Source organism: Saccopteryx leptura, chromosome 6 (assembly GCF_036850995.1).
Source record: "Saccopteryx leptura isolate mSacLep1 chromosome 6, mSacLep1_pri_phased_curated, whole genome shotgun sequence".
NCBI lineage: Eukaryota > Metazoa > Chordata > Mammalia > Chiroptera > Emballonuridae > Saccopteryx > Saccopteryx leptura.
The window spans coordinates 80,924,229-81,392,563 of record NC_089508.1 but is presented as its reverse complement, the minus strand read 5'-3'; the positions used below and the strand labels follow the sequence as shown (position 1 = coordinate 81,392,563).

At 40.8% G+C, this 468,335-nt stretch overlaps 2 protein-coding genes and 1 non-coding gene across 5 annotated transcripts; 2 read left to right on the top strand and 1 right to left on the bottom strand.

Moving 5' to 3' along the window:
- The first annotated feature begins 114,977 nt into the window (after positions 1-114,977).
- TRNAS-GGA (transfer RNA serine (anticodon GGA)) lies at positions 114,978-115,053 on the top strand. The gene has a single exon. It is a non-coding gene; the product is annotated as a tRNA-Ser (tRNA).
- Positions 115,054-156,444: 41,391 nt separating this feature from the next.
- THBS1 (thrombospondin 1) lies at positions 156,445-172,622 on the top strand. Its single transcript, XM_066388515.1, has 22 exons — positions 156,445-156,600; positions 157,140-157,235; positions 157,500-158,059; positions 158,943-159,018; positions 159,306-159,505; positions 159,607-159,729; positions 160,753-160,846; positions 162,283-162,456; positions 162,755-162,931; positions 163,238-163,411; positions 163,660-163,787; positions 163,901-164,053; positions 164,485-164,703; positions 165,175-165,282; positions 165,837-165,996; positions 166,153-166,271; positions 167,874-168,108; positions 168,273-168,500; positions 168,668-168,939; positions 169,370-169,467; positions 169,572-169,711; positions 170,573-172,622. Exons 2-22 carry the CDS (start codon positions 157,169-157,171, stop codon positions 170,578-170,580), a joined length of 3,513 nt encoding a protein of 1,170 aa, XP_066244612.1. The 5' UTR covers positions 156,445-156,600; positions 157,140-157,168; the 3' UTR covers positions 170,581-172,622.
- On the bottom strand, positions 163,425-450,559 carry FSIP1 (fibrous sheath interacting protein 1). 3 transcript variants are annotated; one of them, XM_066388521.1, is made up of 13 exons: positions 450,516-450,559; positions 442,490-442,622; positions 432,494-432,677; positions 420,295-420,449; positions 417,904-417,997; positions 403,425-403,523; positions 401,037-401,161; positions 398,925-399,035; positions 395,216-395,374; positions 385,498-385,642; positions 202,548-203,051; positions 194,343-194,422; positions 163,425-163,520 (listed from the first exon to the last, which is right to left on the bottom strand). In XM_066388521.1, the coding sequence occupies exons 2-12, from the start codon at positions 442,619-442,621 to the stop codon at positions 194,376-194,378; spliced, it is 1,755 nt and encodes a 584-aa protein (XP_066244618.1). In that variant the 5' UTR covers position 442,622; positions 450,516-450,559; the 3' UTR covers positions 163,425-163,520; positions 194,343-194,375. The 3 variants fall into 3 exon arrangements, with proteins under 3 accessions (XP_066244618.1, XP_066244617.1, XP_066244621.1); XM_066388520.1 differs by lacking the exon at positions 163,425-163,520 and having other exon boundaries at positions 194,243-194,422; XM_066388524.1 differs by lacking the exons at positions 163,425-163,520; positions 385,498-385,642 and having other exon boundaries at positions 194,243-194,422; positions 202,548-203,055.
- Positions 450,560-468,335: the final 17,776 nt, after the last annotated feature.

Here is a 468,335-nt window from a genome sequence, read left to right as displayed (position 1 = left end):
CACCACAAGGTCCCATGGAATTTCTAAATGATGGCACATAGTGCCTAAAGTATGTCATATATGCATTAGACAATAACCACTGACATATAAAATGGAACATGACCACCTCTCATAGCAAAATAACCCTCAAAAATTCTTAAGTTGGACAGGTGAAAAAGAGGATAAGGAAGTTTAGCCTGAAGAAATCTGGAGATTCCTCTCAGCCGAATCCTCATACCTACTTAGTGGGATGCACAAAATAAGATTCCTCAAAGTAGTATGAGTGTATAGGCAAGATGGATAAGAATCTCTGAATCGGCTTTTTTTCCCTCTCCCAAGAGGCCTGGGTCATTACACACGCTAGTAAAAATATGTGTGTGTGCATGTGCGTGTGTGCGCGCGCACATTCTGTGCACCTATGAGACTCCTGATGTGATTGGAGAAGTGCTTCAGGTGCCCAACAGACTGGCTTTCCAACCTATACCCGTAAATGATAGAGGAGTCGGGATGACTAAAATCGATTGTACTGGGTATTCAGTTTCGTACTAGATATGCAGGACTTAAGGGGAGATTTTACAATATTGAGAAAATAGCATCTTTTCACTGAACTTTAAATTTCTGTCACATGATTCAGGAATATTTCCCCAAAATTATTTTATTTCTGGTAAACTTGGCATCCACTCCTTGCTAACCCCAAGATATGAATGAAACTACAGGGAAATAATAGTGAAAATTATTGTTTCAGAAGGGCAGAGAAAAAGAGGGGCGGGGAGTGAAAGAAAAATGGAGAGAGGCGAAACGGGTTGCTTCTTCTAACATCTCCCTTTTACTGTTCATTTCTTAAAGTGATGTTGATGCCAACAAATTAACAAGGTCAGAGAAGACACAGGACAGTGATTCTAAGGTGATCCTAGACCTATGCTCAAATCCAATCTTCCACACTCAGACTTTTATCTTGGTGTGGTGATTAATTATCGTACTATAAGGATGTGTGGTTAGTGTCAAGATGGGTATAGAAAAACCTTGAATCATCCGACATGCCTTGAATCACCATGGTTGGGAGTCTGGACCTAAAATATCATGACAGCAGTATTCATAAGAACTTAAAGCTCAAAAACATAGGGCCCAAGAGGTCCTGAGTTTGTAGAGATCATAGTCAATAATTTCAGCAACACAGGGAAATATAAACTCAAACACAACTAAGGCTCTCTTTACCCCCATTTTACCTGATGGGGGTCCTCAGCCCCCCCCCCTTTTCCTCAGTGCTCTCCAAGGCCAGAATTGCCAGTTATTTTTTTGCACGTAGACAACCGGTCATGTGATGTAACAAGGATGATTTTAGTGCAATCAATCCATTTACGTAAAACTGACTAAATATCGTCCTTTTTTTATAGCCAAGCAAGAACACATGTCACACCTGTGCACCTATTTCACTTTCCTCCTCAGAGACTCCAAATTTGGATCTACCTTGTCTCTCCCCAATTGCTTCTGTTCTTCAATGTGTCTTCTCTTTTTTAAAACTTTATTTATTGATTTTAGAAAGAGAGAACAAGAAGGGAGAGAGAGGAAGGCAAGAGAGAAACATCAACTCATAGTTACTTCACTTTAGTTGTGCATTGATTGTTTCTCATACATGCTTTGAAGGGGTTGGGGTGCTCAAACCAACTCAGTGACCCCTTGCTCAAGCCTGTAGCCTTGGGCTCAAGCCAGCAACCTTAGGATCATGTCCATGATCCTGCAGCCAAGCCAGTGACCTCAGAGTTTTAAACTGAGGACCTCAGTATTCTGGGTTCATGTACCACCACCAGTCAGGCAGCATGTCTTCTAGATGATGCAATGTTATATAAATGGGCAGAAACATCTCGGTTCAAATTTTGCCTTCTCCACTTATAAGTCTGTATTCTAGAAAAAGTTACTTAAACTTTTTATGATTCAATTTCCTCCATTATAAAATGAGAATACCTACTGAATATTTTTTTAGGGACCAGGTGAGATATTACATATGAAACACTTCCATGCCTGGCATCTGGTAAGTGCTCACCTGTGAGTGTTATGAATATGCATAAATGGTTTTCAAATTCTAATGGATATGAGAATCACCTAGAGCTCGTCAAAATGCAGGTTTCTAGGTGCCAATCCCAAATACTCTGATTCATCAGGTACAAGAGAGGTCCAGGATTCTTCCTTTCAAGAAACTAGATTATATGGTATAGAAAGTCTACAATTTTATTCTAAAAAATCCTTCTACAAGGGTTACTTGCTATACAAATACTTCTTCATTTGCCCAAAGGGACAACAGGTGGGCAAGTGGCTCTCAGAAAAATCAGCAGACCCCTAAAGTATTCTTAAGTATCCCTATTAAGAAAAACAGATTGGGCTTTGGCTGGTTAGCTCAGTGGTAGAGCGTCAGCCTGGCGTGCAGGAGTCCTGGGTTCGATTCCCAGCCAGAGCACACAGGAGAGGTGCCCATCTGCTTCTCCACTCCGCCCCCTCTCCTTCCTCTCTGTCTCTCTCTTCCCCTCCCACAGTTGAGGCTCCATTGGAGCAGGGTTGGCCCGGGCGCTGAGGATGGCTCTATGGCCTCTGCCTCAGGCACTAGAATGGCTCTGGTTGCAGCAGAGCGACGCCCTGGATGGGCAGAGCATCGCCCCCTGGTGGGCGTGCTGGGTGGATCCCGGTCAGGCGCATGCGGGAGTCTGTCTGACTGCCTCCAACTTCAGAGAAATACAAAAAAAAAAAAAGACAGATTCCAAATTCAAGAAAATAGCTGAAGAAATAACAAAGTAATTTTTGAGATCTTTTCTCCAAAGACATCAGTGAGATCTGGGAAAAGGGCAGCAATTTCCTCCTATCTCTTTTAAGTAGGAAAGTTATTTTGTTCTGTTGCTACCAATGGCCAGGAGCCCAGCTTAAACCCGATCCACCCATTATGTTGACATCTCAGGTCTCAATAAAGAGGACATTTACTGCTTTCCTAGTGGACAGTGTGCCAAGAGCATAGTGCTGATGTCCAGCTTTGGATGTGCACATTTCACCTGGAGCATCAAACTCCATTAAGACAGATCCTACTGCTGAGGCTTTGCAGGAACTGGGACACATGTGTGTTTCATCATTTAGATTTGCTTTCTCTCACATTCCCTCCCAAGAACTAGAGAACTAGCTGCACAGAGAGCTTTGTGCTCGGAATAGCACCTTTCCAGAGCCAGAACCAAAAGGGGACAACAAACATATCTAATAAAGAACCCAGGCACAAACATTCCTAATGGTGATGCAGGAGGGCATCCAGCAAGCGGGAAGGCTGGGGTAAAGTAGCACTGCCTGGAAGGGGAGAGCCTTGTAAATAGCTCCCTCTGGACTGAAAAGTGCCTACGTTGTGGACCCTTACACTTTTCAGAGAAAATTGGAAAAATGCCATCTCCCCAGGGACCTTTGAGGGATGTGAGTGATTTGGAGTCACGCTGCCTTCTGCTCTTTGCTGTGGTAGAAATGGTCCTAATTCAGCTTCCTGGTGGAATTTTATCTGTCCTATCCAATTTCCTCAGCAGCTGAACCACCAAAAGACCCTGTGCACTGACCCTGTCCCTGCCTCACCTCCAAGGGTGACTATACTTGTATCCCTTCATGTCCTCACTGTGCTTGGTTAAACCAACTATAAACCAAAGTGAATCAAGAAATATTTTACCAAAGCAGATTTGAACACAGACACTCTCACACATATGCACAGAGAGAGAAAGAGAGAGCGAGAGACAGAGGAATTTTTAAAATGTTATCCTTTTTTGTTTGTCTATATTTTTGTATTCATATAGACTTCCTCATGCTTTTATTTAAATTTTTTTAATTTAAGAAATTCACAATTATAGAATGACCTGAAATAGGACAGTGATTAAGAACAGGGCTTTAGAATTATGGATTTAAATATGCCCCTGCCATTTACTAGCTGAGCATTTGGGGGCAAATTATTTAACCTATTTAAGCCACCATTTTCTCATCTGCATAATGAAGACAATATTAGTACCCATCTAATAGGACTATTATAAAAAGTAAATAATACAATCTCTGTAAAGTAGTACTTACATGATAAGTGCTCAATAAATTGCACTGGTCTTATTCATGGTAGCATGCTCCTTTTCTATATAGAGATATACCTACCTGTCAAGTGGACACTCACAGACTTGCAGATTCAGAATTAGGATAATTAGTCTGGTGTACCCATTCCCCACATACAGATCTACACCTATCCCTTGATGAGTCCCCTTCAAATGAAAGTACCCATGTATAAGAGGGTAAAAGAGGCCAAGTATGAGATCTATTGAGAAAGTTGCATCTCGTGAGCTAGTACAGGGATTGGCCCCATGACCTTGGCCTCCTTTAGCACCTCAAGCCATCAAGCAGCTGGCAAGAAGACACTATGAGCAGTAGTTACCCAGGATCTCTGGCTCTGGAGATGGGTTCTATAACTCAACAGCCCTGGAAATCATCTGGCAATACAAAGGATCCCAAGTACTTTTAGTTATTAGTGACCATATTAATGAAAGATCACACACACACACACACACACACACACACACACACACACACACAGTCTGTGTTTCACTGGCCAGCATCTTTGATGTCTTCCTTCTCAAAAAGGAGACCAGGCTCCGGGAGCCATTTTGCTCTCATAATCAATCAGGTCTCCCACCATGTGGCATCTCCTATTTTTCTTCCACTTTTCTATCCTAACCTTGATCTCTGGGGTTCTTCTCTGTCCAGTTGGCTCCTCTGTGGTGTCCACTGAGCACTGAAGCATCCTCCCTGGAGGACCACCTTCTCCCTCTGAGCACTGTTAGGACCAATATGTTGATGTCCTAAAGTCTCCAAAGCGTGTCCTCTGGGGTCCTTGAAGCCACACTACATTCCGGAAGTGTGGGACCTATACTTCTTTGTCAATTATTCTTGCCCAGCTAGATAGCAACATAATATTGTTGTGAAAGGATGTCTTATAAAGAGTTTCATGAAGGAGCCAGGTTTCAACCTGTAGCCCATTCTCCTAGGACTCAGATAATACTCCATGAGAGGTGGGGCCAGAAAAAAGCCATATGACAGTGTAAGTTATTCAAGAGCCTCCTTCTCCCCTCTGATGACCAATAAAGTAAATCTTTTACCAGATCAAGTTCATCAACCTACTCTCTTTTTTAGGTTAGGTTTTCTCCTAAGAGTCTCATCAAACATTCACGCAAATACATGTCTACCAGTTTTGCCCCATCGGGAGTCCTGACATATCTCAAGAAATAAATTTAGCTTAAGATCAAGGTGGACCCTCCCCACATACTAACACAGACATGAGCTTTTCCAGCTCCCCTGTTTCTCACCTGATTTCTAAAGCTCTGAGTCTGAACTCCATAAAGTGAGAAAAGTAAAGAGATCACTGATGTTCATTATCCCTAAAACCCATTGTTTTGAAAAGTTTTTCAAATGTAGTATTTTTTTATCATGATAAAATATACACCACATAAGCCCTGGCTGGTTGGTTCATCGGTAGAGCATCAATCCAGCATGTGAAAGTCCTGGGTTCAATTCCCGGTCAGGGCACACAAGAGAGATGACCATCTGCTTCTCCCCACCCTTCTCTCTCTCTCCTCCTCCTCCTCCTCCTTCTCCCACAACATGGCTCAATTGATTCGAACATGTTGGCCCTGGGTGCCGAGGATGGCTCTGTAGATCCTCCACTTCAGGCACTAAAAATAGCTCAGTTTCAGTGGCCCCAGATGGGCAGAGAGCATCAGCCCCAGATGGGGGTTGCCAGGTGGATCCTATCAGGGTGCATGCAGGGAGTCTGTCTCTCTATCTCCCTTACTCTCATTAAATATATACATATACATATATATGTACACACACACACATACACTAAATATATATATATATAAATATATATACACACTAAATATATATATATACATACACACATCATATAAAATTAACCGTCTTTAAGTGTACAGTTCAAAGGCATTGAGCACATTCACATTGTTATACAACCATCATCACTATTTATACCCCAGACTTGTTCCTCATCTTTAACAGAAATTCTGTCCTCATAAACACTAACTCTCCATTTCTCAATTCTCCCAGCCTCAGCAGCCACCATTCTACTACCTATTTCTATGGGTTTGATGACTCTGTTACCTCATATAAGAGGATCATACAGTATGTTTCCTTTTGTAACTGGCTCATTTCACTTAGCATAATGTCTTCAGAGTTCATCCACGTTGAAGCACATGTCAGAATTTCCTTCCCTTTTCAGGCTGAATGATATTTCGTTAGATGCATTTATCATATTTTCTATATCCACTAATATGTTAATGAATACTTAGGTTGTTTCCATATTTAGCTATTGTGAATTTATTACTTTTCAAATCAAGCATTTACTCATTACTCTGACTGAAATATCTTGCTGAGGAGGGGAAAGATTTCAGGTGCACAATCATGTATTCTTATTATCTCATTCATCCTGTGGGCCCACTGAGGTTCTGAGTACTTACATATAGTATTTCATTTACTCCTCCCAACAACCTGATGAAGCAGGGTGTTCCCCATTGTATGATTAGGAAACTGAAATTTAGAGAGCTAAGAGCTTGTTCAGGATCACAAACCAGACATTCTGGGAGGCAAGGAGAAAGGAGGGGAGATTCAACCAAGCCGTCTGACACCTGAATTTTTAACTTGTGACCCTCCAGTATTTCAGAGGTCACCCACTAATATTATATTGACTTTCCCTTATTTGTTACTTTTATTGTCTATTTTCTATTTCCCATGCATTGGTTAACAACAGAATCCTCAAAATAAAAAAACTGCTCGCTGCTTGCAGGCAGCAAAGAAAGAAGTAGCGGTTCCGGGAACAAGCAATGCCAGGTGGTCAGGAGAAGTAGCCGTGGGTTTGAGCTGGGTAGAGATAGGCGTGCATTTTCCTGTTACCTACAAGACCCAGTAAGAGGAATTCTAACATAATCTGTCATTGGTGTGTCCTCAAAGTTTCTCTAGAAAGTAGATATATCTGCTCCTGTGTATAATTGTTAAAAAAATAAAAAGTAAATTTTAGTACACATCATGCCTAGTAGAATTGACCAGAGGAGGTTGAGAAAGGCTAAAGGTATAAAGCAACAACAGCAAAAACTACCAAAAGAAAAAAAAAAACATAAAAATTTAAGAATCAGATGTGCCCAGGAAGATGAGGGAACTTCCCCTGCAGGGAAAAGCCAGCTACAGGGCTGCTCTGTGCATAGGTGCTGGGCATCTGATCATGTGATTATCGCATCTCTTGTGTGTTTGCCCAAAGCCCACTCTTTTAAAGGTATAGATAAGGGTCCCCAAACTATGGCCCGCGGGCCGCATGCGACCCCCTGAGGCCATTTGTCCGGCTCCCGCGGCACTTCCGGAAGGGACACTTCTTTCATTAGTGGTCAGTGAGAGGAGCACATTGACCATCTCATTAGCCAAAAGCAGACCCATAGTTCCCATTGAAATACTGGTCAGTTTGTTGATTTAAATTTACTTGTTCTTTATTTTAAATATTGTATTTGTCCCCGTTTTGTTTTTTTACTTTAAAATAAGATATGTGCAGTGTACATAGGGATTTGTTCATAGTTTTTTTTTATAGTCCGGTCCTCCAATGGTCTGAGGAACAGTGAACCAGCCCCCTGTGTAAAAAGTTTGGCGACCCCTGGTATAGATGAATGAATGAAATGCTGAGGTTTTGAAAATATGCTTTCTCAATGAAGTGTTGAATATAAAGCTGATTTGATACAAAACTACATTGCCTTTAACCTTCCCATCTCACCTTTGTGTGCCTTACAATCACCCTGCCCTTGGCTCTCTGACAGTTGAATGGGCACTGCCCTCACTTTCTTGTGTCCTAACCCAGAAGTATCTCCCACGTGTCTCCAAATTTCCTGCCCCAGTAAACACCTTTCAAAATGTACCTGTCTTGGGTTCAACTCCCATGGACCCTGAACTTCTAAACTAACCAATTAGTCTGCCACTGTGAGGGCAGACTGATAAACTAACTCTCTCAGGCTTCACAGTTACCCTCAAACAGAGTGTTTTAGTGGCAATAACTTTACCTAAAGGCCCTGGGGAATGGGACCGGAGCAGGAGAGGGCATGACGGGGAAGCTCCATCAGGAACTGTGGACCTTGCTCTCTTGCCCACCACTCTCAACATAGTGATTGCAGAGCCTGTCCTATTTTAATTACGATTTCTTCCTTCTTATCCCCAGTAATATTTCAATAGATTGAAGATGAGTGAAATAACCACCAAAACAAGTATTACAATATTTGGTTTTACTTTTGGTGGTTTTTTTCAATTGGTACTCATTTTGTCCAATTTCCTCACCTTTGTCATTGCTCTAATACCAGCCACAACTTGAATGACTCTTATCCTTAACCAGACTCTCCAGAGAGCTCAGAGTGGGGAGCTTTGCCCTTATTTCTCTCCTGTCTCAAATACTTTTACTCTGATGGTCATTATGAGAACAGATATTTAGCTCTGATTTCCTGGAATCATATGTGTAACCAGATCAGCAGGTATATGGAAGAACAAGGCCCTCACACAAGTCCATATAAACATATGCCCCAAAGAAGAGATATAAACTTCCCATTTTTAAACTCCAGAGCCAGATTCTCTTCCCTTCCAAGTCCATTGTGTCTATCAGTTTCCCAAAACCTTTCAGAAAAAGGCTTACACCAGCATATGCTGACTCATTAGTGAGTCAAGATCATAGCTAGAAGAATGTTCATTTTTGAGATGGCAACATATAAAGATTAAAAAAAAGAATCCTGACTTTATAATAAGAAAATAATTCTCATTAATGTCCTTTCTTTCCATTTTTAATAACCAAAGTTGCATGTCCTTCAACAACAGAGGTATGTATGTAAAGCACTTCTCAACCAATCCCATCCAGCAGAACATTTTGGAACATTTTAATCATATAACCAGAAAATTTATTATTATTTTTCACTCCCCTTTGTCAAGAAACCATCTAAAAAAAACCCCAATAATAACGTTTGACTTCTGTGAAACATTAAGATAATTCAGTATGGAGTAGTAGTGAGAATCTCTAACCTTCTAGGGTGTGAGATGACCCTTTCAAATGATTTTTCCAAAGTCTATAATGGTCATATTAGACCACAGCTAAAGGTTTTGTTAAGGTGCCTAAAGTTCTCAATAGAATTAGAAGAAACTTAGTACACACCATGCCTAGTTAGCAGTTCTGGCCAACACCCTTCTCTAACCTGCAATCTTCATCTCATTTTCTCACATGTGAGCTCAGATTCAGTTTGTCTATGCATGGTAGAAAACCCTAAGAAAGAGTGTATTAAACAATATAAAAATTAATTTATGTCTTAATGTAAGAGGTCCAGGGTTGGTCTGGTTCCCCACAAAGCCAGAGAGACTCAAGTCCCTCCTACCTTACTGCTCCTCAGTGGATGGACTCAACCCCATGATCCACGATGGTGGCTGGTACATTCCAGGCTCCAGGATGCAGAAAAGGATAATAAAGAGGTAGAGGCAAGGGGTGTCCACATTGTTTCTTAAAATTTTTATCAAAAGATTCCACATGACATTTCTACTTATACCCCAGTGAACATAACTTAATAACATGGCTAAACCTATTCTCAAGGACTTCTAGGAAATAGGAACTGTCATTCTGAAGGCTGAAGTTCTATCACTGTGATGTAGGAGATCATCAGCAGTCTCTCATAATACCCAACTCACAGGGAACTTTTGGGTTAGGAGGTGAAGATGGCTGAAGTGTCAGCAGTAGGTTAGAGGACTCGGGGACAGAGTCCATGCTGAGACAGAGAGTGAGACTGAAACAGAAAAACAAAATCAAAGCAGCAGTAAAAACACAGCATGAGGGAAGGAAAGAAGCTGATGATGAATTTAGAATTTGTTAGAACCTACCAGGTCTCAAACCCTAAATCTATAGAAATTAAAATTTTGATAGCTGTGTAGAGAAGATAAATAAACCTCAATGGAACATGTGAGGGAAAATGGATTATTCAGTAAATAGTTTGAAGACAAAGGGTTATCCATTTGGGAAGAAATGGATCACTTCCTGTCAAAATTTGGATGTTCTAAAAATAATACCAGAAGCAAGGCTTAAATGCTAATAATGCTTTTGTGTTTTTTGTGTGTGTTTCTTTTGTTTTGTTTGTTTTTTAGAGAGAAAGAGACAGGAAAGGTGAAGTGAAGAGAAAGAGGAGAAGCATCAAATCATAGTTACTTCACTTTAGTTGTTCATTGATGTCTTCTCATATGTGCCTTGACTGGGGATTGGACCTTGGGCTGAAGCAGAGCCAGTGACCCCTTTCTCAAGCCAGTGACCTTGGGTTTCAAGCCAGAGACCTTGGACTCATGTCAATAATCCTGTGCTAAGCCAGCCATCCCACCCTCAAGCCAGCAAGCCCACACTCAAGCTGGCAACCCCACACTCAGGCTGATGAACCTACACTCAAGCTAGTGAGCCTGTGCTCTAGCCAGTGACCTCAGGATTTTGAAATGAAGCCTCAGCATCCCAGCTCAATGCTCAATCCACTGTACCACCACAGTTCAGGCAAACGCTAATGTTTTAGGGGGAAGATACAATTCCAGGAGAGTAAGGGTAGGGCAAGAGAGAAACATGGTAAAGAAGGGTAGGAAGACAATGCAAGGTGATGGGATACTGAACTGGCTACAGCTTCACAAAAAAACAGCCAATCACACATCCTTGCAGGATGTCCACAGACATACTACATTAAAAAAGAAAGTACCTCTACACTGTCTATTGGAAGAACAAATAGAGTGTCCACTGGCCACTTTCCTTCTGTCTCCTATTTCCTACTGGCTACAGTGTACACTGACTTTCAATCTTATGCCTTGTGCATTAGATGTCACAATAGAATTTCTACTGAACAGTTCCCAAATAACATGATTCTATAAGCAGGGCAATGAATTGTTTTCAAAATATATTTCTTTAAGGATTCATAGTGAGTATGGTTGGCACCTTCAGAAAAATAAAGTTTTCTGCATTTAGTTTTCTCTTAAATAGGAACGCCTAAGTGGCCAGATGTGGTTAGATGTTAGCATTCACATTACAGGCCAAAACACCCATCCCTTTGCCTTTTACATCACAAAACTGATCCAGTAAATGCTTTCTGGGTATTCATTTCCATAGTAATGTCCCCTTCATCCTAGAAGTTGGGGAAGGAAGAGAAAGGAGTTTTCCTGTCCGAGTATGATCATTCCCATTTTCTATTGAGAAATAGGTTTCAGATCAGAAATATCCATTATCCAATGCCTATTGAGCAACAAGAATGCAGAGAGTCATTTGCCAAATTCCAGGCACCAGACACTGTTGAATCTCCTGGTGACATTCTAACCTCACCCAGACTAGACATGCTTGTCTTCCAATTTTGGCCATAACTGACAAAAAATAAAATAACTGCAAAGCCAGATATAGGAAAATAATTGAACACTTACAAAAGCTATTGGTTTAGAGTTGATTTCTATTTGAGGCAAAAAGGAAAAATCTCAAGGAAATTTTTATTTTGTATACACATTATACCTAATAGATCGAAATAATAATGACCAAAAGGAGATCCTTTTAAGTCTCCACCCACTAGAATAGAAGCTCAAACAGAAAGGAGATTTTTATCCATCTTGTTGACTAATTTATCCTAAGTGCCTAGACCAGTGCCTGTTAAATAGTAAGTGCTCCACAAATAACTTAATAAATAAATTAGATCTGTGGCAGGATGTTCCTTTCTCCCCTCACTTGGGCCTTGCTCAACCAAAACAATGAATCTCTAATATACTACCGTTTTTTAGATCTAGTGACTTTTTTGTGCATTTGAGGCCACTTCCCCCCAGCAAAATTCTTCTTTTGGAGAAAGAAGAAGAAATCCATTGAATTGAGAGAAGTATCTCTAATATTTCTCAGTCTTTGATTGGTTAAGATTTGGGAGCACATGCCATGATTAGTCTTCTACATAAGGTTTTAAAGTTTGTCTTTACTTTTTTTTTTTTCTGAACCTTTCTGAAGCTGGAAACTGGGAGGCAGTCAGACAGACCCCCGCATGCGCCCGACCGGATCCATTGTCTTTACTTTTTAAGTAGGCCTAGTTTAAGAACAAAACAGTTTACATTTCTTCTTTAAGATTTTATTTATTGATTTTTAGAGAGGAGGATAGAGGTGGTGGGGGGAAAGAGAGAGAGAGAGAGAGAGGGAAAGGAGGAAGACGTGGTAAGCATCAACTCGTAGTAGTTGCTTCCTGTATGTGTCTTGACCAGGCAAGGGTTTCAAACCAGCAACCTCAGTGTTCCAGATCAACGCTTTGTCCACTGTGCCACCACAGGTCAGGCCAGTTTACATTTCTTAAACAAGCAAGAAAACTAATTCCAGCTAATTTGATCAAAAAAATGGAAATCTATTGGAAGAATACAGGTAGTCTACAAAATTAAAGGAAAAATTAAACAAAGAGACTCAGAAAGAATGGGAATTAAGGCAGCTCTGGATATATAATATAAGGAGTAGAATCAATGGACAGCATTGCAGGGCACATTTCCTTAGGGTTAATCAGATATATGGTAAACTAATCAATACTTGAACTTCAAGCAGAAAAGCTAAGAAAGTGTGAGGTCCCTTAAGAGACTTTCCATCAATTTAGTAAACAAAGGGAAATGTATATTCCAAAGCAGAGGACTATTACCAGGCAAAACCAATGCTTCTTACAACAGCCTTCATTGATAAGGTAACCCCACCAGTGAACTTTTCTCTATTCAGAGGAAACAACACAACTTCCCTCTGTGAAGGCAAACTGATTATAGGTCCAAATAGCAATTGAGAAAGTCATTAGGAGGCCAAATAGATGAAAACAGTTTATTCCACTATATTTATATACAACTTTCTAAGACCAGTATTACCTCTGGGACATGCCCCTGCTCTGTGAAATGGAAGGGCTCTGAAATTTAAAAGCAAAGCACCTTATTTACACAGCTAAATAAGCACTTCTTTTAAAAATGTAATTGACAACAAAAGCAGATTCACATATTTATTTCCCTGTTCTGGGCTTTTCCTGGCACTTAGTGTCTGTGCTCCTTTTAAAATAGATGAAGTTCTTGCTTCACATGGCAGCATGGAACCATAAAAATGATTGCAAGCTGAAACCGTGCAGTGTGATCTGAATAATCAATAGGGAAAATTATAATTATTCCATGGCTTTGAAAATTTTTTGACAAAACTTAAAATTCTATTACTGTTGGTTATAAATGTATAAGAAAATAAAAAATAGTAAAACTGATATTTACTTAGTACACCATAATTTAAAAATTAGAAACACTAAGAACTAAAATATTTTATTTCTTTATAAAAAAAGAAACAAACCCTATAAACAAGAGTTAGAACTTGACTTGCTTTTTTTTTTCTCATAGCATAACTATGGTCTGAGCATCTTTCCTCTGCATTGGCAAACTGCCAACTCTTTTCTAAAGTGAATCAGCTTCCAACATTTTATCCTTTATGCATTCAATATTGTGAAATATCTCCAAAAGTTCCTTTAACATGAAGATTTTTGCTAGCGTCACTTCCTAGGATTTCTTAATTCTTTTCGTCTCAAAAACTTTCCTCCTTTATTTTCATAAGTTCATCTTCACTAAGTTCTTCTGTGTTTTTAGGGTGTCTTAGAGGCAGGGTCAACAATTTAATAGTCAACTATTATTTTTCTATAATTTCATTTATATTTGATTCACATTTATTATCCAGCATTATAAAATTTTGTTCTGTGCTGTATTTTTATCTTTGTTGACCAATTCCTTCTTTCAATTATACATTTTTGTGAAATGTCACTTTATGACTAAGTGACAGGAGGCAACATGCTTAGTCACTTATCAAAGTGCATCTGTTATTTACATAGTAAATGGTAGACTAGAGAAGCTGCAGCAAAGTTTGTACAATACATTATATATCTATTCAGTTAATACACCATGGTAACTGAAATTTGAACTGTGTTGTTGGGGGAATAGTATAATTAAACCATGTAACTGAAATTCATACATATCAAAACCATGCAAAGTAATGGCTGCCTGAACTGCAAAATATTCTACTAGAACTCTTTTAGTGGGTTCTGAAATCTCATATGATCTTCTCTTTTTTACCATTTTACTCTTTTTAATTTTATTCTCTTGACATTCATATGATATCTCTGTCACCATATTTTGTGTGAATTCTTGGATGTGAAACCAACTATCATGTCCTATCAGTATCTGTTTATAATTGTAATAAAAAGTAGCTTATATTTGACAACTGAACTAGAATTATCTAATCAATCTTATTTTTGACCCTCTGCCAAATAAATTTGATTTGGGCATGTCAATTTATTTTGTCTGCAATAAAACAAGATAATATTTTGCTTAGATCTATAAGGTTGAAACTGATGAAATATTAATCATCCTTCAAGACTCAATTCAAATGCCACCTTCTCTATGAACCTTTCTGAGCCTACCTGTCTGAGTTGGTCATACATCCCTCAAGGTACTAGTGACACTCCATCCAGACTGTGTTATGGCTTTCCCCACACTGTATCTTTTCTCTCGAGGGCAGACAGCTCTTCAAGGACAAAAATTATTCTTGTTGATCTTTATATCCCTGTACCCAGCAAAGTACCCAGACCACATTAAGTACACAAATGTTGTTTGAATAAAGAAATATCCTCAAACTTTTTAAAAGTTTTTTTCTTTTTCTAGTAAATGAAAGGATGTCTCCCAGTATGGGATTCTAATAACTAATATTAAGGCTCTAGAGGAATAACCAGAAGTTCCAGTTTGAAGTCCTAGCCTTTACATCTAGGAGTGCCAGAAACCAGTTCTGAATTCTGGAGGGCACATGGTGTGCAGTGATCAGGATGAGCTGAAGGCAGCCCCAAAGAGGGGATAACTCAAAACGACCTATTATCTTCATAAGGCTCTGCTGACTCACAATGGCTCTGGTGTTTGCAGCCTTCTAAATCTATAATGGATAACACATGGGGTGAAAGAGTTATCAAAAAAAAAACCCAACTATTGGTCATATGGTTCCATGTATAAATCTGAGGGAAATGCCTTTTTAATGAAATTGAGACAAAAATCTGTCATGCTCCTCTTGAAAAGTACGGGATGTTCCATATGGACTAATCAAAATTTATAGCCCTACTGTGTAACTTTGTACATTTCCTAACAACTTGTCCCTCCCAGAGCTGGTGCTTGTCGGAAGCTTGTCACTGATTGAAAAGTCAATGTTTTCCATACTGTGCAGAATAACATGTAAATACCACAGGGTACATTCGACTGAGCTCATGGGAAAGCATGAAACAACCTACATAAACTCCTTTCTCTTAAAAAAAACATGCACACAAACATTATAAATCAGAATCAAATGCAGGAAAGGACTTGGCACAAAGAATTAGTTGAATTATACAAAATGCATTTCATTGAATTGATTCTTTTATCTATTTCCACAAATTTTTTAAAAACTTCATTTGATAATGGGATTATTGTCATCTTATTTTAAAAAAGGAGGTGAAGGTCTTGATCCAGTTTCACAATGGAACTCAGAGCAAAATCAGCTTCCCTAAACTGAAAAATTTATGATGGGGCAAAAACTATAAGAGAAGATCACAGAGGGCTGCACTAGAATGTGCTAGAGTTCACCAAGTAGTCAAGGTGACTATGTACATGTGTACATGCAGACACAGGCACAGGAATGGAGATGGGGAGGAGGCAGACACTCTCACACTGATATTACAGGCTCAGCAAAGTCATAGAGATGGCAGTGCATTATGTGTGTGAGGGAGAAACACAGTCATCTGATCCAAAGTGTGAGATAATGAGGGAGTGGAGGATTATAGCTGGTCAATGTCAATAGAACTGTGAAGATCTTCAAATGTCTCATCTCAAGAATAGAGTCAAAACTTGAATATCTAAAATAATAGGACCTATGTCTCCAGGTTTTGATGGGGAAGTTATATTATGGCCTTACTTCTTATTTGAAAGACCATAATTCTGCAGCAAAAGAACGTACACTTTAGGGTTGGTTGTTTTTGTTGGTGGTCTTTTGGTTTGTTTTTTTGTCTGTTTATTTTTTCTGGCCGAGATTGTGGTTCTGATTTGCCCTGCACTCATAGACCTAGACACTCAATTCACAAATGCAAGCCCAGAGGGACAAACTGGAGGAAACACAGGAATGTGTTTATGAAAATAAGTTTATACTGAATCCTTAGCACCATGTTCTATCCAGTGGTTCTTATAGATGAAGCAAAAAGGACTGAGTGTCTCATCTACCCCACTAATTTCCACTTACCAATGGAAAGGTCTCAATGATTAAAAAAAAGAGAAAGGAAAAAATGAAAATGGTGACAATATAATCATTACACTAAGGCAAGATAATTATACCCTTAAATCTTTAAATATAGTCATTAATATAGAAGAGCAACAATTGAAAATATCAATGACCAACCAAATCAAAACATCATTGATAATATACTGATAAGAAGCTGCCCTTTCCAAAAATGTTAAAAACTTTAATTCTTTGTGGATAAATCCAATGAGAGCTTTGCAAAATGTCAAATGTTCTGTGACAGCAAGAATTTGTATATAATAGAGTCTTGAGTAGTAAATACTAGTAGTTCCTGATAACTTGATTAAAGTATTATTAGTAAAACAGCCTTGAAACTAAAACAAAAGAATCCTTGGTATACAATTATCCCTCACCATATCACAGTTCACTTTTTACGATCTCACTGTATTGTGGATTTTTTAAAATTTATTTTATTTTATTTTATTTTTTTACAGGGACAGAGAGAGAGGGATAGACAGGGACAGATAGACAGGAATGGAGAGAGATGAGAAGCATCAATCATCAGGTTTTTGTTGCAAGACCTTAGTTGTTCATTGATTGCTTTCTCATATGTGCCTTGACCATGGGCCTTCAGCAGATGGAGTAACCCCTTGCTCGAGCTAGTGACCTTGGGTCCAAGCTGGTGAGCTTTTGCTCAAACCAGATGAGCCCACGCTCAAGCTGGCGACCTTGGAGTCTCGAACCTGGGTCCTCTGCATCCCAGTCTGATGCTCTATCCACTGCGCCACCTCCTGGTCTGGCTGTATTGTGAATTTTTAAATTGTGTATATCTATTTTTCTATCGCAGATTTTTCTCTATATCGCAGCATTTTGTAGTATATAGGTATTTTTAAATGTTTATAATTTTAATTATTTTTGTGGTAAAATGAGCATTTTATAGCCTAAAAATAGGAAAACAAAATAAAAAATATTAATTAAAACATATTAAAAGAATATTACATCATCATCATCTTCATCATTCAAGTTGTAGTATATTCACTGGTGAGTAGCCATATAGAATTTTATATGTTGTTAAATTACATAGGTTTAAGAGTGTTGAAAGTGTTTGAAAGCATAGGAAGTATTTATAAAAGTGTGGGAAAGGTTAATAACAGTGTGAGAAAGGTTTATAAGAGTGTGGGGAGGGTTTATAAAGCCTTGAAATATATATAAATAATAAAATAAATATAAGGTTGCTACTTCATGGATTTTCGCCTATTGCGGGGGTTTCTGGAACCTAACCCCCATGACAGACCAGGGACTACTATATCACACTTCAAATAAAAAGACTTGCATTTTCATAATAATCTATCAAGAAGACTGGCCCAAACCTGAATACTGCACTTCAACCAACTTTGCTTTTCAAGCAAAGTTTTCACAACAGCCTCCCAAAGACCATTCAACAAGACTTCTGTCCTCACTGATCTTAAAATTCCAGGGAAGTAATGACTAGCTCTCAACCTGGGGATTTCCAGCCAACCTGGGAAGGGAGGGCCTTGAATAATAGACCCTTGGGTATTCAATTTCAGTCCTATCCTGCTTTTGCCTTGTATCCATGCTGAACTTTTTTCTAGTATTTTCCTGAAGAGATGAGTCAGGCCCCAGAAGCCCAGATCTCTGCTAACACCAAGCACAAACTGAATGTGTGCACAGAAGGTAGAAAGTTACCAAGAATTATTTTCTTTATAAGGCATTTGACACTTAAATGGCCTTAAACAAACATTGCCTTTCTTTCTATAGAAGGAGGGCCTAGAGCAGGTGTGGCCAACAGTTTTTGCCCCCGGGCCAGATTAGAAAGAAAACTTTTGTCACGGGCTGGACAAAATATTAAAATAAAAAATGTTAAATACAAAAACAATTCACTTAAGTAAACAAAATTGTGTTATGTAATTTGTTTATGAATAAATGTAAGTAATTTAGTACAACAAATAAAATAACTAATGTGACGTGTTGAGGCACTTTATTTTTTACGTATTATTTTTTTAATATCTGGCTCTATACTTGTAGTAGCTATTCTTAACTCAGCCTCCAAATGTAAATCATTCAATCTTGATCTTGTTGTACTTTTATTTAGATTCATTAAAGAAAAAGTTTGTTCACAAATATAAATTGAGCTGAAAATTACTAAATATTCCTTGGCAAGTTTTTTTAAATTTCCATATTTTCCATTATTCAATTGCTTATAAAAATTGCACAGACAAGTACAAAAGTTGTAAATCTTTATAATGGAATTTTTTTAAAAAATAAAGAAGTATCACGAATCCATTCGACCAAGTATTGGAAGTTAACCCTAGATTAGTCACATGTGGAATTCTTTTCCATGTTTCACTATCTTCTTAAATATTTCGATTTCCAATAATCAAAGATGCTTCTGCTTCTGAGTAGCTGAGATGTTAACTTTCATTATTGTACAATGGTTAGATATCGTAGTTTATGTATAAAGATTTAAAAGTACCACTTATTTCATTTCCACAGTGTGTCATGCAGAGAATATTAAAAATTTAATCGCAGGCCACATAAACTCATTACGTGGGCCGGATCTGGCCCGCAGGTCATATGTTGGCCATGCCTGGCCTAGAGGCTTCTCAAATATTTTTCAGGCTTCCTATATCATTGGTGACCATTTTAGTTGAGTGTGTTATTTGTTATAATATTCAGTCTTCAATACCAAGCAAGATCTCATTTTTTTTCTATGTGTTGTTTCCAAAGCAACTCCTTGTAATGAAAAGTTCATCTGGATAATCAGAAACTAACCAAAGTATCACTTATTACACTGAATCTCTAGAGAGAACACAAAACTAGCACTCAGAGAGACAACCACACCACCTTCCCCAGGAGACAGAGCTAATTGTAACAATAGCAGCACTGGTCATTGTAACACTGATAATGTGTAGGAGCCCTTCCAAGCCATTAATTATTGCTAAGCCCATCCTAATGTTCTCAAAGTCAAATAGGGTTCCTTAATAACCCAGAGCTTCTGTCTGAGAATTTATTCTTCTCACGTGGAGGGTAGAAGAAGCTGGGGGGCTCTGTGTATAGAAAGGTGATTAAGAGCATGATCACTAGATCCAAATGGCCTAGGCTTAAATTCTCCTCTAGTTATGTGATAAAGGTCATGGTATTTAACCCATTTGTGCCTCACATTCTTCATCTGTAAAGTAAAAGTACATTCCTGGGGTTAATATGAGGGTTAAATATATGTTGAGGCCCTGGCCGGTTGGCTCAGCGGTAGAGCGTCAGCCTGGCGTGCGGGGGACCCGGGTTCAATTCCCGGCCAGGGCACATAAGAGAAGCGCCCATTTGCTTCTCCACCCCCACCCCCTCCTTCCTCTCTGTCTCTCTCCTCCCCTCCCACAACCAAGGCTCCATTGGAGCAAAGATGGCCCGGGAGCTGGGGATGGCTCCTTGGCCTCTGCCCCAGGCGCTAGTGTGGCTCTGGTCATGGCAGAGCGACGCCACAAAGGGGCAGAGCATCACCCCCTAGTGGGCAGAGCGTTGCCCCTGGTGGGCGTGTCGGGTGGATCCCAGTCCGGCGCATGCGGGAGTCTGTCTGTCTCTCCCCGTTTCCAGCTTCAGAAAAATACAAAAATAAATAAATAAATAAATAAATAAATAAATAAATAAATAAATAAATAAATGTTGAAATTATTAAAATGCTTGAAACAGGGTTTGACATGTAGTAAGCATTTACTTACATGTTAATTATAGTGATGATAATAATGAACACATGACAGTTAAGTTCCTTGTCACCAAGTACCTCTATCTACCTAATTATTCTCTCCAAACCTAACACACAGAACCATGATGAAAGGATGAAAATGAAGACGAAGGATCACTCACACCATGAGTGTGAGTGAACTTTTATACTGAACTGAGCAGTTCAAAGGAACGAAGGTTATCATTTTTTTTAATTTGTTTGTTGCCTTTTACCACAGAAAGGAAAGGAGGCTTACACACAAATGTGGGGGTCAAAAAGCCCTATTCCCTACAATGGTTCTCTATCTCTCTTTTCCCTCTCTTAATCCTCTCACTCAACACCCTTCCATTCTTATATCTCCACTCTGGGGAGTTATCAGTCTCTAGACCTCAAGATTCACTAAGAGGCAACTGAAGGCTTCCCTCTGCCCATGTTTCATCAGTTCCAAAGGCAAAAAGGAGTAGATGCTGGTCCCAGGATGAGCAGAATAGCAGGTACTCTTATTCCTGTCCAGCCTGCCGCTGAAAAGAGATACAATAAACTTCTCACTAGATACCTAAGAAGCATGCCCTAAGAAGCACTAAAGTGGGCATCTTATTTTTCTAGAGATAACCCTCACCACTTCCACTTGTCCCATATCAGGAAGGGATATCCTTCCCGTGAACATGACTTTGACCCTGATCTGTTCCTGATGAACTCTGGCTGCAGATGGCTCATCCTACCCTCTCGGACATGCAGATGTGCCTCATCTCCAATATCCACAACAACTTTATATCCCAGAGGAGGAAATGGAGGCTCAGAGAAGGTAACTTGCACAAGGTCACAAAGCTAATTGTAACCCAAGTAAGCCTGAAGCCAACCATCTGGTCTCTCCATGATAACATGTTTCTTTTCTTGCCTGCTGTTTGAAAGTAAAAGCAAAACCTGTCAACTCTGACAAAAATGCTTAAAATCTGCTTCTGTAAAGCATGATTACCCCTAAAAGTTGGTTTCCCTTTACGGACACAGCCTTTCCTCACTTAATTGGCAGAAGAAAAGAAAGACATGGAGAAGGGTCCAAGCTTTGGAAGCCTTCCATAAACTTTTCAGATCTTTCAGCCAAACACCCTGAGCCCTGGTCTGCAATGTTCTTTTCCAACGTGGTAACACAAAAATATTTGTTCCCAACTTCATTTTGAGAAGCCCAATTTGTCCACTTCAGTACAACTGCCCTTTCCCAAGATTAATCTGTACTTCTAGCTTTATGAGTCAAACTTGAGGGCTCCTGCACCCTAAAAATGTCCATGTTCTTCCAACAGCCTGTCCACACCAAGGGTTTGGCTAAAGCCAGAAGAACATGCAGTAGCAAGAGGAATGTCTACTTATAACCTCAAGCTCCCTTCTTGGCCCTGAAATAAACTCTTATCCAGCCAGGAGCTACTTTCTTTCCTTTTTCTTTGCTTTTATAAATTTAGTTTTATTTTTTTCTTATTTTTATTAATTTTAATGCAGTGACATTGATAAATCAGGGTACATATGTTCCGAGAAAACATCTCCAGATTATTTTGACCTTTGATTTTGCTGCATATGCCTCACCCAAAGTCAAATTGTCTTCTGTCACCTACTATCTGGTTGATTTTGTGCCCCTCCCCTCCCCCTACCCCATCCCTCTCCTTCCTCGCCTCTCCCCACCCCTCCACCCCACTCCCTGTTACCATCACATTCTTGTCCATGTCTCTGAGTCTCATTTTTATGTCCCATCTATGCATAGGTTCATATAGTTCTTAGTTTTTTCTGATTTACTTATTTCACTCCATATAACGTTATCAAGGTCCATCCATGTTATTGTAAATGATCTGATGTCATCATTTCTTATGGCTGAGTAGTATTCCATAGTATATATGTACCACAGCTTTTAAATCCACTCATCCTCTGATAGACACTTGGGCTGTTTCCAGATCTTGGCTATTGTGAACAATGCTGCCACAAACATGGGGCTGCATTTCTCCTTTTGGAGCAGTTCTATGGTGTTCTTGGGGTATATTCCTAAAAGTGGGATAGCTGGGTCAAAAGGCAGTTCGATTTTCAATTTTTTGAGGAATGTCCATAATGTTTTCCACAGAGGCTGCACCAGTCTGCATTCCCACCAGCAGTGTAGGAGGGTTCCCTTTTCTCCACATCCTCGCCAGCACATATTCTGTGTTGTTTTGTTGATGAGCGCCATTCTGACCTGTGTGAGGTGATATCTCATTGTGGTTTTAATTTGCATTTCTCTAATCATTAGTGATGTGATGTTGAGCATATTTTCATATGCCTATTGGTCATCTGTATATCCTCTTTGGAAAAGTGTCTATTCATTACTTTTGCCCATTTTTTGATTGGACTGTTTGTCTTCCTGGTATTAAGTTTTACAAGTTCTTTATAAATTTTGGTTATTAACCCCTTATCAGACGTACTGTCAAATATGTTCTCCCATTCTGTAGTTTGTCTTTTTATTCTGTTCTCATTGCCTTTGGCTGTGCAAAAGTTTTTAGTTTGATATAGTACCATTTGTTTATCCTGTCTTTTATTTCATTTCCCCGTGGAGATAAATCAGCAAATATATTGTTGTGAGAGATGTCGGAGAGCTTACTGCCTATGTTTTCTTCTAAGATGCTTATGGTTTCACGACTTACATTTAAGTCTTTTATCCATTTTGAGTTTATTTTTGTGAATGGTGTAAGTTGGTGGTCTAGTTTCATTTTTTTTTTGCAAGTAGCTGTCCAATTTTCCCAACACCATTTATTAAAGAGGCTGTCTTTACTCCATTGTATTTCCTTACCTCCTTTGTCAAATATCAGTTGTCCATAGAGCTGTGGGTTTATTTCTGGGTTCTCCGTTCTGTTGCATTGATCTATGTGCATGCTCTTATGCCAGTACCAGGCTATTTTGAGTACAATGGCCTTGTAGTATAGCTTGAAATCAGGAAGTGTGATACCTCCCCCTTTATTCTTCTTTTTTAAGATTGCTGAGGCTATTCATGTTCTCTTTTGGTTCCATATAAATTTTTGAAATATGTGATCTATATCTTTAAAGTATGTCATTGGTATTTTAATTGGTATTGCATTGAATTTATAAATTACTTTGGGTAATATAGACATTTTAATGATGTTTATTCTTCCTAACCATGAGCACGGTATATGCTTCCACTTGTTTGTATCTTCCTTGATTTCTTTTATCAATGCTTTGTAATTTTCTGAGTACAAATCTTTAGTCTCCTTGGTTAAATGTACTCCAAGGTACTTTATTTTTTTAGTTGTAATAGTGAAGGGGATTGTTTTCTTCATTTCTCTTTCTGACTGTTCATTGTTGGTGTATAAAAATGCCTCTGATTTCTGACTATTAATTTTATATCCTGCCACCTTGCTGAATTCATTTATCAGGTCCAGTAGTTTTTTGACTGAGACTTTAGGGTTTTCTATATACAATATCATATCATCTGCAAATGATGATAGTTTTACTTCTTCTTTTCCAAGTTGAATGCCTTTTATTTCTTCTTCTTGTCTGATTGCTGTGGCTAGGACTTCCAGGACTATGTTGAATAAGAGTGATGAAAGGGGGCACCTCTGCCTTGTTCCTGATCTTAAGGTGATTGCTTTTCATTTTTTCCCATTGAGTATGATGTTGGCTGTGGGTTTCTCATAGATGGCTTTTATCATGTTGAGGTATGTTCCCTGTATTCCCACTTTGTTGACAGTTTTGATCATGAATGGGTGCTGGATTTTATCAAATGCTTTTTCTGCATCTATTGAAATTATCATGTGGTTTTTCTCCTTCCTTTTGTTTATGTGATGAATCACATTGATTGATTTACAAATATTGTACCAGCTTTGCCTCCCCAGAATAAATCCCACTTGATCATGGTGTATGATTTTTTTCCATATATTGTTGGATCCTGTTTGCTAATATTGTTGAGGATTTTAGCATCTTTATTCATCAGGGATATTGACCTATAATTTTCTTTCTTTGTATTGTCTTTGCCTGGTTTTGGAATCAGAATTATGCTTGCCTCATAAGAGGAGCATGAAAGTCTTCCTTCCTCTTGAATTTTTTGAAATAGCTTGAGAAGGATAGCAGTTAGTTCTTCTTTGAATAGTTGGTAGAATTCACTTGTGAAGCCATCTGGCCCAGGACTTTTCTTTGTTGGGAGTTTTTTGATAACTGTTTCTATCTCATTTGGTGTAATTAGTCTGTTTAGGTTTTCTGATTCTTCCAGATTGATTTTTGGAAGATTGTATGTTTCAAGGAATTTGTCCATTTCATCTAGGTTGTCTAGTTTTTTGGCAAACAGTTCTTCATAGTATTTTCTTACAATCTTTTGTATTTCTGTTGTGTCAGTTGTTATTTCTCCCCTCTCATTTATAATTTTATTTATTTGAGTCCTTTCTCTCTTTTTCTTGGTGAATCTAGTTAAAGGTTCATCAATCTTGTTTACATTTTCAAAAAACCAGCTCCTAGTGTCATTGATCCTCTGTATTGTTTCTTTAGTCTCTATGTCATTTATTTCTGCTCTGATCTTTATTATTTCCATCCTTCTACTAAATTTAGGCTTTACTTGCTGTTCTTTTTCTAGTTCTTTTAGATGCAGGGTTAAGTTGTTTATTTGAGCTTTTTCTAGCTTCTTAAAGTGTGCCTGTAGGGCTATGAACTTCCCTCTCAGCACTGCTTTTGCTGTGTCCCATAAATTTTGAGTTGTTGTATGCTCATTATCATTCGTTTCTAGGAATTTTTTTATTTCTTCTTTGATCTCATTCTTAATCCATTCGTTATTTAACAACCTGCTATTTAGTTTCCATGTGTTTGAGAATTTTTGAGCTTTTCTGTTGTGGTTCATTTCTAGTTTCATGCCATTGTGATCAGAGAAAGTGCTTGGTATGATTTCAATCTTCTTAAATTTGTTGAGACCACTTTTGTGCCCTAACATGTGGTCTATCCTACAGAATGTACCATAAGCACTTGAAAACAATGTATATTCTGCTGCTTTAGGGTGAAAGGTTCTGAAGATATCTATAAAATTGAGTTGATCTAGTGTGTCCTTTAAGTCTGCTGTTTCTTTGTTAATTTTCTTTCTTGAGGATCTATCTCGTGATGTTAGTGGGGTATTAAAATCCCCTACTATTATAGTGTTGCTGTTGATCTCACCCTTTAAGTCCATCAAAGTCTGCTTTATATATTTAGGTGCTCCTATATTAGGTACGTAGATATTTATAATAGTTATATCTTCCTGTTGGATTGCTCCCTTTATCATTATGTAGCGGCCTTCTTTATCTCTTACTGTATTATTTGTTTTAAAGTCCATTTTGTCTGATATATGTATAGCTAACCCAGATTTTTTTTCATTTCCATTTGCATGAAATGTTTTTTCCATCCTTTTACCTTCAGTCTATGTGCATCTTTTGTTTTAAGGTGTGTCTCTTGTAGACAGCATATGTACGGGTCCTGTTTTCTTATCCATGCAGCTACCCTATGTCTTTTGATTGGATCATTTAATCCATTTACATTTAAGGTTATTATTGATATGTAGTTGTTTAGTGCCATTTTATTCTTTAAAGCTGTATTCCTCTTTTGCTATATTCTTTTCCCACTTCGATCTGTTTACACCATGCTCCTTAACATTTCCTGCAGCATTGGTTTGGTTGTAATGAATTCCTTGAGGTTTTTTTTGTCTGGGAAACTTTTTATTTCTCCTTCAATTTTAAATGATAGCCTTGCTGGATAAAGTAGTCTTGGTTGTAGGTTCTTGTTCTGCATTACTTTGAATATTTCTTGCCATTCCCTTCTGGCGTCAAGTGTTTCTGTTGAGAAGTCTGATGTCATCCTTATGGGGGCTACTTTGTAGGTGATAGCCTTTTTTTCTCTAGCAGCTTTTAATATTTTCTCTTTATCACTTAGTTTTGGTATTTTAATTATGATGTGTCTTGGTGTAGGTTTCTTTGGGTTTCTTTTTAGTGGAGTTCTCTGTGCTTCTTGAATTTGTGAGAGTTTCTCCTGCATAATTTAGGTAAGTTTTCAGCTATGATATGATTGAACAAAGCCTCTATCCCTTGTTCTTTCTCTTCTTCAGGAACCCCTATGATGCAGATGTTATTTCTCTTTATGTTGTCACAGAGCTCTCTAAGAGTTTCCTCAGACTTTTTGAGTCTCTTTTCTTTTTTCTTCTCTGCTTTCATGCCTTCATTCCAGTTGTCCTCCAACTCGTTGATTCGATCCTTAGCTCTATCCATCCTGTTTTTAATTCCTTTCATTGTGGTCTTCATTTCTGATATTGTATTTGTCATCTCCGACTGATTCTTTTTTAATATTTCAATATCCTTTTTTATACTTGCTATTTCTTTATTTAGGTGTTCGTGATGACCATCCATTGTTGTTCTAAGATCCCTAAGCATCCTTACAATCATTATTTTAAACTCTGCATCTGGAAGTTTGATTATTTCCATATCATTCAGTTCATCTCCTGAAGGTTTCTCTTGTGGTTTCATTTGGATTGCACTTCTTTGTCTTCTCATTGTGTCTGTGTGTTTGGGTGTTTTCTTTGTAGAACTGGTTGAGTCTAGGCTTGGTATGGTCTGCCTCCAGTTTTCACTTGTGTTGTTTCTAGGTCTTCTTAGGTTGGCATCAGCTATTATTTGTAATCCACTTTTGGATTTGGGCCGCTTTGAGGTCTTGATTCATTTGTTTTCTTAACAGGTGATTGTCTTGTTTGCTGATCTCAGCAGGGGGTTTATTTGAAACTGTATCCAGGAATGCGGTGGGTGTGACCTGAGGCTCTGAAGTCCTCTTCTGCCAGTTAATCTCTCTGGGGGAAGGTTGTTTTCTCAGCTTCAGTAGGGGGAAGTGTATCTCAGATCTCCATGGAGACCTGAGTTACTGCCCCTCCTCCCTACTTCTTGTTTTCAGCTGTGTCTTGTTGCGCTGATTGGAGCTGGAGAGATGTCTGTATCTCTGTGACCTGGAAGTACTTTTGTATTTTGCTTTGTGGAAGGATCAGCCCCTCCCCCAGTTATGGCTGCCTCCAGCACTGAATGAGTCAGCTTTTCATGTCATCACTTGTATTTCTCTCCCCCTCACCATCCATCTCTCTCTCTCTCTCCTTTCTTTTTGGAAGACAAGTGAGCCCTTTCAACATACCTCATTCCCTGGTCACCAGGCAAGTGGCTGTGAGCGGTATTTCTTTTTCTTGGAGTGAGAGCCCAGCCTTACCCCCCCCCCTCTGTTCCTGTAAGCAGGGGAGATTCAGGTGCTCCCTACCAGGTTTGTTGTGGCTTCTTCTTTGCTCCTTGGTTTTTGAAAGCTGTTCTTGTAGTCCAGATTTGGTTTTTCATGCTGATTGTTCATAAATTAGTTTATAATCCAGTTTGGTGGTGTGAGCTGGGAGTCTGTGTGTCTGCTTACTCCACTTCTATCTTCAGGTCTTATAAATTTAGTTTTAAATAACACTTTTTGGTATACAGTTTGACAAATGCCTAGAGTCATATAATCACCACCAAAATCTAGATACAAAACAGTCCTTTTGCACCTAAAAAACTCCCTGGTGATACCCATTTGTGGTCAAACCATCCCTCACTTTTAACTCCTGGCACCTACCAACTGTTCTCTGTCCTTATTATTTTACCTGTTCCAGATGTCACATAAATGGGGTCATACCATATGAGTCTTTGAGTTTGGATTCTTTAACTTAAGAGAAAGCAGTAGAGATTCAGCCAAGCCTTTTGTATATGATTAGTTAGGTCATCTTTTTATTGCTGAGTATTACTCCATTGCATGGATGCCCCACAGTTCATTTATCCATTCATAAGTTGAAAAACATTAGGATGGTTTGTGTTTTCATGCTATTATAAATAAAGCTTCTATAAATATTTACATACAGGTTTAATCTAAACTTGTTTTTCTTTCTCTTTTACAGACATCTAGGAGTGTGGTTGATGTCACATGGCACATAAATGTTCAATTTTATGACAAACTGCCAAACTTTTTCTAGAGTGGCTGCAACATTTTGCATTTCTCTCAGTAATGAATTACAGTTGTTCCACATCCTCATCTATACTTGATATTTTCAGTCGTGGTTGTTTCTTTCTCTCTCTCTCTTCTCCTCCCCTCTCCTCTCCTCTCTCAGCTCTCTCCTGAGAGCAGACTCAATTATGAAGCTACTTATACAAAAATACTCTTGGGGAAAAGGATGGTGCTCTATGTACCCACTTGGAGGCCATAGGCTTCACAAGCTCATGACAGTTCACAGGGTAAGAAATAGCAGAGTTACCTGCCTGGCCTCAGTCAAAGAGCCACCACGGGTCACAAAACTCAAAATATTTAGGTTTGAAGGTCTCTCAACATATGAGGTTAGCAATATTCCCCTATGCATCTTTGTATGCCTCTACACCTAATACCATGGCTTATACGTAATGCACACTTAAATAAATGCCTTCACTTTGTTCTCTGGACTTTCATATATTTCTCAGAGCATGTAAGCACCTCCACTTATAAGAGCTGCAGATATGGACAATTCCAGCTGCAGGATGATCAGTAGTCCTTATGTGTACTCTGTGTCCTGCTGCAGCCAAGGTGGAGCATTCCAGAATATGTGACAAGTTCTAAAATGGTAGTTGTAAACTTTTGGAAAGTTATAAATATTTGAGGCTTTTATGGAAGTTCTGGATCATATTGCTAGAAAAACAAAGAAATAATGTAAAAAGAAAGAAACCTTGCAGCCCACACATAGACCCTAGGTGAGATCCACTGCCCCCCAAAAGATTCATGGTTCCAATAGACAGGTGGCCATTTATACCAGTATCCTGCTCTTCTGGACTGAGGAAAAGGACATAGGGTGTATGTACTAGTTAAAATATGGAGAAAAAAACACATAAATGATTTTATCAGTTGTATCAGTTTGGCTAGGACTGTCAATAGAAGGCCACTCAAGGCTTCTCTGCTAAAGGGTCACAGCATAAAAAAGGTTAACTCTTCAATTACCACAATATATGGATTTATTTAGCACTGGCCCACTATATGCCACTTAATCCCACTGGTAGGGTCAAACCTATCCCCCACTCTCAGTTCAAACATATTCTACAGGGAAAACAAGAAGTTCAAGAGTTCATCGGTTCAGCACAAGTTGATCTTGTCACAAGTTCCGTTTTTGCCTAGAATCATGGATTTCTTATAACTACATCGCTACCAGGTTCCGCAGTGCCTCTTTGCACCCCAATCATTGAACCCCTGCCTTAAAAATGTAAAAAGCCTTCTGTAAATTCTAATCACCAATTTTTCTAGCTTATGAATTGAGAGAATTGTGTTTTGATCATCTTTTCAGAATTCTATGGAACACTCTACTGCTGAATGGCTTCCAGGAGATAGTTTATGAAGCATTATAGGTTAAATCATAAAATGATAGCCAATGCTTTCTATGCAAAATCCCAATGTTGTTTTTTTTTAACTCAGGGAGTCTCCTACAGTAAAAAAGAACACTGGCCCTTAGCACATTCAGCTCAGGGCTCCTGAAGGAGCTGAGGCTGTCTGCAGGAGAGGTTCTAATAAACCACCATCTCTTTCTTCTCAAAGAGTTTGTGAATGAAAGATCAATGTCATTCCTGGAAAGCAAGACTGAGAAGAGCTGTAAATTTACCTCATAACTTTTTTAAAATGCTCATGTGGCTCTAAATAATCAGAGCTAAGAATATTACAAAATCAGTAATAAACATGCCAAAGAAGAAAAGAAAATAAATAAGTCAGGTACTAGATAAACAGCCTGGAACTTAGAGTCATAGAAAAAGTTGTCCGTCAAGAAAAAGTCTTTGCTTTTCATGTTGAAGACTTCCTTCTGAAGAACCAACAGTATGGAAGTTCTTATTTATGAAAAAACTAAGACTCAAGAGCATTTTAGTAAGGCTTGAAATGATACTGAAGAGCCCTTGCTGAGTAGCTCAGTTGGTTGGAGGGTCATCCTATTATGTAAGGTTGCAGGTTTGATCCCTGGTCAGGGCACATACAAGAAATAACCAATGAATGCATGAATAAGTAAAACAACAAATCAATGTTTTTCTCTAAAAAAAATCAATAAAAAAGTACTGAGGAAACACAGGGGCAGGATGAAGTCAAAGAGAGAGAATTTAAGTATCAGGCTTATGACAAGATGTGTTCAAGTCAAAAAGAAGGCTTCTCAGATCTTAAATCCTCTCTGACACTCTCTTCAGGAACCACATTATCACTAGCTTAACCTCCTGGAGTACTGATAATTAAGTAAGAGCATATGTTTCAGTTTTATTTATTTCACTTAAAAATATTTCATATCTGACTCCAATAGAAATGACTAGTATGCTCTTTCCTTTAGAGTTCATACAGATTTTAAGACTAAAGTAACACTAACAGTCTCTGGCCAGTTAGCTCAGTCAGTTAAAAATATTGTTTCTTGCTAGCTTAAGCAAGGGGTCACTGGCTTGGCTGGAGACCCCCAGTCAAGACACATATGAGAAACAATCAATGAACAACTAAGGTGCTGCAACTATGAGTTGATGTTCCTCATCTCTCTCCCTTCTTGTCTGTCTGTCTGTCTTTCACTTAAAAAAAAACTGTCCCAAAACAACAAGATTGAGGGTTCAATTTCTAGTCAGGGAACACACGGGAAGCAACCAAAAATATGCATGCTGAACATAAAAACAAATGCTTCCTTCCCCCTTCCCTCTCACTGTCTTTCTAAAAATCAATAAAAAATTAAGTCCTGGCAAGATAGTTTGGTTGGCTGGAACATCATCCCAGAATGCAAAGGTTGCTGGTTTGATTCTCCGGTCAGGGCACATACAGGAGCATCTCAATGTTCCTGTCCTTCTCCTCTCTCCCTGCCTCTCTCTCTCTCTAAAAGAATAAAATAAAATAAAAATACACTAACAAATAAAATCTGGGCTATCATAGAATGACTTGGCTCATTTCCATAGGCAGCTAGAATTGCACAGTATGGAATTCAAATATACAGCTATGCATACTTTCAATTTACAAGGGGTCTTCTTTTACTCTCAGTCCATAGGAACTCTGATCCTGCAAAGAAACCATTTCTAAATTCACTTTTAAACAACGCTATTAAGTACAACTGAAATGATGCTTGGACTTCTTGTAGTAGTACATTTCCTTAGTTTCTATCTTCTCCACAGAGGCTACTTACATGGAAACCAAATTTTGTCTTCCCAAGAGATAGTCCCTTTTTTTTTTCCCAAGTGCCACATCAATGACTATGTCTACAGGATGAGACACTAAATGTAGTAAGCCATAATAATGAATAAGCCATTCATCTCAAAGGTTTTCAGGAAGTCAACATGAATGCAGCCCTGAAAAACCAATGTAGAAGAGTCTATTCTATTGCAATGACTTGAAGATAATAAAATATATTTTTAAGAACTCATCACTCATCTGTGTTTCCCTGCACATTGTTATCTGCAGCCCACCCAATCTCTCAAAAGTCCTAGTGATTTAGAGCACTGATACTTAAACTTAGCTGCACATAAAAATCATCTAGAGAGGTTTTGTTTTTATCTCAGTGCCCTGAACATACTCTAGACCCCTGGTCAGCAAACTGCGGCTCGCAAGGCCCATGCGGCTCTTTGGCCCCTTGAGTGTGGCTCTTCCACAAAATACCACATGCAGGTGCTACCTCGATAAGGAATGTACCTACCTATAGTTTAAGTTTTAAAAATTTGGCTCTCAAAAGAAATTTCAATCATTGTACTGTTGATATTGGCGCTGTTGACTAATGAGTTTGCCGACCACTGCACCAATTAAATCAAAATATGTAGGACCTGGGCATTAGTACTTTTCTTTACTTCTTAGGTGATTTTAATGTGAAGTTAAGCTTAAGAACAAGATCTAGAAGCCAGTAAGATTTCAGAAGGTTCCTCAGTCACACGGAGAGTAGCCCCAAGGCCTGGCTGCCCTCTGAGAGACAACACCAGAAATATTCTCTCCCCAGCTACAGATTCTCAGGGGCTGAACAGCCCATGATGTGGACAATCTATCTGCTCTCAGCCACAGTTTGGGTGAAGCTCAACCACACAAAAGAAGAATGAAGATAAGTAAACCTGCTAGCTAATGAGGCAAACACCTAGAGGGATTTGGTATTCATCTCCCACAACAGCTCCAGAACATGACCAGTGGCCACCCTCTGGTGTCTTTTCTCCCATTTAAAGCTGCCTTTACAATATTTAAGTAGGGTATAGGGCTGCTGTCCTTGGGAGAGTCCTACCCTAAGACATAAATCTACTCAGAGCCAAGTCAGTCAAATAATTAAAGGAAATTTTTCCTCAGAAGACAAGTCTTATATTTGTTATGCTTTCAAACTGCTTGAGCAATGAAAAAGTAAGCAAAACTAACCTAGAATCCCTTTCCTTAGTGAAAACAGCTCTTAAAGTATTTCTTACAAATGAACAATGAAGTACTAACCTGTGTGAAGTACTGATGAGGGTCTGTGGCTGACCTGAAGCTCTAGATGAGTGAATGCCAGACCCTAATCTCTTGTTGTTCTGTTTCAAGACCACAGTTTGTGTCCTAAACCCAGGCTACCCATGCAGCAAAGGTAAAACACTTCATGGCAATACAGAGTGAACACACAGATGTTCATCCCTCCAGAACTTACAGTTAAGTAATTAAACATACCAGCTGATAACCTAAAATACAAGGGCAAATGCCCAGGTAAATAAATTCTTGTGTTTTAAAATAATACACAGGGGAAGAGAAAATGGCAACGAGTAGGTGGACATTACAACTCCCACCGCCCAGGACCAAAGTGGATTACAACTTAACTTAGGAACAACCATCTTGAAAAACCAACTTTAGACTAAACTAAAAGGAATCTATAACAAAGCATCACCAAAGGAACCACACAGAGCTGGTAGGAACCACACTGAGCTGGTAGGAAGGGCAGAGATGCAGAAAGGGCTTCCCCACTCCCAGAAGTGAGAGGTGTCCTGGAGGGTCTCTCACAGTGGGGTGAGTTACCCAAAGAGTTGTGAGTCCCCAGCCCCAGGACCAGAACCCCAACCTGGAGTCCCAGCGACTAGAGGAGCCGTATGGACAGTATGAAAGAAGAGCTGGATTACTGTCTGTGAGACTGAGACAGAACTCTCAGAACCAGGCTCTGCCTTAAAGAAAACATGCAGAAAACCTTGTTCACAGCCACATACCCAGGGCTCCAAGAGCAGGGAGCGCCAAGAGGACTGGAGTTGTGAGAGGAGAATGTAGTCTCAGGGGCAAGAGAGAGACTTTGGGGTACAGCCACCCTGACCACTGTACTGGATCACTCCCCAAACCTAAACTGGCCATTTTTCCTGGGAGAAGCTATGCCAGCAAAGGGAAGCAATTACCCCACCCACCAGAGGCTCTCCTGCTCCAGTCAGTGCAAAGAGATGCTTAAAAGCAGGAGACGCATCATGAACACAGGTTTTGAGTGCTGAGGTCTGAGCTATGCCACACTCCCAAACTTCTGAGTACCCTCCAAAGGGCAGGAGGGCCCGGCTGCAGCACTGGCCACAGCACTCAACCCAAACAGTGGCGAGGGGGCAGAGCCTGGCGAGTCAGCCTGTGCAGCTGCAGCAGAGAGCAGAGCTCAGGGACCCAGGTGGTGGCAGCGAGGGGCAGAGCCTGGCAAGGAGTTTCACACATCTGCAAGGGGTGGAGCCCAGTGAGGCAAGGAGTCCCTCTTACCCATAGGGGGCAGAGCCTGGCAGAGCAAATGTGCACCCACGAGGGGGTGAAGCCTGGAAAGGTTTTGCACACACCACAGAGCAGCCCGAGCTACAGACCGTGAGCCTGAAAACCCGGTAGTGTGGGTGCCTGAGTGCCTGAGGAGGTGGAAGGGGGCCGGTAGAAAGATCATACCTCAGGAATAGAGAGGACACACACACTGGCCAAGAGTAAATAAAAGCCAGCCTAGGGGTGCTGTTGATATTTACAATGGCATCAGGGCCCAGCAGGGCAGCCACAAATTCTGGATCAAATGTAACTCCAAGAAGGTTGCTAAGGGCCAGTCATAAGCAGTGACTCGCACTGGTCAGTGCCAGGTTCCAGCCAGGGAGGTCCAAGGCTGGTAAATCCAGTGGCCAGATACAGAGATCATCATCTCAGGACCTAACAACCCTAGTTAGAGTGGTCTTTTAAGGAAGGGGTCCTCATACCTGACCCAGGTAAGGCATAGAAAACGCTGACACAAATAGCAAAAAGAGCAGTAGCAGCAGAGAAGTAGCCCAAAGTGGATTACAAAAAATAGCTGAGGCCAACCCAAAAAGATCTAAAAACAACACAACTGAAAGCTGGAGGCAGACACCACCAACCCTATACTCAGCTAGCTACACAAACAGCACATCCAAAGGAGCAGTCTATACAGAGACAAAATGGGAAGACAGAGAAATGCAATTTAAATGAATCAACAAGAGAAATTCCCAGTAAAAAAAATGAATGAGATGGAAATAACCAAGATACCGGTGCACAGTTTAGAATAATGATTATTAGGATGCTCAAGGATCTAAGAGCAACAATAGGTGGACATAATGAGCACATAAACAAAGAGATAGCAAGCATTAAAAAGGACGTTAAAATAAAAAAAATCAGACAGAAATGACAAACACAGTATCAGATGTGAAGACTACATTAGAAGAAATTAAAAGCAGAGGATGAAGCAGAGGATAGAATCAGTGATTCAGAGGACAAGATAAGTGAAAGCATGGAAGCAGAATAGCAAAAAGAAAAGAGGATTAAAAGTCTGAGGAAACTCTAAAAGAGCTCTGTGACAACATGAAGAGAAACAACATCCGCATAATAGGGGTTCCTGAAGGAGAAGAAAAAGAACCAGGGATAGAGAACCTGATTGAAGAAATCATAGCTGAAATTTCTCTAAATTGATAAAGGAAAAAATCACAGAAGTTCAAGAAGCAAAGAGAATCCCATTAAAGATGAACCCAAAGAGACCTACACCAAGACACATCATAACAAAAGTACCAAAACTAAGAGATTAAGAAAGAATACTAAAAGCAGCAAGAGAAAAGCAGTCAATCACCTACAAAGAAGCCCCCATAAGAATGACATCTGACTTTTCAACAGAAACACTTGAAGCCAGAAGGGAATAGCAAGAAATATTCAAAGTAATGCAAAACTAGAGCCTACAACCAAGACTTCTCTATCCAGCAAGGCTATCATTTAGAATTAAAAAAGAAATAAAAAAGCTTCCTAGACAGAAAAAAAAACCTCAAGGATTTATTACTACCAAATCAATGCTGCAAGAAATCTTAAGGAGCCTATTGTAAACAGAACAAAGAAAAAAAAATCAAGTAAAAGAGAAATGTAGATTTTAAAAATAAAATGGCAATAAACAATTATATATCAATAATAATCTTAAATGTAAATGGATTAAATGCTCCAATCAAAAGACACGGGGAAACTGTGTAGATAAGAAATCAAGACTCATACATATGCTGTTACAAGAGACCTACCTCAAAACAAACGATATACATAGATGGAAAGTAAAGGGATGAAAACAAATATTTCATGCAAATGGAAATGAAAAAAAAAGCTGGGGTTGCAATACTTATATCAGACAAAATAGACTTTAAAACAAAGGCTATAGTAAAGGATAAAGAAGGTTACTACACAATGATAAAGGGAGCAATACAAAAGGAAGATATAACCATTACAAATATATATGCATCTAATATAAAAGCACCTAAATATATAAAGCAGAGTTTTATGGACATAAAGGGCAAGATCAATAGCAATACTATAATAGTAGAGGATTTCAATACTCCACAAACATCAATAGATAGACCTCCAGAAAGAAAATTAACAAAGAAATAGCAGTCTTAAAGGACCCACTAAATCAACTGAATTTAATAAATATCTTCAGAATATTTCATCCTAAAGCAATAGATTATACATTCTTTTCAAGTGCTCATGGTACATTCTCTAGGATAGACCATATGTTAGGACACAAAATGAGTCTCAATAAATTAAAGAAGATTGAAGTCATATCAAGCATCTTCTCAGATCACAAGGGCATAAAACTGGAAATCAACTACAATAGAAAAAATGAAAAATACTCAAATACTTGGAAACTAAATAGCATGTTTTAAATAATGAATGGCTTACCAATGAGATCAAGAAAAAAATTAAAAATTTTCTTGAAAAATTAAAAATGAACATACAACAACTCAAAATTTATAAAACACAGCTAAAGCAGTCCTTAGAAGGAAGTTCATAGAATTACAGGCATACCGTAAGAAGCTATAAAAAGCTCAGATAAACAAATTAACCCTGCATCTAAAGGAACTAGAAAAAAGAACAGAAAGTAAAGCCCTGAGGAAGTAGAAGGAAGGAAATAATAAAGATCAGAGCAGAAATAAATAACATAGAGGCTAAAAAAAATACAGAAGATCAATGAAACCAAGAGCTGGTTCTTTGAAAAGGTAAACAAGATTGATGAACCTTTAACCAGACTCTACAAGAAAAAAAGAGAGAGGACTCAATTAAATAAATTTGAAAATGAGAATGGAGAAGTAACAACTGACACAATAGAAATATAAATGATTGTAAGTAAATACTATGAAGAACTGTATCCCAAAAAATTAGACAACCTAGGTAAAATGAACAAATTCCTTGAAACATATAATCTTTCAAAAATCAATCTGGAAGAAAAAGAAAACATAAACAGTCCAATTACAACAAATGAGATAGAAACAGTTATCAAAAAACTACCAACAAACAAAAGTCCTGAGTCATATGGCTTCACAGGCAAATTTTACCAAATGTTCAAAGAAGAACTAATGCCCATTCTTTTCAAGCTACTTCACAAAATTCAAGAGGAGGAAAGACTTCCAAGCTCCTTTTATGAGGCAAGCATAATCCTCATTCAAAACAAGGCAAAGACAATACAAAGAAAGAAAACTATAGGCCAATATCCCTGATGAACTTAGATGCTAAAATTTTCAACAAAATATTAGCTAACTGGATCCAGCAATATATGAAAAAAATGATATATCATGACCAAGTGGGATTTATTCTGGAGAGGCAAGGCTGGTACAATATTTGCAAATCAATCAATGTGAGTCATTGCATAAACAAAAGGAAGGAGAAAACCCACATGATAATTTCAGTAGATGCAGAAAAAGCATTTGATAAAATCTAGCACCCATTTATGATCAAAACTCTCAGCAAAGTGGAAAAACAGAGAACATATCTCACATGATAAAGGCCATCTATGACAAACCCATAGCCAACATCATAATCAATGGGCAAAATTAAAAGCAATCCCCTTAAGATCAGGAACAAATCAGGGGTGCCCCCTTTCACCACTCTTATTCAAAATATTTCTGGAAATCCTAGCCACAGCAATCTGACAAGAAGAAAAAATTAAAGGCATCCAAATTGGAAAAGAAGAAGTAAAACTATCATTATTTGCTTATGACATGATATTGTACATAGAAAACCCTAAAGTCTCAGTCAAAACACTACAGGACCTGATAAATGAATTCACCAAAATGGCAGGATATAAAATGAATATTCAGATATCAGAGATATTTTTATACACCAACAATGAACTGTCAGAAAGAGAAAGTAAGAAAAACAATCCCTTTCACTATTGCAACAACAAAAAAGTATCTCGGAGTAAATTTAACCAAGTAGATTAAAGACTTGTACTTGAAAAATTATAAAACATTGATAAAAGAAATCAAGGAAGATACAAACAAGTGGAAGCATATACCGTGTTCGTGGATAGGAAGAATAAACATCATTAAATGTCTATATTACCCAAAGCAATTTATAAATTTAATGCAATTCCTATTAAAATACCAATGATATACTTTAAAGATATAGAACAAGTATTCCAAAAATTTATATGGAACCAAAAAAGAACACGAATAGCCTCAGCAATCCTGAAAAAGAAGAATAAAGTGGGTGGTATCATACTTTCTGATATCAAGTCATACTACAAGGCCATTGTATTCAAAACAGCTTTGTACTGGCATAAGAATAGGCTTATAGATCAATGGAACAGAACAGAGAACCCAGAAATAAACCCACACTTTTATGGACAATTGATATTAGACAAAGGAGGTAAGAGTATACAATGGAGTAAAGACAGTCTCTTTAACAAATTGTGTTGGGAAAATTGGACAGCTACCTGCAAGAAAATGAAACTAGACCACCAACTAACATCATTCACAAAAATAAACTCAAAATGGATAAAAGACATAAATGTAAGTCATGAAATTATAAGCATCTTAGAAGGAAACAGGAAGTAAACTCTCCTATATATTTTGTAGCAATATATTTGCTGATTTATCTCCAAAGGCAAGTGAAATAAAAGCCAGGATGAACAAATGAGACCATGTCAAATGAAAAAGCTTTTGCACAACTAAAGACAATATGAACAAAATAAAAAGACAAACCACACAATGGGAGAACATATTCGACAATATGTCTGATAAGGGGTTAATAACCAAAATTTATAAAGAACTTTTAAAACTCAACACCAGGAAGGCAAACAATCCAATCAAAAAATAGGCAAAAGAAATGAATAGACATTTCTCCAAAGAGGACTTACAGATGGCCAATAAGCAGATGAAAAAATGTTCAACATCACTAATCATTAGAGAAATGCAAATTAAAACCACAATGAGATACCACCTCACACCAGTCAGAATGCACTCATCAACAAAACAACACAGAATAAGTGCTGGCGAGGATGTGGAGAAAAGGGAACCCTCCTGCACTTCTGGTGGGAATGCAGACTGGTACAGCCACTGTGGAAAACAGTATGGAGATTCCTCAAAAAATTAAAAATAAAACTGCCTTTTTACCCAGCCATCCCACTTTTAGGAATATACCCTAAGAACACCAAATCACTGATTCAAAAGAAGAAATGCACCCTCATGTTATTGCAGCATTGTTTACAATAGCCAAGATCTAGAAACAGCCCAAGTGTCCATCAGTGGACGAGTAGATTAAAAAGTGGTAATATATATACACAATGAATACCATGTGGCCATGAAAAAGAAGGAAATCTTACCTTTTGTGATAACATGGATGGACCTGGAAACTATTATGCTAAGTGAAATAAGCCAGGCAGAGAAAGAAAAATATCATATGACCTCACTCATTTGAGGAATCTAATGAACAATGTGAACTAAGGAGCAGAATAGAGGCAGAGGCGGGATCAAAGGGCCCAGAGGAAAAGCAGACAGAGGGAAAGGAGATGAGAGAATTGGATCAGAGAAGGGAATGAGATTGGTGAAATTATATATACATAACACAGCATTATAGAGAGTAAGAAAGCAAATTATATATATACATAACACAGCATTATAGAGAGTAAGAAAGCAAATCTGGAGGGAAGGGGGAGGGTATTGGGAGGAGCGGGGCAAGGCAGATGTTGAGGTGGACATGGGGGGATGTATTCAGTGGGACATTTGAATCTATGTAAACACAATAAATTAAAATCAATAAATAAAATAAAATAATACACAAACTACAAGGAGACTGCTGAGAATAAGGGGCCATGATTTGGAGGAGGAGATGGGGACAGGAAAAATTACATTTTTAGCCACCAAAACCACTAGATTGTATACAAGCTTCCTTCTCATTTTATCCCTTTGTGGGGCTAGTTCCTTCACAGGTGATCTGGAGCTCCCCCTCGGTCTCCCAGGGGACTTCCTCTGTCAATCATCCTCTCATAGCTTAACTCCTCCCTAACATCTCCTCAGTAGCAGTGAAACACTCTCAAGATTATCCTGACTTAACAAAATAAATAAATATTTAACAAAAGAAAAGAATAAAAGAACTCCAAATCTGCGCCTTCCCCTGCGCCCTCCTGACTGCGCTCTGTCTTACTGCCCTCATAGATTCATCACCTGTTCCCCTCCCGCTCACCCATCAGCCCACTGAAACCAGGTGCCCTTTACTACTACTTCACTTGAACTGTTATTGCAAGATAACACCCCTTTTTGTAAAATCCAAAGGAAACTCAATCTCTATCTCCCTTGACATCTACCGTGCACTGGACACATTGGAACACTAACGCCCTGAAACCCTCTCCTCCCCAGTTTCCTGCAATCCACTTCCCCTTCTCCTACTTCTCTGATTGTTTCTTCTTATCACCTTTGTCTGTTTCTCTTCTTTTGCCCATCTTTCATGTGTTAAATTCCTCAGAGACCTGCCTGTGGTCCAAATCTCACTCCATACCCTCTTTTTTTTTTTTCTTTTTTTTTCTTTTTTTTTTTTTCATTTTTCTGAAGCTGGAAACAGGGAGAGACAGTCAGACAGACTCCCGCATGCGCCCGACCGGGATCCACCCGGCACGCCCACCATGGGGCGACGCTCTGCCCACCAGGGGGCGATGCCTCTGCCCATCCTGGGCGTCGCCATATTGCGACCAGAGCCACTCTAGCGCCTGAGGCAGAGGCCACAGAGCCATCCCCAGCGCCCGGGCCATCTTTGCTCCAATGGAGCCTTGGCTGCAGGAGGGGAAGAGAGAGACAGAGAGGAAGGCGCGGAGGAGGGGTGGAGAAGCAAATGGGCGCTTCTCCTATGTGCCCTGGCCGGGAATGGAACCCGGGTCCTCCGCACGCTAGGCCGACGCTCTACCGCTGAGCCAACCGGCCAGGGCCTCACTCCATACCCTCTTAATGAGTAAATCCTCATAGCTTAAATTATCACCTGTATATTCATAACTTCCAAATCTGCAATTATAGTCTTCATGTTTTTGCAAAATTTTAGTCTGGATAATCCCACTGTAGGCTCAATCACTTGACCATAGATATCTCAAGTTCAACAAGTTTAAAATGGAATCCACTCTTTCCCCTAACCTTTCTAACCCTCTTATGCTCCCTGTCTGAGTAAATGGCACCACCGTATAATAGGTTGTTTCACTTAGAAAAGTGGCATCATCCTTATCTTCTTTCTTTTCTTCAGTCTGTCTATCTAACAAATTACCAAGTCCTAATGATTATATCTGCTAAATAATGACCTCAATTCATTACTTCTTCCTGTTTCCACTGCCAAAGTTGAGCCCACCATCATCTCTTGCAATGACCACAGCAACAAATCCCAAAATTCTCCTAGCTTCCAGATTTAAGCCCCTCTGAAATTAAGCTGGAGGTACACACTACCTGACTTCAGATTATACTACAGAGCCACAATAATCAAAACAGCATGATATTGACAGAAAAAATATACATACAGACCAATGGAACAACATAGAGAGCCCAGAAATAAAACCATTTACATATGGACAAATACTCTTTGACAAAGGAGTGAAAAACACACAATGGAGAAAAGAAAGCCTCTTCAATAAATGGTGCGGGAAAAATTCAAAGCCAAATGCAAAAGAATAAAACTTGACTACAGGTTTTTTCCCCTGCACAAAAATTAATTCAAAATGGATCAAAGACCTAAGTATAAGATCAGAAACAATAAATTAAATAGATGAAAATATAGGTACTAAACTCATGGACCTTAGCCATAAAGAACAATTTATGAATTTGACCCCAAAGGTGAGGGAAGTAAAGGCAATAATAAATGAATGGAACTATTTTGAACTAAAGAGCTTCTACATAGCAAAAGAAACTGACAACAAAATAAATAGGTAGCCAACCAAAGAGGATATGATTTTCACAAACAGCAGCTCTGATAAGGGGTTAATATCCAAAATATATAAAGAACTCACAAAGCTCAGCAACAAATAAGCAAACAATTCTATTAAAATGTGGGGAGAGGACCTGAACAGATACTCTCCCCAGAGGACATACAAATGGCGAACAGATATATGAAAAGATGTCCATCTTCACTAGCTATTCAAGAAATACAAATCAAAACCACAATGAAAAACCACCTCACACATGTTAGATCGTCTATTATCAACAGGACAGGCAATAAATAGCAAGTGTTGGAGAGACTGTGGAAAAAAGGAACCCTCATTTATTGCTGGTGTGAATGTAAACTATAGTAGAACAACCATTATGGAAGAAAAGATGGTGGTTCCTCAAAAACTAAGAATAAAACTACCGTATGACTCAGAAATCCCTCTACTGGGTATCTACCAAAAAAAAAAAAAAAAGAAAAACATCAGAACACAAAGACCCATGCACCCCCATGTTCATCACAGCATTATTCACAGTGGCCAAGACATGGAAACAACCAAAGTGTCCTTTGATAGAGGATTGGATGAAGAAGATGTGATACATATATACAATGGGATACTACTCAGGTATAGAAATGATGACATAGTGTCATTTATGATGACATGGATGGACCTTGAGAACATTATACTGAGTGAAATAAGTAAATCAGGAAAAGCTAAAAACTGTATGACTTCACAAATAGGTGGGATATAAAACTAAGACTCATGAACATAGCTAAAAGTGTAGTGATTACCAGGGGGAGGAGGATTTGAGGGAGGGGTAGGGGAAAGGAAGTAAAGAGGGACAAATATACAGTGACAAAAAATTATTTTACTTTGAGTGATGGGTACCCAACAGTTCAAATACTATAGAAATGTTTACCTGAAATCTATGTGCTCTTATTGATCAGTCATCCTTTTATTTTATTTTTTATTTATTTATTTATTTATTATTATTTTTTTTTTTTGCATTTTTCTGAAGCTGGAAACAGGGAGAGACAGTCAGACAGACTCCCGCATGCGCCCGACCGGGATCCACCCGGCACGCCCACCATGGGGCGACGCTCTGCCCACCAGGGGGCGATGCTCTGCCCATCCTGGGCGTCGCCATGTTGCGACCAGAGCCACTCCAGCGCCTGAGGCAGAGGCCACAGAGCCATCCCCAGCGCCCGGGCCATCTTTGCTCCAATGGAGCCTTGGCTGCGGGAGGGGAAGAGAGAGACAGAGAGGAAAGCGCGGCGGAAGGTGGAGAAGCAAATGGGCGCTTCTCCTGTGTGCCCTAGCCGGGAATCGAACCCGGGTCCTCCGCACGCTAGGCCGACGCTCTACCGCTGAGCCAACCGGCCAGGGCCAGATCAGTCATCCTTTTAAATGTACTTTTCTAAACAAAAATTTTTAAGAAACTCCCCTTATCCATACTCTACATTGTCACCAGTTCATTCTAAGATGAAATGCTAACTTTCTTCCCATATTATACACACTTAAAATCTTTTATAGGTTCCTTAGTGCCTCAGAATATAATCCAAACTCTTCACAATGGCTTTTTTTTTTTTTTTTTTTTTTTTTTTCTGAAGCTGGAAACAGGGAGACAGAGAGGGAAAGCGCGGCAGAGGGGTGGAGAAGCAAATGGGCGCTTCTCCTGTGTGCCCTGGCCGGGAATCGAACCCGGGTCCTCCGCACGCTAGGCCGACGCTCTACCGCTGAGCCAACCGGCCAGGGCCACAATGGCTTTTTTAAAGGAGGAGGGGGATAAAGGAAGGGAAAGAGAGATGGAGGAGAGAGGTGAGAAGCATCAACTCATGGTTGTCTCACTTTAGTTGTTCACTGATTGCGTCTCATACATGCCTTGACCAAGCAGCTCAAACTGAGCCAGTGACCCTTTGCTCAAGCCAGTTACTTTGGGCTTCAAGCCAGCAACTTTGGGATCGTGTCAATAATCCTGCATTCAAGCCTGCAACCTCATGCTCAAGCTGGCGACCCTGCACTAAAGCCAATGTGCTCATACTCAAGCTAGTGACCTCAGAAATTCGAAGCAAGGACATCAGCATTTCCAGTTGATGCTCCATGCATTACCCGACCTCCAGTCAGGCCACAGTGGCTTTTAGAGCCTGTGAGATTGGATGATCTGGCCCTGCCTCCCCTCCACAGCCTCACTCATGGCTACTTTTTCTTGCATTCGGGCCCCGCTCCAGTAAATCCCTCTGCAAGCCTGAGTTATGTTTTTCCTTCTCTCTACAAGTCTACACACAGCGTTCTCCCCCTGAGCTCTCACAGTGCCCTATTGTTCTTTCCCCCAACATTTGCACCTATTTCTTAACTCATGGACTATAGTCTCCATAAAGAACAATAATTTTCTTTGTCTTATTCATCTTTGTAATCCCAGCACTTCAACAGCGCCTGGAATGTAGTGTGTTATTAATAAATATTTTTTGCTTAATCAATTGGCTGAGTAATTAAATAATGAAAACAAAGCTCAACATAGCAATAGCTAAAAGAAAAGACAAGTCAAATTTGCAAACTTTGTTCTAGGCAAGAGTGTTTTTTTTCCAACACATTGCTTGAGGCTCCATTTCATAATTATGAGATACCAAGACTTTTACTAAAGGTTCTAAGAAGCAGGTGACCAATATTTTGGCACAGGGACTGCATAAGGGAAGAGACTGTATCTTTTCTTACTGTGCCAAAGAGGGTCTGCCATAAATTCTATTTGGAAACAACATAAATGCTTCAATAACAAAAAAGTATTCCAAGAGTGAGAGAAAAATAGTTCTCTCTTTCCCAGATGTTTCAAACTAGGATTCAGAATAATTTCTGCCTCCAGTTCTCAGCTATTAGTGAGAGAATTAGAAGCCGTTGGCCAGCTTTTGACTGTACTGCTACCAGCTGATGGCTGCAAAGGACTGCCTCTGTGGGCAGCAGCACAGAACCCAGTTCTGACATTCCCAGAGTCTGGAGGTTTGATGGCTAACTCACAGACACATAGCCTTGGACTAGCCTCTGAAATAAATTATTTATCAAAAGCCAAAAGTTGAGGTTTACAGGAATGTGTGAGTTCATACATGCATGCACCCAGTGTGTGTATGTGTGCGTGTGAGATGTGTGTAGGTACATGAGTAAATGCATGTGATTTATGGAGGCCTAAAAAGTGAGATGAGGTTCCCTATATATACAATCAGTTTATAACAACTGACGTCTCTACACTAGGACCACCACTTCCATACATACACACACTACATACATATTTATACAAAACTTAATGAGCCCATTTTTTACTTAACTTTTAGCTTATGTTATCTCTAATGCTCACAACAGCCCTGCAAAGCTGATACTATTCTCCATGTTACAGAAGATTAATCTGAGCCCTGAGGGTCTAATTCCTTCAACTAGTAAAAAAAAAAAGAAGTCAAGACTGAAATTTGGTCTTTCCAATTCTAAAGCCAGCCCTCTTTCTAGTACTGTACCTTTCTGCCTCCCGAGTCATCACTCCTCTAGTACTGGTTACAAGAAATGTCAGGGGAGCGGTTCTGCTTGACGATAAACCACCCTGATAAAAATGCTTCAGTGATTATTTTAGAGCTGTCAGAGCAGAAAATGTACAGATTTCACAGGATGAAGAACCTGCCAACTTGTGATTGCATAATCACAGCTCTGCTAGGAACCAAGGAGGCCAAATGTGTGTTGGAAAAACTACAGATGTCATGTGGGAATGCTCAGAGCTTTGGGTTTTCAAGCTCAGTCTCGCTTCCACCGGAACTACAGCCTTATATGGCTAAAGCAAGGCCAGGACTTCCTCGGCTGAATCAACCTGCCACGCACTGCCTGCTCCCTGAGCTCACGGGATTCCACTGGCCACACGTCAGCCCCGTCATGGAAAGAACATCACCTCCGGGAGGACTGGGTTAGTCCCCATCCTGAACTGGATCACAAACACCCACCTTGTCATAAAGCTGCTATGAGTCTTACAGTGGGATGATAGGGGGGACAACACACTAGTCAGGAGTGGAGCTACTTGGGCTCCCCAGAGAAATTAGTCACACATTTTATCCCTTCATCTCCATTTACAGCCATTTATTTGGGAGCAACGAGCTCTAAGAGTGAAAAACAAAGTCCTCCCACCCCCAGCATGTGCTCTGAAGTTCACAGGAAGTCTTCTCGTTTGCTCTGGGGCACAGAGGCTGCCTGCGAGCAGCTGTGTCTTCCCACGGACAAATCAGACTGTAAACGTTCCACACAAGGAGAGAGGAATCAGGGAACGAAGTCAGCTAATTATTATTTGACTCATTCCATTAGACCTTGTTCCATAATACCAAAACTCTGTAGCAGAAATCAGTTACACAAATCTGCACAAGGAGGACCTCTTAGTTCTGAGAAGTCACATTAACCAGGGGTTGACGAAGAATGAAAAGGTCTGAGACCACAAAGTCCAGCATGCAAGAATGCCTCAGAAAATGGAATGTTGGCACTGTCGCCAACAACTTGGGAAGTAAGTCTCTTCCCAAGTATTGATTACTCTTTACAGATTATGGAAAATATTTGTCTGAGATATTATTTCAACTGTTCTTAATTCTCAGCTAGCAAGTATAGTAGAGCTACAGTGAAACATGTGTTCAGAATTTCCCCCCAGAAGTAAATTATTGATATAGGAATGTTAAGGTGCTAGGGAGAAGATAAGGAAACTTTCATAAGGAGCCCAAACAGCCTCATGAAAGGAAAGAGATGATAAACCCCAACTCCTTGAGATTCTCCTTAGTGGGGACTCATCAGTGTGGACTTGGGTGACGCTAACTAAGGACTAAGACAAGAAAGGAGCTGCCATCCCCTTTAAGAGAAAATATCATGATAGAAAGGGACTGGGCCAGTGGGCAGGCCTGTACACCAACACGGGCCTCTAACAGTGAGTAGTGGTTCTGGTTCTTAAAGGCTATAATGCTCAGAACCGGTACCCAGCCCTACTGACTGTAAGCTTGTGTCCTAGGGAAGAAGGATGTAGGGGAATCTAAGAGGACACAGACCAACTTTTAAGTGGTACATTCCTGAGTCAGGAAACATCAGAGAAGTATTGTGGCTGGAGTAGCTGCTGAAAGCAAGGACTCCACCCTCCATTGCATTGTCTGTGTGGACTCTTCATTTGCATTTTCCTGAGTGAAATGTTTGACACTAGCTCTCCCAGTTGGCATCCTGATACCTCATGGCATAATAACTAGCTGTAGATGGTTACAGCATTATCTAGTTTCATGAAGTGTGGAAGCCATGAGATTGTGCCTCACACACTTCCTTCTGCAGGGGATGGAAGTAACCTAGTATCCCAGCTGCTGCACTTTAAATCTATGGATGTGTTTGCACCAGGACCCTGCTTTCCAAGGGCTACTCCCTGCCAGTTATAGGGTATAGTGGGAGCACTTCATCCTGGAGACACAGAAACCCTTAGTTGGCTGATCCAGGGAAAGGACTTCTCAGAGGGCTTTGCAGAAGCCTCCTGGTCTGCCTGGCAGTCTAGCCTGCTTCTACCCAGCCTTCTCTCCTGCTCCTCTCCACTCAGTTAGGCTCACAACATGACCTGACTACTAAATCACCTTCTCCAGTTCCCTCCACATGTCCTTTCACACAGGTACCTCTCCCAAGAAAATCCTTACAACATTTACCACTATTTCAGTGTCTGCTTCTGGGAGGACCTCAACTAATACATAGATGGACATTTGAATTGTATCTTCAAGAATAAAGCAGAAGAGGCTAGGATTGCTGCCTAGATATAAGTTAGCACTCTGGAGATTTTTTAAAATTCCCATAAATATAAAAGCCAAGAAACATAATACATAATATAGAAGCTCAGGTTGATTAATTGTACCTGTGATTTTACTTTGTGTGGAACACTTTTTAAAAATACTGTATAACCATTATGTCAGTTGAGGTCAGGAGAAGCATCCAGCAAAAGGCCATTCCTTAGTCCCATAACAAAAAGGAAAGCGAGGGCAGGCCGATTGTAGCCTTGGCCAGGGTGACCTTCCAAGTGAGACTTGATAGTATCTTGTTGTGACCTATAAGCACTGCCTGGTTTCCATATATGGAGAGAGTTAAGGAACTTCTTCCAGAGCTCATGGATTGGACCCTACGTCACCAAAGTCCTGATAAAGTTAGATGATGACATAGCAGTCACCAGCCTTTTAGCCTTCCACATTCCGTTTGGCTTGACCAAGAGAAGAATGGTATGGTACAGCACTCCCCAGAGAAGAGCTTTTCCCCTAGTGCCATTCATGCGTAACTGACAGCTGGAACTTCAAAGTGCTCAGTATTCATTATGTGTCAGCTACTGTGCAAAGTATTCTACGTTCAAACATTGCATCCATCCATTTATTTATTCCACACATTTATTGAGTACCTCCTATGTGCCACCACTCCCTAAGGAGATAAGGACATAGCAGAAAACAAAGCTAAAACATTCCAGCACTCATAAAACTTATGCTCTAGTAAGGGAGAGACAAACGGTTAATGGAAAAGAAAACTACAGCAGAGTAAGGTGCTAGAAGGTAATGGGCAGAGGAGTAGAGTGTATTTTAAACGGAGTATCACTTTAAGTCCTTCTGTGAGAGCAGAAAATAACTGAGACCTAGAAGAATGGAGAGTTAGCTGAGTAAATCACAGCTGAGCAATCAGTAGTCCATTTAATCGTCTTTAACCTGCACCACAAACCTATGAAGCAGAAGGCATTGGCCTCTATTACAAAAGGAAAACCTGAGAGAGGTTATATATCAACTGAATCTTCCTCCAAAGCCAGTGTTTTTTGTTAACTGTTATGCCTTTGCTACCAAGGTGGATTGCAGAATCTCCCCACTTAAATTCTAAGATCAGAGAGTAAGTCCGGGCTTTCCATCCAGCCTGTTCTCACTGACATCCTCCGTGACCTTTCCAGTCTAATTGTTGGGGAACAGCAGAGCCACCTAAGAGACTTCTGAAGAGCTGGTTGTCCTTGGGCAATCCCTGCCACAGTGTGCTCTGTGCACAGTGCACACAACACACACAGACACACACACACAGAGGCTAGCTCTCCAGCAAGACCTGGGGGCAAACGTTGAAGCAATGTGCCCTCTCTCCGCCTCTTCCCAGCAGGAGGCTGGCACTGACTGGGGGCCTTAACACCCAAGCAGTGTAGCCTGAGGCCAAAATCTTGAGGAAACTGGCCATGCCTATCTTTTCTGAGAAGTGTTCCCTTCATGAACGGGGAAGAAAATGTTCAGGCTGAGTAAATATTAAAGCTTTGCTTGGGCTTAATTAAACATGAAAACATGAAGTCGTCAGCATTGTGTGTAAAAATAATCTGATTAAAACTCCTAATAGAGAGATGAGCCGCCAATAGCTGTGTAGCCATAAGATATGCACACAGAATTAGCTGCTATGCGCTCTTATTTTTACAGGTTACCTTTTTCTTAACAGCCCTTGACACATAATAAGCCCTCAAAATGGAAGCTGTTGTGATTTTCATCAGCATCATCAATCATTATCACTGTTGTCATCGTTACCATCAATATAAATCCTTTTTCTGTTCCAAAGCCCTGGTAGCTATGGAAAGGGGCAGTAACAGGGACTTCATGAAGTTGCATTTCCCCACAATGGCTAACCAGCCTGGGCAGAGGTCCCCGTTGGGAGGTTCTAAAACAAGTCTTTATCGAAAAAAATTATGACTCACTAAACCCATAGATATTTATGTTGCTCCTGCTGCAAATAACATTTTTCCCTCCCGGGTAATAACTGAACCCATAAATAGATTCTAAACTTTTACCCATTACCAAAAATAAACTGTTAGTACTTTCACGATATCATAACAAGATACACCAATAGCTTTACTGGGTCATTTTATTTTTGCCTTCTTTCCATCTCCTGCTTTATTTGATTCTCAGTCTAATCCAGAGGCCCATCTGATAATAAAAGATCCACACCTATGTATCCATGGTTTCCTAAGTCCTGAGTAACCAGGATCCTCTCACTCTGAGTAAACTTTGGAAGTTGTTTTTTTTTTGCTTTCATTTTTTTCATGAGCAGACAATTTGATCCACCGCCTTCATTTCTTGCGCTGATATAAAAATCTGTTTAGCGAACTTTGTGATAACAAGATGGCTGTCCACCGGGTGTTGTCTACAGGGTATGGACATTTTTGCTTAACAGTCTTCTAAGTAGAGAGCTGAGGGCATAACCCCCTAAAGGCAGAAATAGTCTTGATCAACTCGGTCCATATAAAATTCCACATGGCATTATATTTAATTCAAGCTTTATTATGACAGTCTGAAATTACCATCTTACTATAGTTTGGAAATAATATTTCTGTCCATTTTTTAAATCAACCAATGGGGTAATTTTTGATATACAAGTTGAAATTCACATCTCATGAAGAGTTTTTATACCTTGGAAGCTTCATTCTGCCCAATCCTCTGGTGCCGATAGTAAACTAAGTGATCAAGTTCAATGCCTGATAAACATTGAGTATTATCACACATGACTGTGGGTACTTTATCTAATTCAATAATAGAAAACTCATTCAATACTAGAAAGTCCCAATCCTCCCAGCTCTGAGAGGAGTCTGAGGAAGCTGCAACACCATTGCCTACAAATAAAATAGATCTATCCCTTCTACGTGTGGATTTTGATTGACCGAGTCTTCCTAGGTCTGACCTCATTGTGTGGCCCTCACAGAGTGGCCACGCACTGATCAGAAAGCCTCCTAGAGTTTAAAAGATGGAATACATTCAATAAGTAAACACAAATATAAGTAATATAGAATAATTATTTTAACAATTATCTGTATATTAATAATAATTAAACATTATTATAGAAATAAGAAAAATATTTAATATGGTAAAATAGTAATTATTAGGCCAGATACAATAAGCTATTTTCAAAATGTGCTTTGTTGTGTTTTATTGCACTTTTTCTTATTTTTATGGAAAATAATAGATAAGCTGTACATGCAGGAATTAACTTGTGAACCAGGGAACGAAGGAGAAATCCACATAGAGTAACCAGCTGACTAAAACCTTAAGATCTTTCCTCTCATTTGCAACAACAGGGATGACCATGAGGGCATTATGCTAAGTGAAATAAGTCAAACAGGGAAAGACATATATCATATGATTGATCTCATTTATATGTGGAATTGGCAAAAAAAATGAGTTTATAGATAGAGAACAGATTACTGGTGGTGGGGGATAGAATGGATGAAATGAGTCAAAAGGTACAATCTTCCAGTTATAAAATAAACAAGTCATGTACAGCATAGTGACTATAGTTAAAAATATTATTTTGCATATTTGAGAATTGATGAGAGAGTAGAGTAGATATTAAAAGTTCTCATTACATGGAAAAAACCTTTGTAACTATATATGTTAATCATTGTGGTGATCATTTTACAATATATACAAATATTGACTTGTTATGTTGTTTACCTGTTCTAAACTGATTATTGCACACTTTCCTAGCCTTATGGGCCTTGGCAGGTTTGCACATTACACATTACAGTCATAATTTATTCCACACATTTATTGGGTACCTCCGGTGTGCCATCACTCCCTAAGGAGATAAGGACATAGCGAAAACATTCCAGCACTCATAAAACTTATGCTCTAGTAAGGGAGAGATAGTAATGTCCCAATTTAAGGATACCACAACCACAACTATGTATCATGTAGTTATCTAGGTTCCTCAAAAAAAGTTCAGGATGCTTGTTTGGCCAGTGAGATGGGAGAGAAGAAAAAGAGAGTAATACGTAATGTCCAGGGAGAAGCCTGGCCCAAAACTAGTCAAGTCATAGATGCCCAATGTTAGAATCAAAAGGAGCTGTACCTTAGCAATCACCAGGTTCAATCCCTCTTTTTTTTTTGCACAGCTAAAATTGTGGTTTAGAGGGGTAAGGAATTGAACTGAGGATATACATTTAGTAGATGAAAGTGACAGACTAGAATGTGGATCACATCCAAGCATAGCCAAGATTTCCCCTATACTTCTTATGTAAGTAGAACCTTAAACTTTTATCTGTTTTCATTTTAATCTAAATGTCACATAAAGTAAAAAGTCATAAATTAATAGGGGACCATATTTACTTTGTTCCCTTTCCCATCTAGTTACTTACCACAATAGAACCTTTCATTTATCTTGGTGACACCATTTACTCTCAGTCAGACCCTGCAACAAATACCCACTTCATCACTATATCACAATGGCTAGACCAAGGCTCCTCTCCTTTACTTTACATAGAATCATATTATTTCTATCAATTAGCTCTGACTAGCATCACAGTCATCACGACTGTTACTTTCTGGGCTCAATAGAGCACCAGCTGCATCCAACAAACTCAACTACAATGGCTTCCAGCCAAGTGCACAACTAAAATTTTTGCCAAGAATCCCCACAGAGTCAAATGACAAAAGTACATAAAAGAGAACTAACATTCTGGCCGTGGCCAAAGGAAAATCCTCTTGACTTCAAAGAGGCTCAAAGGATCACACGAGGAAACTGTTCTGTCCTGCTATCTGGGTCAAGGAACTACCCCAAGGAGCTAGCATGCTTCCTTTGGAAAAGTGGCAGCCCTCACCCCTCAGGCCTTTGAAACTGGCACCACAGAACCTCAGGGCATCTCCAGCCTGCTCCTCTGAGACTTCTTAGTCTCCACGGTAAATCAGATAACCAGCCAGTTGTCTCTAACTGTCTAGGACGTTCTTCCACTACTCATCCACACCCGGTTTTCCTTTCACAGGACTTGCCATGTTGCGGAGAAATCCAAGTACTTTATTGAAATAAACATGAAAAACAATGATATCTTAGCTCTCACCTGAACTAGGAAAAATTCACCTGTCTTCCTCCCTCCCCTCAGAGTCCAATCCCTCCAATTCACCTCAGTGCTGCTGCTAGAAGCATAGGAAATATGGCCCTGGCTGGTTGACTCAGTGGTAGAGCATCGGCCTGGCGTGTGGAAGTCCAAGGTTTGATTCCCAGTCAGGGCACACAGGAGAAGCGACCACTTGCTTCACCACACCTCCCACTCTCCCTTCTCTCTCTATCTTTCTCTCTTCCCCTCCTGCAGCCATGGTTCATTTGAAAGAAGTTGGCCCAGGTGCTGAGGATGCATCCATAGCCTCACTTCAGGTGCTAAAATAGCTCAGTTGCCAGACAACAGAGCAATAGCCCCAGATGGGCAGAGCATTGCCTGGTAGGGGGCTTGCCAGTTAGATCCCAGTCAGGGCACATGCAGGAGTCTGTCTCTCTGCCTTCCCACTCTCATTTAAGAAAAAAAGAAAAAAGAAATGCAAATATTGCCATTTGCCCCATCTGATAAAAAACTGAGGTTAGAGTAGCCCTGGCAGCAGACTGAGTCCAAGGTATTCAACAAGGGGCTTTATAATGTACCTTTACAGCAATATCTTTACTGTTCCCGTAAGATAGTGTACATTTTCATTATATATTATTTTCCTTTCACTATTCAATTTACCTGGACTCCATCCCCACCACACCTTGCCCACCTGACAAACTCCTCATAATTCTTTGAGAAACACCTCAAACGTAACTCACCCCTCTGATGCTTTTCTCAACTATCTGAGGACAAACTGACCAGCCCTTCCTCTGTGCCCTGTATGTTGCACTCATGCTGACTTTCCCAAGTCAGGTGGCAGAGTCAGATCTTCTGACTCAAAATTGTGTGTGGGGGGGGGTCTTTCTGCTATGCCATACTACTAATGGAAACATGGTTGAGTCTGAATCCCTAGTGCCTGCCAGTAAATGTTTACTGAATGAATGAATGAATGAATGAATGAATTACAACATGTAAGTACCTTCTACTTTCCTCCCCACACTCCCACAAACTACAATTTACAGGGACTGCTATGTATCATGCAATAATGTCCCAATTTAAGGATACAACAACCACAACCATGTATCATGTAATAATCTAGGTTCCTCAAAAAAAGTTCAGGATGCTTCTTTGGCCAGTGAGACAAGAGAGAAGAAAAAGAGAGTAACATGTAATGTCCAGGGAGAAGCCTGGCCCCAAACTATTTTCCTTTCAACTTTCTAACACACCCCTTTATATAGCCTCAGATCATTTCAGCCCTCCAGGGGCCCGCGGTCAAGTTTGAGCTGAAAGCATCACATGCTATTTGAGAAAGAGAAGTCAGAGTGTCCAAAGCAATGTAACTACGGAGATAGACAGGACAAGCACACCCTAAGGAGAAATCCCAAGCCCAAGAAAGTCAAAGGTTTTGAGTCTAGTCTTTGTCAAAGAAAAAAAAGTAGAAGATAAAAGTAAATAAACTTTTTGATTTTGCCTTTTCACAAAATAATTCTCCAAACTAACTGACGCTGAGTAAAATGTTGAGACACCAGCCCTTAAAGGAAGAGTGAAAGGAATTCAACATAGGCTTTCCTGTCCCAGGCTGAGAGTCTGAGATCGTCCAGTTTGCCAGCTGCATTCCGTCTGCCAACCTACCTGCAAAGAAAGACACCATTTAAAACTTCACGTCTGCCTAAGATGACTGTCATATAAAACCCACACTCACAGGCTCCCCTCAAAGCCTGGGAAGGAAGAAGGAAAGAGCAAAAAGCAAAGGAAATATTCTGGCAGGTCTTCTGGACTTTAGGAATTCCACAAGCTAAGACATTGCCAAGATCTACTTGACAAGATGTATTGAGTTAATAAAGTGAGTGTTTGCAGAAATTCTATTTTGTTAAAAACCAACACATGGTTCTCAAAAATCCATTTAATCTGAATATAGGGATAATCATGGTCTATTAGAGGATGTTATAGAGCCCAGATCTATTCTCACATCTGTGCATTTGGAATAGCCAATCCTAAGGACCCTGAATTAGAAATCTGTTTGTTTTTTTTTAAAGCAATATTCTTGCTCCATGATGGAAGCAAGGAGCCAGCCAATGAGGACATAGAATGATGCAGCCTGAGGAACAGGGTCAGAGCTGGCTTTCATAGACCTTATTGCCACTTTGAGTATAAACTGCCTAGGACATGGCTGAGTTACTTTAGAAACCACACAACATCAAGTACATTGTAAATCCTTAAGTTTGCTGTTGAGTTTGTATTTTTTCATTGCTTGAGAAAAAAGAGTGGTAGCGCTTACCTTGTTCTTTCATACCCAAAACCTACTACAAATTAGAGGTACACTGACATCTCAGTTATTCTTTTTCACTTAACAATAAGAAGTGCCATCCAGGGAAGGAAAAATCAAGTGGGTCTTCAATGCTGTTAAAAGGAAAACTGGGTCCCCTGCTCTAATATCATCATATCCCCAGCAAGCGCTTCAGATGTTTGCCTTCCCATGTTCTCGGATCGCCATGGATTAACACAGCAGGCAGGAATTGCACTTTTTTTTCATCAAATAGTTATTGAGGACTCCCACTGTGAAGTAGTCAAGGTACTTTAGGTTTGGGATCCAGGATGAATAGAAAATACCTCCTACTCTCAAAGGAGTCATTACGTGAATTTCATCCAGGTTGACCAGCTCTTACCCTTGTTCTGGCCCCTAAGATACCCTCCTTCTGCTCATCTCTCTCTACCCTTGCATGGCTTGATCTATCACCACCATGTTAATACTTTCTGGGTCTATAAATCTGGCCCTGACTTTCAATATCTCTCAGCTTGTACCAACCCAATCACCTGCAGATGGGTGCCCTCCCTTGTTTCAAGCATGAACTGATCCAGGCACCTCTCTTCGCAAATTGCTCACCCACCCAATTAATTGCCCCTTTCTAATTGCCCCCTTCCCTTCAATACTAGCTCCAATCATTTAGTCTTCCAGACTTTACTCCCTACTTCTTCAGCCCCTAATTTTTATCCTGTCACACGGTCCTAGCATCTGCCCTTTACAATGGCTTTTAGGTCTGTTTCAGCTTTTGTCACCTAACAAAGTAACTGGCCTCTCTGTTCCTCTAATTCATTTCTTGTATAAACTTTGTAAGAAATTTTCTCTAAAAGCATTCATCATTGCTTTCCTTTTCCTGAAACTCAGTGGCTCTCTTGCCTGTCTTGTCAGACATACACACTTTGCAAACTTTCTACAGCCTGATCTTTCCCCAGCTATCCCATGTCATTTCCAACCACCCTTCTCCTCAACCTCTCTTCTAATCAGGCGGGTTCCCATTCTGATGCCTTCATTCAAACTGTCCTCCATCTCACCAAATCACAGCTGTCACTCACGAACATCATTCATTTAAACAAGTATTTGCCAAGCACTACTGTGTACTACACACTATGCTCAACATTAAGAAACGGCAGAGAACAAACAGGCACATTACTTGTCCTTGCGGATCTTACATTGACAGTTGCCACAATTAGCTAATGTCTTGGGGGGAAGTTTGATCCTTTTCCCATACTTTAAACCTTAAAAATCCTCGGTAGGGAAAAGGTATTCTTTACTATTTTTTAAAACAATGAAAATATTGTAAATTTAATGTGTATGTTTTAAAATCTGATTGGAAGTGGTAATATAAAAGAAATGATAGAATATAAAACTTCTTATCACCCTCTCCATGAAGCCTTAAGAAACAAATCTATTTAAAAGATTCATTCATTACAGAATTTTTATCCTTTAAATATCTATGGCCCATATTATTAGGAAGCATGGTTCTTGGTTATGTTCCTTTGTGTGTAATAGTTTTTGAACTCTGGACACTATACTCCAAATAGACATGCAGCTTTGCATTATGTTTCTTTCACAGCCCTCACAATAAGTAATCCTCCTAAACACACCAGGGTAAATGAAACAACATCCAGATGCAAATATTCACATTTAAAAACAAATCTATATCATTTAAAACCTCAGCCTCAATAATCCAAAAACTTACTAGTGCAAGCTTTAACCTCAACATCCATCAAACATTTTCAAGTAGAAGAAAATCTGACTCCTTTGAGCTTGGCCTCCTCTTCAAGCCTCTCGTGCTAAAGCCATGAGGACAGGCAGAAAGAAAAAGACAGGAAAGCTAAGGGCAATCAGTATGTGGCCTAGATGATACAGAGTTATTTCTCCTAATGTCTATATCACTTGGGCCTTGAATGAACTTGTCACCAGATATCATATGGGTGTTTAGCGCCAAACCTCCAGAAGTGTGGACATAATTCTAGTTTCTGACATAACTACATTTGGTGAAATAATATTGCATTTGCTTTTTTGACATTTGCCAGAACAACAGTAAATCTAAGATCAGACAGAAGGGAATTTTATTTTACTTTGATTTAAACTTTGGCTAAATGAGAGTCAGCAGGCAGCCATATTACGTATGTGCAAGTCCCCAGAAAAAAGCTGTGGCAATTCAAAAGGAATCAGGTCATGCTATGTTCTTCCCTGGGATGGCAGCTCACCTGGACAGGAAAATTGGGACTACGAGATAAAATGGCTTACATTTTCATTTTAACTTGGTCTCTAAGAATTGGCAAGCCCACTGACCCACTCTAAATGAAACAGAACATTAGGAAAAGCAGGTCTCACCTTAACCGTGGCCTCTATGTTTTGGAGTCTTGCTTATAGCTACCAAGTCCAATGTGAAACCGTCTTTTAAACCCCCCACAGCTAAAGCCAACATGGAGTGAAAACTCTGGCAACTCTGATTATACAAAATCTTGCTGCTATTGAAGTCTGTCTCATATTTTTTATCACTTGCTGCTGTTTTGTAATTGCAGACCCCTCATTCCACAACTCTAAAAAGTGTTTGTCTATGAATATATGAGCCATAGTGTGCGCTTGTCTTAAACATCTCCCCAAAAGTCCAAAATGAGAACCATGAGGCATTTCAACAAGTGGTATCTATAACCTAGAGATATATTTTTAATATCATGATAACAAATAATAAAATTACTGTACTTTGCCCTTCCCTAACCATATCTGAAGTGCTATTTATAAATGTACCCATGGGTTGCCTGTAATGATATCTCTGATAACCTAGCTCAAAACTATGAGCTAGATCTATAAATAATGTCTCAGAGATATTAAAACAGGAAAGTGAAACGCTGAATGAGTGGTCTCTAGGGAAGATCAGAGAGTACAGTGACCAGAGTCCAGGGCTATTCTGGACCATGGACAAACTGAAGTCACGGGAACCTGGCCAGTGTAAAGAAGAAAATAAACTTGACACATGGAGAAAAGCAAAGATGTCAGAAATGAAAGATTGCCGAGCCTCTGTTCCATGAGGTCCGACTATATTTCATTGCCTACTTTGGATTCCCAGAAGAATGTTCATCACCCTTATAATAAATCTTCCTTCCCATGGATTAAAATGAGTGAGTGAGTCTCTGTTTCTGAAAACCAAAGGGCTGAAACCCGAAATCACTGGTGCAACTATAGAAAGACTTGCACACCCTTTGTGATAATGGAGATCAGTTTCCCAAACCTATATGATGATAAAAATCACTTGACGTGTTAAAAATACAGATACCTGGCACCTTCCCTGCAAAGTCTGACTCCTAAGTTCTGACTCAGGCCCAAGAGTAGACAGATAATTCTTATGATCAGGCAAGTTTGGATCACACTAGACTAGATGAATTCTGAAATCCTGCTTGTTACAAGATCAACAAATATGAACTAACCACTCCTCAATACCTAGCCATAGTTTAAGTGCAAGATGTAGAATCAAATACATATTCCTTGTCCTGAAGGAGGGGAAAACCACCTTTTCTGAACACACTAGACTAGGATAATCAATAAAGGAAGGCTTTAGAGACCAAGGAACAAAGCCAAACTATGTGAGTGCATGCATTTGTCTGTTTGAGTGCTTTGATATAATTTTAGAGATTAGAAAAAATCCTCTCAAAACATTGGAACTATGTCTGCATTACATAATTAAATCCATATAGCATGATAAATATATGAGTTCTCTCTCCCCAGTACACAAAGCTGAACACTACATAGTAATCTGTTGCAGGGAGGAGTATAGTTTATTTGAAGAGGACCAAGAAGAAAATAGTGCAAATAAGGTCAGTTAGAGGATTTAAAAGTTGAAATTCTAAAGAAGTGGAACTGACATTAATTAATTAATTAATTAGAAATTTATAAAGTTGCTGTGAAAACACTGAATCCAAACTCCAGAGACCCTGTGATCCTTATCCACAAAGAATGCCTGGAGGAGCTTTGGAAGAAGAAGACAAAAGCTTCAGGTTGATTTGGGTCTTTGCTTTGCTCAACATAAACCTCTAACAGGAGCTGCAAATAATTTCTGTGACTCTTGCTTAAAGAGATATCTCTCTTCTGAAAGTAATCTAATCTTCTGCTTAGAAGATAAGCCTTCAACCCCCAGAGGCCCTGAGATAGGCAGTACTCCAACATGGTTAAGAGCTTAATACTTGAGCCAGCTGGTTAGAGATGAACTAAATCGTATTAGTTGGGTGACGTTGGTGGGCAAGATCTGTTTTCTCTGGATATCTGTTTTCAAATCTACAAAACGGGACTAAAACCAGATACCTTTCAGAAGTGCTGGAAGAATTAGATCAGCTACTACATGGACAGCACTGAACACAGTATCTGACATACAATCAGACCTCAATAAATGTAGTTAGAAGTATTTAGGCAATTGTGCCAGGGGGTTCAACGGTGCTCAACCGAGCCCTCTCATTGTGCAAATGAAGAAACTGAAAAGGATGGGACAATAACTTGCCAACTACAGACTGGCAGAATTTGGGAGAAATAATCCAGTGTTAAGCTATGTCACGAACAAGTGCTGCTAGTATTTTCAGGTCTCGAGCAAGAATGGTGCAGAATTACGAAAATAAACTTAAAGAATTAAAGAATTAAAAGATGGGGTTTGGAAGGGTTCTGCAATTACTGCTGGCAGAAGCAGACCATGCCTAAAAAAAACGCATCTTTCTTTATTTATAGGGCTAAGGGGACATTAGCAAATCAATAAGATCTTTGATTATGTTTCCAAGGCAACCCAAGAATTTTACCGAGTGCAGAAAACCCCCACCATACATTACCATCCTAACTTCACACAAAGAAGCCAGTCTTTCCAGGGAACACAGAGGGGTACGACGCGCATCACAGCTACCATGGAGGTGTGGGGAAGGGCTTAGCCTTCTGCAACTTAATCAGGCAAGTGAGGTGGGGGGTGGGCAGACTGGTAGCGTACAGTCAGTTCCCCACACCTCTGTCCCGCAGAAATCCAAACTGCAAAAACCCTGTTGGTTTTTTGGTCCCCAACAAAGCTATCCAGGTAGTGTTCTAAAAAAACCCATTCAATTGTATTTGTTTGATAACATTGTAATTCCAAGAGGAATTAAATCAGAATTACATTCTTTTAAGATATGCCCAAAGAAATTGATTGGAGTTTGTCATACTTTGCAGAATACTTTTTAAAGGATAGTTTCAGCTTTATGTGTTAGGGATAGCAAACTACAGATAGGTCCCCCTTTGAAAACCTTTGCTTTTTGTAAATAAAATCTATTTTTTAAGAACAAACTAAACACAGGTATGTATAGTTCAGCTTAGGGAATATAGTCAATAATATTGTGATAACTATGCACGGTGCCAGGTGGGTACTTGAATTATCAGGGGGATCACTTTGTAAATTATATAATTGCCTAAACATTATGTTGTCCCCCTGAAATACTATAAAATAATATTGAATGCCATTTAAATACAGGCGACAAGATAGAGAATAGCTCACTGTGGGAGTGGCAGTTACCTGACTTGATGTGGTTACAGAAGAGATCACTGGAAAAGTGACGGTGGGCTGAGGTCTGCATGGTGTGAAGGAGACAGCAGTGCAGACACATGGACAGCTGGAACAGCAAGTGCAAAGGCCCTGAGAGCAGAAGTGATGAATTTCAACACTTTGGAAATATTTCACTGTGGTCATACATGCTATAAAATGGAGGAAAGAGGTTAGGCAGCAATATCACTAGAATATATGAAAATGGTTTCACACAGTGTCTGTACATATAAGTGTTTAATAAATAATAATGTCATAAATATGCTTTTAGAAGTCAAAGCCAATATGTATGAAGCATCAGATATCCCTCCCAGCAGACAATAGACCCTCCATAAATGATGGTGGTCACTGTATAATAAAAGTAATCTATCTAAAATTGTTTATGTAGGCCCTGGCCGGTTGGCTCAGTGGTAGAGCGTCGGCCTGGCATGCAGGGGACCCAGGTTCGATTCCCGGCCAGGGCACATAGGAGAAGTGCCCATCTGCTTCTCCACCCCCCCCCCTCCTTCCTCTCTGTCTCTCTCTTCCCCTCCCACAGCCAAGGCTCCATTGGAGCAAAGATGGCCCGGGCGCTGGGGATGGCTCCTTGGCCTCTGCCCCAGGCGCTAGATTGGCTCTGGTCACGGCAGAGCGACGCCCCAGAGGGACAGAGCATCGCCCCCTGGTGGGCAGAGCGTCGCCTCTGGTGGGCGTGCCGGGTGGATCCCGGTGGGGCACATGCGGGAGTCTGTCTGACTGTCTCTCCCTGTTTCCAGCTTCAGAAAAATACAAAAAAATAAAGTAAAATAAATAAATAAATAAATAAAATTGTTCATGTAGTGCTTGACATAGTAAACATTTAAAACTACCTTTAAAAAAATACCATTACTAAAATTTTTATGTAAAATATTAATGTAGTTGATATTTAAATGACATCTGTACATTTGTTAAATGAATGAACAAACAGCAACATAGTCTAGAAGTCAGTAGGCTGAGTGGTAGAAAACCTAGGGACTATTTTAATCTATTCCTTACATTTAATTACTGAGTGTTTCTCCTGTGGCAAAGGGATTTTCAGAGAAAAAATAGTTACTCTTTATCAAGGAACTATGAGTAATAGTCCCAGAATGTGACTATATATATAGCTGTATGACTGAAGTCTATGCACTTTGCCTCATGCGTGATGGCTAAATCCAGCATTTCTTCTCTGATGATATACACTCGCCTACACTTCATACTTCCTTCATTAAGAAATGTAGCCCACAGGGCCCTACACTGACCCCATTTTCAAGTCAAAGTCCAGATCAGTTCACACAAAGACAGAGCCCAGGGATGGGAACTACTGCTTGTTGACAGCCACGCATTACCTACCCCATGGTTTCCAGCTTCTCACTTATCGCCCACAACCCTTTTTGAAGGCAGGTATGATCGTTACTTGTACTTGAGGAAGCCAGCAACCAAAGATGTGGACTGATGCATGTGAAATTATGTAGTCAGAAGGTGACAAGGCAGGAATTTGAGGCCAGGCCTCCTGTCTGCTCCACGGCAGTGCCCTGAAAGCCACGCGCTGGTCACAGCAAGATCAGAGGCTCCTAAGCCGTAAGCCCCATGCTTGTGGGTTGCACACAGACAGGATTTTCACCCAGGGCCGGGCTGCCGGAGATCACACAGTGAGAGGGAAAAGCCTGCTCCTCGAGCTGAGATTCCAAGACGAACCCAGCACATTTTCAAATTTCACATTACGTGGTCAAAGTAGTTTAATGATGTTAGCCCTGCAATATTTCAAGTTCCCCCTTCTTGTTCAGAAAACAGACACAGTGCTTCCAAATGTCTCCCTAGAGCGAAAATATACCTCTTGCTTTATTTCTTCCTAGAGAAACTCAATTTTTTAAAAATAAAATCAATCTCTTTCATCAAAAGGTTGGATTTAACCAACATCCTTTGCCTTTTCCAGGTTTCCTTTTAGCGAGGCTCCCTCCCAAGCAAAGGCTGGGGAAAAGGGCCTCCCCCAAACCCCTGTCAGTGGGACCCAAAGACTACCCTTCCTCCAAACAGGGTCTTTGCAGCCCCATCCAGCAGGCCCGCCAGGGATCTGTCACGAATCGAAAGGACAAACCAGTGACTCTTACAATCTCACTTGGAGCCAGATGAAGAGGGCAGGAGACACAAGGACTCCAAAACTTTAGCTTAAGAATTTTATTCAAAGTCCCTCACAGAGGCTTAGCTGGCCATGTGGCTAGAGGTCATGGCCACCACAGGACACCCAGAAGGCTCAGACCTGTTAGGAGTAGGAAAAGCAGAGGAAGACACAAGCTAGGCAAGGCCTGGCATCTCAACCTGGACGGCTGTATTCTCTCTCAAGCTCATGACAGTTATAAATACCCTTTGTAACTTTTTTCTCAAAGGGGACAAATATCATACCAATTTTATAAATAAACTGAGGCAGACAAAGTGACAGACTCAATACTTCTTGGGAATTTTCTCAGGAAATTAGATAAAGAACTTACGTTGAGCCAAATCATTTGCTATGGAGTCAGGAACTCAGATTGGAAGCTGAGGACTATCACTTAGACCTCAGTTTACTCCCCTGTAAAATAGGACTAATAAGAACAACTATCTCATATAGATATTGTTAGGATCAAATGAGATGATTTGATAAGAGGTTATAGCAGTCAGGGTATCATCAGGAGACAGAAACCAGACAATATGGTTATATGAACAAAGATTATGAACAATGGTTTAATATAAAGAATTATAATTTACAGAGGATTAGCTACTAAAGAGAATAAAAGAGAACTCCAAGTCTGAATGAAAGAACCTAAGGGGCCCTCAGACCCGATTGCAATGTGGTTGGGTGGGATGGATCTTCTGTACCAACAACCAATTCATTCTTAGACACCAACTGAGTGTTCTACAATTCAACTGAATTCTGACACTATCTACCTGGAGATAGCATGAGATTCCATTAGGCTCAGGGCTCAATTCTACATCAGTCCTCCCCTCTGCTCCACCAGCTCAGATGCCAGTTACAAGTCCAGATTGCCATCTGTGCTTCTGATTGACCAATGATAAATCAAAGGTTCCCACAATTTCCTCCTTGAGTTTGATTAATTTGCTAAAGCAGTTCCCAGAACTCAGAGAAACAATTTGCTTACTAGATCACTGGTTTATTATAAAACGCTATAACTCAGCAACAGCCAGATGGAAGAGATACAAGAACAAAGTATGGGAAGTGGTCTGGCCATTCCAACAGCCCTCTCCCTGAATTTCCACATGTTCATCAAGCCAGAAGTTCTCTGGACCCTGTCCTTCGGGTTTTTATGGAGGCTTCATTACAGGTATGGATGATTAAATCATTGGCCATTGGCGATCAATTCAACTTCCAGTCCTTCTCCCCTCATTAGAAATCAAGTGGTAGGACTGAATGTTCCATGCTTCTATTTAACGTTAGATCCCTTGACAACCAGCCCTTATCCTTAGGGGCTTTTTAAAAGTCCCCTCATTAACACAAACCAACCTGGGATGGGAAGGAGCTTGTTATGAATAATGACACCCATTTTACCTTTAAGGCTCTAAAGCAGTTTTAGAAACTGATGAGGCCCTGACCAGTTGGCTCAGCAGTACAGCATCAGCCTGGCATGTGGAAGTCCTGGGTTTAATTCCCAGTCAGGGCACACAGGAAAAGCACCCATCTGCTTCTTCACCCTTTCCCCTCTCCTTTCGCTCTATCTCTCTCTTCCCCTCCCACAGCCAAGGCTCCATTGGAGCAAAGTTGGCCCTGAGTGCTGAGAATGGCTCCATGGCCTCCGCCTCAGGTGCTAGAATGGCTCCGGCAGCAACAGAGCAATGCCTCAGATGGGCAGACCATCGCCCCCTGGTGGGCATGCCAGGTGGATCTTGGTTGGGTGCATGCTGGTGTCTGTCTTCTGACTGCCTCCCCACTTCTAACTTCAGAAAAATACAATAGAAAAAAGAAACTGATGAAAAAAGGCCAAATATTATGACAAAAGATGGTTCCATTGCCCTTAATGCTCAGAAAATTCCAAGGGTTTGGGAAGCTGTTAGCCAGGACTGTAGGCCAAGACCAAACATAAGTGAGTAATACATTCTGGTCACCTGAATGACCAAGTATATATTTCTTATAAATCACAATAGCGCAGAACCCAAGGAAGGAACAATCTCAGAGGATAATCCCCAAGGCTGGCATTCAGACCACATGTGAGGGAATGGCTGCAGCCCACAGATGGCAGGGAAGCCTTTGGCAGCAGGTCAGCAAACCATAGAAGAAAACCTCCCTCCTGCAGAGACGCTGTCAGTCAGGGGCCCACAGCTGGAAGATAAGCACCGGTGGGTGTTCAGGTGCTACTGTTTACTGTGTTGTTTAAGAGCAAGCCAAAAACAGCCCACCAGGGTGAGGGGGGAAAGCCTTTGGGGTCTCTCCCATGTTCTTCGGCAGCAGGAAATGAAGAAATGTACCAATATCACAAGCAGGACCATAAAGAATGTATTTGGAACTGAGTGATGATAAATTGGTAACTCACCGAGGCCTAGCTATCATCATCATTAGCATCATCATTACCATTGTTACATTATCACTTCTCCTACAGAGTCATTTGTTAGAATAAGTGGAAGGTGGAGGAGGACCAATGAGTGCAACAACCGGTATCCACCAAAAACTCATCACGAACGGGGCTCGTCACCTAAACCTGGAGCAGGTGCAGATGCTTTGGGAAGTAGCACCAAGTGCTACTGGAAGCCTGGAACTTTCTACTGTGTACAGCAGGGTCTATGAGACTCTCTCTCCCTGCTAAACTCACACACACTCCAGGAAAGCTTTTGATTAACCAGCTGTTCTTTCATAGCATTTGCTCAAACCCAGAGCTGTGTAAGCAACATCGATTTTCATCCTAGACCCAGAAGTGTATTGGGAAAAAATAAAGGGTCAGTAAAAATGAAATCTACTCTCTGACTCCCACCTTCCCACCAGCGGGTTCTTTATAGCTATTTTAGATAACACAGGAAGATAAGTAAAGGCAGCTTTAACCCATCAATCCCAAACACGAAGTAATAGGACATTGTCACCTTGCAACTAGTGAATTTGAATTACACCTAAAGGAAAAAAAATGTTCACAATTGCAATCTTTTAAAACAAGATGCATTCTGATAGCTCAGCGTCACCCAGTTTATAGCCCCTCAAGGTACTTTTCTGTACCAGCTCCTACAGGGAGGTGACAGTGTATGCCATAGTTTGCATAAAACTGAAGAGGAATTGTGTCTGAAAGGCCCTGAGGGTTTTATATTCCCATTCCCAGCATGTGCCAAGGACAGGCCTGGGAGGCAGCAACACTGGGGTCCCCAAGCAGGAAGCCCCATTTCAGGCGAAGCAGGAAGTAGCAGGAACCCACCGCCATTGGACAAGCATTCCAAGGGCCATAATAACTGGGAAATGATGACATTCTCAAGTAAAGCCAAGGGTCCTGTGTCCAGAAATTTTCCTTGAGGTAGAGAACAAGGGGCCTCCTATTTGGCCGTGTGATTGGCAGGAAGAGACGAGCACGTTTAGCTCAGTGTGGAAGGAGAGCTGTGCTCCAGGCTGGGCTGGGCTGGGCTGGGCTGGGCCCCAGCAGTTTTCCATCTTCATTTTTGAAATACTTCCAATTTCTTCCAAATGAACATTTCCCAAATATCCTGTCTAAAAACTGTCCCTCGCCACTCAGATCATGCTCTCCTTTCTCAAGGTGCTGCCTGCCACCAGAGAGCTGCCAAGACCCATGACCCCCAGCAAACCTGGGGGAGCCTGTCTTGGCACTTTCTCGGAGACTTTCAGAATCACAAGGCTTTAGAGCGAAGTAGGCTGAGCCTTCCGGAGCCCGTGCTTTGTACTTACCAATGAACTTATCTCATCCACCCAGCTTCCTTCCCAGATGAGGCACCCAAGGCTCGGTGTGCTGATAAAATTTGTCTGAGAACACGTGCTGAGTTAACAGAGAGAAGTGGGCCTGGCATGTCCCTCTCCCTCACCTCGGGCCCAGGCTTTCCCCAACCCCACCTGTTTGCAGATACCTAACAAACCATCCAGAGATTAGTGCCTGGATAACCTTATTTTTTTGCATGTCTGCTCTGAGTCCAACCAGCCATAAGAAATCACTTCGATTGGATAGGGCATAGGAGGGTAGTGTTAGGGTAATGGCCAGGGTTAGGGCAAGAGCTAGGGTAAAAAAAAAAATAGATGAACATCTCCCAATGTACTTCAATTTCCATTTTCACCTGGCCTGCCCTAGGACCATTATTCCCTGCATATTAATATATAATATGAACAAAATTAGCAGATTGGAACATAAAGTGACAAGTTCATATCTTAGTCACCTGCAGTCTCATAGTACCAAAAACAAGGTGTATCTGTTATTGATGGCTGTGTCACAAATGATCTCAACATGCTTAAAATAAGGACCATTGGTTTGCATGCACTTGCACATAGGTCAGGCATTTGGGCAAGGTGCAGCAGGTGCAGCTCATCTGTGCCCCACGTGTTGTTGGCTGAAGCAGCTCAGCTGGGGCTGGAGAAACTAAGATGGCTTCACTCATATGTCTGGGGCCTTGGTACTGGCTGTTACCTGGGACATTCAAGTCTCTTCTACGCAGCCCCTCTCTCCAGGAGGATAGACAAGACTTCTTTAGGTGGTGGCTGGATTCCAAGAGGAAAAGTAGAAGCTGCAAAGCCTCTTTAAAGCACCAGAACATCAATCACTTCATATTCTGTTGGTGAAAGCAAGTCCCAAGGCCAGGGATTCAATCAGAGCTCCGCCTCTTGGTGGGGGATCCGCAAAGTCATGTGGCAAATGGTACAGACCTAAGATGTGGGGTCCCTTGGGGTCAGTTTTTACAGTTTGCGCCATAGTGTGTGTCACAGGGAAGGACAGCCTGAGGCAGTGAAAAGAAAGTGAAACCCCAGGCAGTGAAAAGAGAGTGAAACTGAGAGCTGACAGGGAGATCTGAGTCTGTTCTCTGCCTCTGGCTGTGAGCATGGCCTCCGGCAAGTCACCTCCTGAGCTTCCTTTAATAAGGTACTTTCTTCTATAATATAGAGATATAGTGACTTAGTTGGAGCAAATAAATGAAATAAAGACACATTGAGACTATGGGATGTAATGAAATTCTAACAATTTGAATCCAAATATTAATACTGTATTATTTTCTTTATACCCTTCCTCATTCTGAAAAGCATTTGAGGCCAACAGTGTGTAGCTGACTGCAGGGCACTTTTTAAGGGTCCTGAAAAGAGCCGTCTCATTTAACAGGCTTAGCTTCATACCCGGCTGCGCCGTGCTCTAGCATGGGAATCCCTGACCTTCCCTCACTCAGTAATTTCTCTTCATCAGTAATGTTCCACTTTTGTCAGGATTATGGGCTTTTTCCCTTGACTTTTGTGAGGACTATCATAAAATACTTAGCACAATCAGCACTAAAATTCTTTTCATCATCATTATTATTCAAACATTTAAATCATGACAACAAATCTTAACTCATAACTTGAGCAGTCTGAACTTCTAGAAAAACAACATCTTCATTTGTACTCAGAGGCAGATTTAATGGAGGGCGCACCAGGCACGCGCCCTGGGCCCCGACTTCGGAAGGGTCCCGCAAAACCCCAACTTGACACATTTTCCTAATGACACCAGGTTGGTCTCATATGTGTAATTTTAACATTAATAGTACATAGTATTTTTTACTTATTTAAAAATATGGTTAACATGTGCTTTTATTTTCCCTATCCTTCTCTTTTTTTAAGGGGTCCAATATTTTCTTCTGCACCTCGTGCCTCATCCGACCTTAATCCGCCTCTGTCTGTACCTGAGCTCCTTTTTACACTTAACATTTATCCCCATTGATTTCTTTTTATTAATTTATTTTAATTTATTGTGTTTACATAGATTCAAGTGTCCCACTGAGTACATCGCCCCCCATGTTCCCCTCAACCTCCCCCTTGCCGCCTCCCCCAATGCCCTCCTCCCTTCCCTCCAGATTTGCTTTCCTGCTCACTATAACGTTGTGCTATGTGTATATAATTTCATCAATCCCTTCACCTTCTCTGATCACATCCTCTCATCCCATTTCCCTCGTCCGCTTTCCCTCTGGTCCCTTTGATCCGCCTCTGTGTCTATTATGCTCCTCAGTTCACATTGTTCATTGGATTCCTCAAATGAGTGAGGTCATATGATATTTTTCATTATCTGCCTTGCTTATTTCACTTAACATAATAGTTTCCAGGTCCATCCATGTTGTCATAAAGGTAAGATTTCCTTCTTTGTCACGGCTGCATAGTATAGTATTCCATTATGTATATGTACCACCGCTTTTTAATCCACTCGTCCACTGACGGACACTTGGGCTGTTCCCAGATCTTGGCTATTGTAAACAATGCTGCCATAAACATGGAGGCACATTTCTTCTTTGGAATCAGTGATTTGGTGTTCTTAGGATATATTCCTAAATGTGAAATGGCTGGGTCAAAGGCAGTTCCATTTTTAATTTTTTCAGGAATCTTCATACTGTTTTCCACAGTGGCTGTACCAGTCTGCATTCCCACCAGCAGTGCAGGAGGGTTCCCTTTTCTCCACATCTTCGCCAGCACTTGTTATGTGTTGTGTTGTTAATGAGCGCCATTCTGACTGGTATGATGTGGTATCTCATTGTGGTTTTAATTTGCATTTCTCTAATGATTAGTGATGTTGAAATTTTTTTCATCTGCCTATTGGCCATCTGTATGTCCTGTCTAGAGAAGTATCTATTCATTTCTTCTGCATATTTTTTGATTGGATTGTTTATCTTCCTGGTGTTGAGTTTTACAAGTTCCATATAAATTTTGGTTATTAACCCCTAATCAGACATATTGTCGAATATGTTCTCCCATTGTGTGGTTTGTCTTTTCATTTAGTTCATATTGTATTTCACTCTGCAAAAGCTTTTTAGTTTGATATAGTCTGATTTGTTCATCCTATCTTTTATTTCACTTGCCCATGGAGATAAGTCGGCAAATATATTGCTGCAAGAGATATCAGAAAGCTAACTGCCTATGGTTTCTTCTAAGATGCTTATGGTTTCAAGACTTACATTTAAGTCTTTTATCCATTTTGAGTTTATTTTTGTGAATGGTGTAAGTTGGTGGTCTAGTTTCATTTTCTTGCAGGCAGCTGTCCAATTTTCCCAACACCATTTGTTAAAGAGACTGTCTTTACTCCATTGTATGCATTTACCTCCTTTGTCAAATATCAATTGTCCATATAGGTATGAGTTTATTTCTGGGTTCTCTGTTCTTTTCCATTGATGCCTGTTTTTATACCAGTTCCAAGCTGTTTTGAGTACAATGGCCTTGTAGTATAACTTGATATCAGGAAGTGTGATACCACCCACTTTCTTCTTCTTTTTTAGGATTGCTGAGGCTATTTGTGTTCTTCTTTGGTTCCATATAAATTTTTGAAATATTTGTTATATATCTTTGAAGTATGTCATTGGTATATTAATAGAATTGCATTAAATTAATAGGTTGCTTTGTGTAATATTGATATTTTAATGATGTTTATTCTTCCTATCCATGAACACAGTATATGCTTTCACTTGTTTGTATCTTCCTCAATTTTCTTTATCAATGTTTTATAATTTTCCGAGTACAAATCATTAACCTCTTTGGTTAAATTTACTCCTAGGTGCCCTGGTCAGTTGGCTCAGTGGTAGAGCATCGGCCTGGCGTGCGGGGGACCCGGGTTCGATTCCCGGCCAGGGCACACAGGAGAAGCGCCCATTTGCTTCTCCACCCCCAACCCCTCCTTCCTCTCTGTCTCTCTCTTCCCCTCCCGCAGCCAAGGCTCCATTGGAGCAAAGATGGCCCGGGCACTGGGGATGGCTCCTTGGCCTCTGCCCCAGGCGCTAGAGTGGCTCTGGTCGCGGCAGAGCGACGCCCCAGAGGGGCAGAGCATCGCCCACTGGTGGGCAGAGCATAGCCCCTGGTGGGCGTGCCGGGTGGATCCCGGTCGGGCGCATGCGGGAGTTTGTCTGACTGTCTCTCCCCGTTTCCAGCTTCAGAAAAATACAAAAAAAAAAAAAATTTTACTCCTAGGTACTTTATTTTTTTGTTGTTGTTGTAATAGTGAAGGAAATTGTTTTCTTAATTTCTCTTTCAGACAGTTTATTGTTGGTGTATAAAAATGCCTCTGATTTCTGAATATTGACTTTATATCTTACCATGTTGCTGAATTCATTTTTTATCAGGTCTAGTAGTGTTTTGGGTTTCTATGTACAGTAGGGTTTCCTATGTACAGTATCATGTCATCAGCAAATAATGATAGTTTTACTTCTTTTTTAATTTGGATGTCTTTTACTTCTTCTTCTTGTAAGATTGCTGTGGCTAGGACTTCAAGAATTACTTTGAATAAGAGTGGTGAAAGAGGGCACCACTGCCTTTGCTCCTGATCTTAAAGGGATTGCTTTTAATTTTTGCCCATTGATTATGATGTTGGCAGTGGGTTTGTCATAGATAGCCTTTATCATGTTGAAGTATGTTCCCTGTATTCCCACTTTGCTGAGACTTTGATCATAAATGAATTCTGTATTTTATCAAGTGCTTTTTCTGTATCTATTGATAAAATCATGTGAGATTTCTTCTTCCTTTTGTATATGTGATGAATCACATTGATTGATTTGCAAATATTGTACCAGCCTTGCCACACCAGAATAAATGTCACTTGATCTTTTTTTTTTTTTTTTTTTTTTTTAATTAATTTTAATGGGGTGACATTGATAAATCAGGGTACATATGTTCAGAGAAAACATCTCTAGGTTATTTTGACATTTGATTATGCTGCATTCCCATCACTCAAAGTTCAATTGTCTTCTGTCACCTTCTAACTGGTTTTCTTTGTGCCCTTCCCCTCCCCCAACCCCCACCCTCTCCTCCCCCCCACCCCATAACCCCCACACTCTTGTCCATGTCTCTGAGTCTCATTTTTATGTCCCACCTATGTATGAAATCATATAGTTCTTAGTTTTTTCTGATTTACTTATTTCGCTCAGTATAATGTTATCACAGTCCATCCATGTTGTTGTAAATGATCCAATGTCATCATTTCTTTTGGCTGAGTAGTATTCCATAGTATATATGTACCAAAGCTTTTTTTTTTTTTTTTTTTTTTTTAAATAAATTTTTATTAATGGTAATGGGATGACATTAATAAATCAGGGTACATATATTCAAAGAAAACATGTCTAGGTTATTTTGTCATTAAATTATGTTGCATACCCCTCGCCCAAAGTCAGATTGTCCTTCGCCACCCTCTATCTAGTTCTCTGTGCCCCTCCCCCTCCCCCTAACTCTCCCCCTGTCCTCCCTCCCCCCACCCCTGGTAACCACCACACTCTTGTCCATGTCTCTTAGTCTCATTTTTATGTTCCACCAATGTCACTTGATCTTGAAGTCAGATTTTTTTCATGTGTTGCTGGATTTGGTTTGATAAAATTATGTTGAGAATTGTAAAATCTAAGTTTATCAGGGATATTGGCCTATAGTTTCCTTTCTTTGTATTGTCTTTGCCTGTTTTTGGAAAAGGATTATGTTCACTTCATAAAAGGAGCTTGGAAGTCTTCCTTCTTCTTGAATTTTTTGAAATATCTAGAGAAGGATAGGAGTTAGTTCTTCTTAAATATTTCGTAAAATTCACCTGTGAAGCCATCTGGCCGAGGGCTTTTGTTTGTTGAGAATGCTTTGATAACTGTTTCTATTTCATTTTTTGTAATCGGTCTGTTTAGGTTTTCTGTTTCTTCCAGATTGATTTTTGAATGATTATATGTTTCAAGGAATTTGTCCATTTCACATAGGTTGTCTAATTTTTTGGCATACAGTTCTTCATAGTGTTTTCTTATAATACTTTGTATTTTTGCTGTTTCAGTTGTTACTTCTCCACTCTCATTTCTAATTTTATTTATTTGAATCCTCTCTCTCTTTTTTTTTGGTGAGTCTAGTTAAAGGTTCATCAATCTTGTTTACCTTTTCAAAAAACCATCTCTTGGTTTCATTGATCTTCTGTATTGTTGTTTTAGCCTCTATGTTATTTATTTCTGCTCTGACCTTTATTATTTCCTTCCTTCTACTTCCTCTGGGCTTTACTTGCTGTTCTTTTTCTAGTTCTTTTAGATGCAGGATCAAGTTGTTTATTTGAGCTTTTTCTTGCTTTTTTCCTAAGGTATACCTGTAATGCTATGAACTTCCCTCTCAGGACTGCTTTAGCTGTGTCCCATAAATTTTGAGTTATTGTATATTCATTTTCATTTGTTTCAAGGAAATTTTTGATTTCTTCTTTGACCTCATTGTTGATGCATTTGATATTTAATAACATGCTATTTAGTTTCCAAGTGTTTGAATATTTTTTGGTTTTTCTATTGTAGTTGATTTCTAGTTTCATATCATTGTGATCAGAGAATATGCTTGATATGATTTCAATCTTTTTTAATTTATTGAGACTCGTTTTGTGTCCTAACATGTGGTCTATCCTAGAGAATGTACCATGAGCACTTGAAAAGAATGTATATTCTGCTGCTTTAGGATGAAAGGTTCTAAAAATATCTATTAAATCCAGTTGAAGTAGTGTGTCGTTTAAGGCTGCTGTTTCTTTGTTAATTTCCTTTCTTGAGGATCTATCTATTGATGTTCATGGGCTATTCAAATCCCCTATTATTATAGTATTGCTGTTGATCTTGCCCTTTATGTCCATCAAAATCTGCTTTATATATTTAGGTGCTCCTATATTAGGTGCATAGATATTTATAATGGTTATATCTTCCTGTTGGATAATTATCATTATGTAGTGACCTTCTTTATCCCTTACTATAGCTTTGTTTTAAAGTCTATTTTGTCAGATATAAGTATTGCTACTCCAGCTTTTATTTCATTTCCATTTGTATGAAATATTCTTTTCCATCTCTTTACTTTCAGTCTATGTGTACTTTTGTTTTGAGGTGGGTCTCTTGTTGACAGCATATATATGGGTTCTATTTTATTATCTATACAGCTACACTATATCTTTTGATTGGAGCATTTACTCCATTTACATTTAAGGTTATTATTGATATGTAGTTGTTTATTGCCATTTTATTCTTTATTTTTACATCCCTGTTTTACTTGATTTTTTTCTCCCTTTGTTCTGTTTACGACAGGCCCCTTAACATTTCTTGCAGCATTTGTTTGGTTGTAATAAATTCCTTGAGTTTTTTTATGTCTGGGAAGATTTTTATTTCTCCTTCAATTCTAAATGATAGCCTTCCTAGATAAAGAAGTCTTGGTTATAGGTTCTTGTTTTGCATTACTTTGAATATTTCTTGCTATTCCTTTCTGGCCTCAAGAATTTCTGTTGAAAAGTCAGATGTCATCCTTATGGAGGCTCCTTTGTAGGTGATTGACTGCTTTTTCTTGCAGCTTTTAGTATTCCTTCTTTATCTCTTAGCTTTTTTAAGTATGATGTGTCTTGTTGTAGGTCTCTTATGGTTCCTCTTTAATGGGATTCGCTGTGCTTTTTGAACTTCTGTGACTTTTTTCTTTATCAATTTAGGGAAGTTTTCAGCTATGATTTCTTCAGTCAAGTTATCTATCCCTTGTTCTTTCTCTTCTCCTTCAGGAACCCCTATTATGTGGATTTTGTTTTTCTTTATGTTGACATAGAGCTCTCTTAGAGTTTCCTCAGACTTTTTGATCCTCTTTTCATTTTGCTGTTCTGTTTCCATGCTTTCATTTATCTTGTCCTGTAAATTGCTGATTTGATCCTGTGCTTCATCTAGCCTGCTTTTAATTCCTTCTAGTGTAGTCTTCATTTCTGATATTGTATTTTTAATTTTGTCCTTTCTTTTTTATTATTTCAATGTCCTTTTTGATGCTTACTATCTCTTTGTTTAGGAGCTCATTGTGTCCATCTATCATTGCTCTAAGATCCTTGAACATCCTAACAATAATTGTTTTAAACTCTGCATTCATTATCTTGGCTATTTAGATCTCATTCAGTTCTTTTTCTGGGGATTTCTCTTGTTTATTCGTTTGAATTGCATTTCTCTGTCTTCCCATTTTATTTCTGTACAGACTGCTCCTTTGGATGTGCTGTTTGTGTAGCTAGCTGATTATAAGGTTGGTGTTGTCTGCCTCCAGCTTCCAGTTGTGGTGTTTCTAGATCTTTTGGGGTTGGCCTCAGCTGTTACTTTTAATCTTCTGTGGGCTACTTGTCTGCAGCTACTGCTCTTTTTGCAATTTGTATCAGCATTTTCTATGTCTTAGCTGGCTTAGGTGTGAGGAGCCTTTCTTTAAAATACCACTCTAACTATGGTTGTTAGGTCCTGAGCTGATGCTCTTGTATCTGGCTGCTGGATATACCAGCCCTAAACTTCCCTGGCCAATGCCTGGCCCAGACTAGTGGGGGTCACTGCTTATGACTGGCCCTTAGCAACCTTCTTGGAGGTACATGAGATCCTGTATTTGTGGCTGCCTCTGCTGGGCCCTGATGCTGTCATAAATATCAGCTGCACTCCTAGGCTGGTTTTATTTACTCTTGGCCAGTGTGTGTGGCCTCTCTATTCCCAAAATGTGTTCTTTCCAATGGAGGCCCACTGCTGCAGTCTCCCCAGGCACTATGGCACCCACACAACTGGGCATGCTGGCTTTCAGGCTCACAGGCTCATGGGCCTCAGCTCAAGCTGCCCCGCAGGGCTGCCCAACTGGCTCAGGGGACTCCTTGCCTCACCTAGATCCATACCCTGTGGGCATGTGGGCTGCTGTTTCTGGCTCTGCCCTGCCAGCCCACCTGGAACATCTCTCCAGGCTCCTTTTCTCACCATCGCCGTGCAGGCCACCAGGTTCTGCCATGCTCGAGCATGCAAGACCCCTCCCCAGGCTTTGCCCCCCACTGGGTACACGGGATTCTTCACCCCACTGTGTTCCACCCCCAGTGGGTGTAGGTAAGCTGGAGGCCTCTCTGGATTCCACCTCCTGCCGCTGCCAAAGGGGCAGCCATGCTAGTCTCCATCCCCCGCTGCCATGCTCTTCAAGCTCCATGGCCGCTGCTGCAGCCAGGCCCTCCCACCCTTCAGAGGGTACTCAGTAGTGTGTGGGGGGAGGTGTATGCCAGACCTAAGCACTCAGAACCTGTGTCCCTGATGTGCCCCCTGCTTCTAAGCATCTCTTTGCACTGACTAGAGCAGGAGAGTCTCTGGTGGGCGGGGTAATTGCTTCCCTTTGCCAGCTTGGTTCTCACAGGAAAAATGGCCACTTTAGGTTTGGGGAGTGACCCAGCACAGAAATGAAAACCACATTAGAAGGAATTAAAAGCAGGATGAATGAAGCTGAGGATTGAATATCCCACAAACATCAATAGATAGATCCTCAAGAAAGCAAATTAACAAAGAAACAGCAGCCTTATAGGGCACACTAGATCAACAGGATTTAATAGATATTTTCAGAACCTTTCACCCTAAAGGAACAGAATATACATTCTTTTCAAGTGCTCATGGAACATTCTCTAGGATAGACCACATGTTAGGGCACAAAACAAGTCACAATAAACTTAAGAAGATTGAAATCATATCAAGCATCTTCTATAATCATAAGGGCATGAAACTAGATATCAACTACAATAGAAAAACCAAAAAATATTCAAACACTTGGAAACTAAATAGCATGTTATTAAATATCAAATGCATCAACAATGAGGTCAAAGAAGAAATCAAAAATTTCCTTGAAACAAATGAAAATGAATATACAATAACTCAAAATTTATGGGACACAGCTAAAGCAGTCCTGAGAGGGAAGTTCATAGCATTACAGGTATACCTTAGGAAAAAAGCAAGAAAAAGCTCAAATAAATAACATAACCCTGCATCTAAAAGAACTAGAAAAAGAACAGCAACTAAAACCCAGAGGATGTTGAAGGAAGGAAATAATAAAGATAAGAGTGGAAATAAATGACATAGAGGCTAAAACAACAATACAGAAGATCAATGAAACCAAGAGCTGGTTTTTTGAAAAGGTAAACAAGATTGATGAACCTTTAGCCAGACTCACCAAGAAAAAAAGAGAGAGGACTCAAATAAATAAAATTAGAAATAAGAGATGAGAAGTAATAACTGACACAGCAGAAATACAAAGAATTGTAAAAAAAAAAATACTATGAAAAACTGTATACTACAAAATTAAACAACCTAGGCAAAATGGACAAATTTCTCAAAACATATAATCATTCAAAAATCAATATAGAAGAATCAGAAAACCTAAACAGACCGATTTCATCAAATGAGATTGAAACAGTTATCAAAAAAAACTCCCAACAAACTAAAGTCCTGGGCCAGATGGCTTCACAGGCAAATCTTACCAAATATTCAAAGAAGAACTAACTTCTATCCTTCTCAAGATATTTCAAAAAATTCAAGAGGAGGAAAGACTTCCAAACTCCTTTTATGAGGCAAGCATCATACTGATTCCAAAACCAGGCAAAGACCCCTGATGAACTTAGATGCTAAAATTCTCAACAAAATATTAGCAAACCAGATCCACCAATACATGAAAAAAATCATACAACATGATCAGGTGGAATTTATTCAGGGGAGACAAGGGTGATACATTATTTGCACTTCAATCAATGTGATTCATCACATAAACAAAAGGAAGGATAATAATCACATGGTAATATCAATAGATGCAGAAAAAGCATTTGATAAAATCCAGCACCCACTTAAGATTGAAACTCTCAGCAAAGTGGGGATACAGGGATCATACCTCAACATAATAAAGGCCATCTATGACAGACCCACAGCCAACAGCATAATCAATGGGCAAAAATTAAAAGCAATCCTCTTAAGATCAGGAACAAGGCAGGGGTGCCCCCTTTCACCACTCTCATTCAATACAGTTTTGGAAGTCCTAGCCACAAAAATAAGATGAGAAAAAGAAATAAAAGGCATCCAAATTGGAAAAAAAGAAGTAAAACTATCATTATTTTCTGATGATATAATACTGTACATAGAAAACCCTATAAGTCTCAGTCAAAAAACTACTAGTCCTGATAAATGAATTCAGCAAGGTGGCAGGATATATAATTAATATTCAGAAATCAGAGGCATTTTTATACACCAACAATGAACTGTCTGAAAGAGAAATGAATAAAACAATCCCCTTCACTATTGCAACAAAAAATATAAAGTACTTAGGAGTAAATTTAACCAAGAGGTTAATGACTTATACTCAGAAAATTATAAAACATTGATAAAGGAAATCAAGAAAGATACAAACAAGTGAAAGCATATGCTGTGTTCATGGATAGGAAGAATAAACATCATTAAAATGTCAATATTACACAAAGCAATATATAAATTCAATGCAATTCCTATTAATATACCATACTTCAAAGATATATAACAAATATTTCAAAAATTTATATGGAACCAAAGAAGAACACGAATAGCCTCAGCAATCCTGAAAAAGTATAAAGTGGGTGGTATCACACTTTCTGATACCAAGTTATAGTACAAGGTCATCATTCTCAAAACAGCTTGGAACTGGCATAAAAACAGGCATACAGATCAATGTAACAGAACAAAGAACCCAAAAATAAACCCACACCTTTATGGACAATTGATATTTGACAAAGGAGGTAAATGCATACAATGGAGTAAAGACAGTCTCTTTAACAAATGGTATTGGGAAAATTGGACAGCTACCTTCGAAAATATGAAACTGGATCACCAACTTACACCATTCACAAAAATAAACTCAAAATGGATAAAAGACAAATATAAGTCGTGAAACTATAAACATCTTGGAAGAAAATATAGGCAGTAAACTCTCCAATATTTCTTGTAGCAATATTTTTTCTGATTTATCTCCACGGGCAAGTGAAATAAAGGACAGGATGAACAAATGAGACTATATCAAACTAAAAGCTTTTGCACAGCAAAAGACACCATATACAAAATAAAAGGACAAACCACACAATGGCAGAATATATTTTCCAATACGTCTGATAAAGGGTTAATAACCAAAATTTATAAAGAACTTGTAAAACTCAACACCAGGAAGGTAAACAATCCAATCAAAAATGGCAAAAGAAATGAATAGACACTTCTCCAAAGAGGACATACAGATGGCCAATAGGCAGATGAAAAAATGCTCAACATCACTAATCATTAGAGAAATGCAAATTAAAACCACAATGAGATACTACCTCACACCAGTCAGAATGACACTCATTAACAACACAACACATAACAAGTGCTGGAGAGGATGTGGAGAAAAGGGAACCCTCCTGCACTGCTGGTGGGAATGCAGACTGGTGCAGCCTCTGTGGAAAACAGTATGGAGATTTTTTTTCTTTTCTTTTTTTTTTTTTTTACTTTTTTTTAGGTATTTTTTTTTTTCATTTTTTCATTTTTCTGAAGCTGGAAACAGGGAGAGACAGTCAGACAGACTCCCGCATGCGCCCGACCGGGATCCACCCGGCATGCCCACCATGGGGCGACGCTCTGCCCACCAGGGGGCAATGCTCTGCCCATCCTGGGCGTCGCCATGTTGCGACCAGAGCCACTCCAGCGCCTGAGGCAGAGGCCACAGAGCCATCCCCAGCGCCCGGGCCATCTTTGCTCCAATGGAGCCTTGGCTGCGGGAGGGGAAGAGAGAGACAGAGAGGAAAGCGCGGCGGAGGGGTGGAGAAGCAAATGGGCGCTTCTCCTGTGTGCCCTGGCCGGGAATCGAACCCGGGTCCTCCGCACACTAGGCCGATGCTCTACCGCTGAGCCAACCGGCCAGGGCCAGTATGGAGATTTTTCAAAAAATTAAAAATGAAACTGCCCTTGACCCAGCTATCCCACTTTTAGAAATATATCCTAAAATACCAAATCACTGATTCAAAAGAAGAAATGCACCCCATATTTATTGCAGCATTGTTTACAATAGCCAAGATCTGGGGACAGCCCAATTGTCCGTCAGTGGATGAGTGGATTAAAAAGTGATGATACATATACACAATGGAATACTATGCTGCCCAGAGAAAGAAGGAAATCTTACCTTTTGCAACAACATGGATGGACCTGGAAACTATCATGCTAAGTGAAATAAGCAAGGCAGAGAAAGAAAAATATCATATTACCTCACTCATTTGAAGAATCCAATGAACAATGTGAATTGAGGAACCGAATGGAGGCAGAGGCGGGAATGAAGGGACAAGAGGGAAAGCGGTCAGAGGGAAAGTGGAAGAGAAGATGAGATCAGGGAAGGGAAAGATATTAGTGAAATTATATATACATAACACAGCATTATAGAGAACAGGACAGCAAATCGTGGAGGGAAGGGCAGAAGGCATTAGGGGGAATGGGCAAAGAGGGGAAGCCTAGGGGAACATGGGTGTGGAGGGAGATATATTCGGTGGAACACTTGAGTCTATGTAAACACAATAAATTAAAATCATAAAAAAAAGAAAAGCCCTATTACCTAAGACAGTCTGTGTGCCTGGAAACCCTGACGGGAAAGGTAAGAAATTCCATCCAAGGACCAGAGCAACAGAATTCCTTACCTCAGATTGCAGATGGCCTGGGACTGTCCCCTGGGGGCCCATGGGGCTGAACAGGGACCCAGATATAATACTTGACATCAAGTTTATTCAACCCCAAGAACTGACCTTTCTGGCCTCCAAACTCTAGCCAGTTGCCTAACACCACTCACAGGTGCCAGAGTGTCATAGCTGGGTGTGCGGCAGCTGTGTTAGGCTTGCTCACGGGGTTACCAGCTGCAAGCACTTTACCTGATTGGTATGTGGGTGCGTAGCTGCGCCACATGTGTGTGGCTATATAAAAAGGCTATGAGTGCTTGCGTTCCAGAGAGATGGGGGCTTGTGGATGGCGGGTTGCCTGTCCCCCACTGTGAGGGGCCATTCTTGCTGTTTGTGTGCCAGAGAAGATGTTTTCCCCTGCCTGTGTGCTTGTCTGCCATTGTGAGACTTTATTAAATGGAATGATCCTAATGTTTTCTAGCTCTGCAGTTTCTCTACTGTCTGTCTGAATCCGATGTGGACCTGCCTGGCCTCGACCACCGGCATTGCGCTGGGTATGAGGCCCAGGTCTCCAGCGACACTATCTGGCAGCTCCGGCGGCAAAGATGTGGTGGGGAGCGCTGCCAATCCCATCATTTGACCTGGGTGCAGCTGCTCTGTTGTCTTTAGCACTGGTGTTTGGACGGGCTGAAGCAGTCTTCCCAGTTCACACTGTGTTCAAATCCCCATGCTTCCTCCAGCTAAGTTCTCATTTCCCTCTGCACGTAGCAGGCTTGGCCTCGTGACCAGCACCAAAGTCAGCTGGATGCAGCAGCTCACCAAAATCACTGTGGACAGCCCTGAGGGCCAGGGTCCTGAGAAAGGGAGAGAGGTCAAGGAGATGACTAATGAAAAGGGAGGAATCATGACAGATTCCTCCAGCCAAAAAGCACCTAATCCTAAATGGAACTGAGTGGGTAGACGGCTGAATAAAACATGTGCCAGATGTAAGTGGTTTTTGTCTAATCTCTATATTTCCATGTCCTTCAGAGAAATTAGTGGTACTGGAGCCACATGAAAGTGGAGAGGATGCTAGCTTCCCAGGGCTTTCCCTGGTCGAAAGGACCTAAGAGCTATAGGAGTTGGATTCGAATTCTTGCTCTGACACTTGTTGACAATGCAGCTTTGAATAAGTCTGTTCCCTTTAGCTTCTTTTTCTGTAAAGTGGGCATCTAACAGATCAGAGTTCTTAATCTAGTGCATGTAGACTAACCATGAGCCACTTAAATGGGGTTCCAAAGTCCTCCTGATTAGCATTTGCAATATAAATAAAGGCAGTCTAAGTGAACGCAATCTATAATAACTTGGAAACTTTTGCCAGCTCATTCTAAAAACACATCCTAGGTTTGTCCAAATCTGGGTGGGGCCTTTTCTGCTGACAAACTTTCCTCCTCTATTACTCGGTCAGCTTGAGCTTCTCTCGTTCAACATCTAAGCTCCAAGGAGAAACTACAGGAAAACAACCCTGAAAAAAACATAAGGTCAGTGTTGGGAAAACACTGACTTGCTCACTGTTTTCCCGGCCACAAGCACTTTGCACAATTTGTGCATGAGCACATGGCAGAAAGCCACATGTGTGTCTCTGTGAAAAGCTATGGTGTTTTTTTTCAGTGGCAATTCTCCCAAATTGCTCTCCTGTCACTATGAGGTGTGTTTCCCTGATTTACTCAGTTGCCACAGTGAGGGTGGTTTTGCTGCTCCCTTGCCCTCCATAGCAAAGAGCAGTTTTCCTTTGCTTATTCACTCACCCATCTCTACAAATCTCCAAAAAACGGGAATGGCCAAATGCTTCCTGGCTCCGCAGTTCTTCTACCATCTGCCTGAATTCAATGTGACCCTGCCTGGCCTTGACCAACAGCAGTACATCTGGCACTGTGAGCAGGATTCCAATCAGATCAGTATGGAGACACCAATGCCTTTGAAGAGTGGGAGAGAGGAGTGGCCATTATTCTCCAGCATATGGTTCCCTGTGGCTATCCTGTTGGGGGCTGTGGGCTGGGTGTATTTTACAGCCCTGTGAGAAGAAACTGAAGCTCTGTGCAAGAGGCTGTGCGAGGTCAAAAGCTCCAAGATGAGCTACAGATGAGTGACAACAGCATGAGCTGGAATGGTCACTGGAGAAAGAGTTGTGAACTCAAGAACTCCAGTTCAGGCTACAGGCTGAGAACCAACAATGGCTTGAACTGGAACAATCGCTGGAGAAAGAAGCCAACCTCTTTTGAGAGCTTCAGTTTGAAATACAGGCTGAACACCAACGGTGCCTGGAATTGGAATGGTTGCTTGAGAAGGAATTGAAGGTTCAAGAGATCCAGTTCACCCTAGAAGCAAAATGCTGGTAGTGGCAGTTAGAAACAACTGCAGGTTCAGAAGCTCGAGTTTCAGCTTCAGGCCAAGAGCCTGCAGCCACAAGAGCCGAGGCATTTGCTGAAAAGGAGCTGCATTTGTGCCGGTGGATGACTCTGAGTTGGCAGTAGCAGGCATTTCCAACTCCTCCTCTGAGGTGGAGGAAGAGGAGATTCAAGCTGAAAATGCCATCCACAGACTCAAAGCTGGTGGTCACCTAGAAGGTAAATACCCAGCAGTCAAGAGTACCTTAGGGACAGGCAAAAACTCCTCCACAATTAGTTGAGCACTCTGTGGTTTGGCCCTACACCCAGGTAGAGCTGATGGAGGTGGGGCTGAAATTCAGGCAGAAACCCACCGAGTCCCTAGCAGCTTGGTTGCTGCCTTTGTGAGACATAGGAATGGATGGCATCACGCTATCCAGAACAGAGATAAAGAAATTAGCCACCATTACCACCCACTCCTCCTTGAGGCAGCGTCTTCAGAACTCCCATGACAACCCAGGAAACCATACCCTATTAGAACTGATGATGGCTGCCTTTGGTAGTCTGGCAGAATGCTGGAGACTTGCCAGGGCCAGTGAGTGAATGGCAGTTGTACACTGAGCTGCAGTAAGTCCTCTGGGAACTGAGTATGAGGAATGCTGCTTTCAACCTGAGGACCCATAGGCCAGATGAGGAAGTGTTTATGGCAGGGAAGATGAATCTTATTCTGTATAGGGCCCTGTCAGCCCTTTTTGAGTTACCAGTGGCTATCTTCAGCCCCTAAGTGAGGCAGCCCATCAATACAGTTACACAGATGGTGGCAGATTTGGAGGAAGTGGAGGCAGCACAGAACCATGAAGCTGTGTGGGCTGCTGCCTAGGCTGTCCCCACCACCACCACACACACACCAACTAAAAAGAGAAACAGGCTTGTAAAGGTCACCTGAACACAAATGTAAATAGATTTGATTGCAGCCAGGGCAGATAGGGAGAAATTAGATGGCAAATCTAATAAAGTTCTTTTGGAGCTTTGGCAGCATCTTAAACCAGAAGAGAGGTCCTAACCACTGAAATAAATGGCCCCAGCAGCTACCAACAAAATAGTTGGTGCACAGGTAGCATGGTCAAAAGATTATATGATGGAGGCAGCTGAGGAAAAGGAGGATCCCCAAGATTCGTTGCTCCAATTTGAATAGGAGGAAGACCAAGGAACCTGTCTAACAGGAACAGGTGAAGACCAGAGGCCCCATGTGGAATTGGCAATCCCCTGGTCCCCTTCTAATATACAGTTGGTGTTGGCGTTGGTGAATACAGGTGCAGAATGTTCCCGCTTCTATGAGAATCCACATGCTGCCTCTGGGATCTCAGTCACCATTGGTGGTTATGGGGGCCAAACTGTTCAAGTGAGGCCAATAACCATTCCATTGGGGATAGGAAGGCTGCCTCCTAAGCCATACAAGGTATATGTATCACTTATCCCTGAATATATTTTGGGGGTAGATGTCTTTCAAGGACTGTGGTTGAAAACCACAGCCAGGTAGTTTTTCCTGTGAGTCCAGATTGTGAAGGCAGTGTTGCAGGGACTCACAGCATATGCCCCCTTACAATTACCCATTCCCCGGCATGTGACTAGCACAAAGAAGTACCACCTGCCAGGCAGTTATGAAGAAATCACAGGGAGAATCCTCAAACTAGAAAAGGTGGGGATCATCCACCAGGCGCACAGCCCTTATAAACACCCTGGTATGGCCTCTGTGCAAACCAGGCAGAGCCTGGCAAATGACAGTAGATTACAGAGAACTTAATAAAGTTGTTCCCCCCTTTGCATGCTGCTGTTCCTTCAATAACTAATATGATGGATTAGCTAAACCATGAGTTGGGGGCATACCATTTTGTGGCAGATCTTGCTAATGCCTTTTTCTCTATTGATATAGCTGCAGAGTCAAGACCAATTTGCCTTCACTTGGGAAAGGTAGAAATGGACCTTTAGAGTATTACCACAGGGCTATTTACATAGCCCCACCTTGTGTCATGGGCTGGTGGCTGCTGACTTATCTAAACGGAAACAGCCAGAAGTGGTTCATATATACCATTGTACTGATGATATTATGCTAACCAGTGACTGTTTTCCAGAATTGAAGCAAGCAGTCCCAGCCCTGCTGTTCCATTTGAAAGCATGTGGCTAGGTGGCCAACAAGGGCAAATGACAAGGACCTGGATTATCTGTTGAATTCTTATCTTCTGTTACTTGGTCAAGTAAGACAAAAGTTATGCCTGACTTGGTTATAGATAAGATCCAGGCATTCTCTGTGCCCACTACAGTAAAACAGTTACAGGAATTCCTAGGTCTGTTGGGGTATTGGCAAGCATTCATACCCCATTTGGCTCAGTTACTGCACCCCTTATATAACCTTATTAGGAAAGGGGTTCACTGAGATTAGACTGAACAAACACAAGGTATTTTTGCAACAGCTAAAAGAGCTTAATGTTCGTGTAACCTCTAAGGGGTTTGGATGGGGCTTGTGGCAACAGACAGAACACTTACAGCAACCTATTGGATTTTGGTCCCAATTGTGGAAAGCTGCTAAGGTTTGTTATTCATTAGTGGTGAAACAGTTGGCTGCTGCTGCTCTAGCCACTGAGAGTATTATGACCACAACTCTAGTTACGGTCAAGACAATGTACCCATTGCAGGATGGGTGAGAGATTAGACAACCAAACCACATAATGGTATGGCCCAAACCTCCACCCTGGCAAAGTGGGGTGCATACTTGTAATAATGTGTATTCTTAAAAACAGACCATTACAGGCTGAACAGCAGGAACTCTTGGGTCCAGTCACCTGTGCAACCATGGAGTCAGGTGCAGCTGGGGATCAAGAGGCAGAACCTGAAGTCAGTCCCTACCAGGAGGAGCAGATGCCCATCCCCAAGGATGCCTGGTATACTGATGGTTCTAGCAGGGGCCAACCTGCCAAGTGGATGGCCATAGCCTTCTATCTGGCCATTGTGATTCTTTGGATAGACACCACTATGGGCCAAAGAAGCCAATGAGCAGAATTAAGAGCCATATGGCTAGTTTTCCATAGTGAACCCTCACATCTGGTGATTTGCACTGACAGATGGACTGTCTATTGTAGACTGACCCTTTGGATAGCTACTTGGCACACTAACCAGTGGATGCACCATCAGCTATGGGATCAAGCCATGTGGCAGGACTTATGGGAAACAGAACACCAGAAGCAGGTGAGGTGATAATACATCATGTCACTGGGCATGCCCCTCTAGTCCATCCTGGGAATGATGGAAAAACCTTGGCGAGGGTACGATGGTTAGAGACTGTACCCACAGGTGATGTGGCACAGTGGCTCTACCAGCATCTGTTCCATGTGGGACAGAAAACTGTGGGCTACGATTAAGGTGTGGAACCTGCCTGTGTCCTATGCAGAGGTACTTGCAGCTTGTGATCAATGTGCAGTGTGTTCCAAGGAGCATCCTTGGTGACAACTGACAGTACCTGAACAGATCCAGAGAGGTCGTGTTCCATTGACATGGTAGTAGATAGACGTCATTGGGCCTTTACTAAAATCAGATGGGTACCAGTATGATCAGTATGCAGTCACATGTGTAGATACTGCCATCGGTCTGCTTGCTGCTTACCCTGCCAGAAGCCCAGACCAGAGGGCAACCATACAGCTCTGGACTGAGTGCTGCGTACAGGTGGCCACTGGTCCTTGAAAGTGACAATGGTACCCATTACTGCTTCTTTGGTGAAGCAATGGGCTCAAGACCTGGGGGTGGACTGGAAGTACCATGTTCCCTACCACCCACAGGCTGTTGGTATCATTGAGCGGTATAATGGACTCTTAAAGCAGGGACTGCGACAAGAGGGAGATACCAGCTCCCTTACTGGATGGACACACCACTTGTAGATGGTCCTTTATATTTTGAACAAGAGACCTCAACGGGGGACCCAGCTCTGGTGGAGACCCTCCTGCGCTGGGCAGCTGCTCCCATCCAGTTGTAGATACACACCAAGGACACTTTACTCAAGCCGGGCTTTGGATGGCAGGACAACATGCTCTTGCCTGCCCCAACATCCCTCTTTAAAGGCCAACGGCTTCAGTGGGCTTGGCCCTGGAGTGTACATGCCCCCCACCTATAGTGGGTGGCCTTATTGGCACTGTGAAGTAGGGGGCTAAAGGTGGACCTCCAGTTAACTCCCTGATCAACCAGCACCTGGCCACCTACAATAGAAGTGTATTATCCTTTGAGTGCTCAAAGGAGAATCATTATGAAGGGCACCTTTGTAATTTCCCTATGGCCTATACTGAGTTCTCCCATTTTGTTGCACATGGAACCAGCAGATCCCGGTGTACAGGCCACTAAGATTTGGTATGCCCACCTGAGGAGGCCTGTGGTACCTGCTACTGTGCTGTCTGCTGACAAAACTCTGGCCTGTATTCTACCAAAAAGGAAAGATTTACCTCTCTTGGTAACACTGACCACTATGTCTTTAGCCCACAGCTTACTGGACACTGTAGCCAGGCCTTGCATGCCCTAGTGGAGGAGACCCAGAAGGTGGGAAGACAAACCAGGGGCCCCTCCAAGAATTTAGCATCTTTAGAGGCAGGCTGGTGCACCATCTTTATTGTCATTTTCAGTATAGCTTGTGCTGTTGCTGTAGTCTCTGTTTATGTTGTGTACCTCACTCCTCGCACAGGGACCAGTGTAGAAGATATTTGTGACACAGGTTGTGAAATAAGCAACCCTAAAGGGGTGGATTGTTGGGAAAATATCTGTGTTAGTCTTGCTCGCTGGTTTCCTGGCTGCAAGCACTTTGCATGATTAGTGCATGAGCACATGGCAGAAAGCCACGTGAGTGTCTCTATGAAAAGCTATGGGTGCTTTCCCTTGGTGGTGATTCTCCTAGCTCACACTCCCACCACTGTGAGGGGTGTTTTCCTGATCCTTTGCCCTCCACTGTGAAAAGTGGTTTTCCTTTGTTCATTTCCTCACCCATCTCTCAGAGCCTCCAATAAACAGGAATGGCCAAATGCTTCCTGGCTCCACAGTTCTTCTCTCGTCTGCCCAAATTCAATGTGACCCTGCCTGGCCTCAACCACTGGCATTACAGTCAGCATTAAGTTACTGCAGGAATTATGAAAAATTTCAATAAAATTACATAGTACGAGAATTTGGCTCATGTGATCTATAGGGAAAACAGCTGTGTTGGCTTGCTCCCTTGAACTTTGCCTGAGTAGTGCGTGAGCACGTGGCAGAGCCATGTGTGTATACTCTGTGCAAGGCTACAGGTGCTTGCCCTCAGCACAGATTGCCGATCTCTTGCCTGCCCGCCACTGTGAGGGGCCGTTTTGATGTTCCTTCGCCCACTGCCATGAGAAGTGGTTGTCCCCGCCTCTGTGCTCATCAGCTGTTGCAAGACTCTATTAAACAGGAATGGCCCAATGCTTTCCTGCTCCGTAGTTTCTCTACCTTCTGCCCGAATCCAGTGTGTACCTGCCTGACCTTGGCCACCGACATTACATTGTCACAAATATGATTCTTGCTGAGATAATATGTGACTGAAGAATTCCTATTCAGGAAACAAAATGTTCCTTTCAGACAATTTAGCCATTCCAAGAAAGCCTAACTCCAAGAAAGCCTAAACTAAATAACCCCCCATGAGAAGGTATCATAAATAAAATAGTAACATTATGAGCTCAATCCAGGAACTGGCCCTTCTAAACCCAAGCCAGTTAGCACTTGTTTAAGACAAGAAACATTTTTGAAGTAAAGAATGAGTCATACTGATATGTAACATATGAATGTAATGTATCCAGCACCAAACCGCGTGGGGAAAAGAGGTGAGGGGAGCGTTTTCCCCGCACTGACCCTCGAGCTTCTTTCCTAACTTCCTAGCAATGAGCTGAGGAAGCGGTGAGACCAAGTTATTGATGCTCTGTCATTGTCAATACTCCTGCTTTTGGTGAGGAAGCCAAGTGCTAAGCCAGAACCAGGCTCCACTCTCGCCCAGAGCAGCTCATGCCCCTCAGGAAAAGCAAGTTGGGGGTGCCCTGACTGTGGGTTCACTCATTCATTCATTGATTCCACAAACATTTCTTGATTGCCCACTACTGCCCGCTCTGTCCAGGTAGCAGTGTTAGAGACAAACTAACACTGTTCCTGTCCTCAGGGACTTAGAGTCCAGGGACCAGAAGAGATGACTGCTCTGTAGCCCTGGAATAAACATAGATTATCTATGTTAGAGGCTGAAAAGTAGCCAATGGTATTTTAAAAATTAATTTTTTAAATTTATTGAATTTATTGGGGTGACATTGCTCAATAAAATTACATAGATTTCAGGTTATTTAAAAAATAAAGAAAAGGCTGGACTTCCCTCTGCCCACAAGTCTCCAGCCCCTATCATCAGCTGGCAAGAATAAAGAAAAGCAAGCTAATTTTGTTTTTATTTTTTTAATTGCCAAAATGAAACACAAATGGGGGGGGATTTACCAAAGAAGAATTCAGAAATCCTGCATTCAAGAAACAAAAGGTGTATGATTAACTGAGCCACAGTTCCCTTAAAAGCTGATTGTACTAAAGAACAAAATGTTTCTGTCATGTTCTCACCTGGAAACACAGACCTGCTGCAGGAGAGTAGAAGAAGCTCAGAGAAAGCAGGCAAAGAACTTCAGGTAATAAATAACTAATATTTACCAGGAGCTTATGTGCCTAGTTCTTTTCTAAGCAGTTATATATGTTAACTCATTCATTCCTCACAATCACCCTCTTAAGTGTGTGCTGCTATTAGCCTCGTTTTGCAGCAAAGAAAACAGACACAAAAAGGGTAGGTAACATGCCCAATATCACACAGCTAGTCAAAGGCAGAGCCTTTAACTAAGTTGAACCTGTGCAGTGGGCCCTCGTTGCCTGACTTCCCCTGAAGCTTTGAATGGGGGGTATCTGTACTTCTTGGCAGCAAACCTGATGCCATAGCAGACGCTTTGGATCAGACAGCCCAAACTTGAATCTTGATTCTTCCCTTCAATAATGTGTGATTTTTGGTAAGTTATTGTGTGGAAGCTGGTCTCCTCAGAATTGGTAAACAGCCTACACAAGATGGAGTCAGTGTGGACAGGTCTGCTATGTCATATCCAGCCACACATGACTAAGGGAAACAGGTCGGGGACGGTGCGCATTTGTGCCCACCTTATATAACTGATAATACGGTATTATCCCCACTTTTTGTAATCGTGGTTTGGTACCAGTTTTTGTGATTTTACTGTAAAACACCTGTGCACTGTGTCAGGCTGCTGGTGTTGCCACTGCCAATAAAGCATGTCCTCTCTGCCAAAAGCTCCATCCATCTTTTCAGCTCCCAGTCCCTCACAGCCTTCCATCCCTTGTCTCCAAGCTTGGACCTGACATTTGGCATAGCCAGCAGATTGGGGTAAGTGTCCCTACCACCCCAACAAAGGACATGTGGCCTCAGACTGGGTTGTGGTACCCCGTGGCTGAGGTCCTAACGTCTTGGACCCCTTCTGAGGATTGGGGGGAGGTAGATGGGAGCCCGCAGGGTTTGGAGAAGGCCTTGTGTGTCCTTGAAGATGTGATACCTGAGAAGTCTCGGGTTGCAGCTGGTGGAGTTGGCTGGCTGTTCCGCATGGCCTTGAAGCAGCAGCATGAAAGCACTCTGGCCTGTGAAGCCCAAGTCGGGGATTTACAGCTTGAGGCGGAACAGCTAGAAGCCTGTGTATGAGATCTCAAGTGAGAGCTCACTTATACAGGGGAGGACCCAAACTCTGTGGACACTGGTGAGCCTGGGAACAGGGGAGAGGAAGTTCCACCCCTGGCCCAGAACGGCATGCATGCCTGGTGGTGAAGCAGAGGCTGGGGCTTGACCAACCTCTAGCCCAGGGGAGGGGTGGTGGTGGTCCGGAGGCCCCCCTGGAGGTGACAGAATTTACCACGTACACTACTTACACTCCCACCGAGCCGCAGGAGCTCAGGAAGCAGAGCCGGCAGCATCTGGGGGAGCCCATCCCAGCTTGGCTCCTCCACTTATGGGAAGAAGGAGCAGACAGTCTGCATTACCGCCTGCTGAGATGGAGAGGCTGGCCTCCATCACCACACATCCGTCCTTGAGACAGTGACCGCAGAGCAGCTGGCGCTTGGGAGGCGCCCAGCGTGACCACTCGCTGATGGACTGGCTGATGGCTGTGGCCCATATTGGTTGGTATGAAGTTGGAGAATTCCCCGAGGGGGTGACTAAGTGGACCACCTACGCTGACCTGGTGCAGATAATCCGGGAGATGGGTATGCGCCAGGCAATGTTTAATATGACCAACCGCGGGCTGGATGATGAGCACTTTACCACCCAAATGAAGGACTTGATCCTGGCTTACGCACCACCTGCGCCATTTGGGTCTCTGGCAGCCATCCTCACATCACACGTGGATTGACATATACATAAGGTAACAATGGCCAAGGTGGGCTGAGTGATGTGAAGATCAAACGACAGGGTTGTAGAATGGCACATCCCATACGGCAAAGGTAGCACAGTGAGCCCTAATAGGAAGGACCCCAGAAAGTCTCCCACCTGTAAATGTGGGTTGATTTATTAGCAGCCAAGGTAGACAAAGACAAAATAGATCAACAGCTAATGATGTTCTGTTGACCTTGTGGCGACAGTTGCCAAAGGAGCAGAGGTTCCAGGAGGCCACCAGGTGTGGCGCTGGAAAGGCTTCTGCATGCCCTGTAAGGCTCCAAGGCTTTCTGAGCACCCCTGAGGAAGGCTATTCCGTCCTCAACTAGGGGTCAGGCCAAGGCACCTGGCCAGGAGGGGCCTGGAGGACCAGAGGCCACATGTTAAATTATTTACTGATCGGCCCAGAATATTCAGCATGTCCTGGCTTTGGAAGACACTGGTGCAGGCTCTAGTCTGTTGCATGAGAACCCAGAGAGGTTTTCAGGGCCCACAGATGGTTATGGTGGCTGGACAGTTTGAATGCGACAGGCCACATTCACATTGGGCACTGGGCGTTAGCCACCGTGAGCACACACTGCGTATGTTGCCCCTGTACTGGTGTATTTTAGGGAATGGACGTTTTGAAAGGGCTAACTGTTGCCACCACACAAGGAGCATTCTGCTTGTGGGTGTGAGCCTTCAAGCCAGTCCTAAGAAGCTGCCCACATCACAAGGCTGTGGTGCTCCCCACCACCAGGCAAACAGTAAAGGTGCTTCAATATCATCTGCCTGGGGGACATGAGGAGATAGGAGACTATCCTACAACTAGAGAAAGCTGGGACAGTGCGACCCATGCATAGCCCCTTTAATTCCCCAGTGTGGCCAGAGAAGAAACCTGAAGGGACCTGGTGCATGACAGCTGGCTCCTGGGAACTGAACAAGGGGACTCCCCACTTCATACAGCCGCTCCATAGGTACTAGATTCAATAGCTCTGACTTTGGGACGCTACCACTATGTAGTGGATTTGCCCAATGCTTTCTTTTCTATTGACATTGCCCTGGAGAGCCAGGAATAGTTTGCTTTCACCTGTTGTCTTGCCGCAGAACTATTTGCACAGCCTGACCATTTGCCATGGTTTGATGGCCAAAGACCTTGCCTCATGGGCCAAGCCACCCGCGGTGGCCTTCTTTCATTTATACTGATGATATAATACTAACCTCTTATTCTCTTACAGATCTACAGACAGTAGCAGAGAGTTTGAAAGATGCCCTAAAAGCATGAGCCTGGATCATCAATGCCAGCAAAGTCCAAAGACCTGGTTTATCTGTCCAGTTCTTGGGAGTTGTCTAGTCGGGTATAACCAAAGTAATCCCTGAAGCAGTGATAAAGTCTAAGCATATCCCTGATCGCAAATGGCCAAACAGTTATAGACCTTTGTTGGTCTCTTAGCGTATTGGCATGTATTCATTCCCCATCTAGCCCAGACCATTCACCCTCTGTACCAGCTGTGTTTGAAGGGGGCAGTCTGGGATTGGACTTCAGAGACAGGGCGGATCTTTAAGGATGCCAAGAGGGCAGTGGCCCAGGCACAGGCCCTACAAGTGGTTGATCCCACTAAGCCTTTTCCACTTAGATGTTACTGTAACCCCTAATGGGTTTAGATGAGGCCAATGGCAGAAGACTTTTGGCAATGACACACCCCAATAGGCTTCTGGTCCCAATTATAGAAAGGTATTGAGACTTGCTAGTCCTTGGTGGAGAAACAGCTAGCAGCTGTTTATACAGCCTTGCAGGCCTGTGAATCCATTACCTTACAGGGACAGGTACAAGTCCACATTGCCTTCATATCCAGATAGGTGCACTCATAGATGTCCATACCCAAGTCAGTCATAGCGCAAACCCCTCCTCTGGTGAAGCAGGGTGCCCGTCTGGAACAAAGAGCTGTACTGAGTACTAGTCCTCTGATTCAGGAGCTGCAGCAAGTGTTGGGCCCCATTGCCTTTGCAGAGTTGCTGGATGCTGTACAGGGGGTTGATGTCACCCCCAGTCCCTATCATGAAGGGATGCCTCTCTTACTACCAGATGCCTGGTATACAGATGGACCTAGCCATGGGAACCCTAGCAGCTAGACCACAATGGCCATCCGCTTGGACATGGATGAAATGTAACTCAGATCAGGGACAGAGCAAAGCAGTCAGTGGGCTGAGCTACGGGCAGTGTGGATAGTTATTACTAAGGAAAATAAGCCCCTACATATTGGTACAGACAGCTGGGCTGTGTACCGGGGTCTTACGTTGTGGCTTCCACAGGGGGAGCAAAAGAAGTGGCTTGTGGGGCACCGTCCAGTCTGGGGACAGGCTATGTGGCAGGAGTTATGGACTCTGGGCCCCAGGAAACAGGTGTTTATTTACCACTTGAGTGGGCATCGTCCCCTCCTAAGCCCAGAAAATGATGAAGCCAATGCCCTGGCACAGGTACATAGCCTCCCCTTCCTCACAACGGACTCTACCATGTGATTGCATCAGTGCCTGGGGCATGTTACTACTGGATTCGAGGTGGCCCCTGTGGACATGCTACAAGTGGCATGACAGTGCCCAGCCTGTGCACAGACACACCACAAGAGGTTTGGGTGGTGGCCCAAGAGTGGGCAGGTAGCCCATAGGGTAGCACCTTTGCAACATTGGCAGGTAAATTTTATAGGACCCCTGCCCACAGATGAAGACTGTGCTTATGCCCTGATAGCTGTGAACATGGCCACTGGCCTCCTGTTTGCGTACCCCGCCAAGAAGCCCACACAGGAGACAACTATACGGGCTTTGAAACATCAGTGTGCCCTGTATGGGTGTCCTTTGAGTATTACTAGTGACTGAGGAACCCACTTTGATGGGCGCTTGGTACAAGCCTGGGCTGAGGAAATAGATGTGACCTGGCAGCTCCATGTCCCCTATAAGCCCCAAGCAGCAGTAATGATTGAACAGTATAATGGATTGTTGAAGGAAAAGTTACAATTGGGGCGTGATCTCCCTAGCTTGAAGGGGTGGGCACAGCACTTAGATCCACTGTGCACCTCCTCAACGAGCAGCCCAGATGTAGGGGTTGTTCCCAATAGACAGGATGCTACAGGGGTGACCTCAAGCTCTGCATTTGAAGGTAAGTACAGAGGATAACTTGTTAAAGACAAGAAACAACCTTATGGATGCCCTGCTCCTGCCAGTGCCCCCACCTCTGGAAGAGGGAGGGGAGGCCCTATGGTCATGGCCATAGATGCACATTGAGTCTGATGCTCCCTGGATTGCCTAGTAACTCCCTAGGGGACAGGACTAGAGTGTCATTTACAAGTTTCCCCCACTCTTGTCACTTAGCCTTGGATACTGACAGTTTCTACCCCACAGCATGGGAAGGGTACCTGATTGAAGGGCACCCTCACCATGGCTATATGTCCCATCTCCCATATATAGGTTTTGTTCTCTGCTCTCACAATAGGAATCCTTAAGGGGGAATTGGTGTGGCATCACTGACCAGGTCATCTCCACTGCCTGCTACCGTCTTATCTCATGATAAGAAGGTAGCTTGCATCCTGCCTGAGGGGTGTGACCTGCCTAAGATGGTGTCTGTTTCCTTATTGTCTTTCCCTCCAGGATGATTTCAGCTACAGCATCATGTCTTGGGCGCACACCTATGCTCAAGTGTACAATGTGTCTCATTGCTAAGTGGGCACTGAACTGCCTACTGGTGCTGCTGTTGGATTCCCCAGTGCATCTAACTGGTGACTGCGGACAACTGGTCCTGACTAGCTACTCAAGACCCATTCAACAGGTGGCCTGAGACATGGCGCACCGTTAAAACACTATTACAGTATGATTACCACAATCCAAAGGACGTACAATCTAAAATAATAGGGTTGGCTTCTAGAAAAGCAAGTAGAACTCCATACAAAAGCTCCCCATTGCACAGAGCAGCAATAGAAGACTGCATGGCTGGGTGGATCCCCAAAGGGCTGTGTGCTAATATCACCCTTGTAACAAAGCCTGGCCACTAGTGAAAGTCAAAAGCACACCAGCACCAAACCAGTAGACATGGTACCCACAAGTTACACATAGGTTTGTGAGGGATAGGGGTTGCTATATCTCCCTACCAATTAGACTGGGAGGCATACTTAGGGAAGAGCGTATGTTGCAAGGCATGTCCTGAACACCCTGCCAGAAATCCCACACAGTTGGGACATGGTGTACCACCGCTGGCACAGAGAGGAACGTACTGCTTAGTGGTTTTATCCTTTAGCTGTCATTTTCCCCAGAGTGGGGTGCTATTAAAGTAGAGTTAGAGGTGACGGCCTTAGCTGAACACACAGCCCAGGCTTCGAATCAAACCCAGCAGGCCCTAACTCTGATGATGGATGAAACTATCAGATATGTCAGGCAGTGTTACAAATAGGATGACCTTGGATCTGCTGACAGCTGCCCAAGGAGGTACATGTACTATCCTCCATGCAGAGTGCTGTATGTATATACCAGATAATCAAAGAAATGTAACCCAAGCTCTGCAAGAAATAGATACTGAAGTACAAGATATGCAGGCTCTCTCCTACGACCTTGTTCAGTTGTGGTAGAATAACCTAATGTCCGTCTGGAGGTGGACTATAGTTTCCTTGACTCTTGTGGCCAGCATCCTAGTAGTAGGCTGCTGCTCCCTATACTTCTTAGTCTAGTTACAGCCTATGGGCTCAAGGAGCAGCGCTCTAGGCCTGTGTATCCTCCCAAGTACAGACTGTTTAAGGGGGTACAGTATGGGGAAGCTCGTCTCCCCAGAATTGGTAAATAGCCTACACAAGATGGAGTCAGTGTGGACAGGTCTGCTGCGTTAGATCCGGCCATGCATGACTAAGGGAGACAGGCTGGGACGGTACGCATGCACGCCCACCTTATAAAACTGATAATGTTACCCCCACTTTTTGTATCATGCCTGGGTGCCACTTTTGTGTGATTTACTATAAAATGCCTGTGCACTGCATCAGGCTGCTGCTGCCAGTAAAGCACGTCCTATCTGCCTAAAGCTCTGCACATCTTTTTCCAGCTCCCAGCTCCTCAGAGCCTCCCATCCCTTGCCTCTAAACTCAGACTCAACAGTTATTTAACTTCTTAAGCCACAGAGTCCTCATTTGTCCAGAGACACTAGCAATTTCTTAATATTGTTTGGAGTATATGAGGATTAAGTGAGATAAAAATAAAATCCCTGTTTAACAGAGCTGTTTTGCCTGACTGTGCTATATGTATCATCCCCATGAGTTTCAATAGTTTGTCCAGGATGTTGCATGCTGTCAAAATATGTATCAAAGCCGTGAAGATTTACACATTAGCAGGTCTGATTCATCCATACTCTGCAGTAAAAACAAAGCAGCTTCTTAATTTTCCAGAGCTCTTGCTTTCATAAAAACTTATTTTAAAATACTAGAAAGTGCCATCATTAATTTTAACCAAGGAAACTAGCAACCAGTGTCATAACAACTATAAAAAAATTTGAGGAACGTGGACTATGTAGTATGAGCACTCTTATTCAGAATAGAAGTCCCATCCTAGTTCAGACAACGGCTAACCTCTATGGAGGTGAATAACGGGTCTCACTGGACTGACAGAGTATTCAGATGTGCATACAGCAGAAAATGTTATCCCTTTGCATTTTCACAAAATGTTAGAATGGAGAACAACTCTATAGAAGTCCTAAAGATCACGTAATCTAATATCCACCTAATGCTTGAAATGGTTAGATCAGGGGAAGTCAACCTTTTTATACCTACCGCCCACTTCTGTATCTCTGTTAGTAGTAAAATTTTCTAACCACCCACCAGTTCCACAGTAATGGTGATATAAAGTAGGGAAGTAACTTTACTTTATAAAATTTATAAAGCAGAGTTACAGCAAATTAAAGCATATAATAATAATTACTTACCAAGTACTTTATGTCAGATTTTCGCTAAGTTTGGCAGAATAAATCTTTATAAAACAACTTACTATAGTTAAATCTATCTTTTTATTTATACTTTGGTTGCTCTGCTACTGCCCACCATAAAAGTTGAAATGCCCACTAGTGGGCTGTAGGGACCATGTTGACTACCACTGGGTTAGATGAAATGAGAGTTGAGGATCCTTTCACTTCTCTATTTCTTGATTGTTATTATTATTATTATTATTATTATTATTATTATTATTATTGAGAGAGAGAGAGAGAGAGCCTGGGAGAGAGACAGAAACATCGAAACATCGAGCCCCTCCTGTATGTGTCCTGACCAGGGAATCCTACCGGCAACCTCTGCGCTTTAGGATGATGCTCCAACCGAGCTTAATTTTTTATTTTTTAGAAAGACACAGAGAGGAAGGGAGAGAAGGGGTGAAGAGAAGCATTTGTTGTTCCACTCAGTCATGCGTTTTTTGGTTGCTTCCCTAACCAGTGTGTGCCCTGCCCTAACCTATGATCAAACTCTCAACCTTGTTGTTTCGGGACAACGCCCTTAACTGACTGAGCTACCAGCCAGGGCCTATTCCATGATTCTTTGATAATTCTTTACACACACTTCCAGTGCTCAGTCATTCATCCTGCTTGATGTTCAGTCGATATCAAAGCAAGGTTTTCAGAGACTTTCCAGACTAAGGGCACTTAACTTGGGTTCTACACAATTCAGAGTATTGAAACTCTGAAATAATACACAAAATAAGCATATGCTTTTTACTGGAGAACAGGAAGACAATTTTAACTCTTCAAGGTGTCTGTATGTAGAACAAAAAAATCCACATTTAAGAACCATGTTACTATAGGTACAATGGGCAGAACACACTGGGGTAGGTCCCCTTGTTGAAATCAGCATATGACATTTATGTGGAAAATAAAATAAACTCCAAGAGATAGGCAAACAATAAATTTCACCAGCCTAGTGCAGAAAAATTTGGAGTTGGTTGCTCGAACAGAGATGTGCAACATACAGGCACCAACAGGAAAAAGCAGTGTTCTCCAGGATATTTCCTGGTTTCTGTGTTTCCAACATGAGTACCAATAGCTCACTCTGCATGACTGCTCTTCAGCCCATTTTGAGCATATTACTACACACCTAACTATAGAGAGATTAAATACCAGAAGTACAGTAATAAAACATACATTTGGCGCCAGACATACATGGATCAAATTCAAATTCATAATTATTGCACACAGGCCTTTAACAAGTAACTAACCTCTCTGAGCCTTAGCTCCCTCACCTGAAAAGTACAGGTATTAATGGCAACCACATAGAGTGCTCTGAGGGCTAACAAAATAATAAGGTTTAGAACATCCCTAAAACACTGCCAAGGATGTCGTAGGCACTCAGCAAATGCTGAAACAAAGCTAGGAAATAAATGTTCTTATCTTGTTGAAAACCACTGAGAACTGATTAAGACTTAAAAATATTCTGCAACAACTAAGATGTCTTGAAGTCTGAGGGGAAGAATTTCAACAGATACCACAGTCTCATGGGTGATATAGACATCTATTCATTCAATAAGTATTTGTTGGGCTCCACTGTTTGCTGGAGACATAGAGATGAATAGGCAAACATTAATCTAGTAACCTTATAAATACATGTAAGAATGAAATTGTAATGAGTGTACAAAGGAAAGATTACTGACCCCTGACAATAACAGTGAGGCGTCACGAAGGTGTAGAGGGAAAGGAGGGATGCTTGGCTGGAGATCTGAAGGCTGAGTGAGTGGGCTTCAATTAGGACAGGGTGAAAGGAGAGAGTTCCAGACCAATGATTTCAGTGGTGAAGAAGACAAGGGACATAAGGGAAGATATAAGGCTGTAGCAAGGGAGGAGCAGTCAAATTAGGGTGTGGGTACTAGTCCACAGGCATGGGTACTAAAAGGCAGGGAGTAGGGGGATAGGCTAAAATGGTGAAGGGAAATAGAGTCAAAAATATTGTGTAGCCCGACCAGGCGGTGGCACAGTGGATGGAGCATCAGACTCGAATGCAGAGGATCCAGGTTCAAAACCCCAAGGTTTCCAGCTTGAGCGTGGGCTCATCCGGCTTGAGCATGGGCTCATCAGCTTGAGCGCGGGGTTGCTGACTTGAGCATGGGATCATAGACATGGCTTGAGGCCAAAGGTCACTGGCTTGAAGCCCAGGGTCACTGGCTTGAGCCCAAGGTCGCTGGCTTAAGCAAGGAGTCACTCGCTCTGCTGCAGTCCCCCCAGTCAAGGCACATATAAGAAAGCAATCACTGAACAACTAAGGAGCTGCAGCAAAAAATTGATGCTTCTCATCTCTCTCCCTTCCTGTCTGTCTGTCCCTCTCTCTGACTCTCTCTCTCTCTGTCTCTGTCAAAAAATAAAAATATTGTGTAAGTGACAGATGAGTACTGGAATTATGAGATGATTGTAAGGTATAAAATGCCAAACCACCATATTGCATGCCTAAAGCTAATATCACTAATATATCATAATAGTGTATACCAACTATATTTAAATAAAAATTTTTTTTAAAGATCCAGAAAAGCAGAGCCCAGAAGCCCACAGCAACCCAAGGCTTCAGTATTAAACTACCTGGCTTCAAGAGGAAGATGAAGGTACCACTAACCCCTTCTAAGTGTAGGATCCTTACTAGCCAATCTAGTCTCAGGGGACCATCCCATTCTCCCAGTCCCAATAGCACTTCTCACAAGAACCAGAAAAATACAGAAAAGGTAGCGTTTCATTAATACAATCTAAAGCCATCTTGCATAGTCCCTGCTATCTGAAAATTCACAAGGTTAAAATTGCGGCAAAGCAGACAGTCACCATGGGCAATGAGATATGGCCATGATGGTGCAGAGATATTTGAGATATTTTCAGTTTGGGGTGGTTTGTTTGTTTTTTGGTAATACTGTTATAGTTTCTTGTTTGTTTTTAAAACAGCTGTCAGGGAAGGAGTCTTGTTAACACAGTTCATTTCTACACAGTGACAAAGTCAAAGGGAATGACAATGGCAGGACATGGGGAACACAACACTGCAGGGAAGATTCAAAAGTTACTTTTACTTTTGTAAAAACATCCTGTTTGAAGCTGCTTGCCACCTATGCCCCTGGGAAAACATATGTACCTCTCAAGAATAGATGATGTATGACCTCTTTAATGTTATTATTATGATATAGCATTAATGTAGTATTTACCATGTGCCAAGTTTTGTTAAATTCTGGGGTATGCTTTAAAAACAGTTTTTGTTAGGAAAGGAAAGATGACCCTTCTATCTCCTGCCTTCTCACCCAGACCATTTTTGTTTTATGTCACACTGTGACATTTTGGTGCTCGTGGGGGTCCTGCCTTCAAAGACAAACTCTCCTGGCAGCTCTACAGAGCAGGCCATTGTCACCTGGGACTCACCCCTAAAGACCAAGAGCTCCCTGTGTCCATAGTCCAGACCCAGCTCTATAGCCACTCTTGGCTACAAAGCTTGTTGGTAGGCAGCTTCACTGTGTTCTGGTACAGATTAAATATATATTTTGATGCACATATGTTCTCAAAAGGTCAAATTTGGTGCCAGGTTTTATATACAGGTTGCCATAACTTGAATTACATCCTTGATGCAATGGAGGTTCTCTTTCAACTTGTTAATTTTTTTAAAAAAGAAATAAAGTATTTTTAAAAATTGTTCTGTATCAGAGCCAGGATTCAAACCCAGACAATGCTCTTAAACGCCAGACCATACAGTTTTTATGGTCATATTCCCAAACAATTTTCCCATCTGCTTATAATCTGTGAGAAAAAATTTTCTCACACCCATAGAAATACAACTATGTATAATATATACCACCAATCATCCTCCTTCTCCCCGCCCAGGGAAATAATTCATTGCCTCATCATGTCGCTCGGAGTTCAGCCTTGCTCTAATGGTGAGGAAGCTTCCTTCAGCCATCTGTTTTCTGTCTCTTTTATGGACTCTTCTCCCTTTATTCAGTCTTTCAGTGTGTTGGGTTCCTGGCATTCCATCGTTGACCCAATCTTCTTCCCACTTTCCATGCGTTCCTCCTTTCTCTGAGCTTCCACTCCCATCTCTTTGCTGATACCTTCCAGACCCAGGGCTCTAGGCAACAACTCTCTCTTGAGCTTCAGATTATCTCCAGTGGTTGCCTCAGTTTATTCATGAGATTGTGAGCTCCTCACAGCTGAGGCCCATGCCTTATTTGTCATCAAGACTTGCACTGTAGAAAGCATTTCATACATTTTCTAATAATATAATATATGAATAAGTGAGTGAATAAATAAATAGATTCAGTTCATGTCTGTTGAATGAATAACAAATTAAGGTGAGAAGAAAAAAGATCTTCAAAAGGAGTAGTCATTGACAAGGTAGGTTCTGTCTTCTCATCTAGAATAGAATGTGCTGGTGAACAGCCCAAGGACACTGTATTCCATAAGATAAAACAGATGTGCTAGAAATTGGCAAACACTAGATTTTAAAAAACATAGGCAGAATTCTTGATCCTCTAGTTAATGTACAAAAAAAATCCACTTTTTAGCATTTGCTAAGGGTATTTGAGTACATTTCTATTTGGGTTTGTTCATTTAATGCAAGGGTAGGCAACCTTTTTATACCTACCACCCACTTCTGTATCTCTGTTAGTAGTAAAATTTTCTAACCACCCACCGGTTCCACAGTAATGGTGATTTATAAAGTAGGGAAGTAACTTTACTTTATAGAATTTATAAAGCAGAGTTTTAGCAAGTTAAAGCATATAATAATTACTTACCAATTACTTTATATTGGATTTTCGCTAAGTTTGGCAGAATAAATCTTTATAAAACAATTAGTATAGTTAAATCTATCTTTTTATTTCTACTTTGGTTGCTCTACTACCACCCACCATAAAATCTGGAATGCCCACTAGTGGGCTGTAGGGACCAGGTTGACTACCACTGGTTTAATGCATACCAGTCGTTCTGCGATTGAGATGCTATGGATCAGTCGGGGGAAATGATGCTCTAGAACATCAGGGTTTCTTTTCTTTTTCTTCTTCTTATTATTATTAAGTGAGAGGAGGGGAGGCAGAGAGATCTCCACATAAGCCCCAACTGGGATCTACCCAGCAAGCCCCCTATGGGCTGATGCTTTGCCCATCTAGGGTGTTGCTCAGCAATTGAACTCTTCTTAGTGCCTGAGATGGAGGCCAGGGAGCCATCCTCAGTGCCTGAGGGCAACTTGCTCCAATTGAGCCATGGCCGCAGGAGGGGGCGGGGTCAGGGAGGGGAAGAGAGAGAGAGAGAGAGAGAGAGAGAGAGAAGTGAGAGAGGGAGGGTTAGAGAAGTAGATGGGCACTTCTCCTGTGTGCCCTGACTGAAAATCAAACCTGGGACATCCACACACTGGGCTGACACTCTACCACTGAGCCAACCAGCCAGGGCCCTAGAAGATCATTTTTGACCAGCCACAACTTACTAGAAAATAAGTTCAACAACTTCAAACCTAATTCAGTGGTAGTATTCAGGAACTCCTTTTTTTTTTTTTTTTTTTTTTGTATTTTTCGAAAGTGAGAAGTGGGGAGGCAGACAGACAGACTCCTGCATGTGCCTGACTGGGATCCACTGGGCAGGCCCACAAGGGGGCAATGCTCTGCCCATCTGGGTAGCTGTTCTGTTGTGACCAGAGCCATTCTAGCTCCTGAGGTGGAGACCAGAGAACTATCCTCAGCGCCTGGGCCAACTTTTGCTCCATTGGAGCCTTGGCTGCGGGAGGGGAAGAGAGAGATCGAAAGGAGAGGGGGAAGGGTGGAGAAGCAGATAGGTACTTCTCCTGTGTGCCCTGACCGGGAATCGAACCCAGGACTTCCACACACCAAGTCAACACTCTACCGCTGAGCCAACCAGCCAGCGCCTTCAGGAACTTTTAACCTTTTCTAAGAACAACTCAGTAGATTGAAGTAGACCACTTGGAGACAAAATCGACTTTGTGCTTGGCCTGGAGTGGACCACACCCTGGAGGGTGGGGAGAAGACATGACTATGTTTCAGGGTTACATGGGTTCTCTATCAATCAGGCCACCACTATTAGTCCATTTGCTATGTTGAATATCACTTTTTCCTGCCTCCCTATACAGAGTAACATATCAGTCATGAAGCCCACACACACTGGCTCTCAACTGAAACTTCTCTCTGGGGCCCTGGGGTGGGGGCGGCTTCTCATGCTACAGCAGCTGCAGGAAATGTGGAGTGACATCACCTCCCCGTAAGCCAAGAAGCCTCCACAAGGTCAGGGCCGGAGCAGCCATCTTGAGACAGAAAACACACAAATAATCCACTTCTTTCCGCCCTGGGGAGTGAGCTCACAACTCAGGGGATGCTCTATGTGTATGCCAGGTAATATGAAAATTATTGTCCTGGCACTTTGACACTGCAAGTGCTTCGTGCAAAGGACACCACCCAGCCCATACCAGATGGTGGTGTGAAAGATGGACGTCCACCTCTAGACCTTCCCTTGCTTGAAGTTATAAGGCCTTTGGGGGAGAGACTCGCCAGTTTTCTTGGACTGAGTTGCAGGAATGTTGGGCCAATCACAATGGGATAGTTGCTGGTGTAGGGTGGGGATGGAGAAGAGCTTCTCTAGAGATTTCCCTACAAATAAAATTCTTGGCAATTGCCTCTCACTTCTATCATCAGCCATTATTCCCTGGGTCATGGAGAATTCTGCATTGTCAGTCATACATGGGGACACAGGGAGGAGTTAGAGGAAAGCTGACTGGCTCTCTGAAAGATAAGCAGAGCCATATAGAAGGGGAGAGAAGAGCCCAATACGATTTGGACAACCTGACACCTAACCTGAGCTCCCCCATTCCCTACTCAGCTTTGTCCAGAGCCAAGAAGTAAAGTTCAAAATCAGACTATATTTTAGTTCCATGAAAAATGAGCTTTTCTCTTGTTGTTGGTCAACTGCTGGTACCGTTGGCCTGACAGTACCTTACTTTCTCATCACAGATCGGACATGGGCATGAAAAGAACCAGTGTGTTTATTATTCCTCAGAAGAAAAGGTTCTAGTCTAATGCCAATGTTCTAATTAGCTGTCATTTCCTTATACGAATACTTTGAGGCTAAGCCTTTTTTATGTCAGAAAGTGTGTGTTTATCTGCCTGATGAGACAAAGTCTCAGAGACCCCCACATGAGTACCACAGAAATAGGAACACTTCAAAGGAAGAAGTCCCTTCAAAAAAATATTTTGTACTATTAATGTTAAAATTGCACATATGAAACCAAACGTGGTGTCATTAGGAAAAAGTGTAAAGTTGGGGTTTTGCAGAGTCCTTCAGGAGTTGGGGCCCAGGGCGCATCCCTGGTACACCAGCCATTAAATCTGCCTCTGGGCCCAAGGTTTAAATCCTGACTCCAAATACCACATGCCATAAATTTACTTTTCCTCTTGGGGCTTAGCATGCCCTTCAGGAAACTGCGGAGGAAAGTGACCACCTACTGAGGGTTCCTGCACAGTGTGGGACCCAGTCCTTTCATGGCACACTAATATCTGCCAAAGTAGAGGTTAATGCCTGAACCTGGACACAAAAGCTAACAGAACTGGGAGGGGCCTCATCCTTAGCCTAAATGGGGCCAGCACTGCCTCACCTGCCCCAATGCCTTCATCTGTACCCATCACACTCCGCCCTCCACCAGCTCATCCATGATGTAGTCATCCCTAGACATTCAGTCTACCGCCTCGCCTTGTGAAGACTCCAGGTTTCCCCTACACTTTTCACAACCCAAACAGAAAAAACAACAGCTCCATTCCCAGGAGTTCATTCTGCTCCTGACTTGAAAGGGAATATGAGCAACCATGGTTTCAATGGAGCAAGGAGGGCATATGCCTTGGAGCTGAGCGTCAGGGTCTGCACTTACTTCCTGTTGACTTTGGGAAAGGAACTCAACCTCTCTGAGACTCAGCCTCCCCATGTGCGAAGTAGTGATTACAATAACAATGTTGCTATAAAGATTAAACTGTATCATCCCTCTAAGAGTAGAATCTATTTTATCCAACAATGTTTAGCCTGCAGCAAGCGAGCGCTGTAGTTATCAAATACATTCAAAAGGCTCAGCACAGTGTATCGCACGTGGAAGGCTGCAGTCAGTGGGTAGTATTATCTTTCTTATCATTACTTTCTGCCTCTCCTCACACGGAGGAGCTTATTTTGGCGGTTGTATCAGTCAGGGGCCTGGCAGGAAACAGATGGAGCATTCCAAGGAACGTTCAGAGCGGAGCAGCAGCGTAGGGGCGGGGTTAAGGGAACCAGCAGGGAATAGTTCAACACTTCCAACCCAACAACAGAAAGATGTCACTTTTCTTCCACCTGAAGGGTCACAAGGGGGAGCTGCTACCAGAACTCTGAAAGAGAACAATAGCTGAGAGGGCAGCTCCAGAGAAGCTAAGACCTTCAGTAGAGAAGTGGAGCTTGGAAGAAAAGCGGAGACTGAGGGCCCCACCCATTTTATCCTTCCACCCTCTGATCTCCTGCTGATGCCTCCAATGGCCAAAGACAGTGCTCCCTGACAAGGTCAGTGCGCAGGTCCGCTTCCACAGAGCCAAGGGGACAGGGTGGGGCTGTATCTGCTGGTATAAATGGAGAGCATCCGGGACAACCATGAAATAGCCAAAGGGTTTATGCTCATATCCATCTTTTCTAGTCTGCATAGGCGCAGCCACAGATTTACACCACAAAGGAGAAGATCCTATCCAAAAACACTAGGCCAACAGGACAGTTGGAAATTTCACCTTGTATTTCTGTCTTGTATTTGAGGAGTCTAAATAGCTGGGCCCACCTGCCCTCGGGGATGGCTTCCACAGCCATCCCACACCTTTGCTGTCCTTCCTCAGACTATCAATTTCCACATACAAAGTCCAGCAATGGTTACATACACTTACAGTGCTTTGAAAAAAAGAAAAAGTGAATCGTGAATCCAGACTTGTATAAACTATAGGTAAATTTGTTTAATGTTTGCAATACTTATGTAATTTTTAATAAAAATTACTCCACTACTACTATATGTAATGTTTCAAATCTACCCACATTTGTAATACTATCTTTGTACAGCATATTGTATTTGTAACAAGTCTGAAACATACCCATGAACTGAAGAACTACATTAGTTCACTCCTGAACTGCTGGCGTGACTGCGGTGGGGAGAAGCTGCGTGAGGCTGGCTGCGCTTTCCCAGCGCTGGTGGCGAGGCGGGCGGACGTCCTGGCCCCTGGCAACCAGCCCACCACCCAGCAGCTGCCAGCAGGCCCAAGGCCTCCTCTGGACATGAAACACAGTGCTGAGAGCTGAACACGCAGCCCTTTTCAAAGTCAGCATTATCTGTTAAGTATATTCAGAGATGCCTACAGTAAAATGATAACTCTGTTAAAATGAAAGCACACCCATAGTGAGACTCGGTCAGGTCTGCACAGACCCAGCTGCGTTGGTTACCTGGCCCTAAGAAAACGGCAGTGCTTAGAAATGAAGGGTGGCAACAAAGGTGATAAGGAGAACCAAGAAGTATGCAGCATTGAGACATTAAGTGCTTCACAGAAGTTATCTCAGCCCCACCTCCTCCAAGTCAGCATGTGTTGTCCATTTTATTTTATAGATTGGGAAACAAATCCAAGTGATATCATTACTTGCCCAAGATAACAAAACTGGTCAGTGGGATAGCTGGGATTGGAATCTAAGTGATCTCACTCCAGACTGTACTTTAACCATTGGGCAATTCTGCTTTTGGTTATAGTCCTTAAATACTCACAAAGGCGAAAAAAAATAGAACATGCACTTTTCAGGTTAAATGGCTTTCTTCAGAGAGTGAGATAAAGAGTGAGTTTTCCCCTTTATTTGTTTTGTTCTTTTCCTGATTTTATTTAGGAATCAATAGTATAATAATTTCATAAAGAAAAATATAAATTTTATGTCAAAAAAGTATTAGGGGACTGGTTCTATACTGGAAGGATGAGTACCCTGCACCCATTCCTCCCTCAGGTTACTACTACAAACCCCGTGCAGACCAGAGGCCAAAAAAAGACCCACATATACATGACCAACTGATTTTCAACAAATGCACCAAGGCAATTCAATGGCTTCTCCAACAAATGGTACTGAATTGACTGGATTTCCATATGGGGGACGAAAATAAGGATTAACCCCTAGCTCTCACCATACACAAAATATAACTTTAAATAAAACATAGACTTCCATGAGAAATCTAAAAGTATAAAACTTTTAAAAGATAAAGGAGAAAAGCTTGGTGAACTAGGAGTAGGCAAAGTTTTCTCAGATAGAAATTGATCAGAGACAATCTGAAAAATGTTTTCAGATCAGTGCCACTTCATCAAAATTTGAAACTTTTACTCTTTGAAAAATATCAAGAAAACATACATGCAAACCATTATCTGGGAGATAATACTCAAAGTACTCATATCCAGAATGTATAAAGGACTCATACAACTCAATAAGACCAAGACAAACAACCTATTTTCCTTAATGGGCAAAAATATGAACAGATAACGTCAAACAAGAGGAAATGAGTAGGATCAAAAAGACATATAAAGCCCTGGCCAGTTGGCTCAGTGGTAGAGCATCGGCCTGGAGTGCAGAAGTCCCGGGTTCAATTCCCAGCCAGGGCACACAGGAGAAGCGCCCATCTGCTTCTCCACCCCTCCCCCTCTCCTTCCTCTCTGTCTCTCTCTTCCCCTCCCACAGCCAAGGCTCCATTGGAGCAAAGTTGGCCCAGGCGCTGGGGGTGGCTCCATGGCCTCAGCCTCAGGTACTAGAATGGCTCTGGTTGCAACAGAGCAATGCCCCGGATGGGCAGAGCATCGCCCCCTGGTGGGCATGCCAGGTGGATCCCGCGGTCGGGTGCATTCAGAGTCTGTCTGACTGCCTCCCCTTTTCCAACTTCAGAAAAATACAAAAAAAAAAAAAAAAAGACATGTAAAAATGCTCAATATGCCTGACCAGGCAGTGACGCAGTGGATAGAGCATCGGACTGGGACACAAAGGACTCAGGTTTGAAACTCCGAGGTCGCTTGAGAGTGGGCTCATCCAGCTTGAGCTTAGGCTCATCCGACTTAGGCACAGGCTCACCAGCTTGAGTACAGGGTCACTGGCTTGAGAATGGGATCACAGACATGACCCCAAGGTCTCTGGCTTGAGCCCAAGGTCTCTGGCTTAAGCAAGGGGTCACTCGCTCCACTGTAGCCCCGCCCCACCCTTCAAGGCATATATGAGAAAGCAATCATTGAACAACTAAGGTGTTGCAACAAAGACTTAATGCTTCTCATCTCTCTCCCTTCCTGTCTATCTGTGTCTATCTGTCCTTCTGTCTTGTAAAAAAAATAATAATAATGCTCAATATCACTTATTAATCATCAGGGAATTGTGAATTAAAACCACAACAAAATATCGCTATGCATATACTAAAATGGTTTAAATTAATAAGTCTGACCATACCAAGTATTGGTGACCATGCAGAATAACTAGGATTCTCATAAACCAGTGGTAGAGAGAGAAAATAATGCATTTTTTTAAAGTTTGGCAGTTTTTAAAAGAGTAAGCATAAACCTGCCAAACAATGCAGCTATTCCACACCTAGGTATATATCCAAGATAAGTGAAAGTATGTCCCCATGAATACTTATATATGAAAGTCTGTAGCAGCTTTATGTGTAGTAGCCAAAAATTAGAAAGAACCCAAATGTCCACCAACAGGTAAGAATAAACAAGTTGTGGTGCATCAATCCAATGAAACATTACACGGCAATGAAACGGATCAAAATACCGATACATGCAACATTAAGGATGAATCTCAAAATCACTATGCTGTGTAAAGGAAGACAAACTTTCCTCAAAAAAGTTTACATACATATACAGTACTTCATTTATATAAAATTCTAGAAAACGCAAACTAACATGAAGTGACAAAAACAGGTCAGTGCATGCCTAGAAATGGGTGTGAGGGAGGGAGGGGTGACCAAGGGGCACGAGGGAGCTTTTGTGCGGGACAGAAACGTGTGTCATCTGACTGCAGTGATAGCTGCATGCACACAGGTGACCCTTGGGCAACACAGGTTTGAACTGCGTGGGTCCGCTTATATGTGAATTTTTTTCCAATGAATACTATAAGTGCATTTTCTTTTCCATATGATTTTCTTAATAACATTTTATCTAGCTTACTTTATTATAGGAATACATATATGTAAGAATTTTTTATAAGAATACATATATAACATATAAAATGGGTTAATCAAATGTTCTTGTTATTGATAAGGTTTTCAATCAACACTGGTTCTTATCAGTTATGTTTTGGGGGAGTTCAAAGTTATCATGGATTTTCAACTGCACAAGGGGTCAGGACCCCTAACCCCTGCGTTGTGTTTGAGGGTCAATTGTATGTACATGCCAAAGTTCATCAAACTGCACATTAAATATTTACACTTTGTTATACTTCAGCAAAGTTGCTTGAAAAAAAACAACAAATAAAAAACACCTCTCTTGGCCCTGGCCGGTTGGCTCAGTGGTAAGAGTGTCAGCCCAGCATGTGGAAGTCCCAGGTTTGATTCCCGGTCAGGGCACACAGGAGAAGCACTCATCTGCTTCTCCACCCTTCCCCCTCTACTTCCTCTCTCTCTCTCTCTCTCTCTCTCTCTTCCCCTTCTGCAGCCAAGGCTCCATTGGAGCAAGGTTGGCCCAGGCACTGAGGATGGCTCCATGGCCTCTGCCTCAGGCACTAGAACAACTCCGGCCACAGCAGAGCAATGCCCCAGGTGGGCAGAGCATCGCCCCCTGGTGGGCATGCCAGGTGGATCCCGGTCGGGCGCATGTGGGAGTCTGTTTGCTGCCCCACTTCTAACTTTGGAAAAATACAAAAAAAAGAAACCACCTCTATTGCTGGTATCCTGGTCTTGGGAACCAGACATCAAGGGTAGCAACAGCACAAGCCCACTGGTTTGCTCTTCCTCCTCCTACAGCAGCCTCTGGGCTTGCTATGGCTGTTCTGACTCACCATTCCATGCAGACCCTTTTATCTTGCTGTTTGCCTTACAACTTAGTCTTTCATTTGGATAGCCCTTTGATTTTTTTCTAAAGGTTTTACTGCAGTTTGGTCATTTGCATGCATTTGACTTAAGAGTTTAACTATAGACTGGAGGCAATAAAGACAAGCAATTACAGTATTTACAAGAAAGAAACAATGTACATGGTGCAGGTGATTACGGCAGCCTGAGTCTGAGATGGGGGAAGTGGCTGTTTTCTTCCTCCAGGTTGTCCACACATCTCTCATTTTAGGAGAACAGCACCATTTAAAGTAGAATTCTAGGGGGAAGGGGGATGCATTCGAGGTGACACTAGAATCTACGTAAACACAATAAATTAAAATTAATTTTAAAAAAGCTGATTGAGACCCTCAGAAGCCCACCCCAAAAAATAAAGTGGAATTCTAGTGTTTAAAACACAGTTTTTTCAACACAGCCTCTCAAACAAACCATCTGATTCATCTCACACTCAACAAAAGACACAATGACCTTTCCCAGAACTGGAGAAAATACTAATTGTGTAAGAATCTCCCTAGTCATAAGGATATTTTGCCGTACTTGGTTTTCATCATGGGCTGACTCTAGGACCCTTGTGTAATAGGAAATTTTACTGTATCTTTTTTGATTTTCAGAACAACGCCATGAAGTGGCTGGAGCAATATTATTACCCACATCTGACAGGAGAGGAAGCCAGCCTGAGTGCGATTGTGACTTGCTAGTTCCAGAGCCAATCAGAGACAGCCTCACTCCGTGTCTTCAGACAGCATGCCTAGGTCTCCTTAAACCATATCACCACCTTCACATGCTGCCATTTTGCTTATCAGACAAAAGCATTACTTATGGCCTGGATTTGCCCTGAGTCTGAAGGAGAATTCTCATAGCAATTCTAAATTATTTTCACAATGTGAGCAGAAGTTCCCATGAATAACTCCTGGCTCTTCATTTTATCTTCCCTCTTAAATAAGATGGAAATTACATTAAGCCAAACAGGGTAGCTTTGTGACTCTTACCTGCCAATCATAATCAATATTTACTTTAATTCACAATCAAGCTGTCAGTTATCTGAGCTTTGTGAAGATGGGACACAGATGAGGCCAAATTAGAATGATATAATTCCACAAATTCAGAGGAACCAACATCCTGGGCAAGTCTCTAATTTCCTCAGATTTACTCAGACCCTACCCTTTGGAAGGGTCTGGTGTATATTTAAACCCACCATGTGCCAGGCATGCCCCAGACAGCAATATATACTTTGTTTCCTATAAGAAAACACAGGAGTTTAGCATGGTCAGTTCACACATGCAGCTTCACAAATTGGGTAGGAATCTCCATTACCCTGAGCTGAGACTGAAGAGTTTCCCTGAGCTCCTGTGTACACTTACTCACTCATGCACTCACTAAACTCAGCCGCAGCTAGAGAGCGGCTCTGAGAATCAGGGGAAATCAGAGCGCTCTCCTGGGAAATCTAACAGAAACAGGAGATGTGATGATTGAAAGATATACACAGCACAGAATGCTAATGTCCCTTGTCAGCTCTAGCAGGCATCTCAGGGGGAGAAGGGAACCTCTGTAACCCGATGAGGGCAATTTGTTTACAAAGTCTTGTCCAATAGGCACCAGGCCCAAGACTTGGTTTGTGGATTTTGTTTGGTCGCATCATTGTCTTTTTAAATCTGCCCATGCTTCCAATCTCCTTTTATCTGACCCAGTAGCAAACCAGGCCTATAACAAACAGGCCACTAATGCTCTGGGATAAAGGAATATCAGGAAAGGAAACAAGTTTGCTCTCTCCTATCGCGTTCCTTTCCTTAAGGAAAAAAAAGTATGAGAGGAAGACTAAAAACTAGACACCAAAAATTTCCAACAACATTTCTCCGGCCAGCTCCTGCCAAGGATCACTGGCTTTAAAACGCTCTCCAGGACAGCTCAGGACAGCTGTACACAACCCGGATCTGGGCAAAGCTAGCACTGCATTTTTTCAGCTGTTTTCCAGCTGCCTGAAAAGGGCATGGAGTGAAATGCAAAACACTCAGTGGCCTTGGCCAGGTGGGAAGAGCAGAGGGAAAGATAGAGCAGTATTGTTTTTTTCTCAAGTGTGTTTTAAAAAGGAAAGGAGATTTAAAAAAAAAAAAGTCTTTCTCTCGGGTATAGACTGCTGGTTTCCTCACAGAGCCTTGGAGGCAGAATTTTTGGAGATGGTGTTGAATGGGGGCAATTGGCACCAGGTTTGAATGACTAAAGGCCATGCATCACAAGACCTCCAGTCACTTGTAAAAGTAGTTCAAGGTCAGCTTCATTCTATGGAATGCACTGCACTCACCAGGGTCTTGGCGTTCAATATGTAAATAGAGAAACTAAGGCACAAATACAGCTCAGCGTTTCTCTGGTGTCGATCCCAGAGCCAAGACAAGACTCCGAGCCTTCCAGGCTGCCCAGATGGCTGACTTGTAAGCATCCTGCCCCAGAAACAAACTGAGGGAGAGAAATACAGTGTGTCTGTAAAGTCATGGTGCACTTTTGACCGGTCACAGGAAAGCAACAAAAGACGATAGAAATGTTCAATCTGCACCAAATAAAAGGAAAACCCTCCCAGTTTCTGTAGGATGATGTGGCAGCATGTGCGCATGTGCAGATGATGACGTAACAACGTGTATACAGCAGAGTAGCCCACGGCCATGCCAGTCGAGATGTGGACGGTACAGAGGAAAGTTCAGTGTGTTCTGTGGCTCGCTAAATTCGAATCTGTGACCAAAGTGCAACGTGAATATCGGTGCATTTATAACAAAGCACCACCACATAGGAATAACATTAATCGGTGGGATAAGCAGTTGAAGGAAACCGGCAGTTTGGTGGAGAAACCCCATTCTGGTAGGCCATTAGTCAGTGACGAGTCTGTAGAGGCTATATGGGATAGCTACCTAAGGAGCCCTAAAAAATCTGTGCGTGAGCCTACATCGAACTGCACTGAATAGGTATGACACTGGGAGAGTGTTTTCCTTTTATTTGGTGCAGATTTCACATTTCTATCGTCTTTTGTTGCTTTCCTGTGACCGGTCAAAAGTGCACCATGACTTTACAGACACACTGTAGCCTATACAGGACTATTTGGTATTTGAGAAGTAAACTATTCCTGATCTATTCCCATAGTAACCCATTTTTAGTCGTTTTGTTATTTGTTAAGCAAGAATTTTTAATCCCACTCCCTGCTCAGGTGTATATCAACATGGGGCTCTAGGTAGTGAGTGAGACTGTCTCACCAAGAGCAGCCTCACCGCTGAGCAGCTTTACTAGGCTCCACCCCCTCACCCGATAATCAGCTTATAAATGTGGCAGTCAGGGATTCCTGAGTGTTGAAGAGCCACTGGGTGAAACACTTTCACTAGGTTTCATTATAGTTCAGTAAGGAGTTCACTTCTTCCTCATGTCTGGGTCTGGGCTGGACTGTTTTGCCACTTACTGTAGAAGATAGGAGAGGCAGCTGGTACCTCTCTGCAGAACCTCCTACCAGCTCCCAGCCACCAGCCCGTGGGCAGCAGTCAGAGCTCCTGGCCAGGTGTCCTCCCACCACCAGTGGGCAGGAGTGAGGAGCAGGTGCCTGTTTCATGGCAGCATTGTCCATTGTCTGAATTTCATCTGCCTGCTGTCTCACAGAACTCATTTATAATATATAAGGTCTAGTGGCAGCATTACCAAATAAGGCTGGCAAGTGAACTCAAGAATTGTGCATGTGTGTGTGTGTGTGTGTGTGTGTGTGTGTGTGTTCCTTCTATTTAATTGAGATCTCTAATGTCTTGAGAAGAAAAGATAACTTTTGTAATACAGGTTGCATTGGATTATGGAAGGTCTATTTATAAATTTATGCATTAATACATTTTCCTCTGAGTCCCCAAACCCCAAATACCTGGGAAACTTAGCCACCCTTGGAAAGTTCATCATAGCATAGCCTCAGAGCTTGGATTTTGTCTTATAATAATATTCTTCCATTTGATGAACTTATTTAAATGTGACTATGGTAACAAAGGGGGGGGGGAGAGCCATTTACAAATTCTCTTTGTGAGAGATACAAGTTTACTGCCTTTAACTGAATAATTTCTCTTGCTGATTTAAGAAACAAAGGGTTTTCCAGCAAAATATCTACTGTTCTGAATTCTTTTAAATGTATTCCAATGACTAAATAAAAAGACATTTTTGGTTCTTGGGCCAGTGAATGTGACAGCTGAATGCTAAATCAGGAAGAAAGATATATTATTATTAGAGAGGTACAGTGTCCAATTCCTCAGGTTTTAAATGAATGTTTACACATGTTTGGAGGCAAGCAATGGGCTTGCAGTCTGATTCCAGAGACCACACACATAACCATTCCACCTAGCACATGCTTTTCACAAATCATGTTGCTCTTTAAGTTAGTACCCCTCCCTGTTTACTCTTTCTCATCAAAGACTACTATTTCTGAATCTTTATCAACAACAATAAATAATGACTGTGCTCCCATGTTTGCAGGACCTGTGCTAGACTCTGGGGTGCAGAAATAAGAAGACAGGCCTCAGACCCAGCGACAGTACAGAATAGCTGTCCAAATAGACAACCTGCAGTGCAGGGCAGCCTAGGCCAAGGGCACAGGTGAGGCGCAGGCAGAGATCCAACAGGGAGGGCTGAGGCCTTCCAAGAGGCTTGTGAGAGGAATTCTGCGCCCTGAAAAGAGAGAGAAGTGCTGACAAAGGACAGAAAAGCAGAAGAGACACGTGTTTGGGGAGCTGGTCTCACGATTTGAACAAAGGCAACAGTTGGAATGCAGAGTGGATGAGGAAATGAAGCAGACCAGTAAGCAGGATGAAGGAATTTGCAAAGGACAGACCTGGGAGGTAAAGGCAAAAAGGCAATGAAGACACAACCTGCAGAAGTCTTGAAAGCTGGGTTTGTGTGCCACAAGTATAAACCAGATGCCACTTTATTAAACTTTCATCAGCCTTCTATCAGCATTAAAGAGGAAATCTTAGTGGACTGTTTCATTTCTTTGGGGTTTTTTGTTTCTGGTGCCTTTACTGCTCACAGGCTTTACATTTAGGCCTCTAAAATTTGAGCTCGATATGGTCAGCATTAAGGAAAAAAAAAAACAGAAGAAATTACAGGTTGTGTAGCTGAGATAAAGAATAGAATAGAAGCCCTGGCCGGTTGGCTCAGTGGTAGAGCATCGGCCTGGAGTGCAGAAGTCCCGGGTTCAATTCCCGGCCAGGGCACACAGGAGAAGCGCCCATCTGCTTCTCCACCCCTCCCCCTCTCCTTCCTCTCTGTCTCTCTCTTCCCCTTCCACAGCCGAGGCTCCATTGGAGCAAAGATGGCCCGGGCGCTGGAGATGGCTCCTTGGCCTCTGCCCCAGGCGCTAGAGTGGCTCTGGTTGTGACAGAGCAACGCCCCGGAGGGTCATAGCATCGCCCCCTGGTGGGCAGAGCGTCACCCCCTGGTGGGCGTGCCGGGTGGATCCCAGTCGGGCGCATGCGGGAGTCTGTCTGTCTCTCCTCGTTTCCAGCTTCAGAAAAATACAAAAAAAATATATAGAATAGAAATTCCAAATCCTTAGTCACATTATTAAGCAGCAACACAACTCCCAGAAACAGGTCAATAAAAAAAACAGTAATTGAATACTTTCCTTGACCACATGGAGGACCTGATCCAATTCTGGCTCTGTATTTGGTTGGTGTTTTTCCTGACAGTCTGTTTTTAACTGGTCACTTTATTCTGATCTTGAAAGAAATATCTGGTGGATTAAGCACCTCCGTGTGTGTGTGTGTGTGTGTGTGTGTGTGTGTGTGTGTGTGTGTGAGAGAGAGAGAGAGAGAGAGAGATGGAGAGAGAGAGAAAATAGCTCACCTATATTCCCAGAGAATTCAATAATTCACAAAGTGCGTAGGTGTGTCCCATTGGCTCAGCACTATGGTCCCAAGGGTAGGTGACCTGTCAAGTGTAGGTCTCAACTCCCCAGATCAGTGGGGACTGTGCAAGGTCTTGATCAAAATCCCACCTTTTTCTCTACACAGCTTATTCCTAATATTGCCATTCACTTCTTTAAACTTTGAGAACTTTGGGGTTTTTCCAGACCACTTTTTATACCATACCTACCCCACAGAAGAAAATGTTATGCCTTGTTTTCTGTGACCACCAGCTGGTCAGAGCTAATGTTTACTACCCTAAATCTTCTTTTTAATCCTCCACAGCTGCCCTAGAATATAGGAACTGCTATCTGATTTGACAAATGGGAAATCAGGTTTAAAGGGATCAAGCATTTTGACCAAGCTCAAATCAACCAGTCATTGACGAAGTAGAAGTTCCGAAGCCTGTGATTATGCTATCAGAAACCGCCCGGGCGATAGGGAAGGGGGGGCGATAGGGAAGGGGGGCGATAGGGAAGCCGTGATTGTCAAGGCCTGGTTGCCGGCTCCCAGAGGATTCCTGAGAACTCCAGCTTCCCGATCCAGAGCATCAGGAGCTGAAACACAGGCCGGGGTATCTCCATTTTTACAGCCTCTTCAGAAGATCTGTGCCAGTTACTAAGATCAGGAAAGGCTGGCAGGAGGCAAGGTCAGGGAATGGTATAACTTGACCTGAGAGACCTGGGGCAAATCTATGCAAGTAGTGGGGAAAACTGTAGGTTAGGGCCGGGTGCTGGGAAACTCTGAATGGGGACTCGAGGGACTCAGCCTGGAGGTTTCCATGTGTGTTAGGGAAAAAGATCACTACAGTAGAAGGTGATTGACCTGGCAATCAACAAACCCAGCTGCCTCGTTTTACCTCCTCTACAGAGAAAGGAGACCAGACTCTCAAGGCAGATCCAAGTCCTGTTCCAAGTTCTGCCTCTAACTTACTCTATGGCCCTGGGACGTCATTTGAGCATCATCAAATCAAGCAGTGGGGCCACATGATTGCTAACGTGTCAGCTGATGTTTCTCTGAGTTTCCCAGCTCTTCTTCTTTTAGCTTGAAATCCTCTATCAATGGTTTTAGCTTTTACTTTCTCCTCCAGCAAAATGCAGCAGGAACATTTTCGAAAGGCTCAGAAGCCACAGAAATACTGTGAAGAAAAGTAGCATAAACCCAGATCCTGTAGGTTGCTGGGCACCCCCGAAGGTGTGCCCCGCGCCCACCCCGTAAGGCTGGATATGGCTGCATAGTCATCACACCTGAGGGCACCCCACGTCTGGCACCATCCCTAGGGAGAGAATTTACAAAGTCCACATTTCAATAATGCCCTGACCTTGATAAAGCCCTTGTATAATATGTAGTTAGGCTGCTCTACGTCATGCTGCCACTTAGCACCCCTCTGGGTGGCTGCAGAAAGCTGAGGAAGCTCCGCTTGGGACACGTGGGCAAGCAGAGGACTGGGGCCTGTGGTCCCACCAGCTCGGTTTAGAAATGGGAGAGGCCTGATTCGATTGAGGCAGAACCTAGATTAAGTGGAAATTCATTGCAAGCCAAAATAATGATAAATAATTTTCATTTCGTGGATAGGCCTGGAACCATATATCCTCCTTGAAATGGAAGGAGAAATTTCCTTCCTAGTCCCTCCTAGATTACTTTGTCCAACACACAGGAAAGGCATTGATCTCTAGCCAATTCCAACCCTCAGAATGGCCATGGAGGTTTTACAGTTCAGTACAGGAGGACCTGGTACTGACGGGAGAGCTGACTACTGGAATTCAGGGACTTACTTTACTCACTCGGGGTAAAAAGTCAATTCCTCCTATATTTGTTTGCCAAGATTTCAAACAGAGAGTCACAAACTGGGCAGCTTAAAAAAGCAGAAATTTATCACCTCACCTCCCGAAAGCCAGAAGTCCCAGATCAAAGTGTCGGCAGGGCTGGTTCCTCCTGAGGCTGTGAGGGAAGGAGCTGTCCTAGGACCTTCTCTTTGTCTTCACAGCTACTTCCCCTATATGTGTTTCTGTGTCCAAATTTCCCACTTTTGTTACTCCTTCTTTTTTTTTTAAGGACATCAGTTATATTGGTTTAGGGCCCATGTTAGTGGCTTCATTTTAACCTGATTACGTCTGCAAAAACCCAGTCTCCAAATTAGATCATGTTCCAAGGTACTGGGGGTTAGGACTCCCACATACCATTATTTTTGGCGGGGGGGTGGGGGAGGGAGGACACAACTGAACCCATAACACCTGTCTTTTTTAGAAATAGCTTCATGGTTTCAAAAGATTTTAATGTAGCACAGAGGTGGCAGTGGGGGACTGAGGGAAGGGATTCAATCAGAGAGAGTAGACGAGGCTCCAGAAAAGCCCAGCTGGGGAGAAGATCCTGTGTGACCAAACCGCTGAGGGGGTGCGAGGGCGCTGGCTCCCAACAGAGTGGGCTTCAGCAAGTGGCTAGACCAATGGGCTTCATCAGTGAGTGGAAGGGCGCCATCAGTGAGTGGAAGGGCCAGCTGGGGTGCGCAGGCTCTGCACAGGGCCCCAGGAATCAGACATCCGGCACCACAGATGCACCCGAGCCCCCCAACCCCACCCCTGTGAGGCCCCACCAGCACCTTCTTGGAGAAAAGAAAAGATAGGGATATAAATCTGAAAGATTGTGAATTTACCTGAAACAACTGTTTACCCAGAGGTAACTGCTTTAAATTGAAAGAGACTTTTCAACCAGGAGGGTCTCAGATGCTTTCATTGGCAAGCTGAATTGCTAGGAAAGTGTTGTCTTTTCTACCCACCTGGGTGAGGGTGTGGGAGCAAGAGGGAATCCATTACAGAAAGTTAAAACTCACCTCTTCTTTGCATCAACAACTAGTAAGATAAAATTGTCAACCCCCATTCTTACTACAGAAAGAAAAGGAGTTAGAGAAACCAAGCAAGGAAATGTTCTGGGTGAGCAGTGAAAATCTAACCCATGAAGAGAGGAGGGGATGAAATAAAAAATGAATGAACATCCTTCATTGTTGAATGAGTGTTTGGGGACTGATAGCATCTGCACAGATGTTAGACTGGATTTTGATGTACATAAGAAGATACTTGCACTGTTGCCAAAACCTACCCCACCTAACATCTCAATTACATGGCCATGGCAATCCTGGCTGGCCCCCTTCACCCCACCCCTTCACAGCACTGGCCTGCGAAGCCCAAGGTCACAGTGGGTTTCCATGTTAACCTCTCCTCCTGCCTCTGGAGTTCAGCCGTCCTTTAATCAGTGCATTCGCTCATCTAGGAGCACAATTTTAGCACTCAAAAGCAAACGCATGTTAAAAGCTCTCTCCAAATGACAGTCCTTTGTTCTGGAAGGGAGCTTTCTATCAGCAAGAAAGCAAAGCCGGCAACACTTTTTGGTGAAGTGATAACATCAGGATTTGACAGTGAAGCCCATGCCAAATTTCAGCAGAGAACCCCAGGGGCCTGACGTGACTATGTGTTTGCCTTGGCAGTAGTGTCCTCAAGCTACAGAGCACCATTTATGGAAAAGCAAATGGAAGCCAGTGACAAGGGAGCCAGGAAGGCAAGCTGGCAGCTGTGGGGCTCTGAGCTAGGCACTAAAGACAGTGCCCAAGGACACTCACCAAGGACAGTGCCCAGTGTCCACTCACATGGACACCCACTTCCAAGGTCACTTATCACCATGGACACTCATCTCCATGGACGCACACCTCCAAGGCACTCACCTCCAGGGGCACTCGCCTCCTTGTGCACTGCCCCCCCAATGTACTCACTTCCAGGGGCACTTGCCTCCTTGTGCACTGCCCCCCATGTACTCACCTCCTTGTGCACTGCCCCCACATGTACTCGCCTCCTTGTGCACTGCCCCCCATGTACTCACCTCCTTGTGCACTGCCTCCCATGTACTCACCTCCAGGGGCACTCGCCTCCTTGTGCACTGCCCCCCATGTACTCACCTCCTTGTGCACTGCCCCCACATGTACTCGCCTCCTTGTGCACTGCCCCCCATGTACTCACCTCCAGGGGCACTTCCACCCCATGTACTCGCCTCCTTGTGCACTGCCCCCCATGTACTCGCCTCCAGGGGCACTCGCCTCCTTGTGCACTGCCCCCCCATGTACTCGCCTCCTTGTGCACTGCCCCCCATGTACTCGCCTCCTTGTGCACTGCCCCCCATGTACTCGCCTCCTTGTGCACTGACCCCCATGTACTCGCCTCCTTGTGCACTGACCCCCATGTACTCGCCTCCTTGTGCACTGCCCCCCCATGTACTCGCCTCCGGGGGCACTGCCCCCCATGTACTCACCTCCGGGGGCACTCGTCTTCAAAGGCCTGATATTTTTCCTCCCATTCTAACTGAAAGCTGAAAATAAGCTTTAACTAGTTCTATGTCTGGGTTGTTGCTTACAGTTGTGTGTTTGCACCTTCCCTGTTTACAGATGTGGAACTTGTGACTGCAGATCTGTATTCCCCGCCTGTCATTCCCGCCTCCTTCTGAATATACACCCCTTTTCCCTGAAGACAAGGTCCTGCTGCTTGACACAGGGTCAGGCTGGCAGGACTCCTTGTGGCAATGACTGTTAGGGTCAGGGTCTGCAGCTTTGGAATCTTCTTCCCACCTGGGCTCTTTGGTGAACAGAGCTGAGGCCCAAGGGGCAAGGGGATGCCTCTGTGAAGTCCTCACATCTGCTTCTGAGTGGATGCCTAATATGCACCACTAACCCAGACAGCAGATGGAGAAGGGAGGGAGGAGTGGGGAGGAACCGGGAACAGCAGGAGCTGGAGGCCAGAGGAGAGGAATCCACGAAGAAGGGCCTGAGGACAGTGTGCAGACTCCACACTGTGCCCAGGGACACTTTCCCACACCGAATCTCCATGTACATGCTGCTGTGTTCATCCCTCTCCCCTCTGGCCCAGAGGAGCAACTCACAGGAGGAGAGTGGGGTTTATTCCTCACTAGGTCTCCAAGGCCTAGCACTGTGGTCAATATGTGTTCCCTGCCACGCCGGGCAACAGCTACATCACAGGCCCTTCATATGACAAACGTGCTCTCAGGGTCCAACCAGCCGGCTCAGGTGCTTCTGCCGCTACATGGCAGGCATGACCCGTCCCAACTCTCCACCCCCACCGCCCGTCAGGAACTTTACCTGGATGGAAGTCCAGGCAGTCCTGCAATGAGAGACAGGTCTCCCCAGAGCTTTGCTTGTGCCCAGGGCTCTCTCTGAGCCACTACCTCAGACCTCTTTTCAAAGAGGAGTATGGAGACAAAGCCTCTTCTTGTTTTCCAGGACGATCTTCTGCAGCTTGCATCCTGGTAATGAGATGAGCAGGGGGACTATTGGGTCCTACAAATGTTAAAGGTTGGGCAGGCTGCTTCAGGATTATAGAGAATAAATAAAACTTGTTCAGAAGGAGCAGGCTCGGGCCATGGCAGGGAGCAGGTTCCTACAGAAATGTGACTCCTGCCTCCCTGTGAGACAATCCTGGGCCCCCATCCCCAAGAGGGCCTCATAGCTCTTGGGGCCACTCTCTACTCGGGGCTGAGCTGCACTGTGGACACCAGACCCCAGGCATGCAGGTGCAGTCATGCAGGGAGCCCGCTGGCTCTCGGCAGTCCTGGGCCCCTGGCTGGTAGGCTCTGTGACTGAAACCACACAGGCTGGGGGACCCTAGTATTCTCATCTGCAATGAAAGAACTGAGTTGAACCCATCCTTCCAGGGCCTTCCAATACTGAAGTCCTAAGATGGTAACGCAGAAGGACAGATTTGTCATCGTCAATCAGCTTTCTTCAAGGTTTCTCCTGAGTAGGCCACTCTGTTTTATGTTCTAGGTCCCCAAAGACCCTCTCCTCTCCTCTCTTCCCTTCCCTTCCCTCTCCTCTCCTCCCTTCCCCTCTCCTCTCCCCTCCCCTCCCCTATTTTCCCTTCTCTTCCCCTCTCCTCTCCTCTCCTCCCCTCTCCTCCCCTCTCCTCCCCTACCTCTCCTCTCCTCTCCTCTCCTCTTTCCTCCTCTCCTCCCCTCTCCTCTCCCCTCCCCTCCCCTCTTTTCCCCTCTCCTCCCCTCCCTCTCCTCTCCTCTTTCCTCCCCTCCACTCTTCTCCCTTCCCCTCCTCTCCCCTCCCCTCTCCTCTCCTCTCCTCCCCTCTCCTCCCCTCCCCTCCCCTCCCTCTCTTCTCCTCTCCTCTGCCCCCTCCTCTCATTGGGTTCTTCCCTCCGGTCAGGGCCCAGCAAAGGGACTGAGTTCTCCCTGAAACTCCACCTCTTTCCACCTCTGCCTCTCCTTTGTCACTTAGCAGCAAGTCCCTCAGCTACGGTTGACCCTTTGCTGCTTAATGAAATAGAACAAGACCAGAACCACAAAAACCTCTGGCCAGGGCTGACAGAACCCCACTCTGCCTATATCTTCTCCTTTTGCAGTGTCTCGGGAACTCATTCATCTTACTGAATGACCTTTATCTCCTTGCTACTCAAATTATGGTCCCCAAGCCCAGCATAACCTGGAATTTTGTTAGAAATACAGGCTCTTTCTCAGACCTACTGACTCAGAATCTGCACTTCAACAAGATCCCCGGGTGACTGCTGCATACAGTCAAGTTTGAGAAGTGCTGATTTGTTAGACTTGTTGTCAAACTGGGTATAAATGGAACTACCTGGGGAGTTTTAACAACTAATGACACCCAGGTCCCCCCTCTAAAAATTTAATCAGTGTGGGGCATGATGCAGGCACTGAGGATTTTAAAAGCTCCTCAGATGATTCTAACGGAAAGCACATCCTGAAAGGCACTGCTTTAGAATATCTTCAACTAGATGTTCATTCATTCAGAATCCAGTTATTGAGTAAAACAATAACTCTCTTTAAGTTATCAATAGATTTTAAATCAATGTTCAGTGCAGACAATTCTAATGAGCCCCAAGTTTATATCGTATCTCTCCCATGGAGCTGGCAGGTGTAGGGAAGGAGGCAGTAACTCGGGCCCGGGTCAGGAACCGGCAGCCTCTCCCGCACAGCCTGCTATCCCTGAGAGGGCCGAGCAAGGACCTGTCCTTTCATATCCGAACAAGGACAGGTGGATTTCAGGGATAAGTCAGGCAGGTCACTGGCTTAAAGGCCCATTGTTGTTCTTGGTGAAGGATCTATAACTCCTCACAAGAGGCTCTGAGCTCTTTTCCTCTCTTTGGACCAAGGCCCAGTGGGTGAAGCCTTCGGATGAACACCCTAATACCAGCACGCTCGAATCACATGTGCACAGTCCCACCTGGGCCCTGGCCAATAATGACAGCACCAACTGGCGAGAGGCAGAGAGAGCCAGCTGCCATCTATGGGAGAGCAAGCCCAGGGAAGTTAGCCAAAGGGACTCTGCTTACGGCACAGAAGAGTCTAAACGCACAGGAAGGGCCAGCTTGGGGCTTTCTGAATGTAGACATTACTGGGCCAAAGGATTCCTCGCATTTCTCAAGGACTGGGCAGCCTGACTATGTCTTCTCAGATTGTTGGACCTCAGTAGGCTTAATTCTTTATATGGAAAACTGGTTTACACTGCAATCTGAATTGTTTCATTAGTCCTAAAGAGAATTTGACAGCCCCAAAATGGATATTCAAAGGAAATGGTAGAGTGTGTTCATGGTAATCGTTTATAAAACTGCAGATATTCACCTGCCAGGTACCCATGGGTAAAAGAAGAGAGGCAATGTCTCAACACAGCGGTCTGACCTTAGATAAGCCAGCTCCCTAATCTGGGCCTCAGTTTCCCCACATGTAAACTAAAAAGATTCGATAGATGATTTCTAACTTGCTATCTATACATCCTCTCTCCTATCTAAAGGCTGAGGCTTCCCTTTCAACGTCTTGCGATAACTGCTACCATCCTAAAGTCTGATGCTACGGTTCCTCGTTGTTGGAGCTTGGTCCATATTCCCATCAAGTAGGAATGTGTAGAAAGTACCAGAGACACTGAAAAAGGCAGAATGGGGTTCTGTCAGCCCTGAGCAGAGGTGTTTGTGGTTCTGATCTTGTTCCATTTCATTAAGCAGCAAAGATGCCTGAACACTTTGAGCCTACTCCGTTAGCCTGTTACCTCCACCTCACCACCAAAAGCTGCCCTTTCCAAGGTCACTGATAACTTCATTTTGTTCAAGCCAATAGCACAGCTTATCTTCATCTGACTACACCTGTCAACATCCTTCCTTCCTCAGCCTTGCAACTGTTTCTCCTCTGGCTTCCAGGACACCCCCTCAACACACACACTCCTGCCGGGTTTTCCTCCTGCGGGTTTTCCTCCTGCTGGGTTCTTCGCTGGTTGCTCCCTCCCTGGCATCTTCATACTACAGCACCCCAGTCTTCCCAGCTCTTCTCTTTGCTGTCTATACCCACCCCCTGGTGATCTCACTAGTCTTGTGACTTTAACACCACGAATGACTCCCAACGATACATTTCCAGCCTGACCACTCCCTGCTACAGGATGCCAAGGAAGCCTCAATGCTTGGAAATACTCTAGATCAGGGGTCCCCAAACTTTTTACACAGGGGGCCAGTTCACTGTCCCTCAGACCATTGGAGGGCCGAACTATAAAAAAACTATGAACAAATCCCTATGCACACTGCACATATCTTATTTTAAAGTAAAAAAACAAAACGGGAACAAATACAATATTTAAAATAAAGAACAAGTAAATTTAAATCAACAAACTGACCAGTATTTCAATGGGAACTATGCTCCTCTCACTGACCACCAATGAAAGAAGTGCTCCTTCTGGAAGTGCGGTGGGGGCCAGATAAATGGCCTCAGGGGGCCGCATGCGGCCGTAGTTTGGGGACCCCTGCTCTAGATGAAAGGATTTATTTCCCTAACTTAGTAGGGTTAGAAACCATCTTGAGGCTAACTGTTTTTTTAAGGCTTTCTTTACAGAAGAAGATGGATACTTGCTGCTTACTAAATAGGCAGCATATTTTGCAAAAGTCATAGCAACTTGGTTCTGGCCAGTTGGCTCAGTGGTAGAGCATCAGCCTGGCACGTGGAAGTCTCGGGTTAGATTTCCAGTCGAGGCACACAGGAGAAATAACCATCTGCTTCTCCTCCCAACCCCACTCCCGCCTTCTCTCTCTCTCTCTCTCTCTCATTCTCTTTCCCCTCCTGCAGCCATGGTTCAATTCATACAAGCATGTTGGCCCCTGGTGCTGTGGATGGCTCCATGGAGCCTCTGCCTCAGGCACTAACTATAGTTCTGTTGTGAGCATGGGCCCCAGACGGGGGTCATGGGGTGGATTCCAGTAGAAGTGTGGAAGTCTGTCTCTCTATCTCCCCTCATAAGTCATAGCAACTTAAGAGGAACAAAGCTGGTCATATCTCAGGCACATTGTTTCATCAATTCATTCTGGGTATAGGAAGAATATGGCCATGAATGTGAGGGAGCAATTTTTCCAGGAGGAGACCTTGGTCCCTGAGGTACCTCTGACTCAGCATTACGGAGAGTAGGATGCAGACCAACTATGTTTGCCAAATGAGTGAATGAATGAAACAAAGAAGGCATAGTTTTGTGCTGGTAAATTAACCAAAAAGCTCATTAAGAGGCAAAGATAGGTATTTAGCAATTAAATTTTGAATGCCAACTGTATGTCAGAATCATGGTAGGTTCTATAGGGGATACAAAGCTAATGTCACATCCCTCCTCAGCTGATTTATCACTGAGGCTCTAAATTCCTTGCCCACAGGCCTAAGTGTCCCAGGGTAAATGGGCCAGGGTAAATGAGAAACCAAAACGAACCCCTGTCCTGAGCCACCTTCTCACTCCTCTGAGCTCCTTCACCACCTCACAGGCCTGTTTGCCCCTACCTGTCTGAGCACGTACTTTTCTTCTTTTTCATTCTCAGCCTTTGAAAAACAAATGTGTGTGTGAGCACAAAGCAAAGAATTTAGTCTGGGAACTGTTTCTCAGAGGCCACTATTGAGAAAGAGTTTCTAGCTCTTCCCTGTTTTCACAGGACTAAAGAAAGCTAAGAACAGATCTGCAGGAGGGGCCACACTCTCACAAACACTATCCTTAGATTTGATGACACCCCAATGCAGCCCCAAAGGATGGGTCTCTGAAACATGGAATTCAATCAACAGGGTTTTCATCAAAGCGTCCTCATGTTCTCTTGCCTGACAAGCCACACGGTACACACAAGTGAAGATCCACCGTGCACTAAGGCATGCCTTTCCTCCAGCCAGTGGATGAGCAACGTCTGCCCACACCGTCTGCAGTGTTATCAGCAGGAACAGAGGGGTCTGCTGTCGCTCCTCCAGGCAGGCAGCAGCAGGGAGCTTCCACCTCCAACCCAGAGGCTGAGCCAGGACTCGGCAGGAGTCCCGGGAGAGGCCAGGCCTCTCTCACTTCAATTCTTCCTGTGTTAAGATCTCATCGGAATGAAAACTTGTGAAGGTCCTTTCATAATGGGACTGGCTAAGCTGTCTTTTTTTATAATCAACCTCTTCATTTTTTTATAATCTCTACATTTCATCGTCCTTTTAGAATCGCAGAACTGGGTAGGGAAAAGGTCAGGCCCTCTTTGTTGAGCGGCTGTCCTACTCAGCCGCCGGGCTGCCGCAGTCCCAGTTTCCCCCCTCCTCTATTTGGAAGTGGACATGAGAAACGTTCCCCACGTAGGACTGAAGCTGCAGAAACCTCAGCCTGTTTTTAATTACCCTGTTGTATGTTGCATGGTTATGTCCTTTTTGAGTGAAAGGAAAACAATAGCTAATGCATTCCAACTCTAGCGTGGCTCTTGGTCCCTCTGAAAGCAGCTGACTTACATTCCAGCACGAGGTGGGTCCCTCTGAAGAGTAACTGAGGACAGTGTGGGGCCAGAGACAGGGAGCACAGAGAAGAGGCATCCCATAGGGTTAGGACCCCTGCTCACAGGTGGGGAGCAGGGCTGTCTGATGGACCATCATGAGGGCCTTCCAAAGCCAGGCCCTGGATAACTGGTAAACCAGAGGAGCAAAGACTTAGTGCCATACCAAAGTGGCAGGGCTAAAAGGTGGTTATTCAAACACTTCGTATATATATTAAAAAAAACCACCATTGAAGGCTTGCTACAATGCAGATTCTTGGGCTCAACAGATTCTTATTTGGCAGGCTTGGGGTAGGGATCAAGCATTTGTACAATTTCTCAGTTGCTTCTAATATAGATGGTCCCAGGCTTACCATTTGAGAAATGAAAAATAAGTTCGATCCGATTAAACACATTAGCCAAAGTAAATTGTATAGAGGCTATGTGCTTACTCAAAGTCCTGAAGACAAATCAAAGGCTGAAGTCTAGAGAAATAGATACTAACACATTCAGAGCTTGAGGATTAGGTCTGGAAACCCAAAGGAAGCACAGATCCAAAGGCCCAAAGCAATAATTAGGGTGAACACTCCTCAGCGAAGCATCTGGAAGTCAGTGGTAGAGCAAGCAGAAGGCACACACAGTTTAACTCACATATAAGAAAACAACGTGAGTATCTAAGCAAGTGGCCTGGCCCTTCCAAAGCTAGAATTAATGAGTAGGATTCATGATATTAAAATAAGTGATACTATTGATAATCTGACTCCTGAGAGAGTGCATGCAGATGCCAAGTACAAATATATCCAGACTACCTTTCTCCCTTTCATAAGAGTATAGTCCCACAGAGGTCCATCTGCCCTTTAACTCACAGGCTCAGCTTAATCAAGAAAAGAGGCTAAAAAAGATTTGTCAAGCCTGAATCTCCCTAATCACACCTTTGCTAAGTTCTCACAAAAGTGAGCATCTATAGCCAGTCAGTAGTCACTGGCCACAATCCAATCCTTAGAGGTTTAGGGATTTGTAGCCTAACCTATTGGTTGATTAAAGACGGTGCACTAGTTAAGCAAGTTAGGCGAGAATGATCTACTTCATCCATTCTCTAAACTGTAGACAATCCATTCTTCACTGCACCAAGGATCCCTCACTGATAACAATTTGCAGAGAGTGTTGGTTTGGGGTCCCCTGCTGTTTCCTTCACTTTTCATGAGTCAGCCATAGCGGTTCCCTCCTCACTGCATATCAGTGAACACTTTGGGAGAAAGCTCGTAGGTCTATGGGTCTGCTTCCTTTACATGAGGATGAGAGGTCTTCAGAGACATTTTTCCTCAGGGCTTGTCCAGAGTTTGGCCTATCCCACTGCATTCCAGATTCCTACGGCTCAGAGAAAAACCTTATGGGAACCGAAAGCCCTCTAAGCAGAAGAGAAACAACATTTTCACTCCAGAATGCTATTGTCTTTCCTGGTAAGTTATTCTCTGATAGTGTGTCCTTTGTGAATAGGGCAACACATTACTTGTCCCTGAAAAATATTGACTCAAAGTGTGCTGGGGTAAGAAGAGTCTTAAAGCCAGTCTTCTGATTCCCCAAACTTTGTGTCCCACAAACACAAAACCAAGTATGGCCTTTTCCCAGAGAGAAAAGTGTCTGCCATTTAGGCAAACCAGATGTGACGTGATCTCAGAGAGAGGAGACGGTTGCCTTGTCTTTAGTTAAACGCCACAAGGGCAAGCATGAAGTAAAAGAAACAAAGGCTCTGCAGTGTTGAGCAGAATGAATGGCCACCCAAATATCCCAGAGAACGAATTTTAACTTCCTCATCAGAAAGGCAACCGCAAGAAGTTTGGCAGCGCACGGAAAAAGTTTCCTCATGAAGCTGTGACCTTTGCAGCATTTCAGCCTCATAGAGAATTAACACAGGGCCTGAAGGACGGTGTCCTTTCCTGTTTTGTTTTATTAGCAGATTCAGAACATAGGGTACAGTTTTGCGTTTGTCTTTAGAGCTGTCCTTGCCTTGCCCTCCAAGGCCTGAAGCCAGCTGAGCATTTTTGGTCAGACAGAAACATTCCCCAATCCCAAGAATGCCCAGGAACCAACAGACCTAGGTGGTTCCTAAGCTTATTTCCTGTGTTCAGACTCTGGAGTGGAATCCCAGTTTGGCCTTGCCACAGAGACTGGGAGGTAGGAAAGGTGAGGCTTCCAAGTTTTCTATTTACTGGAGAGACAACAAACCAACAACTGTTTGGAGGACCGAGCCTGCTGGCAGGGGGTTTCCAAGAATTTCCAAATAAATATGCATGGCCTACAAGAGGGAGGTACCCGGAATGGAGTAAGATGGGAGCAAAGTAAAAAGTGATTTATTGGAGCTGCTGGGAATTTGAGGTTGGATTGGACAGCACAGCTAAAATGTATCTTGCTGCTGCAGTAGAGAAATTAGTTGAAAATGGTCTCAAAATTAGAAGATGGCAATTTCACTGGAGAAGCCAACTCTAGGCAAAGAATATTCGTGGTGCAACAGACATTGCCGCAGCCACCTTCCAGGTTATGTCCTATGTTTGTCTTCACCAGAACTGTGTCTGTATGTGTGCATGTAATAGAGAGAGAGAATTAGGTCATCCTGCTGGAGAAGAAGCTAAGGGCTAAGGAAGGTCTTTGTTCTCTTAGACTTATTTTAGAGGCAGAAGTCACTATCTACAATACGTGATAAAATACATCAGAAAAATAGGAAGTCAAACTTTTGAGAAAGCGGAGATAGGACACTAATGAATGAAAGAATCTGTCATGGAAGTGAAGAACAAAGAGAAAACCTTTGCTTTCTAAGAGTTACACAATTGACCTGAGCCTCGTTCCTGTTGAAGGTTGTTAAGATCCTGTCCAGATGGCTCAGTGGATAGAGCATCGTCCCAGCATGCCACAGGCTCAATCCCCAGTCAGAGCACATACAAGACCTAACGAGAAGCAATCAGTGAGCACACAGATAAAGTGAACAACTAAGTGGAACAACGAGTTGCTGTTTATCTATCTATCTCTATCTCTATCTCTATCTTTATCTCTATCTCACTCAAATCAATGGAAAAACTAAAAAACAAAGAAAAAATAGCAAGTTTACAAGTTTCAGCTGTTAAAATACAATAGGGACAGAGAAGATTAAATGTGGTACTCAGAAGCCCCTCTGGCATCCCTTGGTTATCTCCTAACTGAAACGGCAAGTGGATAAGAATAGTAGTCATGGATTGAGACCAGGATGGTAGCCAAGAGCTCAGACCCTTCAGTGATGAGAATCTGGGTCACCCAGGTAAGCCCCCTGGCCAGAACTGCTAGCCAAGGAGGAGAGGAATCTATAATGGATGTAGAGGAAAGAATTGATGTGTCAGGTATCCTTGAGAACAGCTGCATTGATGAGAGTTATAGTTCATTACATTAAACTTCCTCTTGTATATTTTCCTAGGAGAAGAGGCTGACCAGGATTCTAAAGGATCTCCTCCCAGAGAGGATAAATTTTTATAAGAAATAAGTCAGTCCTTGAGGTACAAAGGGTGGCATCAGAGGATGCTGTGATGCACCACCAAATTACTCCCTTAAACTCGAGAGCTCACTCCCCCAGTTTCCAGGACTGTCCTGCTGACAGCTAGCAGTTGAGTCCTCCAGGAATGACCTTTGGCTAGGGAAGATGCCTCCCCTAAGGTCATGCCTGCTGGCTGAAAACAGTCTGCAACCAGTGAGTGGTCAGTGTAAGGGCTCAAAGGCTCAGCTCCTTTGCCTCAGTTTGGAGCGCATCTAAAGAGACCTCCAAACTGCAGAGCTCCGCAGGATCAACCGAGGCCCCTGTTGCAATGCATCATAGTTCAATCTCTTACTCCACCCAGCCTTTTTCCTCACTCTCATGGGGGAGGAGGGGAAGGAAGACACTCCCTAGCAAGCTTTCTACACACAAATCTGTCTCAGAATCTGTTTCTTTGGATCGTGATCTGAAACATGATACAGTGGTATCTTGAGATACGAATTTAATTCGTTCTGTAACCGAGCTCGTAAGTCAGTCAACTCGTATATCAAACAAATTTCTCCCATTTAAAATAACTGAAATAGATTTAATCCATTCCAGCCCTGTAAAACATTCCCAAACCATCCTAAATTATGAAAAAATAAATGTTTTTAATTAAGAAACACACATGTATACTTTACCAATGCATAACAAAATATATAAAATAAAAGAAAAAAGTGTTATTTAGTATTGTATTCTTACCTTGGAGACAGACGAGTGCGGCTAACGGAGGTGAATGGCAGAGGAGGAGGGAGGGAGGGAGGAAGGGATGCAGGCACTGTAGACACGTAAACTAAAACTGCACTTTCTTAACACTAAATGTAAACTAAAACTGCATTTTCTTTACTTTAAACAAAACTAAAACTGCACTTTATTTACTTAAAATGAAACCACAAAAACTTAATTGTAAAAAAATGCACTTAACCTAAGCTTAACAGTACATATTTTTCATTTAATCATCACCTGTTTTTGCCTTTTTGGCTGCACTTTCGGCACTTTCACTTGCAGGACTTTGGAATAAAAATATATCCAAAGAGGTTTGCTTTAGCCTGCCTTTTAAAATGTTACAGAAATGTGACAAACAAATGTCATTAAAAAGTGCTGAAGCATACCAGTTGAAACTTTTTCTGGTGTTTCTTTTCAATGAAACTTGAAAGCTTCTCCCACATTGCCAGCATGTCTTTAATTTCACTTGTAGAAATCACTTCCTCTGATTCTACCTCCTCCTCACTACTAGTCTCTTGCAGAAGCTCTGTATGTTGCATCATCTGTAGCTCCTTTAATTCCTCGGTTGAGAGTTCCTCCTCATGTTCCTCGACGAGCTTGTTTACATCACTCTCATATACCTCCAGACCCATCGAGTTTCCAAGGGACACAATCTCCTCCAATGCTTCTACCCGGTCTCGGTCTCTGGTTCTAATCCTTCGAACTCCCTGTCTGCAACAACTATTTCCCTGCCAAGTTCAAGGTTCTTCTTGTAACCTCTTGCCATGCAAAGTCAATAATGCATAAACATATCACAATGTTGTAGTGATCTTTCCAAAACTCTCGAAGAATTAGATTTGTATTCTCAGTCACCTCAAAGCAGCAGTGGAACAAGTGCTTTGTGTAAAGCTTTTTAATGTTGGATATGACTTGCTGATCCATAGGTTGCAAGATTGAAGTTGTATTGAGTGGGAGGTAGAGGACTTTCATGAATTTGAACTCATCGAGAATGTCATCTTCAAGACCAGGTGGGTGGGCTGGAGCATTTTCAAGGATTAGTAATGCTTTCATCAGGAGTTTATTTTCTTGAAGATATTTCTTCACAGCAGAACCAAAGACAAGATTTACCCATTCAATAAAAAACTGCCACGTAACCCATGCCCTAGCATTGGCGTGCCACATAACCTGCAGTTTTTCTTTAAGAATCTTGTGAGTCTTAAAGGCTCGAGGATTTTCGGAATGATACACCAGCCGTGGCTTTAATTTACAGTCACCACTAGCATTTGCACACAATGCAAGGGTCAGACAGTCCTTCACGGGTTTATGGCCTGGCAGCTTCTTCTCCTCTGCGGTGATGAAAGTCCTCCGGGGCACTTTTTTCCAAAACAATCCTGTTCATCACAGTTGAACACTTGTTGGGGGATGTAGCCTTCCTTTGCAATAAGCGCAGCAAAACGTGTGATGTACTTCTCAGCTGCCTTAACGTCAGCACTCGCAGCTTCACCATGCCTCACCACCGAGTGGATGCCAGATCTCTTCCTGAAATTTTCAAACCAGCCGTGACTTGCCTTAAACGTATCTTCTGCTGCCTCTTTTGAGGTTGATGGTTCTTTCTTCTTCAAGTCGCCATAAACGATACGTGCCTTTTTGCATATTACAGTCTCCATTGCTGTATCTCCTGCCAGCTCTTTCTCTTTCACCCACACCAGCAGAAGCTTCTCCATTTCTTCATGGATATTTGTCCTTATTTGGGACAGAACTGTAGTTCTGTTTGCTGGATTTGCGCTTTTGATGGCATTCTTTTGTTTAAGGATGGCACAAATTATAGATGTATTGCGGTCGTACAGCCTTGCCAGTTCAATCACTCGTACACCACACTAATGTTTTTCTATTATTTCTAGCTTTACTTCTATTGACATCATTCTCTTCTTCTCTCACCACTGTATTTTACACTCACTTTCTTCAGCCCCATGATAGCACACAAAAAAAGTTAGTAAAAAATTCAAAAATGATGCAAGAACAAGTACAGCACACGAGTTTCAACTTGATTCTGCAGGTAACACGTGAGAAAGAACGAGATGCTGGTGTTGTGCTGCTGATACTGGACCTGTGCACCAATGCGCCAACTAGCGGCAGCTTCCCAAATCACGACTCGTATCTCAGAATTTCTCTCAGACCTCGAACAAAAATACAGACTGAGTTGCAGCTTGTATCTTAAAAAAAAAAAAATTTGTATGTTGGTACTTCATATCTCAAGGTACCACTGTACACATAAAAATCCAGAAAACATTCAGACACATTGGCCCAGTCATCACATCTAAGATAGTCTAAGAAAATGAGAGATGAAATCAGATTTTTGAGCTATACTCAAAAAAATATAAACTGTTGTGACACTATAATTTTAAAATATAAATAACATAAATGTTCAACAGTAGAGAGATAAGTAAAATAATAGTTTAGAATTATTTCCAGCCATTACAATTCAGTTTTTGATGAATACATAGAAATACAGAAAAATATTTACAATATAATATAAGTGAAAATAGCAGGATACAAAATGATATAACTACAAATAGTTTACAAACATATAAGTTAAAGATCTGTTCTGTCATGTGTAAGAGAATTTAAATGGCCTAATGGTAAATATATGAGGAAAATTCAAGAAAATAGTCAAATTACTATTTGAGTAAGATTTTATCTCAGAGCCAGACCAATTTTTTTATAAACTAAAAGAGAGTTCCTCAGCACTGGCTACTTCAAGAATAGCATAAATGACCACTCAGCCAGCTTGATGTAGAGTGGAATTAGCATTAATTTAAAACTTTAAGGTGCCTTTGGGCCTCTGGAACTCAGTCCACAGCAGATGAATCTTAGAGGGGCATGGGTTAGTCTGCTTTCTTCTGCTTTCCCTTGGTTTGCTTTACTTCAGTTGGTTTTTCTTAGTGAACAATGCAACTCTTGAAGACTTTTTTTACCTCTCTCTCTCTCTCGTCCTCTTTTGCTCAACCCCCCCTTACCCAGCCCCAATCCCCCACCACAGACAGCTGTCAGCCTGCTCTCTATCTATGAATCTGACTCGATTTTGCTTGTTAGTTCATTCTGTTCATTAGATTCCACAGATGAGTACAATTGTATGGCATTGTCTTTCTCTGCCTGCCTTGTTTCACTTAGCACCATGCTCTCCTGATTTCTTTGGTTTACTTGAACAATTAACTGAGAAGGAAATTGCTTGATCATTCTCACCTCAAAACTCTACAATTCTCGGACCTTTATCACAAGCATGAAATGAAAAGATTCACATGTTTTTTTTAAAAAAAAACAACAACAAAACACTCACTCAAGGTGGTACCACCAAGAGTAGGAATAGGCAATGAAAAGGAGTAACCCAGCTCCGATATTGAGGGAGGGGGAGTGCTTTTTTAAAATAAGATTTATACTTGGACAACTGAATTGTGACGCTCAGTCCTGTTTCCTGTCTAACTAGTCCCCTGTGTGCACTCCCCCACCGTCAGCAGAGCCCAGCCACGTCAAAGCAGTCCGAAGAATCTGACCCCGTTTCAGCGCCAAGCATCTAACATTTTCAAGGTCTAAATGAAAATTCAACGTTCTCCTTTTCCCAGATCCTTACCCCCACTCCAAAACTGTTCAAACACTTAGAATGGATTATTTGAAGTATTTTTTAACTGAAATTTAAGGTGGACACACCATGTACAGCCCCTCTCCACAGTCCAGTACCTGCAGGTGACCACAGCCTATGCCATAAAAGGAGGGAATTTCACTTACATTCTAGGGGAGGTGGACCCTGGCTTCATCTCCTGTGTACCCTTATTCATGGAGAAGTGTCAGGCCCTGTTTGTCTCTGCCCTGCCCTTTCCAACCAAGGATGTCCTAGCCTGGCCAGGGAGGAGGGGTCCCCAAAGCTTACGGGGCCCCTGACTTCATGTTTTTGATAAGTCACCAAGGTGTGCTGACACCTTTTCTTCCCTCTACACCTCATTTTTCTTCATAACATGAGCATAATGTAAGACTACAGCAAGGGGGATTGGTTGGAGAACTGAAAGAGACAAAGGGACCCGAAAGGGACTGCATGGGAAAACAGGAACCCTGAACAACTATGGGAGTACGTGGATTCCAAAGCTCCTCTCCATTCTGGCTGTGGAACCGCAGAAATGTCTCTGATACAGGACCACCAATTGAAAAGAAGTCTATGTGGAACAGGAACATTTGTTTTTACTCAACAAATATTTTTAAAACTCTTGCTCTGGATCAGGCACTGTACTAGATGCTGGAGAGCTATAGATCCAATCCCCGTGCTCATGGAAATCATGTTCCAGCAGCTCAGAGATTTCTCAGAAGATTGTCCCATCACACCTGGTAGGCTGAGCAAGACTGTCAGACAACGCAGTGCTGTGGGCGCCTCATCCCCCAGATGTGCCCAGGAATGCCGGGACAGGGAGAGACCAGCCAGAAACATCCTGAGAATTACCTGGGGTGCCTTGAGAAAATCTGTAGAGTTGCACCTGTTTCCCTCATCTCGTCTGCCAAGCAGGAGGCTAAAAGAGAATGGGAGAAAGCAGATGTTAAGAATTCCAAAGAAGTACCCATAGCTCACCTTAAGTAACAGCCCTGATGTTACTGCAGCCCTGAGCAAAACTGCAAAGCAGGTAAAGTTGGTCTTGCAACCATCCCAACTGTGGCCTCATTATTAATCTCCCAGACACTCTATGCACTTAAGCTGCCTTAAATCTGCCCCAAATCCTCCAATAAGCCTAGACATGCCATTAGACTAGTATAGGATTAAAAATCCAAATGAGCTTTAACTTCAAGGTTGCCTCAACAGCACCTAGCCAATCCTCCCCTGAGACAAGCAGAAGTGTTACAGGAAAACACTGGTTCGGAGCCAGACAGACCTGGTTCTCTACCCAGGTTGCATCACTTACTACTTTGTGACCACAGGCAAGTTACTTCGCCGCTTAAGTCTCAGTGTTCTTGGCCATTAAGTGTTGATAATAATGCCTGCCCAAATACATTTTGGGAAAGATTAAAATATAAACAAGCTCTTCATTTCTTATGACATCTTGTAAGGAAAACCTATAAAGTTCAGCAAAAATGAAATACAATAGGCATTGCCGGAAGCCCCAGGCTGAGTGGGGAGCACCTTCCGTGCTTGCTGTTGTTGCTTGCCTTGGCCCGGAGCTGGGAGAGGGGTTCTGGTGCAAAGGGCAGAGATTCCGGGAATCACCTTAGCAGGAGCCAAGCCTCTGGGCAAAATGCGTGGAGGAGGCCATCAGTACCACAGTCCCCTTAAGAAAGAGACTGAAAAGCACATTCTTAGCTGCTTCCAACAGCACTGGGTTCTAAATAATCTGTCTTAGAAATAATGAAGAGAGGAAACATTGGACTTGGCTTACAGGTGACATCACTGGGATTCAGTGTCTTACCTGGTATTACCTGAGGGCTTGCCTATGCCACTACTTCCTGTATAAAGAAAAGGCCCTGACTCACACCCCACCTTGACGCCCACTGCTCTGTCAGGCAGCCCATGATCGGCTCCAGCTCAGCCTGGTCCTCCCCACGCTACAATGCACTTTTGCTTTCCTGCGTCTGTGCTATTATCCTGCTCTTCCCTCCACCTAGAAAGCCCTCCTTTCTTGTCTGCCCTTCAGCCTTCTACCTATACCCACATTCCAGCTCAAGCGGACCCTTGTCTAGTCAGGGAGAGGTAATAGAAGCCAGTGCCCAGAAGCTGTGTCCAGAGCCCTCTGGTGTGCCGGGGCCAGTCAGGGTGGCAGTCTGGACACTGCAGGCCTGGGATTCACATTGGAATATGGCTCTTCAACCAGGCTGCCTTTAGAATCAATTCAGGAGCTTTAAAAAACATACAGAGCCCAGATCCCACCCCAAACCTACTAAATCAGGACACCTTAGGGACAGGGGGTATCTGGGCATCTGTAATTTTCAGAGGCTCCATCTTGGATTTTAAGGTACAGAGCCCTGACCAAAAACCAAAAAACACTGCTCTCAGATAAGGAGTTTTCTACATAACAGAAATTGGATACCATGGTATTACTTCAAAGATTCTACAAATAGAGCTGATGGAAAATAACAAAAAAAGCAGCTGTTGGACAACCTGACCATTTATAAATCAAAGGGGCCAGGTAATAAGTAGCTTGAAATGTTCAAAGACCTAGGTAAGAAACCAGTGAAAGGTCTCATTATTTCTCAGAATTTATTGGCAAGCGGAGGAGCAAAAGTGAGTGGAAGCTAAAATGTCTGAACATCTGTCTTGAACATAACCAGTACCTGCAGGTCTATAATTAACAAAACAAGGACAGTTGTGGGTAAAAACATGATTTGCAAATATATCTAGGACAGGAGATTTCTCAAGCATTAAGTAAAAAAGTCTGGCTTAATGACAAAGAATGCAAACCGACATGATATCTTGGTTTTGGTTTTGGAAAGGGTAACCATATGATAGGCAGAAAGAAGCACAGTCAATGTTACATTTTTGGATTTAAGTTGCAGCATTTCATACAGCAACTCATGAAATTTTAATTTTTACCATGGTTCAAACTGGCAGGGGGAGCAGGTCATATGGGTTGAATACTAACAGAAGATTATAAAGGAAGGTGAGGCTCTCTGGCAAGTCTTCAGCAAGAAGAGGCACTAAGCGGGGTGCCCTTGGTTAAGTGCTTGCTCACTTAGATTTAGTTTTGCATTCTAATTAGCAAAGTGGAAGGAGAGAACAAAGAAATCTAATGGACACTTGCAAAGGGGGATGTTGGCAAACCCCAAGGAGAAGAGCAGATTGAGATGGGGAAGCCCACAAGGTTTAACCTATAGGGAGTATTTATAAAAGGCAAGCCAGGCCCTGGCTGGGCAGAGCAGTTGGTTGCAGCATCATCCTGATATGCAAAAGTTGCAGGTTCAATCCCCAGTCATGGAACATACAAGTATCAACCAATGAATGCATAAATAAGTAGAATAACAAATCAACCTCCTCTCTCTCTAAAAATCAATAAAGTAAACTTTTATTAAAAAAAAAAAAAAAAGGCTGGCCCTGGCCGGTTGGCTCAGCGGTAGAGCGTCGGCCTGGCGTGTGGGGGACCCGGGTTCGATTCCCGGCCAGGGCACATAGGAGAAGCACCCATTTGCTTCTCCACCCCCACCCCCTCCTTCTTCTCTGTCTCTCTCTTCCCCTCCCGCAGCCAAGGCTCCATTAGAGCAAAGATGTCCAGGGCGCTGGGGATGGCTCCTTGGCCTCTGCTCCAGGCTCTAGAGTGGCTCTGGTCACGGCAGAGCGACGCCCCGGAGGGGCAGAGCGTCGCCCCCTGGTGGGCAGAGCATCGTCCCTGGTGGGCGTGCTGGGTGGATCCCGGTCGGGCGCATGCGGGAGTCTGTCTGACTGTCTCTCCCCGTTTCCAGCTTCAGAAAAATACAAAAAAAAAAAAAAGGCAAACTAGCTCATCGGAGGGACATTAATTAGAAAACCTTATACGGCAGAAACAAAAGTACCCAGAGCACAAAAGTGTCTAATCTAACAGGGGTGAGAGTGGACAGTGCCCCAGGGAGGAGGTCAGGCTGTCAGGACGCAACAAGCCTGCCCTAGCCCTCTCCGTCCCCTTCAGCCTGAAAATGCTCAGTACATGGGTTACCAGCTATAGATGGTTTCTTCCTAGAAAAATAAAATGTTACAAGAAATGTCTACTATCCAAATAATTCACTTCAAGATCTTTTCCCAACTACTACCGTGTTTTGATCAGTACGTGAAAATAGCAAAAATCTAAAGCAGCCTGACCTAAGAAGACAAGATAGGGAGGTTGGGCTGGCTGGTCACAGAGAGAAAGGAATTTTCAATAGCCACTGTGTACTCAGTGCCTGCTGTGGGTCCAGCCCCATATTAGACCTGTAACTCCTACTGTTCCATTTAACTATGATGGCAGAGTTGTGAGGCAGTTGTTGCACTAAGGACCTGGAAAAGTTAAGCAACTTGTGTTAGAATACACATCTAGTGAGTGTAATCATCTGTATTTGACTTTGTGTCCCTCAGGCTCCACAGTCTATGATCTTCCCACCTGTTGCACAGTCACCCATTGTTCCCTTTAAGAGGGCTCCTCCCACATTTTCTTCCTAGTCTCAATTCTTCCTCTAGAGCCTTGAAAGCAGCGTTGGACAGTATTAGCACACAGAGCTTTTCACTGTGGCCCAGGTGATAAGCAAGCCTCCCCTTTCCATATACACAGATGGTTTCACCACTGAGCCAGGGAGGGCAATGATCCCGTTCCTCTGGGCGTGCCCCTACTCCTTGGAAATGCTTCATACAGAATTCTGTGGTTCTGACTTTTAGGGAGTCAACCTGTGGTCCAATGGGTCCAGAATCAGGCAGAAGGGATTGAAAAGGTGCCGTGTGGCAGTCGGGCATTCCGAAGGACACGGAGGGAAATGCAGCCTCCTTTGAGAAGGGCAGGTAGCAAAGCAGCGAGAGTGCAGATGCTGAAGCTAGGATGGGTGTCAATCTGGGCCCCAGCACTTGCTATAGTTTGAGCAACTCTCTCTGACTCAGTTTCCTCATAAGTAAAATGGGTTGCAGTGAGCAGTCAGGATAAAGCACTTAGACAGGTTCGATGAATGCTAAATAAAAAATAATGTGGGAGAGACAGATCCAGGAAGCCTCAAAATGGACCTTAACATTCCTAAATGACTTCTCATATACTGCCTTCCTTTGTTCACCTCTCGCGGGACTACCCCTTCTCTCTCCTGTCCGGTGTGGATAATACACCTCTGAGGTTGTTCTTGCAAGTACATATCCTACGACAAGCAAGCAGAGTATGCTCTGAAGCTGGGTGGCTGCCAAAATTGGGCAAAAAGAAGGAAGGGGTTATAGGCAGGGACGCAGGAGAAATGATTATTAATTTTGATTCCAAAAGATTCAGGAAAAGTGTCTGGCAATAACAGATGCTCCTCTTAACTGATAAGTCTTCTACGTTTTGGACCTCTTGGGCAAACTGAGAAGCTGCTGAGACGTGGAAAAATTAAATCTGAACACAAATAGGGTGCCCGCGTCCAAAATGAATGAGTCCAAGCCAGCCTGCCCACCCCTCTTCCCGCCACATTTCAGCATCTATCAAAACCCCTCTGCTGTGACAGCTGCTGCTACTGCTGCTGCTGCCACCAAATATGAAGTGGGTGTGACCCAAACTGCTTTTGCCACAAAGGCGAGAGGACTGGATGAGAGCCCTGCTTACCCAGAGGCGGGTGCCACACGCAAGGGCTTCCTAGCACGTAGCCTCCAACCTGAGAAGTGGAAAAGGCAAGGGACTCAAAGAATAATCTGCACTGTTTTTGCTACAGCTGCTAAGCTGCTAACCCCAAAGGCAGCTTTGGATGCCATCCTTGGATTTCTTGAGATTTTTCCAATATCTAGAACATAGTAAGTTCTCAAAATATATCCGAAAAGTGAAAAAAAAATTAAAGTATGCATGCAGTGCGGGGGCAGGGGGAGGGTGGCTGGGTCGCTCTAGCCCACTCCTGGGGTAGACAGAAAGGCGTGTTGCTAGAGAAGGCACGTGGCCGCCGTGAGAGGCATGTCAGCATGGAAGAAGGAGGCCCAGCCTCCGCACTGAGCCTTGGACTAGCGTGTAAAAGAATCTCACAAGGCTCTCGTTAAAAGATACAGATCCTAGAGCTCCCAAGAACTGAGATTCTGGGGTGGGGCCCAGGAATTTGCTATTCTAAAACTTTTTTTCCCAAACACCTAAAGTAGAATTATTATTTTCAAATTGAGGGATAATCTACATACAGTGAAATGTATAGATCTTAAGCACACAGTTTGGTAAGTTTTCAAAAATGAGTAAAATTCATGTAACCAATACCCAAATGAAGGTTTTAAACATTTTTATCGTCCCAGAAAGTTCTCTATGCTTCTTTTCAATGAATCCTCCCCACCCCCACCCACAAGGCAACAATGATTCTGCTTTCTATCACCATAGATAGTCTCTCCCCTCTCTTAAATACCATGTGAATGATATTATAGAATATAAACAGACTCACAGTCTTTTTGTGTCTGCCTTCTTTTGCTCAACATAATATTTGTGAGGTTCATCCAAGTTGTTACATTATCAGTCATTCATTCCTCTGTATCACTGAGGAAGGTACCACTATTGGTTTAACCATTCTCTGGTGATTAGGTTGAATACTTAGGTTGTTTCTGGCTTTTGGCTATTTTGAATAAAGAAGTATATTAGTTTTCAATGGCTGCATCACAAATTGCCATAAATTTAGTGGCTTCAAACAACATAAATGTATTATTTCCTAGTTTCTATGGGTTAGGTGTCCAGGTACAGCTTAGAGGGGTCCACTGTTCAAAGTATAACCAGGCCGAAATCAAGGTGTTGGTTATGGCTGGGGTCTACTCTGAATCCCCAGGTCCTCTACTGAGTTTATAGAATTGTTGGTGAAGTTCAGTTTCATATGGTTGCAGGACAAAGTCCTCATTCCTGGAGGTGACCTTCCATTCCCTGTCATGTGGCTCTCCTTGCAACACAGCAGTATGCTTCTGGAAGGCCAAGAAGAGCACATCAGTTACAGCCCTGGTCAGTGGCACAGTGGATAGAGCATCATCTCTGAGCAAAGAGGTTGCTGGTTCAACCCCAAGGTCACTGGCTCAACCACAAGGGCACTGGCTCAATCTCCGAGGTCACTGGTTTGAGCTCCAGTCAGGGCACATATGAGAAGCAATCAATGGCACAACTAAATGGAACAATGAGTTAATGCGTCTCTCTCTCTCTCTCTCTTCCTTCTTCCCTTTCTCTCAAACTACTGTTTCAAATCTCTCTGGCCTCTAGGTCCCTTTGGGGCTCACCCAGGACAACAATGATCTCCCCTTTGAATAATTTGAAGTAAACTGATTAGGGACATCTGCAAAATTAGGCCTTCAAGACCTAAAAGCAGATAGAAAAGTTCTGGATGTGACAGCACATAAATGCACTCTTCGGCAAACAAGCCCCAGATCAACCAAAAGAGGGGTTTCTGGTGGGGCTGAGTGGTAAGAAAAGGAGAGAAATATCATTTGAACCACAGCCCCTGCCCCACTAAAATTCCTGCCACACAATGCAAAAGCATGTGTTCCTTGAAGAGAAAAATCCTGGAAAACATAGAGGTTTTAATGGCTTCGATTTAAAACGAGGACAGGATCAATCCCTCCATTATTATAAAATATGAGTAAACTGAATGCTCAGCATTCTGCAAACATCATAAAAGTTTAATTTTATGTTGTTACTGGCTTAATTCTACTGGATTTTTAGTATAAATAGAATAATAAGGGACATTCCGCCTGACCAGGCGGTGGTGCAGTGAATAAAGCATCAGTCTAGGACGCAGAGGACCCAGGTTCAAAATCCGGAGGTCACCAGCTTGAGCGTGGGCTCACCAGCTTGAGTGAAGGGTTGCTGGCTTGAGCTTTGATCATAGACATGACCCTTTGGTTGCTCTCTTGAGCCCAAAGGTTGCTGGTTTGAAGCCCAAAGTCACTGGCTTGAGTCCAAGATCACTGGTTTGAGCAAGGGGTCACTGGCTCGGCTGGAGCCCCCAAGTCAAGGCACATATGAGAAAAAAAAATCAATGAACAACTAAGGTGCCACAACGAAGAACTGATGCTTCTCATCTCTATCCCTTTCTGTCTATCCCTTTCTCTCTGTGTGTGTGTGTCTCTCTCTAAAATAATAAAATAAAATAAGGGACACTTCTCTGAGTAGTCTGACAGAGAAGGAAAAAGGACCTTAAAATTGAAAGATGTCCTTCTATTGGAAAGCTGACTTATCTTGGGAGGTTGTGTCCTTGAAGGTTCAAGTCTGAGACACACAAAACTCAGAATTCAGAGAATAGCACCCCCTGAACCATGAGTTCAATGTCTCACCAGGTGTGAGTGAGAGAAATCAAAAACAGGACTAAGGAGAAACTGTCGAGTTCAGTTCCCAACCTTTAGCCACTGAAGTGAAATGCAATCTACACACTATATCCCAGTAAAGGGACCAGGAAGATGATGCCAACCGCTCACCTGGGAACTGCTGAAATGTGTCTGTCACACTGGGTTTTTCTCACTATGGCAACCTGAAGCCCCACCTTCTTCCAAACCCAGCTACCTTCCTATTCTGTTCCTGGAGCATTTGTTGAGTGCCTGATGGATGCTTTTGGCAGTGTGGTGAAATGATCGCTTCTGCCTCATGTGTGTATTTCAGAGCAGTGTCTAGTCTCACATATAAGATAGGAAGACAATTTTGAAGTGAAAGAAGTCAGGCAGAGAAAGAAAAATATGATATGACCTCACTCATTTGAGGAATCCAATGAACAATGTGAACTGAGGAACAGAATAGAGACAGAGACAGGATCAAAGGGACCAGAGAGAAAGCGGACTGAGGGAAAGGGGATGATAGGATGGGATAAACCTAGAGGGAAGAGGGGAGGGCGATGCGAGGAGGGAGGCAAGGGGGATATTGAGGGGAACACGTGGGAGGGGGGATGCATTCAGGGGGACACTAGAATCTATGTAAACACTATAAATTAAAATTAATTTAAAAATAAAAAAAGAAGACAATTTTGAGGTTCCCTGTAGAAACTTAAGGAACCATGCATGGTTATAAATTAAATTACAGATCTGGAAAAATCAAGTTACTTAGAAACAGGTTGTATCTCAAAAGATTCTTTTTAACCCTTTGAGTAGTGAGTTTTTTTTCATGCTTGCTGACCCCCAGGAGTGAGGTTTATTGTTCTTTTTTTTTTTTTTTTCAAAAAATAAAATTAGTTACAGTTACAGTTTTAACTTAAAATCATGTTTGTTTGATAACCAATTTATGAAAACAAGAAGAATCTACATTTGCCTTTTTTTAATGTTGCATTGTCTTACACATTTTTAAAATAAAAATTTTTGCACGATCGTACTCTGGATAGTCAGGAGGCACGAGGGCATACATGAACATTCGTACCACTCAAAGGGTTAAATTCATTGTTTAGAGGTCAGAATACATTTTCCAAAGGGACAATGTTATAAATGTTCATCAAGTATGTAGTTCAAACTTAATGAATTTGTAATGCAGCTAAAAGCATACATGTGCAATAAAGACATTCCTTCTGTATTATTATAACTAACTTTAAGCTATTTTAAAGAAAAATATTTATGATTACATAGTATCATTTATGACAACATGGATGGACCTTGAGAACATTATACTGAGTGAAATAAGTAAAACAGAAAAAGCTAAGAACTGTATGATTTCACATATAGGTGGGATACAAAACTGAGACTCGTGGACATAAATAAGAGTGCAGTAATTATCAGGGGGAAAGGGATATGGAGGAGGGGAGGGGAGGGGTAGGAAGAAGGGAGTAAAGAGGAACAAATATAACGTGAGAGAAAATGATTTGACTTTGGGTGATGGGCACACAACATAATCAACAGTTCAAATGCTATAGAAATGTTTACCTGAACCCTATGTACCCTTGTTGATCAATGTCACCCTGTTAAATTTAATTTTCTAAATAAAAAAGAGAAGAAAAGAAAAATGTTTAGAAGAGTCCTTTACCACTATGCTTATTATGTGGATGTAAAATGGCAAATGAATCATTGCTTCCCAGTGAATTAAGTCAACATTTTAAAACCATACACTCTAATTTACAAGATAAACCTGTAAGTTTTTTCAAGAGATTGTCTGAACAGCAAACAAAAGCGTTAATTTTTTTTAAAGTATAAGACTGTTTCTGATAAAGCTCAAATTGCTTCTTATCAAGTCTCAGAACTGATAGCAAAAAATATGAAAGCTCATACTTTAGGTGAGTCACTTATTTTGCCTGCATGCAAAAAAATGGTCATGACAATGCTAGGAAATGAAGCAGCAATGAAAATAAGCAAGACTCCTCTGTCCAACGATACAGTTCACAGGTGTATTATAGAAATGTCTTCTGATATTGAGAAAAATGTATGCAGTAATAAGCTTCAGTATTCAAATTTTGCCTTGCAAGTTTATGAGTCAACAGACATTACTGACACGGCGCAACTCCTAGCATTCGTCCGTTTTATTAATGAAGATCAAATAGTAAATCAGTTTCTTTTTTTGCAAAGAATTAGGTGTGTCTACAAAAGGTGAAGATGCTTTTAACATTTTGAATAACTATCTTGATAAATGGGATTAACATGGAAGTCATGTGTAAGCATTTGTACAGATGGCGCCCCTTCCATAGTAGGCTGTGTTACGGGTCTTACATCTTTTGTAAAAAAAAAAATAAGAATGTTATCATAACTCACTGCTTTCTTCATAGGGAGGCCTTGAAGGCAAAAGCATTGGGAGAAAAATTAAGGGAAGTTTTATATCAAGTTGTTCAGACGGTAAACTTTATTAGAACAAGACCTGTCAAATCGCGTTTATTCGAAAAGCTTTGTATCGATATGGATTCACAACACAGACGGCTGCTTGTACACACTGAGATGAAGTGGTTGTCAAGGGGAAAAGTACTTACCCGTGTACATGACCTACAAGAACTTCTTGCATTTTTTTGAAGAGATGAAACAGTTACATTTTTGTAACCTCCTTCAATGAGATGCAAATTTTGGGTTGCCAGGTTACAGTACTTGGCTGATATATTTAAGCAGCTCGATATTTTGAATATTAGCATGCAAGAGAAAGAAAAAAATATTCTCATATTCACTGACAAAAATGAAAGCATTTCAGAGAAAACTACAGATTTGGAAAAGAAAAGCTGTTGAAGGTAATTTGGAAATGTTTCCATTGGTAAATAACACTTGCATAAATGAAACACTTCCAATAATAGATGAACATGTAATAAGTTTAGAAGAAAAATTGGGTTCTTATTTTCCATCACTTAACCCTGAACAATACGATTGGATTAGAAACCCATTCATGGAAGCTTCAAGTGATTTTGGTTTAACATTAACAGAAGAAGAAGAACTGGGGCAGCTATATCCACTGATCGTGGATTGATGATTAAACATAAGGAATTGTCTCTTAAAGCCTTTTGGATTTCTATAAAAGAAGAATACATGGCAATATCTAAAAAAGCTTTGAACATTTTACTATAATTTTCAACATTCTATTTATGTGAATTAGGATTTTCTACCCTCAATACAAGTAAGAGTAAAAAGAGAGGAATTCTTCAATGTATTGACGAGGAAATGAGAGTTTGCCTTTCAAATAGATGCCCAAACATTGAAGAATCACTAGGACACATCAGGCTCATGTTTCTCATAAACACAAGAATGGAAAAACTTAACACATTTGCCAAATTTACTAAATCTTACTAAGAATGTATCTATATATTAATATATAAAAAGATAACACTTTGTTGTTTTTTTTTTAACTTCTCTCTTTTACAAATTCTAAAAAGTATAATTCAAAAAATGTAACATAAAAATGTTTTTTAATGTCAGAATAAATTTAATTTTGTCATATTTATTTCATTTAATTACCATAAAAGCACGCTTGGACTTTATAATTTTTTTTAATATTTGACTTAATTATTATAACATACTTCTCAGAAATTTGTATACAGTGTGCCTACAATTATTTGTAGGATTTTAAATGCGCCCCGACTTCAAAAAGTTTAAGAACCACTGCTTTAAGATTTATTCGTGTTGATAATAAAGCTTATCCTGCTCATTCATTCATTCATTCATTTATTCATTCATCCACTTATACTTTCATTCACAAAAGTTGACTGTATGCTTATCACGTTCAAAGCATTGTGCTCAGAGAAATATACAAAAAGGTACCTGGAGCATTTAAGAGCAGGATATTGGCCTGACCAGGTAGTTGCACAGTGGGTAGAGCATCGGACTAGGACACAGAGAATCCAGGTTTAAAACCTCGAGGTCTCCAGCTTGAGCGCAGGCTCATTCTGCTTGACAGCGAGCTCACCAGCTTGAGTGCAGGGTTGCTGGCTTGAGTGATGGGGTCATAGACACAACCCCAGGTCGTTTGCTTGAGACCAAAGGTCACTGGCTTGGCCTTGTTCTGCTGGAGCCTCCCTCCCCTCAAGGCACATATGAGAAAGCAATCAATGAACAGCTAAGGTGCCGCAACAAAGGATTGATGCTTCTCATCTCTCTCCCTTCCTGTCTGTCTGTCCCTGCCTCTCTCTCTCTCTCTCTCTCTCTCTCTGTTTCTGTCACACACACACACACACACACACACACACACACACACAGAGCAAGATATTGATACACATGCAAATTGAAAGTACCATGATTTGAGTTTCTAAGATTTGAAAGCTCAGGATAAGTGACGTCTATGTTGCTGGCAAAACTGCCATTAAAAGTGATGTGTAAAACAACCCACAGTAAATTTCATCAGCCATAAAACCTCAATTCATTATGCACACCTCAGGAAAAAGTTAATTACTGGATGTGGTTAATTGCTTTTCTGGCTCTGCAGTATTACCTTTACACAGAAGGCAAGAGAAGGCAAAAAGAAGTTGAAAGTACAATTCTTCCAAAATGCACTAGGGAATAATCAAAAACACAGATGTTCCTCTCTGGGATCCTTGTGACTGGACACTTCTTGCCCAGATCCTAAAAGAGCTTAGTGGAAGCAAAAATGGAAGCTGTGAATGATAACATTAAGTAGTCTTTCTTTTGCAGCCAAAGGTTCAAGCCTTTCTGAAAAGCCTTTCAAGACTCAGCTTAGACAACACCTCTTCAAGAAATCCTTCTGTGATCTCCCAGCCCCTAGCCCTGCATACACAACCAGGCCAGGCCAGGCCCCCTCTCAGCACTCAACCCTCACAGCTCAGTCCTCAGTACAGGCTCTGTATCTGTGGGTCCCGCTTCTGCCAGGCCTGGTGGATATATGTCAGGTCTTTGCACATAATAAATGACCCTAATACGTAGGTTATAAAATTCTCACAGCATGCATTTAAGGAAAAACATAAAAAGAAAACAGTTTATCTGTACATCTAAATAATCAAGACTATATTAAGGGCAGTTTAGATTTGTAAACAGGAAACAATCTAGCATATAGTAGAAGGTAAACAATGACCTATTTCACAGGGTATATGTAATGCGTCACGTCTTCCAAATTACTAAAAGAGAGGTAATTAGCCAAAAGGTAACTCAACTCTAACCACTAAAGATTTGAGATCCGTTTATAGTTATTAGTGGGGAGCAATTCAGAGCAGGATGTTGACACACACACACACACAGATGGCACCAGGACGTGAGGTACTGAAATCTCGGACCATTAAGCTTCAGTCATTGGAGCTCACTCTTTAAACCTTGCAAGATTAATACAGGTAGGGAATATGCAAGGTTCAAATCAAATAAAATTTAGAGAAATTAATCTGAAACATTAATTGGTTTAAGTAAGTATTTTACTTTGCAGTAATTAGATATGAGTGGGAAGCTATTCATGTCGATTATTATAAGTTAGCATAGCTGCATTATACTTTCCTCCCCTCGCTCTGGCTTAAAGTATTTCCAGCACCTCAGTGTTTCTGACCTGATGCGTTTAGCAAGGCCTACCACACATACATGTAAGCACAGGCACCAAAAGACACAGCCATGTGCGCCTGGCCTGGTCCTCTCTGTTACTATTTGGGCAGTGCTCCCATGCTCTCTCCCCTTTCAGCCTCCCTCTTATTCCCCTTCTCCAGGAAAGGACTCAAGTTAGGTGAGCCTGAAATGTATAGAGTTTGGAGGCTCTCATTTAAGAAAGGTAATATAAAATTATAATATAAATCCAAAATTAAGCAAAAATGAATGTTTCTTTAAAATAAGAGAAGTCACAACAAATTTAAAAATACTTTAAGTGAAAATACCGCAAACATCATAAAATCCTCCCAAAAAAGATATTTGTATTATACACGTAAAACTTTCCCACAGCTTTATGGATACATCCTCTGGCTCCATACATTTTGTTCCTCCTCCATTACACATATGCTTCCAGTGTCAGAGACTACAGGGCACAATGTTATGATACAGCCTCTAACCCTACACCTTCACGTTAGGATGCCAGATAGCCAATAGAATTACTCATGGAAGGCATTCCAATGCCAGGGTGGCTAGTGATTGCTTCACTGTATTAGAAGGGGCTGTGACGCCATTCAGAAAACATGTCACAATCTGTCTCAGTAACTTTCCAATATGTGACAATCTTCACTTTTAGGAAATCTTCATTATTTCCAAACACTGCTATGGCTCCATATCCTTTGTGAAAATAACAAAATCAACACCTTTACAATCTCAGTAAGAAAAAGTAATGGACATTCTTCTCTTCTTCAAGCCAATTTGTACTTTTTTTAGCCCCTTTACCATCTGCGTGGCTCCTGAACAACACCAGGAGCTTCCTGAGGCCCTTCCGTTGTGGGCAGAACAACCAAACATCTGTCTGCACAGGAACTGGTCGGGGCTGGGCCAACAGATTATTCCACAGTTCCTAGAAACCTGGCAGGCCAGGTAGTCTCTAGTTCAGGGGTCAAGAACCTATGGCTCGCGAGCCAGATGTGGCTATTTTGATGGCTGCATCTGGCTCACAGACAAATCCTTAATAAAAAAATAACATTAAAAATATAAAACATTCTCATATATTACAATCCATTTATTTCCTACTGCTCATGTTCATGGTTGCAGATGGCTGGAGCCAATCACAGCTGTCCTCCGGGACACCACCAAATTTTTATTGGATAATGTGTAACGTACACAGGTTGTGTGAGGTCAGGAAGTAAACTTCCCTCCTTTTAATCAAGTAGTCAGCTAGCTAATTGCAGAAACCCTTTTGACGAAGAAGATGGCTAAAAGAAAAAAAAGATGAGGAGTATCATACTTTTCAGCACGAATGGACGGAGGAATTCGCCTTTGTGGAGAGAGCAGGTTCTTCAGTGTGTCTGATATGCAATGATAAAATTGCATTGATGAAAAGGTCAAATATAAAGCGGCACTTTGACACACATCATACTACATTTGGATCAAAATAGCCTGTGGAGAAATCAGGAAGAAAGCATACCAGGAGCTACTGTGCAGAGCGCAAGCTAGTCAGCAGCAACTCCATGTTTGGACCCAACAAGGTGACTGGAATTCGGCTAGCTTTGTTGGTGCTTTAGCAATTGTGAGAAACGAAAAGCCATTCACAGATGGGGAGTATGCCAAAACATTCATGCTTGATGTTGCCAGTGAACTTTTTGACAATTTTTTGAATAAAGACAAGATAATCAAATGAAGAAAAGACATGCCTCTGCCAGCAAGAACTGTTCACGATCGTACCATCATGATGGCAAATCAAATTCAGGCAACACAAGTGAAGGACATAAATGCAGCACCATTCTTTTCTCTCGCTTTGGATCAGTAAACAGACGTAAGACATTTATCCCAGTTCAGCGTGATTGCAAGGTATGCTGTCGGTGACACACTATGTGAGGAAAGTCTTGCTGTTTTGCCTATGAAAGAGACAACAAAAGGGGAGGATTTATTCAAGTCTTTCACTGAGTTCGCTAAAGAAAAAATCTACCGATGAATAAACTTATTTCAGTGTATACTGATAGTGCTCTGTTCATGGTGGGGGAAAACAGAGGATTCCTAGCGCTTCTTCATGAACATGAAAAGGGACCCATCCTAAGTTTTCACTGCATCCTACATCAGGAGGCGCTTTGTGCTCAGATGTGTGGCAAGCAGCTTGGTGAGGTGATGTCGCTGGTCACTTTGGTGGTCAACTTTATTGTTGCCCGAGCTTTAAATGATTGCCAGTTTAAAACACTGCTGGATGAAGTTGGGGATAATTATCCTGGTCTGCTTTTGCACAGCAATGTGTGTTGGTTGTCAAGAGGGAAGGTGCTCAGCTGTTTCGTGGCTTGTCTGAGCGAAATCCAGACTTTTCTTGAAATGAAAAACTCAAGCATCCTGAGTTAGCTAACACTGAGTGGCTTCTAAAGTTCTACTATCTTGTAGACATGACTGGACATCTGAACCAGCTCAATGTGAAAATGCAAGGCATTGGAAATACAGTCTTATCCCTTCAAAAAGCAGTGTTTGCATTTGAAAACAAGCTGGAACTCTTCATCGCCCGCATTGAAACAGGTCATTTACCACACTTTGAAAAACTGGGAGAGTTTAAAGATGCATGCACAGCAAGTGACCCAGCTCAACATCTTGATCTCCAGCAGCTAGTGGGCTTCACATCTAATCTCCTGCAGTCATTCAAAGTGCACTTTGGAGAATTTCATGAGTGCACTCATCTTAAGTTCATCACCCATCCACACGAGTGTGCAGTGGTCAGCGCTGACCTGAGTTACATCCCCAGTGTCTCCATTAGAGATTTTGAGCTACAAGCTGCTGAACTGAAGGCCTCAGACATGTGGATGATTAAGTTCAAGTCACTGAATGAAGATCTGGAAAGACTTGCACGACAGCAAGCAGACTTATCAAGCAAACACAAGTGGGGAGAAATGAAAAAACTTAACCCGTGGACCAGCTGATTGTCAAAACTTGGAACACTCTTCCTGTCACATACCACACACTGCAGCATGTAAGTATTGCTGTACTGACAATATTTGGCTCCATGTATGCATGTGAGCAGTCTTTCTCACATCTAAAGAATGTTAAGATCAACCTACGATCACATTTAACGGATGGAAGTCTCAATGCCTGCATGAAGCTTAACCTCACCATGTATCAGCCAGACTACAAAGCCATCAGTAAAACCATGCAGCACCAGAAGTCACATTAATGGTAAGAAGTACTTTATTCATCATTGGTTAGCAACAGCATAACAACATTATTAAAAAGAATTCAGAGACTTATTGTACTTTAAAAGTGTTGGTCTTACATAAAATGCACACATTTACTTGTATTTAGTGTTAAACATATTGTATGGCTCTCACAGAATTACATTTTAAAATATGTGGCGTTCATGGCTCTCTCAGCCAAAAAGGTTCCCGACCCCTGCTCTAGTTCCATAGAACCGGCTTAAGAATCAAAGTGCTTATCGCATCCTAGGCTGGGTAAACCTGAAGGAAGAGAGCACTGTTCTTTATGTCCTTACTCCCTCCCCTTCCTTGATAATTTCCCCTCCTCCACTTCTGGGCCCAGGTTGAGCTCTCAGCATCTCCTTTCTCCATCTGCTTGCCCCCATACCCTCGAGTTCCTAGCATGTCAATTTCCCAGCTCTTTCCTGCTGGATAAGCTCATCACAAAGACTCTTTTCTTTATGAGGCTGCTGGACAATATCTCAAGGTTCCCCAAAAGAGGGTTACAAAGACACAGGAAAGTCAGAAGAAATGCTCACTCTCACCAGTCAGCCGTGAATAGTGTTTGGGACTAGGGTAGTCTGCTGGCCAAAGGACGGGGAGAAGAGAGAGTGCTTCAACTTTCCTGGAAAGCACAATAATATAAATGAAGAGTCTTTAAACATGTTCATTTTATGGCCTATTTTATTTCTCTTATCCTAAAGAGATCAGAGGAGATTCAAACAAAGTGTGAATGAAAAGGCAATCCGAACAGAGGTAAGGGGGCTGCAGGAGTTCTGATGTTTGTAGCTCTAAGTAACAGAAAACAAATTGGCTTAAATAATAAGCACATAAGAAAAAAAATCTGAAGATTCAAGGGCCTTTAGGGTTGATTAACATAGAGCTTCTGTCTGTCTCTCTGCTCTTCCTTCTCTGACATTGGTCATATGCTAGGTGTGGCTCCCCTAGCAGCCAACACCACCAAGCAGCAATTAAAGCAGCAATTATCAGCATTCTTGTTCATGTCCAAAGGAAGATGGAGAAAGGACGATTTTACAGGGCTCTTTCTTAAAAGTAAGAAAGGACTTTTCCCAGAAGCTTTCAGCAAACCTCTCATTGGCCAGAATTGGGTCACATGTTAATTAAAATTCATCACTAGCTGGAAAGCAAGGGATGGTGGTAGAGAAGGTAGTTACCTTTAAACCAATTGTCCCACCCCTTCCCACTGAGGTCAATTCCCCAAGTGTACCGCTTCAATTCTGTAGGGAGGGGGCAATGTTTGGGGACGAATCGCCTCATCCACCCCAAAAATCTGTTGGCAATTTCCCTCTAGCTCTGACCATGAAGATAGCTGAACTAAAACAACTTTGAACCATGATCTAGGGAAAATAGAGGGAATGAATTTATGACCTCATCATTTTAGAGATGCTGTGATTTGAGTCTATTCTAAAATACAGTGACTTTTGGTTGCTCCTCATTTCTAAGAAATTATCCACTGCTGAACATTTCCAACACGTTAAAATCCCTACATACAATCACAGCCCAACTTGATGTTTTATGCTAGACCAATTTTTTTTTCTCAATTATCTTGTTCTTCTTAATCGCATGCAATTTTTTAAGAATTTTATTTATTGGCCCTGGCCAGTGGCTCGAGCATCGGCCAGGTGTATGGACATCCTGGGTTCGATTCCTGGTCAGGGCACAAAGGAGAAGTGACCATCTGCTTCTCCCCATTTCCCTTTCCCCCCTTCTCTCCCTCTTTCTTTCCTGCAGCCAGTGGCTTGATCGGTTGGAGTATGGCCCCGGGTGTTGAGGATAGCTCTGCTGGAGCTTATCAGCCTAAGGTGCTAAAAATAGCTTGGTAATTGAGCATCAGCCCCAGATCAGGATGCCAGGTAGATCCTGGTGGGGGCATATGCAGGAAGGAGTCTGTCTCACTATCTCCCCTCATCTCACCTTAAAAAAGATTTATTGATTTTACAAAGAGAGGAGGGGAGAGCGAGAGATTATCAACTCATAGTTGCTTCACTTGAGTTATTCATTGCTTGCTTGTTGTATGTGACTTGACCCGGCGGCAAGTCCAAGGTTTCAAACTGGCGACATCACCGTTCCAGTCAACTCTCTTTCCACTGCACCACCATAGGCCAGGCTTACATGCAATTTTTAAACTAGCTGTCACTGCCTGTCCCTTCCTTCTATTTACTGGCAATGTTCTTAGGTCAATCCATATCCAATTAGGGGAACAAGGAAAAAGGAAATCCTACAGTGAAATGCCATATGCCTTACAATTTTATTTTAAATAAGTAATCCTCAAAGATGGCAGTTTGGCAAGGAGAGCACTGGACCCTCTCCATGGAAGGCCAATCACCTGGGTCCATGTCAGATTATTGGCCTGAAATCCCAGCACTTTTATGTTAAGAATACACACACACACACACACACACACACACACACACACACACGACACCAATATCTTCACCAACAAAGGTGTAGGTTTTCTTCCTCTTTCTTCCATTCCTGCTTCTCACAAAGCTTTCCTCAGAAAGGGAAGGGGGAGGCCTTGGCACCTGCGGGCTCAGCACATTGTCTCTCAATCCTTAGGTTTCTAGGAAATCTTTTCAGCACACACTGACCCGCAGCAATGCAGATGAGTTCCTAGCAGTTGCCCAAACACCCCCTCCACTATGATCCTTCTTTTCCACCAGAACAACTGGCATACTGTGGCTTGGGGAAGGCCTTTGTGTTTGAGATAACTCCTGTAATTGTCGGCTTTCTCTGACAAGAAAGCTCTTTCCTGCCGCCGCCGCAATATAGGTCACCTTCCTATTTGTAAAGCATATAGGTTGTTATTTTTTTCTCCTTGTTTTGTTGAAAGAAGTTCAAAAAAAAAGAAAGAAATCCAGTGGAATTCCTACAATCACTTAGTCGTGAAAGGGATAGTCCAGTGAGCTTCTACCCCATCCACAGGGTCTAAGCTAAAGGGGATGATCTTTTTACAAAAGGAGAAATGTACTCCGTTTTTGTGGACCTCGGCTGACCTGCATATGACATTAGCAAGTGTTCCGAAGGCGTAGGGGGACATAAGCTGGCCATTCCTCAGAAAACTGTTCCTCAGTACCTAATATCATGATAAATTAGTAGCAAGTGGCAAAAAAATATCACCTTTCAAGGAGCGCACAGCATGCTAGGGAAGGAGGAGGAAGGGGAAGGACATGCATGGCTGCTGACTCTGGAATCTTCAGATCTGTTTGGGTGAGTCATTAACTATGAGTTCTACAACAGGAATCTGATCTGACTAATCGTCTGACAGAGGCTTTTATTTCTGTCTTTCAACGTGCAAAATCTCTCCGACTGTCAGGTTTAGTTATTACTTAAGCAACAAACAAACATTTGTCTTAGGAACATTCTCGTCATCTTCTAGAAGTACTTGATGTATATTAAGTAACTGGAAAACTAACTCCGTAATACACACACACACACACTTTGTCACACAACACTCCCACACAAGAAAAGTGAAATTGCTGTTTGATGAATGTAAAGTCGTGGGTGTTTCCAGCAATCAGGAGTCCTGCCAGGTGTGAGTGCTGAGAAGAAAGGTGAACCCCAGGGCTTTCCCAGCCTGTGGCTGAGATCCTTGTTTTATGAAGCTACTACCTGCGCCCTGTGTCTCAGGGCCATGGGACCACGCAGGGGGAGTGTGGCTGCTGGACTTCTCAGTCCAAAGAGATGAATGGAATTCCAGGCAGCTAGAGTCATGCTGGCTTGGGACAGTGGCTTGGAAACCAAACTTCCAATGACAGAGCTTTAAGTGGCAGCACTCATGGCAATTGGTGCACCCACAGAAATGTAACCCACACCTCTGTTTTAGGAGCTAAAAAATGAAAATCCGTTTAGCGAGGGGGGGGGAGAAATAAAATAATGGGCAAAGTAATTTATTACTCTATGAGTCTGTTCTGTAAATAGTTTAAGACCCTGGAGCCAGATAGTTCTGCAAATCCTCCAACCAGGAGTCACGTTAAGAAGCACGAGTGGGCACAAAAACTGTTTTTCAAGAGACAATTTCAATTCTGGCTTGAGGGCACTGGGTAGGAATAAGTTTCCTTAACTTTCCTGACTAGAAAGTTGTCCCTGCAGGTCCGCTTGATCAGTATACGCATACCGCCCCCATGCGGCAAGCCGAGGAAGCGCCGTAGCAATCAGGAGAAGCGACTTGCGCGAGGACGTGGGCGGCAGGCCCTGCGGAAAGTGTGCCCCGACGGGCAGCGAGAGCGCGAGCTCCGCGCACCGCCCTGCCAGCCGGCGCGACACCGCGCTCACCTCCCCTCCGGGGTCAGACGTAGGGCAGGCGAGGGCAGCAACACGGGGCGAACCCGGGCGCTGGTTCCGCCAACCCGGCGGGATGGATGGTTGAGCGCCAAACAAGTACATAAGAGGGACCTTCTTTACCCACTGCTTCTCTATAGGTCCCGTTTACCCTGTCGGGCTCCTTTTTTTTTTCTTCTTTTTTTTTTTAACTTTTTTTACACGCTGGCCTGGTCTCCAAGTGTGCGCCTCTCAGCAATCGCCCAGCCATGGGAGGAGACGGGTTTGTCTGCAAGTGTCCTAAGGGTCTTGGGCGGGTGACCGTGGCTGGTCAGGATACTCACACTGCACGCGTCGGCCCGCGGGGCGCAAGAGCCAAAGTACCGAGCCCGCGCGCGACAAGGCCGCGTGGGCGGGCACCTCATTTTCTGAGAAGTTCCAGGGCTCTTCAAACCCGACCCCCGCCTCCCCCTTCACTTTCTAGCTGGAAAGTTGTGCGGCGAGAGGCTGGGGGCGGAGAGAGGAACCCAGCCTGCCCCCTCCCGCTTCCTGCCCGGCCGCCTCCCATTGGCCAGAGGAGTGCCCAGGAATGCGAAGCGCCGCTTTAAAGGTGCGTGGCTCCGCCGCCTCGCCAGCCACTGCAGCCCAGCCGGCCGGCGAGTCCGGACTCCGCGAGCTCTCCCTGCGCAGCCTCCGCTCCGGCCGCCGCCTGCTCGGGCGCACCGCGCTCTCCAGCACTTGGCGCTCGTCGCTGCGCCCTCGCCGCCGCTCCGGGCCGCTGCGCCCGTGTGCACACAGGTAAGGGGGTCTCTGGACAGCCGCCGAGGACCGACGCTGCCCCGGCCATCCACCTCGGGCTCTGAGACTCCACTCCCTCAGGGACTTCGGACCTCTATCCTGTCTCTCCCAGCTTCTCGTAGAACAGCTCCAGAGCGATCTTCTCCAGCCTTGGGGTTCACAGACTACTCCTTAGGATGCCCTAAGCCCCCCTCCCCAAATCTGTCAGTCCTCTAGAGAAGAGCACCTCCCATGCCCTCCCCGCACCCCAAACTACATCTCCAGATCCTGCTGTTACCCTCACCTTCCCAAGGAAACCCCCAGACTATTAGTCTTTGCCTCCCCCCCCCCCCAACACACACTTGAAAACCACAGTCTTCTGCCTTCAACTCTCCTGTCTTCCCTGATGCTCTCCAACGAAAACTTTGTTCTCCCTTATTCCAGTAAATGTGGGCCAAGGGGGTGATTCCCAGGGACCTGACCCCATGCCCAGCCCCCAGTTTTTGCCTACTCTCCCTGCCTCACCACTTCTGACCCTGGGCTCTTATTTCCTGCTGCAGGCTCCCTGCTGGGCACAAACAGCTCCATCATGGGGCTGGCCTGGGGACTTGGTGTCCTGTTCCTGTTGCATGTGTGTGGCTCCAGCCGCATTCCAGGTGAGTCTATAATACCTTTGAGGGGGGATGGAAGATGGGGAGGTGCTGGTTACCCCAGGTGCTCCTGCCTTCCAGCTCTCTTCTCCTGTTTCTCCCTGATCCCTGACTGAAGGTCAGGATGCAAGTCCCTCTTCCACGGTGTTTCATCAGCTCTCTCAATGGTTTTCACCCTGTCCCTGTGGCTGCACCCCTCAGAGCTGAGTCCCTCCCCCACCCCTGCCCCCTGTCTAGAGGCTCACAGTGTGTCCTGCTCCTGTCTAACAGAGTCTGGTGGAGACAACAGCGTGTTCGACATCTTTGAACTCACCGGAGCTGCCCGCAAGGGTTCTGGGCGCCGACTGGTGAAGGGTCCTGACCCTTCTAGCCCAGCCTTCCGCATCGAAGATGCCAACCTGATACCCCCTGTGCCTGATGACAAGTTCCAAGACCTAGTGGATGCTGTGCGGGCAGAGAAAGGTTTCCTCCTCCTGGCCTCCCTGAGGCAAATGAAGAAGACCAGAGGCACCCTGCTGGCAGTAGAGCGGAAAGACCACTCTGGCCAGATCTTCAGCGTGGTCTCCAATGGCAAAGCAGGCACCCTGGACCTGAGCCTGACCGTGCAAGGGAAGCAGCATGTGGTGTCAGTGGAAGAAGCACTCCTGGCCACCGGCCAGTGGAAGAGCATCACCCTGTTTGTGCAGGAGGACAGGGCCCAGCTGTACATCGACTGTGAGAAGATGGAGAATGCTGAGCTAGACGTCCCCATCCAAAGCATCTTCACCAGGGACCTGGCCAGCATTGCCAGGCTCCGCATCGCAAAAGGAGGTGTCAATGACAATTTTCAGGTAAGGCCTCTTTTCCAGTTCTTGGCCTATGGAGTCTTCTGCCAGCAAGCTGATCTGTCAGGAGGGCTATAGCAGGAGAGGCTTGGGTTCCAGTAAAGAAAATACTAAAACCACTTTTTTAAACTTTAGGGAGCAACAGAATCAATTAGAAGGCTTGTCAAAACGCATACTGCTGCACCTAGCTCCCAAAGTTTCAGAGTCAGTAGTTCTGAGCTAGGGCCTGATAATTTGCATTTGTAACAAATTCCAGGTGAAGTTGATGCTGGTGGGGGGTGTTCTGGGACCACACTTTGAAAACCACTAAAGGAAACAAATGGTTTTCCTATAACAGCCTGTTCAAGCTTTAGGTACTTCTTATACTCTTCTCAAGAAAATAATTTATTTCAAATGCATTCAGCCAACTGTAACATTGCTTGAAATGGATACTTTTTCAAGCAGAATAAATACCACTTTGCTATTTGATCCCTCATGGGGATGTAGCGGGTATCAAATAAAAGGTTAAAGTAGTATGATTTGTTGCTGCAGCTTCTTCCTTGCTTAAACTTCTAGGTCTTTGCAACTGTGGCTTTGAAACTCCCACATTTAACTCTTTGACTCTGAAGAGTGTCATATCCCCCAGCTGTAGTATCAGATTCCATTTCCTGTATACCCAAGTAAGCTGATAACTGAATTCTTTGAAAAATACTGAAGACTTGGCAGAAGACACAATTTGAAGTTGTTCAGCAGTTTTTGTTGGTGTGTTATTTTGACATGATGATCTAAAAGGGGAGCTCTTTCAAACTTCTAGGACATCTATTGTGTGCTTTTCCTCACATAAACAGTCTCTCCCTGCCACTTACTGCCCCCCAACACTCTACAAGTAACATGTCTCCTCTGCCCACAGGGGGTGCTGCAAAGTGTGAGGTTTGTCTTTGGAACCACACCAGAAGACATCCTCAGGAATAAAGGCTGCTCCAGCTGTGAGTACCCTTCTATTTTTAGGGTGTATGGGGAAATTGGAACTCCACCCAAAACAAGCTGAGAAATTTAAGCAATGTTGGTTGTGTATAAATGACCCTGGGTAACTCAGGTAAGAGGGTATAGAAAAGTGACCTTAACGGCTATTCCACACACACACACATCTTCTCCATCTGCATCCCTTACCCCAAATAAAAAGTCTTTTACAACTAGGAACTCTAGGGGCCGGCTGGTGAGAGCATCTTCTGTTACTTTTCTCATTGTGTGTGTTTCTTTTGTTTCTTGGCAGCTACCAGTGTCGTCCTCACCCTTGACAACAACGTGGTGAATGGTTCCAGCCCCGCCATCCGCACCAACTATATTGGCCATAAGACGAAGGATCTGCAAGCCATCTGCGGCATCTCCTGTGATGAGCTGTCTAGCATGGTACTGGAGCTCAGGGGCCTGCGCACCATTGTGACCACGCTTCAAGACAGCATCCGCAAAGTGGTCAGTGGCCTCCACTCCCAGGCCTTGAGCATAAGCCTTTAGAATGATCAGGAATGACTGAATGGGAAGTTGGACACTAATGACCCTTCTCCCCCTTTTAGACTGAAGAGAACAAAGAGCTGGCCATTGAGCTGAGGAGGCCTCCCCTCTGCTACCACAATGGAGTTCAGTACAGGAATAATGAGGAATGGACGGTCGATAGCTGCACTGAGTGTCGCTGTCAGGTAAGGGACCTTTACAAACTGAAATACAACTTGATGGCATGTGTTCAAAGCTGCGGTCCTTGGGGAAATACCCAGTTGGCCACACAAGCTCTTTTTATGTTCCATGGCCTGATATCAAAGTGTGTGTGTGTTGGGGGGGGGGGGTTAAGATGCATTTATGACATCTATAAAATCTTTAAACGCTCAGGAAGTTTTTCAAAGTCTTAATTATACGCCAGATTAAGTATCTAAAAGAACAAATCTAAGATACCAGAATAATTTACCTTCTTTATTTCAAATACTAAGTGTTGAATTCCAGGTAAATGACACCTGGTTGGAACAGCTCATTCTCCCCCACCCCCACCCCTGATTTGGATTCAGCTATGACAAGGAGGTCCTTTTACTACAGTTATTGACGGTGCAGATAACGCGGCCTGACATTGTCAGGATGGAACTGTCTGCTTAGCTCAGGTGGCTCTGCCCGCGGTGTGTGCCACTTAGGCTCGCCCACGTCGCTGCCAGTGAGTTGGGGGGTTTATCTGGCTCATTAAGCAAAGTCAAGCTTAAATACAAATCATGGGTTTGGGACTTCAGAGACATCTTTACTAAATTCCCATTCTTCTCCAATATACAAAACCAGATCTATACATCAGGGAAAAATATGCTCATTGATCTTCTTTTCCCCATAGAGAGATCATTTTTTAAAAAATTTGAAAGTACCAGCTGAATTTTATGAGTTTAGTTTCAGATGCAGATCAATAGATTTGACCCATGATAGTTGATAAGTTCTTCATGTGGTAACTTCCACCATTGACCAAGTAGCAATTAAGAAAGAGCTGTCCAAAGAATGGAATGACAAGTAACAAGCGCAAGAACTGTATCGACAATACTGGTGGCTGCAAATAAGACAGGCCTTCTCTTCAGATCATTCCAATAGAGCATTGATAGCCCTGACCCTTCATCTTGTACTGAAATGTTATAGTATGTAAGCCTCTGCTTGTAATATGTTTAGTAACCCATTTCTTCCCTCCTCTTGCCCTGCAGAACTCAGTTACCATCTGCAAAAAAGTGTCCTGCCCTATAATGCCCTGTTCCAACGCCACAGTTCCTGATGGAGAATGCTGCCCACGGTGTTGGCGTAAGTTCCTAAAACTGCATAACCATTCTTTAGTGACATGGTCGATTCTACGTAAACACTGGACAGCTGAGCACAACACTGGAGCCCACCACCATTTTCATCATAGGTTTTCATTCAGTTTTTTGCTCTAGCATGTGGTTAACCAGTGGCTTGATCACTGTCTAGAGCCAGAAACTCCATTATGACTGAATCTCCGGATTATAGTAAATGCAATAATAATCTTGATATAGCTTCTTGATCCTGATGGTTTGCTTTGAGGAAAAGAGAGATGAATTGGTAGCAGCAATAACTCTGAAGTTCACTGTTTCTAGCATTTGAATTTACGGCCTACAGTTAAGAAAAATCTGCTCATCAGAAAAGTTGATGGGCTATAGTGCAAGTGTTGCACTTAATTGGACCTAGAAGTTCTACCAACTTATCTGCAGGAATAGGAGGCCTAAAAGAATAATAGCAGTTGGATTTTAAGGGCACTGAAGGAAATAAGACACTATATTGCTCTGTGGCAACCTGTCCCTGGTTTTGCTGAGACAATATTGATTGTAATAGGTACAAGTCATAAAAATGATTCATCACAACTAAGATAAGAAGTGAAACAGGAAAGTAGCACTCGCCCTGTCCACACCCCTGCACCCACACACTGGTCACAGCTCAGAGTAACCAGTCCCATCCACGGATCATGTTCGCAGTCTTGGCACTAGGATAATCACTTGTATGCCTATTTCTATTCAGCATTCACTTCAGGTGTAGGTTAAAGAGAACAAAGCTAGCTAGAGACTAGTGGAGTTTTTTGAACTTGAATCAGAAATTGCTAGGGAAACTTCTAACTGATGGCAAGAGAAAACAAGTTCTCTAGCCCGTGTCTGCTACCGCTAGGTGTGATTGTAGTCATGGCGCCTAGGCAGCTGGTAAACAAATACATTCTCCTCTAATAAAAAGGAGCTCAGAGAAGGCCCCAGATGTTAAGGTAAGAGGAGTAACACACTGATTAACCTCATGACCGAGTTGGATCCCAGAGCCAGCAGCAGCTGAGCTGCCTTCAAGCTCACCTGTCAAACACATGGTCCATGGCTCCCCTAAAAATCAAAACTGACTCCTATAAGCTGCCTGAAACTGGTATTCTTGGGAGCCCAAGGTTGGAAATGCCTACCTACCAAGAGATCTTAGGTCAGGAAAGGGAAACTCACTTGAAATGTTGAGAAAGGAGAAGGGAGGCGGGACGAATAGGACACAAGCTGGGAGAAGGCAGAGCCGGGCTGACCCAGGAACAACGTCCATTGCCGGATGCGGTGCCTGCAGTGACCCGGGATAAACCCTTTGGCTGTCGGCCTAAGAAACATATGGTTTTTCACCCTCTGGGCAGGGAAGAAAATCCTGACTAGTGCAGTCTCAAGAATAGTCTTAATGACCACACGCTAATGAACCCGCTTCCCCTGCAGCCAGCGACTCTGCGGACGACGGCTGGTCCCCGTGGTCCGAGTGGACCTCCTGCTCTGCGACATGTGGCAACGGGATCCAGCAGCGCGGTCGCTCCTGCGACAGCCTCAACAGCCGGTGCGAGGGCTCCTCTGTCCAGACGCGGACCTGCCACAGGCAGGAGTGTGACAAGAGATGTAAGCAGCTTCACCACTTCAGCATGTGGGACTGACCTGTCCTGGTCACCGCCAGGTTCAGTTCCAAAGCACAGAGCTTAAGCACACGGGTTCTAGATTCTTTGGATCAGAAGCCTGGTTCTACCATCTACCCGTACACCCTGGAGACTCTGAGACTCTGTCCTCATCTGCTAATTGGGGGTGATAATGGTTCTTGAAGGGTTATTCTGAGGAATTTAGTTAGATAATGCATTTAAAGCAGGTAGCACAGAGGTTGGCTCATGGTAAGCACCCTGTAAAGATCAGCTTTGTCCTTCAGTTAAACAGGATGGTGGCTGGAGCCACTGGTCCCCGTGGTCATCTTGTTCTGTGACATGTGGTGATGGTGTGATCACAAGGATTCGGCTCTGCAACTCTCCCAGCCCCCAGATGAACGGGAAACCGTGTGAAGGCGAAGCTCGGGAGACCAAAGCCTGCAAGAAAGACGCCTGCCCTGGTGAGTGTGAGCACGCTGCCCAGCTGATGAGAGCTGGCCCGAGCCTGCTCCACCCGGCTGACGGCCTGGCATCTGCCCCATCTGCTCAGTGGATCATGGAGGGGAAAAGGTTACTTTCTAGAGAAACAAACAAAGTCCTACATAGTCAGCAGCTTCTTTTAATCAAAAACAGAAAACATTTCAAACTTGCCCTCATCCCTTTATGTGTCAGGGTAGCAGCAGTTTCTTGAACAGACTTAGTGTTCTGTGACAGGTAGGGTGTTTGAGATGGACTTTAACTTCTGTGTGTGGTTTGCTTTCTTATAGTCAATGGAGGCTGGGGTCCCTGGTCACCATGGGACATCTGTTCTGCCACCTGTGGAGGAGGGGTACAGAAGCGGAGCCGGCTCTGCAACAACCCCACCCCCCAGTTTGGAGGCAAGGACTGCGTTGGAGACGCGATGGAAAACCAGCTCTGCAACAAGCAGGACTGCCCCATTGGTGAGCCACGCAGCCCGGGCGGGACCACCTCGGGGTTCCTTTTAACCAAATGCCAGTCAGCTTTCCAAGGGAGTTCCAGCTCCGAACGGTCCCGAGTGGTTTGATTACTCTAAAACGACAAATAGACAACATAATCTCAAATTATCAGTTACATAGACCCTATTTTACACGGTGCTGTATTTTGAGTGATTAGTATGATAGTTAATAATAATAGCTCAGACCAACCATTTTTCTGTCTCTGGTCTCAGATGGATGCCTGTCCAACCCCTGCTTTGCTGGCACCAAGTGCACCAGCTACCCTGATGGCAGCTGGCGATGTGGTGCTTGCCCCCCGGGCTATGGCGGAAATGGCATCCACTGCAAAGACATTGACGAGGTGAGAAACTGGTGGCTCAGAGTTACTCCATCGAGGGAAGCAGTTAACCCGTCCTACTTACCTCCCATGGCAGCATCTTCTAAACATTAAGCATACTGTTATTTCTTCCATAGTGCAAATTAGTGCCCGACGCCTGCTTCAGTCACAATGGGGAGCACAGGTGCGAGAACACAGACCCCGGCTACAACTGCCTGCCCTGCCCACCGCGCTTTACCGGCTCACAGCCCTTCGGCCGGGGTGTGGAGCACGCCACCGCCAACAAACAGGTACGCGGTCCAGGCTGGCAGACCAGCGTAAAGCAGGGTGTCCTCGGTGGAAAAAAGTAGAAAAGGGAGGAATGTCATTTCATCCCCATCAGAAAAAACAAGGAAGAGGGTGAATGCACAGTCCAGCTTTTAGACTCACAACTAAAAACCTCACTGTAAATCCAGCAGCAGAAGAATAGTCCATCACATTTGGAAACACTGCTCTGGAATAAGCTGTGAGCTGATGGACCTGTAACTGCCTAGATGCTGAGCGAGGAAGAACACAGAAAACAATGCGAACCTATAGCCTGGATATCTGCAGGGGAAGTAGGGAGGGACAGCGTCACCCACACTCTGTCTGTTCAGAGACGACAGGGATCTGGGTTCTTGCTTCTGAGGAATCCGGAGACTCTTGAAGGCTCTGCGTTAACACGAGGATATTGTCCCCTCAGGTGTGCAAACCCCGCAACCCATGCACAGATGGGACACACAACTGCAACAAGAATGCCAAGTGCAACTACCTGGGTCACTACAGCGACCCCCTGTACCGCTGCGAGTGCAAGCCTGGCTACGCTGGCAATGGCATCATCTGTGGGGAGGACACAGACCTGGACGGCTGGCCCAACGAGGACCTAGTGTGTGTGGCCAATGCCACCTACCACTGCAAAAAGGTAAAGCCAGCCCCCCTCCGGTGCTTCCAGAGAGAAGGCACATCACCCTGAGCATAACAGGCCGGGGAGTTCTAAATGCTTCAAGTTTGAAAATGACCCTGAAGGGTCAGGTCAGCCTGAATTAAAAGCAGAACAGCATTCATTCTTAATAATAGTAAAGCCCTTGGTGCCAAGAACGTGAATGCAGCAGGCCCGTTTGGCATTTATGTTCCAAAGTCCGTTATTTTGTCCAAAAGTTGGTTTGCTTCTCTACCAAGTCTACAGGCAGACTATGGCTTGTGTTCCCAGCATGCATAAAACCTAGAGCATTTATACAGATTTTATATATAAACACATATATGCCCAAGAAAACGTTTTTTGTCCTCCTGTAAACATATATGTGTTGTTGCAGAGTAGCATTCAGTTCTCCCGTGCGTGAGCTGTGCAAAGGACCCACAAACTGCAGCTATAATGTGCTTCTTCTCTTTCCAGGATAACTGCCCCAACCTGCCCAACTCAGGGCAGGAAGACTACGACAAGGATGGAATCGGCGATGCCTGTGATGACGATGATGACAATGATAAAATTCCAGATGACAGGGTAAAAACAAATGTTGCCCAGTCCTCTTTCATCTTTTCTATTTAGTAACAGCCTGAAACACTAGATCCATTTGAATTTACAGTTATAAGAAAAAAATATACTAAACTGATATATTGGATAATCAGAAAATATTCATTGTGTTCCAGTAGTTTGAGGACATGGATGTTGCCAAGAAAATTTTTAAAGGAGTGTTTTGTTTTTCATCACCTTCCCTCTCCTCATTTGAGAAAAATATTCCCTGTATAAATAAATGACACTTTGTCCCCCCCAGTTCATTTCAAATATTTAAATGACAGCAAAATTTACTTTGGGTATATTGGAAACTAAGATGAGCTTATATTTAAATCTCACTGACTTAGAATCAACAGGAATCCATTTTTTATTCATGAAATCCTGGCTTTTGACTTTTGCAGTGATCATTTCACACTGAGTGCTCTATCGGTTTATCCACTAGGAAGAAAATAACTGTTGCAGATTTTTGCAGTTTTATATATACATTATGCACATGGTTTGAGCTTGGAGTTGTAAAATGCTTTTATTTCTTCTTTTTACAGGACAACTGTCCATTCCATTACAACCCAGCCCAGTATGACTATGACAGAGACGACGTGGGAGACCGCTGTGACAACTGCCCCTACAACCACAACCCAGACCAGGCTGACACGGACGGCAACGGGGAAGGGGACGCCTGTGCTGCAGACATCGACGGAGACGGTAAGGGGTTCCCTGACCCCCGCAGGCCCGTCGGGGAGGGCCACTGTGCTCAGCTTCCGAATGACTTTTCTCCGGCCCTGGCTATTAAGTGTGGGGTTTTAATTGAAACAACTGAGGATGGAGAGTTCAGGTCTTACTTGTCCCTGTTCTCGGCAGGTATCCTTAATGAACGAGACAACTGCCAGTATGTCTATAATGTGGACCAGAGGGACACCGATATGGACGGGGTTGGAGATCAGTGTGACAACTGCCCTCTGGAACATAATCCAGATCAGGTAGGTGGACTCCTTTCAAAATCTTTTCTGCAAAGTACTGGAATATCCCTTTCTGGTCCTCTAAAAAATAGAGTGCAGACACTTCCATTGCCATGGCTCTCAATGGCCTCATAGCCAATTTCAATATTTTCATGCACACAGGGTGTCTGATGGGATCTCCGTGCGGCGTCCCGTAGGTCTTGACATGATAGTCTTGTAACCTCAACCATGCCTTGTACAAGTTCTCCGTGACTTGTTCAGCATGATGTACCCTCAAGATAAATTATACAAAGTAGAAGTCTGTAACTGACAACTCTAGTAATATTAAACATATTTAAGACTAAGAGATGAAAGAAAATATTCTTAAGTAAAATACCCATTTTCATGGCTATTGATATAATCTGGCTGGAAGAAAATCATCAAATTAAAATGACTTTCTCCAAACTGGAGAAATTCCTGGTTGTCATTCTTCAGAAGTGTTTGGCCTTGCAGACAGACATCATTCTCAGCCTGTGCTGGGAGTACCACAGAGAGACATTAGCCGGAACGGTTTCCACGTCTGAAAGTACTTGTTTCCTTGTGCATCCACCCATCATTATTTTCTAGGGACAGAAGTTAAGGGATATTTTTTTTCTAAAATGCATTGTTCTGGAAATTCAGAAACCAGCTTTTAAAAAATGGGATATTTTTATAAGATTCAAGATACGAGAAATCTAGCTTTTTCCTCCTAGTATTTGCTCAAATGAGGTTCTAAGAAAAAGGCAACAGGATGAAGAGCTCCAGGGCCATCGTGGGAAAGTGTGCATGACCTGAGATAGCTTTGCTGACCGAAGGCACTGAGAGTGGGATTTCGTGACTGGGTCTTACCATAAACTTTCTCATTTACCCTCTCTGCACGAGTCTTTGGTTTCTCAGATCATGACCAAATTTATAACAAAATTCAGGCATTGTGTAAAAATCTTACTAGCAAAGAGCATAAATACTGGCAAGAAAAATTTCAGGTTGTGTATTAATAATCTTTAAGCACCCAGTGCACACTGGATAATGTAAAAGGACTCTGAGAAAATTGAGTTTTGAAAAAACTTAAAAGAGTTTTGACTTTACCTGAGTCAACAGATGACAGTCCTTATGGACTACATGTATAAAACCAAATACCTGAAAATAAACTAATTGACCCCTGCTGTGTGCATTACCCAGCATGCACAAAGACAGGGCTGAGTTTCTGTGACCTAATGGCCTAGGGTAGAAGCTGACATGTCAACAAATTTACAGTTGAAACCCTTCAATAGAAAAATAACAAAAGAAACCCAAAGAATTTCATTTAACATTAAAGATAGAATCAGTTAACACTGCATTTAATCCTTAGTGATTAAGTGGTGCTTCCTATTTAATTTTGCTCAGAATGTTTTATATAAATATTTTTAAAAACTTAAACCTACCTTTCCAAATTTTCATATGAAAATAAAGATCAAAGAAAAAAATTGTTAATATGACTATCTTTTGGCAGTAGCATGTAGACATAAAATTCTACTAGCCATAACACACATTGAAGAATCTTCCATAAGTTATCATTAACATTAGCAATTTATAAATCAATTTGCCCTCTGTTTCTCTGTCTTTCAGCTCGACTCTGACTCGGACCGCATTGGAGATACCTGTGACAACAATCAGGATATTGATGAAGATGGCCACCAGAACAATCTGGACAACTGTCCCTATGTGCCCAATGCAAACCAGGCCGACCATGACAAAGATGGCAAGGGAGACGCCTGTGACCATGACGATGACAATGACGGCATTCCTGATGACAGGGACAACTGCAGACTTGTGCCCAATCCTGACCAGAAGGATTCTGATGGTAAGTCAGTAGAGCTACTTTTTAAGAGGAAATAAAAACAAAGCTGAATGCATTTGAGAGGATAAAGAGGCTAAATGCCAACTTTGGCAAGATAGTGAAATCTGACACCATTAATAATAGCATTGCAGAATTTCACTGAGCTCCTCTTCCCTTTTTGACCTTAGGTGATGGTAGAGGTGATGCTTGCAAAGATGACTTTGACCATGACAGTGTGCCAGACATAGATGACATCTGTCCTGAAAACTTTGATATCAGTGAGACTGATTTCCGCCGATTCCAGATGATTCCTCTAGATCCCAAGGGGACATCTCAGAATGACCCTAACTGGGTAGTACGCCATCAGGGTAAAGAACTCGTCCAGACTGTCAACTGTGATCCTGGACTTGCTGTAGGTGAGTAGTGTGTTCTTTGAACAAAAAACTAATGCGCACATAGGAAAAAAGCAAATATAAAACCTGGCAGTTTGTGTGCCCCCGTGGGTAATAAGGATGTCTGGGAATGTAATGGAGAACCTTCTGACAGCTGCAGTTTTTAACCTGGATCTGGCCTCATCTTTAAGGTTATGACGAGTTTAACGCTGTGGACTTCAGTGGCACCTTCTTCATCAATACTGAAAGGGATGATGACTATGCTGGATTTGTGTTTGGCTACCAGTCCAGCAGCCGTTTCTACGTTGTGATGTGGAAGCAGATCACCCAGACCTACTGGGACACCAACCCCACAAGGGCTCAGGGATACTCAGGTCTTTCTGTGAAAGTCGTGAACTCCACCACAGGGCCTGGCGAGCACCTGCGGAACGCCCTGTGGCACACGGGCAACACCCCTGGCCAGGTAGGACCACCACCTGCAGAAGGGGGTGAGTGCACGGTGCTTGACTAGCACTGCAGCTGCTGTGCTGTGACCAAGGCTCGGAGGGAGGGAGTCTTAGATATCATGTTCCCTGCATCATCAACTACTGCATTAAGCTCTGCTTTGTGAAACCATAATTGTGTCTAAAAGGGCACTCACCATAACTGCAGTTACCCTTCAAATCCAAAGGCAGTTTCAGCCTCTTCAAACCAAAAGGCTCCCTCCCTTCTTTCTTTCTACTTTATATGTGCATTCAAAGGCACGCATCAGATGAGAGAGGCCTTAGAAAAAATAAAAACTTTCAGCCCTCTGAGGTTAGCGTGACCCCCTTCAAGCACTGGTTCCAACAGAATGAAATGAAAATCTTCTCACTGAGGAGCTGCATTTCACCCTTTCCTCTCCTTCCTTTCAGGTGCGCACCTTGTGGCATGACCCTCACCAGATAGGATGGAAGGATTTCACTGCCTACAGATGGCATCTCAGCCACAGGCCAAAGACTGGTTTCATTCGGTAAGACTGCACTGAGTCAACATCACTCACTGTCCCAGCAACGAACAAGAAGGAAGAGGCCAAACCACGGGGTGTCACTAACAAGATTTCCTTCTTTCCTGCAGAGTGGTGATGTACGAAGGGAAGAAAATCATGGCTGACTCGGGCCCCCTCTATGACAAAACCTATGCTGGCGGTAGACTAGGGTTATTTGTCTTCTCTCAAGAAATGGTATTCTTCTCCGACCTGAAATACGAGTGCAGAGGTAGGAGCCCCTTACAGTGACTGTAAGGTTGAGATCTCTAATTCAGACCAAGATCGAGAGTGCCAATTATGGGAGAGTCAGATTTAAAGACTACTTTATAGATAGGGTTATCTGTGTTTCGCTGTTGAAAACACAGTGATAAAAATGAAATAAGGCCTATGAACTGTGGCTTATGAAATCTCGAGTCTTGTTAACAAAATGAACTTGCTCAGCAATCTGTTCTTCATACACAGTGCAAAGCTAAAATGCACACGGGCTCCTGTACCGTTTAGATCACATTAATAATACTGAAAATTTGACATGTTTCTGTGCCATGTAGTTTTATTTTACACCATGGAGGCACACGCTGCCTTTCAGAAGCTTTCCCTGTTATATGAGGCATGTTATACAAGGCATGAGAATATTTACTACTAAGCTCGGCTGATTTTTCTCCATTCTCATTCCCTCAGTGGTTAATCCAATGGAGTCCATCCAGCTTTGAGCTTCCCCCAAAAATAAATGTTTCCTAAATGTTTACTGGGACAAGGCCTGGTAGCAACAAGATTTGAGTTTTAAGAAATGGTTAATTTTATTCAAAAAATATTTAAATTGTTATAATCTTTGAGTCTGAATTCTTAACATAAAATACCATCAACATTAAATACTGAAGGCTCAGAGAGCAGGACCTGGTTCTGCAAGGTCATGTTCCCTCAGTCTCCTAGCATGAACAGTTATTTTAGAAACTAACCAGCTTAACTTATGGTTTTGTCATTATAAAAGTAGAGCTAAACCAAGGTTGTTCATTCATTAAGTGATATTAAGATGACAATGCCTTTATGAATTAGGTTTTTATTTATATATTTGTGTTTGTTTATTTCACAGATTCCTAATCTTCAAACTGTTGATCAAAAGACTGATCATAACCAGTGCTGGTCTTGTACCATCTGGAACTATGGGCTTAAGGAAACCCCCAGGATCACTCCTCCCTGCCTGCCTTTTTTCTCTGCTTGCATCCGTGTGGACTCTTAAAACATGTGACTTGACTCAAGAAAATGCAATTTTCCAAATCAGAGTCAGCATTCAGCCTCTGAATAAGAAGAGAATCTTACAAGAATATAAATAATTACTTTGGTTTGCTTTTGAAGAAAGCAAAAGCACCCACCTGCTTCGGTTGGAAGGTGCCAGCTCCGCCCAGCTCTTGTCAGAGCCGGGTGCTACTGTAAGGCCATCTCTGAGCAGTGGACTCAGAAGCGCTTTCGGGCATGTGAGAGAAGGGAGGACTCACTAGAATTGGCAAACAACCACTCCTGACCCTTGGGAATTGGGGGAGCAGGGGCCAAAGGCCTAAGGGGAGGGCGCCAACCCCAGAGGTGATTGTATAAGGAAAATATGGAGAAACTGTTACACGTCCGGTACTAAACCATTTTCAGGGGATTTGAAAGACTATTGCTGGTTTTCATGATGCTGACCGGTGTTAGCTGATAGGCACTTAAGTAGGAACGGGGAGGAAGGGAAGGATGACTTGTGGACTTCCTCTTGGATCCCCTCCCCCTTCCATGTCACATGTAGTGACCAGAATAGGAAAGCAGAATTAAACCAGAGAGTAAGGCAGCGCTGACTGCTACTGCCCGGCTGCATCACTGTTGTTGGTTTCATTCCCGACGTAGATTGTGCAGATGTAGCAGGAAAGTAAGAAGACCTACCATCTCAGTGAGCACCCGGCTGCCTCCCAAGGGAGGGGCAGCCAGGCTTGTATTTTTATGGTTAGAAAGGCACAAAATTATCAACTTAGCTAAAACATTCCTTTTCTCTCTTTTTTCCTGAATATCTTGGAGTTTTCTCATTTTGTTTCAGACTATAGTTTTGTGTTTTTACACTTTACAATGTAAAATATTTATTTTTTACTTAACTCTGGAGAATCTGCCTGAAAGACATCATGGAACAGGAAGAAGCAGGACTATCCATATCATCTTTGCTGAGGCTTCATGACTGTAAGATTGTAAATACAGATTATTTATTAACTCTGTCCTACCTGGACCCTGGCTTTCATGTGGAAAGGGAGAGCGAGTAGTTGAGGTTTATCATCAGCAAACCTCTTGCACAAGGCAGATCAGCACAGCGAGCTGCTCTTCGCATTGTGCTTAAACGATTTGGGATGTTTTTCTATGTCTCTTCTAGTGGAATTAGCTGGTTGTCCATTTGCAGGTGTTTTTAGATTGCAAAGAAAGCTATGAGGCCTTTGACACTGTTTTACTCCATTCCTTGTGCCTATTTCCAGGGAGAAGAAAAGCATCTACACTTACTATTTTTTCATTTTTCCAAAAGAAAAAAAAATGACAAAGGTGAAACTTATATACAAATATTACCTCATTTGTTGTGTGACTGAGTAAAGGATTTTTGGCTCAAGCAGAAAGAGTTTAAGTGTCTAACAAACTTAAAGCTACTGTAGTACCTAAAAAGAGTCAATGTGTTGTACATAGTATAAAAGTTCTTTGCAGAAAAGTATTCCCAATAAGGAAATAGCATTGAAATGTTAAATACATTTTCTGAAAGTTATGTTTTTTTTCTATCATCTTATATACCATTGCTTTATTTTTATAAATTATTTTCTCATTGCCATTGGAATAGATATCTCAGATTGTGTAGATATGCTATTTAAATAATTTATCAGGAAATACTGCCTGTAGAGTTAGTATTTCTATTTTTATAAAATGTTTGCACACTGAATTGAAGAATTGTTGGGTTTGTTTTGTTTTGATTTGTTTTTTGCTTGCCCCTCCCCAGTTTTTACTATTTGCCAATATCTTTTTCTAGGAATGTGCTTTTTTTTGTACATTTTATCCATTTTACATTCTAAAGCAGTGTAAGTTGTATATTACTGTTTCTTATGTACAAGGAACAACAATAAATCATATGGAAATTTATATTTATACTTACTGTGTCAACGTTTATTTGTTCTCTAAAGGCTTTATTTTTACATTATGAGGTACGAGTAAATTCTATTCTTTTTTATTGCATTTATTGATATATAGAAAGAGGAGAGGTCGGGGGGAGAAGCAGGAAGTATCAGCTCATAGTACTTGCTCCTGTATGTGCCTTGACCAGGCGAGCCCAGGGTTTTGAACCCCATTCTTAAGTCAGTATTGCATACACACACAAAAAATATTCCAGTAAGTAATGGCTAACATTCACAGTTTCCATATAATTTAAGAAGACTTGAGTTGCTTAGAATATACACTTGCTGGATTTGTGGAACAGAAGAACAAGACAAATTGGCCTAGCCATTATTAAAAATACAGAAAAAAGAACAGCCCCCAAAATGTGGGCCCCAAAAGGATACAATTTCATATTTTATTAAGGTCATTTATTGAATCCTTTTCAAAATCTAGTTCTGTTTCTTTAAAAAAAATAAAAGTAAAAACAAAGGGGGAAAATCCAGGATTGAAGCATTAATTCTCACACCCAGATTTTCTGAGCCATGAATGATGGCACTGGGTTAGCAACCCATTGAATGTTGTGGAGAAGCTTTACAAGAGTTGTGAGGGAGAACTGTCCTAGAAAAGTTGAGCCAAACTCTACAGACACCACCTTTTGTAGAATGAATATACCCTTCACCAAAAACAGATGACAAAAATCAAAGCCAGAAATCCTAAAAATAGACAAAAAATATATCAAATTATTTTATGGGACCTGGTCGGTTGGCTCAGCGGTAGAGCGTTGGCCTGGCGTGCGGGGGACCCGGGTTCGATTCCCGGCCAGGGCACATGGAAGAAGCGCCCATTTGCTTCTCCACCCCCACTCCCTCCTTCCTCTCTGTCTCTCTCTTCCCCTCCCGCAGCCAAGGCTCCATTGGAGCAAAGATAGCCCGGGCGCTGGGGATGGCTCCTTGGCCTCTGCCCCAGGCGCTAGAGTGGCTCTGGTCGCAGCAGAGTGACGCCCCAGAGGGGCAGAGCATCGCCCCCTGGTGGGCAGAGCGTAGCCCCTGGTGGGCGTGCCGGGTGGATCCCGGTCGGGCGCATGCGGGAGTCTGTCTGACTGTCTCTCCCCGTTTCCAGCTTTAAAAAAAGAAGAAAAAAATTTTTATGAAGAGATCAAAGCTACCATAAGCAGACCCTGAGCTTCAGGTGGGCTAACTATGAATGTAGACTACTTATCAATGAGCTATAAGCTTTAATAAGAACTGGTAGAATAAGAAATTCTATGAGTAGTTTAAAGATCTGGCTTTGAGGTCCATTACACACTAGAAAGGGTTCAGCAAGACAGAAATGTCTTCCATTGCCGTTTTTTCTCTTCCACTCTAAAAACATTTATGTAGGCTAGCATAATCATATATAAGTCTCCAGTGCCAAGTCATTTTTGGCACTCAGGTGAAGAATCAAGAAATAGAAGGTGGTAATAGTTATAGAGTTTGAAAAGTATTCCAAAAAACTGATTTGAAAACATGATTCTCTGAAACATAATATTCTTTATTCTTGGAGTAGTTCAACATGTGAAAGCTTGAGAGAAAATTCTAACTCACTTTAAGTAACAGACCAAAAGTAACTGAAAATAATCAAGATGGGGCAGAAGAAGTGGGAAGAGGAGCTTGTTTCCCAGGCATGCTCCATGTCTCTGCAAGGCTGACCTTCAAATCAGCCAGTGTATTGAAATAAAGGACTAAGAAAAAACTAAAATTACAACATCAAGGTGATAGCTTTTTCCTCCTAGAAGTGCTAATGTCACTCGCGGTCAGTCAACAGAGTGGGTAAATGCTGCGCTCACCTCCTCCAACAACCACATCAAAATTACAACTAAATTAGAGGATGCTGGGTCTGAGTTGGAAAGCAAGGATGGAAGGATGCAAGAGGCTGGAACTGGAAGATGTGCAGAGCCATAGGCAGATGATGCATGCATTATTGGGCGGAAGCAGAGACAGCGGTGGTAGCAGCAGCCGGACTCAGTGTGCAGGAGTTTTATAGTAAATCACACACAAATGGCACCAAGCCATGATTATAGAGAGATTACATAAGGTGGACACACAGGCATACTGTCCCTGCCTGTCTTTCTTAGTCGCGCATGGCCAGATCTGACATAGCGGACCTGTCCACACTAACTCCATCTTCTGCAGGCTGTTTACCAATTCTGAGGAGACCAGCTTCCCCACACTGTACCCCTTAAACAGTCTACTTGGGAGGGGACACAGGCCTACAGTGCTTGAGCCTATAGGCTGTAACAACAGTATAGGGAGCAGCAGCTTACTACTATGAGGCTGGCCACGAAGCTAGAGAAACGACAGCCTACCTGCAGGTGGACATGAGATCATTCTACTATGTCTGAAGAAGGTCAGGGGAGAGAGCCTGTATAGCTTATACCTTAATATCTACTTCTTGTAGAGCTTGGGTTATATTTCTTTGATTATCTGGTATATACATACAACACTCTACATGGAGGATAGAATATGTACCTCCTTGGGTAGCTGTTAACAGATCTAAGGCTATCCTGTTTTGCAATAAACACTGCCTTACGTCTCTGAGTATTTTCATCTATTGGCAGAGATAAGGCCTGCCGGGTTTGATTCAAAGCCCAGGCCATGTGCTCAGCTAAGGCTGTCACCTCTAAATCTACCTTAATAGCCCCCTCGACCCCCCACTCTAGAGAAAATGACAGCTAAAAAATGAAATCACTAAGCAGTACATTTCTCTCTGTGCCAAGGTGGTACACCATGTCCCAATTGTGTGGGGTTTCCAGCAGGCACTTCAGGACATGCCCTGCAATATAGGATCTTCCCTAAGTACACCTCCAAGTCTAATTTGCAGGGAGATAGGGTTACCTGTATCCCTGCAAACCTACATGTAACCTGTGGGTACCATGTCTACTGGTTTGGTGACAGTGTGTTTTTTACTATCTCACTAGTAGTCAGGCTTTGTTACAAGGGTGATATTAGCACACAGCTCTTTGGGGATCCACCCAGCTGTGCAGCATCCTGTCTTCTATTGCTGCTCTATGCAACGGGGAGCTTTTGTATGGCGTTCCACTTGCTTTTCTAGAAGTTAACCCTATCCTATCTATTCTAGATTGTATATCTTTTGGATTGTGGTAATCACGCCATAGTAGTGTTTCAATGGTGCACTGCATCTCAGGCCACCTGTGGGACAAGTCTTGAGCAGCTAGCCAGAACCAGTGGTCGCAGTCACCAGGTGGATGCACCACAGGAATCCACAAGCAGTACAGGTGTGCGCCCAAGACATGATGCTATTGACCGAAATCATCCTGGCCAGAAAGACAATAAGGAAACAGACACCGTTATAGGCAGGTCATGCCCATTGGGCAGGATGCAAGCTCCTTTCTCATTACAAGATAAGATGGTAGCAGGCAGTGGGGAATGTCCTGCTTAATGATACTAGTCCCCCCTTAGGGATTCCTATTGTGGGAGCAGGGAACAAAACCAGTATACAGGAGATAGGCTAAACAGCTACATGGAGGCTGCCTTTTAACAAGGTACCCTTCCCATACTGTGGGGTAGAAACCGTCAGAATCCAAGGCTAAGTGCCAAGAGTGGGGGAAACCTGTAAATGACACTCTAGTCCTGTCCGCTAGGGAGTTACTTAGGCAATCCAGGGAGTATCAGACTCAATTGGTATCTACGGCTATGACTACAGGGCCACCCCTCCCTCTTCCAGAGGGGTGGGAGACTGGCAGGAGCAGGGCACCCACAGGGCCATTCCTTGACTTTAGCAAGTCATCCTCTATATTTAACTTTCAAATGCAGAGCTTGGGGTCACCCCTGTAGCATCCTGTCTATTGGGGACAACTCCTACATCTGGGCTGCTCGTTGAGGAGGTGCACAGTGGATCTAAGTGCTGTGCCCACCCCTTCAAGCCAAGGGGATCACACCCCAATTGTAACTTTTCCTTCAACAATCCATTATACTGTTTAATCGTTCCTGCTGCTTGGGGCTTATAGGGGACATGGAGCTGCCAGGTCACATCTATTTCCTCAGCCCAGGCTTGTACCAAACACCCATCAAAGTGGGTTCCTCAGTCACTAGCAATACTCAAGGGACACCCATACAGGGCACACTGATGTTTCAAAGCCCGTATAGTTGTCTCCTGTGTGGGCTTCTTGGCGGGGTACGCAAACAGGAGGCCAGTGGCCATGTTCACAGCTATCAGGGCATAAGCACAGCCTTCATCTGCAGGCAGGGGTCCTATAAAATCTACCTGCCAATGTTGCAAAGGTGCTACACTATGGGCTACCTGCCCATAGTTGGGCTGCAACCCAAACCTCTTGGGGTGCATCTGTGCACAGGCTGGGCACTACTGTGCTGCTTGTAGCGTGTCCACAGGGACTACCTTGAACCCAACAGTAGGCTACGTGCAACATGCCCCAGGCGCTGATGCAACCACATGGCAGCATCCGTTGTGAGGAAGGGGAGGCTACGTACCTGTGCCAGGGCATTGGCTTCATCATTTCCTGGGCTTAGGAGGGGACGATGCCCACTCAAGTGGTAAATAAACACCTGTTTCCTGGGGCCCAGGGCCCACAGCTCCTGCCACATAGCCTGTTCCCAGACTGGACGGTGCCCCACAAGCTACTTCTGTAGTTTCCATTGCAGGAGCCACAATGTAAGACCCAGTACACAGCCCAGCTGTCTGTACCAATATGTAGGAGTTCATTTTCCTAAGTGAAAATTATTTATACTGCCCATAGCTCAGCCCACTGGCTGCTTTGCCTTGTCCCTGATTTGATCTACATTTCATCCATGTCTAAGTAGACAGCTACTGCAGTCTAGCTGCTAGGATCTCATGGATACTCATCTATATACCAGGCATCTGGCGGTAAGGGAGGCGTCCCTTCATGATAGGGACTGGGGGTGACATCAACCCCCTGCACAGCATCCAGCAACTCTGCAAAGGCAATGGGGCCCAACACTTGTTGCAGCTCTTGAGTCAGAGGGCTAGTCCTCAGTACAGCTCTTTGTTCCAGATAGGCACCCCATTTAGGCAGAGTAGGGGTTTGTACTATGCCTGACTTAGGTGCAGACACTCCTGAGCACACCTATCTGGTTATGGGGTAAGCAGTGTGGATTTGCACCTGCCCCTGCAAGGTAATGGATTCACAGGCCTGCAAGGCTGTATAAACAGCTGCTAGTTGTTTCTCTATCAAGGAGAAGCAATTCTCAGAGCCTTTCTATAATTGGCACCAGAAGCCTATCAGGCTGCACTGTTGCCTAGTTTTCCACCATGGGCCCTACCTAAACCCGTCAGAGATTACAATAACATCTAACTGGAAAGGCTTAGTGGAATCATCAACTTGTAGGACCGGTGCCTGGGCCACTGCTTACTTGGCATCGTTAAAGGTCCACTCCGTCTCTGAAGTCCAATCCCAGACTGCCCCCTTCTGACACAGCTGGTACAGAGGGCGAATGGTCTGGGCTAGATGGGGAATGAATACATGCCAATACACTAAGACCCTGGTCCGCAAACTACAGCTCACGAGCCACATGTGGCTCTTTGGCCCCTTGCATGTGGCTCTTCCACAAAATACCATGTGCGGGTGCTACCTCGATAAGGAATGTACCTACCTATACAGTTTAAGTTTAAAAAGTTTGGCTCTCAAAAGAAATTTCAATCATTGTACGGTTGATATTTGGCTCTGTTGACTAATGAGTTTGCTGACTTCTGCTCTAAGAGACCTACAAAGGTCCGTAACTGTTTGACCATCTGTGGTCAGGGATTTGTTTAGACTTTATCTATCACTGCTTCAAGGATTACTTTGGTCATACCCAACCAGACAACTTTCAAGAACTTGACAGATAAATCAGGTCTTTGCACTTTGCTGACATTGATGGCCTAGCTCGATATTTCTAGGGCAGCTTTAAAACCCTCTGCTGCTCTCTTTAGATCTATAAGATAATTGAAAGTTAGCATTATATCATCACTGTAATGAAAGGGGGCCACCGCAGGTGGCTTGGCCCATGAGGCCAGGTCTTTGGCCACCAAACCATCGCAAATGGTCAGGCTGTGCAAATGGCCTTGCAGCAAGACAAGAAAAGTCCATGACGCCCTTCCCAGGTGAAGGCAAACTGTTCCTGCCTCTCCAGGGCAATGTCAATAGAGAAGAAAGCATTGGCCAAGTCCACTACATAGTGGTAGTGTCCCAAAGTCAGAGCTAACCAGTTTTCTAAATCCAGCACCAGTGGAACAGCTGCACATAGTTGGGGAGTCACCTTATTCAATTCCCGGTAGTCAATTGTCAAGCAGCAGGTCCCGTCAGGCTTCTTCTCTGGCCACACTGGGGAATTAAAGGGGCTGCACCATCCCAGTTTTCTCTAGTTGTAGGATAGTCTCCTATCTCCTCATGTCCCCCAGGCAAATGATATTGGTGTACTTTCACTATTTGCCTAGGGGTGGGGAGCATCACAGCCTTGTGATGTGGGCAGCCTCTTAGGACTGGTTTTACAGCTCACACCCACAAGTGGAACGAACTCTCCTTGCATGGTGGCAATAGTAAGCCCCTTCAAAACGTCCATCCCCCAAAATATATTCCAGTATAGGGGCAACATACACTATGTATGCTTGCAGTCGCAAATGCCCCATGCCCACCTAAGCGTGGCTTGTTGCACAAACTGTCCAGCCACCATAACCATCAGTGTGCCCAATGGGCCCCCAAAAACCTCTCTGGGTTCCTGTACAACAGACTACAGTCTACACCAGTGTCCACCAAAGCCAAGGCATGCTGAATATTCCAGGGGGACCAATAAATATTTAATTCAACATGTGGCCTCCAGTCTTCTGGAGTCCCTCCTAGGTGCCTTGGCCTGACCCCTAGTTGAAGACGGAAAAAGCCTCCCCAGGGGTGCTCAGAAAGCCTTGGAGCCATAATCAGGGTATAGAAGCCTTTCCAGCTCCACACTTGGTGGCCTTCTGGAACCTGTGCTCCTTTGGCAACTGTCGCCACACAAGGCCAACAGGACATCATTAGGCTGTTGATCTGTTTTGTCTTTCTCTACATCGGCTGCTAATAAATCAGTCCACATTTACAGGTTGGAGACTTTCTGGGGCCCCTCCCCATTAGGGCTCACTGTGCTACCTTCGTTTCCCATTTCTTCTTTATGGGACATTCTACAACCTTGTCATTTGATTTCTACATCACCTAAACCCCTATAGCCATCATGTATGCATCAATCTACATATGATGTGAAGATGGCGGCCAGAGATCTAAACACTGTAGGTGGTGCAGAAGCCAGGATCAAGTTCATCATGTGGATGGTAAAGTGCTCATCATCCGGACCCTGGGTGTTTACATCAAACATTGCCTAGCACATACCTACTCCTGGATCACCTATACTAGGTTAATGTAGTTCTCCAGCATCATGCCAAACTGTATGGGACGCGGCTATCAGCCAAAGAGTGAATGATTACCCTGGGTGCTTCCTAAATGCTGGCTGATCTGCAGTCACTATCTCAAGGATGGATAAATGGTGTGGGAGGCCAGCTTCTCCATTCCATCAGGTGATAACTGCAGACTGTCTGCTCCTTCGTTTTATAAGCAAAGGAGCCAAGCTGGGATAGGCTCCTGCAGACGCTGCTAGCTTTGCTTCCTGAGCACCCACAGCTCAGTGAGAGTGAAGTAGTGTACGTGGTAAGTTGTCACTACTGTTGGGGGGAGCACAGACCACCCCTCTGGGTTAGCGGTTGGTCATGCTCTAGCCTCTGCTTCACCACCAGGTATGCATGCCGTTCTGGTCCAGGTGTGGAACCTTCGTCCCCTGCCCTGTTCCCAGGCTCACCAGTGTCCACAGAGTTTGGGTCCACCCCCGCACAAGCAAGCTCTCACTTGAGAGCTCGTACATGGGCTTCCAGCTGTTCCTCCTCAAGCCGTAAATCCCGCACTTGGGCTTCACAAGCCAGAGTGCTTTCATGCTGCTGCTTTAAGGCCCTGAGGGGCAGCCAGTCAACTAGGCCAGCTGCAACCTGAGACTTCTCAGGAATCATGTCTTCAAGGACTAACAGAGCCTTCTCCAAAGCCTTAAGAATCCCATCTACCTCCCCCCACTCCTCAGGAGGAGTCCAAGATGTTAGGATCACAGTCATGACGTAGCACAACCCAGTCTGAGGCCACATGTCCTCTGGTGGGGCAGTGGGGACACTTATGCCATCCTGCCGGCTACTCCAAGTGTTGGGTCCAAGCTCAGAGGCAAGGGAAAGAGGGGTGCAAGGGGCCGGGAGCTGGAAGGAGACACATGGAGCCACAGTCTGATAATACACTTTATTAGGCGGCAGTGGCAGCCAGATGCAGTACGTAGGAGTTTTATAGTAAACCACACAAAAGTGTGGCACAAAGCCATGATTACAGAAAGGTTACATAAGGTAGGCACACATGCATGCTGTCCCTGCCTGTATCCCTTAGTCGTGCATGACCAGATCTGACAAGTGGATCTGTCCACATTGACTCCATCTTGTGTAGGCTGTTTACCAGTTCTAGGGAGACCAGCTTCCCCACAGAGGACAACCACCTTTGAGAACCACCTGAAGACTAGTTGAATAGTAGTCTTATAACCAAGGATATAAAGGAGTCACATTGAAACTGGTAGGAGTGTCAGAGACACAAAATGAGCTAGTTCCATTCCTACCTGTGGCAACTGAAAATCCAGAGGGATATCTTGGCTGCAGAGACCCGCCCACTAGGGGCAAGGAGCTCTACACCAGAACACCCAACCGGGGCACCAGTGCTAGGAGTCCCCATAACATCTGGCTGTGGAAATCAGCATCCAAAAGAGATGGAGGGCTTCTGGAATCCTAGAGTTTCCTCTTGAGGGGTCACACACAGACTCATTTGGTCACAGACTCACTTGGTCACAAACTCACTGGCTCTGGGAACAAGGGGCAACAGCTTAAAAAGCACCAAGGATTGACAGATAGGAACTGAATTGACTAGCTTTAGGAGGAGGAATGGAGCAGCAGGGGTCATGACAGCCTTCTCTGGGGACAAAAATGCTGGCAGGCCCCATTTCTCCTTTGAAGAGTCTTCCCCCATCCATCCTGCAGGCACAGATGGGCACCAAATCTGAGAGCTCCATTAACCTGTCTAACACCATTCACTGTGCCCTAGTAATACCCTGAGACCCCACCCAAATTTCACAACTGACCTGAGCCTCTTCCAGGGGCTTTTCCACATAAACAACCTACCTCAACTCATACTATGGATTTGCCTAATATCTCTCAAAGGTCCATAAACTCCAAACAAGCAGCAGCTGGTGTTGGTCTGCCCTGTACCTCTTGCAAAGCAACTCCAAGCCCAGCACAAGCAACGACCATTCTAAACTTGCATTGTGACTCCCATAAGGTGGCCTTAAGCCTGGCTTAAGCTGTGACCAGTACTGGCTTGAAACACAACTTCAACTAAGTGACCACAAACCTGGAAAAAGTGCCAGCTAGTCTCAGCTCCCATTGTGGTACCCACCAGAGGGTACCAAGCTCAGTGCCAGTGGCAGCCAACCTTGGTTCACAGCATAGCCTCTCCTAAGTGCCTCCAAGCCCAGCACAAGCAACAAAGAATCACAGATCAATTTGTAGCTCCCACCAGGTGACCCCAAGCCAAACATACATGAAAGCCGACCTTGGTCTGTACTGGATCCCTCCGCAAAAGTATACAAAATCGACACATCTGGTGGCCAGCTTCAGACCACACAAGACCACCACCAAACTAGCTCCACAAATGACACACTCAAAGGGCAGACTTGGCTGGCACCAGAACCCAGCTAAAGCAACTCCCACTCTGTGGAGTCAGCCCCTGAAAAACATCTTATTTGCTGTAGTCTCAGCAGTCCTCACAGCAAGTCAGCCTGAGGGTCAATCCCACCCACTGACTTGGCAACAACAATTAAGGCTCAACTACAACAGGTGGGCACACATAACTCACACAAGTACATTCTAGGTCAGGTGAAGAGGTAGACTGTCTACTGGGCTCCACAGGACACCTACTACATAAGACCATTCTGCCAAAACTGGCCAAGATATAACAGATTTACTTAATATCTATAAATAAACACAGGGAGGCAATCAAAATGAGCAAACAAAGAAACATGTCCCAAATAAAAGAACAGGACAAACTCCAGAAAAAGAACTAAACAAAATGGAGGCAAGCAATCCACCAGATTCAGAATTGAAAACACTGTTTATAAGCATGCTTTATGAACTTAGGAGAAGAGCAGATGAGCTCATTAATAACTTCAACAAAGAGATAGAAAACATAAAAAAATGAGATAGAAAACATTAAAAAGAACCAGTCAGAACTGAAAAATACAATGACTGAAATGAAGAATACATTAGATCAGGGGTTGGGAACCTATGGCTCGTGAGCCAGATGTGGCTCTTTTGATGGTTGCATCTGGCTCTCAGACAAATCTTTAATAAAAATAATAATAACATTAAAATATAAAACATTCTCATGTATTACAATCCATTCATTTCCTACTGCTCGTGTTCATGGTCGCGGGTGGCTGGAGCCAATCACAACTGTCCTCTGGGACAACACCAAATTTTTATTGAATAATGCATAACATACACGGGTCGTTGTATGGTTCTCACGGAATTACATTTTAAAATATGTGGTGTTCATGGCTCTCTCAGCCAGAAAGTTTCCTGACCCCTGCATTAGATGGAAACAACAGCAGATTAGATAAAGCAGAGGACTGAATCAGTGTTTTGGAAGACAAGGTAGTAAAAAACACCCAATCAAAACAGACAAAAGAAAAAAATATTTAAAAAATGAGGATAGCTCAAGTTATCTCTGGGACAACATCAAGCATACCAATATTCACATCATAGGGGTAACAGAAAGAGAAGAGAGAGTAACAGATTGAGAACCTATTTGGAGAAATAATGACTGAAAATTTCCCTAACCTGGTAAAGGAAAAAGACACACAAGTCCAGGAAGTGCAGAGAGTCCCCAAAAAGATGAACCTAAAGAAGTCTACACTAAGACACATCATAATTAAAATGTCAAAGGTTAAAGACAGAGAGAGAATCTTAAAAGTAGCAAGAGAAAAGCATTTAGTTACATACAAAGGAGCTCCTATAAGACTGTCAGCTCATTTCTCAACAGAAACTTTGTAGGCCGGAGGGTGTGGCACGAAATATTCAAAGTGATGAAAAGCAAAGACCAACAATCATAATTACTCTACCCAGTAAGGCTGTTATTTAGAATCAAAGGACAGACCATAGTCCATGGTTCAGTGGATAAACCATTGGCATATAGACATTCTGGATTCAATTCCCAGTCTGGGCACACCATCTGCTTCTCCCCCCTTCCTTTCCCCTTTCTCTCCCTCTTCCTCTTCTGCAACCAGTGGCTCAATTGGTTGGAGTGTGGCCCTGGGCACTGAAGATAGCTCCATTGGAGTGCATTACCCTCAGGCACAAAAAATAGCTCGGTACTCAAGCATCAGCCCCAGATGGGGTTGCTGGGTGGATCCCAGTTAAGGTACATGTGGGAGTCTGTCTCACTATCTCCCCTCCTCTCAACTAAAAATAAAAAGAATCAAAGGACAGTTAAAGAGTTTCCCATAGAAGTAAAAGCTAAAGAACTTCATCATCACTAAACTAGCTTTATAAGAAGTGTTAAGGGGCTTCTTTAAGTAGAAAAGATTAAACATACAAATAAGAAAACATAGGAACAAAAAATTATACTGACAAAGGCTGACAGTAAAAGCAGTGGATTAACTAACTATAAAGCTAGTATAAAGATTAAAAAGCAAGAGTAGGAAGATCATGTGTAATTAAAATAATAAATTACAATACGAATACATACAAACATACATGCATGCACACACAAGTAAAAATAATGACAAAAACATAAACGTGGAGGGGATGAGTAAAAATGGTAGTGATTTTAAAATGTGTTTGAACTTAAGCAAACATCAACTTAAAATAGACTGCTATAAACATAGCTTGGTATAAATGAAGCACATAGTAACCACAAACAAAATCTCTACAAGATATCATATATACAGGAAACAAAAAGAAAGGAATCCAAACACAGGACAATAGGAAGTGATCAACATACAAGAAAAGAGCAAGAAAATAGGAAAAGAATATAGAAGAACTATAAAAACAGTCAGAAAACAACAAAATGGAAATAGCTACATACCTATCAATAATTACTTTAAATACAAATGAACTAAATGCTCTAATCAAAAGACAGGGGGTGGCTGAATAGATTAAAAAGTAAGTTACATGCATATGCTGCTTACAAGATACCCAATTCAGATTTTGAAATATACACAGACTAAAATCAAAAAGATGAAAAAAGACTTAATACAAATGGAAACAAACAAAAGCTGGGGCAGCAATACTTATATCAGACAAAATAGACTTTACAACATGTGCTGCAACAAGAGACAAAGAAGGGCATTCCATAATGATTTTTAAAAATCAATCCAAAAAGAGGATATAACTCTCATAAAGATCTACACACCAAATGTCAGAGCACCATAATATATCATATAAAGAAAATAGTGACAGGCATAGAGGGAGAGATTGAGAATAATATAGTCATAATCAGGGATTTTAATTCCCCACTGAACATCAATGGATAGATCATCCAGACAGAAAACCAACACGGAAACAGTGGCCTTAAATGATACATTAGACTAGATGGATTTAATTTATATTTTCAGGACATTTACCCAAAAGCAGAAAACTACAAATTCCTTCAAGTGCAATGGAACATTTTTTCCAGGATAGACCACATCTCAGGCCACAAAATAAATCCCAACAAATTTAAGAGCCTGAAATCATACCAAGCATCTTCTCCCAACTCAGGTATAAAACTAGAAATCAATCACAAGAAGAAAATTTAAAAAACACACAAACATGTGGAGGTTAAATAACATGCTACTAAACAATAAATAGGTTAACAATTAAATTACAGAAGAAATCAAAATATACCTTAAAACAAATAAAAATATAAACACACTGACCCAAAATCCATGGGACACAGGCAACACAGTTCTAAGAGGGAAATTTATAGCAATACAGTCTACCTCAAAACACAAGAAAAACCTCAACTACACAATCTAACCCTATTCCTAAAGTAACTAGAAAAAGAATAGCAAACAAAGGCCAAAGTGAATAGAAAGAAGGAACTAATAAACATCAGAGTTGAAATAAACAAACAAGATTCTAAATAACAATAGAAAAGATCAATGAAAACAAGAGCTTATTCTTTGAAAAGATAAACAAAATTGCTAAACTTTTAGCCAGACTCATCAAGAGAAAGAGAGAGAGGCCCCCACTAGAATCAGAAATGAAAGAGAGTAACTGTCACCACAGAAATACAGGATTATAAGGAAACAATACAATCATATGCATACAAATTGGAAAACCTGGAACAAATGGATAAATTCCTAGAAACATAATTTTCCAAGGTTGAACCAGGAAAAAACAAAAAATCTGAACAGACTAATAACTACTAATAATATTGAATCAGGAAACAAAAAAATAAAATAAAATCCCAACATACAAAAAGCCCTGAAACATACGGTTTCACAGGTGAATTTTATCAAACATTCAAAGAAGAATTAATACCCATCCTTCTCATATTATTCCAAAAACTTGAAGAGGAGGGAAGACTCCTAAACTTACTTTTCAAAGCCAGCATTAACCTGATTTTAAAGCCAAAGACATTACAAAAAGAAAGAAAATTATAAGCCAGCATCTCTGATGAACATTCATGAAAAATCCTCAACAAAATATTAGTAAACCAAATTCAGCAAAACATTAGAAAGATGATACAACATGACCAAGTGGGACTTATTCCAGTGATATAAAGCGGGTTTGATATTTGCAAATAAATTAACGTTATACACCACATAAACAAAACTAAGGATAAACGTCATAAGATCATATCAGTATATGCAGAAAAAGCATTTTATAAAATTCAACATCCATGTATTATAAATACTCCCAGCAAAACAAGGCTAGAGGAAACATACCTTAAAAATATAAAGAACATATATAACAAACCCATAGTTGGCATCATACTCAATGGGGAAAAGCTGAGAGATTTTCCTTTATGGTCAGGAATAAGACAAGGATGTCCACTTTCACCACTTTTATTCAATACAGTATTGGAAGTCCTAGTCACAGCAAACAAACATGAAAGGAAAAGATTCAGATTAGAACTGAATGACTAAAACTGCTATTATTTGCAGATAACAAAATACTATAGAGAACCCTAAAGAATCCATCAAAGAATTATTAAAAATAATGAATAAATTCAGTAAAGTAGCAGAATAGAAGTAAATAGGAAGGAAGGAAGGAAGGAAGGAAGGAAGGAAGGAAGGAAGGAAGGAAGGAAGGAAGGAAGGAAGGAAGGAAGGAAGGAAGGAAGGAGGGAGGGAGGGAGGGAGGGAGGGAGGGAGGGAGGGAGGGAGGGAGGGAGGGAGGGAGGGAAGGAAGGAAGGAAGGAAGGAAGGAAGGAAGGAAGGAAGGAAGGAAGGAAGGAAGGAAAGAAAAAAGGAAGGAAGGAGAGAAAAGAAAAACAAACTCAGATACAGAGAACAAATTGATGATTACTAGATGGGGGAAGATTTGGGGGTATCAGTCAAAAAGGTGCAAGAGATTAAGAAGTACAAATCTCCAGTTATAAAAATAGTTACAGGGATATAAAGTAAAACATAGGGAATATACTCAATAATACTGTAAAAACTATTTATGGTGTCAGATAGGTATTGGACTTATCAGGGTGATCACTTCATAAGTTATATAAATGTCCAGTCACTATGTTGTCCATCTCAAACTAATAATATTGTATGTCAACAGTAATGAAAAAACAAAAAATAGGCTCTTAGCGGTGGCTTAGTGCAGGGGTCAGGAACCTTTTTGGTTGAGAGAGCCATGAACGCCACATATTTTGAAATGTAATTCCGTGAGAGCCATACAATATGTTTAACACTAAATACAAATAAATGTGTGCATTTTATGTAAGACCAACACTTTAAAGTACAATAAATCTCTGAATTCTTTTTTTTTTTTTTTTTTTTTCATTTTTCTGAAGCTGGAAACAGGGAGAGACAGTCAGACAGACTCCCGCATGCGCCCAACCGGGATCCACCCGGCACGCCCACCATGGGCGAAGCTCTGCCCACCAGGGGGCAATGCTCTGCCCATCCCGGGCGTTGCCATGTTGCAACCAGAGCCACTCTAGCACCTGGGGCAGAGGCCACAGAGCCATCCCCAGCGCCCGGGCCATCTTTGCTCCAATGGAGCCTTGGCTGCGGGAGGGGAAGAGAGAGACAGAGAGGAAAGCGCGGCAGAGGAGTGGAGAAGCAAATGGGCGCTTCTCCTGTGTGCCCTGGCCGGGAATCGAACCCAGGTCCTCCTCACGCTAGGCCGACGCTCTACTGCTGAGCCAACTGGCCAGGGCTCTGAATTCTTTTTAATAATGTTGTTATGCTGTTGCTAACCATTGATGAATAAAATACTTCTTACCATTAATGTGACTTCTGGTGCTGCATGGTTATGCTGATGGCTTTGTAGTCTGGTTGATACATGGTGAGGTTAAGCTTCATGCAGGCATTGAGACTTCCATTAAACATGATCGTAGGTTGGTCTTAACGTTCTTTAGATATGAGAAAGACTGCTTACATGCATATGTAGAGTCAAATATTGTCAGTACAGCAATACTCACATGCTGCAGTGTGTGGTATGTGACAGGAAGCGCGTTCCAAGTTTTGACAATCAGCTGGTCCACAGGTTGAAGTTTTTTCATTTCTCTCCACTTGTGTTTGCTTGACAACTCTGCTTGCTGTCGTGCAAGTCTTTCCAAATCTTCATTCAGTGACTTGAACTTATTCACCCACATGTCTGAGGCCTTCAGGTCAGCAGCTTGTAGCTCAAAATCTCTGACAGAGACACCAGGGATATAACTCAGGTCAGCGCTATCCACTGCACACTTGTGTGGATGGGTGATGAACTTAAAAAGATGAGTGCACTCACAAAATTCTCCAAAATGTGCTTTGAATGACTGCAGAAGATTAGATGTGAAGCCTGCTAGCTGCTGGAGATGAAGATGTTGAGCAGGGTCACTTGCTGTGCATGCATCTTTAAACTCTCCCAGTTTTTCAAAGTGTAGTAAACGACCTGTTTCAATGTCGGCAATGAAGAGTTCCAGCTTGTTTTCAAATGCAAACACTGCTTGTTGAAGGGATAAGACTGTATTTCCAACGCCTTGCATTTTCACATTGAGCTGGTTCAGATGTTCAGTCATGTCCACGAGATAGTAGAACTTCAGGAGCCATTCAGTGTTAGCTAACTCAGGATGCTCGACGTTTTTCATTTCAAGAAAAGTCCAGATTTTGCTTAGACAAGCCGCAAAACGGCTGAGCACCTTCCCTCTTGAAAACCAATGTATATTGTTGTGCAGAAGCAGACCAGGATAATTATTTCCAACTTCATCCAACAGTGTTTTAACTGGCAATCATTTAAAGCTCGGGCAACAATAAAGTTGACCACTCGAATGACCAGTGACATCACCTCACCAAGCTGCTCACCACACATTTGAGCACAAAGTACCTCCTGATGTAGGATGCCTTAGGATGGGTCTCTTTTCATGTTCACGAAGAAGCACTATGAATTCTCTGTATTTCCCCACCATGCACGGAGCACCATCAGTACACACCAAGATAAGTTTATCCATCAGTAGATTTTTTTCCTTTAGCAAACTCAGTGAAAGACTTTAATAAATCCTCCCCTCTTGTCTCTTTCATAGGAAAAACAGCAAGACTTTTCTCACGTAGTGTGTCACTGACAGCATACCTTGCAATCACGCTGAACTGAGATAAATGGCTTACATCTGTTGACTCATCCAAAGTGAGAGATAAGAATGGTGCTGCATTTATGTCCTTTACTTGTGTTCTTCAATTTGATTTGCCATCATGATGGTATGATCGTGAACAGCTCTTGCCGACAGAGGCATGTCTTTTATTTGTTTAATTATCTTGTCTTTATCCGAAAAGTCATCAAAACATCAAGCATGAATGTTTTGGCATACTCCCCATCTGTGAATGGCTTTCCATTTCTCACAATTGCTAAAGCACCAGCAAAGCTAGCCGAATTCCAGTCACCTTGTTGGGTCCAAACACTGGAGTTGCTGCTGACTAGTTTGCACTCTGCACAGTAGCTCTCGACATACTTTCTTCCTGCTGTCCCCAGCTGGCTATTTCGATGCAAATGTAGTATGACGTGTATCAAAGTGCCGCTTTATATTTGACCGTTTCATCGATGCAATTTTATCATTGCATATTAGACACTCTGCAGAACCTGCTCTCCCCACAAAGGCAAATTCCTCTGTCCATTCCTGCTGAAAAGTACAATACTCCTCATCTTTTTTTTTCTTTTAGCCATCTTCTTCGTCAAAAGGATTTCTGCAATTAGCTAGCTCACTACTTGATTAAAAGGAGGGAAGTTTACTTCCTGACCTCACAACGACCCATGTACCTTACGCATTATCCAAAAAAATTTGGTGTTGTCTCAGAGGACAGTGATTGGCTCCAGCCACCCGCAACCATGAACATGAGCGGTAGGAAATGAATGGATTTTAATATATGAGAATGTTTTATATTTTTAACATTATTTTTTTTATTAAAGATTTGTCTGTGAGCCAGATGCAGCCATCAAAAGAGCCACATCTGGTTCCCAACCCCTGGCTTAGCAGATAAGAGTGTTGGCCCAGCATATGGACATCCCAGGTTCAATTCCCAGTCAGGGCACAAGGAGAAGCAACAATCTTTTTTTTTCTTCAGCTCCCTCTTCTCCTTCTCTCTCTCTTCCCCTCCAACAGCCAGTGGTTCAATGTGTTGAAGCATGGTCCAGGCACTGAGGATGGCTCGGTTGGTCCAATTGCATCAGCCCTAGGTGCTAAAAATAGCTCAGTACTCAAGCATCAGCCCCAGATGGGGTTGCTGGGTGGACCCAGTCGGGGAGCATAAGGGAGTCTGTCTCACTATCTCTCCTTCTCTCGCTTAAAAAATAAACAAATAAATAAATAAAAAATTAAAAAAAAATTAAAATCAGCCTGACCAGGAGGTGGCACAGTGGATAGAGTGTAGGATTGGGATGCGGAAGACCCGGGTTCGAGACCCCGAGGTCGCCAGCTTGAGCACGGGCTCATCTAGTTTGAGCAAAATCTCACCAACTTGAGCCCAAGGTCGCTGGCTCGAGCAAGGGGTTACTCAGTCTGCTGAAGGCCCATGGTCAAGGCACATATGAGAAAGCAATCAATGAACAACTAAGGTGTTGCAATGCGCAATGTAAAACTAATGATTGATGCTTCTCGTCTCTCCATTCCTGTCTGTTTGTCCCTATCTATTCCTCTCTCTGACTCTCTGTCTCTGTAAAAAAAATAAAAATAAAAATAAAACAAAATAAAAAGTGTTTTTTAACTGTTCTTAAGAAAAAACAAAAAAACTAATTTAGGCCTGCAATTACCAGATTACTTTTCTAGGCCTTATCTTTCCTTCCACTGACTACAATACAACTGACTTTTTAAATTACTTTCTGCAATGTTGAAAACTTGTCTATTAACTTTATTGCTAAGAATTATACTATTTTCTTGCAATACCTTTTTTCCTTTCTTAGAGAAAACATTGTAATACTCTCCAAATTCTGCTTTTGATTATTTCATGTTATAAATTTATTAACATTTCTCCAAAAAATGCCATTCCTTTTTTTCCTGTCTTACTATTTTTTACTTGCTTCCTAATTATATATTTTAAGAGGATTGTTTCTTATTAAATTTAATCATGTAATATAAAAAAAATTAAATTATAGCATCAAGGTAAAAGCTTTTTCCTCCTGCAAAAGTTTATTGTCATGTGTTTCAGAGAGAGTTGTCATGTGTTTCAATAAGGCTTAAGTCCTGTGGAAATTTACAATAAAGGTGATACCAACGGTTTTCTTGAGAAGTCTTGAGTCCAAAAACTCAAATTTAAATTGTTAATTACTCTTTCATCTCTATCTTGTTCTGGGGAAACCTTTTTATTCTAAAGAGAACCTTAAAATAAAAACACTAATTTTCAATAAGAACACATTCTTCTTTTAGCAGGGTAACTTTTCTTTTTAATCTGAAGACTTTATGTTGAATTATAAATTCAGTTTACCAGTCCTTGTTAGAGGTACCTTCAGTTGACATGCTATGAAATAGTGTCACCTCTTGTCATGGCAAAATTCATCCACTTAAGACCATTCCGGTCCCTGGCTGGATAGGTCAGTTGGTTAAATTGTTGTCTTACTACATCAAGGGTGCAAGTACAATCCCCAGTCAGTACACATACAAGAATCAACCAATGAATGCATAAATAAGGGGAAAGACAAATATCTCTCTCTCTCTCACTCACTCTCGCTCTCTTCCCCTCTTCCTTTCTCTCTAAACTCAATCAATAAAGTTTTTTTAAACATCACTCTGTTTTCCATTCCCTCTCTTAAACTCCTGTAACATAAAGGCTCACTATGCCCTAAATACCATTTAAAAACACATTGTAAGGCCATAAGCTCTCCCAGCCCCACCCTGCCTTGCCCCAACCCATGCTTGCACACCTCTCTCCCTCTCCCTTTCTCTATGACACTCTCTCTCTCTCTCTCTCTCTCTCTCACACACACACACACACACACACACACACACCAAATATCACAAACACATGGGTGTAGAAAGCTCCTTTGAAAATGGCTCTTCTCTGCCACCATTCCAAATCCCCACCCATATCACCTCTCCCTTCTGATTCTCCTGACTCAAACCCTACACCACAAATGATGGCATCCCCACAGCAAAAGCTCTCAGCATAAAGACAAATTACACTGCAGCACACTGACGTCAGCACATTGCATTGCTATTTTAATGTAAACTGAAAGAGGAGGCTTAAACAAGAAATTGCCAACGGTTGTTTGTGGATTTATTGATGATAGCCATTCTGACAGGTGTGAGGTGATCTCATTGTGGTTTTAATTTGCATGTCTCTAATGATTAGTGACATTGAGCATCTTTTCATGTCTATTGGCCATCTGTATGTCCTCTTTGGAGAAGTGCCTATTAGGTCCTTTGCCCATTTTTTAATTGGATTGTTTTCTGCTGTTGAGTTTTATTTTTTTTAAAAAAAGAGGGGAGGGACTCAGGGACCCAGACAACAGTATGGTGACTGCTGGGGGGATGGGAGAAGCAGGGTACAAGGAGATACATGGTGATGGATGGAGACTTGACTTGGGGGAGGGTGAACATACAATACAGTGTAGAGATATGTTACAGAACCAGGCACCTGAAACCTTTATAATTTTGTTAATCAGTGTCAGCTCAATAAAGTTAATTTAAAAAAAGAAATTGTTGATTGCTCTGAAAATAGTAGCTACAGTATATTCTTCATTCTAAAAATTCAAGAAAATTTGATGTAAGCAATCACTAACATTATCCAATATAAGTAGATGGAAAATGTGCAAGCAAAAAAATAATGCTGCTGCCTGACCAGGGGGTGGCGCAGTAGATGAGCATCAGACTAGGATGCAGAGAACCCAGGTTCAAAACCCCAAGGTCGCTGGCTTGAGCGCGGGCTCATCTGGCTTCTGCGTGGGATCACAGACATGACCCCATGGTTGCTAGCTTGAACCCAAAGGTTGCTGGCTTGGAGCTCAAGATCAATTGCTTGAGCAAGGGGTCATTCACTTTGCTGTAGCCCTCCTCCCCACCCCTGTCAAGGCACATATGAGAAAACAGTCAGTGAACTAAGGTGCCGCAACAAAGAACTGATGCTTCTTATCTCTCTCCCTTCCTGTCTGTCCCTATCTGTCCCTCTCTCTGACTCTCTCTGTCAAAAAAATAAAATAAATTTTAAAAAAATAATAATAATGTTATATATACACTACTTCAAACTTCATTAAAGGCAGCACAATAGCCAGCTCACTTTTTTAATAAAAAATAAGTTGTACTTCTAGTTCTAATGCCAATTCATCATATTGAGTGTTGACATGAAATTTTCTAATGAATCCAGGTTACGGACTTGTAACTAGACAAAACCTCTCTCTTAAAATAGTAGCACAGGATTTGTTTAAGTAGCTGATCTTTATTTGCTGCATTCTAAAAGGCAAACTCTAAAAGATAACCAACTTAAAATAATATATCAAATAATTCAAACTCCTGCATAAGAAAGGTATCATTGCTAATAAGATAGTAACACCTATCTTAACATTGCTTTGTTGAGAAAATTCACTTATCTCTATGGCAAGTTGTACTTAACAGGCATTAGAGTAGAGGAACGAAGGAAAGTCAGGGCCAAAACAAAAATTCTTAGTGATTAAGTCTGTCCGAATCACAAGGTTATAATATAAAATCAAATACAAACAGCACATCAGCTAGTTTTAAAACAGCACAAACACAGAAGATGTTGGTTTCTCTAATGTATCCCTGATGTTGCAAGATTAGCAATTAAAAAAAAAATTTATCTAGGAATTTCAATGAAGACAAACCATTGAACAATAATGCCACAAGTCTCAAAATATCAAGAAAATGTAATCAATCCAGAAAGAATGAATCCAAATATTAAAATCATTATTTGGAGAATGGTCTCTACAATTCATTCATTGAATTTAAATAATCAGATAACATATAATTTAACTTGATTTACCAACTTTCTTGAAACACCCCAGCAAGTCTTTGCTTAAGATTCTTGACATTCTTCTGCCACATCTTCAGTCTCCTGCTCACCTGCACATGAAAACAATGCAGAGCTGTGAGGCTCTTGGACACGGGCACACAATTAGGAAAAGTCACGCAGCTCATACAACATTAAGTCCTTTGACACATGAGACAATACTCACATTCTTGTTTAACACTTATGGGGCAAGCCTCACAGCTGCATATAGAGTTACGAGAAAAAAAATAAAAGATAAGGTGCCTCCCTTCATTGAGATTACAGCTGACCGAGAATTTGGGGTTTTCAGAGCTAAAATGGTTATAAATTTGGAAACAGGCATCAAACAAAAATTTAATTTTTTGCTTTAAACTAAGTTTGTTGGAAGTAGGGAAAAACCAAAAGTAAATCTATTTAGACTAGATAAGAACTGATTACCTTTCATTTCTTAAAAATTATGACACTAACAGAAACGGAATGGAAATAGTATTCTGCCAACCTTGGAAGGCTGTCAGCAAAGGCGGAGTTGACTACGGAACCAAAGAAAGGAAGATAATTTAAAAAAAAAATCGAGAGAAACTAAAACTCTCACACACTGCTGGGGAGACTCTAAAATGGCACAGCTGCACCCAGGCCAGATGGCTCGGTTGGTAGAGCATCATCCAGAAGGGCAGAGGTGGTCAGTGCAATCCCCAGTCAGGGCATCTGCAGGAACACATCAATGTTCCTGTGTCTCTCTGCCTTTTCTTCCTCCATCTCACTAAAACCAGTAGGTGAATAAGTAAACAATAAAATAAAATGGTGCAGCTGCCTTGGAAAACAGTCTGGCATTTTCTGAAATGGTTCCCATAAATCTAGCAATTCCATTCCTAGGTATATGCCCAAGAGAAAAAACATACATCGCCCAAAAACCTATACACCAATATTTATAGCAGCATTATATATAACAGCCAAAAAGTAGAAACAACCCAAATGTCCATCAATTAATGAGTAGATAAATAAAATGTGGCGCATCTATACAACAGAATGTTATTCAGCAATAAAAAATAAAGTATTAATGGTACATGCTACAGCATTGCTGAACCTTGAACCTTGAAATCATGTTAAGTGTAAGCAGCCAGACACAAAAGGCCACTTATTGTATGACTGAACTTACATGAAATGTCCAGACTAGGCAGATTCATAGCAACAGAAAGTAGATTAGTGATTGCTTAGGGCTGGGGGTTAGGGAAAATGAAAACTGAGTACTAATGAGCACAGTGTTCATTTTGGGGGTGAAGAAGATGTTGTAAAATTGATAGTGGTAAAGAATGTCCAATTCTGTGAATATATACTGCTCACAAAAATTAGGGGATAGTTCAAAATGAGTATGAAGTGATAAAATATCCCCTAATTTTTGTGAGCAGTATACTAAAATCCATTGAATTGTATAGTATTGTTGAATGGTGGCCAAAAAAAAGTTATATCCATATTCTTATCCCTGGAAACTGTGAATGTAACCTTACTTGGGGAAAAGGGTCTCTGAAGGTATAACTAAGCTAAGGATCTTGAGATGTGACTAGTGATCAGCCTGGATTATCCAGGTGGGCCCTATATTCAATAACAAATGCCCTTAGAAGAGAATGACATTTCGTATACACACACACACAGAGGCAAGGTGAAGACAGGCAGAAATTAGATGATGTGACCCCTGAACAAAGTAGCCAAAGCATGTCAACAGCCTGAGAAACTGGCGGAAGGAGGCATCTCCTCTAGAGCCTCCAGGCAGAATATGGCCTTGCTGACACCTTGATTTCAGACTTCAGGCCTCCAGAAGTATGAGATAATAAATTTCTGTTGTGATCATTTGTTGTGGCAACATAGGACTCTAATACAGGTTTATAAAATATATGTCAACAAAGCTGTTATTTCTTTAAAAAAATCAACCTAATAATTAAGGGCAAATGATTTGTAGCTGCAGAGAGTAAAGTGGAAAATGTAGTAATATTGTCAACCCAGGGAGAAGATATATTAAACAAGATATAGAGGAAGCTGGGATAGATAAGAAGCAGACCTCAATATCCCATATCTAAGATGAAGAGTGATAAGATCATGAGCCCACGCCTTCATAAGTGCTATTCCTCCTATCTGGAGTATTCTCCTTCTTACCCGCCCAGCAAATGACCACTAATCCTTGGAGGCACAAATGAAACCCCACCTCCCCATATCCCCAGTTTTCATCATCCCTTCCATAGTGCTACCATTGTACTTTGTCCCGAAACTCTTATTATACTTGTCCCACCCTACTGTGATTATGTCTGGCCCTGCTGTGATTATTGGCTCACGTGCCTCCTTTCATCAACAGACTATGAAATAAATCAGAGTAGTGATTATGTCCTACTCACCTGATATCCTAGAGCAATGTCCTTAACAAACAATACGATGGAGCGCTGGAGCAGTGGTGTTAAAGCTACACAACAAAATCACCCAGACCACATCCTCAGTAACTGACCTCAAAAATACTGATGCCCACAGCCAACCCTTAAAAATCTATTTAATTTATCTGGATGAAACCACAGCATTAATGTTTTAAATCTCACCAGGTGATTCTAATGTGTATCCAGAAGTTAATAAGTGCTGGACTAAGAATAACTTAAATGCCAGACAGATTTGAGGCAGATATCAAATAGAAAGATCGAAAAACCAGAAGTATACAAAGCAGGCCCTGGCTGGTTGGCTCAGTAAAGAAAGTGTCAGCCTCATGTGTGGATGTCCCGGGTTCAATCCCTAGTCAGGGCAAACATTAGAAACAACCATCTGCTTCTCTTCCCTTCCCTTTCCCCTCTCTCTCTCTCCACCTCTTTCTCTTTCCCTCCTACAGCCAGTGGCTTGATTGGTTTGGACATCAGCCCCCGGAGCTGAGGATAGCTTGGTTGATTCAAGCAAGCATCGGCCTCAGACGGGGCACTTGCGGGAATCTGTCTCACTATCTCCCCTCCTCTCACTTTAAATAGATAGATAGATAGATAGATAGATAGATAGATAGATAGATAGATAGATAGATAGATAGATAGATAGATAAAACAAAGCATAGATGATTGCATACTGTCTATAAATGTCTCCAAATAAAATGTTGACCATGAAAAGTAGAGAATTTGAGCTAGAGTATTGCTTGCTCTCGGTGACTTCTGGAAAGGTTAACCAAGGGACGGACAATGGGGTTGACTGGAGAGATAAGAAGACAACCTCAACAGGTAGTATCATGGAAAGAGACTTGACTTTGGGTGGTGAACACACAATACAATATACAGATGATGTATTACAGAATTGTATACCTGAAACCTATAAAATTTTATTAACCAATGTTACCCCAATAAATTCAATAAAAATTTTAAAAAATATAAAGCTGAATAATGATAGCAAAAATAAATAAAATTTAAGAAGAAAAGCAGGAAGTAAGCAGATGGAGAAAAAGATACCTTCCAACATTATTTTCATCACCATTATACATGCTAGTATTTTTTATAATCTTAGAATAGAGTGACTAGTGAACCATCTAGTCCAGAGCTTCTCACAATTTAATGTGCATACAAATCACCTGCTGGGGGCATCTTGTTAAAACACAGGCTCTGGCACAGTAGGTGTAGAGCAGGGCCTGGGGTTTGGCATTTCTAACAAGATCTCTAGTAATACCATTACTGCTAGTCCATAATCTAGTCCACAGTCATGATCTTCAGTAACTTTCACTTTATCCAATTTGAATGAAGCAATGAAATTAGAAGTTCCCAATAACTGATAAAGTGATATTTTATAAGTAGGGAAAGGAAATAAGTGGCAAATATTAACATGAAAAGTCTGTGTCAAGATGAACTGGATTGTCTGACCAGGTGGTGGTGCAGTGGATAGTGTCGAACTGGGATGCAGAGGACCCAGGTTCAAACTCCAAGGTCACCAGCTTGAGCGCGGGGTTGCTGGCTTGAGTGTGGGATCATAAACATGACCCTTTGGTTGTTGGCTTGAGCCCAAAGGTCACTGGTTTGAAGCACAAGGTTGCTGGCTTGAGCAAGGGGTCACTTGCTCTGCTGTAACCCAATCCCCCCAGGTCAAGGCATACGCGAGAAAGCAATCGATGAACAACTAAAGTGCCACAATGAAGAATTAATGCTTCTCATCTCTTTCCCTTCCTGTCTGTCCCTATCTGTCTCTCTCTCTCTCTCTCTCTGTCTCTGTCAAAAAAAAAGATTAAAGAAAATTAGTTTAAAATTGATTAAAGAAAATTAGTTTAAAATAACTTGAAAAGATAAATTCATCAAATCTAATCTTACTACATACCAAAATTTTATATAAAAAGGAGTTAACACTGGAAATTTCTGATGTGGCAGCTCTGATAATTTGACCAAGTAAGTTTGGATGAGGGTTGATTAAGTTACTAGGAGCATCTGAGAAGCAATTCGCAGCCTTGGAAAAGTAATTTAACAAGTAGTGAGTGGCAGGCCTGAAGGCATACTCTGTGTGAGAGTAACAGAACTCCATCAAAGCAATGCGGTATTTTCCTAAGAGCAAGCCAAAATATTTTTAAAGGAAAAAAAGTCAGCTAACTGTTTCTATTTTTAGAATCTCACTGCTCCACTGCAAATCGGTAAGATAATCTTAAAATAAAGAAAACTTCCTCAAAACCATCTAGTTCCTTTGAAACTATTCAGGTGGTATGAGCAATAACATATATGAACACACATCCCTTTCAAACCACTGCAACGCCCTGCCCCAAAGGCAGTCCCCATGCAGCCAGGCTTCGGCAAACAAGTCACAATCAAACAGACTTTTGATGAGCAGAATTTCAACATGAAGTATATTCAGACCGTATAGTTGCCCTTTTTGGTAGAACTTGTTCTATCTGGGGACCACAATAGGATAACAATTATCTGTCTTACATCTAAACCAAAACCCATATTTCTTAAATATGCACAGCAAAATCTTGTGGCTTACATTAATTTAACACGCTGAACACTCCACACTAAGGACTCTGATTTCAGTAAGTCTGGGTAGGCTCTTGGGCATAGGTACAAAACAAGCAAAACACTCCCTGGACAATTCCGACATTCATACTGATTAGCAATAACGCTGTGGTTTGTAACAGTGCTTCTCAAACTTCACTGTTTAAGTATCATCAGGGGAACTTGTTAAAGTGCAAATTCTGATTCAGTAATTTTGGGGCAGGGCTCCAATATAGGATCACACTCTAGGCAGCAGAAGTTTATAACATGGGATAGAAATCACAGGGTTCCAAATGGCCAAGAACATGAAGTAGAGAGGACCAGATAGGGCCATGCCCCTTCCAAGGGAACTTCTGCTACTCAGCTTCCCTCGTTGATGGAAGGGCCTACTGATCTGTCAGGGAGTCAGACACCCAGGCTTTGTGGGAAATCTCCTGATTAAATGTTAAATACCAAGTAAGCCAACCAAATCCAGTCATTGACCTAATTAACCATTTAAGTGGATCCTTGTTTGATCCTTATTACAACCCTATAGGGTTTAGTGATTGTTGACAATGGCCAGAGAAGGGGAGAGACCAGAGGCAGGGAGGCCTGATTGGAGGGTTATCACATCGGTCCAGTTGAGGCAGAAGGAAGAGTAAGGAAGGGATGGGTATGAAAGATACTGCAGGAGTAGAAAAAGGATATTTGAAGGTTGAAAGTGGGGAGCAAGGGAGAGGAAAGATGCAACAATGACTCAGATTTTGAGCCTGGGTGACTGGGGAAACAGAGGCCAAGCGGAAAATTAAAGTTGAGAGAGAAAGCAGAGAGATATACAGGACTAAGAAATTAGTTAAGAGTTAATAGGTGACAGACTTAATAAGTAACAGATATAGATTTAGCAGATGATATATTTTAGAATAATCTAAATTAGAGGAAAAGTTGAAGCTATTTAAATTGAGTCACAAATACAACACAAAATATGTTAGACTTTAATATAGACAAATAATTGAATATTTGTTTATGTCAAAAATTGCCCGTAGTATTTGTATCCTATATCATTGTACCACTCAGTGTAAGATGTAACATTGGATCAAAACAAAATACTTGAGAATATACAATTAACTGGGATGGGAAGTTTGCATATAGAAACTAATAAAATCACGATGACATATGGCACTTTAAAAATTCATTCCTTAGAACAAATTTTCATCACTGAAGTCTAGAAGTTGTAATACTAAGCAAATCTATTCAAATTACTTATACCCATTTAAACCGATTTCTCCTTTCCACTGAAATCAACATTGTTTTCTGGATAACCATCAAGAATATGTATTAACTTCAGTGTCCGTGAGTGAATGAGAGGATAACAATCATGTGGTATACATGCATACATGCATATTCACTGTAATACCACTCAGCCATAGAAAAAGAACAAAATCCTGCCATTTACAAAAACGTGGATATTCCTTAAGGTTATTATGCTAAGAAAGATAACTACCATATGATTTCATTCATATGTGGAATCTAAAATAAACAACTAGGCCCTGGCTGGTTGGCTCAGCAGTAGAGCATTGGCCTGGCGTGCGGGGGACCCGGGTTCGATTCCTGGCCAGTGTACATAGGAGAAGCGCCCATTTGCTTCTCCACCCCCCCCCTCCTTCCTTTCTGTCTCTCTCTTCCCCTCCCGCAGCGGAGGCTCCATTGGAGCAAAGATGGCCCGGGCGCTGGGGATGGCTCCTTGGCCTCTGCCCCAGGCGCTAGAGTGGCTCTGGTTGCGGCAGAGCGATGCCCCAGAGGGGCAGAGCATCGCCCCCTGGTGGGCAGAACGTCGCCCCTGGTGGGCGTGCCGGGTGGATCCAGGTCGGGCGCATGCGGGAGTCTGTCTGACTGTCTCTCCCCGTTTCCAGCTTCAGAAAAATACAAAAAATAAAATAAAATAAAAATAAAATAAACAAATAAACAAATAAAAGAAAAACAAACTCATAGATACAGAGAACAGATTTGTGGTTGCCAAAGGGAAGGAGGTTGAGAGTAGGCGAAATGAGTGAAGGGGTAAGCTGTGTGGTGAAAGAAAGTAACTAGACTTTCAGCGGTGATCAGTGTGTACTGTATACAGATATCAAATTAAAATATTGTACATCTGAAACAAATAATGTTAGATACCAACTTTACCTCAAATTTTTAAAAAGAACATGTATTAATTACTACTAAAATAATGTATTTCATAAAAGTACTAATCACAACCTTGATCTCATATAAATGTTGATAAAAAAACGTTCTTATATTTGCATGCTTTAATCACCACCACATGTGACCTGCAAACATACCTCCATATCCTACTCTACTTTGAACTACACTATCTCTCTAGGAGCCCTTCTAGACTGTTAGTGGAAATGCAGACTGGTACAGCCACTGTGGGAAACAGTGTGGAGTTTACTCAAAATATTAAAATTGGAACCACCTTTTGACTTAGCAATCCCACTTCTAAGAATAGACCCTAAGAGTCCCAAAACACTAATTCAAAAAAATGTATGTACCATTATGTTCATTGCAGCCTTATTTATAATAGCCAAGATCTGGAAACAGCCTAAGTGCCCATCATTAGATGAGTGGATAAAAAGCTGTGGTACACTTACACAATGGAATACTACACAACCCTAAAAAAGAAGGAAATCTTACCTTTGTGACAGCATGGATAGACCTGGAGATTATTGTGTGAAGTGAAATAAGACAGTCACAGAAAGACAAATATCATATGATCTTACTTATACATGGAATTTAATGAACAAGTTAAAATGACATACAAAATAGAAACAGAGACATGGACACAGGGAACAGACTGTCAGCTGTCAGAGGGGAGGGGGTTGGGGGACTGGATGACAGATTGAAAGAATTAATTTTAAAAAGCTCATAAATATATATATATAATATTATATAAATATATGTGTGTGTGTATATATATATATGTATATATATATGTATAACACAGACTCAGACAACAGTGTGGTGATCACCAGAGGGAAAGAGGGGAGGGGGATAGGCAGAGGTGGGCAAAGGGGGAGAAATGGGGACAAAAGAGACTTTGTTTGGGGCAATGGGCACATGATGCAGTGTGTAAATGATATTTCTTTTGAGTTTCACACCTGAACCCATATCCCAATAAATTCAATTAAAAAAAATAAACTATAATACCTGTATATTGAGAAACTCGGTAAGAATTGTTTACCAAAACACACAGCCTTACCTGTTTTCAGTTTCTCTGAAGAGCTGGGTTGCAAATGCTGGTCTTTGGATAAAGAGCCCACATCGATGCCATACAGTGGATCATTCAAAAAAGAAGGCCTTTTCAGTCTTCCAATGCCAAGAGTCTTTGACATAAAATAGTCCTCTGTGTCACTAATAACCTCATCCTTGGAAAATTGGAGGCATTTCATGTTTTCAGCTTCAGTAACAGGAGTTTGTGACACATATTGCCCAGTCAAAGCTTTGCTGAGATAGTGGCCTGTAGATGTTTCACATTCTGCATTCTCAGGCATATTTGCATCTTCCACCTCGCTGCGTTTGACCTTTGTTTCTGACTCAATTAGTATGTCAGAGAGGACAGATCTGGAAAGCTGGGGGGACTCAGGTGTTACATCTTCAATGTCTTTCTTTTCTCTTTCTGAAGAAAACCCAATCATGGATTTTTGTTTGAATGTGCATTCATCCAGAAGATGCCTTAACTGGTACTCAGAGAACAGTGTTGAATCTACCTGATGAAACAAACCAAAATTTTTCATAGTCAATTAATTGAGTAAACATTTATTTATGGTAAGCTTCCAGTAATACTATATAAACCCATGTGCCAGAAACTCCTTACACAAAGCACCCTAATAGCAAAATCATTCATTTTTAAGGTGCCCAAAATTGCAGGAGAAATATACAGCACCCCTGGAAAATAAGTTTAGAATCAATCACACACTAAAATACAGGGGAAAGTCCCACAACACTGATAGAAGTTAGTTACTTCACCAAATTAACCACTAACACTCTCTCTACACATTATCAGTAACTTGAGCTGAAATGAAGGTATTAGAAAAGCATCTTCAGTTTTATAAATCTTGTAACATCAAGCAGGGAAGTGAGCAACCACCTCTTTGAAAAATAGCCAAGAATCTTGCCATAATCTCCAGTAAGCCTTTCTCTGTTCCCCTAGCTCCTCGGTGTGAACCCCATCACCACTCAATTCCTTAAATGGAAAAAGAAAATCTTAGGCTAACAGGGCAGACTGCACTTGCCCGTGGGGATTCACCCTCCTATGTCTGTCCACAACTCTTAGCAGACAATACCACTGAAGACAGAAAAGGAAGGGTAAAGGAGTGCTGTATCCTGTGATGTGTAGTTGGTTCAAAGCTACAGGTCTAGACAGAGACCAGGGGCATTCCAATAGCAGTGCATTCTGGGAGAAGAATATGATCAAACACATTTAATCTCTGCTTTAAAGGTTATCAGGACTGTTTGAACCGAGATCTTAAGGATTTAAAATCTTTTTTTTTTTCTTCCATTGATGTTCTCCGGAAATAAAATAGCAAACAAAAGTGTAGGGCTAGATTCTACAAGGATTCAACTGAATAGCATGTCATTTGAATTGCAACAATCTCCAAAAAGAATGGGATTAAAATATATTGACTTATATATTGAAGAAATGAAAAACATTTCTTCTCTAAAGAATCATCACAATCCCTGTTTTACATCATGGATTATCTAGAAAAACACTTGTCCTCCTTTACAGGAAATGAATTATCAAAGAACAGGAAGTCCCCATAAAAATACCTAAACATTGCCTGACCAGATAGTGACACAGTGGATTGAGCATCGACCTGGGATGCTGAAGACTCAGGTTGGAAACCCTGAAGTCACCAGCTTAAGTGCAGGGTCACTGGCTTGACTGTGAGATCACAGACATGACCCCATGATTGATGGCTTAAGCACAAAGGTCACTGGTTTGAAGCCCAAGGTCACTGGCTTGAGCATAAAGTCGCTGGCTTGAGCAAGGGGTTGCTGGCTCAGCTGGAGCCCAACGGTTAAGGCACATAGGAAAAAGCAATCAATGAACAAACTAAGGTGCCACAACTATGAGTTGATGCTTTTCATCTCTCTCTCTTCCTGTCTCTCTATCACTAAAAAAGAAAAAAAGAAAAGAAAAAAAACCTAACCATTAATTGCAATGGCCTTAATTTCTACTTCAGCAAAGTAAAACAATGCTATTGGCTTACTTTGTGGTACATAGTAAGAAGTAACCAAATATTCTGCATATGTAAAATACTGGGGAGAAATACTATTATTGGAACTAGTATAGTCAAGTCCTCATTACTGTGAAACGCTTTTCATGAAGCTAACAAAAAATAAATTTTGTGCCATGCATTTCAACTATATCATGTTTTTTCATTTAAAATTAATTCTCATAGTGGCAGTGTCATTATGAGTTTGAGAGTAATAAGAAATTGTCTGAAATATACTATTAATAATTATCTGGGATTCAAAATTCATGTAATTCACTCTAAGGTCAAAAATAGAAATTGAATTATGCATTCACAAATCCAACATTGAATCACTAGACATTTCAGAAATCCAGATGTGGTACTTTATCCATTATTAGGAGTACTCCCTCTACCTTATTACGTAAATATAGTCGACTAAAAGAGCAGTCATTGAATGGTACTGATCCTTAAAATATGCTTTCAAAGGTTATATAAACTATTTTAAATAGTTTCATAAAATAGTTTATAATGACTAGACAATTCCCTAGAATTTAGAAAGCATCCACTGAGTGTCATCCTCACCAAACATGCTCACTAGGCTTTATCATATAAAATTTCCAGATACTGGCCTGACCTGTGGTGGCGCAGTGGATAAAGCGTCGACCTGGAAATGCTGAGGTCGCCGGTTCGAAACCCTGGGCTTGCCTGGTCAAGGCACATATGGGAGTTGATGCTTCCAGCTCCTCCCCCCTTCTCTCTCTCTGTCTCTCTCTCCTCTCTCTCCTCTCTCTCCCTCTCTCTCTCTCCTCTCTAAAAATGAATAAAAAAAAAAAATTCCAGATACTAAAAAAAAAAAAAAAAAAAAATTAAGTCTATACTGCAGCAAGAGTATGAAGAACTATGGAAGGAGGTCTGGGGGTGGGGGAAGAGACGACTGGTAGATTATCTGATATGTTTGACCACTTCCACAAAAGATATGATAAGATAGTTGACAGTTCTGATGATGTATATACCTGATAATCAGAAAATTAAGTAAAAGCAAAGAAAATTATGAACCCTGTGAACAAAAAGCTATATAAAAAGAAAGGAGAGGTAGTGTTTCAGAGAGGTAATAAAAATTTAAGCAAAAAACAATAGATAATTATTAACTCTAAAACAAAAAGTTGTACAAGAAAGGATACCATAGGATACTACTTGTTTTTGCTTCAAATAATATTTACATAGTCATCATAATATGAATAATAATAACTGAGGTAACTAAAAATTATCATATACTATTTTGGAAAAATGAGAGGAGAGAAAAAGGATGTTTGGAATAACAAAGTTAAATTATTAGCTACTATCATAGGAAGTCAATATATAATTGATATAATAATATAATATTATTAATATAAAATTAAATATCATTGAAAATTGATAAAAACTGATAAGTTAATAAAACAAGTTATTATAAAACAATAGAGGCAAATAGTAGGAGAGAAAGCTAAAGTAATGAAAAGTGGTTGACTCTGGAGAATAAACTAAGACTCTGGAGAATAAGTGAAAAAATGGGGAAGGATGGGGCAAGGAGCTGCCATTTTTGTTTAAAATATCTCATCACAACTTATTCTTTAATTATTTTATTACTATAATAAAAATTAAAATTAACTTAAAATTTAAAAATAAATTAATTTATATGTATTCAATTTTTAATAAAAATTAATTTAAAAATAAAAATCTGAAATATTAAATGAAAATTCCCAACCAATTATATCTTTGGGCATCAGAAGCAGATTCATGGAGGATGAAATTAATATAATCTTGGAGCAAGGGAGGGTAAGACAATGAATATAAAATTACAAATAGAAAATATGTAAAAAGCAAGGCTTTTTGTGGGGTGTTTTTTTTTTTGGAAGTTGAAAAATTCACAACAAATTACTGGAGCCTTAGAAAGTCAAGTCCATTTCTTACACTATCTCTTGAGGCCATGTACCAGAAATGTTTATACATAAATGTTTCCTGAGTGCAACCTGGCTTCCCTTCCCACTTGAGGCTCATACAAATAAAGGGTTTTCTTTGGGAAGCCAAGCTTGACAAGTCTCAGATCATGATATTGTCCTGTTGGGTGGTTCTACCTTTACCCCCAAGATCCAGAAACTCCTAAAGGACTTCTTCAATGGAGAAGAGTGGAATCAGAGCATCAACCTAATGAGACTGTTGTTTATGGCGCAGCTGTCCAAGCAGCCATCTTATTTGGAGACAAATCTGAAAATGTTTAAGATTTGCTGCCCCTGGATGTCACTCCTCTTTCCCTTGGCACTGAGACTGCTGGTGGAGTCATGACTGTCCTCATCAAGTGCAATGCTACCATTCCCACCAAGCAGACACAGACCTTCAGCACACACCCCGACAAGCGGCCTCGTGTACTCACTCAGGTCTATGAAGGTGAGCATGCCATGACCAAGGATAACCACCTGCTTGGCAAGTTTGAACTCACGGGCATACTTCCTGCACCTCACAGTGTTCCTCAGACTGAAGTTACTATCTATACTGATGTCACTGCCCTAGATAAGAGTACAAGAAAAGATAACTATTATAGAATCCCATCACTAACTGAGTGAGGAAGAGATTGAGCCCGTGATCCAGGAAGCTGAGAAGTACAAAGCTGAAGAAGAAGAGCAGCAGGACAAGTATCTTCTAAGAATTCACTTGAATCCTACACGTTCAACATGAAAGCAACTATCAAAGATGAAAAACTTTAAGGCAGGATCAATGATGAGGACAAACAGAAGATTTCTGACAAGTGCAATGAACTCATCAGCTGGCTTGATGAGAACCCGACTGCAGAGAAGGAAGAATTTGAACATCAGCAGAAAGATTTGGAAAAGCCCCATCAAAACCAAGCTGCACCAGAGCGTAGGAGGCACGCCAGGAGGAATGCCTGGGGGCTTCCCTGGTGGTGGAACCCTCCGTCAGTAATGCCTCTGCTGGGCCCACCATCAAAGAGGTTGATTAAGCCAACCTTGAGCACAGATTTAGCATTATTCCACACAAAATACTGAAGGACCCAAATGTGTAGCAAATTCCGTGGCAGTTTTAAAAGTTGAACAGACGTACAGTAAATAACTGGGCATCTTTGATATTTGAATATGGATTATGTGCTCAGGGAAAGGAAATCATGCACTGTGTAAGCACTGTATTATAAAGTGGAAAATGCAATATCTTAAATAAAACCATTTCAAATTGGCACCAAAAAAAAAGTGAGGGGCCTTCAGTGGCTTCATAGCAAATCTGCTTCAGGGTGCTCCAAGATAAAGCCTAACACATCTGCCACCTCTGCAGACACAGAAATAAGCCCAACTGCAATCACCCCGACCCTCTGGGGAAAGAAGCCTGATGGGAAAAGAAACACAGACTAGAATCTGGGCTTTGGTCCAAGCTTTGCCACCTCATGCGCGTCACCTAAGAAACCCATCTCCTTCAGCTGGGAAATGAAGACTTGAAAAAGATGATCTCTAAATTTACTTCTAGCTATAAAGTCCCTTTATATGAATAACTATTCTAAAATAAAAAGTGCAGTATAAGAATAAGCTCTTCTATTCACATTAGAATGCCACTTAAGCAGAATTTATGAAAACCATACTAAAAAGTGAAGTTTTTCTTTAATTTCTTCACAATATATCAATCCTGAACTCAAAAATAAATGAATAAATAAATAAATAGTCTCTGGTCTCAAAATGTTATAAGAAAAAGTGAACCAACTATAATAAGCCCCCAAATTAAATTTAATTAATTATAGTGTTTCCAGGTGGCAATATAGACCAGAACCCTCAACACAAGTCATCCTTCTCACCTTCTGATTCCCTGCAGAGCCTTGACCACAATATGAACTCAGCAAATCACTGTTGTGGGAATTGAATTGAGGTTGAACAGTGTTTGAAATGGTTAAGTACTACATTATTATAAGGTATGTACATATGCTGAACAGGACTAAACTAGGACTTTATCACAAACATCCCTAACTACCCTTGATAGTTAAGGGGCTATAACACATAGCCTTCATCCAGATTGCTTTGAAACTCCCGAGCAAGTGAGCTCATAACTGAACGACTCACTGTGCACGCACAGTCAAGTGAGCATCTGTTCAAGCATTCACCTCAAAGTATGTATCTTTCACGCCAGTTCTAATTTACCCGCGTTTCATAAACAAGTTCTTATTCATGCTATTCCTGTCCTTCATAAAATTCAACATAGTACATCTCAGTCTTCATTTTCCCAGACAAGAACCCAATCTATTTTCTCTCCTTATATGAAAGCCCATCTTCATTTTATTAGCCTTTTTAGGGACCTTCTTTCTTCTTTTAGCCAAAACGCACACACACTCCATAGTCAAAGAGTAAATGTATTGGATTTTCTCATCAGGGAAAATATATAGAACGCTTCTAGCGTTATTTCTCCCGTATTTGGCTGGTCTTTTTGGCACATTAGGTGATATCTTACAAAAGAGTAATAACATACATTTATTAACCACATATTCTGGCGCATATTACATGTCTCAATTCCTTTCATCTCCACAGCAAACCTATGAGGTAGGTCCAATTGTTATTCCCCCTGTATAGATGAAGAAACCGAGAACTTAAGTAACCTGTCCATGACCCTATGGCTGCCACAGGGTGGACCTGGGATTTAAATCTAGGTCTGGGTCCTGAGTGTGTGGGCCTAACTATTTGGCTATAATAGCCTCTTACTATAAATGAGTTCTCTGGCTACCATTCTCTAAATATCCTTCTCCAACTGATATTCATTTTTCTGTCTCCTCTCTCAGTTATAAAAACCCTTGCTGTAGAGTATTTCACTTCACTTTAGTTTTTATTACTCAGACTGGCTTAGTGTCTCATGCAAACTTACATAGTGCCTTCTCTTTTGGTTTAGTGCAGGAATAAAAAAGAAAAAATTCAATCCCAGTTCCATTCCCAGTGTGCATACTGCGTACACTTCTCCACCCAGAAAAATACCAAATGCCAGATTGGTTCAGGAGCTAAATCTGATGAGGAGTTTAACTTGCAATTGCTGGAGATGGATCACAAACTATAGACTACCTAACCCTCATCAATGCCTCCCCTACTATGTTATATATCTGGAGTTTCCCTAGCCATGAAGATCTCCAGTTATTTGGGCACTAAATTTATTGACAAGGCAATTAAGATTATGTCTCTGGTGCAGATAATCAGAAAGTTCACCACTATAAACTAGCAGAGGCAATCTTGTCCTTTGATGTAAGCTTATGTTTAAATGTTGGGTGGGGTTTTTTTTCCACAAATGTTGAGTTCCTAAGAACCCGTCCTATAAAGCCAATATGATTATCACAAGTGAGAAAAGGGTGGAAAGCCAGAATGTCCTAAATGTTTAACAAGAGTATAGATATAAATAGCTCTCAATGACATCAAGTTCTACTTCAAAATAAGCAACTAGAAAGCATTCCACCCTTTGCTTAATTACCAAGATACAAGTTTACAACTCTGTGTTGCAGCCACTGCTGGCAACACCTAAATAGCAATTCGTTTTAGTCAAGGTTTTTAAGCCATAAGGAACAGAAATCCTTACTTTAAAAAAAAAAAAAAGGCAGACAATGAATTCCTTTACTTTTTGCTTATCTGGGAAACTATTGATATCTCAGGTGGTAGAGGTGAGTGTTGTAGGATCTAAGAAGTCACCTCATGGATACCAACAAGCAGGAAATTAAGTCAGGATAGAACTTCGGGGTTTGGGGCTGAGAAACCATCAGGAACCAAAGTCATATGCTTCATCCTTTTCTTTCTGACTCCCTGTGGTCTCTTAACCCACTGTCTGTCTGATGCCTCCTCCTCCCTGCAAACCAGCTTTCTCTGTTCATTGATGGTTTCTGCTCTCTCACAACCTCAGCTTGACTATGTCGCATGAATTGACTTTGGTCTTCATTCAACATGACCTTAAGAGTCTGGCAGCCACCAACGACTGGCAATGGTCTCTCTGTTCACTAACTCAAATTTTCAAGCAGGTTAGGAACTGACCATGTCAGTTTCATGTGTTCACCACTAGTCCAGTCACCTGCAGTGAGGGTCACATGGTATGAACATGGTCATCCAAGTCCGAGCTATTGGCAGGGCTATGGGAAAGGGAGATCTCCCAGAGAAGGAGGCATAAGCTGAGCAGGGACTCCAAAATAAATTTACCACATTGTTAAACTGTAATTGCTATGAAGTAAATAACTATCAGGAGGAATCTAACACTTAATCAAGTTCGATAGCCACCTGAAGGATTAACAATCAAGGTGTTTCCAAACTTCACCAAGGTCATTCGATCTGAGCACTCACTGAATAGTTAATTGAGCTATAAAAGCATAATTACTTGTCAGAGAGTATTCACTTGTGGATAGAACAATATGTTGGACACTCAGTTGGACTACAAAGCAGCACTATCAAGTCAATATGCTCCCAATAGGCTCATATAGGCTCAATAGGTTCCTATCACTTGCTGTAGCCTTTGAAATTAAATAAGTCTAAAAATCATGGGGTACAATGACTGATATTCATGTGAAAGTCTCCATCAATGGTGTTAATGATTCAAAGAATGAATGGCCTTATTCATCCTTCCCTTCCCAGCTCCTTCTCTCCCATTCTGTTCTTACATTAAGGTTGCCCCAATCACAGAAAGGAAAGTTCGGCAGGTACAATGATCTTAGGAGGCCACACCAGGGACCAATGGTCCTAAGTGCCAGGAAAGAGTTGGCATATTTTTACCCAGAATAGCCAGGGATCTTCTGGCCAAAGGAGAATCTGAACTCTAGTCAAAAGGGAAGCAAAGGCCATTGCCAGAGAAAATATGTAAAACATTAGGAATGAGAGTGAGACAAGGCTGTAAACAGGAAAGTGTGTCAGCCCCAGGTCAGAAGCTGGATGCATCTGTGGATAGAATAATATGAAGTGAGTGAAGTAGTTCAAGGCAAGTGGCTCTGAAGTGAATTCGTGAATGCCATGGTGGTGTTGGAAGCCTGCTCTTGTGTGGGGCCTGGATGCTACAGTAACCATGTGAAGTAGGATACTAGCCAGGCCCAGGTCACTGATCTTTCCCGAACATCAGGGAGAGCCAGGGCCTGATGGGTTTCTCTGGTGAAAGACTGCTGCGCCCCTGAGCATTCTGTGATGGTTCTTCTCTGCTCAGGTGCCGAAGCTGGTCTCCAGGCCATCAGGAGTCCAGGATTTCTGTCTCTATCGACAAGGACAAGATGGGTGGGACCCCAGTGTACAAGGGAAGAGTGGCATGGATGGGAGGAACCAGAAGTAGGATATAGGATTCTCAATTCATCCCACTTGGAAAGGAGCAGGAAACTCAGCTGTGGTTGTTAACAGAGTCAGATCGATGCAGATGTGCTCAGAGCAGACCTAGACCAAATTCACTGTTTGATCTTTGATAAGATGACTGGTGATATGGGCTCTAACTTTTCCATTTGGTGGGAAAATTATCATTTGAGAATTGCCAGCAACTGCTGTTTCTAGCAACAGAGACAGCAAGTCCTCCTCTATCAGATTCCCCTCATCCTGAGAAAGCTGGGTGAATGATCCTGTTCTCACATCTACCACTTCCTTCCCAGAAACAAGGCTTGGGTTCCAGCTCCACAGCTGGAAGGAGGAAGGCACCCCTACCGACACCCTCCTAAGCAAAACAAAGCTTGGCCACGAGGTTGTTGGAAATGAGGTGAGCAAGTCTGGACAGAGAACTTTTTCTGGTCATGTGGGCTGGACCTCCCCCTACCCCCTCATTCCCTGGGGAAATACATCTAGTATGTCATTTTTAGATCAACTAACCCCCACTGCTATGCAGATTGCTGGTCTACTGGATAGTAACAGTTACAAGATCATTTGCATAGTCTTCCCTGCTCTTGGTTTGAAAAGTCAATTTTTACTATAGAGAAATTGAGCCATGATGGGTCAGAAGTCAAGAAGACCATTCGCTATTTAAATGCTTTCCTGGGCCAGAGTCCAGATCAAGCCTCGCCCTTTGATAGGAGGTCAGTTGGGAGATGAGTCAAGTTAGAAAAATTCAGTATAATCAGAACCTAGACAACATCTGTATGCCCACAGGGCTGCCTCTCTTGAACTTGAAATACTACTTCTCTTGACATCGCCTAAACTTCCCAACTAAAGAGAAAGTGACCTCAGAACTCTGTTTCCGGGATCTCCAACATGCACCTTCTAGGCTAGCCTGTGGAGGGGGTGCTGTGGTCCCCACAGGGTTACACACCCCGCAAGGGGCTCATTTAGAGCCAGGTTAAGGGAGTGTATCCAGAAGGTGTTAAGGAACATGAGTAATCACCACTCACATCCCGTCCAGGATGTGCACAGAGGAGTTCATCTACTGCTGCTAAAACAAGGCGGAGCAATCACCCAGCCTAGAAGGTAGTATCTGGGCCTCACAGGCCTGTTATTGGATTGGATAGGCCTCCAGGCTCTGATCATGAGCACTAATGCTTTCCAGAGACACGAGCGCTTGACATGTAATCAATGCCACATTCATCAGCTGCTCCGAGGACAGCTTTTCTTCTGCCTCTTGCTGTGAGAAGGATCTCACTATTGCAACATTATCTGGACCTTCACTGAACACTCAGCTGAATCCCACCCATACAAGGGACCCTTCACAATGATGCCCAACCCTTGGAACTGGAAAGGGAAACTGAGTATTTCCTTAAATGAACTAGAAGTGCCCTAGCACCACAAACAAGCCCGGGCCCAAGCTGCACTGACATCAAAATGCTCCAACAGAACCAGATTGAGTTTATCCATCACCGAGATCTGTGCACCTGCCTGCTGCTGGGCTGAGGGAATCTGGGGTGGCTCGCCTGCCCCCACAGCTGTGGCTCCAGGTATCACGGCTGATGCCACCGCATGGCCCCTATGTCACCCACAGGCACAGCCTGCCCCTCTTGCCTCCCGTCTAGGACGTCCCTGTTGCTGCTGAGATGTGACTTGCTAATGAGGTATGAGATGGTCAACTGGCCATTTCTGGGCTTGTGCAAAAGAAGTACAAGTCTTCCCTTGGAGTCGACTTTGACCAAGAGGGAAGAGGGGCCAACGAATAAAAAACCCTTTCCCTTCCTTCCCCTGGAAGGACTGCCCTGAAATGCAGTCACTTTTATGGATTCTCTCTGAAGATGTCCCGCAAGATCAAACAATTGGCAATATTCGCTAGCAAGCAGTGGTCAGATCAAAATACATCTCTCAGATTCCCTCTCCTTCTTTGTCCCCCTTTTTCCTCCACTAACGCTTCTCTGGTGTTGATTTTGTCAAGTAACAGCATAGCATATAAGCTTCTGCCTCAGGCTCGGCTGCTCCAGACCAAGATGGTCACAATAAGCAGCAGCTTCCAAGTCCCAGCAGGGCTCTGGAAGCAGTAGCTTGAGCTGCACAGGGTGGGCCTGGGGGCACAGAGCCCTCGCTCCACCCCAGCCTCTGCAGGCTGGTCAAGGCTGGCAGGAGGGTGCTGGTGGGGCGCAGGTGCTGCAGGACCCCAGCCAGCACCATCAAGGCCACAGGAGGGAAAGGGAAGCTTCAGGATTCTTGGGACTCGACTTAATAGCTGGTTCCTACTGGCACTGCTGGGGGTGGGGGCAGCAGGGCACTGCCCAAGGGGTGCAGTCAAAAGAGAAAGTCCCTTGGAGTCCTGCAGGACACTTGATGGGGATGGCCAGAGGGAACATAGCTGTTGGGAAAATAAGAATCAGAGCCAAGGGGAGAAAGCCAAGGTCAGTTTCAGTTTGAGTGTCAAGATAAACAGAACTAAATACAAACACAAGGTGTAAAAGTTGTCATGGTATGGTACTTGGTACCAAGGCACAGCCACTGCAAAGATGAGAGGCCTGCCCTCGTTCGGGGTGGACAGAGCACAGACCAGGCCTGAGACGTAACGGAGTTCAGCGGGAGCAAGCTGACTGCGTCAGCAGGCACGGAGGGACCACAATGAGGGGCTAGGCGAGCCAAGCAAATCTGTGGCATTCCTGCACATCTTAGATGTGTCTCCAGAACCCTTTCTCCATGTTGTTTTCCCACAGCCATTTATACTCCATTTGGCCGAGTTCCCCAAGTTAAGTGTTCCTTAGGCTGTGTGTGTGCTATCTATTAGGGGAAAAAAAAACCCAGAAACTCCCAGATGGAGAGGATATACCCGTAACAACAGCATAGGGTAGTAGAGGGAGGCTAATGTTTCTAAATGAAATCCCAGCCCACTCATTCCCCAGCTGTTCCATTTGGGCAGATTACTTGACCTCCCCAAGCCTCAAATTTCTGAACTGTAAAATAGAAACAGTAACAACTAGCTGACTCCTAACAACTAGCTGTGAGGAATACAAACAACTAACAATTTGCAATGAGCATGAGATAAAGTGTGCTGCCTAGCACTGCATCTGATGCAAAGTAGGTAGAATTTTTCTTTTTCCTTTTTTGCTTTTCTCTCTTCTTTTCCAAGTGAGAGGAGGGGCAACAGACTTCCTCATGCACCCCAACCAGGATCCACCTGGCAACCCCTGTCTGGGGCCGATGCTCTACCCATCTGGGGCCATGCTCACAACTGAGCTATTTTTAGTACCTGAGGGGAGGCTTCAGGGAGCTATCCTCAGCACCAAGGCCAGTGTGCTCAAGCCAATTGAGCCATGGCTGTGGGAGAAGGAGAGAGAGAGAGCGAAGAAGGGGAAGGGTGGAGAAGCAGATGGTCGCTTCTCCTGTGTGCCCTGACCGGGAACCTGGGACTTCCACATGCTGGGCCGACTGATGCTCTACTACTGAGCTCACCAGCCAGGGCCAGAATTTCTTTTTTTTTAATTGAATGTATTGAGGTGATACTGGCTAACAAAATTATATCGGTTTCTGGTGCACAATTCTACAACACATTATCTGTACACTGTATTGTGTGCCCCCACACACACACTGCAAGTCAAATCTCCAGAATGCCAGTAGTAACACAAGCTTCAGTTTGAGAAGCTGACAGCAGTAGTGGCTTGATGACCACTCTTAGGCAGTACACACTGAAGTTTGCACATTCTAAGTTCAGTTGGCCCCTACCCCTGAAGGTCTTGCTAGGGTACCAGGAATAGAGACTCACAGATCATCTCACAAATATTTGCCATGAATCAACAGTCATGTTTACTCCAGTGGATTAGTCGGGGGCTTCAGAGGCCATTAGATGCCAGGAGCTGGCAGACAAGAGAGAAAGGTGGAAGGTGACCTTCTCACCCCTGCAGGAAGGTTCACTCTTCTGGAACACAGAAGAGGGTTAAGTCCTCAGTACCAGAAAGGACCCACAAAGGGGCTGGTTTCAAGATATTTTTATCTTTGTTCAAAATAAATCAATGTCAGGGCACAAGATGAAACTTGTGAAGCAGAAGTATAGGTGAAATGGGTTTATCCCTGATTTATGTGCACAACAAAGGCACACAGAGAACACTTTTCCCCTTCAGCAATCCCCTCTCCTTTTTCTGCCCCCTTCCCTAAGGCATCCGAAGACCTCATGCTGTCTCTTCAGCCCTCTCCACCACAGCACACCCACCTCAAGAAGTATATTTAAGTCTAATGTTTAAAAATGTCCTATTGCCCTCATATCACAACTTACCTATCCTGAAATGCATTTCCTCATTACCATATGTAATGCCAGTGGCCAAGGCCAGGCAGGTCCACACTGGATTCAGGTAGATAGTAGAGAAATTGTGAAGCCGGAAAGTGTTGGGCCATTCCCATTTAATAGATTCTCGCAACAGCAGATGAGCAAACAGGCGGGGAAAACTGCTTCTCAGGCAAAGGAACAGCAAAAACGGTCCCTCACAGTGGTGAGCTTGTAACCTACCATCTGCGATCTGCAATCCACCCTGAAGGTAAGCACCCATAGCCTTAAATAGACTATCCACACGGGGTGCTGCCGTGTGCTCACGCACTAATCAAGCAAAGTGACTGCAGCCGGTAAACCAGCGAGCAAGCCTAACACAGCTGCTCTCCCCACACGGTACCTAAGACTAAGAAATCGAGGTCAATACAAAACACACCCAAGGAACAGCTTGCATTTTATGAGAGCCTCTTCAAATCAGAGTGACTTAATACAAAGAGATGATTCTAAAAATGGAAATCTGAGCCCTGTCGCTGATTGACAGAAAGATATTTGGGAGGTACCATTTTTAGCACCCTCAGTTCAGGCCACGCAGTTGGGCTCGATCTAGTTCTACACATGATGGACCCTGTCAAATCTCATCAATCCTGATTTTCCTCTTGGGTGTAAATGTAGTGCCAGAGAGCTAATTCCACATTTAAACTGTTGATCAAGGAAAGCTTTTTCTGGTCACACACAGGCGACCTGTAGCTTTTCCCAGGGCTGAGCAAGTGCTCCTGAAGCTTTACCCTGTCTAGACATGTATCTGAAACATCTAATTACCCCTGTACATTCTGCACAGCACACAAAGCCCAACGTTATTACATAAACATGGAGCTCCCTATGAATATTGCTGCTCAGTGAACTGTCCTTTTACATTTGCCAATCTGAAAGTGAAATCATGCTACCACTGATAATAAGGATAATATACTGTGAACAACAACTTCCAGGTTCTGCTGTGAGCCAAATGGTGGGAATTCAGTTCCCTAGAAATCAAACAAAGAAGCCATTTAGTGAATTAGATCCAAATTCAGAAGGATCTAAACAGATTAATGCATATTCTCTGTTAAATGATACTTAAATTAAAATTTTTTAATGTAAATTTTTCCTTTCCACATAGCAAGAGGCTACACAAGAGAGAGAACTCTCTCCACCCCCCTCCTGGTCATCAGGTCCCATGTTAGGCAAGTGTCCAGACAAGCCCTGGTCATTAGTTGGTTGCACTGAGGTTGAGGCCTGGAGCAGACAGGGTTTACAGGCCTCAGTTGTCCACCATGTGCCAGGAATGTTGACATACACCATTCCATTTCATTCTCTCCACTATCCAATGAGGTGAACTGAGATATCATTCTCCACGTTGAACAGATAAAAAAACTAAGGCTCAGAGAAATTGCATATCTTGGTCTAAGACCCAGAACTATATAGTAAGAATGAAGGAAGAATATAAAGTCAGGAGTTTTCATAGTCGGTCTTCACACAGATGCTTAGACGAGTTGATTAGGCTCCATTTCCCAGGGAAGCATGCTGGCAGCTGCACGGCACCAACAGGCCCCCTTCCACACGCCATCTTACATCCGAAAGTGTCGCACAGTCAGAGCCCGTTCACTTCACAAACTCAAGACAGAAGTCTGAATGAGAAAGAGGCCCTTTCTTTTCTGGTGGGTGCAAGCTGCCCTCTGCAGCCCCCCAACCCTGGAACTTCAGGTTCCATTAGCACAGCACCTGCTGTGTCTGCCTCCCCTGACAGATGGTAAGCTTCTCACGGCTGGGCCAGGTCCTCCTCATATGTCCCCAGGCCTACTGCACCAGATGGACACAGGCAAAGGTTTGTTGGTCACATCAAACCTTCTCTGAGTGCTCATCTGCCTTCTGCAGTAACACCATGCTCCTAGACACTTAACTCAGTGGTCTCATAATATGGCCCAGCCCTTCTTCTGTCCCCTGCATCCTGTTCCCTCTGGACCCTGCTCTCCCCACAGGGCTTTGGAAGGTAATGGTTTAATCAATTAATGAACCTTCACTTATGATGGGAGCAGACGAGATAATGTTTTAACCCCAGAAGAGTTCCCTAACATTTCAGATCCCATCAAGCACAGGCAGACAGATTTTTTGGAGGGGATACTTCTGGTACTCTCCAGATCACCCTCTGTAGGCAACAAGCCGCCCCACCCGTGGGCAAAGACAATGCTCACAATGGTTGTCCCCCACCCTGCCAACATCATGCCCCCTGACCAAGAAAAAATACTTCAGAGTCACAAAAATTCCTAAGTGCAATAAAAAGCCTACATTCAGAGCCTATTGCTGTAATAGTCACTGCAAGTCTGACATAGAGGCTATCTCTAGTCTGTCATGAAAATAGAACTGAATAATAATCACAGTCTTGGACTGTGGTTAGATTTAATTATGGAAATGTACTCATGTGCTTGCATAGAAAGCTTCACAAGTATGGCAGAAAACCATTCCTTCTCATAAGTAAACATTTATATTTATATTTATAAATATGAACACTTCAAATAAACAACAAGCCAAAATAGGGTCCCCACCTTTCATGGCCTGTATTTTCTAATTATGTCATATTAATGTTCTCTCTTTTGGTTTCCAGTCATGAGCGAGGATAAGCTTCAGCCTCTGAACCAGATGGGGTGCTGAGTCACTTATTTAGAATGGAACACAGATGGCAGCAAGACTAACAGCTAAAACTGATGTTCAATGTGGTGGGGTTGGAACATCACCTACCTGAATATGTTAAAATGTCTGGGCTGAAGAAATATAAAAAAAGGCAGTGGAAACCTTAAATCTTTATATTTCTGATTTTAATATAGAAAACACTGTTTCTGGCAGTCAGACAAAACAAGGAACAGCCTTCATTTTTATTTCCTTTGAATCAAATTTCAAATTAATGTTTTAACTTTCGGTATGCAAAATAAAAACATAACTTCCCTTAAATCAGTCAACAATAATTAATTTAAGGATGATAGGCTAAAATATAAAATTTGTAAAAATGCAAACAGAGAAAAGTAGGTTTCCTTACTATAATTACCGTTTTTTAATGCCCCAACTCTTCCCCACTTAGAGTCTCCTTGTAAAATGCCAAAACAACTCATTAACTTTCTCTCACACCATGTGTACAATATATCTGGAAATCTTTTTGGTTCTACTTCATTCTCGCTTCCTCCATGCCACCACCTCACCCATCATCATTTATCAGCAGATTGCCGCCTCACCTCCAAAACTGTCCTTTCTGCTGCTTTTTACTGCCTTACTGAGTAGTCTCAACCCAGAGTGATCCTATTAAAAATGGAAGTTAAATCCTTGGGTGCTCTTCTGCTTAGATCCTCCAAAGGTCCCCAGCTCCCTCAGAGTAAAAGTCAAATTCCTTAAGACTTTGGTTTCTGTCTTCAGCCTCCTGATTCACTCCCTCCAACCACTCTCTGCCTTGCTGTTCACTGCCATGGACATGCTCCCATCTTAGACCTTTGTCCTTGCTGTCCATCTTCCAGAAATGCTTTTCACCCACTTCATGGCTTGTTCCTCATGCCTCCCAGCACCTACTCAGATGTCTCCCTCTCCCCAAGCTCCTCCCTGACCACCCCTCTGTACATGTACAACAGCCTCCCCTGTACTTGCACCCCTGCTCCTCCCGTCTCCCCTCCATACGTAGCCCTTACCCCTGTGCACACACTATGACTTACTTGCTGGTCTGTTGCCTGCCTCCTACCACTAGAATGTGAGCTCCATGGGTGAAGAGATTCTGACTGATCGTATCACTACTTTATCCCCAGAACCTAGAAAAGTATTTTTAATATAGCAGAAACTTAACAAATATTTGCTTAATGAATAAAACTTTTTCTTGGAGAGGCACGTGCTGCACATGTTGATTTAAGCATTTATTTTTATTCTCTGGTAAAAGTTTATGTCCTATTGGATGAGTTCGTCTTCTATTTGTAAGCCTTGCTTAAATAAATTCATAAATCACTCTTTCTTACTTCTGTATTATAGTAGTATCACTAACCAATGTTTCTTTTTCTTTTCTTTTTTCTAAGCACTTTATTTTTTTTTATTTTATTTAGAAAATTAACAGGGTGACATTATCGATAAGAGTAAATAGGTTTGAGGTGAACTTTTCTATAGCATTTGAACTGTTGATTATGTTATGTACCCATCATCCAAAGTCAAATCATTTTCCATCACCATATATTTATCCCTCTTTACACCCTTCTGCCCACACTCTTCCCCTCCCCATTCACTCAAGTCCCCTTCCCACTCCCCCACATTCCTTCACCCTGGTAATCACTTCACTTTAATCTATGTCCATAAGTCTCAGTTTTATATCCCACCTATGTGTGAAATCATACAGTTCTTAGCTTTTTCTGAATTACTTGTTTCATTCAGTATAATTTTCTCAAGGTCCATCTATGTTGTCGTAAATGTCATTATGTCATCCTTTCTTATGGTTGAGTAGTATTTCACTGTATATACGTACCACATCTTTATCCAGTCCTCTCTTGAGGGACACTTTGGTTGTTTCCATGTCTTAGCCACTGTGAACAATGCTGCGATGAACATGGGGGTTCATGTGTCTTTACATACCAAAATGTTCTTGAGTTCTGGAGGTAGAGACCCAGTAGAGAGATTACTGGGTCATATGGTAATTCTATCCTTAATTTTTTGAGGAATCACCATACTTTCTTCCATAATGGTTGTACTGATTTGTATTCCCACCAGCAGTGAATGAGGGTTTCTTTTTCTCCACAATCTCTTTAACAATTATTATCTGTCTTATTGATAATAGCCAATTTAACTGGTGTGAGGTGGTATCTCGTTGTAGTTTTGATTTGCATTTCTCTAATAGCTAGCAAAAATGAACATCTTTTCATATATCTGTTGGCCATTTGTATGTCTTCTTGGGAGAAGTATCTGTTCAGGTCCTCTCCCCACTTTTTAACTAGATTGTTTGCTTATTTTTGCTGAGTTCTGTGAGTTCTTTATATATTTTGGATATTAACCCCTTTCAGAGCTGTTGTTTACAAATATCATCTCCCATTTAGTTGGCTGCCTATTTGTTTTGTCAGTTTCTTTTTCTGTGCAGAAGCTTTTTAGTTTGATAAACTAAATTTATTTTTTTTCATTTATTTTTATCTTTACTTCCCTTACCTTTGGGGTCAAATTCATAAATTGTTTTCTATGGCCAAGGTCCATGAGCATAGTACCTATGTTTTCTTCTATGTAATTTATCGTTTAAGGTCTTATATTTATGTCTTTGATCCATTTTGAATTAATTTTCGTGCAAGGGGAGTAACTATAGTCAAGTTTCATTCTTTTGCATGTGGTTTTCCAATTTTTCCAGCATCATTTATTGAAGAGGCTTTCTTTTCTCCATTGTGTGTTTTTGGCTCCTTTGTTGAAGATGATTTGTCCATATATATGTTAGTACAGGATGTGAAGGACCTATATGCTGAAAACTACAAAATATTATTGAAAGAAATTGAAAAAGACACAATGAAATGGAAAAATATTCTGTTCATGAACTGGAAAAATCAACATAGTTAAAATGGCCATTCTACCGAAAGCAATACAGTGGACCCTCATCTATCAGAGGGACTAGGTTCCAGAACCTCCCACGATAGACGAAAATCCACAAAGTAGCGACCTGATATTTTATTATTTATATATATTTTAAGGCTTTGTAAACCCTCCCCAAACTCTTATAAACCTTTCCCACACTGTTATTAACCTTTCCCACACTCTTATAAACACTTCCTGTGCTCTTAAACACTTTCTACATTCTAGAAAATGCTTATTATTTTACCACAAAAATAATTAAAGTAATATATCAAAATACCTATATACTGAAAAATCCCATGATATAGTGAAAAATCCTTGATACAAAATTAGATATATACAATTTTAAAATCCGTGATATAGTGAGACTGCAAAAAGTGAACCGCAACATGGTGAGGGACGACTGTATACAAATTTAATGCAATCCCCATCAAAATCCCAATGTCATTTTTTAAAGAAATAAAACAAATATTTTATAATTACTAGGTTTGTATGGAACCATAAAAATACTCGAATAGCCAAAGCAATCCTGAGGAAAAAGAATAAAGCCAGAGGTATCGCGCTACCTGACTTCAAATTACAGTGGTACCTTGACACACAAGCACTTTAAATCACGAGCAATTTGAGAAACGAGCAGTCACTCGTGGGATTTTTTTGCTATAAGTCATGAGCAGATATTTGAATCACGAGTGTTGGGCAAATGAGTTTGTAAAATTTGTGTTTTTTGAGTTCACTCACTTGAATTGCTTAAAATGGCACTGGGCAGCTATTGTGAAATTGCTAATTACCTTCCTGCTTGGAAAGAGCCATTGTTATGCTAATGTTTCTCCCCCTCCACCAGCATCTTCACCTGACCTTGAAGGTAAATACACTTCATAAACCAGTTTATTTCTTTACATTCTCTCTTATTATGTGTGTGTGTATATATATATGTATGTATGTGTGTGTATTTGTTATTTATAAAGTATATTTTCTTATTTAAAAGTATATAAAACAAGGCCCTGGCTGGTTGGCTCAGTGGTAGAGCGTTGGCCTGGCGTGCCGGAGTCCCGGGTTCTATTCCCAGCCAGGGCACACAGGAGAAGTGCCCATCTGCTTCTCCACTCCTCCCCCTCTCCTTCCTCTCTGTCTCTCTCTTCCCCTCCTGCAGCCAAGGCTCCATTGGAGCAAAGTTGACCCAGGCGCTGAGGATGGCTCTGTGGCCTCTGCCTCAGGCGCTAGAATGGCTCTGGTTGCGACAGAGCGACGCCCCAGATGGGCAGAGCATCGCCCCCTGGTGGGCATGCTGGGTGGATCCCGGTTGGGCGCATGCAGGAGTCTGTCTGACTGCCTCCTCGTTTCTGGCTTCAGAAAAAAAAAATGTATATAAAACAAAAAATTTGTGTGGTTTTTGGGGGCCAGAACGGATTAATTGCATTCCCATTAATTTAAATGGGGAAATTCAATTTGACATACAAGCAAATTGAGTCACAAGCTTGGCCATGAAACGAATTAAATTCATGTGTCAACGTATCACTGTATACTAGCCACGATAATCAAAACAGCATGGTACTGGCAGAAGAACAGACATACAGACCAATGGAAAAGAACTGAGAGCCCAGAAATAAAACCACTGTTTCTTTTAGACAATTTAGTGTTCTTAATTTGTTAAATGTAAATGCCTTTTTTTCTTCTTTTCCAAGTGAGAGGAGGGAAGATAGAGAGTCAGATTCCGCATGCACACCAACCGGTATCCACCCAGCAACCCCCGTCCAGGGCCAACGTTCTGCCCAGTGGTGGGATTCAAATAATTTAACGAGTTCTCTGCTCCAATGATCATTTTAAGTATAAAAAAGATAAATCAAAAGGTAGTTTATTATTTTATGCATTTAATACTTAAAAACAATAAAGAGATAAACAAAATTAGATTATAAGAAAAGTTTTAAAATATTTATATTAATAAAAAATATCAAATAATACTTGACAAAAAACAATAAAAGTGTTAAGATATTTCCATATTGGTTTTTGATTGACATCCTCACTTGCAATTTTCTTTGCTTTTATATGAGCGCCATTGGTTGTGTGATTTATCCTTAATTATCTTTTCACTGTAGGAGTAGGATCCCATTCCTTTGCAGGGGACCCCAAACATTTTACACAGTGGGCCAGTTCATTGTCCCTCAGACCATTGGAGGGCTGTCACATACAGTGCTCCTCTCACTGACCACCAATGAAAGAGGTGCACCTTCCAGAAGTGCGGCGGGGGCCAGATAAACGGCCTCAGGGGGCCACATGCGACCCGCGGGGCCGTAGTTTGGGGACACCTGCTTTAGAGGTAGGCCGATTAAACTAATAGTCATTGTGTTTGATATATTAGAAAGTTAAGCGACTTCTCTTCTCTGAACATATTATGATCTTTAAAAAACCCTTTACTGCTTCTGCTGAACTTACAGCAATTATTCTGACAACATTTTTAGCTCTTTGAACACTTTTAGGAATTGCATAGTTCTGGGAATTTTTTAAAACGTTTTCCACGATGCCTGATCAGGCGGTGGCACAGTGGATAGAGCGTCAAACTGGGATGTGGAGGACCTAGGTTCGAGACCCCGAGGTTGCCAGCTTGAGTGCGGCTCATCTGGTTTGAGCAAGGCTCACAGCTTGAGCCCATGGTCGCCTGCTCGAACAAGGGTCACTCAGTCTTCTGTGGGCCCCCCCCCCCCGGGTCAAGGCACATATGAGAAAGCAATCAATGAACAACTAAGGAGCCACAATGAAGAATTGATGTTTTTCATCTCTCTCCCTTCCTGTCTGTCTGTCCCTATCTGACCCTCTCTCTGACTCTCTCTGTCTCTGCCACAAAAAATAAAATAAAATAAACCGTTTTCCACAAAATCTCAATAATCATTAATATCAATTTGGTAATTAAAAATGGGCTTATACTATTGATAAACATCAGTCAGAACATACATTTTCTTCATTTTATTGATACCAAATAAAAATTTCTAGGCTGAATTAATAAATGGCATAGGCTATGCAACTTAAATATGATCGAATAATGTGTATGACAAACCTCTTTGTCACAGGAAAGTTGTGAGCATTCTTCCATGGCTTCCGAAATGGGTGATACGATAATCCTTGAAATCTATATTTCTATTGGTTCATTGTGTCCTAGCTCCCTATTGGTTTCACCATTTAGGGAACATCAGCAACTCATAATATCCTGGGGGAATTTTGGGCATAACGCAAAGCTGAAACAAATGACAGCTTGTCACTCCCTGGTTGTTTGGCACTTTTTCTCTTTATGTTATATGTTTGTTAACTGAAGTAACAAACATGAGGGAATTAAAATGTAGTATTTTATCAAAGGTATACTGAGTTTTATGAAATAAATAAATAAATATTACAAGCATAGTTCTGTCAAATATTTTTCACCTATGGACGGAATGAACATTACTATGGGCGCTTATAGTCGCACAGATGAACATTAAAAAAGAGTAAGGAATGCAAATTTGTGATTTCCACAATGGGCAGCTACTCAGGCCCCCACCTTAAAGAGAACCCTGATTACAAGTGCCACTTTAACCAGATCCCCAAACTCAACAAAAAATTAGCTATTGGTTCTGCCGAACTGGTGCGAACCAGCTGAACCCCACCACTGGCTCTGCCCATCTGGGGCCATTCTCACAACCAAGCTATATTCAGCACCTGAAGCAGAGGCTCCACGGAGCCCTTCTCAGTGCCCAGGGCTGATGTGCTCAAACCAATCAAGCCCTGGCTGCTGCAGGAGAGGAAGTGAGAGAGAGAGAGAAGGGGGAGGGGTGGAGAAGCACTTGGTTGCCTCTCCTGTGTACCTTGACTAAAAATCAAACCCAGGACATTCACATACTGGGCGGACATTCTATTACTATGCCAACCAGCCAGGGCCTGTAAATGCCTTTAAGAAGAATGTATAGATTCTCTAATCAGCCAGAGAAAGCCTCTATATTGTCTCACCTTCATTTCATATATTTATTTAACCTTCCTGGTGTCTAAAAAAATGTTACTTAATTTGTGACACCTGCACAAAGCATACCATAGATTTCATAAACCAGCCACATTTCCAAATGCAAACTTCTAATTTCATTTATTCAGCAATTGTATTTGTGGGCTAAGAAGCATAACTTTCTTAAACTATTTTTATCACCACATTATCATATGATCCTTTCAGGACTACTTTTCACAACAAAATAAAGTATAACAAGGTGAACGTTACCTTATCAGCAGTGAGGGACAGAGAATGAAGCTTTACTGTTGAGGGAATGCTGGGAGACTGTCTAGATTGTCTCCTTCCCATTGTACACATGTATCTTACACCAAGATATCGGTGGTATTTGCTGTATCCTACTTCTAGATCCTATTAGCATGTCACAATATATTGGACTAGCATGGTGTCCTGTGTGATAGTTAACAAGCCTGTAGACAAAATAGTGACAGAAAGAAGATATAACCCTGATGCAAGGCAATGAAGTTCCAGATAAAAGGCAACTGTTTCGAGCAGTGGTTTTTCAAGCTTTTTACCCTTGGAGACACTTGAAAATAGGAGAACTATTTAAGGGACTGTACCCTGAGCATAAAGGAATTCAACTAGGATCATTGAGTCTACAATGTTCATACAATATCAGGGTGGTTAACTCTGTTGTAGACCGGCACAAAATTTCTGGCAGACTGGTCCATGGACCAGTGGTTGAAAACCACTAGTATACTGTATTCTCTGCTTACTTGTCTAGAAGAAAAATGCATTTGCCAGACAAATAAATGCATAGCAAACATAGACATGTGTTGAGTTGCTCCAGTAAAGTGACTACATCTTAAACAGAGCAAGTATTTCTTTTTTTATTCAGTGAGAGGAGGGGAGGCAGAGAGATAGACTCTTGCGTGTGTGCCAACAGGGATCCACCTAGAAAGCCCACTAGGGGGCAATGTTCTGCCCATCTGGGGCATTGCTCCATTGCTCAGCAACCGAGCTCTTCTTAGCTCCTGAGGTGGAGGCTGTGGAGCCATCCTTAGCGCCCAGGGCCAACTCGCTCCAGTTAAGCTATGGTTGCAGGAGTAGAAGAGAGAGAGAGAAGGCAGTAGAGGTAAAGAAGCAGATGGGTGCTTCTCCTGTGTGCCTTGACCAGAAATTGAACCCGAGACATCCACACACTAGGTCAATGCTCTACCACTGAGCAAACCAGCCAGGGCCTGGTCTTAATATTTCATTTTCCTCTTTAGTAGGACCCTATCTAACAAGTTCTTAACTTTGCTTCCATTCAAAGGATGCTGAGCTTACGAACTAATCTCTGGGAATTAGGTGAGAGGCTATGCTTCCCTATTATAATAACTAAAATCAAGCCTCTGTTCAGACAATCCAGAGGTTTTATTTTGGGGTTTTTTTTCTTTTTGGTTGTAAAAATCAAGTAGCACAGTTAAGTGCCTATTTCAGTCACAGATTCAATTGTCAATAGCCACTTCCAAGATACCATTTTGATCATTCCAATTAAAATATCCAACCTGCTGCCTATGGTGGTAGCCTTGTTGCCCACCTTGCTTCTGATGGTAAGAGCTGATTCATTAAGCTCCAGTATCCAAGGATCAGAGAGCCCCATTTCAACTTGAGTATCTTCCAGCAGCACCACCAGCCTACCAAGAATGGCCACTCATTTTTTCCCAAAGATACTCTCGGGTTCAGGGTCACTGTCTCTCTCCAGCTCTTGTTGAAGAGTCTCATCAGGACCATCTTAAGGGACATAATTAAAATATGGGGTTGATACACATGATATATTCCCTCCAACAATCTGATCCTTAAGTGTCTTAATTTCTAGCTTCTACATAAAGAAATTTCTAGCATCTTAGTGGGTTCAACTCTAAGATTTGGTCAACCAATCAAGGAAACAGTTCAAATCAATGAGACCTATTTGTGCCAGTAAATTGAATCCAGAACTTCTAATTAAGTGCTCCTAATAACAATAAGTTCAACCCATCTAAAATTGTTCTTTTCTCTTTCTGGGACATAAAACCTTCCAAAAATCCATTCTTATACATATTTTCTCCAATATTAAGTGGCAGACTCTTGCAATTTTTTAGCACCATAAGCCAACCCCTCCTAGGTTTGACTTTCTCATTGGCATTTTGAGGTATGTTGGCATCTAAGTTTAGTTATCAATCTGGAAATAAGGCATAGGGGCAAAGGGTAACTAATTTTGCAATGCAGCACCTTCAGGTGACATAAAACTCAATCAAGACAGGAATAGCCCCATCAGAGAGGGGCATAGATACTGCTTCGGCTGGAAGTGTGGCTTGATGACTCTGGGGATTCTGGGCACACCAAGTTCACCAAACCCTACCACAGCCCAGTTCTAGTTCCCAGGAGCCGCCTTTTCTCTCTAAGTGCCCAAGTTTTAACATAAGTGACCTGGCTATGAATTCAACTGACATTCTTATTTGGCAGCCCACATTTGGCTTTAGACCTTTTCAACCATGAATTACCAAAAATGAGATTGTTGGCCCTGGCTGGTTAGCTCGGTTAGTTCGGTTGGTTAGAGCATCAGCCCGAAACACTAAGGTTGCTGGATTGGTCCAGTCAGGGAAGCAACCATGTATGTACAACTAGGTGGAACAAGAAATAAATGCTTCTCTCTCTCTCTCTCTTTTTTCTCTTTCCTTTTTCCATTTCTCTAAATTCAATCAATTTATAAAAAGAAAAGATTAGATTCTTTTAGAGTAGTCATAGTAGGTCCCTAGTTTTTAATCAATGCTTAGAGAGAGAAAAAAATGTTAGGAATTTGAGCTCATACTCTCTTTCTTTAAGCTGTCCAGCACTATTAGAAGCAACTATCACTCACCCAATCCTTTAATACTTAGCCCTTCACATTATTTTACAGAAGCTCCCATCTGGTTACCAAAAGCCTTTTCCTTCAATGAGTACCACATCCTGGAGGTTCAAAGATGACTTATTTGCTGAGCTGCACTGAATGTTATGGTATGCCAGAGTCTCGTCCTTTATACAGCTGGATTTTTCATACCTTCAGCTCCAACGATGCCAGACAACCAATCCCAGTCTCCTCCCCACCCCTGCCATTTCTCTGTGGTTCCATTTCCTACAATCATTCCTGTTGTCAAATTTCATACCAATCAGGGTTTTTAGTTGCAAATAATAGAAATAACAAAACTGAAACTGGCTGCTTTAAGCTGAAGTGGAGTTATATCAATGTTGGGTTATTTTCATGTAATCACTAAGAAAGCTAGAGAAGCATTTTGCAAAACAATCAGGAACAACAGAAGGCTGCCAACCACAACCCAAATCAAACCACATAGTTCAAGGCTGCTGTACTTCCACTGGACCAATCAGTTAGCTAGCTGCACTAATTGACCAACATCACACCACCAGAGACAGGATCCCACTGTTAGAACTACTGCAATTGCTGCCTCAGTAACCTGACATTTCTATCACCACTGCTGACATTAAGTGGGTTCTCCACTCTTTCTGCTCTATCCATTAGTTCAGAGTGGAAATGCCCGATTCGCTAGGTCTAGCATATGTCCTGTGACAAAGGCCACTAGGAAGCTGAACAATGGGACTCCCAGATTCTACAGTGAGAGGCCAAGATTCACAAAGTAGGGAATTTCCCAAACACAGGAAGAGGAATTACATGCTAGGCAACCAGTAAAATAAATAAAATTAAATTAAAAAGACAAATATCTCCTACTGATACCTTCCTTATATTATTGGGAAGCATCATTATAACAGAAGGAGACAGATTTTTATGTGAGCCAAAGTCCGAGATTTTCCATTCTAAGGGAAAAATAGTGTTGCAAAAGTTTCATTTATTAGTGTTTGGCATCTATGAAGAAGAAGAAAGAAGAAAAAAAATCTAGTCAAGAATAAAAGTCTCCTTGAGTTTAACCATGCAAATTAGAGAATCTGGAAATAATATTCTTGTTCCTCCACCCTTTTTCCAGTTCTCAAGAAGGATGATTTATAAGAAGTATTTAAAATATCTACTAATATTTCTCAAGAATGTTTTAATATTCTATGAGGACCTACAGGAGAACATTTGCTACCAATTCAGATGGAGATTAACATCAAAGGAAAGAAAAATTTTTATAATAATTTTATTTCATATTTCCCTTTAAATGTATATAGAGAGCATTACAGCAGAGTATGCTGAAGTAATCTGCCCTACAAGGTGATTTTAGATATTTGTCCATTGGCGATAAAGAGGGCATTTTTTCTCCATAGTAAGACAACAAAAGGTAGACGTACAGAAATCCAGTGATCTCAGTTTAAGCAGGCATGTAGCTCTCCTTCTTGCTGCAAATCACCTGAGCTCTTTTTAAGTACCTTGTCTGTTAACATTTGAACAGTTATATATACCTCACTGTGTGTGTTTTGATTATAGACATTTGGAAGACTAAACACTTAATAAAAATGTGGTTAGATGGACCATAAGGAGGAGTGAAAGAAAAGAGAAAAAAAAAAGATATAGTAAGAAGACAGAGGAAAGTGAAGTGATTTTCCTACTTTACTATTTCCCTGTAGATGTATGTGTATGCGTGTGTGTGTTTGTGTGTGCGTGTATGTGTGTTTGTGGTTTTGACTAGCAAATTAACTTCATTTCAATAGAAGCCTTAAACCTCACAATTTTCTTTATTTTTACATATTGTGGACCTCAAGAAAGATGATAGCTACTAAAAAGGGCTCTGGTGGCTAACTATCCCAAATTAAAAAAAGAGGAAGGAAGGAAGGAAGGAAGGAAGGAAGGAAGGAAGGAAGGAAGGAAGGAAGGAAGGAAGGAAGGGGGGAGGGAGGGAGGGAGGGAGGGGGGAGGGGGAGGGGGAAGAGATAATCAAGAGGGGAGGGGAGGGGAGGGGAGGGGAGGGGAGGGAAGGAAGAGAAGGGAAGGAAGGGCAGGAAGGGAAGGAAGGAACGGAAGGAAAGGAAAAAAATAGCCTAGCAGCCATTTCTACACAGGGGCCTCTCATGTAAACTGCACTTCAGGAAGAAGCCTGCACTGAACTACCTGCCTCCTACACTGTATTTCTGCCATCTGAACCAGCCCTTATACAGGAGTTCCTGGAATCCTATTTACAATATGACTGAGGCTTTCCCAGTGTAACAGAACCTGTGCAGCTATATCCTCCTCAGCCTTTCACCAACCAATCAGAGCAGCTTCATTCTGATCAGTCAGGACAGTGCCTTTTGGACCAATCAAACAGCAAGAATTTGGAATTCTCATTTGCATAATGGTGGACCAACCAAAAACCAGGTCCAGGGACTTCTGCCTATATAAGTCAGCTCCCCCCTGGTTTGGAGATTACACTTTCCCTTCCCACCAAGGATTGAAGAGTGCATTTCCCTAGCTGGAGCAGAAACACAGAAGATGAAACACCAAAGCAGTCTCCTTGAAGCAGAGCAAAGCAGACCCACACAGAGCAGACCAGAGCAGAACTGTCTAGGCAAAGAAGCGCCTGGTCCCTTGGCCACCTCACTCCAGGGCCACCTTGCAACAACGCTGTTCCATAGCCATGCTGCTTCGTAATTGAGCTGTAACGCTATTAAGCTGTTCTCACAGCCCTGATGTGTCACAATTGAGCTGTTTGCATTGAATAAAGTTTCCCTCTTGCCTGACCTGTGGTGGCGCAGTGGATAAAGTGTTGACCTGGAAATGCTGAGGTCACCGGTTCAAAACCCTGGGCTTGCCTGGTCAAGGCACATATGGGAGTTGATGCTTCCAGCTCCTCCCTCTCTTCTCTCTCTCTGTCTCTCCTCTTTCTCTCTCTGTCTCTCCCTCTCCTCTCTAAAAAAATGAATCAATAAATTAAAAAAATTAAAAAAAAAAAAAGTTTCCTTCTTTACTGCACCCCAAACTGGAGATTCCTGTTGGTGTTGAATTGGCGCCAACTACTATCAGTTTATAGTATAAAAACTAATTCCAATTATTCACAACAACCAAGAAACAACCAAAGTATGCATAGATGGATGAACAGATAAAGAAAATACATGCACACACAAATATATATTATTCAGCCATAAAAAGGAAACCCTTCCATCTGCAATAACATGGAAGAACCCTGAGGACATTATGCTAAGTTAAATCAGTTACACAGAGAAAAACAAATACTGTATGATAGTACTTATAGTTGAAATTTAAAAAGGCCAAACTCATTGTTGAAAGAGATAATCAAGAGGATGTGACTGCAGGTTGGCCCTCGAGCTGGATCAGGGCAATCAGAGGCTCCTGTCCCCTTCCCTGTCCTTCGGGAAGTCTGACTCTGCCAACGGCTCCCACAGTGGGACCTGTTCCAAGGGCCCAAGCCTTGAAAGGGTAAGGTGCTGTTGAGACGGGCTGGCTGGCACACGTGACTGGGCCCTCTTAAGGCATCTATATAAACTTCAAGATTCTTGCAGGCGAATGTGGAGATCTGCTCATCTTGCAGCTACCCAAGACAACAAGCCTCTGACATAAATTCCCTTGCTTGTTAAATTTGCCACCTACCGACCTGCAGTGGTCTGCCTCTTTCTTCAGTCTCTCCTGGGGCCAGTTTCAGATTATACCTGGGAACCAACAAACAGAGGGCAGAATAATAATTGGGCTGGGGGGCAGGAGGGGGATGACAAGGAGATGTTGGCCAAGGGGTGCAAACCTCCAGTTAGGAGATAAATAAGTTCCGGGAATACAATATACAGCATGACGACTATAGTTAACAACACTGTATTATATATTTAAAAGTTGCTAAGAGAGAAGATCTTAAATGTCCTCAACACAAACAAAGTTAATCATGTAAGGTGACAGAGACATTAACTAACCTTATTGTGGTAGTCATTTCACAATATCTATGTCAAATCATCACACTGTACACAATAAACACACAAGTTTATAAGTTGATCATATCTCAATAAAGCTGCATGAAAAAATACCTAATGCCAGATTAAGACCCAATGCTCTATGTTGAAAAACATATAAAAGTGTACCTTTATATACTTGAAATGCAGTCTATGAAGTCAGAGGGATATTGTGAAATCAAAAGTAATACTGGAGAGGAAAACAAAGGAAAGGAGGAAAAAGAGCATAACTTTCAAAATATGAAGTTAAAAATTGACCAAATTCTATTGGTCCCAACCAACAGCTAAGACCAAAGTTCACACTCCCTTTTTTCCTAAAGCTGAAGCAGTGGTGTTCATTGCCAAAGCTAGAAAACCTGTGGGGGCCCAGAGGAATCTAAGAGGAATGTCTCTGAGCAGTGGAGGTGATGAAGCAGAGAAAGTATTTTCCCTTTTTTCTCTGACATTTTTTTTTTACATTTTTAACACAGCTCTCCTAGGTCTGCCTTAAAAACCCTTGCCAAGGAGTGAAAAGAAAGCTAGGAAACCACAAGCTTGGTCTGTAATTAAACAAACAATTTCAGTAAAAGGCAATAAAAACAGTAACAACAAACATGAATTAGAAGTTGATATACAAAACTCTACAATTACACTTTTGTAAAGTTTGTAGTCAGGAACTGGATACACTGTACTTTGCATCAGAACTTTGCAGCACAAGTGAATGCACTAGGGATCCTCAGGAGTCCTATGGTTCTGAGATTCCTTTTTCCCTCCAAGTGATCCTTTTGACTCTACCTTAAAGTATACAGAGATAGTCTGGGAGCACTTTCCTGTTTAAAATCACAATGCAAATTAGGACAGATTGTGAAGGATTGTAAATTCAATATCATACTCTGGATACCCAAAAATATACTGCAGGGACATGTAGGGATTATGTTTTCATATAAATTCTCACTAATCTATAAAGGGGGGGTGTATATCCACAAATAAGAGCAACTTTATTTATTTATAAAACAGTCATTCCAAATTCTTCTCATAATTTAAACAAGGAATAGTATTTTATTCCCACTGCACTATCTGTACCACTGGGCAGGAGCCAAGTTTGTCTTTTTATTCTAGTATTATCAGGTGCCCTAATAGGGCACAGAGAAGATGCTCAATAAATACATGTTGATTGAACAAATGAAGATTCAATATAAAACAATAATTCAATGAACATTTAAGTGTTAACTTTATATATACATAATGTATACTAAAATATACTTATGCTCCAAATAATGTTGATTAAGAAATAAGCAGAGTTGGAGAAGGTGAGAAAATAAAAGAATGAGAGACTAAAACAAAAAGATGGAGAGAGAAAAAACAATCACTTGTCTTTGGAAGATGTTATTGGCAATTCATCCATTAATCATGGTGCCTTGAAAACTCTCATTCTTAAAGTAATAAAGGCTTCTTTTCAAATGGAATACCTATCCTCCAAGGAGATACTATTGTTCTGGACATAACTGGCCTCCTCCTCTGCCCCACTATGCATAATAAGATAAAACGAGGTCTCATCTGGCTGTGCAATTATTTTCAGGTGGTAATGTCATACAGCCAGAGAACCTTAGAGCTAGAGGGAAACATATGAACCACCAAATTCAACCTCATTAACTCACAGATGAGGAACTTCCCAAAGGGTTTGAGAGCCTCGCTCCAGTGCCCTGGCAGCAGAGCAAAAACTTGAAGCTCTGGTTCTTCAGAGATCTGAAGTCTTACGTAGTCAAAATATTTGCTAGCTTGCACTAACCATAATTTAACCATTTATTAGAAATTCAAGACTCTTCAAACCACTTCTCAGTTTAAACTGCCTCTAATTCCATTTTGAGAACAATGTTACACAGTCATTCTATACAAAACTCCTGGATGGGCTGAGTTCCACTGCAGTATCAGAATGTGCGTAAAGGTAGGAGGACATAGCTCTATAGCAAATACTTAGACTAGTCTCGCCCTTCCCACTCACGAGTTAGGCCTTTTTCCCTCCTCTCTGGCATGCTCTTTATCCTACAGTTAGGTGAAATTTAATAGGCTCACTTATAAACTGCCTAAATGATGATACCAGGCCCCATAAATACAACTGGTAGTAGCAAGACCGAAATGCTTGGAAAAGGACCGTTGCTCAGTGGCCAACAGTCTGTGCACAGGGGAGTCTAAAGAAGTGGCACAAATGAAAGTTACATAAAAGGAAATGAAGCTGTGTATAAAACATTATCCTCCAAAATTCCTCTTTTCAACTGGCATATAGAGAGCAATTCGGACGTCACCCACCAGGGTACTGCGAAGGACACTAAACTGTGCATCATTTTATCCAGGTTTCTTAACCCTAAATTCTTATGGACAAAATGATTCATTACAACATACAAAGACCTGTTAGACATCTAGAAATTTTTGGAGACAAAAATGTGTCAGATAGTCACAAGGAAAATAACACAAGTTACATATACAAATATTTTTTCTATTTCAAACTGAAAATAAAAAACAAAATTTTCATTCCTAATCTCCACAGAGCAGAAAGCAGGAGTTTCCCTCCACAGTCCACATTCTGCAGTCTGAATTGTGGTATCAAAATAATACCCACGGCCCTGGCCGGTTGGCTCAGCGGTAGAGCGTCGGCCTGGCGTGCGGGGGACCCGGGTTCGATTCCCGGCCAGGGCACATAGGAGAAGCGCCCATTTGCTTCTCTACCCCCCCCCCTCCTTCCTCTCTGTTTCTCTCTTCCCCTCCCGCAGCTAGGCTCCATTGGAGCCAAGATGGCCCGGGCACTGGGGATGGCTCCTTGGCCTCTGCCCCAGGCGCTAGAGTGGCTCTGGTCGCGGCAGAGCGACGCCCTGGAGGGGCAGAGCATCGCCCCCTGGTGGGCAGAGCGTCGCCCTTGGTGGGCGTGCCGGGTGGATCCCGGTCTGGCGCATCCGGGAGTCTGTCTGACTGTCTCTCCCCGTTTCCAGCTTCAGAAAAAAAATAAAATAAATAATAATAATAATAATAATACCCACGACCAGAGAAAAGCAAAGTTCAGGCCCTCATTTTAGAATCAACATGGGTGGCTGGCAACTGTCAGTTGCACCAATGGGTGAATACACAGTTTCCCAGGATGCCTGTCAGTTGCTTCTCATCACATCATATATAGTAACCAGTTGTATAAGTAGGCACAAAAAAAAAAATCCTGAAAACTGTTTACTGTCTATAATTAACAGGGTTTATGGTATTTGAAATCAAATAAACCCTATGACTAATACCCTAAAATATGGTGCATAAAAATGACATAAAACCGACATGGTTTTCCATTTGACTTTCCAAGGAAAGTCGTTTTCCTGGTTTACATGACGCAATGTTGTTTCAGAGGTGCAGCGGCAGAGCTGTGAATCAAGGCTTCCAGTCTGTTTGCCACTTTGCCATTTAAATGACTGAAGACCAAAATCTGCTCTCTTTTCTATATTATAACAAGATTACATGGAATTAAAATAGAGCCCCATGCTCTAGGACAGTGGTCCCCAACCCCTGGGCCGCGGACCGGTACCAGTCCGCAGAGAAAGAATAAATAACTTACATTATTTCCGTTTTATTTATATTTAAGTCTGAACGATGTTTTACTTTTAAAAAATGACCAGATTCCCTCTGTTACATCCATCTAAGACTCACTCCTGACACTCGTCTCGATCACGTGATACATTTATCCGTCCCACCCTAAAGGCCAGTCCGTGAAAATATTTCCTGACATTAAACCAGTCTGTTGGGGACCACTGCTCTAGGATATTTGCAGCAGCCAGGCAAATGGAAAATTGGAAAAATCTTGAACCCTGAATAGATCATCCACCTGCTAGCATAAATTTAATAACATTCACAAAATCACTGAGCAGTCCTTAATTATGGGATGCTATAAAAATGCAAATTGCAGTCACCAGAATAGGAGTGGGTGGGGACTTGAAATCAACCTTTATGCTTTTTACCTCACATTTGATATTGTGTTATAAAGCCTCCAATTTTAATGTTATACTTGTCAGAGCTAGTGAAACTAAAATGAGTCATGGTCACTATCTATGACTTCATTATTATCATCTCATCATGACATAACATTGCAAGTGTTCATGGTGCAGAAGCAGAATGCCTAGGACCAAAAACTTAGCTGCTGATCCCTTCGTTATAATGAAGAAAGCCTTAAGCACTCTGGCTAATTTTAATAAGACAGAGAAGTCTTGATGCAAGCTTCCTTTCCCTATCCCAATTATTTATTTTATTATCTTTAACCTGCTTGTGGCCCAAGAAATCATTTCCTAGCCTGGAGCGATAAGCATCTACTAATGACCTTTCCAGCAGGGCTGGCACAGGAGTGGCCTTCTCCAGCTACTTACAGACTCCACAATTCGGTGTGGCTCTGAACAGCCCATTCCTACCTGAGGGCCTTTGTATTTAAGGAAATTCTTTAGTGACAGTGATCTATGGAGCAAAGAATGCTGCTTGGGGTAGGAATGCACACACATGTTTTCAGCTATTTTATATTCAGACCTGCTGTGACTCAGCTTGCAAGTTCAAAGTTATAAAGTCATTTTTCATTTCTTGGGGGAAAACATCTCAGTAACAATAAGGAAACAAGAAAATCCAAAACCTTTTTTAAAATAAGGGATATGTAGAATAAATTTTCAAAATGATTTAGATTTTTCTAAGTAGTGGTAATGAAATGACAACTAAGACCCACTAAGTGAACCTAAAATGAACAATATATGTCTCTTCCTTTGGTAAAGCACATACATTGTCTATCGTCATTGTACTTGACCTTCTCTGAGCATATTTCTACAATAACTGTACCATATAATCTTTTCCCAGGACTTCTAAAGAGAAAATAAAATTCCTCTGATGAAGACACTATCTTTTCATAATTGATTTAGTCATTGAAACAATTCATTTTTAGGTGATAGTGATAATATTAAACCAATAAATTCATATTCAGATATTGTCTTTGGAGAAAATCCTGTGCCAGTATAATTAGTCCTTTGCACCTGAGCTCAGACATGTGACAGAATAATGGCACCACATTAGGTGTTAGCAGAGTGGAGTCAAGTTCAATTATAAAGTGTGAAGAAGAAAGGCTAAAAAAAAAAAAAAAGAAAGGGTCCAATATATAAAATGTCTGCTATTTTAGTATAACAGTGATTATACGTACAGGTATAAGAAAACATTTAAAAGACAAGTTAGACAACAATGAAATCACAGAATTTTGTGTGTTTTTTTATGAATTTCAAACCTGAAGTCATTAGAGAAAAATGAAACTGAATTTTTAAGGGTTAAGAGTAATTCTGGAAAATATTTGCCCACACAAATCCGAACTGGGTCTATTCCAGATGATGTTTCTATGTGGAGCTGCCCACCTAGGTTAATCTGAGCATTACCAAAATCAGAGGTACCCAAACAGAAAAGCTGATGCAAAAATAAAAAGGCTGGAGAACCAGAGCAGCATAGCCTGTCTTCTGATCAGAAACAAACCTGCCCACCACCCATAAGAAAGTAGGCAATGCTTATCAGTTTCAAGTTTGCCTGAATATATTCTGGGACTTCCGGACATATCTGGGACAATCTAGATGATGTTCTTCCTAACTTTTGTAAGAAACAGAGACTGTTACCCAAAACAAGTGAATTTGCCAGCAACCAGCTACATACTTTTTAAAAGTACTTTCAAATTTTACTCTTCAATGTAAATATTCTTTCATAAACAAGTTATTTACATTGGATCTAATCTTCAAAAATCAATGTCACATTGTTCAACCTTGCAGCTTAGCTTTGGAGTGACTGGAAAATTCTGCAAAGCTAAGTGTGACAACCGTAATTAGAGTCTGAAGGGCAGAATGTAACTATATGGTTTACGAGTCTACAAAGGGGTTAATGTCATCAAGCGTGACTAACAAACCTTAGTGACAGTAGTTTTCCTCAGCTGAAAATCCCTATCAACTAAAATAGTCTGTGAGACATCCTGTAACAGCTTTAGATTTCTCATCAGGCTTTTGTACTTTAAAAACCCAGTTTCTGAAATCTTCCCAATACCCTTAACCCCTTTAAACGCAACTCCTCCTGGAATTTCATGCTCGTAACAACTGAATGCGTGAGAGCATCCAAAACACTGCCCCGCGCTACAGGAAAATGCATTAACCTGCAGCCACCTGGCAGAGTGCTCTACGTCCCTATCAGACCTGAAGCTTTCAAACAGCTGTTCCTGAGGCGATTAATGACTGAAAATGTACAGTCCTTTTGTTTCCCCAGGGACAGGTCACCTCAGACCCTCTGTTACAGCTACCAGTCAAGATGTCCTGCTGAACCAACACACCATGTACCCCCTTTCTGCAAAGTGCTCATTTATCAGTCAAATCTGCCAAAATGATTCTTTTCAAGTGTGCATCTGAGACACAAACAAGAAGCGAGACCTCGGGTGGAACTGCCCGTAACTGCTCTATGGCCTCCAAGAACTCGAGAACTTTTACAAAGCCATTTCAAAATGAGAAGTTGAGAAGAAATATTTCCACTAGGACTAAAAAGCAATATCTAGATGAATAACGTCCAAAAACTCTGTGAAAGACACTGTCATTTACAAGCAAGTACTGAAAAAATGGACTTAGCAGAGATGATTTTTTTTTTTTTTGCATATGTAACTAAAGGTAAAACTATTTTATGGTTAACTTCTATTTGCTCAGGAAAAACCTTCTCAGGGTCTGCTTCCCTCAAAAGTTGAGAAAATAAAATTAGTTAACTCAAGTTTTCAAACTGCTCATATAAAATGGTACAATTACATTTTTTCATCCAGGCATCAGTGAGCTGCACAATTCTCAAGCAGTTATATCCAACGGAAGCTTTTCGGGACAAAGCTGCTGTTAAGAGGTATGAGAACAGAAACCCTGTGAATACATAATTTGGGTTTATCCCACACTGAATATGTGGCTTTGACTCCTGGCAATGGGGCTCAGGTGCCTGTCCCACCCCTTCCTGCCCTGGGCACACCACACCTTTGCCCTTTTTACACTTTTTCACACCACCCCATGACTCCAGTGGTGTGTTACTCTGGCCTGGGTGTTTTCTAACAGTCTCAGGCCATGGGACAATAATTCATAGCTGTAATTTCAAAACAATCATTCAAAAAATTATTTAAAGGCTGAATATACACATACCAAGAATGGGGGAGCATACTAAAGAAAGACTTCTTTTTAATTATTTCCAATAAATTTATGTTTAAATGTTCTAACAATATCTATAACATAGAACATATAGATATGGAACTATATATTGGTTTTAAAAAAAACAGCCTGGCTCTAGCCAGTGGGCTCAGCAATAGAGTGTCAGCCTGGCGTGTGGAAGTCCTGGGTTCAATTCCTGGTCAGGGCACACAGGAGAAGTGCCCATCTGCTTCCCCACTTCTCTCCCTCCCCCTTCTCTCTCTCTTTCTCTCTCGTCCCCTCCAGTAGCCATGGCTCAAATGTTTTGAACAGTTGGCCCTGGGAGCTGAGGATGGCTCCATGGCCTCACTTCAGGTGCTGAAATAACTCAGCTGCCGAGCAACAAAGCAGTGGCCCCAGATGGGCTGAGCATTGTGCTATAGGGGGCTTGCAGGGTGAATCCCAGTCTGGGCGCATGTGGCAATCTGTCCCTCTGCCTCCCTGCCTCTCCACTTCTCACTTAATAAAAAAAATTTTAATTAAATTTTAAAAACCTTGAGTGACATAAAATCTGAAATCCAACAGTGAATTTATTATCACTATGGTCAATTAACTGTGTTAGTACCTAGCAATAAATGCACACAAGAATCTGTATAAAATTGTTACAAAAAAAAAAAAGTAAACTTGGCGTTTGTAAGGCTAGTGGCCATGGCCATGCAGCTTCACATTGGATTTGGGCAGACAGTAAAGGAACTGGAGAGCCAGAAAATGGTGGGCCATCCCGTTTATTAGAGTTTCGCAATGGGGAGGAGCAAGCAGGCAGGGAAAAGCACTTCCCTCTCTCTCAGGGCTCCCAAGGCCCGACACCCACGGCCTTCCATAGACTAGACACACATGGTGCTGCCCGCACCAATGCACCAATTAGGCAAAATAAAAGCGAGCAAACCTAACTCACTTGTTTCATACTAAAAACACATTGGTTTGCCCAACAGCATTATACTGACAGCTTGAAATTGCCTAGATAACTTTCATTTTAGTCCCTAACTTAATAGAAAACATTTGCCATATGTTCATAGAGTCCAAGGCTTTGTGTTACGCTCTATAATATAGTGTTTTCATAATTTGACTTTGATGTAAATCAGTGGTTCTAGAAATTAAATTATCATCTTAGAGGGTGAGACCCATGCATCAGAATTTTTAAAAAGTTCTCCAGGTGATTCTCATCTTCAGCGGCTAAGAAGCACTGATGCAGACCAATGATCTCTAAGACTTTACCTTCTCTAAAACAAAACAAACAACAATTAAGAACCCAGAAAAAGAAAGTTCACAAAAGGAAAATAGTAGTCATGTAAATAAAAAACTAATATCTGAGCACAACTGTAAAAGTAGATTGGAAAGTGTGGAATGTGTGATGTGCCGGAGGTCTGGGGCCTGTCAGGGAACATTTCCCAGGGGAGACATTATACATTAAATTACAAGGTCAAGAGAGTCAGTGCATCGCAGAATAAATGGACAGGCATTTCAAGACAACCCCCTAAAATAATCTGAGCAATCAAGCCACCAGCAACTATGGCTATAATTATAAAGTGTCTTATATTTATTTCATGTTTAAAAAGGAATGCCATTTAAAACTGGGGATATTTTTGTGGGAAGATTTTTATTTGGGTAAATTTTTATATCTGTTCTGGAAAATATTTCACCCCAAAGAAAACTGAACTCATTGTCAAGTATAAGAATGAATGAAATAATTCAATCGCAAAATAAAGAAAAGCATGTAAGCATTTGATTGAACACTAATGTAATCTTCTTTCTTTAAGAAAGAAAATTATGTTAAGAGTCCTAAGAGCTTTCAGCAGCAAGATGCATAAAGAGAAATTATATGCCTGGTCGCTGAAACAGTTTTGAAATATGAGGACACCAAAAACACTTCGAAAGCCAGTGTCCAGCCCACTCCAAGAACTCTAGCTGGTGACTATTTCCTGACAGGATAATTTATACTGATTTTCACACCCTGCAAGCATAATGAAGGACAAATATATCTTAGTAATAAAGACGGTATAGTTCTTTAAGTACAGCATACCTCAGGTTTCCTGTTTCCAAGGATTTTTTTTTCTACCTATTATAATAATACTTCACTATCTGTCTGTTCTTCAACTACCAAAGATGATTGTAATTGAATAGTTAAGTTTATTTGTTATGTTTTAAAAAGTCTTCTGTTTTTGTTTCTGCTTAGGTATTTATAAAAATTAGTGTGTACCCACAGAGGTTAGCAAGGCTCCTTGCTGTTCAGAGTATTTTTGGTCTTTTCCATCCATACCTAGCTCCACACCTTCTCAGGTTATTCTTGCCAAACACTACCTCACTGTGCCATCCTCTGCTCAGGAACCAGCAAGAGCTCCCTGCTGGATCAGATCCTGAATATGCAGCTTGGCCCTCCATAATCTGAAGATTCTACCTCTTCAATTTTGTTTTCACTTCTCCAACCTTTTCATTCCAATAAAACTAATATTTTATAGTTTTGATGGAAATCATGTTTCCACTCACCTATCCTATCTCTCGCTGTGTGGTCGTACCAAGCCCTCTCCCACAGGGCTGACTCAAAGGCCTGGCCCCCCACAGAACCCTCCTCAACTACACAGACCTACCATGCAGCTTCCTCATCCTCAGGATCCCTAAATCAGCATTTTCAATCTGGGTTCACATAGCGCTTGTTCTAGAACACTTTCAGAGATTTCATTCCTCAAATAAATTTGAAAACTCTTGTTTAAATGAAGTTTATATTTCTCTACTATAGGACTTCTTAGAGCCTTTAAAAAGCTAACACCAACTGTTAAGTCCTAAGAGGGGTGTATAGTAGTCAGTATTCACAGACTTACTTGGACACGAAGCCCAATTTTTTTTGCAGCATGACTACTGGTATCTCAGGGAAATTTTGTTTGGGAAATGTTCATGTTACTGAAAATTGGCCCCACATGATTTAGGACCTAACTGCATGCTGGCTCTGAGGTATTATGCTATTGTTCCTCTGTCCTTTCTGTACATCCCTGTCCTTTTCAAATATCCAAAATATTAAGTCCTGGCTCCTTTATGACTAAAAGCAAAGAAAGCAGAAAAATCTATCAACCTTTGCTAAAAGTTTTCTAAGATGCTTTAATGTACTGCCCTGCCATAGTGAGCAGTTCACTAAGTGAATCTCTGCAGACTGAGGCAGGTTGAAGAAACAAAAAGACAATGGTACCACTCTTAAAAATGACCTCACACAGACCACACCCTGGGCCTCAGTATCCTCATCTAAATAATAAGGGGGACCTCCCAGTTCTAATGGTCTATCTTCCAGCATCCCAGTGTTACAATTTCTTAAATGAGTATTCACTACACAATCCTACAAAAGTAAGAGCAAAATTATTAGATATTAGACCAAATTCAAAATGCCCAGAATATTCTTAAGAAGTCTTTATGTTTGCACTTTACTTTCTTATTATTCTGATACTGACCTGTTTTCTTATTATTTGCCTCCTTTGAATGAAAACAATTCCTGTTAATTTAGGTTTCTCAAGATTTGGATTTGAATGAACAAAGGTTTTGCTAGACAGAAAATGGAATGAATCTCAGCTGTAATAGTAACAGCAACACTCCTCGTGCTGTTTGATTTGCAATATGCAACTCTGGGAGCTGGTCAGATGGAGTCGCAGAGGGCACTGGCCATGCAGAGAGGAACTCGTTTAAAGGAGAGGGTAGGCATGCACCTGTGAAAAAGATGTACATCTCCATGTCTAGTTATAGCCCAAGTTCTAGTGGCTTTACAACTAAACAAACAATTCATTTCAGATTTTACTAAAGCTCTTATACTTCAAAAGCTCATTTGAAAAAAAATCTCATGAATATTGACATGATGACTGTTGAAACCATCCCTATTTCATTATTCTAGTGAATTCTGCAACAATATGATTTTCTCACAATATTTAAAGCAACATGATAAGCAATTCATTTTCATATTTTTATTTCAACCATGTTGGGCAGATAAAATGTATTATGCTCACTTTGTTAAAGATTACGTTGCCCACGAGGAGGCCGTCACCCAGGTGATATTAATGTGTGTTGAGAATCCTTGTAGCCTGGGGCTTGGTTTTGGGATTAAGCCTTTCCTACCCTTTTTGATGTGGGGTGGTACAATCCAATCATGCCTCAGAAAGTGACTTTGTATTAGAGACTTCCCTATTTTGTATATTGGATTAAGGGTTTGGATTTCTACACTATAAAATGGGGACGAAGCGGGAGCTTGCGCTCTTGGTTCCTGAGGTTAGCATGAGAGAGCAGAGAGAATAGAGCCAGCAGCGGGAGGAGGCCACGTGGAGGAGGCCAGGAAAAGCAGCCAAGATGACGGAGTGCTGAGTGAGATGCCAGTTTGTACAGTTTGTATCTGGGATAAGGAAGGAGATGGGGAACTGAGGAGAATAAGGCTGGTGAGCTAGAAACCTTTGATTCTAGGAAACTCGGATAAGTCAGTGGCTTTGTGAGCACTGAATGTGAGTGGGTTTTGGAGCCCAGTGTATGTTTTTACTTGCCCGCCGGGTGCAAGCTAGGATTAAAGACTATGGCCCACCAGTTTGTGGCTCCGTTGTTTCTTTGCCGACTGTCCGAATCCAATGCGAACCTGCATGGGCCAGAAGGCTGCTGTAGTAGTGGCCCTGGCCGTGGCTCCTGGCTTTACAAACCATCTATTAAAAAGGGATATTATCTTTAACTTAATCTCTGATAAATGGAAAATGCATTATTTCTTTCTAGAAGTTTCAAAGTGTATGACTGAGCAAGTTATTCCTCAGTTTTCTTGTCTGTAAAGTGGAAATTCTAATAATACCTACTTTACAGGGTTGTCATGACCATTCAAGAAAATAATATATTCAAAACACTTGATACATCATTGTTGCTATTGTTATTGTTGTTTTTATTATGGTTGTTGTTATTGTTTAATTGGCATCATTATTATTCTGATAAAGGACAGTTAAAAGGATTCTATTAAACTTCTTAAGGAGATTGCATCATGTTGATTTGAAAATCTAAATCTGTCTGTACTGTTCTAAATCAACATATAAAAATCCAAAATCTCCAAAAAATAAAAAAATTAAAAAATCCAAAATGGAAAAGCCAGAAAATCTTTCTCATGTGGTCTCTTTTACCCTTTATAGTTTCCTCAGCTCAACCAGTAAGCATCTGTCTCCCCCAATTCACATCATCCAAAAAACTTAATACAGTTAAATGGAAAAAGAAGTGATATGAAATTGGATAAAGCCATATTGAAACAGCTTAATTCTTGACACATCGATTGGAGAATGAATTAAGAAGTGAAAGGATGAGATGTTTTTCCTCCCCAGATAAGAGGTAGGAATTGTACTCCCATAAAGGTCAGTAACCAGTGGTGCAACTGTGGGTGCGCTGAGAAACCACTCAACTAGATGACCTCCATAGTCCTACTCAGAGTCAGCCTCAAAGGCCAAACTGGCTTTCTGTAAAATCAAATCAGAAGGGAGGATCAGTCAACATATTATCATTTTAAAAAGATGCCCAGTGCTATTCAAGTATATAACTCAGTCTTGAGGAATACAACCTCAGCTCATCTAGATAAATGCTTCCAATGCAGATTAAGATTAGTGAAATGAGGTTTTGCTTAAAATTTCATTCTAAACATTTGCTAACATTCAAAGTTAGAACTTTATTAGTTATATATTTGAACTTGGATGTGTGTTTACAGAAGCAAATTCTACTGATATAGGACTAATGATGTTGAAATAAAAATGCAGATTATATTTATGGGCCCTGGCCAGTTGGTTCAATGGTAGAGTGTCAGCCCGGTGTGTGGATGTCCCAGGTTAAATTCCTGGTCAGAGCACACAGGAAAAGCATTCATCGCTTTTCCACCACCACCACCACCACCACCCACTCTCACCCCTGCCACCTACAGTCATGACTCTTTTGGAGTGAGTTGGCCTTGGATGCTGAGGATGGCTCCATGGTCTCTGCTTCAGGCACTAAGAAGAGCTCAGTTGCTGAGCAACAGAGCAACGCTCCATATGGGCAGAACATCACCCCCTAGTGGGCTTACTGGGTGGATCCCAGTTGAGATGCATGCAGGAGTCTCTCTCTGCCTCCCCTCCTCTCATTGAATTAAAAAATAAATAAAAAATCATTATATTTATTTAAACCTTTCCTCCCATTTTTTTCCTTAAACTTGAAGCCTACTTAAGTAGTCTTCCTTTCTACTGATTGAATTTAAATAACTTCAGGAAAAAAAAAAAAAAACTGACTTCCAGTCAAGATGGCAGCATAGGTAAATGCGGTATTCAAATCCTGCCAGAACCACTTCAAAATTACGACTAAACTAGAGAACAACCATCATTCAGAACAGCCTGAGGCTCTGACCAGTTGGCTCAGTGGTAGAGCATCAGCCCAGCATGTGGATGTCCCAGGTTCAATTTCCAGTCAGGGTACACAGAAGTGACTATCTGCTTCTTTACTCCTCCTCTCCAGTCCCCCCTCTCCCCCTCCCACAGCCATGGCTTGATTGGTTAGCACATTGGCCCCAGGTGCTGAGGATAGCTCCATGGAGCCTCTGCCTCAGGTGCTAAAAATAGCTCATTTGTGAGCTGGGCCACAGATGCGCAGAGCATCAGCCACAGATGGGGACTGACAGGTGGATTCTGGTCAGTGCACATGCCCTGTCTCTCTATCTCTCCTTCTCTCATTTGGAAAAGAAGAAGAAGGAGGAGGAGGAGGAGGAGGAGGAGGAGGAGGAGGAGGAGGAGGAGGAGGAGGTGGAGGAGGAGGAGGAAGAAGAAGAAAGGGGGAGAGAGAGAGAGAGAGAGAGAAAGAAAGGAAGGAAGGAAGGAAGGAAGGAAGGAAGGAAGGAAGGAAGGAAGGAAGGAAGGAAGGAAGGAAGGAAGAAAGAAAGAAAGGGTAAAGAAAAAGAACTGCCAGAAATCTAGCTGAATAGAAATCCTTCAAGTAGGGATTAAGAAGAAGCCACATCAAGACTGGTTGGAGGCCTGGAGATGCTAAACAGGCTGGTCCGAGAACCACGTGTGGCAGTTTAAAATCTGGATGGATAGCTCAGCTGCAGAGGTTCCCCTGAGAAGAGAGGGTACCAGCCCCACACCAGGCCCCCCAGCCCAAGGTTCCAGAGCCAGGAAGAGAAGTCTCCATAATTTCTGGCTGTAAAAACTAGCAAGGAGCTCCAGTGCTCGGGCAGCAGCATGAAAAGAACTAGGACATTTGGGGAAAACTGAACTGTCCAGTGAGAGCTGCAGACAGCTTTTTCCCAGACGAACTGCAGGCAGAGGCCATTGGTCCTTTTCTGAGTCCACCCTCACAGAACTGGCAGGCAGACACCATATCTGAGTCAACATGGCTCACACTGTTTGCCCGCCTTGGTGATTCCCTGACACCCCATCCCACCCAACTTGGAAACCACTCAAGCTGTTTACAGTGGCTTTTCCATATAAATGGCCTCTCTTGACTCATGCAAGAGATCTCCTAAAATCTCTCAAACAAGCAGCAGCTGGCCTCTGTATACCCTGTACACTTGCTAAGTGGCCCCAAGCCCGGAACTAGCAGCAGCCAGCCTTGGTTGACAGCTTGGCCTCTCCTCGGCACCTCTAAGACCAATACAAGTAGCAGCCATCTAAAGATTGTGCTGTAGCTTGTGTCAGGTGGCTCCAGGCAGGACACAGACAGTGGCTGACCTTGTACCTCCCAGGAGGTGCCACAGCCAAGTATACCCAGTGGATAGCTTCAGACCACGCCATGTTATAACCCTATCATCTCCATGAACAACACACTCAAGGGGCACACTCGGTGAACACCAAACCCCCACTGAAGCAAGTTCTGTCCTGCAGGGTTGACTCCTGCACAGCAGCTCCTCAACTACAGTCACAACTGGTTCTTGCAGCTGATCAGCCTTGGGGGTCAGTCCCTCCCAGTGATGCCAACAGTAATCAAGGGCCAACCACAACAGGAAAGCCACCACAACGGGTGACTAGGGAGGCTATGGCCCTGGGCCCTACGGGACACCTACTAACCAAGGCCACTCTATCAAGTCTGGGAGACAGAGCAGCTTTACCTAACACATAGAAACAAGCATAGGCCAGCAGACAAAATGTGGAGACAAAGAAACAGATCCCAAATAAAAAAAATAGGAGAAATTGCCAGAAAAGAACTAAATGAAATGGAGACAAGCAAACTACCAGATACAGAGTTCCAAAAAAGTGGTTATAAGGGTGCTTAAGTAAGAACTTCAACAGCATGGAAAAGGACACAGAAGCCATAAAAGAAGAACCAGTCAGAAATGAAGGCTACACTAACAAAACGAAGAATAATTTACAGGGAATCAATGGTAGAGCAGATGAATCTGATCATCAAATCAGTGATTGGGAATATAAGGAAACAAACAAACAAAAACCACCCAAACAGAAAAGCAAAAAGAAAAGAGGAATCTAAAAAAAATTAAAATAGTGTAAGAAGCCTCTGGGACAAGATCAAGCCTACCAACATTCCTATTATGGGGGTGCCAGAAGGAGAAGAAAGAGAGTAAAAAATTGAAAACCTATTCTAAAAAATAATGACAGGGAACAGCCTTAACCTGGTGAAGGAAATAGACATACAAGTCCAAGAAGCGCAGAAAGAGTACCAAATAAGATGAACCTAAAGAGGCCCACACCAAAGTACATCAGAACTACAATGCAAAAAGTCAAAGACAAAAGACAGAATTGTCAAAGCAGTAAGAGAAAAGAAGTTTGATACCTACAAGAAAGCTCCCATAAGACTGCCAGCTGATTTCTCAACAGAAATTTTGCAGGCCAGAAGGAGTGGCAAGAAATATTAAATGTGACGAAAAGCAAGCACAACCAAGATTACTCAACCCAGCAAAGCTATCTTTTAGAATTCAAGGACATATAAATAGCTTCCCAGTCAAGAAAAACCTGAAGAGTTCACCACTACCAAACCAGTATTACATGAAATGTTAAAAGGTCTTCTTTAAGAAGGAAAAGAAAATAAAAAAATCAAAAATAAAATAGAATGGCAATAAATACCTATCTATCAACAACTGAATCTAAAAAACAAAACAAAATAAACAAACCAGCAGAACAGGAACAGACTCAGATACAGAGAACATTTTGACGGTTGCCAGAGGGGGAGGGGGGTGATGGGAGAAAAAGGTGAAGGGAGTAAGAAGTCCAAACTGGTTGTTACAGAACAGTTGTGGGGATGTAAAGTACAGTATAGGGAATATAGTCAATAAGATTATAATAAATTTGTATGGTGTCAGATTGGGTACAAGATTTTTTGGGATATTGTAAGTTACATAATATTTAACCACTGGGTGTACATCTGAAACTAATATAATATTGTATGTCAACTGTAATTTAAATTTTAAAAAAGGAAAATTAAACTTATCCATGAAATTGCTCAAACACCCTTTTCTAAGTCTTCAGCCCATTTCACTTGTTATACATTCAGTAATTAATAGCTAATGGAAGATCCTATCCAAGCAGACACTATCCTCTTTTGGATTGGGTCAAACATAACTAACTGATTAACAACAGGAATCTATTAAGCGTTAACTGTGTGTTGTGCTAGATGTTTTCAAGGAACAGTGCTTCTCAATGATTTACAATAATTTGAGTAACTGGATGATGTAGACTAGAAATGCAATGGAGCTCAGAAAATTCCATTCTCTTTAACATGATATAAAAAGAAGCATCCTAGAGGTTACCAAGGATGCTATGAAATGAAGGCACAATTTCCGTCCTCCAGAAGCTCACCTAGGAGAGGGTTATAACTTTTAGATTCTAGATATAAAGACTTGCACATTTTCAATAATATACTTTTATTTCTCTGTGTATAGCAATTTCCATTTTTCCAATTTTCTTACTCATTCAAAATTAAATTTAAATATATAAATTAATAAGATCTAATATGTAAAGTACTTCAAGCTCTTAGAAAGAGATTTTAGAAGTCCAAGTATATAAAGAATGAATATGCCGCCTGACCTGTGGTGGCGCAGTGGATAAAGCGTCGACCTGGAAATACTGAGGTCGCGGGTTCAAAACCCTGGGCTTGCCTGGTCAAGGCACATATGGGAGTTGATGCTTCCAGCTCCTCCCCACCTTCTCTCTTTCTCTTTCTCTCCCTCTCTGTCTCTCTCTCTCCCTTTCTCTCTCCTCTCTAAAATATGAATAAATAAAATTTTAAAAAAAATAAACTTACTAAAAAAAAAAAAAAAAAAAGAATGAATATGCCTAATGACCAGGAAATAATTTTAAAACCTTAAACAATTTAAGGTTTGTGTTTTCTCTTGCTTTTTCCTCTCAACCACATTCATAAAATGTTGTCTTCCTAATGCCAAAGATTTCTATCACTAGAAGAGAGATTATATAAATCACTCAATTAATTAGTGCAATAGATAGCAAGATAATCTGCTCTACCTTAGCTGTCTAAACCAAACTTCCTAGGTTGCCTATGAATGGAAGAGAAGCTGTCTTCTCACATTCTCACATGTGCACGAGCCCAGGCAGTGTCCCCAGAATCACATAAATTATAAGAAAGACGTGGTTTTTTTAGGGTTAAACCAGAAGGATTGGTCTTGTCATTCATTAGATTAGATAATTATAATCTTTCTCTTGCATTAATTTCCACCCACAAAGGTAGAAAATTTCACAAAAACACTGAATGAGAATACTGAATGCCTGAAACACTACAAGTGAAGAGAAACTTTAAATAGATCATCTACAGAGACAAACTGCTCAAGTCCTTTGAGATAAAATAAATCCAGTTTAGTCTACCCAGTCAGAGAAAATATAGCCCCTTTAAAAGTTTTCAAAGAGGAGACAAGAACATGTGTTCCTCTTAGACATAACAAGTGTATTCATTTTTCACCAGTCTCAGGGACTACAGGCTCACTGAGGCTGGCTCACAGGGACACATCAGTCAGGAAGATTTGTGACCAATGGCTTTTATGACTAATGGACTAAAAACAGGAACAAAATTCCATGACCTCCAAGTATGGTAAATGATGAATGACAAAGAAAAAAAAAGCTAGCTTATTTTAAGCACATAAATTCCTTTCCTTTAAAGAAAGATTGTTTGTCTATAGGCTTAAAGGTGAATCAAAATCACTGATGTTGTAGAAAAAGACACAGTAGCTGATAAAATGATGGCTTCTCCAGTAATAAGTAAAAAACATCAAAACATTTATAACCATATGCTATTGCTTAAGCTGACATTCTCTATTTCTCATCAGTTTCACCAATAAAATTATATCAGGGTAGGGGAGTCTATAAAACTGAAATCCCAAGGAAATTCCATTTTACCTGTGTTCCTCCTCAAACTAAAATTTTCCCAGCACCGGTTTTCTCCTTATTAGCAATGTGAGATGGAATATTTTATAAAGAGATTTAAAACATATCACAGACTATGTTACATGAGAACTTGTCCTTCTGGAAAATACATTTCAATTTCTAGGGAATTTTTTTTTAAGGGACTTCATGGATATACACTATCGCCTCCCCCAGGAGCAGCTGAGTTTTAAGCATGAAAATATTGAACTAGAGACTTATATCAAAAGGGCATTTAAAGAGCATTTATTTACATCCTAGCATTTTCAGATAACAACATGCCTCAAAAGGTAGCTCCTCTGTTCAGTTGCAATCACCCAACCAATTCTTCCACCAATTTAACATTCCAACAATATTGGTAATCTATTCATTCATTAATTTATTCAACAAGCATTTTTCAAATGCCTAATACCAAGCTCAATGTTGTGATCATTTCATAAGTTCTGAAAATCCAAAACTCAAAACTTGTATAACCTTAAATAAGTTTCTTAAATACTCAAGTTTCAGTGTCCTTGTCCCTAAAATACTCAGTTGGTGGTATGTAACTACTTTTTAAGAGACAAGTTTGAGGAACACCATTCTCCTTACATAGGTCAACCCAGAGGAAACCTATGGTATATTCTGAAATGTTATTATGATAGAACTCAAAATCTCAGGCAGGTTATTCTGGGCCCTTTCACTGGTCCCAGAACAGGATCACACATTGAGACACTAAAAGCAACTTTTTAAATAGATGTAGGCCTAGACAGCAGCTGAGATGAAGGAATCTCTGAAGGTATCAATCACGCCAGTGTCAGGTGGACTCTCACTCCATTTCTGGAAGTTGGTCAAGACGGCAGTATGACTGCAGAAATTGAACATAATATTAACAGTAGTGCCTAAGAATCCCAGGAACATCTGAATATTCTAGCTGGCTATGGAAGTGAGTGCAAGGTGGTGTTCTGTCACTCGTGGGCTGTTGTTACCAGCATATTCCCAAATGGGAAGGCCATGTGCTAGGAATTTTCCTTCTGTGGCTTTAAAGACAGAATTGCCTTGATTGGCTTGGAGGAGATGGATGGTATAAAACTATCTTGAAACGGTCTTGGGGTACATCAGCTCACTTCAAACCTTTATTCATGTTGCTCTAATGACCTTTCACCTGTAATCTACTATTTTTCAAGATTAATTTCCTCTATGAAGATTTCCTTGCCCATAAAATTTTATAGCGTGTAATTTTTAAAGGTCAGTCTCTTTGTTAGACTATAAGCTCCTCAAGGAAGGAACTATGTCTCATTTGTCTTTATGACTCCAAAACTTAGTCCACACCTGGCACATTGGATGTGCTCAATTTTCTGGAATGCTCAGGCAGTCCAGATGAAGAATCCCCAGGGTGAAATCAAGGAATGGAGGGCAAGTACGGCTTGAGCTATATTTAAAAACAGCCTCTGACACTTCTCCAGTAGGAGAAACAGGCTGTGTACTAGTAAGGCTCAATGCACTTTTTTATCTGGGTGGCTCAGGATTTCTGGGAAGCAGCATTCAGAACTTCCACTATTAAATAGTTCAAATCTCTTTTTTAGAGACATAATTCATGATATCATGATGGGAGGATAGGGACGGGGAAAAGAAGGAACAAATTTGGGATAATATTTTTCATTTGCCCTTAGAGATCTACTCTGTACTCTTTTCTATCAGCTATGTGCCCCTAGCAGTCTGACATGTATGGGTTCCTTTGCCCTCTAGCTTCCTCATGGATTCAGCCGATCAGATGCATCAGCAGGAGATTAAAGGGAGGGTAGAGAATGAGACCAAGAGTTTATTCCCATCTTCTCCCTCCCAAGTCACTATGAGTAGTCAGATTCCCTCAACAAAGGCCACAGCTCTTGTCAGGAAGCCCCTGCCCTCTGTTTTCTAGCAAACTCTCCCACCCTTACCCTTTCTGGCAAGGGTGGAAACAGGAAGGTAACAGCTTCCAACATTGTTATCCTGGGGTGTCATACCATGCTTTGTTGGCTTACTTTACTCTGCTCACATCTTTGTAACTAGTCCCTTTATTAATCTCACCTAAATTATTTCATTTGAGAGTTCCTCTATTTCCTACAGGAACCCTGACTTACAAACACTGTAAACTGAAATGTCTGAAATCTAAAGACTTTAATGAGTCAAGCTTATTCAACAATTATAAATGACAAATGATTTACCAGTAATCTTATTTATATGCTTCTTATTCTTCATCATTCTCACGTGTTTTGGGGTGTGTGTATGTGGGGGGGGGCAACATTTGGCCATCAATAAAACACTAATAAATGCAGAAAACATTAGTATTCATCCAATTTATCTTCTTACGGTCATATTGTTTAAAATTAAATTCTTTAAAACACCTAAACTTACTGACCAGCTACTGATAGGATGGAAACCAAGAAAGTATGCTGGACATGAGTGGACAATAGCTCCAAATTTTATAATTTGTCACAGATAATCTGCAGGCAATTGATACTAACCCCCCAAAATACAAGCCCCTCTTCTTTTAGTTCTTAAATATTCCCCCTAACACACATATAATATATATTAAAAAAATGAGTTCAAAACCATTTTCATGGGGATTCGTGTATTAGAAAAATATACAATCTAAACAGATTACAGAGAAATTTAATAAGATATAAAAATGAAAAGGTGTGTTCAGCCAACTCTTACTTTTAAAGAATTTTCAATTTATATAAAGTCAAAACTCTGTAAATTTAATTCAGAGCTAGTATTATTAGAGAACAATGCAATTTTATTTAATTCAATTGAAGTAATTTGACAGCATTTGAGAACACTTATGAATGTTTATCATTTCTAATATTTAAAAGGTAGCTGCTATGGAAATAAGTAGAAAGATTCAAGGATATTTCAAGAGCACTATTTATAACTTCTCTACTAAAAATTTAGTTCATTAAAATGAATAGTTCTGACTTTGGAAAAGCCAATGTTTATCTGCTCTATTAGGAACATACGTAGCTATCCTGGAGCTAACAACACTGCCTCAACCAGGAGGTCAGAGTTCACAATTAATTCTGGAATTTGTCAGATGTCACAACAAGGCATGAATTACTACACATGGTTTGGTGGACCTTTGAGTAGTAGCTTGGTAATGCTTTGCTAAAAATTGTTACTCTTCATAGCCCCAATTAGCTAGCCCCTAAAAGGGAAGGGGGCTGGAGAAAAGTAACTGTCAGAAACAAAGAAGAAAGGTAGGAAAATAAGAAATCAGCTGTGTAATTTAAAACACGAGTCAGGATTCTACTTATGGCCTAAGAATATATTTCTAATAGGAAACCTTACAGAGAGACTTCACACCACATTGTCCAAATGGCTGCTCCCAGTCTTCATCCAGCCCCACTGCTGGTCATGCACATTCCTGATTCAGTGGTTAGAAAAGAATCTTCACAACAGTTGGCGCTCATTTGTTAAATGAATGACTATACTATCTTCCACTACCCATATAACAAATTTTTATTTAAGGCTTATTATGTGCAAAACAATGCCTACTGGAAAAAGGTAAATATGCCCATTTTTTAGGATCCCACCTCGTCTAGAAGAGAGACAAAGACAATTAAATAATGCCCATGCAAGCCAGACTATGCAGACAAACATGAACTAAATGCTTAAGAACTACACCCAGCACCATTTATTGAAGAGGGTTTCTTTTCTCATTGTATGTTTTTGGCTCCTTTGTCAAAGATTATTTGCCTATACATATGTGGTTTTATTTCTGGGCTCTCAATTATGTTCCAGTGGCCTGTATGTCAGTTTTTCTGCCAATATCATGCTGTTTTGCTTATTGTGGCTCTATAGTATAATTTGAAGTCAGGAAGTGAGGGATTATTACATAACAGTACTCAATTTCAGTTCGGGAAGATGAAAAGGTTCTGGGAAAGGGTGGTAGTAATGTTTGCATAATAATGTGAATGTGCTAAACTACTAAACTATACAGTTTAAATGGTTAAAATCAAGGCTATTTAAAGTGTACATCATGGTGATTTGTAAAAGAATTTTACATTGCAAAAGGATTCCCATCTTCTAGTTAATTAACAAATCCTTCTCCTGATACCGTTTATAATTTTATTTGTCAATTATACCTCAATAAGCTGAAAAAAAATACAATAGTAAATTTTATGTTGTGTATATTTTATCACAACTTAAAAAAGAAAGAAAGAAAGAAACAGAGGAGAGACGGTTTCTGCGTGGGGTATGATGGAAAGCTGTGATCTAGAAGAAGGATCTTGACTGGGCTATAAAGGTTGAAGAACACTGGACAGACAAAAGTCGGGAATGGGGAGGTGAAGAAAAAACCACCTAGACATGGGGTGATTCATTTGAGGGGTTTGGGGAAAATTCAGTATAAAATTACATGATTAAAATAACAGACTGACAGGTGCCAGAGGGAAGGGGGTGATTGGGTTAGGTGGCTGGATAAAAAAGGTGAAGGGATTAAGAACTACAAATTGGCAATTACAAAATAGTCACAGAGATATAAAGTACAACATAGGGAATATAGTCAATAATAACTATGTATGGTGCCAGGTAGATACTTGAAATAGCAGAGGGATCACTTTGTTAAGTATATGATTGTCTAATCACTATACTATACATTTGAAACTAATAAAAATAATATTGAATGTAAACTGTAACTGAAAAATAAAATTTGAAGAGTGAGGCGGCCCAGGACGTCAGAGTAATGGTGGTGTGAGAGATACTCCTGATCTCTCCCCTTGAAATTTCAACAAACTGAACAACTATGACACAGCAAAAAACTCCAGCTGGGCTCATAGCATGCCTGAAAAATCTGCGCACCAAATGGACTAAAGGTGAAATGGGTTGAAAAGGGGGGTGTAGAGGAAACAAACCCAAAACGGGCTCTGGAGAGGAAAAAACCCAAAGTGACTGGGTTTTTTTCTCTGCTGGGCTACGAGGAGGAGGGAAGATCAGGCTGTTTGTGCTTTGAAGACTATGGAAAGAAAAACATGGAGTGACTGGGTCTCTTTCTACCGGGAGGAGTGGTGAGATAGAGGGGCAGATGACGAGATCAATCAAAGCATTGAGAGCACAGGGTCACAGCCATATACAATGGAGTACTACTCAGCCATAGAAATGATGACATGGGCCATTTATGACAACATGGATGAACCTTGAGACCATTAGACTGAGTGAAATAAGTAAATCAGCGAAAGCTAAGGACTGTATGATTTCACACATAGGTGGGATATAAAACTGAGAGTCATAGACATAGAAAAAAGTGAAGTGGTTTACAGAAAGAGGGGGATAAGGGGAAGGGGGAGTGTTGAGGAGTGAGGAGGGGCAAGGGTGTAAAGAGGGACAAATATAAGGTGACAGAAAATGATTTGACTTTGGGTGATGGGTATACAACATAATCAACAGTTTAAATGCTATAGAAATGTTCACCTGAAACCTATGTACTCTTATTGAGCAATGTCACCCCCACTAACTTTAATTTTCTAAATAATTTTTTTTAATGAAAAATAAAATTTTTAAAAAGAGTTATAGATTAATCAAGGCTGGTAGGGTGCTTGTGCATATTTCAAAGGGCTTTGAAATCCAGTCAAGAACATCTGTAGAAAGATGACGTCAGAGTAATGGCGCAGTAGGAAGCGATACCGATAAATCTCCCGCAAAACTCAACAAGATCTTCAACCAGAAACAGAAAAACCTATCCTTGGAGCCTCCAGATGTTTCGCAATACACCCGAAGGTATGGTCGAGCGAAAAATTGGCTAAATATATAATAAACCCCAAAGGAAATAGATTGTAAGAAATGTTCCGCCTTCCTACTAACCTAAACAGGGCGGCTTTCACTGAGAATATAGAAACTAAGGCGGGCAAAGGGGGTGAATAGATCCAGGCCGCAGCACAAACGGCCGAACCAGGCTGTGGCACGGAGATCCAAGTCGAGGAAAAACTGTTCCTGTGGCAACCCGGGCAATACAAGCTAAGACTCGCGCCAAACCCAGACAAAGAAAGACAAGTGGGGCAGCCATTTTCCCTGATCTCCTGGCCAGCGCGCGCAGATAGTGGGCGAGAGATTCCTTCCAAAGCCCCAGGAGTGGGTGCCCGTGAGATCCCACAGAGGGGCAGGGTCAGAGGCCTTTGTGTGGGCTGAAAGCGGAATCTCCGGACTGCCCCAGTGCCCTGAAAAAGCCGCGCACGGGGAGGGAGCAAGAACTAATTCCAACGCTGGAACTTTTCCATGTGGGTGGGGGTTTCACTCAGAGGGTGAGGCGGCCAGCCTGATATCCTGGTCTGCGCCCACAGATAGTAAGCGAGAGATTCCTCCAAGTGACTCGGCAGTGTGCGCCCCTGTTATCCCACAGAGGGGCAGAGTCAGGGGCCTTTGTGTGGGCCAAAAGCGGAATCTCGGGCTGCCCCAGCACCTTGAAAAAGCCGCGCACGGGGACGGAGCAAGAGCCAATTCCAACGTTGGAACTTTTCCGTGCAGGTGGGGGTTTCACTCAGAGTGTGAAACTTCCGGCCTGATATCCTGGTCTGCGCGTGCAGATAGTGAGCAAGAGTTTCCTCCAAGCGCCCCGGGAGTGGGCACCCGCCTGTGTTACCGGACAGAGTGGCAGAGCCAGAGGTCTCTGAGTGGGTGGAAGCCTCACCTGATTATGCTAGCAGCTCTGACTGACTGAGCCTTACCCAGAGCCCTGTGTTGAGTGGGAATAGAATGGGGAGTTGCCAGCGCTTTGAGCCTCTTACTATCTAGGCAAAGGCAGCAGCAACCCCATAGCTGGATTATCAGGCTACTATTTGAGGAAGGAAAGACTAGGAGAAAGGCTCCAGAAACACGGACTCTCTCACTGGCAGAGCCTATAAATGCTAATGAGCTTCGACTGCCAACGAGACTAAAACAATACATGACATCGCCATAGAGACTTAACAACTGCAAACCTCTACTTGAGCATGCCAAAGGGGCAGAACCCAGGGTACAGAGTCACTGACCAGGAAGAGGGAGAGAAAAGAAAAAGCAAGAAAATAACCTCTCAAAATCAAGAATAATCCGCAGACTTTATAACCTATCCCATTTTATTATATTTGTTTGTTTGTTTCTCTTATCTTCATTCTTGATATTTTTTTTTTCCTCCTCCAATTTGGTCATTTAACTCTCTGCCGGTCTTACTCTCTCCTCTCCTTGAACTACACTACCCATAAGTGTTACATCTTCCATTATCTTTTCTTTCCTCTTTCTTTCTATGAGGGTTGCACTCCAAAACCCTTAACTCTCTCTCTCTCTCCTCTTTTTTCTTTTTTCTTCTTTTAGTGGTTCCCTCTTTTTTTCTCTCTCTCTCTCTTTCTTTTCTCCCTCTATATTAGTTTCTTCCTTTCTCCTTTACGTCTCCTCTCATTCAAACCTCAATAATGAACAAATTATCTTATCTGGGACTCAAACTTATGTTTGTGGCATTTTGGGGTTTTTTTACTTTACCTTTTTAACTCACTAGCAGTGCTCCCATCCCTGGCTCTCCATTTTATCTAGTTCTTGTTCCACTAAATACAATAATAATTTTTTAATTTGTCCCCCCATTTTCCTGTTTCCCTCTTATTCCTCTCATCATAACTCTTAGTCAACCAACACCTAAAAGCAAATCATTTTATTCTTGACCTAAATAATATTTTCCTTATTTGCTTTTTTGGGTCCATACCCCCTTTTTTTTCTTTTTTTTTCTTTTTTTTTTTTGCCCCTTTATTACTTCTCCCCAATTCAGGCCCTCCATTACAGGCATTGTTTGTTCTATTTAGTACAATATAATTCACCGTTCACCACAAGATTTTCTCAAGAAAGAGAGGAGAGGAGAGGAGAGGAAAAAAGGAGGGGGGGGAATAATTTCCTTTTTTTTTAATTTTTATTTTATTTTATTTTTCTTTATTTCATTATTAATTTAAAAAAACAACTCTTTTTGATTTTTTATTTTTTTTAACTTTTTATTCTTTATTAAATCTCATTAATACTATCAACAAAACCACCCTCAGATGCTATTAAGGAAGAGAAAATCAAATATCATGGATACAAAAGAGAGGTAACACAGCTAGATGAGGAAATATCTATGGAGAAAAAATTTAATATAGTGGAAACCTTGCAGCTAAATGACAGAGAATTTAAGATAGAAATCCTAAAAATCCTCCAAGATATACAAGAAAACACAGAAAGGCAATTTAGGGAGCTCAGAAAACAACTCAATGAACACAAAGAATATATGTCCAAGGAAATTGAAACTATAAAAACAAATCAAACAGAGATGAAAAACTCAATTCACGAGCTGAAAAACGAGGTAACAAGTTTAGCTAATAGAACAGGCCATATAGAAGAGAGGATTAGTGAAATAGAAGACAAGCAACTTGAGGCATAACAGAGAGAAGAAGAAAGAGATTCAAAAATTAAAAAGAATTTGGCCCTGGCCAGTTGGCTCAGCGGTAGAGCGTCAGCCTGGCGTGTGGGGGACCTGGGTTTGATTCCTGGCCAGGGCACATAGGAGAAGCGCCCATTTGCTTCTCCACCCCCCCCTCCTTCCTCTCTGTCTCACTCTTCCCCTCCTGCAGCCAAGGCTCCATTGGAGCAAAGATGGCCCGGGCACTGGGGATGGCTCCTTGGCCTCTGCCCCAGGCACTAGAGTGGGTCTGGTAATGGCAGAGCAACGCCCCAGAGGGGCAGAGCATCGCCCCCTAGTGGGCAGAGCGTCACTCCTGGTGAGCGTGCCGGGTGGATCCCGGTCGGGTGCATGCGGGAGTCTGTCTGAATGTCTCTCCCTGTTTCCAGCTTCAGAAAAATACAAAAAAAAAAAAATTAAAAAGAATGAGATAGCCCTACAAGAATTATCTGACTCCATCAAAAAGAATAACATAAGAATAATAGGTATATCACAGGGAGAAGAGAGAGAAAATGGAATGGAGAACATACTCAAACAAATAATAGATGAGAACTTGCCAAGCCTGTGGAAAGAACTAAAGCCTCAAATTCAAGAAGCAAACAGAACTCCGAGTTTTCTTAACCCCAACAAACCTACTCCAAGGCACATCATAATGAAATTGGCACAAACCAACGGCAAAGAAAAAATTCTAAAGGCAGCCAGGGAAAAGAAGAATACAACATATAAAAGAAGGCCCATTAGATTATCATCAGATTTCTCAACAGAAACTCTACAAGCTAGAAGAGAGTGGACCCCAATATTTAAAGTCCTGAAAGAGAGGAACTTTCAGCCACGAATACTATACCCATCAAAGCTATCCTTCAAATATGAAGGAGAAATAAAAACATTCACAGATACAGAAAAGATGAGGAAATTTATCATCAGAAAACCCCCACTCCAGGAATTACTAAAGGGGGTTCTCCAATCAGATACAAAGAACAAAAAAAAAAAAAGCCACAAGTAACAGCTCCATCAAGAACACAATAAAACAAATTTAAACTGTGACAACAACAAAAAGAAAGGGGGGGAAAAGATGGAGATTAACAGTAGCAAAGGACAATGGAGTGCAAAAGTACTCACAAAATAGTGCACTACAATGAACAGGGTAGGAACCCATTTCATTACTTAAAGGTAACCACCATTGAAAAAATCACCACAGAAGCACATGAGATAAAAAAGATAGCAACAGAAAAAAGAGGTATGGAATACAACCAAATAAAAACAAAAGATAGAAAAATGAAAGAGAAGGATCAAACAAGACACAAAACTAACAGAAAACAACCTATAAAATGGCAATAGGGAACTCACAAGTGTCAATAATTACACTAAATATAAATGGATTAAACTCACCAATAAAAAGGCACAGAGCAGCAGAATGGATTAAAAAAGAAAATCCAACTGTATGCTGCCTACAGGAAACTCATCTAAGTAACAAGGATAAAAACAAATTCAAAGTGAAAGGCTGGAAAACAATACTCCAAACAAATAACATCCAAAAAAAAAGCAGATGTAGCAATACTCATATCTGATAATGCTGACTACAAGAAAGCAAAAATACTCAGAGACAAAAATGGCCATTTCATAATGGTTAAGGGGACACTGAATCAAGAAGACATAACAATTCTTAATATATATGCACCAAACCAAGGAGCACCAAAATATATAAGAAAGCTACTTATTGACCTTAAAACAAAAACTGACAAAAATACAATCATACTTGGAGACCTCAATACACTGCTGACGGCTCTAGATCAGTCATCCAAACAGAGAATCAACAAAGATATAGTGGCCTTAAACAAAACACTAGAGCACCTGGATATGATAGACATCTACAGGACATTTCATCCCAAAGTGACTGAGTATACTTTTTTCTCCAGTGTACATGGATCATTCTCAAGAATTGACCATATGTTGGGCCACAAAAACAACATCAGCAAATTCAGAAAAATTGAAGTTGTACCAAGCATATTTTCTGATCATAAAGCCTTGAAACTGGAATTCAACCGCAAAAAAGAGGAAAAAATCCCACAAAAATGTGGAAACTAAACAACATACTTCTAAAAAATGAATGGGTCAAAGAAGAAATAAGTGCAGAGATCAAAAGATATATACAGACTAATGAAAATGACAATACGACATATCAGAATCTCTGGGATGCAGCAAAAGCAGTGATAAGAGGGAAGTTCATATCACTTCAGGCATATATGAACAAACAAGAGAGAGCCCAAGTGAACCACTTAACTTCACACCTTAAGGAACTAGAAAAAGAAGGACAAAGGCAACCCAAAACCAGCCGAAGAAAGGAGATAATAAAAATCAGTGCAGAAATAAATGAAATAGAGAACAGAAAAACTATAGAAAAAATTAATAGAACAAGGAGCTGGTTCTTTGAAAAGATCAACAAAAATGACAAACCCTTGGCAAGACTTACCAAGGAAAAAAGAGAAAGAACTCGTATAAACAAAATCCAAAATGAAAGAGGAGAAATCACCACGGACACTGTAGATATACAAAGAATTATTGTAGAATACTATGAAAAACTTTATGCCACTAAATTCAACAACCTAGAAGAAATGGATAAATTCCTAGAACAATACAACCTTCTTAGACTGAGTCAAGAAGAAGCAGAAAGCTTAAACAGACCTATTAGTAGAGAAGAAATAGAAAAAACCATTAAAAATCTCCCCAAAAATAAAAGTCCAGGCCCTGACGGCTATACCGGTGAATTTTATCAAACATTCAAAGAAAACTTGGTTCCTATTCTACTGAAAGTCTTCCAAAAAATTGAAGAAGAAGCAATACTTCCAAACACATTTTATGAGGCCAACATAACCCTCATACCAAAACCAGGCAAGGATGGCACAAAAAAAGAAAACTACAGACCAATATCTCTAATGAATACAGATGCTAAAATACTAAACAAAATACTAGCAAATCGAATACAACAACATACTAAAAAAATAATACATCATGATCAAGTGGGATTCATCCCAGAATCTCAAGGATGGTTCAACATACGTAAAACGGTTAACATCATACACCATATCAACAAAACAAAGAATAAAAACCACATGATCTTATCAATAGACGCAGAAAAGGCTTTCAATAAAATACAACACAATTTTATGTTTAAGACTCTCCATCCGTAGATTTATTTTTATTTTTTATTATTTTTATTTATTTATTCATTTTAGAGGAGAGAGAGAGAGATTGAGAGAGAGAGAGAGAGAGAGAGAGAGAAGGGGGGAGGAGCAGGAAGCTTCAACTCCTATGTGCCTTGACCAGGCAAACCCAGGGTTTTGAACTGGTGACCTCAGCATTTCCAGGTCGACGCTTTATCCACTGCGCCACCACAGGTCAGGCCTTTATGTTTAAGACTCTCAACAAAATGGGTATAGAAGGAAAATATCTCAACATGATAAAGGCCATATATGATAAACCATCAGCTAACATCATATTAAATGGCACAAAACTGAAGGCTTTCCCCCTTAAATCAGGAACAAGACAGGGTTGTCCACTCTCTCCACTCTTATTTAATGTGGTGCTAGAGGTTCTAGCCAGAGCAATCAGACAAGACAAAGAAATAAAAGGCATCCATATCGGAAAAGAAGAAGTAAAGGTATCACTTTTTGCAGATGATATGATACTATACATCGAAAACCCCAAAGAATCCACAAAAAGACTACTAGAAACAATAAACCAATACAGTAAGGTCGCAGGATACAAAATTAACATACAGAAGTCAATAGCCTTTCTATATGCCAACAATGAAACAATTGAGAACGAACTCAAAAGAATAATCCCCTTCACGATTGCAACAAAAAAAGTAAAATACTTAGGAATAAACATAACAAAGAATGTAAAGGACGTATATAATGAAAACTATAAACCATTGTTAAGGGAAATCGAAAAAGATATAATGAGATGGAAGAATATACCTTGTTCTTGGTTAGGAAGAATAAATATAATCAACATGGCCATATTACCCAAAGCAATATATAAATTTAATGCAATTCCCATCAAAATTCCAATGACATTTTTTAAAGAAATTTAGCAAAAAATCATCAGATTTATATGGAACTATAAAAAACCCCGAATAGCCAAAGCAATCCTAAAGAAAAAGAATGAAGCTGAGGGCATTACAATACCTGACTTCAAACTATATTATAGGGCCACGACAATCAAAACAGCATGGTATTGGCAGAAAAATAGACACTCAGACCAATGGAACAGAATAGACAGTCCAGAAATAAAACCACATATATATAGTCAAATAATTTTTGATAAAGGGGCCAAGAACACACAATGGAGAAAAGAAAGCCTCTTCAATAAAGGGTGCTGGGAAAACTGGAAAGCCATATGCAAAAGAATGAAACTGGACTACAGTTTGTTCCCCTGGACTAAAATTAACTCAAAATAGATCAAAGATCTAAACATAAGACCTGAAACAATTAAGTACAGAGAAGAAGACATAGGTACTAAAATCATGGACCTAGGTTTTAAAGAGCATTTTATGAAATTGACTCCAAAGGCAAGAGAAGTGAAGGCAAAAATTAATGAATGGGACTACATCAGACTAAGAAGTTTTTGCTCAGCAAGAGAAACTGATAACAAAATAAACAGACAGCCAACTAAATGGGAAATGATATTTTCAAACAACAGCTCAGATAAGGGCCTAATATCCAAAATATACAAAGAACTCATAAAACTCAACAACAAACAAACAAACAATCCAATAAAAAAATGGGAAGAGGACAGGAACAGACACTTCTCCCAGGAAGAAATACAAATGGCCAACAGATATATGAAAAGATGCTCATCTTCTTTAGTTATTAGAGAAATGCAAATCAAAACTGCAATGAGATACCACCTCACACCTGTTTGATTAGCTATTATTAGCAAGACAGGTAATAGCAAATGTTGGAGAGGCTGTGGAGAAAAAGGAACCCTCATACACTGTTGGTGGGAATGTAAAGTAGTACAACCATTATGGAAGAAAGTATGGTGGTTCCTCAAAAAACTGAAAATAGAACTACCTTATGACCCAGCAATCCCTCTACTGTGTATATACCCCCAAAACTCAGAAACATTGATACGTAAAGACACATGTAGCCCCATGTTCATTGCAGCATTGTTCACAGTGGCCAGGACATGGAAACAACCAAAAAGCCTGTCAATAGATGACTGGATAAAGAAGATGTGGCACATATACACTATGGAATACTACTCAGCCATAAGAAATGATGACATCAGATCATTTACAGCAAAATGGTGGGATCTTGATAACATTATATGAAGTGAAATAAGTAAATCAGAAAAAACCAGGAACTGCATTATTCCATACGTAGGTGGGACATAAAAGTGAAACTAAGAGACATTGATAAGAGCAGGGGTCCCCAAACTACGGCCCGCGGGCCACATGCGGCCCCCTGAGGGCATTTATCCGGCCCCTGCCACACTTCTGGAAGGTGCACCTCTTTCATTGGTGGTCAGTGAGAGGAGCATAGTTCCCATTTAAATACTGGTCAGTTTGTTGGTTTAAATTTGCTTGTTCTTTATTTTAAATATTGTATTTGTTCCCATTTTGTTTTTTTTACTTTAAAATAAGATATGCGCAGTGTGCATAGGGATTTGGTCATAGTTTTTTTTATAGTCTGGCCCTCCAATGGTCTGAGGGACAGTAAACTGGCCCCCTGTGTAAAAAGTTTGGAGACCCCTGGATAAGAGTGTGGTGGTTACGGGGGGAGGGGGGAGAGGGAGAGGGAAAGGGGGAGAGGGAGGGGCACAAAGAAAACTAGATAGAAGGTCACAGAGGACAATCTGACTTTGGGTGATGGGTATGCAACATAATTGAACGACAAGATAACCTGGACTTGTTATCTTTGAATATATGTATCCTGATTTATTGATGTCGCCCCATTAAAAAAGTAAAATTATTAAAAATAATAATAATAAATAAATAAGAAAAAAAAAAGAACATCTGTAGACAGAGGAAGGGAAGACATAAAAAAGCTTGTGCCCTAGCAGAATGCCTTTGTTAGTTAGCACGAAGCACACTAGAGTGGAGCAGGAAGTGCGTGGGGGCTGGGAAGCCAGTGAAGAGTTTGTTACCACAGTTCGGATAAGAATGTGCAGAGGCTTCAATAGCATAGTGCTTTACTGCAATGTTTCTCAGCCTTGAGTATTGCACAGGCTACTTAAAAACAATTTAAAAATTAAATTATTATTCTCATAATGTCACTTAAATGTGTGCAACATAGAACAAGATATAAAATTCCTTATGCCTATAGTTTTTAAGAAACTCAAAACCAAACAAAGTTGTAAAGGGTAGACAGTTCTATTCTACGTAAAACCTGCCCTCTCTCATTCTATGGGACACTTTTCAAGGACTTCCAACATCCTGCAGAACTAGCCACTGCCTGAGGGCATGCCACTCCAAAGCGGAGGACCTGGCTTCTGCCACTTATTAACTGGAAACTTAGGCAAATTGCTTAATCAGCATGAGCTTCAATTTCTTCACCTACAAAGCAAGCAAATAACCTACCTCACACTGTTATTGTGAAAATCAAGAGCTATGTGGAAAGCATGTTACCAATAAAGCATTTTTTAAGAAGTTCCCACTGTCACAATCTTGTGGACTTACATTAATATGCAAAAAAACAACCAAAATCTGCTGAACTGACATTTTTGGAAGTGTTCTATTAGAAGAAAATAATCAAACTTTACATTTTTTGTGGGAGAGGGGTAATCATTTATTTTTAACTACTGACACTCAGAGGATCGTGTGCTCCTCCATCTCACACCCTCATTTCCAAGAGGTGAAAAGGCAGACAGATTAAGGGGCCACTTGTGTTAGTAACAAAGGCATACTGAGCGCAGGCCTGTATTCCAAATTTGTTCACCACTTACCAGCCAAAAGGCTTGACAATAATGCTAAGAGAAAGCAAGAGTATAGCCCTGTGTGAAAAGCATCACCTGCGAGCCTTCCCCACACTCTGCAGTGGGCTAACGTGGGACAGAGAACACACAGCCACTCCCAGGGAACGTGGAGGCTGACTCGTGCTCTGCGCCTGAAGTGATTCTTCACCTCAACACATCATCCAAAAGAGGGGCAGTGCCCTAACTAGGCCCAAATAGCACCCATATCTCTCACGTGCTGATCTGACAGCATGATACAGCGTGTGCCTCCCAATGCCCATACATCTCTCTCTTCCAGAACAATTTCTCAGGAAGTTTATCATATTTATAACTCCCTGAACATTAGTTTTCTCCCCACTCTTTTTCAAAAAGAATTCTTTTAAGACCAAATTTATTAACATCAATAAAATTGTGTATTTTCCAGACTCTTAGTAACCATTACATTGTATGTGTTTTATTTCTTTTTCAAAATAATGGTTTTTATACATCTTGCACTTAAAAGTCAACTCTGAAGGATTGTTTAAAAAAAAAAAGTCTGGATAAAAATATTGCTTTTTCTTTTTAAATTAAAACAGTTTCTAAGAGAAGTCACCAGAGCCAAGTCTGCTTTCTGAGGTTTGGGCTTTGTACTTGGCTGGCCCCCCGCCCACAGACCTCACACAGATGCAGGACCCAATGTATCTGGCACACCCCGTAAAAAGCTATCAGCACAGTACTCAGAATACTGGCCCTGGGCCAGAAGTGCCTGAAAACATGCATCACAACTTTCACATCCTGGATCTAGAAGTGAGATCCAGATGCATATATATGGCTGGGATGGCCGAGTTTTAAATAGTAACAATTAGGGTCAGTTATGCTCTCGCTGTCCACCAGGGACTTTGCTCTCTTCTTCAGCAAGCACTCAGATCTCAGTGGACAATCACGTAGCACCTGGGCGAGACTTTCCATAGCAAGCAAGATCGCGAAGTCCAAGAGAGGGTTCTCTGCGGTCTAGTACAATGAAGAGCACAGGAGGCATCATCTAAGGAACAATGCAGAAGCAGTTTCGGTGACTGCTGAAACTGTATCGGCAGGAAGTTGAGGGAGCTTGGCACAAAACACATTTTCTTGACTCTCCCAGCCAGAAGGAAAAAGAATAAATGCCAAAGCTTTCAAATACAAACAGCAAGTAATAGAAAAATCATCCATTAGAAAGGATGAATTCATATATAAACATAATTCTACCAACTTCTGGTAGTCCTCATTATATATTTAAAGAATTCTTGCACTAAGATTAAGTAAAAGAAATTATACTTTTTTTGATAGAAATAACTGGAAAATAAAACTATAATTTTAGGTACTTTTATAATGAAAAGCAACACAGAAAACTTTGGTAACAAAATCATCAAGAAGAAATTTGGCTTTTCAAATCCAGACTCAGTCCAGAAGTTCACAAAATGTTTATCATATGAGAAACATTATCTTAAATGGAAATAAGGGGAGCAGTAACCTGACTTTGGTGGATCAACAAAAGGTCAACCAAATAGCCTTCTATCTAGATCCATTTCATACCAAGGACCTCATGTCTTCAACTTGAAGAAGAGTTCAAACACAAAAGCAGGCACAATTGACAAAAGTGGCTTCACACATCATAATGTATCCACATGGTCACCATGTTAAATTGATATTGTAACAAGAAGAAAATATAGGGAAAAAGTGACATGTTTATTTCTATTGTATTAACCTCAAGCAAAAAATTTTACTGGATTGTATTTTTTCCATTCTTGGAGAAAAATTGGCATACTTTTAATTCAATAGTGAATTTCCTATGCTTTGAGAGGCTTAAATAATGGTTATTAAAAACAGCAAGTAAACTATTACTCTACTATTCCTCCTTCTTGAAAATAAAATAATACAGTATCAAATTTCATTCATTCTTTCTTTTACTCATAAAACAAAACCTTTGGGATTACCCACAATGTACCAGCACTATATGAATCCTGAGGGACACAAAAATGAAGATTATCAAAGTCTCTACCCTCTGGCCATAAAATTAATATTAATATAAAATCATAGTCAGCAGACATTGACTAAAGTTATTTCACACAAAAGTACAAAAATAAATGCCAAAAATCATGAATTATGGGTAAAATTTTAAAAGAAGGTTATCATAGAAAGAGATGTTTGCAAATTCATAGAAAAAATATTAGAAAAAATTTTTCTAAAAATGCTTCATTAGGGCTTGGGCCATTCATTCAAGAACAGTGAATTTAGGCATAGTGATGGTCAGTACAAAACACTGAGATATTGATTAACTTAATTTGCAATTTAGCAAAAGAGTATTGACTATATACTTTGACATAAAACAAAACATGTGCCCTGACCTGTGGTGGCACAGTGGGTAAAGCATCGACCTGGAACACTGAGGTTGCCAGTTCAAAACCCAGGGCTTGCCTGGTCAAGGCACATATGGAAGTTGATGCTTCCTGTTCCTCCCCCCTTCTCTCTGTCTCTCCCTCTCTCTTGTTCTCTCTCCTCTCTTTCTAAAAATGAACAAATAAAAATCTAACAAAAAAATTTTTTTAAGTGGAAGCATCTATGAATTGATGCTTCTCACTCTCTTTCTCTCTCTTTCAAAAAACAAACAAACATGTGGACACATTTCCGCTATTTAAGTAGCTATGTTGTGTTCTTTGACTCTGTCCTTTAAAAAATGAGGCATCTATTAATGTCAGTTATCAGTTTACCATATTAAGCAATATGGTATGAAGAATCAATGTAAATTAATCAATATTCTACTAGGAAATGTGATTCTTCTTTCAGCCTCAGCAAACATGATGATCTATCCCCTTAATCAACTTAACTTACACAGCCAAACAAGGCTCTCTAAATTATTTATAATTACAAAATAAGGGTGATGTCACGGAAATGGCGCCGTGAGCAGGGCGTCCGACAGATCTCCTCAAAATCTCAACAAATTTATCAACTAGAAACAGGAAAATTTATCCTCGGAGCATTCCGGAGTTCCACACACACACTGAAAGCAAAAGGACTGTTGCCGAGGAGGGAGTACACCTGTGGTGAGTCAACCCACACGTGCAGCTGCCCGCCCACACTCGGGGAACGGCAGCCTGGGCACTGGCGGCCGCCGCTGCATGCCCTAAGAAACCGCGTGCGCCCCCCCCCCTGCTGCGGTCCGGAGAGCCCCCCGGCCACTGGCGTGACGAGAAACCGCACGCGCCCCATGCCGTGGTCCCTGGCCACTGGCGTGCTGAGAAACCACGCATGCGCACCCCGTGCCACGGTCCAGAGAGTCCCCGTCCACTGGCCTGCCGAGAAACCACGCGCGTGCCCCGTGCCGCGGTCTGGAGAGTCCCCGGCTACTGGCGTGCTGAGAAACCGCGTGCGCACCCAGAGCCGCAGTCCGGGAGGGGCGCCAAGGCTGTCTTTCCTAGTCAGGAGATTCTCTCCGTGGGCGGGGCACCTCACCCAGCCATTCAAGCTAACAATCAAGCATTGAGGGGAGGTGCACGCAGGCAGCCTGAAATGCTTTCTGGAGCACAGCTGCGGATCCAATCACTGAAATTAGCTTAACCCACGAAATCTACGCACCCACGGGGCTCAAATTGATAAGATCTCTCCCAGTTCAGCGATCCAAGACAAGAGGCGTGATATTTTTCAGTGCCTTTCGCTAAAGGGGCGGGGGCAACTTCTGATTGACAGAGCCTCCATATTCAGGGATATACCTAACAAGAGAGACTTGGCAGATATTAAGATCCATAAAGCAAGCAGCGACTAGTGCTTCTTCTTCCCAGCCAAAACAGGCTACCAAGTGTGGAAAGCCTGAGTTGAGTGGTCCAACTGAATGATAGGCGCTGAACAGTCACCTTGACAACAATTGACTCCCAGCCCCACCTGATTACGCTGGAGGCTCTGACTGCCAGAGCCTTACCCAGAGCCTTGCGCTGAGTGAGGATAGAGTGGGGATTTCCCAGTTCTTTGAGCCTCTTACTCCCCAGACAGAAGCAGTGGCAGCCTTATAGCTGGATCACCAGGCTGCTAATTCAGGAAGGGGAGACTAGGAAAGAGACAGACTCTAGGAAAGCAAACTCTCTCATTGTTGGACTCTGCAAACGCCAACAAGCCTTGACTACCAGCGAGACTAAAGCCAATTATATGACATTGCCATAGAATCCCATCAACTGCAAATTCCTACCTAAGAGTGACACAGGGGCAGAACCTGGGGTACAGAGTCACCGACCAGGAAGAGGGAGAGAAAAGAAAAAAGGAAGAAGTTAACCTCTCAAAATCAAGAAAAATCCACAGACTTTATAACTTGTTCCACTAATTCTTTGTTGTTGTTGTTTCTTTCTTCTATCTTATTGCCTTTATTATTATTTCTATTTCTTCCACCTCGGTCCTTTTACTCTCTGCCCATCTTATGCTACCCTTTTCTTGAACTACACTACCCATGAGTGTTCCATTTTATTTCTTTTCTTCATCCTAACTCTCCTTTAGGGTTACACTCCAAAATCACTTAACTCTCACTCTCTCGCCTTTTGTTTTGTTCTTTTTTTTCCTTACCTTTTTTTCTTCCTTCGTTTCTCTCTTATTCTTATTTTTTCATTTCTATTCATTTCTTCTTTTCTCGTTTTACTTTTCCTCCCATTTAAGCCTCAATCACGAACAAATTATTTAATTTGGGACTCGAGTTTTTTTTTGTTTTTTTTTGTTTTTTTAAATAAATTTTTATTAATGGTAATGGGATGACATTAATAAATCAGGGTACATATATTCAAAGAAAACATGTCTAGGTTATTTTGTCATTAAATTATGTTGCATACCCCTCGCCCAAAGTCAGATTGTCCTTCTACACCCTCTATCTAGTTCTCTGTGCCCCTCCCCCTCCCCCTAATTCTCCCCCTGGGACTTGAGTTTTTTGAGGTTTTTTTTTTGTTGTCCTTTTTTTTTCTTCTTCTGCTTTTGTTCTTGGTTTTCCTTTATTTGTTTGTTTTTGTGGCATTTTGGGCACTTTTTACATTGCTTTTTAACTCACTAGCATTCCTCCCAACCCAAAGTCTCCATTGTGTTTAGTCTTCACTCCACTTAATACAACAGATTTTTACTTATTATTTTTATTTTTATTTTTTTCTTCTTTAATTATTGTTTTTTCTCTCCTTTTTGCTGTTTCCCTCTTATCCCTCTCATTATATCTCTTAGTCGACCATCACTTACAAGCAAATCATTTTATGCTTCTCTAAGATTTTCTCTTTTTTTTTTTTTTCTTTTGTATTTAGTAGGTCCTTACTCCCTTTTTTGCCCCTTGAACTCTTCACCCCAAATCAGGCCCTCCATTATAAGCAGTTTTTGTTCCATTTAGCATAATATAATTCACAGGTCATCACGATATTTCCCTAAGGAGGTGAGAGGAGGGGAAGAGAAGAAAGAAAAAAGGGGGAAATAATAAATTATTACTTTTTTTTTGTGGAGTGTTTTCCTTTTTTTTTTCTTTCTTTCTTTTTTTTATTTTTTCCTTTTTATTTTTTATTAATTCTAATTAACACTATCAACAAGACCACCTTCAGATGCCAATAAGAAAAAGGAAATCGAACATTATGGATACAAAAGACACAAAGGTAAGACAAATAGATGTGGAAAAATCTATGGAGAAAAGATTTAACATATTGGAAGCCTTGGAGCCAAATGACAGAGAATTTAAAATAGAAATCTTAAAAAAACTCAGAGATACACAAGAAAACACAGAAAGGCAATTTAAGGAGATCAGAAAACAACTCAACGATCACAAAGAATATATTACCAAGGAAATTGAAACTATAAAAACAAATCAAACAGAAATGAAAAACTCAATTCAAGAGCTGAAAAACGAGGTAACAAGCTTAGCTAACAGAACAGCCCAGATAGAAGATAGGATCAGTGAAATAGAAGACAAGCAACTTGAGGCACAACAGAGAGAAGAAGAAAGAAACACAAAAATAATAAAAAACGAGAAAGCCCTACAGGAATTGTCTGACTCCATCAGAAAGAATAACATAAGAATAATAGGTATATCAGAGGGAGAAGAGAAAGAAAATGGAATGGAGAATATACTCAAACAAATAATAGATGAGAACTTCCCAAGCCTGTGGAAAGAACTAAAGCCTCAAATTCAAGAAGCAAACAGAACACCGAGTTTTCTTAACCCCAACAAACCCACTCCAAGGCACATCATAATAAAGATGACACAAACCAATGACAAAGAAAAAAATTCTCAAGGCAGCCAGGGAAAAGAAGAGTACAACATATAAAGGAAGGCCTATTAGATTATCATCAGATTTCTCAGCAGAAACTCTATAAGCTAGAAGAGAGTGGACCCCAATATTTAAGGCCCTGAAAGAGAGGAACTTTCAGCCAAGAATACTATACCCATCAAAGCTATCCTTCAAGTACGAAGGAGATATAAAAACATTCACAAATACAGAAAAGATGAGAGAATTTATCAGCAGAAAGCCCCCACTCCAGGAAATACTAAAGGGGGTTTTCCAACCAGATTCAAAGAACAAAAGAAAACAACACCACAAGTAACAGCTCCACCAAGAACACAATAAAACCAAACTTAAACTGTGACAACAAAAAAAAAGGGGGGGGGGGAGAAGATGGAGATTAACAGTAGCAAAGGACGATGAAGTGCAGAAATACTCATAAAATAGGGTACTACAATGAATATAGTAGGTACCCTTTTCATTACTTAATGGTAACCACCCTTGAAAAAACCACCACAAAAACACTTGACTTAAAAAAGGTAGCAACAGAGGAAAGAAGTATGGAATACAAACAAACAAAAACAAATGATAGAAAAACAAAAGAGAAGAATCAAACAAGATACAAAACTAACAGAAAGCAATTTATAAAATGGCAGTAGGGAACCCACAAGTGTCAATAATTACACTAAATGTAAATGGATTAAACTTACCAATAAAAAGACACAGAGTAGCAGAATGGATTAAAAAAGAAAATCCAACTATATGCTGCCTACAAGAAACACATCTAAGCAACAAGGATAAAAACAAATTCAAAGTGAAAGGCTGGAAAACAATACTCCAAGCAAACAACACCCAAAAAAAAGCAGGTGTAGCAATACTCATATCTAATAATGCTGACTACAAGACAGAAAAAGTACTCAGAGACAAAAATGGTCATTTCATAATGATTAAGGGGAAGTTGAATCAAGAAGACATAACAATCCTTAATATATATGCACCAAACCAAGGAGCACCAAAATATATAAGACAGCTACTTATTGACCTTAAAACAAAAACTGACCTTATTGACCTTAAAACTACAATCATACTTGGAGACCTCAATACACCGCTGACGGCTCTAGATCGGTCATCCAAACAGAGAATCAATAAAGATATAGTGGCCTTAAATGAAATATTAGAACACCTGGATATGATAGACATCTACAGGACACTTCATCCCAAAGCGACAGAGTATACATTTTTCTCTAGTGTACATGGAACATTCTCAAGAATTGACCATATGTTGGGCCACAAAGACAATATCAGCAAATTTAGAAAAATTGACATTGTACCAAGCATATTTTCTGATCATAAAGCCTTGAAACTAGAATTCAACTGCAAAAAAGAGGGGGAAAAACCCACAAAAATGTGGAAACTAAACAACATACTTCTAAAAAATGAATGGGTCAAAGAAGAAATAAGCGCAGAGATCAAAAGATATATACAGACAAATGAAAATGAAAATACAACATATCAGAATCTCTGGGATACAGCAAAAGCAGTAATAAGAGGAAAGTTCATATCACTTCAGGCCTATATGAACAAACAAGAGAGAGCCGAAGTAAACCACTTAACCTCACACCTTAAGGAACAGAAAAAGAAGAACAAAGACAACCCAAAACCAGCCGAAGAAAGGAGATAATAAAAATCAGAGCAGAAATAAATGAAATAGAGAACAGAAAAACTATAGAAAAAATCAATAAAACAAGGAGCTGGTTCTTTGAAAAGATCAACAAAATTGACAAACCCTTGGCAAGACTCACCAAGGAAAAAAGGCACAGGACTCAAATAAATAAAATCCAAAATGAAAGAGGAGAGATCACCACAGACATCATAGATATACAAAGAATTATTGTAGAATACTATGAAAAATTATATGCCACCAAATACAACAATCTAGAAGAAATGGATAAATTCCTAGAACAATACAACCTTCCTAGACTGAGTCATGAAGACACAGAAAGCCTAAACAGACCAATCAGCAAGGAGGAAATAGAAAAAACTATTAAAAACCTACCCAAAAATAAAAGTCCAGGCCCAGACGGTTATACTAGTGAATTCTATCAAACATTCAAAGAAGACTTGGTTCCTATTCTACTCAAAGTCTTCCAAAAAATTGAAGAAGAAGCAATACTTCCAAACACATTTTATGAGGCCAACATAACCCTCATACCAAAACCTGGCAAGGATGGCACAAAGAAAGAAAACTACAGACCAATATCTCTAATGAATACAGATGCTAAAATACTAAACAAAATACTGGCAAACAGAATACAACAACATATTAAAAAAATAATACATCATGATCAAGTGGGATTCATCCCAGAATCTCAAGGATGGTTCAACATACGCAAAACGGTTAACGTAACACACCATATCAACAAAACAAAGAACAAAAACCACATGATCTTATCAATAGATGCAGAAAAGGCTTTCGATAAAATACAACACAATTTTATGTTTAAGACTCTCAACAAAATGGGTATAGAAGGAAAATATCTCAACATGATAAAGGCCATATATGATAAACCATCAGCCAACATCATATTAAATGGCGTAAAACTGAGGACTTTCCACCTTAAATCAGGAACACGACAGGGGTGTCCACTCTCTGCACTCTTATTTAACGTGGTGCTAGAAGTTCTGGCCAGAGCAATCAGACAAGACAAAGAAATAAAAGGCATCCATATCGGAAAAGAAGAAGTAAAGGTATCACTTTTTGCTGATGATATGATCCTATACATAGAAAACCCAAAGGACTCCACAAAAAGATTACTAGAAACAATAAACCAATACAGTAAGGTCGCAGGATACAAAATTAACATACAAAAGTCCATAGCCTTTCTATATGCCAACAATGAAATATTAGAAAATGAACTCAAAAATATAATCCCCTTCACGATTGCAACAAAAAAAATAAAATACCTAGGAATAAACATAACAAAGAATGTAAAGGACCTATATAACGAAAACTACAAGGCATTATTAAGAGAAATAGAAAAAGACACAATGAGATGGAAAAATATTCCTTGTTCTTGGATAGGAAGAATAAATATAATTAAAATGGCCATATTACCCAAAGTAATATAAATTTAATGCAATTCCCATCAAAATTCCTATGACATTTTTTAAAGAAATGGAACAAAAAATCATCAGATTTATATGGAACTATAAAAAACCCCGAATAGCCAAAGCAATCCTAAGGAAAAAGAATGAAGCTGGGGGCATTACAATACCTGACTTTAAACTATATTATAGGGCCACAATAATCAAAACTGCATGGTATTGGCAGAAAAATAGACACTCAGACCAATGGAACAGAATAGAAAGCCCAGAAATAAAACCACATATATATGGTCAAATAATCTTTGATAAAGGGGCCAACAACACACAATGGAGAAAAGAAAGCCTCTTCAACAAATGGTGTTGGGAAAACTGGAAAGCCACTTGCAAAAGAATGAAACTCGACTACAGCCTGTCCCCGTGTACTAAAATTAATTCAAAATGGATCAAAGACCTAAATATAAGATCTGAAACAATAAAGTACATAGAAGAAGACATAGGTACTAAAATCATGGACCTGGGTTTTAAAGAACATTTTATGAACTTGACTCCAATGGCAAGAGAAGTGAAGGCAAAGATAAATGAATGGGACTACATCAGAATAAAAAGTTTTTGCTCAGCAAGAGAAACTGATATCAAAATAAACAGACAGCCAACTAAATGGGAAATGATATTTTCAAACAACAGCTCAGATAAGGGCCTAATATCCAAAATTTACAAAGAACTCATAAAACTCAACAACAAACAAACAAACAATCCAATAAAAAAATGGGAAGAGGACAGGAACAGACACTTCTCCCAGGAAGAAATACAAATGGCCAACAGATATATGAAAAGATGCTCAGCTTCATTAGTTATTAGAGAAATGCAAATCAAAACTACAATGAGATACCACCTCACACCTGTTAGATTAGCTATTATCAACAAGACGGGTAATAACAAATGTTGGAGAGGCTGTGGAGAAAAAGGAACCCTCATACACTGTTGGTGGGTTTGTAAAGTAGTACAACCACTATGGAGGAAAGTATGGTGGTTCCTCAAAAAACTGCAAATAGAACTACCTTATGACCCAGCAATCCCTCTACTGGGTATATACCCCAAAACCTCAGAATCATTGATACGTAAAGACACATGTAGCCCCATGTTCATAGCAGCACTGTTCACAGTGGCCTAGACATCGAAACCAAAAAGCCCTTCAATAGAAGATTGGATAAAGAAGATGTGGCATATATACACTATGGAATACTACTCAGCCATAAGAAATGATGACATTAGATCATTTACAGCAAAATGGTGGGATCTTGATAACATTATACGGAGTGAAATAAGTAAATCAGAAAAAAACAAGAACTACATGATTCCATACATTGGTGGAACATAAAAACGAGACTAAGAGACATGGACAAGAGTGTGGTGGTTACCAGGGGTGGGGGGAGGGAGGACGCAGGAGGGAGGGAGGGAGATAGTTAGGGGGAGGGGGAGGGGCACAGAGAAAACTAGATAGAGGGTGACGGAGGACAATCTGACTCTGGGCGAGGGGTATGCAACATAATTTAATGACAAGATAACCTAGACATGTTTTCTTTGAATATATGTACCCTGAATTATTAATGTCATCCCATTAACATTAATAAAAATTTATAAAAAAAAAAAAAAAAAAGAAAGAATCAAAAAAAAAAAATAACAAAATAAGAATGTTCCTGAGTGACGTCACGGAAATGGCGCAGTGAGCAGCGCGTCCGACAGATCTCCCCAAAATCACAACAAATTTATCAACTAGAAACAGAAAAATTTATCCTCGGAGCATTCCGGAGTTCCACACAAACTGAAAGCGAAAGGACTGTTATCACTTGAATCTGAGAGACGAGGGTGTGGAGGAAGCTAACTACCGCAGGGACCTTTATTCAAGCCGCGGAGGGAGTGCGCCTGTGGTGAGTTGGCCCACACTCGGGAGCGGCGAGCAGCCGCCGGCGCGCGCCCGGTCCGGTTGCAGAGCGAGCACCGCTAACGTTCCCAGCGGCCGCGCACTGCGAGTGAGAGTCCCCAGCCACCGGTGCCCGGAGCACCCCATTCGCGCGTGTGCCCTGGGCATCCTACACGCCCAGAGTGCCCTACTGGCCCGCACACCCAGGGTGCCCCATTATCCTGTGGCTGGTGCGCCTCGGCCGCCAGCGGCTGGGCGAGCGGGAGAGGCGCCAGGGCGGTCTTCCCTACTTGGGAGATTCTCTCCGTGGGCGGGGCACGTCACCCAGCCATTCAAGCTAGCAATCAAGCATTGGGGGAGGGGCGCGCAGGCAGCCCGAAATACCTTCGGGAGCACAGCTGCAGACCCAATCACTGAAATTAGCTTAACCCATGAAATCTGCGCACCCACGGGCTCTAATTGATAAGATCTCTCTCAGTTCACCGACCCAAGACAAGAGGCGTGATATTTTTTAGTGCCTCTCGCTAAAGGGGCGGGGGCAACTTCTGATTGACAGAGCCTCCATATTCAGGGATAAACGCTAACAAGAGGGACTTGGCAGATAATAAGATCTATACTACACTAGTCGCAAGCAGAGACTAGTGCCTCTTCTTCCCAGCCAAAACAGGCTACAAAGTGTGGAAAGCCTGGGTTGAGTGGTCCAACTGAATGATAGGCGCTGAACAGTCACCTTGACAACAATTGATTCCCACCCCCGCCTGATTACACTGGAGGCTCTGACTGCCAGAGCCTTTCCCAAAGCCTTGCGCTGAGTGGGGATAGAGTGGGGATTTCCCAGCTCTTTGAGCCTCTTACTCCCCAGGCAGAATCAGTAGCAGCCTTATAGCTGGATCACCAGGCTGCTAATTCAGGAAGAGGGGACTAGGAGACAGACTCCAGGAAAGCAAACTCTCTCATCGTTGGACCCTGCAAACGCCAACAAGCCTTGACTACCAAGCAAGACTAAAGCCAATTATATGACATTGCCATAGAATCCCATCAACTGCAAATCCCTACCTAAGTGTGACACAGGGGCAGAGCCTGGGGTACAGAGTCACCAACCAGGAAGAGGGAGAGAAAAGAAAAAGGAAGAAGTTAACCTCTCAAAATCAAGAAAAATCCACAGACTTTACAACTTGTTACACTAATTTTTTTGTTGTTGTTGTTTGTTTCTTCTATCTTATTGCCTTTACTATTATTATTTCTATTTCCTCCACCTCGGTCCTTCTATTTTCTGCCCATCTTATGCTTCCCTTTTCTTGAACTACACTACCCATGAATGTTACATTTTATTTCTTTTCTTCATCCTCACCCTCCTTTAAGGTTATACTCCAAAACACTTAACTCTCACTCTCTCCTCTTTTGTTTTTTTTTTGTTTTGCTTTATTTTGTTTTTTTTCTCTTCCTTTTTTTTTCTTCCTTCGTTTTTCTCTTTTTCTTATTTTTTCCTTTCTATTTGTTTTTTCTTTTCTCGTTTTACTTTTCCTCCCATTTAATCCTCAATCACGAACAAATTAGTTAATTTGGGACTCAAGGGGTTTTTTTTTGGTTTTATTTTTCTTTTTCACTTTTGTTTGTTTTTTGTTTGTTTATTTTTGTGGCATTTTGGGTACTTTTTACATTGCTTTTTAACTCACTAGCATTCCTCCCAACCCAAGGTCTCCATTGTATTTAGTCTTCGCTCCACTTAATACAACAGATTTTTACTTATTATTTTTATTTTTTTTTCTTCTTTATTCTTTTTTTTTTCTCCTTTTTTCTGGTTCCCTCTTATCCCTCTCATTATATCTCTTAGTCGACCATCACTTACAAGCAAATCATCTATGCTTGTCTAAGATTTTCTTCCTTTTTTTTTTTTTTTTTTTGCATTTAGTAGGTCCCTACTCCCTTTTTTTGCCCCTTGAACTCTTCACCCCAAATCAGGCCCTCCATTATAGGCAGATTTTGTTCCATTTAGCATAATATAATTCACAAGTCATCATGATATTTCCCTGAGGAGGGGAGAGGAGGGAAAGAGAAGAAAGAAAAAAGGGGGAAATAATAAATTATTACTGTTTTTTTTTGTGGGGTGTTTTACCTTTTTTTTTTTTTTTTTTTTTTTTTTTTTTTTACTTTTTACTCTTTATTAATTCTAATTAGTGCTATCAACAAGACCACCCTCAGATGCCAATAAGAAAGAGGAAATCAAATATTATGGATACAAAAGAAAGAGAGGTAACACAAATAGATGTGGAAAAATCTATGGAGAAAAGACTTAACATATTGGAAGCCTTGGAGCTAAATGACAGAGAATTTAAAATAGAAATCTTAAAAATACTCAGAGATATACAAGAAAACACAGAAAGGCAATTTAGGGAGATCAGAAAACAACTCAATGAACACAAAGAATATATTACCAAGGAAACTGAAACTATAAAAACAAATCAAACAGAAATGAAAAACTCAATTCACGAGCTGAAAAACGAGGTAACAAGCTTAGCTAACAGAACAGCCCAGATAGAAGATAGGATTAGTGAAATAGAAGATAAACAACTTGAGGCACAACAGAGAGAAGAAGAAAGAGACTCAAAAATAATAAAAAACGAGAAAGCTCTACAAGAATTGTCTGACTCCATCAGAAAGAATAACATAAGAATAATAGGTATATCAGAGGGAGAAGAGAAAGAAAATGGAATGGAGAATATACTCAAACAAATAATAGATGAGAACCTCCCAAGCCTGTGGAAAGAACTAAAGCCTCGAATTCAAGAAGCAAGCAGAACACCGAGTTTTCTTAACCCCAACAAACCCCCTCCAAGGCACATCATAATAAAGATGACACAAACCAATGACAAAGAAAAAATTCTCAAGGCAGCCAGGGAAAAGAAGAGTACAACATATAAAGGAAGGCCTATTAGATTATCATCAGATTTCTCAGCAGAAACTCTACAAGCTAGAAGAGAGTGGACCCCAATATTTAAGGCCCTGAAAGACAGGAACTTTCAGCCAAGAATACTATACCCATCAAAGCTATCCTTCAAGTACGAAGGAGATATAAAAACATTCACAAATACAGAAAAGATGAGAGAATTTATCAGCAGAAAGCCCCCACTCCAGGAAATACTAAAGGGGGTTTTCCAACCAGATTCAAAGAACAAAAGAAAACAACACCACAAGTAACAGCTCCACCAAGAACACAATAAAACCAAACTTAAACTGTGACAACAAAAAAAAAGGGGGGGGGGGGAGAGGATGGAGATTAACAGTAGCAAAGGACGATGAAGTGCAGAAATACTCATAAGATAGGGTACTACAATGAATATGGTAGGTACCCTTTTCATTACTTAATGGTAACCACCCTTGAAAAAACCACCACAAAAACACTTGACTTAAAAAAGGTAGCAACAGAGGAAAGAAGTATGGAACACAAACAAACAAAAACAAATGATAGAAAAACAAAAGAGAAGAATCAAACAAGATACAAAACTAACAGAAAGCAATTTATAAAATGGCAGTAGGGAACCCACAAGTGTCAATAATTACACTAAATGTAAATGGATTAAACTTACCAATAAAAAGACACAGAGTAGCAGAATGGATTAAAAAAGAAAATCCAACTATATGCTGCCTACAAGAAACACATCTAAGCAACAAGGATAAAAACAAATTCAAAGTGAAAGGCTGGAAAACAATACTCCAAGCAAACAACACCCAAAAAAAAGCAGGTGTAGCAATACTCATATCTAATAATGCTGACTACAAGACAGAAAAAGTACTCAGAGACAAAAATGGTCATTTCATAATGATTAAGGGGAAGTTGAATCAAGAAGACATAACAATCCTTAATATATATGCACCAAACCAAGGAGCACCAAAATATATAAGACAGCTACTTATTGACCTTAAAACAAAAACTGACCTTATTGACCTTAAAACTACAATCATACTTGGAGACCTCAATACACCGCTGACGGCTCTAGATCGGTCATCCAAACAGAGAATCAATAAAGATATAGTGGCCTTAAATGAAATACTAGAACACCTGGATATGATAGACATCTACAGGACACTTCATCCCAAAGCGACAGAGTATACATTTTTCTCTAGTGTACATGGAACATTCTCAAGAATTGACCATATGTTGGGCCACAAAGACAATATCAGCAAATTTAGAAAAATTGACATCGTAGCAAGCATATTCTCTGATTATAAAGCCTTGAAACTAGAATTCAACTGCAAAAAAGAGGGGGAAAAACCCACAAAAATGTGGAAACTAAACAACATACTTCTAAAAAATGAATGGGTCAAAGAAGAAATAAGCGCAGAGATCAAAAGATATATACAGACAAATGAAAATGAAAATACAACATATCAGAATCTCTGGGATGCAGCAAAAGCAGTAATAAGAGGAAAGTTCATATCACTTCAGGCCTATATGAACAAACAAGAGAGAGCCGAAGTAAACCACTTAACCTCACACCTTAAGGAACTAGAAAAAGAAGAACAAAGACAACCCAAAACCAGCCGAAGAAAGGAGATAATAAAAATCAGAGCAGAAATAAATGAAATAGAGAACAGAAAAACTATAGAAAAAATCAATAAAACAAGGAGCTGGTTCTTTGAAAAGATCAACAAAATTGACAAACCCTTGGCAAGACTCACCAAGGAAAAAAGGCACAGGACTCAAATAAATAAAATCCAAAATGAAAGAGGAGAGATCACCACAGACATCATAGATATACAAAGAATTATTGTAGAATACTATGAAAAATTATATGCCACCAAATACAACAATCTAGAAGAAATGGATAAATTCCTAGAACAATACAACCTTCCTAGACTGAGTCATGAAGACACAGAAAGCCTAAACAGACCAATCAGCAAGGAGGAAATAGAAAAAACTATTAAAAACCTACCCAAAAATAAAAGTCCAGGCCCAGACGGTTATACTAGTGAATTCTATCAAACATTCAAAGAAGACTTGGTTCCTATTCTACTCAAAGTCTTCCAAAAAATTGAAGAAGAAGCAATACTTCCAAACACATTTTATGAGGCCAACATAACCCTCATACCAAAACCTGGCAAGGATGGCACAAAGAAAGAAAACTACAGACCAATATCTCTAATGAATACAGATGCTAAAATACTAAACAAAATACTGGCAAATAGAATACAACAACATATTAAAAAAATAATACATCATGATCAAGTGGGATTCATCCCAGAATCTCAAGGATGGTTCAACATACGCAAAACGGTTAACGTAACACACCATATCAACAAAACAAAGAACAAAAACCACATGATCTTATCAATAGATGCAGAAAAGGCTTTCGATAAAATACAACACAATTTTATGTTTAAGACTCTCAACAAAATGGGTATAGAAGGAAAATATCTCAACATGATAAAGGCCATATATGATAAACCATCAGCCAACATCATATTAAATGGCGTAAAACTGAGGACTTTCCACCTTAAATCAGGAACACGACAGGGGTGTCCACTCTCTGCACTCTTATTTAACGTGGTGCTAGAAGTTCTGGCCAAAGCAATTAGACAAGACAAAGAAATAAAAGGCATCCATATTGGAAAAGAAGAAGTAAAGGTATCACTTTTTGCTGATGATATGATCCTATACATAGAAAACCCAAATGACTCCACAAAAAGATTACTAGAAACAATAAACCAATACAGTAAGGTCGCAGGATACAAAATTAACATACAAAAGTCCATAGCCTTTCTATATGCCAACAATGAAATATTAGAAAATGAACTCAAAAATATAATCCCCTTCACGATTGCAACAAAAAAAATAAAATACCTAGGAATAAACATAACAAAGAATGTAAAGGACCTATATAACGAAAACTACAAGGCATTATTAAGAGAAATAGAAAAAGACACAATGAGATGGAAAAATATTCCTTGTTCTTGGATAGGAAGAATAAATATAATTAAAATGGCCATATTACCCAAAGTAATATAAATTTAATGCAATTCCCATCAAAATTCCTATGACATTTTTTAAAGAAATGGAACAAAAAATCATCAGATTTATATGGAACTATAAAAAACCCCGAATAGCCAAAGCAATCCTAAGGAAAAAGAATGAAGCTGGGGGCATTACAATACCTGACTTTAAACTATATTATAGGGCCACAATAATCAAAACTGCATGGTATTGGCAGAAAAATAGACACTCAGACCAATGGAACAGAATAGAAAGCCCAGAAATAAAACCACATATATATGGTCAAATAATCTTTGATAAAGGGGCCAACAACACACAATGGAGAAAAGAAAGCCTCTTCAACAAATGGTGTTGGGAAAACTGGAAAGCCACTTGCAAAAGAATGAAACTCGACTACAGCCTGTCCCCGTGTACTAAAATTAATTCAAAATGGATCAAAGACCTAAATATAAGATCTGAAACAATAAAGTACATAGAAGAAGACATAGGTACTAAAATCATGGACCTGGGTTTTAAAGAACATTTTATGAACTTGACTCCAATGGCAAGAGAAGTGAAGGCAAAGATAAATGAATGGGACTACATCAGAATAAAAAGTTTTTGCTCAGCAAGAGAAACTGATATCAAAATAAACAGACAGCCAACTAAATGGGAAATGATATTTTCAAACAACAGCTCAGATAAGGGCCTAATATCCAAAATTTACAAAGAACTCATAAAACTCAACAACAAACAAACAATCCAATAAAAAAATGGGAAGAGGACAGGAACAGACACTTCTCCCAGGAAGAAATACAAATGGCCAACAGATATATGAAAAGATGCTCAGCTTCATTAGTTATTAGAGAAATGCAAATCAAAACTACAATGAGATACCACCTCACACCTGTTAGATTAGCTATTATCAACAAGACGGGTAATAGCAAATGTTGGAGAGGCTGCGGAGAAAAGGGAACTCTCATCCACTGTTGGTGGGACTGTAAAGTAGTACAACCATTATGGAGGAAAGTATGGTGGTTCCTCAAAAAACTGCAAATAGAACTACCTTATGACCCAGCAATCCCTCTACTGGGTATATACCCCAAAACCTCAGAATCATTGATACGTAAAGACACATGTAGCCCCATGTTCATTGCAGCACTGTTCACAGTGGCCAAGACATGGAAACAACCAAAAAGCCCTTCAATAGAAGACTGGATAAAGAAGATGTGGCACATATACACTATGGAATACTACTCAGCCATAAGAAATGATGACATCAGATCATTTACAGCAAAATGGTGGGATCTTGATAACATTATACGGAGTGAAATAAGTAAATCAGAAAAAAACAGGAACTACATGATTCCATACATTGGTGGAACATAAAAACGAGACTAAGAGACATGGACAAGAGTGTGGTGGTTACCAGGGGTGGGGGGAGGGAGGACATGGGAGGGAGGGAGGGAGATAGTTAGGGGGAGGGGGAGGGGCACAGAGAAAACTAGATAGAGGGTGACGGAGGACAATCTGACTCTGGGCGAGGGGTATGCAACATAATTTAATGACAAGATAACCTAGACATGTTTTCTTTGAATATATGTACCCTGATTTATTAATGTCATCCCATTACCATTAACAAAAATTTATTTAAATAAATAAATAAATAAATAAATAAATAAATACATACATTTAAATATTGGTTAAATGGAAAAAAAAAAAAAAAAAAAAAAAGAATGTTCCTTTAAAATGAGATTTTTAAGTTAGGTACAGCTATACTTAGTTAATCCCAAATAATCTAATTCTAAATTCTTACATATATTTGAATGCTTTCTATTCAGAAGTTGTGCTAAAAGTCAATGGATTATTCAAAAAGCTAAAAACAGAGTTGCCATATGACTCAGAAATTGTACCTCTAGTTATAATAATTAAGAAAATGAAGTATTTAGAGACCTATTGTCTTCTCTAGTGAAAAGCATACTAGATTGTTGGCATGCAAACTAAGAATTTCAAAATACTAGGGAGCTAAACATTTACTTTGGAATTTTTTTCATCCCTCTATTAACAAACTCTCAACATATAGAACAGAGGTAAACTTCCAGTCATGCTATATCTCACTGATGGGTGGCTCTCTTTATACAATAGGTCTGAATAAATGATTAGAAAACTGAACTTCTGCTACAAATTTTGATTTTTCTGAAACAGATTTAACTCATAAAGAACAAACAAACAAAACAGCACACACACAAAAAAAAACCCCTGGCTATTTGGCTCAGTGGTAGAGTGTCAGCCTAGTGTGTGGATGTTCTGGGTTCAATTCCCAGTCAGGCCACACAGCAGAGTGACCATCTGCTTCTCTACTCCTCTCCTTTCTCTCTCTCTCTCTCTCTCTCTCTCTCTCTCTCTCTCTTCCCCTCCCACAGCCATGGTTCAATTGATTCAAGTGTGTCAGCCCTAGATGCAGAGGATGGCTCTGGGTAGCCTCTACCTCAGACACTTAAAGTAGCTCAGTTGCAAGCATGGGCCTAGATGGGCAGAGCATCAGCCCCAGATGCGGGTTGCTGGGTTGATCCTGGTTGGGGCCTATGCGGGAGTCTGTTTATCTCCCCTCCTCTCACTTGGAGGGGAAAAAAATGCTTAAATTAATCCCAGATTTTTTGGTATAATCTTGTTACTTGGATATTTTTCATACCTAATTACATGATTACTCTGAGGAAAATCTGAATGATATAAAAATTAGAACATAATTCCAAATGTATTTATTTCATTTACTCATCTTAAGCTCCAAGATGTCCATTTTTTTTTTCTGAGCAATGATGGTGAACATTCATTTTGTCCAAATTGCTAGAAATGTGTCAATCTAGATTCAAAATACTATGGGTTTGGTTACAGATGCCCAAACTAATTAGCTTATTACCTTACTCTTCCCCTGAAGTCACACACCAGAGAAAATCTGACTCTGTAAGAGATAGTTTCCAACCACAAATATCAATTTTTAGGTCATATTTACTAGAGTTCTGCTCAACTGGAAATCACTCTTTTATCCCCACTAAGATTCCTGGTTTTAGCATTACTTCAAGATATACAAATATTATTTAATCAGCCACTCAGGAATCTGCTCTCCTGCATTCCATTAACACCTTCTAATACAGCATAAGCATTAAAAAGGTTATATTCCTGAACAAGCCAGAATGACTTTGAAAAATTATTAGATTCTACCCACCCTTGCTCCAAAAGATACTATATCCCAAATGAATGAGTCACTGGACTAACTGGAAGAACAGTAGTATCCAGTTTTCAGAAATACAGTGACTACAGCATTGAGATATTATAGTTAACGTTCAACTGCTTACCTCCCTTCCTGGCTGGAGTAGGAGTGAAGAAAGGGTTGTGAGGAGGGCATCATGGTCATTATTCCAAAGCACTCAAGAAAAAAAAAATTGAACCAGCTGCATTATGTTCAAATTTTAATAAAGTTATACTGGTTAGCAGGAGTTTAGATGTGCCATGTGTAGAATAAACCAAACCAAAAAAATATCAGCTATGAACATAACATTTAGAAAAGTGGAAAACTCAGGACCTAAAAGGTTCTTTAGAAGATGGATTGTCATGAGGGTCTCATTACCCTAAAGAGAGAAGGAAAGATTTAGCAGGTAAGATGTTTTGAAATACCAGATGTTCTGGAAATTAAGGATATATAGTTGCGTAGCCTGTAATTCTTCTCTCAATCAATTTGCAAAATATTACTCAAAGAAGGGTAATGAAGTGAATACATTAATAGACACTAAGCTCTTCTCCAGCCTCCCACACTGAACAGTCCTGGGGAATTAAGTCAACTTCCTCAGTTATATAGATGGAGATGATTCTCTTAACACCTAGCACTAGGCTATAAGATTAAGAAACATCCATCGAGTTATACAAAAATATAATAGAATTAATGTTTTGTATTAACTGACTTTCTTTAAAATTCCATTAATTGATAATAAAATGTAAGTGCTACTAAATAGCACTTACAAAAACAAAACCATTCCGTACTAATTGCAAATATAAACAAATCTGGTTAATGTCATAAAATGAAAGAACATAAATCAAAACACACCCCAACGATTATTGCCCCATAAACTCTGGACATTTTTCACCACCAAAAACTTATTTAGCAAAAATATAAACTGGTATATTTAAAACTAATCATAGAAAACATCCTTGCCAGACTCAAGCAAGCTCTCTTGTTATAAATTTGTTTTGATAAATTAATTCCACCAAAAATTTGGAAGATTCATGATATGTACAATAAAGATTCCTTATGGGTTTACACTGTGGTTTTCAACCCTATATAACAGTGACTAAATTCAATCCAACTCTTTTCCAGTTGAACACAGATCACATTACTACACCCACTTATAATTGAGCAGTTTTTTCAACACCACATATAGGGCCACTAACACATTGAATTTCTAAAACACCAAAAATAATTGATATCACAACAGAAGAAGTTTATTCCCCAGGGAATATAATATATAAATATAAATAAATATATAAATTTTAATTTGTATCTAGATTCAAGTAATTTCTATATATATCTGTTTACCTATTTGCATTCATATCTAAGATAAATATATCCAACACAATACCAAGTACAAATAAAATCCTGATTTAAAGGGAAGATAATGAAAATTCATACTTTGGTCTCTATGTTAGCAGCAGTTATGTTCAACTCAAAACACTAGGTACTATGTTTGGTACACTCATAATACATCCTTATAAGGCTAGGAATGAAAATGGATTAAACCATTTTCATCGAAGGTAACTTAAGCAGAAGTAACAATGTGCAATGTATTGAGAAAAATAAGGTATGACTAAAGAGTTGCAGAGCCTGACTAGGCAGTGGCACAGTGGATAGAGCGCCAACCTGGAACACTGAGGACACAGGTTCAAAATCCTGAGGTCTCCGGCTTGAGTGCAAGCTCATCCTGCTTGAAGGTGTGCTCACCAGCTTAAGCACAGGGTCACTGGCTTGAGCATGGGATCATAGACATGACCCATGGTCACTGGTTTGAGCCCAAGATTGCCTACTTGAGCAAGGGTTCACTGGCTCAGCTGGAACCCCACCCCCTGTCAAGGCACATATGAGAAAGCAATAAATGAACAACTAAGGTGCCGCAACAAGTTGATGCTTCTCATCTGTCTGTCCCTGTCTCTGTCTTTCTCTCTCTCTAGAAAAAAATGAAAAATAAATAAAAATAAAGTTGCATAATTAATATCCAGGATAAAACACTGCTCAAAGAGAGATAAAAAGAAAATAGACAAAAGTCTTAAAAGGATAACTGGGGTTTAGGCATGTTTTTTAAAGCATTATTCAGTGAGCCCATGCTTTATTTATATTATGCTTCATTGGCAAGAAAAGAATTTTACGAGATAGATATTGTATAATGGAATGTAACAACACTGTCAACAGTATTGTCTATTAATTTCTGTCACTGATTTTGGATTCATTCCTAATGATAACTAAAAGCTTTCTGAACTTAAAATGTTAAAAGAAACAAATGAAGAGAACAGTCAGCCATGAAATAATATGCAAGGGTTGGGGTCTGGCGTCCTTCACATTTAGACAGCATTGGCAGAAAGCAGTGTTTTTTGTATATCTAAAATTATATTATTTTTAAAATGTTCAGTAATAAGTTTCATTTGATTCAATCAGTTTTATTTTAAAAAGCAGGCTAATGAATTGACATAATTGAAAAAGAGTACAAAATATTTTTTAAGGCCAATTTGCAAAAATCTTTATGATAAAAAAAATTAGAATTATAAGAGAATTCCAAGATGGCTGCAGAGTAAGTGAAAGTTACACTCATCTGCTCCTGGCCCCAAACCGGATTTACATCGAAATATAGAGCAATCAACCTGAATAACCAACTTAAGACTGGATGAACTGAAATATTATTACCAAGGTTTTGCAGAAGCTGCATAGAGACTGGTAAGAGGTGCAGAGGTTTGGAAAGGGCTGGCCCCTGCACCTACGTGCAGAGGCTGAAAAGCCAGAAGGATAGCACTGCCAGGGAACTCCTTCCCCCCAGGAGAGCAGGTCTCAAACCCACACAGGGATTCCCCAACCCAGAACAACAGAGACAGGAAGAGGAGCCTGCATAGCATCTGGTGGTGAAAACTGGTGGGGATTCTGTAGACCTGGGAGACCCAGATGCCACCTTCCCAGATATCAGCACTCATTAATGCAGTACCAGCCAGGAGAGTGCACACCCCATCACTGACAGCCAGTGGGGTCACTCTGCCATTCTCAGTCCTAGCAGTGTTTAGTGGCACCTTTTGTCTGGGGAGGCTTTTCGCAGAGACCCTAACAATGACTAAATTGTATGGCTTTGGAAAGAGGGCCTGCCTCCCCCATCTTGAGTACACAACTATCTCTGGAGAAGCTTTTGTTGGGGACAAGACAGGAGGGATCTGTGGTGTGTGGCTGTATCATGGGGGCACAACTCCTATCTCCCCAGTGAGCACAGCCCCTGCTATGCCAGGAAAGAAAAGGGTCCCAGCCCCCCCTCAGCAGGCTTGTGGGCACCACCCGCAAAGGGGAACTGTTTGTGGGGCTTTGGATAGAGGGCACAGCATGCTGGAGGAGCAGAGAGTAAGAGCTATAGGAGCCTGTCACCCAGGGAAGCTTTGGTCTGGTGGCCAGACAGACAGGGATTGGGGTGTATAGCTACTATGCAGTGGGCAAGTGACTTTTGTCTCCCCTGTGAGCTCAGCCTGCACTACCCCAGGAAGGGGAAGAAGTGTGTATCCCCTTCCTACAGGCTTGCAGGCATCACCCTCAAGGGGAGGCTATTTGGATTAGCCCTGCCAAGTCCCAGATTCCCTATCCCATTGAGTTTACTTCTACAGGAAGGAAGGGAGAGAGGTTTAGAGCTCAGACATTCAAAGTATGAGACCCTGGGAGGCTACTGTCAGGAACACAGAAGAAGTACTTAGCTCCCTCCAGTGGGCTGGGCTGCTATCACCCCCAGTGGAAGACTCTTGACCCATTCCTCCAAAGCCAGTGGCTCCGAAGGTAAAAGTGCTCCAGCTAAGGGGACTTCCAACCCCACACAACCCTGCCCTACTGAGCTCACAACCTGTAAAAGGGTCTGTGGGATGAGGACAACTGGGCACACTCTATAGTCTTTCTTCAGAAGGGTCTTCAGGAAGACCAGGTAACCACAAGGGTTGGCTGAGCAGCTGACAAGTGGAGGTGGACATCAAGGATTTTGATCTGCCCTCAGCCCTAAGAAGGAGGAATTCAACCCTTATATACAGATTGACCCTTCTCGTGCACATCCAGGCTCAGTAGACACAGTGACAAACAGTGAACAGAGTGGTAGCTAAAGATAGGTAGCCCTGGGTTGATAACAAAAAATCATTGACCCTTGCCCAAACTCCACCTGAGTAGACCGAGAACCAACACAACCAGTCTTCAGACCACAACAGAGTTAGACCCAACTAGCTATACAAGTAGCACACCCAGAGGAGGAGTACCACAGGGAGTTGCTGGAAATAATTCTACTTCAGGGGAAAGCCACTGAACAATGTCTCATATATAGTGATCTAGATTGACCCTTAGAGTTAGCCAACCTGAAGGGTTAACTCCACCAACAAAAGGCCAACAGCATTCAAGGTTCATATACAACAAGAGGGTGCATATAACCCACAGAAACATTCCTGGAGCAAGAAGCTCAGGTGATCTAGAAGATTGTGCCATTGAGCTCAACAAGACAACTTCAACATAAAGACATCACAACAAGTTTGGAAGTCAAAGCAGATCTACCTAATACACAGAGGAAATCAGGAAACAAAGAAATATGCCCCAAAGGAATCAACAAGAGAACTCCCCAGAAAAATAATTAAATGAAATGGAAGCAACCAAACTACCAGATGCAGAGTTTAAAACAATGGTTATAAAGATGCTCAAGGATCTTAAGGGAAGAGTGGATGATCTCAGTGAGAACTTAAACAAAGAGATAGTAAACATTAAAAACAACATAGAAACCATAAAAAAAGAACCAGTCAGAAGCATCAAATACAGTATCTAAAATGAAGACTATACTAGAAGGAATCAACAGGTTAGATGAAGTGGAGGATGGAATCAGTGATTTATAGGACAGGATAACAGTAAGCACATAAGCAAAGCAGCAAAAAGAAAGGAGACTTAAGAAGGCTGAGGAAAGTCTAAGAGACCTGTGGGACAACATCCATAGGAGTACCTGAAGGAGAAGAGAGCAAACAAGGGACAGAGAACTTCTTTGAAGAAATAATAGCTGAAAACTTCCCTAACCTAGTGAAGGAAAGTGACATACAAATTCAGGAAGCATAGAGAGTCTCAATCAAAATAATCCCAAAGAAGTCCATTAAGACACATCATAATTAAAATGCCAAAGATTAAAGACAAAGAGAGAATCTTAAAAGCTGCAAGAGAAAAGCAATTAGTTACCTACAAAGGAGCTCCCAGAAGGCTGTCAGCTGATTTCTCAATAGAGATAATTTGGGCCAGAAGAGACTGGCAGGAAATATTCAAAGTGATGAAAAGCAAGAACCTACAATCAAGACTATTCTACCCAGCAAGGCTATCATTTAAAATTTAAGAAGAAATAAAGACCTTCCCAGACCAAAAAAAAAAAAAAAGGTAAAGGAGTTCACTACCAACAAAACAATAAAGAAATGATAAAGGGCCTGCTTTAAGAAGAAGAAAAGAAAAAAAAAACTGATAGAAGATTATAGGTGTAAAGAATAAATAAGCACATGTCAATAATAACCTTAAATGTAAACAAATAAAATGCTCCAATAAAAAGACACAGGGTAGTTGAATAGAAAAGAAAAAATGACCTGCATATACACTGTCTGAAGGGACCCACCTCAGAACAAAAGATACACACAGACTGACAGTGAAGGGATGAAAAGAAAAAATACTCTATGCAAATGAAAATAAAAATTGGTGAGACAGCAATGCTTATATCTGACAAAACAGACTTCAAAACAGAGGGCATAACAAGAGACAAAGGTCACTATACAATACTAAAGAGATTAATCCAGCAAGAGGATATAACTCTGGTAAACATGTATGCATCCAACACAGGAGCACCTAAATATATAAAGAAAATCTTGATAGATGTTAAAGGAGAGATTCACAGTAATACAGTCATAGCAGAGGATTATAACACCCCACTATCATCAATGGATAGATCTTCCAGACAAAAAAACAGCAAGGCAACAGCAACCTTAAACAATATACTGTATATTATAGATTAAATTGATATGTACAGAACACTTCATCCCAACACATCAGAATATACATTCTTCTCAAGTCCACATTAGCACAAAAAATAAGTTTTAATAAATTCAAGAAGATTCAAGTATCTTCTTTGAATGAAATAGCATAAAACTAGAAATCAACTACAATAAAAAAAAACAAACTGAAAAACATTCAAACATATGAAGACTAAATAACATGTTAGTATAATGAATTGGTTAACAATCAGATCAAAGAAGAAATCAAAAATTACCTGGAAACAAATTAAAGTAAATATACAACAATCCAAAAATCTATGGAACACAGCAAAAGCAATCCTGAGAGGAAATTCATAGCATCACAGGCCTACCTCAAGAAGTAAAAAAAAAAATCTCAAATAAATAATCTAACCTTACACCTAAAAGAACTAGAAAAAGAACAACAAACAAAGCCCAGAGTAAGCAAAAGGAAGGAAACAATAAAGATCAGAGCAATTAAAAAATGGGCAAAGGACCTGAATAGACACTTCTCTAAAGAGGACATACAGATGGCCACTACACATCTGAAATGATGCTCAATGTCACTAATCACTAGAGAAATGCAAATTAAAACCACAGTGAGATATCACCTCACACCCATCAGAAGGACTATAATCAGCAAATCAACAAACAATAAATGCTGGCAAGAATGTAGAGAAAAGAGAACCCTTGAATACTATTGGAATGCAGACTTCTGTAGTAACTGCGGAAAACAATATGGAGTTTCCTCAAAAAATTAAAAATGAAACTGCCTTTTCCCTAGCACTCCCACTCCTGGGAATATATCCTAAGAATCCAAATCACTGACTCAAAAAACGCATGCACCTGTGTGTTCATTGCAGCCTTATTTATAATAGCCAAGATCTGGAAAGAGCCCAAATGCCCATGAGTGGCTGAGTGGATAAAAAAGCTGTGATACATTTACACAATCAAATACTATGCAGCTGTAAAAAAAGGAAATCTCACCTTTTGTGACAGCATGAATAGACCTGCAGATTATTATGCTAAGTGAAATAAACCAGAGAAAGACAAGTAGCATATGATCTCGTTTATATGTGGAATCTACTGAACACAATAAACTGATGAACAAAACAGAACAGCAACAGAGGCATGGTCATATGGGACAGATTGACAGCTATCAGATATGAGAGGGGTAAAGGAACTAGATGAAAGAAGGTGAAGGGATTATCCAAAAAACATATATGCTTAACACATAGACTCAGACAACAGGATGGCAACAGCCAGAGGGAAAAGGGGGTGGGGGCAAGGTGGAGGTGGTCAAAGGTGGGGGAGTGGTTAATGGGGACAGAAAGAAACTTTGCTTGGGGCAGAGGGCACACACGAGGTGTGCAAATGATGTTATATTGAGTTGTACACTTGGAACCAAAGGTGAACCAATGTCATCCCAATAAATTCAATTTTAAACAATTTTTTAAAAAAGAAATATATGAATGAGAATTAAGAAATTTTATAATTTTAGCTAAATGAAGTACATTTTAGAGGATTTTTAAAAAAATAAACACTTGGGTTTCATCTAACCTATATAAAATTGGTCAAGAATACATTCATTCATCAAATTTATTGGCAATCAAAACCTCAGTCCTGCCACAGTGGAGAGGATAGTCAGGCTGGAGGCACGCGGCTGAGGGGGGGGGGGGGGGGGGGGGCTCGGCGGCAGGGAGCTCCCGGTGCCCGGGCCGGGCCGGCAAGGTCCGGCCGGGCGGGCAGCATCCGCCAAGTAGAGCGGCGGGAAGAGGGAGTGACGCAAAGAGTGGTGCCTGGGCAGGCGCGGCCGCCGCCCCAGGACCTGCACCACTGCCCTCCGGCCTCAGCGGGTGGCGGGCCACGAGGATAGATGTTCTGAAAACTATCATTGTTTGTGTTCATTGCCTCTTGATAAGAAATGGAATAGGAGAAAAAGATGGCAGCAGAGTAGGCGGATGCACAGACACCTAGCTCTCACCACCAAACTGGAATACAAATCAATGTAGGAAAAATCAGCATGAAAAACCAACTCTGAACTGCAAGAACAGCTCTCAAAAACCAAGGAGCAAAGAAGCCACAACAAACCTGGTAGGGAGCGCCTGAATCTCCCCTGCTTACAGGAACGGAGGGTGGGGGGTGAGGCTGAGAGCCCAGAGGGGATCTCACACAAGGGAAAAGAGCAGAAACTACTGCTCACAGCCACTTGCCTGGCGACCAGGGAGCGAGGTGTGTTGAAAAGACCAACTTATCTCCCAAGTGGAAAGGAAAGAGAGAGGGACAGACTGTGAGGGGCTAAGGAATGAAGGAGATGACCTAAAAAAGCTGACTCATCCATGCTGGAGGCGGCCATAGCTGGGGGAGGGACTAAACCTTTCACAAAACAGAGCTGAATTGCTTCCGGATCAGAGATCTCTGGACATCTATCCAGCTCCAATCAGCGCAACAAGACACAGCTGAAAACAAGAAATAGAAAGAAGGGGCAGTAACTCAGGTCTCCATGGAGATCTGAGATACACCTCCCCCTACTGAAGCTGAGAAAACACCCTGCACCCAGGGAGATTAGTTGGCTAAAGAGGCCTTCAGAGTCTCAGGATACACCCATCACATTCCTGGATACATTTTCAAGGAAACCCCCTGCTGAGATCATTAACAAGACTATCACCTGTTAAGAAAACAAACAAATCAAGACTTCAAAGCTGCTCAAATCCGAAAGTGGATTACAGATAACAGTTGATACCAACCCAAGAAGACCTAGAAATAACACAACTGAAAACTGGAGGCAGACAACACCAAGCCTAGACTCAACCAACTCTACAAATAAAACACCCAAAAACAGATAATGAGAAGACAAAGAAGTGCAATCCAAATGAAACCACAAGAGACACCTTCAGGAGATGAACTGAGTGATATGGAAATAATCAAACTTCCAGATGCGGAGTTCAAAATAATGATTGTAAGGATGCTTAGGGATCTTAGAACAACAACGGATGGTCATTATGAACACCTAAATAAAGAAATAGCAAGTATAAAAAAGAATCAGTCAGAGATGACAAATACAATATCAGAAATAAAGACCACAATGGAAGGAATTAAAAACAGGATAGATAGAGCTGAGGATCTAATCAACAAGTTGGAGGACAACTGGAATGAAGGCATGAAAGCAGAGAAGAAAAGAGAAAAGAGACTCAAAAAGTCAGAGGAAACTCTTAGAGAGCTCTGTGACAACATGAAGAGAAATAACATCCGCATCATAGAGGTTCCTGAAAAGAAGAAAAAGAACAAGGGATAGAGACTTTGTTCAATCATATCATAGCTGAAAACTTCCTTAAATTAATGCAAGAGAAACTCTCACAAGTACAAGAAGCACAGAGGACTCTATTAAAGAGAAACCTACACCAAGACACATCATAATTAAAATACCAAAGCTAAGCGATAAAGAGAAAATATTAAAAGCTGCAAGAGAAAAAAAAGTTATCACCTACAAAGGAGCCCCCATAAGGATGACATCCGACTTCTCAACAGAAACACTGAGGCCAGAAGGGAATGGCAAGAAATATTCAAAGTAATTCAGAAGAAGAACCTACAACCAAGACTACTTTACCCAGAAAGGCTATCATTTAAAATCGAAGGAGAAATAAAAAGCTTTCCAGACAAAAAACAACTCAAGGAATTCATGACAACCAAACCAATGCTGCAGGAAATGTTAAGGGGCCTGTTGTAAACAGATCAAAGTGGGAAAAGAATATAGCAAAAAAGGAATACACCTTTAAAGAAGAAAATGGCAATAAACAACTACATATCAATAATAACGTTAAATGTAAATGGATTAAATGATCCAACCAAAAGACATAGGGTAGCTGCGTGGATAAGAAAACAGGACCCATACATATGCTGGGTACAGGAGACACACCTTAGAACAAAAGATACACATAGATTGAAGGTAAAAGGATGGAAAAAAACATTTCATGCAAATGGAAATGAAAGAAAAGCTGGGGTAGCAATACTTATATCAGACAAACTGGACTTTAAAACAAAGGATATAGTAAGAGATAAAGAAGGCCACTACATAATGATAAAGGGAGTCATCCAACAGGAAGATATAACTATTATAAATATCTATGCACCTAATATAGGAGCACCCAAATATATAAAGCAGACTTTGATGGATTTAAAGGGCAAGATCAACAGCAATACTATAATAGTAGGGATTTCAATACCCCACTAACATCACTAGATAGATCCTCAAGAAAGAAAATTAACAAAGAAACAGCAGACTTATTGGAAACACTAGATCAACTCGATTTAATAGATATCTTCAGAACCTTTCACCCTAAAGCAGCAGAATATACATTCTTTTCAAGTGATCATGGTACATTCTGTAGGATAGACCACATGTTAGGGCACAAAAGTGCTCTCAACAAATTTAAGAAGACTGAAACCATATCAAGCACTTTCTCCGATCACAACGGCATGAAACTAGAAATGAACCACAACAGAAAAGCTCAAAAATTCTCAAACACATGAAAACTAAATAGCAGGTTGTTAAATAATGAATGGATTAAGAATGAGATCAAAGAAGAAATAAAAAAATTCCTAGAAACGAATGACAATGAGCATACAACAACTCAAAATTTATGGGACACAGAGAAAGCAGTACTGAGAGGGAATTTCATAGGACTACGGGCACACTTTCAGAAGCTAGAAAAAGCTCAAATAAACAACTTAACACTGCATCTAAAAGAATTAGAAAAAGAACAGCAAGTAAAGCCCAAATGTAGTACAAGGAAGGAAATAATAAAGATCAGAGCAGAAATAAATGACATAGAGGCTAAACAATACAGAGGATCAATGAAACTAGGAGATGGTTCTTTGAAAAGGTAAACAAGATTGATGAACCTTTAACTAGACTCACCAAGAAAAAGAGAGAGAGGACTCAAATAAATAAAATTAGAAATGAGAGAGGAGAAATAACTGACACAACAGAAATACAAAATATTGTAAGAGAATACTATGAAGAACTGTATGCCAAAAAACTAGACAACCTAGATGAAATGGACAAATTCCTTGAAACATACAATCTTCCAAAAATCAATCTGGAAGAATCAGAAAACCTAAACAGACCGATTACACCAAATGAGATCGAAACAGTTATCAAAAAACTCCCAACAAAGAAAAGTCCGGGGCGCGATGGCTTCACAACTGAATTCTACCAAATATTCAAAGAAGAACTAACTCCTATCCTTCTCAAACTATTTCAAAAAAATTCAAGAGGAAGGAAAACTTCCAAGCTCCTTTTATGAGGCGAGCATAATTCTGATTCCAAAACCAGGCAAAGACAACACAAAGAAAAAAAATTATAGGCCAATATCTCTGATGAATATAGATGCTAAAATCCTCAACAAAATATTAGCAAACCAGATCCAACAATATATGGAAAAAATCATATACCATGATCAAGTGGGATTTATTCTGGGGAGGCAAGGCTGGTACAATATTTGTAAATCAATCAATGTGATTCATCACATAAACAAAAAGAAAGAGAAAAACCACATGATAATTTCAATAGATGCAGAAAAAGCATTTGATAAAATCCAGCACCCATTCATGATCAAAACTCTCAGCAAAGTGGGAATACAGGGAACATACCTCAACATGATAAAAGCCATCTATGAGAAACCCACAGATAACATCATACTCAATGGGCAAAAATTAAAAGCAATACCCTTAAGATCAGGAACAAGACAGGGGTGCCCCCTTTCACCACTCTTATTTAACATAGTCCTGGAAGTCCTAGCCACAGCAATCAGACAGGAAGAAGAAATAAAAGGTATTCAGGCCCTGGCCGGTCAGCTCAGCGGTAGAGCGTTGGCCTGGCGTGTGGGGGACCCGGGTTCGATTCCCGGCCAGGGCACATAGGAGAAGCGCCCATTTGCTTCTCCACCCCCACCCCTCCTTCCTCTCTGTCTCTCTCTTCCCCTCCCGCAGCCAAGGCTCTATTGGAGCGGGGATGGCCCGGGCGCTGGGGATGGCTCCTTGGCCTCTGCCCCAGGTGCTAGAGTGGCTCTTGTCGTGACAGAGCGACACCCCAGAGGGGCAGAGCATTGCCCCCTGGTGGGCAGAGCGTCGCCTCTGGTGGGCGTGCCGGGTGGATCCCGGTCAGGCGCATGCAGGAGTCTGTCTGACTGTCTCTCCCCATTTCCAGCTTCAGAAGTAAAAAAAAAAAAAAAAGGCATTCAAGTGGGAAAAGAAGAAGTAAAACTATCATTATTTGCAGATGATATGATATTGTATATAGAAAACCCTAAAGTCTCAGTCAAAAAACTACTGGACCTGATAAATGAATTCAGCAAAGTGGCAGGATATAAAATCAATACTCAGAAATCAGAGGCATTTTTATACACCAACAATGAACAGTCAGAAAGAGAAATTAAGGAAACAATCCCCTTCACAATTACAACCAAAAAAATAAAGTACCTAGGACTAAACTTAACCAAGGAGACTAAAGACTTGTACTCGGAAAATTACAAAGCATTGATAAAAGAAATCAAGGAAGATACAAACAAGTGGAAGCATATACCGTGCTCATGGTTAGGAAGAATAAACATCATTAAAATGTCTATATTACCCAAAGCAATCTATAAATTCAATGCAATACCAACTAAAATACCAATGACATACTTCAAAGATATAGAACACATATTCCAAAAATTTATATGGAACCAAAAAAGAACACAAATAGCCTCAGCAATCTTAAAAAAGAAGAATAAAATGGGAGGTATCACACTTCCTGATATCAAGTTATACTACAAGGCCATTGCACTCAAAACAGCATGGTACTGGCATAAGAACAGGCATATAGATCAATGGAACAGAACAGAGAACCCAGAAATAAACCCACAGTTCTATGGACAACTGATATTTGACAAAGGAGGTAAGGAAATACAATGGAGTAAAGACAGCCTCTTTAACAAATGGTGTTGGGAAAATTGGACAGCTACCTGCAAAAAAATGATACTAGATCACCAGCTTACACCACTCACAAAAATAAACTCAAAATGGATAAAAGACTTAAATGTAGGCCGTGAAACCATAAGCATCTTAGAAGAAAACATAGGCGGTAAGCTCTCCGACATCTCTCGCAGCAATATATTTGCTGATTTATCTCCACAGGGAAGTGAAATAAAAGACAGGATAAACAAATGGGATTATATCAAACTAAAAAGCTTTTGCACAGCTAAAGACAACAAGAACAGAATAAAAAGACAAACTACACAATGGGAGAACATATTTGACAATACGTCTGATAAGGGGTTAATAACCAAAATTTATAAAGAACTTGTAAATCTCAACACCAGGAAGACAAACAATCCAATCCAAAAATGGGCAAAAGAGATGAATAGACACTTCTCCAAAGAGGACATAGAGATGGCCAATAGGCATATGAAAAAATGCTCAACATCACTAATCATTAGAGAAATGCAAGTTAAAACCACAATGAGATATCACCTCACACCAGCCAGAATGGCGCTCATCAACAAAACAACACACAACAAGTGCTGGCGAGGATGTGGAGAAAAGGGAACCCTCCTGCACTGCTGGTGGGAATGCAGACTGGTGCAGCCACTATGGAAAACAGTATGGAGATTCCTCAAAAAACTGAAAATCAAACTGCCTTTTGACCCAGCTATCCCACTTTTAGGAATATACCCCAAGGACACCATAGAACGGCTCCAAAAGGAGAAATGCACCCCCATGTTTGTGGCAGCATTGTTCACAATAGCGAAGATCTGGTAACAACCCAAGTGTCCGTCAGAGGACGAGTGGATTAAAAAGCTTTGGTACATATATATTATCTATGGAATACTACTCAGCCATAAGAAATGATGACATCGGATCATTTACAATAACATGGATGGACCTTGATAACATTATACGGAGTGAAATAAGTAAATCAGAAAAAAAAAACTAAGAACTATATGAAACCATACATAGAAGGGACATAAAAATGAGACTCAGGCCCTGGCCGGTTGGCTCAGCGGTAGAGCGTCGGCCTGGCGTGCAGAAGTCCCGGGTTCGATTCCCGGCCAGGGCACATAGGAGAAGCGCCCATTTGCTTCTCCACCCCCCCCCCCCTCCTTCCTCTCTGTCTCTCTCTTCCCCTCCCGCAGCCAAGGCTCCATTGGAGCAAACATGGCCCGGGCGCTGGGGATTGCTCCTTGGTCTCTGCCCCAGGCGCTAGAGTGGCTCTGGTCGCGGCAGAGCATCGCCCCCTGGTGGGCAGAGCGTCTGCCCCTGGTGGGCATGCCGGGTGGATCCCGGTCAGGCGCATGAGGGAGCCTGTCTGACTGTCTCTCCCCGTTTCCAGAATGTGATGGCAACAGGGGTGGGGGGTGGGGGGAGAGGGGAGGGGGTGAAGAAGGAGAGAGGTTGGGGGAGGAGAGAGGCACAAAGAAAACCAGATAGAAAGTGACAGAAGACAATTTAACTTTGGGGGAGGGGTATACAGCACAATCAAATGTCAAAATAATCTAGAGAGGTTTTCTCTCAATATATGTACTCTGATTTATCAATGTCACTGCATTAAAGTTAATAAATAAATTTAAAAAAAAAAAACACCTCAGTCCTAGTTAACCCAGATATCAACTTGTAGCTAAGGATCCAAATATTAGTAGAATATTGTTAGAGAACAATCAGACCAAGAAGATTTATTGTGTTTTAGATTCACAGTTGCTCACCTCAGTGCACCCAGAAATCCTGCTATATTTTTTGTAAGTGTGCACTCTCATCCCAGACAACTGTTTCACACCTGCTCCTCTCCTTCAAACACACTGGACTCCAAACTCTGATGACCTCACTCAACTTTGTTGGAAAAACAAAAGCTTTTAGATATGAGTTCTTGAAAGTCCCACCATAAAGTTACAAAGCACTGCATTGATTCCCATTTTCCCTTTCTTTCTCCTGTTTCTAGAGAGAAGTGCCCCTCCTCCAATCAAGGCTAAGCCTCCAACCTGTACTCTTGATCTTCCTCAAAGCATTTCTGTCCTATCTAATGGGAGAAAGTACAGGGAACACCAGAAATAACTTCCCTACTTTAAAAAACACTATTTGTCAAAGAGGGTGTAATGGGGGGAATGTGGTTGGAGGGTGAGGGTATTATATTGAGTGAGACACTTGAATCCATGTTAACACAATAAATTAAAATTAATTAAAAAAAGAACACTATTTGTCAAAAGTAGCTATCTCCTCCCACCAGAATAATTGAAGCTCCATGAGAGCAGACGTGTTGTCTTGCTCAGACTGGTTCTGAGACACGTGAAAGAGTACTCATATGTAGTAGATGTGTAAGAAATATTCCTTGAATAGTTGTTGAAAGTAACATTCTTTATTCTCGCCACTCCTGTCACCAGCAAGCACTAGTTATTGATATAACCCAACTACATCCAAAAAAATTAATCACTCCCACAACATTTGCATTCCTCTTACAGCACAGGGAGGACTTTTTAAAAACATATTCTTCCTTATTTTGATTCTCATTCCACACTATAAAATAAGGTATTTACAAGGAAAGACTGTGCCTTATTATTTTCTGTTTACTGGATTCTAAATCATGCCTGAATGAACTCACTAAGTTTCTTTAACTGAATTGGGGGTGGGGGTTCCAAAAATGCTGTATAAATTAATTTCCAACTCATCTCATATTTTTCACAAGAACTATGGAAGAAAAAATACTTATTTAATGAAAAACTACTTTTCTTTATTTGCAAAAGTCATTTGGACATAAACTTCACAAGTAGCGTATCACTTAATTTGATGGAAAGATTGTCTAAATGTGTAACAAGAAAACTAAAAATGTTTTCCCCAATGTCATAGTCTACAGCCATGGCAAGGTCACTCACTCCCTGCTCTTTATCTCACTGACACCAAAAGGAAAGTTTTCATTCTCCAATTCACATCCTTAGATTTCAAGATTTTTGATATTACAGAGGTATCTGACCATTTTATTTCGTCTCTAAACAAAACCCGAGTAAAACTTTAGCTCATTAATCAACTGTACTAAATACAAGGCAGTGGGGGAAAGCTATTACTATGAACAAACAATATCTTTTTCTGGGCCATTCCACACAGAGCTAAACAAAAGCCACTTTTAAAAAACTCCCTCAGACTACAATAGCAACTCTCTGTGTGGAGTCCTACAAGATAATGATTATGCAAGAAAAACACCTAATTTCCTTTTTTCTGGACTTCTTGTGTTTCCCAAGAGGAGTTACATTCAGGGAAACTAATGTTCTTAGAACAATCTCATACACTTATTAACCCTAGTAAACATAAAAATTAAATAAACTATCAGCAATTTGGAGCTTCTGGTTAATCATGAAGGGAATAAACAGTTAAGCAAGAAACTCTATGTCAATCCTCTCTGTCTGTCCATCTATCAATTCATCCCCTCAAAGTGAAATGCAGACTGGAATGAAATATAATAAGAGAAAGCCACATTTGTGTGACTAAAAAATTCAGCCAGACCAGTTTCTGGTACAGTTACCATAACGGAAAGACATGGCCAAGACTTAAAGACACTAACTATAAGCCTACAATTTATAAGTTGTTTTAATGACGATCTTAAAAAAAAAAAGAAAATGTTCAAATGAAGTTTTATGATTTCAATACTGTTATCTGCATGAATGGTTACAAACTATATTTTAGTCCATTAGTTCTGGCATTCATATATAGGAACCACAGGAATGTCAGAGGCAACAATTAAGTTAAATTACCAAATGTTTTAATTTATTCACAGTGAAAATAAATATCCATATAAAAAGTTTTATAAAGTAAATGGTTTCAAAATAAAACACAAAATGGCCAGTTAAGTCATACTATCAAAATGAATGAAACATAATTTTTAAATTTTTCACTTTTCTGATTGCTCCACACTTAACTATTCTTGTGTTTTCCTAAGATGCAATACCGACTTCAGTCAATCATGTCCAATTTGTAGGATGCCTTTAGAATTGAAGTCTAAGACCACAACTAACAAAAAGCAAGTACTTTACTGCTTCACAGCAGGATGTAGATTCCTTTTTCTAAGCAGAATTCCAGACATTCCATGTGTTTCCTATAAAAACAGAAGATGTCCATTTTAAAGTAGGCCAGCCTGAATTCGTAGTAGCATAAATAGCCAAGAAACACACTTAATTACAAAAAGGTTTACATTTGCGCTTGTAAGCCAACTAGAGATGTACACTCTTTCAGCTCTGTCCTTAATCCTCCTCTCAGCTCTTCCTTAACAAGACCCTGGATGCTGAAAAGAGATGAACTTTTAGTACAAGGAAAAATATTAAGCCAGGAGAGTTGTTAGGAGAAGTAAATAAAGTGCTTGATTCTCTCTCCCCCAAAATATGGGTCCTTAAAAAAGAAAAGATTTGAATAATATTTAAAGATCATCATTTCTCATAATGCAATGACTTAATTAAGGAAAATATTTTTTTAAATAAATCTAAAGTACCATGATTTTTTTTAACCTGATATCATATATTAAAACATAAAGACTACTATGCTTAGACAAATATAAACATTTTCCTTTACATGTAGACATCAGAGTAAAGTCTTGGTTCTTAGTCTTTGTTCTAGCAAATGTACAGCTTAACGTAAGTGGGAATCACACCGGTCTGTGCCCATCCTTAGATGACTCCAGCAGTGAGGCGGGATGCACAGGTTGGTCGGGAAAAGATTAGGTGAGCCCTCTAAGTCCTTCATTCAAGGGTCCATTGAGCCCCTTCTCTGTGCTAGGACTGTGTGGCAACTAGGCCAAAACGGACTTAGTCACTGCTCTGATTGAGCTGCGTGCTGATGAGGGAACTAGACAGTCACACAAATAAACATGTAATTACCTCCTGTGATTGGTTCTGAGGGAGAGTATTAGAGGAGAGTAAGAGGGAGACCCAATCTAGTCTAGGTATCAGCAAGAGCTCTGCCAAAGGAGTGACATGTACACCAAGCAGAAGTTGACCAGGTGTAGAAAGAAAGGGAAAGAGCATTCCAAGTGTAGAAACCAGTAAGGGCAAGAGCCTGAATGAAGCAAGACGAACAAGTTCTGTTGGAGGAGCTATTGAGGCAAAAGGGAGGAGGGAGGGCGTGGGTGGTGGCTAGGGGGTGGTAGTATAAATAGTGAGAGATGAGGTTGGCGGGTTCCATGCAATAATCAATGCCAAGTGCAGCATCCTGATCTTTATGGAAAGACTGTGGAGTGGGATATAACAGGATCTGAATATCTCTACCAATGGTTGATGGTGGGCCTGCAGTAGGTAGCTGGAAAATAGTTGCCAGCCTACTGCAGTGAACCAAGGATAACAGCGGGAGACGAAATCAAGAGGCTGGCAGTGGAAAAGCAACAAGTGGGCAAGTTTTAACGAGCTCAGAGCTGGTACTTCCCTTACCTCCTAATGAACTAGCAGGGAGTCCCCAAACTTTTTACACAGGGGACCAGTTCACTGTCCCTCAGACCGTCGGAGGGCTGCCATATACAGTACTCCAGGAGCACAGGATGTGGAGTACTCTCACTGACCACCAATGAAAGAGGTACCCCTTCTGGAAGTGCGGCGAGGGCCGGATAAATGGCCTCGGGGCCACATGCAGCCCGCGGGCCGTAGTTTGGGAACCCCTGAATTAGAGCATTAAATTGAAAAAAAAAAAAAAGACCTGTCCCATCATAAAGCATCTCATGAATATTGGTTGACTCAGTCAAAATTTTTCATTCCATGCTTCTTCCTCTCCTTTTTATAAAAAGTGTTCTCCCAGATCTGCAATGGCCCCACACTGCAGGAACAACTTCTCCAGAAAAATCTTTAATTCATTTTCTAATACATCAACACTAAAAGTACAGGCGGGATACAAAAGAAAAATATTACAGAGAAGAGTTCTCTCTTCCTTCAAGTTCAAATCTTTGTTTTTTAACTAACATTTGACAGCTTGACTTATTTTTGACATTTAAGAAAATCAGCATGTACAGTGTATTGCATTCCCTGCTATGATCCCCTGTACTTCATACTTTCATCTATACTGTTTAGTCAACACATCAGCCTCATTCCCTAATTGAAAGATCAGAACACTGAGGGTCACAGTGACTTGCCTGCCACAGAGCCAGAGAGAACACAAACTGGGAAGCCAAGTCAGTTGGAATCTAAACCTATGCCCTTTCTCATTTACACACTAGTTCTTGAGTAGCTACAATTCCTTTCCCTCACTTTCTCCCCACATACATTGACCACCAATTTAAAAATAATCAGTATGTCCACTGCAACATCATGTCAGTTGGCTGAGGGCTAATAAATTAGGACATACCAGTTATTCTTTCTAGCATTGCCCAGAATTAACCATGAGATCTTAAGCAAATTGTTTTATCTCCATGTTTCATTGGTCAAATGAAGATAACGATATAAATATATAAAATATAAGTATCACCTAATATTAACAGTGAGAGCCCCAGTGATAGAGCCTGGCCCCCTCCTCAAGGGCCTGAGCCCAGCTGTGGAGAGTATGGTCAGCAGTCTCTACCAACCAACAATTCGGGCCACTTCAGCTGCTCAGAAACACTTGCCTAAGGTCGCGTGGCTTATATTTGGTGACTGAGCAAAGGGGATAGAGAGGGTGATCACTTCCAGCTAACACTGAACACCCTCACTCCACAGGTCCCTGCTGGGTCCATGGAGGCTTGCCAGGTCTGTTCAGCAGTCCAGCTTTTCCCACTGCCCAAACATGCTTACTCCCTCTCCCTTCTATAGATGACGGTTCCTAATAAACATCTTTCACCCCAAACTCCATCTCAGCCTGGCTTCTAGAGAATCCAGACTGTCACACTCCCCTTTTTACTTCACAGATATTAACACGGTCAACACAAAACTTAACTACATTGGCCCTGGTCGGTTGGCTCAGTGGTGGAGTGTCAGCCTGGCATGTGGATGTCCCAGTTTGAGTTCCAGTCAGGGCACACAGGAGAAGTGACTATATGCTTTTCCACTCCTCTCCCTCCCCCTTCTCTCTCTCTCTCTCTCTCTCTCTCTCTCTCTCTCTCTCTCTCTCTCTCTCCCTCCCTCCTGCAGCCATGGCTCAACTGGTTCAAGCACATCCACCCCAGATGCTGAGGATGGCTCCATGGAGCCTCTACCACAGGTGCTAAAAATAGCTTGGTTGCCAGCATGGCCCCAGATGGGCAAAGCATCTGCCACCAACAGGGTTGCCGGGTGGATCCCAGTCAGGGCACATGCAGGAGTCTGTCTCTCTATTTCCCCTCCTCTCACTTGAAAAAGATTTAAAAAAAAAACACCTTAACTACAGGTTTGAAGTGCCAAGAAAAAGCCTGTTGAATAACTTGATTTGAAATTGTTCCAGTATAATCAAAATATATATTTTATACTTTAAAGAAAATTCAGTCCTAACTGATGCTTTAGAAGAGAATCTCAAATTTAATTTAATTATATGCCAAGTTTGAACATTTGACTTTTTATCCCCAATAACTTTGGGGAAAAGTTATTAAGCTAAAAATTAAAAAAAAATAGATAATAGTGAAGTGGCTACCAGGAGGAGGGCGGTGGGAGGAAGGAAAGTGGGGCAGAGGGGAGTAAGGAGGGCAAATATAAGGTGTTAAGAAAATTATTTGACTTTGGGTAATGGGCATAGAATATAATCAACAGTTCAAATGTTATAGAAATGTTCACCTAAAGCTCTTATTGAATTTAATTTAATTTAATTTAATTTAATTTAATTTTTTTTTCAGTGAGAGGAGGGGAGGCAGAGAGACTCCCACATGTGCCCCCACCAGGATTCACCCCCAGTGAGGGGTGATACTCTGCCCCTCTGGGGTCATTGCTCCATTGCTCAGCAACTGAGCCATTTTTTTAAGGCCTAAGGCAGAGGCCACGGAGCCATCCTCAGGTCCCAGAGCCACCTTGCTTGAACCAACCAAGTTATGGCTGTGGGAGAGGAAGAGAGATGGGGGTGAGGGATGGAGAAGTGGATGGTCGCTTCTCCTGTGTGCCCTGACCAGAAATCAAAACCAGACATCGACATGCATGCTGATGCTCTACCACTGAGCCAACCGGCCAGAGCCTAACTTTAATTTTCTAAATAAATTTTTTTTTTAAAAAAAAAAAAGGATAACACTAAAATAGCATACCTAATACAATGAGAATGACATTGCTATAGCATACTGTAAGGCAGAGATCTACTATGTTAAAAATGGACAATATTTCTTCTGTAACCAGTATAAAAGAGAACACTTAGCCTCTGTGCATATCTAATTCATATACTTAAGAATTTGGAGTGAACATTTCCTTTCATATCACATATCATATCACAACAAAAATGTCTACTTCAAAAATAGCAGTTAAACATGTATTCTCATAATAGATTATTTCAATCATCTTTCAAACTACTTCTCATTCTACTTTTTAAGAGCATACATTTTTAACTATATCTTGAAAAATAAATTCTAAAATACAAAAAAAGACAATTAATAACATCAATAGGGTTATTTTTATATGTGCACATGCAACTCCACGATGTAAAAGGGTATAAAAACAAATACAATAATCAAGATATATGTGATATCCTTTTTTCTAGTTTTCAGTGTATTACACAAAGCTGGTTCTGCAACTACTTGGCTTCAGTAATTAACAATCAGCATTTTTGCCAGAAAAGTATATATACAAAATCAAAAAAGGATAGAAGATCCACTCATGAGTTACTCCCATGGCTTAATGCAACTAGAGCCACTTAAATTTAGTTCTTCTATTGGAGTGAAAACATTATGCTTATTCCAGGAAAGTCTCTTTTCCAACCCTCCTAGAAACTGGAAATTAATATATTTCCCTGTTTGTCCCTGGCCAGTTGGCTCAGTGGATAGAGCATTGGCCTAGCATATGGACATCCCGGTTCAATTCCCAGTCAGGGCACACAGGAGAAATGACCATCTGCTTCTCTCCCCCTCCCTCTCCTCATTCTCTCCTTCTACCCCTCTCGCATCCAGTGGCTCAACTGGTTCGAGCATTGGCCCCAGGCACTGAGGATAGCTCACCTAGTCTGAGTGCATTAGCCTCAGGCACTAAGGATAGCTCAACTGATTCGAGCATCAGCCCCAGATGGGGGTTGCAAGTGGATCCTGGTTGGGATGCATGCGGGAGTCTATCTCACTATCTCCTTTCCTCAGAAAGAAAAAAAAAATATATGTGTGTGTGTGTGTGTGTGTGTGTGTGTGTGTGTGTATGCACATTTACACACATATTTCCCTGCTTGCTTATAGCCAATGCTACAATTTTATTTTTATCTAAATCTGGAGGTAATGTTCAAACACTGGAATTTAAACCACTCAGGTAAGATTAATTTCTAAAACATTACATAGAAATGAAAATTAACATTCACTCTTTACCCTTAATGACCACTGAATTAGATAAGCAGAGAATTCACAGGTCCCACCATTCACTGTCTAGAATTTATTTATTCAAACACTATTGAGTACCTCTTATGTACCAATCAATGTTTGGGTGGTTAAATATATAACAATAGTAATTACTTTTCTTGGTAAACAGAAATGGAAACTCAGGAAACAAATTTGGACCAAAAACCCACACATGAAAATGGCAGGGGGAAAATAAAGATAAAATGGTAAAAAATGTGCTCCTATATATTAGGAGTAAATTAAAGAACTATATATTATATGTAAACTAAAGAGTAGTGGTTATTACACTCTCAGTGGTGTACAAGAAACAAATAAATGTCAATTGGTCAACTGGTTCAACTAGAACATTAAACTCTACTTCTTTCATAGGCAGAAACAGCTGTCAGCTTTTGATCAACTACTATCTTACTAAGGCCTGTTTGCTAAAAGGTCTAATAGGGCTGCTACACTGGTGTGTGATTCAAATAATTTAACAACCAGTTCTCTGCCCTAATGACTGTTTTAAGTATAAAAAAAAGATATACTTAAAGGTAGTTTATTATATATTTAATACTTAAATAAGAACAATAAAAGAGGTACACAGACACCGGGTGCTGAGGATGGCTCCACAGCCTCACCTCAGGTGCTAAAATAGCACAGTTGCTGAGCAACAGAGCAGCAGTCCCAGATGGGCAGAGAATAGTACAGAGGGTAAGGGGCTTGCCAAGTGGATCCCTGTAGGGGCGAATGTGGGAGTCTGTCTCTGCCTCCCCACCTCTCACCTATTTTTTAATGTAGTATTTTATCAAAGGTATAATGAGTTTTATGAAATGAACAAATAAATATTACAAGCACAGTTCCATCAAATATTTTTCACCTATGGATGGAATGAACAATTGCTACAGGCGCTTTGAAAATGCTGTTGCGCAGATGAACATTAAGAAAGAGTAAGGAACGCAAATTTGTAATTTCCACATTGGGCGGCTGCCCAGGCACCCACCTTAGAGAGAACCCTGATTACAAGTGTCATTTAACAACTGCTTTCATTGAACTCAACAAAAAATTAGGTATCGGTTCTGCTAAACCATGCAAATCAGCTAAATCCCATCACTGGGCTGCTATGTTATATGGCAAGTAATTCAATGTTACCAATAACTTACATACACTGTAAATACTGAATATTGAGGGATGTGATAGAAATTCCTGGGAATCACAAACTTCTAAATGTATTATAAGCATTTATGCAACATTTTCATAAACAGAACCTGAGAACTATGATATTATTTTTCATTTTAGAATTCAGTCATATTCGTTACTGAATTTAAAACCAAGCCAAATATACACTATCTGAGTGAAAGGGAGGCTGTAAAAATAACACTTTGACACACTGACAGAAAAATGTCACCTCCTGCAGAGAAACAGAGGTGTTGAAACAAATCAGGTTGATTCTTGTTTTTATTAATGTTTAATCATTTACAGAACATATTTCATTTGCAATGAAAATACTTGGTCATCAAGTTGAAAGATGAATTTTAATTGCTTTTTGAGCATTTTAATATTAACTGGATCAAGGTAGGGAACTACTAGCAAAAAAGGGCAAAATAACAAAATCTAATAAGTCACTTTTTTGGTGTGCTGGAGAAGAAAAACTTTTAAACTAAAAGTTTTATTCTTTTATCCTTCAGTTAATTATCATTAATCAAATGCATGGTAAAAGTAGAAAAGTAAACTAACTTTTTAAGTTGGATTTCTTTTTTTAAAAATCAACTGTCTGTGTGGGATGAAGGAATCAGGGATTCATTCTGTAAAAAGTATGTTAATGTTTAATTTGGTTGTGTTTTAAAGAACCTGAAGGCTCCTGCAGACTGTTTTTATTCTATGCCACCACCCCACTCCTGGGCACAACCACCAAGTTTTAGTGCCACCCCCATAAAAGCCAAGGGAGTAAGTTTATTTTTCCCAAAGTTCAACAGAGCTCTCTTGTGCTCAGTGTGAGGGCAGTGGATTCCTGCATTAATGCATATTTTTATTAAGCTCTGACTTTATTGCAGCATGCTACAGATATTTTCCAAAGGCTTTTATAAACCCTCTCGTTTTCTGACTTAAAAAAATCCAAAATATAGCCATGAATGCCACATATCTAAATATTCTTTATCCAAAGTGAATGATGCAAAAATCTCTCAAATCTACCAATCCCAGAGTTAAATCATTTTAGATTTAATTTTCAGTGGAAAATGGCAAAATAGTCCCCAAAGTTTTCAGAGCCTCTCTTGCCTCAGCAAGGACTAGGCTTCCCCAAATGGCACCAAGAATCCAACTAGTCACCCACTTTGCAGGCTCCACCTAATTCTGGACTCCATATACTTACAACTCAGCATCCAGAAAATAAGGGGATATAAAGGCTCTCCAGGGAACAGCATCTGTAGAGGCGACAGTCATGACGGTGGGTTTTGGGGTCAACGAGACCAGGGAGTGACTCCTGGTTTCACCAATTATTAACTGTGTGGCACTGGGCCAGCTACTGAACCTCTCCAAACCCCAACTTCTTCATGTCAAGATGAAGGTGAAAGCTCTGTTTTGGAGAATTGGGTGATACTCTTAATGAGATGTTGAGGATAATGCATATGGTACACTGGCTACCACAGAGATGCTTAGTACAGAGGCAATCACCATTAATACAGGGCTATTCTCAGCATTGAGATCAGCCTGAACATTTCCATCTGTGAGCTGTGCTTAGAAGGGGCTGTGGGCCCTGGCCGGTTGGCTCAGTGGTAGAGCGTCGACCTGGCGTGCAGAAGTCCCGGGTTCAATTCCCGGCCAGGGCACACAGGAGAAGCGCCCATCTGCTTCTCCACCCCTCTCCCTCTCCTTCCTCTCTGTCTCTCTCTTCCCCTCCCGCAGCGAGGCTCCATTGGAGCAAAGATGGCCCGGGCGCTGGGGATGGCTCCTTGGCCTCTGCCCCAGGCGCTAGAGTGGCTCTGGTCGCAAGGAAGCGGTGCCCTGGAGGGGCAGAGCATCGCCCCCTGGTGGGCAGAGCGTCGCCCCCTGGTGGGCGTGCTGGGTGGATCCCGGTCGGGCGCATGCGGGAGTCTGTCTGTCTCTCCCTGTTTCCAGTTTCGGAAAAATATAAAAAAAAACAAAAAACAAAAAACAAAGAAGGGGCCTGTCTGGGAACAACATGATTGCCTGTCTTCTCCTCTCCCCAGAAAGAGTACAGAGTAGAAAAATCACCAGTTGAAAAGTAAAGATAAAGATATTTTGGAATTGTGGTTCTTTTCAGCACTTAAAGAATAAAACAACTGGTACCTTTGGCACACTCAAGGGAAAATCTAGACCAGTAATAGTTTGAAACTGTATCCAGTATACTTGGAGATGCAAAAATAACTACATACCATGATGATGTGATAATAATAATAGTAACAATAGATACAATATAGCACAGCAATCTTAGAGAAAATGTCATACAAGTTTTTCAGATAACATGCTCAGAGTGGTTATTAAAACTTCTAAGGACCACTCAGCTGTTAAAGAGAAGTGCCGAGGTTCAAATCCAAGTCTGCTTCATTCCAACTGCTCGTTACCACTATAACACATTCCAAGTGCCCTTCTCAAACTACAGCCCTCATACAACAGCAGCACATGATGGGATGATATGAATGGAATGGGGTAGGATGGAAATTTATGGCTGTTCATTGCAGAAGTGTGTGGCCTAAGTAACAGAAAGAAAAAGTCAGGCCCTCTTTAACATTCTGTGTGAAGTGTCAACCTAAAATGAGGACTCCTTAGTCATCTGGTAATTTTAGGAATAAACAATAGACAGCATAAGATAATCCTGGAACTTTTCATCCTTAGGATGTGTAGATCCTAAAGCATATGTGTGTCATGACAATAAGTCTCACAACCAAAAATTGCCCAAAGGGTCTCTAAAGAAAAGGAACTCAGGTAAAAAGTCCCACCCAAACATTACTTTAATATATGACAAATGTGGTGAATTATATGATAAAATTGAAAACTGAATCACTATTTCACATCATAAAAAAATAATTCCAGATGTATCAGAATGCAAAATATAAGAAAAAAAACCTTAAATTTTAGTGGAAAATGCTTTTTTTTTTCTGAACTTGAAATGGAAGGCTTTCTTAAACACACAAACACACACACACACAAAAGCATTCATTATAAAATAAATTATTAGCCTGACTTGTGGTAGCACAGTGAATAAAAGCATCAACCTGGAATGCTGAGGTTGCAGGCGTGAAACCTCGAGCTTGCCTGGTCAAGGCACATATGAGAAGCAAATACAACAAGTTGATGCTTCCCGCTCCTCCCTTGCATTCTCTCTCTCTCTCTCTCTCTCTCTCTCTCTCTCTCTTGTCGTCTCTCTCTCTCTCTCTAAAATCAATAAATAAAATCTTTTAAAATTTTTTAAATAAATAAATAAAATATTAATAAATTTGACTCTTAAAAGTCACCTTACAGAAAGTGAAAATGTTTAAAACTTGAAAAATGCTACCTCCTGCCCATATAATCACCAAAGGTTTAATATCAAGAATATATTAAAATTTTCTATAATAAGAAAAGCTTAGCCTGACCTGTGGTGGCACAGTGGATAAAGTGTTGACCTGGGGCCCTGGCCGGCTGGCTCAGTGGTAGAGCGTCGGCCTGGCGTGCAAGGGGTCCCAGGTTCGATTCCCGGCCAGGGCACACAGGAGAGGCACCCATCTGCTTCTCCACCCCTCCCCCTCTCCTTCCTCTCTCTCTCTTCCCCTCCCGCAGCGAGGCTCCATTGGAGCAAAGATGACCCGGGCACTGGGGATGGCTCCTTGGCCTCTGCCCCAGGCGCTAGAGTGGCTCTGGTCGCGACAGAGCGATGCCCCGGAGGGGCAGAACATCGCCCCCTGGTGGGCAGAGCGTCGCCCCCTGGTGGGCATGCCGGGTGGATCCCGGTCGGGCGCATGCGGGAGTCTGTCTGACTGTCTCTCCCCGTTTCCAGCTTCGGAATAATACAAAAAAAATAAATAAATAAAATTAAATTAAAAAAAAAAAAATGTTGACCTGGAACGCTGATGTTGCCAGCTCAAAACCCAGGGCTTGCCCGGTAGAGGCACATATGGGAGTTGATGCTTCCTGCTCCTCCCCCTCCTCTCTCTCTCTCTCTCTCTCTCTCTCAAACACACACACACTTCTTTAAAACTGAATAAATATATAAATAAAATTTTTTAAAATAAGAAAAGCTTAATTAATCCCATTTTTAAAAGCTAGGCAAAAGACATAAACAGGCATTCTGCAGGCTGACAGCAGGCAGGGGCTGGGTGAGAGAAGTGGAGGGATTAAGCAAAGAAGAACATAGAAAATGAAAAACTCATAGACACAGAAGAGTGTGGTCATTATGGGGTGGGCAGAGGAGGGTACAGAGGGAAAAAATGATGGTGGATGAAGACTTGACTTGTGGGGGTGAGCACACAATACTGTATACAGATGATGTGTTGTGGAGTTGGGTTTCTGAAACCTGTACAATTACGTTAACCCGTGTTACCCTGATAAATGCAATATTTGAAAAAGAAAAAACACATATGGCAGTATGTATTTGAATATATATTTAAACTCATTAGTGATCAAAAAATGCAAATGAAGACCATTATACCCTGGCCGATTGGCTCAGTGGTAGAGCATTGGCCTGGCATGCAGGAGTCCCGGTTCGATTCCCGGCCAGGGCACACAGGAGAGGCACCCATCTGCTTCTCCACCACTCCTCCTCTCCTTCCTCTCTGTCTCTCTCTTCCCCTCCCGCAGCCAAGGATCCATTGGAGCAAAATTGGTCCAGGTGCTGGGGGTGGCTCTGTGGCCTCTGCCTCAGGTGCTGGAATGGCTCTGGTTGCAACAGAGCAACGTCCCAGATGGGCAGAACATCGCCCCCTGGTGGGCATGACGGGTGGATCCCAGTCAGGTGCATGCAGGAGTCTGTCTGACTGCCTCCCCATTTCCAACTTCAGAAAAATACAGAAAAAAAAAAAAAAAAAAAAGAATCTTCATGACAACAGCAGTCACCATAACAAAAGTCTGGATAAAAACAAAAGTGTACAATAATAAATGTTCTACCATCTCTCATTATTTATTAAGAAAAGTTTGCTTGCTTGCTTATGGATGAAGATCATCCACTCAGTCACAAAGACAATCTTGAAGAACTATAGTGAACCAGAAAAATATTAGTTAAGTTATTGTGAAAAGGTACATTATGGAAAACAGCTTAGTCACATAACTTATCTTGCCACACTTGGTACAGAGTCCATCTGTAGCCATTTTTGACTGAATGAGGAAGGCCATACATTGGCTCAAAGATCATTTTTGAGCCCTGTAAGGAAGTCTCTTAGCTCCTAAATTAGAAGCCCAAGGAGCCTGGCAGCCTCCAAATATGCAAAACCTACTGAGCAGTGAATGGAATAATTCATTATTCCCAAGGACTGTGTATTCTGGACATGTGAATGCAACTCATAGCTTCAGAAAAGCCCTATTTGCCTTTGCAACTCAAAAATAATGCTAAAAATGGGAGGGGTTTCCCTCCCTGTCATTCGTCTATTCTGATGACAAATAATTGCCTTTGATTGCCAGATGTTTAATATACTAGTTATACAGATACAACCAATCAACCTACTGTCCTGAAAACTAGAAAATCTGCAATTTCTTTCATGAATATTAAGACAGTACTTTATGGGTACTGAAGAATCTGCAAATTAAATATAATAGCATTACCACAAGTTTCATTACTCATGCTATGATAAGGTACCAAAGAACTGTAAAACTTAGTTCTGGAAAACAGCTTAGTCACATAACGTATCTTGCCACACTTGGTGCAGAGTCCATCTGTAGCCATTTTTGACTGAATGAGGAAGGCCATGCATTGGCCTTGCCATTAATGGCAATGCCATTTTAAAGAGGAAAAGTCAGGCTTCTTGCCCCTCCTTTCTTTAGAGAATGGAGGGAGAAGGATGTGGGAGCTTCCTGGCTTATCAGGACGACTGGGTCATTTAGTTTAACTATAGTTCTCTGAAAGAATAAAGGTTATCTGAAGAACTTCCTTTCCCTTTCAATAAGATACAATATTTACATATCCTACACTGATGTTAACTCTTCCTCCCTTCCTGGAATCCTGAGAGTAACATATACCTCTAGACCAGGGGTCTCAAACTCGTGGCCTGCCGAACAATTTTGTGCGGCCCGAAGACTAATCCACGAAGTTCAAAATATTTTGGATAAAATTAAGTAAGCCCGTGGATTAGTCTGCGGGCCACACAAAATTGTTCGGCGGGCCACGAGTTTGAGACCCCCTGCTCTAGACCAAGGGTAGTCAACCTTTTTATACCTATCGCCCACTTTTGTATCTCTGTTAGTAGTAAAATTTTCTAACCGCCCACCGGTTCCACAGTAATGGTGATTTATAAAGTAGGGAAGTAACTTTATAAAATTTATAAAACAGTTACAGCAAGTTAAAGCATATAATAATAGTTACTTATCAAGTACTTTATGTCAGATTTTCGCTAAGTTTGGCAGAATAAATCTTTATAAAACAACTTACTATAGTTAAATCTATCTTTTTATTTATACTTTGGTTGCTCCACTACCACCCACCATGAAAGCTGGAACACCCACTAGTGGGTGGTAGGGACCAGGTTGACTACCACTGCTCTAGACCAGGGGTCCCCAAACTTTTTACACAGGGGGCCAGTTCACTGTCTCTCAGACCATTGGAGGGCCGGACTATAAAAAAAACTATGAACAAATTCCTATGCATACTGCACATATCTTATTTTAAAGTAAAAAAACAAAACGGGAACAAATACAATATTTAAAATAAAGAACAAGTAAATTTAAATCAACAAACTGACCAATATTTCAATGGGAACTATGCTCCTCTCACTGACCACCAATGAAAGAGGTACCCTTCCAGAAGTGCGGCGGGGGCTGGATAAATGGCCTCAGGGGGCCTCATGTGGCCCGCGGGCCGTAGTTTGGGGACCCCTGTTCTAGACAAAGGAATGGGAGGTAGACACTAAAAGATTTGTGAATGTCTTTGATATGTAAAACAACATCACTATTATGCTATCTTTTAAGTTTGAATATGTAGGAATGTTTTTATAGATCCTATAGACGAATGTTGTAAGCTTATTGTGTCATGCTCCCCCTCCTTTTACCCCAACCTATATGTGATCAAGTCTATATAACTACTGGGTTGGGGAATAAGTTCGTAGCATTTTAACCGAAGACTTTTATTTAAACAAAAAACAATAATTATATCAATAAGTTAATCAATTATATATTTGCCGTTGCTGTTTACAACCTCTTCCCACCTCTCGACCAATTTGTTGATGCCATTCCACCAAAAATCGCCTGGTCTGGTGTCAAAGAAGTTGTTGAGCCAGTTTTTAAGGACCTCTTTGTTATCGAAGGTAACGCCCTTCATATGGTTTGACAGGGAGCGGAAAAGATGGTAATTGGTTGGTGCAAGATCCGGAGAATGCAGCGGATGCTGAAGGACCTCCCATTCGAGCTCTTGGAGTGTGGCTTTGACGACTTGTGAAACATGGGGCCTGGCATTGTCGTGAAAGAGTATGGTTTGACCATGTCGATCAGGTCTTTTCAGTCGAATAGCCTCATTGTAGCTGGGCAATGTAGAGCTCCTTATTGACCGTGGCATTCTTTTCGAGCATTTCCCAGTTCTTCATCGAATTCAGAAGGCCTTCCGCTGCGGCATGTGTCATCGACGTCAAAGTCGCCATTTTTGAACTTTGCAAACCATTTCCGTGCTGTAGACTCGCCTATGACACCTTCTCCATACATGTCGCAAATGTCCCGGGCTGCTTCGGCAGCTTTTTGACCTCGATGAAAAGCAAAGAAGAGCAGGTGTCGAAAATGTTGATTTTTGCCTCCTGGGTATTCCATTTCTAAGCCTCAAAACTAATAAAAAATTAAATAACTCAAAAAATACAATTAACATAGTTTTGTAGAGCAGAAAGAGTTTTATCGAATGAATACTTACCCTTTGCCAAACAGCAAACAAATCATTGTAAAATAAAAGAAAATATAAAAATGCTACGAACTTATTCCCCAACCCAATAGCTTCAGGGCTATTTTGCACATGCACGATTTGGGCTAGCTATACCCCATGTAAGTCATATGCAGGCAGCTTATTAATAAATCTCCTCCTAAAAATTCTTCTGTATCCTGCCTTGGTGTCTCTATGTAAACTCGCAGAATTAAGGTACGCTACTCTACAACAATGCTTTATCTACATTTACAAAGAATATACATAAAATGAAAGTCTTTCTCCTTTGAAAAGGAGACCAAAATAGGTGTGGATGGAAAAAAAAAAACGGGCCACAAACTAAACCTGACAAACTCAGGTGAACCCTATACAATGGACCTACAAACTCAGAGACCTAAAGTAATCATACAGGATGGTCATAAATTAAAACTTTCTAATTAAAAACAACTCATGGTGAGTAGTCATATCCTAGAGTGGTATTTTTCTCTAAACTGTTATAAAGTACTGCACCCCAGATTCTAAAAGTCACTGTACCTCATTTCATCGAGTTCATATGAGACACCCAATCCAGATGAATTTGGAAAAGTTTTATTGAAGGAGGAAATTTATTAAATATGCCAGCCGCATATATCTTACACGGGCAGCAGTCCCAAATTGTGTGTCTGATTAATATTCTAGGGGCTGGTTATATACCCTTAATTATACATGAGTAGGGAAAAAGCCGGACATCACAGCATAAGCTTATAACCTTTGTTTTCTCCTATACAGGTTTGGGAAAAGGATGAAGGGGTGGAGGGAACACAATTCATTAGCAAGTTCATAACATTTGTCTATAGGATTCATAAAAAACGTTTCTACACATTAAAACTTACAAGGTAACACAATAGTAAAAATGTCACTCTACATATTAAAAGATATTCCTATATTTTCTAGTGTTCATCTGTCATTCCTTTGTTCAGAGATATATACATTAACTACACGCTTTCAGGAAAGGAGGGGTAGTTTCCATGGGGACAAATGCCTGTAAATGGCCCGTCAATATAAGAAAAGCTTTAATTTAATTTTTCTCTTCCTGCACCTGGCTAGCTATTCACTCACTTCCTTATAGGTGTGGGAGGAGGTCAGAGAATCCAACTCTCCTTCCCCTCTGCATTTACAATACAATGCCATCCGTCATCCTGGTTTTGATGCTAATCACACAAGTATAAAGATCATTTTCAAAATCTCTCCTAGCCCAAATTAATAAAATGTTAAGCTTCCTAAAATATTAATATTAATTCTGTAGCTTTTGGTACCTTACAACAAAACAAAGGTCACTACTTACCTTAATCAAGCCTGTTTGTTGTCTTTTTGAATCTACAATAACATACCTGATAACTTGTTTTTGAAATATAAGGGATCTTCTTTCCCTGACCCCCTCAGGGCAAGCATCCCACCAGAGCAGGAACCAACAAACCCCTTCAGTATTACTGTTAACATGTTAATTGCTAACTGTTAACTATCTCCTTCCTGCCTATGTAAAAGCAGTTCCAGCACGTGCATTTTTACTTTTTATACAATCCCAGAGACTTCCCCAGTTTTACTTTCTCCCACCTCCCTAATCTATCACCAATCAATTTCATTTTCTTTTTTTATATTTATTTGTTTGTTTGTTAAATTATTTATTTATTTTGTGTGACAGGGAGAGAGGGACAGACAGACAAGAAGGGAGAGAGATGAGAAGCATCAATTCTTTGTTGCAGCATGTTAGTTGTCAATTGATTGCTTTCTCATGTGTGCCTAACTGGGGTTAAATAAGTTCATAAATATGATGTATATGTTTGCTTGCTTATAGTTTGCACTGGGTGTGGGGGACAGGCTGTAAGCAGGCAGTGTCATTATAGCCTAAGGCTCAGTTTCAAGACTAAGCTTTTCCCCACACCTTTGACTGTTGCATGATAGGGGGTGGTGCACTCTTATGAGGAATCCCATTATGCCTCAGATAAGTGACTTTGTATCAGAGACTTTCTTGTTTGTATATTGGATTAAAGGTTTTGATTTCTACACTATAAAATGGGGCAGACCAGGAGCTTGCTCTCACTTAGTTCCTGAGATTAGCATTAGTGAGGAGAGCAAAGAAAGGCCATGTGGAGGAGTGGAGAAGCAGCCAAGATGGCAGAGTGCTGAAGAAGAAACCAGTTTGTGCAGAGTTTGTGCAGGGAGAAGAAGATGGGGAACAGAGGTAAATAAGGCTGGTGAGGTAGAAAACTTTAATTCTAGGAAACTCAGATAATTCAGTGGCTTTGGGAGCCCTGAATGGAAAGGGAAGTGTTTTCCCACTGTGTGTATTTCTTGCTTGCCAGGTGCAAGCTAGGATAAAGATGATGGCCCACCAGTTCTTGGCTCCGTTGTTTTATTACCATCTGTCCAAATCAAATGTGAACCTGCATGCGCCAGGCAGCTGTGATTGTGGCTGTGTCTACTGGCTTTACAGCCTTGCTCAAACCAGATGAGCCTGCACTCAAGCTGGCAACCTCAGGGCCTCAAACCTGGGTCCTCCGCCTCCCACTCTGATGCTCTATCTGCTGCACCACTGCCTGGTCAGGCTCAATTTCATTTTCTAATTATTAAGTATGTGATTCATGATATGCAGTAACCAAAACACAAATATTTTTCTTATAAGATGTTCATTCCAAGTGCTATATGTTCAAAAGAAAACACATACACATTCCAAAACCACTGCATATCTTGAAAATGTTAGTGACATGTGAATTAATACAACCTTCCTGGAGAGCATGGATTTGAGCTCAATCATAATCTGTCCTCCAACTAGACTGTGAGCTGAGAGCAGGGAGTGTTCTGCTCAGTATTGTATCTCAAGGGCATGATACAGTATTCTTGCTTAGAAAATATTCTTTGACTGAATTAATAAACTTTGCATTATGTATCAAGAGCCTTTAAAATGCTTTCACACCCCTTTAAGCCAGTAATACTACTCTGCGGAATTTCCCCTAGGAAATTACTAGAGACATAAAGATAAACAAACAAGGATGTTTGCGATAGTGTTATTTCTAATAACACCAAATCTAAATGTTCAACAAAAAAGCAATTAGTAAAATGTGGTATATCACACAATATAATGTAGTGCTAGCAGTTATTTAAAAGCATAATTACAAAGTATAATTATCAAGAAGGGGAACTTATACAATATAACATTATATATAAAATCCATACATTGCATATGTATAACATATACAGCTAAATTCTAATTTAGTATATATATACATGCATGTGTATACTTGTATCCATTGAAAAAGAACTTGTATGAAAAAAATACACCAAAATATTAAAAGTGGTTATATTTTTCTAATAAACAGAACTTAGCAATCAGTATATTTAAAGGCTTACAAAAATAATCATTAATAAATAAAATTTAAATAAATTTAGTTACTAATAAACATACTCTTTTGTGTGTGTGTACTCTCTGTACACTATCCAACAACCACAAAAAAAAAGTATTTAGTATTTAGTCTTTTAAGACAGAAACGAGACATTCATAAGGAAGAGGAAAATATGTAAATATAGTTTAAATACCACAAGGCAACTCCACCAAAAATGAGCACATGCTTTAAAAATAGTCATGCAAATAGAATATCTCATTGGAAAGGTAAATATCAGTGAATAATTTATTTGAAATACAGAAGCATTCATATTTAGAGTAATGATAACAGTGTAATACACTTTATAAAAATACTTTTAAAATTTTTTAAATAACAAGGTTGTTTCCAAAATTTGCTTTCTAAAAATAAAATTCAGCTACCAATTCTTATTAAAGGTGTCATATTTTCCTTCTTTAATACTGTTTTATGCTATTGCTACCCAAATTCAATGAGTGTTTCAGAATCCTGGACTCATCTGATGAAAACAATGCATCCCAACAGGAAGGCAATCTCAAATCACATGCCCACATCTGCCTCCTTATAATGTGTCTGCAGCAAATCACAAAAGCTTCTAAAATGAAACAGTGGAGACCAGATTCACTGATAGACCATCAAAAAGCTGTTAGAATTTTCCATTCTTTGGGTGTTTTTTTATTATTGTTGCCCTTCCTTTTTTTTTTTTTTATCTGGGAAAGTCCCAACTATAAAGTTCTCAAAACAGAATTCAGAAAGCAATAATGGATCATGTCTGGGCATTAGGCTGTTCCTATGCACACATTCAGTCTTCAGCTGAGTTTACTATGCTGTTTAGTGTCTTTGAATCATTTTTTCACCTTGTTAATTAAAACAAACTACATAGATTTTCATGAAATTTTAGGAAGTTCTGTACTCAGACCCTTTCTGAAGGTTTTAAGAAAGATGGAGAGTAGTTCAGTATAATTATTGAAGTAGCCTAGGAGTCCAAGTAGGCTAAAAGCTAAGCAACCAAGAACCCTACCTTAAATCCAGCTTCAGTAATCAATCAGATCTGGACAGATGTTCCAAGACCATGTGTATTTTTCTGAACTGTTGCCCTAGCAGTCTGGCACAGGGTAAAGAACATCTGCCCTAAGTCACGCTCAAATTTTGGTCACGGGCTCAGCTACTATTCAGCTGAAACAACCATGAAGTCTAATTTAAAAGTAAGAGTTCTGCTATATCTGAGATGACACAGAATTTGGTATAAAGAGATCTTAATCAAGCAGGTGACTTTACCACAACATGCAAGAATATCATGGATACCAACAAAAACATTTATGTTAAAGCATTTTAATGACTTATTAGTGCTAAGAAATATTAACCGATCAATGAGGAAAAACCCAATAATGCCATCACTGGCAATGTTACCACAGGTACATTCCTGGCTATATAATTTTCCATTTACAACAGATACAAATTTTAACATGAATATTCACAATAGCCACAAAGTACCAAAGCTATTATTTATGATAATAAACATTCAGCTTTTCCAACTCATTCATTCAACATTTATCTGAATGTTTATAATCATATAACTGAAGTCTATACCACATTAATCTAAAGTAGTAAAAGTCTTAAGCAAATTCCCACGGTTCTCTACTAACTTCAATAAATAAATTGTATGTCTTAAAACACAGAACTGAGGAAATGTTAAGAATAAAGCCCAGAATCCTAAATATCGGGGAGATGTTGAAGATTGAAAAAAAATTTTTTTTAATAAAATCTAATAGCACTTTATTCAAAAGCTATTAAATATCTAGCAGTCATTATTCCAAGAATTAGTAAAAGATAAAAATATAAAAAAGTCTACAAAGGTATTTGATAAATGCACGGATGAAGAGCAGGAGCTGGGTCTTAAAAAGAACATACAGTATTCGGAACACCTGCTTACCTCAGAGACGGGGCTACAGCTGCTGGGCAGCTGCCACTCACTGTCCTTTCCTAACATGCTATCAGTATTTTTGGTTGGCCATATTGGCACTTAACTAAAGACTTATTTCCTAGTCTCCCCTGCCACTAGGAATCACCACAAAACTTAAGTTTTGGCTAATGGGATGTGAGTATATATGCTATGCGCAACTTCTCAGTCATGATCTTCCCCTTGGCTGAAATCTGGTTGGGATGGTCAATGCTCTAGCAGCCGTCTTAGACTGTAAGACGGACAATATATGAGCATCAAGATACAAAGAACCCAGGTCCTCAGAAACTATGGAATCCCAGTTAGCCCTGCACCTTCTATCTAGACAATCAGATGAGGGAGAAATAAACCTTTATCTTGTTTGCACCATGATTATTTAGAGTTTCTCTATGAATAGCAAACAATCATAATCAAAATAGGACCAGAGGGAAAGGGGAAGAGAGGATGGGATCAGAGAGGGGAAAGGGATTAGTGAAATTACATATACATAACATAGAGACAAAGAGAGCAGGACAGCAAATCCTGGAGGGAAGGGGGGAGGAGTTGGGGGAGGGGCAAAGGAGGTATCAAGGGGAACACGGGGGCAGGGGGAGGGAGATATATTCGATGGGACACTTGAATCTATGTAAACATAATAAATTAAAATAAAAAAATAATAATACAGCAGCTAACGTTTATTTAACACTTACTACATAACAGACACAGTGCTAAGTGCTTTGTATATAATCTCTCATTTGCTCGTAACAACACATTCAAACAAGGTCTCCTGAGAAGAGGGAACTTGCTTGGAGCCACACAGCCACCAGGGCTTGATTACAGACCTATCTGATGGCCAATGTATGACCAGGCTGTGTGTGGTCACCCCTCTATACCTCTATACCCTAAATGAGTTCCATTTGCCTCATAGGGACAGCAACCATTATCTCCTCCTACAAAGCACTCCAAGAACACTGAGTTGTATGTCCCTCAGATTTTAATAGCATATCTCCAAGACTATGCAGAAGACAAATATATATATATATATGTACATATACATATATACATATATATAGGAATATATATATATATATCTCGTATCACATCACAGCGTAGAAATAAGAAAGTGTTACACAGTGAAGATTCACAGAGGAAAATTCCCACTGCCACTCCAGTATAATACAACTTAAAGTCATGCTATAAAACTATGTACCAAACAGTTTTGGCTTTGGGGCTGGTTTTGGAGGTTTTGGGGGATTTTTGTTTTGGGGGTGTTTTTGGTATGTTTTTATTGGGAGGGTTAAAAGAAGGAGATTATAGAAGATCATTATTTTTTACATTATATGTTTCTATGCTGTTTGAAGTTATATAACTAGCTAGTATTACTTTTATTATCTGAAAAGTCAGTAGAGATTTCTTAAAACACGTTCTAGGAATTTTCTTGTTCGGAGTTTTATCATTTAACAATATGTAATTGTAAGTTATGAAGAAAAAGTGCCAAAGTACTAGAGAAATGAAATGATGTAGATGAAGTGATGAAAAGAAAACGAAATCAGATTTTTAAAAATCTATTTCCAACTACATTATTCCAATATGGATATACAGCAGCTTGTAACACTAATACCAACACAAGAAGAGAGTTAATTTAGGCAAAAGAAAAATAAAGGTGAAAGAAAGAATAGGAAAATTATTCCAGATGTATGTTCAGTGTGCAGAATTCATGAGTTAAAGTCCTGTGGCCTTGGTAGAGATAGGCTGACACCTTCTCTGAGCCTCCTAGCAGACAGGGCAACAAGGCACTCAGTGTCAATCAGACGATCGGAAGTGAGCCATCAGAAGGAAGCACAACTGATTTGGGGACCAGAAGCTGCTGAGACGCTTTCTCTGGTGAGTTCATGGAAGGAAGGAGCTTTTCCACAAAATGAATTGTCTCTCTAACACAAAAAGGACTTTTAAAACTTTGAGGCCTAGTTTCAAGTACAAAAGTTTAATAATATTAAGGCCAAAATTTGAATCATTTAAAGCTGAAAGATATGCATATTACTTAGAAGCTGAAATAAAATGGTCTCAATATAGTGGCTGGCCTAGTTTCCAACCACCTTCTCCTTTATATAAATGATACATTGTAATTTATTTTCCATAATTTGCTTTCTTTGCAGATACTAATATCTTAACCATTAGTGGTCCATTTTACATATGCAGCACTAAAATCATTATAGTCTGACATTTTTATATGCTTATAAAACACATTTTGTTCCAGCTGTTTTTATTAGAAGAAATGTGGCCTGCTGAAAACCAAAACCGACATATTTTACTTTAAAAAAAAAGAGGCAGCTGGAAATATAAAACCCTACATATTTGCTTTTAACACTGCTTGAGAACTAAAACATATAATGTGAAATTGACATCTATTAATGGTTTGCTCAAAGAAACTAAGACCATGTTTTAACAGAAAGCAGCACTCTGAGCTCATGCCACAGCCCGTGGCATTCTCACTGCTCCGCCCGCAGGGAGGGCGGTGGGTGGCCAGGCACGCTGAGGCTCCCCGGATGAGGGCTCGTTTTCACAGGGATCTCTGTCTTGTCATACTCTTCACACTCAAGAATACAGAAACGGATTCTTTGGAATTTAGCCTCTGGGGAAGCAAGCAAATTATGTTAACCACATGCAAACATTTATATTACTATCTGGTTTGTTTTCATGTCTTCCCAAAAAACTGTATTTTAAAATCAGATATTAGAAGATGACATATGACAAGACATCCGTATTATTTCTTTTCTTGCTTCATGAAAAGTAAAAATTTGTGAAAACAATGATTTAATATCATTTAAATTTTAATACTCTAATCACAGTTGTGTTTATATTAAAGCAAATGTTTGTTTCTTTAAAATACAATTTATCGGCCCTGGTCGGTTGGCTCAGTGGTAGAGTGTCGGCCTGGCGTGCAGAAGTCCCAGGTTCGATTCCCGGCCAGGGCACACAGCAGAAGCGCCCATCTGCTTCTCCACCCCTCCCCCTCTCCTTCCTCTCTGTCTCTCTCTTCCCCTCCCACAGCCGAGGCTCCACTGGAGCAAAGATGGCCCGGGCGCTGGGGATGGCTCCTTGGCCTCTGCCCCAGGCGCTAGAGTGGCTCTGGTCGCAACAGAGCGATGCCCCGGATGGGCAGAGCATCGCCCCCTGGTGGGCGTGCCGGGTGGATCCCGGTCGGGTGCATGCGGGAGTCTGTCTGACTGCCTCCCCGTTTCCAACTTCAGAAAAATATAGAAAAAAAAATACAATTTATCCCCAAACTCTCCCACTATAAATTAAATATGCCAAGCACAAATGGAGGAAGGAGATGCCCAGGAGTGACCAGTGCATAGAAGTTCCTGGTCCAGCGCAGGCAAGGAAAGAGAATGAAACTAGATATAAGTAGGCAGAAGGGGTAGAAGCAAAGTATATTGGCATCAGAGGCATGGTCGGTCTCTAGGTAGGAGGGGAAGAGGGCTGCAGACGTTAATAGGGTGGTTAACAGACTAAATAGCTGACTGACTTCCACACTATCGGCCCAAACATAAGTCTATATGTTCTCTGCTAATTGATCCCTTATTAGACATTTCCAGTTGGAAATTCAAAACTTGACATGAACCATGACCAAATGCAGTTTATTACAGGAATGCAAGACTAGGTAAATATGCAAAGCCAAACAATGTAATCCATCAGATTAGCCATCTAAAGAAAAAAAAAAATCAACATAATCACAACAACGGATGCAGAAACACACTTGAGAATTCATATAAAAACTCATAATTCATAATAAAAACTCTCTAAAAAGTAGGAAGGAAAGGGAACTTCTTCAACCCGATAAAATCTGTAGCTAACGTCACACATACTTAATGGAGAAAGATTGAATGCTTTCCTCCTCTGACTGGAAACAAAGTAAAGATGTCTACCCTCACCACTTCTACGAACACTATACTGGAAGTTTCAGCAGTCCCGAGAAAAAGGGCAAGGAAAAGAAATAAAAGGTATACAGATTGGAAATAGGTAAAACTATTCCTATTCACAGACAAGATGACTGGCTATGGAGAAAGTCCGGAGGCATGGGTAAGGGTGGCAACCTCCTAGAACTAATAAGTCATTTTAGCAAGTTCACAGGGCAAGTCAACACACAAAAATTAATTACACACACACACACACTATTAGCAATGCACAACTAGAAAGCGAAAAATATACCATTTTTAAAAAATGAACAACTTAAGTTTAAATCTTAAGAAGTATGTACAGGATCTATATGCTGATAACTACAAACTGCTGCTGAAGGAAAACAAAGAAGTTCTCTTTAAAAGGAAAGGCATGCCATATTGATGGGCGGGAAGATTCAGCGTAATAAAGAGGTCAGATTTTGTGCAACCCTAATCAAAATCCCAGCACAGCTAGCGATCTATAGAAAGAGACAAGCTGAGTCTAAAATTTATCTGAAAAAACAAATGAACAAGGAGAGCTAAAATAATTTTGATAGAAGAAAAAGAAAGTTGGGGAAATCACATGACCTGATTTTAAGACTTACTAATAAAACTCCAGTAATTAAGACAGTTCAGTACTGGCAAAAGGAAAGACACAGTAAATCGAAAGACAGAATAAAGAGTCCAGCAATACATCAACACAAACATGGCCAAGCGATTTTGAAAAAGATGGAAAAACAATGGAGAAGGAATAGTCTTCAACAAATAATGTTGGAACTAATGGACATACATATGCAAACAAACCTAATCCTCTAGAAAAAGGTGTAAAATTAATAGATAATGAATAGTCTTCAGCAAATGATGCTGGAATAAATGAACATTCATATGCAAAAACAAAAGAACTTTGTCCTAAACCTTGTATCTTCTACAAAAATTAATTCAAAATAGATCAAAAGCTTCATAATCTGGGGTTAGGCAGACTTCTTAGACATGCCACCAAAAGCAAAAAAATGATAAATTTAACTACATCAAAATTTAAAAATTCTGTTCTGCAAATGACAATGTTAAGAAAATGAAAAGAAAAAAAAGAAAAAAATAAAAAATAAAAATAAATTTAAAAAAAGAAAATGAAAAGACAAGACACAGACACAGACTGAGAGAAAATATTTTGTAAATCACATTATCTGATAAAGGACTTGTAAAGAGAATATGTAAAGAACTTTCAAAACTCAACAACAAAAAAATAAACAGACTGATTAAAATATGGGCAAAAGACAAATATTTCACCAAAGAGGATGTATGCAAAGCAAATAGGCTCATGAAAATACATTCAACATCATTAGCCACAGGAGTGAAAGTTAACAATGAGATACCACTACACATCTATTAGAATGGCTAAAGTTTTTAATTCTAACAAAGCCAAGCACTGACAAGAGTATGGAACAACTGAAACTCTCATGCATTGACAGAAGGAAATGCAAAATGGTACAACCACCGACGAAAACAGTGTTTGCACTTACTTTTAAAGATAAACATATGCTTAAACATGACTCAGCCATTCATTTTTGAGCATTTATCTCAGAGAAATGAAAAATTATGTTCACACAAAAACCTGTAAACAAAGTTTATAACAATTCTATTCATAATTGGGAAAAAAATGGAAATAGGTCAAATGTCCCTCAATGAGTGAATGGATAAAATATGGCAATCTATACAATGAAACCCTAGTCATTGTATTCCATTGGCTTCCTAACCATATGATGAGAATGAAAATACCTAATGAAGATTGAGTCCCTACCATGTATCAAGGCACTGCCCCCAAAGCACTTTCCATTCAACCCTACAAGGTCAGTTATTATTATCTCAACTCAGATTAAGAACCTGAGGCATAGAAAAGTCAAGTAACTTTTTCAAGGTCAAACTGCTAGTAAGGGGCAGAGCAGGAACTCAAACACCAGCCAATCGGCTCCATACTTGTCTCAGTACTGCCTCTTACTAAGACCTTAAGAACCCAGACTCCAACACACATCTCAGCAGCTACCCCCAACACAGTGTTGGGCATGCAATAACATGCAATAGACACTTTACAATCTAAATATCTGATGTGTTACCTGGGCTACCTTTGCAAATTCAGAGAGCGTCTTAGAGGTTAAGATGCTAAAGTCTGATATTCTTCTGAAGAGTTCTCCTATAGTTTCTTTAATGTTTTATTTCATTCTACCATGAAAATTTCCTTTACAAAAAAAACCCCAAAAACAAAAAAAACTACTCATGTGTAACAAAGACAAAATGTTAGTACTTAGTCATATGTTAAGATTTTTGTGTAAACATTGCCCAAAATGGATACCAAAACAATACTAATAAAGTAAAAAATTCTCTTGAAAGCATTTATTTTATATTCCTGTGAAAGGCCTTTACTAAAAACTACCCCCTACCCCAGACACACAGAAGAACCTTCAAAGATTTCTTGTCATTGAGAAAATAAAGAATACATGCCTTCTGAGAATTTTTATCACTCTTAAGATCTCTGACCTAACAGTTTGTTTTGGAAAACTTTAATATTTGACACAATTCTGATTTGTATGTGGCTTAAAGGTAAAGAACTTATTACAATCAGCTGCCTGTGGCTCTCTCTAATGAAGCATGTGCTTGCTGAACACAGCTCATCTGAACAGAAACAACAACAAAAAAGAATTGCAAAAGATGAGTCTACCCCTTGATATTTTTCTTCTACAACATTCTACAAAAGAAAGATTAATCCACCTGACCTGTGGTGGCGCAGTGGATAAAGCGTCAACCTGGAAACGCTGAGGTTGCCGGTTCAAAACCCTGGGCTTGCCTGGTCAAGGCACATAAGAGAGTTGATGCTTCCTGCTCCTCCCCCCTTCTCTCTCTCTCTCTCTCTCTCTCTTTCTCTCTCTCTCTTCTCTATAATGAATAAATAAAATCTTAAAAAAAAAAGAAAGATTAATCCTACATAAATTAATTAATAAATAAACAAAAATCAAGAAAGATTTTAAATAAAAATTCACTGCACCTGGCCATCACCAGACTTTCAGTTAGGACTCAGTGGTTTCCTATTGTTGGCCTGCAGAACCAATGCCAGTCTGCCAGAAATATTGTGCCAGTCCACAAAACACTTAACCACCCTGAAGACAATCGACATGTCTTCTGTCTATTTACATGTGATATCACTACAATGAAAAGGTAAATTATCACTGAAATATATATATATATATATATATTTTTTTTTTTTAAAGGGAGAGAGAGAAAGGGCAGGTGAGGAACAGACAAGGACAGACAGTAAGGAAGATGAGAAGCATCAACTCACAGTTACGGCAACTTAATTGTTCATTGATTGCTTTCTCATATGTGCCTTGAAGGGGGGCTCCAGCAGAGCCAGCAATCCCTTGCTCAAGCCAGCAGACTTGGGCTCAAGCCAGCAACCTTGGGCTCAAGACAGCAACCTTTGGGCTCAAGACAGCAACCATAGGGTCATGTCTATGATCCCACGCTCAAGCCGGTGAGCTCTGCACTCAAGCTGGTTGAGTGTGCACACAAGGCAACCTTGGGGTTTTGAACCTGGGTCCTCTGCGTCCCAGGCCAATGCTCTATCCACTGTGCCACTGCCTGGTCAGGCTGAACTAAATTTTTTTAGTTTAATTCAAATCTTTTCTGACATGATTAGCTAAAAACATTAGCAAAATAGATAACAAAACCATCCAGCTAATGAAATTAATTTCAAATAATGAATTTGGAGAATTATTTTAGTGACCATAAAACAGAAGTAAAAATGTTATCTTAACAAGGACAACAATATGCTAATCAAATCTACCACTTGTCTCTTAAAGAGATTCTCCAGGAAATGCCAACATCAAGGGGCAGCCCACCACTGTTGCCCAGTCACCACTGGCAAGACTATAAACACGATAATGCGACCACTAGGTGGCACCTTCACACCGTTTCTTTCCTTGGCAAATCATTTCCTCCTTTGCTTTCCCAAAATATCAAGTGCAAAACTCAAAGTTCTGGCTCACTTCAGCAATGAAAACAATAAAAAACAAATTCAGAAAACTTATTTTTAATAAAAAATGCTTCCTTAACTTTCTAAATATAACGCTTGGTTATATAATCACCAAAGAATATCTTACCAAACTGTAATAATAACTGATATCGTTTCCCACTCTCTCTGGCAATGTTATCATTCCAGTGTTATAATATGTATAGAATGGAGATGAATTTATTTTCATTCTTTTCTGTCATAAATATCTCCCAAATGCACATAACAGAAATCCTTAATACCCCTTCCCACATAAGGTGGTTGACATATAAGGCTAATAAACAGTAGCCTCTAATACTTTTCAAATCCCAGCCGATGTTAGTAAATGTCAAATAACCCTATAGATAAGGTAGAAAGCATATAAATTCTCATCCATTTAAAAAAACAGGATTAAAGCTTTTAGAACAATTTTATACCTATATAACAGGTCTAGAGTATGACCTTGTACCACTCACAACCAGATGTCCCAGGACATGAGTAGCATCATTAGATTCAAAGGAAAAGTCTGAGTAATGGGCATTTTGTTTACTTGTAATTTTTAAATTTCTTTTGTCTGTCATTGGCAGGGGCAGGGGCATAGGGCAGGCAGTTCTGCCTATTTATTTGTAAATATTCCCTCCATTTCAGATGACTACTGGGTCCCCAGTAAAATTTAAAAGTATGTGCAGTTTCTGCTTGGCCACCTCAATCTCTCCTTTGCCTCCCCACCGTGTTTCCTTCCCTGCTTCTCAGCTCCTTGCTCCGTAACATCTGCTCTTGACACTCAATGCCCTTTCTCCTCTGTAAGCCACCCAAGGCAAGGTTCTAAAATCAGCCATTTCCAGTTAAAGTAAATATGTGCCAGTCCCGTGGCAGAGCTGGTCCCTCCCTCCCACAGTGCCCTGGCACTTTGTTACCTGCCTCTCAGTTAGCCGTACTACCTCACATTGCAACTGTCTACAAGAGGGTCCCCTCCACAGTGTCTGTAAATAATAAGTCCTCAAGAAATGTTCTCTAAATGACTGTATCTCCTTGACTGGCCCTATTCATATTTTAAGCCTCTTCTGTAATTGTGGTAAGAAAGGCATTCCCTTCATTTAACGCAGGAGTTCTTAATTTTAGAGTTCATGAACAGCTTTTATGTGCATGGATTTGAGCTTTTTTTTTTTTTTCAAGGAGAGAGGTTCATAGTTTTCATTAGATTCTTAATGGGGCCTCTAACCCCAAAAATGTAAAACTAAAGCATGCTAAAAACCTTCATGTATGAGGAATGAAAAAAGAAGTATATTATTGGGCAAAGGGGGCTTTTCAAGCAACCACAGAACCATTTCAGTAGGCAGCTACCCACTCTGCCTACAGGTGGTGTCTCCTAGATACAAAGTAGACAGGCCGGTCCCTAGAAGAAAACCAGGCCAGTTTGTTACAAGGTTGTCCCAACCATATGTATTCACAAAATAAGTACTTTAAAGAAACCACAACTACAGGCTGAAAATAATGATAATATATATGTAGCAAACCCTTAATGAGAAAGATAAGCCTACTTAAATCAAATTACTATATTTATAATAATAATAAAAAGATTAGTTAATTGAATGTCTCCTCAAAAATGGTGTCAGTCACCAAAGTCCTCCAAGAGAAAATACTGGAAGTAAACAGAGAATATTGGGGTGCATTATTATTTCTACCTTTCATTTTCTATTATGGTTTCCTTAAGTCATTCATCTCTCACGTTGAAAATCTACTCTTCCACTCTCCCTTTACCACATCTAAACCATCAAACAAAACTAGCCTCATAGGTAGGAGACCAGCATCTATGTACAGGGCGTCCTCGGGTTACGGTAGTTCCCTCACTCATGTGCCACGTTACTGCGTATTCTCCCACCACGTGCAACCAAACTAGTTTGCCCTTATAGTCCGCAAGTATGATACTAATGGCATAAACCAAAACACTCACATCTCCATGGTTTAAAGTTTTTATGGGAGTGTTGTAAACTTGAAACATCATGTGTTGACCCTGTTGTAACCTGATGACACCCTGTATTATACTTCCAGGGTTAGGTTCAGATGGTTTGTAGTGGAATTTTTCTGATGAATTAGAAAATCCTGCCTGGGCCCAGTCTAAAAGATCCTTGAGGAAGTTATGGTGTGCAAAGGGCAAAATTTAATGTTAGTCGCAATTTGAATAGACCCATGAAAAAGTCCTTCCAACCAGAACAGGGCACAAGGCCACTCTATTTTCTTTTCTTTTCTTTTTTTTTTTATGTATTTTTTTGAAGTGAGATGCGAAGAGGCAGAGACAGACTCCTGCATGCGCCCAACCGGGATCCACCTAGCAAACCCACTAGGGGACGATGCTCTGCCCATCTGGGGTTGTTGCTCTACTGCAATTGGAACCATTCTAGCACCTGAGGCAGAGGCCATGGAGCCATCCTCAGTGCCCGGGCCAACTTTGCTCCAATGGAGCCTTGGCTGCGGGAGGGGAAGAGAGAGACAGAGAGGAAGGAGAGGGGGAGGGGTGGAGAAGCAGATGGGCGCTTCTCCTGTGTGCCCTGGCCGGGAATTGAACCCGGGACTTCCACACGCTGGTCTGATGTTCCACCACTGAGCCAGCTGACCAGGGCCAAGGCCACCCTATTTTCTACCATGCCCAAATCCAAACTTCAGGGAAACTCACCATGGCATGGGGACAAAAGGGCATGCTCATCAGCAGGAAAGGGAAAGAGGCCATATCGCCAGACCGCATACAAAACCTACTGCCCCGACCCCAGGCCACATCCAGCCAGAACACAGCCCCCAATTCTACCTGCCTCTGGGTGAGAAAGAGGGAAAGAAAAGAAATGAAATGAAATGAAAAAAAAGAGAGAGAAAGAAAAGGGAAGGAAGGAAGGAAAGAAGGATGGAAGAAAGGAGGGAAGGGAAGGAGGGAGGGAGGAAGGGGAAAAGAAAAGAGAGATATTCTTTCCTTTGCAAAGAAGTCACTCCCCAACAACTCCAGGCAGTAAAAAAAAGAAAGAAAACAGCATACATTCATAGCTGAAAGCTTCTCCCCTAGAAAAATGTGGCTCAGTCAAGGTTTCAAAGCAGAGTAGCATTTCTTCTCTTTGGGAACCTTGCCCTAGGTTGTAAGATGGAGCAGGGATGTGGCCTTTAATTTAGCCTTGAGGACAAATCTATCCAGCATGATGTCAATGTTGGCTGAGAAAGTTCCATTCCAGCCAAAGACTTAGTCTCCAGATTTATTCTTCATTTCACAACTAGAATATCAATTACTTGCCAAATAATGTGGGGGGGGGGGGGGTGTGAGGTGAGAGAGTTTACCTTATGCTGTCGAAATGTAAAATTTTGCAGAATGCTCGTAAAAAGACAGTGGTTGAGGCCAGGCAGGCTCACATTGAATTCAGGCAGACAGTAGAACTGCAGAGTCAGAAAGCATTGGGCCATCCCTGTTTACTGCAGGCTTGTAGAGACGGGTGATCAAGTAAACGAAGGAAAAACCGCTTTTCACAGTGGGGGCAAGAGATCACGAAAACCGCCCCTCACAGAAGCGCTGAGGGAATAACGGAACTGCACCTCATGCTGGCACGAGAGCAATCTGGCAGAATCGCCACCGAGGGAAAGAACCCATAGCTCTTCATAGAGACACACGTGGCTTTCTGCCACATGCTCATGCACTAATCTTACAAAGTGCTTGCAACTGGGAAACCAGGAAGCAAGCCCTAATACAACTGTTTTCCCACATTCCACCCCATAGGGTTGCTCACCTCACAATCTACATAACAGGTATCTCCCGCGATGGTTCCAGTGCAAGGAGTGAGGTACAGTACATAAACGGTAACAGTACAGACTATAGTAACAGAATTATAAAAGCACAAGCTATATGACAATAAAGATGGTGCGCCAGCCTGCTGCTAAAGACACCCACCATTCTTAGAGGGGAACCTCATTTGGCATTCCACCTCCTGGGTTTCCTCCATCAGGGTGTGCAAGCCCTGGCTTACAATGTCCAGTAAGCTGTGGCCAAAAAGAGAGAGTGGTCAGTGGTATGAAGAGAGGCAAATCTTTCCCTTCTGGTAGAATACAGGCCAGAGTTTTGTTCACAAACAGCACAGCAGCAGGCACCAGAGGTGGCCCTGGGTGGGCATACCAAACCTTATTGGTCTGTACACCAGGATCTGCTGGTTCTATGTGTAGTAAAATAGGAGAACTCATTATAAGCCATAAAGAAATTACAAAGGTGCCCTTTATAATGATGTCTCCCTGAGCACTCAAGGGATAACACACTTCTACCTTAGGCAGCCAGGTGCTGGTTGCCCAGGGAATTAACTGGAGGTCCACCTCTAGCCCTACTCCACGGTGCCAACAAGGCCACCCATTGTAGGTGAGGGGCCTGTACAGTCCAGGGCCATGTCCATTGAAGCTGTTGGCCTTTAACCCTTTGAGCAGTGAGGTTTTTTTATGCTTGCTGACCCCTGAGAGTGAGTTTATTTCAAAAAATGAAATTAGTTCCAGTTACAGTTTTAACTTAAAATCCTATTTCTTTGAAAACCAATTTATGGAAACAAGAACATACATTTGCCTTTTTTTAATGTTGCCTTACACATTTTTAAAATAAATCGATTGTACTCTGGATGGTCAGGAGGCACAAGGACATACATGAATGTTTGTACTACTCAAAGGGTTAAGGCGGGCTGTTGGCAGGCAGGAGCACATTGCCCTACCATCCAAAGCCCGGCTTGAGTAAAGTGTCCTTAGTGCACATCTGCAACTGGATGGGAGCAGCTGCCCGGTGCAGGAGGGCCTCCACTGGTGCTGGGCCCCACCACCCGCGTCAACGTCTCCCATTCAAAATCCGAAGTACCGTCCACAAGCGGTGTGTCCACCCAGTAAGGGAGCTGGTTCCCCCTAACTGCTGCAGTCCCTTCTTTGAGAGTCCACTATACCGCTCAGAGATACCAGTGGCCTGTGGGTGGTAGGGAACATGGTATTCCAGTCCACCCCAGGTATTGAGCCCATTGCTTCCCCATAAAACCAGTGAAATGGGTACCATTGTCACTTTCAAGGACCAGTGTCCACCTGTATGCAGCACTCAGGTGGTCCAGAGCTGTATGACTGCCCTCTGGTCTGGGTTACAGGCGAGGTAAGAAACAAGCAGACCAGTAGCAGTATCTACACTGGTGACCATATACTACTAACTAATACCCATCTGACATTGGTAAGAGTCCAATGACTGACATCTACCTATCACTGTATCAATGAAACACGGCCTCTCTGGATCTGTCCAGGTGACACCAGTTGTCTCCGAAGGTGCTCCTTGGAACACACTGCACACTGATCACAAGCTGCAAGTACCTCTGCACAGGACACAGGCAGGTTCCATGCCTTAATCGTACCCATAGTTTTCTGTCCCGCATGGAGCAGACACCAGTGGAGCCACTGTGCCACATCACCTGCAGGCGCAGTCTCCAACCATCGCACCCTTGCCAACGTATCTGCCTTGTTCCTAGGATGGGCTAGAGCAATCAGACAAGACAAAGAAATAAAAGGCATCCATATCGGAAAAGAAGAAGTAAAGGTATCACTTTTTGCAGATGATATGATCCTATACATCGAAAACCCCAAAGAATCCACAAAAAGACTACTAGAAACAATAAGCCAATACAGTAAGGTCGCAGGATACAAAATTAACATACAGAAGTCAATAGCCTTTCTATATGCCAACAATGAAACATTTGAGAACGAACTCAAAAGAATAATCCCCTTCACGATTGCAACAAAAAAAAATAAAATACTTAGGAATAAACATAACAAAGAATGTAAAGGACTTATATAATGAAAACTATAAACCATTGTTAAGGGAAATCGAAAAAGATATAATGAGATGGAAGAATATTCCTTGTTCTTGGTTAGGAAGAATAAATATAATCAAGATGGCCATATTACCCAAAGCAATATACAAATTTAACGCAATTCCCATCAAAATTCCAATGACATTTTTTAAAGAAATAGAGCAAAAAATCATCAGATTTATATGGAACTATAAAAAACCCCGAATAGCCAAAGCAATCCTAAAGAAAAAGAATGAAGCTGGGGGCATTACAATACCTGACTTCAAACTATATTATAGGGCCACGACAATCAAAACAGCATGGTATTGGCAGAAAAATAGACACTCAGACCTAGGATGGGCTAGAGGGGCATGCCCCGTGACATGATATACTGTCACCTGTTTCAGGTGTCCTATTTCCCATAAGTCCTACCACATGGCCTGACCCCATAGCTTATGATGCATTACCATCCACTGGTTAACATGCCAAGTAGCAATCCAAAGGGCCAGTCCATGATAAACAGCCCAGCTGTTGGTGCAAGTCACCAGAGGTGAAGGTTTATTATGGGCAACTAGCCATAGGGCTCTTAATTCCACCCAGTAGCTGCTTTGGCCTGTACCAGTGTCCATCCAAATAGTCTCAGTGGTCAGATAGAAGGGTATAGCTGTCCACTTGGCAGGCTGGCCCCTGCTAGAACCATCAGTATACCAGGCATCCTTGGAAATGAGCATCCGCCCTCCTGGTAGGGTCTGACTTCAGATTCTGCCTCCTGAGCCTCAGCTGTAACCTACTCTAGGGCCGCATAGGTGACTGAAATCAAGACTTCCTGCAGCTCTGCCCTCAGCAGGCTGGTGCTAAGAGCACAGTGTTGTTGCAAGTATGCATCCTACTTGGCCAGGGTAGATATTTGGGGCATTCCACTAAATGGTTTTGTTGCCCAATCTCTCAGCCACCCTGCATGGGGTACATTGTCTTGATCGTAACTAGAGTTGTGGTTGTAATACTCTCAGTGGCTAGGGGGGCAGCATACACAACTGCCAACTGTTTCTACACTAATGAATAACAAACTTCAGCAGCTTTCCACAACTGGGACCAAAACTCAGTAGGTTGCTGTAAGTGTTCTGTCCGTTGCCACAAGCCCCATCCAAACCCCTCAGGGGTTACATGGACATCAAGCTCACAGGGCCTGGCAGGATCAAACACATTCAAGGCCTGTGCTGGCTTGACAGATCTCTTAGCTGCTCCAAAAGCACCTTGTGCCTCCTCAGTCCAATCCCAGCGAATCCCCTTCCAAATAAAGCTATATAAGGGGCGTGTAACTGAGCCAAATGGGGTATCAATGCTTGCCAATACCCCAATCAATCCAGGAATTCCTGTAACTGTCTTACTGCAGTGGGCACAGAGAATGCCTGGGTCTTACCTATAACTGCGTCAGGGATAACCTTCATCTTACCCAACCAAATAACCTCCAAGAATTTAACAGATAATCCAGGTCCTCATAATTTTCCCTCATTGACCACCCAGTTATACGCTTTCAGATGTAACAGCAGGGTAGGGACTGTTTGCTCCAATTTTGGAAGAGAGTCACTGGTTAGCATAATATCATCAATGTAATGGTACACACGAACCGCCTCTGGCTGTTTCCATTTAGTCAGAACAGCAGCCACCAGCCCATGACACAAGATCAGGCTTTGCAACTAGCCCTGTGGTAATAATGCAAAGGTCCAAGCCCTGGCCGGTTGGCTCAGCGGTAGAGCGTCAGCCTAGCGTGAGGAGGACCCGGGTTCGATTCCTGGCCAGGGCACACAGGAGAAGCACCCATTTGCTTCTCCACCCCTCCGCAGCGCCTTCCTCTCTGTCTCTCTCTTCCCCTCCCGCAGCCAAGGCTCCATTGGAGCAAAGATGGCCCGGGCGCTGGGGATGGCTCCTTGGCCTCTGCCCCAGGCGCTAGAGTGGCTCTGGTCGTGGCAGAGCGACGCCCCAGAGGGGCAGAGCATCACCCCCTGGTGGGCAGAGCGTTGCCCCTGGTGGGCGTGCCGGGTGGATCCCGGTCAGGCGCATGCGGGAGTCTGTCTGACTGTCTCTCCCTGTTTCCAGCTTCGGAAAAATGCAAAAAAAAAAAAAAGTCCATTGCCACCCTTCCAAAGTGAAAGCAAATTGGTCTTGACTCTCTGCACCTATATCAAAAGAGAAAAAAGCATTAGCCAGATTTGCCACAAAGTGGTATGTCCTCAACTCATGGTTTAGTTGATCCATCAGGTTAGCTATCAAGGGAACAGTGGCATGCAAAGGGGGAACAATTTTATTAAGTTCTCTGTAATCTACTGTACTGTCATTCTCCAGGTTTTGTCTGGCTTGTACACAGGCCACACTGGGGAGCTGTAAGGGCTGTGCATTGGCCAAATGGTCCCCACCTTTTCTAGTTTGAGTATTGTCCCAGTGATTTCTTCATAGCCACCTGGCAGGTGGTACTGCTTCATGCTAGTCACACACCAGGGAACGAGTAATTGCAAGGGAGAATGTGCTGTGTCCCTGCAACACTGCCTTCACACCCAGATCTGCAGGCAGACTCCCCAGCAGTGGTTTCCAACCACAGTTCTTGTAAGACATCTACCCCCCAAATATATTCAGGGATAGGAGACACATATACTTTGTATGGCTTAGGAGGCAGTCTTCCTATCCCCAATGGAATAGTTACTGGCTTCATTCGAACAGTTTGGCCCCCACAACCGTCAATGGCTACTGGGGTCCCAGAGAACTGCTCTGGGTTCATATAGAGGAGGGAACATTCTGCACCTGTATTCACCAAGGCCAAGACCCATTTGTTGTACATTATAAGGGGACCAGTGGATTGCCAATTCCACATGGGACCTCCAGTCCCCACCCATCCCTGTTAGACGGGTCCCTTAGCCTTCTCCCTATTCAAACTGGAACAACAGGTGTTGGGGATCCTCCTCTCCCTCAGCTGTCTCCATCATATACTCTTGCAACCATACCACCTGAACACCAACTGTTTTATTGGTAGCTGCTGGGGCCATTCATTACAATGGCTGGAACTGTTCTGGTTTAAGATGCTGCCAAAGCTCCAAAAGAACATTATTAGATTTGCCATTTAATTTCTCCCTATCCGCCCCAGCCACAAATTACCCACTGTGTTTGGGTAACCTTTACAGGCTTATTTCTTTTGTTAGTCCAGGGGTGAGGGAGCAGCACGGACAGCAGCCTGCTTAGCCTTACGGTTTCATGTTGCCTCCAGCTCCCCAAATCTACCACCATCTGTGTAACCACATTGATGGGCTGCCCCACATAGGGATTCAAGATAGCCACTAGTGACCCAAAAAGGGCTGATGGGGTGCTACAGATAATAAGGCCCCTCCTCCTGCTGTAAACACTTCCTCATCTGGCCCATGGGACCTCAGGGTGAAAGCAGCATTCTTAATACCTTGTTCCCAGAGGGCCTGCTGTAGCTCAGTACATGACTGTCACTGACTCACTGCCCCCAGCAAGTCCCCAGCATGTTGCCAGACTGTACGAAGGGCAGCCATCGCCCGTTCTAGTAGGGTCTGGCTTCCTGGGTTGTCGTGGTAGTTCTGAAGATACTGCCTCAAGGAGCAGTGAGTGGTAATGGCAGCTAATTACTCCATCTCTGTTCCAGAGAGCGTGATGCCCTTCACTCCCTGTGCCCCACAACCACAGCAACCAAGCTGCCAAGGACTTGGTGGGTTTCTGCCTGAATTTTGCCCCCAACTCCATCAACTCTGGGTGTAGGGCCAAACCACAGAGTGCTCAACTGCTTGTGGAGGGGGTTGTGCCTTCCCCTGAGGCACTCTTGGCTTCTGGTTTTTTACCTTCTGGGTGACCACTGGACAGGCTCTGAGTCTGTGGATGTCAGTTTCAGCCTGAACCTCCTCCTCAGAAGAAGAGGGATTGGAAATGCCTGATACCACCAACACAAATGCTGCTCCTTCAGCAAAAGCTTTAGCTCTTGCAGCTGCTGCTCTCAGCCTGAAACTGAAGCTTGAGCTCTTTTTGTTTCCCTTGCTGTTTCTCTAACAACTGTTGCTGCCAGCATTCAGCTTCTAGGGCAAACTGGAGTTTTCGAAACCCATATTTCCTTCTCCAGTGACTGTTCCAGCTCCAGGCACCATTGGTGTTCAGCCTGCGTTTCACCCTAGAGCTCTCGAAAGCAGTCAGCCTCCTTCTCTAGCACTCACTTTAATTCAAGCTGTTGTTGGTTCTCAGTCTATAGCCTGAACTGCACTTCTTGGATCTTCAACTCTTTCTCCAGTGACTGTTCCAGCTCATGCTGTTGTCACTCAGTCTGCAGCTCATCCTGGAACTTTTGACCTCACACAGACAGAGCTTTCAGTTTCTTCTCACAAGGCTATAAAATACACCCAGCCCGTGGCTCCCAACAGGATAGCCACAAGGAACCATATACTGGAGAACAATGGCCATTTCTCTATCCCACCCTTTAAGGGCATTGGCAGTTTATACTGATCTGATCCAAATGCCCACTACTCCAGTTGTAATGCCAGCTATGGAGGCCAGGCAGGTTCATACTGAATTCAGGCAGTCGGTAGAGGAACAGTGAAGCTGGAAAGCATTGGGTCACTACCCATTTATTGGAGGCTCTCAGTGGCAGGAGAGCAAATAAACAAAGGAAAACCACTTTCCACAGTGGAGAGCAAGGGATCACGAAAACCACTCCTCATGGAGGTGGCTGAGGGAATCAGGGAACCACACCTCACAGTGGCAGGAGAGTGATCTGGGAGGATCACCCTGAGGGAAAGCACCTATAGCTTTTCATGGAGACACACTCGTGGCTTTCTGCCATATGCTCACACACTAATCGTGCAAAGTGCTTGCAGCCAGGAAATCAGTGAGCAAGCCTAACACAGCTGTTTTCCCCACAGCTCACTAGTAGGTTCTCTTTAAATTATGATGACTTTCTACAAAGCCTAATAAAAATATAAATAAAAAATGCTGATAGGATGTCCTGGCCAGTTGCTTCAAAGGTAGAGCATCAATCAAGCATGTGAAAGTCCCAGGTTCAATTCCTGGCCAGGGAACACAGAAGAAGCGCCCATCTGCTTCTCCACCCCTCCCCCTCATACCTCTTCCCCTCTTCCCCTCCTGCAGCCATGGCTCAATTGACTCAAGCACATTGCTCCGGGCACTGAGGATGGCTCCATCAAGCCTCTGCCTCAGACACTAAAAATAGCTCAGTTGCAAGCATGGCCCCAGATGGTCAGAGCATCAGCCTCAGAGAGGAGTTGCTGAGTGGATCCCAGTCAGGGCACATGTGGAGTCTGTCTCTGTATCTCTTCTACTCTCACTTTTAAAAAAAAAAGGAATGCTGATAGGAAATGATATTTCACACGGAACTTTATAAGTCTATAAGTTTAATGGTGGGGGAACCTCCTGCCAACAAGCAGCATAACGTGGGAGGAAAGAGCCTTTGAAAAGAGATGAAACTCATTCTAACACCAGCTGTGCTACAAACTAACTGTGTGGCCTACAGCAACAACCTCACATTAATCCCTAAATTACCAATGTTGAGGGTTACTTAAACACCAGACAAAATAGATTAGGTGGGGAAAGCTTCCCAACTACAAACCATTATTCATCTGTATTATAATTATATCCCTACAAATTGTGGTTATTAGGCCACATCCTAAATCTGCCTAAGTATTAAAAACTATTCTACAAATTTTAAAGGAACGTTACAAAGTTTTGAATTAGACTCTGGCTAGAAGAAAATACAGAGCTCCTTAGGAAAAATAATCATGCATCATCCACAATTTCAACTCCACAACCTAAATAAAGGGTTAAATCCTATCCCATAACACAGCAAAGCCTGTTACCCAGTAAAGGGAAGCCCTAAACCCTCAGTGTAATGACTGGTTACAACCAATTAAAGTAAGGATACTTATAATTTAGTGCACAAAAATGTACACTATAATATAATTAGTACCTATGAATTAAAGCAGGATGGATTATGCTAATTTGTGGAATGCTGTTGGATAGCAGACCCTGGATTTAAAAAGAAGAAGAAGAAAAAGAAAGAAAGACTCTTGTGTTTGCACAGCAGCTAAGCAGCCTAATGTTCCTCTATTCAATCTAAATGGAAAGACAGCGCCCAGCGCGCTCTCCATCCCATCAGTCTATGCTATGCCTACTTCACCCTGCAGGAACTATGCAACACGGGTACAGCTGAAAGGGCCCAGCTCTGCGCCCTCCCTCATTTCCCAGCTTCATTTATATGCTAATTAGAGCTGTGCTGCCAGAAGGGAGGGCATCTGCCAAAGTAAAGTCCTCACAATAACAACACTGACATATACTGTAATACTGCCAAAGTGCTGACTAAGAAATTTCTTTAATCTCCCTTTAAAGCCATAAAGTACTATTTGTGTTATTACTAGCTGGGAATTTTTAAAAGCCTTGCTCTGACAGCGATTATTTAACACATGCACAAAACAATAGAGTTTCACACCACTTAATAAACCTTTGAGCTCTGTGACTTCCAATGTTCTCACTGGCTGGATTTTCTGGTCTAGTAGCTTCTGAACAGTCAAGTATACAAACCACAAAAACAGCATGAAAATTATTTGAAACAACCTTTCTTTGTGCCCTTGCAGATTTTTAAACAAATGAGGCAAACTCCATGATTGTGGGCTCGTTAAGAGATTTGTCTGTCCACTTTACTCTCCATGCTCAACTGCTGCGATGAATCTCTGTCAAGGAATCGAGCCGATTGGCCGCTGGACCTATCGCTACATCTCATTTTTCAAAATATCTGCCAGAGTAAGATGTAAGTATTTTAACACTCATAGTATTTAAGGTAGGGCTCTATCGTCACCTTTCTCAGGAAAAAGAATTCATTCAAATATTTGAATGCCAACTCTGCTAAGCCTTAAAAAAAGTATGGCACATACAAAGAAAATCAAAAGTACTGCCTTCTGATACCACATAATTGAGGAGCTATGATCAAATAATCATGATAGAGGCTCTATATGTTTAAAGAACTCTCCTGGAAGTCAGGAGATAAGGGTTATGGGCAAGTCACTTAAGCCCCATGTCTTCCTGCCCTCACCTATAACAGCAGAGGTAGTGATGGCAATGATACCTCCCTCCAAGGTTGTCAAGAAGATCAAGTGAAACTGCTGGAAGTACTTTGCAACCTATGATGTACTACAAAAATAAAGGGAATTATAATGCTCTACAAATGAGAACAAGTGATCTTTTCATTTTCCACTCTGATTCAAAAATTTAATATGTAGCCATCTTGGCCACTGAGGCCAGGTGATCTCATTCCATTTACTATGAGGGGTCAGTGGGAGTTCCTTGACCCACTGTAAAGAATGTAGAAGTCAGTCTAGAAAAAAACATGGGCAGTAAAATCTGAGACATTTCTCTTAGTAATATTTTTTCGAATATATCTCCTCAGGCAAGGAAAACAAAAAAATAAACAAATGAGGCTACATCAACCTAAAAAGCTCTTGCACAGCAAAGAAAACCATCAACAAAATGAAAAGGCAACCCATGAAATAGGAGAACATATTCGCCAATGATACATCTGATAAAAGGTTAATATCCAAAATTTATAAAGAACTCATGTAACTCAACACCAAATAAAAGGAAAAAGAAAAGAAAGTCCAATTAAAAACTGGGCAAAGGACCTGAAAAGACATTTCTCTGAATAGGACATACAGATGACCAACAGACATGTGAAAAGATGCTCAACATCACTAATCATCAGAGAAATGGAAATTAAAACCATAATGAGACATCACCTCACACCTGTCATCAGAATGGCCCTCATCAATAAATCCACAAACAAGTGTTGTTAGCAAGAATATAGAGAAAAGGGAACAGTCGGTGCACTGTTGGTGGGAATGCAGATTGGTGCAGTCACTGTGGAAAACAGTGTGGAGGTTCCTCAAAAAATTAGAAATAGAACTGCCTTATGACTCAGTGATTCCACTTCTGGGTATTTATCTGAAGAAACCAGAAACACTAACTTGAAAGAATATCTGCATCCTATGTTCACTGCAGCATTATCTGCAATAGCCAAGCTATGGAAACAATCCAAATGCCCATCAATAGATAAGTGGATAAAAAAGTTGTGGTACACATTTACTCAGCCATAAAAAGACCAAAATCTTACCATTTGTGACAGCATGGATGGACCTAGAGAGTATTATGCTAAGGAAATAAGTTAGTCAAAGAAAGACAAATACCATATGATTTTACTTGTATGCAGAACTAAAGAGCAATATAAATGAACAAACAAAATAGAAACAGACTCATAGATACAGAAAACAGGTTGATGGCTGCCAGAGAGGAGGGAGAATGGGCAAAAAGGGGAAGGAATTGAGAGGACAGATTAGTGGGTTACAAAATAGTCAATGGAATGCAAAGTACAGCATAGAGAATATAACTATTGTAATAACCATGTCTGGTGCCAGGTGGGTCCTGGAAATATCAGACAGAACACTTTGTAAAGTATAAGATTTTCTAACCACTATTCTGTACATCTGAAATTAACACAAAACAGTATTAAATGTAAATAGTAATTTTAAAAAATTTTAATAAAAATGTAAAGAATATAGAAGTCAGAATATCAAAGTTTTTTAAGAATTATAAAAGTTGTACAAATGGAATATATAGTTATAAAAGCAAACAAACAAAAAACCCAGCAAGCATTATAAAACAAAGCCAACTTTTATTTTTATTCTTTTTAATTCAAGGAGAGGAAGGAAGGCAGAAAGACAGACTCCCGCATGTACCCCAACTGGGATCCACCCAGCAAACCCACTAGAACAGTGGTCCCCAATCCCCGGGCCGTGGACTGGTACCGGTCCGTGGGCCATTTGGTACCGGTCTGCAGAGAAAGAATAAATAACTTACATTATTTCTGTTTTATTTATATTTAAGTCTGAACGATGTTTTATTTTTAAAAAATGACCAGATTCCCTCTGTTACATCCGTCTAAGACTCACTCTTGACGCTTGCCTCGGTCACGTGATACATTTATCCGTCCCACCCTAAAGGCTGGTCCATGACAATATTTTCTGACATTAAACCGATCCGTGGCCCAAAAAAGGTTGGGGACCACTGCACTAGAAGGTGATGCTCTGCCCTCCAGGGGCATTGCTCCATTGCTCAGCAACCAAGCTCTTCTTAGCGCCTGAGGCAGAAGGCATGGAGCCATCCTCAGCACCTGGGGCGAACTTGCTCCAATCGAGCCATGGCTGTAGGAGGGAGGGAGGGTGAAAGGGAGGGAGAGAGAGAGAGAGGAGAGAGAGAAGCGAGATGGGGAAGGGTGGAGAAGCATATGTGTGCTTCTCCAGTGTGCCCTGACCAGGAATCGAACCTGGGACATCCACACACCAGGCTGACACTCTACCACTTCAACCAGCCAGGGCCATAAAACAAAGTCAACTTTCAAAAGATGCAAATTATGTATATAAAATTTCAAAAACTATACAAAACTAAAAATTCTCAAGAACTACAACATCATTTTACAAAAGCAGTTTTAGTCAACTAATCTAATAATCTTAAATATACCTAATGGGATTTAGATACTATAGAAAATCATAATAAAATACATAATCTCTCCTTAGGCCCATTTAGTCCCCCATAAATTTGTAATAGACATCTTGTCAGTGGAGTTTCCATGTCCCCAGTATATGCAACCACAGAACCACTGAGTGTTAGCTCTGTCTTGCTTTTGTGTAGGTTATGCTTTTCTACTGTTTGTATATGTCAGTATTCCACCAGTTCTCTTAGACAGCATATGACAGCCATGCTCTACTCACTGTTTTGACAAAGTTCTATCTGCCTAACTGGGGTTAGTCCTTGACCTCTAACTACATCGGAATCCATTGCTGGTCACTGGCTTTGATGTCCTCTGCCAGCTTGCCTTCCATGGCTGCCAATCCCATCTGTATCCTTATGGCATCCAGAGCCTATTTGTTCTTCCCTACTTATCTCACTCCAAGCCTTCTCTCTGAATAACTCAAGTTTTACTGGTAAGGTTTTCTTTCTTATTTTCCAAAGTATTAATACCACCTTATAGGCTTTATCCTTTAAAATCTCTAAATTGTTGTTTATGATTTCCCACTAGTTATATATTTGTTTGGTTTCCAATTTAATTTTAAATTCTTACACACGGAGTGACGTCATGGAAATGGCGCCGTGAGCAGCGCGTCCGACAGATCTCTCCAAAATCTCAACAAATTTATCAACTAGAAACAGAGAAATTTATCCTCGGAGCATTCCGGAGTTCCACACACACACTGAAAGCAAAAGGACTGTTGCCGAGGAGGGAGTACACCTGTGGTGAGTCAACCCACACGTGCAGCTGCCCGCCCACACTCGGGGACGGCAGCCTGGGCACTGGCGGCCGCCCCAGCATACCCTGAGAAACCACGCGCGCGTCCCCCATGTGCCACAGTCCGACCACTGGCGTGACGAGAAACCCCGCGCGCGCGCCAGGTGCAGTGGTCCAGAGAGTCCCCGTCCACTGGCGTGCTGAGAAACCGCGCGCGCGCCGTGCCGCGGTCCCCGTCCACTGGCGTGCGGATAAACCCCATGCGCGCCCCGTGCCGCGGTCCCTGTCCACTGGCGTGCTGAGAAACTGCGCGCGCGCCTTGTGCCGCGGTCCCCATCCACTGGCGTGCTGAGAAACCGCGCGCGCGCCCCGTGCTGCGGTCCCCGGCCACTGGCGTGCCGAGAAACCGCGCGCGCGCCCCCGAGCCCCAGTCCAGGAGGGGCGCCAAGGCTGTCTTTCCTAGTCAGGAGATTCTCTCCGTGGGCGGGGCACCTCACCCAGCCATTCAAGCTAACAATCAAGCGTTGGGGGGAGGGGCGCGCAGGCAGCCTGAAATACTTTCTGGAGCACAGCTGCGGATCCAATCACTGAAATTAGCTTAACCCACAAAATCTACGCACCCACGGGGCTCTAATTGATAAGATCTCTCCCAGTTCAGCGATCCAAGATAAGAGGCGTGATATTTTTCAGTGCCTTTCGCTAAAGGGGCGGGGGCAACTTCTGATTGACAGAGCCTCCATATTCAGGGATATACCTAACAAGAGGGACTTGGCAGATATTAAGATCCATAAAGCAAACAGCGACTAGTGCTTCTTCTTCCCAGCCAAAACAGGCTACCAAGTGTGGAAAGCCTGGGTTGAGTGGTCCAACTGAATGATAGGAGCTGAACAGTCACCTTGACAACAATTGACTCCCAGCCCCACCTGATTACGCTGGAGGCTTCTGACTGCCAGAGCCTTACCCAGAGCCTTGTGCTGAGTGAGGATAGAGTGGGGATTTCCCAGTTCTTTGAGCCTCTTACTCCCCAGACAGAAGCAGTGGCAGCCTCATAGCTGGATCACCAGGCTGCTAATTCAGGAAGGGGAGACTAGGAAAGAGACTCCAGGAAAGCAAACTCTCTCATTGTTGGACTCTGCAAACGCCAACAAGCCTTGACTACCAGTGAGACTAAAGCCAATTATATGACATTGCCATAGAATCCCATCAACTGCAAATCCCTACCTAAGCGTGACACAGGGGCAGAACCTGGGGTACAGAGTCACCGACCAGGAAGAGGGAGAGAAAAGAAAAAAGGAAGAAGTTAACCTCTCAAAATCAAGAAAAATCCACAGACTTTATAACTTGTTCCACTAATTCTTTGTTGTTGTTGTTTCTTTCTTCTATCTTATTGCCTTTATTATTATTTCTATTTCTTCCACCTCGGTCCTTTTACTCTCTGCCCATCTTATGCTACCCTTTTCTTGAACTACACTACCCATGAGTGTTACATTTTATTTCTTTTCTTCATCCTAACTCTCCTTTAGGGTTACACTCCAAAACCCTTAACTCTCACTCTCTCCCCTTTTGTTTTTTTTTTTTCCTTTCCTTTTTTTCTTCCTTTGTTTCTCTCTTACTCTTATTTTTTCCTTTCTATTCATTTCTTCCTTTCTCCTTTTAATTTTCCTCCCATTTAAGCCTCAATCACGAACAAATTATTTAATTTGGGACTCAAGTTTTTGTGGGTTTTTGTTGTTGTTGTTGTTCTTTTTTTTCTTCTTCTGCTTTTGTTCTTGGTTTTCCTTTATTTGTTTGTTTTTGTGGCATTTTGGGCACTTTTTACATTGCTTTTTAACTCACTAGCATTCCTCCCAACCCAAAGTCTCCATTGTATTTAATCTTTGCTCCACTTAATACAACAGATTTTTACTTATTATTTTTATTTTTATTTTTTTCTTCTTTAATTATTGTTTTTTCTCTCCTTTTTTCTGTTTCCCTCTCATCCCTCTTATTATATCTCTTAGTCGACCATCACTTACAAGCAAATCATTTTATGCTTGTCTAAGATTTTCTCCCTTTTTTTTTTTTTTTTTGTATTTAGTAGGTCCCTACTCCCTTTTTTGCCCCTTGAACTCTTCACCCCAAATCAGGCCCTCCATTATAGGCAGTTTTTGTTCCATTTAGCATAATATATTCACAGGTCATCACGATATTTCCCTAAGGAGGTGAGAGGAGGGGAAGAGAAGAAAGAAAAAAGGGGGAAATAATAAATTATTACTTTTTTTTTGTGGAGTGTTTTCCTTTTTTCTTTTTTTTCTTTTTTTTTTCTTTTCCTTTTTATTTTTTATTAATTCTAATTAACACTATCATCAAGACCACCTTCAGATGCGAATAAGAAAAAGGAAATCGAACATTATGGATACAAAAGACAGAGAGGTAACACAAATAGATGTGGAAAAATTTATGGAGAAAAGATTTAACATATTGGAAGCCTTGGAGCCAAATGACAGAGAATTTAAAATAGAAATCTTAAAAATACTCAGAGATATACAAGAAAACACAGAAAGGCAATTTAGGGAAATCAGAAAACAACTCAACGATCACAAAGAATATATTACCAAGGAAATTGAAACTATAAAAACAAATCAAACAGAGATGAAAAACTCAATTCAAGAGCTGAAAAACGAGGTAACAAGCTTAGCTAATAGAACACCCAGATAGAAGACAGAATCAGTGAAATAGAAGACAAGCAACTTGAGGCACAACAGAGAGAAGAAGAAAGAGACTCAAAAATAATAAAAAACGAGAAAGCCCTACAGGAATTGCTGACTCCATCAGAAAGAATAACATAAGAATAATAGGTATATCAGAGGGAGAAGAGAAAGAAAATGGAATGGAGAATATACTCAAACAAATAATAGACGAGAACCTCCCAAGCCTGTGGAAAGAACTAAAGCCTCAAATTCAAGAAGCAAACAGAACACCGAGTTTTCTTAACCCCAACAAACCCACTCCAAGGCACATCATAATGAAGATGACACAAACCAATGACAAAGAAAAAATTCTCAAGGCAGCCAGGGAAAAGAAGAATACAACATATAAAGGAAGGCCTATTAGATTATCATCAGATTTCTCAGCAGAAACTCTACAAGCTAGAAGAGAGTGGACCCCAATATTTAAAGCCCTGAAAGACAGGAACTTTCAGCCAAGAATACTATACCCATCAAAGCTATCCTTCAAGTACGAAGGAGATATAAAAATATTCACAAATACAGAAAAGATGAGAGAATTTATCATCAGAAAGCCCCCACTCCAGGAAATACTAAAGGGGGTTTTCCAACCAGATTCAAAGAACAAAAGAAAACATAACCACAAGTAACAGCTCCACCAAGAAAACAATAAAACCAAACTTAAACTATGACAACAAAAGAAAAAAAAAGGGGAGAAAGGATGAAGATTAACAGTAGCAAAGGACGATGAACTGCAGAAATACTCACAAGAAAGGGTACTACAATGAATATGGTAGGTACCCTTTTCATTACTTAATGGTAACCACCCTTGAAAAAACCACCACAAAAACACTTGACTTAAAAAAGGTAGCAACAGAGGAAAGAAGTATGGAATACAAACAAACAAAAACAAATGATAGAAAAACAAAAGAGAAGAATCAAACAAGATACAAAACTAACAGAAAGCAATTTATAAAATGGCAATAGGGAACCCACAAGTGTCAATAATTACACTAAATGTAAATGGATTAAACTTACCAATAAAAAGACACAGAGTAGCAGAATGGATTAAAAAAGAAAATCCAACTATATGCTGCCTACAAGAAACTCATCTAAGCAACAAGGATAAAAACAAATTCAAAGTGAAAGGCTGGAAAACAATACTCCAAGCAAACAACACCCAAAAAAAAGCAGGTGTAGCAATACTCATATCTAATAATGCTGACTACAAGACAGAAAAAGTACTCAGAGACAAAAATGGTCATTTCATAATGATTAAGGGGACACTGAATCAAGAAGACATAACAATCCTTAATATATATGCACCAAACCAAGGAGCACCAAAATATATAAGACAGCTACTTATTGACCTTAAAACAAAAACTGACAAAAATACAATCATACTTGGAGACCTCAATACACCGCTGAAGGCTCTAGATCGGTCATCCAAACAGAGAATCAATAAAGATATAGTGGCCTTAAATGAAATACTAGAAAAACTGGATATGATAGACATCTACAGGACACTTCATCCCAAAGCGACAGAGTATACATTTTTCTCTAGTGTACATGGAACATTCTCAAGAACTGACCATATGTTGGGCCACAAAGACAATATCAGCAAATTTAAAAAAATTGAAATTGTGCCAAGCATATTCTCTGATCATAAAGCCTTGAAACTAGAATTCAACTGTAAAAAAGAGGGGGAAAAACCCACAAAATTGTGGAAACTAAACAACATACTTCTAAAAAATGAATGGGTCAAAGAAGAAATAAGCGCAGAGATCAAAAGATATATACAGACAAATGAAAATGAAAATACGACATATCAGAATCTCTGGGATGCAGCAAAAGCAGTAATAAGAGGAAAGTTCATATCACTTCAGGCTTATATGAACAAACAAGAGAGAGCCGAAGTAAACCACTTAACTTCACACCTTAAGGAACTAGAAAAAGAAGAACAAAGACAACCCAAAAGCAGCCGAAGAAAGGAGATAATAAAAATCAGAGCAGAAATAAACGAAATAGAGAACAGAAAAACTATAGAAAAAATCAATAAAACAAGGAGCTGGTTCTTTGAAAAGATCAACAAAATCGACAAACCCTTGGCAAGACTCACCAAGGAAAAAAGACACAGGACTCAAATAAATAAAATCCAAAATGAAAGAGGAGAGATCACCACAGACATCATAGATATACAAAGAATTATTGTAGAATACTATATGCCTCCAAATACAACAATCTAGAAGAAATGGATAAATTCCTAGAACAATACAACCTTCCTAAACTGAGTCATGAAGAAGCAGAAAGCCTAAACAGACCAATCAGCAGGGAGGAAATAGAAAAAACTATTAAAAACCTCCCCAAAAATAAAAGTCCAGGTCCAGATGGTTATACTAGTGAATTCTATCAAACATTCAAAGAAGACTTGGTTCCTATTCTACTCAAAGTCTTCCAAAAAATTGAAGAAGAAGCAATACTTCCAAACACATTTTATGAGGCCAACATAACCCTCATACCAAAACCTGGCAAGGATGGCACAAAAAAAGAAAACTACAGACCAATATCTCTAATGAATACAGATGCTAAAATACTAAACAAAATACTGGCAAATCGAATACAACAACATATTAAAAAAATAATACATCATGATCAAGTGGGATTCATCCCAGAATCTCAAGGATGGTCCAACATACGTAAAACAGTTAACGTAATACACCATATCAACAAAACAAAGAACAAAAACCACATGATCTTATCAATAGATGCAGAAAAGGCTTTCGATAAAATACAACACAATTTTATGTTTAAGACTCTCAACAAAATGGGTATAGAAGGAAAATATCTCAACATAATAAAGGTCATATATGATAAACTATCAGCCAATATCATATTAAATGGCGTAAAACTGAGGACTTTCCACCTTAAATCAGGAACACGATAGGGGTATCCACTCTCTCCACTCTTATTTAACGTGGTGCTAGAAGTTCTGGCCAGAGCAATCAGACAAGATAAAGAAATAAAAGGCATCCATATCGGAAAAGAAGAAGTAAAGGTATCACTTTTTGCTGATGATATGATCCTATACATCGAAAACCCAAAGGACTCCACAAAAAGATTACTAGAAACAATAAACCAATACAGTAAGGTCGCAGGATACAAAATTAACATACAGAAGTCCATAGCCTTTCTATATGCCAACAATGAAATATTAGAAAACGAACTCAAAGAAATAATCCCCTTCACGATTGCAACAAAAAAAATAAAATACCTAGGAATAAACATAACAAAGAATGGAAAGGACCTATATATAGAAAACTACAAGGCATTGCTAAGAGAAATAGAAAAAGACACAATGAGATGGAAAAATATTCCTTGTTCTTGGATAGGAAGAATAAATATAATTAAAATGGCCATATTACCCAAAGTAATATATAAATTTAATGCAATTCCCATCAAAATTCCTATGACATTTTTTAAAGAAATGGAACAAAAAATCATCAGATTTATATGGAACTATAAAAGACCCCGAATAGCCAAAAAAATCCTAAGGAAAAAGAATGAAGCTGGGGCATTACAATACCTGACTTTAAACTATATTATAGGGCCACAATAATCAAAACTGCATGGTATTGGCAGAAAAATAGACACTCAGACCAAAGGAACAGAATAGAAAGCCCAGAAATAAAACCACATATATATGGTCAAATAATCTTTGATAAAGGGGCCAACAACACAAAATGGAGAAAAGAAAGCCTCTTCAACAAATGGTGTTGGGAAAACTGGAAAGCCACATGCAAAATAATGAAACTCGACTACAGCCTGTCCCCGTGTACTAAAATTAATTCAAAATGGATCAAAGACCTAAATATAAGATCTGAAACAATAAAGTACATAGAAGAAGACATAGGTCTTCATAAACTCATGGATCTGGGTTTTAAAGAACATTTTATGAACTTGACTCCAATGGCAAGAGAAGTGAAGGCAAAGATAAATGAATGGGACTACATCAGAATAAAAAGTTTTTGCTCAGCAAGAGAAACTGATATCAAAATAAACAGACAGCCAACTAAATGGGAACTGATATTTTCAAACGACAGCTCAGATAAGGGCCTAATATCCAAAATTTACAAAGAACTCATAAAACTCAACAACAAACAAACAAACAATCCAATAAAAAAATGGGAAGAGGACATGAACAGACACTTCTCCCAGGAAGAAATACAAATGGCCAACAGATATATGAAAAGATGCTCAGCTTCATTAGTTATTAGAGAAATGCAAATCAAAACTACAATGAGATACCACCTCACACCTGTTAGATTAGCTATTATTAACAAGACGGGTAATAACAAATCTTGGAGAGGCTGTGGAGAAAAAGGAACCCTCATACACTGTTGGTGGGAATGTAAAGTAGTACAACCACTATGGAGGAAAGTATGGTGGTTCCTCAAAAAACTGCAAATAGAACTACCTTATGACCCAGCAATCCCTCTACTGGGTATATACCCCAAAACCTCAGAATCATTGATACATAAAGACACATGTAGCCCCATGTTCATTGCAGCACTGTTCACAGTGGCCAAGACATGGAAACAACCAAAAAGCCCTTCAATAGAAGATTGGATAAAGAAGATGTGGCACATATACACTATGGAATACTACTCAGCCATAAGAAATGATGACATTAGATCATTTATAGCAAAATGGTGGGATCTTGATAACATTATACGGAGTGAAATAAGTAAATCAGAAAAAAACAAGAACTACATGATTCCATACATTGGTGGAACATAAAAACGAGACTAAGAGACATGGACAAGAGTGTGGTGGTTACCAAGGGTGGGGGGAGGGAGGACGCAGGAGGGAGGGAGGGAGAGATTTAGGGGGAGGGGGAGGGGCACAGAGAAAAGTAGATAGAGGGTGACGGAGGACAATCTGACTCTGGGCGAGGGGTATGCAACATAATTTAATGACAAGATAACCTAGACATGTTTTCTTTGAATATATGTACCCTGAATTATTAATGTCATCCCATTAACATTAATAAAATTTATTTAAAAAAAAAAAGAGAGAGAGAGACAGGGAAAATAAAAATACATGTTAACTATATTTTTAAATAAATAAAAAATATTATGTACTATTATTGTTAAAATTACACATGAAAAAAAAATTCTTAGACACATTTATTATGTTACTATCTTTCATAGTCAAATTTAATATTACTGTGTTACTTTCATACCCAAATTATGACAGTAGGTAAAAACATCACTCTGTGTGTAGACTTTCTACACTATGAAAAGCCCTATATTTTTAACAGGCGTTTCAAATATTCCCCACCCCAGTTTCATTGAGATATAACTGACACAAAACATCAAAATAACAGTGTAGAAAGTACTGATTTGACATATTTATATGTTGCAAAGTGATTAGCACCATAACATAGCTACTAACTCCATCCCATCACATAGTTACTACAGTGTGTCCGTAAAGTCATGGTGCACTTTTGACTGGTCACAGGAAAGCAACACAACATGATAGAAATGTGAAATCTGTACCAAATAAAAGGAAAACTCTCCCAGTTTCTGCAGGATGATGTGGCAGCATGTGCGCATGCGCAGATGATGACATAACACCATGTATACAGCGGAGCAGCCCACGGCCATGCCAGTGGAGATGTGGACAGTACAGAGGAAAGTTCAGTGTGTTCTGTGGCTCGCTAAATTTGAATCCGTGACCAAAGTGCAATGTGAATATCGGCACATTTATAACGAAGTGCCACGACATTAATCACTTAAAACAGAGAATCACAGATGTTATTCATTCTGTTACACCAGATGTCTTTACCCGTGTGTGGCAAGAACTTCACTATTGTTTGGATGTGTATAGAGCAACAAATGGAGCCCACATCGAACTGCACTGAATAGGTATGAAACTGGGAGAGTTTTCCTTTTATTTGATGCAGATTTCACATTTCTATCATCTTTTGTTGCTTTCCTGTGAGCGGTCAAAAGTGCACCAATGACTTTATGGACACACTTATTTCTTTTTTGTGGGGAGAACATTCAACATTCAAGTATACAATACCATATCAGTTAACAGGTATTTGAACTTCTAATGCATTATTAAAAGTTCACTGATGGCAGCATATTGCTTGAGTAGCCACTCAGAAATTACCTGAAGGATAATCTTAGACCATTGATGTTGATCATGCATATTTGCAAAAAATGTAGAGAAAAAGTAAATAAAAATAACAGTAAGATTGCTAATTCTCAGTTCTTAACATTAAATATTAAAAGCAGACTCCCTCAAAAATAGAAATTACATTCTTCTGTTTTTACATGTCACTATTTATCTAAACCTTAGAGCCAAAGATATGTACCTAAGAAGAGATTAGATGCAAACTTCAAAGCTAGTAACAGACACTTTGGCAAGAACATAATTACATGATGATTTCCTTGACATCACTTACTCAAAACATATTCTAGAGATGATGCAGGGCTTAGACATGAAAGGACATAAATAATTTTAATGAATTATTTCAAGAAACACAAAGCATGTTGCAACAACCAATATATATTTCTCAGAAATGACTCTGTGATAATAAGCTAGAAAAAAAGTATATCACAAAAATTTTTAATTCTAAAAAAAGTAAAATAAACATTTTGAAATAGTTAAATCTATAATATATATAACAAAGAGCATGTTCTAAATATATAAAGACAGATATATATATAAAATAGAAATAAAACAACTTAAAAATGAAAAAAGATATAGGCAATTCACCAAAGAAGAAAGAAATGCAAACTGCCAATAAGCATTTGGAAACATGTCCAAATTATCCAAATTTGGATAATAACCAAAAAAATACAAATTAAAGCAACAATACCATTTAACATTATCAGATTGACATTTTTTTTTAATGATTACACTATTGGCACAGATATAGCTCTCCGGAACACTGTTAGTACAAGTATAAATTAAACATCATCTTTGGAGGGTAATTTGGCAACATAGAGTCAAACGCTTTACACAGATACTCTCATTCAGCGATTCCACCTGGGAATTTCTCTAAGAAAATAATTCAACAAATGTACAGACAAGGATGCTTACTGCATCACAATTTATGATAACAAAAATACTAAACATAACTACAGGACTGACTCAATAGGCACACTCATATAGTAACTTCCTATTTAAGATGATGAGATTGGTATATACTTTAACATAGGAATTTGCCCATAATGTACTGTTAAATGAAAGAGCAAGCTATAAAAACGTCTGTAGAATATGATCCCAGTTTTGTAAAAAGAAAAAAAAAAGCAGGAAAGAAAGGGAAGAGAGAAGAGGAGAGGAGAGCAGAGGGGACAGGGCGTCTTTGTGCTGTGGTGGGAGTTGTGAGCACGTGGGGAACACGGGAACAGAGACGTCAGGTGGGACATACGGCCAAGGGTTAACTGTGGTTGTGTTATAGGTCGCCTTGCTAAGAGTAACATTATGGTTTGTTTGGGTTTTTTCCTTTCTTCTTTATCTTTTCTGGTTGTCTGAATTCTATAAAAAGCCATTTTCACTATGAAAATAAATTGAAGTTGTAACCAGGTTTGCATAATTAGTTTATAATTAAAGAAATCTCTCAATAAATCTAATTAAAGTTTTTGTTAAATCTTTCAACAAATTTTCCTTATCTTTAGAAGCATTTATTATTTCTAATTGGACACAGGAGAAGCCTTTGCTTCCAAAGCGTGTTTCTAGTTATACCAGAAAAAAAAGAAAAAAAAACCTAAAACTTCTTATGTGTCTGCAGAAGCTCTTAAAAATGTTCTTAGGGGCCCTGGCCGGTTGGCTCAGTGGTGGAGTGTCTGTCTGGCATGCAGAAGTCCCGGGTTCGATTCCCGGCCAGGGCACACAGGAGAAGCACCCATCTGCTTCTCCACCCCTCCCCCTCTCCTTCCTCTCTGTCTCTCTCTTCCCCTCCTGCAGCTGAGGCTCCATTGGAGCAAAGATGGCCCGGGCGCTGGGGATGGCTCCTTGGCCTCTGCCGCAGGCACTGGAGTGACTCTGGTCGCAACATAGCGACGCCCCGGAGGGGCAGAGCATCGCCCCCTGGTGGGCGTGCCAGGTGGGTCCGGGCGCACGCGGGAGTCTGTCTGACTGTCTCTCCCCGTTTCCAGATACAGAAAAATACAAAAAAAAAAAATGTTCTCAGGCCTGGCCTGTTGTGGTGCAGTGAATAAAACATCACCTGGAGCCTAACCAGGCGGTGGGGCAGTGGATAGAGCATTGGACTGGGATGCGGAGAACCCAGGTTCGAAACCCTGAGGTCACTGGCGAGTGTGGGCTCACCAGTTTGAGCGCCGGGTCTATGGCTAAAGCGTGGGATCATAGACATGACCCCCTTGTCGCTGGCTTGAGCCCAAGGTAGCTGGCTTGAGCAAGGGCTTACTCACTCTGCTGTAACACCCCAGTAAGGCACATATACGAGAAAGCAATCATTGAACAACTAAGGTGCCACAATGAAGAATTGCTGCTTCTCATCTCTCTTCCTTCCTGACTGTCTGTCCCTAGCTGTTTCTCTCTCTGTGTCTGTCTCTGTCAAAAAACAAAACAAAACAAAACAAAACACCATTACCTGGAATGCTGAGATTGCTGGTTTGAAACCCCAGGTTTGCCCGATCAAGGCACATATGGGAGCTGATGCTTCCTGCTCTTCCTCCCCTCTCTCTCTCTCTCTCTCTCTCTCTCTCTCTCTCTCTCTCTCTCTCTTTCTCTCTCACTCTCTCCCTCTCTTTCTCTCTCTCCCCCCACCCTGCACTAAAATAAATAAGTAAATAAGTTTTAACACCCCCCCAATGTTCTCTAGTACTTCTGATGGGAGTGGTGGAGGCAGGACCTCAAACACCAGACTGCTGTCCCTGGTGAATAGAGTCCCTGATACTGGCTGGCCAAAAAGGAAACAAACAAAAATAAATAAACTCGTAGCACTTCATTCATTAAATGAACTGGGATACATAACAATCACATTAGCAAATATTATACCCAAAAAATGATTATTGAGATATTCTACCTTCAGGAATTGAATACAAACTGAGTTGATCAAGCTCAACAGCTAGAAAGATAAAGTAATAAACCCCTTTCTGCATTCTCCAAATCTGCCTTCTCTCATCATTTCCCATTCAAGGAAGGAAAGGCTATACTAGCAGAATCATAAAATAAATTAAATGAAGTCCACCATTTTATTATAGATAGATGATGTAAATTATTCTAAAAAGAAAAGTTTCCTGCTTCTTAATATACCCAAGAGGTGAAATTGAGTGTTCTGTTTCCAAGATTACACATGTGGTTTCAATAAATCTTTTATCTCAATTTTCATTTCCTGGCCATCACTTTTTTAGATCATATCTAACAACCCCAGTCAGACTCCCTTTAAAAAAATGCCTGGACACCTTCCATAGGACCTTTTTCCTCACCATTGTTAGATTCTCCTAAAAATTTACTAATGCCCATCTCTTCTAAAACCCTAGACAATTAGAATTTTGGTGAAAATTTTCACTTTTTAAAAAAATAAACATTTCTATATAACACATAAACCACTTTGTTCTTCTCTAAAACTACGCTGTCCAGTGCAGTTGTCAATAGCCACATAAGGCTATTGAGCAACTAAAATATGATTAGTCCAATCACACTGGGTTTCAAAACTTAATATGACTATACACATAATATTTCATTAATAATTGTATATTGGTTACATATTAAAACAATATTTGGGGTAAACTGAATTAAATATAATTTTACCTGTTTCCTTTTACCTTTTTGAAGTGACTATTAGAAGACTTAAAGTTATATTTGTAGTTTACTTTGTATTTCTTTGGACAGTGCTGGTCTAGAATGTTAGTTCATCATGTCAGCATTCTTATTACCATTTCTCTAACTCTGCAGAGAGGGGGTCTTCACCAGTGGCATTTTATAGGAGGTTTGCTCCCTCTACCACATTCTACAAAACGCCGAATGCTAATTACTCACTCCCCCCACCAAATAACTGTGTGTTTCCTGGAAACTCCCATGCTACTTTAATCTGAGCACCCTGTGTTCTTCCCCTGATGTTTTGCCCTCTGTGCCATATACACTAGCAACAGGAAGAGGTTATAATCTGCTCCCACTGGTGGAAGATGTAATTTCCAGTATGGGGTTAAAACTCACTTCCTACAAGGCAGACACATAGAAGTACCCTAGCAATTCCCCAGCAAAACTTGTTAATTCCCTTAATCCCCCCAGTGCACTAGCATGACATGTTAATCATTTGATATATGACTGGAAGTAGGCTATTATATCAGTTAGGATTGCTTTCATAAAAGGAACCAGACAACCTGCTTGATATAACCAAGTCCTTCTCACTTAAGAAATAGATCAGAAGTGAGCAGACAGGGCAGCTGACGCAGTGGCTTCATCTGGCATCACTGCCTCTATTCATCCACTCAGCCCTGTGGTCTCAAAATGCCTCCCAAAGGTTCAGGTGATATTTCTATGCTCCAACCGTGAAAAGAAAGGGTGAAGGGCAAAAGGCATATGTCTGCTGAGTCTTTTTATTTCTCTTTCTATCAGAACATATCTGCTTCTGCCTCTGGTCAGAATTGGTCACGTGACCATTCTTAACTATGAAGGAATCTGGGAAAGCACTGTTTCCGGGTTTCATCAGTGAGAAAGAAGGGTAAGTGGGTTGGGGTTAGGCGATGGGTAATGCCTACCAAAGCAGCCATAGGTAATTCTTTTAGAGAGAGAAAAAATATCTACAAGATAAAGATTACAGAAAATCCATCATAATCTATGATCTTAATGATAGATACAAAATTGGGAGAAGTCTTGAGAATATAACTAACACCTGTCACGCGAATCATTTCATTTTACTGAATGGGCACTTGTTTGAATAATCCTCCTATCATCTTGCAGCAGCATCTCTTTTTTTTTTTTTTTTTTGTATATTTTTCTGAAGCTGGAAACGGGGAGAGACAGACAGACTCCCGCATGCGCCCGACCAGGATCCACCTGGCACGCACACCAGGGGCGACGCTCTGCCCACCAGGGGGCGATGCTCTGCCCCTCCGGGGCGTCGCTCTGCCGTGACCAGAGCCACTCTAGCACCTGGGGCAGAGGCCAAGGAGCCATTCCCAGCGCTCGGGTCATCTTTGCTCCAATGGAGCCTTGGCTGTGGGAGGGGAAGAGAGAGAGAGAGAGGAAGGGGGGGTGGAGAAGCAAATGGGCACCTCTCCTATGTGCCCTGGCCGGGAATCGAACCCGGGTCCCCCGCACGCCAGGCCGACGCTCTACCGCTGAGCCAATGGCCAGGGCCGCATCTCTCTTGATAGTAAAAGTTTAACAAACACACTAATAAAATTTTTTCAAAAAGCACAGTTCAGATTCTATCAATCCGCTGCTCAGAAAACTACTCAGACTGCCATAGGCTGCTATTAAATATGGCCCCACTCTACTTTTATAATTTTATTTTCCTCTGTTCCCTTCCTGTCAACCTGGATAAAAGTAGACCCTTTATCACAGAAAGAGTTTTGTTCCAAGTCATCTGCAAAACTCCAAATTCCTGTCAACAATCTGACCAAGTAACAAATTCAATATTCCACTCTAACAATTTATGTGAAGCACTGTTATTACTGTGAGCTGCTGTCTTTACCCTCCTTGCAGTCTCAATCACCACTACTAGAAGAGCTTTTTTCATTTAAAAATATATATACAATACATACACATAGCTTCTAATACCTCACAAGTGTTAAGGTCCATGTGATGCTGAGTTGAGGGTAGGAGAGCGGTGTTGGCTGTGGTCGCTGGGCTGGCAGCGAGGGGCACGCACTAGGCGACTTGCTCCCAAACAAGAGCCTGCAGAAAGCCTCGTTCAAATTCTTAGGGCAGCAAAATGCAAGTTTCTAAAATGTCATGTACCTTTGTGTCATTAGCATAAAGTCAAAACTTTATATGATTAATTCAAAATTGCTACTTCTCTTGCTTACTCTTCCCTAAAATGGCCCATATTTTTCTATCTCTGACCCTATTTCACAAAGTATCTTCTTTCTAAAATGCCCATCCCCATCTGTACAATGTGAAGCCCTACTCATCCCCCACACTTCCATTCGGTTTTCACGTTTTCCACAAAGCCTTTCCGGATCCCTCCACTATAATCAGTCTCTAATGTGAACGAATATAGCATTTCCTTGGCACTTCTCTCACGTGACTTGTTTTATTTTGCCTTACGTGGTCATGTTTGTTTACTAGTTCTTTCCTCTACCACTTGTTCAAAAGCTTGACTCTATACCCCACCTCCCAAAGAGAGTTTTATACACACCAAATACACAAAAATTTGTTTGCATTTAATTAAATCTGGATTTGTTTTTTCTATTTGACAGAACAATTTAAATTAATCTTGTAGCTTTGTTGATCACCATGGTTTTTAAAATCTGGTCATAAATTATAACCCTCAAAATAATAATTAGTATATTGCTTCTCATTTGGGGGTCCAGAGAAAACACTAATATCTGAAGGGATGTCCTGTGGCTTTCTGAGCAGGGAAGAAACATTGCCTACACAAGCCACTACGCTATGCAGCCCATTTGACTCCAGACCATAAATTTAGCAGCAGAATCCAGTAATACAGTTTCTTGAGCTTCTGCAGAGAATGAACAGATTTCCTAAACCAAAAATTAAAACACAGGATTTTTGTGCTATGTTCAGGTGAGCTACCATTTAAAATGTAGCTTTAAGCCCTGCCCAGGTTGCTCAGTTGATTAGAGTGTCATCCCAACAAGTCAAGGTTGCAAAATCAATCAGGGCACATAAAAGAATTAACCAATGAGTGCATGAATAAGTGGAACAAAATCAGTTTTTTTCTCTGTCTCTGTCTCTCCTTTCCTTTCTCTAAAAATCAATAAATAAAAAATTTTAAATAAAATGTAGTTTTAAGTGGTAAGAAGTCTTAGACTAACTAGGACATTTCAAAGTGGTAACCACAGCACTTGAAACCAGAGCTGTCTTCGAAAATTAAAGTTGTGTGTTATAACATGTACATTTGCTTTTGATTCCAATATTAGCTTAATGTTTTTTCTAGAATCATCTCAAAGGTAAGATAATGGTTTGTTGTTGATGGGTATACACAAGGAAAACTGTAGAGAAAGATTTTTGGCTTCTGTTAGATTGAACTAAACAAAATTGCAAATACTCTATTTTTACCTATGAAAAAAGCAATCATCTGGTTCTTACTAATACTTTTTAATGCCCAGTATTTAATATTGTTTGTATACTATATTCTAGGACTTTTTATTTATAACAAAAAGAAATGTAAGTACTCCTTAAAGCAGTAAAAAATGTATCAGGAATTAAGGGAATGAATACACAAGCCACAGATGGGAGAAAATATTTGCAAAACACGTATCTTGTAAATAGACTTCCATCCAAAATATTCACAGACCTCTTAAATTCAATGATAAGAAAACAAACAATCCAATCTTAAAATTGGAAACAGGAACCTATGTACTCCTATTGATCAACATTACCCCATTAAATTTAATTTTTTTAAAATTGGCAAAGATCTGAACAGACAGTTCACGAAATAAAATATACAGATGGCAAATAAGCATATGAAACAATAATCAAGATCATACATCATTGGGCAATTACAAATTAAAACAACGGGATACCACTACACACCTATTAGAAGAGCTAAAATCCAAAATGCTGACACCCAGTGCTTGGCAAGGATGTGGAGCAACAGGAACTCTCACTGCTTGCTGATGGGAATATAATGGTACAGCCACTTTGGAAGACATTTTGGCAATTTCTTACAAAGTTAAACATACGTTACCACAGGATCCAACATTCACACTAGGTACTTATTCAAGTAAATTGAAACTTTATGTCCACACAAAAACCTGCACCCAAATGTTTGAAGCAGCTTTTTTCATTGTTGCAATAACTTGGAAGAAACCAAGATGTGATTTAATAATAGATGGATGAGGTACATCCAATACAATGGAGTATTTTTCATCAATAAAAAGAAATGAGCTTTTAATGTTCATAAAGGCATGAATTAATCTTTTTTTTAAGTGAGAGAAGGGGAGCTAGTGAGACAGACTCCCGCATGTGCCCCGACTGGGATCCACTCAGCAATCCCATCTGCAGCAGACACTCAAACCAACCTAGGCTTCCTCGGTGCCTGGGATCAACGCTCATACCAACTGAGCCACTGGCTGTGAGAGGGGAAGAGAGAGACGAGGGGATAAGGGAGGGGAAGAGAAGCAGATGGTCGCTTCTCATATGCACCCTGACCAGGGATTGACCCAGGACTTCTGTACACTGGGCCAACATTCCATCCACTTAGCCAACTGGCCAGAGCCAAATCTTAAATATATACTGCTAAGTGAAAGAAGCCAATCTAAAATTCTACATATTGTATTATTCCAAGTAGAATAATATGACATTCTGGAAACTATGAAGACAGTAAAAATGAAACATTCTGGAAAATTATAGGCAGTAAAAAATCAGTGGTTGTCAGGGATTCATGTGGAGTGAGAGAGGGATGAAAAGGTGGAGCACAGGTTTTAAGGGCAAGGAAACTATATGATACTATAATGGTGGGTACATGACATATATTTGTCCAAACCCACAGGATGTACAACACAAAGAGTTGAATTCTAATGTAAAAATGAACTTTAGTTAATAATAATGTATCAATATTGGCTCATCAATTGTAAGAAATGTACCACACTAAAGCAAGATGTTTAACAAGAGGGGAAATTGTGGATCAGTGGTGGCTGCGGATTGAGGGGATAGGAGGAGGAGTGAATAGGTAGAACACAGCATATTTAGGGAATGAAATTACACTGTGATACTATAATGGTAGAAACATATTATGTGTTATTAAAATCTACATAACTGTCCAACACAAACAATGAACCCTAAAGTAAAACACGGACATTAATTCATAATAATGTGTCAAGATTGATTCATCAGTTGTACCACATTGATGCAAGATGTTAATAATAAGGGAAATGAAAGTGAATATACATGAACTCTATACTTTCTGTGCAATTTTTTTATAAATCTAAAAGTATTCTAAAAATTAAAGTCTATTAAAAATTTTAATTTATTAGTGAGTACATTTCATTATTAAATATAGTGTGTGTTCCAATTAAAAAAATGTTCAACATAAACTGACCAGGCAGGGGCACAATGGATAGAACATCAAACTGGGATGCAGAGGACCCAGGTTTGAAACCCTGAGGTGGCCAGCTTGAGCACAGGCTCATCCACGTTTGAGCACTGGCTTACTAGTTAGAGCAGTAGTTCTCAACCTTTCTAATGCCGTGACCCCGCAATACAGTTCCTCATGTTGCGGTGACCCCAAACCAAAAAATAATTTTGGTGGCTACTTCATAACTGTAATTTTGCTACAGTTATGATTCGGAATGTAAATACCTGATATGCATTATGTATTTTCGGATGGCTTTAGGCAACCCCACCGGGGTCGCAACCCACAGGTTGAGAACCGCTGAGTTAGAGCATGGGGTTGCTGGCTCGAGTGTGGGATAATGGAAATGACCTCAAGGTCGCTGGCTTGAGCAAGGAGTCATTTGCTCTGCTGGAGCCCCCCATCAAGGCACATATGAGAAAGCAATCAATAAACAACAAGGTGCCACAACAAAGAATTGATGCTTCCCATCTCTCTCTCTTCCTGTCTGTCTGACCCTATCTGTCCCTCTCTCTGTTTCTCTCTGTCTCTCTCGCTAAAAATACAAAAAACAAAAAAATTGTTAAGTATAAAAAGTTCAAGTATTAAAAGCTAACACTAAAAAGCTAAAGTTAGAAGAAGCAGTAAGAAAGTTAGATGAACAATTGGAAAAAGAATTAGGCCCTGGCTAGTGCCTTAGTGGATAGAGTGTCAGCCAGCATATGGACATCTTGGGTTGATTCCCAATCAGGGTACACAAGAGAAGTGACCATCTGCTTTTCCCCTCCTCCACCCTCTCCTCCTACTCTCTTTTATTGCCCTCCTACAGCCATTGGCTTGATTATTTCACACGTCAGCCTAGGTGTTGAAGATAGCTTGGTTGGTCCCAACATCGGCCTCAGACACTAAAAATAGCTCAGTTGCAAGCAGTGGCCCCAAGTCGGGGTTACCAGATAGATCCTAGTTAGGGTACATGCAGGAGTCTGTCTCACTACCTCCCCTCTTCTCACTTAAAAAAAAAATCATAAACTAAAAATAATTTGGAAATAATCCATCTTACTGGGGAAAAGATACTTTTGCAAATGTAGGTTGTGTGTGACTGTCTTTCTTTTTCTTCTGCCCTACAGTTCAGAGACTGTTATTACAGAAAAGCTGCATAACAACTTTTCTATGGTTTATTTAAAAATATTTGTGTTGTTCTCACTAGAGGGATGATACAAAGCTTTAGAAAATCTATAGAAAAATGGGGTGGGGGGGATCAGTGTGTCAGGATCCTGTGCAAAGATCAAGAAAGGTCTAACTCCAAGAATTTCCACTTTTATTATATTTTCATTTCTCTGAGTTCTACTTGGTTCCATTTCAAATCTTCCTTTGCCAGACTCTCAAAAGCCCCTTTTAGTTCTTTAAACATATCAAACAGACTTACTTTACATTCTGAAATAAACTATTCCATACTGCAGTCTATATGAAACTGATTCTATAGTGTGTTTTTTCTATTAACTATTGCTTACAGTGGCTTATTTCCTTATGTGCTTGGAGGGTGGGGGTCTTTATTATGAATTCATGGTCCTCAAACTTTATTTGTGGAAATTCTTTAAGGTCTTGATTCAAACAGTTCTTCCTGAGAGCGTTCCCTTTCCTTCTACCAGGAGCCAGGCGTGCTGCCAACCTAAGACCACTTTCAACCAAACATTCAGCTTGGGGTTGTTCAGGCCCTACAAGTAGTATGAACTCAAACCCAGAATCGACCTTCATGCAGGTTTGTAGTTAAAAGTTCTCATGGGAGACTTTTCTTTCCCATTCCACCCACAACCAAAGCAGATAGACATAGATAAAGATACAGATATGTAGATATAAATTTCCACCCCTCCCTCTTCAGAACAGGTTTTTCCTATTTCCACTGAGGTTTTAACCATTTTTTTTTTTTTTTTTTTTAGAAATTACATTCAATAGGGTGACATTGATCAATAAGAGTACATAGGTTTCAGGTAAACATCTCTGTATCACTTGAACTGGTGATTGCATTGTGTGCCCATCACCCAAAGTCAAATCATTTTCTGTCATCATATATTTGTCCTTCTTTACCCCCCCTCCCCTACATCCCCCTCTCCCTGGTAACCACTTCACTTTTATCTCTGTCCATGAGTCTCAGTTTTATATTTCGCCTATGTGTGAAATCATAGTTCTTAGCTTTTTCTGATTTACTTTACATCCACTGAGGTTTTAACATTTGGTGTGCCTACTCTAAGAGGAAGTTACGATTTGACCTCCTCAGCCTCAGGCTCTGTCTCCTGAGTGCTCTACACATGGTCTATTAAAACCCAGGCTTTAGGCAATTGGAATCAACAGATACCACGGGGACAAATGCTATCTCCATTGGTCACTTACCCCTCCTGATTTGTACTATCTTGTCATCTCTGTCCTGCAAAGAATTTCCTTACTTTTCTGTCAGCTCAGCCAAGTTTTAAAAAGCACTTTTAAATAAAATGCATTTTGTCCATCATGTTTAGGTCTGCTCTACTAAAAGAAGTTTCTCTAAACATCCATATAGCTAGTGAAACTCTCCTGCACGGAGACTTGGCACAGGGGACTAGCTGCAAGGGCACATATGAAACTTTATATAATTCATAGTCCCAGGCAGCAGGTTTTATTTTGTTTCCATCTTCCTTCCACACACATGGAAAGCCCACACAGTGAGACTGGTTCTGGGACCAGCCTCGCTTGATCACTTTGGTCTCACATCAATCAAACTCCCAGCTTCAGGTCTGCTAAGTCTTGCATTTCTATTGCATGTCTGCCCCACAGAGTGATACATGCTGCTTTGTTATTACACTAGCTTAAATTTTCTGTGGTTGGAGCCACTGTAAGTATAAATTTAGGTCAATACATGACCTTGACCAAAAATCAAAATTAAACTATTTTTTACAGAATTTTCAGGTAGAATTCTTGAATAACTTTTTTTTATGTATCCTATGTTTCCTCCTAAAACACTAGTATAAAAGCTAGAATGTCAGTGACTGATGGTATCATGTTAATCATACAGGATGTTGAGAACAAGAATTTGATAAAGCAGAGCTCTGAACCCAATAAACCAGAGATGGAGGCCTCCAGAGTCCCTATGAAGCACATGAGCCAAAGAGCTGGAAACCAAAGACCAGGGCAGAATCCAGTGATGCTGAGACATCACTGTGCAGGGGAACACTGGTCTAGGAGACACCAGGTGGAGGTAAAGAAGGAGGAGGGCAGCTACGTCTCAATGACTGAGGCAAGAAGCTGGCTGCTCGGAACCAGCCTCCGTGTCAGAGATCAGGAATGGGCCTGCCCTTAGTGATCCTCAAAACCAGCGCCAGTCCTCAGAAGGTTCGCTACCAGTCCGCTATGCGTTAAGGAGCTATGCTAGAATTTAAATCAAGCATGTCATCAACCGAGCTTTTCTTGATGAGGTACAGAATGTATAGATAGATGTTCTGGTAAAAGTTCCTTACCCACACTGTAACATAAAGTTCTGTGACCATCTCCATGGAGATCACTGCTTTAGAAAATCCTGCTTTGCCTGTAGCTGGTTAAAAATAATAATAAAGGGTAAAGACTACATATGAATACTAAAACACTTCGATTAGAAATAAATCGTGCAAGAATTTAATATACCCAAAGAATAAAGCTAAAAATGACAGTAGGTGTTAGAATAGGAATTAAATGGGATGTTAACCTCATGTTAACATCCACATAATAGGCTTGAGTTCAACCTTTACAAACTGTCATAATTTTTATTTATATATTCTATTTTTATGTCAATAAATGCTAAACTGGTTTATGTGTGTCTCTACAGCATATTATAATTTTTACATTTATTTTACTTTATATACTTTTATTTAATTATACCCTTCAATGAGATATTATTTTCTTATTTCTTGAAGAATGTACATGCATGCACATGTTCCATGTGCCCACATCCACAGCACATGGCTTCAACCCAGGAACTCTGAAGACTACTTCAGAAAGCAAAACATGAGCTATGTTAGGACTTACTAGCTATATTATCTACTTCTAGAGCCTCTGCTCAACAATAAAGCTATAAGGAAAAAACAGGTAATATTATATATCAAAGTTGCCATCAAAATTTTTCATTTTTAAGATAACTTTCTTGATATGTCACATCTATCAGAAACAGCACAATACTTACATCTTTTATAACAATATCAATTCTGCATTGTCTTAGTACTATCTGTGAAGAATCATAATCCAGAAGAAAATACTTTTTTAAATTTTTATTGTATAGGCAGAATACAGATATATTTATACCTCCTTTTGTTCCAAAATAGATTTGAAAATGAAATCTACTAATGTATTTTATAAATGGACTAAAAATTATAGTTGAAATGAAATCAATCAATGAAAAACATCCAGTTAATATCTTATTCCCAAAGTACTATAATTGGTAAGTTTTCAACTTATCCTACACTATATTCAAATATTATCAGTAGCCAATAACTTTTAAAAGTTTACTGGTTCATATATTCATTTCAGTATAATTTCTAACCACCAGCTATGTACCTATAACTGCTACAAGCTGTTTCTCAACCATTAAATGATACTATTCAGTTTGTCAAGATTTCTGTATCAAATGAATAAAAATATATGTGCTTCTAAAACTTTTATGTTCTACTTGTTTCAAAATGTGTTTCTTTGCCTGTGTTTATAAGAACAAATCTTGAATATTTCTTTAGTGGTTAATGTACAAATCTACTCTCAAAATCTCACAACCAAATATTTTATATCATTATTGCACACACCTGCCACCACCACAGAAGAAAAACAAAGGCTGTACATTCTATAAAAATACAAAGTTTGTGTGTCTGTGTTATTTTATCCATCTTCTTAAAAGCAGTTACAAATGTAAAAAAAAAAAAAGATTAAAGAATTTCTATAGTTCTGAACACTGACACCAAAGAAACAGTATAATTGCTCTTCTAACCCAGGTCTAAGTTATTATACAAATACTAGTTAGTCTCCCAGTTTAACCACAAAATGTTAGGTTTGGAAAATAATTTGGAAAAGACATATAAACAGTTGGTAACAGCTTCAAGTTTTTAGGAAAAAAGCCCATGTTTATAGATAGTCTCAAATCTTAGCCAAAAAATAACTGAACTATATAAGGGTAACTAAAAGATGTTGGATTTAATGAAAAGTTCACAGGATGAAGTGTCAAAAAAATTGAGGATTGGCCCAAGTCTACTGCTAACTATAAGTCTCTGAAAAATTATTTAGCTCTTCATGACTGGTTTAAAGTCCACAGAATTGGTCCATGTGACCTCTAAGACCCCTCCAGCTCTCACATTCTATAATTCCAATTCTGTGGCATGTTTAATAATTGAAGGTAGACCCCCCCATCCATTCACCAAGCAGAAGAAACACTCCGGTCTTCTGACTGGTGTCCATGTTTTCTCATACTAAGTTAAATGGCAAGAGCATGTCAAAATAAGAATCAGAACACAAGGACTTATCATCTTTTGTGAACCACATTCTTATCCATAATGCCCAGCAACAAGGCTTAAAGTGCTAAACATTTTGATGCAATAATAACAATGCAATTCACCAAATAAGGCCAAGCTCACCGGTTTCCAGGAAACTGAACAGGAAAGAATGTAGAAAGAAATACTAAAGACTTCAATTGATGAAAAAAATGAATAAAGTTCAAACTGAGAATCAAAAAGAGACACAATAAAGACCTAAAAAGTATGGTCAATGTCTTTAGAAAGACTGAAACCATGGAGAGCTTTTTCCTAACAATACTAACAAAACATCATTGAGAATATTTTACCACTAAAGGAGTTAATGAGATGAGAACAGATTGATAATTCTTTCGGGCCGAGGCTGAGGAGTTGGGTGGGTGAGGGGCTGGAGGGACTGAGCAGAAAAGAAAAAAACCCTCAAGGATGCAGACAATAGTGTAGAGATTGCCAGAGAGAAGAGGGAATAGAGGAAAGAAAAAGTGATGGAAGGAGACTTGATTGGGGTCAGGAACACAGATTAAAGTGCACAGATGATGTGTTGTGGAATTGTGCACTTAAAACCTGTATAATTTTGTTAATCAGTGTTACTCCAATAAATTCAATAAAAAGGGAAAAAAGAAAGAAAATTCAAGACTAAAACTGAATTCCTTTTCTTTAATTCTTTGTTATTTATTTATTGAGAGAAAGGAAGGGGGATAGAGAGAGAAATATCGATTTGTTGCTTCACGTATTTATGCATTCACTGGTTGACTCTTGCATGTGCCCTGACTGGGGACCAAACCCGCAACCTGGGCGTATCAGGATGACACTCCAACCAACTGAGCCACTCAACCAGGGCTAAAACTAAATTCTTTTGATTTGTAAAAGCTAGAATTATTATGCAATTTCATTAAAGGCATTTTTATCTAATCTGAGAAGTTAAAGATTTTTTTTTTAATCTTAGTTTTATTATCACAATGGAAAACTCAATACCTCAGAAAAACTGGACCAAACATGAACTACTGTTACTATTAAACATAGTCAAAAAGTACATCATTACATTACAGTGTTAAAATGTATATAAAATAAAACAACTGAATAATAAAATTGCCTCAATTATGATTCCCCTTTCTTTAGAAATAAAGGCAATTTAATAGAAATAAGAAAATAATAAGGCTGAGCTATGAAGACATTCTATTTCCCTTCAGATTATCAGTATATGTACACATATACATTAAATAATTATAGTTGATATAACCCACCTAGAATTTTTATTTTTGTTTTATATTGCTCATTTATAACTAAAAATTACTGACAAATCCATACACTGTTGTTTTTATTATCCTACCATAGTATTAAATAGGTTAAGATTGTATAAATTGCTTTGACATTCTATTTGAGAGCACTTAAATTGCTTCTTATTTTGTTTGGCTTGGTTTTCCTTGGGTGTATTCCAAAAAGTGTAATTATGCAGGTCAAAAATATAAATAATGGTATAGCTATAACAATTGACCTCCTGCTTACCACAGGAAAAATAACCAATTTAAAATGCTACCAACAATGTTAAAATATTGCTGTCCCCACCTCTACAACATTCTCAACAACATATAATTATATCACATTTATCATTATTTTTGCTGGTCTGGTAAATGTAGACGGTGCCTAAAGGTTGTTTGAATATGAATTGGAATCACTGGTAATGATGAACATTTTTTCTTGTGATGACTCACTCTATTTTTTCTAAATGCATAAAGACCACTGTTTTGAGAGATAATAGTGATCTTTTATATATATCAATGCTTTCCATATCTTTAAACACTAATTTTGCTTATAAATGCAACACATGTATATTATGGAAAGTTGGAAATATAGAGAAAAGTATAAGAATAATATCAAAATCATCTCTGGCCCTGGCCAGAGATGGTAGAGCATATGGAAGTCCCAGAGTTTAATTCCCAGTCAAGGCACACAGGAGAAGTGACCATCTGGTTCTTCCCCCTTTCCCCTACCCCTAACCCTCCCCTCTCTGTCTCGCCCTTCCCACAGCCATGGTTCAATTGGTTCAGCAAGTGACCCCCCACACTGAGGATGGCTCCAAGTGGCCTCACCTCATGTGCTAAAAATAGCTTATTGCTGAACAATGGAACAATGCCCCAGAGGAGCAGAGCATCGCCCTATAAGGGGGCTTGCCGGGTAGTGGTGGGGGCACACACAGGAGTCTGTCTCTCTTGCCTCCTCTCCTCTCACTTAATTTTTAAAAAATCATCCCTAATCCAACTTACTTTTCCATTTAAATACTGTATGTTGTAAAAAGTTATGTCCTGTTTTTACTTTCCCATTCATCTCATCCTCACTAAAAGCAATCACTGTTCAGCATTTAATATATACTGTTCCAGAATTTTTCTATGATTTTTTAAAAATAAAAATAAAATCATACTGATTAGGGTCTTATGCAACAGGCTTTTTCTTTAATACTATATCATAGGCATCTTTCCAAGATGCATAGATCTACCTCATTCTTTTTATAGGAGTGTGGTATTCTTATATGTCTATATGTAGCAAGTTATGAAAACAGGTCGAAGAAGGGCAAAGGGGTCCCAACTGATATCTGAGCCATACACATTACATTTGCTTCTTTCTTTATTTTAGTTATGGTTTCACAGGCACTACCAATTACCATGCCTCCTTGATCTTCCACTGCAATCACCAAGCCTACCCTCACCTCTGTGTCAACTTACAACCCATTTTCATCATTTTTGAAACACTGCTGAGAACTGTCAGAGAAAACCCCAAGCCTTGCTTACTGGCTTCATTTCATAGCTATGATTTCCAACCTCAGCTAGGCTGTCTTCATTGTTTACAATTGCTTTTTTTTCATCCTCACAGAGTCTGTTCCAGTCCTGTCCTACCCTGCTTCAAGACCCCATTCCCACTCTACCATCTCATTCTGACCATATATGGCTTGATCTCTAATTTACAGAATAAAGAGAAACATGACCTCCATCACCTTCTCTTCCTGCACCTGCTTCTTTAAGCCCATCCGTCCCTTCTTTCATGCTGAGTCAGAAAAGGGCATCTTGATTCTTCTCCATTTTCATCCTCTTTACTACTTTCTTCCCCCTTCCTTATCATAGAAACAAACTTATGCAAATGCCATATTAATAATGTTAATAATAACATTAATAATAAACATTTATATAGCACTTAAAAGGTGCCAGACCCTGCTCAACCACTTTACATATATTAACTAATCTAATCTTCAAAGTCTATGAAGTAATATTAATTATAGCTATTCTCATTCTACAGATAAAAAAACTAAAGATCAGAGAGATCAGGAGACCTTACCAAGTTCACACAGCTATTAAGTATAGAGTTGAGATTCAAACCCAGGCAGTCTGGCTTTTGTATCTGGCTCTTAACTACTATATCCCATCTACAGAAGCTTATATACAGGACTATAACTCAGGGAGGTAATATAACAGAGTGAGGTTAGCAGACTGAATGGGCAGAGAAGCCTTTAGAGTACCCAAAACAACAGAAAGTGATTCTCTGAACTAGTCAGGAAACTCAGAGGTGAGAGGTACCAGAGCCCACAGTATGACAAGTGACTGAGAGATTATCCATGGGGTTTGCTTTGTTTTGCCTATTCTATAAGTATGGCTATTTCCATTTTCTCTTGATCCTACCTTCTCAAATTATCTTCATACAAGTAGTTAGCCTGTTAAAGAAACTCTTATCCACTGTCAAAGCCAATACTGCTAACCCCATGGGAAACAACCTGGCAAGAAGTAAGTGGCTCAGGACAAATTCTCCCCCACATGTGAAAAAGAGCTCAAAGCATAGCACCTCCACATACTTACCACTTACAGACTGCCTCCTTTTTCTGGAGAAATGGACCTAACCATTTAGCTACCTTTTTGATACTAAATCCTCTATACAGCTACCCAGAAAGTGTCACTCCAGTCTAATTTGAAAACCTTGCCTAAGACAGACCATTTCCAGTGAGATCATTCTAATTCCTTAATATTCATCTGAAATCTGTCTCCTTATGGCCTTCCAGTTACCATATTTTTTCCTACATTATAAAAAATAAAATAATACTTCAAATGATAGTCCCTTAAATCTCTTTGGGAAATGATTATGTGCAATTTTTCTACCACATGATCCCATCCTTTTTTCCCCCACAAAACACACACACACACACACACACACCCCTATTCTTTGCCAGGCTAATAAATACACTCAGTCCCATCAACAATCTTTCATATAACCTGGTGTTAAACCTCATCCTCATCCTTGTCACTCTACTATCCAAATATGATCGACTGTGCTTACCTCTCCCTTAATGTGCAGGATAGCAGCTACATTACATTGCTGACTCATACTGAGTAAATCCAAAAGATCTGTTTCAATATGCTGCTTCTAGCAGCACGGCTTATCCTTCCCCTACTTATGCAGCTGGGGTTCAGGGCCCCTGCATACCCACTGAATTGCATACAACATTCATGAGTCCCCACCTCACTTCATCGCATGCCCATTTCATACTAGCTAGATCCTTTGAGACCAATTCTACTCTCACCATCTCCAACAAAATAAATCCCACTTTCTAAATCAATCTTAACCAAGGCAAATGTGCATCTGCAGCTTTAGCCCACTACCTGAAACACGGAATTAAGTCACTTTTCCAGTCTTTACTGACTAATGAACCCTGAGAACCATGTGGCTCCAGCAGTACCCCAGCCCAGGGCTCCTGCATTGCCCCTTAGCTCACTCTTTCCCTCTTCCATCCCTTAGACTGAATAGGGATTTGATCCTTAAAATCACCAACTCAGTAGCTACAGATTACTTCTTTTAGACAAGTTAGTGATTTAAAACAATGTTCTATTGCTAGAGAAAATAAGGCAAAACTGTAAAAATAGCCATTTCCAGAAGCCATCATTTAGAAAACATATTCTCTGATCTATAGATAGCAGGACAACTTTTTTTATATCTATAAAAGACTATCTCACATGGCAACATGAGAGAAACCCCTGGTCTCTCCCCTTGAAATTTCAACAAACTGAACAATTCTAGCACAGCTATAGAACCCCGGCTGGGCTCACAGGCGTGCTTAAAATTTCCGTGCATGAAATGGACAAAAGAGGTGCTCCGTGTCTGGTCCCCTGGTCTGTTGAGACATGAGGAGGAGCACTCAGAGGCCAGAGATCATCATTGCTAAAGCTACAAAACAAAGTCCTCACAACATGCCCCACCCACCAGTGCAGCTGCAGCCCCACCTACATCATTGCGACAGCAACATCTCCGCTGTGGTTAGCCCAAGAATTTCATATAGCTAAAACTTGCAATAAAGCAACACCTACTGGAAGAAAACTAACCTCTTAAACTTAAAAATATATTTTCCTTCTTCTTTTCCTTTTGTTATGTTTTTTTTCTCATTTTCTCTTTCAAATTTCATTGTGTGTGTGTGTGTGTCAGAGACAGAGAGAGTCAGAGAGAGGGACAGATAAGGACAGACAGACAAGAAGGGAGAGAGATGAGATGCATCAATTCTTCATTGTGGCACCTTAGTTGTTCATTGATTGCTTTCTCATATAGAGAAAGCAACAGGGGGCTACAGCAGACCAAATGACCCCTTGCTCAAGCCAACAACTTGGGCTCAAGCTGGTGAGCATTGCTCAAACCAGATTAACCCGTGCTCAAGTTGGAAACTTTGGGGTCTCGAACCTGGGTCCTCTGGGTCCCAGTCCGACGCTCTATCCACTGCGCCACTGCCTGGTCAGGCATTTTCTTTCATTTTTATATTTCTTATTCCTATTTATTGTGGGTGTTTTGTTTGTTTTTTGTTTGTTTGTTTGTTGTTAATCTTTTTCTGTGGTCTTTCTTTTCTACTTGTCATTATTTTTAAATTTTTTATATTTTATTGTATTTTTCATTTTTTAGTTGTTGGTTTTTTTTTGTTAGAGTTCTTAACAATACCACTCTCAAACACCATCAAGGAAGAAGAAATAAAATACCATGGCTACACAAGACAGAGATGTAGTTCAGAAAGAAAATAAAAAATGTCCAGAAAAAAATCTCAATCACATAGAAACCATGGAGGTAAGCAATAGAGAATTCAAAACTGAAGTTCGGAAAATACTCAACAAGATGCAAGAAAACACCAATAGGCAACTTAATGAGCTCAGAAAATAAAACAAATACCTCACCATGGAGATTTAAACTCAATATATAAATTGAAAACTTAGGTAGCAAGTTTAACTAAAAGAACATGCCAGATAGAAGAATCAGTGACATCAAAAACAGGCAACTAGAGGCCCTGGCCGGTTGGCTCAGCGGTAGAGTGTCGGCCTGGCGTGCGGGGGACCCGGGTTCGATTCCCGGCCAGGGCACATAGGAGAAGCGCCCATTTGCTTCTCCACCCCCCCCCCTCCTTCCTCTCTGTCTCTCTCTTCCCCTCCCGCAGCCCTCCCGCAGCCAAGGCTCCATTGGAGCAAAGATGGCCCGGGCGCTGGGTATGGCTCCTTGGCCTCTGCCCCAGGTGCTAGAGTGGCTCTGGTCTCGGCAGAGCGACGCCCCGGAGGGGCAGAGCATCGCCCCCTGGTGGGCAGAGCATCGCCCCTGGTGGGCTTGCCAGGTGGATCCTGGTCGGGCGCATGCGGGAGTCTGTCTGACTGTCTCTCCCCGTTTCCAGCTTCAGAAAAATACAAAAAAATAAAAAAAACCCAAAAAAAACAACAAAAAAAAACAGGCAACTAGAGATGCTACAGAAAGAAGAGGAGAGAAACTCGGGAATTTTAAAAAAATGGAGAGCTCTATAAAAATTGTCTGACTCCATCAGAAAAATAATAGGTATATCAGAAGAAGAAAAGAGGAAGAAGAGAATGGAGAGCCAATTCAAATAAATCATTGATTTGTTTTGTTCTTTGTGTCTGGTCAAATAACCCCCTTGAGTATTTTCTGCAGTGGGGGTTTTCTGGTGATAAATTCCCTCAGCTCTGTATGTCTGCAAAAGTTTTTATTTCCCCTTCATATTCAAAGTATAACTTTGATGGATATAGTATTCTTGGTAGCAATTCTTTCTCTTTCAGTATTTTTTTTTTTTTTTTTTAGTGAGAGGAGGAGAGGCAGAGAGACAGAGTCCCGCATGCGCGTTGACCAGGATCCACCTGGCAAGCCCACTAGGGGGTGATGCTCTGCCCACCTAGGGCTGTTGCTCCTTTGCTCAGCAATGAAGCCATTTATTTTAGCGCCTGAAGCAGAGGCCACAAAGCCATCCTCAATGCCCTAGGCCCTTGGTTGGCAAACTGCAGCTTGCAAGCCACATGCAGCTCTTTGGCCCCTTGAGTGTGGCTCTTCCACAAAATACCACGTGCAGGCGCTACCTCAATAAGGAATGTACCTACCTATATAGTTTAAGTTTAAAAAATTTGGCTCTCAAAAGAAATTTCAATCGTTGTACTGTTGATATTTGGCTCTGTTGACTAATGAGTTTGCCGACCACTGCTAGGCCAACTTGCTGAACCATTTTATGTTTTGTTTTCTGGTAGCTCTGTGTGTCTTGTTTGGTTCTTCTCTTTTGTGTTTCTGTCAGTTGTTTTTGTTGGGTGATATTCTATACTTCTTGCTCCTTCCAGTTTTTAAGGTATGTGTTTCAGTAATGGCATTTTCGTGGGTGACTCCAACAAGGTCACAATAAAAACAAGGATAATCTGTGACAACAATAACATAAAAAGGGAGAAGATAAAAATCTGCAGTAGCAAAGGAGGATAGAGTGAAGAAACATTCATAAGACAAAGGACTCTTGTATGTATAACCATTTTTCTCTTAAAATTTAATGGTAACCACCCATAATTCCTGGTCAGAGCACACAGGAGAAGTGACCATCTGCTTCTCTGCCCCTCCCACTCTACCTTCTCTTTCTCTTCTCCTACTGCAGTCAGTGGCTTCATTGGTTGGAGCATGGCCCCAGGCACTGAGGATAACTCCATCAAAGTACATCAGCCTCAGGCACTAAAAATTGCTTGGTACTTAATTTAAGCATTGGCCCCAGATCGAGTTGCTGGGTGTACCCAGTTCAGGTATATGCAGGAGTCTGCCTCATTATCTCCCCTCCTCTCATCTAAAGAAAAAATACAAATAAATAAAACACTCAATAAAATAGGTATAGAAGGAAGTACTTCAATATAATAAAGGACATATATAACAAATGATCAGCTAATATTATACTAACTGGTGAAAAAATGAAGGCTTTTCCTCTAAAATCAGGAACAAGACAAGGCTATCCACTCTTTCCACTCTTATTCAACATATTTCTGGAAGTTTTAGCCAGAGCAATCAGGCAAGAGAAAGAAATAAAAAGCATCCATATCAGGAAAGAAGAAGTAAAGGTATCACTTTTTGCAGATGACATGATCCTGTACATAGAAAACCCCAAACACTCCACCGAAAGACTATGAGAAATGATAAACTGATATGGTAAAATCACAGGATACAAAATCAATACACAGAAGTCTACTGCTTTCCTATATGCCAATGATGAAACTTCGGAAAATGAACTAAAAAAAAACAATCCCTTTTACAACTGCAGCAAAAGAATAAAATATCTAGGTATAAACTAAACAAAGGATGTGAAGGACCTATATACTGAAAACTACAAAGCATTACTGAAAAAAAAAAATGAAAAAGGCACAATGAAATGGAAAAATATTCCATGTTCATGGATTGGAAAAGTCAACATAGTTAAAATGCCCATATTACCCAAAGCAATAAACAAATTGAGTTTTTTTCATGCCTGCTGATCTCTGAGAGTGAGTTGTTTTGTTTTGTTTTGTTTTCAAAAAATGAAATTAGTTCCAGTTACAGTTTTATTAACTGAAGTCATGTTTGTTTGATAACCAATTTATGGAAGCAAGAACATACAATACATTAGCCTTTTTTTATTGTTGCCTTACACATTTTTAAAATAAATAGATCATACTCTGGTCAGGAGGCACGAGGACGTACATGAACATTCATACTACTCAAAGGGTAAATTCAATCTCCATCAAAATCCCAATGTCATTTTTTTCCCCAATGTCATTTTTTTTAAAAAATAGAACAAAAAAATCACTAGGCTTGTATGGAACCATAAGAAAAACCCAAATAGCCAAAGTAATATTGAGAAAAAAGAAAGAAGCCAGAAGTATCACATTATCTGACTTAAAATTATACTGTAGAGGCACAATAATCAAAACAACATCATATTGGCAGAAAAACAGTCCAATGGAACAGAATTGAGAGCCCAGAAATAAAACTATTTATTAAAGAGGCTTCAATAAATGGTGCTGGGAAAATTGGACACCACATGCAATAAAATAAAACTTAACTATAATTTGTCCCCCTGCAAAATAATTAATTCAAAATGGGTCAAAGACCTAAATACAAGATCTGAGACAATAAATTACTTAAAAGAAAACATAGGGATTAAACTCATGGACCTTGGCCATAGAGAACAATTTATTAATTTGTCCCCAACAGCAAGGGAAGTAAAGGCAAAAATAAATGCATGGGACTATATAAAACTAAAAAGCTTCTGCACAGCAGAAGAAACTGACAACAAAACAAATAGGCAGCCAACCAAATGAAAGATGATATTAGCAAACAAGAGCTCTGATAAGGGGTTAATATCCAAAATATATAAAGAATTCACAAAGCTCAGCAACAAACAAGCAGACAATCCAATTTTAAAAATGGGGACAGGACCTGAACGGACATTTCTCCCAAGAGGACATACAAATGGCCAACAGATATATGAAAAGATGCTCATCTTTATTAGCTATTTGAGAAATGCAAATCAAAACTACAATGAGATACTACCTCGTACCTGTTAGATTGGCAATTATCAAATAGTCAGATAATAACAAGTGTTGGAGAAACTGTGGAGAAATAGGAACCCTCTTTCATCTTTGATTGCTGGTGAGAATGTAAACTAGTATAACCATTATGGAAGAAAGTATGGTAGTTCCTCAAAAAACTAAACTAGAGCCTGACCGGGCAGTGGCGCAGTGGATAGAATGTTGGACTGGGATGTGGAAGACCCAGGTTCGAGACCCTGAGGTCGCCAGCTTGAGAACGGGCTCATCTGGTTTGAGCAAAAGCTCACCAGCTTGAGCCCAAGGTCGCTGGCTCCAGCAAGGGGTTACTCAGTCTGCTGGAGGCCCACGGTCAAGGCACGTATGAGAAAGCAATCAACGAACAATTAAGGTGTTGCAATGCGCAACGAAAAACTAATGATTGATGCTTCTCATCTCTCCACTCCTGTCTGTCTGTCCCTATCTATCCCTCTGTCTGACTCTCTCTCTGTCTCTGTAAAAAAAAAAAAAAAAAAAAAAAACTAAACTAGAACTACCATATGACCCAGCAATCCTTCTACTATCAATAGTTATCTACCAAAAAAACTCGAAAACATTGATATGCAAAGACACATGCACCCCCGTGTTCATTGCAGCATTGTTCACAGTGGCCAAGACATGGAAACAACCAAAGTGTCCTTTGAGAGAGGATTGGATAAAGAAGATGTGTACATATATACAATGGAATATTGCTCAGCCATAAGAAATGATGACATAGTGCCACTTACAACAACATGGATGGACCTTGGAAACATTAGACTGAGTGAAATAAGCAAAGCAGAAAAAGCTAACTATTGTATGATTTCATACATATGTGGGATAGAAAACTAAGAGTCATGGACATAGATAAAAGTGAAGTGGTTACCAGAGGGAGGGGGACTTGGGAGATGGGAGGAAGGGACAAAGAGGGACAAACACACAGTGATGGAAAGTGATCTGACTTTGGGTGATGGGTATACAACATAATCGACAGTTCCAATACTATAGAAATGTTCACCTGAAACCTATGTACTCTTATTGAGCAATGTCACCCTGTTAAATTTAATTTTCTAAATAAAAATTTTTTTAAAAGACAATCTCATATTCTCCTAAAAAGTGTTACTAAAGTTCTAAAAGTAATTTTAATAGACTATTTTAGCCAATTAATACTAAAATATTTAGGAAGTACACAAACTGAGTTTTAGATAAATTCATCTCTCACCAAAATTAAGTGTTCCAAGAATCACAAGCAAAAAAACAACAAGGTAATCTAGCCCTACCCTGATTTCAAAGTAACAAACCAAGTCTCAAAGAGACATAGTGAGTTATTCGAGCTAACACAGCAGAGTACTGACAACTCTGAAACAAGAATGCAGGTCTCCAGATTCCCAATCCACAAAGTATCTAGAAGCTTGGTACAGTGGGCTTTGCAGAGTTTGAAATAGATACAGTCTCTTCCTTTGAAAGTACACACACAGTACACAATATGATATTGTGAAACAATAAGCAGTTAAAACATAAAGATAATATATAGATCAACCCTCATGTGTACCAAATAGATACCAGTTTCTGAAAGTGTTAACTATAAAATACACAATTGTGAAATTATCATGCATATAAAGGATTCCATTTTTCTCATGAGTCTTACTGGTTATAAAAAAAAAACTTATAACACTTTAATTATTAAAAAAAAACCACAATATTAATCATGAATAGAAAAGTACATCGGTACCAGAAGGGTAGTATACACAGCTGTGAAAAGCTAACCATTTGAATACTCTCTTCCACTGACTATACAACTGTAAGTTACTCCTCCCTGTACCTCCATTTCCTCATCTATAAAATGAAAACAGTAGTGTTTACATCTTAGAGTGGGTGTGAAGATTAGGTAAGTTAATAAGTAAAGTACTAGGAACAGTGGCTGGCACATAGTAGGTACACTGTAAGAGCTCTTCTCTACTTATGTATTATTCTTTTCCACTTAGTTCACAGCCAACTCTTCATATTTACCATGTCTCTTTAAGTCTAGCCAACCTTCATAAGAAATTGGAATAAAATATAAGATTTCTTAAAGGACTTGGGTTTTGAGTCAAACATTAAATAATAATAGCCACATGGTTAAAAAGACCAGATACATGTTCAAGCCATATAATAAATGATCAGAAACCAGGAAAACTGAATTACAGAGAACAATGTGCTTTGCCTGCCTTGGATTGGCAGGTATGGGGTGAGAAGTACCAACAGTTCTTAAAATCGGTCAAACAGCAAACACTTTATATGCCACATCAAGTTTGAAATGCTCCATCACCACCACAACTACTGGCCAAAAGCCCCTTTCCACTTCCTAACCATTGCTACCTCTTCCCATATCTGCAGACTCAAGGAGGAAAAAAATCCCTCAGAAATTAAATATAGAGGTCTCCCTGAAATATAATCCGCATTACATTTCCCATCAAAAGTAAGTAAATCCTGACCTGTGGTGGTGCAATGGATAAAGCGTCGACCTGAAATGCTGAGGTCACCGGTTCGAAACCCTGGGCTTGCCTGGTCAAGGCACATTTGAGAGTTGATGATTCCTGCTCCTCCTCCCTTCTCTCTCTATCTCTCTCTCCTCTCCGCACTAAAGTGAATAAATAAAGTCTAAAAAAAAATTTTTAAAAGATAAGTAAAAGTGAATAATAAAAAGCAGCGCAGTGTGTTGACCCCTTTAGAGCCGATGCCTGCGGCGTGAGGTCAGAGCCCTGTCCACGCTGGCAGCAGGGTGCGATGTGGGGCAGAGAATCCCAGGCAGGGCTGGCCAGCACTCTGGGGGAGCCCTGAGGAGATCAGAATTTAACCAAGTCACTTACGTGATGTCACTCCCACGGAGCAGCATATCGAATGGAATGAGAGGAGAGAGTGATGAGGAATAAGCGGCTTAGACAGGAGGTGGCAATGCTGAGTGAAGGGCGACACAAGTCAGTACATGTGTACCCTGATTTATTGATGTCACCCCATTAAAATTAATAAAAATTTATAAAAAAAATTAAATTAAATTAAAAAATAAAAAAAAAAAAGATTTTCAAAGAGTCATAGGAACTCTGGTAAGATATGTCAACCAATTAGACAGACTGGTTAAAACTTAGAGGCTCAAAGATCAGCCGAGATAACAGGATTCAGGAGGAGACAGGAAGTCAGCAGTGCTGGTGAGTAGGATGAGAACAGCCCCGGGAGAGAGGACGTAGGGAGAATCACAAATGCAGCCTTATCACATTTAATTTTAGGTAAAAGCCAAGTATCCAGTTGGAAACATCATGTGGGTAGCTGAAAAAATCATAATTTTGTGACCGTGCTCTAACCAAACGAGCTATCAGCCAGGGCTGGAAAAATCACAATTTAATAGAGTATTTTTAATAGGTTTAGAATTTTAACCAGCACACAATTTAGTTGATTTAAGAGATCTCTCAGCATCAGCCCAGAGTGTGGAAGTCCCGGGTTCGATTCCTGGCCAGGGCACACAGATATGCCATCTGCTCCTCCACCTTTCCCCCTCTCCTTTCTCTCTTTCTCTTCCCCTCCCGCAGTCAAGGCTCCATGGGAGCAAAGTTGCCCCAGGCACTGAGGATGGCTCCATGGCCTCGTGCTAGAATGGCTCTGATGTGGATCCCCTTTCAGTTGGCGCATGCAGGAGTCTGTCTGCCTGCACCCCCGCACCCCCCCCCCGCCCGCTTCTCACTTCAGAAAAATACAAAAAAAAAAAAGAGAGAGAGAGAGAGATCTCTCATCAGCAATGATATGTCTTTAAATGGCAAGTACTTAAAACATGGAATAGGCTCAGGATTTATATTTAAGGATTTATAATGTATTAAAATTAATGAGTAATAATATTTTATGAATTATGAACAGAAAGTTGGGAATACTTAAGTGATAAGCTCAATATATAAAGATAATGTTATGGAGAGCAACTACCAAAATTTTCCACAAAAAAAAGACATTTATGTTGCCATAAATCAGAATATTAGGCATATGGATCATTATTCTAAGCAGGTATTATTTCACAAAGTATGTCACATAAACTAAGAATAATTCTCCTTTAAGTTCTATAAATCACATTAGTGTACTAGCTTTCATTCAAACTCTTACCAATTCCCATGTCATTTCTCTTGACAGATTTAACACATAAAAACAGCCATAAAACAGTCAAAGGAAACTGGAACCTTTTTAAATATGATAATTGGTTACAATTAAATTCAAATAAAAAAGACTTGCCACATTTTCCTTCATCTTTCTTAGCTTTTCATCTATCTCTCTCAGCCGATTTTGCCGATCCCGTTGCTCCTTGGTGTCCCGAAGTACCTTTTCCCCCAGAGTTATTTCCATGTTTCTGTCATCATCATGAAGGTCAGGTTCCTAATAAAAAAAAAAAAATCATGCCCAGGCTGAAAATGAACCATCAGACACCACTCTAAAGCAATTCAGCTTCTCAAGCAATATCGCTTCCCTTAAAATTATATTTATAATTCTCTAAACTCTTCCTATTTTGTTCAATTCTAAATAAAACAAGGAAGTGACATGAACTCAATCATATGGAAAGCAGGAAAAAAGCAGTGGCCAGGAAGTAGTGACCTAGGCTCTGGTCCATGCTCTGCACTTAAAAACTTGGAATCTCAGGCAAATCATAGTTTCTCTTGACTTCAAATTCATTGTAGATAAATTATAGAAAAAAACCCTGCCTATCCGCTATCCATGTTATGAGAGGAAGCTATGTAATAGTGAAAAGAGACCTAGAATTGTCAAAGTCACGAGTTTTGAATCCTGGCTCTCCCTGACTACTAAGATGGCCTTAGGGAAATCAAGTAAACTCTCTGTGCCTGTTTCGTCATCTGGACAGGGAGAGAGAAGGGGGGAGGAAGAGGAATAGCTAATCCACTGATCCATCCAACCAGGGCCTGAAAACCATTTTTTAAAAAGGACATCACTTTAATGATCTACAGCTATGATTTTTTTTATTTTAATCTTTGGGTAGGCAAAGAAAAGACACAAGGAAAAAAGTTTTACATCAGACTTCATCAATATTTTTAAATTTTACAAAGCCACCGTTAATAGATAAGCCACCTACTGAGAGAAAAATATCGTAATGCACAAGTCTAAAAGGACTTAAATCTAGTATATATAAGGAATTCACATAATTAATAATAAACAAGAATAAATAATAAAAAGACAACCCAGTTCTAAAACAACCTGAACACACACTTCGTAAAAGAAGATAGGTGAATGACAGATAAGTAAGTGAAAAAGCCTTCCACACCATTAAGGCATCAGGGAAAAGCAAATTAAAATCACAGGAGGATATCACTACACAGCCACTAGAACGGCCAGAGGAAAACGTTTAACAGCAAATGTTGGAGAGTGTGGAACGCATGGAACTCTCATGGGTTATAGGAAAGTATATAATAGTACAACCACTTTGAAAAACTGGCAGTTTCTTAAAAACATAAAAAACATTTGCCTATTCAATTACCTAGCAATTCCACTCCTGTGACTCTGTCCAAGAGAAAGAAAATGTATTACTCATTTTGTACATGAATATTCACAGCAGCTTTATGCATATCCCAAATGTCCACCAACATGAGAATGATAAAAATTAAAAAATAAAAATTCTGTGGTAAGCACCTGATGCATGCTGGGACAGTCACACTCTGCTTGACCTCTGCACTGTGATTAGGTTTACTCAGCATAGGGGGAGGAGTATTAGGAGATTGCAGAGCAGAAGGAGAGAAAGCTTGTGGTGTTTTCCCCTTCCCCTCACTGCTCTGGTATTATGATTTTGGCAGTGATGTATTCCTGAGGTGCCCATCAGGAAGTTTTTCTTAGATTCAACTGTATATTCATGCTCAAAGACAAACAGAGCCACACCTAGAATCAGTCTATTCGGAAGGATGTAGGACAGGAAACACAGCAATGCAGTGTTGGGTATCCTCTTCAATGGGAGTTTTTTGCCGCAGTTCGTGTCATCACAGACCAGGCACAAGGGGCAAGGAAGCTACCCTGTTTTAAAGGCTTTATATCCCATAATCATCTCTTGAAATGATTTTATAGTACAGCATCCAAGGTCCCAGCAGGGACATGCCCAGCCATGAGAATCACTGCCCTTAGAGAAACTCAAAGTATGGCTTTCCCCAACAGGTCTTTATGGTTCTTCCAACCCAGGGGTCATGTTTAGTGTAAGTGAAGTTGCCTCCTAATATTGTTGACATTCCAACTTTCATCAGTTGCCAGGAAAACAATTACAAAGTTAATGACAGCTCAGATTCTCATGCTGAAGGCAGAAGGGTTGGTTAATTCTTTGCCCAAACCCTCTATGATGACAACTTCGGATGGATGAGTCTTCAACCACGGCACTAGATCTCCCTAAGCTCCAATGCACTCCCTTCCCCTACCCACTGTTGCTCCTCCATGGCTGTCCCAGCACCGACGACTGGCTCCTTCAAATCTATACACAGTTCCTTCATTTAATTATCTTCAAAATCCAAACTGAGTGTTTGCATTGTTTCTTACCAAGAATTTTAAGTGGTACATTATGTTTGTTTGCATATACGTATATAAGTGCATGTGTGTGTGTATTTGCAGAGAAAGAGACTAGAAGGAAATTTAACTTAATAAAAAAAATCTTATTTTATCTTATTTTTCTTAGATGTATATTCTGAGTTTTCTACAATAAGCATGTATTAATTTCATAAGCAGAAAATGTGATTTTTTTATTTTTAAGAAAACAAAAAAAATGATTTACCAAGGTTATTTTTGTTACCTGACAATGTAACTCTCTGTACCCAAAAGGTATTGGCCTAAAGGTTAGATTTTAGCCCTGGTTGTACTGGTATGACCAGCTGTGTACCTTTGAGCAAATCACTTTTTCTTTTTTGGTCTCAATTTCTACTGATAAAATTTCTTCAAACTTGAATAGCTTATATGTCTGTAATTCTCTACAGTTAGACGTAAGGATACAAAACATCTTTCCTTGCTTGGTCTCTGATAGCATCACCACATAGTTCAAATAGAAAGTAAAGGATAACATGTGGTGAAAGCAGAAGCTAACAGGAAATGAGAAAAGGGAGTCACAGACTGGCAGAAACTACCCAGTGGTATATTGAAGAAGCTCTGTGGTGCCAGGAGAGGTTCTATGGTCACATCAATGTGCCAAACAGTGCGGTCTGTTTTCATGATTATCAGGAAATAGCTTGATTTCCTATGATAAAAATATTTGAGCACACTCTCTGACCATCCATATATTTTTTGCATTTCTGAGTCATATAGGAATGCTCTCATGATATGCAAAGAACACCGAAGGAGCCACAAGAGGAGAACTATCCCTGAGGTCAACAGACATTTGTTGATTTGACTAATTGATTGCCAATGGATTCTAAGCTCATCCTTAGAAAAATATCTATACTGTTGATTGAGCCAACAGGGATCTTTGAAGTTAAGTAAACTCGTTTCCAAAAATCAAAGAAAGAGGAAATTACTCACATCTTCCTGAGTTATCTGACATGCAAATAAGGCGTGAGTTAAGGGCCAGAAAAATACAGACTTGCCTAAATCAAGCCAGGTTCCATGTGTTTTCAAACTAATACTATACTTTCCCACAGGCTACGGCTATTTCCTGTCATCAGATGGATCACTTGCCTGGCAGTACTAAAAACAGGGGAAAATTCTTTCACACAGATTGTTTTTATCATATTGGAATATTGCCATGCAATAAAAGAAACCTTTTAAACACAGGAGGTTTAATGTTTAAAATTAAAAGGATATAAATATAAACTTCAAAGTAATCTGTAAAATACAGGTGGTAAGAGTTCCCCAAATTTAATTAAGAATGTTTGATAGGTTAACATTAGAGGCAAGAATCTCTGAAGTAACTTCTTGTTAATTTCTCAATCCATATTTCCATGCTCTTAAGAGTGGCATACTTCTGGCCCTGGCCCTGGCTTGGCTCAGTGGACAGTGTCAGTCCTGGATGCCAACACCCCAGGTTCGATCCCTGGACGTGACACACATGAGAAACAACCATCTGCTTCCTTGCTCCTCCCTCTCCCCTTCTCTCCCTCTTCCCCTCTCACAGCCAGTGGCTCAACTGGTTCCAGCATTGGCCCCGGGCACCGAGATAGCTGGGCTGGTCCAAGCCTTGGCCCCAGATGAGGGTTGCCAGATGGATCCCGGTCAGGGTGCATGTGGGAGTCTGTCTCTCTATTGCCCCTCCCCTCTCTTAAAAAAAGTGTCATACTTTTATAGTTTTGGAAATGAATAGATGGTCAATATGATTTCTCTGCTTGTGACTAGCATATGTAAAAAATTCCTAGATTCCTGCCCTCACCAGTATATAAAGTAATTTGAAGTCAACTGGACTATATGGTCATTATTAGAACACTACAAATCCCTGGGCTCAAAAAAAAACAACAAAAACATCTTTCAGGATTGCATACCAAACAAAGGTTTGTATTTTCCCAGTTCTTGCTACTATTGAAACAGGAAGAGGAAAAAAAAAGTTAGTTGTTGCTCTCAGCAATAGTATGCTCTTGGCAAGAAAATATGTAAACACAACTATAATTTTCCTCTATCAAATGTTTGTTGATATTTTGTTGGTCTTACCAAATTATGTACAACTGAATCAATGTTTTAAGAGCAAGAAAATGAATCAAATTAAGGAAGACCTTAATATTCAATTAAACTACTTGGTTTAAAAACAAAGAAGTATTTCTTGTCAATAAGATCAATTTCTGAAGACCCTTTTCCAATCAGAAAAAAAAAAATCATACCATGAACTGGAATTCTAGCTTTAGTAAGACTGACTGCATTAAAGATAAATAAATTACACTTGTTTACAAGAGCTAAACTGAACAAATCTATTATTAAATCCAGTTGCTAAGGATTTAAGAAAATGAATGCTTACAGAACTCCTATATCTTAGATATTTCTGGAAAAAGCTGGAATCTACTACAGTGCCAAATAAGAGTGCTAAATTATGGAACTTCACTCAATTGTACCATAAGATTTACAAAAAAATGGAAAGAACTGATTTGTTGGAAAGTTAGGAGATGAATACAGAGAACTACGCACACTTAAACCACAGATCTTCTTAAAATTGCCTCAATTAGTTCTCTTTTGCTAAGATGAAATGAAAATAAAAAGCAGCTGTAAACACTGCAGCTACATGATCTATCCACATTAAAGCAATAGCAGTAACATGCCATTTGTTCTCCTGAATGTGAACACATACTTTGTTTTACACTAAGGAAATCAGATACATAAAAGCCAAATGCTGCTTTTAAAATATTGCCATGAAGTGAAGAGCCAGGCCAGGGCATCCAGATGAGAACACTCTGATCAGCAAGCTCATTAGGAAAAGGTTTCCTCTCTTTCCCTTTCACAACAACCAGCGCTTTCTTCATCTCTGAATCACATTTCTGGAGTCCCTCAAATTATGATGACTCAGGTACGTTTATCATCCCAGGCTTATATGCCTACCAACTTGGCTCCTTATTGTTGCTATAATCAGGTTAGTCAGAAAGTCTGCATGTTTCAACTTGTTTGGGAAACTGTTTATTGAACCAACTTTTAAAAATCTCCAAAGGAGTCTTTTTGTGTGTTTTTTTTTGTATTTTTTCTGAAGCTGGAAACGGGGAGAGACAGTCAGACTCCCGCATGCACCCTACCGGGATCCACCCGGCACGCCCACCAGGGGCGACGCTCTGCCGCGACCAGAGCCACTCTAGCGCCTGGGGCAGAGGCCAAGGAGCCATCCCCAGCGTCTGGGCCATCTTTGCTCCAATGGAGCCTTGGCTGCGGGAGGAGAAGAGAGAGACAGAGAGGAAGGAGGGGGGAGGGGTGGAGAAGCAGATGGGCGCTTCTCCTGTGTGCCCTGGCCGGAAATCGAACCCGGGACTCCCGCACGCCAGGTCGACGCTCTACCACTAAGCCAACCGGCCAGGGCCTAAAGGAGTCTTTTAAATATCATGCCTTCATCAAGTGACTTTTTCTTTCACTGTGCCCCCAGACATACACTCTCTCAGCTCTTGTGCTGTGGTAGTTTTTGTTTTACTCCATGATCACTCCGCGGCCTGTTCCATGTTTACATCCTCTCCTCCAGTGCCCTACAAGCTGCTTTAAGGTCAGAGGAGAAGCCACATACTAATCTGAATACCTAACGACAATCACCGCAGCACCTCTTTTCAAATGAGCCAGCATTCAAAGATGGGCTGATGGCCTGTGCTGAGGCTGGACAAGTAACACAAATCATGCAGCAGGCCTCAGGGCCTGCAATATGGCGTGGTGGAGACTGGAGCAAACTAGAGAATCTGTGCTCCATATGAAGCAGCAGTTGCTACTTGGCTCAGTCCTACAATGGGCCAAGCAAGGATTCAGGCCTAATGTTGCCAGGTTTTCTAATTTTTCAAGAAAAACTAGGAATTTGTATTTTTGTATGAGGTCACCCAATTTTTAAATGTTAGCTGGGAAAAAAAATTGTAAACCCTGCCTGACTGGGCGGTGGTGCAGTGGATAGATCGTCGGACTAGGACGTGGAGGAACCCAGGTGCAAAATCCCAAGGTAGCCGGCTTGAGCACGGGCTCATCCAGCTTCAGCACGGGGTTGCTGGCTTGAGAGTGGGATCATAGACATGACCCCATAGTCACTGGCTTGAGCCCAAAGGTCACTGGCTTGAAACCCAAGGTCACTGGCTTGAGCCCAAGGTCACTGGCTTAAGCAAGGGGTCACTCATTCTGCTGTAGCCGCCTGGTCAAGGCACATACGAAAACACAATCAATGAACAACTAAGGAGCCACAACGAAGAATTGATGCCTCTCATCTCTCTCCCTGTCTGTCTGTCCCTATGTGTCCGTCTCTCTGACTCTGTTTCTGTCAAAAAAACAACTGTAAACCCTATGTGTAGGCTAAAGGAAACCCACCTGTGAGCCACATTTGCCCTGCAGGCCACCAGTTTTCAACCTCCTGCACTATAATAGCAGTCTTCTCCTGGGCCTCTGACCCCTTCTGCCTCAGTCCCCAGTTCCTCTTATTCCTTCTGTCCCTCTCATAAATATTGACTTTCTTGATATTGCTTCTGGATGTGCTTTCTCTCTCCTCCGAACCACAGTACTTAGCTTATATCCCTCCATTGTGCTTACCAATGTCATCTAGTACCTCAGTTATCCACATCTAATCTGTGCCTCCCATAAGGAAATAAATTCCTTAAGTCACCTATTATTATTATAATCACATCATTGGTAGAATTCTGTGTCAGACACTGTAAGCACTTTGCATATAAGAATACTAAATAATAGTATTATTATTATAATTTTATAGATGAGGAAACTGGAGTTTGGAGTGTTTTTAATTAATTCCCAAGTCCTCAGAAGAGCCAGAACTTGAAATGAGGTTTTATACCCACAGTTCTGTTTAGCTAACTTATCTATAAGTGCCCCACAATTCCCTACACACAGTGAGTACTTGATTATTATTTGTTGGATCAATTGTTGAAAGGCAGACATTTATATTTCACTTAAAAGATACTTCCTTTAAAAGCATGAAGAAAAATTACTGATGAGTTAATGGCTTGCAGAAGGGTTAAAAAATAAAAATAACATGACTCTTTATTATTAATATTTGTTCAGCAATAGATTGGAGCCCATTCATCAACTGAATAGATACTCTGGGTTTATCCAAGATACTTTTCAGTATAGTTGTTCAAAAAAAAATTCCAATCCAAAAATAATATCCATAAAATAATTTGCCATGTTAGCATTTCTGGCTTGAAAATTCAATGTGCAATTCTGGTTTTAGGTAGAAAAAAGGAAATGCCAAGAGGAAACTGAACAAAAGCTCAAAAAAGATATTCTTTATTTCACATGCAAAAAGCACTAATTCTTTCTTTTCAACAACTAGGATGTTATATTCCTCTTTCTGCACCCAATGGGAATCCCAAACACAGTTTCCTCTTTTCCCTCTAAATATATGTTGTTTCACATAAAAATATATGATCTTAGTATATAACTGAGCCATGTACTGGTTTCCTTTTTATTATTTTTTAAATATCCTATCAGAACCATGAATGTAAACTCTGAAAATGTGATTAGATTACAATGACAGAACCTAAACATAGTCGTGCTTTATTTAAAGTCCTAATGGCTAAACAAATCTCTAAATTCTCAGTTTCTCCTCCAAGAATACCACTTGACAGCCATGAAAAAGACATTTTTGATCTTTAGGACAATTATTCAGCTTTGAGATCTCAGCTATCCCTGAAATCTAACAATAACAAAAACTAGGCTCTAACACAAAAAGGACAAAGAACATCCCTGAACAACTGTGTTCCCCCGTCGTGGCTTCCTCCTTTAGAGAAATTGCGCCCAGTAACACAACTCAACTAGCAATGTAATAGTGTCAATGTCCAGGGATACACTTGAGCTGAGAAAGAGATTACAATTCTGTTTTCCAAGAATTCTGATCCCAATCCAGAAATCAGCTGTTCCACTACCCCCACTGCAGCTGTGCAAAGGCCAGAGGCAGCTTTGCCTGACCCTTAGGCACTCCCCTAAAGAAGCTGAGTTGGCTCCATAATGGTTTGTCAGTGAACAAACTCCTTTTGAACATTTTTAGCACTGCTCTTTATCCCTGAGGTGTTTTCAACTGGCCCAAAGCCAAACCCTCAACCTTCAATTGACAGCTTGGAAAAATAATTCATTATAAAGCAGAAGTATTACTTATAGTCTACTGATATTTAAATCTTTTTAAGAACCAAGAAAACCACATGCATCTAAAATAGTACATAAAATTATTTGGTGCCTGATCAGGCGGTGACGCAGGGGATAGAGCATTGGTCTGCAACCCTAAGGACCCAGGTTCAAAACCCTAAGGTTGCTGGCTTGAACATGGGCTCACCAGCTTGAGTGTGGGGTCACTGGCTTCAGCATGGGATCATAGACATGACCCCATGGTCACAGGCTTGAGACCTAAAGTTGGCAGCTTGAGCCCAAGGTTGCTGGCTTGAACAAGGAGTCACTGGCTCACCTGGAGCCCCTCAGTCAAGGCACATATGAGAAAGCAATCAATGAACAACTAAGGTGCCACAACAAAGAAGTGATCCTTCTGATTTCTCTCCCTGTCTGTCTGTCTGTCCCTGTCTATTTCTCTCTCTCTCTCTCACGAAAAAAAAAAAAGAAAAAAGAAAAGGAAAAAAGAAAGATAATGATCTGCTGAGGTGTTTATAAAATTGGCAGAGGGTTAGTAAAATAACAAAAGACCAGCCATTTTCTCTTCAGGTGAAAACTACCACGCAAACCCAAACTAGATCCCAGGAAGTACTGAAATATAGTGGGGGAAAGAGAATTTTATTTTTCCAAAGCTGCTATTTTTCTCCTGTTTTTCTACACCTTTTATTAGCTTTGTAAAAGAATATTTGAGGGAACTATCAAGAGAGGAAAAACATTTAGTTCAAAACCCTCATAGCAGAGTAACCATCAAGTTAGTGAGCTTCACTGTTTGGTGTTAAATTAAAGGAGCTAGAAGCAAGCGTAAGTCAGAATAAGGGACAAGTGGCTGCCATTGCTAATACCTAGAACCAGAGGACTAAAGAGAAACATATCTCTCAAAGGACTAATGAGTACTATATCAATTTTATTCCCTCTCCTCTTTCCTGATCATGATCAAGAATTAGAGTTAACCATAAATAATAATATTAAAATAATATTTCTTCAATGACTCCATCCCAGCAAATTCCCCACTGGAAAAATAAATAAATAAATAAAGTAGAAGTCACCAAAGAAAAGTCCACACTGTTAGGGAAATTACTATCCCTACAGTTGTAGTCATGAAACAAAAAGCAATCAGGAAGAAACCTCTCTAGTTAACAAGCAGATTTTCAAATGTGAACTAGCTTTAGCACACATACCTACATCTGAACAGTCCATGCACTCCTGAGCTTAATATACCTGATCATTCTGATTTTCAAGTCTTGGAGGAAAGCGGGACATTTTTGGGGTGGCTGCTGAGAGTTCTTGGAGTTTCGCATCAATTTCAGCAAGCTGCTGATACTGGGTGTCTGCAAGCCTGTACCCTTCTCCTGGGGCCAGCCAGCCACACTGATCACCCTGGAAGGAAACAAGCCACCAGGTTATTCCCATGCTGCATTTTTTCCAAAACATAATATATCTTTCAGGCTACTACATGGATATTGAGGACTTCACACAAACACATTTAAAAAAAAAAAAAAACCAAAATTTAAAAAAGCACAGAACACTGGCATGGTGAAAGAAACAAATAATCGATGGTTTCATTATCTGCCAACTGTGTAAAGCATCTTCATAAACTACACTTTGTGGAGTTTTTGCCCATGGACTAAATCTCTTAGCCTCACAGTCCGGTTCTCATTACAATCTCATTTCTTCGCTTTGAAAAGCTGGTTGTGGTATGTTGAACAAGGAGAAATCATGGATATGGTATTTTCAAATTTTGTCCCTGTGAAGTAACATAGGATCTATAAAATCAGTTGTTTGGGTTTTATTAGCTTAATTGGACATCTAACTCATTCAGCTAACATTATAGTTTCACAATTGTTAAGTTTGGATCCAGGGCTCCTTTAGACTCCAACCTAACAATAATAGGTTAAGACCCATTCATAACATTCACTCAAAAATCTCATTCTGAGTGCATTACATTGGGTAATTCAATATGAATCTCACAAGTTTCTGCCCTCAAGGAGTTCTCAGTCCCTTGGCAGCAAAGATTTTAACAAAGTGTGAAGCTCACCAGTAAGCCCAGGGCACTGTGGGAGACAGGAGGGACAGCGACCCTCTGTTGGTGGGTCAGGAAGGGACAAAGTGGTTGGAGAAGGCTTCCTGGTTGAAATAATCAAGCTTAATCATATCTTAATAAAAGAAACAACATGTACTTTGAAACTGGAGCTGGTGAGGGCGAGACTGGAGGCAGAAAGCCCGGTTAAGAAGCAAAAGCCAAAATCTAGAACAAAGTGATGAGTGTTGAATTAAGGAATATTTCCTGAGAGTGCAGAACATAAGATAGAGCCCAAAGAAACTTAGGAAGTAGAATTTACAGAATCCAGAAATAATATGATATAATAATAAAAGGAAGAGGAAGAATCAAAGATAGAAACCAAATTCCTGATTTTGTCAACCAGGGGGATGGTGATCGTATTGACCAAACTAGGAAATACAGGTGTAGTAGGTGTGAGAAGAAAAATGATGATGAATTCTGTTTTGGGTCTTTTGATATTTGCACAAATGTCTCTAGGATATCCACAGGGTATGTTAGGTAGTTAAATATATGTCTGAAGTTCAAGAGAGACTTGGGTTGGAAACAAGTATTTTGGACTCACTCATATATCTACGGTGGCTTGAACCCCTGGCCATGTGAATGGGTGAGGTCACAGAGGGAAGCATGTAGTACGAGGACAGAAGAATCATGAAGAACACATTTAGAATAAAGGGGCAAGTGGACAGCAAGGAAGCTTAAGAATTTCATACACTTTGGATTTGTGAATCCTACACCAGGAATCAGCCTGTAGGTGGTAACCAGAAGAAATACATGCAAAAAATTATGCAGAAAGACTCATGTGTCTCTCCCTGAATCGAACGTCCAATCTTCCGCTCTGCTTCAGTGAAACCAAATACTACATGACTCTTAGTGGGAGACAGGTCCTCACCTTCTCCTACCCACGGACATCAAAAAGACAAGCAAATGACCTAGATTTGGCCAATCAGAAGTAAATACCCTGGACCCTAACTCTTGAGGGAGAAAGAGAGATGCAAAGATGCAGGGCAAGTCGGGAAGTGATTACAGGTGACAGAACAGCAGGGAGTACCCAGCCTTGGTAGCAGTGAAGGAGGCAGCCGTGATCTCTCATCTAGCAGGAGTGTCTGGTGACATGGTGCAGCTCCTAAGCAGCCTGCTTCTGAGGAGTTTCCACGGCCATGCTCTGGCTACTTTGATACAAACATGGTTTACAAACCTGGCTCTTCAGACTTCCCACTGAGTCTGCGAACAGCCCAAGTCTCCCAATAAATTCATTTTGTTTGTTTTTTTTAAACCAAAGTCCATCTCTGTCTCTTGCAACCCAGAACACTGACTAACACATTTTTGCCAAGTTATTTACAAAACAGAATATAGGTAAAAAGCCTAAATGTCTAAAAATAAGGAAAGAGTGAGTGGATTGCAGTATATGCATACAAGGATATGATACAGCACTAAACATTTTAAATATTCTTATAAGTTGGCATATCAAAGTCATACATAGTTATTTTTAAAATAATATTACTTAGTTACTCACAAATAAGAAACTCTGGTTATGTAGTTTTTCCTAAATAAAAGTGACTCAAATTCTGTATGACTTTGAGCCGTGGCCAGTTAGCTCAGTTGGTTAAGAGCATCATCCCAAAACAACAAGGTTGTGGTTTCAATCCCCAATCAGGGCACACATGGGGAGCAACCAACGAGTGCACACTGAGTGGAACAACAAATTAATGCTTCCCTTTCCCTTCCTTCTCTCTCCCTTCCTCTCTTTGTCTCTCTAAAAATCAATAACAGTTTTTTTAAAAATTAAGCCCTGGCTCTGGCCCGGTAGGCTCAGTGGTAGAGCGTCGGCCTGGCGTGCAGAAGTCCCGGGTTCGATTCCCGGCCAGGGCACACAGGAGAAGCGCCCATCTGCTTCTCCACCCCTCCCCCTCTCCTTCCTCTCTGTCTCTCTCTTCCCCTCCCGCAGCCAAGGCTCCATTGGAGCAAAGATGGCCCGGGCGCTGGGGATGGCTCTGTGGCCTCTGCCTCAGGCGCTAGAGTGGCTCTGGTTGCAACAGAGCGATGCCCCGGAGGGGCAGAGCATCGCCCCCTGGTGGCCAGAGCGTCGCCCCCTGGTGGGTGTGCTGGGTGGATCCCGGTTGGGCGCATGCGGGAGTCTGACTGTCTCTCCCCGTTTCCAGCTTCAGAAAAATACAAAAATACAAAAATACAAAAAAAAAATTAAGCCCTGGACAGATAGCTCAGTTGGTTGGACTGTAGTCTGAAATTGCAGATGTTGCTGGCTAAATCCCTGGTAAGGGCACATTCAAGAATAGCTGACAACTGGAATCCACCTTACAAAATAAAATAAATTACCACTTTAAACTCCAAAAGGGAAAAACACCAGCCAGCAGCTCAATCTAGACAAGGTTTACTTGTTTTGTGCTTCTGTATTTGAGCAAGGTCTCTTTTCTGCTCTGATTTTTTAAAGCCAGAGAATATTATCTCATAATTTAAAAAACTATGATGAACTTACTTACACTAATAGGTCAATAGCATGATAAAAATAAATATTAAGATGTGTAGAGGTCGGCCCTGGCCGTTTGGTTCAGCAGACAGAGCATCAGTCCAGCGTGCGGACGTCCTGGGTTCAATCCCCAGTCGGGGCACACAGGAGAAGCGACCATCTGCTTCTCTTCCCCTCCCACAGCTAATAGCTCAGTTGGTTCGAGCATCAGTCCTAGGCACTGAAGATGGCTCATCTGCTTTAAGTATCGACCCCAGCAAGGGGTTGCTGGGTGGATCCTGGTCAGGGCACATGCAGGATTCTATCTCTGTATTCCCCTCCTATCACTTAAAAAAAGAAAAGAAAAGACATGTAGGGGTCATTGAACATCAGAGTTTACATACCTCAGAACTGGACAGCCCTGAATCTCTATCATCTAAGTCCTTCAAAAGTTCAACCAGCCTCTTCTTCTCTCTGTCAATCATCACCACTGGTGTTCCTGAATTCTTGGCCAACTAAAGAATGTATTAATGAAAAATATTAAAAATGCAAAGTAATTCATAGTTCAGGGAAATAAAAATGAAGCCTGAGGTTTCTACAGTACAAATACACTATGGTAAAATTTGTGAAATTAGGCATTTTTCATTTGCCAGGCTATCTTATTTTCTGTTAAAATTTTGATATAGGTCCATTCTCCAAGCAAAGATATTTCCACTGTAAGCAGACCCCATGTTAACCATTTTAAAGAAGATTTTATTTAAAAAATAAAATAAAACACATGCAGTTTTCAAAACCCTCTTTATATTATATCAAAGCAAAAACATTTTCTGGGGCATTTGGAAAAAGTCTTTTTTGCCACTTCCTATGTGGTGTGTGTCCACTAAATGAAACTGCTTTAAAATTCCAAGAAAATCATATCAGGAGTTTAAATTAAAATTCAGTTACTATTGTTAAAAGGGTAATGTATGCCAGAGCTGCTGTGTCAGCAAGAACTTGGACATGGGAAAAACTCTACTGCTCTTGGAAAATTAAACAATAAATCAATATACAGTAGGCCAGCACAAAAAGACAGATCAAGCTGGAGAGGTTTCCTTGAGGTCATAGATACATGGAGCAAAGAAAAGTCAAGAATCCCAGAATGCAGTCCTGGCAGGGTCAAGCTGACCCCTGAATCCAGTCTGCATGGAAATAACATGCAGTTGTGGGAAAAAGATCAGGCTTCAGTTGTGAAAAATTATTTAACTCTCTCCTCTTGTCAGTACTTCACATTCACCAAGGCAGTTTTTTAATGACCTAACCGCCTCAGTGGTTTGCCCTGAGCCTTCTGTCTACCACTGTTACATTTCTTGCTGCAAATGAGTTGATTAACATGCTGGTCTAATACAGGAGCGCTCTACGTTGGTCTGAGTCTGCTTTGAGAACAAAGCCAGTCAGGCTGCAGGGCCCAAGACCAAGGCCAGGCCTCTGAGGCAGGGAGCTGACCCAGGCACAGTGGCAAGGGAAGGGCTGCAGGAGGCTCATGGGGTGGGGCCGGGTGGTGATGGGAGGAACAACCAGTTGGTCTCTCCAGCCCTGCCAGGAACATTTTCCATTCAAATTTCTAAATGCACCAGCTACTAATATGAAATTTAAAACCTGGGAAACATGTTCCAAACTCTTATCTAAATGTTTTCAAATTGCAGGAACAAGACTCAATTGCAGGGAAAATACAATAAATGTATTGAGTTGCAGCATTTTTAAAATTATTTCCTGATCTTTAGAGAGAGAGGGAAACATCGATTTGTTGTCCCGCTTATTCATGCATTCATTGGTGGATTCTCATATGTGCCCTGACCTCGGATCAAACCTGCAACCTTGGTGTATCAAGATTATGCCCTAACCAACTGAGCCACCTGGACAGAGCACAGCTAGTATTTCTATAAGGATTAAGATTGGATAGGATTGAATAGAAAATAGTAAAGTACTGGCCCTGGCTGGTTGGCTCAGTGGTAGAGCATCGGCCTGGCGTGCAGGAGTCCCGGGTTTGATTCCCGGCCAGGGCACACAGGAGAGGTGCCCATCTGCTTCTCCACCCCTCCCCCTCTCCTTCCTCTCTGTCTCTCTCTTCCCCTCCCGCAGCCAAGGCTCCATTGGAGCAAAGATGGCCCGGGCGCTGGGGATGGCTCCATGGCCTCTGCCCCAGGCTTTAGAGTGGCTCTGGTCGCGGCAGAGCGATGCCCTGGATGGGCAGAGCATCGCCCCCTGGTGGGCGTGCCGGGTGGATCCCAGTCAGGCGCATGCGGGGGAGTCTGTCTAACTGCCTCCCCGTTTCCAGCTTCAGAAAAATACAAAAAAAAAAAAAAAAAAAAAATTGTAAAGTACTGGTTCATAAAACTTTTCTTTCAGTTATATATAATGTTTAAATTACATATACATGCATCACAGTCAAAAAATATCTAAAGACACTGAAAACAACTATTTCCATTTTCATAACTCATTTAGTCCTCATTCTGGCTTCTAAATTTCTGAGTACATACCTCAATATTTCGCTTAATAAAATCCTGGCTGTGTTTAGCCTTGAGCTCAATCTTTTCTGTATTTGAGCAAGGTCTCTTTTCTGCTTTGATCAATGACTCATTTCTTTCCACATCACAGGTGAAATCTACAATTTAAAAGGTTCAAATTTTTTCATAAATATAATTGTACATTATTCTAAAAATTTACCATAAGTATATATTAAAATATATAAGAAATAAAACACACATAGAAGAACTTCTAAATTTCAGATCCAAAAACCTCATACATAGAGATTTATTCCTTTTTTTTTTTTAAGTGATAGGAGGGGAAATAGATACAGACTCCCGCATGAGCCCCAACCAGGATCCACCCGGCAACCTCCACCTGAGGCTAATGCTCAAATCAACCAAGCTATCCTCAGCACCTGAGGCCAACTCTCAGACCAACTGATCTATCCTCAGTGCCCGGGGCCAAAGCTCGAACCAATAGAGCCACTGGCTGCAAGAGGGGAAGAGAGAGAGAAGGGGGAGAGAAAGGGAGAAGAGAAGCAGATGGTCATTTCTTCTTTGTGCCCTGACTGGAGACCCAACCCTGAATGTCTACACACCAGGAAGATGCTCTATCCACTCACTGAGCCAACCAGCCAGGACCAAGATTTATTCTTAAAAAGATAAATGTGCTACATAATTTGCTATGAAGTTCTCATAAAACTTCTGTTATTCATTATCTTGTATCAATCTTCTTGCTATTGATTCCTTTGGAATCATGGGCAATATGAAAAGAACTACAAGTGATGCTTATAAAGGAAAAACCTCTGATGATATGGGAATTTTAAAATATATTTTATTTTAGTCTTTATATAAAACAGAACTTTCCCTAAATACTAGATCCTTTAATAATTTGTCATCACCCTCTCTGAACAATCAACTTTTTGTTCAAACCTGTCTTCTAAGCAAGGTCTGGGCATGTGCCCCCGATGTCTGACATCCATCTGCACACACCACTAGAGCCCACCCTAGTTTGTCAATTTTCTCAACCTTTGAATGGAGGCTTAAGTCAACTTATGAGTTGTTCAGACTCTGAGTTCTCAAAACAAGGGTAAGAAAAATACATGTGAACTCTTATTCCCTTTATTAAATATCTTGTTTTCACTGTCGTCATGTTTAAAGTCTTTAAAACAAGATCATGTGAATCCCTCATTAGTGCTTTAAGGCTATGCATAAAGAAGAGTCTTCTTATGTGACAACTGGAATCCACCTTACAAAATAAAATAAATTGCCACTTTAAACTCCAAAAGGGAAAAACCCTAGCCAGCAGCTCAATTCAGACAAGGTTTACTTGTTTTATAAAAAAGGTTACCGCAATAAAAAGGATTAAGGGTATTTGTAGCTAATTATTCAAGAGTCAAAACAAATTTAATAATTAAACAATAAATTTTTATAACAGTAGCTGGAAAAAAAAACAGAAAAAGAGTAAGACCTATGAATTTAAATTCTTTTCAAACAAACAAAAAAATTTGAGTAAAGAAGGTTTTAGTCAAATATAAGTTATAAATTTCTCAACAAATAAATCTGTGCTTGATGACTGGGATTTTATTTTCTAATTAATAATATAATTTAAAAAAATAAACTACCAATAGTTAAAGTAGAAGTTACTTTTTCAGTGAATGGCCTACTTAGATATAAAATACATAATTTTTTTCCATAATACAAGTTGAAAATAGTCTTTTAAGTTGAAATAGGTTCAGTCATTCAGTTGAAGTTTCATATACTCTTAAACAATACAACATTAAAATAACTCAAATGCATCCATGTCTACATTCATAAGAGTTTCTTTAAAATATTTTAATAAATTAAAGGACAAAACATTGTACTGTCTGGTCAGAACTGTCTCCCTAGAAATGTCCTCTGCTCCTCTCCATCCGGTGGTGATCCATGGTAGAAGCTGACATGTTCCTATAGTGACTCCAATCCAAGCTGGGTTGGAGGAGTTGGTTGGACCAGGGGTAGCACCAAACCTAGGTTGGATCAGTTGGTCACTAAGATTTTAGAACAGTCTCCTTCTCAATGACTATCCACCAAATATGCTCTTGGGAATCAAAGAGCTGTCTACCACCAGGATTATTTCCATACATTTTCTTTTTTGCTTAAGCTAGGTTTTCCTTATTTGTAGCCAGCTCTCCTTTAACTTTTTTTATATAAAATTTCAAACATCTCCCAAAATAGAAAGAATGGCATAATAAATCCTAACAACTGACTTCAACAATGATTAATTCATGACCAATCTTGTTCATCTAGAACCTCATCTACTTCCATCCACATCAAATCATTTCATCAAAGACTATTTCTGTATACAGCTAGCATTTTCTTGTGACAATATGGAAAACAATCACACAAATTAAAACATACCTTGGTTGACATTCTGTATACAGTTTTCATATTCTTCTGGAGGGAGCTGAGTATGAAACACTGAGGGAAAGGTGTCTTCATGCTCATAGCAAGAAGGACCTATTGATTTTTAAAAATCACTTGTTTAATAGACAAGAAGTAAATAAGGAATTGTGTACATGAACAGTTTAAAGAAAAACATAACCTCTAATATTCCTTGCAATAGTCCTCAGTCCCCTCTACATACACACTTCTTAAAACAATGTCATTTCCAGATAGAAATGACAATCACCTTTGTACATATGAGCCACTGAAAGAGCAGAAATCAAGATAGTGGAATAGCATTTCCCAGAATGTCTGTGCACAGGGAGTGGGCAAGGGTGTGCTAAAATGTCACATTAATTCTTTGAAGATAATGCAGCCAAATTCCAACATTCATACTACAGAGGTTACGCACACTAACTTTAATTGTGTTTTTCTTTGTTATTTTAGATTACCAAGGTGAAGATTTCAAATATATGGTCAGTCATTAACATAAAAGACTGTTCATGAAAGAGAAAACCTGGGAGACTCTTAGCAATTAGCTTGATTCTCTTGTGATTTTTTAATATAATACTTTTATTGAGATGTTTAAATACCATGAAATTCACTCTTTAAAATATTAAATTCAGTGGTTTTTAACATATTCAAAGGTGTGTGATTTATTCTCTTGGGCTAAGAAATTAGGACATTGTGTTTTCAACTTTCTTGTACTAATGTAATTTATGTTCTCCTTCTAGCTAACTTAGACCCTGCATATTTGCAAGAAATTGCTAACCTAAATAAGTAATGCCTTTTTTAAGTCTCTCTCTATGCCTTAACGTGAGAGAACCCGCCATCCTGTGGCATAGAAATGTTTATGCTTCAGAACGCACAAGTCTGGAAGATAGTATAGGATCCACCACCTATCTCTGAGACAGATCTGGTTCAAGCACCCCTCTGAGAGGATGCATGCAAAAAGAGCAGCACCCCAACACGCAAACATCACCAAATCACCAAATTCAAAATATACAATTTTGGATAATAGAAACAAATATACCGATTTCAATTTGCTAATTTGAAATTCATAATAATGTTGCATCATTGAGATTACATTACAGCTTTAATCCTTATATAACCTTTGATGAATTAGTCTACCAAAACAATGATATAGGCCTTGGAGGGAAAGGGGTAAGCTATTTAAAATACAAAAGGGTTTAAAATTCTTTTCAAACTTTAACTTTTTTGTATATAATTTTTAATTACCTCACTTTTCTATTACAGTTTGCATTCAACACTATTCTTTATTAGCTTTAGGTATATGCACAGTGAATAGACACTCATATAGGTTACAAAGTGCTCCCTCTGATATCAAGTGCCCACCTGGCACCATAGAGAGTTATTACAATACTGTTAACTATAGTCCTTATGCTGTGCTTACATCCCCCTGCCTATTTTGTAACTACTAATTAGTACTGCTTAATCTCATCACCTATTTCACCCCATCCCCTGGCCTCTATCCCTCCCCTCTGGCCTCCAACAGTTTGTTCTCTGTATTTGTAAGTCTGTTTCAATTTTGTCAAACTTTAGTATTTTTGTAATCACTATTATTAAGGATCTTAAATATTCCTTAAAGCATACTCAACAAGTCAGCAATTTTGCACCATTTTATGATGGGTTTAAGTTACCTCATATACTTAAATGGTATTACATTTATTTATTTATTTATTTTAGCTAAAGAGAGAGAGAGACAGACAGACAGGAAGGGAAAGAGATGAGAGGCATCAACTCATAGTTGCGGCACCTTATTGTTCATTGATTGCTTTCTCATATGTGGCTTGACCTGGGGGCTCCAGCTGACCCAGTGACCCCTTGCTCAAGACAGCGACCTTGGACACAAGCCAGTGACCTTGGGCTTCAAGCCAGTGATCTTTGGGCTCAAGCCAGCGACCATACAGTCATTTCTATGATCCCATGCTCAAGCCAGCTGAGCCCGTACTTAAGCTGGAGACCTCTGGGTTTTGAACCTGGGACTTCAGCGTCCCAGGCCAGTGGTCTATCCGCTGTTCCACTGCCTGGTCAGATGTAATACTGTACATTTATATCTTATCCCACAGCTCCTTTTTAATCACAGTTTCACTCAATTATACAGTAAAGCACCTATAAAACCACAAAAATAAAAAAAACTTGCAATATTAAAAACCATTATAGCAAGATGCTATTTGAAGATTTTAAACCTAGGGGCTTTTTCTTTTTCTTACGGTTCTTCACCCATAGTCTCTGCATTATCATGCTTCAGACAGAAGGTGGGGACAGCCTAAAACAAAGGCCTCAGAGCTCAGCTTTGGAGTTAAAAGTCAAAAGTTTTGAAAGTCAAGCACTCAATGTAGGAATTTAACTCCTTGAGAAGAAAAATATAGCATTTTCTGAATTCCAAAAGTCTTCTTTTAGAAAGTTCTTCTAGTTTAAAAAGAAAGAAAGAAAGGAAAGGAAAAGAAACTAATTAATGTAGAAGAAATGATAGATTTAGAAAATAACCATTTTTTAACCATCATAATAATAACTGATCCAGGTTAGAATCATCAATGGATGATAAAACTAGTGGTTAGAAGTTTGAAGAATACAGAACAGCCTCAGAGTACCTCTTCATGTGGTAACCTACTTAGCACAAAAGGAAAACTAGTAACTACAATGGAGAAGTCTGACACACACTTAACCTAATTATCAAAGTTAATATCACCATTAATGGGACAATCTTCATCATGTGCTTCCTGAGAGACCCACTGAGAAGGACACAGTATCACTTCTGTGGGATTCCTATCAAAAATGCATAACCTGAACCCAACAGTATAGAAAAAAACAAACTGAAACTGAGGAGCAGTCTACAAAATAACAGCCCTATTGTCTTCAAAACTGCCGATGTCATAAAACACACAGAATAACTAAAAAGATATGACAACTCAATGCAATACATAATCTGGGATTTACTTTGCCTATGAAGGATATTAGTGGAACAATTGGCAATATATGAATAAAACCTGTAGATAGGATAAGAGTATTATATCAATGTTAATTTCCTCATTTGTGTGTAAATTATATATATATGTATACGCACATGTATATGTATGTATAGGTATAGGTATAGGTGTAGGTGTAGGTATAGGTATAGGTATAGGTATAGGTGTAGGTATAGGTATAGGTATAGGTATAGGTATAGGTATAGGTATAGGTGTAGGTGTAGGTGTAGGTATAGATATAGGTGTAGGTGTAGGTATAGGTATAGGTGTAGGTGTAGGTATAGGTATAGGTATAGGTGTAGGTATAGGTATTGGTATAGGTATAGGTATAGGTATAGGTGTAGGTATAAGTGTAGGTATAGGTATAGGTATAGGTATAGGTATAGGTGTAGGTATAGGTGTAGGTATAGGTATAGGTATAGGTATAGGTATAGATATAGGTATAGGTGTAGGTGTAGGTATAGGTGTAGGTGTAGGTATAGGTATAGGTATAGGTGTAGGTATAGGTATAGGTATAGGTGTAGGTGTAGGTATAGGTATAAGTATAGGTGTAGGTATAGGTATTGGTATAGGTATAGGTATAGGTATAGGTATAGGTATAGATATAGGTATAGGTATAGGTATAAAGACAGGGAGAGCAAAGGAGGATACGGTAAAATGTTAACACTTGGAGAACCTGGGTTAAGAGTATTTCAGAATTCTTTGTGCTTGTTTTGAGACTTTAGTTCTCAAATTACATCAAAACAGAAGTTAATAGGAAATATTTTTACATTCCTCACTACAAACATTTATCTTGGAAAAACAAAATCTCTCCTCAGAGATTAAGAGCAGAACTTGAAGGACTGACACCATTTTTAATGAGTCTTGAAAGAGGAAGATTGAAGGATATAATGTAAGCTGTTTGCTACCACCTAGGGAAGAAATTAAAGCCCATTCTAGACAAAGGGGAAACACCTAAAAGGGAATGAGTTGAGAGTAGACAAAGTGACACAAGCGTGAGGCTGCTACCTGGTACACATTCTTTTGGAGGTGACCTTGGAGTTGGACAGAGTTCCCCAAAGAGAATGGGAAAACCCAGAGCTGCCAGGGCTCTGCCTCACTGAACACCTGGGGCTCTGGGCGGAGACTCCACACAAACGCTCAAACTACCCATAACAGCAGCAAAGCAGCAACGGCAGTATGGCAAAGTTAGGGGAGACAGGGCCTGAAATACTCACTCTCTCATTCACACACCACACACAAATACACACAAACCCTGCAATTCCTCATGGCCGGCCTGTGGCCTGGAAGAGATTCAGATGTTCTGGCTTGCCTGTATGAATGAGAACTAGCCCTTCCTCACCACATCATTATGCCAACCAAAAATGAACGCATTCAACTGACCCCTACAATTGAGAACTCTATTAGACAAAAAAATTTTTTCAATAAATTCAAAATATCAAGACAATAACCTCAATATTATAAATTTTTATATTGGCTTTTAAACTATAGAGTTTATGAAAATTCTGTAGAACAAAGGAAAGAACCATCATTTTCTAACTAACTATGAGATCAATGAGGAAATAAGAATACAGTAACAACTTACAGAGAATAATGATGATACCACACACCAAAGAATATAGTATAGAGATAAAGCTACATTCAGAAACAAATTTATAGCAATGATGATTTTGTCATATTGTTATGGGCTGAACTGTATTCTACAAAAATTGATGCGTCAAAGCCCTAACCTCCTATGTGGCTATAGTTCAAGACAGGGCCTTTGAAGTAATTAAAATTAAATGAGGGCCTGACAAGTGGAAAAGCAGTGGATGAAACATCAACCCAGGATGCTGAGGTCCCCAGGTTGAAAACCCCGAGGTCCATGGCTTGAGTGTGAAATCATAGACATGATCCCAAGGTCACTGGCTTGAAACTCAAGGTTGCTGGCTTGAGTAAGGGATCACTGGCTCAGCTGCAGCCCCGCCATGAAGGCACGTATGAGAAGCAATCAATGAACAACTAAAATGAAGTGGCTACAAGTTGTTGCTTCTCATCTCTCTCTCTCTCTCAAAAAATAAAATAAAATAAATCTGGATGGAACTCACAAATAAATATTTTTTAAATTAAATGAGGTCACTAGGCAGGATCCTAATCCAATAGAACTGGCGCATTATAAGAAGAGAAAAAGACAGCAGAGATATATTCACCCCTCTCTCCTACCCCTTGTGCACAAAGAAAAGGTCATATAAAGACACAGTGAAAAAGTGGCTATCTGCAAGCCAGGAAAAGAGACCTTACCAAAAAACAAATTTCCCAGCACCTTAAACTTGGACATCTAGCCTCCAGAACTGTGAGAAAATAAATTTCTGCTATTTAAGCAACCCAGCCTGGGGTATTTCTTTATGGCCGCCCTAGCAGAATAAGATATTTGAAGAGAAAATAAAATAAGCTTAACTAACTCAATGGAAGAAGCTGGGAAAAACAATAAAAAAATAAGTTCACACTTGACCAGTGATGGTGCAGTAGACTGAGAATCGGCCCCAGATACTGAGGGTCCCAGATTGAAACACTGAGTTCTCCAGCTTAAGTGTGGGCTCACCAGCTTGAGCACAGGGTTGCCAGCTAGAGTGTGGGATCATCCACATGATCCCAAGGTCACTGGCTTGAGCCCAAAGGTCACCGGCTTGAACCCAAGATCACTGGCTTGAACCCAAGGTCACTGGCTTGACCAGAGATCACTGGTTCAGCTTGAGTGACTGGCCAAGTCACATATAAGAAGCAATCAATGAAAACTAAAGCAAAAGCAGCTACAGGCTGATGCTTCTCATCTTTCTCCTCTTCCCCTTCCTTCCTGTCTCTATCTCTCTGGAAAAAAAAAGCAAACAAAAAACAAGTTCATGAAAAAAATGATAAGAGATAAGAATAACAATTAGCAAAGAAATTCAAAACTGGTTCTTATAGGTATAAAAAGAAAAATCTGCAACTATACTTTTAAAAAGAGAAAACACTAATTGTAATCAAGATAGCACGGTACTAGTGAAAGAACAGATAGATGGGTCACTGCAATAGAATAGAGGGTTCAGAAATAGACCCTCAAAAATATAGTCAACTGGCCATTAACAACAAAGCCAAGGCAATTACTTCAATGGAGAAAGGAATACCTCTTTCAACAAATAAATGGTGCTAGAACAACAGGATGTCCATACGTAAAAAAAGGACCTAGACACAGACCTTATACTTTTCACATAAATTAGCTCAAACTGGATTATAAACTTAAATGTAAAATAAAAAATTATAAAACATCTAAAATAAAATGTAGGAGAAAAATTTAGGTGACCTTAGGCATGGTAATAAGTGTTTATATCCAATACCAAAAGCATGACCAATGAAATTAAAAATTATAAATTGAACTTTATTAAAATTAAAAACTTCTGCTCTGCAAAGACAGAATGAAACAACATTCTATACCTAATTAAAATGACTATAATCCAAAAAACTAAAATACCAATTGCTGGAAAGGATGCAGAGCAACAGGAATTCTAATTCTTTGCTGATCAAAATGCAAAATGGTATAGCCATTTGGAACATAGGCAGTTTCTTACAAAGTTCATCTTACCATATGACCCAACAGTCCTGGTCCTATATATTTACCCTAAATAAACCAACATTTTATGTCTATAGAAAAATCTGCACAGAATGTTTAAAGTAGCTTTTATTCATAATCATAAAAAAATGGGAGCAGTCAAGATTATCTTTCAATAGGTGAAGAAATAAACCATGGCATATTCATAGAAGGAAATGTTATTCCAAGACAAAAAAAAAACAGCTTGCAAACCACAGAAAGACATGGATGAATCTTAAGTGAATATTGCTAAGTGGAGGGCAAAAAAAAAAAGTCTGTAAAAACCACATACTGTATGATTCCAATTATAAAACATTTGGACAAGGCAAAATAGAGACAGCAATAGAATCAGTGGTGGCTATGGGTTTTTGGGAAAGAAGGAAAAGCTGACTAAAATTCACACAGGGGGCCCTGGCCGGTTGGCTCAGCGGTAGAGCGTCAGCCTGGTGTGCGGGGGACCTGGGTTCGATTCCCGGCCAGGGCACATAGGAGAAGCGCCCATTTGCTTCTCCCCCCCCCCTTCCTCTCTGTCTCTCTCTTCCCCTCCCGCAGCCAAGGCTCCATTGAATTGGAGCAAAGATGGCCCGGGCGCTGGGGATGGCTCCTTGGCCTCTGCCCCAGGCGCTAGAGTGGCTCTGGTCCGGCAGAGCCACGCCCCGGAGGGGGCAGAGCATCGCCCCTGGTGGGCGTGCCGGGTGGATCCCGGTCAGGGCGTATGCGGGAGTCTGTCTGACTGTCTCTCCCCGTTTCCAGCTTCAGAAAAATACAAAAAATAAAAATAATTAAAAAATAAAATAAAATTCACACAGGGAATGCTGCCTGATACTGTAATTTGACACTATGAATTTTTTGAAAACCTGTAACTTCACAGCACACAGAGCGAACCTTAACATATGCAAATTTGCAATAAACTATTTAGGATGTCATAGAATTCCAGATGGGATACAGAATGCTCAAAACAACCTGTGTTACACATATATGAAACAATTTCACTAATGGGGTGGAATAAAAACATGCTTACCTCAAGTAACTCTGGAAATACATAGAGAAAGACTAAAGGCAACTGCACATGAGCATTGTACTCCTGTTGATTAAGTTATGTCCTATGGGGGTACACATAACAATTTTGATTCATTAAACATAAATGGTAGAATTGAATAATTAAGTAAATATATGGCCGTGATGACAGCCAGGTTTCTCACTGTTGGAGTGAAGGTTACAGAAGAACAAGGGAGAAAGGCTAGATTGACCCATGCGGTAATAAAGTCAGAGACATCAGTATGAACTCATTTTTATCTTGTTATAGATACAGATAGTTCCACATAGAAATATTATAGATATGTGCATAACAGATTAGTATACACACAAATATGTCCTTTCTCAGAGGGCCTAAATCAACAGCTCCCCAGTAGTAACAAGCACACCTAACATCCAAATCTTGATTTTTAATATTCTCCAATCGTAGGAACCAGGGTCCCTTGGAAAAAATGACTGAATCTAGGACTCAGGTGGGATATACAGAAGATGAGTCTGGAGCGCCTTGTAATGCAAAAAAGGAAGAATGTGCTCAACAACCACAACAAAACAAACTTCACAATGATGGAAGAATGTCAAAGGGACACCAGAGCCAACTGAAAAAGCTCCCAATAGCCAAAGCTGGAAAAATTTGAGCAGCAAAGTAAAGTGTTATTGGATTGTATGCAAAGTATGTATATAATAAATATCCATAAGTCTATCCTGACATAAATAATAAACAGGGAGAATAGAAAAATTCCCCATGCACAATAAACCAGAATGATATATGTAAATAGTCTGCCTTCAAGAAGTTAAAGCTTAACTCCCTACTCCTTAAGTATGGTCTGCGCATGGTTAGTTCCTTCCGAAGAAGACAGTATGGGAAAGGAGTAAAAAGCAGAGGAACTTCACAGGGGAGAAATCTGACAACACTTCCTCAGCCTGGTGATCACAGTTAACATCAACAGTGATAAATTACGTTGGTAGGATAATGTGATGATATCATGGAAAGGCACTTTCACTCTGTGGTCTTCCAAGAATGTACAACCATAGTCAAATCATGAGAAAAACATGACTTAAATCCCAATTGCTGGAAATTCTACAAAATACCTGTCCAGCATTCCTTAAAACTGCCATGCTCATCAAAAACAAGCAAAGTCTGAGAAAGTATACAGCTAAGAGAAGCCTACGGAGACATGAGGACCAAATGTAATATGCGATCCTGGATGAGATCCTGGAACAGAAAAAGAACATTAGGTAGATACTAAATTTCTGAAAAAAGTTATAGATTTTAGTTAATAATTTAGCAATATTGGTTCATTAGTTGTTATTAATGTACCATTAGTAATAGCAAAAACTGGTTGCAGGTATATGGGAAATCTCTGTACTATCTTCAAAATTTTTCTGTAAATCTAAAATTATGCATAAAAAATTAAGTTTAAAAATTTCTAGATTAAAAATAGAAGGAAAACATGAACAATAGTAGAAATAAGAAATAGGGCATATAAACAATAAGGAGAATTATTATTTTTAAATATTATATGAAATTTTATGTTAGTAAAACTTAAAATCTTGATAAAATGGATACTTTAACATCTCAGTGAAGTGGCTGTATTGCCAAAATTGACTCCAGAGAGGGGCTAGTAAACTGAAATATAAGAGTAAATATGAAAGAAGCTGAACCAAGAGTCAGAGAATAAACCCCAAGAAATGATTTGAACCAGATGGTTCTTCCAGTGAAATCTTTCAAATTTTTAGGGAACAGATAATCCCCATGTTATATAAACTATTTCAAATCATAGAAAATGGCCAGCCAGTCCCATTCATTCTATGAAGTTAACACAGCCTGATAGAGCACACACACACGCATCCCCCACCACTACCATGGACATGTACATGGGAAACACAGTCTCTCTCTCTTTCTCTCTCTCTCTTTCTCTTTCTCTTTTTCTCTCTTTCTCCCTCTTTCTCTCTCTCTTTCTCTTTCTTTCTCTTTCTCTCTCTCTCTCTTTTTTCTCTCTCTCCTTCTCTCTCTCTCTTTCTCTTTCTCTCTCTCTTTATCTCTCTTTCTCTCTCTCTTTCTCTCTCTTTCTCTCTCTTTATCTCTCTTTCTCTCTCTCTTTCTCTTTCTTTCTCTTTCTCTCTCTCTTTTTTTTCTCTCTCTCCTTCTCTCTCTCTCTCTTTCTCTCTCTCGCTCACACACACACAGAGCTTATCTCACTTATAAATATAGATGCAAAAATTATTCTGAATAAATTCAGCCATTCAAATTTGGTACTGAATTCAAAGAATAATCCTGAATAAAGGAATAAAACACTTAGTATTTAAATCTATTAATTTAACACATTAAATAAGTTTTTCACGTAAGAAAAACTTTATTATAGTTTCTTCCAGAAACATCCCCGTAGAAGCACCCAGAAATAATGCCTACCAGACATCTATCCGGGCATCCTGTAACCCAGTCAAGTTGACAAATTGACCATCACAAAGACTGGATATATGGTGAAACCATTAACCAAGATAGAGAAAACATACGAAAGGAGGATTAGGTTTCCACAATGAGAAGTAAAGACGGGGGGGGGGGGGTGCGGAGAGAACTACAGTGTTTCCCCGAAAATAAGACAGTGTCTTATATTGATTTTTGCTTCTAAAGATGCGCTAGATCTTATTTTCAGGGGATGTCTTATTTTTCCATGAACAAGAATTCACATTTATTGTTGAACAAAAAAATCAACATTTATTAATATACTGTAGTCATGTCATCACAAACAACAGCATAACCAGCCAAACTCTGAAGTCCATCAAGAATTTCTTGTGACTCTATTTCCATGTACAACAATCTACCCCATTTCCCTGAAAATAAGACAGTGTCTTATATTAACTTTTGCTCCTAAAGATGCACTAGGGCTTATTTTCAGGGGATGTTTTATTTTCAGAGAAACATGGTAGCAGGGAACAATGAATCCAGCAAAAATGCTACTGTTCTATGAGTGGTCAACTGTGTCAGATGCTAAAGAGCTGTCGAGTAAGTTAGAAATTGGAAGTATGTCACCAGATTAAGAATTTAGGAAGACTACTGATGAAGTATAGGAGAATATACATACTACTGAGGAATTAAGAAGTTGGATTTTGACCAGGTAGCACAAGTAAGTGTGGACGATACTTTGGAGAAGTCCAACCTTTAAGGAAAAGAGGAAAATTGAATGGCTTCTGTTTAGAAGTAGGGTGAAGAACTGAGGGAAGAGGTTTTATATGTATGTTTGGTTGGTTTGAAGGCTCTTTGATTCCGTTTTAAGACCAGAATATTTAAGCATGGAGAACTGAAGGGAAGAAGCCAGAAAAGAGAGAGGGTGAAACTCTAGGTGAGGGAGAGAATGATTGATGGGTCCAGAGTCAGAGCAGGATGGATGAAAGGCATGAGATGTTACTGACTTTGGCCTTCTAGAAGCTCACCTTCCCTCAAATTAAAGTAGGAGTAAAGGGGGATGGAGGAGCACAATCAGAGTGCAGTTTGGAGACAGGAAGAAAGAATAAGGAAAAATTTCCACCCAGTTGATACATTTCCTCTGGACAGTAAGACTGCCAGAGTGAAGAACCTGCAGGAGAGAACAGGTGGTTCAATGCATAGTCACTACTGGAAGAGCCACTTTGGAGGCTGCAAACAAAACTGCCAGGCAATACTGAGAATCCAAGAGGTTAAACACTGCAATTCCTTAGCTGTACCAGTTAGCGTAGTTATTTTATTTCCTCCCTCGGTCCTCTGCAAATCAGAACAGAAAGAAATTTCTTCTTGGAATATTTAATCTTAACATTCAAAAGCAGAAGTATCATATACCTGAATTTCACAGAAAAGCACTTCTAAAGAAGTGTTCACAGATCCTGAGAGGCATGATTAATATATACATTGTTGCTGTCTGCTTATACACACTTATAAATTTAGAGCTAGAAACAAAAGAGGCAAATGTGACAAAGGCAAAAAGAAATAATCTCTATGAAAACACCAATAACAAACAACCCTATCACTGATGTGTCTGTCTCAGAGAGTACTGAATTCTATCTATCATCAGATAAATGCTAAAAACTAAAGATAGCTTCTGGTATAGTAAAGAGTTTTGATTTTCACAACATTCTCTAGAAAAACTAAAAAGTGATCCCTCAAAAATGTACTGGTATAGACTTAAAATATTGCCAAGATCTCTAGCAAGCGCAATTACTGTCTACTCCAAAATTTCAATAAACCTGACCTTATCAACTCTGGGCTATAAAGTCAAAATGTGGTCAAAATCAATTTAATATGGCTTTTATCTCTCTCTTGGCATCAAGGCTTCATTTGTGTATAGTACCTACAGGAAAACTAAGTAACAACTCAACAACAAACACCTTTTCTTTTCTATCTTTTTTTTCTTTGATATTGTTTATTTGTGATGTGAGAAGGGGACTAGGATGCATTTTCTGTTTGAGGAGCTGGAAAACAGGTTGGAAGTTGACATTCTGATATCAGCCCAAAGTTTGTCAAGTTATTCTTAAAAAGTAAAGAAATGAGTGGGAGAGAAAGAATAATCATCCTAAGAATTTCTCCCCCTTTTTAAAGGTAAAAAGTAAGAATAAAAGTAGAAAGTAGGTTTGGGTATGTTTTACACGTGTGTTTAAAGTTCAAGTCCAAATACATCTGGCTCTAACACAGGGGTCCCCAAACTACGGCCCGCAGGCCACATGCGGCCCCCTGAGGCCATTTATCCGGCCCCCGCCACACTTCCAGAAGGGGCACCTCTTTCATTGGTGGTCAGTGAGAGGAGCATAGTTCCCATTGAAATACTGGTCAGTTTGTTGATTTAAATTTACTAGTTCTTTATTTTAAATATTGTATTTGTTCCCGTTTTGTTTTTTTACTTTAAAATAAGATATGTGCAGTGTGCACAGGGATTTGTTCATAGTTTTTTTTTATAGTCCGGCCCTCCAACGGTCTGAGAGACAGTGAACTGGCCCCCTGTGTAAAAACTTTGGGGACCCCTGCTCTAACATCTTCAAGACTTTTTTCAAGTACATATATTAACTAGATGCTGCCATCTACTGGACAATTTATAAGGAATTTGTGCTTTACTGGTACAAAAAACTTTCATGGAGGGAAACAGCATAAGATTTCTGTTATCATAATAAGCCTTATTAGGAACATTTTACTTTAAAATTTATGGCTGTATATATGCTTGATAAAAATAATTTTTAATTATTCATTTTTTATATTTTAATTAAAATGAGTAATCAAAGTTCAGTGAATGACATGGGAAACAAAATAATCTCAATGATATAAGCAGTTTCACACCACTTTATAAAATGCTGCTGTGTTGTAATAGTAGGAATATGAGACTTACAAAAATCAGTGCTATGTGGTCAAATTGGACTCTTGAATTTATATTCATTTTTTTCACTCTGCTAATATACCTTCTTAAACCAAAGATTCCAAAAGTTTACTCTTTTGGAATAAGGTTATAATTATGATATATTGTTACACATGTTAAAAATATTTTTTAAGTGTGTAATTAAGCTAATAATGTAGTCTAAAGTTAATCCTATCTCTTTGGGTTTTAAATATTTTTTTATTGGTTTGAGAGAGTAAGAGAGAGAGGAAGAGGGAGAGAGACATCTCTTCCTAGCTTCTGGTGGCTCCAGAATCCTCGGTGATCCTTGGGTTGTTGCTACGGTACATTATTCTAACCTCTGCCTCTATCCTCACACGGCCTTCTTCCCTGTCATTGTGTCTCTGTGTTTCTATTAGTCTTCTCTTCTTAGAAGGACACAATTATTGAATTTAGAACTCTCTCTAATTTCATATGACCTCATCTAAACTAACTACATGTGCAGAGATCCTATTTGAAAATAAGGCCACATTCTGAGGTTCCAGGTGGACGTGAACTGTGGAGGGACAGTACTGAGCTGGCTATGTGCAGAAACTGGCCAGCATCATTCTCTCTGCACGGAGACAAACCCAAGCAGATTCTGAGCTCTCAGTGCTGAGTCTGGTAAGAAACAAACGTGAAGGAATTTCATCCACATCAAAGCTCATGCTAAAGAGTTACAGTAGCCTAGGTCAGGTTCTTGAGATTCTAAAATGTGAGACATTCAGTTTGTAAAAGACAAGTGGAGTCTAGGATTCTCCGAGAAATCAGAATCCCTTGCTTGTAGCCAGTCTATTGCCCAAGCAATACTAGATGACCACTTCTGTGATGTAGGTTATGTGATGTAAGTGTTCTGTCAAAAAATACCAATTGCTTACCAATCCCTAAATTTTCATCACTACATAAGTAGGTTAAATAAGTTACATGACTGTATAATAATTCTGTATAAGAAGAAAAAAGATAACGAGGAGGAGGATAGGAATCACAAATATACTTACACACAAGAGGGGAAGAAGAAACATATGTGCAAAACTAGCTGGCTGGTCTCAGAAAAGCAGGACTGGGAGAGAACAGGGAATAGGACGATTTTTCTGAAAGGAGTGCAGAGGCCTGACTGGGATACCTCGTGGGAAGATCCGAGGCTGTTGGGAGGCTATGTGCTTAAAATGGGTGTTCAGAGGCATCTAAGACACATAGGAAGTAAAGGCAAAGACATGCTTTGTCTATTTCCCAATTTTTCACTCTTCTTCCCCTACCCTTGAGCCGATACAAGCCCTTAGAAACTCTGAAACATACCTAAGCTCAAAGTAGTTCCATATAATCCTACCTAATGTGATCATTTTCTCTAAAAAAGAGTGAAACAAAGAAAAAGAAAAAATAATTGAAATGGGAATTTTACCTTAATCCAAATATTCTGCACTGAGATAAAAATAAAATGAATCAATTTTACTCACTTACAGTTTCTTCTGATGCAGCAGTCAAAGCTAGAAACTTTCTTGTATTTTCCATTTCCTCATAACTTGGTGACGCTTCACTATTTCTTGCAGACTAATGAAAGAGAAATGAAAATTTAAATATAAGAAAAGAAGGCAACATTGATATTTTGTTAAATTTCAACATAGTACATATGTTTCCAATCGGGTACATAAAGAAGACTTAGGTCACTTTTATTCCTTTAAAAATCAGGAAATCTATTAATGTTTCCTGTCACCACAAAATTCTGTCAACAAGTATTCCCAAATAGAGTTGGAATATATGTCTACCATTATATAATAATTACCTTGCTTAAGGTTTCTTAAGTTTCTATTTAATATTTCTATAACTAGTGAGTAACCTAAAAGTACATAATCAGATTGCAATTTCAGAACTACTAGTACATTTTATTATGTTTACAGTAACAGTTCTTATTTCCAAGCAAGTAAAACTTTGCCTTGAGATTCAACAAGAATAAATGATAGACTAATTTTTTTCTGTTAAAATTTACACAAATTATCTAGTTTCTTTTTTTTTTTTAAGTGAGAGGAGGGGAGATAATGAGACAGACTCTTACATGTGCCCCAACCGGGATCCACCCAGCAACCCCCATCTGGGGCAGATGCTTGAATCAACCGAGCTATCCTCAGCGCCCGTGCCATTGGCTGTGAGAGGGGAAGAAGGAGAGAAGAGGGAGAGGACAGGCAAGAGAAGCAGATGGTTGCTTCTCATGTGTGTCCTGACTGGAGATCGAACCCAGGACACCCACACACAGGACTGACGCTCTATGCATTGAGCCAACTGGCCAGGGCCATTTCTCTAGTTTAAAGCACCGCATTTTGGTTTTTTGTTTGTTTGTGTTTGTTTGTTTAATTTTTAAATTCTACTTAGAAAATTAACTTTAACAGGGTGTCAATGATCAAAAAGAGTACATAGGTTTCAGGTTAACATTTCTATAGCATTTGAACTGTTCATTGCGTTATATACACATCACCCAAAGTCAAATCAATTTTCCATTAATTTTCACCTTATATTTGTCCCTCTTTACACCCTATGCCTCCCCCTCCCCCCATCCCCATTCCCTCACATTCCCTTCCACCTGGTAACCACTTTGCTTTTATCTATGTTCATAAGTCTCAGTTTTATATACTACCTATGTGTAAAATCATACAGTTCTTTGCTTTTTCTGATTTACTTATTTCACTCAGTATAATGTTCTCAAGGTCCATCCATGTTGTAAATTTCACTGTTGTCATTTCTTATTGTTGAGTAGTATTTTGTTGTATATGTATACTTTGTTATTAACTCATATTATTGTCTGGGAAATTTCCTCCGAAGTCAGTCAACTGATCAAGGAGGAGTTTATCAAAAATAACCAGTTATCACAATGTTCCTCACCTTAAAAGTGCTCTCCTTTGAGGGACCAAGTTCAAGTGTGAGCCAATAACTATACATCAAGTCAGTGCCAATATCTGGTCTACACTCACCCCTCAATACTAGAGAAAGTAAGAGGGCCAGGGAAGCCAAGGCAATATTGACACAGAAGCAGAGAATGGTCCCATGCTTCAAGCACTTTGCAGTGTCCCAAAGAGATCTTGACCAGCACTTGACGACACATGTTCACAAAAGTTTACTCAAATAGGCCCTGGCCAGTTGGCTCAGTGGTAGAGCGTCAGCCCAAAATGTGAATGTCCCAGGTTTGATTCCCAGTCAGGACACACAGGAGAAGCGACCATCTGCTTCTCCACCCCTCCCCTTACTTTTCTCCCCCCCCCCCAACAGCCATGGCTCAGTTGGTTCTACCTAGTTGGCCCCAGAGCACTGAGGATGGATCCAGGCCTCTGCCTCAGGTGCTAAAAATATCTCGGTTGCCAAGCAATGGAGCAACACCCCAGATAGGCAGCAAGCATCCCCCAGTAGGGAGCTTGCAGGGTGGGTCCCTGTTGGTGGAGGTGCACACAGGGTTCTGTCTCTCTGTTTCCCTTTCTCTCACTTCATTTAAAAAAATAAGTTTACTCAAATAATAATGAGAACCAGGAAGTTAAAGTTTTGTATATATGTAGATTTATCTCCAAAATGTAAGCTTGCTGAAGAAAAAGTGGATATATATACTTAATGAAAGTAGGTATCACACCCTTTCCATTCTAGAGATGGAGGAGCCCCAGCCTGACACTCAAGAGGCCTAGTGGGTTGTCCCTGTGGAATAATCACACCAGTCAGTGCCAGTGCAGTACCTGAAACATTACCCACCTCACCAAAATAAATCAATTAAAAAAGACCACATAATAAAAACTACCACCATCCATGCTTTTCTTACTCATCACAGAGGAAATTGCTTCTTACATATCAGCATGTGGTTATACAATTCTTACCTTAAGGTCTTCCCATAGTTTTTTTCTCATTTCTACACCTTGTTTCTTAACTTCTTTTTCTCTATATTGTTTCTTCACCAGTATTTTATCAAGCCTCTTCATCTTCTGAATAGCATTTTGAAGTTGAGAATCTAATTCTTTTAATTCGGGTTCATCTATATTTTGTTGAAAGTAGGGATAAGCCTGAAGTTTAGCAAACCATAAAATTTTGTTTTGTTTTGGTTTTACTATTTCTTCTTTCATTTGACAAATATTGGTAATAACTAACTGCTGGTAATAACTAACATTGGGATCAAGTATCTTGATTTACAAGGTGCTATCACTTGTATTTTTTCATATAATTATCTAACAACCCTGTGAAATAGACATGCATCTCTATCTTACAGTTGAGATAACTGGGTGTCCCAGTAGAGCCCAAGCTCTACTCGATCAGGCATTCCTGATTCGACTTTCCTGTGCAGTGGGACACTCCCGCTTATTAGCATGGCTGGCAGACTCTTCAAGACTACTCTTGAGGTGGCTATGAGGATTCTACTTATCAGTGCCGACACCAGCTGCCACCGGAGGAAAGACACAACCACACACAAGTCAATTGCAAGAATCAGACAGGCAGTTTACTACTCACAAATCCTTTTGGTGTGCCAGGGTACAGCTTAAGAGGGCCCCATCGGTGTGCTCCTCTCGGCTCTTTGGTCAGAGTGGCGTGGAGACAGTCCACGTTCAGGTTGGGAGTCTGGGTGACTACTGTAGCAGGGGGCCCCTTAGCTTTAGTACCTTTTCTGGCCAACGCCTTCTAACAGGTGTCAATCTACAGGATTATCACCTCAAACCACCTTTTTGGGAGTTCCTCACAGGGAGCCCTTTTTATGTTAATCTACTGAAATGTTACATCAAGCCACTTTTAAGGTGTTCCTAGGGAAGCTTCTTGTTTCTGTTAATTTACAGAGTTATGACATCAAGCCAGTTCTTACTTATATCTATGTATAACTTCACACACACACTAACTGGGCCCTGCTCAAAAGTCAGAGTCTATTTATCATATTTGTACACACTATATTAATTCCTATCCAGGTGGCATAACTTTATTTAATTTCCTTAATTGATTTTAATATTATATCTTAATTACTTTTATATATTTTCCATGTTTTTCTATATTTCTATATATTTAATTACTATAATATTATATTACTATAACACTGGGTCCTTTCAAATAGCCAATAACTTATAGCATTGAACCCAGAAATGGGTCTTGTATAATTTTAAATACCAAATTCTTTCTACTTCATTCTGCAATAGCTTCTATATTCATAAGTAACACATAAGGAATAACACAAACACACTATTCTAAAGCTGCTTCAGACTAACTATAAGAGAAAGTATGTACACAATAGCTACAGTAAAATCTAGCATGTCATAAGTGACACGAAACAGTTCCAATGAATATATAGAAACAAATTCAGAAAAGTACTCCGTGTAACTGGACACCTTTTACCTATGCCCCTCCCACTTCTATTTTCCTGAAGTACTGTACCTAAAAATGTTCTTGAATTGTAGATAATTAGTAGTAACTTATTTGAAATTAGGGACTCTATAGAATTTTCATCATTCAAGTCTTAGCTTATGTTTAATGATGTTAATAATAGCAGCTAACACTTATAGAGTCACCTGATAGACACAGTGTTAAGTGCTTTATTTATATGCATTATATCATTTAACCCTCATCATAACCCCATGGATGGTACAATTGTCCCCATTTTATAAATTATTAACTAAGGTTAATTTGTAAGGGACTAATATATATAATCAAGATGATATAACTAGTATATGGCAGAGTCAGTTTCCACTCAGAACTGTCTGACTCCAGAACCAAAGCTCTTTACCACCAGGCAATACGTCCCTGTAAAGTATGCCGAAAGATGAAAATCTGGCAATGCGCATAAATGCTCAAATTCTAGTCTCAGCTACCCCAGTTTAGACAGTTAGAAATGCTATGTTAGCTAAGAAAGGCCAAATTTTGTGACTCTTGAAAATCCAAAGGGTCCAAAGATGTTTTTCTATAATGTATATTACTTCCTCTTTAAGGAAAATAAAATATTTTAAGTGGGGCTAAACTTATCCAAAAAGAACTCTGATTATATTAATACAGAGGCTCTGCAAATCTTATTGCTTATGTATTCCAAATGCAACAGCCTTTAGTTCTAATACCTGCCTGCAAATCTTAGTATTCTCAGGTTTCATGTACATAGCTGGTCTATATAACAGGCTTTTTATTTTTTTTTTTTATTTATTGTGTTAACATGGTTTCAAGTGCCCCACTCAATATAACACCCTCACACCCTCACAATGTGCCCTCATGCCCCATGCAAAGTTTCCTTCCATTCCCATTTCATTCACCCCTTTTTCCCCCCTGCTCCCCACTTCTATCTCCCCTCTCCCTCTGGGACCTGCTGCCCTGTTATCTGTATCTATATGTTATATATATATTGGCTAATATGTTTTATTATGTTATATAAAATTTGGCTAATTCCTTCACCTTCTTTGATCCTATCCCCTGGTCCCCCTTCTGTCCGACAGGTGTCCATCTGTTCCTTGTAACCTTGTCTCTGTTTCTATTTTGTTCTTCAGTTTATGGTGTTCATTAGATTCCACATATAAATAACATCATAGGATATTTGTCTTCTCTGCCTGGCTTATTTCACTTAGCATAACAATTTCCAGGTCCATCCATGCCATCGCAAAAGATAAGATTTCCTTCTTTTTCATGGCCACATAGCATTCCACTGTGTATATGTACCACTGCTTTTTAATCCTCTCGTCCACTGACGGACACTTGGTTGTTTCCAGATCTTCGCTATTGTAAGCAATGCTGCAATAAACATGGGGGTGCATTTCTTCTTTTGAATCAGTGATATGGTGTTCTTGGGATATATTCCTGAAAGTGGGATAGCTGGGTCATAAGGCAGTTCCATTTTTAACTTTTTGAGGAAACACCATACTGTTTTCCACAGTGGCTGCACCAGTCTGCATTCGCACCAGCAGTGCAGGAGGGTTCCCTTTTCTCCACATCCTCACCAGCACTTGTTTGTTGACTTGTTGTGAGCACCATTCTGACTGGTGTGAGGTGATATCTCACTGTGGTTTTAATTTGCATTTGTCTGATGATTAGTGACATTGAACATTTTTTCATATGCCTAAGGGCCATTTGTATGTCCTCTTTGGAGAAATGTCTATTCAATTTCTTTGCCCATTTTTAAATTGGATTGTTTGCCTTCCTGGTGTTGAGTTTTAGTAGTTCTTTATAAATTTGGTTATTAATCCTTTATCAGATGTATCAGCAAATATGTTCTCCCATTGAATAGGTTATCTTTTTATTTTGTTAATGGTGTCTTTCACTGTGCAAAAGCTTTTTAGTTTTATATAGGTCCATTTATTTGTTTTGTTCTTCATTTCACTTTCCTGCAGAGATATATGGGCAAAAATATTGCTACAAGAGATATAGGAGAGTCTGCTGCCTATGTTTTCTTCCAAGATTTTTATGTTTTCGCAACTTACATTTAAGTCTTTTATCTATTTTGAGTTTCTTTTTGTAAATGGTGTAAGTCGGTAATATAGTTTCATTTTTTTGCTTGTGCCTGTCCCATCTTCCCAACTGCATTTATTATTAAAGAGACTGTCTTTACTCCATTGTATACTCTTGTATCCTTTGTCAAATATTAATTGACCATAAAGGTGTGGGTTTATTTCTGGGTTCTCAGTTCTGTTCCATTGATCTATATGCCTGCTCTTATGCCAGTACCAACCTGTTTTGATTACAATGGCCTTGTAGTATAACTTGATATCAGGGTGTGATACCTCCTACTTTGTTTTTCATTTTCAAGATTGCTGAGTCTATTCAGGTTCTTTTTTGGTTTCGTATAAATTTTCAGAATATTTGTTCTAGCTCTGTAAAGTATGCCATTAGTATTTTAATAGGAATTGCACTAAATCTATAGATTGCTTTAGGTAGTACGGATATTTTAATGTTAATTCTTCCTATCCATGAACACAGTATATGCTTCCACTTGTTTGTATCCTCCTCAATTTCTTTTTTTCAATGTCTTATAATTTTCCAAGTACAAGTCTTTTACCTTCTTGGTTAAATTTATTCCTAGATACTTTACTTTTTTTGTTGCAGTAGTGAAGGGGATTGTTTCCTTAATTTCTCTTCTTGATAGTTCATTGTTGGTGAATAAAAATGCAACTGATTTCTGAATATTAATTTTATATCTTGCCATATTGCCAAATTTATTTATCAGGTCCAGTAGTTTTTTGGCTGAAACTTTAGGATTTTCTATGTACAGTATCATGTAATCAGTAAATAATGACAGTTTTACTTCTTTCCAATTTGGATGCCTTTTATTTTTGATTCTTGTCTGATTGCTGTGGCTAGGACTTCCAGAACTATGTTGAATAAGAGTGGTAAAGGAGGCACCCTTGTCTTGTTCCTGATCTTAAGGGGATTACTTTTCATTTTTGCCCATTGAGTATGATGTTGGCTGTTGCTTTGTTACATATGAACTTTATTATGTTGAGGTATGTTCCCTGTATTCCCACTTTGCTGAGAGTTTTGATCATAAATGGGTGCTGAATTTTATCAAATGCTCTTTCTTCATCTATTGATAGGATCATGTGATTTTTATCCTTCCTTTTGTTTATGTGATGAATCATGTTTATTGATTTATAAATATTGTACCAGCCTTGCTTTGCCAGAATAAATTCCACTTGATCATGATGTATGATCTTTTTAATGTATGGCTGGATCCAGTTTACTAATATTTTGTTGAGAATTTTAGCATCTATGTTCATCAGAGATATTGACCTGTAGTTTTTTTTCTTTGTAGTATCTTTACTTAATTTTGGAATTAGGATAATGCTTCTCTCATAAAATGAGCTTAGAAGTCTTCCCTGCTCATTTTTTATTTTATTATCTTATTTTTATTAATTTTAATACAGTGTCATTGATAAATCAGGGTACATATGTTCAGAGAAAACATCTCCAGATTATTTTGACATTTGATTATGCTGCATACCCCTCACCCAAAGTCAAATTGTCTTCCGTCACCTTCTATCTGGTTTTCTTTGTGCCCCTTACCCCCTCTCTCTCCTTCCTCACCCCATCCCCACCCCCCTACTCCACCCCCCATTACCATCACATTCTTGTCCATGTCCCTGAGTCTCATTTTATGTCCCATCTATGTATGGATTCACATAGTTCTTAGTTTTTTCTGATTTACTTATTTCACTAGTATAATGTTATCAAGGTCCATCCATGTTATTGTAAATGATCTGATGTCATCATTTCTTATGGCTGAGTAGTATTCCATAGTATATATGTACCAAAGCTTTTTAATTCACTCGTCCACTGACAAACACTTGGACTGTTTCCAGATCTTCGCTATTGTGAACAATGCTGCTATAAACATGGGGGTGCATTTCTCCTTTCGGAACAGTCCTATGGTGTTCTTAGGGTATATTCCTAAAAGTGGGATAGCTGGGTCAAAAGGCAGTTTAATTTTTAATTTTTTTAGGAATCTCCATACTGTTTTCCAGAGAGGCTGACGAATAGCCTCAGCAAACTTAAAAAAGAAGAATAAAGTGGGAGGTATCACATTTCCTGATATCAAGTTATACTACAAGGCCATTGTACTCAAAACAGCCTGGTACTGGCATAAGAACAGGCATATAGATCAATGGAACAGAACAGAGAACCCAGAAATAAACCCTCAGCTCTACGGACAACTGATATTTGACAAAAGAGGTAAGGGCATACAATGGAGTAAAGACAGCCTCTTCAACAAATGGTGTTGGGAAAATTGGACCTGTAAAAAAATGAAACTAGACCACCAACTTACACCATGCACAAAAATAAACTCAAAATGGATAAAATACTTAAATGTAAGCTGTAAAACCATAAGCATCTTAGAAGAAAACATAGGCAGTAAGCTCTCTAACATCTCTTGCAGCAATATATTTGCCAATTTATCTCCATGGGCAAGTGAAATAAAAGACAGGATAAACAAATGGGACTATATCAAACTAAAAAGCTTCTGCACAGCTAAAGACAATAAGAACAGAATAAAAAGACAAACTACACAATGGGAGAACATATTTGACAATACGTCTGATAAGGGGTTAATAACCAAAATTTATAAAGAACTTGTAAATCTCAACACCAAGAAGACAAACAATCCAATTTAAAAATGGGCAAAGAAATTGAATAGACATTTCTCCAAAGAGGACATACAAATGGCCATTAGGCATATGAAAAAATGTTCAATGTCACTAATCATCAGACAAATGCAAATTAAAACCACAGTGAGATATCACCTCACACCAGTCAGAATGGCGCTCATCAACAAAACAACACAGAATAAGTGCTGGTGAGGATGTGGAGAAAAGGGAACCCTCCTGCACTGCTGGTGGGAATGCAGACTGGTGCAGCCCTGCTCATTTTTTAAATGAATTTTTTGGAATAGCTTGAGAAGGATAGGTGTTAGTTCCTTGAATGTTTGGTAAAATTCACCTGTAGAGCCATCCAGTCCAGGACTTTTGCTGCTGGAAGTTTTTCGATAATTGTTTCAAATGCCTTTGTTGCAATCAGCATGTTTACATTTTCTGATTCTTCGAGATCCAGTTTTGGAAGATTGTATGTTTCTAGGAATTTATCCATTTTGTTAGGTTGTCCAATTTTTGGCATATAGATTTTCACAGTATTTTCTTACAATCCTTGTATTTCTGTGATGTCAGTTGTTAGTTCTCCTCTCTCATTTCTAATTTTATGTATTTGGGTCCTCTCTCTTTTTTTCTTGATGAGTCTGGTTAAAAGTTCATCAATCTTGTTTACATTTTTAAAGAACCAGCTATTGTTTTCATTGATCTTTTTTTTGTTGTTTGTTTTTGTTTTTAGCCTCTATGTCATTTATTTCCACTCTGATCTTTATTATTTTCTTTATTCTACTTCCTCTGGGCTTTACTTGCTGTTCTTTTTCTAGTCCTTTTAGGTGCAGGGTTAGATTGTTTATTCAAGCTTTTTCTTGCTTCTGAAGGTATTCCTGTAATGCTATGAACTTTGTTCTCAGGACTTTTTTCTCTGTGTCCCATAGATTTTGAGTTGTTGTAAATTCATTTTCACTTGTTTCAAGGAAATTTTTTATTTCTTCCTTGATCTCTTTGTTAACTCATTGGTTATTTAATAACATGTTATTTAGCATCCAAGTGTTTGAATGTTTTTCAGTTTTTGTATTGTAGGTTGATTTCTAGTTTCATACCATTGTGGTCAGAAAAAACGCTTGATATAATTTCAATCTTCTTAAATTTATTGAGACTTGTGTTGTGTCCAAACATGTGGTCTATCCTAGAAAATGTACCATGAGCACTTGAAAAAGAATGTATATTCTGCTCCTTTGGGGTGAAATGCTCTGAAGATAGCGATTAAATCCAGTTGATCTAGTGTGCCATTTTTTTTTTTTTTTTTTGTATTTTTTTTCTGAAGCTGGAAACAGGGAGAGACAGTCAGACAGACTCCCGCACACGCCCAACCGGGATCCACCCGGCACGCCCACCAGGGGCTATGCTCTGCCCACCAGGGGGCGATGCTCTGCCCCTCCGGGGCGTCGGTCTGCCGAGACCAGAGCCACTTTAGCACCTGGGGCAGAGGCCAAGGAGCCATCCCCAGCACCTGGGCCATCTTTGCTCCAATGGAGCCTCGGCTGCGGGAGGGGAAGAGAGAGACAGAGAGGAAAAGAGGGGGCTGTGGGGGGTGGAAAAGCAAATGGACGCTTCTCCTATGTGCCCTGGCTGGGAATCGAACCCGGGTCCCCCGCACTCCAGGCCGACGCTCTACCGCTGAGCCAACCGGCCAGGGCTTAGTGTGCCATTTAAGGCCACTGTTTCTTTGTTGATTTTCTGTCTAGAGAATCTATCCATTAATATTAATGGAGTATTAAAATCCCCTCATATTATTGTATTGTGGTCAATTTTGTCTTCATCAAAATCTGCTTTATATATTTAGGGGCTCCTATATTGGAAGCATAAATATTTACAATGGTTATAACCTCTTTATCATTGTCCCTTTTTCATTATATAGTGACTTTCTTTGTCCATTACTATAGCCTTTGTTTTAAAGGCTATTTTGTTAGATATAAATATTGCTACCCCAGCTTTTTCTTTTTTCATTTCCATTTGCACAGAATATGGTTCTCCATCCCTTCACTTTCAGTCTATGTGTATCTTTTGTTCTGAGATGGATCCCTTGTAGACAGCATATATACAGGTCTTGTTTTCTTATCCATGTAGCTACCCTATGTCTTTTGATTGGAGCATTTAATTCACTTTATAAGGTTATTATTGATATGTACTTATATATTGCCATTTTATTCTTTAAACCTATAATCCTCTTCTTTTTTTTTTTAACTTTTCTCTTCTTATAGCAGACTTTTTAACATTCTTGTAGTAATATATATAAAGGTCTACCAGAAAGTTCTGTCCGTTTCTATCACAACAAGTTTCGACACGTAAGCACATGTTTATTTGGCGCATGTGTGCCTCTCTATTTTTATCACTTAATGTATACATACTGACGTAGCTAATTAACTAAAACAAAGTTGATTCACGTTAGTCTTATGTGTGAAGCGATAGTGTACCCATGGCTACTGATAAAGTTCATTTATGCCACTGTAATTTTTACAAATTTCAACACGGAAGAAATGCTACAGAAACATGTCTGTCGCATCCACCATATTCCCTGGACTTAGCACCCTCCGACTATCACTTGTTTTTGTCCTTACAAAATTTTTTGAAGGGCAAAAAATTCAAAAATGAAGAAGATATCAAACAAGCACTGGTTCAATTTTTCACATCAAAAGATAAAACATTTTTCAAAAATGAGATATACAAATTGCTCTCATGCTGGCAAGAAATCATTAATAATAATAGCAATTATATTATTTAATAAAGTTTATTGATGGTAAGAAGAATTTGTATTTTATTTTATTCCAAAAATGGACAGAACTTTCTGGTAGACCTTATAGTTTGGTGGTAATGAACTCTCTGAGCCTTTTTTTTTTTTTTTTTTTTTTGGTCTGGGAAGCTCTTTATTTCTCCTTCAATTTCAAGTGATACCTTTGCTGGATAGAGTAGTTTTGGTTGTAAGTTCTTGTTTTGCATCACTTTGAATATTTCTTGCCAATCCCTTATGGCCCGAAGTCTTTCTGTTGAGAAGTCAGATGTCAGCTTTACAGGGGCTTCTTTGTAGGTAATTAATTGTTTTTATCTTGCAGCTTTTAGTATTCTTTTTCTCTTCACTTTGGCATTTTAATTATGATGTGTCTTGGTGTGGGCCTCCTTGGGTTGACCTTTAATGGGACTCTCTGTGCTTCTTAAACTTATGTGGCTTTTTCCTTAGGGAAGTTTTTGGCTATTTCTTCAAATAAGTCCTCTATCCCTTGTTCTTTCTCTTCTCCTTCAGAAACCCCTATGACACAGATGTTGTTTCTCTCCATGTTGTACAGATGTACCTTAGAGATTCCTCAGTCTTCTTGAGCCTCTTTTCTTTTTGCTGCTATACTTCTGTGCTTACATTTATCTTGTCCTCTAAATAACTGATTCGATCTTCTGCCTCATCCAGCCTGTGGTAGATTCCCTCTAGTGCAGTCTTCATTTCAGATATTGTATTTGTCATTTCTCTGACTGGTTCTTTTTTATTTCAATGTCTTTTTTAATGTTTACTATCTGTTTAAGTTCTCATTGTGATCATCTATTCTTACTCAAAGATCCTTGAGCATCCCAATAACCATTATTTTAGCTCTGTGTCTGGTAGTTTGGTTACTTCCATTTCATTTAGTTCTTTTTTCTGGGGATGTCTCTTGTTGATTCATTTGGGTCATATTTCTTTGTCTGCCCATTTTATCTGTGTTTTAAGTAGCTCTGCTCTGACTTTTAAATTTGTTGTGTTGTCTTTATGAGAAAGATGGGCTCAGTGATACTAACCTCCAGGCCACCTGAGTTCCTTGTTCTAGGAATGCTTCTTGAGAATTGTATTTGCCCTCCTGTTATATGTGAGTCTTGAATGTAGTCTTGAATATGGGTGGGTTATCCCTTCAGGTTGGCTGACTCTCAGAGTCAACCTTGATTATGTGTATTAGATGCTATGCAGTATCTTTAATGTTGGGCGTATTTATTTTCCACGGTGTCTGGTGCCTACTGGAATCCTCCTTTGGGTGTACCACTTCTGTTGCTAGCTGAGTCTCCTATTTGCTCCTAAAGTCAATATATTACGATCTGTTATTTTAGTTAAAGTATATGAAGAAAATCTGGCCTTACACAGACATATAGTAAGAAAGAGAAATTTTATAGCCTTTTCAAATAATGGTGAATATTCATCTTTGACACTTATCAAAACTCAACAAGGTGTGGTCTCTAAAAGGTTAGTGGTTGGTAATGTAAAATCTGTAACCATATTAGTGAGCTTTTTGTATTTGTTCCATTAAAATCCATGGATCTATCTTTCATGTTAAATAATCTTTTAGCCTGCCCTGATCATTTGAAAAACAGTGGTTCACTGAATTATATAGACCTTCAAAATTTTTATACATTTTGTATAAAAATGTATACAATATAAAAAAAATCACATTTGTTAACATGGCCACCAATTTTTATCCAAAAAAATGGCTAAATATTGGGAAGCTGTCAAGCTCACAGTGATATACAGGTTTTCCAAAATTCTAACTTTCACTTGAAAGTTCAGATTTTATCACTGACAAAAAGTACAGTCAGTTGTCATCCTTGAGGCAACAGGCTCCTTTAATTTTTAAAAAACGAGTGCCGAATATCCACATCTGATTGACAAAAGATTTTCTGACCGTCATTCTTTCAAATAAAAATGGTGTTCCATTTAAAATTGGCCATGTCAGTTCTCAACTTCAATTATCACATGAGTACTTTTCTACAAAGCAAGCTTCACATTCTGGTACACAGCACAATTGTTATATGTGTACTGTGCCTCCAATTTCACCACACCGGATATGAAAAAGATGTGTGTTCAAAGGTCAAGATTTAATAAAATTATTCATTTTTACTGCTCCAAAGACAATCCTGAGTGGCACTGGCTATTTCTTTTTTCTGCCAGTGCCTGGTCATGAAGAACAGAATGACTAATAGTACAATTTGGGGCTGTTGCCTTGATTCATGCTAAACCACCAGCAATTTTCTTCACATTGCTTTTGTACCATCAGTGCAGATGTCCTTTCAGTGGGCAAAAAGGCAAATAGATTATGTCAGTACTATGATAAACTATATTACTAATTATTATGTCAGTATTGTGATGAAAGTAGTTTTTACTTTGCAGAGCTCCTGAAAGGGTCTCAGAGACTCCCAGAGCACTACAGACCACTTTCTGGAGAACTGCTCTTCTTATTCTCTCAGACTAGTATTAATTTAATAACCATCAAAAAAAGAGTCTTTTGCAAGGCAAGGGGAGAGACATCAATAGAAACCAGACCTGCCTCACTTTGATCTTGGACTTCTAGCCTCCAGAAGTGTGAGAAAATAAATATCTGCTATTTAAGCCACTAAAAAAAAAAAGAGTCTTTTAGCCTGACCTGTGGTGGCACTGTGGATAAAGCCTCAACCTAGAACGATGAGGTTGCCAGTTCAAAACCCTAGGCTTGCCTGGTCAAGACACATACAGGAAGCAACTACTATGAGTAGATGCTTCCTGCTTCTCCCCCCTCTTTCTCACTCTCCCTCTCTTTCTCTCTCTCTTTCTCCCCTCCCCTCCAAAAATCAATAAATAAAATGAAAAAGGAATCTTTTAAAACCCAAAAGTTAATAAAAGCAAATGGGATTATCCTTAATACAGGATACATTTTATTGTGCAATTCTAGTCATGCTCAATATGAACCAAAAAGATTCATAACTCATGCAATAAAATGCAGAAATACTTCTTATGTGATTAATGTAAAATGACCACAATAACAATTTTATGAAATGACATGTCTTATTATTTTTCTAAGTGTATTTAAGGACACTTAATAGTCTTCTAAATAATAGCTGATGATTGTTTGTTGACAAAAAATAACTCACTTTTTAATTATTTCTACTTAGCTGATAAAAACATATTTACTATTTTAACATCTGTAATTATCACCAGCCAATCACCTACCTGAACATTTGGAGATTATCTGATGTTGACCCAAGTTCACATCTTCATCTGATCCCTCTTCAGCCAGTTTCATTTTCTCAGAGTAGTTTTCCCGGCTATTATTGTCACTGTTTCTCCTTCCCTCTGCATTACTGCTTTCTGAGTGGCCCTCTTCATCAGAGTTCAACTTGACTTCAGTATCAATCTAAAAATTATTTCCAAAGAAACATTTTTCAAAAATGATGTACTGTTTTAAACTTTCAATTTCTAGATTATTTTAGATAATGGAAGTATATATGGGAATATACATACACTAGAATTAAAGTATTCTAGGAATATAACACCTTTTAATTAAATGTAATTAAACTACACAATTAAATTTAATAACATTTGCACCACAGAAATAGGCACCATTCTCTAGCAACTTCTAGCAATAATGGGGGAAAGTCAGGAAGCAGTCCTAAAGAGAACTGCTCTCTGCCAGGCTCTGGGAATGAGGCAATGGTACCTGCTCCCTGAGCTTATGCTCAGATGAAGAGTCAAAGGTCTAGAACTTTGTCTGAATTGAGGTATGTTTGTAATGAAATTCTTCAAGTCAGAAAGAACCATGTGCTTTGGTGATTAGTTTATTTTTATGCTATACAGTTTTTCTATTTCATTATGGCTTCCCTCACCATTTTAGCAAAGTTTATTTTGATAACACCACTTTGGTGCAGCTGTGTTTTCCTGAGAGAGAACAAGAAAAGACATCCATGGCTGAGTCAGGAGAAAACAGGGATCACAGGGCTCTGAGGACTGCACTGGCAGTGAAGGTCACAGTGGAAATGAACACAGCCTGAGGGAGAGTCAAAACCGGGAGAAGCCCTGGCCGGTTGGCTCAGCGGTAGAGCGTCGGCCTAGCGTGCGGAGGACCCGGGTTCGATTCCCGGCCAGGGCACACAGGAGAAGCGCCCATTTGCTTCTCCACCCCTCCGCCGCGCTTTCCTCTCTGTCTCTCTCGTCCCCTCCCGCAGCCAAGGCTCCATTGGAGCAAAGATGGCCCGGGCGCTGGGGATGGCTCTGTGGCCTCTGCCCCAGGCGCTAGAGTGGCTCTGGTCGCAACATGGCGAAGCCCAGGATGGGCAGAGCATCGCCCCCTGGTGGGCAGAGCGTCGCCCCTGGTGGGCGTGCCGGGTGGATCCCGGTCGGGTGCATGCGGGAGTCTGTCTGACTGTCTCTCCCTGTTTCCAGCTTCAGAAAAATGAAAAAAAAAAAAAAAAAAAAAAAAAAACCGGGAGAAAGAGCCAGCCACTTCTGAGAGGAGTGCTTTGACTCTCCCAAAGGAAGGATTGTCTGCTCCAGCCCTTCAGAGACCAGTCCTGGGAGGGTTTTATGTTGTCTCTGTACCCACCTGATCCATCTCCCCTATTATAATCTGGGCCCCATGAAAATCTCCAAGGTGGAAGGTTGGTGGCACTGAGAGTTAAAACTGCCAGGGTAACAGGCAGGATTGGAGGAACATCTCTATTCACCTGAACCATAGTAGTATACAAACCCCAGCGGAACTGGGCTGTCAGTGGTTTATCATTATAGCCACTATTTGTTGGTGGGGTACTATTAATCATGTCCTATGCTAAGTACTTTACCCTCACTGCCTCCTTTACTCCACACAATGACCCTATGGGAAAGGCACTGCTACCCAATTTAAAAGAGAAGAAAAATAGACTCAGTATAGAATAAAACTAGTGAAGGCCCGATTTAGAAACAAACAAAACAATGCCTACTTCATGTAATCTCCTGTTAAAGAGCATTTTCTGCCTGACCAGGCAGTGGAGCAGTGGATGGAGTATCGAACTGGGATGCGGAGGACCCAGGTTTGAGACCCCAAGGTCACCAGCTTGAGCGTGGGCTCATCGGTTTGAGCAAAAGCTCACCAGCTTAGATCCAAGGTCACTGGCTTGAGCAAGGGGTTACTCGGTCTGCTGAAGGCCCATCAATGGTCAAGGCACATATGAGAAAGCAATCAATGAACAACTAAGGTATTGCAATGAAAAACTGATGATTGATGCTTCTCATCTCTCTCTGTTCCTGTCTGTCTGTCCCTATCTATCCCTCTCTCTGATTCTTTCTCTGTCCCTGTAAAAAAATAATAATAATAATAATAAAATGTTTAGTAATCACTTTTTAAAAAAAGTGTTTCCTGTTCAAAAATGATTAATTTTTGAATTAATTAAATGATTAATTAGCAATTAATTATTTCTGTCAAAGGCCAGGTAAAACCTGAAATGTCAAACTATCCAATAAATCCTTAGAGCTATATAGCTTTGGGAAGACACTGAAATTGCTGGGAGAGGTCATATGAGCCTTGTCAGTCATTTATATCACAGCATAAACAAATTAAGCAGATCTTCTCCTGAGAATAGGTTTTTATATAAAGGAATATAGAATATTCAAAAGATAACTAGATATTAGCAATATATTCAGATAGCACACTTCAGGATACACAAAGACCTTTTACATGTATCATCCCATACAATTTTGGGGTTGGGGGACAGGGAGAAAGACAGAAATATCAAGCTGCTTCTGTATGTGTCCTGACCAGGGAATCAAACTGACAACCTCCACATTCTGGGACAATGCTCCAACCAACACGCTATCCAGCCAGGGCTTAATTTTTATTGATTTTTAGAGAGGAAGAGAGAGAGAGGGGAGAGGGGAAGGGAAGCATTCATTTGTTGTTCCACTCCATCGTGCACTCAGTGGTTGTTTCTCATGTGTGACCTGACTGGGGATCAAACCCTCCACCTTGTTGTTTCGGGACGATACTCTTAACTGACCGAGCTAACTGACCAGGGCCAACCCATATGATCTTAACTCTTAAAATAAGCAGGAAATAGTAAGGCAAAATGATGAAACTAAAGAACAAAAGGCAAACTTTGCCCATTTTACAATTTTACCCATAGTTCCTCACCCATCTTCCTGAGCCCATTCCCTGCCCACCAGCCTCTCTGCTCCTAACCCTCCTGCTCTTCTACCCTGTGGCCCATGTGTATGGTTTTCCTTTCTTCTTCACTCTAAAAGCCTCATTCCACCTCCGTTTTTCCATTGTTCCATGTCGTCCACTCTATACCTGCATGTTACCCCCAGGAAAGGTAAATATCCTATAAAAACCTTCCTCACAATTAGATTCCTTACCTGAAAGATGTGGGATTTTTAAACAAATTATGGTTATAATCTCTTTCAAGAAAAATATTCATAAGCAATAATAAACTAAAATTTTTAGAATGATAAATATATTATTACTAAAGAAATTTCACATAAAATCTAGCATTTTAAGCTCATTTTCTGCCCTATAGAAAATTTTGGTAAGATATTATTAATATACTAATAAATATACTAGAGTTTGAACTATAGCTTAGTGGATTCAAATAAAATCTTACTTGATCACTGATAAGTCTTGAACAAAATAATGTTAATCTATGTATTAAAACCTGTATGTCACCTGACCAGGCGGTAGCGCAGTGAATAGAGCAGGGGTCCCCAAACTTTTTACACAGAGGGCCAGTTCACTGTCCCTCAGACCATTGGAGGGCCGGACTATAAAAAAAAACTATGGCCTGACCAGGCGGTGGCGCAGTGGATAGAGCGACGGACTGGGATGCCGAGGACCCAGGTTCGAGACCCCGAGGTTGCCAGCTTGAGCACGGGCTCATCTGGTTTGAGCAAAAGCTCACCAGCTTGGACCCAAGGTCACTGACTCAAGCAAGGGGTTACTCGGTCTGCTGAAGGCCCACGGTCAAGGCACATATGAGAAAACAATCAATTTTCAACTAAGGTGTCGCAATGCGCAACGAAAAACTGATGATTGATGCTTCTCATCTCTCTGTTCCTGTCTGTCTGTCCCTGTCTATCCCTCTCTCTGACTCTCTCTCTGTCTCTGTAAAAAAAAAAAAAAAAAAGCAAACAAAAAAAAACTATGAACAAATCCCTATGCACACTGCACATATCTTATTTTAAAGTAAAAAAACAAAATGGGAACAAATATAATATTTAAAATAAAGAACAAGTAAATTTAAATCAACAAACTGACCAGTATTTCAATGGGAATTATGGGCCTGCTTTTGGCTAATGAGATGGTCAATGTCCGGTTCCATATTTGTCACTGCTAGCTGTAACAAGTGATATGACGTGCTTCCAGAGCAGTGACACATGCCTTCCGCGTCACAGGAAGTAGTACTGTACGTGAACGACGCGGCGCTTTGCAGTGCCACCGCATACAGTACTCCAGGAGCACAGGATGCATCCACCAATGAAAGAGGTGCTCCTTCCAGAAGTGCAGCGGGGGCCGGATAAATGGCTTCAGGGGGCCGCATGCAGCCCGCGGGCCATAGTTTGGGGACCCCTGGAATAGAGTGTTGGTCTGGTATGCGGAGGACCCAGGTTTGAGACCCCAAGATCACCAGCTTGAGCGCAGGCTCATCTAGTTTGAGCAAAGCTCACCAGCTTGGACCCAAGGTCACTGGCTTGAGCAAGGGGTTGCTCGGTCTGCTGAAGGCCCGCGGTCAAGGCACATATGAGAAAGCAATCAATGAACAACTAAGGTGCCACAACTAGAAACTGATGATTGATGCTTCTCATCTCTCTCTGTTCCTGTCTGTCTATCCCTGTCTGTCCCTCTCTCTGACTCTCTCTCTCTCTGTAAAATAAAAACAAACAAAAAAAAACACCTGTATGTCAATATTGTGAAATTGCTGCTTTACAAAAAATTCATCACCCAGGAATATACAAGCAGAAATACTAATTCTATGTTACTCTAAATTTTGTCAGGTCTTTCTCTATTATTCTACCTACATAAAGGGGAAATTTTTCACTCTAAATTTATTGAACATGTGTTTTGTGACTACTTACTAAGCTGAATGTCATGAATAACATAGAAAGGACTGACCAATTGAGTTAACTGAAACAAATAGCTAAGACATACTGAAAATTTACTAGGTGTTAGTCACTCTTCTAAAAATTTTAAGTATTTTATCTTATTTTAAACTTAAAACATGCCTGTGAGATTTGAACAGATAAGAAAACTGGCACAGAGGTCAAAGTAATTTTCCCAATATCACATAAAATGTGGTCAGCAGAGCCTGACCTGTGGTGCCACAGTGGATAAAGCATTGACCTGGAATGCTGAGGTCGCCAGTTCAAATTCCTGGGCATGCCTGGTCGAGGCACATACAGGAAGCAACTATGATGAGTAGATGATTCCTGCTTCCCCCCCTCCTTCTCCCTCTCCCTCTCTTTCTCTCTGTTTCTGTCTCTCTTTTTCTCCCCCCTCTCCAAATATCAATCAATAAAAAAATCTAAAAAAAAAAATGTGGTCAGCAGAACCCACTTTGAACCCATGACTCCAGAGTTCAGATTTATAACCACTATGCTTCGGACTAATTAATCTAAAATTCCAGTGTTTAGATTCCAGTTTTGGGCCTATGGAAAACTAAATAAACTAAAACCCTTCATCTACATAGATGAGTTCTCAAGAACATAGGGAAATTGTCAGTACAGTAGACAGAAATTAAAAGGGAACTGAAACCTAGAACAGGATCCTTGTAAATTCTTAAAGTAGCTTCCCCAGCTACTTTAAGGCTTGAGCATAGGCTCACCAGCTTGAGCATGGCGTTGCTGGCTTAAAGCCCAAGATCACTGGCTTGAGCTAGGCTAGGGGTTACTCACTCTGCTGTAGCCCCAGGCCAAGGCACATATGAGAAAGCAATCAATGAACAACTAAGGTGCCACAACAAAGAACTGGTGCTTCTCATCTCTCTCTCTTCCTGTCTATCTGTCCCTATCTGTCCCTCTGTCTCTCTCCATCAGAAAAAAAAAAGAAAAAAATAAATTATGTGTTAAAAATTCCCCTGTACTAAAGCACAAAGAAATAAATGAATATAAAATATTTAAAAGGACATGAAAGACATGAAGGATGGAAGGGAAAGATTCAATAGACAATTAATAGACTTCCAGGACGACAAAATAGAAAAAAACATAGGCAATATTGAAAACGTGAGAACACAATGGCTGAAAAATTTTCAAAATAAATGAAACATACAAATTCTTCAAATAAAGGAGTACTAGTATCCAGAAGGATAAATTAAATCCATACCTAGGTGAGGAACAGTAGATACAAAGACAAAGAGAAAACAAAGCAACCAGAGAAAAATATCTAAACTAGACAACCCACAATTAAATGAATATTGGGCTTACAAAAAGTCTTCTCATTGGTAACAAAAGAGACGACAAGCACCTAAATGTAAAACATAAAATTATAAAACTTTCAGAAAAAAACATAGGAGAAAATATTTGGGACCTTGGTTTACACAAAGAGTTCTTCAGCCCTGACTAGTTCGCTCATTTGGTTAGAGCATTGTCCCAATATGCCAAGGTTACAAGTTTGATCCCCAGTTAGGGCACATATAAGAATCAACCAATAAATGCATAAATAAGTGGAACAACAAATTGATATTTCTCTCTCTCTCTCTCTCTCTCTCTCTAATCAATAAAAAATTTGAAAATTCTTAGATACAACAAAAAATTACAATCTTCAAAGGAAAAAAATTAATAAATTGCACTTAAGAAAATTAATGCTCTTCCAAAGACACAGTTGAAAAAATGAAAATTCAAGCTACAGACTAAGAGAAAATATTTGCAAATCATATATCTGGCAAAAGACTCTATCAAGAATATATAAAGTCCTCTCAAAAATCAACAATAAGCCTGATCAGGTGGTGGCGCAGTGGATGGAGTGTCAACCTGGATGCTAAAAATCCAGGTTCAAAACCCCAAGGTCACTGGTTTGAGCACAGATTCATCTGGTTTGAGTGTGGTCTCATCAGCTTGAGTGAGGGGTCGCTGGCTTGTGCATGGGATCATAGACATGACCATGTGGTTGCTGGCTTGAGCCCAAGATCACCAGCTTGAGCAAGGGGTCACTGGCTCAGCTGGAGCCCGCCCCCAGCCCTCATCAAGGCATATGTGAGAATGCAATCAATAAACTACTAAAGGTGCCACAACAATGAGTTGTGCTTCTCATCTCTCTCCTTTCCTGTCTGTCCCTGTCTGTCTGTTTCTCTCACTTAAAAAAAAAAAAAAAAGTCAGTAAGAAAACTATTTTAAAACTATATATAAGGCAAAGAAATGAATATATAATTGTCAAAAAAGATATGTGGACTGCAAATAAGCACATGAAAACATATTCAATATTATTAGTCATCAGGGAAATGCCAGTTAAAACCACAAAGAGCTACTATTGTAAACCTATTAGAATGACTGTTTTTAAAAACTGACAATATCAACTAGACGCAAAACAGCTGGAACTCTCATACATTTCTAGTAGAATAGAAAACAGTTTAACAGTCTTATAGTTAAACATACACTTACCATTCAACCTAGCAATCCTACTCTTACATATTTACCTAAGAGAAATAAAAACCTGGTTCTTCCTCCCCAAGAAATTCAGCATAATAAATAAGTACACAGGCTTTACTCATAATCACCAAAATGTGTAAACTACCCAAATGTTCCTTAACTGGGGAATGGATAAACAAACTGTGACACATCCATACAATGGAATATTACCCAGCAATAAAAAGGAGTGAACTATTAATATATCATATGTAACAATGTGAGTCTCAAATACATTGTGCCAACAGACAAAAGCCAGGCTCAAAATCTAATTACTTTTAAATTTCATTCACATGACCTTCTGGAAAAGGAAAAACTAAAGGGATAGAGAAGTTTCCAAGGATTACAAATACTAGAGATTGTTTACAAAGGGGTAGCAAGGAGGGAATTTTTGAGGAGTAATGGAACTGTTGTGTATCTTGTGATGGTATATTCTTCACATTTGCCAAGCTCAAAACTATACATCAAAAAAGAGTAAATTTTATAGTATGTAAAATTATTAAATTAGAAACAAAAACATTAAGATACAATGGTCATAGATGAGAAAATTTAATAACATAAAATTTAATGTTAATTCTTTCCAAATTAATCTTTAAATTCAAAGCAATTCAATCAAAACCCCAACAGTATTTGTCACAGGACTTGAAAAACTGATCTAAAATATAAAAAAGAACAAAAATAAATAAAGAAAGAAAGAAAGAAAGAAAGAAAGAAAGAAAGAAAGAAAGAAAGAAAGAAAGAAAGAAAGAACAAAAAGCCAAGACTACCTAAAATAGTCCTAAAAAAGAATAAGATGGGGAGACCCATCCTGCCAGATATCTAGAACTACTAAGCTGCCAGAGTTCACACCCAGGGTAGAGACGATGCCGGGTCAGGTGAAACAAAACAGAGCTGAGCTAGAACTGTATTTAACAAAGCCACTGGCAACTAGGATTAACTTAGTGTCATCCAGTTGGATACACCTGCACATGATTTAGACCACAGAAGTGAGGTAGAAGCTCCTGATAGGAAATGGGCAAGAAACAGCAAAGACAGTCATCTCTGCATGCCTCACCTGTTTTGTGGTTCCGATTCTGAGGAACTGAATTTCTTATATTCAGTCCTTTTTTGCTGGAAACCTAGTGCTATCTCCTGCACTAAATCCTAATAGGCAAAAACTCTAATAGTTTCATAATGCAGTCTTATCCATAAATCGAAAAAATAAATGAGTATGGATTCATTAACTTGCATTTTTTTCCACTATTAAGTTCAAAATTGTTCTTTGTGACAATTCTAAAACAAATAAATTGTTCTATATCACAGATGAAAAACTGATTCTTTAAAAAACATCAAGTTTAGATTTTTGTGTGTGCGTGTGTGACAGAGACAAATAGAGAGACACAGAGAGGGACAGATAGGGACAGAAAAATAGGAAGGAAGAGAGATGAGAAGCATCAATTCTTTGTTGCAGCTCCTTAGTCTCCTTAGTTGTTCATTGATTGCTTTCTCATATGTGCCTTGACTGGGAGGCTTCAGCAGGGTGAGTGACCCCTTGCTCAAGCCAGTGACCTTGGGGTCATGTCTACGATCCCACACTCAAGCCAGCGACCCTGCACTCAAGCCAGATAAGCCCGCACTCAAGCCAGTGATCTTGGAGTTTTGAACCTGGGTCCTCCGCATCCCAGTCTGATGCTCTACCCACTGCATCACCCCCTGGTCAGTGGTCAGTTTAGATTTCTTTTTATTGACAAAGAGAGAGAGCCAGAGAGAGGGACAGATAGGGACAGACAGGAAGGGAGAGAGATGAGAAGCATTGGTTCTTCATTGCGACTCCTTAGTTGTTCATTGATTGCTTTTTCATATGTGCCTTGACTGGGGGGGCTACAGCAGAGTGAGTGACCCCTTGCTCATGCCAGTGACCTGGGGCTCATGCCAGTGACCTTGGGCTTCAAGCCAGCGACCTTTGGGCTCAAGCCAGCAACCATGGGGTCGTGTCTATGATCCCATACTCAAGCCAGCAACCCCATGCTCAAGCTGGTGAGCCTACGCCCAAGCCGGCTTGAGGCAGCTCAAGCTGGCGACCTCAGGGTTTCGAACCTGGGTCCTCCACGTCCCAGTCTGACGCTCTATCCACTGCTCCACTGCCTGGTCAGGCAAGTTTAAATATTTTAAGAAAAGAAAAAGAGACTATTAAAGAAAAGGAAGTCATAGCCAGATAATATGCCTACTAAACATATATTATGTGGTCTTTACCCAAACTGTATTTTTAAAATTAATGAGTTTTTTTATAGTAAGAGTCAATGGTGGCATAGCAGATGTTGGAACACAAAGCTTTCTTTAAAAAAATAAGTTAGCAAATGTGCATTAACAAACTACAATGTGAACAACAACAACAAAAAACAACATCATTCAAAAAAAAAAGAGGAGGAGGAGGGGAGATAAAGAAGGAAACACTGTTTCATACAAAATGATCTCAAGTAATATCCGAGAATCTGTGAGTGCTCCCGGCACTCCCTCTAAAAAGGAACCTTAAAATGAACAACAACCTTGGTTTATCGATTCCTAGAGGTCAGAAGAAGGAGTTGAAATCATTTCTGCTCAGCAAAGTACCTTGAAGGACACCAGCTCTGGTGAGAGTACCTCCAAAGAAGCATTTGAACATCTGCTCCCAGGACGTGTTCTTGAATTTGAGGCTGGTCTTGATATTCCATCTAAATTCCCCTTTATAATATACATTGACATCCTGAAACAAAAATTATAAAGCACATTATGTATTTAATTGTTTTATTAGTGTTAATATGCAAGTCAGAGCCTTTGTTATAAGGACTATGTTACTACAAAAGTCACACTACCCTAATTTCATGAAAAGACATCTCTGTCTGTGGATCATTAAATCTTATGTCACTGCAGGTGGAAGACATGCTGCCTAGAATGCCTAGGATGTTAGATTCTGAAAGTGACTCAGAAAGGATGCAGAAGTGAATGCTATCTTAATGGCTCCCTGGGCCTCCGAGAGAAACATTTACTGTGTCCCTGAACTGAGAATGCACTCATGGAGCACCACACCTCTCAATCAAGATCATGCTTTGTCACAATGATTGGCTAAGGCCTCTACTTTCTTCTGGTTTCCCTTCCTTATTCCAGCCTTTCCAGTTCTAGCTCACCCTTGAGCCTAATCTTGCCTCTCAGATCTCATTTCTCCTCTCATACTGGGTGCCCCCTTTTCATGGAGTACCCACCTCCAGGTCAGTGCTCTTTTTCTATCAACCTTTCCCTTATAAAACACATGACACTACTTCTGCCCTCTGAATCAACAGAGAGTCAAACCTACTTTCTCTACGAGGGGACAGACTTTCATTATCAAGCTATATACATCACCAATCTCTTTAACTATTTTTCATGTGACACCATTCACAGGCCTCTCACCACTCTGGCTGCTCTATTCCCAGTGCTGCTTTCTGAAGCAGGAAATACTAGGCAGGGTGGTTTAAACTAGAGGGAAAATTGAGTACTGCAGGCACATTAACCCTCCCAAACTGTGTCGGTTGATCAGGATCGGTCCAGATTTGTTGGGGAATGTGTGGATGTCATGCATGCTGAATAAAATGGAAGAAACAGGGAGAATTTCAGATCTTGCCTTCTCATTACTTACTTAGCTTTATATGTGAATGGACATCTTCCAACAAATTTTTTCCTATATTCCTATAAATTATGAATTAAACCACTCCTCTCATAATAGAACAAAGCAATTACATCTGGCTCAAGAGTGTAACAATGTGCTTTCTTACCCTAAAAAATGATTCATCTTTCTCTGTTGTTGTTTTTTTAAACAGTCCAGGGGAAGTTTTGGACATAAGAGGAAGTACAACATAAAGAATCTGATGCTGGCCCTGGCCGGTTGGTTCAGTGGTAGAGCGTCGGCCTGGCGTGCGGAAGTCCCGGGTTCGATTCCCGACCAGGACACACAGGAGAAGTGCCCATCTGCTTCTCCACCCCTCCCCCTCTCCTTCTTCTCTGTCTCTCTCTTCCCCTCCCGCAGCCGAGGCTCCATTGGAGCAAAAGATGGCCCGGGCGCTAGAGTGGCTCTGGTCGCGACAGTGCGACGCCCCGGAGGGGTAGAGCATCGCCCCCTGGTGGGCGTGCCGGGTGGATCCCGGTCGGGCGCATGCAGGAGTCTGTCTGACTGCCTCCCCATTTCCAGCTTCAGAAAAATACAAAAAAAAAAAAAAAAAGAATCTGATGCTTCTCCGAGGCACGCAGAGAGATAACATGATCTGGCCTCCAACCCTTTGTTGTGCCCAAGTTGATGCTTAAGGAACCAGTAGGTCAACTCTTTCCATCTCAGCAAATGAAAAAGGCATTGATCTCAACGTTATTCAAACTCCACAAAAGGGTTTGGGATCACTCAGGAAGACACTGACATTATTATTGTGGGATGGCGAATCACCCTGGCCCGTCATGTCACAATCAAAAAGCATAAGGCACTAAAAGGCCAACTGTCTTGTAAATGCCCCAAGTAGCTTGTCGGGGAGACTGCCTGCAGCTTACAGAGAGAGCAGTAAGAGGGAAGCAGGTGCAGAGCCAGTGTGAAACACGTCAGTAAGGGAGAGGCCCAGGGAACCATCAGTGACCCTGATCAGCTAAAAGGCTCTGGAAATCTTCCAATACGTTTTAGAAATAGGTCTATTTTATTATTTTTGCTCCTGAAAATAATAAATTATATAAAATACAGTTCCCAGGGTGAGTGGGAATGTAACTGACAATCTCTGAATTTGGCCATTGAGAAAAAAGTATGGACAAAGGTCACTGAAGTATGATCTTATAGATGTATTTGAGTGTTGGAGAAGAAATCTCAATAGCCACATAGAAATGCCACAAGAAAAATGCAGCATTATACAAAAAAAGAAAGCAAATGATAATAAAATACTTAAATGTTGATTTAACCAAATGTGTTTTAAATACATTGAGTATATACAGCAAGGAATACATAAAATGAGAGGTAGTATAAGAAATCCAATCTGCAAGTCAAAGAGAAAGTCAAAACAACAGTTAAATCAGCATAATATTTACAAGTTCACATGGTTGCCTCTGGAGAATGAGACTAGACATGGCTTCTTTTCTTTTCCCATTGTAAATTATATTACAGTTTAATATTTTTGATTATATTACTTTAATAAAACTAAAGCCTAATTTTAAAAATAATAATGTAAAATATGAAATCCTCAAGGGACTTGAAGAAAACAAAGATAATTTATATAATTATGAAGTCAGTGGCCTACTAAGCATGACACCAAGAGCATAAATCAAAAAGAAAGAGACTAACAGATTTGATTACTGCCTGACCTGACAGTGGCACAGTGGATAAAGCATAGGACTGGGATGCAGAGGACCCAGGTTCAAGACCTCAAGGTAGCTGGCTTGAGCGCAGGTTCATCTGGTTTGAGCACAGTTCACCAGCTTGAACCCAAGGTCGCTGGCTTGAGCAAGGGGTCACTTGCTCTGCTGTAGCCCCCTGGTCAAGGCACATATGAGAAAGCAATCAATGAACAACTAAGATGCCGCAACAAAGAAATGATGCTTCTCATCTCTCTCTGTTCCTGTCTGTCTGTCCCTCTCTCTGTCTCTCTCTCTATCTCTGTCACACACAAAAAAAAGATTAGATTATTGTTTAATAATCTTGAGTGTCAAACCAAAAAAAAAAAAAGCCATTCTAAATTAAATTAAAAGGTTCCTCACTGCCTGACCAGGCGGTGGCGCAGTGGATAGAGTGTCGGACTGGGATGTGGAAGGACCCAGGTTCAAGACCCCGAGGTCGCCAGTTTGAGCACAGGCTCATCTGGTTTGAGCAAAGCTCACCAGCTTGGACCCAAGGTCGCTAGTTCGAGCAAGGGATTACTCGGTCTGCTGAAGGCCCGCAGTCAAGGCACATATGAGAAAGCAATCAATGAGCAATTAAGGTGTCACAATGAAAAACTGATAATTGATGCTTCTCATCTCTCTCCATTCCTGTCTGTCTGTCCCTATCTATCCCTCTCTCTGACTCTCTCTCTGTCCCTGTAAAAAATAAATAAATAAAAAGGAAAAAGGTTCCTCACTAACTGGGGAAGCTATAACATACATGATATACAAAAGGTTAATAAATTTACATATTTAAAGAGCTCCAAATAAATAAGGAAGAGCAACATTCCAATAGAAAACTGGCTAAGGGCATAAACAAGGACTTCCCATACAAAAAAAAAAAAAAAATTGTTAGTATCTTCTAAAGAAAAAACAACTCTAAGAAAAAATAAGTCTAATATCTGTAATTAAAGAAATATACTGAAAGATGAGCACAAGTCAAAGAAGTAAGAGAGATGGGTTATGGATTGATGCCTTCATGGATATTCTTGTGTCCCTTTTTTTTTTTTTTTTTACCTTTTGCTTATCTGTATTTCTGGTTATCTATTAAGTATATCTTGAATTCATATTAAAGAATTTATTTATTATAAAATTTTTTCTAGAATATATTAAAGTGTATTAAAAGAAATCACCCAATATTCACCACCTTGACACATTTCTTTTTATTCTTGCGCTGTCTTTTCAACAAAATTGGACTCATTTTTCTCACTTAACATTGCATGATGAGCTTATTCTTATTACATTAAAGATTACAATAAAACAGAATATTATTTATTTCATGATATCCCATTAAATAGATGGATGTATGACCAGATTCTAAATTTTAACAAGCCGCTACAAACACATACCAACTTTTTATAACATTCCTTTCAAACAAAATTAAACTTTTTCATACAGGATTATGAGAAATTCAACCATCATGGATGATTTAAAACCAAAAGGGGGAAACATGGCTGCTGTAATTTTATATCTTTGGATGAATGGAAGACTCAAAAGAAAACGACAGCCCTGGCTCGTTGGCTCAGTGTTGGGCAGATAAAATATATTTTGCTCACTTTGTTAAAGATGGCCGCTGCCCACATGGGCGGCTGATTGCCTTCTTGCTTGGGAAGGGACTTGGTTATGCTAATATGTGTTGGGGGAGGGCTTTTGCACAAAAAGGTTTTAAAAGGAGGAGCAAGGAGGCCACTTTGGGGAGATCATGTTGTTCCAGGAGAGAGGGAGAGGCCACGTGGGGTAGAAGAGGCAGCCAAAATGTAGGCAAAGAGGTGGGAGCCTTTGATTCTAGGAAAACTCGGATACGTCAGTGGCTTTGGGAGCCCTGAATGGAAAGGGAAGTGTTTCCCGCTATGTGTTTTTACTTGCTTGCAGAGTGCAAGTCTAGAATAAAAAAAAAAAATGGACCACTAGTTTTTGGCTCTGCAATTTCATTACCATCTGTCTGGATCAAATGCAAACCTATGTTGGCTAGGCAGCTTTGATGGTAGCCACGGCTACTTGCTCTACACTCAGTGGTACAGCTTTAGTCTAGCACGTGGATGTCCCAGGTTTCATTCCCAGTCAGGGCACACAGGAGAAGTGAATATCTGCTTCTCCACCCCTCCCTTTCCCTGTTCTTTCTCTTTCTATCTCTCTCTCTTCCCCTCCCATAGCCATGGCTCAATTGGTTTCAGCAAGTTGGCCCCAGAGGCTGAGGATGGTTCTGTGGCCTCGCCTAAGGCACTAAAAATAGCTTGGTTGCCAAGCAACAGAGCAACAGCTCCATAGGGGCAAAGCAATGCCCAGTAGGGACCTTGCAAGGTGGATCCCAGGTTGGGATGCATGCAGAAGTCTGTCTCTCTGCCTCCCCTCATCTCACTTAATAAAAAGTTTTAAAAAAGACTACTCTGTTTAGTAATAATGAATTGCCAATCTAAAGAAAAAATAAAAGTTGTCTGACATGTGATGGTTCAATGAATAGGGCATCAACCTAGAACACTGAGGTGTAGAGTTTGAAACCCTGGGCTTTCCCAGCCAAGGCACCTATGAGAAACAATCAACAATGGAAGTGAAGCAACTACGAGTTGATGCTTCTTGCCCCCCCCCCAAATCAATAAATAAAGTCTTTTTTTAAGAAAAAAAAGTAGCATCACATTTATTTTCATGATTTCAATGTCTAGAAATTATGTTATGGTAGTTTGTTTTATATATATATTATGTAAGAAATACTTGCCCATAAGAGGGAAGGGGAAATCAAATTATACTTTTAAAGTCAATACCTTTAAAGTCAAAATCCCCTTACCCCAATAGATTTTTGTAGATCTCATTTTTTAGACCTATGAAAACTTTCTGTCCTTTATACCTCTGCACTCCTCCCCTACACAAACACAAACAAATAATGCTTTGCAACTTGCTTCTTCACACTTAATATATTTCAGAGATTTTTCTGTCACATACAGATATAATTCATGCTTTCAAACAATGGCATAGTTTTCCACTCTATATACATACCATTTTTTAAATCAGTTCATTTAGACTGTATATGGAGTATTTGCTATTAAAAGCAATACAAAACTTTACTCAAAATGGATCACAGACCTAAAACTAAAACTTAAAACTATAAAAATTTCTTTAGTACATATGTGATGGTGGATTAGGTTTGAAAAACACATATCTGACAAAGGACTTATATCTAGAATACAAAAAGAAATATCAAGACCCAATAATAAGAAAATAAAAGATTTGCACAGACACATCTCCAAAGATGCATGAATATTAAACCAGCACATGAGATGTTCAACATCATTAGTCACCAAAGAAATAAGAATTAATACAACAATGAGAACCATTATGCATTCAAATAAGGAAAAATACTTTTTAAAAAAAACTAACAATACCATGTGGCATTCAAATGATGAAAAATAATTTTTTTAAAAAAACTAACAATACCATGTGAGGGAGTAACTGGAACTTTCATATATTGCTTATGAGAATGCAAAATGGAACAGCCATGTTGCAGAACTGCTTAGCAGTTTCTCATAAAGCTAAACATATACTTACCATATGATTCTACACTCTCAGTCCTAGATATATACCCAAGAAATGAAAACTTATATTCACACAAAACCTGCACATAAATATTTATAGCAGCTCCATTAATAATTGCCAAAAACTGGCAATAATCCAAATGTCCCTCAACTGGGGAATGGTTAAGCAAACTGTGGTACATCCATGCAAAGGAATATTACTCAGCAATATAAGGGAACAAACAACTGATACAAAACATGGATGAATCTCAACTGTATTGCACTAAATTGAAAGAAACCACATAAAAAGGGCTCCATAGTGTTAGATTTGGGTCCAGGGCTCCTTAAGATTCAAGGCCTTTTAAAAGCTTAGTTTTTTGTTTGTTTGTTTTTATTTATTCATTTTAGAGAGGAGAGGGAGAGAGAGAGAGAGAGAGAGAGAAGGGGGGAGGAGCTGGAAGCATCAACTCTCATATGTGCCTTGACCAGGCAAGCCCAGGGTTTCAAACCGGCAACCTCAGCATTTCCAGGTCGACGCTTTATCCACTGCGCCACCACAGGTCAGGCCTAGACTCAAGGCCTTTTAAAACTCAAATTCCCCTCATCCAACTTCCCACTAGAGCAACTTCTTCTTTAAGCATCTCCCTCAACTGACCTCCCCTCCCCTTAAGCAACTCTCCCCACTCTGGGAAGGTTCTGCCAAGTGTCCTTGGGACAAGCCCAGTGGGAGGGACCTGAGGGTTGGGAAAGGGAAACAGTCTGTGACCAAGGCCACAAACCAGGATATGCTAATCTGAGCAGGTCCAGGTGCAGGAAACCCCATGCCAGCAAATGCTTGCAGCAACCCATATGTGAGACATCCCTTCCTGCAGCTCTCCGCTGATGCCACTAGGGTCTCAGCCCCTCTATTCGCAGATGCATAAATAAACCTCGTATTAAACTCATCAGGTCTGTGTGTGTTCCTCCCTCAGCCAACCTAACACATAGTGTTTGCCCTATTATAGTACATACGGAATACACAAAACTATAGGGAAAATGATGAGTGGTTACCAGGGCTAGGGGCACGGAGGGGTTAATTACAAAAGGGTACTAAGAGATTTGGGGGAAACGATGGAACTGTTCTGTATCTTGATGGTTGTGGCAATTATGTGTTTGTCAAAGCTCACTGAACTGCACATTAAAAGGGTGAATTTTACCGTAACGTATATGTCAATTTTAAGTTAGCCTCTTTTACAAATCTTTGTTTTGTTATATTTATATATCCAGAAGATAAATCAGAATTGCTCAAAGAACATTTGCGTTTCAAATTCTGGTAGTCTGCGAAATTGTTCTCCAAAAAGATGATACCAGATCTCACTACTACCAACAGGTATGATGAGATGAAAGTCGTTTCCCCACATTGGGCTGGGGTCAATCTAGTTACCGTCCAAGCGTTTTCAGTTTTGTCTGGTAAGTGTCCAAAGGTATCTGGAGTTTGATTTACATTGCTTTAATTACGAGAGAAGTTGAGCCTCTGGTTAAATGTTTGCTGACCACCTTTTATTTTTATTTTTTCTTTGAAATGTCTATTTGCATCCTTTGCCACTTGCATCCTTTGTGACTTACGGTCTACTTTTAATGTCTAGTGATTGACTTTTAAAATAAATTCTAGGGGATATTGGTCAGACAGACTTCCAGGCCCGCCCTCCATCCTCCCCGGCGCCGCCCTCCCACTAATCTGTGCGGTTCCTCACCTTCCCGAGGAAACTCTGGGAACTAGTCGCTAGTCATCAGAGCATTGAGGGATTCGAAGCGCACCGCTGACACTCGCAGTTCACCCACTATCCCCCAATGAGGGGAGAGGTCTGTCCTGCCACAATAGCTACTCTGGAGGTGAGAGGAGAACGCTGTTCCCCTGGCAACCAGAGGCAAGCCGCTTTCATTCTCGCGATAAGAAGAAAGGGCTGTACCATCCAGAACGGAGACTTGGGGGGCAGGGGCTCCGAAGCGCTGACGGATCTCCAGGAGCTGGGGCAAGTCGACTGTCTCATCTGTGTTCCCGGAGGGCAGTGTGGGTGGGAATGACTAGTTCCTATTTAGATTGAACATGGAACATGGATGTCTGGATACTTGTAGGACTCTGGACCTCACTATTAATATGGTGCCCGCCTGGCAGGTCTGCTCCCCTCTCTGGGCTCAGTTTACTTCTGGGTGATGATAATTCCTTCTTCACAAGATTGTAGTGCAGCTCAAGAAGATCATGCATGTGAAGTTCTTGGTAAAGTTTGGATGCCATATAAATAAAAATAGTAATTGCACAAATGAAGCCACAGTCCAAAAAGGGTAATAATTACTGTTTGTGGTTTCTCTAATTCTTAGAGCATGAAGACTCCTCTGAGACCACAAACTGATGTTCTTCATTCCTAAGGTGACATTTTTACAATGAAAAGGAGGACAAAAACAAATTGAAGAAAACAATATCGTAAATAAAAGAAACATTTTATTCATTGCAACAATAATACACTATAATATGATAAATGAACAATAAAAACATTTGTAATATTTTATATTATAATTATGCTTACATGCCTATTAATTTTTAATAATAATTGTAAGAAAAAAGTACTCATTTAGATACAAATACGTCACATCACACACAATGGATAGACTGCATCGATTGAATATGGACATTTACAGATTAGTCTTCCATTATCAAAAAGGAGGACATGTAGGAGGACACTTTTCGAGGGAGGATGGAACTTACAAAAGAAAGACTGTCCTCCCTAAAGGAGGACAATTGATCACCTTATCATTCCTAGTACCATGAATTACCTGCTTTTTTCCCCAGTTGAACAGTACTTTATAATTTATAAGGCATTTTCACATACCTTTATCCTTGTTGTTTTAGGCAGGTAGGATGTGGTGGTGGGATCCAACTGGTTCGCACTGGTTCTACAGAACTGATACCTAATTTTTTGTTGAGTTCAGTGAACAGGTTGTTAAAATGGCACTTATAATCTGGGTTCTCTCTCAGGTGGGTGCCTGGGCATCCGCCCAATGTGGAAATCACAAATTTACATTCCCTACTCTTTTTATTTTTTTAAGGAACACCTCAGTTTTAATAGACTTTTTAAAAAAAATTTTTTTTAAAGACTTTATTCATTTTAGAGAGGAGAGAGAGGGAGAGAGAAGGGAGGAGCAGGAAGCATCAACTCCCATATGTGCCTTGACCAGGCAAGCCCAGGGTTTTGAACCAGCGAAGTCAGCATTCCAGGTCAACGCTTTATCCACTGCGCCACCACAGATCATGCTTACTACATTCTCTACTCTTAACATTCATCAGTGCAACAGCATATTCTAAGTGCCCATAGTAATGTTCGTTCTGTCCATAGGTGAAAAAAATTGCAAGTGAGGACACCAGCCAAGAAGCAATATAGAAGTATCTTAAATAAGTTTTATTGTTTTTTGTCAGGTATTATTTAATATTTTTTCATTAATATTTTAAAAGTCTTTCTTATAATCTAGTTTTGTGTGCCTCTTTTATTCTAAAATGTTAAATGCATGAAATCGCCTGACCAGGCGGTGGCGCAGTGGATAGGGTGTCGGGCTGGGATGCAGAGGACTCAGGTTCAAAACCCTGAGGTCGCCAGCTTAAGCTTGGGCTCATCTAGTTTGAGCAAGGCCCACCAGCTTGAACCCAAGGTCTCTGTCTTGAGCAAGGAGTCACTTGGTCTGTTGTAGCCCCTTGGTCAAAGCACATATGAGAAAGCAATCAAATGAGAAACTAAGGTGCCGCAACGAAGAATTGAAACTTCTCATCTCTCTCCCTTCCGGTCTGTCTGTCCCTATCTGTCTCTCTCCGTCTCTGTCACACACACACACACACACACACACACACACACACACACACAAATTTTTTTTAATAAATTAATTAATTAAATGCATGAAATAATAAACTACCTTTCAGTATATCTTTTTTTATTCTTAAAATGGTCATTAGGGCAGAGAACCAGTTGTTAAATTATTTGAATCCTACCATTGGTAGTGGTGTTTTGTTGTTTTGTTATGTTTTTTAAGTGAGAAAAAGGAAAGTAGTAAGACAGATTCCCACATGTGCCCCCACCGGGATCTACTGGATCCCAGCAACCCCAGTCTAGGACCCATGCTCAATCAACTGGGCTATTTTTAGCACCTGAGGCTGCCTTGCTCAGACCAAAGGAGCTATCCTCAGTGCCCTGGCCAATGCTCAAACCAATCGAGCCACAGGCTGCCAGAGGGGAAGAGAGAGAGAAGGGGGAGAGCGAGGGGAAGAGAAGCTGATGGTCACTTCTCCTGTGTGCCCTGACCTGGGATTGAACCCGAGATGTCCATATGCCAGGCTGATGCTCTATCCACTGAGCCAACTGGCCAGGGCCTGTTTTTCATCAGAGCAAATAGACAAAAGTTAAGTGAGTTACTCGCTCAAAGGTTAAGTGACTTACTCGCTGAACCACAACTACAATCTAGGGCAGTGCTGGCTCTAAATACCACTGATATGCTGCTAAATCATGAATTCCTATCTCCAGCCCAGACTTCTCCCCTGAAATCTTGTATCTGACTATGTGACATGTCTCCTTAGACATCTCCACTTGGATGTAAGAAGCATTTCAAACTTCACATGTCAAAAAACAATCTTCTCCACAATCCCCTCCACCACTACAACCCTCTTATCCATCTCAGTTATGGTAAGTCCATCCTGCCAGGCTCAGACCAAAAGCCTGAAGTTATCCTCAATTCCTCTTCCTCCCATATTCTACACTCAATTTATCAATCCTATCAGCTCTACATTCAATATATATACAAGCGTTGGCCCAGCTTGTGGTTGTCCCAGGTTCAATTCCTGGTCAGGGCACACAGAAGAGGCACCCATCTGCTTCTCCACCCCCCCTCTAGCTTCTCTCTCTCTCTCTCTTTCTCTCTCTCTCTCTCTTTCTCTCTCTTTCCCTCCTACAGCCATGGCTCAATTGGAGCAAGTTGGCCCTGGGTGCTGAAGATGGCTCCATGGCTTCTGCCTCATGTGCCAAGAAGAACTCAGTTGCCAAGCAACGGAGCAATGCCCCAGTAGGGCAGAGCATCACCCCCTAGTGGGCTTTCCCGGTGGATCCTGGTCAGGGCACATGTGGGAGTCTGTCTCTGCCTCCCCTCCTCTCATTGTGTATATATATCCAGAATCCAACCACTTCTCAGTGCCTTCAGTGCTTCCATTGAGGTACATCTGCCATCATCTTTCATCTAGATTTTTGCAATAACCTTTTAACTGTTGCCTTTCTTATCCCTACTACTTTCAAACAGCAGCCTGAATGATGCTTTCAAAACCTAAGTCAAACCATGTCACTCTCTGCTCAGAGCTCTCCATGGCTCCCCATTTCTCACAGAGTTCTTACAATGCCCACCAGTCCTAAATGACCAGGCCCTCCATTTTCCCTCAGACCTCCAGTACCTGGTACACTTTGGTTCAGCCTCACTGTCCTCCTTGTGGGTATTTCTATGCAGAAATTTCTTCCCAGTGTTTTTCAGGAAATTTATGTTTATCCAAATTTTTTTAAAAATCAGTTGAGAAATCAGGAAAACTGGAGAAAGTATTCTAATTCTTCTAGGAGAATTAAACCTTAGCAATCAACATAGAGATGTTACTAAAGAAATCCACCAATGTCAAGTTGAATGCAAGAACAGGAAATGCGCCCTGGCCGGTTGGCTCAGCGGTAGAGCATCGGCCTAGCGTGCGGAGGACCCGGGTTCGATTCCCGGCCAGGGCACACAGGAGAAGCGCCCATTTGCTTCTCCACCCCTCCGCCGCGCTTTCCTCTCTGTCTCTCTCGTCCCCTCCCGCAGCCAAGGCTCCATTGGAGCAAAAGATGGCCCGGGCGCTGGGCATGGCTCTGTGGCCTCTGCCTCAGGCGCTACAGTGGCTCTGGTCGCAACATGGCGACGCCCAGGATGGGCAGAGCATCGCCCCCCTGGTGGGCAGAGCGTCGCCCCTGGTGGGCGTGCCGGGTGGATCCCGGTCGGGCGCATGCGGGAGTCTGTCTGACTGTCTCTTCCCGTTTCCAGCTTCAGAAAAATGGAAAAAAAAAAAAAAAAAAGAACAGGAAATGCTGATACTTGGAGTCAGAAGTTGAGGTCAACTTTCTGGAATCTGGGACAGGAGCACCTGGGAGAGATGCAGTTACAATCTGATTGGTCAGTCTTGCTTGGAGGTGGTGCCATGTTATGTTCCTGGCCCTATCTGTTACTAACAGGGAGTCATTCTTGGAAATTATATAAATATTAATAAGTTAATACTCATATACTTTATATAAATTCTATGAGTGGTATTGCAAGAAATAAGTTTTGATTCAAAATAAGTCCTTAAATTGACAGTTTCCAACTCATGATTCTGTGAAGTGCTATTAACCTTGCATGGAGATTCATATGCTACTTTATTCAAATGACACCCAATAATGTTCTCTGTGTTCTCCAGTATTTGCATATTTGCTATAGGTGACAATTCTTGTAAACACTTCTAAATTTAAGAGTTCCTGTACTTCAGATAATCATGATAAGTAAAATATGAAAATATTTGGAAATACTTCAGATAATCATGATAAGTAAAATATGAAAATATTTGGAAGTATTTTAGAATACAGAGGCTCCTCAGGTTATGACACAGTTCTGTTCCTATGACAGTGACGTAACCTAAATTTTGGTGTAAGTTGAAACACACCCTAGCCCAGGGGTCTCAAACTCAACTCAGCATGTGGGCCGCAGAGCAAGATCATAGCCGTTAGGCGGGCCGCACTAGGTCTACAAAAGGCAATTGTTACGCAACACTTTTCTCACTGCAGTTGAAAACAAAAAAAAATCAGTACAACAAGCACAATCGTACATGCAGTTTACTCAGTATCACAAAACGACCAGAAACTGTAGTTCGCATCACAACTGCTGTTAACTAAGCTAATATCTAGCTAGGATGCTAGAGAAATGAAAAATACAAGTAGGCCCCTAGGCTTACTTAATTTTATCCAAAATATTTTGAACTTCGTGGATTAGTCTGCGGGCCGCACAAAATTGTTCGGCGGGCTGCATGCGGCCCGCGGGCCGCAAGTTTGAGACCCCTGCCCTAGCCTAAGTCACTTACCTATTTTAACACAGTTGTAAAATCATAATCTAGAACTTTAAAACACAAATATCCCACATTATTGCATATTCTTCCACCATGTGCAACCAAATTAGTTCACCCACATAGTCCTTAAGCATAAGCCAAAACACTCATGTCTCAGTTTTCTGAAGTTTCTATGGGAGTGAGCATCATAAACTTGAAACATCATATGTTGAGACTATCATAAACCAAGGACCCTCTGTAATTTAAGATTATGAGAACTACTGGCAGTTTTGATTCTTTACTATCTGTTGGGAATTTGGAAACACTACCCCTTGTTGTTCCTCCTATATGAATAATCACCCTCCCAATAAACACATACACACACATCTCCCTCTCTCCTTCTCTCTCTCTCTCTCTCTCTCTCTCTCTCTCTCTCTCTCTCTCTCTGCCCTGCTGTTTCCTCTGCCTGGAATACAGTGCCCCGCTATTCATTGACTTCCTTCTTCTCTTAGCTCAGGTGGCTTTTTCAGAAAAGAGGGCCTTTCCTGACCTCCTTATATAAAATAATCCTTCCCCCTCTCTGCACTCTCTATGCTCTGTTCCCTTGACTCTGCTTTATTTTTTTATAAGGAGAAGAGATGCCATTGTTTGGATTCTGATACTAAGTAGCTGGTGACCCGAGCCTAACCGGTCCCCAGGTGCCGCACGCAGGGCTTCTGGTCCACTGACCCTTCTGAGTAGTAGCTAGAGACCAGGTAATCACCAAATGCTGGCACAATTCTAATATTCCATGAATAAAGTCCACTTTTCCCATTTTTATTTTTTGATGATTAGTGATGCTCATTAAGAATACAACACATTTCAGAATTCTTGAGAATGTGGAGGGGAAAAAAACAACCAACTAAAATCAGGGCTATGAAAAAGAAAAAAAGAGAGAAAACTCAGGGGCATGGAGAACAGTGTGGTGATTGCCCTGGTTGGGGGTTGGGGGAAGCAGGGAAGGGCTGACGAAGTTTGGGGGGGGATAAATGCTGGATGAATGGAGACTTGGGAGTGAACACACAATACCGTGTACAGATGATGTGTTGTAGAAGTGTGTACCTGAAACCTGTATAATTTTGTAAGCAGTGTCACCCCAATAAATTCAATAAAATGTCAGGGTTATGATTAGTGCCCATGATTAACTGGTGTTTTCATTTTTTAAATTGTTGCTTTTAAAATATTTGCAAAAGCCTGACCAGGTGGTGGCACAGTGGATAGAGCATTGGCCTGGGACGCTAAACCCAGGTTTGAAATCCCAAGGTCGCCAGCTTAAGTGTGGACTCATCTGGCTTGAAAGCAGGCTCATCAGCTTGAGTGCAGAGTTGCCAGCTCAAGTGTGGGATCATAGACATGACCTCATGGTCACTGGCTTGAGCCCAAAGTCATTGGCTCAGTTGGAGCCCCCTGGTCACGGCACATATGAGAAAGCGATCGATGAACAACTAAAGTGCCACACATACGAGTTGATGCTTCTCATCTCTCTTCCTTCTTGTCTATCCCTGTCTCTCTCTCTAAAAATAAATAAATAAATAAATATCCAACATAAGATAAAGCAAGGGAAAAGAAAATTCATATTCAATAAAAACTTAGTCTCTTCACTGTAACTTTTTCAAACTGAGTCCGAATGATTACATTTGCATAAAATTCATCTCATCTTGGATTGTTTTCTGTCATTCTCACAGTGTTTATTGACTTCTGCTCCTTCCATTTTTGCAAACTGCTGAGAAGTTGTATTTGCCTTGAGGGCAAACTTTAATAAATTTCATTTGTTGTGTGTTAGTATACAATAAATCGTGTCTTTGTTTTTAGTTGTCTGAAATAATTCTGTGTCAACTATTGCAGGTGATACCCTCAAAACAAATCACATTCGGCCCTAAATCTGAGAGCACCATATGGTTTCCATGCTGTTTTCCAAAATTGTGTTCAAAAACCCCAAACAGATTCTAGGAAGTATTGTGTCTTCCAAAATAATTCATAAGGATTTCCGCTAGAGTCAAGATATCTTAAGCTAAAATTCCCCTGGTCTCATTCCAGGTTGGGGACATATGGCAGTGCTGGTTTCAGAGTTGGTTTTTGTTTTTGTTTTCAGTCTCTCTCTCCTTCTCCTGACATTCTCCTTCTGAGTGTAGTCAGATTTTCAATGAGTGAGAGAGCCCACATTGTATTCCATCTGGGCTGCAACTACCATTCCAGTCTTGTTGCCCCAATTTCCTTTTTCTCACCATAAGCTTCAGCCAAACACAACAAACAGCACACTGAAAGAGGAACTGTATCAAGCTTCATAGATTCTACAAACTAGACAGTATTTCTTTTGAAGAGCGCTTCAAAGTGTGTGCCACTGAACAGCTCCCTCTCCTGCTTAGTGTTTTTAAAACTAACATTTACTAAGTGTTTAGGACAGCTTTAGATGCATTATTTCACTTCACTTCATCACATCCAATGAGGCGCCACTATTATCCAGATTTATAGTTGAGATGCAGGGCACAGAGGGGTTAAGTAATTTTTCCGAAGCCATTCAGGAACTGACTCTGGGATTCCAGCCCAAGTTTAGAGGACTGCTCTCTTCACCTCCTCGCTGGACTGAATTCAAGAAAAGAGGTTCTTTGTATCCACTAGATGGTGCTAACCGTTTTCTGATGAAGACAAAACTGCAGCTGCTCTTTCGAAAACTCGCTTTGCTTGGATTTTAGGTGTGATTCAAGAAACCACTGACCTGAAATATACTATATGTCTGAACTGTGCTTGGGTACATCTTTAAATAGCTATCCAAATTAGAAAAATTAAAATTAGATCTAAAAAAATGGGTTTTTAAAAATATCTTGATACATATTATAAATATCTAGTATCTGATACCATTAGTGACTTTGAGAGAATGAAGCCCTCACACAGAGTTTAAAAGTCCATGTTTTATCTCATCTACCCCTTTTATACCAACTGCATGCCCTCCAGCACCTCCCAGTCCTGCTTGGCCACAGTCCCACCCACGTAATCAAGACTTATGAACAGAGATGTAAAGAAAGCCTTAAAGAACAAAAGTCAGGTTCTGGAACAGATAATCCTATCTTTATTCAAATAAAAATGCATTTTAATATGTGCTTAGCACATTTTTTAGTACTTAAAAGCTATGAAATAAATCTGCTAAAAATGGGCTCTCAGATTTTGTTGTTCATAAAGATCATTCAGGTGTTATTTAAAATGTTGATATCAGTCCCTGTTCCCTGATTTAGTAGGTGTGGGGTCCAGCCCAGGAATCTGCAATTGAACAAGTACCTTGATGATTCTGGTGCAGCTGAACCAGGAACATGCTTTCCAAGACACTGACTTCAGGCCTGGCCGGATAGGATAGCTCTGTTGTTTAGAGTGGCATTCAGAAGCACAGCGGTTGCCAGTTTGATCCCTAGTCAGGGCACATATAGGAACAGCTGTTCCTGCCTCTCTAAAATCAATTTTAAAATAAATAAGTAAAGACAAACAAACAGAAAAACACTGAAAACAGCGATAAGATGGCTGCTCTGAGACGCACTGGACCTGTGCAATAAAGTAAGCTTCCTTTGCAAATACTAAGCTAGAAACTGAAAAATGTTCTTCCTTCTCTTTTCCTTGACTCTGAAGCTTTTCCTTCCACTGCTGTCTATTGTGAAGTGCTACACAGAATCAAGTGCTAGCCGGAGGTTGTCCCCGTTTTAAAAATCAGGGGGGAAAGCTTGCTACTTCTCAGTATTCATTAGTCCAAACACATAATGATACCTTTTAAAAATTTTTATATTGAATGTATTGGGGTGACATTGGTTAATATCATATAAGCTTCAGGTATACAATCTATAATACATAATCTGTATATTACATTGTGTGCTCACTACCCCAAGTCAATCTCCTTCCATCACCATCTCTCCCCCCTCCCCTCCCCCACCTTCTCCCCACCTCCTACAATCCCCATTCTGTTGTCTGGGACTATAGATTTTTTTCTTTGCTTAATCCCTTCACCTTTTCCATCCAGTATAATAAGACCTTTTGAATTTTGTAAGTGAAAAGAGTTAACCCATGCATTTTCATGTAACCTGTTTAACTTGTTCACATGACATGGTTATCTGTGTGGGAAAGACACAAAACTGTGCCAGGTGGCTGTGGAGATACAGAAAAACCACACACAGGCAGTGTAGCTATACGTTTATGGCCCACAGGGTTAATAAAGTCTTGTTTATTAAAAGATAATAAAGTAAATAAAAGAAAATGAAGATACCTTCTAAAATCCAGAGGTTTTTATTATTGGTGGTAGGGGGATTGTTTTGTTTTTCTGTTTTGTTTGTCATTCCAGTTCAGCCCTCAAGAGATCAGCTCTACCAAGTGAATCATTTCTGACCAGAAAGGAAGACATCTTTCTCTTCTTTTCCAGAGAATCCCCTCACAGTAACAGTCTGCTTACCTCTCTCATTACATTGCTGGCTCCATAGTTCCGTCGCCTGCAGCAATTCTGTACCTGTAAAGAATTAAAGAGCTCACAGAAGCTTCCCGAGGTTAGCTCTGGTTTCTGCCTAGGATACCAGTTGAGATTACGGTGTTCTACTCATGGCATTTGGCCCTTGCCAAAGGAATGGACGAGACACTGCTTACGGATAATGGCTGAAGAGAAATTTAGTAATTTCACTACAACAATCAATCTTGGTCTGAACCCCAGTTTCTGAACACTGCCCGTGCATTGAGTGGCATGCTTCATGCTTCAACATACTGGCAAGCTTGTCTTCAATTCCAAACCATAACTTTTGTATCAAGCTTAGGTCTCTGATCCCATAGGAGGGTTTTTGTTTTACATTGGTCTCTGGATCTATGTACAAAAACACATTTTTTTAGTATATAAATTATATAAGTCTTGATTATTATAGAAGCCTTTATATTTGTGTAAACACAAAGTAAAAGAAGTTAAAAGCAAATTAATAGTGTATTAGAAGTGGATTCAAACCAAACTAAGGTTCTTGAGCAGCAGTGTAAAGAGAAATTACTTTTCTGATTAGCCTGGGGGAGATAAAGAAGAAACAGCTCAGCAACCACAGAGGCTTCTGGGCCGACAGTCAGGCTGCCGTCCCCCATGCTCAGCATCTTACTCCTCACACAGCTTTTCCCTTATTTCACATTCAGAGTAATGTTTCTATCTGTAAACATACAATGTGTTTCTTAGACTAAGAACTGATCATTATTTTGATGACTATTGGCTTTCTTGTTTAAGTCTTTTTCTTATTTGATCAAAAAAAAAAAGCCTTATTTAATAGAGGCTGATTTATTTTCCTTTCATCTTATCCTAACAAACTAAAATTAATTTTCTAATTTGGCTCAAAATTTGTTATGTAACTCATACATTGACGTACAAAACCATTTTAAATAATTTATTAAATTTAAATGCTTTCCTGGTTTCTCATCTGGTCTCTGCTAAGAGCTGACCAGGGCCTGGCATCTTAATCTTTCTCAATCTGTTTCTTTATCTGGTAAAATAAGGGACTGGCTAAAGGTTTCTAAGCCTACCTCTGCTCTAAGACGCTGTGGTCGTCTGATTGAAGGGGGCAGGGCTCTCTTAGGAATCAACCTGCTTGTGTGTCCTAGCCTAAACTGCAATATAGTATTCATACCAGCAGAAAAGCACCTGCTCAACAGGCTGGGCAGCAACAATTGCCCGTTTAGGAACACCTGGGTAACGGTAACAGCCACCTGTCTTGTCCTCTGCAATCTACAAAGAATTAAACAAAGCCAAACCACAATAGGTGCGCCCTGTTTTGATAATATGATGCAGTAGAATGAGTTGAAAATTGGTGTAGGGTTTTTGAGATTTGGATTTGTATCCCCTCTGTTGTTGATTCTAGGACAAGCCTCTTTGCCTCTCCAGACCTCCATTTCCCAATGCATCTGTTAAAACATGGGAAGAGAACCCCCAAGCACTCTTCTTTACATGAACCCCGTCCAGCTTCTGACCTCCACTCATTTTAAGTAGAAAGTGTCAGGAGTAAGGGGAATTTCTGAACACTAACTACATAGCAGTTACCTCTCTATTCACAATAACTAGCAAGAAGAAAATTGAAGGCCTTAGGGAAATATTTTTTATCTTCTCAATCTACTATCTACTAAATTACTTAAACTTCATCATAAAAAAGACACTTAAAAGTACTGGTTTCTGCTCCTCATATTTTGTTTATGGGTTAGGAATTTTTTTAAACCGTGAGTTTTGGTCCAAGGTCTTGGAAAAAAATCACTTAATCTCCTGAGTTTTAATTTCTTCATATTAAATTACAACAGTGGTATATGACTAGGCTAAGAGCTTCCAAATTTCAAGTACTATGATATATATGATACATATAAAGTAAATGGGCATTTTGGGGGGAAAGAAATTTCCTGGATATAAAGAACGACCATGCTATCCATCAAAAAACAAAATCACTGAGGAATATGCACCCTCATAAAGAAATGATTTTCACTTTCCTTCAGCAATTCACGTCAGCACTGGGTCATATACTGCTCTCTGACTTTTGTGAGGGTTTCTGTCCCCTCAGCTGTCCAGAGGGCACAGACCGTATCTTGGACACTTTAGACTCCACTATAATAGTGTGCATTAAATACAATAATATTTACCATAATGAATGAATGAATTTTGTTAATAGTTCATATATTTGCAGGGAAGAGTATCAGGTGATCCTGAAGGAACATGGGCAATTGGTGAAAGTGATTTGATGGCAATGACTCTTTTTTTTTTTTTTTTTTTTGCATTTTTCTGAAGCTGGAAACAGGGAGAGACAGTCAGACAGACTCCCGCATGCGCCCCACGGGGATCCACCTGGCACGCCCAACAGGGGGCGATGCTCTGCCCATCCTGGGCGTTGCCATGTTGCGACCAGAGCCACTTAGCGCCTGGGGCAGAGGCCAAGAAGCCATCCCCAGCACCCAGGCCATCTTTGCTCCAATGGAGCCTTGGCTGCGGGAGGGGAAGAGAGAGACAGAGAGGAAGGCGTGGCGGAGGGGTGGAGAAGCAAATGGGCGCTTCTCCTGTGTGCCCTGGCCGGAAATCAAACCCGGGTCCTCCGCACGCTAGGCCGACGCTCTACCGCTGAGCCAACCAGCCAGGGCGCAATGACTCTTAAACTAAGAGTAAACTCAGTGCAGAATTAAGAAGCAGGACTTGAGGCAGAAGACAATGTCAATCTTGGCATTCCATCAAGTGTTTCTTAACATTTACTCTGAACCACCTGCCTTTACAACAAATGGAAAATTATGAAGCAGAAGAAAATTCGGGAAATAACATCGAGAAAAACAGCTGTCAGGCATGAAGGATTTTAATCCAGTCCCCAGTACAGTTTAATAATATGTGCCAAGTGAGTATTGAAAAATAGTCATAATAATGATAGATGATAATGATCACCAGTACTTTAGAGGGTGCAGTAGAAGAATTGGGCTCTAATGCTTTTTGTGCTGTTTTTAGCTCTGTCTCCAATTTGCTTCATTTCTTAGGAATAATGACATGGCCATCTGTGCATCTAGTTTCCCCATCTGCAAAATAGAGATCATATCATTTCCTACAGAAAGGCTGTGGGCTGTGCTTTAATATCCTCCAGGAAAGGGTCGTATATAAATACAGAGCAGGCAATGAGAAACCAAAGGGAATAAACTTGAAGGCAGAGAGTATTATAAATTAAAATTAAGACCTTCTAAATAATAGTCTAATGACTTGAAGTAGTTAGTGCAACAGAACTTATATTGCTTTCACATTTTTTTGCATTCACTTAGGTATTTTTTTAAGTAGGTGGAAATATAAATAACAAATAAATAAATAAATTCCAGGACATTTTAATTCATTAACTCAATGTTTCTATACATATTTATCTAAAATATTATATGAGTTCTACATTAATTTCTGAAGCAAATTAGCATTATTTAAATTAAACTTACTCCCTCCATCACCATTTATCCCCCTCTGCCCTCCTTACAACTCCCACACCCCTTTTCCCTCCTGCAGTCCCCACCCTACTGTCTGTGTTTATGGTTTTTTCTTCTTCACTTAATCCCTTCACACACAATGCAATATATAGATGATTATCATAAGAGTTGTGCACCTAAAACCTATATAGTTTAATTAACCAATGTCACCCTAATAAATTCAATTTAAAAATATAAATAAATATATATAAAGCCTAAAAATTAATTAATTAAACTTATTCATAGAAAGTAGCAATAATTATAAGGAGTTAATAACCCAAATTTATAAAGAACTACTAAAGACACCAGGAAGGTAAACAATCCAATTAAAAAATGGACAAAAGAAATGAATAGACACTTCTCCAAAGAGGACATGCAGATAGCCAATAGGCATATGAAAAAATGTTCAATGTCACTAATCATCAGAGAAATGCAAATTAAAATCACAATAAGATATCACCTCACACCTGTCAGAATGGTGCTCATCAACAAAACAACACAGAATAAGTGCTGGCGAGGATGTGGAGAAAAGGGAACCCTCCTGCACTGCTGGTAGGAATGCAGACTGGTGCAGTCACTGTGGAAAACAGTATAGTGTTTCCTCAAAAAATTAGAAATGGAACTGCCTTTTGACCCAGCTAATCCACTTTTAGGAATACATACTAAGAATACCAAATCACTAATTCAAAAGAAGATGCAGTCCCATGTTTATTGCAGCATTGTTTACAATAGACAAGATTTGAAAACAGTTCAAGTGTCAGTCAGTGGACGAGTGGATTAAAAAGCTGTGGTACATATATACAATGGCAGACTACACAGCCATGAAAAAGGAAATCTTACCTTTTGTGATGGCATGGATGGACCTGGAGATTATTATGTTAAGTGAAATAAGCCAGGCAGAGAAAGACATATATCCTATGATCTCTCTCATATGTGGAATCTAATGAACAAAGTGAACTGAGAAATGGAATAGAGGCAGAGGTGGGGTCACAGGGAGCAGAGGGACAGCTGTCAGAGGGAAGGGGAATGAGGGGATGGGATCAGAGAAGGTGAAGGGATTAGTGAAATTATATATATATAAAACACATAGGTACAGGTAACAGAACAGCAAATCCCAAGAGGAAGGGGAGGGAGTTAGAAGGAGGGGAAAGAGGGGTATAAAGGGGGACATGGTGGGGAGGTGAGGGTGTTATATTTAGTGGGACACTTGAATCCATGTTAACAATAAATTAAAATTAATAAAAAAAATTTTAAAGACGTAATAATTCTTAAAAGTGTTTTAATATACTAGAAAAGAAAAAAGAAATATTTCTTCTTGGTTATTGAGAGGTCACAGAGGAAAAAATAGAATTCAGAACAACTTACAATTGCCTAGTTTGTAGAGCCAAACCAAAAGAATTATCGCATAAATTGACATCATTTGAATATATCAGCAAAAAGCCATTGGTTATTCTGACCCTGAAAGCCTAAATTGCCTTGTTTCCTCAATTCCCTTTAGTTATGCATATGTTTCTTGGTTTTTCTTTTGTTTAGTCTTATGGTTCATTGCAAAATTCAGAGGCTTTTTAAAGTTAATTTGTATTTTTTTTTTCTATACATGTAGATTGTTTTAAAATAGAACAAATGGGCAAGACTGACCTGTGGTGGCACAGTGGATAAAGCGTCAACCTGGAATGCTGAGGTCACGGGGTCCAAATCCTAGGCTTGCCTGGTCAAGGCACATACAAGAAGCAACTATGAGTTGATGCTTCCCACTCCACCCTCCTCCCTCCACCTTTCTCTCTCTCTAAAATCAATAAATAAAATCTTTAAAATAGAACAAATGGGCTTAAATAAAATAAATGAACAAAACAATCCCAAAGACAAGAACCTGCAATAATTTTAGCTGTCTCTTTTGGCATTCACACACCTCCACATTCTAATTAATATATGCATTCTACTCTTCTGTGTGTTATCCATTTTGGATATAATTTGATTGCAACCTCATGGTAGATAAGGATATTGCTCTCTTGAACAATCATTCCCTCAATTTCTCCTCAATTTACTCTTCTACAATATTACAATTTTCAAATTAAATGAACATTTCATATTTAGATTAATATATTCATGCAAATATTATCACCCCTAAAAATCATAAATTATTAATTACTTTTCTTTCTTACCTTTTACTTCTTCTGAAGTTAAGAATAGCCTTATTGTTTCTTTCATTTAGTTCCCTTTGTACCTATTGCTAACTCTTCCCACATCTCCCAAAGACTGCTTTGTGTCATGTCTCCGACCTGGGCCGGTTCACCCCTCCTTAGGCAACCTGGTGGTCCCCTGCTCCCGGGAGGTCACCATATTGATGCCGAACTTAGTGCGGACACCCGATCAGCATAGCGCACTACAGCCCAGAACTCCTGGGCTCAAGCGATCCTCCCGCCTCAGCCTCCGGAGTAGCTGGGACTACAGGCGCGCGCCACCACGCCCGGCGCTTTGCGTCATGTCAAGTAACCTGTCAGTTACACACTGAGTAGGAGACATCCCTTTTGAAGGAATTCCTAGCTCCTTTTCTCAGGACTGGTTGCTTCTCAGGCCTCCTGCATATCATCTTGGGATCTCCTTCCACTCATCCTAGGAGTTTCCTTGGCCTATACTAAATGAATGTATTCTAAATGCCCTCATTTTATTGAAGCACAACATCCAGTAGCTTCATCATATTAAAAGACAATACAGTGGCAAAAAAAAAAAAAAGCCTCCATACATGGGGTACTGGTAGGTGATCTCCAGAGGGCGGGCACGTGGCCCTCATTGTGTACTTTCCCAGTGAGAGATACGGCACTGGTGTGCCCACTTTCAACCCCCTTCAGCATCCACCCACAGTCTCCTTCCAGATTGGCCAGTGGCTAGCTCCTGTGGTGCATTTGACACTTAGAAAAACCACCCATTCTCCCCACACCAGATCATGGGTATGCAGAATTCCTCCTCTCTTTAGCCTTCTATCTCTCTCAATTCATTTCCCACACTTCCAAATTCATAGAGAGCAGACCAGCAAATTCACACCCTACGCAGAGATCAAACTAAAAAGAAAAGAAGGCCAGGCTTACATTTTCCACCAAATAGACATGCTAGACACCCTTTTAAATTTCTTCTGTTTTCTCTCTTTCTCTCTCTCTCTCTCTCTCTCTCTCTCTCTCTCTGTGTGTGTGTGTGTGTGTGTGTGTGTGTGTGTGTGTGTGTGTGTGTGTGTATGGGGGGTAGTGGAGAGGGTTTGGGCGGCAGAGTTGATTCTGCTGTTTCTTAAATCATATAAATGTGAGAATTTTAAACACCTCTTTGTCCTCAACTGTGGGACTTCAGCAACAATTCCAGGACATCAGAAAAATCTGTTGAGCATCCTGTTTTACACATAACGTGACCAGTTAGAACAATTCTGGTGTACCTGCTTCCTCATTCATATTTGGCAGGAGTAGCGCACTGATGAACCATTCATGGAATATAAATCCATCCTTCACTCTGATAGGTCAACTCAGAGGACATACCCACCCCCAGACCCATAAGAGTCACCAGAGAATACATGTTTCCACTAATCAGGCTCGACCCCAGGAGCTGGGATCGGTCCCTGTGAGGAAGAAGGAAGGAAGAGGGATGTTGAGAAGGTATCAGTATCTGCTACGGCTTATGGCACGTGTTCATGTAAAAGAAGTCCAGAATAATCTTCGCAGTGACAAAATGTATTAGCCTTTCTTTCCCAAAATCAAGTCCCAGTAAACTAGTGAAAAATGTAATCAACATTTTAGGTACATTTTCTTTTTCAGTGCAGTTTTAATTTTCTCAGTCCCTCCGGATCTATAGCCATTATTTTTATATTTAAAACTGGCTAGAGCTCTCGTATTATCTTTCAAGAGCTAGATTTCGGAAGAGAGGCATACGTCTCATCATTGGCCTTTTAAATAATTGTACACTTAGATTACATTTTCCTCTGAGAGAAAAAACCCACACACGGAAGGTCAGGGTTTAATTCTATATAAACCTTAGAAAAGTAGAATATAAAACCTGTTTATACCACATTTGCTCCACACAAAAGAAGATGCAAAAGGGAAATAAGAATTTTGCTAAGGGAAATCCAAAATAAATTTATATAAAAGATTTTTTGTAAACATTAATTCATATGTAGAATACTAATAATAACAGGCTATAGAAGCATAAAATTTCAGAGTTGAAAGGGAACTTAAAAGCCTAATTCCCTGCTCAAGGTTTGAATATAAACTAATTGCTACAATCCAAAAACCCAGTATGGAAAATATAATATTCTTTATTATTTTCTTTGCTATAGCTCAATTTTCATTGAGATAATGGGATAATAGAAGTAATCTCAGACATTTAAGGTTTCTTTCTCTCTCACATTATACCATGGTGTTGTGGGCATGCATGTGGAAACATCTGTCCTTCCTCAGTGTCATTGCCTACATGGCCATCTCTT

What these genes read in the sequence shown, in the direction of transcription:
- THBS1 (XM_066388515.1), top strand. Translation starts at nt 157,169, where the DNA reads ATGGGGCTGGCCTGGGGACTTGGTGTCCTGTTCCTGTTGCATGTGTGT. An exon ending in ACGCCACCGCCAACAAACAG is followed by an intron (nt 164,054 to 164,484) that starts GTACGCGGTCCA and finishes TTGTCCCCTCAG; the next exon opens with GTGTGCAAACCCCGCAACCC. An exon ending in TGATCCTGGACTTGCTGTAG is followed by an intron (nt 168,501 to 168,667) that starts GTGAGTAGTGTG and finishes CTCATCTTTAAG; the next exon opens with GTTATGACGAGTTTAACGCT.
- FSIP1 (XM_066388521.1), bottom strand. Translation starts at nt 442,621, where the DNA reads ATGTCAATGTATATTATAAAGGGGAATTTAGATGGAATATCAAGACCA. An exon ending in TATACAGAATGTCAACCAAG is followed by an intron (nt 401,162 to 403,424) that starts GTATGTTTTAAT and finishes TTTAAATTGTAG; the next exon opens with ATTTCACCTGTGATGTGGAA. An exon ending in TTATTAAGCGAAATATTGAG is followed by an intron (nt 399,036 to 401,036) that starts GTATGTACTCAG and finishes TACATTCTTTAG; the next exon opens with TTGGCCAAGAATTCAGGAAC.